Here is a 569,299-nt window from a genome sequence, read left to right on the forward strand (position 1 = left end):
GTAAACAGATACTGTTGATTTCTTCTGTATAGTTTGTTTATCGATCACTAGAACACTGTAGTGAACTTTTTGAAATCGGTGGAGAAATAAAGTAAGAAAGAAATTCGATAATTTATCGAAACGTACGTACGTATACACTTTACATTAGATTTTTATTAACAAAAAATTTCACCAGTGGAAAATAATTGGTTCTTTGATCAATCTTAGGAATAATATAGGTTTCCTCCATTTCGGACAGGAACGAGGTAATTTAAATAATTGTCTACGAAATTACGTAATCTGGCGATAGGATCTCCACGTTCGTATCAAGAGTTATGAAAACTTAGGTCCGAACAAAGGAAAAAGGTTTGACTCTTCTTTCTGGCATACTTATGTTAATTTGCTCAAGGAATTGCGAGCTCATCCACGTGACCATCGGGTACTGTGTACGAAAGAGTAAGGTCAGACGTAGTCCTTCTCTACTCGAGGGTGTTAATCCTCCAGAGACCCATTACAGGAGTATAGTTGTGGTCATTAACACATTGACTGCCATGTCCTCGATATTTCTTCGAATTATGGTACGAGGAACAGAAACATTCAAGACTTCAATACCGTATTCAATGTTTCGAAGCATTATTAACGACTCCAACGTAGTACAAAAATTTACAAATATTAAAAAAAAAAACTTGATTTTGAAAATTTGTTAAACAACTATTGCTTCTCTTGACAATTGGTGCTAACTATAATATTTTACTGTTCAGATACGATTACCATCTAGTCGCAACAACTTAAAACAGATAATACCATACCACCCACGACAGACACTTGTTCAAGTAGAAACAGTGAGCAATGGACAGACATGTTTCCAATTTAGCTTTACCCGTAGATGTATATCTCTCGTGTCCAATTGTACCATGGATTAAGGACTGAACACATGGACCTTACTAAGGAAGGACACTAAGTGGTCAACTTCAATTACAATGTACTTCTGAAGAATGATTGCTTATAACTCTTGGTTAGGTCATCAGGTTACACTTAACTCTAGGTTAGATCATCAGGTTACAATTAAGTCTGGGTTAGGTTATCAGGTTACAATTAACTATGGGTTAAGTCTGTATTAGGTCTGGGTTAGGTCAGGTTTTACTTAACTCTAGGTTAGGTCACCAGATTACAATTAAGTATGGATTAAGTCTGTGTTAGGTCTGGGTTAGGTCAGGTTTCACTTAACTCTAGGTTAGATCATCAGGTTACAATTAAGTCTGGGTTAGGTCATCAGGTTTCACTTACTCTAGATTAGGTCATCGAGTTACAATTAGGTCTGGATTAGGTCATCAGGTTATAATTAAGTGTGGGTTAGATCGTCGTGATGAATTAGATCCTGATTAAATCATCGTGTTAAAATTAAAGACATATCATACTTCATCGTTTTCCAAAATCATCTTACAATCAACTATGACCAGTTAAAGGTTCTGTCCTTGCAAGGTCCTTATCTACATTTGCTACACAATAACGTACAGATTTGTATAAGGTCATCGGGTTATCATTCTGAATCCGTACACTATCGGGTTATCATTAAGCACTTATGCGCCATCATCCTGCGTAAACATATTACAATCGATGTTAACCAACTCGAGATCCTTCCCTCGTTAGCTCCTTAAATCGTAGGTTATATTAATTACGGGCAGTCAAAGGCTGAGAAATTTTTTCAGTAAAGAAACCGAGTCGAGAAAACGAGAAAGAAAGAAAAAATCGAAACGAGGAGGGGGGATTAGAGCCAGTGGGGAAAGAATCTTGTTCGTTCCCCCAGAACGAACCTTTTAATCGCTTCCGACTCCGTAAATTGATTTAAACGGCGGTTGTGCGCGGTTGTGTCGCTTTTAACCTCGCGAAATCGGTCGATTTATCGGTTATCAATTTGCTCGTTGCGGTGGCGAGAAAAAAAAAAAGGTGGAATCGAACCGAGAAAGAAAAACGAAAAGGTGTTCTAAATTCTTTCGTCGAAATGGAAATACGACGTAGTGAGTTGCTGTGCACGGTCGAGTATGTTCACGAGCATTTTACCTTGTAAAAAAAAAAAAAATTTATTCGTTACGAGCCGCGAGTACGCATCTTTCGAGTTTTACGGTAGACGGTTACGGTGCAAGAGCAACGTGTCGCGCCCCCGTGAACTTTTAACGGGGCGAAACATGGACGCCGCGCGCCCTTCGTTCCCTCTTTAATTTCTCCTTTTATACGCGGCGCGTTCCGACGAGCTTTTCGACCGGGTCGAAATTGTCGTGGAAAGGAAAGCAATCGTATCTATTGTCCGGCGGTAAAACGAAATACTGGCGTCACTTTTATGGGATATTTGTCGAGTCATAAACGAGAAATCAATCTGTTACGGACGAGAAGCAGTCGTTGATTTATTTAGACATTATTTAGAGGCGGTCACTTATTACGGAAAATTTCTTTCCTTTCTCTCACGGAGAGGTAACGGCATTTTTTTTCCACCGTTTTTCCTCCTTTTCTCTCGAGTGCTTTTTGAACGAAATTCGATAATGATTACAAGGTTAACGACATTGATTTTTTTTTTTATTTATTTAACATTGAACGGGCACCTGTTACGAGGAAACTCGAAGGCACAGAAAAGAGAAAGGCCGTCGATAACACACGAGAACTCGACGTGAATAATGAAATTTTTAAAGTGTACAATTACGTTTCGAGTAAATCGAGGTTTTAGAATGGCGCAATATTTTCTAATTTGTTTTTTCTAATACGGAGCTACTAAATTTAAAAAAAAAGGCTAACCCCTGAATCAGATCTGGTGGCGAGATGTGGGTTTAAGGTACGGGCGGTTAAAGATTTTACGATCGACTCACCGTCGACAAATTTACCGACGAGAAAAGAGTATGGCGGAAGTCTCGAGAGCTTGAAAAATTCTGCGCGTTAATATGGCAGAAACTATACCGCGCGTAGTATCGGAAACGCGTCGAAGTTTCACGTTCCCATGCGAGAACAGTTCCACGCGAATCCTGGAAATTCATTTCCTTGCAAAATCGGTTAACTCGTGTTTCATCGATAAAGTAGCTCCCTCCTACGTATCCGTAGTTAAATTCCCGAGAAGGAACAGTCTCCGTCGAGGGACGAGAGTTGATCCGACGATTTTCCAAGGTTTGAGCCACCGAGGAGTAACTAGTCGATGACAAAGTTAAGAGAGTCACGTAAACGGTGCGCGATTAGTCAAAACTTTGTCGGACCACGCCTTGGATTTCTGGTATATTATTACTATTATATAATTAAAGATCCTTTTCTAATAGTACGAAAAAGATACAAGTAAATATAACTCGTATAATGTGAACACAAGCAATTAGACAGTACGAGCGAAATTACGTGTCAATTTTCTCAAGTTTTAGAAGGAAGTGTCTATTATAAGACTGTATTGCGCATATTTAAAAGTAGATACAAAATATATGAATGCATTTCGCGGTAGTTCTCATAAACAAGTTTGCTAGAGCTGCAGCTAAAAATGCAGTTGACGAAACCTAACCCCAATTGTTTGAACTTAACCTCAACTTTCTCACGTTGCACGAATATACGCGCTTCGTTCGACGCCTCGCAAAGGCATTTTCGAATAACGCGTGCGGTGCACTCGCGTCACATTCCCGTCTTGTAATTAGAATTTATCGTTTTTGTACTCGATCGAGCGTGCACGAGCGTACGCGCTCGAAAGGAAGGGAAATCGAGTAGGTGCGCGTATCTCGTGACTCGTAACTAACGTAAGAACTATACAGCGATCGCGTCGTGCTAACACGCGTCGTCGCCAAGCGAACGCAAAAAAGATTCGACGAGGAACCGCCGCTGCAATCTACGAACGAACATGCACGAATACATGCGTGTCTCCCACGCGCGAGCGCCAGCCAGTGCTTGCTACGTCGACGACCAAGACACCTTTTAAAAATTACGACCCTTCCGCCTCGAAAAGTATTAACGTTTTAACAGAATTCGAACTCAGTTTATTCCGCACCAGAGAAAATCGATTATCCGTTATCCGTTATTTGCCACGAAGGCGAGAATTAATGTTTACTCGTACTAAACTAAAACTTTGTTTCTTCTTAATAAAGTTTTGCGCGCACGTAACGAGATAATCCAAGTGGACTGCGCACCATCTAAATTGTCGGTCAAACGGTATTTACGCGTCGTGTATTCCGTGGTTTTTCTATAATGGAATCCTCGTAAATGTCGGCCCCGTTGGAACCTCGTTACACACCCGAAGAACACCAGGATAACGATGAAAGTAATTGGCAGAAAAAAATGAGGTAATTTGTGCTGGTTTTTGTTCAAAGAAGCGTCGCTAACTGTTGCATCAAATAGTCCGCGTGTCTGCTCACTGTACTTACTAGCAGGATACTGTTTTATCGACTGTCGGAATACGCGTCGAGAATATTACCTATCGATATTACCTATCGAGACAAATTTTAGCAAATCAAGGAACGAACTTATTTGTCGAAGATTGATAAACGGTGGCGTGAGGTATTTCCAACAATCGAGCGAATTTATCGACAGAGCTCCGAGCAAAGGAATTTGCAATCGAACGAATGCTTTAGAAGAAACAGATACGTATGCTGATGGTAAAAAGAACAAGTGTCTGCAATACCGACAAGGTCGAGAATTATGCATCCGCGACGCTAGATGGTGTGTGAGTTTTTCAAAGAAATCACAAAACTCTATCGGTCTCGTATTATTCATTTCAAAAGCTTGCTCGACGATACGTATATTATTATCGAACCTCGTTTGCATTTTCTTCTGCGCGAAACGCAACCCCGAGTAATCTGTGCCTCTCTTTGTCTCACAGTGAATATATCAGCTATAGATCAATTACGAGCATTTCAATCGCAATATTCCATGGTGAATTCTTTCATTTTATCTACTGTTCTAACGTCTTTACCACGCAATTGAAGATATACAAGATGGAACGATACTGTGTAAAAACAAGATCCAGCCGAAAATGTGCCTCCAAACCTACCTTGAAGAAAGAGGGTTCAAACCTGTTTGAAAATCGAACGCGAGATTTTAGCCGGGTAACGTGATCGTGCGCGAAGATCCATCTCGCGCAAAGCCCCATCGTTCGCCTTGAAAGGGAGACAGCTTTTTGTTCGCGAATCTTTGTTGATAAGTGCGCCAACACGGAGTGTTGTCTAGGGAAAAAAGAATCTCCATCTATCGGGGTACCCGCAGCCAAACCCGCACTCACGGTCGCGCTAGCAACGACCGGGTATATCGATGCTGCATCGTTTCGTGTCCACGCTGGTTCGATCGCGGCGTAAAGCTTCTCGCGATACGGGCAATGGAGGTTAGGTTCGCGAATCGAGCGTCGTCGGTCGAAAACCATCGTGTTTCGACAAGGAAAAATCGGACAAAAGGGAGATTTGCGAAACACTCGCGGGTGAATGAACAACCTGGACAAAAGGAGAATGCGGACGAACGTTGTATCGAGACGACGGTGTTCCCTTGCGGAGGTCTCCAGCGCTCAGGTACCTACAATATTTCGAACGTTTCGTACGGTCCGTAACGCGCGTCAAAGACGGCTCAAGACGAAGTAAGGCGTAACAGTAGAACCGATGTACGGTTATTCGCGCAGGTGTACCCCGTCGTTGTCCGCGCACCTGTCCCGATCTTTCGGACAAACCAATAAAATGGACTTTCCCATCCGGTTTCCTGTACTCCGTCGCGTGAAAATTCGTCTTGTTTTCGATACATATTCGTCGCGGTGCGTTCGAACCGTACGCGGCCCGACGAGAAAGGTGCGAACACGAAAGAAGCGCCCTACCGCGAGCAGGTGTGTGCTTCGACATCGTCGGCTTAAAGCGTATCCAGCGGAGTACACGAAAATTGTCTTCCCGGCCGTGCGTATTCGCTTTGCTTCTTTACTTACCTAGCTACTTACCTACCTACCTACCCACCTACCTACCTACCTACCCACCTATCTACCTAGCTAGCCACCTACCGTTCCGATTACCTGCCCGTCTATTCACAGCCGTCTCTATGTACGTTTCCATCCATCGTCGAGTCTTCTTAGTCGAATATTTATTCGTTTATTTCGTTCACGAGGAGAATTAACTCGACGTTACGATTAAGTCGATACACAGTTTTTTATAATGGAAAACAGATATTAAATACAATCGTAAAAATCGTAGTTCATTTTAAATGAAAATTTGCCACTACGTTTTGGCTCTTTTGGGCGTAAAAAATGCGATTGTTTATAGCAAAAAAAAATCTACGAGTCTTTAAATCGTAAACCAGGGTTCCTCAAATTTTTACGAGCCGACGCTACTTTCGAAAACGGTAATCTCTCGCCAATCGTGAATATTTTAATCGGAGGAGGGGTGGGGGATGAATAAAAAATATCGGTTTACTGCTCTTAAATTTTTTTATCGAATACACTTAGTTGGTACATAAATTTATTAACCAGATACGATGTGAAACTTCTGATGAATATTTAAACTATTCTCGTATTTTAATATTCAACATGGCTCGCCGAAAATCAGCTCGTGACCCATCGGTGAGTCACGAACGATACTTCGGGAACCTCTGTTGCAGACTATAGTATATTATTATGCTACAACGACGGCGTCGTTAATTTATTAACGAGTCGAGTCTAACTAGAACTTCCCAGGGAACATTTTTGTCGTTCAAAATTCTCATCAAGCAGAGCCCAGAATTTTAATGGCCCTTTTTATAATGCTACTATAATATTCTTGAAGGTCTAGCTAAGCTACCCTGGATAACAACTTATCACTGATTCTATAGGATGAGATAAATGACGTATTCCTCCACGCACACCTTGTTACATTACATTTTTCCCATATTGAGTAAAAGCTGGTTACACTGATTGTGTTTACATCGGCAATATTGGCTGTTCTCGCAACGTGGGAATTTATCACGGATAGAGATAATAGTTCCGATCGTTTCCTGTGGCTTCATTGCTGCAACGAGCCTATTTTCCACAGTGAACATTTTTCGAGTCGCCGCTGATTGGACGCTCCCCCCACCAGGGATCATAGCTACTGCGCGCGGTTGTAAAGAATGCCTCTGAGGGATGTTCTCGATGCGAGAGAAATAAATAAACCCTGAATTTTCCGAATTTTTCGGAAAAATACAAATTTCCATCCGGAGGCATTCTTTCCAGTAGCTCACAGTACTTCCATTCGTAAATTGATATTATTAAATAGTTAACAATTTACGCGACAAATCGATATGGAAATAATGTTTGTAAAAAAATTCTGAAGGTTAAATTTACATTTCCATCCGGAGGCATTCTTTCCAGTCGCTCACAGTACCTCCATTCGTAAATTAATATTACTAAATAGTTAACAGTTTACGGGACAAATCGATACGGAAATGTTTGTAAAAAAATTCTGAAGGTTAAATTTAAATTTCCATCCAGAGGCATTCTTTCCAGTCGCTCACAGTACCTCCATTCGTAAATTAATATTATTAAATAGTTAACAGTTTACGTGACAAATCGATATGGAAATAATATTTGTAAAAAATTCTGAAGGTTAAATTTAAATTTCCATCCGAAGAGCATTCTTTCCAGCCGTGGAGTGTACGATCGCGCGTACAGGTCTTCCGGAAAAACGGGCGAGCGTTGCGACGTCGAAAGGGGGCTGGAAAGTAGAGAAAGACTCGCCACCTTTCGGGCACAAGCTCTCGAACGTGGAACGCTCAACTGGTGCACGCACGTCGTATACATACGCGGCGATACGACGACAGGTGAAGTACACAGCTGCTGGACAGCTGGACAGCTGGACCGATATCCGTTTCCAGGTACATTCCATCGCAAGTAAACGATAAGTGTGCGATCGCGGGGACTCGTAATGTCCAACGATTTCATTTCGTGTGGAAAAACGTATTTTCGTTCGTTTTCAGAAAAGTATCCGTACAGTCGCTGCGTTGAAAATACCTACAAAAAAAACAAAAAAAAACAAACAAACAAAAATTGTCCATCGATCGACCGTTCCACCTCGTGTGGAATATCCGCTTCACGACTTCGGATTCTCCCGCCTCGCGTCCCGAACGGAACAGCCGCGTTAATAGTCGACGGTTGGAGCGAAACGGTGCAAAGAACGGAAGAAAACACCTGCCTCTGTTTCTCGATGCGACCACATCCTTCCTCCGGGCGAAGTCTCGCCGTTGCGTGGCCCGTCCGAAGGCTTTCGTCGCTAGGTACGACGCCAACCGATATACGATTTCGTGTATCGGTGTTCGGGAGGCCATAGTACGCGCGCGCGCGTCACACAGGCGTTGGAGAATGTACGCGCGCAGGCACTCGGAAACCTTCGGGGCCGGATCGTTTTTCGTACGGTTCTCACGGAACGGCGAACATCGTCCGTCGGAGATTTTTCGATCGTCCTTTCCGATTCCCGCGGCGACGCAAAACCGCGGAACGACGCGATCGGACCGAGTTTACGGTGTCCGAATCACCGTCCACCACCCTTCACACACAGACGCACGCACGCATACGGTGAAAGCGAGAAACAGAGCAACTCGAAAGCTGCGCGCGACTAGGTAAGTTCATTTATTTATTTACCGTAGTACCCCTTTAACGCGGGGCCTCGATGCGTAAGAGAACGAAGAAAGATGACGGAGAGCGATACGCGACGGGTAACCATAATAATGAATAACGATGGTGATTTCCAACCGAGATAGAATTTCAGATAATACGCGCTTCTGTCGCCGGGTATATGCAATTTTATCACGCGTATAAGTTAGCGTTGTTGCGAGCACGATTTATACAAGTAAAATTACGATGTAACGTACGATGCATATCGGTACCGGGATAACCGATGTCCCCGCGAGTTCGCAACAGGTGGATCGAATCCGATGGTAAAATATCAAGGCTTCGGCGTTTTAAATAGAAATGCAAGGTCGGGTGCTGTTCCTCGGTCGTTAAGTGTTTGGGAAAAAATGTGATCGATTTGGTGTTAGAATTGATCGATATTCGAATAGTAAACAGGGAATAAGATTCGAGACAGAATTGTAATTTATAGCCCTCGTCGTATCCGAAAATGTACTGGGAATATTTATTATAATTTTGTCGTAATTTTGTGCAAAATATTAAAATTGTACGTCGAAGAATTAGACAAGTAACTATTTCCCAGCTCTAGTTACAATTGCCACTTACTACTTGTATCTTAAGAATTTACGTCGCACACTTTCTCTCATATCGCGGTGATTTTCATGGCATTGCGTATATACAAGTCGTACGCGTCCGCCCGCGGTCGTTCGAACGAGGAACGAAACTATAGTAAAGTACGAACGATGAAAAGGAAGGAGAAAAAACCTTGCGAAGATGTATCGACTTGCGTCGATAAGAGGTATCTGACGCGTCGCGAACAGGCCCTATCAAAGGCGATACAAAACGATATTTCCAGGATAGAAACCGAATCGCGACGTTGGCGAAGCTAATTCGTTGGTAAGATAACATTTATCGCGGGGATAGAGAGCGAATTCTCTCGGACGGGCCGTACACACAAGATCGATCGAGTTACTTTGACTTCCTCGCTGCAACGTGTCGATATTTTCTGCAACGTAACGCCGTGAATTAATCGAAGACTATTACTACCTATTTCTATCGTTACGTATCCCGATTTTGCATACTCCGTATTTACACGTTGCATCATGTATTCTGTACCGAAGAATTCCCTCTCGTTAACGATTATTTACGTACGTTTATATCGCGTTGAAATTTAACACGCAAAAAAGTAACCTAATGCATCGACCGAGTCCAACGTACGAATAGAAAATCGACGTTCGTTGCGAGATTATCGATCACGAAACTCGCGAAACTGTCGAGCTACGAACACCCTGTACATCGTTAGTCAAAAGGGGAGCAACGTAGCGACGCGACCGTCGTTACGAAATTTGCGTCACGAGAGAGAGTTCCCTCTGGCCAACTCGAACGGGAAGCGTGTCCGCTGCGGTTCGGTTACCATCGGAGTGTGTGTATGTGGCGCGATAGCAAGTAGAGTAAAAAGGAACGGGCGCTCGCGCGCGAACGCAAGCCCGGAACCGTGCACGCGAAACGATCGAAGGTGGTACGCGTATTTTTCGACGGAAAAATGTCAAGTCGGTGGGCAGAAAAGCCGATTCCGAAGGGGTCGAAGGCGTCGAGAGACGTCGGTGAGAGTTTCGCCGGAGGAGAGAGTCTCGAGACTCGAGGCTCGGTACGCGTCTGCACGGTCCCTGTTCGTTCCGGAGAGCGCACGGGAATTGCGCAACGATTCGTGCGACTCGCGCGATATGCTGACTCAGACGGGTGAAATGCAGCGCGGGTGTTCCGCAGCGGTGTTCCGCGATAGTCGTAGACCGAGCGCACGCGCGCGCGCGCGAACCGGTCGTTTCGCAACGTATCGCTAGTTGCAACGAGTGGGCGACCAATTTTTCCCCTCCCCCTCGGTCCTACCATCGGAACGTCCGTGCTTGTTCGCAGTCCGAGGACGGGGCATCGCGAAACGGTTATCCGCGTGGTAAACTTATCGACTGGTACGGCAGATCGTCCGGACCTAACCCGCTTCCACCCCCTATCGACGGAAAATGATATTTCGTAGCCGGACCGAGCTCGGAGGGAAGTCACGGGCTGGAACGTTTCGAAAGACTTTTTTACCCGACCGTCGGGTTGCGTCCCGGGAGCGTGTGCAACGATTGCGTCGTCGGAAATACTCTTCTTGTAAATACATCGACGACGAGCGTTTAGTATTCTCGAGTTGCAGGTAGCATCCGGTTAAGTGGCGACAGCCGCTCCCACCGATCGCGTGCAACGTTTATTCCGTCGCCTCTGGCTCGATTCCATTTTACTCCTTCGTGGCAGTCCTTGAGAAACGGAGGATAGGTAAACGATTTCGCTGACCGTGGCGATCGCGACGGTCGCGATGTCGCCGCGCGCACGAGCAACGTCCCGAGAGGTGCCGTGGACGCGAGAGCGCGCGATTTCTGTCACCGAGCTGGTTTACAACGGAGCGTTTAATACGCGTAACGAGTACTCAGATTCGCGTCGAACATACGGTGTAAACGATGGCGTATCGAACGAAAATAGTACGCGTATTAAACGCCTTTGCAGCGCCGTAAACACTCGTGTACTTCATAAACAACTGAATTAAGGTTAGGTTTGTTCGCTCGTGTCTCGTAAGAGTCGTAAAAGTCTGCAGCGGTTTGCCGAATTGAGTGGATTGTAAATAATAAAATTAACTCACGTGAAAGGAGGGTGGGGGGAGCGATACTAGGGAGGATCGCGTCGCGTACTTGTACACGTTTATTCGTATCTTATTCGAACATTTTACTAATTCGATACGCTCGACGCGAACGTCACCGTCTCGGTACGCACTGTTTTGATCCGCGTATCAAAACAGAGTACCATGTAAACTAAGTCTCCGTGCCAACGAGACCGGAAATCTTAATCGAACGTAAGCTTTTTCGTCGCAAAACGACGATCGATCCTGACCGATTAGCATCGACAGTCTGGAAATTATTCATCGAAAAACAAGTTGCTCGATAACGGTGCGGGCAGCAGATTGCGATCGGGATTATCGTACAGACAATCGCAGAAGATGATAAAATCCTTCGGAAGATCGAGATACTACGATCGCAATGTCGTCTACTCGTAATTTGACGGGGACAGCAGAGCGGAAAGGGAGCGACAGGCTAGCCGCTGGAACGAGGGGTGAGAGGGGCAAGTTAAATATGACCTTGAACGACTGCAGACTCGGGAGAAAACATTCTAGCGCGTTTGATATCGTCAGTGGCTGATTAGCGATGCATTTTAAAGGTTCGTTCGCGCCGAAGAAGTGTGGAAAGGAGATCAAACTCGAACGAAGAAGAGCACGGTGCAACGAGGTTAGATTTCGAAGCAGCCTTTGGCTGTACTTTAACGCGATATCGTTCTAGTTCGTACACGGTATGCACACTTGCTTTATTTACGCAACGAAGACGTTGTGAGATACAAAACCTAACCTTATAATCGAGGTTAGGATTCGTAACAGCGCTTTTAGCTGCACATCGCCACTTACGCACTTACGTACTTTGGTTATTCTTTTTTTTTTTTTATCTTTACACATATCTGTGTATAAACACGTGCACAATAAAGACTAATAATAATAACAGTAATAATAATAATAACAACGCCAAAAGAATGTACATATTTGTACATGCATGTACATAAATATACATACGTGTATATACTATAAAATAAATATACGTATAAACGAGTGTACGTACGCGCGGCGCGGGAGGGGGGCAACGAAAGAAGGAAGAGAAAAGAGAGCAACAACGTAGAAGCTTTCAGGGTTAAAGAGGGACGAAAGACAGCTGCGCGGCGATTGGCTGGCGGGGCAGCGTGTTTACGCGAGATAGTGGGGATTCGTGGTGTCTCAGCTGAGCGCGGTATAGAGGTAGCAGTCTAGCGAGAGGGCGAGTTAGTTGCGAATGAGCGCTCGTCGGGCGTGCGTCGTTGCGTCGTCGACCGATAATGTCATCTCATTGTCGACGGACGTTCGTGTCGGATCTTGAGAGTCGTGTGTACGCGATAAACCACGCGTAAACGAGGGACGCGCCGTAATATACTTCTTGCGATTTACTTGCACGCATCTGTCGTGTTTTGCTTGCGCGAAGTAAAGTGCGTGCGCGCGCGTTCTCTCTCTCCCCCTCACACTCTCTCACACTCTGTCTGTCGCTGGGAAGCACGAGAGGCGATCGTTCGCATCCGTCGAGACGCCGCGCGTTTCTCCGTCGCTTCGATCGAGAAGGAAAAAGCGAAGCGTGGCTGTATTTTCGCGACTCTCTGCGAGAGCGTGCTCGGTCGCGTGCTCGCGTGCTGCATCGCTCGCGTGCTCGCGTCTTGCCGCGTACGTCGCGACTGTCAATGCCGCCCCGCTGTCGTTATCGCGGTCGATGATCTACTACCACTGCCATCCTCGTTTACTGCCATTTGCGCTTCCTTCGATTCTTTTTTCCCCGCTCGGCTTGTCTCTGAGGAGACGCGGGTAACAGCGAGGACGCGAAGAGTAATACAAAGTAGCGCTCGCGAGCAGAAGGGATAGTGGAAGAAGGAAGAAGCGGAACGTTTAGAAGAAATACGGAACAAAAAGACACACCTCGTTTAACAAACACGGATACGACGATACCATTCGCGAGAACGCGAACTCGATCGTGGAAGATCGAGGCGCGAGGGGACCGATCGGAGAAATTCGGTTCGGTCGCTGGTTGCTGGATTCGTCCAAGTGTAGTGTGTTCGATCGTTAAAAAGTGTGGTGGCAAGAAATTTCCCGTAAACCGGGGCCCAAAAATGGTGCCGCAGCAGCAAGACAGTCCCTCCAGTTCGGGGATACCTATGTTTGGATCGTTGCTCGTGGATAAAAATTCAGCAACGCCGTACTCGGATGCTACCCAGGTAATTGTATTTCCACAACCGTATTCGATTATTTTCTAGTTCCTCCGTTCCTTTCTTTCGACCTTCGTACGACTCGAACAACGTCGGTTCTGTGTTCCGCCGATGGAAACGTGCTTCGACAACGGATGGGCTTTTCGCGGCTCTCTTAACGTCATCGCCGTATCGTTCGCTCGTGGACCAGATACATTTCGAGTATTTTATCGTAAATACGTTTTAGCGTCGTTCTCTCAACCGGTTCGCGAGTGCCGACGCGAATGTATACGCGAATGAAAAATCCTATCGAGGAACGGAAAGAATTGATCTCTTGTTTTCGATCTCCTCGCGAAATATCGACCAACGACCCGGTCAACGACGTTCCGTCGCCAAGATGGAAAACAGTATCGAGAGGGTCACGGATGCGCGCGTGGCTGCTAAATCGCGCGAGATTTTCACACGTAGCGCAAACATTTATGCACACTTTCGTACATTTCTTCTCTTCGACATCGAAAATACCCGCCGTGTTTCTCGTTGATGTTCCTCCACGAAAGGTGTGTGTCCTCGGGTAAGCGCGCGCGCGCATCCCTGATAAACGCTTACGGACCATGCCTTCGCCGACCTGTTTATTTTTGTAACGATGAAACGCTGTCGAACGGAAGAACAGATTATTTTTGTCCTTGGTTCGTTATTCTTGGCTGTTTCAACTTTCGTTTACGTTCCTTCCCGTGCTTTTTTCCACGACTTTTTCACCGTTTCGTCCGCTCCCCTCCCCGGGACTTTTTCCTTCCCACCGATCGAAATTTACTCGCACTTTCCCCGACGTATCGATAATATTTGCTCTTCGTTCGGATATCGCGGCAACGTCATTTCTCTGTTCACATTTTTCAATCGCTCGTCAACCTCTCGCGCGAGCTCCATCGTCGTCGTGCGCTCCTGATAAACTCGCAAGGGCGAAGCTTCTTCGCGTTTCGAATATTTCTTTAACGGTTCGTTGCGTCTGCTCGGACGTAAATCAAATCTCGTGCATTTCTCATCCACGCGCGTTTCTCCGGATAATCGTTACTCGTGACGTACATCGTACACAAGTCGGACAATCTTAGCCTCGCGCGAAGAATTAAACAAATAAAAATCGAGTTCACCGCTACCGTCGGTGTTTCTCTGCGTCACTCTCGGGTCGAGTTTTTCCAAATTTACTTTCGCGATCGAATCTCGGCGTCGCGAGTACCCTTCACTGTGTCGCCTCCGACGCGCGAGGAACGTGTTTCGACGTGTGTTGTTACATCGTCTAATTTTTCGCGAGCGTGCCCCCGGCGAGGCGTCGGACCGTTGGAATCGTAACGGTAAGTTGCTCTCGCTGCACGAAGGTCGAATGAAACCGCGTTTTTCGCAATTGGACGCCGTTCGATTTCAGTCTTTCGAACGAGCACTTTCTACTCGGCGAATCGATGCGTTTTCCTTCGTTGCGCGTACCTGTTACGCGCACTCGGGGGGATGACACGACGGTGGAGAGATACGCGCGAGTGGAAAAAAACGCTGATCGCGACGGGCGATACCTTTACCGTACTTCCTCGCGCTCCGTGATCTCGAACGAACCGAAATGGGAGGCGCGATGACGGTTTTACGCACGGATTCTTCTCCTTCGCCACGAATCGCATTGTTCGATATTGCTGTCCTTGAACGTCAGTGTTGCGCATTCCACGGTCGGGACGCGTCGAGAGTTGCTGGATTCGCGACAGAGAGAGCAGCGTGCATCGTCAGCTGATCGTGTTCGACCGTGGAAACTAACATAAGAGAGGGAAAACCCCTTCCCTCCGTGGTTGGTATTGTTTCGCTCCCACAAACTTCGATTCTTTCCGCGGGTTTATTTTCTCGAACTTTCGGCACGATTCTCGGACACGATAAATTGGAAAGTATAATAGATATCGAGTGTTCGAAAAGCGACAGTTATTCGAATTGGCCGGAGAGAAGGGGAGGAGGTTCGGTCAAAGGCTGAGTAGGAATAACCGCGATACGAAGAACGGTGCGAGGGAAGGTTAGGAGAGCGGGGTCGAAGCGGATACGAGGGTTGAGTCAAGCGGGTGGGAAGTCGAGGCCAGCTGCGTGTATCGAGAAAGAAGTGGCCGCGTTGCGAACTTCGGCGCAACGGAAACGATTATCGCCATCGTTTCTGCGTACGTGCATCGACCAAGGTTTTCGTTGTCGCGAAAACTTGTAGGTTCGTCTGTCTCGCGAGATAAAAGCTACACAGGGTTTCCAGAGGAGGCGATTCCGTTCTCGGTGTCCGATCGAGTGTCGCGTTAACGTTTCCAGATGATCGTCGTCGTCGCACCTTCGTAACCTACATCCGCAGCCTTTCGATTTCCACTCGAGTGCGTGTCTAGTAATCGACGATATCTAAAAGTATAATGGGTAGAGCGAGCGAGCGCTGTGCGTGCTATCTGCATCTCGACGCACATACCGCCGTCTAATAAGCAACGCAAATTGCAATCGCTCTCTCAGCGAGTGCGAACGGTAACGCAATAACTTTGCGCGCGTGCACGCTCTCTGAGGACTCTCTCTCTCTTTTACTCGTACGTCCAAGCGCACTCGCGCTCGCGCTCGATCATCGAAACTCTCGTTCTCGCTCTCTTCCCTCGTATCGCGCGAGGGCGGGGAGGAGACGCACGCGCGCGCAACTGGACGAGACGAATCGCGAAATCACGATATCTGGTCGAAACGGGTTTCGACCGGTTGGCGGCGCTAGGGTCGGTCCTGACCCCCTCGGGAAACTTGCGCTCGATTTTCTCGCCGTTTTCGTTGGAAATATGCAGGTCAAAGGAAATAATATAAATCGGAAATTCGCGCATTCTTAGAATATTGATAATAAATATTTTTAGTAGTTATCGATAAGACTTGTTTATACTGCAGATATTACAGATTATGTTTTAATCGTTCGGAGGATCTAGCGATGGACTACTGATTAATTGGAGACTGTTAAAACAATTTATAGCACTCAAAATATTATTTATTTGCTAGGTATGAAGATTACTTCGCTTGTGTAGATTGTATATTATAGGTAATAATTTCACGAGGAAATAGAAGAATAGACACTGTATATTTTAAGCAATAATTATACAGGAAAATAGAAGGATATACATTGTACATTTCAAGTAATAATTACATAAGGCAATGGAAGATCCGCAAACAGAAATCATATTTCCTTATTGCCCAAAGACTAGCTTTTGGTACACTCAGAGAGGTCCCTACAAGAGCGTACTTCCCTACTTCCCTTTAAGGTAAGTGACGTAGGCCCCAATCTCCGGTAGCTTAAACACACACCCTTCCTCTGGCCGTACATTTTTTTTACCATAGTCTCTAAAAAAAAAAAAGAGCGAATCGCATCGTCAGCGAGGGGCGAAGAGGTTAACCGACGGTTCCGTTGCTTCTGTTTCAGACGAAGAAGAACAATCCGAATCACATAAAGAGGCCGATGAACGCGTTCATGGTATGGTCGCAGATCGAACGCAGGAAAATATGCGAGATCCAGCCGGACATGCACAACGCGGAGATCAGCAAACGTCTGGGTAGACGTTGGAAGACGCTCGACGAGGCGGAGAGGCGACCCTTTATCGAGGAGGCCGAGAGACTCAGGCAATTGCACATGGTCGAGTATCCAGATTACAAATACCGACCGAGGAAAAAGACATCGAAACCGACCGCGTCCTCCGCGAGCCCAAAGACGAAGGACGGTGGTAAAAAACCGAGGAAATCGTCGTCCACGTCTGTGGGAACCGTCGGCCCGGGATCGAAGGGTCACGCGCGAAACGACACCAACAATAACATGCAGACGAGTGTGGGGGGAACGGTTGGCGGTACGGTGAAGAGATTGCAACCTCAATCCAGCAGCAGCAAGCCGGTCTCTCGGTTGAAGGTCAGACTAGCGTTGGACAAGAGACCTCCCCTCGATTATACACCCACCCCCCCGATCGTCACCGCAAAAATACCGAGCAGTCCGTCCTGTGTTACACCGGATTCCCCGGAATCCGCCAGTTTCTACGAGGACAATTTCCTCGAATGCGGAACCTCTGTGCGACTGTCCGCGATCGCCGCTGCCACCTCTTCCCCCTCCACCGCCGGCTCGCCAATCGGCTGCGGGAAGATCAAACGCGAAGCCAATCTCGAGATGGACTACGAGACGACCTTCGAACCGAAGGACCGGCTACTGTCGTCGGTCGGTCCCGTTGGCTCGAGTCTCGCCACCAACGCTACCGTTACCTTTCCCGCTTCCGTCGAGGACATGGGCCTGATTTCGGAGAGGAGTTTTCGCGGTCGGACGTCGTGTCACCTCGAACGACGATCGAGTTTCATGGTGAAGGAGGAACCGGTCGACGTCGACACCGAAATGGACACGGAGACGGAAGCGGTGTTGTCGCCGCCGGCGAACCTCGACGCGGACCGAAGTTCCACGAACGGCGTCGCGACGTCGTCCAGCAGCAGCAGCGTGTCCACGGCGACGACAACAATTCCCACCGTTACGTCCAACGCGATACCGAGCACGACGGCGACGAACACGGGAACGACTAGGACGGACGCGTTATCGTCGAACGGCGGTGTACCGAGAGACGATACTGTCGCGACGCCGCCGACCGCGGTCGTCAAGCTCGAGGAATCACCGAACAACCCCAGCCTCGCGGATCTCTACTCCCTCACGGACTTGCTGCAGATACAACCGTCCGATTTCAAGATCGACCTCGACATGGAAACGATAACCACCGATTTGGACACGTTCGAGACTGCCAGCTCGAGCAGCGGTTCTCATTTCGAGTTCTCGTGCACGCCCGACGTCACGGACATGTTGTCCACCATCGGTGTCGGCAACGACTGGGTCAGCTTTTAAAAAGAGGGGTGGGGTGGAGGGGCGACACAGCGCGCGCATGCGTGCCCGCACGGTTTCGTCGCGCGGCTACGCGCGTTGAGAACCCGTGTATACGCGGAACCCGAGCGTGTAGGGTAAGGCTCTGAGCCGGAAAACGTTGTTTTCTCTCGGTTCGCGTGAGCGTGTCCCATCCGCGACTCGACGCCGCGAAGATATTCGTCGCATCGCGGACGACACGAGCCTTTTTGTACATCTACTGTAGCATATTAGGATTAGGATCTTTTTTTTCTCTCTCCTACGCCGCGGCAAGATTTGTTAACCCACATGAATCGTCGCGATCGGAAAGAGGTGTGACATATACGACATAGGGGCCAGTGTGGGAGTGCCGCGTTCTTTTTTTTTCTTTTTTTTTTTTCTTCATCAGCGAACCGCTGGCGCGCGTCGATAGTCGACGGGGGAACGCGAACACTGTGCGCGACGATTCGTTTCTTCGATGTGTATATCGGTAGATGCATGTGTAGTAATATATACATATACATACATACACACATTTATATAGTTATATATATACATACATTAGAACCTGCGTAGCGACGGAAACTAGCGGGACCCCTCGCATTGGGATCTTGGCACTTTTCGTTCACGGCACAGTGTGTTCCCGCTTGTGTGCGGGGCTGGCTCGTTGCGTACATCCGGGGAAGGTACAGTTTTCTTCTGAGGGGGGAAAGTATATCTTTCGTCGCATCTTTGGTGAGAACGTTACCAACTCTTATTTGTTTCTTTTTTTTTTTTGATTCTCCAACACATATTCTAGTTTTGGAAATCCTCCAATTACGTCCGATTAAAAATAACTCAAGATGACAGATAATTCGTCGACAGTTGTCACTTCGATCGACGATGGAAAAATTGTGGGTATTATTTTTTATATGTACATGTTCTTTCTTTGTAAGAATAATAGTTACTTTTGTATCGAAATTCTGGAGGAGCAGGTTAATGTTCGAGTCAGTCTTAGGTGTTCCTGGTCGTCGTCGAATCAACGTGGAAGCGTCGCTTTAACGACACCGACAAGAAACACCATAATCGATCCTGCAACATTGACAAAAGTGGGACAGAATCGCGCATAAACTTCCGATAACGCGATCGTTGTATCGTGAACGTGTTTACTTCAATTTCGTCGGGGACGATCGATTTTAAGTATTTAGTTAGTGAAAAAATAAAACACGGTTTTGATATCGATGAAATAAATCGAAAGTGACGACGGTGTTGTGGGTTGGCACGGTAGTTAGACACGTTTGCGTCGAACGAGGATACGACGACGATGCGCTCGATGGTGGGGGTGACACCGTTGCTTCTAAGCGGGGTAGGATCGGACGCGTACATACGGGGAAACACTGTGAATCGTTCGACGAACGAAAATAAAAGTGCAAGTGACGAGGAAGCGAAAAACGGGAAGGAAACGAGAACAGAAGACTGGGATCGAAATAATGGCGTCGAACGACGCGCATATATTTCGGTCGCGGTCGCGCGCGTGCGCGCGCGCGCACGTCACGGTCCAAGCGAGGTTAGAGCAGAAACGCGAAAACAACGAGTTATCGCGGCCCCAGCCGAGATTATCGATGCAGCCGACGACGAGACGAAATTGCGCCTCGTTTCCGTTTTCTGCTCGTTCCCGTAATGTGTAGTCGCTCAATCTCTTTTTTTTTTCTTTATTTTTTTTTTTCCTCTCTCCTTCGCACGACGAACGCTGGAACGAACGTCTTCGAATATATCAAACGTTTGATCTCATATTCCCTTTACCTTTAAACTAGCGCTTATTCGTAACGTTTAAAACGTTTTAGCCTGTGCGACGACGCGGTTATTAATTTCGTTTCTTTTCTTTTCTATTTTTTTTCTTCCGTTTCTTTCTAAATCTTTTTCGCGAGATATGCCCCCCACCCCCCGACTCCCTCTCCGCGTTTTCGTCGTCTCGAACGCGAAAACGGTTTTATCGTCGCCTCCTACGGTTATCGATTACACACATCCCCCTGTCGCGTCGACACGGTGAAAACCCACGATGGTGCACCCGGGCGCGCGCGCGCGCACACGCACACGCACACGCATACACTGCCAACTAACCGTTCGATCATTGCAGCTTTCCTTTTAACGTTTTCCTTATACAAACCGGACACATCCAACTGCCAAACGGGACACGGGATGCTTCGTCATCGAGATTTTCGTCTTCTGTTTTCTCTATTTTTTTTTCTTTTTTCTTTTTCTTCTCTCCTCACCGTGTCGACTCGATAACGAGTGTGGTCTTAGTGCGATACACCCGCCGTTTCCGATAATTGTATATCGTTGCCTTCGTTTTCTCGATCGCTCCATCGCGGACACGCGCGTAACGACCAACCGTGACTCGCGTTGGCGTCCGCGGCAACGAGACGACAAGTCGCACGACTTGTACGAGGGCCCACACAAGATACGATTTATCGTTCGGACGGTCTTATCGAGCAATCGTACGATAAATCGTAACGCGTACGGGTTCGTTTTGGGCATAAGTTTTTCTCGTTTCGAGGGGCGAAACGACGCGACAACGGGGGAAACGGATGGAAATGATACGCTCGGTAACGCTCGCTTAAGTTTTGGCAAATCGTTGAAATGATACGGGAGAAACGGGTAGCAATTTTATTCCGGGAAAAGAGTCTTGAAACCTCCGTGGAAAAGGAACGAAGACAATGAAAGTAAGCAGGGAGAAAAATTTTCAATTTTTTCATTTTATCTTTGCAATAACGGTACAGACGGATCGGTGATGTTCTCCCGATTAAAACGAGTCCAAACACGGCACAAATCGGATGAACTGGGTTCCCGCTGAATTTCAAAATCATAGATTTCGAAAATAATTAGATAGTGGTCAGACTTCTCTAATTTGTACCGTGTTCGGACTCTATTTTCTCGGGAGAATCTCGCCAATCTATCGATATCATCGTCATTGATAAAGATAAATTGATAAATGTACAAATTTAAATTTTTGTAATTTTATCTTTCAAGTGCCCCGGCTTGATATCGCTGCTTGGCACGTTGTTTCTTTCTCGCTTACTCTCGCCGTATCTATTCACTGCCTTTGTTCATAGGAATCGGATTATGCTCGGTCGGGGACACCGAGCAGTGGGGGGAACGGGTCGTTGAAATTTAGACGGGACAAATTTATCGAAATTTAAGCGAGCATTACTGAAACACGCGCTCGAATCGCGAGCTCGACGCCTCTGCCTTCTTCGCGCGCAGACGCACGAACTAGATCCTCGGTTGACGCATGCGCGCACGCAGGATCGCGCAAGGAAAATTTACGTCGAGGATATACGATTTTATCTCGAGTACGAGCAGCACGGACCGCGGAACGCGACAATATTCTCCGCGAGACGAATCGAGCTCGTCGGAACGAACAAACACCCGACAACCAAAGTAGGTAAACCCCCCCTTCCTCCCTTCCCAACCCTCCTTACGACTTATAGGCTGTGAATATTTTTTTGATCGAAGGATGTCCGACGATGGATTCGATTTTCGGGATTATTCGAAAGAGTTGAGCTCGCGTCGTGAAATGGAACTGTTAAGAGAAAGGAAGAATAGAAGTTTCCCACGGGGTAAACGAGAGAAGAGAGAAAGAGAGAGAGGAGAGAGAGACGATGGGCAACGTGTCGCGTTTCTTTTTTCTTTTTTGTAAAACGGATCGGAAAGAAACTCCTGCGAATAATTAGCCCCGAACTCCGATCGGACCGGCATTAGGGAACCGCGACCCCGGATAGGAGATATCCAATTCTCCGACGAGTTTCTGAGAAAAAATTCCTGCTGCTCAAGTATCCGAACGAGCCCCTCTGGCCGCGTGGCTTTTCGACGTGAGATGCAGAGAGAGAGAGAGAGAAAGAGAGAGTGAAAGTGCGTGTATGTGTTTTGTCTGAGTGAACGAGTGAGCGAGAAAGAGAAAGAAAAATAGAGACAGACATAGAGTGTTTTGCGAGTCGAAGAGCGAAAAGTCACGACCAGAGAAATCGTACATTCGTAATCTTTCGATAGGTAGAAATAAACGAACACACCAAAGTGCAATACTACGCGTATAACGTGTAATCTGTAAATGCCAACGACAGAAAAGAAAAAACGGCAGCGGTTCTATCGAAATACGCGCGTGAAAAGAAGGGACGCAAAGATAAAATAATAATGATTAAAAGAAAAGAAAAAAGAAAAAAAAAATACTAAACACCGATCTCAATCCGAAATAAACACTATTTTTTCAACGGTGATCAATGGTTGCTGTGTATGTGTACGTATATACATGTAACGCGAAAGAATTTTTGTAGAAAATGCCAACGAGCGTTAGGCAATATTTTTCCACGAATGTAGTGACACACGATGCGTTTTTTTTTTAGTCGGAGGATCGTCAACGTTCGCTCGGGAACCGATTGGACGTACGGGGACACACCACCGTGTCGGGAGGGGTGGGGGGGAAGGGAGCGAGCTTCAGCGTTATACGTACGACGATGCGTGTTCTTTTGATTTGGTTGCGTTTCGATTTACGATTTGGCTTTCTTTTCGGATCGCGTACGTCGCCGATAACGGAATCGGACGGTTCCGCGTCGCGGATATTATTTTTCTTAGTTCTCCCGAACGAAAGAATACGCATCCCCCACGCGCGTACGCGCGCGCATCCAATCCGAACGAAAGATAAGCGTTCAACGTTTACTGCTCGGGAGCGAACGATTACGTGTCCGAGCTATATCTCGTAGGTTTAAGTTTTCATTATACACGATAGTGGAATTAATTGCGCCAACAACTAACTTTATACCACGTAACGACTGTACATTTGTATCTAGCCCTTTGTTTATAATACTTATTACCTTGTTATCAAGTATTCAATTTATATAATTTTTTTATCGAACTTATTAAAAAATATTTAAAAACGAGCAGACGGGTATTTTATCGACTTCATTTAACCTAAATGTTGCTTTAAATGTAAACGCGAGATGAATGGCGATCGAAACAACCGACGCGCACCGACGAGCATTTCTTCCGAATTCTCAGCAGTCGTCGAGCTTTCCTCTCGCAACGATCTCGCGATGAACCCCGCGCGAGCGCGTCAACGATAATAACGCGCAGTAACGCTATTAATAGCGACGGTGGATGAACAGTGGCACGGCTGCGGGCAAACTGCATTCGCTCCTACGCCACGAGTTCGAATTGCTTTTTTCTCTCCTAGTCGGTCCCGACCGTTTCGAACGCATCGATCTGTTTCGCGTCGCGTACACATCTGCAACGGATCCGATCTGTTCGAAGATCACGTTCGGTTTACGGTTTTCGGGTCGAGAGCGAGCTCGAAAAAACGAGCAGCGTTTGCGAGCAAAGCCAAATCGGGTCGAAAACACGTTTCAACGTTCTATCCTTTTCTCTTTGTACGCCGAATCGAGGTTAGGTTTAAAAGTAGCTTCTGCGCGATATTATTCCGTTCGATGTACAATCTACACGTTTCCATTATTTGCGCAATAAAGAGGTTATAACGATAATTTGTGCCGCATGAGATCGATTAGCATATAAATGATATTTAGCGCCGTATCAGCGGTTTTTTATCGTTGCAAGTTGAAACATTACGCTTCGACCCTTTGTAGGTCGCCGTCGGATGATTTAATGCATGTTTTCCGTTTTTTTTCGCGGTGTACTTCTCCGCCAAAGGAGTAACTAACGACTCCGGGGCCCTCGTGTGCTAGAATTTATAGCGGCGCCTTGTTAGAGGGAAGCATCCAGCAAGGCAATATTCGAAAAATGGTAACGTAATTGTGGAACCTCTTTATATTCCGTGATACATGTAATTTGAAAAAATTTTTTAAATCTCTACAAAGTGAAAGCTCCTCGAATCAAGGGGCCCACGTGGTACGCGCGCGCCACACATCCTTAACTACGCCACTGATCTATGCCCTGGTTGTTACGAGAATGGAAGTAAACCGTAATGTTCCAATTTCCAACGATAAAGAACCGGCTATAAAAAAAAGCAAGCCACTAAATTTCGTTTATATTGACTTCAATTGCGACCGCGAACTCGTAACAATCATCAATAGTTTCTCGCAGCTGTCTATCGCCGTGCCATCGTGATCCTTTGATCCTTCGCGCCGTTCTTCCCCTTCGTCGCGACAGTCGGTTCCCGTTGGAAATATTCCCCGTTTCGAGAGGGTTAAAGCGTACCGCTCGAAACACGCGAAGCATGGCGGTGTGGCCGCATGCGTGCGCGTGCGCGCGCGCACTCGCTCGTTCGCTCGCGAGCCGAGTTTCGTCGTAAAATAATCGCTCAAGGTCCGCGGTGGCGTTGCACCCGGCCGACAGCAGGGCTGCCAACAACCGCGCACTGTTTACATCGCGCGAGTGTGTCCACGCTCCCCCTGCCCGCGCCGCACCACCCCCGCCGCCGTCCAGCCACTCGAGACCGCCGCTCCACCTCCCTCCCGCCCCTCCGATCCGCCCGCCCGCCCTCTCTTCCGTCCTCGTCCGCGCGTCCTCGTCCTCTCGGTTAGCGGCAACCGTTCGCATGTTTTTTCCACCGATCTCGGCAGGCGTATATGTATTTTGCGTTCGACGGTCTCTCCGACTCTCGACCGTGGAAACGCTCGACGTCGACGGGAGAAAGAACCGAAAAACTCGCAACGCGCGAGATTTCTGCCCCGCGTCGCGTGCCAAATCACCGTTAAACTGGTTGCGCGCTTCGCGGAGCAAATTTTTTTCTCCACGGGTATTTTTACTAGTTCGTCCTTCGTCCCGCATCGGGGTTCCACTTCTCTCCTCTCCTTCCCTCTCCGCCCTCGCGTTCGTTCGTCCGCCCGCTCGCCCCACTCCCTGCTCCGTCGCGTCTCGTTCGAAATCAGCGCTTCGTCTCTGTCGGTTGTTGAAACGCGATCGCGTGACGCAGACCCCGGTGAACGACTGAGAAAGAGAGAGAACGAAGGAACCCCGCGAGAATCGAAACGTTTTCCACGAGTTCGAAAACGCGTTCGCGATGTTTTACCGGACGGATCCAGTGTACGCGATGTTTCTCGGAAAACCGACGGTGACGCTCTCGGACGCGATCGCGACTCTCCGCGGTTGCGTTCGTTTCTTCCTTCTTTTTCTTTTCGGCTAGCCGGGCGTCCGTGACGCGAACGTTGCGCTGGTCAGGTCCTCGAGCCACGCACAGCGGACGCCGCCGGATCGTTAGAGAGCCGCGCAAACACACAGGCGGGCTCTGTAAACGCCGTGATGCCGGCGCGGATGTTTGGAAAACGATCTCGATCGGCCGGTGGAAACGGAGAAACGGTGGACGACGGATGGCTCGGGTGCGATCGGTCCGCGCGCGGAGGTTGCCGGCGTGGGAGGGGGAGCAGGGGGATGGTGCCGGTGGCTGCATACCGCGAGGTAGCGTATAGCTATCGAGGTCAATGGTTAGTCCAAGGTCCTGAGTTCGAATCTCGCGGCTCGGGTTCAACGCGACGCGGCATTTCCTCTCGCGAACAACGATCCCCGTTCGTGGAACGCTCGAGGCCGAGGACTCGCGGGACTCTCGGCTGAACGAGAGCCGCCGCCGCCGCCGCCGCCGCCGCCGCCGTGCGGTCTTTTCGTTTTTTCCGCCGGCCGGTTTGGCGGTCGGGACGACGTCGGCCGTTTTGTTCGCGACTCGTGAGAGCCGCGGGGAGCGGTGGGACCCGCGGGGACGAACCGATAGGCTAGCGGGAGAGACGAATCGCGCCACACCGTATGCGCGCGCTCGTGGTTCCCGGATTCGCGGCGCGTACGGTCGAGTCGAAATCGGACGCGGAAGCGAGACGAACAGCATGGACACTGATGGACGACACGATCGCACCAGAGAGCGAGACGCGGGAGGGAAAAACCGAGAAAGGCAAAGGTCGACGGATGACGCGTGAAAAGCCGCTCTCGGTCGACGGATCGCGCATTTCGACGTGTGCAAACATCATAATCTCACGATAAGGTCGGGACTGATTTATTTGCCGATAAAAGCTTATTGGAAACACGTGTATCGCAGCCTGCTGCCAAAACCGGTCGAGGGAGGGAGCGAGAGAGAGAAAGAGAGACAGAGGGAGAGGGGGAACGATCTTGCTCGACCGGCGGTGCGCGACGAACGCTATGAATCACGCGGACGATTTTAAGTCGGACGTCGTAAACCCGACTCGTTCTTCGTACTCGTTCTCCCATCTTTCCACGCTCTTTTCTTTGTTTCCGCCTGACGCTAATATCCTAACGCGGATCAAATCCAGACCAGACGCCTCGTTCTCTGTGCGCGATAATCGCGGGTACTCGCCTCGAATCGGGCAGACACGAGCACGGTGTTGCAGTTTCTCGTGCAATATTCGAAAATACCCATTATCGATAAGCGAGCCACGGGTAGAAAATTATCGGTTACAACCGGCGAACTTAATAGGACGAAGTTCGCTCTAGAAAAACGCAGCGATAGGGACAACTCTCGCGACAAAAAAATTTTTACCAACTCTCGAGACATTATCGTATACAAGGATACGTCGTTTTGTCTTTCTCTTTGACACGCTCCCGGAATATTTGATCTACCAAGTGTTTTCGTATTCCGAGTGTCATTTCATTATCGAAGTAGAACAAGAGTCGAAATATCGCTACAACGACGAACTATTATTTATTTCTCCAAATAAGCAGGTATCGAGCGAAATAATACAATATAATTACCGGTCGGTATCCGGAGAAGATAATACGGGACTGTTATCCTTGTACATTATTAATAGACCCAGAAACTGAGTTTTCAGTGAAAGCGAGTGGAGGGGAGGAAATCAGTTATACCCAGCGGTAGAAATTCTGTGCAACAGGATCCGTATTATGTACAAAGATTGGACTTGAGAAACTTAATACTAAATAAGGAAGTCGTACGAAGGGGCCTACAAGAAACGTCCAGTTTAATTAGCTCGAGGGTTGTCGGATAATTCGGTGCGAGAGCGTAATTCGCCTGTTAAATTTTGCTCGCTCGAGGGAAGAGCCTCGGCGAGGAAAAAATCGAAGCGGACAACGATCGAGCGTGCCGTGGGGCCGTTCGTCTCGGCGCTTCGTCGTCGCGGTAGTAACTTTTCACGATCGTTCTACGTAGTTCTTTGCAAACGTCGAGTCGAGTCGTATCGTATCGTATCGATGCGAAGCGTGGGTGTGCGCAATGTTGCAACGTATCGCCTCGATAACCGTGTCCCGATAGAGCGACTAGTTTCGCGCGGAAAAATTGCGTCCGTTAGTCAGAGCTTGCGACATTAACTCGCGCGGCGTGCTGCATGAGCGACTCGGCTCGAGCCCGGAGTTTGCACGCGCGACCCACTTACTCGCGGCTCTGCGAACAAAACGTTGACGTGCTCGACGGTGTACACGGGCCCCTCGCGGATTCGCGCGTTTCGGGCCCCCTCGTTGGGTGAAAACTCCACGCGGTGGAGTTCCAGCGAGGGAAATTTTATTTTCTGTTCTTATAATTTCTTCGATGGACTATTATTGTAAATAAATACCGACACTTCACGGATTTACGTAAATAAGGCCCCCTGGAAGATGGAAACTCTACAAAGGGGATTCAGTCAATTTTAATTACATCTACGTACAATTTATTCTACATGCTTTCCTTGTAAAAAAAAAACCTTGAATTTACACGTGGGTCCCCGATCCGCGCGTTTCGGGCCCCCAATTAGGTGAAACATCGCGCGAAGGATTCGAGCAAGGGAAATTTTATTTTCCATTCGGTCAATAGCAATTGCACCGACGTATAATTTCTTCGATAGATTATTGTCGCAAATAGACCCCGACAATTCACGAATTTACGTACGTAAGGCCCCCTCGTTAAGTGAAAAGGGGAAATTTCGTTTTCTATTCGATCGAGTTTAGTTAAGTGTACGCATAATTTACTCTGCATGCTCTCGCTGTAAATAAAACCTCGACGCGCTCGATTTTGCACAGGGGCCTCAGACCCGCGCGTTTGGGCCCTCTCGACGATGGAAATTCCACGAAGGTGGGGCGTTGGGGGGGGGGGATTCGAGCCGTGTCGAACGTGGAAAGCAGAAGACACGTACAAGAGGAACGTTCCGTTTTTCATTGGTTCGATAGCAATTGCAACGACGTGCAGCGTTGCAGCGGCTCCATCGTGCTCGGTATCTCGGACCCGCGGCTCTCCTTCGTAAAGCCGATTTGTTCGACATGCTCTTATTGCGCGATTACTAATCGCGCAACAAGAAAGTAATGTAAACACTCGGATAGCGTAGATTTATAGTAACTGGCCGCTCGCTGCCGATGAGGAATAATTTACGATGGTCGCGTTTATACGCTGCTTCCCCCCCACCCTCCCACCCCCTCCCCACCCCTCGTCCTCGCTCTCGCTCTCGTTCTATGCAACTTTCTGGGAGCTGTCGTCCCGATAACGAGCCAACAACGAAACCGAGCGCGAGTCGGTCGTGAGGCGACGATAACATCGACGGGAAGTTAATAAATACAGATTTTTTAGATCGTCCACGCGCGTTAAAAATATCGAGCAACAAAGGGATCCGGTCGATAACAGTATCGCGCGACTCGAGAAAATTTTCTATATTTTTAATCGCGGATCTATTCCACGTTGTAACGATTTTCTGGATGACTCGCGTTCACGTACAAAATTACAAATTTAAATCGTTATTGGTCTTGAACGAGATATTAGGTTGTTCGGAAAGTGATTTTGTTTTCCAAAATGGAGAATATGTAATTTGAGAAAATGTTTATGTAATCTAAAAAAATCGTGTTTTATTTTCACCGAAAAAAACGAAATGACTTTACGAGAACCTAGTACTTAGGTATAGCTTGTCTGTAATATTTTTTTTACTTTACAATTCTTTTACGAAAATTACACCGGGGAAAAATACATCGTGGAAAATTCGTGGACTTTTCTTTCGAAATTCTATATTTCTCGACGCTACGGGGACTCGGGAATTGCGTAATACTTTCCCGTTGAAGGAATAAAAATTGGAGAACGCATTTCCATTAATCACCGATACGTATTCATTTTCGTAGATTATCCCCCGCCAGTGTATACGACAATATCGGTACCGTACTTCGCTAAACAAGGGTGACCGAGCGCATGAGATAAAGACAGAAGCGACACGTAACGCGAACAATACGGATTTACAATGCAAACGGTAACTTGAGGACTGACGTGACGATAATAATAAACTTTCGACGAAACGTAAAAGACGAAGCGTCTACCACGAGATATTTTTTTCCCCCGACAAAGTTATCGCTGTTACCTACATTTCTCTTTTAAATTATTTCCCGTTCGATTTTCAATTCTCCCATCGGTAGGAAGAAATTCACGCGTTAAACAAAAGGGGGTTAGAATCGATTCGAGACCGATCGTTTCCTTTCTCGACGCGGAATAGTTCTCGCGAGCGAGGCGACCGCGACCGCGACCACGATCACGACCGCGAACGAATTGTTTCCGCTTCTGCATCCATAATCGATCGTGACAAAACGTAATTGGTCGATTCGCGGCGGTGGCGTGCCGGCGTTCGGTGGAGCGCTCGGTTCGTTTCCTTCCGTACCGCGGCACGTTTTCGGTTCGGCGCGCGCATGCGCATCGTCGGTCGTTTTCGTCGCGCGAGGCCCCGAAATTCGCAGGAGAATTACGACCACACGCGTCGCTCGAGCGCGTCCACGAGACCGAGCGCTCTGCCTTTGAACGGAAACGCGTCGAAGGTCCCCGAGGAGGGAAGTCGAGGCCATACCACCCGGCTAGCTTCAAGGTTTTTTCGCTCTCTCCCTCCCCTGCGCCTGCCCGCTCCACCTCCGCCGTCCCCCCTCCTCTACCTCCTCTCGCCGCTCCCCCTCCCTCCGTCCCTCTAGCGGTTTCCCTTTTGCATGCGAAAGCACGTAAGACCGGCAATACGCCGCTTCTCCGTCCCCCCGAGAGATTCTCCTCTCGTTCTCTTCGGCTCGCGGTGTGCTCGGCCGTTCCCATACCCGGTCGATTCGCATCGTTTTCAGACGCGAAAGGTTTCGCCGATGGAAAATCAAGGTCGCGGGAGCGCCGAGAGAAAAGATACGCGCGCGTTTCGGGCTCCAGACGCGGTGTGCCTCGATGCGCCCGACTCGCTGGGATACCGGAGTTATACGATTGGGCGGTTCGATGCGATTCTATTGGAAACTCGCACCGAAACTCGTGTGCCTCTACTCGTACGCGAGTCAAGGGACGTTAGATAGTTGAATGTATTGGATTGTTCGGAAAGTGATTTTGTTTTTTTTTATTCAATTATATATTCTCCATTTTGGAAAACAAAATCACTTTCCGAACAACTTAACTATTAGAGTCTCGTTCGGGGAGATTTTTATCCGCGGACCGATGCGACTGGCGATGAAGTTCAATTTTCTTTGAAAATTTTCATTACTTACAAATTTCTTCCGAAACTTTGGATATGAATATCGGAGTCGCGTTTAGAGAGATTTTTAAAGTTCAATTCTTTTCGAAAATTTGCATTACCTACCAACTGTTAATATCTGGTCGGCATAGTGAGTCCGCTCTTCCACTCGTAAAATATCACTTATCGTTAAGGGGAGTGGACGAAGGGCTGGTGAAGCGGTTCTTAACCTAATTGAAACGACCACAGATCTTCGAGATGCTCAACATTTTAAAATTCAAAAAAATTCAAATTCAAATTTTTGATTTTAAAAATTCAAAAAAAAAGTAAAATTCATCAACGGTCGCTTCTAGGTGACTAGGTTCAGATTCGGGTACAATAATTGACTCTTGAATTAATAATATAAACAATTTATTGTTTAAGATTCTTTCGATTCACAAATGTCCAAAAACAGCGCCGATTGTTACTCCAAACGTGTTACAATATCTTCCGTTCCTTTGCAAGGGGTGGTTGTAAAATCATTCTTGGATCACGCGAAGTGAGTTTGAGAACCACTGGTCCGGGACGCTATCCGCGCGGATCGAGATCAATAGACCGTTGGTTCCCGGTCGGCGAGAAAAGTTGCTGATTTTTCGAGGATCGAAGTTTTGGGCCGGCGTAGACCGACCGCGACAAGTTTCGGCGAGCGAGAAAGTCGATAGGGGTAGGGTAGGGGTGAGGGTGCGAGAACGGGACCCGTGGCGCGAGCAGCCGGCAAGCGGCAGACGGCAGACGGCAGCCGATACCTTTCGCTCGGCGACGCAAGATCATCGACCGCCGATCGGCACAGCCGGTGCTCGACGTATTTTCGAAGTTGCTCGAACGAGAAGCTGACTGGAACGAACCGTGACTGGCACGGGTCGTGAAAAGCGCACGCGGGACGAACGGGACGGAAGAGGAGGCGGCGCAAATGGCGAAGAAGAAAAGGCCATAGGTGTGCAGGTAAGTTCGAGACTCGCGTTCGGAATCGAAAGCGATCGACGCGGCCCGGTCGTCGGGAGCAATTACTACTGCGCAGTCGCTAACCCTCGATCGGCGCGTCGAGGCCCGCGAAAGTACCGTGTAAATGTAGAGATTTACAGAAGGGGTGGGGGTAATGCTCGATTAAATTATTTACGCATTGCACGGGATGTGCCGGAAAGAACTCAATGCGTCGGGTTACGATTCCAACGCGTTGCTGCTTCGGCCGGAGACACCCTGTGTTTAAAAGGAAACGGCCGATCCGTCGTACCGTGTATACATATGTATATATATATATTTTTTTATCGTCCAATTATTACGCACCACCTATCAGAGATTGTAATGCTTCTCGGAATTCCGTGTCTTGTAAACATATTTTGTTGCTTATCGGAGTGCCTCGGTTGTAAAATTTATTTGGACGAGGACTCTTATAAATTGTCAATTTATAGCCGAATATATATATGTTGAGCATTAAAAAATTGCAATACAAGGGGAGAGGGAAATATAGAAAGTTCGTAGGATACAAATCGACGCATGTATCTTACGATTAAAAAAAAAAAAAATTTTTTTCATGTTCGGAGGGAAAGAATTTTCCGACCGGGTCATTTTTGACCCGTCATCCGACTTCACGGCGTTCAATTCGAGAACCAGCGTACCCGTGATTTCTCGAGAAAGCAAAAATCTGCTCGGCGAGTCGAATTCATTCGAGTCGTCGCGGTTCGCGTACCCCGCGCGATACTTTGCACCTTCGTCGACGCGTGTAGTGACTCACGACACGTGATTCACGACCGCGTCGCGTCGCCGCGAGTCAAGAGCCATATACGCGTCGGGTCTCGGGACCTCGAAGCGAGTCGCGACGACGCGTACGCACGAATCTCCCTAATTCTCGCTTCCGTCGAGATCGAGACACCTAATTACGCGATCACTTTATCAATTTTTCTCCTCGTTCCTAACAAGAATTGCACAACCTGGATTGAGAGCCTTCTAAACACGAAAGAGAAACCTATAACGTTAACGAGCACGTTTACAGAAAAAAATAAAAGACGTTTACTTTCAAAATGTTTCAAATCGACACAATTGTAGTGTACTCTCCTCGAGAGAACAATTGTATCGAGCGTAACGAAGGCAGGAATGATTGAAAAATAAAGTTACTCGTTTGTTTAACAAAGATTACCAAAAATATGATAAATTTCCAAAAGTATGAAAAACATTGGCGATGAAAAACACCGCGTTGTAAGATCAAATCTGAAGTAGAGGTTCGACGAATTTATTGGATCGAAACAACGCGATTACAAATTCATCCTAGATGAAGTAGAGCAATTATCGGGGGATTGGGTAATTAAGATCGTCGCCGTAATTCCGTGGTGTTGTCACCATTGTATCGCACGTCGGGATCTTCGATGTCCTCGAGAGATATTATTTATCTAAGGCCAATAAATGTTTATCTATCGTCTCGATAATCGGGAGTGGACCATTAATATTGCGTCCCGATTGTTGGTCAATTTTTTTCCTTCCGCGAATCCAGCACCACGGCGAAGAGAGTAGGGCGCTATGGAAACGGTCGCGGGAAGCCATCATAGTGAGGGAGCAGCGATCGACGCGCGCGTTCGGGGTGCTCGAATGGGATAAGGCGAGCGATAACCGAAGATCGGCACAACGAACAGCTGCGCGTCAACCTTTCGTTCCCGCCTTATCGATCGCCGCGGCCATTACGCAACGACCACAACACCGATACCGACGCGCACAGAGGACGAATCTCGCGCTTCTGCATCCTACGTCTTCTTCCGCGTTTAATTCGCGTCGTAGTTAACCCCCGTCCCGTTCTCAACCACGAGAACACGCGAGATCCCGATGCCAGAACGCGGAAAAAGAGAGGTCGTTTATACCACGGGAGAAGATTCTACGAGAGATCGAAACAGCTCGTACGAGTGAAAATATAAATTAAGGATCTTCTCAAGTGCGTAACCTTAATTGTCGCGTGCTATTTAAATTTAGAAGTAATTTAAAAAAAAAAAAAAAAAAAAAACAAGAAGTACGGAATCGTGACTCGTTTTTGAGTAGTTTTCTCCGTAAAGGATCGGTAATTATGAGAATATTTATTACCAAATTGTACGCGTAATCGTTATTATCGCGTCTGGGCGCGTCGGTAAATAAACAAAATCGAGGATAAATGTACACGGAAGAATCAAGCACCGAGAGCGACGTAAAAAGTATATGACAGTATGATTACCAAAGAACCGAGAGCGCATAAGGAAAAAGGTGGTTAAAGTAGAGAGTAAGTACCATGGGTCACACACCTCTCCGGTGCAGACGGTGAAAATAATACATAATTAGAGGCACACGAGGCAGGTAGAGCGCTGCCGCCTCTCGTACATCTGCAGATATAGGAAATGCTACAGCGTAAGAGATCAAAACGGAAAGCAGGGAATGAAGGAGAATGCGACCGATCGTGATACGATGGAACGCACGCGAGTTAATATTGTACAGTATAAACGGAGATCACCGTACAGTTTTTATCGGGTGTATCGTGTACACCGGAGGGGGTCTCATTAACCGAAGAATTATAGTGAAAAGAAACACGTGTTACCGGAAAAAGTATTTTAATGTGAAAAATTTACTTACAATTGCATTGTACGAATTTACACATTCAGGTACAATCGCGGTGCAAAGTTCGTTTTAAATCGCGTTTCGTGCACGTATTATAAATAGGAATGGCTGTCCCTCTAGAATGAAACTCACGTTCCACCGCAAATAATATTCCAAGAGTTCCAAACGATAATACGAACACCACTGGTCGTGTTCAATGTCAGCCGGGACGGGCAACGATACACGAGCTTCTCGGAAACCAAACCGATCGACTCCGTGAATTCAATAATAGTTCGCTTCGACATTATTTCTGAAAATTTAGATAGACCGAACAAAATTTACAAGAAACGAAATCGGTTCGTCGTATCGCGCGTATCTATTTTTAAAGTAACACGATTCGAACAAATTTTTCGGAGAAGATTATTTACCGAACGATTAATATTAGCAGAAATAATAAACTCTAAGAAACGACCGAGCGACATTCTCCTAAACACGTTTGCTGTTCGGTTCGTGCCACAGCAGATAATGTATACACTTTTCTACAAGGCGACGTGATTTCATTCGAAACGTTAGTGTCACAGAAGCGGTCGATTCCCAAGTTACGTACGTGTCGGTGATTAATAGAGGAGTGTTTAAACTTCGTGGTAATTCGAAAGTTATTCGAGTTACGTTATTTTAGAAACACGTGTACACGATATGTAACGTTGTACCTAATCCGGGAATGCCATTTGTTTTCCCTCGATTGTTTAAACGAATCCGAAACTCATACGGAAACGTATTGAAAAATATTAAGATTGTAGGTCGTGCGGTGATCGACGCTCTGGTTTGATGAAAGTTGGACGCGAGAGCGTGCGCGTCGCCGTGGCAACAAAAACATCGCGCAGCGGTCAACGCGACGAGGGAAAAGGTCGCGAGCGACCAGTATGGAAGAAGGAAGGAAAGCGAACGCATGAAAACGCGCTCGTGTTCCGTGAGCGACACGCCGTAAGCGATCGTTCCACGACGGTGACGCTCGCACGCAGCGGCAAGGGCAAAGTACGAGACGCAGTCACGGTGTATTCATCCGGCTTTATCGGCCACCGTGAATCATACACGATCGTTATTGTCTTCTTCGGACGTTGTACGCTTTATCTGGGTTTTTAGGTCTTTTGCCTCGCGCTCGCGCTTGCCTCGATGCCACGGCGTCGTATTTTTCACGGTAGGACGAAACGAGAGCCGATCGAGTTCACGAAAACCAACGAGGGAACTCGGCCCTGAGTGCGTGCACTCTCTCGCGCGTTCTCGACGAAGCGTCGTTATCGCGGCACGCTCGTAACTCGAAAGGTAGCGTTTCCGACCGGTTTCGAGAATATTGGGATTTTTTCCCTGCTGGTCCGGGGTCATTGTACGACGCAGCTGTTGCTTTCCTTTACACGCACGGTTCCCGGATATCCGCCGGAATCCGCCATCGGTCGAATATGCCTTTTCTGGTTCGGAACTCCGCGAAACTTGTTTCTGCGGAACGAGTCGGATTCGGTACACGGTCGATCGAAATCGAGGGCCGTCTCAAAATATTGTTAAATATTCTATACGAAACATTTACAACTCTCGACACGATCTGCGATTATTAAAAACGAATCGTAACCGTTGATCATTCTTGACATACAAAATCGAGCACGAAATAATATATTTTATACGTGTGCTAGATCTCACGAAGAGCAAACCTAGACCCAATTGGAGAGGAAAATAGGGCGCGCGGAGTGCCTTGAATTATTCGTTATCGGTAAGTTTAATATTTTATTTCGCTACCGGGGGAGACGAGGTGTCGTAATATTCTTTAATTACGATTGCCCGCGAACCTTGCTTCTTCGGATGACTCAAAAGACAAAGTTGAAAACGTCGTGTAATACAATTATTCGACTCTGTACAAATCTTGTTTTTTCAGACTCGAAAAAAAAAAAAAAAAAAAAATTATCTCGCATCAAGGATGACTCAAAATACAAAGTCGAGAACGAGATCTAGACGCCAACGTGAACACGCGGGGAGACCTTTATTTCGACGCGAGAGATCGATACTGTTCGCCGCCGTAACGTTCAATTTTTTTTGCCCGGTTGAAAGAGCATTGGGTCTCCAGACGTTGCATTATTCTCGCTGAACGATGAATCAACGTCGATCTAATTTTCGGTTACGAAACTCCTTCGCGCCGAGCGATCGGCGATCGTCGACGATATTCGGTTTTATCGAGCGGTTCTCGGCTAGCGAGAGTTTCTCGTCTCTTCGAATCTTCGCGTTTCGCATGACTCCGGGCAATTAGGACGCGGGGGCTACGGAACACTTCGCTTCGAACGACGAATCGATAATTCGCGAGCCGCGCGCACGCGATAATCTTCTCGGAAGGTCTTATCTGCGGTTCCCCGTGGATCGCGTTACGAACGTTCCGATAAGTCGCGAGAGATGCGGGAGAAACGATCGTTCGTTCGCTCGCTGGCTGGCTGGCTGGCTGGCTGGCTGGGCTGGCTAACTCGCGCGCGGGCGCACGTGTTCCCCCGTGCTATCGGCCATCCTAGCTGGACGAGCACGGTTCGCTGGCGAAACCGCAACGCAATTAGCTCGCTCTGGGAACAACAGCGGGGGCCCAGCGTCGCAAAATCTCGCGTCAGCGCGATCAATGGCCGCCCCGAAACGCGAAGCGTTCCCAATGACGCGTCGCGCGAGTCGTGCTATCGTCCGCGCGTTATCGCTTAAGCGATAATTAAAATAACATCTGACTCGTGTTAGACGGGGAGTGGCGGGGTGGCAGAAGGACAGTGGTAGGAAGAGAGCGAGGGAAGGAAGAAAAAAATTACGCGCGAATCGCGCGCGGAACGGGTCGAGGAAGCGCGTCGCGGTTCGGAGGAGTGTTCCGGGTTGTCCGTTTTGGCGCGTGCGAGTGAGCGAGCGAGCGAGCGAGCTAGCGGTACACGTGCGGCATTCGAGGCTCGATAGACCGACGCGGACGCGAGTCGCGTTTGCCGCGTCGCAACGAAAGCAAGACCGATCTTCCGCTACGGCGCAATCAAGGCCGTACCACTGACTCAGCCCGACCAGCTGTTCGCTACAAAGAAAGAGCGCAAACGATATCGGACTCTCGCAACCGCGTGTGCCTTAGATAGCGGCTTCCTGGTGACCTCGGTGCATTAGCACTCGCAATGCCGCGCGGTACCATGACTGCATCGCCAGCTGCTTTTCCCCCGTCGGGTTCCCGCGAGTCCGATCGATCGTTTTATCGGAAAAATGGTTCACCGCTGCGTGGAATTCGCAAACGTGCTACTCGAGTTTCTTCGATCGCCGCTGGGATCGATCGGTAGTAGCGGTTAAAAGTTTCGAGCCACCTGTCGATCTTGGGAGATACGTAGCCCCGTGGGTATACTTGTTTTCGTCGAGAATCGAACTCTTTCGTGAAGAAGTTACTTGGACAGGATAGGGAGTAACAATTATGCCCGGTAATGTTCGATCGCGATGAGAGAAATAAGCAAAAGAGAGTGAAAGTAATACGTGGTAGAAGTATGTACGTACGCGAAGAATATAGAAAAGTAGAATAGTCGTCGAGAGATAAACTTATTCAGGCGAGATCGTTTAGCGAGAAAATGGAATCTTTTTTTCTGAAATTATTTACTCGAGTAACGGCTATATTAGGAGACATGGTTTTCCAAACATTTCCAAACGTACGGTAGCGTGTTCGGACTTGTTGCACGAGCGTACGATTATAATTGCAACGGACTGTCGGCGCGCGTCCGAGGACCGTTTCATCGATTCGGGTCGACTCCGGTCGCCGCGTTTCTCGTGATTAGGAATATTGTTGACGCATCAGCGGCTCTCTGACGTTGCGCCATCGACGATGAGAAAACGATAACGACGACGACAAAACAGCGGGTCTGCACGGCGACGTTGCACCCGCGGAAAGAAAGCAATGAATTCGCCGCGAGTTCGGCCGTCGCGTTTTCCGTCATGGGTACACCCGAGGGGAAAGAAAGGGAAAGGAAAGAGCGAAGGAGCCTCCACAGCCCGAGGAAAAATAGAGGAGAAGAACTCGTCCGTGGTTTCGAGTTACTCGCACGGTGGCCCGCGTCGATTCGTCCGAGCGGGATCGTTCGGGTCCGAGCGCGCACGAAGAAACCCGAACGCACACGAGGGGCCACGTTCAGCCCTGACCAACGTCGTCGCCCGTTCACCGAAATCTCTCGCGACCGGCCGATGACGCTGTTTCTTTTCCTCGTCCTCTCGCGCCGGTGGCCAATGTGATTAATTTACCTAGACGGAATGGAAATATACGAGCTTCTCGAAATTACGGAAATCCACTTAATTCTTCGAGCTCTTGGAATTCTTCGGCACGGCAGCTCCTTCGGTAAAATTCACTTCGATTATCAAGATGATCGATCTTGGAATTAAGCGCGTACACTTGGCGTAGAAGGAGATAACGAAATATTTTCCCAGCGATCGGATGTCGAACGCTAATAGGTTATCGAGTGATTTTTGTACTCGGCGTGTTCGTGTGGACGATAGAAAGGCATGTTATTTAATTACGATAGTGTGCGAGTAGAATTTTTCTGCTGCGATTTTTCATAATTCGTTAGTACAGATTGAGGTATTAAACTAACCTTAGACTATTTTCATACAGGATGAACCGGTTAACCTATACAATCTTGACTCTCAATCACCAGCTGGTCTAATTTTTCTAGAGATGGAAATATCGTGTTTCGGTAAGTTGTAAGAATACGCGGAATATTAAAACGAAAGAGCGAAAGACGCTCCAAAAATAATCGTACGATGCATTTTTACGTTCGGTGTGAAATATTTCGTCGAGGTATTTCAACTTCTTGCGGCAAAGGGTTACCAATGTTCGTAAATATTTTTTCGCGTTCGTGGATCGTTGAAAACAACCAAGACGATCGGTGCTTCGAGTTTCGCGATCGTCGATGACACTTGCAAAGCAGACGTAACCTCTCTCCAGTCTCCTACCTGCCCCCTTCTACCTAATCGCTCATCGTCCATTGCCGCCACACACGCGCTTGCCTGTCGCCGGCAATACATAATTAACTCGACCAAATTCTCGGAAGATCGCTCGATGCCTGCGGAAGAAGGGTTTTCCTTGGAATCGAGCGAAGGATGCGGCGATTCGATCGAGACAAAGAATCGATTCGGGAAAGCGTCTCGCGACACGTACACAACCGACATACGTATATATCGATCGCGCGACCAGTTCCACGAAATACACGAAGAAATTTATCCCTAATAGCGTCTCGTTTGAAGTCCGAGTTTTGTGTACGAATATACGCGAAACAGTCTCTCGGACTTCGGTTAACGGTCCTCTAATATATTTCGATAAACGACCTAGTCTGCGCCAAGAATAATAAACACTCCGACGATGTTTAAATTAACGTCGCAACTTTCGACCGGGGGTAAATAAATAAAAAAAAAAAAGAAAGAAAATCACAGAATACAGAATTTTGCGAATTTCGTCGCGAAATCGTTATAAATATTTTCTCGCGCCTGTTCGAGACTTATCGATGTGCATTTCATTCCTGTAATTTTACGTCTCTTTTCGTAAACACGCTCTCTCTGTTATCATTAATAATATACATTATCTTTCGTATCTAAAGGGGTCTCGAACCTCGCGAGTGGAATTATTATTATTATTAAATTGCGGTCGTCTCTCCGGTCTGTGAAATCTGTAACTCCCATGGCCACTCCCAATTAATGTTACCGAATTCCAACGATTATGTTCCTCCGTGGAAGTGCGTCGTAATCGGCTCGCTCAAAGGGCGCTCGGCTACGGTGAAGACTAAACACGGATTGCGTTACGTTCGGGGCGCATGCAGTTCGATTTCTTATTTCGCAGACGGTCTCGCGCCAAGGTCGCCGGTGTATCGACCGATATCGATCCGCCGCGATAAGATCCAACTTTTTCGTCTCGATCCGTGCGATCGAAGCAACCCGGTATTACGCAGTTGCGACCGCGAACGACGATCGGGTGAATCAGCGACGAGCCTTCGCGGGTTTCATTTTTATCTTATCTGGCGAGTAGCGCGCGTGAGCAGACGCGTCGTCTGGGACGCTCGTTCGATGAATGTCGAACTGCGCCGTAGAAATTCGTCGGTCGACAAACAGGGATCGGTGGTTGCAGCGAGGTTAGGTCACTCTCGCGGTGGATGGCCGCGCGCGCGCGTGTCAGAAACGGGGCAGAATCTGAATACGATTTTCAAAGGACGAATAAAAGATGAAGGGTACGAAAAAAAAAAAGAATTATGGATAAAGGAAAAAAAGAGTTAAAAATTGCAGCGGTGTTATTAAGTACGATACATATTCTACCGGTAAATAGAAAAACAATAATTAGGCGATGGTATCGCGATGAAAATTCATAAGATTTTTAGTTTTAAATTGCAACGATGTTGTTAAGGATTGTGTATCCCGTAATTAAACAGAAAAAACACAACAAAGTGGTATTCAAAATGTATGAGTTTCCCAGTTATGAATTATTACTATGTTATTAAGTGTATAGAAAATAGGAAACGATAAAGGATCGAAATTACGAGTAAATTATATTTCACCTTGAAAGAGTAAAAGCTCGTCCGAGTTAGTCGCGAACGAACAGTTGTGTAGAATTTTTATTCGTCGTATATTATTCGAATGAAATTATAAGCACGAACGCAGACTTCAAATCGTATCGTGCGTATTAGGATCGTAGGTCGCGAACGTATGCACCTTGGATAAAATTCTTATCTAAATAAAAATCTCGAATGACGAGTAAAAGATAAATGATTTTTTATTCATTATAATGATACCTCACGTTGAACGAGTAAATATTTATCTGAGTCACATTTCTAATCGAATAAACATTGCTGTGTGTTGTTTCTGTTAATTATCTTTTAATGCACGCTACGAAAAGAAAATATTTTTTCCACGTGTAACGATTTTATTCATTCATTGTAAAAAAAACTATACGACATTAAAGTATATGAAAACGTAAGGTGCTAAAGTAAAAAAAAACAAGGTAAAAGGTCAAGGTGCAACGAATTACTACTTGGCAACCTAACCCTACTTTTGCGTGTCGTGCGTAGGAAACAAGAGAGGTCAGTTTAAAATTTTTTAAGTTTTAAATTTTCCTCGCGAGCGAATACAAAATTCCATGCACGTCAATTTGTTTAAAAAATTAACCCTCTACGATTTGAATTTTGTTCGAAGCCGATCGCACAATCCTGTGCCGAGTTACGTCCTCTGGAAGTTTAACGATCGATCGAGCAAAGTGAATGAAGATCGAGCTACGTAAGTTCCTGGAAACGCGTACGAGCACGATAGAAGAAACTGCAAACGTGATAAAAAAAAAAACGATCGTTCCGCGTGAAATAATTTTTATTGCTCGTTCAAATATTTCTTGCTTGCGTTATTACGTGCCACGTGCACGGTTCGTTGAAAATGTTCGCAAAGACAATTGTTATAATCGTCTGGTTTGCACATCCACCACAAGAGTAGCCTCATGGTAACCTCACAGTAAGCCGCGATACCGTGGAGGAAAAGAGAGATCGGATTCAAGAGTAACGTCGATGAGTAAGGGGAATGTGAACAGTGTCGAGTAATGTTTGCCTAGTGGCATGCCTTGCGAAGGCTGACTGGAACGTCTGACTCAATGCAACTCGCGATTCTTTCCAAGCTGGATATTTTTTTTTTTTCATCATCACTTTAGATGCAATAGAAGATATCTACGCGTTGGAACACACGGTAGGAACGCGAACCGAGGGAATCGTCGTGGAAGGAACGAATTTTAAGGATCCGCGTGAATTTCTGGTCATTTGGCGACACGTGGCTGTGATACGTGCGCGCGCGTGAGATTCGACGCATCGCTGTCTGCCAGCGAACCGACCAGACTCGCGTTGCGGTCCGCCAGCAAACCGACCAGACTCGCGGCGGTCCGAACGAAATCAACCGATAACGACCATTTGGTAGCCGAATTTGACCAACAATTATTTTATTCAAGCGTTAATTGAACACTCGATGACTAATTGTCGTAAATTCGTAACCAAAAACACGTACAAGTGAAATGGTCGGTTCTCGGTTCATCGACGATCTTCTCGTGGATTTCGATCGGCCGTCTTTCGTCACGGAAAAGATCAGGGAGAAAGGTCGACGAAACTCACGGGTAAACCTCCACGCGTATGAGGCTAATTAGAGTTGAGGTCAGGAGTCGAGATCGGAGTCGTTGCGCAAGAGTCGTAAAATTGAGAGTCGGAGCTGTAGAATTTCGCGTAGATTCGATTTCATGAGACGTTGCTCGTTGTAACGCATCCGAGGAAATACGGGGGAGTGTCCAATTGCGTCTGTCATAATAACTTTAATTAGGATGGATCATGAAAGGCCCGAGGAACGCACCAGGGGTTGAAAAAAAGAAACAATATACGCGCAAGAATTAATCGCGTTTTGTAGAGACAAGGTAAAAGAAGAAAATTTGGTGAATGTTTCAGTGTATATTTTTCTTTTCGTCTCAATTTCGACGATACAGTTTATAGCTTAAATTTACCACAATAATATAATAATATGGTCCTAAAAGTACGTTACAAAAAATTGGATGCCTCGGCCGGTACGATTACAGTCGTTTATTTTTTATAAAATGTGGAAGTAACGATAAATGCGAGGCTTCTTAAGTGCGTGGCCCGGAGCGAGTGGTCTGCTTGTCTGGTGCTAAGGGCGGTACCTTACGCACGCCCTTCTAGACACCCGTACGAATACAGGAGAGATCGCGACGCGTTTCAGCGATCCGAAAAACACGCGAATCGCGAGCACTCGACCGTCTCTCCGCGCTCGGTTCGTACGACATGATCACGCGGCGTAGAACGTAAAGGCGAGTCCAGAAGGAGCGAGCGAGACTTTCGGGATGCGCGGAAGGGAGCTAGACGATGTGTGGGAGAATGGACGAGTGGCGGGAAGTGGGGAGGGGCGATTGGGAAGGGAGAGCGGCGCAGAGGGGGAACGGGGGAAGTGGGAGGGAAGGATGGTCGAAGGGCTACAGACCGAGCTGACCGTACACCGTAACACGCATAAATTACGATGTAATTACAAGCCTGGCGATCACGATCGCCGGTTAGGACGGTAGACAGATCGGATCTCCGAGATTCTCCGCGAGGAAGAGGCGATCGGGTGGCAGGACGAGCAGCCGCAACGGGCCAGACGGTCGAAGGGAAGGAAAAGTCCCGGAGCTGAAGCGGGACGCGGGGGATCGGAGAACGGGCATCGACGATGGTGCCCGATCGTCGTAGTCGGCGCGGCCAAAGCGGCGGAAGAGGCAAAACTAGAAAATAATCGGTGCGTGTGCGTGCGCTGGCAGATCGAAAGAGAATCACTCGAAGAGAATCGAATCGACTGGACTCACCGAAGCGGATCTCCGGTGCAACCTCGGTGTAACCGCGAGTCGAAATCACCCAGCCGTGCATCTGTCGACTCGTCCTAGAGCTGCGAGGCGCTATTACGATTCCCCATTTTACGGGACTACGTGCTGCCAACATACTCCACAGCTTTCCTCGGGGACTATGTAAATATTTTCAGGTGCGAGAAGAAACTCTTTAAATAATATTGCGTATGTATACATTATATCGTAGACGGCAGCCATATTGCGTTCGATGGTTGGATAGGTTAGTGGTTAGGGCACTCGCTCGGCAAACGGAATAGCCCGGTTCGAGCATATTTGGGTAAATTCTTTCAAGAGCAATTCTTCTACGTTGAGAAAGAGACAAGATACCGTAGATATCGGAAAGTATTTATTTGTGCGGCGTGTTTGAATTCGTACGGTCAGAGTGCGATAAGTGTGTTTGGAACCGAGCGAATGTTTAGATTAGAGTATCGGTTTGTTTGGAAGTCAAGTGCACGTAGAGTGGGATTCTTCTAATGTTGTGAGTGGTGTGCGTAGAGTGAGAGTATAGCGTAGCACGAAGGGTAAACAAACGGGTCTTTCGATTCAAGTTCACTTTGCCAAACGCCCGAGTTACAATAACATGTTTCCTTCGATTAAAACTTTCATAACTCTGGTAACAAGGAGAACGAAGTTTGAAAACAAAACTCTGTCGTGTCCTTCGAGAATACAGTGACAGTGTTCTGTTAATTTCCGTAACGGAATAAGCTTTAAACGAAATCGAGTACACAGTAGTACCGTGTCGCTTCTCTTCGAACGTTGATTTTCGACAATACTATCGCTTCGAAATTGATCGAAAATTGTTTCCAGTTCTATAAACACGATAGACCGAATATCTGTTTCCAAAGGTCAGTTTCCGGATTTGTACAGATAACGTGTCTCGACGTGAGTCGTCCCTCTCGGTCTTCAAAGCTCTTTCTGGGGTCGAGGATTAAAAAGAGGGAAGAGGATTTTTCGAGTGCGCGTCGCCGACGGAAAAGACGCGGTACATGCTCGGAGCGGAGGTTAAACGCGCGCGAGGTTTAAGCTCCGCTTGGCGTTTGGTACGGTCGGCGGGCGAGGGTGAGACGCGTCGCGCGAATCGAAGGCCGGTGGTCGGCGAGGTGTCGCGTGACCGCGCGCGCGGAACTCTCGAGCGCTGGAGCATCCCAGGGACGAGCGGACGGGTTTGCATCGTACATTGCCAAGCCGATCGTGAAGCGTGATATTGCTCCGCGCCGAGAATCGCGTCGAGTTCCACTCCCGGGGAAAATTTTGTCCCCCGTGAACGTTCGCCGCGACACATCCCGGGGGAAAATTCGGCGTCTCGCGGCCCGAGCTCGTCTTAAAACGTTCTTTCGTTCGACTATGCGCTTAAGATCCGTGAATCAAAGTATCCTGAATCTAACAACAACAGGCTGGTCACCGAAAGATTGAATGGTATAAAATAAAAATAACAGACACATATATTTTTTTATTATTTTATTTGGAAATTTAATCAATGTATTTTTTTAGTATTATGTGGGAAAAATAACATCTCTTAAATGATTACTTTATTAGAGCAATTCTTATATATATATTTTATTTATATATATATTGGGATGGGTTAGGTTTGGGTTAAGTGTTTGGAACTCGTGTTTTTGGCCTTAAGATACAACGATATATATATATCATAATATATTTTTTATTCGATATATAACGAGAGAGCGATGGGGTTAAAGAAGACCCGAGAAACGCACCGAGGTTAAGACTGTTTGCAGGCAGCTCGGAGAAACTTCCATCTTATCGTCGTGAGTTCTCCAAAAATCTCGATCGACACACGGAACTTGGAATTTCGAACACCGTGTCGCTCTAGTCGTGTTCGATTATTTCTCCCGTTTTCCCCGCCGCGTGCACATCAAAAATTCTTGTCTCCGTGCACAATGGTCGTAAATTTGACCGTTCCTCCTCCCCCCTGGCTCAACGCGAAGCAAAGATAGATCTTCCGCCTTTGTCGAGACCGGCCCTGCTTCTTACCTCGTCAATCTCGCGCGTATCGATCTTTCATACCCGTTGTCCTCTCGTTCCACTCGTAGTCATCTATTCCTACTCCTTGTCGTGTATCTAAATTCCAGGCCTTTTTCTATCCTTCTCATTATATTCGAATCCCCCTTTTTCATCCACCGAACACCCTTCAGATAATTTTTCTCTCCGAAGATTAATCTTGGATCTACTTTCTCGCTTTGTCTCATTTTCAATCGTTCGCTCTTTCTCTCTGTGCTGTTAAAACCCCCATTTGTCCACCGAACGCTTTTTAGATAATTTTTTTCATTCAAAGATTCATCATCCCCGCTTCTATTTTTTCGCTTTGTCTCAATTTCGAACAATTCCCGTACTAACTTCGAGGTTCGACAGCCTGGATAAATTACTCGCCGCCGTACGACGGCACACGTTCTCGAATATGCGCGTGTGTACGGAATAAAGACGCGCAATAATAATAATAATCCCCGCGGGGACAATATTTTCGCGGGGTCTCGCACTCTGTGCGAAGCATGGCGAAGCAGCGGGTGCACGCTCCACTGGGCCAGACCAGACACACCTGGGGTCGCCGGAAAAACTCCCGGCGCGTAAAACCTGACCGTAACACCGTGGCGGATCTATCCGAGAGACAACGATTCGTCTAACCCAGACCGTGGCGGATCTGGCCGGCAGACAACGATTCCACGAAGCCAGGCCCGAGCCCAGAGCCTAACTCAGACCGTGGCGGATCCCTCCGAGAGATTCGGCGGCTCGAACGGAAATCCCCGACGACGAGCCGAGGAAAAACGATCCGGCCGACAATGGTTGGGCGACAGCGCGCGAAACGGGGGTAAAAGGATGTGTTCGTTCAGCGGAGTTGCAACGAGAAACTGGTCGGTGCGGTTGGTTTTTCTGCGTGGAAACGAATCGACGGCGATAAGTCGCGACGCCCGGCAGAAAGGAGACGACGAAGTTCGGGGCGAAAACGTTGCCAGTGGCCTTGCCCTCGAGCACGAGCAAGGCCAGAGTTCACAAGCGGTCTCTCCTCTTTGCGCGGTGGTCCGCGACGGGCTACAACCGCTCTTAACCGCGTACGCGTTCGCGTTCGCGTCGTTCTGGTCCGGTCTGTTCGATCCCCGTATCGTTCCTTGGAAAATACTCGCTCTCGCTCACGCGGATAGGCGCACGGCGAATAGAATGGTAAATTTCGATTCGAGAGTTATTGTATTATTATCGTTTATAGACGTTTAGAGTGTACGATTTTTAGAGCGGCGAATAATTTTTCCAACAGACGATAACAATTAGCCGACAACTAAAAATATATAATGTACGCTCGAAATCTGTTTGAACGGTCGAAGTGGATCCCAATAGAACGCGAGAGAAAGGAGAAGTCATACCCCGTTAGGCGGTAAGGGAAGAGTAGCAGCGGATACGTCGCGTAAAACGCGAGACTCGCGTTTAACGACGGCCAATTGCCGTGAACGATTCCTGCACGGACTAACCTTGGACTCGCGCATGCTCGACGGGTGCGATCGAGAGTTCGGCTCGCGTTTGATGTTTCCGCAGATGCCATTCGCTGGACGAAGGATCGCATTCTGCTCGAAACGCTCCGGCTAAAGGTGCGTTTACATACCCACGGTTCGGTCGTGGTTAAAATCGGACCGTGTAGTTGGGAAATATTATTTTATTTTTGTTTAACGTCTTTATTACGCAAAGCCCCGGATACACGTATAAAGTAAATATTCGTTTACCGTGGGAGACAAGACACAGGAGAGATAAGCGTGGAAAGATGCCAGGTGCGGGTGCTGTTTTCGAAGCTAACCTCAAATGTTGACTTAGCCTAGTTGACGAAGTACAGATTTTGGTAAAAAGATTAACTATTAGACCAGCTTTGTACTTGCTCGGTTCAGCGATTCAGTTTCACCAAAATTCTTGCTTAACAGCCTTGACCAATCATAGTTATTATTATTTAAAAGTATTGTAACTTTAATATTTTTTTACTTTATTTTTTTAATATTGGGTTGTTCGGAAAGTCATTTCATTTGTTTTTTGCGAAAATGAAACACGATTTTTTTAGAGTGTATAAACATTTTATTGAATTATATATTCCCCATTTTGGAAAACGAAATCACTTTCCGAACAACCTAATAGTTTAGTAAAAAACTATGGACTTTCGATCGACTGAAATATTTAGTCGAGCACCGTTCCAGTGTGTCTGCAGCGGTCACTACTTTGTTGCGTTGAAAGGACTAAACTGTCATTCGATGGAAAGTCGACAGTGTGCACTCGACTGTACCAACATTTCCCGCAATATGCCCTGTACAATTTTCCCGGAACCGAATCGTACGCTCAGTGCACAGCATCCGTCGATGTTGGTCCATAATCGCTGATTGTCTTTCGACCGTTGTCCACGTGTTCTGCTTCCTTGGACACCCTTCAATGTCTCGAAAAGAACTCGCAGATGGCCCTCTCGACGGTCAGAGTCTGATAACTTTCCCTCGGCGAGCCCATCGAGACAATAGTCTCATCCTCTGGCGCAACGTCTCGAAAGCAAGGCACATTCAATATTCACAACTGGTACGTCTCCCGATTCATCTCTACTGTATTCATCGTGTCAAAGCGCGGAAGGGTCGACTTTTGTAAAATCACCGATACTCGGATTATTGACCCGTTTCCGAAGATATCATCACGACGACGCGATCAGGAAAGATTTGTTCGCCGCCGATTTAATCCCACCAGTTCTGCGCCGCTCGGTATATGTAAACGCACCTTAATACGTACGGATGATAGAATAATCGCGGATCGCTCCACTCACTCTCATCGGCAGCTTCCCTCGCTTCCCTCGCCGACTACGGTTCGTCTCTCTCCGCCCCTCTTCGCGGCGTTTCAACGACCCCTTGTGTCCCTTCGTGCCCCTCGTCGCGCTTCGCATCGGCCCGCTTCGTCCTGCCTCGTTTTGCCCGTGCGTACTTCGTCTCGTTCCTCTGTCTCACGCCCCTCCTCTCGTACCCGTGGCCTCGCCGCGTCCCGCGCGTATCTGCTCGTAGCGGGCCTCACCTCGGTCCGTCCCGGCCCGTCCTGTACCGTCCCGTCCCGTCTCATTTCGACCCGTCCCGTCCCGTTTCGTTGCGTCCGTCTCGTCTCGTCCCGTCCCGTTTCGTCCCGTCTCGTGTTGTCTGGTCTCGTCTGGTCTCGTCTTGTCCTGACCCGTCCCGTATCGTCCCGTCTCGTCCTGTCCCGTCTTGTCTCGTCTCGTCTCGTCTCGTTTCATCTTGTCTCGTCTCGTCTCGTCTCATCTCATTTCATCTCGTTCCGTCCCATCCCATCCCGTCTCGTACGTCCCGTCCCGTCCCGACTCGTCGCATCTCGTTTCGTCTCGTCTCGTCTCGGCTCGGCTCGGCTCGGCTCGGCTCGGCTCGGCTCGGCTCGGCTCGGCTCTGCTCGTCTCGTCTCGTCTCGTCTCACCGCGCCTCATCCCGCTGCTCTCACCCTCTTCTTCCTACCCCGGCTCCCACACCTCCCGCAGCCTCTCGTCCTGCCACCTAGCCACTTCGCGTCACGCCGTTCCGCGTGCATCTACTTTTCCCTCGATCTTTTCGTTTCTCCTTGTCCCGCGCATCCATGCGGATATCTACCTTGTTGTCATCGATGCACGCGTTATCCCGTGCCCGCTTCACGGGGGCTTCCCGCTCACGGATAACGGCAAAAGATTCGTAAGGCGAGACAGTCCTTGAATATATCGATCCGAACAAACGCAAAACGCTGACGAATAGGACTCGACCTTTGCGTTTCTCCGAGTCGCGCGCCGCGTTACCCGTGCAACATTGTCGTTTAATTCGCGCCTCGCGCGCATCCGTCTCGCGACGCTTCGAAAGAGATCGGGAGGGAGAAGGGAGAGGGGGCGTTCGCCCGGCGCGTCACTCACACGTAGGTTTCCCCCGTTCGTTCCGAGAGCGCGTGGAAAAAGCACGCACACACCGACTCTGTCCCGGTGGAGAAGAAAAACTCGACGGGCTCGTCGTCGGATTTTTCGGTAGGAAATTTCGTGGCGGTTCTCGCGTCTCGTCTCTGCGGGTTTTTCGTTCGCGCGTATCGCCTCGGGGGACGAGTCAACGCGGGCAGGGGGAGAAGGGAGGGAGAGAGGCGCGACTCCGGGCGAATAATCGCGGTCGTGGATAACGTTTTTGCGTCGCGGGCGCAAGTCGTGCCGGACTGTGGGAAATCGTCAAGAAGAGTTAGGATGTTGCGCGCCGCGAGCAGATGGGAAGAATCATCGACGAGAGAAGGTGGTTGAAGAAGCGGGAGGAGCGAGAAGGAGAGGGGTGTCGGTCGGGTAGCGAGGGCGTAGGAGAGGAAGGGGGCGGGGGAAACGGGAGACGCGCAGGAGAGGGTGGTGGTCACGGTGGTAATGGTAGGGTCGACGGTTGATAGTGGTAGTGGTGCGGAAGGCAGAGAGGCAGGGACGCGCGGCGATATACAACGCTGGCGGAGGTTAATGCCGCGATCCGGTTCAGGGGGCAGCCTCGATGCCTGGCTGAAAACGAGGCTCGGCTGGCTAGCTAGCCGTGTATCGCTATATAGCCGGGCCGGGCTGGTTGGCTCATCGACCGCGTGGCTGTTCGCTTTCCTGTCCGCCCTCTCGATCGTTCGCTCGCTCGACCAACTGACCGATCGACCGTCTATGGTTTAGATCGGGATCGTATCGGCGCGAGGGCACACCGCACGACATGGTCGAAGCGTGGAAAGGTACGGACAGACGGACAGACGGAGCTTCTTCGATACACGGAGTCCCGAACGCGGGGAATTGGATACGATTCGCGCTCGTCTGCGGAGTTGAACGACTCGACGCGTCGAGGAACGTGGGAGTACCTCGGTGCTGCGCGGATAAGCTCCCGACGAAACGGGACCAACGAACTCTCGTCTACTCTGTGCCCGAAAAAAAATCGTCTAGGTCGCGGGTCGACAGGGTCGTCCTTCCTGGTAAAAGTCGTTGGTCCTCGGGTGATTCCTTGGCGAACCGTACAAGGAAACGGTGCTCGGTACGTTTACAGATAAAAAAGTATGTATTCCGTACGATGCCTCGATACCGGTACAACGTCAATGTTTCGCGCGAAGCTTAATTAGGGAGTTATTCGTGGTGCGTACTCTTATTTTTCTCTCTCGCATATTTATTACACAATTTGGAATAACGCAACAAATGTAACTGCTCGCTAATACGAAGGCACGAACGAGTCGGAAGCAACGGCGCAATTCGCTTCGGTTAATTAAAGATGCGTTCGTGTTCGACGAAACACCGTTCCCTCGACCGTGTTGGCATCTGTTGGTTAGATCAGTTGTATCGCAACGCTTCGATTCGTTTGTTTAATTCTTCGCGACTCACGTTACACGAGGAATATGTGTGCGTGTGTATCGTCGAAGGACGAAAGCGGTGGCGTTCGCGCGCAACCTATCGGCAAAAAAGGGGTTGATGTTCGCGGTATTGGGGAAAGATGTATCGTGAAAAGGCGACGCGAGCCGCGCAGGGGAGGGGGACGCGAGGTGAAGCGAGACGAGATCGTTCGCTCGGAGGTTCGTTTGTCGTTGACCTCGTGCCGACGGCCCTGACGTGAGTCAGAGTCTGCGAGAGTCGAGAGCCGAGAGCGGAGAGCCGAGAGAACCGAGTGTCGCGAGCAACGGGAAGACGGGTCAAACGATGTCAACTCCGATATTTAACGACATACGTGGACACGCACCGACCGACTCGTGGCCCGTGGTCGACGAGGAGCCTCGCCAGCGAATCCAATCGTCCCGATCGTGCATCGTCGCGGCTCGTCGGGCCGCGGGCACGAATTTTCAACGCGATTTTTCTCGCGTCGGAAACTTCTCCGCTCTCGAGACTTTCGAAATCAGTTTTCCACGCGGCTCGTGACCTCCTCGCGTGTCTCGAGAATTTTGAAAGCAATTTTCCACGCGGGCACAAATTTCCGAGCGCGATGTTTTTTTTTTTTTTTCCGCGTCGCAACTTCTCCGGGTCTCGAGACTTTTGTAATCAGTTTTCCACGCGTCACGGCTTCTCCGAGGTCTCGAGAATTTTTAAACCAGTTTTCCAACGCGGCTCGTCGGAGAGAGGGTGACGAGAGTTTTGAAAATATTTTTCCCCGACGTTCGGAAAAGTTTCGTCGATGTTTCGCGGAGGCGACACAGGGGGGGGGGTAGAGACGGGTACACATGGTTTGCCAACCAGATCGCGGGTCTCTGACCCTTTTACTGGTCTGCGTAACCGATGCTGCGACCCCGTTGAAAGTCCATCGCGCGCCGCGTATCCGTCCGCTCGCGCGCCCGGCTTTCCCGTTACCGTGTCTCGCAGAACCTTTCGGCGAATATTCGCTCGAAAGTCGAAGGGCGACCTCTCTCGCTCTGTTTCTCTACCCCTCCCTCCCTCCCTCTCTCCCTCGCTTGCCTCTCCCGGGATTATCGACCGTTGGAAGAAAACATATTTGACCGGTTCGCGAGACGGGACGGTATGGTCAAGGTCGGTGAAACTCGTTCGCGTTAAACGCGAAATCCTTGGTACTCGGTTGGCTGGCGTTGACGGCAGCTGCGGGTGCCGGTAGGGGACAGCGCGGAACGAGCAGCGCGCTGGAACGCTGCGGGACGAGCGGGGTGGGTGGCGCGGGGGACTGCGGAGGAGGGGAGGGAGAGAGCCGCGAGCGAAACCCGCGGAAAGAAAAGGAGAAACGAACCGAAACCGTATGACTAAGAATCGCACCGCCGCTTGGGAAAAACCGGGCGGGAATTGTATGCAAATGCCGACGATTCCTCGTTGGACCAAGGAGATATCCGCGACGCGCGGTTCAAAGTCATTGTCGTCGGTTTCGTCGTTCGTTTACGTTACTCTCCGGATCCGTGTGGAGGCGCGAGACCGAAAACCTCCTTGCGCGATCAACAGGTACGACTCGTGACGTGTACGACCATTTTCTTGCCCGAGTTCGTTATAACGTCGCTAATCGCGAGGGTAAATTCGAATCCATCGACCGGCCGTCTTTTTTCTAAGAACGTCCCCTGTGTTCCCGGAATTGTCAATTTTTATGGGGAAAGTATACACCACGGCGATAATTTATTTATGGGTGCGAATTTTCGGCAGGAAAGTTTTTACTAATGACCTTCCACGACCTTGAAAGATGAACATGTTGCAGGTGGGTGAATCGTCTCGCTTAAAGGAAAATATGCCTGTTCTGTTTAAAAAAACAAAGATCGTCTTGGAATCTCGAATGCACTTCCGTCTAGAGAAGATTCACCGGCATTGTAAGGTAACGGCCTTGAAACTGTGTAAGTTTTTTTTTCTATTGTAATGACATAGCCTGTGTCTAGGTGGACAAGGTAAAGCTTAATCTTGCCTTCGATTTGTTGCAAGAACACTTCGATAGAACGCGAAGTTATTTCCGTAACATCGTATCGTGTTATTCTTTTTCCGTTCGAACGTATCTGTCCGTTGTTTCTTTGTTTACGATATTAACAAAGCGTCCGATAACATCGGACAATATTAACGAGGCGTCAGGTAACATTAAGTAAATTTCTACGATTCGTAAGCGATAAGATATATAAATATAAACCTAGCGATAAACTAGAGAAAATAAAACATCGTGGCTAGTGACTAATAAGCGTTCCCCGAGAGAAATCTTAAAAAGAGAGAAAAAAAAAGAAATAGTCCGAACGCGCGAAAAAATGATTTCACTCCGCGATCGGTGCGAAGAAAAATTGCAACTTCGATTCCAAATGGTACGAAATAACCAAAACGGAAAAATAGATTAGATATTTAATTATGAGATGGAATGTCAACAGTCTCGCAACTTGTATAGTTTTATTCTAATTTTTCATTGGTTGGAAAATAACCTACGAATATCAGGGTATTAAAAAGGTGGGATATATTTCGACCCGCTGTGCCCCCGTTGTATCCCTCGTGCAAGCCCGGTCGAGAAACGACCTATCACGATCGAGGCATTTCCAAAGATCACTCCTATTCGAGCTTGAAAAGTCCACGAGATCGTTCGCGGTTCGAATTGGTTTCCGCGTACGCTGCGTTCGCTTCCGACGCGACACGTAGCGCGAGATACTGACACCACGGCTCGGGGGAGACGGTCGGACGCGATCGAAGGAGACGCGGCGATGGGAATTTCGCCCATGGGCGAGAACCGAGCGAGCGAAACGCGAGATTTCCGATGCTCGTACTTGAAATTCCGCGTGGCAATCCGCCAAGGGCGCGAGCGTTAAAGAGATTCGTTAACCTTCCTCGCTGCGAATAAACGAGGTCCTCGCCAACGTCATTACGGTTCGTCGAGCGATTCGCGGAGCTCGGTTATTAATAGGTGCACCGATCTGCGCGATGGGAAACGAGAATTGGCAATGACGCGTTCGCGCCGCGTGCACGCACACGCGCAACACGTCCGCGAAAATCGTACTAAACAGTTCTGCGCAGGAGGTCGGCGAGAAAGACGGGAAACGGAACGCGAAAAACATTTCCATCGGGTATGTATACGCGTTCTCCCTCGGCTTCGCGAGCGGCTCGGTTGCCGGTTCCATTTATTTTTCGATCACGCCTCCGATTTCAATTTCTCGAATACCGCGACAAATCTTCTCGATTCGTTGAACCTCGAGGTTACGCGTTTCTTCTCGAATAGAAAATAAAAATGTATACGAATTTACGCGAATTCGATTGAAATTTAATAATACGACTTTATCGTACCCAGAGGAAACAATAACGGTCTTTATTGTAGTAAAACGGAGAGATAATAATACAGTATTTTATAATAATAATAATTCGCTTTATTGTACCAAGAAAAGAAAATAATAATACAGTATTGTACAGTAATAATACATCTTTGTTGCACCAAGTAAGGAAAATAATAATACAGCATTGTCCAACATTAATAATAATAATACAGCATTGTCCAATAATAATAATAATACAGCATTGTCCAATAATAATAATAATAATACAGCATTGTCTAATAATAGTAATAATGATGATAATAATAATACGACTTTATTGCACTATGAGAAAACAATAATACAGTATTGTGTAAGATATATGAATTCGATTAAAACAAATTCAATGACGTCCCGGCTGTACAACAGCCTCGATCGCTAAACTGCGGATGTTATGCATCTATAGTGTATGCAAATATGGAAAACATATGCTAAACGTATACAGAATATATGCACTTACGCAGGATGAAATATTAATACAATTATATATTATTTTACGAAATATATTCTACGCGCGTTCGACATTTCCCACCTTGCCCCCATACGATTTTATTTTTCCGTCATCCTCAATTCGTCAAACAAAAACTGAATAAAATCACAGCGGCCCACCGATCGCGGTCGTTAAAGAAACCTTATTTATTTACTTTCGATCGTCGGCACCGCTGTGCGGGAACTATCTCCCACGATTTTTTTCTTCTCTCTTTTTTTTTTTTACCATACGTCGTTAACGTCGCTCGTATCTAATTTACGTAGGACGCTAAACTCCCCAGCCGGCGCGATTAACTCAACGAGTTTAACCGCCGCGACAATTACTATAAGCGTATCCAAATTTGTCGACCACTACTTTATTTTATATCGTACGACGTATTTGTACACCAAGGGTCGTTCACCCACAACAGTTAATGGTATTAACAATAATAATAACGGGTCCGTGTTGAGTCGCGCGCAAGACTCGGTATACCGGAGAGAGTCGCCTAAACGTAGGCAGAAGCGTGTAATAACCGTGACTCTCGATATTGTTCTCCTCCATCCAGTTCGTCGCTCCTCTTTTTTTTTTTTTTTTTCTTTTTGCGTGGATTGGCCCAGGTCGCGGCGTGTTCGTTCGTGACGAGCGTTATTCGACGCCCCGATTCACCGGCGTCGAATCCGCTACGGGTCCCGGGGCTGGTTGGTTGGTGCACTTTGCTTGCGCGCACGCCAATTTCGATTCCTTTACGATGGTTTTACGGCGCGCGATAAAGCATGGATTTCTTCCGTTCCGGGATGGAAACGGTCGCGGACACGGTCGAGAATCGTCCCGTCGTCTCTCGCGCTCTCCCCACCCCCGGAAACACGATTCGACGAATCGGGTGTCGGGCCTTTGTCGCGTCGATCCGTAGATTGTTTTCACGGACGGCGAGCGAGAGGTATCGGCTCACGCGCACGAGCGAGCGCAACCCGCTTCGAAGTTTGAGTCACGTCGCTTTTTATCGCCGCGGAATGAATCAGCGTGCACGCAGCGAACGGAGCAAAGTACCCGGTAGCCGTGCAGGGAACACCGTCGTATTATTTTTACGGGCACCGAAACGTCGGTCGGAATTACCATAATCTCCCTCCAGGATTCGGACGAGTTCCATCCTCGGCTTCCTTGCTCTTTACCTTTTCCTCTTGTCCTGGATCTGGTCCTCCTTGTCGCGTTTCATCCCCACTCCTCTCCTTTTCTCTCTCTCCCTCACTCTCCCTCTACTTCCCCCCTCTCCCGACCGCCCCGGCCTTTCTCCGTTCAGCGGCGAGTCGCACACGCTCCCTTTCCGTCGATGATCGCGCGTCCGCGGAGAGAAGAAGAAGCGAGGCGGATACGGGATAGATGGATGGGCGAGATTAAGAGAAAAGGACGGGACGAGAGAGGGGGAGACGGGCGACGTCGACACCTTCCGAGAAGGGAGAGCCCGGCGGTGGGTCGGGAGTCGTCGGTAAAATCGCTGCGTTGCATCTTCCGCTCTGAGCGTAATTCGTGGAAAGATAAGGAGAGAGAGGACTGCTGCTCGCGACCCGAGACCCACGGCTTACGTTCGCAAACCGTAGGAACCGAACGATTTCTCGCGATAGCGGTTGATAAAGCTCGCTCGAAATCGCGGCTTCGATTCGTGGAGAGCTCGCGAACGGTTACCGAAACGGAAGCAGAAGAAACGAGTGTGCGTGTATGCGAGAGGCGGTGGGGGGGGGGGGGGGGAGCGAGGAACGAACGTGTTTTTTTTGTTGTCTTTTTTCTTTCTCCGTGCGAAGATTTAGACAGGCGCGGGCAGAGGGCAAGCACCGTCGGAGTTCCCGGTATCGAGGGACACACGGAGGCCGCGACCGTAGAGTTATTCGAGAGGGCCTCGAGACAGGCGTCACCGACCGAAAAAAACTCATTCCCTCTCGCGGCAAAACGAGTGGAAAGCAAAAAGCAGAAAGCCGCGCCGCGCCGCTCCGACAGCGCGGAGGTACGCCGCGGCTCCCTCGTAAAAATATTATTTACGTCGGCCGCAGCGAGCCCGTGCTTCCCGAACCTCGACGGGCTCTCGCGAAACTCTCGAACCGTCTCCACTGTTGTTCACCGAGCTCCTTTATCGCCCTACGAAACACGAGAAACGTTGAAAATTGAACCCTCTTCCGGCTCTCCCCCTTGCTCCGTTATATTCGCGGAACTGGGAATCGAGAGAAAGAACGTCGGAGGTCCCCGCCTGGTTTATCGTTAGCCGTAAAACCGCGACGGACGGATATCGTTGAGATCGACCGACCGTTCGCGCTAGTCGCGGGAATCGCTCGCGAGGGAAAGGGAGGGAGGAAGCAGCGTCTACGGGTCGAGAGAACGCGCGCGAACGCGGATTTTATCCTTCGCTCGACTCGCTGGTGTTGCAAGACCGTGTGGAAGGTAGAATTTATATTTTCGCTCGAACGTATCGAAGATGTGTGATTCTGCTGGCGCTTTCAGCGACCGTGACTTATTTTCTGTCCGAGTTCGACACGTAACCCCTCTCGGAATTAAAAACCGTAGGACATTTACATATTGCAAGCAATTTTAATTATAGAATGTAAAGTCATGAAATAATTTTCTTCAATTTTCGGATATATTTACAGATGTATGTTAGCACCGACCAAGTACGAAAAGAAAGTATTGTAAAAACATAGTTCCAAGAGGATATAATTTTTACAGCCGTTCTAAAATCTAAAGAACTAGGTTAGGTTAGGTTATCGAAGCGACCGAAGAAGAAAAGAAAACGGTACGACCGCGCGAAACATTGTCTTACCCTGTGATCCGTTAAAGAATTGCACTCCCGATTCATCTCGCGGCTATAAAAAGGACACGAATAAATATATACGAATAATAATATCGTCAGCGTTCGTAGAAGAGCCCGAGCGACCGCGAACGCGAACAAGATCGCGTCGAGGGTGAACGAACCGCGAGTTCTCGGTTTCGAAGCGGTGTCGGGGCAAGACGCACACTCTCGCGGACCGATGCCGAAGCCAAAATAGACCAACCAGCGGGGAAGAAGAAAGCAAAAGTTGCACGTATTCGCGAGGTGCGTTACTTAGCGATAGGGGGATACCCGAAAAAGTCCTTTCGGTCGCGAGAACTCGTTCTGGAAACTTTCGCGATCGATCGCGAGCGGAAAACGAGGACGTGACTTCCGTTTCTCGAGCGAAAAACCGAACGTCCGTATATCCCCGAGGGGATATCGCGCGAGAGCCGAGTCGCGGTGAGCGTGGATACAAACAGTGGGAGTGGGGAGCGCGACAGAAGACGGTTGGAACGTCGAGACGTTTCGAACCCACGTAGTTTCGGGCCACTCGTTTCCTTTCGACGTTTCCGTCGCGCGGTTTCTTTCCGGAGGGTCGAGGGGCGAGGTAAATTACACGAACGGCGCGCAATTATAGTATTCCGCGTTAGATTGTCAGGTGTCACAAATTTATTCCGTTCGTTTCTCCCTCGTGCTGTGTCTCACTCTCGCCTCCCACCCCTGTGTAATAAGGCAGTGGTGCGCAACTGTTTGCGCTCGAGGGAGAAATAAAATCTAATTCTATCGGTAGAAGAAAATGTACGTGGATACTGGCTCGTAGATATTTTCCTCTTGTTCTACACCAAAATGCTTGCCCAATGAATAAATAATAATAAGGGAAATGGTGCGTAAACGCGACCGAGGGAAAAATAAAATGTAATCCGAGATTCTACGCTGTGGAAGAGAGTGCAAATAATATGGATACTCTTTTCTTGTTATTATTGTAGACCAAAGGGCTCGGTCAATAGTAAACAACAGTAAAAGTCTCCTTAGTAATAATAAGACAGATTTCCTCTTATTATTGTAGGCCGACCGACTTGGTCGATAATAAATAATAATTATTTAAAATCGTACACTCTTCCATCGCTAAAATGTTCCAAAGATTTTTCTCGATCCGTTGCAAAAATAATTCCAAAATTTTTCTGAAAATTATTTTCGATCCTCTCGCGACAAAAATATTCTCAAAATTGTTCCGTTGTTTTCCATCGCAAAAATATACCAAAAATGGTTCTCGATCGTCTCCACAAATCCAAAGTTAACAAAAATCGACGTTTCTCACCAGAACGCGTGCAAAGGACACGTAGTACACGTACCAACCAGATGTTGCGCAGCGTAATAGGTACCTTCGAGCGGAGTTTAAGGTGTCAGCGACGTCGACGATGGGAATCAACCTTCAGCTTCGACGTATCCTTCCCCCTCCAACTCTCTGTCCCCGAAAAGACACGATGCTGTGTGGTCTTCCACCTCGTTCTGCGTCGATTCGCGGCTCCGCTCGTCGGTTTTCTTTCCCCGCTGTCCAGCTACGATCTCTCCGTCCCGGTTTCCCACGGGAGCAAACGAAAGGGGAAAACGCTCGGTCGACCAATCGTCGAGATTTACGAGCGGATCTGCGCGAGCCTCGCATTCTCTGCGTTCTATCGACGAACGAATCTCGAAGCGCGCTCGCGCGCGCGCGGTTTGTTCGCCCTTCGACCGTCGCGTCGGGCCCAATTGCGTTGGGCCTCACCGATCTTTAGAGAGAGGAAAACGATCGAAAGCATCTTGCAAACAGCGCGATCGCGTTGGACCCAATTGCGTCGGGCCCAATCGCGTTGGGCCTCATCGATCTCTAGAGAGAGGAAAACGATAGAAAGCGTCTTATATAAAGTGCGATCGCGTTTCAATCGCGTTGGGCCCAATCGCTTTGGGCCTCACTGATTTTTAGAGAGAGAAAAACGATCGAAAGCGTTTTGCAAAAAGCGCGATCGCGTTTGAATCGCGTTGGGCCCAATCGTGTTGGGCCTCACCGATCTCTGGAGAGAGGAAAACGATCGAAAGCGTGTTGCAAAAAGCGCGATCGCGTTTCGACATCTATGCCAGGTTTCACGTCCCGTGGATCGAGAAGCGTTGAACGCGTAGGCGGCAGCCATATTGCGCGTTACGGGGCTTAAGGAGAGAACCAAGTCGTCGCTTGGATGGCTTAAGTAGGATCGTTGGGGATGTAGGGGACCTTCACTCGGGGCACACGGCGCGCCCGATACGCGTTGGTTATCTTCTAATCGGCTTGAAGAAGATTAAATACGCTTTACTCGTGATTCGAGATAGAGGTTATCAGTTATCGATACCAGCGTGGGCAAAGTATAGGGGTTTGTGCTTTGCATTTTGAAACGTTGATACATTCGATGATTTCTTTGCACTCTCTACATTTGCATTCTCGCGATAGGTCCTGCGACAAAGTGGTGGTAAATTTGGTACGAATATTTATAACTTTTTGTCCAAATTTTTAATTGGTGAAGTCCAGGGTTCTTGATGAGTCGATTATGACGAGAATAGGGGAGGGGTAGATATTTCTATAGTTGCTCTGATCTTTGAGCAGTGAGGTTGTAGACGTAAGCTTTGTCACTCGTGGGAGCTACGGCGTAGAATTCACACTGCGCATTGGCCCTTTTAGAGCAGTCCCCCGCTCCAGAAAGATCTGGGCCCGATGATCTTGATCTCCCACAAAATACGAAGAACGATGGAAAACCTGTAAATCCGGATCGTTTGCAAGAACCTATACCTCTCAGAGAATCATCGAAGATTTTCTCTTTGGGCCTCATCGTGAAAAAGACAGTCGATCAAACCTGCAGATAAATCCCCCGTGAACCGTGATCGCCTGTAGCAACCTCCTATCAAAGCAATCGACTCTATAGACAATCCTCTAGTAAATCTTCAACCGTGCACAGGCCCCTTGTAGGCCCATTTCGGAACAGTCCCCCGGATTGAGATTCTCGTTTCCTCGAAACATGCAAAGAACGGTGGAAAATTTACCGTAACCATCGATCATCATAAAAATCCAAACCCAGGGACAATCGAAGGTTTTCTTCTTGGGCCTTATCGCGAGAAAGACACATTAACCCGAATCGTCGCACACTAGAACCATCAGAAATCTTCTGATCCTTCGTCACGAGCGTGACGATCACCTCCGCGAGTAGTCCCCGTTTCCGGGGCCTCTTGGGTCCCCTCCACCGGAAAGACACCGATCCAGCGATCCTTTCTGTCCGCAGAATGCGAAGAACGATGGAAAAACCTCCCGATATCGTGGACCCGCGAACGAAAGAGCGTAAGTAGTCGTCGGTGCGGGGTGGGGTCGCCTATTTCTGTCGTGATCTCCCGCGTGGAGGATACGCGCGAGAAAAGACGAGTCCCCGGGGTCGCGCACGGTCGATTTCCGTACGGCGGTGTCGTCGCGGGTCCCCACCCCCCTCCCCCACCGCCTGTTAAGTACGTGGGCCCCGTGGAAGCGGTCGAGGGACTCTCGGGTCGCGGTCCCATGGTCACGGTCCCCGTCGGGTCTCGGTGCCCGCGCACCCTGGCCTGGGCCCCGGTGGAATCGTCCCTTCGCTTTGTGTCGGGGGCCCCCGAGCTCCCGGGTCTCGTGTTCTCCTTCGGCGTCTCTCGGTTGTCACGAAATCGGACGTGGCACGGCCATTGAAACTCGAGATCCTCGCGAGACGCGCCATTCAAAACGCGCACCGTTCCGTACGATCTCTCTTTTCTTTTCTCTCGGATGAAACTCGTCTTGTGAAAAGAAGCGAGGGGCCTACGGAGGATCCAGGGGCCGAGGATCGAAATAAAGAAAGGCCCCGGTCGGTCCTCTACCGGGGCGAGAGAGCCGAGTGCCCGCGCGCACGCGGTATTCAGCTTATATTCGTTCGGACGTTTGCCGCGAGCAAAGCTTGTTTCGCCTACCTGCGAGGAGAAACCCGCGCCGTGCAGCCGGCACCTAGCCGGGCCCGACTTGGGCCCCGCGAAAATCCGAGGCCCTATTCTTGCGCGAGAGGAATGCGCGCTCGCGAGGCGTTTCAAGGTCGAGGAAACCTTGGTGCAGCTTCGGTGAATAATAATAATGATAATGCGTCATGTACGTTGAGAGAGGAGTTTTCGAAGAGAGTATCGAACGAGCAAATAGAGGGGAGGAGGAAACGAAAACGAAGGTAGGGGTAAAGTTGTATTGTTGTCGAACCAAATTCTCGTTGTGAGATCACGAGTTGCACGATTAAAGTTCCTCTGGGTGGGGATGATCTTATAACGAAGAGAATCTTGCGAGCTCACAACGAAGATTCATTACCTTCTCGTGAGCATCTCTTGAGGCCTCGTGGGTTATTAAAGGAGATTTCTCACGTGTTGAAGATGATCTTATAACGAAGAGAATCTGACGAGCTTACAACGAATACTCGCTACCTTCTCCCGAGCGTCTCTTAAAGTCTCTTAAAGTCACTTAGAGGAACGAACAAGATTTCTTTTCGTTACAAGTTCATTGTCAATTGACAGAAATGATCTTATAACGAAAAGAATCAACCAAACTTACAACGTACGAAAATCTACCGTACAAATATTCAAATTTTCGAACTATACCCTGCACAGTTGGCGCCAAAACGAGAGCTTTTCTTAAACTCTAGAAGAGGATCGACGGGGGAGGGGATGGAGTCGGTGTAGGGCGATAAGGCGTCGAAAAGTCGGGCGTTTTTTATTTCTCGGAATCGAGTTCTTTCGAAACCAGCGAGGAAAGCTCCGGCACGTGTTCCTAGCCTTGAAGTGGCACGCTTTACCCCTCTTCCACGATGCTCGAAATCACCGATTTGTGTTCGGGACGACGCGGCGTGAAAATACCGTCCGGTCGACAAATAACTGAACTTGAGCAACAATCGAGGTTTGGTTCCAATACGTACGAAACTCGTGGCACGTGTTATCTCGTAAGTACGAACTTGGCGATTTAATATTCAAATAATTGACGGAGGTCGTCTTCGAAAGAAGAACGGAATTCGGTATACGCATTAGAGTAAATGTGTATTTACTCGTAGTACAAAAATAATTATGTTATTCTGGTAGCTGGCACTTGCGCGACGTGCGGCGTCGGATATTATTTATTTCGTCCAACGTCGCGGCGACTACGTCGACGTCGATTTGAAAAGTTTTATATTTGTTCGTAGATCGCGAGTCGCTTTAAGGTTTCATAGCGATCGGTGTTCAGAACAGTCCATCGTTGAACCGGTGGGTAATAAAATTGCCGCTGTAGGGTTGCGAGACCGCGGCGAGGGTCCCAGGAAAATTGGGCCCGGGTCCGTTCGACATCCGAAAGGTCGATGATTCTCTCGCCGGTTGATTTATTGTATGTACCTCAATTGCCATTGAGAGCCGGGCAATAAAACGCTAGGAACGTGCACGTGTTCGGCAGAAACTTACTCGAACAACGCGGCAATTGTGGCCTTAAGCTCCGTTTGTTCCATTTAACGCATTCTCAAGTCGCGAGAGAGTTTCTCAATATTATTAATACTCGATTTAATAATCGCTCGGATCGCGAGCCCGGTGCCCTCGATAATAACGTGGTACAAAAATTGTAGAAACAAAGAGTAAAGGACAAGGGTAGTTCTTTTATTAACATTGAAAGCAAACAATTAAATATGGAATCTAAAACTATTTAAATGAAAAAATAACTTTCCAACGATTGGTAGAGTATAATTATAAAATAAAATATAATATTAATTACGAATACAGTATTTCCTAAAATGAAAAAGTATCTGTACTTCGTACCAGAAGGAAGCTCGTAACCCTAACAGCGATGTTTCGACTACTATTTTTAGCAACGCGCCGTGAAATCAAATCGGGAATAATTCGCGCGACTTTTTAAAGAATTGCTTCGAGAATCGGCCATCTGTGCAACGGAAATAAAAAAAGGGAAAAAATTGGTACAGCGGGACCTTTAAACCCCGTGTAAGTAGCTTACGCGAGATAAAAAATGCACAAGAGGCGAGAGAAGGTTCTGAATAATTTCGAATGCTCGACACCGCGTGGCGCTGTCGGCCGACGCTAACGCGTATTCATTTCGAAAACCCGCGATCGGTTCAACGAGCGAGCGCGATGACGCACGGGGAAACTCCTCTTCCTCGCGTCGCGCGTCTTTCCGACGCGCTGTGACCGCCCGAACACGGGATTTCGCAGTCGCGAGGAAACTCCGCGCCCGCGGATCGGGTTAAATATAAACCCGCCGCGAATTCTCGGGGCGAGAGCCTGTGTCTTGCACCGCGCTACTACGCCGCAGACCGTTTCGTTCGCGCTTCTTTCGCCTCGTTTCGCGAACCGCGCGCTCGTAAACGGGCGCGCGTAAACATCGATAGCGCGGAAACGTAGAAGGCTGCGGTGGAGCGCGCGCTCGATCGTCGTGTGGAGAGGTTCGCGCGCACGAGAGATGCGAGAGAGAGAGAGAGAGAGAAAGCAAACCGCGTCGCTCGCGTTCGTCTTGTGCCGGAAGTTCTCGGCCAGCGGCCGAACGAGTGGCGTGCGCGCGCGCGTCGATAATAAATATTTTTCTCGAGATACGAACGCGAGAGCCGAACCAGCGAGCACGAGGGAGAGCAGGGAGCGCCGAGGCGCTGCGCGGCGGCGCAGATCGATAGCCCCGAGGACCGAAGGGGAGATAAATTTCGAATTCGGCACGGTGTTTCGCGACAGAGCACGGGAACGCCGCGCAGAGAACACTGGAGGGACTGCACGAATCGCGCGATTTGTCGCAGAATTGGTCACCCACGCGATCCGTAATACGATTTAGTCTCGTCGATTTGTCGTACGACAGTCTCGGTCACGCGTAAGGTACTGTAGCACGATTTAGTCGTGTCAACTTATCGTACGACAGTCTTGATCGCGCATGGAACGATCCGTCGTACGATTTAGTCCTGTTTTGGTAGCGACGTACGATTATCCCGTACGAGGGGCTCGAACGACCAATCGTAAGGACAGTCGCATCGACTTTTCGTACGATAGTACGATCACACGTGCAAGCACCTATAGTACGATTTTCTCCCGCTCCGATAGCGCCATACCGTCTCCCCACCCCATCGCACTCGTCGCGCAAGTTATGATCGTCCTGCCGGCGTTCGTATAAAAGAAATCGTAGAATTCATCGTGACGCGTACCGTGGACTCTATCGGAGGCGCCTCGACGAAAATTCGTCCATCGCCACCGTTCGATTCCCGGATGGGTGACCTAGTTCTTCAAACACGTGGCGCTTTACGATCGTCGCCAGTGGGCTGAAAAAACGCGCGGCACGGTACGGCTCGACGCTACGATGCCTCTCAAAGAGCTTCGGAGCCTCGGAACAGGGGTGCCATTGTGCCCGGGACGACAGCTGCGTCGCGAGCATTTAAACGCGGCTTTATTTAGCGATCTCTCGGAACGGTGTCGGGCACGATTTTCGACGATATCTCCTTTCGACGCTCGATTCTCGCGGTACTCTTCTCACCGCGCTCTTCCCTCGGGACCCTCGTTCGCCTCGCGCTCGCCCGCACGTTGTTCACCGTGGTGCGTGGTCTCTTCGAACGCGTCCACGACTTTTCCACGACGACGTTTCCCAACGATCGGGTGGGCTCTCGAGCACTCGTGTTCAATATCGTCGATAGGCATCGAAATTTCCTTGGCCAAGATACCGTTACGAAATCGATCTCTTCGGTCGGCAATCGGGCGAGGCAATAGCCCGTGAAGCGGCCCATTTCGCGTGACTACCGACGAAACGCGAAACGACGAGAAGTTGTAGAGCGCGGGACGCGAGGAGCGACCGAGAAGGAAAGGGAAACCCCCCACCACCTCGCGCTAGTCGCTTCGCGGCGTGCAGCCGTCACGGCCAGTCGACGAAGGAAACATCGAGCCAGCGTTTAGGCTACGATTCTTCTACGAATAACGTGGAACAACGTTTTATTCGCGAATATACCTTCAGAGCCTAAAGGAAACATTAAGAAACAGGGAACATCTCCGGCGTATCTCACGCTCCGTGTCCCCACATTTTCTCGAAGACGTTATACGATATATACTATATGACTCGATTAAGCGCAGCCCCGTTTCGGAATCGACGCGCATATGCGTGACGCAGGGCGATTCTCGTGAGAGAGATCACACGTGTGCGACGGCGATGATTTTTTCATTTTTACGTCCGTATAAACAAACGGAACACCAACTATAGACCGGTGTCGCACGTGTGTCGCACGTTAACCCGGGATATTCGGCCGGCCTATTTAATACACTTTATTTGTACATAGAGTCGAAAGCGGGCATCGAATAAAATTACGCGCATCGCGCGCTCGCCCCGGCGCCGAGCTGGTTTTCCAACCGAACGGCGGTAGCGAACGTGTTAATTACAATTTACGCCCCGCCTAGACCGTTCAGGAAGACACCTGCGTTTTATAGCGCCCAGGGTTTTATCTCGTTACGGCGCTCGCGATCCGATTAATCGCATTACCCTAACTGCAGTCTTCTGTGACAATTTTTTGGATTTTGTTTTTTTTTTTTTTTCTTCAGGATCGTTTCGCGTCGTTCGTATCTAATTTACGCGGGACGGTGAGTAAATGGAAAGTGCGCAAACGTTCGAACGAACGTGTCCGTCCGCGATAAGTACCGCGAGTGTATTTAAATTTTTGCGGTCACTTGTTATCTTATATCGTACTCTTTTTATTGTACGCGAAAGATTGTTTATTTAAGGGGATCCTGATAGGATGGTAATTAAGCGATTCTCGAGTAATCGATGACTTCTTTCTTACTGGATAAAACGTATTACGTGCCACTTTGGGCAGGGCTGTGACAAGGGGCAGGGGCACGTGCCCCCTCGGGCGTTATTTTACGAGGGCGTTGATGTAATGTAAAAAAAATTGAATCGGCTCTTTTTACGGTCTAAAATAATTTTTATTCCCTTCGGTTAGAACAAAAAAGAAGAATAAGGAAATACACCAGTAATATCTCGTTGGTATCTTGAGTAATGTTCTTTCAAAATTTATTTAGCAGCTTTCACGAGTCCCCTTTCGACGAAGGATAGTGCTGGTGAGGGTTTCGATCGAATTCTTCTCATAAGTCAACGAAACAAAGAGTACACAGACAGGGAACCGTAATAAAGTAATCCACATTGCTCATTTCTAGGCAGGGATTAAAATAACAGAACAGTTAGAGTCACCTTTCGCTAATTATGCTATAAAATGTAACAAAGTGTCAGGTGCTTCCGAACCCTTGACCAACGGTATATATATAGGGTGTTCTGGAACGAAAACATTTATTATTACATACACTGTGGATCGATTCAAGCATTATAATACATACATGCATAATTTTCAACATTATTTATTCCAAATAATGTAAAATTTTTATACACGTCGTTCAAACTCCAATGTTTTACTCTATGTATTTCTGTTTGTATTTTAAAAACAAAAATCAATCCACGGTGTATATAATATTTTATATTTAAAACAACCTACCAAATATACCATCAATGTTCGTAGATTTTGTTCCAGAGCACCCTATATCCTGAAACAAATTTTTCATTTCGCGAACTTGTATCCGGGCAATAGATTTTCGACTCGCAGACGATATTTATCGTTTCGATAAAAACATACCAAACCTCTAGACTGAGAATCACACCTACAAATATTTCTATTTACATTTTATAAACAAAAACCAATCCACGGTGTATATTACATTTTACATTTAAAAGAACCTCTCAAATATACCATCAATGTTTGTAGATTTTGTTCCAGAGCCCCTATATTCTGGAACAAATTTTTCATTTCGCGAACTTGTATCCGGGCAATAGATTTTCGGCTCGCAGACGTTATTCGTCGTTCGTATAAAAATATATCCGACACTGGTTTCCCTGGCTCGGGATTCACCGGCCATTCGAGGCAAAAATAGGAAAATGTCGCGCACGGTGCCAGTCCGGCAGATCGACGCGGAACTTGTCGCACTCCCGCTGGCAAAGCTGCGATAATCGCTTCGAAGCCCCGCCGGTTAATCCCAAACTAATTCTCGTTGCGACGGACCAGCCGCTCCTACAACCCGTGAAGTTCCGGCAACCCCTCGAGTTCGGCCTCTTAGCAGCCCACCCTTCTCTGCCTCCGCCGGCAGAACCGGCCCCCTGTTTCTCTCAGCCCCCTCGTCGAGTTCGCCCGGCCCGGCGAACCCTCCCAGACCTTTGCTCGCACGACGCATTTAATTCTTCCTCCTCGTTTGCGTTCCGCTCGAGATTTCTGTCTTCTCGGCGCGTAAACTCGACCGCGATCCCGAAACGGTGGAACCAGTGCCTCGCTTAATGTTCGAGAATCAATAAGCGAGGCACGTGTGGAAAATTCGTTTCTCTTCGAGGAACCGGACATCTTGGGACAAGGTTCTCGAGTTGGACGAGTACAGTGAGGATGATTCTAATTTTACATGTAACCGGGGTATACTTACACTTACCCAGAAAGTTTAATATTCGAGATGGGAACAAAATGGAGTATTTTGAGGGAGATTTGGAGCGAGAGGGAATTCAAGTATTGGACACAAGTGCGAATCGGACTTCTCGAGAGGTGAACAGACCCAATGGGGGTAATGCCTGAACACCAATCCGGGGAACAAACGTGTTATCAATAACCGAGGCGTTGTATCCACGTACGAACTTTCAACGAATCGACAAGGAATTTTCACCCTTTTGCAAGAAGAACAGATACAATTCCACGGTTTTCGTGATAGCAACCACCCCGGATACAAGATAACCGTTACCGAAATCTTTGACCGATCGTTCGAAGCTTTCGAATTCGGATAAAAATTTCAGCTCGGTCTTCACGGTTTTTCGAGCACCACTCGTCCGTGAACGATACGCCATCTGTTCCGAACGATGCACCCCACTCCCCCTCAGCCCCCTCCCCACCCACGTTTCCCTCTCGTTTTCGAACGTTGTACTCCCGGTTCCGTTCAAAGCCGATGAGATGCTCCTCGCGTACGTTTTACCGATTCGGTTCGTAGCGAGTCAGCGGTGCATATGGCGCGTATCGATTTACGGTGTTCACGTTCGAGCCGGCTCGCGCACGGCTGAAAGGCGAAGCGAAACGAACGCTTCACGGGCCGCCTCGCGAACTCGAGCGAACGCAATCTCGGCGCGAGTCGGCGGACGTAACGAGCGAGAGCCGGCCGTTTCCCTTTTCCTTCGAGCAGTCGAACGAGCACGAAATCGCGCACCTACGATCCGATTCGGTGCGCTCCGGGTCTTGCGGCCGCTTCGAAAGACGAACGGGGGACGTGATTTAACTCCCTATTACGGATAATCGACGTTCTACCGTAACCAGTTCGCGTTTAAATGACGCACAGGTTGAGGATGAAAGCGAAGGCTGCTGCAAGAGATTCGCGAAAGGTTGATGCGCTATCACTCGTGGATTCTGGTAGGGGGTCTGTCTCTCGAGAAGGAGAACTTTTTAAAGAGATAGGATGCTCGGGAACGTGTGTGTGTATGTGTGTGTGTGTGTGAAAGAGAGAGAGAGAGAGAGAGGCATTTGGTGCAATTGCACGGGGAGTACTCGAGTTTCTCGGATTCGTAGATACACGGTTGTGTAACTTGTATGTTCGTACGTTAGATAGAGATACTATTAACGGGGTACAAATGTGTTTTTTAGTTTCATTTGAATTTCGAAAGTGAGATTTTAGGTCGAGTGTATTATAGGGAGAAGGAGATTTTAGGTTGAGTGTATTGTAGGGAGAAGAAGATTTTAGGGAAAAGGAGATGTTAGGTTAAGTGTATTGTAGAAAGAAGGAAATTTTATACCAAATGTATTGTAAACAGAAGAAAATTTTATTGCAAGTGTATTGTAGGAAGAAGGAGATTTTATACCAAGTGTATTGTAGGGAGAAGAAAATTTTATACCAAGTGTATTGTAGGGAGAAGGAGATTTTATACCAAATGTATTGTGAGGAGAAGAAAATTTTATACCAAGTGTATTGTAGGGAGAAGAAAATTTTATACCAAGTGTATTGTAGGGAGAAGGAGATTTTATACCAAGTGTATTGTAGGGAGAAGGAGATTTTATACCAAGTGTATTGTAGGGAGAAGAAAATTTTATACTAAGTGTATTGTAGGGAGAAGAAAATTTGATACCAAGTGTATTCTAAGTAGAAGAAAATTTTAAGGAGGAGATTTTTGGTTAAGTATATTGTAGGGAGAAAGAGATTTTAGATCGAGTGTATTGTAGGGAGATTTTATATCGAGTGTATTCTAGGGAGATTTTATATTGAGTGTATTCTAAGGAGATTTTATATCGAGTGTATTCTAGGGAGAAGAAGATTTTGTACCAAATGTATTCTAAACAGAAGAAACGTTCAATCTTGAAAGGAATTACAAAACATGTAATACATATTTTCAGTAAAATCTTCTTTTCAGTCCACACATGCATCCGTTTAGTGTTACTTAACTCTTGAAAGATTGTACACCGAATGTATTCCAGGTAGAAAGAAAGACCAATCCCCGAGAAGGGACTACCACTCTAATCGGTTCGATTTCCGCTACAACGCAGCCACTCGATTTCTGTCCGCGTTCTTTCCGTTCGCGGTACCAGATTCTCAACCTGGCACCGATATTTCTTTCTCCAGGTAATACATTCGTAAAAATTCGAGGCTGCGTCGGTTGGTTTCGGAACGAATTAAACCGCGCGAGTCGTGGACTCCCGCGCGCGACGCGTCTTCTATTCTCGGTGTGACGCGCGCGAAGAGGGTGGGCGAGAAACTGGGCGGGCTTTCGATTCGTACACCGTCGCGTGTCCTCGGCCCGAAACGTCATCCGCGAAATGTTCGTCGCCCAGTCATCGTTGCCTCGCGCGCTCTGCCCACGTGGTCGCGTGCATCGTCCGCGCGAGCACTCACGAGGCAGAGTTCATCGCCTTTCGAATCGACGCGACGACGTCGCGAGCCCGCTCCGTGCGCAGAGACGGCGAAAAATGGATAAAAAAAACATCGGTGCACATCGATGTGAACCGCCATCTGTCGATACATCGGTGTAAGTATCGAAATCATCGATATCCTTCCACGAACGCGAAAAAACCAGATTATTGTAATTGGTTTTTTTTTTTTTTTGGACAACGAATGTTTCGAGTCTCGATATATCCCGATTATATTAAAAAGCATTACGAACATCAGGATCGATGAAAAATGATTAATTGAACCGATAGAGTAGAAATTATTTTTAAAGATCCAACGACTTGGAACAATAATAATATTTAAGTTACGGACGAAATCTTTCGGTAACTTAAATACATTTATGTACAAAGAGAACGAAACAAAGGAAATAAAAGTAAAATAATATGGAAATATAAAAAATAAGAATTACGAGTAAGTTACGAACGAATTCATTTTAAACTTCGTGTAACGCTTTTTGCACGATTTTTAAAAAACTAACCTAGACGTAGTAATCCATTCATTATTGTTATTATTACTATTACTATTACTATTACTATTATTATTATTATTATTAGTAGTAGTAGTAGTAGTAGTTGTAGTAGTAGTAGTAGTAGTAGTAGTATTATTACTATTACTATTACTAATATTATTACTATTACTATTACTAATATTATTACTATTACTATTACTAATACTATTACTATTACTATTACTAATATTATTACTATTACTATTACTAATATTATTACTATTACTATTACTAATATTAGTACTATTACTATTACTATTACTAATATTATTACTATTACTATTACTATTACTAATATTATTACTATTACTATTATTATTACTATTACTATTACTATTACTATTACTATTACTATTACTATTACTATTACTATTACTATTACTATTACTATTACTATTACTATTACTATTATAATTACTTTATGTTTTTATACAAATGAAAAGGTGTCGATATTGCGAAACATGGATGTTCTCCCATTTCTGTTCGTTCCTAGCCGGGTGCCCGCGGGGCGCGGGCAGTCGCTCGCGCGATCGCGGTGCTGTGTTTTTCGCGCGTTTCGTCCCCGCGACTTGCTCGACTCGCGCGGATACTAGAAATAGCGATGTATTTTCCCTCGGAGGGAATCGAACTCGCGACCTTACGAGAAGTTACACCTCCTCGACCGCACCCCGTTGTATTTTTAGAAGGTAAACCGAAAGCGGGGACGACCACCCGTTCCCTGCTCCGTCGGCCTCCATCCCTCCCGGTACTCCCTCTCCCTCGGGGGAGAGCTGAACCGCGCGCGCCCCCTTCGTCGACGAGGACAACGCGGGCGTGCATCTCCCCGGTTTCCAATCTGCCGCGCATTTGCATGGAACCCTTCCTTCCCTCCGTGGTCGCCCGCGCCCGTCGTTACACTCGAAACTCGACGCCACGGGGTAGCCGGCAACCCCCTTTCCCGCTCGTACCCCCCCTATGCCTCTCGCTCTCAGCCTCCTTCTCGAAGCGGACGAATGGTAAAAATTTTTGCTCGCCCGCGACCGGAGGATATATCGCGACGATTTTCACGAGACAACCGGTCGAGGCTCTCGAAGCTTGCGTTCTTTAAAAAAGGGGGGCCGCGACACTTGGGGGGAGTCGATAAACTGGATAAGTTTTACTACTTGGGCATCGATCGGAGGAGAATTCTTTTCTTTCGTAGTGTTCGAACGTGTGTGTATAATTTGGGTGGTGAAGCTTTTGTGTATTATTTTTAAGGGGGCACGTACCCCAAGGGGGGCGTTAAATTGTGGATAATTCTTTCTATCAAGGCATTGATTAAAGGAGTGTTAGTTTTCACTCTAGTATTCGAATGTGTGTCTACCATTTGGGTGGTGAAGCTTTTGTATATTGTTTTTAAGGGGGGCGCGTACCCCAGGGGGGCATTAAATTGTGGATAATGTTTTCTACTTAGGCATCCATCGGACGAGTATTCTTTTCTTTCGTAGTGTTCGAACGTGTATGTATAATTTGGGTGGTGAAGCTTTTGTATATTGTTTTTCAGGGGGGGCACGTACCCCAGGGGGGCGTCAAATTGTGGATAGTTTTTTCTATTAAGGCATTAATTAAAGGAGTGTTAGTTTTTTCTCTAGTATTCGAACGTGTATCTACCATTTGGGTGGTGAAGTTTTTATGTATTATTTTTAAGGGGGGCACGTACCCCAGGGGGGCGTCAAATAGTGGATAATTTTTTCTGTTAAGGCATTCATTAGAGAAGTATTCATTTTTTCTCTAGTATTCGAACGTGTATTTACCATTTCGGTGGTGAAGTTTTATATTGTTTTTAAGGGGGGCACGTACCCCAGGGGGGTGTTAAATATGGATAATTGTTTAAGCATCAATCGCTCGAAAGCGTATTTTCTTTTTCGTAGTAGGTGAAGTTGAATCTCTCAGTCAAGGGACAAAATTTTATCCTTTCTTTAGGGGGGCGTAATATATAGGGGGGTCGAAAAATGGGGGGCAAGTGTCGCATATCTTTTCATTAGTACATCCATCACTTTTTATCAAAGTGTATTTGTCTCGTATCGGTTGAACCTACGTCTACTACTTGTGCCCTGAAATTATTTCATTCAACAGGGGGGCTGATAAGGGGGGAGTCGCAAAATATCGATCCCTAAAACATCACTCTCTATCAACAGATCATCCACAATATTACACATTTCTCGTACCATTTAGACCCACTTCCATAGACTTAAAAATTGTCTCTTACTTTAAGGGGGGCCCCCCTCACAATACACAAGGGGGTCAGGTAACAAAACGCGAACAATCGATACATCTCTCCCTGTAACCGGATTGATAAATCCCCGAAAACTTTTCTTCCATCGTTCCAACCTACTCGTTCTGACCCAGGGGGGCTACAGTGCAGGGGCCCGATCGAGCTGCGCGTCTCGGTTAACGGGGAACGCGGGCACTGCGGTGCTCACACGGGCGAGAAGTCTCGCGTAGATTAGGGTACTTTGCACGCGGAAGGGAAGCGTGTACGCGCCGGTTCGGTGCACCGTGCGCGATCTCGAGCGCATCCCGGATGCAAGCGGTGGCGGGGCACACGGGGCACACTGGGCCGCAACGGGAACCCGCCGAAAAATACGTCCGCTCGCCACGCATCGGGAGAAGCGTTTCGTGCAGGCCGCTGCGGTTTCAGCGCCGGGCCCCGGGAACAATTTTGCATTCGACGGAGGGGCAGGTATAACTGCCGAGGACGAAACCTATTTCGTAGAACCAGTTCCGTCGGAGAAGCCGTGGAGATTTACGACCGTTCGGGGCCCCCTTTCGAATCGTGGCCGTCCCCCCTTCGTCCCCCGCGCACCCCGTCGATCCCCCTACCCCCGGTACCCCGTGCCCAGTCCACGTCCCACTGTTCGATTCGGCTGCGGCGAGTTTCTCGCCCGTTGATTTTCGCTCGATTCGACGCGATACGCGACGAACGCACAGGTTAACAAAGATGCCCAAAATCTTTTTCCAGGGGCCCAAAACCGACACGAAGGAGTCTTCGACCCGGAAAGGAAGGTCGTTAGAAGCCGATCCCACGGAAACGCAACCGAATCGAGAGAATACGCGAAGCTTCTGGAGGCTTATCGCGGGGGCCCGTGCGTCACAATCGATTCGGGACCGAACGGGCCCTGAATCCTGCGGTTCAAGGTCGTGCTTCGGGAGCAAATTTCAACGCGAGGACTCGGTTAAGTGCTTTACTGCCATTTTGTGTATTTATGGACGACAGGTCTTTCTAGAAACGAAGGAGTAGTTTTTTTTCTTACATCGGGCCCCCCGGTTAGTCCCCCCATCCCAGACCCCGTTTCTTAAAATATTTAGGTTTTCGATGAAATTTCAACGCGAGAATTCGGTAGGTGCTTCACTGCCATTTTGTGTATTTATGGACGACGGGTCTTTCCGGGCCTGAACAATCGTTCTCTCTCAGATTGGGCCCTACCCCCTCCCCGTGCAGACTTCTCATTTTCCAAAATGGTTGAGTCGTTGATCTAACTTCCATGTAAAATTCGGTGAATACTTTTTCGTCATTCGGTGCATTTGTCGAGTCGTGTGACGGGTCTTTCCAGACCCGAGGAGTCCTTTTCTCGTACATCGACGCTTGGGCCCCCCCTTTCCCAAATTGTCTAGGCTCTCGGTCTAATGTAACGCGAGGATTTCGAGCCGATTTCACATCGCTACCATTTTGTCCATTTCTCGACGAAGCGTTCTCGACTGTTCTTTTAGTAGGCCCCACCAGACCCGAGGAATCATTTATTCCCCCCTTGGTGCACGGGCCCCTAATTTACCAAAATACCTACATTTCTAATATAATTTAACGCGAGTGTTCAGAACCGTGCGTGCACCTTGGTCGTTTTAACCAACGTATCCTCTTCGATTAGATCGCCACTTAGGGGTCTTTACAGACCCATAGGAGTCATTTACTCCCGATCGGTCCCCTAATTTCCCGAAACACCGCCACCACTTCGTTCCCCGGTTTCGTACCAGTATCGCGTCGCCGCACGGGTCTACCAAGACCCGACCAACGAATCCCGCCCACGGTTGTTGCTCGTTCCCCGACATCGTGGGCCCAGTCGTTCCGCGCTACTTGAAAATTAATAAGGTCTATCCACCTATTTATTCGGCCGGCTGGCTGCCCGCTGCCGCTTCGCCTGCCATCCCGACCGTCTCCCTGTTTACCTACCTGCCTACCTACTTACCTTTCTACCTACCTACCTTCCTACCTACCTTCCTACCTACCTACCTACCAACCGACTTACCTGCCCGTCGGATTGCCCGTTTACCTGCACGTTTCTTCGGCCTCTCGCGGGTCCGTGTTTCGTGGACGCGTATAGAAAATTCGACCGATTCGAAATCGATCGTATCGTTCAACAAAAAAAAAAAAAAAAGAAATAAAAGAAAAAAAAAAGAAGAAGAAGAAACCTGCCCCACTCGTCATCGCGTCATCGAGTACCCGCGGTACTGTGGACTCTATCGACCCTGAAACCCAGCACCGGGGAGATTCCCGTGGATTCTCACGACACCCACGTAGCAACCTCTCCGAAAAGGTAGTATCATCCGTGAGGACGAACGACAACCGTCCTCCACGACGCGATCCTCCCGTGGCTACCTCGAGCTAAGCAACCACCGACCGTGTCCCTCGTCCCGTGGTTCCGTGTTCTTTATTCGACGCCAGGTATAGAGCCACGCGTACATCTGTATCGCGAGTAGAATCCTTCTTCGCTTTCACCGATGGTTGTTGCTTCGAACGCGAGCGAGAGCCTCGCCCGTTCACGGTTGCGCAACAAAACTCTACGACCTGGTTCTCATAATTGGCCGGTGCGCGCGGGGCCGGGACCGATCCCGTGTAGTCGTTTCCAACAGACCGAGTAACCGGAATTCGGCGGTCGCCGCGCCGCCATCCTCGGACCACCCGTCCACCCGAGCAAAGGTCGCATCCGCCAGACCTGGCCGGAACTCGCGGCGATTGCGTTTCCCTACGAAACACCACGGGTCCACGCCGCTGCGGCTCGTGGGAGCCAGATCCACGCCACGAGCGAACGCGAGTAACCCCGACGTTGCTTCGAAAGGAATATAGCCTTCCGTTCGAGGACGACTCCCGTCACGGGCGAAACGTTATATATATATATATATATATATATATATTTCGGAACGAATCGACGATCGCCGAGAACGAGAACCGCGTCCTGGACGAGATTATGGGACTCGTGCCGATGGAATTAGCGACCTGAGTGCTCTTAACGTGGAGGTTATTACATCGAGGTAATGCTTGGTGATTTGGTCGCGATTGAATTTTTAATTTAGGTGTCGTTTAGTACCAAGGTAGTCGCAAAGGTAGAATTATTGGCGCGCGTGCTCTTAACGTGGAGAACACGATAGTTGTTGTATCAGGGTAATGTTTGGTGATTTGGTCTCTATCCAATTTTTAATTTAGGTGTCGTTTAAGTACCAAGGTAGTCGCAAAGGTAGAATTATTGGTGCGGGTGCTCTTAACGTGGAGGACACAATAGTTGTTGTATCAGGGTAATGCTTAGTGATTTGGTACCGATCGAATTTTAAATTTAGGTATCGTTTAGATACCAAGGTAGTCGCAAAGGTAGAATTATTGGCGTGGGTGCTCTTAACGTGGAGGACACAATAGTTGTTGTATCAGGGTAATGTTTGGTCGCGATTGAATTTTAAATTTAGGTGTTGTTTAGGTACCAAGGTAGTCGCAAAGGTAGAATTATTGGTGCGGGTGCTCTTAACGTGGAGGACACAATAGTTGTTGTATCAGGGTAATGCTTGGTGATTTGCTCACGATTGAATTTAAAATTCAGGTGTCGTTTAGGTACCAAGGTAGTCGCAAAGGTAGAATTATTGACGCTGGTGCTTTTAACGTGGAGAACGTGGTGGTTATTGTATTACCGTGACGTTGGAGGTTCCTGGAGGGAATATTTGGTGACTTGATCTTAATTTCGTCTCAATCTTAAGTACCAAGGTAGTCGTGAGGGTGGAATTATTACCGGGAGTACTTTTAACGTGGAGAACACCACGGTAACTGTGTATCACAGTAGCATTAGGGATTTCTGTAGCAAATACTTGGTAATTTAATGTTAATTTCTTTTTGCCGTTAGGTACCAAGGTATAACACATCAAGAAACACATCCAGACGTGGTATTCTTGGCAATAAAAAACGAAGAAAACAACGAGACTCGTTATCAAGAGGACAACTTACCGCTCCGCATTCACCACACGCAGCCGTTGCTTCGTCTAGACCGGTGTTTCCACAGGTGTGACCACAAGTGATAATTTATTACCATATAATCGTGTATTGTTTGTAACGTACCAAGCTTTGAGAAAAATAAATTTACGCAAAATTAAATCAAATCAGTATTATTTACTTTCCTTCCATTCCATTCTTTCCCGTTGCCCCTTGCGAAATATTGTCGATTTCTGGAATTGTGACGTCATTTCCAAGAAATTTCGCCAGCAAGAAATTTACGGACTTTCGCTAAGTAATTTTCTCGATTTTCGAACTTTGGTATCAGGAGAACATAATAACCAAAGAGGTGGCACGACTCCGTGAATTCCAAGAAATGACGTCATTTCCAAGAATTTCCGCTGGCAAAAATTTTCAAGCTGTCGCTAAGAAATTGTCTCGATTTTCGAACATTGGTATCAGGAGAACATGATAGCCGAGGAGGTGGCACGACTTCGTGAATTCCAAGAAATGACGTCATTTCCAAGAATTTCCGCTGGCAAGAATTTACAGACTTTCGACCGGAAATTTTGTCGTTTCTCGAACTTTGGTATCAGGAGAACATGATAGCCGAGGAGGTGGCACGACTCCGTGAATTCCAAGAAACGACGTCATTTCCAAGAATTTCCGATAGGTAAAATTTACGGACTTTCGTTAAGAAATTTTCTGAATTTTCGGGCTTTGGTATCAGGAGAACATGATAGCCGAGGAGGTGGCACGACTCCGTGAATTCCAAGAAATGACGTCATTTCCAAGAATTTCCGATAGGTAAAATTTACGGACTTTCGACAGGAAATTTTCTCGATTTTCGAACTTTGGTATCAGGAGAACATGACAGCCGAGGAGGTGGCACGACTCCGTGAATTCCACGAAACGACATCATTCCCAAGAAATTCGGCGAGCAGAAAATTTCAATTACTATACTAACGGATCGTACAACTAAAGTGAGAATGATCGAAGGATGGGAAGTTGAAGGGTTAAATTAAAATACTCTCGATATGCTGTAAACTTAATAATTCATTTATTGACGCAAATATACAACTGTACACTTATTAACAACAAATTGATTCGTACAATAATAGATACATTTGTTAGTTGTTAACTTAAAAGTATTCTTCCCCGTAGATATACGCTCCCAGTACAATATTTCCCAACGCTTGTACGTACAGTAAAAACCCCGTGGGTCCAGAAAGACCCGTGTTCGCTCCAACCAGATCTTAAATCCGCGGCCGGTACGCGAAGACGCGATGCGGGGACGCATCGAGCGCGAAACATCGGCTTCGAGAAAGGATAGCCGCGCTCGTTCGATTGGGAAAGGTCGCGCCAGCGCTCGCGATCGCTAGCGCGAGCTCGTTTCGCTTCCTCGATACGTCCGAGCGGTTCCGAATCGGCCGACGCCGAGCCGCCGTAGACCGAGCAAGAGAAGCAGACCGCTGGAGGGAGGGTGGGGGCCCGGTGCGTCCGCGGGTCGAGGGAGGGGGAGGCGGGAGAGCGTCCACGATAATCCAGTCGATCCTCTCGAATTCTCCGTTACGAATAATAAACTCGCCGACAAAGTGGCCGACTCCGGCAGCGGCCGAGCGCGGGGATCGGCCATAGACGCCTTCCACGAACCGCTTTTTTCCGTTTCGACCTTCCACGCCGTAAAAGGAGAGCCGAGCTCTCGAGGAAGGACGACCGCGAGGTTTGCGCTGCTCCGATATTGCTCGGCCGCTTTTACGGTTTCCTCGATAAACCGATATTTTTTTTTCCCCTCCTCCCTCCACGGAGAGCGACGACTGAACGGGGTGGTTGCCGGGGTGGAGCGCAACGTCCGTTCGTCGACGGAATCTTCCGTGGCGGGTCCACCCAGGCGGGGCGGAGGAGGAGGAAGAGGAGGAGGAGGAGTAAGAGGGCGGAAGGGCGCGATACGGACGCGAGAAGTGCCTCGGTATCCAAAGAACCAACACGCATCGCGGAGGAACGAAATTGCTTTAGAAGGATGGCGGAAGGACCGTAGATCATCGCGGTTGAAATTAGTTTTTGTTGACGCGTTGAATTAATGTTTCGAGCCACGTGATATTTTCTGGAAGAGACCCTGATGTATAGCGCTCGTTGAATATTATAGGTGGCTCCACCGTGCACCGCTGTTTCTCGTCTGGGAAGGGTATAAGTATCGGGTGTAGTGGATAATTTTAAATACGGGAATAATCGAAACGATTTCGTTCAACCTTACCCCCTCCGTCGCCGGAAGTTTTTACTCTGTACTTTTATCGCGGCAATGCCGTGCGCGATAGGCTGGCCACTTTGCTGTAAGTTTACCGCAAGTCCACCCAAGGCACGCAACTTTAATCACTTGTATCTTAAAAACGATCGAGTATCTGCGTCTAATATTTTGCAAGTATCATTAGAGAGCTGTAGACTATCATCCCGCGAAAGCGCGTTATAATCCAAGTCGACCGCTCGGGGTCCGTCCTTCCGAGCCAGGGATAAATTTCCCTTCTTTAAATTCCGAATAAATACCATACTGTAAATAGTGTATTTAATTACAGGCAGCGATTCCACCGGCAGGGTTCTAGTACCCCTCCCTGTGTACTCGCATAAAAAACATAATGTCTAATTAGACGTACATTGATACCGCTCACCCCATTTTACCTGTACCTCTCTACGTACACTCTGTGTGCCATTACCGAAGGGTCTTCATCCGTATAATAATAATACTTGTCCAATAGGTCGTTAAGTCCGTGGGAGACGTACGACAGGTCGGTATACCGAGTATCGTGTTGCACCTCCGTCGTGTCGACCGATCGTATGATAAATCGTCGCGTCCGTGGCCCCTATTACGGGCAGAGTTCGCGAAAGGACGCGCCGGGCGAGCATTCCTCTCGACTCACCCTCTCGAATCGGCCCGGCGATCGAAACTCTCCCCCTCGGTCTCGCGCGAGCTGCTCACCCGGCCGGAAATTCTGCCGCGAGCCTTCCTTCCCTCGTCGGCCCCGGCGCGCGGGGCTCTCGAGGCTCTCGGTCTTCTGGCCGGGCGAGCCGCCCTCCTCCAACGACTGAGAGCCACTGGATCTCCGGGACGCGGTCTCGCTCTCCCGTTCTCCCGCTCGGGCTCCCGCGTTCCCACTCGGGCTCTCCCGCGCTCCCACTCGGGCGCTCCCGCTCGTGTTCTCCCGTTCACCCGCCGCTCACCCGCTCGGGCTCTTCCGTCCTCTCGCACGGACCTGCGGCCGATCCAACCCCGAGTGGGTCAGAGCACGTCTGCGTCCGCGCGTACGTTGCGCGCCTCGCGACTCCCAACCCGCGAGTGTCGCGTCCCGAACGGCGTCGCACGAGACCCCGTGGCTCGGGGAAACGACGTTATTGCGCCGTAACTGGGGGGATTTTCGACGAACGGAAGGTGCGCACAGCCGAGGAATATTGAAGGGAGAGCGCCGCGGCGCTCGTGGGTTAGCGAGGTTTAATAATTCCGTCCATCCGGAGATCGCGGGGGTATAAAAGTTTCCACTCCCTGGTGTTCAAGTACGAAACTTGTACTCCCTAATAACCACCACTACCGGATACAAAAGTACCCTAATAACCGAATATAAAAATATCTGCACCCTTCCGTTCACTACCAGCGAACGTAACAGTATACGTTCCGTCCTGCTACCCAATATGCATTATTTTCTAATCGTGTTTAAAAATATCGAATACGCTATTTACAAAGCACAGCCGAGAAAAACATATTCTTCCAAAACATGAATATCCGCGTGGGTCAAACAACCGTACAAACATACTTAAATACTACTCTATATATATTATATTATTCACTGTACAACATACTTGACGTTACTCTATATATTATCACCTCGTAAAACATACTTTATGCACTTATATTGCACTTTTTAGAGCGTATAAACATTTTATTAAATTATACATTCTCCGATTAACAATATATTAAATTATATATTCTCCGATTAACAATATTATATTATTTTACATATTCTCCGATTAATAATATATTAAATTACATATTCTCCGATTAGTAATATATTAAATTACATATTCTCCGATTAACAATATATTAAATTACATATTCTCCGATTAACAATATATTAAATTACATATTCCCCAATTAACAATATTATATTATTTTACATATTCTCCGATTAATAATATATTAAATTACATATTCTCCGATTAACAATATATTAAATTACATATTCTTCGATTAACAATATATTAAATTACATATTCTCCGATTAACAATATTATATTAGTTTACATATTCTCCGATTAGAATATATATATATAAAATTATCTATTCTCCGATTAATAATACATTAAATTACATATTATCCGATTAATAATACATTAAATTATATATTCATATATAATCTTCGATTTTGGAGAACGAAACGACTCAGTAGTACCAACCTGTCGCACTGATCCGGTGTCGTGCAATTCCATCGCGTTAAACTTTGCCGAGACACGCGTATACGATTCCGCGAAATTCGTAAAGGATCACGGCCGCGGTGACTGCACTTAGGTCCGCCGGCGCGGCCGTTGCAGGAGATCCCCCGACAGGTCGTGGAACCGGGGTTTCCTCGTGCATCTCGGCCCACGCAGAAACGTACGTACACCGTCTCGATCGACTGGCCCGTAACGACGATCGCACGGCGAGAATCACTGCACGAAAAATCGAGCGGAACGGCTGCCCCGCACGACTCGAAACTCTCGTTTCGATTCGTCTTTCGGTAGCGCCGCGTCGCGCCGCGTCGTGTCGTGTCGCGTCGCGTCGCGTCGCGTCGCGTCGCGTCGTAGTCGTGGTCGTCCTTTCTCTTTTCCCTGTCTTTATCGCGAACGTGACCCGGCTGGACGATCGAGAACGTTGACCCGACGCGTGGACCTCGCTACGCGCCGAGAAAGCGATAAACGGTAACAAACGCGCGACGAAAAAGCTCGCGGGGAGTCCGTGTTACGGGCGTCGATCCTACCAGCTAGAGGAACGTTAAACCCTGCCACGAATTGTACATCGTTGCCTGAATAACCGCCAATTGGATCGAACGTTCGCCGTTAATTTAGCTGCTGACCGATTGGTACCGCGAGAAGTTTCAAGAACGAGGGGTGCGGTTATAATGGGAGAGGAATTGGTATTTTTGGTAGGTGGATGTAGTTCAGGGGATTGGGATGGTGTGTGTGATGGATGGTGAAGCTTCTTCTAGAATTCTATTCGCTGAATCCTAACGAATTTGTAGTGAGAGAAGTTGGAGGAACGAGAGGTGTGGTTACGATGGGAGAGGAATTGGTATTTTTGGTAGGTGGATGTAGTTCAGGGGATTGGGATGGTGTGTGTGATGGATGGTGAAGCTTCTTCTAGAATTCTAGTCGCTGAATCCTAACGAATTTGTAGTGAGAGAAATTGAAGCAACGAGAGGTGTAGTTGTAATGGGAGAGGAATTGGTATTTTTGGTAGGTGGATGTAGTTTGGGGGATTGGGATGGTGTGTGATCGATGGTGAAGCTTCTTGGATAGTTCTGATCACTAAATCTAGGAATCTTGAAGTGTTCTCAGGTGGCCAGAGTGTAGATAACCGGTGAATATCCTGTTGGTGGTGTTAGGTACTTGGTAAGTGAGGAACATCTGTGATTAGGAATTCAGGGAATGCCCAATTCTATTCAGAGGCAGTTTCCCTAGGTCTCCAGGGTATGGATGAATGCTTGACGAATGTTCCATCCCACTGTCCAGGTCTCCAGAGTATGGATGAAGGCTCAACGAATGTTCCATCCCACCAGGTACTCGTCTAGTGAGGAATATTTATGATCAAGAGTTCAACAAACATCCAATTCCATGTAGAAGTATACTTCCCAGATCTTTAGAGTATTGATGATTGACGAATATCCTGTCCACTTTGCTAGGTACTTGCTGAGTGGAAAACATTGAGGATCAGAGATTCGGTAGATACTCAGTTCCATCCAGAGGCACTTGCCCTAGGTCTCCAGAGTATAGACGAATGCTTGACGAATGTTCCATTCCACTTTCCAGGTCTCCAGAGTATGGATGAAGGCTCAACGACTGTTCTATCCCATGAGGTACTTCTCTAGTCCATCCAAAGGTACTCTAGGAATATTTATGATCAAGAGTTCAACAAACACCCACAATTTAAAATTGTTTCTACTGAAATGACAAACAGAGTTCCACCATTGTCCAATTATTCTAATTCCCCAAACATTTTCCACTCCCGAAAATTTGTATAAATAATTGTATAAATTAACCGTTCCTTCGACACCTGCTGACTCGTGGTAGATCCGTGATCAAGTATTCTACCCACACCCAATATGAATTCCATCCACGGTTATTCTTCCCGGGTCTCCATAGTATGAATCGAGGAATAACCTAACCACCGTATTAGATACTTGTCGAGTAAGGAATATACGCGATTAGAGATTCGACGAATAACCAACGCGTGCATTTCCGCTTGTTGTTGGTCTCCGGGCGCGTGCTCGAACGTCTACGTGTATCAGATAAGCTACTCTTTTGCGTATCGGTGGATTTCGTCGAATAAACGCACCACGAGCGAGCCGTGAATCGCCCGTGACGACGTGCACGATTATGCACTTCGATATTCTCGGAACGAACGAATGGCGATCGTGTGCGACGCCGAAGGCAAGGTTCGGCGACGACGCGATCGTTCGAAGAAGAATTAGTCGCACGAAGGAGGCGTCGCGGCCGCCGTGCCTTCCGTTCGTGGAAAACACGAACATTAAATCCGTGAACGACGATGACGAATCCGGTGCTCCGTGGAGCCGAGTATACGCGCGGTCTCGCGATCGAATTTTCGAGGACGAAGGGGTGGGGATGGGTAGGGACACCTTACGAGGGCGGGGGAGGGGGAGGGGCGGGGGGAACGCCGCTGCGAAGGCGGTGCACCGTCACGCGTAAATCACGTGCGACGTACACACCGTCACGTGACGCGACTTCTTTCCCGACGCTTGCCTCGAGATTAATCACACGAGAAATTGACACCCGATTGATCCATTAACGTCCTCGTAAAGAAAAACAATGATTTACTCGGCATTGTATGCAAACAGTTTGGCGGAATTCAACCCTGTTCGTCACTAACCTCTTCAAGGTGAGTATGAAACAATGGTATGGAATATTACCGTGTAACGATTGTGTATCTATATTCGTAACGTGATTTTTCTTCTATATTCGAATCGATATAATTTCGTTCCGGACGAGGTTAAAATCACCCAAGTATAAAAATAGTTGTAACATCGGAGGAAAGCCATAGGGAAGAATTATTTACCTTTCGTTGTTTTTGTATGTACAGGTGATACAAATCGGTCCTATATACACTCAACGTTGCTCAACGACTTACGAGAAACAACAACCGAGATTCTTGGCTCTCTGGTGGTTATCTTCGGAGTCACTCGAGGCCGCTACAAATCCAAATATGTCTTGTTTCGAATTCACGCGGTACATAATTCAATGCTTGGTATGTATAACTCTTCCGTTGGAAATGGGTTTGAACTAGGGTTATTCACGGTTTGTCGTTAATTCGAGTTTCTTTCGACGAACGAGAAGACTCACCTCGTCCAACGCAATAGAATGTAAATACCTGGAATCGCGAATTGGATTCGCTGTGTAATCCGTGGGACGCATTAGAAAGCGTCGAGCCGGGACAAGAGGCGCGTACCGACAACGTTGGAAGCTGTCGGGAAAATTCCGGTCGAATCGATGTACGGGTTCGGATTTGGGTTCGGATTCGGTTTCGGGTCCACGTCCGGGTTGGCTCGTTTGGCTGCGGTCTGGCTCGCAGTCGGCCCGATCCAGGGAGGAGGAACCGTGACGGACGAACGAAGGGATCGAAGTACGCGGGAAACGCAATTAGAGCAGAACCGGTCGGTGCTACGAACAGCTTTCGGGGGAGAGAAGAGTGAACGTTTCTCTACGCCGCGCCGTACCGTTTCCGCTCGCCTCTGCGGGGCGGGGACGGTCTCTGTTGCACGGACCTTCCGAAAAACAAGAAAACCGGCCGACTTTACTCGTTTCCGAGCTCGACGAACCGTGGATTCCGAGCTCGACGAACCGTCGATTCCGACGCCGACGCGGCGTCGATTAATTAACAACGGCGGAAACAGTTCGAGCGAACGATGAATAAAAAAATTTAATTCAATTTTTTCTTCGTCGGAGAATACGGAGAAAAACTAACCTTTTTCGCGTACGATTCCCTTTAAGATTCGTCGAAAACATGTTTATTCCGTAAAAAGAATCAGAATCGAGGTGACCGTGAACCAAATGAGAATGTAAAAACATAAATGAAAACGAAACGCGCTTACTCGAAGAGTAGCGTTCTCCGATCGAGCGGAGACGAAGCCAATCGCGCCACGAGAGTCGCGAGCGTGGATGTGCGAATAGCGAGGCCAATCCCCGACGTTCTTCTCTTTCGCCGCTCTAACGCTTTTCCCGCGAACGGGGAGCATTTCTACGAGAAACTGCGATAAACGGTTCCCTCGATACACCGTGTCCGCGAGGAAAGGAACGAGAATCGTCGCGAAGCGCCCGCTCCGACCGGAGTTCGAGATGAAAGTGATTTTTCGTGGGCGAGTATAAATCTGTGCACACCGACCCCCCGTCGATGTCGCCGACAACGATTATCTCTTCCTCGGAGAGTGTATCGTGGTCAGCTTCTTCGTGAGTCCCCGACGAAATCCAAACACGGTTGCGTCGCATTCGACCGGTGCGATTCCGATTTCGTTCGCATCGCTTCCGAGAAACCGGCTATACGTTTTCGCAGACGGAGAATCCCGCTTTCTTATCCACGGGTGATCGATCGATTGCACGAAATTTCCCAACGAACGACGAAAACAACACTGACCGTGTGTTGCGTCGCGTCATCGATGGTCGGAAGCGTTGGTAGCGCCCTCCGGTACAGGGACGCGAAACTAACCTCGTAAGATTAGACGACGGCAGGTTTTATCGACGCTCGCTACTCCTCTTCGCCCCGGACGGCACGATCGTCGGTGAAACGATGCACCTTACCTCGTTCGTCGCAGTTTTAGTTGCGGCGCGGGTATATTTGCGGGAATGATCGTTACACGAGCCGTTTATCGCGCGAATGCGTTGCGCTCGCGACGCAGAAGATCGCGAAGGTAAAAAGAGACGAACGTGCTTGCCCGTTCTTCGGGCCAACGAACAACGATGACCTCGGTTTCAGGGTCGTTTCGACTATTATTCGCTTGCGCAGACTTAACTCGCCTTCTCTTCGTTCGCATCGTTCCCCCCGCCTCGTCTCTCGCGGTGTGTCCTGCCTTGCTTGCACCGTCTCGCCTCCTATGTAGCGAGCCATGCATCCTTTCGCCTTCTTTCGTTTCGTCTCGCCTCCTCTCGCCTAGCCGGGCTCCTTACCTCGTCGCGCGACGCCTCACCTCGCCGCGCGCCATGCTTTCGCGAATGTTCTCCGTCTCTCCGTCCCCTGTCTTCGTTCCGGTCGTAAGGGTGCAGCTCCTTCGAATCGCAGAATCATCTCGAGAACCCGATCGAATTTTCGTCCATGTTTATCTCCCGATTAGCGTTCGTCGTACAAGATACGCTCGCGTCGAATCGTTTTCGTAGTTCCTCTCGTCGCGAACAGAGTGCGTTGAAAGGTTGTTCGAACGGATGCTAAATAGACGCGTCGAGTTTCCTTTTGCTCGTAAAACACGATGACGGTACCCTGGCTCGCCCGTTTCCATTTTCGTCGATGAAAAATCGTAGGATCGCGCCGAAAAACCTCGACGAGGCGCTGCTTTCGAAGAACACGCGTCGGTGCCCCGTCACGATCTCGCAACGATGGCGACATCTGTACGCGGCGAGCGTGTCAACGAAGATTAGACCAATCGAATCGAACCACATGGCTCAGCTAGCTGTCGTCGCAGAACGACGCGTTGCTGGGCCCGAACTTTCCGGGTCGCTAGAAAGTTGTGTGTCAAAGATATTCGGGAGCATGTTGCTGATCGTCACTCGAAGAAAGTCACTCCGTGGATTCATCGTGAAAACATGCTGGTGTCGCGCGCGAATCTGCATTATACGTTCAACGAGACGCCCATTTACGTAAAAAGGAGATCGCGAGAGGATGCGACTGTCGCTATGACGGTGAATCGTTTCGTCGTGTTTCTCGTTTTCGTGTTGGGAGTCGCAGTCGCGGTGATCGGGACGTTCCTGTCTCGATATATCCACGACTCGTCGAAGAATCTGCCCGGTGAGTCTTACGAACCTGACTAGTTCTTCTAAACTCATAAACGACGGCTCATAACCTCGTTTCGGGATAATCATCGTCATTTTTCCAGACTATCGTCACGTATTCATTCCGCTTCCTTCGGAGGGGACGTTGAACGTCTACGACGAAGGTACCTTGGACGTGGCATTACCATCGAGTTTTCAATCGGAAGATCGGTCAGAAATCCAAAGTAGAGCGGCATCCACCGCGGAAGCTTTAACCTCGTTGCATTTGGCGCTAGAAATGAAATTATCGGGAAAGCAAAAGAAAGCGGTGAAATTGTTCCAGCATGCGGTGGCGTTGGCACCTAGTCATCCGGATATTTTGAATCATTACGGGGAGTTTCTGGAGTATACGCAGAATAATATTATCAAAGCAGACGAGTATTACGTACGCGCGTTGAGTTACCAACCGAATCACGAGGGAGCATTGACGAACAGTCGGAGAACGGCTCGTGTGGTCGAAGAGCTGGATCGGAGAATGCTCAGGCGTATAGACGAGAAGCGAGACGCATTATTCGCAATACCTGACAACAACGCGGCATTGATACGCGTGAAAAAGGAGGCGTATTTTCAACATATCTATCATACGGTCGGTATAGAAGGGAACACGATGAATTTAGCCCAGACCAGAGCCATAGTCGAGACGCGAACCGCAGTCGGTGGTAAGAGCATCGACGAACACAACGAAATCCTGGGATTGGACGCCGCCATGAAGTACATCAACGCGACGTTGATGAACAGAGTCGGTTCTATTTCTATAAAAGACATATTGGAGATACACAAACGCGTGCTGGGTCACGTGGATCCTGTACAGGGCGGTCAGTTTCGACGTACCCAGGTCTACGTCGGTGGACACGTGCCTCCCGGTCCCGGTGATATACATTATCTTATGGAAAAGTTCACGTTGTGGTTGAACAGCGAGAGGGCCATTCGAATGCATCCTGTCAGGTAAGCGGGCACGATTTTCCCGTACTTTGTCGCCTATGTGTTCGGTTCAACAAATTGTTGTCCTCTCTAACATTTTATTTCATTCATTGAATATTTTCCCTAGGTACGCGGCTCTGGCGCATTACAAGTTGGTACACATACATCCGTTCTCCGACGGAAACGGTAGAACGTCTCGTTTGCTTATGAACATGATCCTCATGCAGGCCGGTTATCCACCCGTTATTATTCACAAGCAGCACCGACACACTTATTACGAGAATCTGCAAATAGCGAACACGAGGGATGTCCGACCGTTCGTTAGGTTCATAGCGGAATGCACGGAACAAACGCTAGACCTATTCTTGTGGGCGACCAGCGAGTATTCCAAACAAGTCCCCGCTCTCAGCCAAGACACCTTGTTCACCGTGAAGCACAAGACGATCGCTTTGGAAGATACCGATGACATCATCGATACATTCGATGACGACGACGACGACTGAGCGATACCGATGATCCGACGCGATATTCAAAAGTATTTTCTAGACCAAAGAACAGTAGCATTAAGTCGTGTATATCCATCCATCCATTCTTGCCTCTATCGTTCGTATCGATCGAGCGATTCGTTTTAGAAATCGCATAAATGGTTCGCGTGGAATGGACGAGCGGTATGCTCGAACAATATTATTTATTTATTTGTCTCCGACGGGCCAGATATCGGGCCCGAAGAACCGCTCTCACGAAAAGCGCAATATCTCCTTTGGGTTCGGACGATTTTGATTTTTAAAGAGTACCTTAAATGACAATTAGCCGGTACAAAAATGCTTCCATTACTTTTCGTTTGAGCTCTCTATCGTATACAATTAGAGACACTACGAAGTACAGTGTGAAAATTTATCGAGAAGACTGTGATCTAACATAAGGAATATAATACGTATATGTGTAAGGGAATATATTTAACAAGATGAATTTTAAACGCGGGTATATCTCCTGTTTAAACTTACGGAGCAACGGCGCGATTGTTACTCGCTGGTCAAGTTATCTCAGACGTACAGAATTGTAAATACATGCGCGGCTTTTAATAAATCTGTTATTTTGGAAATCATTGTTCGTGTATTTTGTTTCTTTTTTTTTTCTGTTACGGCCATCTTCCATACAAATTTCTAGGAATACACCTGTACGTTGGTACGTTAAACGGACCTGCCATTTCTTATCCTTTAAAACGATCGTCGTTTTATTTTATCATATCTGTTTACTCGTTCAAGCGATAAAGTAAAATTTATTTCTGGGTTAACGCGCGGGAGAGAGAAAAAGTGTAAAGTTGGGAAACGACAATACGTTGCCACTGGGTAAGTAAATTGTTTCTTTTCGCGTCACTTCGCCTCGATTTTTTTCTCCGTAACTATTTTCTTATCAAAAATACTAACGGTATGAGACGTTATCGAACGTCAAGCTACACGCGACGCGTACCGTTGTTCGCCGGCTGTAGAATTATTAGTACAAACGCGTTGTTAACGGCGTTACCTTCGAAGCGTAAAACCACGCGATCGATTCGAAACCGATCTTCATCCATTTGCCCTTGTTTTCACCGCTCGTTCCAATTGGGACCGAGCTGACTCTCGTAAAGCCGGCCGATCTACGAAAATAACGATAAGACCGGAGAAATAAAAAAAACTAAAAAAAAAAAAAAAGAAAAAATAAAATACTGAAGGGTTCACGATTTCTAGGAAACTTTAATTTTTTTTTTTTCTTTTTTTTTACGTCTAATGAAAAAAACATTATCGACACTTCGTCGGAGAAAGAAACGATACAGAGGCGACTTCTTGCACCGGTTTCTCGAGTGCGTTCGATTTCGATACGTAGTATATATATATATATATCTCTCTCTCAAGAGTGGAACAAAAAAAACGTTGCGTCCGTTACGCTATACGTGCAAATTTCTCTCTCTTTTTTCTTTTTTTTTTTGTTTCCTCGTTACTAATTGCGACATTACACGCTCGGTTAGTCCGTATAAATACATTTCTATAAAAAAAAAAAAAATTATACTTCGCCAATGACGTGTATGTCGGCGGTACGCACACCGCTTTTGAAAATTATTTCTTTTTCTCTTTTTTCTTCTCGCACTCGTTCTCTCTCACTTATTCACACATTCGCTCTCGCTCGCGCTTCCTTCCCTCTGACCCCTTTCTTTTCGTCGGTTCGCGCGATCCCAAGGTCCCGTGGATCGATAGGTCGCGCGTGCAGTATCGACGAGTCGCTCGACGTCACGGAGGAAGGAACGCGTTTCTATTCGTGCACGGACACGCGCGATTATAACCTCTTTCCGCGACCGTTAAACGGGCGTCACGGGCGTCCACGGGGACGCGTAACCAGAGTGAAACAAATCGCTACAGGATCGCGGTTGTTCGTCCGGTAGGGGGAGATTTTCTCCGTAACGTTCGCGCACCATTGCGATGGTGAAAAAGTACAAACAAGAAATCAAACGACAACGACGCTGAGGGGCAGTATCTTCGAAAATGAAACAAAAAAAAAAAAGAGAAAGAAAGAATAAAAATGGAAAGGAAAAAAAAATTGTAGACGAAAGTAAAGCACAGAAGTATCTAAAATAGGTATACAGTCTAGTCTATCAATCTCGGGGTCGAGTTCCTGCACGTGTAATATTTTCTTCTTCCTAGCTAAGCGATTATCGTCTCGAAAATCAGTCGTTATTTGGTTCGTTGCGAATACGGGGGCGTGATTGCGTCGCACGCTCGCGTGGAACATCATCGAGGATCTTCACGAAACACGGATGTCGATCGGAGGCTCGCCTCTGGACAGGATGGTCTCGTTTTTGTTATTTTTTTCTTTTTCTCGAAAATTCCATCCAAGCCCCGTGTTCTCGCGATTTTCGTGCTCCGGGAGCGTGCAGAATTCGCGCGCAAAATTGAATCGTGTCTTAATCGGCAACGTTGTAAACGAGTCTCGTCGATTCGTCGACGGACGAAATAAAAAGGACCACATACACGTTGAAAAGGTCCGACAGTCGCGCGCGCGTGCGCGCGCATGTGTGTACGTGTGCATATGCGTAGGAGAAAAAATTAAAAATAGAAAAAAAAACAGGGAAAAAAAAAAGAATTCTTTGAAACACGCTCAGCGACGGAGGACTCTTCTCGCGCGTGCACGGATATACATACAATATATATATATATATGTGTGTATATATATATTTATAATATTGAAGGCTCGATGGACGCGCATAGCGATTTGTTATCCTTAAATTTATTCGAAAACGTTCGAGTTGTAGGGGGAGTTTAGGGGTTTGAGGAGCGGATCCTTGCACACGGTACATTTACAATGTTCGTTTTAAGTTTCGACGCGTACAGCGAAAAAATGATTCAGGAGTTTTGGGGGAGGGAGGGTTGGGGGGGGGGGGGGTGACTAAAATTAGGAACCGACGAGGGTGTCCGGTTCTTGAGTACTCCTGAAGGATAAACCGGGATGCGTTTTCTAAAATCTTACACACAAGTGTCTCTATCGTCCCCCGTGTTGTACACGACGAACACGCACACATGCCTGTGTCGCTCCCTCCTCTCGTGCATGCGCGCATGCGCACTCGTTCGTCAATTCTCTCGCTTCGATTCCCCTGCTCGTTTTTTTTTTCCTTCTTATTTCCTATCGATGCTCCATGGGAGTTACACCCGGCACGTAGTATCCTGGTCCCGACAAAACGTTCGTCTTTGTCGTTCGCTGTTTCGATGATGTTTGTAACAGGAATGCAAGGGGGGGGATGAGAAAAATTGATTCGATCGTTCGTGTTGTTCATCGGTACGTTTCAGAGTGGAAGGGAGAGAGGGATAGAGAGATAGGGAGAGACGGAGAGAGCGACACGCTAGGCGATAGCGATCGAAGCTCGATCGCGCGTTGATAAGGTATCGCGCGGCACGAGAACGGAAGGGGGTGGGGTCAAGGAGTGGGGAGGGGGGATGGAGGACGTGGTGTAGGAAAGCGACCAGGCGAACGCTTCTCGCGAATCTATGGACGGTTATTCACGCGCGCTACGGGATTCTGGCTCGCGATCTCTCTCGTGGATCACATGTATCGAGGGAGAAGCGTGGATCGGACACGATTTTTTTTTCCCTTCTTTTCTGTCTCTCTTCTCGACAACGACTACGACTACGACGACGACGTTGATCGCGAGACGAGAACGAAGGAAAGAAAAAAGAAAAGAAGGAAAAATTCGTGGCTCGCGAGAGACCGAAAAAATTGTTATCGACGAGCACCATCGTCATCGTCATCATCAGGAGGCCATGACGACGGACGTGGCGCGATCGATTCGCGATCGATTCACTCGTCTACGTTCGCTACCTCCTCCCTTGGCCTTCCGTGAAACCCTGGTCCCTCTTCCTCTTCTCGTGCCGCGTTACTCTATCCTCGTGGTGAACGTTGATATATAATATATATGTATAACCGCGATTCTACCTCCCTTTAGCGCAAAAGGATCCACCTTAATTGTACCGTAAATTACGAGTTCGCGTCATCTTCTGGCTGATTTGTTCCTCTTGCAGGAGCTGCCCACGAAACTGACTGACTTGATCTATCGCGGCGTTCAAGGTGTCGCGTTGCTGCATCAGTAGCTGCTCCCATTTTTGGGCATACGCTGCAACAGACAAAACAATTTCAGTCGTACGGTTTTTGGTGAGGGAGGGAGGTCGTGCTCGGGTCTCGCGATTTTGGTGAGTCGATTGAGCCTGATGGAAATTATTTTTAATTTTTTTGGAGGGGGATTTTTTTTTTTTATTATTTTATTTTATTTTATTTGTGTGAATGCCAAAGCCAGTAGTCGGTGGCAACGGTGCGATGCACAATGGGCCAGGAATCGTTCTCGGGAGAGATTTTTGATTTTTTAAACAACTGGGAAAATATTTGGGAAGTTTTATCGGTGTCTCTGGTAATCTTTTGTTCCAAGCGCGACAGAACAATTGAATACAAATTGTTGCGAGTAATATTTCGTTTTAGAATTGTTCATGGAAATTTCTTACTGGTAAAATTGTCGAATTTTGCATCAAAGTAAAGTGAAGGGACACATGGGAGAATATTTACAAGTAATTATTTTGACAAACGAGTAGAATTTCACGGAATCTCTACCCGGTACGGTGTTCTTCACAATTATGCAAATTTTTGTCGATTGCCCCCATTGCTCGATATGGAGACTTTTTAATTACTTCAAGCACCGTGTAACTTAACGATACAGATTATTAATCTGAACACAATGCTCGAGTGTGTAACACGCAAATCAAATTTTTACGTTAAAAAAAAAAAAAAATTAAGAAAGAAAAAAGAAAGGCAAAAACTATTCGTATTTGTTAAACTCACACTCGCGTATAAGCAGAAAAACAAAAACAATAATCTATCGTACAGAAATATCTATCCATATTTCTCTACTGTCGCTAAAATCACATGATCCTTAACGTGCTGGGAATGCATTCTGACCGACTGTGCACCGATCGTTCGCATCGAATCGAAAACGTTTCTCGAGATTCGGTCGTGTTCGATCTCGTCGATGAATCGAACCGAATTCGGTTCCGGGAGCCAGCAACTCGGTCGAGCCTGGACTCGAAAAGAAGTTATAGCATTTTCAAAGCGTATCGCAGCCGCGATCGAGTATGTTACAGGCTAGAATTAGTGTGCGAAGGAAACAATACCGTTAGATTGGTAATCCACAAAAATAATATTTATTTAACAATAATACTTCGAGCCGTGTACATAGAAAAAAGAACGCTGTGCATATGGCTACTTTGCGTGTCTCGTCGACCGCTCTAAATCGATGGTTCGCGTGTCCCGTGCGTCGAACGAGAGCTCACTGTCGCGTCGGTTCGTAAAAGATAAAAAAAAAAAAGAAGAAAAAAAAATCGAACAAAAGAGAACGAAAAGAAAGAAAATTAGAAAACGTTTGCACGCGTTTAAGATCTACTCGCAGAGGGGAAGACACATGGGTTATATCCTCCGCCCAAATTGCCCGGCAAGAAGAAAGTTGAGCACCCTCGCGAACATTCGAGACTAACGAGATATGTGTCGTCGATTTCGCGGTGTATGCGAGAAATTCACTCGTGGCATTATTTTTGAGGATTTCAGTGGCGTAGATGCATGAATGGCCAGCAATTGGTGTTAACTTCGAGTGCGTATTAAGGTTAAGCGGGCGGTTTCCTTCTCAGGCGATTCTTTATGATTTTGCGAATCGAATTTGATTTGATTTTTCGTACCGTCGGAAAATTGCATTCTCTCTATCAGACGTCTACGCAATGAGAACCTCCTCGGGTAGGGCGACTCAAACTTTGTTCTTTTCCGTCTCAAATCTGCAAGGGTTCGTTATAACGTTCAAAACGTGTGTGTGTGTGTGTGTATTGCGTACGGTGTATGCTTGCATCACTCTCTTGCTGGAAAGCTAGAAAAGCAAACGACCGAGAAACGAGCGAGAGAGACGACACACGGCGCCCTCTGTTAATCTCTATTGCATCTCGACGAATAAACATGGCGCGTGCCTCGGTCGCGCGGACTCTGCTCGTTCGTGGGTTCACTAACGCCCGAGACTGCTCTCACAGCGAATGAATATTCGTACGAACTGCGATTCTCCCGATACCGAGCCACGGATCTCGGATCTTTGGCGCGTTCACCCGTAGTTGGTATCATTGGGTCGCCGACGTTGAACTTTCTATTCGTTTCACATTCTTCCGTGTAATTACCGATATAATTAATTACATTTGAAAAGTCCATTATTTCATTCTCGTACGTACCTCTGCTGTACTATTAACGTATTTATCACGTTGATTGACACATCGTATTTAAGTATGCCGTCGTCATCTGTTCAAACTATTCGATAATTAGGTGTACTTGTTATTTTGTATTACTAACGACGGCAAGTTATTTAAAAGTTTATGTTTCGTTTCTCGTGGGCGCTCTAGAGAAGCGGTGTAAGTTTAAATTTTAATGTTAAAACGTAAACGTTTCAGACGCCGGTCACTGGTGACCACCATTCAACGTGTTCCGGTAAGAATAATATTACTGTTTGCAGAGTAATTCTAATAGGTTAGAAACGACCCTACGATACCAAGTACTAATTCCAAATTAACACGCGCAACTACGATCCACGGGCCGATAACGCGATTCACGATCCAAATTCCCCAATCTGAATCGTTGACGCGAATCACGGTTCGCACGAACAACACGCACTGCGAGACCGAGCCCCGGAACGATTCGGAGGCACTCGGAGGACCTATCAGGATCGACGAGCACCGGATTTACCGGATGGCTTATTAAAAAATAAACACTACGCGACCAATTGAAGAGGGGTTTCAACGATTTAAAATTTGTTAAAACTTAACACCTACGAGTACGTTATAACGTGGTTACAAAACTATATACGGTAAAATTGTCGCAGTGAACGCAACGTTCAAGGCGTTGATCGAACAACCTCGAGGACCGAAACCACGAGCAACCCGCGAACAATGGCGCTCTCCTCTCTCTCTAATTTATTGCTCTTGCTTTCTGCTTACGTAGACGAAGAAGCCCACGTACACGGTGGGCAGCAGCGAGAAGAGCAGAAAGTTTTTCACCAACGTCAGCAAGAGTTTACAACACTCGGACAAAGACGAGCCCCCGTTTCGTCGCTCGAGACTGCTTTTGTTTCTACGCAAGTCCTCCGTTCGTTTCCAACCGTCGCGCGATTCTCCTTGTCGGACATTCGAACGATCTTTGGAGCGTGTCGTCGTCGTCGTTGTCTCGTCGCACTCGAGATTGAATTTCTCGCAACCGAAGAGCTTCGTTTTCTTCGCTGGCTTCTCGTTGTCGAACGCCTCGAAGTTGTAATTGTAATTGGCGTTGTCCGGGACGATCTCGTACAACGAGCGACACGCATGCGCGTTCAACGATCTCTCGCCGAGGGTCGCATACTTCCTTGCGCGAGCGTTGAACGTGCCCGACCAATGGTACTTCTGCGTCTTCCTGCGCCCCGTGGACACGGACCGCCCCCTACTGTCGCGTTCACCGCCGCGCGCGTGGAGGTTTACGTTCATAGGATATTTCCCCGCGAAGCGTTCGGTGCTCGAGATACGTTCGACCATGGTCGACGAGTCACTTGCTCTCCCGATGTTCGACTCGGTGTCGCTCGAGCTATCGTCGCTCTCGCGTTCTACTAACTCGTCCTTCCACGGGGACTTTAACGAGTCCTTTGTCGTCGTATTAACGTTCCTATTCAGAATGGACCACTCGTCGTCCGAGACGACGTCAGTGACGTTGACAGTAGTATCGTGGCTCATTGGTTCATCGGCCTTATATAACGCAGTTGTGGTCATGGTCGTTGTTGTAGTTGTAGTAGTAGATGTAGTTGTAGTTGTCATCGTTGTCGTCGTTGTCCTGCCGTCTTTCCGTTTTAACGTGCAGCTTGTGTATGCCTTACGTTTACCACGCGAATCTGTTGCAAAATTTCACACACAATGACGCCTCAAAGAGTCACACAATATTTGCTCGCTTCTCCATTTTTTTTTACCGTTCTTACTACTGCCCCCACCCACCCACGTTCTGTGATTCCCCACTACCCTGCCCCACAAGTCCGACCGTCGAATCTCCGAGAGACCGGGGGATTTGGTGGAGAGAAGGGGGCCGATATCCGTAACCGTTCGAACGGTTCTCGGAATATGCACAAACGCAGAACGCAAAACACGATCCGTTCCGAAAGGCATGCGATTATCGAGTGGAGAGAGAGAGAGAGAGAGAGAGAGAGAGAGAGAGAGAGAGAGAGAGGGAGAGAGAAAAAAATAAAAAGATAAACGGTTGCAAAGCCGAGAGTACGTTTGTCTCGCTCAGGGGGGGGGGGGCAGGAAAATATGTAAATAACCGGTTTTTGCATTCCATTCATAAACGAATAAGAGGGAGCGGGGTGCGTGCGCATGCAGAGAAAACTAACTTTTTTTTTTGCTAGGACTAACCGAAATTGGCGGGAAAACGTAACAATTCACGAAATAATGAACACATCAAAAAAAAAAAAAAAAGAAAACAAAAATTTGGAAGCGAATTTATACGGTATACGCCAAGCAGAACAGATCTTACCTTCTTGGTCATAGTCTACTTCGTGCGTCGCGCTAAACACAGTGTGCGCGTCATTGAGGAATCTGGTTGTACCTTCCATGACCATTTTGTGCGTGTCTAGCACTTCCTCTTCCAACATCTGCAGCGCGGATACCGCCTCGTGGAAAGTGTACAGATCTTGCGAGATCTCGCCCTCCTGGGTGGGAAAATCGCGAAATGTCGAGATGAAGGAACAATAACGAAATGTTTGGCTAACACATGTTGAGCGCCGCGTTTTATTTTAAAATACTCGTTTTGATCATTTTGTGCAAGAAACGGTAAATGTTTCAGCGTCCCTCGAGTGGTACACAATTATCGTGTACAATGATATCATCGTACCGTGGGGGCCACCGATGTTTATTTCTATAGTCTTACGGATGTTGTAAGCCGTGTCTTATAAATATATAATGAATGTAATAAACGTCGACCGTCACTTACGCGGTATGAATGAAAAGTCACGCGAATTGGCGCGGCACTCGACGTGTTAATTTAATTAATGCAGCGGTCGATGGAAAGAGGTAACGAGGGACTTACGTTCAGCGAGCGAAGTTGCGCCAAATCACTGTCTGACAGAACGCTGTTGTTCGATTGTTCCTCGATCTTTGGATCTCGATCGCCATCCGTCGGCGAAACTTTCACTTCCGTCGGATCGGTTGCGGCTAGTTCCTTCACTCTGTCCGCGTATCTTAGAGTGTTCAACGAGTGTTCGCAGGAACTCATTCCTGGACTGATCATCGCTATCTGTAAATACGAAATAACGGTCTTAGAATATGGAACATCCACCTAGGCAAACCGATCACCGTTGTACAGGATATAACATAGTACGAGAGATTCAGCACTTAAAAACAATGAACTTTGGTAACTTGTATCTGTAGTTCAATTAATGAACAAATGTTCACAAAAGTATTACCAACAGTTTGGCAAAACTCTACCGGTTAAAACGAGTCCAAACACGACCATCTTCGGACCATGTTCGGTTATAAACAATTCTAATAATTTATAATTAAAAGTCGTCCGAACATGGTCGTGTTTGGACTCATTTTAATCGGAAGAAGCTCACCGATCCATTGATGACCCTCCGAAGACACAATGGCGAGTATACAAAATTTCAGTTCGCAATAATAGCTACCGCAGATACTCGCCGGTATCCAATATCGAAATCCTATTAAAAAAGAACGTTATCTCGTTATCTCTAGCTCGTTTCATCGTCTTTAAGCTCTGTATAACTTTCCCCGAGCTTAATTATGTTACACCCTGGGTACGTTCGCGAATCCCACGAGCAATCACCATGCAGGTTTTCGACTTCTCGCCGATGAAGCTGTCCCTCAGAACCTGCGTCAGCTTGCTAGCTCTGAACGGCAAGTGCGTGCCCTTGCGACTCAACGCGCGAATGCACTCCTTCAAGGCCAGCAGCGACTTATTGATCTCGGCGCCTTCCATTCCTGCGAATCAACGCAACCGTTTCATCCTGTGGGTCACCCGCAGGAGCAGACCATCTCGCGAATCAAAATTACACAAAAAAAAAGCCACTCACTGGTCTGCCTGTTGGCGGACGACGTGTCCGCTCCTCTCTCGTTCCCGGCCAGATCGATCAGTGAAAATTTACCGTGCACCTTGTGAGTGCCCGGGGACCGTGCTATGATCTGAAACACCGCGTGCGATCGCGACGAGTTGGAATTCGCGCTGGTCTGCCCGCTGGTCCTGGCGCTGTTCCCGTGTTGGATAAGCTTCAGTACCTCGTCGCACGTTTCGACGACTTTCTCCGTCAGTCCAACAATTTGCACCTAGGACGACCCACGACAATGAACAAAACTCTAACAACCGTGCGTCGTCGACCGTGATTGTTATCAACCCTTTCCACTCGAGGGGCGATCCTCGATCGCCACTGAATTCGGTGTACTTTTTCTCCGATTTGGAAAACGCATCGTGGTTTGGAATTGAAATTAAAATTCAATCACTATTTTCTTGTAAGATGTGTAAACGAATATGTATATGAAACATTGAAACGAAAATGTTCCGTTTGAAATTAATTACACGATTCGAAGGATTTCGTCGTGATGCTAGTTTCCGGTAACAGAACAGCATCGAGTGAAAAGGGTTAAACGAACACACCCGTTATAGTCTATACCTGCTGCTTGCCGTCCTCCAATACCCTCAGTTTCTCTTTGTCCGCCAACAGATCAAACACCTTGCCCGAATAGATTTCGAAGAAACTGGCGGATATAACCAGATTCAACGGCCGATACTTGGCCATCTTGAGACACTTGAATACGTCCTTGGCCACCATGGCGTAGATACCTTTTTTACAGTCTTGAGTCTTCCCATTGAAGTCACCGCCCATGGTGTGGGTCTTCCCGCTGCCCGTTTGACCGTAGGCGAAGCACGTCGCCATACCGCCCTCGAAGATCGTCTGGACCAATGGTTTCGCGGTGTACTTGTAGACGATCTCATTGGTGCAGGTCTCGTCGAACGCGTAATCGAATCGAAAGATTTGGTTCTCCAAGTATTTGGTTAAATCGACTTTGGCCTTCGGCTCGTGCACGACCATCTGGTCCTTGCTGGGCACGCTGATCACGTCCACCTCCTTGCGCGTGTTCTCCTTTTTGTTCAACGGACGCTTCCTTACGCAGACAGTGATCTGATGGTCTTCCACGGTGTCCGTTTCTCGCAAGGGCCTGAAGTCGATGCTGTTCTGGTACTCTCTGCGAACGGAAACGATCCCGTCGTGAGCTTTGATCCGTGATGAGACGAGGATGGTGGATTGGTTAGCCTTTTAGAATATTTGTACACTTATCGTGGAATATTTTTGCAAATATTCGCACAAAATGTCTGTGATACATCAAACTGTTTAAAATATTGTTAATATTGTTAGCATGTATGTAAATATTTACCCTTTGGACTCGAGAGGAGATCCTCGGTCGCCATCTAATTCAGTGTACTATTTTCGATCCGGGAAAACTTGGTGGTATGGAATTCAAATTCGAATTTAAATATCACGTTCTTGTAGAGTGTAAACGCGTGTATGCGAAGTGTATAAAAATGTTCCATTTCAGATTAATTTTACGACTTAAAGAATTTTTTCGAGGCGTTGGTTTTTGGTAGCAAAGATACTTCGAGTGCAAAGGGTTAAAACATGAATATTTTATATATTTTATATAATATTTTATATAATATTTTATATAATATTTTATATATCTTTTCAATAAAAATATAATTTTGTTTCATCGTATATTTTGCGCGTTAATCTTTCCTAATAATAAACTGGTGTTTGCAATTTTATAAGTACCATGAGATGCAAATTATGAAGTTTAATTTCGAGGCAATATCTGGTCGCGTAAAATTGGAACACATTGGATATATTGTAATACGAAAGTCGCCGCTAAAATTTCCAATAAATATTCATAATCGAGTTTCCTAATAATATAGGGAAATTATCTCGCCGAACGCCCTAAACGCTTGATCTTAACATTGCAGCGACATCAAAGGCTGATACCATCTTTAGATCGTCCGCCGCGGTATCGGCCTTTGATGCGGGACAATGTACGATCAAGGGGCACGACTACTCCTTTTGGGACCTTTAACGAGGTAATTATCCTATACAACACAGCTACATCGTCGCAAGATTGATACGCCTCATAAATCACCACTGGTTAGAATCTCAAATACAGTTATTCGTCTCTAGTGAGGTTAAATAGATTATATAGATATGCCTCGAACAGCAGTGAATCTAAAGTCCAGTATATGTACTTATATATGTTTAGACTCTGAACAAATATAAAAAAAATGTTCAGAATGTTCGAAAATAAAAAAAAATACTGCCTCTCGTATTTGAAATTTTCCTAGTGGCCCTATACATACCGCGCTATAAAGGGGAAGCCCCCGATGGAAAGGAGATCAAGTGGTGGAAACAAAAGATTATCGACTAACCTTATCATGGCAAGGAATTCCCAATTCGGATTGCCCGGATCTAGGTTCATGAGCGCCTCCTTCTCCTCCTTGAGCTCCGCTTGTCTCTGCCTCCTCTCCTCCCTGTTCTTCTTCAGCCTCTCGACTTCCTTCACCACGTTTGAACGTCTGTTCCGACCATTCTCCACTTGAGTTTGTTGCTGCTGAGATTGCAGCTGCTGTTGGTGCTGCTGTTGCTGCTTCTGTTTCGCCTGAGTCGTCGCGGGCACGTGGTTGGTGGCCTGGGTAGTCGCAGGCATCGGTGGTATATTCTCTAGTTCCCGACGGGCGGTCAACCCCGTCACGGAGTCACCGTGTCCGTTTACCGTGGTTGTAGGCGGCATAATGTTCGTCGGTCGTCCAGATATTTGTCGCGACAATTGCCTGTTAGAGCCCGCTGCAAACGATACATTAGTCCCGAGACCTTTCGATGGAAATCGAACGAACTACGAGCGCGAGGAAACCGCTGCGAACGATCCATTATTCGCGAGATCTTTCGGAAAAAATCTAGCGAATCGCCAGCGCGGCGAACTCGCTGCAAATTATACATTATTCCCGAGATCTTTCGGGGGAGAATCGAGCGAAGTAACAGCACGGTGGAACCGACACGGACTATGCATTATTCGCGAGATCTTTCGGTGGGAATCGAGCGAACCACCAGCGCAGTGGTCCCGCCGCAAACTATGCATTACTCGCGAGATCTTTCGATGGAAATCGAGCAAACTACAAGCCCGGTAGACTCGCCGTAAACTATACGTTGGACGCGAGATCTTCGAGGGAGGAACGAACGAAGATGCGAACGATGTATCGGTCGTGTGATCTGTGGGGGAGGCAGTGATCGAACGAATCTCTGCCAATGCGCGAATAGCGTACGCGACGACGCAAAGGACCCCCTCAGGTGGAGGGGGGAATGGACCGTCGTGTTCGAACGATCGTATCGACCACAAAAACGAATCGCGTCGTTACCGTGCTCGTCTCGGTCCGGTACGGCTCGTGCGTCGTCGATGCAGCTGTCCTCGGCGTTGTTTATTTTATTTTTTCTGCCGAAACACCGACTCAACGGATCGAACCTCATGACGAAGACACGCGACCGTTAAACGCTGGCTTCCGATCGATCCCGAGAACAAGGCGAAGGCGAAGGTTAGAACGCAATCGACGGAAACCCGCGGTGAATACGATCGAGGTGTGCCAAGCAGACCGTCCAAGCCGCTCTGTCCGCGTACTGTCCGCCGTTAGAGGTCCTTGCCCTTGTATGCTTTTGCATACAGCGCAGGAACGTCGATAGTTACAACCGGCTAGCTAGCCCACGAACCCCGGCGTACTCCTGTGCCAGCCGACGACCCAGTGGGCTCGACTCGCGTTATACGCCGAAAAGGCCACCGAGTGCCGACGGCACATGCTCGTAACGGAAAATCGATCTCCGCGTTCGGCCACGTACGCGTATCGTTGAACACGGACACGATATTGCAAGGAAACGATCGATCGCGATGCATGGTCGGCAGCGGGACACGTATAGCCCAACGAGTTTATTATTATTGAAACTTTCTTTTTATGGCCTGCTGCTATTGTCTATCGACTTTGTGCTCTGTTGATTATTATTGGAAGAAATACTTATTGTCGGAGTAATATTTGTTTGGGATCTCTCTTTTGAAAGCCGCGGGCTGTTGCGTGCGTGTTGCGTTGGAGTTTTTGTTTTTGCGCAGCACGTGTCGAGCTGTCGATGATGTCGCGTAAGGTGATATTTTTTTCTTCTTCTATTCTTTTACGATCACAGCAACGTTTTATTGTATTATGTTATCGTTTATGTATTTGCTCAAATAAATGTTTATTACGATGAAATGAACGATAGTTAATTGGATGAAAAGAACCTAACACTTATTTTAATTTTGTTTCCTTCCTCTTGTTAATTAACTTCCACGTTTTTTCCCCTTTCTATTATTAGATTATTTCCAAGGTTGAGTCAATAATAGCTTATAGCTATATTTCGCTTATGTACCGAACCGTTTACTTAATTATACTTTCTATTCTTCAGTCGATACTGTATTATTTTTGTTTCCTTTTTAATGTACACGATCTTAGTACAATAAAGATGTATCGTTACTATTATTATAAATATAATAAGCATACGAACGATTAGACAATGCGAGAAAAAAGTTGGTAACGGAACTTGATCACCCAGAAAAAATCTCAGACATAAATTGTTTTCACAAGTTGTTTGGCATTTAAAAAAGTATTTTAGGTGAAGCATCGAATTTAAAAAGTTCAAAAATATCAGACCAGTCGATGAGGCTATTAATATCTTTCAGTACAAATGTTAAGTCAGCTGTTCAAGTTTAATGAGATCCCCAAGGTACTCCGTAGCATGCACCTCGAAGGTGGTAGCGTGGAAAAGCGTGGGACGAGACCAAGCGATTAGACCATCGTCCGGGTCTATAGCCTAAGAAAGATAACAAAGAACGAAGTCCAGTTCCGTCGAGTGAAAGACCCAATCTGTCCCCTTAGAATTTAACGCGCGTTTGCAGGTTGACAGAGGAGAAGTCCCTTGTGAACTGCATAAAACATTTAAGCGCGGATCCTCGATAATTGCAAAGATATGAATAATTAAAGTAACACGCTATGTAACTATTCGTGTATACCGTGAATATCGATTTGCGTCGTCAACGTTTTTTGTGATGCAAAAAGTATTTATAAAAACCCGTGATCGTATCAACTTTTCTCTGGATAAGAAAAAAAAATACAGAAGTACATTATTTTCCATTTTTCCGTAAATTTTTCATCCCTTTCTTCACAGATTTTTATCCAATCGTCGATTGTCCAGCAGTTCGTCATCGGTGCACCTTCAACAATCTATCAGTCCCGCGTTATCGCGACTATCCACGCGAAACAATCAGCCCCGATAAGCTTTTGTTTTTTAAGCGTGAAAAAAAAAAATTGATACGGAAACGTATCGAGTGTTGTGAAATCGTCCAGGTCGTGCACAACTATTCCAGCGGTATTTACGTTTCAGGAATGGTTGCCAATCGCTTGAAGACGTCCATCCACGAGCAATACCGTTATCTCGGGAGTTGAACCTTAACGTGGGGATCGTTCGCACAATTGTGAGTAACAAACTTGGCTAAAGAGTGCAGGTAAGTTTCAAACTTTCCACGACCGAACATAGCGATTCAAGCAACGTTTCTCAATTCTTTCTCTTCTCGGTTGAAGATCGCCACGAAATTTTCAAAAACGTGTAAATTACTTCCAGATGCTTTTCAGTGGCTTTACGAGCACCCGGACAATAAAATTTCCTCCAAGTATAAGAGTTTTTCGGTTCGAAAACCTTTCAAACCCACGCTGTGTACATTTCCACAATAATCGAGTATCTGCGCCTAATGTTCGGTACATCCCCTTCAGGGACCTGTACGCACACAACCGTTCTGCGAGAGCAGGATAAAATCGTAGAGGGTCGGATCGGATCCTACCCCGGTCGGTCACGTGATTCTGTTGAACTCGTTGCGCCATGCGCTCGATGGGGGCAAATTGGAAATTCGCGACGCGTTACGCCGGCTGGGCAGCGTCGACCGCTCGCGCGCAGTTTCGCACGCGGGAAGCGTATTGGAGCGTACGGTCACGCGCGACATACCTTTTACTGGAATCGACGGCTTGGTGGAATGCTGCAAAAAGAAAGACAGAGAGAACACATTGTTAACGTTTTTTTTTTCTTTTTCTCTTCTTCCCCAAAGGAGGAAACAGAAAAGAAATGCATCGTAAATTATTCGTGTAACAAAGCTCTTTTTGCGGTACTGTAATCCGAGTGCGCTACACAAAATAGTAAAGTAAAAAAAAATAGACAAACAATCGGTTCACGGAAGCCAAGTGTGCACGATACATCCCGTCGGCTGATCGAGAGACATCGAGATCGAACGGGATCGTTCCCGCGACGAGGAGAAACGAGCCACGCGACGAAAATTCGGGAATCGATCGACACGCGTTCCTGGAGTCGATTGAACACGATCGAGGAAGCGCGTCGTTCCGCGTTTGGCAACCGATCTCGCGATTGTACCGTTCTCGTATTTGTCGCACGATCGGATCGAGAGCGATACGCGTACGCGGATTGGACGAGCAAACAGGGCCTGCGATGTGCGATAAGCCGTGACAATGATAGCTATCGTGCAGTGGTGAGAGAACGATCGTGGATAAAGCGACGAGTGACGAGGGTGGGGGGAGTTACGGGAAGAGTCGCGGGGGGTCCGAGCGCGGGTGAAAGCACCGCGTTTTTGGCGAGGATGGCGCCGCGGAAGGGGGGGTACGATCGATGGGGCCTGGAGGGGGGTAGACGGGGTTCGACCTACACTGAAACCGGGGACTTGCACCGATACCAAAAAAAAGTACAGTTGAAATTTTAATAGAGTTATCTCGATTTAATTTCAACGACCCGTTTCCCCTACTACTCGGTGTCTCGGTGAATTTTTAAAAAATTTAATTTTTATATTTTTCACTTTATCTTTGTAAGAATGGTGTCGACGGATTGACGAGATCCTCCCGATTAAAATGAGTACAAACACGGCATATATTGGAAAAATTTTACTATTGGTCTATTATTTTCGAAATTTTTGATGTTTAAATTCATTGGGAATAAAGTTCGTCCGATTCGTGTCGTGTTTGGACTCGTTTTAATCGGGAGACCCTCGCCAATTCATTGGTACCATTATTACAAGGATATTGCACTTCTGCAGCTATATATATTTAAAAGTTAACAGATTCCACCGTGGCAAAATGTTACTGAAAAGTGCCCTTGGTAACGATTTTATATTTAGGTCCCCGAATGCGCGAGAAAGCAACGCGTTTTGACGAGGATGGGGTAGGATCGATGGGACTTACATCAATACCAAAAGATACCACTCTACTAATTGCATCGATTATAAATTTCAGTATTGTTTCTGCTCAACCGTACTGCGTTCCTCGGGTCTTTCTCGACCCTTCCCAATAAAAAACTACTTTTCCACATTTGAAACCCTCACAATATCTACGACTGAACACTTCTCTCCTCAATCCCCTTGTATCGCAAAGTTAAAAACACAAGTCCTAATACATTCTCCACCCTAAGACCCAAGAAAGGAAGAACGCGTTAAGGTTAACAGAATCCACTGTTGTAAAGTGTATTTTTTTTTTTTTATTCCTCTGCGGATTTCCTCGTTACCGACGGTACCACCCCAAAATGGTCTCGGGTAGTTTGACTGCCCACCGAGGTAAGTCCATAATGGATCCACCTTGGTAAATCCCCAAAATGGTCCACGGAACGTTTGGATCCTCGCGAAACACGAGGAGGCGGGAAAGGGGGGAGAGTGGAGAGTGGAGAGTGAATAAGAGTCGCGGAGCGTGGGATTCGCGTTTACCGAAAGAGCAGACATGACTCGTACAGGAAGCGTTGCGGATGCAAGGCCGTTTCTTGCGGCGTGACCGCCGTGTCGTCCAAGGGAGCCCTCCTCTTGGTTTTCCGACTCGTCCACCCCCTCGTCCTCCTCGCACGAAGAGTCCTGACGTTTCGATTAACGATTGTTTTATATTTTTTTTGTCGCGCGCACGCGCATGCGTGCACAGTGGCGTTTCGATCGCGGTTTCGCGCAGAGGGGCGGGGCTCTCGATCGTGAGACGGGATCGAGAAACGAGGGGGTTCGACGAGCCGAGAAATCGTCGTGATATAGACGCCGGAGAGTAGATATTGCGAAGACGCGCGACGACGAGGCGAGGTCGTATTGGGATTCGATCGGTTTTTGGACGGGATCCCGAGGTCGTTTGATGATCCATCGTCGACCCAGGTCCGTGATAATGAGCAGCGTCCATGGAGGAAAAAAGATGTTATCGTGTTAGTAGCGGGAACGACGGTAGGTGGTGGGCGGGCGGGCGGTCGGGTCGGGTCGTGGCGGGGCGGGGCGACGTTGATGAACGCCCGTGGGCTCTCTCGGTGCTGCTTCCTTGGCCACGCCGAACGAAAAAGAAAATTCGTGGCCACGTCCGTGGACCAGGGTTGGCTCTCGCGTGCGCGTGTGAACACCGAAAGAGCGGACGGATGAGACAGGTGACCCATGACGACCCCTCTAGAGAGGGCGTGGGCCGTTGCATGCGATTCTGACAGGGGGACCGCGTGAATTAACCGCACGATTCCGCGAAAGGCGGTGGGTTAAACCGAGAACCGAAACGTGCTTCACTCGTGTCCGACCCATATCCTTGTACCGCGTGTGATCGTTGTAATAACTATATTTTTGTAAATATAGTTTGTACAGAAAAGAAAGAAGAAATATCGAGTCATTTCGTTCTCCAAAATGGAGAATAATTTAATAAAATATTTATATGCTCTAAAAAAATTATGTTTTATTTTCACCGAAAAAGAAACGAAATGATTTTCCGAATAACCTAGTATAATAAATACACTGGAATAAAACAATGTGAAAAAAATGTTATTTGTATTTTTCAAATTTACTACCCTTATACTTCATTGTCTCATAGGGTGTCTTATAAGTAATCACCTAAATGTCTTTACCTTTAACATCTATCGGTAAGAAGTAACTTTCGAAAAATATCGTTCGGTTCTCCGTACACCTACCAACTCTCGTCAATAATCGAGTGTCCGTCCACTGTGCCCTCCGACATCGGATCAAAACATCTTATCACCACTTGCTACGATTCGAGCTCACGACGAAGCGTATCTCGACCCTTCGCGCGGTCCCCTCGTTAAAACACGACGCGCCAATGACGAACGATGAAGCCTACCTGGAGACGCGGGAGAAGTACGCGATGATAAAAGAGGAGAGATCGCGCGCACACGTGAACTCGGTTTACGATCACGGCCAACTATGGTAAAATCCGTGTATTTTTCCCCCTCGAGAATATTCCAATCGGTAGAAACGTGGTACGCGCGGTTCAGGCTGCCTGCACTGTCCAGCGAGCGATACGTACCCTTGCTCTGGAGGTGACTAACGCGTGGTTGTTGATCTGAGCCGGTGGTGGCGGTTCCATCGTTTTCTGACTGGCCAGCTCGGGGTTCAAGGCGAGTATCGCGTCGATCTCCACCTAGAAATCAGCCGCGAGACTTTTACGTGTCTCGTCGATGCCTCCCCTCCCCACCCCCCCATTTCTGTTCGGTCGACGGTGATATCAGAGGCGATACCCGTGAGACGCTTTTGAAACACTATTTTACCTCTTTCCCCTTCGTCTCGCCTCTCTCGAACCATTCTACGGTGACAGTGCGCTGCGCCCAATTAACGCCCGAAACGACCGCCGAGTGGATGCGACCTGGAACAAATTAATGTCGTTATTGCCGCGTGTATCGCTATTTCCACGGGCGATCCTGGCAGTGGAGAGATATCCCTTGACCCCAATCCCGATGATTTGCGACTGGTTCGTTTCTCGTCGTTAAGGGGATTCGCAATCGGTTTCGGTTTCTCGTCTTCGCTGCGCCGAGATCCCCGCGATAAGAATAGAAAACGTCGTCGTCCTCTTTCCCTTCTCGTTGGAACTTGAAAATGAGCCAGCGTGCACGCGCGCACGCGCTTCGATCGGGTGGCTTTTTCGTGAGTCTTGACTTCCATTGGACAAGGGGCAAAATTTTATTCGAATAAATAAAGCTTATAGAAATTTTCACTAATTCCCCCCCCCCCCCCCCCCGTAGAAAATTCGTGCTACATTTTAATTTCTGATCGACGAGCAAGGGATGAAAATTTTTTTATATGTTTTTCTCTAGTAGAAATTTTACATCCGGATACAAATTTTGTCTATCTGCAAAATTTTATTCTAGCCTAGACAATTTCCACTGACTTTTCTTCCACGTAGAAAATTCGTACTGGATTCTAATTTTTGGTAATCTTTATTTAACAAATAACGGGTAAAGAGCTATTCATACTTTATTCGTGGCTCGAAATTTATACCCGAATAATAATTCCACCCATCTCTGCCTCCCATCGTAGAAGAGGTTTCGCTTCTCAGCGTTTGGCAACGCGAACTCGTCGTTTCTCAAAGTCTCGGCCTCGGTTCCGCGCAAGTTGCGTCTTACTTTCATTTTTTTTTTCGCCGCCGGGGCACCGCGTATAAGGCAAATTGTCCCAATTATCGTCGCACTTTTTGACAAATCGTTCCTAACAATAATTGAAAATTCAATCAATCACGATAACATTAATTGAAAATTTATCCATCCGGTGGAACATTTTACAGACGCGCGAAACGTTTAATTTTTCTAATAAAAATATAACAGTTCTAACAAAAATAATAGACCATTTCATCGTTTGGTAAAACAATAGGAAATATTGGGTTGTTCGGAGAGTCATTTCGTTTTCCAAAATGGAGAATATTAAACCAATTTAATAAATTGTTTATACACTCTAAGAAAATTGTGTTCCATTTTCACAAAAAAAAAAAAAAAATGACTATCCAAACAAGCCAATATTTTATATTTAAGTAACCGATATTCGAGTATCGAGTAACAAACGACCCAGTCGTCGTCGTATCGACACACAAGTGCAATAAAAAAATATCGGTAACGGTGAATGCGTTTGCAGATGATGGACGTGTTGTCTCGTGGATGCGTTATGCGCAGATGAATAGGGAGAGGGAGAACTTCCACTTTCCCTTCCTCGTATTGTTCTGGGATTCCTGGACATCAGCTAGCGACCGACTGCAAAACTGGTCTATTGATCGAGCACAGCCAGCTGTCCAAGAATCCCAGATTACTTCGGTCGTAGTGGTAATAAAACCGATGGATCTACTACTGTTAGGGTTTTCGTCACGTGTTCTCTACTGCGCCGTCGACGATATAGGTATGCGCTGAAACTATGTTATTTTAACGGTTTAAAATGTTTTCTCGGTATCCACCGACGAGAAAGAAAAATATCCGATCTTATTTTGAAAATCGGAGGTAACGTTCACCTCGTTGTGGAAACAATGTTACAAATTTTTATTACTGTTTGTTAAATACCCGATAAAAATCAATTTTTCTTCCAAACTTTTTTCTACCAACGGCTGAAACATCATTGTGTCGAAGCAAAGTGTCCCTACCTTTTTACACGCCTTGAATTTAATAAGATTCCCGCGACACGCAATTATTTTTAAATAATAAATGATTAACATTGTCGCTGCTGTGATACACTTTCGTATATATTTTTGTCCATTACGTGGTAAATAATTGTATCCGATGTAATAAAATACGGTATAAAAGAAGTTAGGTGTTCGATGAAAATTAGAGAGAATCTAATGAGAATCCAAAAATAGAAAACGCACAAATGTGTCGCGGCACGTGGATTGGGAAACACTGCGTTAGCGGAAGCACGCTATATATCCTTCCATATGGCATGCTCGCGAATTAAAACGTAGTTTTGCTCGACCGGACAATTGTGAAAAAAAAAAAATTGAATCGCGACAAATGAAAACGAGTAGCGAGAGGAAAAAAAAAAACGTTTCTTGATGACGTAAGACCAGATAAGATATAAGGTAATGTTCGGCGAGGTAAGAATCTCGTGACGGGCGCCCTTATAAGGATGCAGCGCCCACGTGCTTGGCTCTCTGTCTATTACGCGCTCGCTTTTGGACAAGGACTTCGCGCGTCGTCTGAAATCTAATTATTTTTTTTTCGTTCCGTCGCCCCTCCCGAAATTCTGTTCCCGGATCGCGAGACACAGATTTAAACCCCTTGGTCTCGAGATTCAATTCGTACGTATCCTGGAACAATTTTGAAAAATTTTCTCCCGAATTTCCAGCACGAGAAGACGTGATCCACTGGTGTGTCACACGGCGGCCGTGTCGAGCGCCGAAACTGATCTACCCGAGCGACTGGAAACCAACCGAAGCGCGACAAGAAAGTTTCAAAAATTCTTTTAAAAACTATCCAACGTTACGCAACAATATGGAATGCGATTACTTTTACCACGAGCGTGAATCGATTTCGAGGTGTTTGAGCCGCTCTGCACTTGCCTTTTCTGAATTAATTTCACAATTTATTTCACGGTAATATTACGTGTAACGCATACATGTAAAAATAAATGAAGAATCTTCGACCACAAATCTCTTGTCTAAAAATATGTCTCCCTCTTTCTCTATGCCGTTATAAATTTTATACCAGCAACTCTGTGTGTGTACCCTTTTCCAAGAACGTAACAAAAAGTTACTCTATTATTATTATTATCATGATATCCGGGGAAATTTGCCCAAGGGGGTACAAGAGGCGGCGACGCGACGTCGAGCTCCCGAAGCGGAATGCGTGTCGGCCACTTGTTGCGTCGTGACGCTGCGTTGGGTTCCAGCGCGCAACTTCCAGCTCGCGGACCGCCATGATTTTTCGTCCCGTCGATGATCGAACTATTCATCCGTCTGTCTATTCTCGGCGCGTGCACGAGCGCACGCCGTGCCCGTGAAACGAGCGTGGCAATCGCATTAATCGTCCAACGCGGCAGGAGCACGCGTTAACGCCGCTAACGATCGCACGGTAATCAGCTCGGAAATCGACGATATCGAGGACAATTGGATTACTTTCGGTAATCGAGGAGACGTTTCGTCAAGGGCACGCTTCGCATCGGAGTGTCGAGGACGCCTATCGTTTACGCGTAAAGCTATGTACATATCTAGAATGACAACAAACACGCGACGTTTTCACGGAAGTCGATTCTACGCGTTAAAACGAGGAAAAGAGTCCCTTGCCGCTTCGCGATCCGAGTAATCGTTCCCGAGATACATACAATCGGCTAAAGTTTCCAAGTCTCCTGTTTGGGGTCGTGTCGACCCCGGAACAGCTGACCGCATGGCCCCGCGTGTAAAGGGTAAACTCGAAAAGCAAAATAGAAGTCGCACGATCCTTCTAAACTCGGCAACCAATCACCGTATACTTCGACAATACTGCACTTTTTAAATCTAAATTTCCGTTCCAAGTTTTCGTAGACTATGATTCTTCGAACAAAATTGATATACGTTCTTCGACAAACCGTGTCGAATTACTATTTAAACGGCACACCCCCCAAAGGGACCTATGAAACACTAGTAATATCGACCCGTGTAATTTTAACCGTTTCTATTTTGAAAACGAGTCTTCGAAACGGCGCGAGACTTTTTCTCCGTTATTTGGACACGTAGGATTGATACCGAAAATGTGTCCCACATTTTTGTCACGCCCCGTACGTGCACAGTGCAGGCTATAAATATTATGGCCGCGTCGAGATTGGGTCGGCGATCCGCTTTCTTCCCGCAGTCGAGACCGCTTTTCTGAGAAATCGTGACTACCGATTCCCTGGATTCTCAATCGTTCGACGTTTTTTTTTTTCTTCCGATCGCGTCGCGAAAAGACGGTTGGCGTCGAGGGGAGGATTACCGCGCGCACCGCCGGTTGTCAGCGCAGCCACGGCTCTCCTTTCATGGCGAGAGGTCTGACTCACTCGACGGCTGCGAGCGAGCGAACGAAATCGCGTCGATTATCTTCCGAGAAACGCGGGTCTCGCCGACGATAAAAGTGTCCACGCGATCCCTCGCAGGACGAACGATCGAATCGCGAGCACGAAACGCAATAGTTCGTTCGTTTGTTCGTACGTTCATTGTCCTAACAAGCGCCGAGACGGGCGAAATGTCGCTTAATTTTAGATTTCGACGGTTCGGCATTTCCGTCTGAAACTTTAAACTTTGTGTGTCGTCGCTCGACTGTTCCTCCGAGACGAAAGAAGCTAACCGTTCACGCGAGCGAATGTGAGCGTATCGTCGATATCGATCGTGTCCCGCAATTGCAGCTGGCCTGCCAAACGACCGACACACGCGAATCCGGAGACGTCGGGTTTCGAATGGACGACTTTTTTCGGCAGGATCTCCACATTAATCGATGTTGCGTGCTGCGAGACGATCCGCAGCCGAGAACCGGTGACTTGGTTCGCACCGTACTCGTTTTTCATACGCGGACGAAAATAGTGCGCTCCGAACGAGGTTAACGTTTACGCGAAACATATCGGGTCGATGAGAATTTCAAATAAGATACGAATGAGGCATAGAAACACGGGTGTAACACTGTGTCACCCCCCTATTGAGCGACATAATTTTACAATGTACTTTACTCGATTTGGTAAACTGCGTAGACCTACGCGAGACTGTTACGAGGCACGAGCAAACGAACCTAACCTTGATTTGACTGTTTTCGAAGTAAATACACGAGGGCCTACGGCGCTGCAAGGACGTTCAAAACGCGTACTATTTTGGTTCGATACGCCTTCTTCGGATGTGTCTTACCAACTCCGATGCGCCATCGTTTACGGCGATACGAATCGCGAAGCTCGGGACGCGTAAAAACGCTTTGCGTGAACTGACTCTGTACCGACCGACTCGCGAATTCGTAGAAACCGACCGGTGGATGTACACCGCATGGGGTTCTTTCGAGTTCGCGGACTAAACGCTCGATCGCGTTCTCGTTCACGATGGTTCGCGGGGCAACACGTAGGTTATCTTTTTTCTCTTTCGTTGCTTCGAGGAAGACGAAGATCGTTCGATGTACACGAGAGAACCGTGTAACATCTGGAGCGCGTAAGAGGAACGCGATCAATGACTCGAAGGAGGCGGCTTTCGTTCTGGTCTCGTTGCACACGCGGGCAACGCGTCGGAAACGAAGCCCGCGCACGCGGTGAAAGGATATATCATATCCCGTGTATGTCTTCTAGCTCGATCGGTAGTACGAATCTTGTATGCTCTCCCGTACGCGGGACGGGTTGCGCCACGGTCCAGGCACCGTTTCAAATTTCGCACGCAACGGCTCCGAGTGTGAAAAAAGGAACGATGGAAAGAAAACAAACATGGCGTGGAAATGTTCTCGGTCGAAGCGCAAGGGCGACCGTTCGCAACGTACACACAGGTGGAAGTACGCGCGCGTGCGAGCGTGCGACTCGACGGTTATCGCGTGGCAATAGCTTCGATCGGTCGCGAAGATGTACGCGTCGTTCACAGAATCGGTCGATTCGTTGCTGGGAAAACACGGGAGCTAGGTGGGTTCGCAAGCGCAGGTACGGTCGGGCTGCCAGCGAGAGTTTCGCCGATAGGAAAGCGAAACCGGTCCCGTGTCAGGGAGTTCCTGCGACGTTTGTCGACCCACGCGCGATTCTCGCCAACTGTCGTTTTAAGGCCGAACGTGTGCCACCGCGGCGGAAGCGAAACCAGTCGGTCGGCTGACCGACGAGTCGATACGAATCACGGGCAGAAAAGGGGATAAACGAAACGAACCGGCAGCTGGCCGGTGCGGCCCTGATCGCGGTTGCCTCGTCCTCGCGATCGCCGGCGATCGCCTCGCGTTGGCACCAAGAGAAACCCCTCGAACCACACCGATCGGCCGACTAAATTTCTAAAAATACACGTCGCTGCGAGCGCGAGACCTTACTCACCGTCCGTCCTTTTGATGTTGATGCTGTAGCCGGTCTCGATGTCCAACAGGTCGTGATCCATGGTCATTTAGTCGTGTTCTCACGCCCGTAGCCACCACCGTAAAATAACCCGGCTCCTCACCGGATCGGCCGATGACAACGATGACGATAGTGTCGTCGACGACGAGACGTGAAAACGGCACGATTCACGGGAGAAGCCCTACCGCGAGCGAGACTGCGTTCGCGAGTCTTCCGAATCTGACCGTTGACAGTTACGACTTGGTTCGTATTCAAAATCACGCGGCGGAGCGTTGCGTTCGTCTCCTCCGCCGTGGTAGTTTTCCGTTCCCGTTCCTGTCGCCGCTGTTCTGCTCTGTTTTGCCCGTACCGTGCGTCACCGTCGTTCTCGTGTACGTCCTTCTCGTCGTCGTCGCAGTCGCGGTCGCGGTTGCAGTCGCTGTCGCCGTCGTTCTCGGCCGCCTATTGCCGCCGTTGTATATGCCGCGTCAGGGACGTCGCCGATCGTCCAAGGCACGCCCGTTTTGCGAATTCTCGATAAAACGGTGGGTCGCGTATCCCGCGCGACAGCACGCCTCCTTTCCACGAATCTTCGTGCACGCCGAAACAAACTCGCGACAACGCGAAATTACATCCGGAAAGCCGTCGAGTTTCACGAACGAGATGTTTCCGGGATTTTCTGCCGGGATACTGCCAGTGTCCGTTATTGACAACGGAAAGACTGCGAGCGCCAACTTTCGGTCGACCGGACGATCGCGACGACATCTGGCTTTGTACTACTCTTCGCCGCGACAAGCAGCATTGTTCTCCCACCTACCGGCCGATTTAGGAACTTCTCGTCGCTATGGTTACGCCTAACGAATGGCAACCGTGGGTTCGTGAAAACGACACGCGAGGGACGAACGAATAAATGCGTAGGGAACGAGTTCGTGTTTCGAAATGAGAATTTTATTTGTCTGGAAGCAGAAATCAACGTTCGAGGGGCGTCGGTGGGCTTCCGATTGGTATTGATCTTACGCTTTCGGCTACTTGAGAGTCACAGCTCGTAGCACCAATGACTTCAGTTCTTCCGAGTCGAAATCCGTGGCTCTCTTCGACAGTTGAACGATGCGTTTTAGCCTGAAATTAGGAGGGACAGGTGCATTTAAATTTTTCTTAAATTGTATTCTTCCTTCCCTTTTCCACGCTCTCGAAATAAATTGAATTAAAATTAAATACAAAATTAGAAGTAGTTAGAAATTAGAAATGAACGTAAACAATACGAGATGATTCGGAGAACCAAGAATCTTACGTGTCCGAGCGTTGGTTAATACTCAATGGTAGAGCGTCCTGTTTCATTTTCTCGAATACCTGCAATGCGTCGAAACGAGTCATAGTTTGGACCAGAAGTTATCGACGAGAGTCGAGTGGTCGTGGTATCCGATCAAAATTATTGATTACCTCGAGGCTGCGCTTCACGATATTCTTGTCCAATTCCGCGATTCTCGCTACAAAGTGGGCGAAGCTGCGCGTCGTGCTACCGTTGGTCACTCGATACAGGAAGGCCAAGGTTTCGTCCTCGTTCAGTACGTACTCGAAAGTCTGAGAGAAAGATAAGCTAAATTAGAACCTGTCTCGTGCGTGGAAACAGTTTACCGATTTGTGGGATCACCTGAAGCTCGATCAGGGGCGTTCGAGGGAGCAGTGCGAGCACGCTGTGCGCATGCGTCGCCGCGAACACGTGAGGACAATTGTCGCCCCTCTCCGCGAACGTGTTCAGAACTGCAGCGACCAGCGACAACCCGCTGATCTCAGACGTGCCTCGGTCTAATTCGTCCGTTATCACGACGCTGTCGGGCGTAGACGTGCGAATCGCAACATTGATCTGAAAGCAAAGCCAAAATTCTAGGTTAGGTTCTGCTTTCAAGACGACGGAAAGTTAGGTTGGTCTGGTTTTACTCTCCTCTTTGTGCTTCGGCTCTAATCGAAGCGCCCCTAGTGGCAGGCAACACGAGACGTGTGCGAGTCACAACCTCACGCTCGTTAAAGCGTGCTTTAACTCGACGTTTCTAATAATCGTATTTCGGAAACTAAACGCGAGAGTCAATTATTTTTTATATTAACACACTCGAAAATACTCCCCTTTAAATATACATTAAAATCGTTGCAAACCGGTAGATCCTTTTTATAAATGTATATCCATTCTTTAATACTTGTCGAAGATTCTGCAGAAACGAGCTCGCGTACAATCCTACGCTCTCCGTGTTCAACATCTGAGTCAAGATACGCGTGACTGTTCCAATGGTGGCCGATTTCGCGGGGACGTACGATCCTATGTGAGCCATGAATATCACAAGTCCGATCTGTTTCAGGTACACGCTCTTGCCGCAAGAATTCGGTCCCGTTACTACTTTAATCAAACTCCCACCGTTTTCTGAACGAACATCGTTCGGTACGAATGTGGTGAAGCATTCCAACAGCGGATGTCGTCCTTCCCGTATATCTATGATCCTGGACTCAGTTAAGACCGGTCTCACGTAATTGTAATCGCGCGCTACCTTCGAGAAGGCCAACAAACTGCAACAACAAAGCAATTTTGAAACTCCATAATACTATATAAATCTATATACTTCAAGCAACTGTGAAAAATGCCCCAGAGTGTTCGAAACTGCATTTTCACCATAGTAATCCTATCACTACTCTCCACCATTAGTGAAACGATTTTCCTTAAAAATTCTGATCCCTGAATGTGAACTCCATCCATAGGTATTCTCTCCAGTCGTCCTGATGTACTTACGTGTCCAGCTCAGCGCACAGTTGAATCGCGTGTAAAATCGGGGCGCTGTGTTTCTTCACGTATCGTATCAGTTTCTGCACGATACTATTTTGTCTTACGGCAATTTTCAGGATGATGTCGCCCACAGTATCGTCCAGTTCTGAATCAAAGTTTTACCGGATGAAGGAAACTTCGAACGTCAAGCAGGAAACTGTCGTACCGACCTTTCGCCGAGGAACTCTTGTAATAGTGTACGTCCCTGATTTTGAACTTGAACTCCAAATTTCGAAACACAACGTTCTCCGGCGGAGTTGGATTCCATTTGTTTATCGCCAACACGTAGCCGATGTTTGGTAAATACAACATGTTGCAACCAGTCACGAACGGTGGTAGGTGTTCTCGCATGTCCTTCTCTGCCATCTTCGTGAGCAGTTCGGGCAGAGTGCGTTTCATGTGGTTCACTGGAAACTGTTATCGTGAAAAATTGAACGTTTTTACAGTAGAGATCTGCAGAGAATGCACCTCGATGGAATTCAAATTTGACGATCAAAATTTTCGGAACGGTATTACTACCATTGGAACACAATTTTGGACCGAAAGAGAAATGCTTCATCAGCATAATGAACTCAGAAACATTCTTCGCAGTTTCTCACAATAAATCTACGTACATTCGTCCAACAAAGGATCGACGTTCGGCTTCACGGAGAGTCTTCCCTCACGTCTGCTTTCGCCGAAATCTATTATGTACTCGACGAAGTATTTCACGCATTGCATCTCGTTGGTGATGCTCTCGGCTGTTTGTTTAAAGAGTTGTATCTTTTCCGCGTGATCCTCGCATATATCACCGATGCAAATTACATGAGAGACGGTCTGAAAGTTAACGAATTTACTTTTCGTCGATTCCTTCCGCGCCAAGTGTTTCGTTTCTGTACCGAGTGACTACCTTGTGCAATTTGTACCAATTAGACGCTTTCGCTTGTGGCCCTGAGCAACAGACAAGCAGAGCGTTCGTTAGACGGTACACGTGTTTCAAACAGGACGACAAATTCTCGACGACGCTTTGATTGGCCGGATCCAGGAAGAATTCCACCGCGTTTAATCTTTGCTTCAGCACTGAGAGATTTCGTGTCGGATGTCGTAACGTTTTCCTACAAAATTAGAAGAAATTAGAAGAGATATTTATCTGTGGCCAGCAGTAGCCAATGCAAGGATTTACCAAAGAAATTGTGAGCCAGGTCCTGACTGACAGTAGCGGTTCAATAGCGAGAAAAGGCTCGCTCCTTTTGTCGTTGTGATCGTTTTGCCAAATTTGAAGAGGCTCGGGTGGTCCCTGGCCTGGACGATGTTCAACGCCTTGTAGGTGTCTTCGTCCATCATGACCAGGTCGTGGCTTCATTTTGAAAATATAGGTGTACGTGTTAGTTGTAGCAGTTTATTCATAAACAGTCGTAATTGCAACGGTCACCTTCGCGTTGCAGTACTTAAAGTAACCTGAGAACTAAATGTACACGTAAATGTACTATATGCGCTGGTATCTTTGAAGAAGTTAAATACATCGCTTGTCTCGATTAAATAAATGCTCCCGTTCCAGTTTTATTTACACAGTGTCTGGAGTTATGTGTAATCCGATCCTATGAACAAAGACGGTGAATAGACTTAGGAAGAGTAAACGAGAAAGAATTGGTCTGTCAAGCGGTAATAATCAAGCTCGAACGCTTCAAAGAAACACCGCATACGTTACGCATCTTGAGATTCTCCCGATCGAAACGAATCCAAACACGACATAAATTGGAGAAATTTTACTACCATTCTAATATTTAAATTTAAGAATACTTTCGACAATATTTAAATTCAATACGAATAAAGTTCATTCGATTTACATCGTGTTTGAACTCATTTTGATCGGGAGGACCTCGTCGATCCATTGCTACCGTTATTATAAAGATAAAGTAAAAAAGTGACAAATTTTAATTTTTGTCATTTCAGTATAATTTACAAATCCCTGACTATTCATTTTTTTTTTAAAGAAGCGTCTTTCGACAAGTTTGTAAACCTTTAATTCAAAAGCTTACTCGCGTCCGAGTCGCTTACGCTTACAGTTTAACGTAATTGAGCGCAGCGAAGGATGGCTTCCCAGAGGGATCGAGCGCAATGTTGTTCCAGTGCTTGTCGATGAACAACAAGAGAGATCCCAGCGCGTGGATCATTACACAGCATTTGAAGTTCAGCATGCTATTCAAGAAGGTTAATCTGTCGGTGTTGCTCGCGTTCCTCGGCTCGAATTCCAGTTGCAGGCATCTCACTCTGTGAACGCACCGCTCGTAACTGTTATCCTTCTTGCACACTACCTTCAACACGGTGTTGCGCGCGCGCTCGTTCGAACCGAACGAGTCGGTTTCTTCGTTCAACGTTTCCGTGATCACCATCCTCTTCAATGCGTTCGCGAAGACGATCGGTGCACCGGCAATGGTAATCAAATAATGCGGCTGACACTGTCTGTAGAGAGCTTTCATTACATCAAACCGCTCCGTATCGTCGGTCGTGTCCTCCATTACGAACAATTCGGACGTAACGATGTCGTAATACGCAGCGCCGAGCTGATTCTTGTTCCAAATTATCGATAAGATGATCTACGAAACGAAGGAAGACGTTCGTACTAATTTTCCAACGCACCGAATATACTAACCTCGTTCGCGTCTTCGGAAACGACCGCTTCTGGGAAGTTGCGATTAATCGTGGTTGTTTTATTCGTCGATTGAGGTTCACTCGTGATCTCTTGGTTGTTCGAGTCCTCTTCCTCGTCGCTACTCTCCGATAGCAAATATTCAAATTCGGATTGTCTTTGAGGGAGAAACGATAAAAGTTCTTTAATCGTTTTCGTCTCGGTAGGGGACGAGGCACGAAATAAATTGTCGAGACAAAAGGAAGATATTTGAATAAAACTAAATCGGTATAAAACTCGTACATGCGATTAGTAGAAGGTGTCGTACTGCAAATTTTGAATCCTGTGCTAGACGAGGATGAGGGTTCGCATCGAAAGGCATTTTCGACTCTGTCCATATTCTTGATTTTATTGAAACGATTTCCGACGAGTGAGTAAAACGATCGGTGGAACGTTAATTCTAACGGACTTCTGGATCTGCGCATGCGCCGTGGTTCCATCTAACTGTGGAAAAAACATTCTGCGACCCCTGTTCCCTGAAACGCTATTTTACACGAACCAATGGCGTCATCTAGCGGCACAAAGAACAAACGCAGTGAAGTAATACACATTATGCTTGACGCTATATAAATTACGTATATTATAAAGAAAAATAAACCGTGCTGCAATGTCGACATACTGAAACCGGATGCGTCATCTATTAACACGAACAGAAAGTATTTAGCTAGAAACTTGAGCGTGATGCCACCGAGGGCGCTGCCTGTTCTAGAAATTAACCATAGGAATAGCTTTTAACTGCCAATTTCCTTTGTAAATAGCTTATCGATGCAAGGTTAAACTATTATTTCATTTGTATAACGTTATGTAGCGTTTCAGCCACATGTTAATTGAAAATGTACCGCAAATATCATGTGTCATTGAATTTACACCAGAATCAACGTCATTGTAGCCGATGCTCAAATTAAAAACAACATCGTAACAAGGTAAAGTTTTATTGACTTATATTACATATATGTGTGTGTAGGTGTGTGGGTGTATCTGTGTGTGCGTCTGTATAAGTGTGTTGTATGCGAGAGAAAATACGCTCGCAAAAATTTGCGTGGTTTGCCACTGGAAGATAGAATCCCTAACCCTCGGGTATAACCTACTCGATGAATTACGATTAGGAGCTCTCGTGTTAATATTTTGTATTCGAACGATCGACGTTCGATTTCGATCTTTCCTCAAAGCTTACGTTACAAATACGTTGATCGTGAACGACATTTCGAATGTAGTATACAGAGGAGCATCGCGTCGTACGATCAAATGGTTCGAGACGATTAACTCGGAATGGGCGGAGGTGGTTGGGGATTGAAGGTAATTGGCCGATACGTCTTCTTCTTCGTAAAAGGTTGGACCCCGTTTAGTTTGAAATCGTGTGTAGGATTCCTCGGTCGTTTCGCTGGTTCCACTGGAGTCTCCTCTTCCGAGGTTGCCGCGTCGTCGCTTCGTTCTGGACTAGCCGACCTGCTTAACGTTCGTTTGCTCTTTTGTCTACGTTCCATCTCTTTCGTTCTCCGGTCGCGTTTCGAATCGACAGAAAAAGTTCGCGATTAAACGAATCGACAAATCGATATTTCGATAGATTTCGGTTATCGCGTATACGTTCAATTCACAGAAGGACTTTGTCTACATAAAACCACGTGACTGCGAAAAAATATCATTGGCCCGCTAACAGAAGTGTACTCTAGGACCTACGTACGATAGGTCGACATCACTATAAATTTTTTTTCGTGACGATTTTTCATTGGACTTACCTTACCTAAATACGTTTTTAGCCTTAAAAACGATGGCAGACATTCCGTTAGAAAATTGTCACAAACTAGAGCTACTTCAAAAGGAAATAGCAACTTGTATGTTGTATCTGGATCTTGTCGGGGCATATCTTTCTGCCATTTCGATCCTGCCGCAGTCACGTGGCTTTGTTGTCACATACTCCTACGAGTTGAACGAACTATATGTGCAACCGATTTCGCTCTCAGAAGCACCGACCACGTTTTCCAAGCTTTCGAACTTTTTCTGCCAAAATTCGCTCGAGGTAATCGAATCGAAACGTCGCCTCATCGAATCGACGCTCATTGTAGAAAACATTATATCGATTCGAATATTCGCGTGGCACGTGTAGTACTCTCGACGGGTCTATTCGCAAACGTTAATTTCCAGAAACAACGCATCGATTCGAAGCTCAATAACACGCTTCCTAGGCATCCATCTACACGGTACTTTTGCTAGAGTTCTCGCAGATCCATGCGCAATTAGAAGCATTCTCTCGCTTAGCTTTAGTGAAGCGTTGTTAGATGACTAGAGGCGTTAATATTACGCGTATGTAATAATATATATATATATATATATATGAAATATATATATCATGCCCACCTTAAAACCCGCATGAAACGAAAAATCAAAAAGCCAACGATTAGTTAACGAATCCCGTGAGCTTAACGAAAGAAGTTTATGCTTTCGCGCGGGGGATCGCGAATTACAGTATTTATTTGTCGAGAACCGAGCACGTCGCCCACTATTTCCGATTTGTTTCTGCCCTGCGCAGACGAGAGCGAGAAAGAGGGGCCGAAGGTGAGCGTGGATCGGTACGAGACGGACGAAGCATCCATACTTTGTCTCGCTCGGTCTTTCGGTTACCCGATACTTCGTCCTTCGCGCGCAATGACACTTCAATCTGTCTCGTGCCCCGTTCTCTTCCAAACCTTCCGCCTCCCTTGATTCCATCCCACTCTCGCCTTCGTCGCGAAAGAAGCGAGAAAACGATCGTTCGAGAATCGCGTTCCCTGTACGGTATATAGTAGAGAAGTTGCCCGTCTGAACGAATAAATACTGCGAGCGCAAAGGTCGAAGAACTCGAAGGGACGCGAGCAAAGAGGAGACGCACACGATGCTCGCGGATCGGTTCACACACGTGCATGCATACTGTGGCAAAAATTGGGAGGCGACACTGTTTACAGAGATTTCGACGTTGAACTCGTGGGAGATAGCGTGGTTGTAAGCGAAAACAAAGTTCAATCGAGAGAATCCTCGCTGTCGCGCGTGCAGGGTCCAAGGATAGCACGCATAGGTTAGGTAACTACGTTCGACGCGGTTGCGACATCGACTGAAGCGGGGATCGAGGCGTTTACCACGGGCATCGTTGAACGTACCTAGATCGATGTGATTTGCTCTTCCCTCCAGTCTCCCGGGAATGAGGCCTCGTGTTCGGCTGCGAGAGTTCGCTGTCGCTGCTCGCGAACGAGGACCTAGCTATCATCGCGCCGTGAGCGAAATCTTTCCTACGAAACGAAACGATCGCGATTAGATCGTTAACGATCTCGGTCCAAGAAGTGTTCCTCGACGAAGGAACACCTACGCTCGAGCTTACCTGTAGTTGTCGGACCTGGGGGTAGAATTGGACGTTACAGGTTTACCAGGATGTACGTTCGCGTCCACGAACACGGGGGAACTTTTAGGAATATCGCAAACGATCTTTGGATGGACGGTAGTTTGTTTGTATTCTAGATTCGACGAGGCGTCCGGGGCCCAGTCGTAGTATTTAGGTCGGTAGCTGATCTGCTCGCCACGGCGGTGCTTCGAGTCTGAGGCCGAACCCGAACCCGAGCCAGAGCCAGGCTCCCTCTGTCGATGGAACTCGCTACCCGCATCGAAGTTCTTCCCAGGGGTCGTTACCAATTTTCCAACCGGTAACCAAGTTGGGGAGGAAGCTGTAGAAGAAGGAGCGCCATCCGGTTCAGCGCGCGATAACTGCGAACCGTCCCATTCGACGGCCGGCAGAATACTGGAAATATTTATTTATTTATAATTAGAGAAACTCGATGTATTCACGAAAGTAATAATATTCTCGATCCAAGGAAACAATGCACGACAAAGAGCCGTATACAACGGTTAAATATAGCATTGTGACTGTATCTGTGCCAGCGCTGTCCAGCGTAGGGGCTCCTCGCGAGCCTGCTTCCCCCATTTTCCCGTCGCGCATGCTAGTGTCACGTACGGAGCGGGAGTGGGGGAATCCTAGAGATCTCGCGAGACCTGGCTCGGCAGCGCTGATCTCCTGTTCTTTACTCACTTGAAGTTCTCCTCCATTTCCTTGAACAGACGCAACTGTTGCCTGATGTTTGCCTTCTCCTTCGCCCGTTTCCTCTGAAACTCCTCCTCGACTTTCCGCATCGCCTCGAGTTCACCCTTCCTCTGACGTTCCTTCGCCTCCGCCTCTCTCGAAAGCTTCTCGGCCAATCTGCGTCTCTCAATCTGTCTCACCGTCGACTGGAAGGTGAACCGTCTGCTCTTCGACTTGCTCTTTGGTTGCGGTTTCCTCTCCTTCGGGTCCGGGGACGGTTCACTGTTGCTCTCACGCTTACAGGGGGACGAGTGTCGTCTCTGTTTCGGCTCGCCGTTGTTCTCGTACGATTCGACGTACCGCATCTCGTCGACGGTTCTGGAGCTGTTCAGACCGCCGACGCACGACCTCGAGTTCTTGGAACGTCGTTTCGTCGAGGCGGCGCGATCGTTCGTATTCGCGGTATCTTTCGTGCGAGCCTTCTCGCGACTCGTCAACTCCTCGTGTCCCGTGGACGTCATCTTTCTACCGTTCAGGCTCAGCACACGATGTTCCGCCTCGTTTGACTCCGGCAGATACATCACGTGGCCTCCAGGTGTCAAGTACGAGAATGACGGTGGTTTCATGATGACCGGGAAGTCGTTGGCTTTGTCCTCTGAGGCTTCCTCATCGGCTGGGTCATCCTCGACCTCGTCGTCTCCCTCGGCGTCACCCTCCTCGTCTTCATCCTCCACTATGTCGTCATCCTCGTCGTCCTCCTCGTCGTCGTCGTCGATCTTATGGTCCACGATCTCTTCTCGATCGTCCCCGTTACCCGAGGCTCGTTCACGGGCCACGAACGGTTTCCACACGGACGTCGCGACCCGTGTCACCTCGACAACTTGATTGTGCTGCAAGGAGGTGGGTGCACTGGTCGACAGGAACCAATTGTCATCGAGGACATCCGACGTGGACTTTCTGTGGATGTCGTGTACCCCGATACCGAACGCCCCGGACACCGATCTTTTTAGCTTTTTCAAAGAATTGAACGCTGAACCCTCTCTGGGCTTGGTCTCGGGGGCGCAGAGGTACGTTCTAGCGTCCTCCCGGGGCAACGAGAGTGAGAAGACGTGAGCTCGCGGGGGATACTTGAGCGGGGTAGGTAGAGGAGGTGGTGAGTCCACCCCAGCGTCGCTGCTGGACTCCTCGCCCAGGTCTTGTTGCGGCGTCCAGGTAGGTCTTGTGGCTGGGGTCTTCATTCTGTTGATGGTGCTCACGTCCAAGGAATCCTCGTTCACTGCCCCAGCGTCACCGGATATCCCGGAATCGCCCGACTTGTCGTGCAGACTACGTGGTCCCAGCGCAAGCAATGGCGGTGGGGGTGGCGGTGGCCTCGAGAGACGCTCTATGCGTTCCTCGAACATCACCTGAAACCCGACCAACTTTCGTTATCATCACCGATTAATTACCCCAACAGATAGGGTAATCAAACTCCGAAGAATAAAATCCGAATTGATGAGCTTTATAAGGAAGCAACACGACTCCTCTTACGAACCGGGATTTCCTCGCTAGCTGTGCTCATGCTCGGTCCAGGTGCCTCCAGAGCGGACAACAGTCTCCAAGCAGCTGACGGAGAGAATCTTGGAATTTCCAACTGCTTTTTCGGCAAAGTTGGTCGCAGTTTCAGCGAGATGTCCTCTACCACGTTCCGTCCCTGAAATATGGTGAACGGTTGTTAAAATTGGGGTCGTCTGGGAAACAAGTAGCGCGTATAGAACAGAGTACGAGAAAATCGATTAAACCTGTCTTCCTCGGATCGCTAATCGACAGGTGTTCACCGAGCCTTTTCATTAAGTCTTGTTAACTTTCACGCGTCACTTGGCCAGTGATTCGATTTTTCCAGTTTCGCAAAAAGCACCGTGTTCCAGATTTAATTGTATCGTTTTCACCGGCACTTGGCACGGTCTTTCAAGAGCACAGCACGTTATCCTGGCAACGATCTTCGGCTCGCTACGCGTCGTGCCTCTTTGCGCGTTATTAAAGGTTTTCGTGCGAAATCGTGGCTGTTAATTAGCAAAATAAACGATATCCCACTCACCGAGTTATCGTCCGTGTCGTCGGCCGTGTCCGCGGAAGACCTACCGTCTTCCCCGTCCCGGAACTTGGTCCGCGTTTCCTGCTTCCGGTGGTGCACACTGTTGCGGGTCTCGCTCGTGAGGATCTCGTTCATGCCGAAATAGAACGTCTTCGGTGCCGACTGCGCCGACGAGGCGAACCTAACGATGGACGAGAAACAATTCGTTGATCATTTTCGAGCAAAACTCGGTCGAACGTTTGCACGCGATAGGAGAATGAAAGAGGATGTACCGTTCCGGGACGAGAAGTCTGTGAACGGAACGGGGCGAAAAAGAATAATGTAACTTACCTTTGGCAAATCTTTCTAACACTCTGGGTACGTTATAGTCTACCTTAACATTTGTAACGAGAGTCTAGCTTGACATTTGTAACGAAAGTCTACCTTAACATTTGTAATGAGAGTCTACTTTAACATTTGTAACGAGAGTCTACCTTAACATTTGTAACGAGAGTCTACCTTGATATTTGTAACGAAAGTCTACCTTAACATTTGTCTTTGCAACACTCTGGGTACGTTATAGTCTACCTTAACATTTGTCTTTGGAACACTCTGGGTACGTTATAGTCTACCTTAACATTTGTCATTAAAGAACGAAAGAGTGGAGACAAGAGAAGTCCCTAGGGGACACAATGTTAAGAAGACTACTTACTAAAGACACCAAGTGATCAACTTCGATTAGAATGTGCTTTTGCAGTACCTAAATGATACGTGTGAGATATTAGGTGTCCTTATAAATCCTTAGGTGAGGATTAGTAGTCATAGGGATGGATGTATTCTCTTATATCCTGTATCTTTTTGTCCAGAAGGTGATGAAGGAAGAGTGAGTGAGTGAAAATAGAAAAAGGAAGTAAGAATGTTTCATCCCAGGGCTGCTAGTAAACTTGTCAGTAAGGCCTACTAGCCTTATACCCTTGCCTTATACCCTAGGACATTAAGAGGTAAAGTTTCCCTCTGACAGCTGGTGCAGGAGATATCACCACATACATATCACTTTGCTCTTACCGACTCACCCATACCAGCCACTGCAAAAAATAAACAAACAAACTTACTGGTCGTCCTCTCGTCGACGTTCCTCCAACTTCGCCTCATCGGAGAACCCAGGACCGAATTTCGTTTCCGTTTTCTCAGCTGCGACTAGCGGCCATTTTTCTTCGACAGATTGTTTACGACGATTGCTGGCCAGGTCTTCGTTCCACCATCTGGGATCCGAGTTCTCCTTATCCCCAGCCTTCCGCTCAAGAGACTCTGGAGTGCTGGCCCTGCCCATGACCCAACCACGACTCTCCTTCCCAACACGCGTCAGTGGTCTTTCAACCGCGTTTCTACCAACCCCAACATCTCCACGTTTCTCATGTTTGGCACTTTCGTTGTTCCTTCGACGACGATCGGTCACCTTCCTCTCCAACCTCTCCCTCAATGGTTTCCTAGCCTCGTCCCTGTCAGGACTGGAGGCTCTCTCCCCAGGTTTAGCCTCGCAGTTCGATCGTTCCTCCAACCGTTTGCCTCGACTCCTGCACTTTGGAGATGCCCGTTCCTCGCGATCCTGTCTCTCCTCGGTCTCCCGTCTCTCTGGACTCTTCTCCACGCGTCCCTCAGCCACGCAACCAACCGATACGTCCAGTCGTCGATCCAGAGATCTGAACTCGGTGGTGGACTCGCAGCCAGTGAAGTCCAGCTTATCACGCACCCTCCTGGCTACTTGGATCAGCTCAGCCTGGAACTCTGGACTGCTCATGCTCCTCTGGAGCGTGTTCTTCCCGTCGAAGAGTTTCGAGCGTTGTCGATGATCGTCCCCACGACGAATCCTCTCACGATCCTGCCATTCGGGGATGCTGGGAGTCTCGTTGCCCCGACGTTGGTCTTGTTTCGGTTCATTGTCCAGGATACCGGTCTCTCGTCCGCGTCCCCGATCGCGATCGAATGCTCGGTTTGGGGCGGACAATTGCCAGCTGACCTGGGCCTTCTTGGTCTCTGCTCGGGTCTTGAACAGACGGGAGCGTCGCGGCGGTGGCTGGATCTCTCGTTCGAAACGACACCTGGCGTCGTGGGCGCAACGAGGATCATTGGGCGTCGCCTCGTTCGCCATCTCGAGCAACGTCGGCGGTGCTGGAGCTTTGTACTTCTTCCTAGCCTTGTATCTGCTCTCCACGCGCTCCTTGGCATCCCTGTCGATCCGACGACAACTAGAGGATCGGCCATCCTCGACGTCGATCGATTTCCCAGGGTTAGACCGCGCCTGGAGAGACGTGACCACGTCCGGGGAGTAGCGAAGGTCTGGCTCGCTACCGAACCTCTTCAGGTCAGAGACGATCTCGGGTTGTTTGGCGTCGGATTGGTAGCGTCTGCAGTGGCGTTCGATCCTCCTGGAGCGAGGCTCGGCGACGTTCGACGCCGAGGTGCTCCTGCCACGGAAGGGACCATCGTGCTGAAACATCGTCTAATCTGTGATGGTTCTTTCTCTTTGTTTGAGGGCAGTTTTGCTTCGAGAGGGATCACGTTTTGTTGGGATGTGTATTGTCCGTGAGAAGAAGGTTGACGAGTGGCTCGTGTACCTCCACTCTAATTCACAATTCACCAGCTTCGGTCTAATATAACTACAGTCAGTATTGACTGAGATAGTGGTCCATAAGGTGGTGTTGAGATCTAAACACTCGTTAGCCTTCTTCTCACGGTTGGACAGTGTCTACTATTGGGGAACTGGAAAGATGTCACCTGGTTTAAGAGAAGTGCGACAGTGGTACTTGTTTAAATTTAGGTAAAAGGTCTCTGGAGCTAAAAGAGCTCGAATCTCGAGGCCCTAGAGAAGGGAAGGGTGCAAATGTAGCGAAAGTAAGCGAGAAAGAAACAATGCGCGGAGTGGAGATGACTTTGAGCACTTGAAAAATTGTAAAAAAAAACGAAAAAATTTCAATTTTCGAAAGTTTCGATTAAATCGGTGACCTAAAGGTGACGAACTCTTCTTGCACGTACTGGACTCCACGATCGGGCTCACATGCCTCGACCTCGTCCTCTTTCCAGCTCCTACCAGTAGCCATAGCTCAACAAGTGTTTTAGGATGGTGAAGGCATTGAGAGTGGGGGGAATGTGTTGGAACGAGACCAGGATATTGGACTATTGGCCAGACAAGTAGACTGTCGGGTCAAGGACACTTTCTCACGGACGAAGATCCACTTTTTTACCTTCTCTCTTTGGGTGTCACCGTTTTTGTAAACGGAAATGCCTATCTCGGAGTGAACGTACACGACAGAGACAGAGAATGTTATCCTCTTCGACTAGACAGTTCACTCGACCGCGATTTTGGCCAACAATGTCATTCGATACTGTTTCAAGGTCATGGAAGGATAAGAAGAACCTCGACTCGTCGAACTATAAATATACGCGAGCTGTGCTATACGCAATCCCTCGACACAACCACAATAATCGCTTCTATCCACGTGTGTCGATATATCGAGGGAGGTATCCGTCGTTATAACGAGGTGCACGTCTCTATCTCCTAGGGGACACTGTAACCCGCAACGACACGATCTACGTACGCGAGTTATACTATACGCACCCCTACAACACAACGACACCTCCTGTGTCGTTATATCGAGGGAGATATCCGACGTTACAACGAGGTACGTGTCTCTATCTCCTGGAGCACACCGTAACCCTCAACGACACGATCTACGTACGCGAGTTATACTATACGCAACCCCACAACATAACGACACCACGTGCGTCGTTATATCGAGGGTGATATCCATCGTTACAACGAGGTACACGTCTCTATCTCCTAGTGGGCACCGTAATCCGCAACGAGACGATCTATCTAGGTCGAGAGGGTACCCGCAAATACACGGTGAGCTCGTAGCGAGTGTTTTACCTTGCCGAGGTCGCGCGAGGACGCGAACGTCGGTGGTCTACGGCCGCTTATGGTCCCGCCGTTGTGAATGATGCTCCCGTTGTCGGTGGCGCGCAGTCTCTGATTGGGTGGCTCGGGCAGGACCTTCCGCGCCGCGGTAGGCTGCTGGGACCGATGCCTGGCGAGCTCCCGAGGAAACGACTGGGACCACCCGCGGCTCGTTTCCGAACCCGGCAGCCCGTTCGAGCACATGGACGCGGCATGTTCGTCCCGCGAGTTGTTGCTCCCATTGTTGCCCATCCTCGCGTCCTTCGCGTTGCCGCCTCCTCACGAGAAACGCGACCCGTCCGCCATCGCGCATCTGTCACACCAGAAACGTGCGATAAACCTTCAAGTTGTCCCCCATTCTCTCTCTTTCTCTCTCTCTTTCTTTCTATACATATAAATATATTTGTAATAAGGGTAGTATATAAATCATTTATATATATATATATATATATATATATAAATAATATGTGTCTACCATTAAATAAATAAGGGTAGTATATAAATTATTTATATATATATAAATAATATATGTCTACCATTAAATAAATAAGGGATATCTTATCTCTTAAGAGATAAAGATATATATATATATTCTCTCTCTCTCTCTCTCTCTCTCTCTCTCTCTCTCTCTCTCTCTCTCTCTCTCTCTCTCTCTCTCTCTCTCTCTCTCTCTCTCTCTCTCTCCTACAAAGAGTAATCTATCGAAAGGAAGCAACGATGACGTCAGGGATGTCAGAAGTTGCTAACTAATGCCTGATGTTTGCTTTAAGGACCTTCGAAACGTTTACCTACATTCCTTTCTACCTTTTCACGAGGTCACGCGATACCTATCCTCGTGCTTCGTACCGAATTGCATTACTATGCGTTTCTTTGTACTTTTTTGTATTCACTAATTTTGTATTCTTCTATTCAGAGTTCATTGCACCGTTTTGAACGCGATATCACCGTGTATCGAGACAAACTTTACATCGTGATCTGAATTAACAAAATCGTCGAACTTATTTTTAAAAATACTTTGCAAAAAGTTACTCTGTAAAAGTTGCTCAGAATGTCGACCTTGGCCCTAGACCAGATAATCACCAAACACGTAATCTTTTCTCGGGACGAATTCCTCGCGTCGATGTGAACCAAAACATCCTTTCCCTTTCGGCCAAATCCAAGGATCAGTTACGAGAGGGAAAAGTTGTCGAGAGTCTCTCGATCTTGAAGTGTCCCGTATAGTACGTGGAACCTTTTGCTCGCAGAGCCACCGTGTCGAAAAAGAAGCTTTCACTTTCGAAAACCGTGACGGTGGATCACTGTTCGGTCTCGATGAAAACCGTGTATCCACAGCGCGAAGGGCTGAAAGGGAAAATTCACGAACACTGTTCGAGAGAGACGTCAAGGGGAACGAGCACATGGACGCGGAATCACCTGTTCACAGGAACAGGGTGAGAGGTGTCGGGTAACCAAAGAGGTACGAGACACACCAAAGACGATCGAATTGTACTCTATAAAACACTGATTTTCCTCCTCTGATATTTTTCTCTAACTATCTCTACAATGAAGATACAACCGGGAACATTTTATACATTTAGGGGGTCGAGCCATTTCGAACTTTAGCTATATATTTTTTCACAGTTGTGCTAAAAAAGAAAGTACGGTCCTACGAATATAGTACTCTATAAAACACTGATTTTCTTCCTCTGATATTTTTCTCTAACTACCTCTACAATGAAGTTACGACCGGAAACATTTCATACATTTAGGGGGTCGACCTATTCTGAAAGTTGGCTATATATTTCCCCACAGTTGCGCTAAAAAAAAAGTACGATCCTACGAATATTGTACTCTATAAAACACTGATTTTCTTCCTCTGATATTTTTCTCCAACTACCTCTACAATGAAGTTACGACCGGAAACATTTTATACATTTAGGGGGTCGAGCCATTCCGAACTCTAGCTGTACCTTTCCCCACGCTTGCGCTAAAAAAAAATTACAATCCTACGAATATAGTACTCTATAAAACACTGATTTTCTTTCTCTGATATTTTTCTCCAACTACCTCTACAATGAAGTTACGACCGGAAACATTTTATACATTTAGGGGGTCGAGCCATTCCGAACTCTAGCTGTACCTTTCCCCACGCTTGCGCTAAAAAAAAATTACAATCCTACGAATATAGTACTCTACAAAACACTCATTTTCTTCCTCTCTCATTTTCCTCAAATCGCATCCACAACGAAGTTACGCCCGTTACACGACACACGTTGTGGAAGAAGGAGCACAGAGGAAAAGACGTTTACCCCTCGTAGCGAAGAGTCGTCGAACTTGTCGCGAAAGACTCTCTCTCTGATAGATAGATCGTTCCTGGTTCGCGTCGATCCCGAACTCGCGTCCGTTTTTTCGATCCACGAATCGATTTTGAAAGCTTCCGGCCGGTTGCCAGCGGGAAACGGGGATCCGCTAGAAGCGGACCAAGTCTTCTTCTTCCGAGTTCTACCTTCCTGACTGATTCGAGATCGAGACGGGCAACGTTCCCCGCTGGCTCGTCCATCGAAGCGAAGCGAAGCGGCAGGCAACCGAGATACCAGCGATAACGGGTTTTGCCTAACGGTTTCGAATTGGTTCGAGAGACGCGATAAATCGACGAACGACCCAGACCGGATCGCGACGCGGTAGATCACGCGTCAACGGAGACGCGCCGCGGCCATGGCTACCCGTGGTGACACACCCGGTGACGGATCCCACCGAATGGAAAACGAACAGTCTGAAGAGTACTACATCATTATGACCATACATCCTCACGATTTGAACGGTGCATGTGCATTCAACGATCGCAATTCCGTTTCCAAATAATGGATTTCCGATGTGGAAAACCATGTGGATTCCAGGTGGAAAGAACGTTCTCTCGGTCAGGTACCGAAGGACGTTTAACGTTTATTAAGCGGTGTGAGCTCGTACGACGAGACGGTACAAACTCTACGGAGTGGTCTGGGAAATTGTTTCGGGGCGTGACTTCGTTGTGGAGGCGGTTAGAGGAAAATGACAGAGGAAGAAAATGAGGGTTTTGTAGAGTACTATATTCGTAGGAGTGTACTTTTTTTGTAGCGCAAGCGTGGGGAAAGATATAGCTAGAGGTCCGAATGGCTCGACCCCCTAAATGTATAAAATGTTTCCGGTTGTAACTTCATTATAGAGATAGTTAGAGAAAAATGTCAGAAAAAGAAAATGAGTGCTTTATAGAGTACTATATTCGTAGGACCGTACCTTTTTTTTAGCACAACTGTGAAAAAATATATAGCTAAAGTACGAAATGGCTCGACCCCCTAAATGTATAAAATGTTTCCGGTCGTAACTTCATTGTAGAGATAGTTAGAGAAAAATGTTCAAGAAAGAAAATGAGGGTTTTGTAGAGTACTATATTCGTAGGACCGTACTTTTTTTTTAGCGCAACCTTGAGGAAAGATATAGCCAACATTCGAAATGGCTCGACCCCCTAAACGTATAAACTGTTTCGGTTCGCACCTCCATTATTGGTGCAGTTAGAGAAAAATGTCCAAGGAAGAAAACGAAGTCTGAAGAGTACTAAATCATTAACACCATAAATTTCCACGATTTGAACGTTGCATGTGCATTAAACGATCGCAATTCCGTTTCCAAATAATTCCCAAAACCTCGAAACAACTTCCCTGGAACAGAACGGGAAAGAAATGACGCAAAAATGGGAAAGTTTCCGAGTCAGTGGACGCGATTGCGATCCCATCGACTTTACCGAAAGCAATTACGAGGACGATGACATCCCCGCGCGGAAAGAACGGTGCACGCCTGGCTAGGTTCAGCTTCGAGAGGTATCGCGCGGCGACACTTTTTCCCTTCAATCGTTCTCGGCGATCGTAGGTCGCTTCGAAAGCACAGCTTAAAGTCGGACAAGCCGGGAATCTCGCGTGCGCGATCGAGAACACGCCGCGGGGTAAGGAACGCGAACGCGTGCCATTCCGCGTCGATCCTCCTCTGAAAACGTAAAACGCGACGTTGCGTAAAGCCGAAGAGAAAGTTGCCCGAACGCGTACCAAGATGCTTGAGAGCGTATCGTCCTTACGTTTCATCGCTTTTTTTTTCGTCGTTTTATTTCGACGACGGTATATACACATAGGTTCCCTGTTTAATGCGCGCGTGAAACTTTCGAAGAAGACGGATCCGTAACGATCGCGCTCGATGGAGTTTCGAACGCCACGCGCGCGGGCTTCTGGAGTTTCTAAAATGGCTACAGAGTACGTGCACTACGTTGCACTACGGTGCACTACGGTGCACTACGGTGCACTACGGTGCACTCCAGTTCACGAACGGTGACTACTTGGGGCACGGTAGCTTGAGAAATTTACAAATTGACGTTTTCCATCGTGAAAAATTTAAATTAATCCGGACAAATTGCATGGGGAGATTGTTAATATTCCAGCTAGTAATTAAATATCTAATCAATCAAATGGGGAAAATCTCAAACAATTTTGAAATTGTTAGTGTTTCATCTCGTAATTAAATATTTGATTAATCTATTTTGAGATTGTTAATGTTCCATCTCGTAATTAAATATCTAATCAATCTATTTAGAGATTGTTAATGTTCCATCTAATAATTAAATATCTAATCAATCTGTTTTGAGACTGTTAATGTTCCATCTGGTAATTAAATATCTAATTAATCTCTATTTTTTTAGTTTCAGTTATTTTCAGTTTATCGAGACTTCTTTATTGTTCATTAACTCGAAATCAACGCCAAGGTGGTGTCACTGGTGACTTACAACGATTAGAATTCTAATACTCGTGAACATTTGAACAATGTTACTCTCGGTTAGTGATACTACGAAATAACAAACGATACTATGGAATAACGTTTCCCAATTATCGAATATTTCTATTTTTTACAATACGGTACATTTTCATGTATGGAAAATTGACGTGGCGGTCAACTTATTGACATCGCTTAGACGTGGCCTCCTTCAGACTGGTTAGGTACGAGTTTCGCAGTGTCGATTCAAGGGGATTGTTATTTCGAGCGTACTGGAATCTAATCGAGGTGCTTGGCATTCTACCGGAACGTGCCCTCTAATGAGAAACTATGAAAGATTTTAGAGAAATCCCGATTAATTAATCCTGAGCGATGGTACGGACTGTGATAGTCACTTTTCGTTTGGAACATGGAATGTGAGAGTCACCTTCGGTTAATAACGTACACTGTGAGAATCTCCTTTGTACAATAATGTACACCGTGATTATTACTTTTAGGTCGTACCATGGACCGTGATTATTACTTTTAGGTCGTATCCAAGGAATCGTGATTATCACTTTTAGGTAATAATACCAATCGTGATTATCACTTTTAGGTAATAATATGGATTGGAGTTGTTGCTTTTGGGTAATAACTTGAACTGTGATCGTCAGTTTTTAGGTAATAACGCGGAATGTGAGAGTCTCCTTTATGTAATAACGTAGACGGTAATTATTAATTTTATGGTCGTACCGTGAACCGTGATTATCACTTTTAGGTAATAATACGAATCGTGATTATCACTTTTAGGTAATAATATGGATTGGAGTTGTTGCTTTTGGGTAATAACGTGAACTGTAATTAACAGTTTTTTGGTAATAAGATGGATTGTGATTATTATTTTTAGGTAATATTATGAATTCGATTGTTGCTTTTAGGTAATAAGATGGATTGTGGTTATTATTTTTAGGTAATATTATGATTTGGAGTTGTTACGTTTAGGTAATAAAACGGATTGTGATTATTATTTTTAGGTAATATTATGATTTGGAGTTGTTACGTTTAGGTAATAAAACGGATTGTGATTATTATTTTTAGGTAATATTATGATTTGGAGGTGTTACGTTCAGGTAATAAAACGGATTGTGATTATTATTTTTAGGTAATATTATGAATTGGAGTTGTTGTTTTTAGGTAATAACGTGGATCGTGAAAGTCTCCTTTATATAATAACGTAGACGATGATTATTAATTTTAGGTGGTACTATGTACCGTGATTATTATTTTTAGGTAATAGTATCGATTGGAGTTACTGCTCTTGGCTAGTAACACAAATTATGATAATTAACATCTGGTACCAGCATAGACCGCAATTATTACTTTTAGGTAATAATATGAACCGTAATGGTACACGTTTTACAATAATATTCTATTACTTATTATTACTTTTAGGTAATAATACCAATCGTGATGATCACTTTTAGGTAATAATATAGATTGGAGTTGTTGCTTTTGGGTAATAACACGGATTGTGATTATTATTTATAGGTAATATTATGAATTAGAGTTGTTATTTTTAGGTAATAACGTGGACCGTGAGAGTCTCCTTTATGCAATAACGTAGACGGTGATTGTTAATTTTATGTTCGTACTATGTACCGTGATTATCACTTTTAGGTAATAATACGAATCGTGATCGTCACTTTTAAGTAATAACACGGATCGCGATAGTCGTCTTTACGTGAGAACAGAGCTCGTGATTATTATCATTAGGTAATAATAATGTAGACTTCGATGGTGACTCTTGGCTAATAACACGTATACTTGTTATCACTTTTAGGTTGTAATATCGACTGCAATGCTCACCGTTAGGTAATCGGTGTTAGATTCGAAGACACCTAACTCAACGTCTAACAGAGAGACGAGGACGATGTTCGGCTTATGAAAGTAACGGATTGCGAGGAAACTACAATGTAAGCATCATTGAAGATTAAGTCCAACATGCGGTCATAGGTGTTGTGGAATTCCATTGCTTGGTATTAAGTAGGTCGAGAGCCTCGACACACTAGAGGCTGCTAGTGTTTCGTCAGTATTGGAAGATGTTTACAACGAGAAGCCAACTAGGTGAAACGTAGTCACCGTGTATCTACATTCGTACTACTGCTGTTGTTGTTTCTTTTATACTCATTTTCACGAAGATTGTACAACCTTGTACACCTAGCGAAAAAAAGGTTTAACGATCGCCCAGGAAACTCTACCATATCGGTGGAGCTCACGTGCACAGTGTTTACCTCGATGGAAGAAAGTAAAAAAATTCAACAACCTCTTTTGCAATATTATTGAGTTGCTTGGAAAGTCGTTTAGTTTTTTTTTTTTTTTTTTTTGGTGAAAACGAAGGTGTAATTTAATCTTATTCAATTGTATATTCTCCATTTTGGAAAAGGAAATGAATTTACGAATAATGAAATAGTAACGAGATATTTTTATGTACAATTTTTTGATACACTTTATCAAACACGTGGTGTTATTTTTTAATTCGATTTTTACGAATTGAGCAATTTTAATGCAACACTGAGGAATTGTTCTGGTTTTTCGTGTAAAATGTTTGTCAATTTGGAAGGGACGATTTTTTGAGAATGTACCGAAAGAGAAATAAAAATATTTATCTCTTAAACCGAGACGTACGAAACGATCGCTATAATTCTTCAGGTACTTCGAGAAAACTGATTAGATTCCCTTGAGGATAAATTAAAACTTACGAAAATGTTATTTTTCGATAAAGAGTAAAACTAAGCCCAATTTTTCTTCGAGGAAAATTTTTTTAAAAAAAGACTACGACAGAGGTCCACGGTCGATTAATTTAGAAATAATTATTTCTCATCTAAACGTACATACCTTCGAAATTGGTTAATTTAATAACTGAAATAGAAATAATAGTCTCTCCCAAATGCTCGTAACGACAAAGCTACTTACATACCTTCAAAATTAATTAATTTAAAATTAATAATCTCTCCCAAATTCTTGTATCGATAAAGTTACGTACATACCTTCAAAATTGATTAATTTAGAAATAATAATCTCTTGTATCGACAAAGTTACGTACACACCTTCAAAATTGATTAATTTAGAAATAATAATCTCTTGTATCGACAAAGTTATGTACACACCTTCAAAATTGATTAATTTAAAATTAATAATTTCCCGCAAATACTTGTATCGATAAAGTTAGGTGCACACCTTCAAAATAGATCAATTTAAAATAAATAATCCCTCCCAAACACTCGTATCAACGAAGCTACCTACCCACCTTTAAAACCGATTAATTCAAAACAAACAATTTCTCAGCCAAACCCTCTTGTCGACAAAAGCTACATACGTACATACCTTGAAAATTGCTAATTCGACAAACCAAATTGATACATTTCCACGGTATCCGTACTCTCCCCGCAAAAAAAAGAAAAAAATAAAGAAACACACTATCTCGAAACTCCGTTGAAAAATTCCATCGTGATTGCCGCGCGCTCCGAAAGTAAGAATTTTTTCTTCCAAGCGACCGTGTACCATCAACGAACTAGAACCGGGCGCTCGTGAGTTACTCACCGAAATCGTGTAAATTCGTTACCAGGATCCGACGGTGGTTGCGCGTGTTGTACGCGTGCGTCGCTGGGCAGCGCGGCTGCGTAGCCGGTCGGCGCGCCCGTGACAGGTGGATCGAGAAAGGAAGAAAAACGTGTGACCGATCGGATCGGATCGAATCGGATCGAGGTCGCGGTCCTCGTGCGAAAAAGAAAGTCTTCCTGGGGCGCGGACGAGTCCGATCCGGTAAATCCGGTGAGAGCGGACGAGCCGCGACTGGCTGTCAGCTCGTTTTTTGCGTTCTCTCCTCCGTTCTCTCTTCGCTTTCGACACCGAGCTGCCGCGTCGATGACCGAAATTCGTTTAACGAGGTTCCGCACACGGAATCCGTAAAGAATCCGAAAGTCGGCGAACCGGCCCGCGAGCCACACGGAAGAGACGCACCATTGGACGTGTACCACCCTACGAGCGATCCGCGAAAACGTTCCACGCACGACGATAGTGTATTTTTCTTTTTTTTTTCTTTTCTTTTCTTTTTTTACGCGTATACGCGCGACCGAGGCTACGCGCGCGTACGAATTTCGCGCGAACGATCTCGCGACGACTACTCGGTGCGCGCGAGCGAGCCAACGAGCGACCACCTGAGTAATACGCGCACCGATCTCTACGGCCTACATTCCAGCACTTGGAACGTTTCTAGAGATCGTCGTTGCGTAAAGTGAGGAGGACGCGCGCGGGGACGCGAAAGCCGCGGTGCCACGCGTCTCGCGAGGTCTTCGTACGAGGGAATCGCTACCGAATGATCGTCGATGCTCGCCGGTGATGATTCGGGGAACCGGGGGATCTGTTGTCTCGGGAGTGGGTTGGAAGATTCGGGCGGTGGGTTCGCGATGAGATGATTTTAAATGGGTAGGGGGGTAAGAATCGATACGGAATCATTGAGAGTCATTGTGTTTGATAATTTGGGGAGGGATCGGTTGTTTTGGGAGTGGGTTAATGGGTCGGATTACTGATGCGGAATCATCAGGAGTCATTGTGTTGATGATTTGGGGAAGTATCAGTTGTTTTGAGAATTATTTAGAAGCTTGAGTCGGTAGTTTTGCGATAAGAAACTTTTAAATAAGTAGAATCCAAAAATCGATTTGGAATCATCAGGAGTCATTGTGTTGATGATTTGGGGAAGTATCAGTTGTTTTGAGAATGATTTAGAAGCTTGAGTCGGTAGTTTTGAGATAAGAAACTTTTAAATAAGTAGAATCCAAAAATCGATTTGGAATCATCAGGAGTCATTGTGTTGATGATTTGGGGAGGGGTCAGTTGTTTTGAGAGTAGGTTAGAAGCTTGAGTCAATGAATTTATGATGAGAAGCTTTCAAATGTTGAGTAGAGTCGAAGAATCGCACCAAAATGATTGCGAATCATTGTGTTGATGATTGCAGAGCGATTAGTTATCTTCTGAGTAGATTAGAAACTTGAGTTGAAGGATTTAAGATTCGAAGCTACCAACTATTAAGCAGAGCCAAAGAATTGCTACAGAATTGTCGTGAATCATTATGTTAATGATGTTAGAATTATTTTCGGAGTAGAACAGTTCCAATTGTTTGCAAATATTTCAGGAAAAACTGTACTTGGAAAAAGACAGTACTTGCAAGTAGAATACTAATTGAGTAAGTTTGTTTTATATTAAATGTGATCGAAAAGGTTAGGTCTGATTTAGACCTATTTGAGTAGGTTAGGTCTATGATCGAGAAGGTTAGATCCAATTTAGATCTATTTGAGTAAGTTAAGTACGAATTACATCCGATCGAGTAGATGAGGTCTGTGTTAGATCTGGTTGAGTAGGTTAGGTCTGTGTTAGATCCGATTGAGTAGGTCAGGACATTCACGAGTGTCGGTGTTTGGAATAAATAAATACCGTTTACGAAGTAGAGTAGCGCCTTGCATAATGTTCGAAAATCGGGACTCCGATTATCAATATGCCGGGCACGCTTAGAGAACGTTTTGTCGAACTGAAACGGGACACTCGAAGTGGGGATAATGAATGGAAGACAATGGCTGAAGTTAAACCAACCGTGTTTTATGTTCGTAAGTAAATGCGTCACGCCTTAACAATTAACCAAACCGTTAAGTTTTCCTTCCTCGTTCGTGTTACAGTCAATGTTTTATGTTTTCGCTTTTCACAAACACCAACATCTTGATAAATAAATCGCGATCGGAGCTTCAAAAGTGGGCTGTGCGCCACTGACTGACTACCACGACGATGAAAGTAAACAACTCGCATTGTTCTATCCTGAGAAGTTGATACATGGTATAGAGAGACTGTACCGTATACATTCGTGGAAACGATAGTAGCGGGGGCTGACTGCCGATCACGAATCCGAGCAACGCATTCTGCGCGTAACCGAGACGTCTACGAGAGTAATATTTCTTCCCATTGAAAATTCTCCGTGAAGCACCTCGATGTAAAATATTACTTCTTACGAGCAGTGTTCGAACCCTTTAGGTACGACGCATCAGATACAGGTACTCTAGGGTACGAAAGCTTCACCGCGACGCACCGTTTCGCACGACTGCTCTTTCGAGAGAATCTCGGATACTGGAGGTCCGCGAGCACGCGTTGAACCCGATACGCGCAACACGGTTTTCGGGGAAAAGGCGAACGAAGGACGAAGCAAATGAGCCAACACAGTCCCGTGTTGTCGGTTTGCTCGTACGACGATTAGTCGCGGATCGTTAGCTCGGCTTCACGGAACGCGAGCAGCCCGAATAGTTCCACGATCTTGGATCAATCTTACGCGCCGGACCTTCGCCTCGATTTCTCTCGTAACGGTCCAGATGTTACAAATTTCAGACGATACCGTAATTGAGCAGACCGTCCGCGTGACGAGAAGCCACGAGATTTCGCGGAACAAGGACGTCGAACGACCGTGAACAATTTTTTCACAACTTCAAGCAATGTTCCAGTCAAACGGAACACGGAAGCGATCGTTAAATCACGCTGCGAAGAACTCGACGACCGTCGACAAAAGGCCACCAGGTTGTTCTTGCGCCTAATTATCGACAATTACGATCGTCGAAGGGCGATTCTCGAGTTTCGGGCGAACGAGATAAAAGCAAACCGCGCGAAACGTTATCCACGGAACGAGAATAGCGACCGGGGAAGGAGAACGAGCGAAACGCGTAACCGGTTATCGTTTAACCGCCCTGTAATCGTTGGGTCTTCTTGTCTCTTGCTCGCACCGGAATTCCGATTTTTTCATTTCCTCTTGCCCCACGAACGACCGCCTTGTTCGAACTCGTCGCTACAACGACGATCCTCGATCCAGATCCTTGCGAATACGGACAGCGGGATAAAAAATTCTAAATAACCTACAAAACTCTACCGTCCGTACCACCGTGTCGGTAACACGGCTCTCAAGGAAATTCTAAAGGCCTCCCCACTCCCCGTAATACTTATTATCGCGTCTCGTAGGTGGAGCGCGAAAATTTCCAAAAGGAACGATAATTAGAGGGTAAATAACGTTCCGCTGGTTCTCGGTTGAAATCGGCGACCGAGCGAATTTTCCCTCGGCTGGCAAAGGCGAATTCCGCGCATTCCGTGACTCGACGTCGAAGCAAGGGGGGAAAAAAAAATCGTCGACTTATCGAGCTCGAGGTTGTCGAGAATGTGCGCGCCGATACGCCATCGTGCGATCGTTTCTCCCGTGCCGACGGATCGGAACACGCCGCGCGCGTCGCCCTTTCCGTTTCGCTTCGCGGAGCACCGTTTTCGGAAACACGTTGCCACCGGTACACGATTAATCCGCCACGCGGTTTCGTTCGAGAAACGAATAGACCGGGGGAAACGGTCGGCGAAGAATTCTGCGCGAGGGACCAGGGGAACAGAAGGAAGGGCGCAGAGGGGTGGAGAGCGGCAGGATGTCAAGAACGAGCACGGATGGGTTTTATTCGCGAGGCATTTGGGTCAGGCGCAGTCGCGCAAGTGCACCGCGGCGCACCCATTCCATTGGCACCTGCGCGCATGCGCTAGCTGACATCCTAGTACTCGCTACTATCGAGGAGGTTCGATCGGCCACGAGCGAGCGTCGCTCCTTCGTCGATCGATCCGCGGATGGGATACAGAAGGAATACAGAGAAGCGGAAACACCGTGGGGGATTGACGGGTCGATCTCTCGGATGGAATCGCCGGCTGCGTCGTGTCGTGTCGTGTCGCGTCGCGATGCGCGTCGCCATTAGAAATCGGTGAGCGTAGTTTCTCAGGAATTTTGGTATGCGGAAGGAAAGCTGCGAGGCGAGGGTCGAGGAGTGATTGAGCGAAAGGTGGAGGGAAGAGAAAAGACCAAGTGACGGCGGTGTGCTAGCGTGTGTTGCACTGGGCACGTATCCGTGTGCGTTCGCGGAGTAGAGTGGTAGTTACCGGGAAGAGAGAGAAAGAGCGAGCGAACGAGAGGGAGAAACGCAACGATGCGAGAATGGAAAAGAGCACGGAAGTTTGGGCGCGAAGCAGAGGTAGATGGCGTTCGGTCGTTTGGATACTCGATGCTCGTGCAATGGGCTGCGGATCGCGGATCGCGCATGCACACGTACACAGGGCGAACACACGTGCGAACACCGATCACCGTCGCGATACCACCATTCCAGTGCGCTCCTTTCTCGCGGTCCGCACACTTCAATGCGCATGTGAGCGCACATTTTCTGTCCGACAGCTTGCCAAGCACCGCGAACGCGTACCTGCGCGGCACGCATTTTTTTAAACGTCTTTATAACACAAATTGCTGCCGAAGGCTACCTCTAAACCTGACCTCGAACGATATTGCAAAATCAAAACAAACGTGGAATCAGCTGGGAAATCGTTGCACAAAATTCTGTGGGACGAAAGATCTAGTCATTTACGTGAGCAAGGGGGTTATTATGGGATATTAACATACCAAAATGAAACATAATTCTTGAGCAATTTTGAATAGCGACATCTGGAAAGCTAAATGCAAAGGTGTTCTTTTATTTACAAGTTACATCGTACACAACTTTAACTTCATTTTTATCTTTACAATTGTCGAATATCTACGCTCGATATTGCCCCCTTCTACCATCCTACAAAAGCCCGTTAAAATCGGAGGGGGACAGTGCGAGTACTTCTCTCGCGAAACTCGCGCCGAAAACCGCGAATTGCGCGCGCGCGCGCTCCGCGAATCGAGATACACGCTTTCGCGGAACATAGCGTCCATTGCGAAACTTCCTGTGTCTGGCATGCGCGCGCACGATCTTCGATAGCGACGTAGAATCGGACGTTTCTCAACCGCGCTTTTTCCCGCGTACCCGTTCGATTCCACAAAAGACCAACGTGAACACCGAACGAATTCCGCGATGTCGTTGCATATAACGTTCGTCGTGAAATTAGCGGAGTCGAGGCGAACACCTTTCGTCAACCGAGTTAAAGGCCGTTGTATGCGTCGACTCGTTTTCAGCGAGATTTCCGCGGCGATTGACTCGCTTGATCGCGTAGAGTGTAACGACTCTATTCACTATGACGTGGATTGAACTTCTTATTTTTGCTATCGAACGAAGTATCCGTTTAAGACACACGTATACATTTAAACATATGCTTGTCGAAGTTCCTCAATTTACTGTAACCGAATTTTCCGTGTACGCGTCTACTTGCGAATCTTCGACACTTTCTTCTTCGTTACATGTGTTATTATTATAGATGTAAACGCGCATTTTAATCGTCCTACTTGGCGTACCCGATCGCGATGAACCTGCCCATCCGTTCGTAAGACCAACGTCGAGAACCGGTCGTTGGGGCCCGATCGTCGACATCGCGGCAAAGCGAAAGCGACTGCCGCGATCGTCGTTCTAACCTATGACCCGGGCGCGGATACCATTTCGGGTCGTACCGATGACGACCGACGCCCCCGAAGGTTTTCGCAGTGGGTGTTTGACGCGAGTAGGCGGTTGTCTACCGGCGTAGATTGCACAAACAGATAATTCGATGAGCCGTCCTCGACGCTGACGGACAAAGAGTGCGAGCCGACGAAAAGTGAAAGTTGCCCGCGCGAGAGAACGTCGCGAGCGATCGTTGTAACGGTGCCTGAAATTCGAAGGCGGTGTATTTCGTCGGGGTGGGAGGGGGGCTCGACTAGCGACGTCTGGCGCTTCCGTGGGAAACGTCCCGTAGACGTCCGACGGACGCAACGCTTACAACAACGGTTCACCGTTGGAAAATTCGTGGCTCGTTTCCCTCCCGACGAGTAAAGAAACAAACGTTACTCGAAGGAAGGGAAGCTGCAGTTGAACGGGATTCCGAGGGAAAGGAAGTTAAACGAAACGAAACGCGTCGTTGCAGGGCCGTGAAGAAAAGAAAGAGCTGCAAATCGCGACGGTTCGCTGCGCGAGAGACTGTGCCGCGTTCTCAGGGAAGCCGAGAGAAAGACGATTCTTTGCGACCCGTGAGATACCTTCTCGTTAATTAGAGGCAAAACGACGAACGAAAGCCCGATCGCGCGTAACGAGCGAACGCGATATACCTACGCGTAGTCGCCCACAGGGCGCGGTCTCGCAGATCGATCCTTTTCTCTCGACGGTCGATCGAGTAATTCCCAGCTTTCCAGCGACAAAACGGGCACCGACGATTCAATCGAAAGCGGGATAGAGGCCAATAAAGATCGCGCGAGTCGATGGCTTGCTCACGCTACATAAACACGAAGTAATGGTGGGGATGAGTCCGTTACTTGAATCGGCCGTAGAAATTGTCGCTCGAAAGCGGGAATCACAGTCAATTACTTAACCGTTCTTACGCGTGTCTCTCGTTTTATTTTGCATTTAATTGTTCGCGCAGTATCTCGAGGTTGGGTTCAGGCCTCACCTCTACGCATCGTTATTATTGTCACGGAATTATTATTTTCACTATGACCTTCGATCGAACATCTCTATTAGAATTAATCTTGCAGTCCTTCTTTTTTGCATAACGTTCCGGTTTTTCCTCTCTACTTATTCTTCTCTAGGTTCTATTTCGTTTACGTTATTGTCAAAAATATTTAAATAGTATAATTTAAATAATATATTGTAAAACTTATAGTTTCTTACCAATTATATCATGTGTTACATGCACAATTATTGTAGAATGTGCGAGCAGTGCAATGAATGAATAAAAAAAAAAATATTATTTTGTTCCCGTTCGATACGTTACAATAAAGACGGAAAAACGTTGTAAAAACGGAAAGAAGGAACGATCTTCGACCGAGAACCGACTCCACGAACCGGTAAGAACGAAACGGTGCAACGAGGCGGACCGGTCTCGCAATTTTCTCGCCAAAGCGCGACGACACTTTTACCGCCTTTGACGGAACTCGATCGAACACGAAAACGGTCATTCGCAGTGTCGATGGCATCCATTGCTCGCGGAGGAGAGGGGAGAGAATCTAGTCTGCCGTGAACACGGAATCCGCCGCTACGAAAGAATCACGAGCTTAAATCGGTCGTTATTCGTCGAGATACTTGAACGAAGAAAACCACCGCGTCGGCACTTTACTCGCGAGAATATGCGCGTGTTACGCAACCCGACGCATTGAAATAATAATGCTCGGCCTTGCGAAAAGTGCCTCGCCTTCTGCACCGCCTCTTACAGATTCGTTCGAAGACCGATCGAAAGTTGCCTCGAAAGCGAACGAGTGTGTAAACGCGGATTCGCTCGCAGACGGCGCGTGTCATTGGTCCAATCAAGTAGGAATATTAGTTGGAACATGGAATTCCCGAGATGAAAATAGATACAGGGGCGCTACTTTTCCCATAGGGGGAATTCACTAAGCCGACAGAGGGCTCACGCGACGCGTTACGCACTGATTTTAATGAGATCGTAGACGGAGAAAATTCTTCTCGTAACCTAATTCGAATGACCTCTACGAATTATAATTTTTTGCCAAAGTGTATACATTATTCAAATGTTCATGGTCGATGATTTTAATAAGAATTGTAGAAAATTTTGACCCGTACACGTATTTTTAACAAATAGTAGATTTTACATCGTTAAATGTGTGTAGAATAAAAAGTATATACAATAATTTGCACAGAATCTCATTACGTTAACGATAATTACATCTTTTTTTAATCTCTATATATCCTGCGTGTGCTTTAAGTACGGCATTAGTTTTTTTTAATAACATCTCGATTAATACCGTTCCATTCATCTCGTAGAATGTTTTACAACTGTACGACTCGTACGTATACGACTTTAAACCCTTTTTTTCAACAATGCAAACATATCAAACATAGATGAATTATTTTTTAATTCTCTATCGATAAAATCGATGTATAACGTACCATGTGGTTCCATTGGTAAGTGTAAACAAAGCTCGCGCTCGCGGCATAAACGTTGAGCGCGGAGCATATAACGGGGCAACGTCACGGCGTGTTAACGTTCTTCTGATTTCGCATGCGTGCTATTCGCCGACTACTTTTCGGTATAATTTTTCCGACCGGTGCTACCGATCCCGACCACGTCGTATGAGCCTAAGAAATCTGTAAGACGACCGAGCAGCTTTCTATCCCCGCGAAAGGAAACGTTTGCCGTCGAAACGATCGGTTAGATCGCGCGGGAGAACAAAAGAATCTCGTTTGGAAATCAAACGTCCGCGGCACGCGTTTTCGCTGATCGTTCGAGCGAGCGGCACTCGTTCGGTTCAACCAAACGACCGTAATATCGTGGCCGCTTTCGTTTCGTCGCGCTCAACGAAATCACGCGCATTGTCTTCGGGACGAGAACGCGTTTTCTTCCGCGAGCATTGTTTCCCGCCTCGGAATCCTACAATACGACATACGTGCACGACTTCCGGGCAAACTCGTCGCTCGTTTCGGAACGCAAGCACGAACCGAGGAAATCGGTCGACCTGCGAAGTAACTACGAAACAACAAACCGTTGGAGTCGATTCTCCGTCCGATTTCAAAACGATCGATACCCATGAGTTTGCATCAACGGTTCAATATCTCGACCGATTGCTCCTAATCATGTGCATTTGGTTATTGGTATCGTTTTTTCAATCACACAGAATGCAAACTCGAAAACGCCGCGACGATAATCTTGCCGGGGTCTAAGATTTTACGCAAAAAAAAATCCGGTTCGTGGAGTAATTTCGTTCGTTTTTGCGACCGAACCGTTCAATCCGAGTCAACGGAACGTAAAAGTAGTTTTAGGGAACAAACGTTTGTATACACACCGATTGTCAATTCCACCGGGCTCTTCGTTCCACTTTTCTTTGCTTCTCACCGAGTCATCCCACGTAAACGATCGAAATCACACGGATGTCACTGCGTAGACAAACCGAATACAAGTCTCAATCAGGGTGACAAGGCCACGTAGCATCGAAATCGTCTAACTGTCCACTGTTTCGAGTTGTCTGCTGGTAACGTTGTTCGTTCTCGTGGCAAAACTCGCGATGCACTGAAGCACACGCGCGTTCGCGGGATCAAATCTCGAATGCGCAACGCCGCGATTACTCGAGATATATTTTACGATCGTACGCGCAACGATTTCTCGATACCTTCGTTCGTACGTTCGATATCGTTCGACGTTTGCTTATAACGTCAAAGAAGCGGAGACGTTGCGCGGAAAGCGGTGTGAAAGATTGAGAGGAAAAACAGAGAATAGCGGGAAAGTGAATGAGTGAGTAATAATACGAAGAACGGAAAGGAAGAGAAAGAGGAAAGAGGAGGAAAAAGAGAGCGAAGATTGAAAACGTGGTACGGCACAACGTATCGAATGTTCGACGTCTCGAAGAGAAGTGTGATTCGCGCGTTCGCTATCCTCGAGCGCGACGCGAAATCGGGACTGAGCGTCGACCCTCAAATCCCCACCCCTAAACTCCGACTAAAACCGTTCTCCTACCTCCGCTCGGAACTTTAGCTACCTACCTTGCTCTGTTCCCCACTACCGTGTAACGCGTCGCGTTTTCCCTCCCTCTCGCTCCTTCACGCTGCTAACCTTTTCCTCTCTACATTCCTTTTGTCGTGGCTTCTATTCGAGTATGATTTCTCGTTCGAACGAGATACGTATAGCCATCTCGCGCTTCGATATATTTATCTACAGAACGTGCGATTCGTTGGTAATTTTAAAACAATGTTCGAACTGTACCCTTCGTTGAAGAAGAATGAAAAACCTATTAACAAGTTTTATGTTTATCTCCTCTTAAGGAGATCCTTACGCATATATAAATAAATAAATGATATAATAATTGTATTGCATACTTTAATCTATGGTATTGTCTAGACGATGACAATTTGCTCAATCAGCTCTATATACAAATGCCTGAGGCATGATTCGAATTATGCATGAGGAGGCCAGGTCCATTGATGCTGCGGAGGTTCTTCTACCAAATTCTCCCATGGTTTCCACTCTTCCATTTTCTCTGCCAAAGATATTTCATACCTTGCTTGCATCATAAGTTCTTCGACTTGCCCGCAACCTATTTTTTCTTCTACAGCGTTCACATCGCTGTTCTGTAATGTCATAAACACAACATGTTAAACAATTTAATTTGAGTTAATAAGATGTGTTTGAGAGATTGTTCAGTACCTGCTGCACGATCTTCAACCTGTCTTGGACAAGTTTCTCAGTATGTATTCTGTAAACAGACTGTGATGGCAATTTAGCCAAAATGCGCAAAAGTTTCGTATACAGTGTATTAAGTTCACGATGAGGATATCGCGATACGGCGAGGCCCGTTAATCCTGTTGTCTGAAAAAAAGAACAGCCATTAAGGTGTAAAAATGCGGTAGTTTTCAAAATAACATATAAATGGAAGAGGATTTGGTTATGTTTTGAATGACACTCGAATTTGAGATAAATTCGGCATGACCAAACCTTTTCTACATCTTGATCGACCTCTACAAATGCGTTACCTTTTTTAATACTCCTGCCATGATCGAAAATATTATCCGATTACGAAAAAATTGATTACGCGACCAATCCTTAAACAAACTTTACGTCTAAAACTGTCTAAAAGAGATACATGCTTGTAGTAGCAGCAGCACTGTCTTATTACACTATCATTACCTAGAGGGCTTCGAATCAAAGAGGCACAAAAGTTGTTTCGAAGTCTGATTGGCTAGTGTCCTAAACTTCATCCATAAAAGAATTTAACCTCATTTTATATCACTCAAATTCATTCAACTTTCTCATATTTAAAAGAAAAATTAATTTCTTTAACTTACGTTCATATTACTAATACTTATGCAAATTTAAAGATTATTTATTTCTTTCTTTGTCTAATAATAGGAAGCTAATGCTAACAGTGAACACATTACGTCTTAAAATGCTCCTGTAATAGAATGTCTGCCCTTCAGGAGAACGTTTACCATTTTTACTATGTTGTCACCATCTGAAAAAAATTACTAACTGCACTACATGCTTGCTATATCATCCATTCTATAGTTTAAATGAGATATTTTCTTCGAGATTGTTATTACCTAATAATCCTTATTGTGTAACAAATCGTATGATTATTACGCATCTTGCGCTACATTTTATAAACAAAACCTTGAATAAAAAAGGTAGTATATAATAATAAGATCACTTTAAAGATAGAACATTTATTTGTACGTTTTCACGAGTAAAGGTGTTTATCGATTAGATTTAGCGACACGCTCAAGTTCATCTTTCTTTTTGATCGCGTACGAATTAGATGAGCCTTTGGCAGCATTAATGAGTTCATCAGCTAAGCATTCGGCAATTGTTTTAATATTACGGAATGCAGCTTCCCTAGCACCGGTACAAAGTAACCAGATTGCTTGATTCACGCGTCGTAATGGTGATACGTCCACCGCCTGTCTCCTGACTGTACCAGCACGACCAATACGCGTGGAATCTTCTCTAGGTCCTGAGTTAATAATGGCTGTCACAAGAACCTGAACCAAATGAAATTATATTTTTATCACAAGTGTGTGAACATATACAAGTATACATACATATACATAACTAATATATTTGTACACACAAAAAATTCAACAGTATTAATTACCTGTAAAGGGTTTTCACCCGTAAGGAGGTGAATTATTTCAAAGGCATGTTTTACAATTCGAACAGCCATTAACTTTTTGCCATTATTTCTACCATGCATCATTAAAGAATTTGTCAGGCGTTCTACTATAGGACACTGAGCTTTCCGAAATCGTTTCGCTGCATAGCGTCCAGCAGAATGTGGAAGATACTTTGCATTTTTCTCTTTGACAGCAATGTAATCTTGTAATGACATATCATTGACCTGCACATCGTCACAATTCCAACGACCGAACAGTTTAATTTCTGGTAATTCTGCAGAAAGTGTTACTGGTAAGGTCGTTGTGGTAGGTACCACTACATCATCAAATGTTTCCATGTCAGCCATGGTTTATCTGCAAAATAAAAATTTGTAGATTAAGCAGCTCTATGTCTTTCTTAAATGCAGATATTTCAATAAATTTTGACATAAAATAACAAGTACAATATGTGAGAAACGAGGAGAAACGATGCAAAGTGGGTAATTCATTTACATGCGAACAATTCTTTTAGCTCTCTTATAAACTTTAACAAGAGGACCACATCTACTTTAAATTTTAAAAATTGATCCTGGATATTTCGTAATATCAAGGATACTATATTTTCAGAATTATTTCTTTAACAGATACGCAAACACTAAGTAAAGTTTCCTCGTGTCAGATGTCAATGAACACGATGATTTCACGACAAAAAAAAATGCGTGTAAATTTTGTTTAACCGGATCACATATTTGAAACAAGTATCGGTATATCACAGAATTTGAATAGAAATAACGCTCATAGTAAACATAAGTTATGTTGAATATGAAATTTTATCCGAAAAGCACTAATTACAACTTCTGTTGATTCAAAATATATGAAAATCGTAAAAACATGTGGCCATGTGGTCACATGTATGATAGTAACACTTCAACTCATAATTTGTAGAGCATATAATACGTATACAATCACTGACAACCTCTGCGTGTTTCCGACGTTTTAATATCACTTTTTTTTACACGACCGGCAGGTAAATGCGTCGAACCTCCGAATTTCTTACCATACAACTTACGTTCACGTCTTCGTTGTATCAAGCGTGAACAGGAAAAGGCCATGACACTAGAGGCGCTTCGGCCTGTGATTGCCGGATTTCAATCACTCTAGTCAACATTAACGTACGACATAATAATATTCAAAGTTTATAGTGTCTATTGATAACGTCGAGCAGCGTGTTTTATTGCACAATTAATGCATATAATTTCGGTGACGAATTCATTCTTTAAAAAATTTGTAAGCCATAGAAGAGTTTCAGGCATAAAGTTGTTAATTTGACTACGACGTGTTTACGGCAGTTCTGTAAACGCACAAGCTGAAACGATTGGTTCGTGAGTTGCCATTTTGTGCGTGTATTTATGATCAGTTCTATTTAAAACGTGTACTGCCGTCGAATTTTAGTGGCTTCTCGTTAAGTCGTCGTCATCACCCAATAATACGGGTATAAAACAGTTCTTTCTAGTGTGTGATAAAGTGGCTTTTGTGTCATGTTGAGGGTTAGTACCGGTTGCCGAGTAAACCGGTACATGTCTGGAAGGAAAGTTCACGCTAAGTGCGAAAGATGTCACCACTGAAAAATCTAAAGCGACTTCCGGTTTTTGGACAAAAACGGTAAGGATCGTTTATACTTTTATTTTTTATTCGCTGTCATTTCGATGGATCACGGTAATTATTCATAATAGATAAATTACTTACCTTGCTACGCGTCCGCTTATTCGCGTGTGAAATATGATTTATAGTAGGTAAGGCGCGAAGACGGGTGAGAAATGTATAGGATAAAGACATAAAGCACGTAGATCTGTATGCTGTGTCTCTATTGTTTCACGATTACATAGATATCTCGTTCGAGCATAAACGCAATTAAGCGCTTAGCGTCATCGTTAAAGTTCCATAATTGTATTCGCGTAAAAGCAATTACGACTTCACTCTCAGCGACAAGCCATTTGTCTTGGAGAACAATTAACGAAGAACTTGCAAAACTGTACCCGAAATTTTCTGCGTAACATTTACAATCGAATAATACATTTACATAGTTACGTAGAATACATTTTGGTAAAACGTTTTTTTCGGTGTAATTCTTTACTCTATTAAAATCGAAGAAAACGACCGAACAGTACTTCAATAACAGTATCGAAAAAGAATTCTTACCGAGTATACGGGAAATTTGTCGTTTTATCGTATTACGAGCGACATTATGGACTAGCGTGTTCCTTCGGTACGTTTCGTATCGTATACCAACAAAAAGGTCGCGGTGAATATTTTCCTTTGATAGCCCGAATCGCACGAGGGAATCTTTGAATCGTTCTCGGAATATACTTGAACACCGATCAAGCTGTTTTTCGAGCGTAACGCAAACACGACCTAAATACGATTGAGGGCTAATAAGCTAATGTTACAACATGCATATGTGTCACACGAGATCCTTCGACGAAGATCAAGACTGAAAAGACACTACCTAGGGATTTCGTTAGATTTGATTTCGTAGGTGTTCTCCTCAGAAACACGGTGAAAAGTAGCCGGACGGGCACTGGTAGCTAAACCGTAGGGGGTTCGAGCCTGGGGTGTATCCTAGCAACTCACCGAAGACTACCGCTAGAGGGTAGTCATTCAGTAACGTAACTATGGCTTTTGGTACCTGGTGCACCGACACCTTTCCCAATGTTCGTTCTTTCATCGTCCTCCCGCGATTGACTCTATTCTCCGTTAGTTATTATTCATTCGCGGTGCGCTCGTTTCTTTCTTTCTTTCTTTCCCGTTTCTCCATTGGTTCGAGTATCGACTATCGAACCAGGCGGTAGACTTACAAGTATCTTAACTATTTATATCTCGTGTCGACGACAAATCCGTATAAGTACGCTCGTTCGTCTATAACGTGCATTTACATTCACGTGTTGAAACCTCGAACTCTTCTTACGTGGTCGAGCTTTGCGGTGACACTCTTTGGTAATAAGTTATTGGAGTAAAAGAGAGGTCGGCAACCACGTAGATACAAGTACCTAAGAGTTAACGGCTATATTGAATTTCTCTCTGCGTAACAACCTTGTCAGGCTTTTAGCGAAACTAAACAGGGGAGCACCGACGAGACGAAAGGATAGCGAACGGCAAAGGACGAAGAGGGAGCTCGGGTTCATTTCCGAGTGCATGTATATGCGCGCGCTTGTATACACGGTATTACCAAAACGAGCGGAGGAGGGGGGCGACGAGCCAGAACGGTGGAAGCGAGATAGAGTGCGGAGGAGGGCGTATAGGTGGAGTAAGCTATATATCGAGGCAAAAAGTATGACAGGCGATAAAGAAAGGAACGAAGGTAAAAGGAACTTCTAGAATATTTGGCAATAAATGCACCGAGGAATAGATAGGTGGGTGGAGTGGAGAGAGTATAATACGAAAAGGGTCGGGAGTAGGAAGAAGTTAAGAAATACGGAGCTACTTTGCCACCGACGGGAAGCACAAATAAGGGACAGAATACGTTATAGGTTAGAATCTCGCCCGAGAAAGGTGTTCGAATAGAGACGAAATTATTTAACAATAACCGTGAACGAAATTGTAACGGTGTACTATTTTTCTATCTCTTGTTTTCTCGTTCGGTGATTCTCGTTACTTTTCTATTTAAGTTCCGTCGGTAATTTCGATCTCACGATTGGAAATTTATGGAGGATTCCATCGTGTTCGTTTCCTTGTCGGCGTGAACCGAAATCGGGGAAAAATCGAAAGCTGATCCGTGTCTCGAGTAGAACGGTCGACGTTCGTGTTCGTGTAGCGATAAAAAAGGGCAGCGAAGCGAAAAGGGAAAGGAAGAGAAGTTGTAACGATTAGGTGGTACGGTTGGTGTGTCCGGTGACGTTGCGGTGGGAAGGGTCGATGCTGATACCGACGACGTAGAGAGCTCTGTTACGTACATACAAGGGGTCGCTGCATATTCGCTGACTTTTCTCGCATGACTCTTACGCCCCTCAACTTCGAATCAAAGAGTAAACGCGCTGTATGGCTGGTTTCGGCTTCAGCTTTGACTCCTGCAGCAGATATTGGCACACGGATATACCGTGGCCCGACCAAACACCAGAGAATACGATCCGTTTTATCTCGTTCCATTTCGTTCCATTCCGGACAGTTCTCGCGGAGAACGACGATAAATAAATTCGTTATTCGTTTTCGAATATGCGTTGTAAATTTCTATCGTCGAAATCCTCTCGACGAAAAATTACTACTCCCTCTGTTGTACATTTTTTTTTTATTTTTTTTTTTCAAATTTTCAATCCACTTTCTCCGGTGTTACAATTTCGTAACCGTTGGTTCGGATCGAAATTATTGGGTTGTTCGGAAAGTCATTTTCCAAAATGGAGAATATAATAATTTAATAAAATGTTTATACGCTTTAAAGAAAAAATCGTGTTTCATTTTCACCAAAAAAAAAAAACGAAACGACTTTTCGAACAACCTAATAATTACCGCGTAAGCGACGATTAATAATAATAATAATAATAATAATAATAATACTAAAAGCGTTCCCGTTACAGCGTTCCGTGAACGGGCTTTGGCGCGAAGAGCCCGAGGTAATGCGCGATGTGTAAACATAAGAAAATAGATGATGAAAAGGAAAACGAAAGTGGCGCGAAGAGAGAAAGAGAGAAAGAGAATGAGAGAGAGAGAGAGAGAGAGAGAGAGAGAGAGAGAGAGAGAGAGAGAGAGAGAGAGAGAGAGAGAGAAGGAACATTTTGCGAGGGGCGTTTTCGTGCAAGAAAGGAGGACGTTAAGTACATTTCGGACGTTTGTATAGAGCAATTAGTATTTACAAAAGGGGTAGGTGCGGTAGGAAGCGAGTTTGAACCCAGGGGGAAATTCAGTCCGTGCAATGGGAACGGGAGTACGAAATCGGTGCGCGAAGGTAGATAGAAGATAGAAACGAAACAAGAGGGGAGAACCGAGTGAAAAGAGAGTCGAGCAAGGGGGTTGACGAGACCACATGCTGCGAATACTCTTCTCCTCGCCTACTGTCCCCCTTCCCCCATCCCCCATCCCAACCCTCCTCCTCCCTTACAGCTTTTCGCGGCTACTATTATATAGTCCTCTTCCGACGCCCCTCTGATGCTGCGCGAACGCCCCACTAGCGCCAAAACGTGACGAGATTTTTTACCGAGATGTTCTTTTCCGTCGTTTTCGTCTTCCTTTGGTGCGTCTCAAAGACGTTCTCGTACCACGTCTCCGTCCTCGTTCGTTTCGCTATCGGATACTTAAAACCGAATTACTTCTGTATCGGTAATTTCTCGTTTAAGTAGTCGTAAGAAAATTCTTCGAGTGGAAAGAAAAATATCGAGAGTATTGATATTAAAGTATAAAAATATTAAATATCGACGTTAATAGAATGGCAATATTTTCTCTCGGTACCGTTTACCCAACTTTTTAACGTACAATGGATACACGTGCTGGTAAATAATTCATAAGTTACGAGCGAACCGTTTGTAAAAAGTACGGTGAAGGTGTCAGCAGTCCCGGAGAAACGAACGCGTGTAATAATAACGATAGCGAGATGTTCGTCCGCGTCGGTCCGTTGCGGCGACCCACGAAGGTGTTCCACACCGAGCTCTCCTCGAGTAAGGCTGTTCCGGGGACGAGGGTGGTAACGGGGGCCGAGAGGAGGGAGAGCTTGCGCGAGACAAACGCGAGCGAAAAAGGGTTGCGAAAGCTCGTAATTTCTCGCCCACGGAGAGCCATCGGGCCGGCCCTCGGTAGTTTTAACGGTTCATCGACGGTGGTTGAGTTCGAAAGCGAAATTCCAAGTAAACGGAGAAAGCACACACACATACACCGCGCGCACGCGGGGACGAAATACGTTCGGGATACGCGAAACGAGAGATCCGATCGAACGATAGAAGCGCGTTCCCCCCTTCCATCGAATCGAATCGAAGGCTCGGCACACGAGCCGAGTTTCGAAGAGAACCGAATCTTTTGAGCGCGAACATCCGCATAGAGAGATTCCGCGCTAGGCAATAGCATCCGCGAGGATCGACAAGGCCACGCCCATCCGGATATCGATTCGTTGACAGCGGTGCTTTTCGCTCGCGCTTCGAACATACCGAACTCGTAACTAACATCGTAATCGTCTCTGATTGTATCATCCGCTTAACCTCGGTGGTCGCTTGTCTCTCTCCTTTTGCTTCGTTTCGTCGTTAAAGGTAGATCGAAGAAGTCGAACGATAGAAAATATTCGCGTACCCTACAACGGAGAGTAAAATATCCCCGACGAACGAGCTTCCCGGCCGATGGTATTTAAAACGGATGGGTAACGATATTTCCTTTGATCGTGAATATTTACCAGACGGGAGGAGCGAGTAGGGATAGAAGTGGGGGGGGGGGGGGGGATACGGAGAGAGAGGTTAAATTTCGCGATAGAAAGGAGAGGAAGCGGACAAAGTGCCAAGGGAGAGCGAGGGAATTGAGAGAGAACGGAAGGAAATAGAGGCTGATAAGGGACGAGGCGAAGATGAAGAGACGTCAAGGACTCGAGGGAGACTCGACTTGACTCGACTCGAGTACGCGAGGATGGGTGTCGTTCCATCGAGGGGTGTTTCGTATCGACCGTTATTCGGCTCCGCCTATTCCAGAGTACCAGCGCCACGCGATTTCTCGCTCTTGTTTCCTTCCAAACTTCGTACAATCCAAACATCAACTGTGTGTAAGCTGTCGACTCGACGCAACGTTCGTTCTCGCGTACCACGCGAAACACGTACGTACGTAGCTACGCGGTAAACCGCTCGTTTAGTCACATCTCCCCCCACCACTACTCTCCCCGATGAACAACGATATTATCTCCGGAACGGTCTTCCGATTTTACTTTAAGAGTTCGTATACGTATTTACGGCCTTCTGTTCTCTGCACGATCGTGGATAATAATACCGTATACAACATTTAAACGCGACGCCGTAACGGTATAAATCGTTTCGCATTGTGTTACTCCTTACGTGCTTCGACAATCGTGGTAGATCTTTTCGTCGCGTTCAGCGCATTAGGTACGTTGCGCGACGTGTGTCGTGTTGCTTTCGCCCGTCGCGAACTCGCCATAAATTAACCACGATCTTGCGATTCGCGCATACAGCGTTATACGCGTGATGTACACGACTGTATCGTGACTAGAAGGAAATGGTACGCGCGAGCGAAGACGAGCAGAGGAGGGAAAAGCCGGCGGCTTGATTGATGGCGCGGAGAGAGGAAAAGGGACGCAGGGATTATGCGGTGGTGAAGCGAGGAGGGGACGCGAAGATCTAAAAACACGAGACGAGCAACGGCAGGCAGCGTCAGGCAGTGGGCAGCACGGGCGCGCAGTTTTCTTACGATATTTACATTGTTGTTTACTACCCGCCGACAGAGTGAAAGCAAGTCGAACATTTCACTTTTATCGGTGAAACGTCGGACGTGCCTTTTTTTCGCCGGAAAAATACCGCAATTTTCTTCCATAATTCCATGAATTTGCTCCTTTTGCCTCGTTATTAGCAAATGAATGCGTTTGACGTTGAACGAGGGAGCGTTCCGACGATGCGAAACGATAATTGAGGGTGAACGACTCTCGCGCCCCGATACTTGCCGGTAGGTACCGGAGTATATGGTGTGAAGTTTCATAAGACTGTCGGTCAAACGAGAAAATAAATAATTCATTCCCGTGATTGAATCGGCAATTTGTTCCGCGCGTAAACGCCGCGATAACGAATTCTGGTGTTGTCTCTTGCATCGAAATTCCATCGTTTTTATTCGACCAGATATCGAAAGTGCTCGGTCGCGTCGGTGGAACGCGCGCGCGCACATATCAATTCTTTCGCGACGATTTACCTGTACTTTATTGAAGAAGTAAAGTACCGATCTTGTCACACACATACTTCGAATAGGATCGATGCACCATAAAAGAGCCGCTGACATCTGTTCCGCGGTTCTGGAGATGCGACACTATGTCTGCAACGGTATTCAGAAGACAGATATACATAAATGCATACGTAGGTATATCGTGTACCACAGACGCGAGTATGAAAAAGTCTATCCCGTTCGTTCCATCGTTTACATTAAGGCGCACCGATAGCGGTAGTACATCGTATAATAAAATCGAACGAGCGACGTAAATACGTATTCCATTTTTTTTTCTTTCATTCTTTTTTTTTTCCTTCTTTCACCAGATTAGATAACGTGCGCGCGGGGAATCGATTCGTGTGTTACAGGTACACACATAATAATTGTTACGTCGATAAACGCGTTTACGTAGCGTCATCGGGACGGAGAAGTGTAAAAAGACGGTGAATTTTTCGGTCGGGACGTTGTTACGAAAAAAATACAGTTGAAATTGATCTTGACGGTAGACTCTTGACTCAAGCCTTTAAAGGGTCAAGTTCCACTAAAACTATTATTAATGGGACGGGGAAACTGCTACGTCCATTTGCTCTTAACCACGAACCACGTCGTACGGTTCATTATGGGAACTAAGAATTGTCGAGGAGAAAGAGATGGTGCTCGAGCAGAGCCATACACAAGCGCGCGCGTGTTCCGTGCGCGAGGGAGAGAGAGGTAACGAAGGGAGAGCAGAAGAATGAAGTAAGGGGCGAAGTGGTACTGGTGTGTTGTGGGGAGAGGGAAGGTTGTGACGAGGAAAGATAATAGGAAGAAAAGAGCAGGAGCAACAGAGTGACGGAGGGAAACAAAAATGTTCTGTATCGGCCTCGGATGGGGTCTAGGAGAATATACGTTACGAAACTGTCAAAGATCAAAGTCAACGTGTATACGATGCTAAGTCGTGCGTTTAGGGTAGACGACGCGCACACGGTAAATGTATTATGTTAATACAGGACGAGGAAGGGCACGTACCTTTCAAATAACAGCGAATCGAAATGTAACGATCCCAACGATGCCCCGAAGGCGGATGAAAACGAGCATCGGCGGACATTTCGATGGAATCGATGACACGACGGAATCTTTGATAGAACAATATCGTCGCAACGTAAGCGGCGGTCTTAAGCGAGTTTAATTTCGTTTTCTTCGTTGAACTCGTGTACCAAGTGTCATTTGTCAACGACAAATGCTCGAGCTTGCCGCTGGTGTAGCTCGCTATAACAACGTGTAAGAGACGATAGACGGAGAGTATAAGAGAGTAGAATGGAGGGTGGAACATAATAGAGAGGCAGAAAGAGAAAAACAGAGAAGAGTTTTGTTTCGATGTATGTTCATACATACGGTGGTGCCCGCAAGCAGGGCTGCTTCTGCTTTCGACGAGGAAAAGGAGGAGGAGGAGGTGGTGGAGGTGAGGAGGGTCTTCTAGCTCCTTCGGGCTCCTTCGTGCTCCTTCGTATTTCTCCAAGCTCCTTCGGCTTCTTTTCTTCTTTCCGGGTTTTGCCACGCTCACCGTGACACCACACGGCCTTCGGTAGAAGACGACGGAGGACGCCTGTGCAGAACCCTCGCCCTGCTTCTAACGGTTGCCCAACACCGGAAACCGACAAATGGGGCCCCTCTCCTATTTTTCAGTTTTTCTCGCTTCGATCGTTTACGTTCCCTTTTTCGTCACGTTAACGTTCACAGGTGTCTGGGTTTCGATGCACGAGGTAATTAAGCGTCTTGCAAGGACGACAACGTAATACACGTATTCAATGCTCCGAGAATACGAGAATATTTCAAGCCCGTGTAAACGTACAGTTCGTGTACTCAATGTCGCGAACGAAACATGTAGGTTAGTGTATTTACAGGGCGAATAGATCGAGTAGTGAATTCGAATAGCGTCGTTCTATAGACATCGTTATACACGTGTACAATATCGTTGATATTAACAGCTTGGAACATTTTGTGGAACGCTTATAGGTTGAGTGTATAAAAGCGGTATTTAACGTTGGATTCGCGTGCGAGGAAGCGAGACAAATAAGAAACCTTGTCTTGCAAAGCAGCGACTTTTTTTTCCTTCAATAAATCTCGTCCAATGCGATAAGACGTTTGATCGATTGCGACAGTGTTTCTACGACGATGGAAAAGATTTTGTAGCGACTGTTGAAGGTAGCAGAGTGGCGACTGGAGCGACGGATACGGTCCTGCCCGAAGTTACCCGAATACGGTCGAGAACGGCCGATCTTGGTGGAGGCCCGTAGCCATGTGTTGCGGTCTGCCGTGAGTGCTTTCTGACAAGGGAGGTGCGGTGTCTGCGTTTTTTCTTTACTCGTCACAAACTAGAAAACTGCGATTTTTCAAGCAGGCCGACGAGCTGCGCGTGGCCAAGGTATCGCGGAATCGTGTCGAAAAGACTCGGGTGTGCCTGAATGCGAGCGAAGTTCGACATTTGGGAAAGAAAGTGTGTGTATTTCTCGCGGCGTCGGCCGAACGAGACGACGAAGAAGGAGCTGCTGCTTCGTCTCTCGATGTGTACGCGAGCCTATGCTCGTGGTGTCTCTGTGAGAGTGCGCGATCGAAACGAACAGCACCGATCCGGACCAGTTAAACACCGGTAGACGTTCGCGAACGCAAAGACCGAAACAGAGGCATCGAGTGGAAACGAAGAAAGAGAGAGTGCGCATGATAATCGTATCCTCGATAGCTGCCGGATAGAGACGCGCAGGGTGCTGCGTGCAAACATCTTTCTCATTCTCGCTGTGTCTCTCTCCCTCACTCCTTCCCACGTACCTTTTCCATCCTTCTGTTTGTGTCTTTCTCGATACCTCTGCCTCTGTTCTTGTGTGTGTATCGGGATGAGCGCGCGAGCAAACGAACAAACGAACGAGTGCGCACGGGCATGCTCGTTTCTGTGTTGGTACTAGCATCATCCCGTTCGTCGTGTTTTGTGTATTCTGCTTGTAGCGAGTGTCGCCTGGACGTATTGGAATTATCGTGAATATGGCTCGTTAATTACACGTCGCGAGCTTCGTAAATTTGTAGCCACGATATCGTTCCGGTTCCCGTGAGTTTGGCGAGCGGCTATTGGATCTATCGGAGCTCGAAACGTTCCTCGTTGCTCGCGTCGACAGAGAGAAAGAGAGAGAGAGAGAGAGAGAGAGAGAGAGAGAGGGCGAGTGAGCGAGAGGGAGAGAGAAGAGAAAGAGAGAGATAGAGAGAACTCGAGCAGTGTACGCGCCGTATTCCGTACTCCCAAAAGGTGCTACGTATCCTCGTTCCTATGTTGTGCGTTGGTGTTTACCCAGTGTGACGAAAAGTGATGTGCTCGCGATGTGCCCGCGTTAAAAGATAAAGCGGGGTCTCAAACAAAGATAAAGTGCAACGTTGAAAAGAGAAGGAGTCGGAGTGCACGATGTGGGAAAGAGACAGAGGTGAAATGAGAGAGTGAGAGTGAAGGTGGGCAAGCAGCATCGGTTAACCACTACCGAAAAAGAAGAAGAATACAACGTCGCGCGCAGATAATCGACTCGAATTCGATCGAATCTATACGATGAACGGTTCTGTAAGGTGTATTTAAATGTTTGACCGTTCTTCCGCGAGTAGTGTAACATCGAGATCGGGTCGAGAGTGGCCCGTTTGTGCGTGCGCATATATGAACGTGTGAACAGGGTCGTGAGGTGAATATGCGGCGTGTCACGAGACACTCGACATCGTCGGAAAATTGATCATCCTTCTTGGAACTGGATTACCTTACGGGATACCACTGGCGTCGATGAATCCATACATACGACCGATAAACGGATAGCATCGAAAGAAGGAGAAATACTTTCAGAAACGCTGGACTTGGTCGGCGTGTGTACTCTTCTAGTCGCTGATACGCGCGCACAATGGTAAGGAGCTCGTACTTCCGTCGAACAACACTTTTCGTGCGTGCTCGCGCGTGTGTTCACGCGGGAGCGTGTGCGCGCTTATGTCGTGCACGTACATGCTCATCACTTGACCGTTGCGGGGACGCAGCGCGTATGCGTACTCGTACTCCGAGTGTGTGCGCGTTGGCTCGCCTCGCCTCGTCTCTCCTAGCCTCGAGTCTCGCGAGCAAAAGCGAAGCCGGTACGCGACGTACGTGTCGCGCACACATTCTCGCGCTCGACTGTAGCGATCTGCTGCCTGTCTTCTTCGGAACTGGTATCGTGTACATATTTCGCAGTATGATGCGCGCATTACTTCTACGCGCCATTTACGCTTTGACTGCTCATCTTTCGTATCGTTTTCGCGTGGTTTGATACGACGCAAAATTTTTCACGATCCCGGGTTTCTGGTATGATCGATTATGATCGCGCTCAACCAAATACGATGCGACCTCGGCTTTTATACCTTTCTAGAGTTTTTTTCCAAAGACGCTGTTCGCTTCGTGCCACAATGCAGATCGTTCTCCTATACCTCGTTTGCGCGCACTTTACTTCGCGTCGATAACAATAGCCTCTTGAAATATTAATCACGATTCGATTTCGATCACTTATTGTTCTGATGCAAGGATGCATATTCTTGATTGATCTTTCCCCGTCAGATATGCCTACCTGGAATTGTACAAAAGCCTATACCTAATCCAAGAGACTGAAACGCGTTCGACTCGTGCCAGCGTTCAATCTTTGTATTTCACTGACGGTATTGATCGGGTAGATTAGGCAAATGAAAATAAATCGTTGCGTTTCAAGTTTGATTTAAAAGAGATGATTCTGCTTCTTGTTCGTGTTCCGATATTTTAACGAGCGACTGGCATAGCGTAACACGATGCGCAGTTTTGTGCTCGAATATGGTGCTCCTCGTCACAGGGAGGCATCGCGTTTCACGAATGACGCTACGTCGCATCGAATTCGATCGTCCTCTCACCTCTTGTACCCTATGGCCTTCAAAAAGGACCCAAAACGAATGGCCTTACGGGACAATGTAGAACAATGTTACCCTTTTGTAATTTTTGTCGCGAAATAATCGCCGAACGAATTAAAATTTCGATAGGTTCGCACGAATAATTTATAGCTCGTTTATTATTCCTCCCCCCTCCCCCTGTTGGTTTGGCAATTTAGGTACGAAATCGTTGGGTGAAATATACGAACAACGACCTCGTTTCGTTTTACGTAACGACGAATTTAACGTATTTCTTCCTTTTCGATTTCGAATGCCTAGGGGCAACCATCGCCACGCGAAATCGAGAAGTACGTCCGCAATGGTGGTTTTGTTAGACCGAATCGCCGAACGCTCGATGCACATCCGATACGCGTATCTTTCCAAACCGGTACGCCTGCTGGCGTTACTGCTCACCTCGTCAATTCTCCTTAACGCGATTGTACTACGAGAATCGAAACGTTACCATCGGCCGTTTTCTTCAGTTTCTCATCATCGTTCGACGAAACATTTGATTTATGCTATCCCAACACATCGGCCGAGCGTACCCGTCGCGACGCGTTTACCACTTTATTCGCGTGAAGGAGAAAAGTTTGTTTACATTCTCCGCGGTACAAGTGTGTCCGAAAGGGAGATACAATGGGAAATATTTGGTTCAACGACCGTTACATTTCGCTCGAACATTTTTCACAGCCATCCTGCCACGGAAACGTTTGATACGCCGAGTTTCGTCCCAACGTGTATACATATATGTATGTATTTACGTAACACGACTGGAGGTCGTTATAATGGTTACAGAGCGTCATCGTTTAATACTCGCGCGTTTCACACCGTGTCTTATGATCGCGTGGAATCGATACGGGATTTTCGATGGACGTACCGCCGAATGTTGGATTTACAGTGAGCCGCCGGACCAGTAGAGCCCCCCCCTTCCCCCGCGATCAACTATTCCATCGTGACTCACGGGTACGTTTTAAACGACGAAACGTCTGATTTTCCAGCGAAACGATATAATTTCAATTAATTAACTTGATTGACATTAAACGAGAACATTTTGCCCGGAAGTAGTAAACATACGTATACGTCGCGCGTAGGTATATGCGCGTAGGTACACACGTACGCGGTGCGATACGATCGCTATTGTCGGTTTATAACCGAGAGAGCGGTGAGTGAACCCAAACGATCCTCGTGGAGAGTAATTAGCGGTCGTCGTCGGTGGGGCGGCAACGTTGCCGACCTCGAGGTGTCGTTAACGAGCGGTTTAAACGGTCGCTCTTCTCGAGAGAATGAGAAATCGATGCTCGATCGATTCATCTCGATTGGCTCTCGTATCTTCGACTTTCTTTCCACTTACCACTGTTTCGAGCAGTTTTTCATCCTACCTTTCGTGATTCGCGCGCACGCACCGTCTTCCACCTACGGCTCGTCGATCGATTGTCTCTGATACTTGTAAAAGCGAACAGGATGAGAGCTCGATCGCAGGACATTGTGCAAATTAGTGGGACGTGCGCGCGCGCGCACGCCCGAGAAACATCGTGATTTACATACCTCATTGTTTCGTATACCGTTGATGTTTCACAACATTATTCGTTCGCGGTTCGACCGTAATTTCTTTCGATCAACTGTCGTGAGTAACGTCACGATTATTTATCACCGTACACGGTTTCTCTGTTCGCTTCTTTTTAATCAACTTTTTTTTTTTATTCTCTTAGAGTAGCGTTTTCCAACCCCTGGACCGTGACATCTAATTATTTTTATACTTTTAGAACTTTGTTATTTTTTTTATAATTTTCGTTAAATAATAACTTTTTTTTTAAACTATATTTAATTCTACTATGTTCGGTACAATTTCTAGCGCAATCAATAAATATATACGAAAGTTTTGCATTTGTGGAAATTAAAAATTTTTTTTTGATATCAAGAATTGTTGCGTGTCGCAAAAATCTTATCGGATTTGGAACGTGTCGTTGATTCGAAAAGGGTTGGGAAATACTTTTTTAGGGTGCGCTTCCTGTTTGTTATTTCGTCGAAGGTGAATTACTCTTGTAACAATAAATTACCATTTCATCGGGCAAACGGTCCAGGCATAATTACAGAAATACAGTTCGTTTTAATTAGCGATGTCGATGCGTACATTATTCTAATCTGGAATTGATTAAGCGGCCGACTTTAGACGCACGGTCATCGAGCGACTGTCGTGTTTCCAACGATAACCCTTGTACGATAAAATCGTCTCCCCGTAGCATTGGTAAATCATTATTGTCGTTTCCATTAACGGAATCGTTAGTATTGTCCTCCGGTGTGCACGATACGCTGGTTACGTGACGTTTTAATCCGTGAAAAATATTTTATGCAATTTTATCGCGAATCTCGTAATCCCGCGTCATCTTTTCGTTAATTCGAACGTGCTTATTGTCGTGTATCGAGCACGCGCGTGGAACTCGAAGCGTTAGCCAATTACCAATAACGTAGAGAACTAAATTTTTAACGGTGGTATTTCTAAAATACGAAAGGAAACGTTCCCTCTTAATTCGACTTGAAAAGTTGCCCGCAGCGGCGTCCAAAAGCATTCGGTATTCACATCGACGGAAGAGTAGTCGTAACTCATAATGGTGTAGTTACGTTTTTCGGAGAGAGAGAGAGTTCGAAAGCTAGCCCGATTTTTATTTGTCCATCGTACGATATTGCGTTACGTTCGTCTCTGACTCATATTAAAATTGTCGAGTACTTCGCGAGTACTCGAACCGTGTATTATTTGCTTACTTTATACGCGTACGAGTTTATATAACGTTCAGTTGCACATCCACGTGCATATTTACGTATCTCCTTTGCCCGGAACTTAAACGTTACACGAGTAAAGTTAATTATCGAATTTACAGAAAAGACACGTGCGTGTGCGACATACGTTCGTCAGAGTGCACGGCTACAAAACGCCCGACAAACGCTTCGTCGTTAAAGGTGGTTCGCTAGAAGTTACGCTTTTGGTTAAGACTGTACTACTGGATGAACTACGGAAGGGTATCTGGCATAGAACTTATTGTCCAGAGTTACAGGATGCTTGGCCATTTTAATACAACGATAAACAACGTAACTTTCTCCGCGTGGGAAAAAAGTTTGATCCTTTGCCAATGTACTTCCGTTGGCACTTTTTTCGCGGATACACCTAGCACTATTACATGGACAGATGTACAGTTAAAACGAATCACGGCCAATACTTTCCCGGGGCAGGAATGTCGAGTCTACGGGCAAGCACAAAATGGCTGCCAGCAGGAGCGATCGACCGTGCGTGCGTGCGAGCAAGCGAGTTAGGTGATGTTGTTTCTTCCCCTCTCCTTGTCGCTCTCACAGTTCCTTCCTACATTCACACATGCACGCGCATTCTCTCTGTCTCCCTCGTGTCGGCTTCTCTTGTATCTCTTTCCCTCGCTTACACACGTTTTCAACGTACGTTCGGTCATGCTGTCCCTTTCCTTTCCCCTTTAACCATATAATATCTTTTTCCGTTCAAATTGCAGTATAACCTTCCTGCTTCCCTTGCTCGCTCCCTTCTTTTTTTTCGTTTCTTCTCCGTGTATCTGCCTATCTTCCCATCGAGCTGTCCTTTTCTTGTACATTAGCACGGTCACGCAGGTATCGCGTCTGTGGAAGCGTGTTTCTCTTGTTCGCAGTTTCACCGTCGGAATCGCTGGAACGGCGTTGATTCGTTTCCGTCTTATGCGCCTCTAAACCATAGTTGTGTACTCGGTCGTTATTCGTGACCATGGGACAAGGATTCGCGATGTTCGTGCCGATTGATTTCCAACCTCCTTCATAACCTCGAAAGTTTTGTGTCTCGCGACGAACTGCGTTTCCAATGTTCCGTATCGCCGATCGTGATCTTACGCCCGTCTCGGCTTAGGGGTGGCGTTTCGTGTAGCTTCGTCGCTGTACAATTTGCATTCGAATGGGATAATAGAATTACGGGTAACGTTCACGGAAAGAAGTAATTAAAAACATGACCATTGCCTCGAAGGGTGCAAAGAATAGGGTAGCAGGAACGAGCAACAGCGGCGTTGACCGACTCGTAGAGCGAGCGAGGGTACGTCGCGTAGCATGGCACGACATCGATGCCACTGAAACTCGTATAGGCGTGTTAGCTTCACCAACACACTGTCGTGCTCGTGGCTCTCGCAACGTTCCGCGATCACCGCATACGTACTAATTGTGCGGCGTAACCAGCCAAGCTACATTGTCTGGCATTATGTGTACATGACATACACGCCACTCTCTCGGACGGATGTGCACAGTTTTTCGAAAGTTCGCAAACGCGTATCGAACCAATTTTGTCGGTATTCTCGTTTGTTTTCCCCATTCTATTTCGTGTCTTCGTTTCGTCACAGACGTCGCCACGGGACGTTACTATTCCTCGACAGCCGAGCCGTTCTCTATCGGTACGATATATCATAAATCGGCCACGTTAGCAGTATTGCCAGACTCGCGTCAACGAGCGCGCATTTATCGTGCGAGAAAAACAATCGTTCGTTGTTTTTCCCTACGAGAGCATAATTGCTACAAATCGGTTGTCAAATGAGATTAATGCGACGTCTGACCGTGATCGCGCCAGTGCGCAACAAAAGATATGCCTTTACTAAAACTAAACGATTCGAGCACATGTCAATTACGCAATCATTGTGCGAGCTGTTTTTCGAATCGACGCCGTTTTTTTTTACCGATTTTGTCGCTTCGTAAGAATACGTTTATACAATCCGAACGTAGAGATTGATCGATTCTGAAATCGAAGATGCAGAAATTGTATTTTTTACTCGGTCGTGTAAAGAAATAATTACCAGCGACTGGACCCCCCCCCCTTGTCTTTTGAAGGAACGTTTAAGGCGGAATCTTTTACCTGGAATTGTAACGAGGTTACATAGCCTCTTCTAGCGAGAAATGTTTCTTCGTCGTGATATGTAATGGCGAAATCGTAAGAAAATTATAGCGTGAAAAAAAATATACGTTCCTTTTGAGCGGTGAATTTTATGGATCTCCAATAGTTTATACCTGCCGTGCTCGGGCATTATATCAAATAATTCGCATCGATTCTTTTACGATTATCGTTATTTACGTCCGATCGTAACTTTCGATTTAAAAAAAACTGTGCGCTTTTGTCACAAATTTGAGCAATTGGTTCGATATATTCCTGTTTACGATGGGGATATATCATTCTCCGTTACACTGAAAACTAAATTGGAATTTACGCGGAAGAGTATTAAAACGATAGGGAAATCTTTTTTTAGAAATCCATATCTGTCTCGTTCCACCGAGTATCGATATTCCGATCTCAGATAAAAGTTGGCAGATAATCAGCGATAGGTGGTAATTATACGCTCGTGTATCTTTGGTTTTTCTGCGATCCTTGCGATCGGTCGCTACTTAATTTTTTTTTTTTTTTTTTTTCCCTGTAAACCGATATTATTGGTAGAAACGGATCTTCCGTGACAAAAACGTCTGGACGGTTGGGCTCAAGGTTTTAAACTAAGGGCAATATGGACACGGTGAGTCCGAAGACGTCCCTGTGAGAGTACAAAGGATAGAAAGCGAATGGCGCAAAATGACGAAAGTAGGAGCTAGAAGCGAACGAAGGAGAGGAAGATAAAGTATGCGAGGGAAAAAGAAACGACAAGGAAAACAAGCGAGGCTGGAAACTGAAAGAGAAAGAGATCGAGACTGTAAAGAGGGTAGAGAAGTATATGGAGGTACAATAGAGCCAATGCAGAGGAGACGAAGGCGAAAGACTCTGCCTCGAAGAAAAGGTAGGTAGACTTTGTGAGCCTATAAAACCCCACGGACCTAACACAGATGGAATCTACCAATACAGTTTGCCCATGAGCGTCGAATCGTCAACCCGTATTTACGATACACAGTTCTGTTGCGGCAGCTACAAGCAGGTGCGTCGACCATTTAATGTCAGGTCGAGATTTGCGTACATACATATACATGGTTGTTGGTCACTTGGTCATGAACGTGTATTTCGAAAGTGTTTGACCCGGTTCGGGTATCAATTTCATAGTTCGAGCCGGTGTTTCGATTCTAAGTTTCAACGTTTGCTCTTCACGGTTCGGTACGAAGCCACGCTTCGAGTCACGGACGATACACGAACTCGACGTGGAAACGCGCGTCGAAAACATTCGAATAACCGTTTATTCTATTTTCGACGTATACGCAACGGTGTATGCGGTACGGTAGATAAGATCTTTCACGAACGAAACGATCCGAAAAAACGGTGTTTATTCTCTAATCCTTCGTTGGACGTTTTTTCAACCACGACGAAAAAGAAACGTGTAAAAGTTAAGGGGACAGATAGAATGCTGTCGGTTCCCTGAAAGATTACGCCAGTGGCCGGTCGTATTGGCGAGCTTGTCGAGTTTGGTTGGGGGGGGAGATGAGGAGGGGAGGGGGCGATGATGCCTCGGTAAACGCCGAGCGCTCGAGAACCCACATCGATGCAGCGTTCAGCCATTTACTAGAGAATGCTATCGAGGACTGGCATTAATTTATATTGCCGCTGTTCCGAATGCGTAACAAAGCGTGCTCGTACTCGTGCTCGATCCCGTTCCAGTTTCGAGCCATTCCAGGCCGCGTGCTCGACATTCACCGAATAAAATATTTATCTTTCGATAGACGAGAAAAACTACGTTTTCGTAATATCAGTGACCGTCGCTTCGTGCACAAAATCTTCGCCTTTCCACGGACCCGCTGCCTGCCCTTCCACCTCGTTCCGCGGGAAATCCTATCTCGTAGGTTATATACAGGCGTAATGCGGTGCCTCTTCTCTCAATGTACACAATATTGACGCATGCGCCGCGCAGTGGAACACGAAAACTGTCTATCCTTTGCTACCCCCCACTCCCGTGTCCTCTTCTCTCCTCTGTTCTCTTTACGGGCAGTCTTCCTACTCTTTTCTCCCGTTCGACGCAACAATCGTCACTCGCGGGATTACTTTGCCACACAAAGAATTCGTCAACAGGAATATGTGCTTCGAATACGGTTCATTCACGGGCTGTACAGCTGTGTGCTCGAACGTTTGTAGGTATTGTTCCCTTTGCGTTTAACCACCCAAGACATTTTATATCCCATCGTTCGATTAATTACGCAATTGACGATTCCTCGACCGTCGAAAGTTTCGTTTATAAATTTCCTTCAGGGTCACCGTTAACCGTGCATTTAGGCGCACTCACTGTCGTTTCCCACGCTCTGAATTCACGGAATAAAAATAGACGCGATTAAAGGTACAGGGACAGGAATAAAAGAACACCGTGGAGAAACGTGAAATAGTTTTAAAACGAGAATCGGATACGAATTTTTATTTATCGGGTTGTTAACGGCGGTGACGTATCGTTTGTTTAAATCGAACTTTACGTCTCGTCATTGACGCGTGTGCTGCACAACATTCCCAGATACTGTCGGAAAACTGGTTTATTACATAAACGCAGTAACTTCAAAGCTCCTTTCTAATTGATTATAAGGTATTGCTCCGGCGTGTTTGTCTTCATTATTCGAATGCTGCGAGTGTCGACCCTCATCTTTTTCAGATAAGCAGCCGGTAAACGTCAATGCACGCGAACGAAAATTCGCGCGCGATTGCCTGTACTTGTCGCGGCGGAGTTGAAAAGGTTTATATCAGCCGTCAACTGATCTCCACTTAAATGCGAGCGTACCGGCATCGAAACAGTTAATGGAAGAATCGTTATCGTGGATTTTTTTTTTTTTTTTTTAAATACAGAGCAGCCGAGTCTCGCGGTCGTTTTATAAAATCCTCGACGGGCTCTATACGGATTATTTCTCTGCATAAAAGTGTGTTTTCGTTTTAGAGGGAAGGCGAACCAGAACACGTACTCGGAATTTCAGATACGTTGTACGCACAACTCCACAAACTTTCGCGTTTCTTTCAATCTCCCCTTTTGCGCTTCCACGAATAACATATTCCTCTCAAAGCGAGAGAAAATTAAACGGCGTTCCGTTTGCAGTGGCAAATAAAAAAAAAAAAAAAATGATAAAAAAATAAAAAAAAAACCGCTGTTAAACTCGGTAGTCGCGCATTTCATATATTTATCAATTTATTTCCTTTTTCCACGTATTTCCAACGTACAATGTGGTCGTTATACGCGCTTAATAATGCTAGATACCATCACGGTGGATACTTTCACGGTAACGGAATTCCTAGTCGTTTTTAGACATGCGTGCTTGTTTCGCTCGATCGGCCGATTTGATTGTGTATCGGAGTACGTACGTGCACGTGGTCACGCTTATCCTTATCGTGTTCGGTTAAAAATACATTCTTTAATGAAATTCGATACGTCGATAAAAAGGACAATTTACATTTTTCTCGATCGATGAAAAATATGTTCGCGTAATCGTCGAATTAACGTACCGAACCTGTTTCGCGAAATTGGACAAATTTATTAACATCGCACGAGCGATTACCGTGTACCGGGAAATTAAACCCTTGTCTTACGATTTAATTCGCGACCGTGTACGCTACAGTCGAGCAGTGAATTTCTCACGCGTCGGAACAAACGTCCAATCTACCTTTGCCGATCAGCTGGTAGCCGACGGAATCGTGACCAGAAACATTCAACAATTATATCTTGTAAAAGGCATCAACTGTTAAGCAATAATACAGAATTCAATTAGTTACGTTATAAACGATCGATGTTACAAAACGAGTGTTCGAACGCGAAACAAACACGTTGCGATGTAATCGTTACCGGGTAACACGAAAATAAGTTTCAAATTGTTCGACAAAGCCAACACCGTATCTCGATACCGCGATCAACTCGACAAGATGGGCGAGGTAGGTCAAGGTTCCTTCCGTTACCAGAGATCGTGCAGTTAACTTCTATCGACATAGCAGACGTTCGCAGCGGCAGCGGTAACGCGGTTTTACCGAACGATTAGGAATTGAGTTACAATTGACATCGAGGCGGCGGCGCAACAGAGTTGTCGCCGACAGACCGCCCCGTCATCAATCTACTGGAAAACACGCGAACGAGAGCCTCGCGACTACAACAACGAGGGTGATGTGTTCGCGCGAATGAAAAATTGTCGTTCGGAACAAAGATTGGCAATGTCTATGAATAGGTATGGCACAAGTATGCCGCGTACAAAGTTAGGAAGATTCCGTTTACCGACTGTTGTTTCGACCGAACGTGATTGGCAGACGATCGTAGTGGCAATCCGTGGTGAATAGAGAGAATGGCGGTAGCGAGGACGTTGGTGGGGGAGGTTGCGACTGGCGGCGGACATGGGGAGGCCGAGGCGAAAAGGAAGGGGAACCGGTCGACTCAGTAAGCGGTGAACAGCCGAAGTCGGTGTAGAGTCGTGTACACGCCGACCGGGGCGACGATTTCTCGTCCAAAACGGTCTTGTCGGACTAGCTGGTGGAATCGACGAGAAACATTTCCCAGACACGAGACAACCCCGATGTAACGTAAAGTGACGAAGCGTTGTCTTTGTCGTCGTTGTTGCCGTCGTTGTTGTCGTTGTTGCGATCATCGTTACCGTAAGCGCTGTCAACGTTGAACAGTCTCGCTTCGTTTTCTTCCCTCTACTTTATTCCCGGGCAACGTGACCAGCGAAAGAAACAAACCCAAGATCATCGTTTACGCGCGTCTCGTATTCTGTCCATCGCGTCCGAGGACGACTCTGCTCCATTGTTCGGTGTCACGGAACAGCGAAGCATCGGTACTGATTCGTCGCAATCTTTTCTCTTCTGTTCCCCCTTCCGTTTCCGTTTTCGTTCCGTTCGAATATTTTTGTTCGTTCGCGCGAGAAAAGACTTTCGGTTCCTCATCTTTTTTCTGTTTCTTTTTTTCGCACCAGAAGAAACGCGAGTGTGTGTGTGTGCGCGTCGTCGTGTAAATACACGTGATCTGTGCTGTGCCCGTCGTAAATCTGCGCGTCTTTCTACATGCGTAATTGCATCGCGTAGGTGCCTGAGTGCGTGCGTTCGACTGTGTGCTTGTGCCCGTGCTCATGCTCTTTCGCGCGCGTCAGCCTCGTGAGTGAAATCGCCGGCAGGGAGCCCCGGAGTATTTATCGACCTGCACGAGGTATTGCGACTACGTTCTAGCTACTGTTACGAGACCGTCCCGTTACTGTTCGTCGCGTTGGTAAATTGAGTCGCGCGCATTACCTATCCCCCAACGAATTAACGAGTTCCGAAAGGAATTTTCTTTTTCAAATACCGACGTCTCTTTCATTCTATTCCCCCTCTTGAATGGTTGTTGTTACCATTTTACGTTTTATACACCTTAACGAGACTCGAGCTTTACATTCTTACCGAGTTGGAAACGTCGATCGCTTGTTACGGATTATACATTCTACCTAAAGCTTGTTACCAGGGATGCGCAAAATTTGTATTATTATACCACTTTAGACGAATCAATTTTTATTTCCTCAACGTGGAATATTTCGTTCTTATTAATTTTGATATAAATTCGACGAGTAACGGATACAGAGTTGTTTATCTTTTTTTAACCGGATAAAGAAAAATGTTACGCGTACGATAGCAAGGTTAACCGGTAGTCTCGAATTATTCGCGCGTTCTAGCCAGTCGGTAGTAACCAAAGGTATCGCACGACTTCGAAAAAATCGTTTCGTACAATCGAGCAATCCAGACAGTACGTGCGAACAGGTAATTGTGAGCGTCGTTGCGATATAATCGATAATTCCAAATTGCCCCGACGACGTGTCCGATGTTGTCTTCGTACTGTATCTACCCAATGGATATCGGCGAACACGTTATCGTCAGCGTTATCGCGACGAATATCCAGCGAACAGTTGGTTATCGCGATCGTTGAAATTCAGCAAATCTTACGACTTTTTTTCGATGGCTTTCAGTAGTTCTCTGTCGTCGACGATCGTGTCGAAGGTTTTCGCGCATAGACTTAATCGAAACACGATATTATTATTCGACATTTTTCGGTTACGTCTAGGAAACCCTCATAGAAACAGAGGTATGAAAATACCGGTATGGCGTCATACCGATTTATCATTATTTATCGGCGAATGTTCTCGTACGTTCTTTCGTATAATTTTTATAAACTTTGCCACGCATTATGTTCGCATATCCGCAACGTTAAACATACAGCGCGTATACATTCGAGGAGGTTACGTAAAGATCGTATCGGATACCGACAAAAACCAGAAAAATACCACTATTTTTTCGACTCGGAAAAAGTTACCGATACTGAAATAATTTCAGATTCCACGTCCCTAAGCTTTGAACGCGTCACGTAGTGCGTACGATAGGATCGTCACGCGCTTGGTGTCGTTGCCTGATCATGAGAAAATAGTCGAACGGCAGAGTAGTATATCCGTAATCGACCATCAAGTAGCCACGCACGTATAATATATACATACATATATATACATATATATATATGCACACACTCACACATACACATTCACGAACACGCACCGATTCCATGGGCAATGCGACTCATGGACAGTAGGCGTTTCCAGCGTCGTTATAAATCAGAGCTAAACACGCTAATTATATCGGGACGTAGACTCGGCCAACAGAGTGATTCGCCAGGGGTAAGCAGGGGCTCTCAACTTGCGGCTCCGATCACCGTTATCTTTTCACGTTTCGGGTTCGTTGAGCGAACTCGAACGCGTTTCACGAGCAAGGTCTGCCTTCGATGAAACATTGTCGAAATTTCTCAGTGAACGTTCGCGCGTGCGTTTTTACAAAAAAAATAAAAAGAAAAAAAAAATTACTCGATAACGAGACAACGACGTTTCGACGGCTCTCTCGTCGCTGTTCTCCGTTGAATGAAAACCAGTTCGCACTTGGTTCTATACCGTCGCGAGAACGAACGTTATACCAGGAAAGAAGGATCGTCGCTGTCGGTTACGAAGGGATGAAGCAAGACGGGTGTACAGGGGAACGGGGGGGACACGGATAAGGGAAGAATAGAACGATTTAAGCGTCGAGCACCGTGTTCGAGCCGAGCGAACGAATGGTCAAGGAAATACGTGCATGTCGACGCTTCGTCGCTTGAATTCAATGTCGAGTATGGGCAAATAATGGCGCGTTTCAACGATACGACCTAACGAACGAACGAACGTTATACGGATGACGAATGAGACCCAACGATCGTTCTTCGACGACACAACCATTCTTGGCTCGCACTCTATTCGCCTCTTTCTCGCTCGCTCGCGCGGTATCGTAACAAACGATAATGGACAGCTTTCGAGGAAGCGTTTACTTTGTATAATTTGTATCCTCTATTTTTTTTTTTTTTACATCGTCGTTTTACACGAAGCTACTTTGGAATTTTATTTTCTTTTTTTTGCGCCTGGGATTTTAAACATTTCCCAAATTGTTCAAAAATTACGAGAATAATATTTTTGCGCGATAAACAACGACGAAAGGATACTTTTAATATTATTTAATAATATTCACGACGAATAATACGAGAGGATTTTTTTTTGTATTATTTTCGTCGGAAATGTTTACGATTTTTCGTAATGCAAATTTCCATGTTATTTTTCTAAACTTTTATCGATCGTTAGCCGTTCGAGACTGCGATACAGGCTCGCGGAACGCGAAAATATGGATTTCGTCAAACGATTCTAAATACGTATCCCGGCGTCTCCACAATGGGAATGTAAGGTTTAAAGCGCGCGAGAATGTCGCGAATAGAGTGTCGGCTATAGCCTCGGCGCTCTTAAGGTTACGTATCTACAGAAATATCTGTTGCGATCGATCGAAAGTACGTTGAAAATAGGAATCGGTGTCGGTTGAATAAGCGCGGTCGTGCAAGGAGAAAGCCATAAACGATTTTCGAGTTACGATCCCCCCATACTTTCTTTACGAGCGGCTCGAGCTACTTCGTCTCCCGTCGCGAATGCGTTTTGCTACTTTGATCTCTAAATTTGTAAAAACCGCGCGCTCGTAGTTGGCACGAATTCAATCGCGGGGCTAACGTTGAAAAATAATCCGTCATCCGCGGGGAGATACACACGCCGTGGAACGTGTAGCGATCGTTTGGCACTGACGGTTCCAAGAAAATTCACGAGAGAGAAAGCGCAGTTTCCGCCCGAGAATAATGCGAGGAGACTTTTGGCGTTCAACGTCCCTCGATAAAACGGGAACGATCTTTTGAGCGATTGAACGCAATCGCGACGGGACCGTTGGATTCGACGTTTCATCGAATCGCGATCGTTCCACGAACCTAATATTCTTTTTACATCCCCCCCCCCCCCCCCCCCCCGCGCGAAACACCGCCGTTCGCAGCAACGATCGGTGTTTGCCGTTGAACGGAGACTTCGGCTTAATCGCGATCGTTATTGAGCGTATTATAAATATTGATAGAAACGATAGCAATAAACGGTAGCCGCCTCGATAATAGCCCCAGCCGAGTTAAATTTATCTACGGTACGCTGACTGAGCTTCGGTAAATATTATCGTTGCTGTCGGTAAACAACGATGTTATCGTGACAACTGGTTACGCGGGCTTGCTCCTCCGAAACGCAGCTGGGATCGCTGGAAAAAAATTGCAACGATGACCGAGCTACGCGTACATGCGCAATCACATGCGCATTCGCCTCGTCGTCGTTCGGTACGCGCGAAAGACGCGCCGATACATCGGTGTCCCCATGACGAGAAACAATAATAACGGGCGTCGCGAACAACCCCGTTGCCGGTTGACTACGGAGTTCTCGCGAATCGACAACGATCCGCGGTGCACTCGACTGGAAAGGAAACGGGCTTTCGTCATTCCGCTTTCCACGATCGTTCAATTATTCAAAGATGGGAGGGGGGAAGGCCTATCTTGGCTCGAGTCCGCGCGCGCCAGTCACGACGGACAAGTGTAATGGAATATTAACTTGTCGTAATTTGAATTCAATCCGACGTGGCGGTATCGTCGTAACCCGGATCCACGGGACGGGGATTTCGACCGATTGCGACGACGAGTCGGACGAGGGGTGTTGCCGTGGGAACAGAGGCGGTCATCGAGAAGCTATTATATGTTTATTTACTTTGGTAACATGATCCCCTGGTAGATGCGAGAACGATACGTTTTTTTTTTTCATTTTTTTTTTTTAACGGTCTCGCCAGTCCCGATAATTCCACGTATTGGAAGTACATATATATAAGAACTCTATTTCGATAAAGGGGCATGATCTCCTGGTATGCGCGAGAGCGGTTTCTCGAGGGCGTTACTTGTCCCGACTTGATTTCACGTATCGAAAGTATATACGTGGTTTTGCTTACTTCGGAATCGTAAGCGTCGAAAATGTTTGCTTTTTGCGAAAGGATGCGTTCGAATGTCTTTTCCCGTTCCCTCGCGTCGAAACGACGAATACGCTGGCGTACCTACGACGATCGCGCTCGGAGTTCGAACAGATACATTTTTATTGTCCGATTACGTTCTAGCCATTCGGTTATCATGGGTTTCCAGAATTTATCGAATCGCGCGTTCACGGTTCTGGCACAAGGGGGAGCGATACGACAACTCCGACTTTCGATAAACGGGCCATGATCCCCTGGTACACGCGAGCGTGATATTTCTCGATGGCGTTACCAGTCTCGATGATTCTACGTATTAGAAGAATATACACAAGAACTCCATTTCGATAAACGGACATGATCTCCTGGTATGCGCGAAGGTGAGATATTTCTCGGTGGCGTTACCAGTCACGATTCCACGCGTATTAGGAGAATATACGCAACTCTGTCCCGTCGCTAAATATGCTCGGCTCTGGAAGTGAATAATCCGGGTTTAAACAACGAGAAGAGATGTAACATTTCCTCCAGTGTCTCTCGACAGATTTTTCTGACTAAGCGACGGTAGAGGGGGACTCCTGTCGCTGTACGGGTAGGGCAGAGAGGTTATCGCGATCGGAAACTCGAGTTTCGCGCGACGATCGAAGCCAAGCTTTTCCTACCATCCTGGTAAACAACGATCCACGACGGTGGTTCGCGTTAGCGAACTTTAAGCCCGCGCGCTATTTTAAGTGGCGGAAGGACGCGATCGTGCCGAATCGATCTCGTTTAATCCGCGGAGACGGAACAGGAGAAAGCGTGAAAAGCCACAGGAGGAGGAGGTGGGGTGCCGAAAGGGGGAAGGGGTGGAAGGGGACGAACGTTGAATAGTTTAGTCTTTCTCACGCGGTTGACACCGTCTCCGACGTCGACGCCGACACCGACGCGATTGGACCGGGGCCAAATGCCACCGGTAAAATTAATCGTTCCCTGACACGAATTCCCCTCTAAGTGGGAATACCAATTTGTAGTCGAGGAACAACGATTCGATGGGACCGGGTAGTTAACAGTTAATATTCGATAGTACCGGAGCGGAGAAAGGCTCTCGACGAGGTTATGTTTTCCAGCTTGCGGTTCGCATCGAAGCTACGCTCAACGATTCCCGTCGCGGTGGTCACAATAAACCGTACCACCGTGTATTTCGATTATACTCTTGGCTCCGTGTTTGCAAACCATTGTTAACGGTACAAAGGATCTCGGCGTTATATTTACATCTTCTCTCCCGGTATCGTTGCCTCAACGTAGAAAGTCTTTCGAACACCGAATCCCTCCCCCCTTGTACGTTCTAAAAAATCATGTCTCCGTATCTCTGTACATCGTTCGTCCGTTAATTCCGTTTTCTCAACTCTTGCGTTACTCGTTTCCCGCTGCCGCTTTTTTTTGTGACGTTCGATGAAATCGTCCATCCTTTTTTATTGTAATCTTTCTTTGTATTCAAAACTTGTACCGTAAATACATGTATACAGACACGCACGCGCACGTACCACCCACACACACGTATACTCCCGTCACCTCCTTCCCCCTTATGTTTTCGTTCGTTTACTTTCGTTCGACGTCTCTCGAGAGACAAGTTCGTCGGTGCGCCCGACAAAAAAAAAAGCGCGAACACGCGGGAGCCGGACGAAGCGCGCGTGGAAGCAATAAAAAATTTAAAAAAAAAACACACACGAACACGCAACAAGCAACGAAAAATTTGAAAAAAAAAAAAAAAAAGAAACACACACAACGGTATCGTCGCGACGCAAAACGCATCGCAACGCCGCCTGAAAGGATCGTGTCTTTTGATTGCAGGTCGAAACTACGGCGAAGAGCAGTGGAACAGTCGTCGTATTAACGTCAAGTCGGGTGGAGAAACCGCGTTCTTCGGTGCTTGGGCTTCGTAAAAGGACCAAAGGAAGATTCGTCGGAAGCGCCTAAAGGAAGAAACGGAAAAGTGAGAGAGAAATAGAGAGATAGATAGATAGATAGAGAGAGAGTGAGAGAGAGAGAGAAGTACGCGAAAAGGAGGTTGGAGATCGTGATGTTGGTCGTACTCGCGGGAAAGTGCAACGCGGCAACGATCTAGGCTGACAAAAGAAAGAAGGAGAGAAATAGAGAGATAGAGATAGAGATAGAGAGAAGAGCATTATCGCGACACCCGGTGAGAGATTCGTGGGTGCGCGAGTGTGTTCGCGAGGCAGGGTGGTCGCGAGCGACGTAGCGACGAAGCGAGACGGTAGGAGGAAGAATCGGTAGTGGTGCGAAAAGTGTCGTCGACCGTACGGAGAAAGAAGACGAGAAGACGGAGGCGGCGGAGGAGGAAGAGGAGAAGGAGGGGACACGACGTTAAGGGGGACCGTACCGCGGAAGAGACCGGAGCGCGTTAGAGAAGGACGAAGGAGAGAAGGACAGAGAGTGGAGTTCGGCGAATCGAGGGGAGACCGAAAAGCGGTTGTAGGAGGAAGAGGGGGAGGGTGTTGGACGCGAGAATCTTCGCGCGGTTAAGTCGAGCGAAGGAAACAGGAGCCGTCGTACGAGACAGAGAGAGAGAGGGAGAGAAAGATAGATAGAAAGAGAAAGAGAAAGAGAGTGTGGGAAGAACAGGAGACACGGAAAGGAAAGAAACACAGAGCGGTCTTCCGTGGATATATCGCGAAATATCATCGGTGGAGGGCAGCAGCGAGACAGTAAGTGATGTGTTCGATGGACGAGGCGCGTCTCGCGGGCGGTGGTCGGGGTAAAACGGACGCGTGTCGCGCGTGGTGCGATTGCTTGAAATCGGTGAGAACAGGCTGGCAGTCGGTGATCAGGCTGGCGGGCGCCGGGGAAACGTTTCAAAGGGCATGGCGACCACGCCACTAGGCGGTCGCCTCCCTAACGTAAACCGCAAAGGACCATCTCCGTTCATCGGTGGTGGTGGTGGCAACAGCGTTAATTACGGTAACGGCAACAGTAACAACAGCAACAACAACAACAAGAACAACACCAGCAGCAACAACAACAACAACAGCGGCAACAGCGGCGGCAACAACAACATCGGCGGCGGCAGCGGCCATAATATTAACAACAACAACAACAATCACGCCGGCAAGAACAACAATCACAACAACAACAACGCGGGGCATCGTAACAACAACGTAAGCGGGCCGAACAACGAGAAGAATCACGCGGTCGAGGGTCACGGGAAACTCGGTGCGGCGGCGGCGGCGGCGGCCGAGTGCCACGGTGGTGGCAACAAGAACGGTATCATCGAGCCCGGTAACAACAGCTGCGGGACCAACAACGAGAATCATCACAACAACAACAACAATAATTACAACAACAACGGCGGCGGCAAGCACAACGGCGGACAAGTGGTCGTTGGTAACGAGGGAGGCGGTGGAGGGGGTGGTGGGGGTCGTACGTCGAGGAAACAGGAACGCGTGCAACTAGGGAGGGAGCAACAACATCATCATCATCATCAGCAGCAGCAGCAGCAGCAGCAACAGCAGCAGCATCATCACCGAGAGCAGCAGCAGCAGCAGCAGCAACAACAGCAACAGCAACAGCAACAACAACAGCAGCAGCAGCAGCACCAGCACCGTGACCATCGGCATCATCACCATCACCATCATCATCATCACCATCATCACCATCATCATCACCATCAAGGTCGGGACAGGTCCTCGTCGTCGTCGTCGTCGTCGTCGTCATCGGGCCAGCAGCGCTCAACCAAAGCAAGCACGGTGGCTGCAAACACCGATGAGCTGGATCCGGCCGCGACGAATGCGACCAACAACTTTGAGTACGACGACAACGAATGGGACATTGGAATAGGGGATTTGATAATCGACCTTGATGCGGACATTGAGAAGACGAGGGACGAGAAATTGAGCTCGGGGACAGGCATGGCTTCAACGCCTGCCTCGGCAGGAACGGCTACATCAAATACCACGAATCATCATCACCATCATCATCATCATCAGCTACAGAACGCCGCGAACGGTCTGAGCGCCGCGAACCTCACCGCGTCATCGGTCGCTTCGTCAACGGGCCCGAACGTGAACGTTTGCGGACAATCGTCCAACTCGTCGTCGTCGTTGTCATCGTCCTCGTCGTCGTCCTCGTCGTCGTCGTCCTCGTCGTCGTCGTCCTCCTCGTCCTCCACATCGTCGACGTCCTCGTCCACGTCGTCGTCTTCCTGCTGCCTGAACTCGTCCGGGCGTTCGAACAGCCCCGGGAACGGGAACGGGAGCGTCGTAAGTAGCGCCGGCGTTGGCGGTAACGTTACCGGGACACCGAACGGTACCACGTCGATCGTTACGGGAACGGTTAACAAACAGAGCAACCCGGCCGTGGGTGGCGTGAACGCCGCGCACGGGAACCCTGGTAATCCCGGCAAAATGGCCGTTGAACACTCGGCCACCGTCGACAAAGGCCTGAAAATGAAGATCAAACGAACGAAACCGGGCACGAAGAGCAGCGAGGCCAAACACGAGATCGTTAAGTCGAACGAAATGAACGGGACGGTCTCGTCGCAGGAGTCCGGTAACGGGGGCGGTGGTTTGGTATCGTCTACCGGTACATCGTCCTCCCAGGGGGGCTCGAATTCCTCCGCGTCGGCCGGAACGGCGATCGGACAGAACGCTCAGAACACGGATTGCACCGCGGGAACCGGTGGAAGCGGTGGTGGTGGTGTTGGTGTCGGTGTTGGTGGTACCGGCGTCGGGGGTGGCGTCGGTGGTGCCGGTTCCGGTGTTTGCGGTACCGGTCCCGGTGCCGGTGGTGGTACCGGTGTCGGCGGCGGAGGCGTCGGCGGCGGTCCCGGTGCCGGTAGCGGTGGCGGCAACGGCGGCGGCAGTGGCGGAGGCAGTGGCGGCGGCAGTGGCGGAGGAGGAGGCGGTGGAGGAGTCGGCGGTGGTGGTGTAGGTGGCGGCGGCGGCGGAGGAGGAGGAGGAGGAGGAGGAGGAGGTGGCGGCAGCGGCGGCGGCGGCGGCGTTGCCGGTGGTGTTGGAAGTGGTGGTGGTGGTGGTAGTGGCGGTAGTGCCGGTGGTGGTCAGTCGTCGTCGTCGAACAAATCGAAACCGAGTCACTCGACGGGTTCCGCCGGCGGGACCGGAAACGCGACCTCTTCGACCGCCGGGTCGAAGAGGGGCTCGAGCGGTCATCGTCGCGACAAGGCGCGGGACAAGCACGAGAAGCCGCAGAGCAACCACGCGTCGGCGCAGCAGAACAAGCCGGAGATGAACGGGACCGCGAGACCGAGCGCCGGTGCCGCCGGTGGCGCCGGTGGTGCCGCCGGCGGACAGAGTCAGAACTCGAGCGGGCCCGGACCGGGCCCAGGACCCGGGCCCGGGCCCGGGCCCGGTTTCGGCGCCGGGGCCGGTGCCGGGGCGGCCGCGCAATCTCAGGGACCCCCGGCGGCCGCGACCGCCCCCCAACAGAGCCAGGGACCACCGCCGAGCTCGCGGACCGGCTTCTCCGTTTCCCAGGGGCCTAACCCGCCGTCCAGCTCCGCCGCGGCGCCCTGCCCGCCCCCGAGCCCGGCCAGCGCGACCGCCGCCGGACCGGCCGCCAAGCCCGAGCAAACCAAACTCGCCGCGGTACCCGGTAACGGACCTCCGATCACCACGACGACCGACGACGCCATGGATACCGCGGCCAGTCCTCCGCCTCCCAAGAAACTGAAGACTTCCGCTTCCGAACCAAAGGTAACGCTTCGCAGGAATCCCTTAGCGTCACCTACTACGATCTCTCATCTTTTCCGCGCGACCGGTTCGTACGCGTAACGCCTACTCTCTACCGTTTACACGTGTACAAATTTATGATTTTTTTTCTTACCGTGAACATTCGAAATTCAATTCGAATTTTTCATACAACGTTTCCTCTTCACCGGAACCGTTGTACCGTGTAAGATCTACCCTTTACACGTGTAAAAATTATTTTTAACTAGTAACGCTCGAAATTCCCTTGGAAATTTCATCCAACGTTTCCTCTTCCCCGGAACAGTTCTACCATGTAAGATCTACCTTTTACACGTGTACAAATTTAATATTTTTGTAACCGTAACCATTGAAATTCAATTCGAATATTTCGTCCAACGTTTCTTCTGCCCCGGAACAATTATACCACGTAAGGTCTACACTTACACGTGTAAGAATATATTTTTATAACGTTCGAAATTCAATTCGAATATTTCATCCAACGTTTCTTTTTCCCCGAACAATTATACCACGCAAGCTCTACCCTTACACCTGTAGAAATTATTTTTAACCCTTTGCGGTCGTATTAAATTTGGACATGGTTGTTGTACCGGTCGGAATTAATTTCCCTTGAAAAAGCAGCGACACATGACATTTAAGATTACGAAAGATAAACAAAATTTATTAATTCTTTCGTACAACAATGTGTTTCAATGTAATGTTTTTTATATGAAAATTATATTTTATAGTTCTCCATCGTGTGGTATCCTTCAAAACATACAGTCCTGTATGTCCTTTTCGACTACACGTATCGCAAAAATAATTAGTTTAGTATCTTCTATTCTTAATCTTTCTCTTTGAACATACGAAACAATCTTTACTTTTTTACATCTCCATAGTACCGGAATATATGCAGTTTTGCATTAAGCCTTTCTTCTTTACTGGATTCTGTTATCTCTAACACCGTATTGGTTCGTGAACAGATTCTTTAGACATTCAAGTTCGTTCGGAGAAAGTGTAAACTGATACTTGAATAAAGTATAAGATTAGTACGGTTCCTTGCAATGGCGGCTGAGAGCAGACATACGACCGTAAAGGGTTAACCGTAACGTTCGAAATTTCATCCAACGTTTCTTCTTCCCCAGATCAGTTACACCACGCAAGCTCAACCTTTACACGTGTAAAAATTATTTTTAACCATAACGTTTAAAATTCCCTTCGAAATTTCATCTAATCGTTTCTCGTTCCCCAGACGATCGGTATTAACCCTTTGCACTCGAGACTTCGTTCGTAAAATTAATCTGGAATGGAAACATTTTTATATACTTCGTTTATAATTCTATATCGGTTATTTTATATACTTCATTCGAATTCCAAACCACAAAGTTTTCCCGGATCGAAAATAGTGCATTTATTTAATGCACTATTAGGTGGCGAGCGAGGATCTCCTCTCGAGTCCGAAGGGTTAAAAGAGATCGGTTTGGGGTTCTTTAATCCATCCACGCTGTCCTCGAGGCACGCGATCGGCCAACACCTCCTCCCGATCGGGTACGGAAAATCCCGTACTCGGGGAGCAACGATCCCCGTGGCTGCGTGTCGTTACCGTGTTCTCCTCGTTTGTTCCGAGCGTCGAACGGTTTGTTTGTTTTTCGACACGGCGCGCTTAAACACGGCCGAGTGGGGTGGGAAAGAAGACGCGTACGCAGATCGGGTGCGGGCGGGCGACGGGTCGGTTGGTCTGGGTCAGGTCTGGGTTAGACGAGTGTCTTTGGTGTCGTCGCCAGTGGTTCGGACGAAATTGGGATGGTCTAGAGCGCGCAGGAGGTGGGCGGCTGTTACGAGTTCGAGTCCGTGGCTCGGGGACTAGGGGCTGTTGGCTTGGGGGACGGAAGCCGCCGGGGGGTACGCGAAGGGGGTGAAATCAATACTCTGCGGTCTCCGCCCCCGAGAGTACACGGACGAATACATAGAAACAAACACGAGTGCCGGCGAGACACCGTAGTCGACCGGCCAGCCGGTCGGCTGACCGAGCGAGCTATACCCGTCCCGCTAACCGTCCCCGCGAATCTTGCATTTTTTACCTACTCGCATCTCCTGTTCCTTCGTCCGTTTCCCCGTTTCATCTTTGCGCGCGACACCGCGACTCTAACGCGTCGAGCTTCTTCATCCGGACTAATTTTTTCAACCGTTCCGTGCCGCGCACGGGCAAACGGAAAGATTCTCCGGTACTCGATTCCCCCCGTTACTGTTCGCCCGAACGATTTCGTTTCTCCTCGTTCCTCGCCACGGTGCCCAGTCTCGCGTCGCTCCCGACACGATGGAAGAGCTGTCGCGACGCATACGCGCCCGATAGTCCGTGTATCGTCACCGTTCGCCGCGGCGGTCTCGCTTTCGATCCTCGCCTCCCGCGCATGCGCGCACCGCCGATATCGTCTTACGATTGATAGTCGGCTTTATGAATCACGAGCGACCGACACACCGCTTACCGTTTCGTTCCCTCGTGCCCCGTTCTGCGCGGGCAGCGCGCTCACGTACGTTCAAAACTCGCTGCAGTCCACTGACAGATGGCGCGTAAGCCCCGCGTAAATCAATATTCCTACGGTGTATACAATACGATATTATGTTTCGCGATGCTCGTTTGTCGTTGCAGCCATCATCCAGCCACGTTTTCACTCGTGGCGGCGGCTACCGTCGTGCGCGTCGATGCCCCTCGCTCTACGTCCCGATTTTTCCCTCGTTTAAACGTTCCGCCACCGCGACACGTCCGGGAGGGGTGGGGGGACGTTCGTTCACCGGCACGTTTGTATTTATGCACCGTATGCAGATTTTCACACAACCGCGTTTAAGATGCGAGTTTCGCATTGTGTCACGAATATGCGACGTTCGGGCTGTACATTCGCGTTCAATTGTTCGCACGTTGAATGCGTAAAGAGACCATTCGGAGTCAATAGCCAATCTGGCCGCCGCACAGGGTGTCCGTTTTATCTCGATACGGTGCGATATCTCGCGAATAATTGAAAGTATCAAAAATTGTTTGATACGGAGTGGAACATTTTACGGTAATTTGTACACCCTCCGTACCGAAACAATGTTCGTGATGTCTCACCCTACCCGGACAAAACGGACACCCTGTATCTGACGCCTGTAAAGTATTCCCATTAAGAGGGTATTCCCAGAGCGATCCTGGGTATAAAATATTTGTCATAATTACAGATCGGTTGTCTGGAAAGTTTGCACACGTGTTTGGTCACGCTTTGAGATAACACTGTTCAGTTTTCATACCGTCGTTTTTATTATTATTATTATTGAAATGATCGCACGTTTCCCGCGGTATATTCGGAACGGTTGCAGCGATTCGTGTCGTTTCGTTCGCTCGATGTGAACAATTCGAAAACAATTTCGATCCGCGGATAGGTCACCGTAGTAGCGATATTAAAAGTTGCAATATTTTTTTTACTCGTTCGGGACATCAAAAAAAAAAAAAAAAAATTTTTTTTATTATTACGGACGTTGACGTAATCTTGATACGAAAACTCATCGATCCGTTCTCGAGATATCGTGTCACCGGTGAACGTAATCGTCGCGAAGTTGTGCATCGTTCTCTCGAAACAGTTGTAACTTTGTTGTTTCGTCGAATCCAGATACAAACTTTCGGGAATGGATACTCGAGTTGTCGTACTCATAACGGAACTCATTGACGATTTCCACCGTTCAGAATGACAAACTTTGGTCTCGGTGGTTTTAGAAATTTAAAAACACTCGAAACGTACTTTGAGAAAATCTAATTAAAAACAATTTCATTGCCGCTTCGAATGGGAATATCCCCTTAACATTCACTATTGTTTACTTCGCTAAACACGTGCGAGCTTACTAACCCTCAAAACACATACTAATAGATATTTCTATTAAATAGAATTTTTTAATTTTGCACATATAAATACACTTTTGGATCCTTGGGGAATATAATACCGACTATATAGCAAGACTCATGTTTTTTTTTAAATACTAACTGCAGCTCTTGTCTCTATTAATATTAAATTACACAAATATACGTACACGAAGGGTAGGCGATCAAACCTCGCAAAATATATCTCGAAACAATTGCGTCTGCTTTCGAAACGCGGTGTCGAGTCGCACTCGACACACGACCGCAAGGGAACGTTCCTCGATTAGTTTTTCTCGCTCTTTCTCGTCACTTTCAACGGTCACCGTGTCACGGAATTACAATTCTTGAAATTCGCGACGATGTAACGTCTCGAGTGCCTACCTGTCCCTCGAAATGTCCCAGCACCGCTCGAATCGGGGACGTTACGCGAGGCAGCCACGTGGAAACGCGCGCGATCGAGGGGAATGAAAAATCACGCGAACGAAAACAATTTCGACGAGGCCGAGAAACGTGTAAAATATTAATATACAACAAAAACAGCGATCCGTGTCGTTTAACTTTCGAGGGAGGCGAGCGTAACCGCGCGTACGCGCGGTAATCGTCAGTTGTTGTAAATAATGAAATCGTATTTCTGCGTTAAATGCAAAGAACCTTCTCACCCTCCACGAGAGGGAGAAAGCTTCCAAAAGTGAAGGGGGGGGGGGCGCCCGGCTCGGCGCGCCACGGAAGCGGTAATTACTGTTGCACGAGCCAACTATAATTGTTCCTCCATTTGTACTCTACCATGATTTCGTTCCCGGGTTTCTCTCCGACCGATGCTTTCGCAATTTCTTCGAATTCGTTCGTTCTCGACCTCTGAGACTCGCTGCAATTTTTTTTTTCTTTTTTTTTTCATGATATTTCTTTCTCGTTCTCCGGGACCTCGATAAAAGATCACGGGGAATCCCCGCGAACTTGCGCAATTTCGCAAAGAATAGACGCCGGGAAACGAACCGAGGATTCTCGAAAAATTGGTGAACGGCCAAAGTGTAAGGACCGTGTGTTCGGAAATCGGGGGAGAGATGTTTATTCGGGGAGAAATCGATGAGCTTATGTATCTTCTCTCCTGGTATTATTAACACGTTGACTCGTCGTGCCGGGTGTTGACTATTTCGAAACGCGATGGTTCGAAAAAAATGTCTTGAGCTCGATACACCGGTGTGCGTAGATATTTTTTAAACAAAGCGAATTGTAACGTTGATATCAGCCGTTGGGTCTTCTTTGACCCACGCGGTCCTCGAAGCACATTATTCATGAATTTCGAAACGCGATGGTTTTAAAAAAAAATGTCTCGAGCTCTATACACCGGTGTGCGTGGATATTTTTTAAATAAAACGAGTCGCAACGTTGATATCAGCTGTTAGGTCTTTTTTGACCCACGCGGTCCTCCAAGTACATTATTCTCGAATTTCTTCGCACTGGGAACAGAATTGAATACACACGAGTACGGGTAAACAACGAATAACAAACGTTCGAGGGAGGAACAAAAATGTGACTGTTCGTTGAGAAATAAAATAAGTGACAAGTTTCTCGTGGCTGACGTCTGCGCGTGGATCGGCGCCGGGAGTCGTTCCGTCCAACGACACTGTGACAGTCAATAGCCAATGGCGTTTTTTTTCGCGAGGGAAATGGCAGTTAGCGCGATACGAAAGGATTTTTTATTGTTCGGTGCCCGGTCACGGTTGTTCCAAGTTCCTCGTTAATTATAATTATGTTTTTCTCGCGTATCGAGCGGGACAGAACCGCGCGAAAAATCAAAGGGAAAGTTTGCGTGTTAGCGGGTGACGACACGATTATAATTCCTTGGAGTTTACGCCAATGGAAAGTAACGACGAGAAAGAATGTCACTGGCTGGCTAATGTGTTAATACACGTTTTCTCGGATTAAAATTCTCTTTCACTCTGTCCGTCTCTCGACGACCGTTTACTTTTATTTTCAATAATCGTAGACATTTTGTATCACCGTGTACCACCGAAACGGTAACGAAAAAGTTTTAAACAAAAGGGGGAAGATTTAATTTCCTTTTTTCCGCGCGCAAGTTTTTCGTCGCATCGACTACTACGGGGTCATTAGCGACGACCACGGTCTTGGAGTGCTATTTTTTGTCGTGTATATTTATTTCTGCGAGACAGTTTATTGCGTCCTTTGTGCGGTTCTGGGCTGTTGAGGCTGCACAATTCAATTTTAATCCAGGAACGTTTGAAAATAGTCGTACGATCGATTTCGGTTCTTGAAACGGTTACATAATTGTTACAGACATATCTGGTTCGTTTTGATTTCGGTTACGGTTCTGTATAATATCGGTGTATATATTCGTACGCGAATATCGTCGCGAGTGATACATCGCTCGTAAGATTACGCTACGTAGAGTTCGAGAATAATAGAAATCTCTAAAAATAATTCGTAAGAATACTATTCTCTAAAATAAATCGCCTCGAAGCATTCAATACATCGATTAAAAGGTGTTTCGTACGTATTAATATATATACGATATATACGACTATAACCGTAGTCGATAGACTCCGAAAATAACAGTTCTGATATAGAATCTGTTCCGTAGAATCGTAATCGAACCCGATATATCTGCGACAATTATGACATTTTCTCGGTTGTCGTAATTGTTTCGGTCGATATTGTACAATAACAACGGTTATTCGCCAGTGAATACGTATTCAACTTTCGCGAGGCCCGGGACAGCTTCACAGAAGGAGCCCCCTCTCGTTAAACGTACGTCGTTTCGGGAACTCGAATTAGGACGTTTCGCGTCGCTCTCTCGCAAACATCGATAATCTTTTTCCGATAATCGTCGCGCGGCGTGCCTGCCGCGTGGCCCTGGCTCTGGATCCGGCGCACGAGCGTGAGCGCGCGCCTAGATCGCGTAGGAACATAAAAGTACGAATAGGATAAAGTAACGGACGACAGCAAGTAAATGCCGGGTAATCGGCAGACTGAAGCAGCGCGTAGGCCGATTAGCGGTTTAAGCGCGGAAATATAAGCGGCTGTATCGTTTGACGGTCGAGTGGCGATAAGAGTCAGCGGTGGGGGTAATGGCTGGCCTAGGGAATCACGCGGGGCTAGCGGCGGAGTGGTGGGGGTAGAGTCGCGCGTGGTGGGGATAGGGAATCGGTCCGCGGGCGGGCGGTTGGGGGGAGCGGGAGCCGAAGTCGAAGTCGAAGCCACGTTTCTGGACGATGCGTCTCGGGGACACCCGAGAACCTTTGCTTCGACGCAGCCAGTCTGTCCGCACCTTTGCACGCCGATTTCAATGTCGCCGACGACACCGCGATCGGTGAAACGAGCGGATCAAAGGCTGCCTCGATATCGATCTGCCCGTCGTTTGCGTTTAGCCAAGGTCGAGTACACGTCCACGGATACACACGTTTATCGCGAAGAAGCGGGAGATATTGTAGCCGTTGTCTAGCCCCGAGTGAAAAATCACGCGGCCGATGTAAGGTTAGTGCAACACGCGGTGACCGAGCGCGAGCCGTGCTGCTCCTCGAATTCTTGCGGCCACGCGGGGTAAACACTGGGCTCTCACGTCGTTATCCAGTAAGGACAATTTCATTATTCGGGTTTACCGTACGTTTCGACGAGGGTACGAACCGGAGGTTAGGATTTCTAGAGAGAAAGCTCGAAGCGGAAAATATTTCGAATTTCACGTTCACGGATACTTTGTTGTCCGGTGCGAACGATCACGGTAGTAGGGGCCGGTGTAACTCGTGGTAATCGACGTTCCTGAATTTTTGTAACTCTCAAACCAGGGTGAACCGAGTTTAAAAATAACTTAATACCGAAGTACTCGCCTTCGCGTCGCGAAAACGAGAAAAAGAGATCACCGAACAGAGAATGCTTTAAACGTAGTAATTTCGCGCTTAGTCGAGGTCGAGCGCGCCTACAGACGTGTCTAGAGTGAAAAATCACGCGATTAGTGTTAGTGCAACTCGCGCGGTAACTACCGGCCGACGTTACCGAATTTCTTGCCGCTCTCAAGACGGAGTAAACACCGAATTTGTAATCCTCGCGTAAAACTAACTATTCGACTCTCGTCGAGAGTCTAGTACGCGGATTTACCGCGTTCCTTTTTAAGTCATCCGAAAAATACTTAAAGCGGAGTTAATCCTCAAATTTTCATTGTCTTCAAAGCGGGGTGAACACCGAATTTTTAATCCTCGCGCAAAGATAACCAAACCGTTCCTGTGTTGCCGTACCTCTCGTCGAGAGTCCGTTCGGTTGTTCGCGCAGTGGAAAACTGAGAGCGCTCGAAAGCGGGGTAAGTTCGCGTTTCGAAGCGCCACCTTGGCAGGTGATCGACCGTCTTGTTGCGAGCAACTGCACGACATGCCCGCACCGTTGGCACCTGTGGTCCGTCCGCTTCCGTTTACGGTCGATTGCCAACGAACACGCGGTTTTCTTCGTCGAAATTGGCCGACGGTCCCGCGAGAACGTACCTCCTCGCCGCTCAGTCTCGTCTCGTCTCGTCTCGTTTCGTCTCGTCTCGGTTTCCCGCGCGCGTTGACAAGCGGATCCTAGCCGTGGATCGATCCACGATGGAAACGAAAACGCAGCCAAGAAACGGTCGACTCTTATCGATTGTCCCGTTGAAGGCGCAGTTCGCATAAATCATCGCTTATCGCGATGAAAATTATGCGGCGCGAAGTACAGTCGCGTGACAACGCGGCGACTCGCGGCGAGGTACGCTTATTAGTGCAAGCGTGCACGCGCGCACGCGACTCTCACACACGCTCGTACGGTGCACGTGCAACCGTGAGCGCGCTAAACGGGGGAAAAGAAAACGGAGTGATTTGTTCCTTGTTGGCGAATTCTTCGTGGAAAATTCGATGAAAATTAAGGGAAACCGTCACCTTCCCCGCTTTTTAGGCAACTCGACTCTTTTTCTCTTCTAGGTGTTCTCCGAAATGGAATTTCTCGGTTCTTGATTTTTCTCCGCGGAATCTCTCGCGTTTCTCGCCTTTTGGCGCCTCGCTCGGACCGTTGCCCGCTTTCAAGTCGGTTTAGTCGGTTTAGTCGGTTTAGTCGGTTTCTAGACACACGTGCTTTAAGCGTTACGTGTACGCGACCACTTAGATGATATATTCTAATTTTTGAATCTACGGATCTTCCACGCGGGTACTCGGTTTTTTTTTCTTGATGAAAATTGTTCAACACAATTTTTTCAGAGTATACAAACATTCTATTAAATTATATATTCTCCATTTTGGAAACTGACTTTCGGAAGAACCCAATAATTTCGATCCGAACGAAAATCGTAACACCGGAGAAACTGAATTGGAAATTTGAAAGAAAAAAAGAGAAAAAAAGAAAATTTACAACAGAGGGGGAAGTAATTTTTCGTCGAGAGGATTTCAACTTTCGATAGAAATTCACAACACATATTTAAAAACGAAGATTCGACAAAGATTCAATATTCAAAGATTCGACGAAGATTCGATATTCAAAGATTCGACGAAGATTCAATATTCAAAAATTCGACGAAAATTCGATATTCAAATATTCGACGAAGATTCGATATTCAAAGATTCGACAAAGATTCGATATTCAAAAATTCGACGAAGATTCGATATTCAAAGATTCGACGAAGATTCGATATTCAAAAATTCGACGAAGATTCGATATTCAAAGATTCGACGAAGATTCGATATTCAAAGATTCGACGAAGATTCGATATTCAAAGATTCGACAAAGATTCGATATTCAAAGATTCGACGCTCGAATTTCCCGCCATTTGTCGCCAATCGAAAGAATCCTGGTACCCCGTCCCGATGCGGAGTACGCGCTCGACTAATCTCTTTGATTCCATTGGCTTAAATTCTGTTTTCCCCGGTTCGCGTTCAAGAGCCTGCTAATAAATCCCCCACCCCCCTCCCCGAGGCCCCCGTTAACGATTAAAAGCGTTCTTCTTTGAGTCTCTCTCGCGTTGAAAAATTGAAACGGTCGCTTCGCGAAGCGGATTTTTCGCGAGATCCGTGGAAGAGGGCTGTTTCGCGATATCCAACCATTCCATTTCCGGTTGGATGGAATCGGAGTTCTCGAAATTCGAATAATTGGATACACATATATACCTACCTGTCCCGTACTCGAATCCGAATTATCGATTTCATTTCAAATATTCCGGTCCGCGCGAACACGGAGCGGAGAAATTTTATTTACACGATTCTTCTAGTACTCTGTCCGTATCGATCGCGATCGATAAAAGTCTCACTCGATACACCGTGTCGATTCAATTACAAAAATTCATCGATTCGTTCATATTTTCTTTTTCTTTTTTTTTTTTCTTTCTTTTCCTCTCGAAAAAACTTCTCCTTCTTAACGCGCTCGTTAATGGACACTCGAAGATAACACACGAGGCTTCGATATCGAGATTAGTGGAAATTTATTCACGGATTTCGAAACGCGTGATGATCCCGCTCGATGATCGTAAATCCGAATCTTATCTACGGCCCTAGATTAAACGGTTCGGGCAGCGTTAACCTTTACACGTTGCGCGTCCCATCGTATTATGTACGTACGTACGTAGCCGGTGGCTGATGTAATCGCGTTAATGCGTTTCGAACTGTCGTTACCAGCTAACGACAACGTGTCCTCCGCGTTCTTTTAATCGCGTCGTTTATGTTCTTATTTTTACAACGCGCGACACTCGTTACTGCAGCTTCGAAAAAATGATCGACGACGAACCGCGAACGAGCGAGCTAGGGAGAGAAAGAGAGAGAGAAATATATATATATAGTGTGTGTCATAACACGGGAGTCACCTCGGGAGCTGATCGTACACGTGAAAACAGTGAAAAAAAGTCATATGAACGCGTGTCCTGTCTGTCTTCGTTTACGAGATATAATGAACTTTGTGTTTTAATTGCCCTTTGCAAAAGATGCTCGAGATGAACTGCTTGCACTTGAAAACAAGATTGCACTAACCTAGAACTAACCCAGATCTAAACCAGAGCTAGCTCTGACCTGAGTCAAACTTAGATCTAACTCAAATCTAATTGAAATCTAATCTAGACATGTCCTATCAGTCTTTCGTTTACAAGCCTGCACTAAACCAGACCTAACTCAGATCTTAGTATTGTTCTATCAGTCTTTCGTTTATAAGATACACTAACCCAGACCTAAGTACTGTCCTATCAGTCTTTCGTTTACAAGCTACATTAACCCAGACTTAACTCACACCTAGCTTAGACCTAACCCAGACCTAAGTACTGCTCTATCAGTAGCAGTAAGCAGACCTGTCCTATCAGTCTTTCGTTTACAAGGCTGCACTAACCCAGACCTAATCCAGATCTAACCTAGACCTAGCTCAGACCTAACCCAGATCTAGCTTAGACCTAACCCAGACCTAAGTACTGCCCTATCAGTCTTTCGTTTACAAGCCTGCACTAATTCAGACCTAACCCAGATCTAACCTAGATCTAGCTCAGACCTAACCCATGCCTAAGCACATGCCCTATCAGTCTTAGTTCACGAGATATAATGAACGTTCTGTTTCAATTACCTCCACAAAAGATACTCAAAGTGACCACCTTGCATTTGAAGATAAGCATGCATATCTCTTGTCATCGATCTGGTTACTTTCTCTATCACGGTTTGCGAAGTACACTATTTCGTACGAGATTTATGTCTTCAAACGCAAGAAGATCATTTCGAGCATCTCTTGTGAAGGTAATCGAAACAGAAAGTTTATTACGTCTCATAAAAGAAGACTGATAGGAGGACACGCACTATATTTAGCTCTGCGTTAGGTCTGAATAAGGTCTGAGTTCGATCTGAGTTAGGTCTGGGTAAGTGCAATCTTTTCGTCGCTCTCCAACGTACAATTAGCCCCCCCTCCCCCAAGTGGGTCCCACGTGTTATGAAACACCCTGTATATACAAGTTGGACGACAGTGAAAGTATGTCACAGCCTCGAGGAAGCGCGTCCTCGAAGCTATCGGTTTTACTAATCGACGAAAAAGAGAGGGCATCGCGAAGTTCGACGTTAATTCGAGGATCCTTGGTTCTCTCGGCCGTGTTGTTTTATTTTTCGTACATTCGCGGAAGAGGTCTTTCCCCGCCAGAACGACCGCAAACGTCTTCAAACCTCTCCCAACACCGTTTCGATCCCAATCACGTCCTCGAGGCTGACGAAAAGAGAGGGCGTAGCGAGTTCGATGTTAATTCGGTGATCCTTGGCTCTTTCACGTACGAACCTCTCTCTCTCCCCCCCCCCCCCCCCCCCCTCTTCCCCTCCCTACTCCTCGAAGGAAACGAGAATCGGGCTGACTTTTTCGGACTGGCCCCTTCAAGACGAAGTAAACGTCTCCGGATTGCTTTTAACATCGTTTCTGTCTCCGAACGATGGGTTTTATTAATGGACGAAAAGAACTGGGCACCGCAGACTCGAGGATCCTTGATACTTTTAGTTACTTCTTTTTTCATGGAGCGAGTACCGATGGAAAAAAAATCTTCCCTCTGGAAAATTGCTACCTGGGGAGACGAACGTCTCCGGGCCGCTTTTAACACCGTTTCTAGAACTATCGATTTTATTAATGGACGAAAGAAGCGGGCAGAATGTAGGATTCTTGGATTCTCGTTTTCTCTGCGACCGAAATCTCACTTCCTGGAACAAACGGAAGCTGCCTAGAGGAATCAGAGTCTTCAGACCGCTCTGAACACCGTTTCCGTACTTGAACTATCGCTTTCATTGATCGACGAAGAGATAAAATCACCCTTCTTAATCGAAAGAAAGAAATATAGAAGCTATCTAGACGAATCAGAGTCTTCAAACCGATCTAAACACCGTTTACACTCCTTTGTCACTTTTATTGGAAAATAATAGACGAAAAGAAAAGATCCTCCCCTTTGACCAAAAAAAAATAGAAGCTACCTAAATTACTCAAAGTCTTCAAACCGATCCAAACACTCTTAAACTGTTACTTTCATTAGTCGACCAAAAGAAAAGTTCCCACTGTGATAAAAAAACAGAAGTTACTTGAACGAATCAAAGTCTTCAAACCGATCCAAACATTCTCAAATTATTACTTCCATTAATCGACGAAAAGAAAAGATTCTCCCCTCTGACAAAAAAAAAAAAACAGAAGCTATCTAAACGAACAAGAACTACCACATTCTTTTCAAAAGAAAAGATTCCCCTGATAAAAAGAAAAGAAGCTACCTAAACGAATTAAAGTCTTCAAACCGCTCCAAACACCGTTTCCACCCCCTAAACTATCACTTTCGTTGATCGACGATAAGGTTTTTTTTCCCTCGTGAAATCTTCGACCCTCACGAAAAACCCCAGAAGCTACCTAGGCGAATCGAAGTCTTCCGCTTGTAAACACCGCTTGAAAAAAAAAAAGAAAGAAAAAAAATCAAAACCCGTATCATCGACAGAAATCGTTCTCGAATTCGTCGCGTGCAATTCAGCACGTGTCCGTGGCTACGAACCAAATGTACATGTAAATTTTGTCGTTTGCAGGACATGTCCGACGTGTGCGTTGGGACCAGCGTGGGGACCATCACCGAGCCAGAATGTTTAGGACCTTGCGAGCCCGGTACGTCGGTGACTCTCGAGGGCATCGTTTGGCACGAAACCGAAGGAGGTGAGTTTCGATGTGGACATCGCGGAGGATATCGCGAAACGGATATATATATATATACACATATATACATATATAAATTTCTCTCTCTTTCTTTCATTCTTTCTCTCTCTCAGTCTCTGTCTTTTAACTCTCTTACTGACGGTGTATCTCGCGTTTAGACACCAAGTTCCTCTTCGTTGTCCTGCGCGAGAACACGTTCCATTTCGGATGCTGGAACAGCGCGACTCGCGGACACACGAGGCCTCGAGACTAATGGAGAGCATCGTGGAACTCGACGTAGATGAAAAACGAGTGCCTGGCACACTGCGAATAAGGTAGCTTGTCGGGCTGCTATCGAAAGTAATATTGTCTCGGGGCTCTCGTCAACGCGCGTGTACAAAGACTCTTCTCCTTGTTTTTCCCCCTCGTTCTCCACCCTCGGTGTCCATTTGATCTCGTTTCGTTGACTCGAGGCACGATCGAGCGCGAAAACGATGCAAAATGACCAAACCTAGAAAATAGGTTGATTGGATACTTCATTTTCAAGACGAGACATCAACAGTCCCATCGAGCAACTGTTCTCGAATGGTCGATTCTCTCACCAAAGGCTCTTCGATTCGCGGAGAAATATTTTTTGAAGTGAACTTTTTCAATATGCACACAGGATTATTCACCAGGGCATTGACTGTTTCGATGGAAGAGAGATCGTGTCTCGATCTTCTAGCTTACCCTTTCTCGACGAAAGTAATCCTCGAGGACAATCGTCGCAAAAGGAGTTCCATCTCCGCGAGACGTTCAAAAATTCTGTTTACATCGTTCCTAGTTCGTGTACACACTGTCAGCTTCACTAGGACCATCAAAGACCCGTTCTTCCGCTCCCCAAACGCCAAGTTTATCATTTATCTGGTGACTACTTCACGAGTTTCGTGTTTTATGCAGGGTGGCTAAAGTTGGGGCCAAACTTCGGGAACGGTGCTCATCGAAGCTAGCAAAAACCTCGGAATAAACACGGTGTCGTGTTCTATCGGGGATGTACGGATCATTTTTTAAAGAACGTAACCAGTTATCCAAACTTCTTTGCTCCCGAGATTCGACCCCAACCTTTTCAAGACACCCAGTAGACGTTGCTCGTACAAAGTGCACGTTATTCAAGATTCCTCCTCCTCTCTACAGCATACCCAAAATTCAACAAAATCGGAATCGAGACCCCTACCGATTCAATAATTACTCCAAAGTGTCCTATAATCGTTCCCCCACAGATCACTTCCAATCCACCTACTCAGCATGCATCCGCGCCGAGTCGTGATCACCTACTCACCGGGTGCATCGATCTCCCCAAGTTCCTGTAGTTAACATCGGCTATAACTGGCTGACGTCAGTTTCCTAAATTCAAGAATGCCCTGAACATTTATTCGAATTGTAGCACGACGAGTGGAAACACTCGATAATTTATGAGCATACTCGGTACTTTAAAGCCTCCCTAACGACAGTAACGTTACTTAAAAGTTTACAAATATTTATCAGTAGTGGCCATTCCTCGTGAACGCTTCAAAGAAACGTGTTAAGTTCGGTGCACCGATCACCAGCGACCGCTATGGCACTCGACGCGTTGATCGAAAACGAAATCGAACGCGGGGGGCGTGTGAGTCGCGTGGCCCCTCCCCCCGAAACCCCGAGGAATCGCAGTGTTACCCCCGTGCTCAAAGCGAGCGTCATTTCGGTTACAGGTGTGCTGGTGGTGAACGTGACGTGGCGAGGGAAAACGTACGTGGGCACGTTACTGGACTGCACTCGCCACGATTGGGCGCCCCCGAGGTTCTGCGATTCACCTACGAGCGATCTCGACGCCCGTACCCCGAAGGGGCGTGGCAAACGGGGGAGAGCCGCGGCGAACGCGACGCCGGGCAACGATCTGAGCAACTTCACGGAGACGAGGAGCTCGGTGCACAGCAAGCTACGAAACGGCGGCGCGAAGGGCCGCCGTGGTGCCCAGGGCTCGCCCGCAGCGAGCCCGAGCCCGGCGGCGTTCGTGCCCCCTCGGCCCGATCCCGCGGCGAAGCGGAAATCACGCGGCCCGGAGGAGGAGGAGAAGAACAAGAGGCGGGCACCGCCACCGACTCCGCCCAGCGGGTCACCGCCCGCGAGCCCGGTGTTTCTCGAGTGCCCGGAACCGAACTGCAACAAAAAGTACAAACACATCAACGGACTGAAGTATCACCAGAGCCACGCGCACGGCTCCGCGGACGACGACGACACGAAGGAGGGTATCACGAGCATGTCCGAGAACGACGAGAGCAACATCGAGGCACCGAGCCCGGCGACCCCGGTGAAATCGCCCGCGGACAAACCGGAGGGCACGCCCCTCAGGCCCGCCAGTCCCCAGACGAGCAATCTACCCCCGGAAACCCCGCCCCCACCGTCACGGGTAACCTCCCCTGGTATAGAGTCAGGGACGACCGTTCTCGGGACCGAGAAGAGCATCGTGAAACCCGGGGTGTTGAGATTCGGTCAGGACGACCTGCCAGCCCCGCCCTCGACGATACCGACCTCCGCGAGGCAGCAGTCCGTGCAGCAGCAGCAGCAGCAGCAACAACAGCAGCAACAGCAGCAGCAGCAGCAACAGCAGCAGCAACAACAACAACAGAATCAGTCGTCGTTGGGCTGCTCGAACTCGCCGCAGTGCCCGAGCCCACGGCCCAGCCAATCGCCGAGGCCCGTCCCGTCGCCGCATCCGAGCGCGGGAATCCCCCAGCCGCTGAACATCCCCCAACCGCCTCAACCGTCCCAGATGTCGCAGCACCAACAACAAAACCCGTTGCTGCAACAGAGCCAGCAAACATTGCAACCCGGTGGTCAGTCGGCCGCCTCCCAGCAGCTACAATCGAGCCAACAGGCGCAGCAGCTGCTCCAGTCGGCTATGCAGCAACAGCTGCAATCGGCCGTGCAGTTGTCGCAACAGCTCGGTCAACCGAGCCAGGCGCACGTGGTCCAGCAGCAACAGCAACCGGCCGGGTTGCAGAGCATCGCCAGCCAGCATCCCGGTCTACAAGGTCTCGGTGGTCAAGTGTCGCAGCAGTCGGCCGGTTTGCAGACGGCGCCACCCACCCAACCCGGACACCCCAGCCAGGGTGTGCAGTCGCATTTGCAGCCGTATCAGAGCGTCTCGTTGCACGCGAAGATGCCGCAGTTCAAGGTTAAACCGACCGCCGCCCTCATGCCCGAGCAGGACAAGAGCAAGGATCCACGGGCGTCGAAGCCTCAGGGTTACAAGAAGAAGTCGAGGAAGTCGCCGGGCGGTAGCCCTCATCCGTCGCCGTTGGAGGCGCCTATTGTCGACTCCGCCAGGGAGGACGTTCAGAGCCCCGCCTACTCGGACATCTCCGACGACGCGGCGCCGGTACTCGAGGCGGAGCCTACCGACAAGTCGAAGCAGAGCCAAGAGAAGGACGGGAAGCCAACCGCGGCTGCTCATCTGCCCGCCCACTTCAGCATGTACCCGTACTACGGGCAACCGCCTTACCTGGTGCCGAGCGTCCAAGAGAGCAAACCGGTCGACCAGAAGCCGACCGATCTCGTCCCGAAGCAGGAGATGAAACCGTTGAACATACCGCAGATGCCGACAATGGCCAGTCTGCAAAGTGTGGTGGCGGAGAAGGAGAAGAAGGAGCTGAGCCAGTCGGTGCCGCAACCGCAGCAACAGCCGCACTACTACGGCAGTTACGGCGGCTACATGCCGCCCGGTTATCCCTACCAACCGCCCCAGTCGGTCGCCCAGCAGCAGCAGCAACAACAACAGCAACAGCAGCAACAGCAGCAGAACCAACAGGTCCAGGAGCAGGAGATGCACGAGCAGAAGGCCAAGATCAAGCAGGAGCCGCAGTCGCAGCAGACCAGTTTGAAGGACAAGCAGCACGAGAATCACCAGATACTGAAGGAGAGCATCGAGATGAAGAGTCAGATGAGCCCGTACCACGTGTACCACGGCACCCAGAGTCAGAGAGCAGCACCACCTCCCCCGCCCCCGGGTCCGATGCAGGACGATCGAAGGTACTACCTGTACCCGGGCGATCAGAGGCGAAAGGAGGAGTCGAGCAAGCAGAGCCAGCAAGCGAAACCGCCGCCACCGAGTCCGAAGCATCAACCGAAGCAAGAGAAGCCGCAAGATCTTGGGAAGAACGACGACTCGAAGAGCAAACAGGAGGGCGTGAAACCGACGATGGAGACACAGGGCCCACCGCCGCCTACCTCTCAATACGCCTACATTCATCCGGGCTACATGCAGCCCCAACACTACGGCGCGTTGCCGTTCGACCCGGGTCATCCCGTATATCGCGGGCTCAGCCCTATGCTGGTCCCGGGACCCTACTCCGGTAATCCGTACCTCCATCAGTTGCCGAGGTATCACGCGCCGGAGGATCTGAGCAGGCCGCCAGCCGGCAAAGCCTTGGATCTGCTACAGCACCATGCCAGTCAGTATTATTCGGCGCACAAGATACACGAACTCCAGGAGCGCGCGCTCAAATCACCGACCCCGAAGACGTCAGCGGCATCGGCGAGCCCGTCGTCGGCCGGGCCGACGCCCTCGCGACCGCCGAGCGGGCCCCCGAGCTCGGTGGGAGGAGCCGGTGGGGGAGCGGGCCCGGGCCCGCCCCAGACCCAGGGACAACAGCCAACCGGCAAACAGCAGAGTCAACAGGGTGGACAGCAGCCGCAGCAGCAGTCGCCCGTAGACGCGGGGACCGGCACCTTGCCGAAAGACAATAGATCGCCGCCACCCCAGCGGCACGTGCACACCCATCATCACACGCACGTGGGCCTAGGCTATCCCCTACTGACTGGACAATACCCCGCCCCCTACGGAGGTAAGCCTCTCGTCAGACCCTGACAGTAAGGCTCCCGGCACGACCAGATCGCGTCGCGGAATACAAACTCGAGAAACTCTGACTCTTGAACTCCCGGTCGAAGGGAACCACCGATCGCTGCCGCTCCCGCCCCGACCCGACCCGCCCACCCACCCTACTACTCACCCGACCACGCCCCCCCGATCCACGCGAACATCCATTCGTCTCGTTCTCGGTCTCCCTTACGCCCACTCCACCGGTGGCCCGTCTGCTTCCATTGAACGCAGGAAGAGTCGTGAAAGAGACACTGTGTGTGGTTGGCGCGTCACTCCGTCGGGATTCGTTCGAGGCCCCTCCCATCAGCCCCACCCCCCCTCATTCCCTTGGGATTAGGTTCGCGGAGGATCACACATCGATTTTCGTTGGATCGCACGCGCGAACTCGTCCACGCGAGCCTGATCGACCAAAATCGTACATACACACCATATTGGTGCACGCGAGAGAGCAAGAGAGAGAGAGAGAGTGAGAGAGAGGTTGTGCCCCGAGTACGAGTAGAACGAGAGAAGGATGTTCCGCGAGCGACTCCTCCCATTCTCCTCCCCACTGCTCTTGCCACGCCCCCTCCGCCGTTCGTCTAGAGGAGTGGCGTCCGATCCACGCGCCGAGATCCGTCGCCGAGACGCTTCGATTCGTCGAGCACGAGGGCCTCGGGCCTTAGGAAGCCCCGCCCCCCACCTTGCAACCGTCGTCTCCCCTCCCACTTTCCTGTGCCCCCGCCCCCTCCTTCCGAAACCCACGATTTTTTTCTCGCAACTTTTTTTGTAAGACGAGAGAAACACGCAGACTCGACGTGATTGCGGGACGTCTCGGAACGAGAGAGAGAGAAAGAGAGAGCGAGCGAGAGATTGTATGAGAGAGAGAGAATGAAAGAGAAAAAGTAAGAAAGCAACGTCTTTCGACTTTCGCGTAAATGAACGAGAGAGGGGGGCGCGTTCGTTTGTAAATAGTTTTTATCGAACGGTACAAGTTTCGACGACGACGTAAAATGAAAAGAAATTTAAAAAGAAAAAAAAAACATACGGTGAAGGACAACGGCGACGAATCCGCGAGACGAAACCGAGATATCATCGCGTTTTAGCCGCCCTCAGCGTGATTTTTGCGAGCTGCATTTTTTAACGAATACTACACAAAACGCGCGCATAGGTTCATACGTTACATATATATGTAAATACACGTTTAGACGATTCGTTACTTAACCCCCGCCCCTGCCCCCTGTCCCCGAACACTCCCAACACTCTAAACCCTCCCCCCCACCCCCTACGGACTGAATATTTTGAAGATATCGGAGCGTGTGTACGACAGTTAAGAATAGGTACGTAAGTCGCGTCCTGTCTGCCCACGAGGCTCGTAGGATGCATAGTTAGACGTATAGTTCAGACTGTGATAATTGCTAATCATCGTGCTCAGTTCCCGGCACGAGAAGACGACGAGAACCGTGTTCGTACTCGGATGAAAGAATTATTCGCGGCGTCGCGCGTCGATTGCGTGCCCTCGACGAAAAAAAAAAGAAAAGAAAAGAAAAATTCCGGGGGGGACGTCGTTTCGTAGGTTCACGAGAGAAGGAGAGAGAAAAAAAAAAAGAACATTGATCGATCGATAAATTTATCATTTTAACGACGAATCACGCACCACGACGACCAAGACTCTGACGACCACAACCGTGACGAAAACGACGTCGATTCGGGTTCGCGATCGCGCAGCGCGACGCCCGAAACGGAGCGGTGCTTTCGGACGATCACGGAGCAAGAGAAATAAATAAATAAATAAATAAATAAATAAATAAATAAAACGGAGGACGAGCTGGATGGACGCGAGAGCTCGTCGCCTTCGGCCCGCGTAGTCTTTTTTGGGTAGTCTTCCACGAAATGGTTTCTTTCGTTCAAACGAAAAGAAAAAAGAAAAAAAAACAAAAGAGAGAGAGAGAGAGAAAAAAACAATGGCGGACGGTCGAGTCCCGTCGAAGAGACTTCAACAAGCCGCAACACCCCGCTTCTCCTCCGTTTCCGCAAATCTCCCGAAGGTTTCCTCGCCCACCGGTCTCGGTGAACGTTCCTTTCACCCTTCGACGAATGGGCGTGCCAAGATCTCTTGAAACCGAAGAACGATAAGAAAAAAAATGAAAAGAAAAAAAGAAAGAAAATAACCACGAACCGATCCGAGTACGGTCACCAGCGCCAGCGCGAGAAATATCTTCGGGTCACCTCGAGAAGGGTGGACGCGCGACAATCTGGCGAGGAATAGTGTTTTTGTTGTTTTTTTTTTTTTTTTCTTTTTGTTTCTTCGAAGCTCTTCGACTCTCGGTGACGTACGACAGGTAGAAAATCCTCGTTGCTCGATCATTCCGCGCGATCATCGGAACGTGACCGTTGTTGACGCGCGACGATCGAGGAAACGATCGCGCAACAAAGGATCGTCGAGCCAGGATCCGCTCGGGTACGCCTCGAAGAACGCTCGTGTCGACCATCTACGCGCGACTGTGTCCCGCTTCGTCGTAATCGTCCTCCTTCTCCTCCTCCCCACCTCGCGATCCGAAAACAACTCCCCCGCCCCCTTATCGTCGTACACGTGGGACTTCACCCACGACGCGTAGTTCGTTCGACCCTGTCCTCCTGTTTCTTCCTCTCGATCAGGTAAATGAAGAACCACAATGGGTGAACCACCACGTGTGACCATCCATCGCGCGTCTCGCTTGAACGCCTTCTTTACCTCTGCGCTATACGCTTCTTCTCGACCGCACCGTCCTCCCGTCGCTTCCACTGTGCTTTGAACTCTCGTCCGCGAGAAAAGAAAAAAAAGCGAAAAAAAGAAAGAAAAGAAAGAAATCACACGCTCGTTCCCGCGCGCGACACTTGGGCTGGAGTGGCGCGACAATCGTCGCGTGGCACGCGTTCCTTTCGCGGCGAACGGGGGATCGTTCGCGTCCTCCCCCCGCCCCCCGACCGGATGAGGACACGAGAACACCCCGTACGTAGGTTTCACGGGGGAAGAACCGACGCGAGACAACGTGACGCGTTTGTTAACGGAATTAATGGGCCGGTATCTGTGTGTGTGTTGCAGCGGCAATGCTGGCGAGTCAGCAGGCCGCCGCGGTAGCCGCATCGGTGATCTCGCCATTCCCGCCCAAGTGACCCGCGGCCCCCGGTCCCGTACTAGCTGCCGGAACGACCGGACCCACCTCCGCACAAACTCACCACACGCCTCATCATCCGCCGTCGGTCGGCGCCGCGGCCGCTGCGGGGCATCCGCACTCTGCCACCGCTGGCAGGCAATCCTAGGACGGCGACGAGTCACGCCCGCTACCTCGGCTTCGTTAACACACGCAACCCGACGACGCTCGACGGCGGCCATCGCCCCGAAAAACCCCATCTGCCAGCGTGTGTTCGCCAGCGTTTAAATCCAGCCTACGAAGCGTGTACGGAGACCTGGCTGGCCCCACCCCCCACCCCACCCCCCGTGAAACACGTGCGCGTTCCTCGAGCCAACCGCGTCTCGCGACAGAGAAACAGGAGAAACGCCCCGGGGTGGACCCCGTGACGGGGAGAGCCCGGGAGAGCCGCCCGTGTCTCTCCCTCGAATCTCCGCGCGTGGCCTCGCGCGACGCGAACGCCAACTTTTTTCAACGCAGGGGACATTAACGTGGAAACGTTCGCGAACGAAAATTTTCGAAAATACCCAACACATACGGAGATGGAGCGTTCGCCGCGGGGCGTGAAACAAGGGGGTCTACCGCCGAACGGGTCTCTCCCTAGGATCTCCGCGCCCTAGTAGGTCTCTCGTAACGTCAATTTTTGTAATCGCGTGAAACAGAGAGAAAACGAGAGAGAATGAAAGAGAGAGAGAAAGGACAAGAGAGAGAGAGAGAGTGATAGATCGTGAAAAATTTCCGAAAGAACTTCGAGACTTCGAAAGGAGGTGAAATGGAAAATGGACACCGCCGATCGTTTCCTCGATTCCTCGACGAACGAAAGATCGCAATTTCGTACACCGACGACGACTACCTACCACGACCATTACCAAACCCTGCGACTGTGTAACGCGACAACGACCGAAACGGGGATTTTGCGACCGAGAGAGCGGTTTTCTTTTCTTTTTTCTTTTCTTTTTCTTTTTTTTCTTTTTAATTTTTCGAGCACACGTCGTCGAGGAGAGAGTGCACGGACGCGCAAAAAAAATTTGTAACGATCCCGAGAGCGTTCGCACGGAATCGTCCTGTCGAGTCCTGAGAGATTCCAAGATGGCGGACGAGGAGAACCGAGAAAGGGGGATCCCGCGAGGCGTTCGTGCCGCGAACGAGGTCGGAAACCTCTCGTCGTCAGAGCGACTGCCTCGCGCGAAGAGGACCGACCCCTCCGTAGTAATTCCGAAAGAGTGTAACGCACCGCCCCGCGCCCGCCCGCTCGCCCCCCCTTACCCTCAGGAAGTCGTCGAAGGATCTCCTGCGCGACGCGAGGAGCGTGGCGGCGTCCTCGTCCCGTGATCAGAGCCGAGGCGAACATTTTTATCGCACGTAGAAACTTAGAGCGTGTGGGAATGGGGAAGAAACGACGTGTGGCGTACGAAACCCGGGGAAACAAGCGTGCGTGCGTGCGTGTGTATGCGTGTTGCGTGTGCGTTTGCGCATGTTTGAAGGGCACGATTCACGCCACGTGTGCATCGTGTTCGCAACTCGTAGCGAGAGAATGTTTTCTTTCGCGCGTGTGTGTGTGTGTGCGTACGCATGACGGGTGAGAAAAGAGAGAGAAAGAAAAATTATAAAACGTTGTATTTTATTGTAAAAAGGTTAACATTTTGCGAACGACCGCAGACTCGACTTTCTTTTTTTTTGTAGAGAAATTGCGTAAACACACGGACGGACGACACGATTTCTTAGAGGAACGAGATTTCATTACCTGTCGATGTGCGTGCGTGCGTGTGTGTGTGTGTGAGAGAGAGAGTGTGTCTCGGTAAACGATGTCGAAAAATCGAGAGCGAAAACTAAGAAGAAAAAAAAGTGGAAAAGATACAGAAAACGAGAGAAGGGATAGAGAAAGAGAGAAAGAGAGCGAAAGAAAGAGAAAGAGAGAGACGACAAAAAAATTTACAAAGTTACTTGTCTCGTAGGACAACGTAAGCGAGAAAGGAAATCAGGATTCTAAATAACGATGATAACGCGGCGGTAGGTGATTGTACATTGAATACGCTAGAATGCTATTTGTTTACTAAAAAAAAAAAATAACGGTAGTTAGTGGTGCGCGAATATAGCAGCGAGAGGGTGAAAGAGTGCGTTGTATGCGTGCGTGTGTATGTATGCGCGCGCGGTAGCGCGAGCCCGTGCGCGTGCGCGGCAGCGTGAGCCCGTACGCGTGCGCGGCAGCGCGAACCTGTACGCGTGCGCGGCAGCGCGAGCCCGTACGCGTGCGCGGCAGCGCGAGCCCGTGCGCGTGCGCGTGAGCCAGCGGGAGAGACTGTGAGAGAGAGACGAGCGGCAAGACAAAACGGATAAGACTAATTGTCGAGAAAGGGAAGAGAGAGAAAAAAAAAAATGCTATTAGGTATACATATACTGATGCCGCCGTGGTACACGCGCATAGTATCCTGACGACTACCTAACGTTAGTTCAGTAACGATTAATTATCATTGTATCTTTTATTACGATTATTCATTAATAATTATCGGTTACATTATTTTATTATTGTATCGATTGAGAGATGGAAGCGTGGTACGAACGATTGGTGAAAAACGCGTTGCCAAGAATCCGAGAAAATAGTTTTTATCGTGCCGTGCATAGTGTCGCAAATGCCAAATAAAGCAAGGAAAAAAAGGAAAAGAAAACAGAGAGAAAAAGAAAAAAACTCCCGGAGCAAGGCGTGTGTTGTTTTAATTCGAGTAAAAGAGAGCGAGAGAGAGAGAGAGAGAGAGAGAGAGAGAGAGAGAGAGAGAGAGAGAGAGAGAGAGAAAGAGAGAAAAAAAGGAGAAGAGGAAACTTGGAAAAAGAAAAAAAAAATGGCGATTCGTTTTGGCCGAGTGCAGAGAAACGCGGGGAAATTCGTCGTCTCAGTTTTAATGAGGCGGTCTCAATGAGGGAGATACGGGCAGGCTTTAAAGTAAAATGCTGGTGCTGTGCTGTGATTTTTATAAAAAAACAAACGAGACGCGAAAGAGAGTTAAGAAAACGACGGACGATCTTGACGAATTTTTGTGAAAATATGCAGATATAGCCTAAGTACCTGGACCTGCCCTGCGCTCTCCGCAAAATGGAAAAAAAAAGAAAAAAAAAAAAGAAGGAAAAAGTAAAAAAAACGTAAACTCGTGTAAAAACAATGAACAGAGAAAAGCCGTGAGAAAACATAATGAAAAAAAGATAATGGAAAACGACGTTATACGGATTGTATAGGCTGTAAAGTGTATTTGCTTTTAAACGAAATTTAATATAGATCGTTAATCGCTAATTACGCGAGGAACAGGAGCTGTCTCGGATCGTCGATTAACCGACCCGGTAGCACACGTTTATATTCGCGATCTCGCAACACCACTGATTCCGATGTAACCCTCGTGTATACAATCGAGCTTTCGTAGTGACAACGCCTAGGCGGCTTAGCTGCGCGCGTACATGCATACAAAACACACGCTCTCTTCTTCGGGGACGTTCGTGTTGGAACTCGTTACGATTAACGAACGGCCGGCCTTTTAATTCGAGGCGTCCAGTCTCTTGTTTCGTTTCACCGCTCCGTTTCTGTCCAAGTCGTTGTTTCAGTCTCTCCGTGCGTACAATTCGGCTCTCCCTGACGAGCGTGAACGATAAAACAAACGCGATCGACGATCGGAGACAACTTCCGGACTAAGGATATACTCTAGCGAGTACTACGTATTTGCCACGATGTTGCATAATTCATTGCGAAAAAAAATCCTCGAACCAGTAAACTAAACGACAACATATGGCGGACTGAAATATAACGTAACGTAATAAACAAGGACCCGTATTCTCGTTTCCTTTTTTTTTTTTTTTTCTAGAATGATAAAAATAGTGAGTCGTTGCGCTTTATATATTATACACTTCGAATATATGAATATACGAGTAACATTACGTACAGAAAGCAAGTACAGAAACGCAGGCATCTTGTCGTTAAATTGTAAGATATTGTGTTCAAACTCCAGAATGTACTCTGATCCCCTTCCTCGGACTACTATATATTAAATATATTGTGCACTATGCTCCAACTTGTCCATACGAATAAATATATTGAAAAATCTCACTATACGATCTTGAAATTCCTACTTGTTCGTTGTCGAGACGGGGAATTCGGAAAATTTTCTTTACCGTCTCTGAGCGAAATTTCAAACTGATTGGTAAAACGAATTTAAGATCCGTTTGAGAACCCTTGTTAGACCGAACGATGAAAGCATAGCCACGTGGGTTGCGCGACAGTCGTATTACACGTACTGCTTTCCCTCTTGGTTAATTTTGTACGAATGCTTTTCACACGTTGTAAAGACGGTGAGTAACGCGTTAACAAAGTGTATCGCGAGAAATAAAAGCATCTCTTTCTCCTTTACGAAAAGCTCCTACTTGTCACGCGGATAAAACGCTGGAGGGCGTTACTTAAGTTCTATGATAGGTTATGAACCCAATTAACGAATTATGATTCATTGAATACGTTTCATTGCATTTTAATATATTTGTGTATACATCGTTTGAATAAAATAGAGAAAATAATGTTCATGTGTAGCAGAATTCATTTTCAAAGTTACACAGTACGTATTTCATAAAAATATGTTCAATGAATTGAGAGTCTATTATGAATGTAAAATATCGTAGAGCTATTGACCGTTCCGATTTCCTAGTATTCATTGTGTACGGGTTACACGCTTCAAAATTCATTAAAACGCAATGAAATATATTTAATGAATACCGATTAAATGCTTTGGTTAATTAGATATGTATGTTAAATATTAAATATTGCAAAGCAATTGTCAAAGTATTGCCATTTCACGGAGAGATTCATGCAATTCATCGTATGTAAATTAAACGCATCAAATTTTATTCTTATAACACAATCGTACATATTCGATAAATAATAGTTTAATCCTTAGATTAATAAACTACGAAGAAAATGGATAGTGCCCATAGTCATCTGACGGTGAATAGACAGAACTAATTGTAAACCTTCGTTTAACGCCATCAACGGTAAAGGGCTCAAGTTTATAACGAAATAATTTCTGCTGGTGTTGTTAGATGATACCACTATTTAATGCAAAGAAACTAATGGCGTCATCTAGCAGCACTAGCAGAAAATATTTCTTTACAAACTTGAGCGTTTTAACACTGATGGCGTTATATGAACGTTTAAATTTAGTTTGTTCCATTCGTCGCTAGATGGCTATACCATTTTACTGCCCATTTTTTAAATAAATATTTTATTTAAATGATATATACACGAATGTATTAAAATACAATAATACGATTTAATAAATAATAATCTCTACATTGGATTGTAACTTATTATAAAATACAAATAATAACATCTAGCGTTCCATTCATGTAATAATTAGAGGTTTTCATAAAAAAGAAGGGTATGCACTTAACGTTCCGTATTCCTTTTAAACAATAAGAATTAATTGACACGTGCACATGTAGTGTAGCATAGCGGTAAATTATGATTTATAGGTTATGTTCCATAATCGAAATATTTACTTTCACAAAAGCGTTATTTCGCAGAAGCGATTCCAATAGATTCTGTCGTATTAAAGATTAGTATTTCTGTTTCTAATAAGCACGAACTTTTACTTGTATTTCGTTCAAAAAATGACCGCTAATTCTAGTGTAAAGAAAGTTTAAGTAAGGATATTTCTCGTATAAAATGGATGAAATAGAATACAAATTGGAATCAAAAAATCCTGTTTTGATATCGCACGTAAGTTGTCGGACTTTCGCAAGATCAACAATTTATTTTTATTGCAAAACTTCGTTTACATTTTTTCTACAGGCAATATATAAACTCATTGATTCAATCAAAAAAAAGACAAGCGAACAATCGACGGACCATATTAGAAACGTAAGAAACTTTAATTTCAAGAATTACTGTACAAGCAACTTTATTTTTGTAATTTGTTAATATCACTGTTTTCAATAGATAGCTGAGTTTAAATTGCTATTAATAAAGCAAAGTAGCAAAGATTACACACTTAGCATATCTGTTTGCCAAGCCTTAATTACACTAGTTGAAAATGGATTATGGGATATTAGCGAGGCATTGTCTACCTTTGTGTCGAGTCTTTCTTCCGTGAAGTATAAAAATGTTGTCTACGATGTCCTTCAACCTTCTCTACTGTATAATAAATATGCCATACATTTTAGAAATTATATGACTGCTGCTGTGGCTATTGGTCGCTTACTAATGTTGGATTTAAAGTACAATATGGAAAAAAAAAATTTTTATCCATTTACTCTTCATATACCGCAACATCCTTACATAATTATTTTAAATCAAGATAAATATAGCTGGCAAGCTATATTGAATCAAATGACGTTTGCCATGAATCACTGGGATCCACAGTATGTATTGAAATGTATATGTATATGTATATGTATATGTATATGTATATGTATATGTATATGTATATGTATATGTATATGTATATGTATATGTATATGTATATATATACTAACAATCTATGTATTTTAGAATCAGAGAAAATAGTATAGAAATGTTACGCCCTGTGTTTCTGTACATTTTATGTAATCCTTCTTTGGATTCATTGGATTGCTGCGTACAACAGGTTTGGCAGCTTTTATTAAAGTCTAAACACAGCATATGCTTACAAACAGAAGTTTTGCTTTGGTTGTGTACAACTGAAAGTTACTCTTGTATCAATACAAACAATAGAATTTTAGAACTTACTGAGAAAGCATTATTAGAGAAGAATAAAGAATATTGTACTGCTTTATTACCAATAATTGCATCTTTGACTTTACAACTATTAAAACATGCATCTGATCCAGGACCAAATTTTGCCAGATTATCTATTATTATAGATCAGTGCAATAATACTTGTATAGGAAATCTTATGTTAGCACTAATGGCAGAGATAATTGCTTTATGTCCAACTATTTATTTGTATAATGCATTACAAATATGTAAGTATTTTATACATAAAATAGACTTAATATTTCTATTTAATTCTTAAATCATTAATTATGTTACAGGTGCGACAATAGCAAACAAAATGTCATGCAACAATATATTTTTGAATACTTTAATGGCATCCATTTTGAAATGGATGGCATACCCATCAGTATTATGTTCGGATGCTTTAGATTTGGCAAAAGATTTAATCAAGAAAATTTCTGCTAACGTACAGTGTACGAGTAACGATGACACAGCGTACACGAGTAAAATCTTCGAAACGTTCATTTGTTCCGACTCTTATATTGAATTTTATGTAGAGATCGTGCGTTGCCTAACTGTTTGGAAACCGATTGATATTTTATCCTGGTTGAAAAACATGTCGTGCATATCCATTGATTTAAAAGATAAGTGTAAACTATTGCTTTCTGGTATTTTTTTACAAACAGACAATCCACAAGTAACTGAACTATGTTGTAAAATACTCGTTGATATCTGCAGTAAAACAAAAAGTTTCGAATCGCACGTATTGTCATTAGTTTTATACAAATTGACAAAATCTAAAAACAGTATAGAATCCAAGTACTTACTACTTGTCATACCAGAACTTGTAACTATGAAAGAAAACATTCCTATTGTTACTCATACATTGGACACCCTATTAAACGGTGATAAGCAATTAAAATATTTTGCAATTGAATTATATCTCAAGACATTGAAAAAAGAACGGAGATGTTACAGATTTATTTCATCCGCGATAATTCGTTTAATGAGAAGTGATCTTTCCTGGTATTCGAATGCAACTTGTGCTAGAGCTATGAAATATATTTGTGAAAATCATTCTGAACACGGAGAGACATTGGTACCATTGCTATCGCAAATATTAAATCGTTCCACGGATACAAATGGGGGAACCGCAAGTGCGCTTACTCTACAGAGTATTTCTGCTCTTTGTAAAGCTTCCATAATAGACATTTCTTCAACCTGGAAGGTGTTGGCTCCAAAAATGGAGAAAGAGAAACGTACTATTGTTTTAGAAAGTCTTTGTGAATTGTTCGGTGACGTTACGTCGTATCCGCTTTCTCAAAGCGCTGAAGAATATGATCAATTAATCGGTGATATCGTATCAAATTTATGGAAATACGTGACCTGCAACGATGTGAGAGTCATTGAATCTGCACTTCGTGCGCTGTGTACCTACCATCTGGAACACATTCCTCTAAAATCATTACCAGCGGAATTTAGATGTCACCTTGTATTACCAACATCATATGCTACCACTTCAACTGATGCAACTATGAAACCGGAAGATGTACTTCCATACATACCTGGTTCATGTTGGATCGCAATGCTTCAAAAAATAAATAAAACAGCTTTATCGGCAGCCGGAGATCTTTTAATTTCTTTTGTGACTACAGAAGTGAGTAGTTTCCGATCTGGAATTTACCTCTGGCCTCAAGGCGAGCCACGCAATTACAAATATTTAGCAGACAAAAGTGTAATAAGAACTGTTGGTGAATACTTGAGACGCAGCGACAAATCCAATGTTGATAATCACCGGATTATTACGGAGTGCTTACGAATATTTTCTCATAGATATCCAAAACCTTTGCCGAATATAAATTGGAGTTTTCTTAACGATGTTATCGATATATCACTCGATGCTAAAAAATATGCTCTTTCCATTGGATGTCATCAAGCAACAATATCTTTATCGGCCAAAACTTTCATAGAAAATTATCTAGTAGCATATAAGTCTGTAGCTGATTCAGATTTCAACTTAAAAAGTAATGAATATCTTACATTATATTCAAGTCTTGATGATTTGTGTCAAGCTGTAGAACCAAATAATATTAAACTATTTTTGGAAACAACATTAGAATATGTAATTGAAAGAATAAGTTATGACAATGAAAATTCAATAAACTTATTCCATTGTATTATGTCTTCATATGCTCAAACCTTAAAAAACAAAAAGATGCAGGATGACAACTCTACACTGCTTTCTACTATTTTAGAGAAGCTTTTAGACAAACTAGATTTAACATGTAACCACTTTGAATCTTATTTTACTGCAGTTTTAGAATTGCCAACAAATTATTTAGAAAGAATGACATCTCCTTCAGTATGGTCGAAAGTAACACCCACAAAATTAAAAAATGCCATTGCAATCAGGGAGAAATTGGCTCTAACGAATCGGTCTGAATCTCCCTTAATGTGGTTGAACGAGCTCGTCAATGAAATTGCATCTACACCAAGGTAAGACTACTATTAGGTGTCATAATTTAATATTTAAATTATAAAAATAAAAATGCACTTTATTATTTTTACCAAAGCACACAAACATATTTTCTCGAGATTATACAGAAAGTACATGCTGAATTGCAATTTGAGATATCCACTGTAAATGGGATTCTAGACTTCATGACTAAGATTCAAGGATTTCTAGTGGAATCATCACAAGATCACAGTAACAAAATACAATTCTATTGTAGCATTTTATTCGTGTCTATTATCAGTTCGTCTGGCATAGACTGTATGTTAATGAAACAAGATTTATTAGTTACATCACAAAATGAACAAACAAAATTATTTCCTCAAGCTCTCGCAATTCTTTCTGAAAGACATGTTTGGAAACATGTAATTTCACAGGTATTTACAATTATTTTTATTCATAAATGATACAATTATGTGTTGGCTAATACTTTAAAAACTTCAAAATCTTTTCTCAGAAAAGAATCATAACATTACCAAAAAAGTAATAAATCCTTTTTATGTTATACCTTTCAGATCATGGAATGGTTGAACGATATGAGAACAAGTACTATTTCTAATATGTATAAATTTACATTTCACCGTTCGTTAATTTACTTGAGACACAATCTATACTATAAAAGTGTATGGACTAAATATTTATCAATTAAGACTGAAGTCGAAATATAATTATATATTATTATATGTGATTGAAACTTTTACAATAAAGTGTGCATTTGCAACAATTGTAACTTTAATACATTAAATGAAAAACAAAATCTTTTTTGAGCAATATACAAAATACTATTGAAAAGAATGAAAAAGTATTTCACTTACACTCAATGCCATGTGACATTGATTGGCAGTTGTGCACAAATATATCATCACATATATTGTATGTGACAATTTTCATAATGCTAAACAGATGTTTCGCTATTATCCAAAGTCATAACTGTTAATGTATTAGGGCGCGATCCAGTTAATGTTTGATCTTCTGGCAATTTCATCCGTGGTTCTAATATATTCCGTTTTGTTTCAACACTTTTTTTTATTGGTGTTCGACTTGGACTGGACTTTCTACTACTTGGATAAGATTTTAATAAACGAGCTCTAAAAAAACAATTGAATTTGAACTTTTATATGTTGTACTATAATTAAGTCATTAAAATATGTACTTTAATTCAACACTGTCTAGAATAATAATACTTACGCATCCATTAATTTAAGAAATAATCGTGTATATACTTGATATTCTTCATCTCCAAATTCTGTTGGATCATGTCTCGCATGTTCGTACAAATCACAAAATTGATGAATTAACCGTTGTCCATTTCCATTTAATGGTGTAGCTAATGTAGAAAGTAAATATGCTCTCAAATTTTCAGATGGATGTCTTTTTAGACAATTATCATATTTACTAATTTCAGCTTCTGCAAGAACAATTTATGAAAAAACTGTTTATCAGTTTAGTTTATTGTAATACAGATATAGATGTAATTACCCAAAGTTTTAACATCATCTACGACTTTTAGTCTATAATAATGCGGTGGAATTTGTGCTTTTGGTGTTACGATAAATCGTGAATCGCTAATAAGTTGTGGCTCATACTGAATTCTTGGTATTACTTCTATTCGCCTCTCAATCTCTTTCTTGAGTGACTAAATAATTAAAAACGAACGATACTCTATTAATATGTATTATTTATTTCCATAAATGAATTTTATTAGTTACTACAATAATATAGATAATATAACTTTTCTAACCTATCATACCTTTCTTGCATCGTGTCCAATAGGAATATGAGGACCACGACGTGATCGTAAAGCAAATCTCATGATTTGCCGTTTAGCAAAAATGAAAAGTAATAATATTGTTAATACTCCAGCTGCAATAAATATTACTATTGTCACGCCAGAAAGCTCTTCCGTCATGTTTACGTTGCATCATCTGTTTGAATGTGTATGTAAATTTCATTTGTCAAAAATGCGCGTTCACGCGCAGTATTTTGATTTTTATGTACAAATACAAAATGATTGTGAAAAATATAATCAAAACTTTTAAAGCAAAGATTAAGCAAAAGGACACAAAAGCTTACAGAAATAAAATTGAATACAAAATGTATATAAACTAAATAGTTTTTAAAATATTTTGTACGGGTCTCTTAAACAATGTTTGATTTATATTAGTTATTTCCCATAATACATTTTTTTGCTGTTCTGAAAATTTTACATTCATTTTTATTAATAATAATAAAAGTTTTCCAAAATTTTTATCCTTTGCAAAATGAAGTGCTTCCTTTGATAATAGTTGTATAAGTTTGTCAGTTGTAATAGTATCAATTTTAATAGATATTAAATTGTGTAAAATGGGAAGATGCCAGGGCTTTAGTTCTTTTGCATGTAATAAATATTCCCTATAAAAAATGTTAAAAAGTGAGTATTGATACAATGAAATATGTTGTAAAGTAGATAAGCAATAATAGTTCAAGTACCTACGTAATGAGAACAATGTTTCTTTCAGGTTCAAAAGCATTTACTATGGCATTGACAATTGTTACATCTTTTAAATCAATATTTAATAGAGGGATAAAAATTAATTGTTGTACATCATCTGGAAATTTTTTAACACATTCTGTGATACTAGATAATAATAGCCTTGACGGTTCTTCTAAAGCAATTATCTACAACAGTCCTTGAATTATATTAATTGCACTTATATTAAAAATATTTTTAGATGATTATCAAGTCTTTCTAGATTCAAAGTTAAATTATCAACATCACCTTTGGTAGTAACAAATGACTGTGAAAAATTGCTGTATATTTTATTTGTTGTTCCAAAGTCATATTATTCATGGCACAACAAAGATTGTAGGTACCCATTATGCTTAATTTTTTTTCCAAGTCATAGACCACTTCCACAAATTCTTCATCCGATAAATTTTGTAATTGATTTAAATCTAACTTCCCATTAGATCGCTCCAATCCTTCAAGAAGACATTCTACAATATCAGACTTTTGTATAGATGTCGATTTAACTTTATTATCAAAATTCTTATCAAGTTGAGTAAAATAAAACTGAGTAGATGGAAGCTTAGTATCATCAACCATCATGAATGAATTGGTATCATCTTTATCACTTTCATCTGTTATTTCCTCTTCACTTGTGTATGTTTCTTTTTCCTTTAGAATAGTATTTGTTTACATTGATATATATTATCGACCTTATATCGCCTCTTTACTAATAATACTAACCTTTGCATTTATAATGTTCCACACAGGATCAGCTTGGATTATGTCTTCTTTCAATTTTTCCTTAATTATCTCCAACTTTTGTATAGTATACTGTGATAATACATAGTTTTTTAAAATATTATTTTCGTTCATATTTTTGGTAGTAACTCAACAAGAAAGAATACTTTTCATATGTTCTTACTGATTTGCGAGTACTAATTAAACTATTGAATAATTTAATTCATTTTGCGTTTAAAATTAATATTAAAGATAAAAATATGAAAGCAACAATTTACTGTGAAATTCTCATGATTAAAAATGAGTTAACAAATTTTACATAAAGATTAATCTTGAATTATGAGAATTTCCGTTAATATCAGAAATCGATTAATATAAAAAAAAAAGTGCGATAATAGCGTGATCTTTGAATAGGTTCGCCTAATCTGATCTGGTAGGGAGTAAAACGAGGTTGTACTAATATGTAAAACGGATTTTCCGTAAGATCAAGGTAAACGTTTAATTTTCAATAGGTCGTACTACGTGAAATACGTTATACGTCACGTCTTAACGACTCAGTTGTCATAAACGATATATTATTACTGAGTTGTGATAGTCGAGAGGTTAACGTCGGAATGACAGTGATCATAGAAGGTGATGTTATTTGTATGCGATATTGTGTTACCAAAAAAACGAGCGAGTGAAATTTGTTTAAAAAAATAAGGTGGGTTTCTCGCGCAAAAGAAAATATAATATACACAATATTTAAAAAAATGGAAATTGGAAAATAGTGATTCTATTACATATTAATTTAAATTTAAATATTTATTTTTAAGCGAAACCCTATGTAATGCGGAGGTGAATATTTTATTTCGATCATTTAAATGCGCTGCGATAAATGAATTTTGAATCTAGTATTCCCAGTCATATATATATAAGTGGTTCCTAACGTCGAGCGTGATTCATGAAACCTGTTGCATTCGTAATTGATAGAATGCAACCTGTTGATCAATATCAATTCCTTTAAATATATCAGTAAAAAACAGCAAGTATAAAGATGTAATCTAGTTTCAAGACTTATAAATACAAATATTTTAAGAAAAAAAAGAAAATAATAATGGACAAAATTAAGCGTTTTCCAACTTGAAATCTATTCGTTCTATTGTATATATGAACGACTTGTTTATTAATGTGGTCTCTATCATTGCCACAAACGTAGAATCAGTTACATTTCCAGAAAATTTAGATTATCGCGAAATCATCGAGTATTGAGTGCATACACAAATTTTGTAACTGTGCATACTAGAATTTGTTTAATTCACGTTTGTTCAATTTTCATGTTTCCTCACGCAGATGATGCAACACGTGATTGATACGTGATTATTTGCATAAATTTTTGTATTCCAGACGTTGTCAGTACGACGCATAGCGTATTCGTTAATAAAAAAACGTTCGTTTACTTCATTGAAAAAGTCTTAAGAAATTTACTGTTATCGTAACTGACATGTACTTCCAAGAAAAAATTCTGATATGAATGCAAGTCGACCATATAGTGTATAATATGCATGTAAACGAATACTAGATATTGGAGTGGAGATAAGGTGCGCACCTTTTTCTTCTTTATATTGGCACAGTACAAGGAATTAACCCAAATTCTAAGATGTCAAAACTCGCAAACGTATGTAATACAAAAATTAGTCATACAACATTATTTGTATACTTTTGCAACTCTACTTCATTTTCCAAGATTTAACTAATATAAAAAAATGTGTGGAAAATATAGTTTCTATTTTATATCTTCACCTCTTTTAAAGTAAAGTTTGTCGAATCTTAAAACGTAACATAATACATATATTTACAGAAAACAAAAAAAATTGAAGAAATAAATTCGAAAAAACTTTTTTTATAGCAATAACGATCTCTTGAAGAAAAATGCCGATTCTTTCGGACTTATCTCGTCGATTTCATATGTTAACAACTGATGCGATACCCCATCCACCACGAATAGAAATCAAAGGATATACACATAATTTAGACCCAGACGATGTAAACGACAAATCTAAAGCTGTACCTGCAACTATAGAATCACAATTTGAACAAAATGATAAAACATCATCGGAGGAAAAAAAATCCGTACCAAACGATGCAGTACCTACAAATACTCGTTCTTCCGAAACAAAGCAAAACTTGGACGATACGCAATCTTCCGCAACCGACGCAAAACAACCTAAGAGGCCAAATGTCAAAACAAAAACGAAATCGAAATACAAGCATTGTAAGTAAATATAATGTAATTGTTGCTGATTTATTTAAACAAGTTTAGTTTGTCACTTATCCGTATTAGGAGAGTCATTACTTAAATGTTAATTTCTTTTTTCACAGCACAAAGGGCACATGTTGTAAATTACAATATAGTTAATTCAAACGGAGTGAAAATCGGGTCGAGAACTAGTTATATTTGCAACATTAATCAATTTCCTACGGAAAGTGCTACATCAGCCAAAAAATCATGGTCGAAATCAAAAGTACGACAGATGCCCACAAAGGTAGAACGTTTATGTACTTGCAGGGAGGAAATTACTTTGGATGATATATTTATTATTAAAAGTTATATCGGACACGGTTGGAAAGATGTTGCCAGAAAGCTGTTATATTCAGATGGACAAATTGAACAATTTGAAGAGAATTATATGTCCAGAGGAATAAGTGAAGTAAATTTAATTACTATTCATTGATTATACAATATTATATCTTATATTTTTGTTATGTCTTAATGGTTTTCCTTTCAGGTAATTTATCAAATATTTCTTGATTGGAAACAGGCTAACACAAAAGATGCAGAAATTGGTAGTCTGATAAATGTATTATGGCTTTGCCAGGAATATGACTGTGCAGAACGGTTGTGTTCTACTCGTGAAGATTTAATTTAATATCTTTTAGCTACACACATTAATATGCACTACAAAAAAAGTATGGAGAGCCATGTATTATTTGATAATTTTTTATTTAAATAATGTGTTACTGCATTTATTTACTCAGCAAAAAACTATTTCTTTTGTAAAATACTATATATAACATAACAGCATATTTTAAGTTTAACCTAATATAAGAAGCTAATAAAACAATTATATTAATGTACAATAACCTTTTTATGTTTATAATTCATGTTATATACAAATTTATTTACTAAGACAATTATTTCAGCAAATATTTTATTAAAAGAACAATTTTTATAATAATATTACTTTGTACATTTTCATTAAATGATGTAGAAATAACAACATAGAATTATAAACAATAAAAAAATATACAACTTTGTTTTCTTATTTTTATCACATAGTTTTACAGGAAAAATTAGTACATAATTATCATATTTGCTCACAGATATCCAAGTATCTAACAAATGTTATCTAAAATTGAAAATGTAAAATGTTTATACTTGTAAATTTCAGTTTGTTTATTTAAAATTTACATAAATGTGTGTGTATATATATATATAAATTTTATGTAATATATACATGTATGTAACAAACTTATATTTACAAATATAAATATTTAAAATACTGCAAGTGTTTGTTTTAATTTCTGGCAAAGAATATCATAATGATTGTGCATAGATTATGTCTCCTGCTTCTTTCTTCTCTAGTTCTTTGTTAAAAATCTGATTGCTAAAAATCTGATTTCTACAATTCTCAACTTCAGATAACATTTCTTCAAGATTTTTGTTTCCATCAAATATTAAAATTGGTGTTGGTACTTTGAACAATGTCTGATGATACAACCATTCTTCGTGAATGTTATGAATTTTCTTTAAGTATTCTATTGTTAGAGAAGTTTCTTCCTGTCTCTCTCTTTTTTGAACCCTTTGATATGCAATTTCTGGAGATGTTCTTATGTAAACTGTTTTAAAATAAGGATAGCAGTTAATTTGACAGAAATGGTACTTTATATTCATATGACTGTGGCAAGGATTACATGTGTAAGTATATATTACCAATTAGATCCATTTTTATATTAGCATTGTTTATACACCATTCAGTCCAATTTTCCAAAACTGTAACTTCTACATCATGTATTAACTTTGAACGTTTTATATTTTCTACAAAGCATCTTGAACTGTACAATGATCTTTCCATAATTTTATATGGTAAAGGAGTTTCATAAGTGTGACGTTGAAGCATTGTTAATAACACATATGATTGAAATAAGAAAGTATAACGTGGAAGATCAGAATACATTAATTCCTAAATATTGTCAACACATATTTGTTAATTTTATTTCCTGTTATATTAGTTATCTTCAATATTATACCAAAGAGTTGAAATTCAAAATATCTTACCAATAAATTAGTTCCAGCTACATTTTGCCAAAGATTTACAGGTTCTTCTAGAATTGTTATATTATCATATTTTTTAAAATGATTTAAGAACGTTGTTTTACCACTTCCTATATTCCCCTCTACACACATTGTAAATGGCTGTTTATATACTTTGTTAGAATTCTTTATCATTTTTGTTAATATTGTGGCCAAAACTTTATCTTCAAAAATATAAATCTAGTAGTATTGAAGGAAAATTATTGAAATAAACTTTGTATTGCATTACTTATAATAATAAACAAAATATATATTAGATAGAACTCATAATCAATTTTAATACACATACGAGTAAAGTATTTAAACGTGTTTTAATCAACAGAAATTGAATATCGACTATGAATAGAAAATTGAAACTGTTACGTTATCTTATAGTTATCAATTGTTATCATACTAAAGTAATATTCATATCTTAATCTTCGATAATTTTATATTCAGGGAATTCACAGCGTTTACTAAAGCGCAAATAAGTAATGCAATATATAACGATAAGTTACTGGCATTTTCTATATGCACTTTATTATTTGCAATTATTATAATTTATTATGTAATAAATGTAAACTTACTTATAAAGGTCATAATTACCGAATTTCAAGCATTAAAAAACGCATCAAATATAATAAGAGGAGTAAATTTGAATACGTTTCCTTCTTTTCACGTTATTATTTTATATTCTACACGTGAATTCGTCACAGAGTACTCATATCATAGATTGACTAGCTACATCCTAGAGTATTATTACTTATTACCAACGTATGAATATACAATACTATAATATAAATTAATGCATATATCTTACATATATTTGGAACTCAAAACTTTTATCATAAAAGTATGAAAATGTGTCACATTCTTCATTGTTGTTTGCTTAAATTATAAGTATTGTTAAAACAAATGATAAAATTATGTTATCCAGCCTTGTATTTTGTTATTGTTTCTTAATTATAATAAATAATAGAACAATTCTGTTGTTTATGTAACTGAAAACTGTAAAAATTCACGTAGTTTTAACTTTGTGAATTAATTAAAACATAAGTGAAAAAATGGTATACAAGTTTGAATAAAAACAATCAGTTTATTAATAGATATGAATCTGACATTAGTTGGTAAAAAGATACGATTGACTTAAAAAATGATTTGACGAATCATTTTTGGATGTTCATAAATTATCATTTGGAACGTCATATACTATAGTTTTCAATAACGATTATTAATGAATTTTACATCTTGTTTTTGACCAAATCTGTATAAACTTTTAAAATTATGATTTCAAAAGTATTGTTTATTATATATATACGCGATATGTAACATAATATTAATTATAAATTGTTGGTATACAATTTTTACACTTTTGTACTCCTGAATGCAATCGTAAAGCATTTGACGTGGCTAAGGTTATGAAACAATTTATTATTTAATAATCGTTTATTTTATGATAATTGAATTACAATAAGGACAATGCGAAATTTCGTGGGCGATATTGTAATTTGGTGAGTTTCAGTTATAAGTTTAAATGATAGTACAATTATATGTTAACAATTTTCTTTAATAAGTTAGTACAAATAATTTTGATTCATTTATCATTTTATACACAAAGAGCTGTACATTACAATTTTTAAGTTTTACAAAAATATATTGAAATTATGTTTTTTGTAGCTTATTGCTACTACTTTCAGTGAGCCTTGTTTTTGGAGTTAGTGAAGTTATTAAATCTCTTGTGAATATTGGAGAAAAGTTTTTAAAGTCTTCCTCCTACAATTGGATTATCAGATTATGTTTAAATGTATTAAGTTATGCTACTGTATTATTGCCGGGTTGCCTTATCTATAAATATGTGCGTCGTACCAAGTATATTCAAAGAGGAGGTAAATAAAAATAGTCAATAAGTTTAGAAGATTTATATATTTTTATTAGAAATGATATATATTTATTATTTTTGAGCAGGTAAAGGATGCATTCCCAGGCTGGTTCATTCATGCTTTGTGGGTCACTGTGAAACAGGACTTTTGGACTCTCCTTACACAACTACACCATCTAATCATAACCAACGTACTTTTATTCAGGATGCACTATTACTTTTATATTGTTTCTTTGGGTTATTAGTCAGTTTTTTAACATGGGGTTATTTACAAGAGAAGATAATGACTCAGGTATGATTTATTTAGTAGACATCATAGAAGTCAGAAATGTGTGGAGTTATTAACTATATCCTACATTTAAATTTAAGTTGTATATCATTTAAAATCATAATTCTGAAATTACATTACACCTACAAGTATGGTGATATAACTGCTAAATACTGCTTCTATAACTAAATGTTTCTATGATATAAAAAAATTGTTTCCGTAGGAGTATGTAGATGATGCTGGTAACAAGGATCGTTTTCAAGATTCTCAATTTTTAGTGTTTGTAAATCGGATTCTTGCATTCTTAATGTCAGGATCATATTTGATAGTTCAAAGGCAACCTCAGCACAAAGCACCGCTTTACAAATATGCATTTTGCTCTTTATCAAATATCATGAGCAGTTGGTGTCAATATGAAGCTTTAAAATTTGTTTGCTTTCCAACTCAGGTTGTTGTCAGTTTATTACTTTCTTTCTTGATTCTCATATTCAGAATTCTATTTAACATTTATGTATTTTCAGGTTTTGGCAAAAGCTTCTAAAATAATTCCAGTGATGATAATGGGAAAAATAGTTTCACATACTACATACGAGTATTATGAATATGTTACAGCTATACTTATTTGTATTGGAATGACATTGTTCATGTTAGACAATTCTGATTATAGAAATGGTAACATTTTTTATTTCATAAATGTTGATTTTTTAATTTTTTTGTTTTTGTAGATAGTTTTATGTCAATATTTTCAGATGGAGCTACTACTGTTTCTGGTATTATTCTTCTGGGAGGCTACTTACTATTAGATAGTTTTACAAGTACCTGGCAAAATGCGATATTTGTGGAATATGGTGTAACAAGTGTACAAATGATGTGTGTAGTTAATATGTTTTCCTGCTTATTAACTGCAATGTCATTATTTCAGCAGTCAAGTTTTCCTCTTATATTTTCTTTCATGACAAAGGTGATTTGAGCTGTATCTACTGGAATTATAATAATAATTGTTTAAGATGCAATCTTAATATTATGTTGTTATAGTACCCTGGATTTATTATGGACTGTTTACTCATGTCGATTTGTTCTGCAACTGGCCAGTTGTATATTTTCTATACAATTTCTAAATTTGGACCAGTAACATTTGTGATCATGATGACTCTTCGGCAGGTAATAACTTGTTTTTATAAATGTTTGTATTACTAGAACGTATGTTTAAAAAATATCATTTGTTCTTTTAGGGTTTGGCTATATTGTTGTCCTGTTTGATGTATCATCATCGCGTAACAGCTTTTGGTATAATAGGCATATTATTAGTATTGGGATCAGTGTTTTTACAAATATACTGTAACAATCGACTACGTGCTATTAAAAGACGTAGAGCTGCGGCAAATAGTATAAAAGATTAATTACAAAAAAGTAAAAGTATAGGTGAAAATTTTGGTAGAGTTTGTATATTTCATTTTTGAATGCATGTATATTTTATTAAGTATTTCTAAATCATTCATAATTTCTAGAAAGTATTGATAATGTTATTTTATCACTTGTTTTTATACATACTTTACAAACACTTGATAACTCAACCATTTATTTGTTTAATGCTAACGTAAGATGTTTATTGCATCATGATGTACTTTTGAGTAGAAAGTACTTTTAACATATGTATTAAATCAGAAACATATATTATTTATTTAAGAAATATTTATTTTATTATATATACTAGGTGTAAATACCATATATAATTGTATACATTTTGAAGAAAGATGTTAATAAAAGGAGAAACATGTCTTGAATAGAACATTTATCTCTACAAATCCTGCAATATCTTTATTTTGTTTACATATACACAATTCTTCTATTAGTATAGAATACAATATACATAAAGGTATGGAAATTAAATACTCACAAATTTTATGTCATTTCTATTTTCTCCCTTCATATATTGTATAAATTAAAATTTTAATACATATCTAGGTTTTTCACATACATTTATTTTCAATTTCTTCAATAAATAAGAAACAAGTCTTATTACAAGCAAATAACCAAATAACATATTTTTGATACATTTGTAAAGACGATAGAAGGAGACCAAGGCATTGTTTATTCTTCAGGAGATGGAGGTCGATAGATAGCTATAAGGCACAAGATGGAAATTATTAATTCAGATGCCAAAAGGACCAGTTGTATGCTACAAAGAATTACTTCTAGTCTTAGTACATAATTTTGCCAGATCAAAAAGTACAATGTTGCTAACGAGCTAGGCACAGTTAAAATAACTCCGATAAGAATTGGTAGTCCATGTTCTGTCAAGTTTCCTTTTCTTCCAAGATAAATTCTGGCACCTTCCGTAGCTATAAGGAAGAACAAAAGTGCAAACTCTGTCAATGTGGTGCTCGTGCCAGGTGAAGGTAAGTTTGCAGCTTTAAAGAATCCCATACCCAGTTCGCAAACAGCAAACATACCAAAATAAAAAGAATTTAGGTACATGAGAATTTCATACGTTAAAGAGGAACTGGCTATTGTGGGCATTCTATCAAACTTTTATCAATATACAAGAGCCATGCATGTATCGGATTTCGTATACTATTGGTTTACTCAACCTTGGTTTGTTTATCAAGAATATTCTTTCTTTTGCTGTGAATATCCATTATTATTTATCCCTTTTTAATGTAGTTGAATGGGATACCTTACCATAATCCTTTCTTTTTCTTGTTCATTCGATTCTATTAGTTTATTAAAATATACTGTTTCATTATTTCTATCATTTGTTTGCGTGCCAAGGGTAATATTGACTTTTAATCGTAAAAAATTCAACCAAGTTTCCTGTAATATGACAACATTGTTCTTATCGTTAACACTATGTCCATGAAATTAACCATTTTTAAAATTTTATTTTTAAATATGTCGTAAATACATACATGCATACGTATAGTTTCAGTAAAATAATATTTTAAAATTATCACAATGAATTGCCAATAAAATTTGTTTCTAATCAAATACCAACGAACATTACGAACGAAAAACTAACTGGTTTGGTTAGAAAGATGTAAACATGAACGAATCTATAGGATATTGAGTGACCGCAGTTATCTTTTCTGCTTGTTTCCTCGAAATGACGTTCTTTCGTTTTCTATTCTCAATGCAAGATGAACGCCCCAATCACACAAGATCATACAATAATTTATGAGCGAAATCTATTTACTAGTTATCTATTCTCATGAACGAGAAGAATCGACTCAAGGGTTCGTGGGGCAGTGTTACCAAATGATTAAAGAAGATACGTATTAAACTTGAATTAATTTGAAATATGTATCTTAATTCTACGATAGATTAATTGTACAGTAGAAAAGCTATTCGATTTTGTTATATGACTGTTAATTGTATCTTAATACTCGCAATGAATCTTCACGGTCAAAGAAACAATTTTACTTAAACACTTATTGGACCTCGAATCAATTTCGATTACGCAATATGCGTACATTGCCTTAATGAAGTTTTAATGCAAGACACATTTTTTAAAGTTATCGATCCTCTATGTGGCAAAACTAACAGCAGCGGCGTAAGATTGGCAATGGCATTTTATTTGAAGCTCTCTCGAGTACTTTGTTCGAACAAATTTCGTCAAAGTAGTCAAACAAGAAATTACAAGTATGTAGCATCGATTCCATTTTATCGAACGAAAATGAGATGCATTAACTACGACGATTCCAAGCGAGTCGTTCAGGCTATTATGATTCTCTTTTACAAGCCTAAACGTCAAGCACAAATGCATGCGAACAAATCGTTGATAACGAATGGGGAACACGAAGGTTTCTTCGGTACAATACAGAATGCTATTTTAATACTGGCAAGAATTTTCGTGATTGGATCTGTGGTCACCGGATTGGCTATCGCGTATTTGATAACACGTTTTACACACGGACACGTGTTTCCGACTATTTTACGAAAAAGTAATTACACGATTATAGTAGAAATATAACCTACGTTGAACTTCAGACCCATCTTCGTGTTAAATACGAACTGATTATTATTAATTTACTTTAACTTCCGTGCGAGATTCTATTGAAGCACGTTTTCTCTCACGACAATCATCGATTATTGCAGGTATCGAATTTCTTGGCCCGATATTCATAAAGTTCGGTCAATGGGCGTCCACTCGGAAAGACTTGTTTCCCGAGGATATATGTCGTACGCTCTCGCAATTGCAACGTATCGCTTCGCCGCATTCGTGGAGTTACACGAAGCGGCTGCTTAAATCTACTTACGGCACGAACTGGAAGAACATATTTGTGAAATTCGAGGACAAAGTGCCTATCGGATCGGGATGCTGCGCGCAGGTATAAGGATGCACAGAGGGCGCATCCGTTTCACCGACATGTTTTTCTTTCATCTAATCCGATTTGTGTCCGATCGGCAGGTGTACAAAGCATGGGTGGATCTGAATGCACGAGTCGAAGTAACGCAAAAGCCTCGAATATCTGCGATCGTGCAAAGTAAATCGGACAGGTCTTTTCGCGTAATATTACAATCCGTTATTTTTGTGGTAAAACGGACGAACGGGTGGATGAACGGAAGACTTAATTTTGTAGTAATTTTAGTTTGTGGCGGCCAGTGCAACGGGCACGGTGCCACATAATGTAAACCGAGATGCAGGGACGTAAACCGTAGGTCGATCCTCTGTCGCCGGTGATGCCCTGCACCTCGTTAAGATAAGTGACGGCCATTCGGGAAAAAACGATCCCGAGTATCGTTCCTGGAACACCGTGGGACCAGACCCACGATGGGGTTTGACTTTTCCGGCAATCGATCACCAACGTCCGAACAAACTAGTCGAATAAAGATAGGGAAAACAAAGCTTCCTTGTTTATTCTCCTATCACCCATATCTTGGTCCTAGATACCAGGATACCGATTATAAAGGAAATTTTTTGTTTACAGTTGTCGAATACTTCAAGTTCGGGTGGCTGGTCACTCTCTTCGGTAAATACGAACGGAACGTAGCGGACGGTATTAAATACACCGGGATTAATGGAAATTAATTTCCAGACAACATATTGAACGTCGACGATGAGATCCAACAGGATAACACGTACAACAGGAAACTGCAGCCGGTAGCCATAAAAATTTTACATCCTGGAATTAAAGGCCAACTGAGGTAGAATGTCACGATGCAAAGCGGAGATACGAATCGAACACTATTCATTGAATATTTCATCGATTCTTTTCCTATTGTTTATTTTAGGCGAGACCTAACCATAATGAGGGCGATTTGTAAATGCGCGATGTACGTCGTTCCCCAATTGTACTGGCTCAGTCTTACCGACTGCATCGACGAGTTTTCCCAAATAATGGACAATCAAGTGACTTTTTAACCTAATTTCGTAAACCGTACAATCACAATTACGACGGTTCTTCGATTTCATCGCGATCGTTTAACATCTCTAATCCTCGTGAAGGTGGACATGAATCTGGAAGCGACTAATTTGATGCAATTTTCCAAAAATTTCGCCGGAACGAACAACGTCATTTTCCCGTCACCGTACACCAATTTCACGCAACGTGAAATACTCGTGGAAAGTTTCCACGAGGGCGCCCCTATCGCCGATTACCTCGATCACGACGACACCAGATTCCAAGCGAAATTAGCCAAAATAGGAATCAAGACAATTTTAAAAATGGTCCGGAACGATTCAATTTGATCTGATTTGTTATATTCGATAACTATTTTTCATCGATGTGTTCTTTGACCGTGAATTTTAAATACCATCGGGAACGATCGGTGATGAATTACAGGTATTTAGAGATAATTTCATTCATTGCGACTTACATCCTGGTAACATCCTAGTTGAGACAAACTGCGCGCCAAGTGGAAGTATCTGCGCTTGGCTTTGGAAATTCATCGATCACGATTACTTACCAAACTATCCCCGATTGGTCATACTCGATTGCGGTTTGGTGGTATCGCTGAACGATCGTTGCCGCCGAAACCTTAGAGACGTTTTCCGCTCGGTACTAATGGGCAACGTACGTAAAGAAATTATACACACAACCTTCCATTGAATTTATAAAAAAATTAAATTAAATAATTTCATTTAATTCAAATTCCTATCTCTCGTTAATTATTTCAATTGATTTTAGCTGCATTCCTCAGGCGGGTCTTTTTTGACCCATCACGTTTTTACGATATATTACACATCTCTTCAACAAGAGTTATCGCAACAGATCGAAATGGATGCTTCATATTTTCTTAGTCTTTTAATTATTGGATTGTTCAGAAAGTAATTTTTTTTTTTTTTGGTGAAAATGAAACACGATTTTTTTAGAGTGTATAAACATTTTATTAAATTATATATTCTCCATTTTGGAAAACGAAATGACTTTCCGAACAACCGAATATATTGTAAAATTACCAAAAATGAGCCATTTTTAAATACCTCGAGTACACGAACGAAAGAACGCGTTGAAGTTATCGAGCCGATGTTTACTTTGTTATCGGTTTCATTTTCAGGGTGAACTGGCGGCTGAATACATTCTAGAACACAGCTCGCAGATATCTCCCGATCCGGACGGTTTCAAAAATACGATGCGCGAAATCGTGAACACTCATCTACGGAGCAACCTGAACGTAACCGGTCCTAACGTTTCAAATTCGCGTTCAGAGTACCCGGAACGATAACAAACAACTCTTCTATATCGTTTTAAATTTTTAGCAGACGAGCGTCAGCGCGATCATGACCGAATTATTTTCCGCGATGGTGCGCCACCGTGTGAAACAGGACGGATCCTTCAGCAGCGTGATCCTGAGCATCGTGGTGATCGAGGGTCTCGGACGTAGCCTCGATCCGAATATCGACATCTTCGCGGAAGTTTTGCCGTTCTTGTTCGCCAGGACGCTGCGCAACGACTAGGTCGACGAATTTTCAACGAACGACGTCGTCGTCGAGACAAGGTCGCGTGCACGAACCGGAGTATAATATCGTTACAACGACCGGGGACGAATCGTCACGTTTCAACGTTCGAGTGTTCGTGATCGATCGCCAATAATAATAATCCGAAGAAGTCGAACGTAATATAAAAATCCAGCGCTCCCGACAAGTTGTTTCGTCGAACACGTTTGGTCGGCTCGACACCGAATAAAGAACCGCGCGAGAAAATTCCTGCTTTAACGGCATTGCGTTAAACGAGTTCCGAGGAGGATTCCGATTTTAAAGCAGACCACAGAAACGTGTAATCGCAACGGACAGAATTCCGGCGAGTGACCAGTTGTCCGTGATCGCTTCCTGGTTGGTCAACGTTGGTCGATCATCTTCGGTGTAGCGATACGGTCACCGTGCACGCGTGTACGTGTTCCCTCTGTATGCGCGTGTTTTGTAGCGAGGCTGCGTTCAGTCTACTCTGGTATAGGTGCGTCACGTGCGCGTACGCCTATACTCACCGATAGGGAGGTCACACTTTTGCCCGATTCGGAGACGATTTTGCGAGAGACGATTACATTGGTGAAGAAGAGAGAGAGAGAGAGAGAGAGAGAGAGAGAGAGAGAAAATACGCTCGTTCGTAAAATTAATCGTTCGCTTCGTACCGCTCTAACGTGATTCTAGAATTGTTCTCATCACGTTTCACCCGGTACAATTGACGCGTGAACGCTTTGTTCGAATTCGGACACGATTCACGAGCGCGCTTCCTTTTGAATTTTCAGTACACCGGTTGCGATCGTTTTTAACGTTATCTCGATCGGGGGAGCGAGTGTCGAAACCGGAGGCACGAGAAAACGAATTTAAATCCACGCTCTCGCGAACGTCGAGGCCGCGAAGTTAACGATTTCGTTTCTCTCGTGTTCGTTTCCGTCGGGAGCGAGTTCGAATCGTAGGTAGCTTCGTGGCACGCGCGTACCTTTCACAGACGCGGCTAGATCATCTCTCCCGGCTAGATCTGGCCCGTTCTATGCGCGACGGTTACCGCGCAGTTCATTGCCGTCCGGTCTCACGATGTACGTGTGTCAGGAACACGTGCATCTAGACGCGCATATTTCAAGAGTCGGGCGGCGATCGATGATTTTTACAATCGCTCGATAATGCAAACTCGCTTTTACCCGCAACTCCCACCCCGTTGCCTCGACGAAAGATATATACCGTTAGAAACGAGCCGTGAAACGAGACGTCCCGAAATGTAAAATTTCGCGGGACCGAGTTTACGCGGTAGCGTGCACCGATTTCGATTGAAAATCGAGTCGAACGAAAATTGAACTCGCAGTCAAAATTGACACCGATCGCCAATCTGTTACGTTCGCTAGTACAGCGTCTCGTGTACGTATAATGTAGCGAGAAACGTACGGGGCGCGCTTCTTCTTTTTTATTCCCCAACGCTGGTCGTCTATTTACATCTATTCGTTGTGAACGTATTCCCGCTAAGGCAGGTTTGCCTTCGCCGGATAACTCGCCCGGCGAGTGGTTGTCGGCTCGCGAATTGAGCCCGTACTCGCGTTAAAGAAATTTGTAAAAGATAATAGAATCGTAAAATCACGGCGGTGGGTGGAACTCGGTTTTCCGTATCCAAGAGATTCGTTCGCCAGGAGAACCGCAACCATGACCACAATGTTGTATTGCGCCATCTGCCGAGAGTGTTGCGCTCTGTTCGGATCCCCCCACCATGCGGAGCTACCCCCTCCGTCACGAGATGCTCGGATCGCTCTCCGGGGCCACGGAACGGCGTAAGAGGAACGACGGAGCATGTAAACAGAGGACAGGGAGATAAGAGAGTTCGTCTCCGAGCGTCGCGGCAAAGCGGAGACGGACCGGGCTCGCGGCATCCGCTCCAGACCTTCTCTTCTTCCTGTCTTCGTCGTTGTCGTTACGAAAGTCGAAAGAAACCGACCAACAGAGACCTCGTTCGTTTGACCGTCGCGTGTCGTCCCGATTAATCGAATCGGGATCTCTCAGCGTCTAGACAATAGATCGATTAACGACAATTAATGCTCGTCTCGTCTCGTCACGTCTGGTTCCGTCCCATCCACACCGTAAACGTCGCGGCACTGCGCGAATCTTTACCGACACGTCTCGCAAATTGGCGAGTAAAACACGACTCTCGAGGTTGATCTTTCTCTCTCTCTCTCTTACTCTTTCTCCGCCCAGCGCGTTTTTCCTTTTCCTTTTCGTTCTCAGTCGCTCCTTTTCGTTTGCGGCGTTGTCCCTCCCCTACCCCCTGCCTTTACTCCTCCTCCTCCTCCTCCTTCACTCGTCACAACCAACGAGCAGTCGTATTTCATTCAACCGTAATAACCGATTCCACGGGGAATTTTTGAATGCTACACGGTCGAATTTCTCTTCCCCTTATCGGTTACGGTTGACTTTACCGCCGGTTCGTGCTCCACCACCACCACACCACCGTCACTACCACCACCATCGTCACCCGCTGTTGCCATTGCCACCATCACCATCCAGCGACAACGACGGCGACGGCGACGTTTGGTGTTTCTTTTTAACTGTCCCTCAGACTACGTTCACCCTCCGTAAGTACAGGAACGTTTCGTTTTTGTTTACCGGTCGATCGCCTGGCCACCTGTGATACGAGCACGCGAGTTCGACGAGATCTTTCGCGTATTTCCGGGTTCAATCTCTCCTCGTGCGCTATCCACGCGACGTTCGCCTCTCGCGTTCAGCGGGAAGAGAAATAACTTGAAACGGAACGTAGCCACGGGTGTCTGGAACAGTTAAACGCGAGTCGCGTTACGTCGCGCGCGAGCACGTGTAGTATCTAGTGGCAAACCGACGTTCACCCCAAACCGTGGGAACGGATAGCTTCGGATCGAGGAAAAACAGTCGCCCGAGTCGATTCGTACGCGATTCAATTACCGACGGATCGTTTCCCTCGTCGTCGATCTTCGTTCGTCTTTCGTTGTCCCCGGTGATACTTCCAGCATTCGTCGAGGTGCCGTTACTTTCGTTTAACAGCTACGCGAGTAGTGTAGCGATTTATTTACGCATGTGTAATGGTAGCAAAGCGAAAGAAAATCGAAACCACGGCGAGGCATGAAAGTACGGTTTCGCTGGAGTGGGATGTAATGCGGAAGGGAAGTTGGTTGCTGGTGAGAGATTTAATCGCCGGTCCTCCTTCCCGTCTCCCGCTATTTCTGAGAAATATGCGGCACGATATCGTGGAATCGATCGATATCGATGTAATTGACGATATAAGAGCGCGGGGATCGACCGATTAGGCCGGTAGTAATAATTAACCGCGACTAATGGAACGTTAAATTGGGTGTCGTCGAACGTAAATATTCAATCGACGGATACATCGCGCTAACGAGATAACCGGGCGTTCGAATCTTTTTATACTTTTTTTTTTCTTTTTTTTTTACCCGGCGTTTATTGAACTTCAGGAAGGGATAAACATTTACGTAACGTTCCAGCAGCTCGTTAGACGGCAAGGAACATTGCAAATTATACGACGGATTTTCGTATTTACACCGGCGCTTGTCGACGGTAATTGTCGTTAACATGTGGCGAAGAAGAGATTACACGTTCGCAACAAGTTGCCGTTACGAACGATATGTACACATAGAGGGAATAATTCCGGTTATCTCTTAGGGCCTCGTTCGTTTAATTGGCGCGTGGAATAGACGTTAAGTTGAAAATAATGCGACGCGAGGTAAACCAGAGGTAACACTCCGTTCGTCGTTAATGCGACCGACGGAGTCTCGTCTCCGTAACCTCTAAACTTTGAATTTCTCCGTTGTTTTGCTTCCGAGGCTAATCTCTGTTTGCTATTAGACTAGACAGCGGCGACATTCTGCCGTTTCATTATCTTGGCACACAATTACCCTCAGGCGTGTCGTTATCTGTACTGTCGTTCCTCGGTATGTACGTATACGGGGTGTGCAGTTTAAGTCGATCCGCGGGAATACGTTCAGGTAAACACGTGTCACCGGTCAATTAAAATCGAGATACCTTCCGAATCGACCAACGACACAATTAACCCGATAGAAACCCACACTCTTCGTTCCCATCGACGTGAAAATTATCAACGTCGGTTTGTGACCTCCCGCGGAAACTACATGACCGCCGTCGGGATACTTCTCGCGCGTTATCGATACTTTCGGAGAGATTCGCGCGGATCGACGCGAACGGGACACCCCGTATATAGTGCGTCCGCCCGTTTACGGTTCCCGGGCGTACACGGGTTTCTGCTTATTTAAGTAATGCGCCGCTGCGTGTCGGGGACAACGATGTCGGTTCGTCGTCGCGGACGGAAACAAGAAACGTGGAAATTCGTGCGCGTTAACTTGCTCGCGAGTAAAGATTCAGCGTCAGGAGGCGCGCGAGTCGTTCTTCACGTTAACGGGCGTACCGGTGGTAACTTGGATAGCGGTATACTTCGTTAAAGTCCGCCCGGTGGAGCGATACCGTGTTCGTTTCGGTGAGCTTTCGAAAGCACGGTTTCGCCCTTGCGCGGCAAGGGCAGGCGTATCGCGTTGTTGTTTACGTAGCTAAATAAAATGGAGAAATAAATAAAAATAAAAAAATGAAAAAAAAATAAAAATAAAAAAAAAAGGAAAAAGCATCCATTCGCGACGAACGATATTTGCCATTCTCGAACAATCGTTTCGCGTTGGTGGTAGGATCGGTGGGGGGTAGAGGTTCGCGATTTTACCCGGCGAGGCGATATCGTATATGGGGCCCCCTAATTAGATATATCGCGATACGTGATACGCGCACGAGCGTTCTCTCTCCTCGACGCGTGTAACAGCTTCGAGATTAGCGAGTCGCGGCGGGGTCATCGCCGACGACACGCGTTATCGACGCACGCTGCAAATAATAGAAACGCGGCTCCGTAAATAACACTGGGGCACTCAGTCAACCTCGAGTGGACGCAGAAGAGGCGCGCGGCGCGCTCGTTTCGCGACCGTTTCTTCTTCTCTCTCTCTCTCTCTCTCTCTCTCTCTCTCTCTCTCTCTCTCTCTCTCTCTCTCTCTCTCCTTTCCTTTTTACGCGCTTTTATCCGCGATCCGTGCTACGTACGCGCGCGCGCGCGCACGCACGCGCACGCGTGTGTATTACCTGTGCCTCGATTTATCGCTCGCGCGCGGCGTTTCGCTTCTTCTGCCGTTCCCTTCTACCCGTGCCGCGTGTTTCGCTCGCAAAATCGAGCTACAAGAAGCGGCTCCTCTATCAATTTCCTGCTTCGTACGCGTTTCTCTCCGCCCTGGATGAAACCCACCTATCCATGATTTATGACTCTCGTGTGGATCCTCCATGTACGTACGGTGGCACGCCACTTGTGACCGCGTATTGTAAGACGAGCACACGTCGATCCGCGCGGCGAAAGTACTCACGGGTGCACCGCGCCGCGATAACGAAAGTCCGCGGCGATAATAATGGATCGTTTATCGAGGGGGCCGGTGTTCGGGCCCACACGACGTGCCGCGCGTGTTCTACGCGTAAAAGTCACAGTAACGGGGCAGAGATATGAATTATTGACTCGTTCAATCGACGTTTAGACGAACGATGAAAATATTTTCGAATTTTCGCGCGGGCGATCGAACGATGAATTTTTGAAGGAAAAAAAAACAAAAAAAAATAAACAAACAATCGGTTAACCGGAAAATTTCGATTTCTGCGACCCGAGCGGCTCGGTAATTTTTTAAATTCGATTTTTCGTTCGTACGTGTGTTTCCCGCGCTTTTTTTCGAAACTACGTCGCGGTTATTTACACCGTTCGCTCGAAACCCGTTCTTTTAAATATTCCTGGCTTTGTTCAGGAATCACTTCTTACGCAGAATGCAATATCGCCGTTCACGATATTATGAAATTATTGTACAATAATACCGATTGCGATATCTACACGATAAAACTGTAAATTATGTTCACCGTTTTTCGCATTATCGTTTTTTATTGCCGTGTAATCGTACCGAGTCACCGTCGTTATCGAGAATTCGTAAATATTTGTGTTGGCGTTTCACAATGCGTAAATTCTTACGGCGTTTCCGCAGGAGTTTCGGCGCAGCGTTTCGAGATGTTGCTATTGAGCGTCTGGTTCGAAGTGATCGCAGCGGCACTATTGGCGATATTGATCCTTGCCACTAGCTACCGACCAGCCTGGTGGTTCTGGACCGGAGCTACTCACAAGAATAGCGGTGAGTTCAACACCGAGAGAAAAACGATCGTGTCTCGAAATGAAATTTCGAAATTATATTTTAAGTCGATAGAAGCGTGTGTTCGTTCGATTCGTGGCTGCGTTCGCATTTTTGTGATCCCCCTCCGCGAAGATAAATGTCGAAAAACGATACAAATTGTCTCGAACGTAAATATACAGTGTCTTGGGATCATTTGAATATTCACCTTGTTTATCGTTGTACGCAAAAACGTCTCAGGACGAAATTACGTTATTTCAAGGGACATAACATTTTTTAATAATTAGTAATTCAATAATAACTTAATAACGAATAATTTAATAGTAACATTTGAAATAATTTCATTTAATTTAAATTCTTATCTCTCGTTAATTATTTCAATTGACTCTAGCTGCGTTCCTCAGGCGGGTCTTTTTCGACCCATATATTCTTACGATATATTGTATTGGGTTGTCATTTAGTTTTTTTCTGGCGAAAATGAAACACGATTTTTTCAGAGCGTACAAACATTTTATTAAATTACATATTCTCCATTTTGGAAAACGAAATTAATTTCCAAACAACCCAATAATTACCATTCGACGCAAATATGGTTATTAAAATTTATTTTTCCATGCTCTGCAAGCTTCTCGGAAGAAAGATGTACGAAAACCTTGAAATCTGGTTAAAAAGTGACTTTAAGAAAAAATTCACTACATTGTTACACGCGTCCCTTGAAACAGCGTAACTTTGTCCCGAGAAGTTATTTCGTACGACGATAAACAAGCCAGATATTTAGGTGATCCCATTTAACCGGGACACCCTGTATACACGGTGTCTCGGCCGATATTACCATTTTGATTTACAACGCTATTATTATCCGTACATGTATTAACACTTTCTTACACAGAATGTCAAGCTGCATAATGTATTGGAAAACATTGAAAAAAAAACAAACAAAAAACAACGTCGACCTTCACGGGTCCTTTGCGCCTATGAAAAAAAATTAATAACGTATGTACATATTAAGTTTATACGTTGGAGAAATTTGTATCGACCTGCACATCTGAAAAGGGTCGAATTACCATAGTCGAGAGGGATAATGTACGCGCCGCGTCCGGTGTCTACGGGGTCAAAGGGACCCACACGGATCCCCCATAGACGCTTCTTTCCTTCTTTCCTAGCGCTCCCTTCGAGCCGTGTACAAAAAGAAAGAAAGCGAGGAAATTGTGCTTTATAGAGGACGTGTTCGAAGCGACCTTCAATTTGAAGCGAGCGACGCCGTGTGTACGGTCACGGTCCCCTTTCTAAGCGTGGAGAGCTCGTGGTTATGCGCGACAAGGTCGCGCTGTAATCGCGTCCTTCAACCTTAGAAACGACTTTCTTGCGCGCGGCGAGAAGAAACCTTAAGGTTTCAGCGCAAAGTTTCACTCGCCGGGCGTAGAAATCGGATTCTTTCGTGTACGCGCGACGCGACCGTTTAAAAAGTAGGTGTTTGTTTTTTTTTTCTATTTTTCCCCCCGACGGTTAGCATCTACGGGCGACGAGAAACACAGGAGAAAATTTCGAACGGTGTCCGACGTGCCTGGACCGTGTTCACTACCGATCCTTGGAACCAGGTGGATATTCTCTTGTTTCGGTCATTATCGACTGAACAAGGTGCACGATGCTTACAAAGGTAAGAAGTTTGGCCATCGTTCGTTTTCGTCGAAAATTACCGAACAAAGCCAACGTTGGTAAGAGAGAGACGTATCGGTCGATACAGTTCGACGGTCTCTATAAAAAAGTATTGATTCACGAACGTCGAGGAATCGTCGATTTGAGAGATATTTTAATTCGAACACTGGCGAGAAACCCCTCTCTCACTGACGTTAGGGCTTTGTTTACCGAAGCCACGTGTAATAATATATCGTTTTGCTCGACTTCTCGTAAGATAAAGGAATCGAATATTTCTGACAACGCGATTTATTTCTACGTATCGACCGAAGACGATAGCCGCTCGTAATATTCTTCGTAATAATTGCCTGCAACGACGAGAACGATCGAGATAACATAGAAACGTTTGAAACTCTTAAGGATTATTAATAATAATAATTGCCTTTCGTTCGTAATCCTTTTTCCAATGGGAGACAACGCGTTTAGCCGAAACGTTGAAATAAATCGTAATAGGTTGCTGCATGAGTTCTGTTCGTACGGTCGGTGTTTTTATATACGATCAGAGGCGTAGCGCTAATTCCACATAGGTGCGAAACTGTAGTAAATTACGATGGAAAGTACATACTTAGTTTAATCCTTTCGCTGCTTAGCCGGTACGAGCGAGCCGAATTTTGCTATAGTGTTCAGAAGTGACGCGACCGTACGTTGCGCTTGTAGTATAAAAACAAACGGATCGTATTATAAGAGTATCTCCGCGAGCAATAGAAAAATACGAGGACCAAAATATTCAGTTCCTTTGTAAACTGGTCACGAGTTTATTGCGTGTCAAACTGCAGAACGTGGTGAAGGAATAAGACGAAGTGTTTTCCGGTTTACCGGATGCGGTAAGTGCGACAAAATTTTTGTTGTCTAAAAGCAGTTCGCAAAAGCAACACGTGGTGTCCCCAGCGTACAGATGGGCAAAAAAATGAGATGACACGTGACAACTGTCGTTAAGATTGTAACGTTCGCTCGTGGCAAAGTTTACCGTACTAGAATCGATCATTGAACATTGAAAAGCGTATTTCGTAAAAAAAAAGTGAATATTCTTAGTATCGCGTATCCTTCTTCTGGTAAGCGGTGAAAGTGTTAAGCTAATGAACAGAACTTACGCAACAAATCTAATACACTCAACCCTCCTATAAGACGGTGAATAAATTTTGACAGTCCTATAATCCGGTTTTCGTATAGCACGATTTGATAATCTTTGGATAATCTTCAAATAATCTTCGTATAGCCTTTTTTAGTACGGTTTCGACGCAAACGAATCAATCGTGTTATGGGTGGAGCTCGAGTGTACTTTCTCGTTTTATCGTCGTCTGAGGATAGGTCGTTTCTCTGTAAAATATAATATTTTAACATAGCGCGTCGTTTCTCATTCAAGAATAGATCTGAATCAACGATATGGGCCGGTGTGCAAGGAAGAGGCATTATGGAACTTCCCGGTGATCTCGGTGTTCTCGCGACACGACATCGAGGCCGTCTTCAGACGTAGCTCGAGATACCCGCTTCGTCCTCCCCAGGAGGTCATATCCCATTACCGACGGAGCCGTCGGGATCGTTACACGAATCTTGGCTTAGTCAACGAGTGAGTAAATCGTCCCGGCGACGCGCCCGGGAGGTCGAGGTCAAGTTTAATACGAGTACTATCGACGGTTTTTTATATTTGTACTGGACCCGTGTATGTTTGCAATCAGTAGGGGAAGGACAGATTAATTTACGAATGTGATTAGTCCATTGTCTCGACAATTGTCGCTAAATATCGCGGGAGAAAGCGCCGTTAACGATCGAGCAATGTTTTAAATTTGAAACTGTTAAGACGTAAAAATAATTAGGAATAACGACGACTTGGAAAATTGATTTATTATCGACGTAGTCATCGGTACGTTGGTTGCATTCCGGGAAATTCCCAAGTCGTCGTTGGTCCTCGTCTAGACATTTGGGTGCGACGCATGTTGGCAGGAATCGTCCGTTTCTCTCCCCCCGTGGCCAAGCAACCCCCGCTCACCCCATAACTACCAATCCTGTACTCATTTTCCCTTTCCATCACCTTCCACACCACCAGTCAAAACGAGGGACGCGTCAACGGGCGAGAAAAGGAAGGAGAAATCGTGAGATTCACGCATACCTCCAAACAGTAAACACCTATACATCTAGTCAAGTGTCTTTCTACAAATACCGGTCCATCTTAATAATTTACTCACACAAATTTAACTAGATATGTGAGAACTCACAGCACTATACGATATCACTATTACGATTGCGAGTTGCGACAGAAACTGTCCAAACTATGGTAGTAGTAGTTACTAGGTAGTACTACTACAGTTACAACTTCACTTTGGTAGTTCTACTGCAGTTACAACTTCACTTTGGTAGTTTTACTGTAGTTACAACTTCACTTTGGTAGTTTTACTGTAATGATAACTTCACTTTGGTAGTTTTACTATAATGATAACTTCATTGTGGTAGTTCTACTATAGTCACAACTTCACATTGGTAGTTCTACTATAATGATAACTTCACTTTGGTAGTTCTACCATAGTGTTATACATTGCGGGATAACGAACGGTCAATGATCGAGTAAGTTGGAAGAAAAAAAGCTCGATCCAGGTCAAATCGATCGCTTTGGTAGTTACGCTGTAGGGTTAGGGTTCCCATCCGGCTCGTTACGGGCAAATATGTGTTACGGTTCGATCGGGACTCTGACGTAAGCGGCGACGCCGGAATTCGACCGTATTTAAAGCGTTTAACACGTACAAAACGACTCCATAGACAGGGGCAAGCATGGCACGATCTTCGGACCGCTCTTACGTCAGAACTGACCGGGGCCAGCACCGTCCTTGGCTTCTTCCCGGCGCTGAACATCGTCGCCGATTCGTTCGTCGATTTGATACGCCGACGGAGAACCGGCCACCTTGTGGCCGGTTTCGAGGAGCTCGCCTACAAAATGGGCCTCGAAAGTAAGCATTGTCGATCAATTTTTTTCTTTTCTTTTTTTTTCTTTTCCAAATTTACAAACAAATTTTCATTCTGATGTATTTCAGGTACCTGCACGTTGATCCTGGGTCGACACCTCGGTTTCCTGAAGCCAGATTCCAGCAGCTCGGTCACGTCGAGGTTAGCGGAAGCTGTCCGGGTCCACTTCACGGCCTCGCGCGACGCCTTTTACGGTTTGCCGCTTTGGAAGCTGTTACCGACGTCCGCGTACAAACAGCTGATAGAGAGCGAGGACACCATATACAAGTACGTGAGCTCGACGAATCGTGTAGACGTTTCGTGGCCGATCCCCCCGTTAAAAGTTCCGTCTCTCAGTATAATTTCAGAGATCATCGAGGCCACGATACGGGAGCAACGTGACGACGCTAAGGACGAATCGGTGGAGGCTGTCTTTCAGTCCATACTGCGCCAAAAGAATCTCGATGTACGGGACAAGAAGGCAGCCATCGTTGACTTCATCGCGGCTGGGATTCACACGGTGAGAGGATCCACGGATCTTCCTCTCCACGGGAATATTTCTTCCTTTGATCCTGGATCCGCTCGAAATCATCGGTTCCAACCGCTTTTGCAAGGAAATTTACCCTGGGTCTTCTCTGACCCGGATCGCTCACGCTAACGTCATCACAACTTTCTGTGGAAATTAGAAAAAGTAAAACAATAGTCTTTACTCGAAGTATATGCGCGAGGTCGAATGAAGGGTCTCTTTGGACCCACGCGTGGTCTATATCTCGTAGTCGTCCAACTCGCTGCCACTTCGAGGATCAATTCCACGGAGTGTTTTTCGAAGACGTCACCTGTTCCATTCTCAGCTACGATTCACCTACGAACGTTTTTGTAAATGATTTTTTTCCTCGCTCATGAATATGTATTACTTTAATACATTGTAATATGTTGGTAACTCTGGCGTTAATTCGTGTAATTTCTTTCCCACAGCTCGGGAACACCCTGGTGTTTCTGTTCGATTTGATTGGTCGCAATCCGAAGGTGCAGGCCAATCTCTACGAGGAGGCGTGCTCGTTGGCACCACCAGGCTGCGATCTGACTATTGAGAATTTACGGAAGGCCAAGTACCTGCGTGCCTGCATCACTGAGTCGTTTCGGTACGTATTGCGTTCACACATGCCCATTCGTTGAAATAAAACACTGTTTTGCGTTTAGGGTGATTCCCACAACCACGTGCGTCGCGCGTATACTGGACGAGCCCATCGAGCTGAGCGGGTATCATCTTACCGCTGGGGTGAGTATAATTTCTCCAACCCAGTGAGCCAAGTTTAAAGAATTTTATTTCGATTCGTAGACGGTGGTTATTCTACATACCTGGATAGCGGGCCTGAAGGAGGAGAATTTTAAAGACGCCAGCAAGTATTTACCCGATAGGTGGCTGAATCCCGTGACTCCTCATTCGCCATTGTTGGTTGCACCTTTCGGGGTAGGCAGGAGGATATGCCCGGGTAAACGTTTCGTGGAACTCGCGTTGCAGCTTATCCTGGCAAAGGTTTTGTATCTGTCGATCTGCAAAGGTCTTACTTCTTTTTATACAAATAATCAATATTTGTGAACAATTAGTATGGAACAGAGACATTATGCAAGTCCTACTCGGTGTCACGCGCACCGAATAAATTCAAAGACGATTTCCTCGAGATGGAAGGCCGGTACTGAGAAATTCTACTTCACATTTTTTTATTTATTTTTACACAACGAATCATCCTCCGTTAGACTGCACTTTGTCTCCATCCTGTATCTGTCCGTGTTCTTCGACACCGATACGCACTACATACCGATGTATTTTCTCTTCACGCAGATTATACTGGAATTCGAGATCGTCGTGGACGAGGACCTTGGTTTACAATTCGAATTCATCCTCGCGCCCCAGAGTCCCGTGTTCCTTGGATTCCGTGATCGTCCACGGAGATTATAACCCCGGTTGTTCGATACTTTCCGTCGATGTGTGTGTTCGTGTGCGTGTATGCGTGTGTGTGAGAGAGATAGACAGACAGATAGAGAGAGATATATATATATAAAGAGATACAAACGCTTATTTAATTTCTCGAAACCTCTGAGGTGGTTTCGTTGTTCGATGTTCGGTTGTTATTTTACGTTTGCATTGTTTGTAACATGTTTAATTCGTTGAAATGTAAGTTTTGTTCATCCGTTCAAGATATTTATCGTTACGCACAGATATTCTAGTATTTATATTTAATCGTTCGCGCGTCTGTTGAGCTCTTCTTGTTTTGTATAACTTCCACGTCGAAGGTATCACGTGTCGCGAGTGAAGTTTACGTAAAAGTAAGACGATCCGGCGCACGTTTTCCAATCAGACGCGTAAGAGTTTTATTTACGTTCGCGTTGTGGAATCGAACGTTTGTATTTGGTTAGAATTATCGAGATCCGTTGGCTGTTGTTACTTTCGAAAGTTACCGAAATTTCGAAATCGAGGAACGCTACTAAAAAACGATTCCACAGTGTCCGCGTGTCGCGTGGATGTAAGAACCACTTACGCGGCCGAACGTGTTTCTTCTTTTCTTTTCACACAGTGTATAATATATGTAGATACTACTTGTTGAATATAACGATAAACGCGCCGAAATTCGAACGTGAGAACGTGTTACGATTATTCATTGGTCTCCCCCCACTCTCACCCCTGTCCCTTACCGGTAAGTAATCCACCCGTCCTGTAATTATTTTTCAATCATTCTTCTTTATTCAGGTTCATACGAGAGCGTCGCGTCACGCTTCCAGAGCAATGGCAACGATGTTCGCTCGATCGTTGCGTAACCTCTCCTCGAACGAAATTAAATTAGGTTTTTATTTAGTTCGTTAATTTACTAATGATCATGGTCTACAACATGCGTACTATCATCGATGAAACTTACATATGTCGTACATGCGTAGTTAGTACACCTTATATATATTACATATTTTTGAAACCGATATCTCTAGGGGAGTGGAAGGAATTATTAATTAAACGTACTAGCTAAGTCGACATAAATTATAAGAGACTTCGATCGCGACCCGATGCGAGCATTCGGACGCGAATGTTTTATTCGTTACGTTCTGCTCCACCGTGCGACGTTATACGCGTTCTATCGAAGTTCCATCGCTGTGTCGGTAAACGACTCTCGTTCTTACCGACCGGACGAACCACGTCTGACATCTACGCGTACCATGGACACGTGCAATCCACATTTCCGTTTCGCGTGTCCGCGGATATAATGCCACTATGTAACTTGTGTTAATGTAACCGAGTTAATTCGAAACAATTAAATTCCTCGACGTTCTGGAACGTCGGTCCTTGGCGTTAACAACGAGATTCGTTGGATTTCTTTCGTTCGGTGCGAACCGAGAGGATAACCAGTCCTGTCTTTGTGAAATTGCTCTAAATCGTTTCCTTTTAATTAACGTATAAAATAACGGAAGCGCAAAGTGTATGGATCAGTCGATTTTTTTTCTTTTCTCGCAATGTCTGCGTTCGAAGGCACACAATTTGTCTATGGTTAAATATGCATCATTTCCCTGGTAAACAAATTTTTGTCGATCACTTGACCAAACCTTTGATACTCCTGGGAAGATTCGGGATCGAGCCCTTGTTTACGCTAGCGGCCGTCGGTCTCATGAAACCGTGGTTTCTGGTTCCAGCTCGCGGATGGACCAACTTGCTGCTTTTCGTAGCTGGCACTTTTTCAACCGGTGAACGATTCAACGAGAGAGATTGCTGTCCCACGCTACTGCCACTACCGCTACTGCTGCTGCTACGTGAGCCAATTGTACGTCCTTTGGTTCCCTTTTGCGTGTCGCTCGATACCTGAAAAATAACCTGAAATAATATACGTGTTCTATATTGTGTACTACCAATCTTAGACTTCTCGTCTCTGTGGTGTTCCAGAATAGTTCTCTGTTATTCCAATGTACTATTCAGATTTGGAAAGATCGGTGGTAGTTCCCCCTCCAACAACATACAATTTCAGCTACAGTTATTGGTCAAAGCGATCTATCGGTACTACTCGATCACTCCGCCCGCTTGGGCGGAGCGAGAAACGCCTCTTTCCCCTTGAGCGGAGCGTGAAACGCCTCTTGCCCCTTGTACCAGCCCTCTCGCGTTCTTTCCAGCTCTGAACAGTACATTGGACTATAAATTACAGCAGTCTTCATTTTTGACAATCGTGCGCGACTACTTTACAGACAATCGGTCGTTCGTTGACGCTCAGAGGCTATTATCGTCTACTGGAAACTTCACTGTACAAATTGTTAAAGTCTTTCTGACTCGAGACGCCCCGTGAAACACACGTCCGATCTCGAATCGAGCACGGACTCACCCCGAGAGACTTTCGAACGGTTCTCGCAGCTGGACCAACACTGCTCCCACTGCTGCTGCTCCTGCTGGCGGGTATCCTGGTAACCGTCGAGCGTGGATTCGTTCGTCGTTTGTCGATGTTCTTCGGTGGCAGTGGTGTATTCGACGGACTCTTCCTCAGATCGTTGGTCAGAGCACAGATAGCGGACGTGTAGGTGCGTAGTCGGGCGTGATTGGGCACCAAATTCCGTACCGTGTTCACCGAGGTGGCGCTGTTCAACGAACTCCGGGAGCTACGCAGACTGCTCCTCGATCCTGAACGTTCCACCTCGTTCCTCGGCTGATTAGTCGCCTGAAACGTCGTGCTCGAGTTACGCGACACCGTATCCTGTTTCCCAGGCACTGGGTCTCGTTTCAGGCTGTTGGTTCGTTTCGGTAGGAAGCTGGTCTTCTCGCCGGTCTTCCTCATCGAGCTCGCTCGTTTCTCGAACCCTTTGATCGACGACTTCAACGTCTCGTCGATCGACTTCTTCGCGTCCACGTCGACCACCTCGCGGTTGGTGACGCGTCCTCGATCGGTATCGTTACCAGGGTAGCGCAACTCAGCCGGTGAGCATCGTGTCGAGTCGTGAGTGTCAGTTTCGTAGTTACCAGACGAAGTCTCCTGGCTGAGGGTCTCCGAAACTAGACTCTGGGTCTCCTCGAATCCCTCGTCGTTCATCTCTTGGTCTCTTACTTTCCCTGAGGTCGGTGGCAACGGAGAGGACGACGAGGACGTCACGCTTATGTCCGGGACGAATCTACCACGGAACACAGAGGTCTCCGTTCCAGGTTGCGGCGGTTGGATCCTAATCTCGGTCCGACCGGACGACTCCAACCGTTTCGCCTCCGAGTTGGGGCTTAGGTCCTCGTAGACGTCATTTACCACGCGACGCTTTGGATCCTCGTTCAGATCGGTTTGATCCTCGGTGAGCTCCTCCTGTCTGGGGTTCAACGACTGTCTCTCCTGTCTATAGTCCTGACCTGGGTGATTCCTCGACCCGGTGTTACCGATCTGGGTTTGATTCACCTGACTTGGCGGATTGTTCGTCAATCTTATCGCCTCCTTCACCTGACTAGGATCGATCATGCTTCTTTGACGCTCGCGACTGGTCACTGCTCTCTCCGCCAGGACGGTAAGAGACGGTTCCCGTGGCCTGGACTCCTGCATCACGGGACTGAGAACCGTGTTGGTCACCGCCAGGACAGGTGGCGGTTGACTGACAGGGAGTCTAGAGTTTCTGTGGGTCAGGGTTATCGGACGTGACAGTCGTTGAAGATCCTCCCCTGATCGAGCGATGTCCGCCAGCGCGGCGTCGATGTCGAAGGAGGACGCTTCGCGTCTCTTTAATTTGTCCTGCCAGACGCGAAGCATGGAGTCCTCGTCCCGGTTCTCTTCGGACAGTGGCAGAGTATGGGGACGTTGAGCTGGTTTCTCATCGAAGACCTCTGAACTCGCCGCATCCTGTTTGGAATCTTTCTCTGGCGAGTCTTGGGGGACCTTTTTGTATCTTCGCGTCCTCCTCGTCGCTGAGTACCGATCGAAGTTACCTGGAACGAACAGAGTGTCAATGTAGGGCAATGATAGACCAGGGACGTCTCAACAGTGTTACAGATCCCCGGGTAAAGGAGTGTATCCACGCAGTCACTCGTATGTACAAAAATTTAAATCTACTTACACGAGTACAAATGCAAATGGTCGATAAAATTAAATGTACATTTACTCGGTACTCTCGATGGTCACTTATGCGTTAAGAGGCCCTACATTCGATGAAATAATGGATCACGCGAATTATTCACTCACCCGTTCCAAAGTCTGCGTTACTATTCGTGTTTTTCACGACAGTATTTTTGGGGTCTCGACTTTGGAACGAACCGTTGCAACGTTCCCTCTTGCAAGGTTCTTTCTCGACAGGCTTCACCTCTTTGGGCGGACTGAACAGTTTTCTAGTCGCTGGAGGGGTCTCGATGTTGTCGGAGTCGATCTCTATTTTGTCGCTGATCTTCTCGTCCTCCGTGCCTCGTTTGTATTTCGACAATCTTCGTGACGCAGAGACTTGTGAGTTGCTGTACGGTTGCCGCAGATAAATCGTCAATTCGTCCTGCGGGTCCGAATTCACGGGATCGTTTATCTTGTTCTTCTTTCGGTCCTCCTCCTTGATCGACTGGTGGTCATCGAAAGCGTGAAATTATTCTTTCTTCTATAGAGAAAACTATAATTACAAAAACTAGAATACCGACCTGCAAGGTACTCGAGGTGAGAATATTTTCTGTACTGAGTCTTGATCTTAGCCTACGGGAATAACGTGGGTCAGTCTCTTCCATGCTATTTGGTACGTTTAAGCTAGACTTTCGCCAGGGAGATTTATCCTTTTGGGACGGATGTGTTTCGGCTTCTAAAACGAGAACATAAATGAAGTTCTACGCATGTATTTCATTTACCTGAACAGGTTGTCTCGACTGAAAGCCATCTGAATATCTACTTTATGTTCAAGATGATTCGAAGGTCAATTATTACAAGATCCAGTGTAGAACAAATATATATTTTCTGGTAAAAAAATATTTATGACCTTAAAAAGCCTTGAAACAAAATTTCTTTCACTCTTTCATTATTACTCCTTCTTCAGAACCTTTAAAATTATGTTATAAACGTTTTTCATGGCGTTGGATACATTCTACTTTTTTATGGCGTTAGAGACACCCTCTTTCAACCGAGACACCCTGTATCGTAGCTGCTCTCATCGAACCAACGCGATGTAAGCGCCGCTAAAGAGCGTAAAATGATAGAAATAACCTTCTATAGCTTCCATCGTGCGCATCACGTCCGTCTTCTCGACAGACGGGCGCCAGTCGTAAACTTCAGGGTCGTAAACTTCGTGCGTAGAATTACCTTCGTTCGGGGTGTTCGTCTTGCCTTCACTTTCTGTACACACCGGGAGAATCGAATTAAAATGGAACAGTGAGTCACGGTATTCGACTATACACGGTTCGCTTACCCGAGTCTTCGAAGGACCGTCGATTCGCTTGGTGCAACTGTCTCGCTTTTCTTTGAAGTTCTTCACCCGCACGATCTTCTTTCTCGTTTTCCGACAACCACGCCTCGATCTTCTGCCTCCATGCTTTTCTGTATCGACACACGTATAAATAACGTACGCTGATTTACATACAATCCTTAAACGCACGGTTCTTTTTCACGAAAGTGACTAATAAAATTGAAGAAATTATTTTTGAGTCGAGAGAAAAGAAAAGTATACACTTCTGCAACCGTGTGCATTTAAAGATTAATTCGGTTTACTGAGCATGGGTTTTACCCGGCAGGTTTTGTTTCCTCCTCTTGCAAAAAGGGTTTGTTTTCCACCAATGGCGACGGTGAACTCGGCCTTTCACGATCGGCCGAGAAATCGGCGTTCAGTAGATCGCTCCTGCGAGATTGACCGCGTGCTCTTCGGGCCCACGATCGATCTGTTCGACGAAAAGATTTTAGATTAATAAATCCTGACGCTTTATATTATTTATACAGAGTATCCTGATGAGAAGTAGAATTGACTATAAGTAATTTTTAAGTAACTTTGAATTTCAAAACTTAACCATCATTGGATATGAACATAATTAGAGTATCTGGTTCTTGTAGAGGGCACTCTGAAAGTCATATCGCTGATGAAATCGTTGATTAAACTTTGACAATAAAAATGACTCTTTGAACATCCTTGCAATTTCTAGAGACTGGAGTCAAGGGTCCTCTGTACCCATGTTCGATGATTCGAGTATAATAAAAGGACTAGTTACTCCGAGTCAAACTCCCTAATGACGATGGACTAAGCCTCTGTGTTAGAGGGTACAGTAATATTTTACAAATCGCACCTAAACTACCCCAAGACTTCCTTTCGCGAGTATTGTCTTGGCCCGACGTCCTCAAGAAGTCCATCAGGTTACCGTCGTCGTCCTCGCAAGGTATCCGACTTCTGCGACGACGGAGGGTGCCATTCGGGGTAACATCTGGCGCACAGAGAGAGAATGGAAATTAACAAACGGAGAAACGATCGAAAAATTATGAAAGAATTCGAGGGCAAGACCTGGAGAGTATGTTTCTTCTTTGGTAGATTGTTGGTCGCCGGTGCCACCTGAACACGAGCCCAAACGTCGTCGAATGCTAGGTGATCCAGCGATCGAGACGTCCTCGTCCGACGTGACGCCTCCGTTTTGCAACCGTTTGATCTGCGTTGTTTTCGAGAGATTATTTTTAATTAAAAAGAAGGGCGTATCAGCTCCGGAGTATTTCCATCGCGAGTACGAGCGCGCCAGTCAGCGGCCGCTGCCATACTTTCTTCGATACGCGAGAAATAGACGGGAGCGTTTACCTTGGCATCGTTACGACTATAATTTCTTTGAGGTAAACCGGTATGGAGATCGAAGAGACCGTAATCGATTAAGTTGCATTCGGATTCAGAGGCTGGCGTCTCGGCTTGATTCGTTACTGTAAAATACACGACGATCGATAAAATAACTAGCCACGTTCGACGAACAATATTTTTAATATTAATAGTATATAGACGCACGGAATCGTTTCTTCGCCATGAGTTGCTCTTCACGTTGCTTGCGCCTTGCTAACACTTGTTCCTCTTGAATTCTTCGCCTTTCGTTCTCGGCCACAGCCTGGTTGAACTTTTGACAAAACTGGTGGAATATTTTGAAGCACTCCTCTATCTTGAACGTGTTTGTGTCTTCGCAAAAGAACTCGGCTAACGATCGCCTCACGGTTTCAAGCTCCTCCATGTCCCCCTTCAATTGGCTCATTTCTTGTTCCGCCATCTGCAAAATGAACGTTTCCATCTAATTGGAAGAATCTTTAGATCACCGATTTCGAGTCGAGAAATTGGCGATATTCGAACTGCTGTAACTCTGTCAAGAAAAATCGTACAATAATGTACCTGGGCTGAACACCACCGTGCGTTTCTTTTTCACAATGTTATGGTAGTTCGAACAGTGGCAATTTTTCGACCCAAAATTAGCGATTTTTTAAAAGTAGCTTTCAGATTCAAGGACCTCTCAAGGACTTGAATCGTTTTACAAAAGTCGCTGAAGCGTATACACGTTCCACAGGGATTCTGGTACCTGCAGAAACTGAGCCATTTGCTCCTGTATGTCGGGCTCCGTGGATGGAAGTTGAATCTGTGCCTTGATCTTCTTGATCTTCGTGTCGAGGGCGTTGAACTCGTTGTTCAGCTGCTCCGTTGTGGTCCTTGGACCCCGAGAATACAATACACGATAAGATACATAATCGATAAATGACAATTTGTCTCGTTACATCCGTTTTAAGCACTTACTTCGTGGCAGCTTCCAACGTGTTCATACTCTTCGCGAAATCCAAGAGGTCCTTACGCTTCCTTTCGGCTTGCTGCTAGGCAAAACGTTCGAGTATGAGACATTGGACAATTGTTACCGAATGAGGTGTACTTTACCAAAGCCACGTAATGGATGAGATTCATTCCCGGTTTGTTCGCACGTATTTCGGTCAATTTCTGCAGAGAGGATAATTTCACACCAGCAGCGTTCCCAGCGTATCCACCCTGCAATATTTTCAATCGATTATTCAACTGTCTGGTTCACGGTAAGGTTCCATTTTAATTTCCATACCGAGTTGAGAAAATTCCCAGCGACTAAAACCATGTACAGCACCTCCTGAAGCGGTTTGTTCGTCATTAGGTCCTCACCCGCAAGGATCATCGAATTGATGCTCGGTTCTAGGTAGCCCATGTTAGCAGCGAATTCTTCCTTCAGCAACATACACTCTATACGAAGCTTGTAGCTTTCGAGGAACCAAGAGACGAAGCAATTAAACGCATGTACATTCAACTTGAACAACAGAGACTAATTAAACACAATTTGGTCCATACTTCGGTACTTGGACGAGTTGCAAAAAGAACTTCTCGGCGTTTCCAAGCTTCGACTTGTCCCCATCGAAGCTCTTGAGCATTTCCAGCTCGTCCACTTCGGGCAGAATCTTCAGCAGGCCGCGCAACTTCTCCGCCCCGATGTCGTCGTGACCACCATCCTTTATCAACTGAATTATATCCTCGTTCGAGCTGCAATATTCGTCCACGTTCATCCACATTAATCTCAAGTGTTTCGAGTACACGTGCACAATGTGTGTGGGGTTAAAATGTCCCTTATGTACGAAACCTTCTAACCTTACAATTCTGGAGCATCTCTTGCAGGCTCTATTAATTATCAGACAGTCTCTATGGTAATAGACTTAATTGCAGAAAAATAATACAAATGCTCAGTGTATTATCGCATCGAAGTTAACTATTGGGTTGTTCGGAAAGTGATTTCGTTTTCCAAAATGGAGTATATATAATTTAATAAAATGTTTATACACTCTGAAAAAATTCGTGTCTTATTTTCATAAAAAAAAATAACGAAATGACTTTCCGAACAACCCAATATAATCTTCGTCTCTCTGGTTTAATCATTTCTTTCTAGTCGTCGACTTAATAGAGGTTATAATACAATACGCGTGGGTCGAAAAAGACCCGAGGATGCACTAGGGTTAACTCGCTCGTATCAGGCGATTGGTCGGTTACCTTCGAAACTGTTTCAGGAATATATTCACGTTCAAGCTCCTCTTGCCGTCCAGAAGGGCGATCTGAAATATTTAACGAATTAATAAAGAAAGAAGATGGAAGAGATGTCGTTGATTTTTAATAAAATGTAAATGTCACCTCGGTCGGTTCCCTTCGACGCCTCTCGGCGTCGGAATTGTTTCCATAGGATGAGGAGCACGAGGCAGCAGGTAACATTGGAGGCACTTGTTGACAGAACAGACCCTCCATCTCTGCCCAGTCTATGTCCGCCATGGGGGAATTTTGGTGCTCATTGGCGACCAAAGACCAGATATTTCGTTTGCCGATTACCTGTGAAAAATTGCCAATTTTAAACAATCGTTCAAACGTACTTTGGTATCATTTGTATTGGGACTTTGGAGTATCAAATTTCCAAAATTAATATTCATTTAAATTGTCATTGAATTACAATTATCAGTCTTTCAGTCTAATTTCTTTAAAAAGGTGCAACAATGCTAAACAGTTGTACAAGATTTTTTAAAGCTTTATGTTCTCCAGGTAATTTTCAATTAATTCCCAAATCCAATCCAGACCTGATTCACTTAACGTTCTCAGGTTTAGAAATTTTAATTTCTGAAATGATTAGAGTTCTGTTCGTGGAAGAACACGATTACCAAAAACACTCGTGCTACGTTTCCTGGTATTTTATATTTTTATTAATTCTCATTTTTATATTTTATATCCACAATTCTCGTATTCTATATTTTTATTAATTCTCATTTTTATATTTTATATCCACAATCCTAGTATTTTATATTTTTATTAATTCTCATTTTTATATTTTATATCCACAATCCTCGTATTCTATATTTTTATTAATTCTCAATTAATCAATGAGACTTTGATAGCAAATTCCAGCTGTGAGACAATTAATGCTCAGACAAGTGAAACGTCTCGGTAGGCTTCGAACGTAATCTATACGACAGGATATCGATTAATTCGTCGCGCATGAATCATTTGGCACACATTTCCCCGTAGCTCGTATCACTTGCTAATTTTCATCGTTCATTCTCTGCCTCGACTACTTGAATGGGTGTTACAAATTTACCTTTTAGCAATACACCGTTTTATATTTTTACTTTATATTTTCGCGGTCAATGAATTACCTCGTCACTATTGAATTATTATTTAAGTTTCTCATTATTGTATTGTCATTCACTTTTCAAAGTGAAACAAATTAGTTACAATTTTGATTTTTCTGAATCTGAAAAATCTACACACCGTTGCACTCAATTTTCTATTTTTCCACTAAATAAATCACCTTCTCTGAAAATAGAACAATTTCTCAAAATAGAATCATTGCAACAGCCTCGTTCTATAATTGTTACAGTGAACGTTTGAAAAATTCCCCGTTATTCTTACCCCCCATTTATTCTTACGGGGGCCTCGACGAGCCCCACTCGAGTAAATATTAAATTGTCCGTACAGTCATTTCGTTTTCTTTTAAAAGAAATTTCAAAAATTAAACACGATTTTTTCAAAACGTACAAACATTTTATCAAATCATATACCCTCCATTTTGGAGAACGAAACGACTTTCCGGAAAACCCAATAATTTATATTAAATTGAACATTGGTTTACTTTGTGATTGGGTATCTTGTTCCAGTTGATCGTTTTCATTTTTGCCTTGGGGGTGGGTATTTCCTGTTGCGGCAGCAGTCTCGCGTGATTGTTCGGCGGCTCGGGGGTGGGCGCCCTTGCAACAGGCAGCACGTGGAGCGGTGGCGGTATGGGCGGCGGTTCCATCGATGCATCGGCCTGCGTCGCGTTGGCGGTGAAAAGCGGCGGGGGCGGTGGTGGCGGCAGAACGCGGCCTTGGCTCGTCGAGTTCGGTGTCAGGGGACCGGGGGGCGGTGGCGGCGGTGGCAATGGTGGCAGAGGTGACGAGGACGGGAGCGGAGGCGCCGAATTGTTCACCGGTAACGATGCCTTTCGAGACGTTCCGCACGTCTGCTCGGTGCCTCGACAATGACAGCATAGATTCGTCTGGGAGAACAGAAATTGATCAATGATTTTTCACTCGTTTTAAACTTACATTTCAAAATCATTAACGGGTATCTTTGCTCGTAACATTCGCAGTGAAATATACAATAATGGTACTCGTACTCGTACGTGGTCTTATGTGAATAATAATAACGATAGTTCTAGTATTAACACCTGGCCTCACAAGTTACGATCGAACGCTCGTCCACGAGCGGTCAGTTGCACGCCTTGTCTCTAGACTTCGGTCGGTTACACAATAAATAATGGTACTCGTACGTTAATTTGCGTACGTTTCTCCATCTAGGTGCGTGGCCTTATGTAAATAATAATAACGATAGTTCTAGTATTAACATCTGGCCTCACAAGTTATGATCGAATGCTCGTCCACGAGCGGTCAGTTGCACGCCTTGTCTCTAGACTTCGGTCAGTTGCACAATGAACGAAGCTTCGAAGCGCGAGTTATCTAGCGGTATTGACTATATTTAACGTGTCGAATAATTCGAAACATCGACACAGGGTTGTTTAATAGTTGAAGCAACGAAAGGAGATTTGGTTTACTCGAAAAGGAATTATAATAGTGAGAAAATTATCGAGATCTTTAACCTCCAAGGGGACTATTCATTTTCTAGTCTTCGTGCTAGGGAAGGCATAAACCCTCTCTAGTCTCTCGACATGGTCATTCGAGAACTAGTCATCTTCCTTAGAGACAAGATAAACGCTCAGAGAAGATTTTGCACACTTGGGATTATCCATTCGCTTCGAATCTTCGTGCCAGGGAAGACGAAAACCCTCTCTATCCTCTCGATACGATCACCCAAAACCTAGTCATCTTCCCTAGAGGCTAGAAAGCTCGGAGGAGATTTGACACACTTGGAGAGGTGTCCATAAGGTGCCACAATGACGACAAAATTGTCTGGGTTAAGTCTGGATTAGTTCTGGATTAGGTCTGGGTTAGGAATTGCCTCAACTACCAAGGCAACATCTTCAAGTCTTCGTTCCAGAGAAGCTAAAACGCCTCTCTATCCTCCTGACACAGTCACTGAACCTCTATTCATAAAGGTATTCACGAGTAGTTCTAGTCCCTAGAAGGAAGACGAAGACTCAGAAGAGATTCGACACCCTCCACCGTTCCACCAACCTCAAAGTAGAACCTCGACTCTCCACACCTCAGGGAGACCCCAAAAATCTAACATCGTGATACTTTTCCCGCAACACGATCGCTCCAAAAAAAAAAAAGAAAAAACAAACAATAAATTACCTGAAGGCTAGGCGATCGCAGCAACTTGGTGGCGTCCTCTCGGTTTTCTAAAAGCGTCGCTCTATGCACCAACGTCTCGGCCGTGTCCCATGCTAAATCGCTGGCGGCGTCTTTCGGGTCCAGGCGCAGCAGATGTTGAAGAATGCTCAGGAATGGTATCTCTTGCGGGGTGTCTGCGATCTGAAGTACACGCGCGTCTTCACTTATATCGATACACGCATTTAAAATAGATCACGGTATGCCGAACGAGCAACGTCTGAACCCGTTGGGTCCCTCTAACTCGTCAATCGTCAACAACGGTAACACGGTTTCCTTACTTGGCCGAGGATCGCGTAAAACACGTCCACGTGCGATGATAGATCGATCCCGGGTGGTCCGTGATTTGACAATTCCTCGTCGGTCTCCCGTTGATCGTCGAACACGTCTAGCTGCACCCTGAGGTCCGGTGCGTGGCTCTTCCTGCAAGAACAATCGTCACCTTCCTGATCCGTGTACATTTCAAGCGTTTACGCGGTGGTTCTCCGCTCTATTTCCGTCCCTGGCTCTACACGCGCGTCTTTTCCAAGCCATTTCGAATTTCTCCGGTCCCTCTACATGCCCACGCCTCTATTCCCTCGAATACCCTCGTGATTTTCGTCGCACGAACACCAGTCTTTTTTGTTTCTTTCGTTGCCTCTGGTCTTTCGTCGCGCGCGAACCACGCGGAAACGGTTTCCCTCGCGTGTTCTATCCGCTCGATCCGTTCGGAGAGGAGTGTCGACGGGCACCATAAATTACTATCGACTCCGTTTAGAGAGCCCCGTGCCGTTATTATCCGGTGATTCTTACCGGAGTAGGAGCGTCATACGTGTTTGTCATAATACTTAATATACAAGCGAGCCGATCCCGCGTATAAGGGGAGGAACGCGTTTAAGCTTATTGTTAGACACAAAACGAGGAGCAGCGGCGTGTTAGCGGGACGATTAGCGTTTCGTTAAGAGGCGGGGGAAGAACGTTTTCGGTCGAGATTCGGGGTTAGCTCGGATCTTAGCGAGCGATCCGCGAAACCGTGCACGAAATTATTGCAACGGGTGCTCGAGAGAGTTTTTATAAGTTTCGAGGGGAAAACATTGACGAGTTTCAATTATAGAGCAAAATTACACTTTCCTTCGAAATTGACGGTTGTTGTTAATGGTAGTCTTTAGAGACTTTTAGAGCCAAGAGAACGAGTTTTAATTATGGAGCAAAATTACACTTTCGTTCGAAATTGACGGTTGTTATTAATGATACCGTCTTTAGAGACTTTTAGAGCCAAGAGAACGAGTTTCAATTATAGAGCAAAATTACACTTTCGTTCGAAATTGACGATTGTTGTTAATGGTACTATTTTTAGAGACTTTTAGAGCCAAGAGGACGAGTTTGACCTATAATGCAAAATTAAACTTTGATTTGAAAATAATAGTTATTGTTAATGGTACGATATTTAGAGACTTCTGTAGTCTAGAATTCTGGAAAAAAATTGTTCGATTTTAGAATCGTTGACCTATTTCGAGAAATTTAAATTTCATTCAAAATTTTACTATTTTTTATCGACGTTCCAAGGGAGAGAAAAACTTCACAATCTTTGGGGATTTTTTACAAACTTGTACAATCTTTAGAGATTTTTGGAAAAACTTGTACAATCTTTAGAGATTTTTTATAAACCTTGTACAATCTTTAGAGATTTTTGGAAAAACTTGTACAATCTTTAGATTTTTTATAAAACTTGTACAAACTTTAGAGCTCTTGGAAAAACTTGTACAATCTTTAGAGCATTTTGGAAAAACTTGGCAATCTTTAGAGCATTTTGGAAAAACTTATACAATCTTTAGAGCTTTTTGGCAAAAGTTCTATAATCTTTAGAGATTTTTTATAAAACTTGTCCAAACTTTAGAGCTTTTGGAAAAAACTTGAACAATCTTTAGAGCTTTTTGGCAAAAGTTCTATAATCTTTAGAGATTTTTTATAAAACTTGTCCAAACTTTAGAGCTTTTGGAAAAAACTTGAACAATCTCTAGAGCTTTTTGGAAAACTTGTACAATCTTTAGAGCTTCTTGGAAAAACTTGTACAATCTTTAGATTTTTTGAGCAAAACTTGTATAATCTTTAGAGCTATTTGGAAAAACTTGGCAAACTTTAGAGCTTTCTGACAAAACCAGTACAATCTTTAGAGCTTCCTGGCAAAACCTGTACAATCTTCAGAAATGTTTACAGCCAAACGTCACAGAACGAAAAACTACTAAAATTTCCCATAATCATCCATCCGTATCTCAAAATTCAACTTCCACTAAAAACGTTACTGTTTCTCGTCAACGTTCCCATAGAAGATAAAACATTCCCACTAAGTAAACAATTGCTCTCGTATATTTTCTCTTCGTTCTCGTCAAGGGCTCCCAATAGATCGTTCCGGTTCTCGAACACCCCGTATACACGAGCTCCACACGGTTCGTATCGGTGAACTCCAGTCGCGTTTCGAGCACGATTTCCGTCTCCGCGATGCACCACCGAAAATAGTCGCTTGTCTTCGCGTGTCGTCGATCCTACGGCCGAGCGAACGGAACACATATCGTCGAGAAAGAATTCCCCGCTGCGTGGAGAAACTCTTCACTGTACACTGAACCACCCTGCACGATAATTACCGAACGAAACACCGGGTGACTCTTCCCCCGCCCAGAAAAAAAAAGAAAAAAAAAAAACCAACGGTAGGAGAGGGGGACCGTTCGGTGAATTTTTCAAAAATTTTTTTTCCCGTTCCTGTCGCGCGGCAACGCTACGAAATAATTTCGAGCGTACTTGACACTGTGCGCATCGGTCTCGTCAATCGGTGGAGCACTGATCGCTCCAGCCGAGCGCGAGTCGCAGCTGCAGGTGCATCGCGCCGCGAGGAGTTAATTCGGGCTTTTCTCTCTCCCTTCGAGTTCCCTGTTTCGCTTTTCCTTTTTTTTTTTTCTTTTTCTTTTCGTCCCCCCTTTCCTTGCTCGGCCGCCGTTTCGCGCCGAAGGTTCCATCGGCTCGTTTCTCTCCGCTTCACTCTTAAACGCTCTTTTCTTTTTTCTCTTCTTTTTTCATTTTTTTTATTTTTGCCCCCACCCCGTTTCTCTCGCTCTTGTTTCGATCTTGCCGAGAATTCGGGAAGACAGAGGGGGGGTTCGGGAGAAGGAAAAAATTCCGCCACGCGTTTCTATTTCTCCGTGGCGAATGGTGCCACGATCCACCGGTGTCGTATCCTTGACATTCCCCGCGCGCCGAAACACTCGATTTTTCCACCGAATACGCGCCACCCCGTTAAAGCGTCCACCGCAACGGTTCGCCGCGCACCTTTAAACGAGGTTCTCCATCTCCCGGTATCGATATTCCGTCGATCGTTGAATTCCACGATCGAATACCACCGTGCGATATTTAAAGCGACTTCTTCGGATGGTTTCGCTCGATCAAGAATAGTTTTCCACGTCCGTCATCCCTCGTAGGAATGACAGATCGTACTATTCCTGTAGAGAGTGATTTAAGCGTGGATCCAAAAAGTGAACGACAGAAGCGAACGGTGCTCAGTGATTCGCCGCGAATACTTGTCGTTCCGTCCGTATTTCCGGCGCGGTTATCTTTTTCTCTGGTCGATCATTGTTTACACAACAAGGAACGGATGTATAACGATAACACAAACCAGAATGGCTCGCGATCGTTGTTAAATCGCATCGTTGGTCGGTGATTATTTTTGGATTAGTGCATGCAATTTTTTTAACGTGTTTGCGATTCTTTGATTCTTTGATTCATTGATTCTTTGCCACGGGTTAACCAATCCTTGATACAATTGCTTAACAGTCCTCGCGAGATGCGCGCGATGCATGCGTCGACGTTAATGTTGCATTGGGTGCAAATGAGAAGGTGTGGGTACAATAAGTCGCCCTTTCGTAACGTTCATTATTATTTATTATTCAACAATGTTAAGGTGTTAATCAGTTAATGGTCGTGAATCCGGGTCGTCGTAGAGTGTATACTCACCGCAGCTCGTTCAGGATCGGGAGGAGCTTCAAACCTGGAAGGGAAAACAATGTTGTGGGCTCTTCACGGACGGTTATGTTTCTTTTCTCTTACGTTGTTTGTGCCTTTGGAGCAGTTAAACGTGTGAAATTCGAAACTAAAAAATAGATCGATTAGGTGTCTGTCCAGAGACCGTCCAGTAACTGAACTCCCAATAAGAATGGGACACTTTCTAACTCACTATGACTCAAACAGTCAAGTGTTCCCCAAGAGGAGAATCTTTCTTGTGTTACACTAGTGATATAAATTTTCATGGTGGGTTGAAAAATATTCTACAGTGTGTAACAAAGAATAGGATACTTTCTAATTCACTATAACTCAAAAAGTCAAGTGTTCCCCAAGAGATGAATCTTACTTGTGCTACACTAGTGATATGAATTTTCATGAAGGATTGAAAAATATTCAGAGTGTTAAAAGAAAAAATATAAAGAGTGTTAGAAGAATGGGACACTTTCTAACTCACTATAACCCAAGAGATTAATTTGTCAAGTGTTCCCCAAGAAGAGAATCTTTCTTGTGCTACACTAGTGATATGAATTTTTATGTTGAGAAATATTCTACAGTGTGTAACAAAGAATGGAACACTTTCTAACTCTACATCCCAAGAGATTAATTTGTCAAGTGTTCCCCAAAAGGTGAATCTTCCTTGTGCTACACTGGTGATATGAATTTTTATGGTAGGTTGAAAAATGTCCTACAAAGTGTTTAAAAAATGGGATACTTTTTAACTCACTATATTTCAACATAGTTGAGTTAATCCCTTCACCTACGCTAGAATTTCAAAGGTACAAACCGATGAACTCGTTGCGAATTCGTATGCGATCCTTCAGCACTGGCGTGGAGATGACCAAGCAATTTATGAAAGCCAACAGCGCCGTCTGATAATCCTCAGCGGTTGCTTTCTGAAGCTCGTCGACCACGATCCGTAATCGGTAGCGCTCGCCCTTCCGTTCCTGTAACGTTTCGTCAATTTTATCCAACCCCAAATGATCGTTACGAAAATGTTCGAAACTTCCCAATGAAAGAATCTCTCGCGTCGCGGAGCGTGAAATCTTATCGCGCGCGCCACTAGCTTCACTGTAAATTTGGCGCGCAACGAATTATGTTTACTGACATTAATATTCGATAAGACCACGAGGCTTACTTGTTTAACGGGCGATCAGCGCGATAAAATCGCGTACAGGTTGCTTCGTAACAAGTGTACAATGTTTCAGAGACGAGATTGAAATAATAAAAAAAAAAAATTCAACCCATAGCTAGTTTTAGATTTTTAGTTTAGATTTTAGAAGTTTCTCGACCGAAAAACTTTTCATTTGTTTACATTTTCATGAACATTTTCATTTTAGCGAATTATTGATCCTTATTATTAAATTTCCCTCCCAATTCGCGCTACGAATCGGTCTCTAACACTTGGTACGCTCCTCTGGCCCAAGATACGATAAACCTTAAAGCGATCAGTATCGCGGGACTTCCCTTGTCTCGCGAACGAGGCGAAGCACGGGCCGATACGAATTTTTTTCATTGTTTTTCGATTTTCGAACGAAATATCGTCCGCTAGTTACGAAACACCCTGTACACATGTATATTTCACAACAGTTGCAGCCCCCCCCCCCCTCCCAGTTGCACGGCCAGTATGCCGCGTATGTAACTCCGCAGGAGCGTTACGGTGTGGATCATTCTTTTGTTTGTCGATGGAAGACCTTGAACTGTGACTTTTATCCAAGCTTAGCACCGCTACCGTGCTCCCCGCTCCGTACCAACGAGGCACGGGGACGTGTATAGCGTGATCGCTCGCACGGCGTCGCGACGCCGCCTGAACGACGCTCTTCCGCCGCGTAGATTTTTTTCGGTCCGTTTAAAATGCGTGAAAGTACGCGGGATTCCCCCGTCACCTGATACGCGTGGAGAGTATCGATGGCCCTCTGCCGGCCATCCTGGCTGTACACGCACAGCGCCGATAGCAATTCCACCACTTGTTTCTTCACCGAGGGACAGGCAGTGTCCAACGCTGAAATTGAACGAGAACGCGGGGGATCAGTGCCACGGTGACTTGAACAGCCTCGGAGATTCGAATAATTTTACCCGAGGCGAGTTTGATGCAGTAATCGGGATTATCGACGATGTAGTCGAGACCAACGTGGGAATCCATGTTGACTGCATCTGCGGGAACCCGTGTCCACCCGAGTCTGAAAACAAAACGGGACGCCGTGAGAAAGGACCGAGTTTTTCTTTTTTCCTCCCCTTTTCCCCGTCCACGAGAATCACAGGAACGAAGAGAACAACAGCGACGTCGGTGAGAAGCCACGGAGAGAGAAAATGTCACGGCATGTAATTCGTAATAACCTGACCAAGGCGAGCCGACGTGGAAACACACTCGGGATGAAAATCAAACACCGTTTAACGTTTCATAACGGACACTGAACTTTCCTCGGCGCAATTAATGACGAACCTATGAAACGGTTTCTTTATTACGTATTGCGCTATCGCGTTAAATAAAGATCGAGAATCTGGTGTCGATTTATTTTTAAAGTACCCGTTCAAATTATTTAACTTTATTTAGCTACGTATTAAATGTTGTGCTAAGGGTCTGTACGAGAGAATTTCGAGTATAGATATATATAAAAACGAAAATAAATATTTTGCGATTCGGAGATCGGGTGCATTTAAAGATAAAAAATTGTTCAATTTGGTAACATCGAGATTATTTAAACGAAGCCACTTGCTTGAAATAATAAATGTATCGAAGTTATCCAGGGGACGCGTTTGAAAGATTAAAGATGATAAAATAATAGAGGGGAATGAACAAAGCGTCCAAGCGATGGTATCGCCAGCGCAGATCACGTTGATCGTTCTAAGAAGGTTAATGGTTCTCGCGGCCGACAAACTCTCGTGAAAACCTTCTCAATTGGCGGTAACGAATGAAGTGTATCGAAGCTGGAGCGAGGTCTAGGTTGAGAACACGTATCGTGTGCTCCATCCACGTGCACTCGGGTGCGCAAGTACGTTCCTATGACTAAGATCGTACAGTTGGGAGGAAAAGAGAAAAAAAAGAAAAAAAAAAAGAATATTGCGCGTCGTTTCGTTCGAGCGTGAAAAAAAGTATCACTTCGAACGAGTACGCGATCGTACTTTCGATTTCGATGGAATCCCGTGGGGTGATCGTCGATGTCGACCGAATATATAAATAAAAACAACCTAGGCGGAGATTTATACGATCGAATCATTATTCACGTTACGCGATAAACAATTATAGTCTGCAATTCAAATTCTAATTTATATTCAATACGGATAATCGGTTGCTTATCTTTTATTCGTTTCGTTGGATGTTTTTGCCCAGATAAGATCTTTGCCGATGGTAATAAGTAGACTGTGTATTTTATGCATTTACGGTGCGCGTAAATATATACAGAACGTGTAAGGTACATACACCGGTGTGAAATGAAATATTAATATTGTTATTTTATTTCGTGAAATGTATTCCACGCACGTTTTTCGCGCGGTTTCCCGTATTAGCACACGCCCGTGAATGCATAAAATCCGCAGTCCGTGCGAAGCTGTGAAATGCAAGCAACTGATCGAGATTGCGCGCGAAAAACGCGAACGATACCGATCGAGAAAAGTGTCGTACGGTGCACGAATAATCTCCGAGTGTCCCGCCATGGGACCGTGAACGAAAGAATACGAGAGGAGGAAAAAAGTGCGAGAGAGTAAGAGTGAAAGGGCGGGAGAGGAAGAGCGGGAGAGAGGGATATAGGGGGAAAGACCATAGGATTGCGTCACCATATGCATGCACATACCTCTAGTCACGTTTAAAAATAGATTCTCGAATATTAAGGACCAACGGTGTGGACGTTCTCGCGATAAATCGCGAGCACGTTGAATCGTCATCGGACTATCCGATCGGATTTCAGTGTTTACGTAGGGTGCCGATTAATCGCGTCGAAGCACAAACTTCTCGTCATGAAATCAACTGTCGTTCAATTCGGGACGAAATACCAGGAAAACATCCGTCTCGATTCCCGACGAATTTCGATGAATCTTCCACGGTCGATTCCTCGAATCGGGGGGAGGGGATTCGAGTTACGAAACGGGAAACGGTCATTCTCGTGTATTTCGATACAAGCGGAAAGGACGCCGGCGATCCGTGCGTCGGTAAGGGAGATTTGCGAGTATGTGCATACAATTCCGAATATAACGACCAGTAGAAGCTGGTCGAAGTGATTCATGCTAGTACGCCTTGCTACGGCCGTACTAAGCCATCGGAGCTTCCTGCAATCGTTCCTGCCGACGACCTCGAAGTTCGCACTTGCGTGGCTGCATTTACGGTCACTGGCCATCTTAGGAAGGCCGTGATCGAAACGAGGAAAAAAAATAAACAGACCGATCTGGTTTTTTTCCTCGAGACTCTGTCACCTTTCCAAATTCACGCGAGAAGGCCCGTACGTACGTACTTATGTACGTTTTCGTTCTCGCGGCAATTGCTGGCCGCGATTTTTTTTCGCTAATCCGTTTATCTTTTCCCTGTACGTTCAACAAAGACCCTTCGCACTTGTTACTCCCTCCTAACCTGTCGATATGACCTTTCATACCATTCCGATGCCCATCCCACCCGATCGCAAGCCATCTATTTTCATATCATCGTACTTCTGAATTCCGTGTCTAGTTTACCTACTTAACCTCCTGTTATTAATGTAAACGGGAATACTTAAATATCTCCATTATTTATGAAAAAACTCTTCGAGATAAAGTTGCACAATTCGAAAGAGATTATCGATATCAAGCAGTAAGCGTTTGATATCGATAAAACATAATGTACATTTCTCGAAATCAAACGATCGGAACAGTATCGTTCATAAGGTCGTATTTGGTTTCTTATCCTCTACAAGGATATTGCAAAGCAAATATAGAGTGTCGTTTAAAAAATAATCGATGACCTTAAAGTCACGTAAAAAATAACCTTGGAAAAAGAATAACAGTACTGTTACATATGCTCCTTCGAACAGTGGAACTTTGTCTTGAAGAGTTTGTTCGCAGAATCATAAATAGCGGAGATGATATTTAAGTGTTCCTACTTAAGTAATCCACCCTGTATACGAATATATCGTTATAATATAGAATATCTCTTATTAATACCATTTACTCTAATTAGGTATTGAACGGTAGGTAACGTCTATGTCTTCACTGTATCAAAAAACTATTAAGTAAATAATAATAATTACAATTCTCTTCTGAAATTTGCGCCTTTCTAACCTTCCCTGCCATTAAACGCGCCATCGTATCTTTCGTCCGCCAACGCAACGTAAACTCCTCTTCTTAGATCTATTTCTTTCGATTTGTTTTTCAATTAATTATTTGTGCAATATTCTTTGAGGTTAGGCGTAAAAACAGCCTTTGGTCGTACCTTGTCTTTTACGCAATATTGTTCTATTCGATATACGATATGTACATTTTCTTGATTTGCGTAATAAAGACGCAATCATTATTATTATAATAATAATGAACCGTCCGTACGAAACGGTCCGTGCGATCGGTCGTCGATAATCGCGTGGGACGATTTCTAGGCGGAAAAAGATTACGTTCGACCAATTGCGTGGTTCGGCTCGAAAGTGACTCGATTAGCCGGAAGGTTTCGGAACACCGATGCCGAAATTTCAACGTGATTTATTCGTCGCACGTTTCATACATTCGTACATCTAACTGCGCGCGCGAATGGAAAAGAAAAGCGGTTAGGCGGCGGCGGTGGTGGTGGTGAATTTGCGCGCAACATCGCGCACAAGATTGCATTTAATAGTTTGGTCGCGACGATTACTAATAGTAGGCAAACGCAGAGACGATTGTAGACGCATGTACGAATTTACGTGTGTATCGTGTGTATTTAGGCATACGTATACATGTATGAAATAGCGCTCACGGCGGACGTGGGATACCATATCGGGTACCTTGTTGACCTCGCCTCTCTTCTCTGTCTCTCGTTCTTGTTCTCGTTCTGTTTCGTTCGAGAACGCGAACCTCGGTGTGTGTTCACCGACTATCTGCTCTCCTCTCTTCCCACGTCTTTCACTACTGACAAAAGAAGTTTCGGCCGTCGCCAATGTCGTTTCTCGGACGTTCCTCATCGAGAAAAGGATTCTCGACGTAAAGAATGTCCACCGATTCGAGTTTCGAGTCTCACGAGGGGAAATCGAATATTGAAGATTGAAGGTTGGGGGAAACGAATTAAAACGGTAGGCGGAGATTTCGATAAAAAGATACGAGAAATCGAATTGTTGCAATTGTAATCGAGAATGGTACACGATCGATTGTAAATTGTTCGAGAAGTCGAGTACCGGATTGCCAGTGTGCAGGAAACGCACGTGCGCGAACCGCTGGTAATTTGGAAACACTTCATGACTACTCATAAATATTTCATAAATATTCAAGTATAGGCGCGACCGATTCATTTCGTTTGAAATGAGGAAGAATAGAGGAAAGTGTAGGCAATGAATTGCAAGAACAACAATGAACGAGCCCCCGTCGAGTATCGAGGCGTCAAAGTAACGAGAAAAATAATCGAGGTAAAAGTCGATTCGCGGAACGGGGAGCAGCCGATGCACCGACTGTCGTGCACGATCTATCGAAGCGTACCACGGATTTTTATTCGTTCCGCTGCGTTCGATCTCGCAGAACCACCGTTTTGTTTGGCAATGTCATTGAAATAACATTGAACAAAATTTTCATCCTGGCAACGCGCGGTTGATAGTTTCGTCACATTCGTCTTCTCGTGAAAGTCAGAATAGAGTATCCGATCGTCCTTGCGTGGACCGAAAACACGGTGATTCCATAACTCGTAAACGGTCGTCGGTATATTTTTTTCGTCGCGAGAACCTAACCTGTATTTCTGTAAATCGATGAGATGCTTCGGCAAAGCATTATATCGAAAATTAATCGACGATTTTGTTCGCAGTAAGAGCACGAGGATCGATTGTGATTATGGTATATGGCGCGTTGATTAAAATTCGCTAAACGCTCCCGAGGCAAATGCATTAACCACAATCGTCTCGCGGACAACGTGTCCCTCAACCTCGCACTAGGAACACCTGTATACTTCCATTTGAATTGCCGTTGCAAATAATCCGAACTGGGATTTTGAATCATTCTACACCGATACGAGGCAACTGTGGTTACCTTGTCGCAACGTGGTCATGGCCCCGACTGGTCGCGAGGTATAGTGGTCAGGATCGTCCCCCCTTTACTTTTACTTCTGCATCTATGACACTCATCGTCGTCTTCGACTGTGCATACGTATTCGTGAGATTTGAAAATTGCGAATTTTTTTTTCGTCGACCAATCAATTTCCCATCGATTCAATTTTTTCCCTATTCTTGATTACAGATTGAATCGCAACCATGGACATGAAAACGAAAGTGTGCCGAAAAGAAAATACCGGTCGCTCGGATCCTAATTATGTAACCTGATACTCGAAGTATTATTTCTTTGTAGTTTACACTGTAATTATCAACTAAGACTCGGAACGGACGATATAGCTGCATTCGACATTGTAAGTTTGTCACAGCGATTGTAAATACAAAATAATACGATGCAAAAAAAAAAAAACTACTGTCGAACTGTATGCAATTGATGAAATATACATTCTGCATTCAGAATTTCCTCTGTTAATTATAATTCTTTCATTTTTTATTTCGCACGAGCTTTGTTACTCTGAAAAATTAAATTTTTTATCCGAAAATGGGAATCATGCTCGTGTTATTCGGACTGTCAACATTGGTAGGAAAATAATGATGATAATAAGGCGCGTTACGCTTGACGGGAACAAAGCATGCAACTTTCTTTGAAAATGACATTCCCTGCGAAGAAGCGCCGCGAAGTTTGACAGGTGTTCGGTAAGCGAGTTTAACTTTTAAAGAGTAAAAAATTAATGGTGAAATAATAGGAATATCGTTCGATCGACGAGATACATCCTCACCTTTTATTCTCATCCGATCAACAGGTTGACCGCCGAGTGGATGATCCGGAGCTTGATTGGCATCCCGATCGCAGTAGCACGCGACAACGCGGCGCGCACGCACACTTTTTTCGTCGAGCACCGATTCGCGGAAACTGCGTTTCATGAGCGCGCGACGGACTACCGCGATGCTACGGAATGATTTACGGCGCATGCGTACTCCCCCACCCCTAAATCACAAGTTTTCTCGTTCCTTGTCATTCTCCCTGCGAGAAGAGACGTCTTTCTCTCTTTATACCGATTTTCATTCTTTCTCCACTCCTATCATCTGATTTGATATTTATTTTCATCCTGTTTTCTCTCGAGCGTTACTTCTATATGTTTGCCCTGATGACCGCATATTTCATTTTTACTTCGTTCAATGCTCTCTTTGTGTAAAATTTATTTACATTTACTAACAATTATTGTAAGCGAACACGAATTTGAATTCGAATAACTACATAAAAAAGTTTGAAATTCTATTGTAATATTGATGCGCGGTTCTGCAAAGATCGCATTAGTTAAGCAAACTTTACACTCGTTAAATTTTCATCGGAATTCGTTGTAATCGGATAGGAATCACCAGAGACAAAGGTGTAGATTATAAACTTAGATTAACGAACTACACGAAACTCCAGAAAATTATTAACTTATAGAAATTATTTCGCGTAACTGTTACCATATCGATTTCATTGTTGAGGTAAGGAATATTTTCAAATATATGTACATATTATATATAAATAAAGTTATACTATTATACTGTAATGGAATATACAGGAATCGTTGACCTCATTAATTAGATACAGAAATTAATTAAATTAGTGAACTAGTAATTGAATTATTGAACCGATAAGTCCTTTCCTTATTGGAGTCATTTAAAAACGCTGATGAAAATTTGACGGCTGCGTTGGCTGAGCAGTAGAGTACACCATTCCAGGTGGCTGTTGATGGGTCATTGCATGACTCTGATGCTGATGAAATTCTGGAGCTCCATGAGGACCATTGAGTCTTACTCGTTTTGCATTTTGTCCGTGATTATGGTCACCATTCCCTTGCTGTTGTTGATTTTGCTGCTACAATTTCATGACATCCATAAGAGTAATTCGGTGAAATAGATTAGTATAGTAAATATACCACTTACTGTTTGTTGCTGATTTTGTCGCGCTTTATTTTCAGTCTTTTCCTCTGTATCGTCGTCTGTTAAGAATTCTCTTTTAGGATACGGAATAGGGCATCCGGCAAATATGCTAAAACATTGTAATATCCATTAAATTGATAAGCATATGATAGAGATGATGAAACAATGCGTAAAGCCGAAAACATACTCCTGAGTCGGTAGTGGTTCTTCTTGGAAATAAGCGTCTTGCATAGAATGTTCCGACGTTATTCGTTTGTTAGGATCCATCATTAATAGTTTTTGAAGCTAAAATAGCTAAATTAATGTCGTAGTCCAAAGAAATGGTTAAAGTAAATACAGTATTTCGTTCAGTCGTACCAAATTAAACGCCTTGCTGTCAGGTTTAATTTTGTGTCGATCCATATATTTTGTGAGAGAACAGTTTGCATAACTGTGATGATACAGACACCATTTGCATTAAAGTTGGCATTTCATATTTTATTAAACCATTATATTTAAACAAATACTTACTTTGATCTTTTAAAATCTTTTAACAATGTAGGATGTTCTGGCATTTTCTTAATATCTTCCCAATCTTTTTCTAAAGGAAATCCCATCACATTGAATATCCTGAACATTAATTAATTCCAATATTTATTATTTTCTGGTTGAATTGCAAAATCAAAATATAAAAATCATTACAGTAGTAACATTTGTACCTATCTAATTGATCATGATGGTATGGGTTGCTAGTTTTAATATCTTCCTGTCTACAGTGAAATATGGGTTCAGAAGTTAAGAGTTCTGCAAATATACAACCAATGGCCCAAATATCTGAAAAGTGGAAATTAAATTTAAGATGTCTACGTAAGATTAGCATAACTATACTTCTTAACTATAGTTTTATACCTATAGCTTTTGTGTAATGCCTAGCACCTAAAAGTAATTCTGGTGCTCTATACCAAAATGTTACTACAACTGGATCCAAATCTGCAAGAGGCTTTAAGGGGGCATTAAATAATCTAGCAAAACCCATATCTGCAATTTTTACCCGACCCCTTTCATTTCCTTCTCCCATTACTAAAATGTTTGCTGGTTTCTAAAGTATGATAAATATTTGCATTAATAGAAAATTAATGTGTAAAATACCTGTAAGCACTAGTAATTACCAAATCCCTATGGAGTACCCAGTTGGAATGTAAGTAATGAATACCATCGAGAATCTGGTATAATAAAGACTTTACCATACCCTTTGGTACCATAACAGGTTTTTTATTAGCTTTTGCTGCTCTATGAAATTTGATTATGTGCTAAATGCCAAAATATATAATTATTAATTTAAAAGAATTAATGACACAACTAAAAGCTACATCCAATAAATATAAACATACCCATAGGTCATGTTCTGCAAAATCAAATAGTAACCATACTTTGCGATCATTATGTGATAAGAATACTCTAATTAAAGTAATCACATTAACATGTTTTAGTTCCCTAAGTAACTGTAGAAAAGAATTAATTATAACATCTGTATAACTTTTATACGAAAGAAAAAGAATGGAACAATGCTTACTGCAATTTCACGACACGCAGACATTGAGAGACCTGTACCTTCAATTTGTTTGAGACCAAAATCTTTTGTATCCGGCCGAGATTTTAATTCACTATCTGGTACACTATTGCAAATTAAAAACAATAAATATTACACAAAGTGTTAAAAAATTAATACTTTGTATAAATTCTAGTACTTTATATATTATAATACATAGAATAGTTTTTACTATGTTACACTGGTATAATAATTTAATAAACTACTACTACTACTACTACTACTTTGTATAAACAAGTGATATAATTATAACACAAGAAGCAACAGCTTGAAAAAGTTTAAAGTTGAAGAAAAATTTAAAAAAATATGTGTAAATCGAACATCTTTTAGAATTCATAATTTTCCAATGACAAGAATAAATTTTTTTTTAAATTTCAGTGGGACAAAGTACTAAGAGACAAAATACTACGCAATCCAGTTTTAGGTTAGAACCACTAACCCTTCCTTCCTACGAGCCTTATAGACGTGCCCGTAAGTCCCTCTTCCAACTTTACATCCTTCAAATTCAAAAAGATCTTCAACCTTAGTTCGATCTTTCTGAGTTTTCATTTTAAATTCGTAATCCATCATGTTTAATCTTATCGAGACAGTTATCAACTATAAACAAACATCTTTAACTTGCATATGCACAGGGAGAGCGATCAACTTTGGCGCATACTCCAACCGCACAACACTATTTACCATATATAACACAAATGAGATATAGAATAGTATTTCATTTCACAGGAGTGGTGTCACATAATCTGAAATACCGACTTCATAAAATATCAGAGATTTCGGAGCGACCTCTTTGTTTAAGAACGGCGATTCAACGAACTGTATTCAATGGAACCACCGAAGTCGGTAAAAGTAGAACATTATCCCGGTTAAACGTATCAACCTTAAAAAATATTGCACAATAAGTATAATTCGTTCTCACAGATGGCACTTGAAATATTTCAGCAATACGAAACTAAGAATACTTATAAAATTAGAGCTATCGTATCAACTTGTTACAATTTTCAATCTACTCTCAGAATCCTATTCTATAACACGTATAACAAAACTTGACACTTTCATATATATGTACTTTTTGGAAATGAATTTAATGAAATGCATCAGACTGACATTCCTATTCTTAAGAATCAAACTAGATTTGAGTTAAATTCAACGATAAAGACCGCAGCTATTCGCTCATATTATTTTGTATGTAGTTAATAATTGTATTACTGGCGATGCAATTAGTAATTACATACTAAATAATATAGATTGCCCAGGTCTCACCACGTGGAGGTTGCTGTGTATAGAGACCTACCCTAACCCTACCCAACCACCCTCCATTGAGAAAGAATGTTGATTTACAACTTTCTTAATATACGACTTGACAAAACAACGATCCTGTTTCGATCGTTGTACGAAGAACCAACAACCATTAGAGTTTTCGGAAGAATCTGCCTTGAAAAGGCTAACTATGACAAAAGTCGGTGCAAAATGATGCACAATTCGATGCAAAATGGAGCAAAAACTTACCAAATTAAATTCTAATTATACCTACCTAATCTAGTAATTGCGCTTAATAGTAATATCCTCCCAATATAAAATTAAACAATGGCGATCTTCTACTGTAAGTCACTGAATACCGCTTGAATTTGGAAATAGTATAAATCGCGAAAACAATCTAATTCTTCCACTTGCGTTAATAAATTTATAACTAATAGTGTATTGACGTTAAACGAAACACCGGTAGGAAGTAACGAGAGTATTAGGAATGATTAGAAGTCAATATATGGTAGAAAACTAATGCTAACTTACATTCTCAAATTACTTGATTAAATTTATAATTAAAACTGTATAAATATTAGACAAAACACCGATAGGAAGTAACGAGAGTATTAGGAATGATTAGAAGTAAATAACTGGTAGAAATCTAATGCTAACTTACTTTCATACTCGTACATCTCTCGAAGCGTATTTTCCTCTCGTCCGCCATGACTGAATTCCGTTTGAACTTCGAACGATGGAAAAAGCAGCAAAAACAATGTTATTGTTCCACTCGCGTTGTTCAATTTATAATTAAAGGTGTATTAATATTAGACGAGACCCAGATAGAAAGTAACTATAGTATTAGGAATGATATGAAACGAACAAATGGTAGATAAATAATGCTCAATTATTTCAATACTCGTACAGCACGCGACGCGTCTTAACCGGCCAATTTTCGTTAATTTGTATCTATGTCTCGTCTAATAACAATACATGGTGTTTTTTCACTCGATAGAAGCACAAACGGAAATCAGTAACTAACAATAGCGGGGGTAAACATTCAGTTCGCGGCAGAAGAGAGGATAATACGCGTGGAGAGATGTACGAGTCTGAAAGTAAGTTAGCATTAGTTTTCTACCATTTATTTACTTCTAATCATTCCTAATACTCTCGTTACTTCCTATCGATGTTTCGTTTAACATTGATACAGCTTTAATTATAAATTTAATTCTGTAATTTAAGAAAGTAAGTTAGCATTAGTTTTCTACCATTTATTTACTTCTAATCATTCATAATACTATCATTATTTCCTATCGGTGTGTCGTTTAACGTTAATACACTATTAGTTATAAATTTATTAACACAAGTGGAAGAATTAAATGGTTTTCGCAATTTATACTCTGTCCAAATTCAAGCGGTATTCAGTGACTTACAGACAGCCGACAGGACAAGACGTGTCGAGAGTCGCGCGAGTCTGGAGGTACGTGGGCATTAGTTTTCTAATATTTAACAGTGTCTAATCATTCCTAATACTATTGTAACATCCTACTGGTGTTTAGTTTAACATTGATACACTATTTGTTATAAATTTATTAACGAAAGTGGAACAATTAAATGGTTTTCGTGATTTTTCCTTTCCCAAATTGAAACGGAATTCGGTGACTTACAGTAGAAGGTCGCCATTGTGTTCGCTACAGTCGACAGGATAAGACGTGTCGAGAGACGCACGAGTCTGGAGGTACGTGAGCATTAGTTTTCTAATATTTAACAGTGTCTAATCATTCCTAATACTATTGTTACATCCTATTGGTGTTTCGTTTAACATTGGTACACTATTAGTTATAATTCTGTTAACGTAAGTGGAACAATTAAATGGTTTTTGTGATTTTTCCTCATTGGAAATTCAAGCGTAATACAGTGACTTACAGTACAAGGTCGCCATTGTGTACGCTACAGTCGACAGGATAAGACGTGTCGAGAGACGCACGAGTCTGGAGGTACGTGGGCATTAGTTTTCTAATATTTAACAGTGTCTAATCATTCCTAATACTATTGTTACATCCTACTGATGTTTAGTTTAACATTGGTACACTATTTGTTAGAAATTTATTAACGAAAGTGGAATAATTAAATGCTTTTCGTGATTTTTCCTTTCTCAAATTGAAACGGAATTCGGTGACTTACGGTAGAAGGTCGCCATTGTGTATTCGACAGCCGACAGGATAAGACGTGTCGAGAGTCGCGCGAGTCTGGAGGTACGTGGGCATTAGTTTTCTAATATTTAACAGTGTTTAATCATTCCTAATACTATTGTTACATCCTACTGGTGTTTAGTTTAACATTGGTACACTATTTGTTATAAATTTATTAACGAAAGTGGAATAATTAAATGCTTTTCGTGATTTTTCCTTTCCCAAATTGAAACGGAATTCGGTGACTTACAGTAGAAGGTCGCCATTGTGTATTCGACAGTCGACAGGATAAGACGTGTCGAGAGACGCACGAGTCTGGAGGTACATGAGCATTAAGTTTTCTAATATTTAACAGTGTCTAATCTATCCTAGTACTATTGTTACATCCTACTGGTGTTTAGTTTAACATTGGTACACTATTTGTTATAAATTTATTAACGAAAGTGGAATAATTAAATGCTTTTCGTGATTTTTCCTTTCCCAAATTGAAACGGAATTCGGTGACTTACAGTAGAAGGTCGCCATTGTGTATTCGGCAGCTGACAGGTGAAGACGTGTCGAGAGACGCGCGAGCGTGAAAGTAAGTTAGCATTAATTTTCTGATATTTTACAGTGTCTAATCATTCCTAATACTATTGTTACATCCTACTGGTGTTTAGTTTAACATTGATATACTATTAATTATAAATTTATTAACGCGAGTGGAACGATTACATCGTTTTCGTGTTTCTTCTCTTCGTTATCCAGTGCGGATCTATACATACATATGTATATTAATTCGTGTGTTCGATTTAAGACGTAATTTCGTGCCTAATATTCCTAATTCACTTATTGCTTAACTACAATACGACAAATGCGTTTCGATAAATGCGTTTCAAATGTATCGTTTTTTTTGTTACAGTGTCTCACTACCGAAGGATGCTACGACACTTCAGGATCTGTTCACGGATGATTGGTAAAATCTTCCAAGTAGTAAGAACAATATACCATATTTTTCTTTATTCTCGTTGCACATTTATTACACCTATATGTATATTTTCTTTCATTTAAATATTTATCGCGAGCATATGTGATTTCGGATTCGATTGATGCAAACATTGAATAAAAATAGATCAACTCGAATCTAATTTCGATAGTCGTGTCTAATTGATAATTGGAATAACTCGTATATTACTGGATTTCGGTCGCGATATTTTTTATTTATACACAATTTACAATAATCGATGTTCGATAAAATTATCTCTACGAACATTTCGCAATTGCGTTTGCGTACGCGTTTCGGATGCGAGTTTTTTCACGCGTGGCCGCGTATCGACGTGTCTTTGGAACACGAGTAACAAACAATCGACTTTGATCCTTGCAACGAGATTTCCAATATTTATAAAAATCGCGATACCTATTTCTCGACGAGAATGAACGCTTGTTCGCAACTCTGACAACGAATACCCTCTATTGCATAATTGAAAATTGAACGCGTGCATTGTAATAATTACAATTATCAACGATCGTGTAACATTAGGAACGAGCAGTATTTTCTTTACAAACGTTCGGCAAACAACCCCTTCCTTCCTCCCATTTTTTCTTTCAGCAATTTTGACGGCCGCGCGCAATGCGGCCAGTAGAGTCAGTGTTTATTCAAACGCGTAGATTTGCAATGTTTTTCGGAGCAAAGTGGCTCCGAGTAGAGTCTCGTTCAGAGTTTAGGTTCACGCGATGTAGATTCAGTGTCTTTCGCGTATTGTAAATTCTTTCCAGAGCATCGTGGCTCTCTTTGCTCATTGTTCGCTTTTGTTCGCCGGCTTTGATACTCGGTCGCGTTGTTAATTTAGTTTATTTTTTTTTTATTTTTTTCTTCTTCTAATATCTAAAATAAATCGTCACCGGTATTAGAGTCAGTGCATCATTGACTCAGGAAGGGTCTCGTGCAGTCCTCCACCAGCGACCAACGTAAGTATCTATCGCCACTGTTCTTAAATGCATGCACATCAGCCCTTGCAGTTTACTATATGTGTTTTCTGATTTTTTTAGTTCCAGGGTCCAAAGACTACCACGATGACATCTGGCTGGGACATCGTGCAGTCCTCCACCAGCGACCAACGTAAGTATCTATCGCCACTGTTCTTAAATGCATGCACATCAGCCCTTGCAGTTTACTATATGTGTTTTCTGATTTTTTTAGTTCCAGGATCCAAAGACTACCACGATGACATCTGGCTGGGACATCGTGCGGGGGTCCACCATCGAACAACGTAAGTACCTATTTATCAGTAATAAAATTGCAACCATTTTGAAACTTTAGAATCAGATCGTCACGTTTTTTGATTTCTTTTTGTTACAGATCCTCCAGCTTGGGTCTACTACGATGTTACGTTGCCGAGGTATTCACCAGTTCGTGTTCTACGATCGGTGAGTCGCATGCAATTTTGTGTTCCTCCGGTCCCCAATCATGTCGTAGGACGAATGGTCCGAATCGACACGGGTGACCGGTTGTATTTATATTTTTCGATTTCTGCGAGTACAGTGACCGCGAGTATATTAACCATATACTCGCGAGCAATTATATTTCTCGTTTTACTTGTACGTATTTCTTAGATCAGGTTATAGGGCTTTCTTGTATACCGCGTTTTTTATACCGCGATATAATTAATTAGCGAAGAAGTCGGATACCCTCCGACTTCGCAATTCTATCGATTAGTATCACGCGAAATAGATATTATCGAATATTTGATTATTTTATATATTGCTCGAGTCTCGCGTTAGAATATTATTCGAGTATTATCGTTTATCCGTAGCTTTTATGCTACGTTTCGTATACAAGAAGGCATTTCGCGATGGTTAGATTTCCGAGTCAAAGTAACACATTTCTACACAATTTTCCAACTTTGAAACAATTTACTTTGACGACGAAATCGACCAAGGGTTATTCAAACTTTTCAATAATTAAATATTCTATCTCAGATTTTCTTGATCAATTTTTTCTCACGAATAATTCACTTACGAGTAACTTCATTGCACAGTAGTATTTTTCAATTTTCTCTTGATTTTTCACAATTAAAAGTCGAGTCATTTTAACAGAACGAAAGAATACTATCTCGTTAGATACTATATACATTAACCACACTAGTTGAGGATTTTCAGCATGATTTTTCCGTGTTCGTTGCCCGAACTCGTTCAAGTGCCCAGGTGCTACTTGCTCGAGCGAAGGCAACGAGCACGATGACTTCTTAGTCCGTAAGATTAATAATAATAATATATATGTGTGTCTGACAATGCGCTGGCGTATCGTGCACGACGTAATTACCACATGTGTATGTGTGGTTAGGCTGTGGAATTGCGTCGGTTCGCGAAAATGTATCATAGAGACTACGAATCGAAGAATACTCTGTATTCTTGTAATATCACTACGTCATATCAATGGCAGTAACTATCTATATTGACTTAACTTTTGCTATCACGCGACAATTATTCACGCGACAATTATTCACACGACAATTATTCACGCAACGATTGCTCTCCTTAAAGAGCCACGCGATAAATTCTTACGCTCGTTACGATTACACGTACGCAATGGTCGCCAGCCATTGTCAGACAATTTCAGGAACTTGGTATGTACCCTTAGAGTGTGTATGTTGTGATAAGCTCGGGTGTCGGAGGCGTCCCGGGGACGCCTCCCTAGGTTAGGCTAATTGCACCCGAGCGTTATGAATGAGAACCGTGGAGTGATTGTGTTTGAGAGAATGAATTTTGCCATTTTTTAAATATAGCTCTAGGTAGGTCAGGTAACTTACCTTCTGGTATGTGTGCTATGAACGGTTAGGTAGGGCCAGGGCAGGTCGTCACATTCTCAATTCGGGTAGGCGCGTTTTCGCGTGACGTACCTGCACCTGTAGGACAATTCGAAGAATCGATAGCGAAGCTGGTGCAAACGATGAATATCGTTTGCATCTGGCGTAGCTTTCTATTCTTCGGGTTTCTCTGCTTTAATGGTTCGCGGACGCGGTCGCGTCGAATTAGGGCCTCGAAACGAACGAACGCTCGAAATTCCATTTGTTCACGCGTGCATTGCACGACCAACGATTTCTGAATCGTTTGCACGGTCGCACGCGTTTTGTACGCGGTTTTCGCGAAACATAGGGTTTCAGATCGGGCAATGCCGCTCGAAGAGAGAAGAGGCTGTACGCCGAAGAGGCCCTAGACAAATTGTCTCAAGAGTGGGCTGCAACGAATGACTATCCATCTTCGGATGTATCTATCCGAGGATGGACAGTCATTACTATTAATATTTTGTCACTGTACTCGCACGTAGTTTTGTAGTAGTTTGTTTCTTTGGCACGTGTATACACATGCGTGTACCACTTGTGGCACCTCCTCTCCCAATTATATTGGGCAATTCGCGGTTTGAATTAGCATTGCGAATAAGAAACAATCACGGTTCGAATTAGCGTTGCGAATGAGAAAGAATCGCGATTGCAATTTGATATATGGACGAGAAATCGTCACGATTTGAATTAGAGTTGCGAATAAGCGATGATCGCGATTTGAGTTAACGTTGCGAATGAGAAAGGATCGCGTTTGAATTAGTGTTGCGAATAAATACCAATCGCGATTGCAATTAGATATACGGACGATAAATCGTCACTATTTCAATTAGTGTTGCGAACAAATACCAATCGCGATTGCAATTAGCTACAAAAGTAACAATTATAGTTTGAATTAGTGTTGCGAACGAGTATCGAGCGCGTTTGCTTTCGATTTTGCATGATCTGAATGCAGATTGCATTTATTTCTAGAATAGTGTTGCGTTCGACGAGTACTTATAAAGTACCGATCGCGATTCCTTTTAGTGTTGCGAATAACGAATATCGAACGCGGTTGCATTTCTATTTACAACTAGCGTTGCGATATCGATTGATCGCGTTGCTTTCAATTAACGACGCGACGCGTTTTTTTTTTTCAATTAGTGTTGCGTCTCCCATAACCTCAAAAAATGCCACTTGGATCACTGTTGGAATCACGTAACAGCCTAATCGGCTGTCCAACGTGTGATTCCCCGCAGTCTGGAATGACTGCACTCGACTATTAAAATTAGCGTTGCGAATTATTTGACAAACATTGGTGCCCGGTATTCAATTAGCGTTGCGTGCTATAAAGCGCCCTAACGTGGCTGCTTTCGGGAGTCTTTTCATTTTGCATTTTACAATATATATATTAGCGTTGCGAATAACGAAGCACCTCCCGCGATTTTTATTGAGAATTTTTTTCATATTTTGATCAGTTAACTTCACGAATAGGAAAGCACCATTTTTGGTTGCTCGGGAGTATTTTTTTCTTTTTATTATTATTATATATTTAGTAAAGTAGCGTTGCGAAAAAAGAACGGTCCACTCACGGGTTTTTTTTGCATAACAAGTGGACCGTATTGCAATGAAATTGCAAACGTCGCGTAAGTCGAGCGTTTGTAACTGAAAATACTGCTGAAACGTAGAATCGTGCCTTATATCTCATTTTTATGAATTATACATATTTATTACGCATTTGGCGTATTTTTATAATAATTCTGGTACGGTGCCAGTAAAACGATGACGATGATAAATTTAACCAATTATTGTAGCTTCTACAATAGAGGGTATTCGTTGTTAGATTTGCTACGGGATGTATTATTTTTGCAACCGCAGTTGATTTACAGAAGAATTGGTATAATATAGTAGTGTATTCATTTTATAAATATTCGAAGTTCTTTGCATCGATCAAAGTCGACTCGCGATCGTTACGTAATTTAATGAAAAATTGTGTGACTCGTACCGAAAAAGTACGCAAACTGCAATTCGATAGTTTGTATTGATAATAAATTTTCAAGTAGAGTCTATATTATCGCGTCGTTATCGGTTACTTCTGGATGCAAAAATCATTTAGATTCGATCCAGTGAAATATGATTATTCCAATATCAATGACGTTAAAAAATATTTTTAAATCGGTATATTCGCGTTCAATAATATGGAAAATAAAATTGAAAGAATGAAAATAAAATGTGTACTTTGTTCGGTTGTAAATAGTACGCCCATTGAAATTTGTGGTAACTTTCGTATACGTAATATTCGTGTTGTGCATCTCGTAAATTCAATTGTTATCTAACGAAGAAAAAATCACAGTTTTACTTCTCCGGTGTCAGTGTTATCGCGTTTGATACCAAATACGTATTTTCACTGTGCATCATTTTTTTTCTGTCTACTAACAAATTTTTATTTTCAGCTTTTTTCTTTTTTTTTATTTCTATGTACACTAATCCATGAAATAAGTTTTGTTTTAGGGTATGTGTGTATCCATATTTGGAATTGGGACCATAGATAAGCGCAAAGAAGAATGACAAATGTAAAGGAATGGAAAATGGAATGTGAGAAGTTCGGAATGGAACTTGGAGAGGAAAAAATGGTAAAACTTATGACATTGTTTCTAATATCTTTCAATTTATGTTTCAGGACAACCTTCGTGGCACTAATCACCAAGACATACAATGGAAACATTCAATGTTTCCTTGTATTCTTCTAGATATTTCTGTTAGGTAGGATGTGAATGAAATTAGACGATTAGTTAGGTAGGGTGTTAGTTATGACATTGTATTTAATATGCACAGTTTATATTTCAGGACAATCTTCATGACATGGATCATCGAAAGAAGGAGGAAACATATAATGTTTCCTTCTACTTTTCTAGATATTTATATTAGGTAGGATGTGAACGAAATTAGACGTTTAGTTAGGTAGGCTCTTGGGTATGACATTGTATTTAATATGCACAGTTTATATTTCAGGACAATCTTCGTGACATGGATCATCAGAAGAAGAAGGAAACATATTATGTTTCCTTCTACTTTTCTAGATATTTATATTAGGTAGGATGCAAATGAAATTAGATATTTAGTTAGGTAGGTTCTTCTAGTAATTTAACATTAGCTTTTATATAGGGAGGATATTACTATTAAGCGCAATTACTAGATTAGGTAGGTATAATTAGAATTTAATTAGGTAAGTTTGTCCTCCATTTTGTATCGATTTGTGCTTCGTTTTGCATCGATTTGTGCATCATTTTGCATCGACTTTTGTCGTAGTTAGCCTTTTCAAGGCAGATTCTTCTGAAAACTCTAATGGTTGTCGGTTCTTCGTACAACGATCGAAACACGATCGTTGTTTTGTCGAGTCGTATATTAAGAAAGTTGTAAATCAACATTCTTTCTCAATGGAGGGTGGTTGGGTAGGGTTAGGGTAGGTCTCTATACGCAGCAACCTCCACGTGGTGAGACCTGGGCAATCTATATTATTTAGTATGTAATTACTAATTGCATCGCCAGTAATGCAATTATTAATTACATACAAAATAATATGAGCGAATAGCTGCGGTCTTTCTTGTAGACTTTACTATGATCCTAGTTTGATTTTAGTGCATATCGGTATATCTAAGCTAGATAATGTTTCGTTCAGCTTGTTCATTTCCTTTTTAAATGAGCGCAACAACATCGAATTCGCATGATTTTTCACGAAGTTATGGCCATTTAAAAAACTCTCGCATTTTTAGTTCTTGGCTGTTCTTCGTTACTCAACCACTGTAGCAACGTAGAATTCAGGCAGTGGAAATGCGAGTGTATGGTCAGACAAGTGGAATTGCGAGTGTATGTCCGGGCAAGTAGTATTGCAGCGATCAATGGTCAGACAGGTAGTATAAACTCCGTTTGTGGTCAGGCAAGTAGTATAAACTCCGTTCGTGCTCAGAGAAAGTAGCATGACACTCGTTCATGGTCAGACGCAATACCACAACCTCCGTATGTGGCCAGGCAGTAGTAGTAACCGCACCCGTGGTCAGGCAGTGACATAATCCCGTCCACGGTCAGACAAGTAGAAATTTGGGCGTATAGTTAGACAAGTAGAAAACGTGGTGTGTAGTCAGACAAGTAGAACATGTGGGTGTATAGTCAGACAAATAGACATGCGTGTGTATGGTTAGACAAATTGAAATGCGGTTGTATGGTCAAACTATCAGACATAAAAAAAGAGTTAGTAAATTATTGGCGAGATTTTCGGTTGGAGTAATCATTTGCGCTTTGAATAAGCGCAGAAACATTAAAATGATGTGATTTTCATCGAAGTTATAGCCAATTTACGAACCCCTTGTTTTTTTAGTCCTTGCGTTTCGTTCGTTACTCGGGCACCGTAGCAACGTAGAATTCAGACGACCACAACTTTGTTAATACTGAACGCAGACTATTATTAGAGCGATCAAATTAAAGCTTGAACCTTCCGCTTCGTTTGCACTGAGACCTATTTTATTGTGGTCTACGGAGAAATAAGTAAATCGCCACTTGAAGAGAGTGTTGTCAAATTCTAAAAGTTGCAAATATTCGAGGTGACGTTTCGCTCATAAAAAATTGAGTTGGTAAATTATTGGCCAGATTGGCGGGTAGAGTAATCATTTGCCTTTCGAATAAGCGCAACAGCATTAAAATAAGTCAATTTTTAACAAAATTATAGCCATTTTACAAAGTCCTTGCATTTTCAGTGGTTGCATCTCCTTCGGTGGTGGCGCCATCTATGACTATTGGGCCAAGTTTGTCGAGGAATGATTTTTGTTTTTGTCGCCAGATGGCAACTCAAGGACTATATTCGCTTTTTTTGCAGCTTTATCTCACTTTTTAACATAGATCTGAAGAGCACCTGAAGTGTTACAGAAAGTATCATTACTTCTTATACTATATTACAAAATTATTTTATGATAATAAACTTAATGTAAAAAATGCATTTAGCGGGCCAATAATACAGTTTATACAATATTCAGAGGATTTCGAACAATTGCTTGCAAAATTGTTTAATAAAATAATTTTGTTGCACTATAACACAAGTAGCGCCATCTGTGGCTATTGGGCCAAGTTTGTCGAGAAATGATTCCAATTTGTTGTCGCTAGATGGCGACTCATGGTCTATATTCGCTTTTTTGCAGCCTTAATTCGCTTTCTAACATAGCTATACAAGTAGTTGGAGTACTTGAAACACTAAGAATGAATCAATTTGTGTTATCGAATCACTATCTGTTTTAAACTCTGTTCTCTTTAAAATCTGTTAAAAAATAGTTGTTTGTTTATGTAACAAAACAATTTAAACTTGCTAGAATATCAGTAGGATTGCCATCTAGTGACGTTAATAGACATTATTCCTTGACAAACTTGGCCTAATAGCCACAGATAGCGCTCCATGACAGAACTAAATTAAGAGATTATTATTTGGAATAATAACTTCATTGAAGTAGTCGACGATCACAAATTTGTTCATATCTTAATTCTTATTTATCGCAAATATTAACAATGGTCATCGAACAATAGTTTAAATAATTATAAACAATATTATATTATAGTATAAATAGTGGCTTAGAATATTATTCAATAGTCCTTCTTTCTCCTATTTCAGAATGTGTAATTCAACTCGTGTAAGGTAAATCTTGTATTTGATAGACTAATTCTGTGTTACTTTTAATGTTATTAATACTCACTGAATTCAAATTCAGACATATTAGATCTAAGAATCGCAATGAAATGTGACGATAATTAATTATTTGCAACAATAAGAAATTAACACACTTGTTCCTTTGACTTATAATTTAGGATCACATAGAAGGAATGGAAGCAAAGAAGGGAACGAAAGAAAGATACTCGTGTTATGCATAATAAATTTATTGAAATCCATCAGAATTACATTCGTACTCTTACGTTTCAAAAATATATTTAGACTGCGAACGGTGACTCGAAAAAAGATTGCAGTACCCCTAGTTTTAATCGATTAATACATAATTATTATTTTAATACGTGTTCTTAAATATACTACCATATTTTTTTATATGAAAACGAGCCTTAAAGTCTTATCGATATCGTGAGTTGAAAATTCGACATAATAAATAAATTGTGATCAATTTGTTACTTGTCATAACAACTACAATGCCTGCGACAACTTTGCATAAAACTATAACATTCATAGGACTGATGTCAATACTACATGCGGCCTATTCAGCTGCGCAACGTAAGTATCACTTTTGTATTGAATTATAATTTTTTGTAATTCAGTATATTATAGGTTAAGTTATTCTACATTTTGTTTTGAACTACTATATTAAACCCTAATATTTTTATAGATCGTTCATACTTGCGAATAACGGAACAAGAATTTACCACTTTACCAATTGATGTAAATATTAAACAGTAATTAAATTTAATATATAAAATTTACAATCAATAACGAATGATATTCTTTTTACAGATTTTAATACAATGCATTGTCAGCTTGTTTATGGCTATGTATGGAGTAATGTATATCGCCGGTGATTTTAAAGAAATTCGAGCTGTAGTTGACTTGGAAAATAAGTCTTGGGAAACTTTGCGAAATCTTCCATCATTTCAAGTGTTCAATCATCGTGGAAGATGTTTATTTCCCCAACTCATGCAATAAAGTTTTTGCATACATCAAAATAATTTGAAACAAGGCATAATACTAATGCAACTTATGGAAAAAAAATAAATCATAAAATTTTATATAAATGCAAATATAGAATTTAAATCAAATGCTACTTTTTATTTGCATTGGTAGTAACACAAACAACAAATAAATACTACAAAGTACCACAATAGTTTGAATTTTAAATCATGTATTTAAAAATATACGTAAATGTACATATACTTTCTATGGACATGGCAGTAAAATATAAATAAAAGAAATTTGACAATTTTATTTATTATTTTTACCTATGTATTGTATATTTATTTTATGTGAAACATCAATAAATGAATAATAGAAGTGCAACTTGATACAAAGACATCACTTTTTCTGCTTCTTCTTTTCAGCTTCTGCTTCCTTTTCTTTCTCAATTTCTGTGACATATTCTCCAATAGTATTTGAATCTAGCATCTATAATATAAAGAAGTTAGAAGATAGATAAAGTATTAAGATTCTTTACACTAGGTATAAAAAATTGTGAAATTTATACCTGTAATGGTTGACCACGTCGCATTACCGCGATTTCTAAATTTTTTTTTCCAGACTGGACTACTTCCAATAAAGCTCTAATAGCCAATTTTATAGAACCTTTTTCTGTTGCCACTTCTTCCGCTGTGTAATATTTTTGTAAAAATTCGAGTACCGTTTTGGCACTTCGACCTGTGGCATTTGCCTTTAAAAAAAAATATTATCTTTTTTTCCTTCTGAAACTTACAAATATTCTATACAAAATACATACCTTCCATTCGTAATAAATGCCTGAAGGCTCTGTTTGATACAAGTGTGGAACCCCGTCATAATCAAATCCTGCTAAAAGACACGATATTCCAAAGGGTCTTCTACCATTACTCTGTGTGTACTTTTGTTTTAAACCTTGAAGTAATTTGTATTTTAACTTTACAATCATGTTGTTAGATATTCTATAAATAATAAAAAATATTCCCCTACCTGCAATATACCTGGTTATATATTCCAAAGTAACAGGATCTTCTACGGTTAATCTATGGCTTTGACATTCGACTTGTGCCCGATTTATTAAAACTCTTGCATCCGCTGTCAAACCTTTAAACGAAATATTATGTGTCAATATACAATATATTGATACATTGTTTGGTAATTTACTTTCTTTTAAAGAAAGTATTTGAATTCAAACCTGCGAATGCCATTACAACGTGCTCGTCTAGAAGACATATCTTACGAACAGTACGTTCTTCTTGTAGTTTTGCGATAGACTTCTTTTCAACTCCTAAAACAACTACATCGTTACCACGAACACCAACCTGAAATAAAATCAAATTTATTACAGTTTCTTTTATTTTGAAACGTGCAAATGTTTGCATTACAAAATGTAAAAGTATTTCAATTTGTACTTCGAATGTACTAAAAGAAACGGAAAACCGTATAAAGAAAGAATCGATAACGGAATACTGTACCCTGTCGCATTTGATACACGAACAATAGTATTTAACGCATGAAATACACAAAATGTTGTATAAAATTCACCGCAAAAATGAAGAAGGTTAGATCAAATTTGTCAACGTACCGCTGTAGAACCTTTCTTCACAGCTTCTTGAGCATATTCCACTTGAAGTAAATGCCCATCTGGTGAAAATACCGTTATAGCCCTATCGTATCTCGTTGTCATTTCTTTAACTTTCTCAAAAGAATATTGAATTTGTTAAATGCACAAAATGACTTCGCCGTTTTTCAAAGCGATTGCTACCAATTGCTACTCACGGCGTGGTTTAATTCCATTTCTTGCCGATAGAGGGTAAGCGTGACTCTACACGATGCGATTTCCTGCATTGAAGTGCACCGATGTTTTTTGATCGTAAATCTTTATCGTAACAAATTAAATAAATAAATGACTTTCATTTTCAAATAAGTGCCAATGTAATACATATTTTTTTTTCTTAAGGAGCAATTACACGAGAGTGAATCACTTGAATATAGTCATTATATCCGGTTGTAATTCTAAATTCGAATCGAGAATAGAGAAATACTGAAATGTTTGCGGAATTATAAAACGGAGACGCACTCACGCAATAGTATTTATTCTACACTGATTGAATTACCCGACGGTTGCTCGGAATAAGAAATATCGTTCGAATACAAAAATTACTGTAACGTTCTTCAATACACAACGTCTTTCGCTTTATTTTCCAAAGCACAAATACAAACAGGACTTCGTTGCTACGCGCACTCGAAGAGTATTAAAGGTAAAAAAGAACGGATCGATATTTCGATTACTATTTACTCCATCGAAAATTCGTACGAGACAAAAAAATTTCGAAATGTAATTTCCAGAAACTTTCGTTATACGAATCGGTATATGAGATATCGTAAATTTTATAATTGGCCAACACCCTTCCTACAACTCCTTTCGGCAGGAATCTCGCAACCTTCTGTAAATTAGGTTACAACTACCGTCAAACCACACAAGTACTCCAAATTTTCCTCCGATACGTCCGACAATTGCCTCACCATGCGACAATAATCACGCAACAGCAATTTACAAAGATTCTCAATTGTCGTAATTTCTTCTCCTCCCATACCAGTCGTGATTTTTAGAATTGTAGGAATTTTCCTATCGCGGGGAAAAACCTACACGCGTCTTGCAATAACTGTCGAATTTGTTCGATCGGAGTTTCCGATGATCGACGCGTTGCTAACTCAGCAATAATTTTTACGTTCGCGAGATAATATCCCGTGGCAAAATAAAGCGACAAACGCGTCCGTTGAAATGCGCTCGAATCACAGGATTCCGTGAAACGTTTCGTGGTGCACGGGGAACGTTTCGCGACACGTTGAACGAACGTTTCGCGATATCGAGCGAAAAAACGTTTGATCTTTCGTCTGCTACGCGACGAAAGGTGGTACGTATCAGGAGTGCATGGAGAATAACGAGACACGGAGAAAGGTAGCGACGACGGTGGTTGGTAAAAGATCGAAGAAAATTGGGTGCATTCGGTATTATCAAATACAAGAGAGTAGTGGGGATTAATAGGTGGAATCTGTATTGTAACTAGTATAAGAGGCAACGATCGGCTTGGTGAAACGTTTAGTCAAGGTTGAGCGCTCTCCCGTGCCGCGTTTGCTCACGCAACATGATCGGGTTGGTAAAGATTCTTGTACTTTATACATGTCACTTATCGTTTCACGATCGGTTCGTTATCGTTCGGTTTTTAGACGGGCACAGTTCTCGAACTCGTCGGTGCCGTGAATACATACGTTTCGGTTTTATTCTCGCTCGCGGGTTCCGTCGTACGCGTTCCCGATTACAAAAGGTGCGACGATCGGACGTTTCCGAAATGCAAAAAGTGGGGGCGTTGTGCGTTTCTGAAAGACGTTAACGATCGCGCCCGCGTCAAGCAGACCACCGTTCAATCGAGAGACGTATTGTACCACCGCGTTTCTCGCGCGACGTCTACACGTCTAATTCGTGGCCACGAATCCGATTAATCGGCAGCTATTCCGTGAGAATCGTGACTAGCGCAACGGATCCGTGTTTCATCGTTCGTGGAACTCGTTCGCGATACACACCTCGCGGTTGCCGCGCTTGAGGTTATGCGCGCTCGATTTCCGTGCAACGGAGGGTCGGAGGGGAAACGAAAAATCGATAAATAATTTTAACAAAAAAAAAAAAAGGACGAACGTTACGAAGAAGTTAGGAAATCTCCACGCATCTCGAGGGACGGATCCAGCTCGGTAACAACGTCCCGGAAAATGCACGAACCGTGACAATACCGACTTCCCGAATACGAACACGAAGACGCATCGTCGTTATCATCGCTCCAAGATGTTAATTAACGCGTGATAAAATAATGGCTCGATTCGAGGAAGTTACTTGATCATTATCGGTGCACAGATAGACAAGGTGACACGATTTGGCACACGATACATTTACCGAAGGCCTCGAATGCATATACCGTTGGGAATGCAACTGCGACCAGTCGTAAATACCGCACGACGATACAGATCGTAATCGATAACGCTAATTCAGACTAAGAGCTCCGGTGATTTTTCTCGCGTATTAATTATCGGGGCTCGTCGCGTTGTTGCGTTGCGCGCGCGGTGAGCGGTGGGGGTTAGGGGGGCGGGGTTGGAGCGCGTTTTATCAGTAGCTTAAAAATGTTTACGACGGTCTTAGAATTACCGCGAGTTTAACGTGCGCGCGATCGTGTGCGCAGACGACAATCGAGTAAATAAATTCGGTCGATTGTTCAAATATGCGCATCACGATCGTTATACATAGTGTAACGATGTATCGTCGTCGATCGTTATATATAGTGTAACGATGTATCGTCGTCGATCGTTATATATAGTGTAACGATGTATCGTCGATTGTTATATTTAGGGTAACGATGTATCGTTATAATAGTGTAACGATGTATCGTCGATCGTTATATATATTGTAACGATGTATCGTCGTCGAAGGAGAATAATTAATTAAAAATCGATGTAACGAAAACAGTAGGATCGATGTAACCGATCAACTCACCCAGAACGTGAGTTACTCAATGTTTCTTCGTTCGTGCAAATATAGTCGTGAAATTGGTACGTTTGCTTCGAAAACAAAGACAGTCGACAAACACGCTTGAAGTTACCGTGCATTCTTCCTACGACGATATCGTTTCGCAAACAAACACGATCGGTTTCCAGATGTGCCTTTATGAAACGAAACATCGTCGACGGTGACGAAAACGATCGATCGAGAAGTGTCGGTTCGACGATCCATTCGGACGAGAATTTTTCATCTTGGAAATAACGGGGAAAAAAATTATATAGAAGGATAGAAAGAAAGAAACGTAACTAGATGCTTTCTCCTTATGCAGACTAAGCAAGAAGAAGATTCTCATTGGCGGGGTGAGCATCGTTATAGTTATAGGTGTGATCATAGCGCTAGTAATCGTTTTCCTCGCTAAACGCTTAGAGAATGATACGGAGACCAGAGATGAGAAATACTTCGGCGTGTACAAGAAGGTAAAGAAAATTTTAGTAAATATTCTATGGTAGATAAATCGTTGGAGGAATGTTGATCGATACCGTACCGGTTGTGTACGCTGTCGATGGACGAACGATGTGGTGAAAGGTGTAATTACTGACTGTGATGTTATAGATTTTTCTTTTTTTTTTTTTTTTTTTATTTATCAAACGCGTGTTTTTCTTGTCGTTTGTCATCATTCGAAGAAGACGTACGATATCTTTGTTGTTATTTAAAAATTCACCGATCGAAAGTGTCGAAGATGTCACCAACAAGTTTCCACGATGTCTACATTATTCGAATAATTACGTTTGAATTACGTTCGCAATTTGAATATTGTTATTACGACTGCGTCTCGATCGCCTCGTTTTTTCAAGGCTTCTTTTTTATTACCTTGTTCCCTCGAGCAAATCATAGTTTTCACTTTCCACTCGAGTCTCTTCTACCATTTTGTATAAAATTAATTTCGAAGAACATCCAGCGACGATTTTTTCTTTTCAATAAAATATATTACCGATCCATTTCGAACTATTGCGTTTCTATAATAATTTTGATATTTAAAGATACTTATAGATAACATTTATAGATAATTTTCTATAATTAAACCTATTATAATAAATACTCGTGTATGTAATCAGTGCATTTCTTTCGTCGTATTATAAACTTAAAAACACGAGTCCATTCGGGACACTTTCACCCGAATGTAATTAAATCTGATCAAACGAAGGAATTATTGTTCCAATTATCGTTTCACTTCTAAAAAACGAACGTGAAAAACTTTTGAAACTCACCTGAAGGCTTTGGGAAACAGCTCAGGGTGAATGCGGTTAGGTAGATGGCGGTTAATTATTCGTTCGTAAGAAAAAAAAAAAACTGCGGATTTAAGGATCAATTTCACTCCGATAGGAACATTGATAATTCTATTTATCGCTTATGTATCTATTTGCAAGGGCGGGGTATCAACGAACGGCCAGGAATGCGCTCAAATTGGCGCCGATATGCTAGCGAAAAATGGCTCGGCTGTGGATGCAGCGATAGCTGCACTTCTCTGCGAGGGGGTCGCTTCTTTGCACAGGTAACAACCCTTTGCGCGCGATTTTTCACTTTTTGGGGCACAGTGGGTTGAAAAGTATAGTTTTCGTTTGAAAAGTACCATTTTTTAACACTCTGTGAGATATTTTTCAACCCGTTGTGAAAAATTCGTATTCATAGTGTAGGTGGGGGAAAATTTATTCTTTTCTTGGGGGACACTTGGGGGAATTAATTCTTTGGGGCACAGTGGGTTGAAAAGTGTGTTATTTTGAACACTCTGTGAGATATTTTTCAACCCGTTGTGAAAAATTCATACTCATAACGTAGGTGGGGGAAAATTTATTCTTTTCTTGAGGGACACTTGGGGGAATTAATTCTTTGAGACATAGTGGGTTGGAAAGTGTCCTACTTGCTTAATGTCCTTGTGAAATATTTTTCAATACACTGTGAAAAAATCCTACTCCTAGAGTAGGTGGAGGAAAATTGATTCTTTTATTGAAAGACATAATGTAAATTGCACTCCTAGTGTAGGTGGAGGGAAATTTATTCTTCTCTTGGGGGACACTCGGTGAACTAACCCTTGGAGTCATAGTTGAAGAATGTTCAATTTTTTTAACACTGTGATTTTTTTTGTTCAATCTACGTTGACAAATTCAAATAACTTCGTAATTAAATGTTCGATTAATCTAATTTTTATCTTTGATCACTACCTGTCGTTTCACGTGTTTAATAACCTACGAAGAATTAACACAAATTCGGTAGAATTCTATGGGACTCTATGGAAGTGGAAGAAACTTCCATGGGGGACTACCAGTTTTCTATTTTCGATTATTCTGTATGGTCCCCATGTTTACCAACCTTTGAAGAGTCAAATCTCTAATTCTTACCAAAACTATTCTCCAAAAACTCATCATGGGACTCGACCTCTACCTCCTAATTAAATATCTAATCGATTTTTGTTCTACCTTCGATCATTCTGTATCCTGTCCTTTACCAACCTCCAAAGAGTTATAATTTCAGAACCATTAATTCCTATCAAAACTATTCTCCAAAATATATATCACAAGATTCGATTCCAGGGGATTCCCAATGACGATCTCAGACTATCAATCCTCTACCACCTAATTAAATATCTAATCGATCTCTTTTCTGCTTTCAATCATTCTGTATCCTGTCCTTTACCAACCCTTGAAGAATTAAAATTCCAGAAACATTAATTCCTATGAAAACTATTCTCCAAAATACGTATCACAAGATTCGATAGGGGATTCCTAATGACGATCTCAATCTATTAATCCTCTACCTCCTAATCAACTATCTAATCGATCTCTTTTCTACTTTCGATCACTCTGTATCCTGTCCTTTATCTCGAATAGTTAAAATTCCAGAAACATTAATCCCTATCTAAAACTATTCCCCGAAAACACAGTATGGGTCTCGGTGGAGGATTCCTGATGACGATTTGGGACGCGAGAAGCAACACCGCCGATTACTTGGACGCCCGCGAGACTGCACCGTCCAGGGCTACCGAGAATATGTTCCAAGGCGACCCAAGCCTGTCGATGTACGGTAGGTTGTTGTCCTTGCTCACCAGGCCATCGTTGACACCGCGTATCGTGTGCGCTAGGCTAGACGCTAGATACGCGTGACATATTGACACGAATACGATGGTCAAGGTGGCTTGGCGATCGCGGTCCCTGGCGAGCTCCGCGGTTACTGGGAGGCTCACCGGAAGTACGGGAAACTGCCGTGGTCCCAACTCTTCGAGCCTACCATCTCTCTGTGCAACACCGGATCCCGTGTGAACAATTACCTGGCCGCCTATCTGACGAGCAAAGAACCACTGATCAAGGCTGAGAGTTCGTTGGCGGAGATACTCATCAACCCGGCCACCAATTCCACATGGAAGGTGAACGCACAGACTTTTTAATCCCTGTGTCAACAATCTGGTCGATTCCAAGCAATATTCGTCGCTGGTCGATCACCTTGTTGGTATCTCTCGCAATCTCCGCGTCGAAACCTACGAGATAAATTCTTACGATTAGTGTCTTAGCGCAAATTGGAGTACCCCGTGTTGCTCTTTGACCACGGGTATACTTGTATTTGCGAATAAATTAATAAATAACCGGGTAACCATTTAGTGTGTTAACACGACGTTTGGATCCGTTGTTAGGTGGGCGACCGGATTAAAAGGCCGCGTCTGGCGGAAACGTTGAAATTGATCGCGACGAACGGACCGGATATATTCTACAACGGGACCATGGGCGACCAACTGGTCGAGGAGATCAAAGCTGCCAATGGGATCATCACCAAGCAAGATCTGCAAAATTACAGGTACGATCGTATTAGTAATTAAATCGTATAGTTAGACACATGGGGGACGTTCTTTTCAGACAAACCCTCAGACACGTTCCACGTGCGATAAGAAAATTTACCAAAGAGAAATTAATCGGTATTCGATGTACCACCTCAGGGAAAATTTTTAACGAAAAAGAAATTTTTCGATAAAAAATTATGATCGCGATTTTTTTTTAACAAAAGTATATATTTTCTTATCCGCCAATCGGTGGGTGTTCGCATTAATTTGGAAAGTGTATCAGAGGACTCGAGTCGAAAGTTAATTATTGGGTTGTTCGGAAAGTCGTTTCGTTTTTTTTTTTTTTTTTTGGTGAAAATGAAACACGATTTTTTTCAAAGTGTATAAACATTCGATTAAATTGTGTATTCTCCATTTTGGAAAACGAAATGACTTTCCGAACAGCCCAATAGTTCAAAAGTTACGATGTTCGTATACGCGAAACATTACGCGCCTGCGAAATGTGACACGCATTCGACCCTAAGCGCGGCTAACATCAATCGGTGTCACCCAATCGGACAACATCATTGTTACGCTCGCGGCGTGGTGCGTTGTGCCGAAATTTTCTTGATTCGAAACCGTCTCTCTTCTTCGGTCTCGTGTCCTTGACCCCAAGAAGCGAACCAACGTACCCGTTGAATCATCGAAAAACATTGTTTCCAAATTTAAATCGACTTTCGATATTTTATTAACGCCAATCACGCGTGTTCCAAGTGTACAATTGTTTTCAAAGGCTGACAATCATCTGCAAGAGAAAAAAATAAATAAATAGACAATGAATCCGCGGTTGTGTTTAAATAAACAACGCGGAATTATTGTTAATAATTTCTTATCAACCCTTTGCACTCGAACGTCCTCTCAAGGGCACAAAAAAGCAAATCAAAATACGGTACTTGATATCATTATAAATTTCTTTTCTCAATTCGACCAGAGCTTCGAAAGCTTGAGCTTCGTATATTGGCTTTAAGAACATAATCTTTAAGGTAAGGCTTGGAAGCTTTTAATGTACGTATTTGATCAGTGTATGGTCAATTAGTGGAACACGGTTAACATCCAATTTCTCGCAGGGTAAAGTGGAGGAAACCGATCGAATCGAAGGTGGGTAACTTGACAATGTACACCGCGCCCCCACCGGGCTCAGGGGCAATTCTGAGCTTCATCATGAACATACTCACCGGGCTAGTGCCCATCGACGACGAGGGTGTCATGTGGCAGCGTTTCATCGAAACGTTCAAATGGGCGTACGCCAGACGAACCGAATTGGCCGATCCTGATTTCTCGAACGGTAGTGTCGGTGAGTCTACGGAATTTGACATTACCTAAATCTAACATTACGTTAAATTGTTCAATCGTTTGTAACGAGAAGCGAAAGATTCGTCACGATAAGCCACTTACTAACTAATCGGAGAGAGTCAACACTTCGTAATCTTGTATAATGAGCGTCCTCGGGTTGCAAAAAAAAAAGAAAATAGCCGATAAACGAGCGTTCACGATGAATTCCATTGTTACGAAATTAAACGTCGCCCAGTTCTCCAAAGATACGATATCCGTGATAAACGAATGCCGCCACTCGAAAATAATCAACAATTGTCCGTTACCATTGATTAAGCACTCCACGTGCTGCTCATTGATTCTATTTAAACTTCTTTTTCTGCAAAAGACGTTTACGCCTGTTACGCGTCTCGTGGTTCGGGTAGCGATCAATTGTCGCGATTTACGAGGAAAACGTTGCTTCAAGTACGTTTAATTTGCCATGAAACGAATCCGCGACGTTCTCCGTACGATTGTAATGTCGTAATGTTCTTTAAGAGTAATTTCACTGGTACATAGATGCATTGGTCGCCAACTTAACGTCCAGAGACTACGCCGACACCATCCGTAAGAGAATCAAAGACAATGTGACAAATAACAATCCGGAATATTATGGCGCTGTCACGTCCACTATCGAGGATTCGGGAACCTCTCACGTGTCCGTGCTGGCTCCCGATGGATCGGCTGTTTCGGTAACATCGACCATAAATCAAGTGTACGTTCCATGAACGTCAAACTGATATGTTAATTTTGAACAAAGGCAACTGTTGCTCGTAATTATTTCAACGACACGGACTTTGTTTTTTCAAGGCGAACGATTATTCTTCACTTTAATCAGAATTACACTTACTTTAAACCTTTGTTGCACAGCAGTCCCTCTATTATTAATAGAGACGAGGTGTTAATTGGACGATAATTAAGTTATTTTTTCCTTAGGATAATTGATAAGTATAATTATATACAACTGCAATAATAATACATATTATTGTGAAGTACATGCATGCCTCATATAATGTACATTTAAATAACTAATCTCGTGCATTTCTCTTCAATTAATCCTTTTACAATTATTGGTCCGTTTTATCTTTTTCTATCAATAACCATGAAATACCAAATTTTGTGATTTCAGTTTGTGTACATGGCAAATTGTTTATCTTAATAGTCACCGTTTGTCTATGACAACGGTTAGTTGTACAAAATAACAAACTTTTCGAATAGAGACACGTACACCAGTGAAGGGTATTCGATCGGTATTATAACCAATAAGTTAACGTTCTGTTCTTCGAAATTACAAAAAAGTTTGAATATTTATAAGCGGTAGTGTACCTACAGAATCGCGTAAAGATCCTAACGTTTTCTAATCTATCGTTATTCAACAGCTTCGGCGCGATGAAGCGTTCCATATCAACAGGGATAATATTCAACGACGAGATGGACGACTTTAGTTCCCCGAATATAACCAATGGATTCGATCTACCTCCCTCGCCGGCGAATTTCATTCGTCCTGGAAAGAGACCTCTCAGTTCTATGAGCCCAACGATAGTTGTAAGTGACCTCTCGTGGATGAGATATCCACCCACGCGATGCTCCGTCATCGTTATCTGCTTACCTTGTTTGACTTTGTCGTTGTTTGTTTTAGACGAGTATCTAACTTTCAGGAATGTAACTAATTGTTCGAAAAGATTGCGTGAAATAATGCTAGATTATACGTTATATCGGTTGATGTTGTGCAACTGTTTTAATATCGGTATACCGGTCAAGCGGAATTCCACGTTAAATGCTATACTTTTTCTTCTGTTCATATAGGTAGATGAAAGGAGACACGTGCGTTTGGTAATCGGTGCCGCGGGCGGCACTAAAATTACAACCGGAGTAGCGATCGGAATGGTACTAAATCTTTGGTCGGGATACAACTTAAAACAGGCGCTCAACGCGTTTAGAATTCATCATCAGGTGAATGAAAATCTCACGTTGATCGATTCGATGTTACGCAATTCGTTATATTAAAAACTACGTTTCGAAATTGCAGCTAATGCCGATGAACGTACAAAACGAGAAAGGATTTTCTCCGAGTGTGTTGAGCTATTTGTCGAGAATCGGTCACAACGTTACCACATTCTCGGGGATTGGAAGTGCCATTACAGCAGTGACTAAAGAAAATGATAGGGTATTCGCCTGCTCGGATTACCGCAGAGAGGGCAGAACCGCTGGCCTTTGAACGACTATGTATGGTTTGTTCTCGTTATCCCCTGATAGACTAATTGAAATGAGTCAGAATAGGTAACATGAATGTTTCCACACCTCGACTCCGGTTTACATGAAATATAAATTAAGCCCGCGATGTTTTTTTCGGTAAGAATCTAATAAGGGGTGATTATCGAAAAACGCCCCGTCACGATTCCAAATACTTCGTCACAAATTACAGTTACCTTCTCCGCGTCTGTAAAAAGAGTTTTGCACAAAAGTATTAATAGCATAGGCAGATAGGCAAATAGAGAAATTTCTAATGCAAAACTGAAACTAATGTACAAAAAGACAATGGAGTGAGTCACGAGTCGATATTAAAACGCTCCGCGAACAGCGATAATGTCATAGCTTTGATTATCAGTACGAACTTGCAAATAAAAAATTTTTCCATTATATTAATAGTATTTCTAAAAGAACGTATATATTATTTATACATTACTATAAGCATAGCATTAAGTTTTAACGCTATAACTGTCGTAAGATTACTAGTACAAGTATCACCTGTGTCTAATGGTTTATTAAATTTTTTCAAACAAAGATATACCTGTATTATAGAAAAATAATTTATTTAAAACGAGGCATTTGTATATTTTTGTTTTAATACTTTTAACATGAATGATACTAGGTACGCGATTAATATTACTGCTTAATATTACAGTATATTCTTTGATATATTTTACTTTATGATATGGATGATTGTTTGCTAGCTTCAATTAAATAACATAATACGTAACATTATGCACTGTCGTCGCTTTCCGAAAGTCCAGCTTCTTTTTTCACTTTTCTTACATAACGCTTCACTTTTTTCGTTTTGCATAATCCTTGTTTCGATTTTCTAAGTACTTCGATAGCGTTTAGTTTCTTTTTCAAAGCGGCCGCTCTATCTTTTTCTCTTTGCGGTATAAATTCTTCGACGTACTTATCGTTACCGGCAGGAACATTAAAAAATTTAGACTCAGTAGACTTAACTGCATCTTGTTTATTCGTTGATTCTGTTTTCCTCTTTCGATTTTGAACCACAGATTTCGATTTTGTTCTTTTAATTTGTGGTTGCATACTTTCTTCTTTTTGGTGTGCTTCTTCTGCATTCGGATTATTCAATTTTTGCACAGCTTTTTGAACACGTTTACTCAGATTGACTTCGATCGATTTTGGAATTTTTTGCACTTTAAAATATGCAAATATTGATTTCTGACTCTGTTTCTCTTCCAATCTCTTCAATACAGGTGTCATAATTTCGTCAAACTTCTCTTTGCTCCAACCAAATTTTTGTTTTGTATAATTGGACAAAAGTATCGTGTTGACTTTACCCCAAGTAAAATGTTCTTTCGATTCGTCCACCTCGGGGAAAAGATATGCTTGCGCAACGGCTTGATTTGGAAATCCTGCACAGGTAAAAATAGATCAATCTACGAAAGAACTCGCGTTAAAATAAGACTAATCTTGTGTACCTTTATCAATTTGTATATTTTGTAATTTAGTTCGTAGACCAGCTTTTCCAGGGCCTGCGGATCGACCACTGTTGATCCACGAACAAAACTTCGTCAAACCCTGCAATAAATCATCTCCTTCTGAAGGAAAAGCTGCTAGTATTTCTAGAGCAGTAACAGGCCCAATGCCGGTTACACCTGTAGTATAATCGCTACCAACTAAAAGAGCCAGTCGTATCATTTCGTTTCGCGTTAATTCTGAAAAATAATATTCTTTATTTAGACCATTCGAATGTCTTTATTATTTTTTTTGTTTAATTATTAAAATCTTTGAAACTTATTATTAAACTTACTGAAATGATGCTGTATATCGCAAGAACAATATTCAAGGACTTTTTTATTGTTATCGAAAAAGTTTTTATAAACGCATTGTCCTCCAAAAAGCCATATATCCGAATCGTCTGTAATTGTACCTTCGGTCAGATGAATTTGTTCCAAATATGCGCATTGCGCTTCTGCTTCCATAGGCGCTACAATATATGGTATACCAAATAATCGTAATAGATCCTGTCGACAAATAATTTTTATTTTATAAATAAAATCGATCGAAGTCAATCTGAGTATTATACTGTTGGAAAAATAGCATTAATGTATGTAATTATACCTGAGTTTCGCTACGTATTTGTTGGGTAATATCAATACCCTGTCTATCTAATTTACCAATATTTGCCGCTAATTCGATTTGCTCCTCCTCTAGTCGCGCCTGAAAGCAAAATATATCAAACATTTAAACTAGATTTTATTTGTATTCACAAACGGATCTATACTAATAATATTTATGTACTTGTAAAGATAACAACTCGTCTTCGTTCACGGGCAGGGGACTTATTCTTCTTGAATCATCAGTCGGTACGTCTACACTCGTATCATCTTGTATATTTATAATCTCTACATTATCTATTTGAGAATTAATTACATTTTCTGGGCTGTTTGTTACTTTCGTTTGATCTTTTTCCAATTCTCTATTCGTGTTCTCAATATCTGCATTATTTTCTATGAATTTCATTTCAATATCACCCTGTTTCCCTACATCAGGTAATTGCTGATCTTTAAATTTGTTTTCCGTTGTTTTTACAACTGCTTCCTCTGAAATAACTTTATCTTCCAATGTCTCTTGACTAATGGAAAAGCAGTTTATTAATTTCTTAGGAAATTCATTGGACAATGATGTATTCTGAGACTTTACTTCTGCATTTAATTCACTGTTTGAAGTTTCAAATACATCAGCAAACATATCATTCTCTATTTTCTGATCAGACCTAAATGTTATTACAATGCCTTGTTCCGATGTTTTATCATTAACATCGTTGTCTATGTTTGGTATTGGTACGTCTTCTATTTCTACAAAATCATCAGAATCCGAATCTGTCGAACTAATTACCGTTGCTTCTATTGATTCTATTTGTTCAGTATTTGAAGCATTTGAAGCCACGACAGGCGATACATTGATATTCGATTCTGTGTTCAATTCAGACAATTTAGTTAGTGGCGTATCAAACGATTTCGTGGATTCTGTAGAATCAAGTACTGGAAATTCTTTATCTTCGGACGTCGAAATTTCTTGGTGTATATGTGGTATATTATCTTTATTCTCATAATCTTGTTTTTTAAAAAAAGCAATTTGTTGCAATTCATTCGAGGTATTTTTAATATCTTTAGAATCTTTCTTTTTATTTTGTTCAAGAAGTGAAAGTATTTGGTCTTCTGGTAATCCGCTATATTCTAGCATATATAATAACGCAGGATTTATAGCATTATTTCCGAAATATTTTTTAGACAACGCTCGTGATTCTTTCAATTCAATTTCCGATTCAGCATCGCTACTCATTTCTTCTACTGGTAATGTGGGACTATTTATATTTGTTATTTCAATATCGCTATCCCATTCATCATCGAATGCATATTCATTTATGTCTTCACAAATTGGCACAGTTTTACTAGGACCAGGTACAGGTTCTTCTACCTTGTCTGTAGTATTTGTAGTATTTTCATCGTGTGAATTATCGTTGTTGTTAGTATTTTTAAAATATGCACTTTTATCTACAACATAAAATTTATAAATACAATGAGGTAATCAGTTGCAATTTGAAAATTAAGGATAACTATAATGTACCACTGATATAAAGTAATCTAGTTGAACTGTCGGCGGCAATGCGATAAGTGCAATTGTGACCACTGGTATTTATACCCTGTTCAGTCAATAATTTGTTTAATTCATCTAATGTGAGTGTTTTTCCTCCCATTTCTTTTTCCGCAGATTCTAAATTTGTTTGAACTAATCTACGTTTTAATAAACGTTTCATTTGGAAACCAGAAAACTCGTGTGATTCCTAAATACATACATGTTTGAGATAAACAAGAAAAATTAATATTTAGGTAAATATTAAAATGAATAAATACTTCAGGCATCTCGTGTAAACGGCCCCATGAGTTTTGCTTTCTTGTTTCCTTCAAGTCAGTAAGAATTTCATAACGAACATCAGCTGGTAAAGCTTTAAATTCAGCACTAGCTACATTTACATTGTGAATATTTCCAATCCATTTTGTTTGTTTCCGTGGACTCAGATTAATAGATGAATCAGAATCATAGTCATCGCTAAGATCTGATTCAGCTTTGTTTGTGCTAGGTAAATCTGGTAATTTAAATATATCATCCATAGTTGGCTTACTTTGCATACTCAAAACTACTTCAGAAGACTTATTTGTAACATTTTCTTGCTCTGTATTAAGAACTGTTTTTACTGCAGAATGCTTTATCAAGTTATTTATTAAATCTGTCCTCATCTTTTGGGCTTTATTCTTGGCCATAGATTTCAGCTTCCTGCGCAAGGCCTGTGAATACAAAAGAATAAGAGCCTCTTTTCTCACTACCTGGTTCCCACAGCAAACTAATTATGTACAGACAATGTTATAGTCGAGATAAAAGTACAGTTTCATTAATACACACATGTGCAATGTACTTGGTAATATTTGAAACATGCGATAGTTGCTGTTTAGAAAGTTAAATCAAATAAAATTCATTAACTGTATTACAATGAAACATTATTTTCATACCTACTATCTCCTGAGAAATCAACAATATAAATCTCTAAACTATAGAATAGATTTTTTAAATACATATTTACAATTGTGTCCCTTTTAAGCATTGGTACACCTCCATCAAAAACAAAAACTGGTTTGATCTTATAATACAAAAGTTTGCATATCCTCCTGAACAATCCAATAAGATGCGCATTTGGCTTAGGATTGCCAAAGCGATCTTGATATCCTTGTAATACTTGATGTATCCAAATAGATATATCTACAGAATTAAAAAATCTTGTTATTTTAAACATAGCCAAGTATTTATGTATCTATAAGTATAAAAAATAAATGTAAATATTTAAATATACCAATAGCTAACACTTTTCCTGCGAGGGTCTCCAAAGGGACCTGCTTTCCTGTTGCATCAAGTAAACGCCAAAGACCATAAACACCCATTATATAAGATGAAAAAGCTATAAAAAAATAACATATTCAATTAAATGGTTACATATAATACAATGCACTAATGAAATTGTCTGTACTAAAAATACATATTTTGCAAGAAAGAATAGGATCTTAAAGGTGAGTTTAACTCACCTTTTTACTTGCATTCGTAGCTTAAACAACTATATGTACCGATTACAATACTTGGTTTCGATTATTCATAACCTAAATAACAAGTAGATACTTAAGTGAAGTAGTTTACAAAATATTTAGTGTTTATAAAAATAATTTCACTAATATGTATTTTATATATGTTAATGTCACAAGCCACTAAATTACTTATTTTAAAGGACATTAAAACGTACTTACTTCGGCTTGTAAACTCTTCCACGATTCAACATCGCAATGTACCGGTCAGCTGATTACAGAAACAATACACTTGCACACGCTAAGCGCACTAACACATTTGCATTCGTAGAGTGCAACGCTTTTTAAAATAATAATATTGTCTGTACATACGCACTGGTTGAAAAAACATAATTATTAAATAAAATATTTTGATAAGTATATGTTACCGCCGTGCAAATTTCCAGGTCATTTCACTAGGTCTTCCGAGTATTATTCATAGTACTCTACTTTCATCGAAATTGGTTTCATAAAATAACACTCGTATTTAGAATATATATTGTTTCTTAACACATGACTTCTTTTTTTCGAATAATCTACCATTTATTAAAATACTAACTTTAATACTATATTAAAATCATAAAACGTACCTACATAAATTGCATACGTAGTAAAAAGCTATAATAATGTTAAAATGAATAAAGTTTATATTCAACTTTGAATTAGTTACAGCTAGGATAATGTATAATTTCTTTACAAACTTTATATACAAAGTACAGTTAAACAATATGTAAAAACTCGCACGTATACAATATAAAGGGAAAAAGAGAATTTTATAAAATCGCATAATGTAGATTTTCGAACATCTATACTATTATATTCAAGTAAGATTTTCGGTTAGCATGAAATAAAAAGTAAGTGCATAGAACGTTAGTTTGCTTATCCATACGCACTCGTCCTATATTACGCAGTATCAGCCTCTTGGTCATTTGTGTGACTCTTATACAAATACGTAATGTAATACGTAGATGTACTTGTGTATTTCCTCGTGTATTCCACGGACATATACACACTCATAGCCATGATGTATATATCGTATCGTCATCATCAGAGAAGTGAAGTGAGGTAGAGGCCACCCACTCTTTCCCACAGCAGGTTTTTCCCACGCCCCCCAGGGTAACCCCAACATCCTTTTGCGGCAGCAATTCCACGGCACCTACGGGGCAGAGGGGAGTAGCTCACGTCAGGTGGGGAACAAGAGGGGAAACTGGAGGCGCTTGGGTCGACCGGGCCATTGTACAACAGTAAAACAATAGAATCTGCAGCTCAGTGATGTAACAAAATATCTAAACCCCATAGCTTTTATTGACGTACTCAAATTAACCTTTTAGAAATACAGAGATTGTTGTTGAAACTTCCTACATAAATTAGAAGTTACATAGTTCTTTTATTTTTGAGAAATGTAAATTATAATATTACGAAAACCCTCAAACAATCTAAATAGGAAAAATATATTTGAGCAATTGATCTTCATTTCTAAATCTTCTCATTTTATCTCAAAAGCTTAAATGCATATATTTAATTCAATGTTTATTGTTTCTACGAAAAAAGCACAATTTAAAAGATTTAAACGAGCTGAGAAATCTATTTCGATTCCAAGGACCTTGGTATCCTCGGTAGATACGCTACTGCTACAGCCACTTACGCGGTAGTAATAACTCTACGTTGTCGTTTCGAACTTAGTTACTCGGCGAATATCGTCGGGGAAGGTTGTGTATTTTGTGGTCGGCCTGATAAAACGAGTGTTCGTGATTTGTAGTTAAGCCAATAGCAACGAGAGTACTATTTCAAAATATAAAAGTAGCATATTGTATTTTCGATCACAATTATAAAAAGTTTTAAGCAGTACTTCGAAACGTAATATTCGCATCTTGGATTTAAAGTGCCGCGCGCGGCGAAATCGTTTGTAAGGGTTGGCAAGACTGTTCGGAAAATTCGGAAAGTGAACAGGTGTTTTTTGAATGGATTAGGGAGAATAAGCGACGAGGACGCAAAAGGATTTGCGAATGGTGAAGGATCGACGAGCAGCACGATATTTGTGATTAAACGACAATTTAGAAAATGCATTGGGATTTATGTTTGGATTTCAGCTGTTACAGAAAATGAGGTGAGTGTCAAAACGTAACCTGTTTCTGTTCGGTGTAACCTTCTCTGTGCCAAAAAGGTAAATAAACGACTGTTAGTATTTTAATAATTTTTTAAGAAAAGGATCAAATACATTTTCCATTTGTAAAACATTCTTACTCCATTTCTTATATTGGGAGATATAAGGAGAACAAATATAGTGTTCAATTTCTGTTATCATAATGCTTATATAAAAGATTCAAACACTTCACTTTTATTAGATAAAATCCTTTCCTAACAGTTCGATTTTGTTCTTTCTCTATTAATAGTACTTAACACTGGGTACTGTATGCAATTATAATCGTATCCATATTGTGATATTTGTAAATTTAAATTATATCATCATTTACATATAAGATATCGAGTTTGCTTTATCAATTTGACTTGAAATAACATATTCACGTGTCTATTCTTAATGCATTTAATTAAGAGTTACAAGCACATGTATATGTAACTGTTGTCAGCCAATTGGCATTGCGAGCGTTACCAGGAAATATGAGTTTCTCTCTTTCCGTGGTATATTATTCTTGTATGCTTTTAATTATTACTTTGAAAATACATGAAGTTATACAAGTTTTTCTAGCAACAATTATTATTTTTTGTGCATAATAATAGTTACAAAGATGTCATAGTTAAAAATTAAAATTCTTTAAAAAATTGCAGAAAATAGTATAAAATTAGTAAAAGAATACCTCTATGCTTACAAATACATAGGCACAGTTGTACAGACACAATGAACGAGGGTGATTTAATTCATGCAGGAAAAATGAGCTCAGCTTGGTTCCCACAGTGTATATGTGCGTTTCCTCTTTCCTGTACTAAGACTAGCAATTCTTGGTAGCTCGTTTAAAGAAAGATGCCTTAAGTTAATTACATCTTGTATCGTGAAAAACAAAAATCTTTCTCACGCTAAAGCTTTAAGCGAGCAAAGATTCGTATGTTTCTGTATCTATTCAAATGCATGTAACTAATAACATACTATTGTTTCACATTATACTACAGGACGTTACGATGTATTCTTTAAATTACACTTGACTTTCTAGAACAAATTGGGGGTTTTCCTTCCATGTATCCTCTCGATTTGGTTTAATGACTCATCCTTCTGGTCTAACAATAGCAATTCATTTTGTGCCACATTCTACCTTGAATTTTCTTCCACAGATAATATTTCTTTTTCAAATAATAATAAGATATTCAATAGAGTCACATTTACCATGATGATCCAGTTATGCAACAACAATTTGGTAAGAGGGAGTAATATACATTGTAATTGTCCATGACTGAATTCATTTCAGGTAAAGCTGCAGAGGCAATTATGACATGCACAGATGACAAGGATAGTACGCAGCCAACCTAGCGATTCTGTGGTACCGTAGAACGAATAGAAGCGGAAGTTAAATATGCCACACCAGTTTGGGTTGCCTACGATGGCGCATGGAATGCAATCTCCTCCTTCGCCAACTTCGGTCATGTCAGTTTATCCACGGTTTGGATCCGGTGTCTACAGACCGGATCACCAAGATCAAAGGTTGACACGCGAAGCGATGGAACGTTACTTGCGCGATAGAAGTGACATGGTTATCGTGATTCTTCATGCTAAAGTTGCGCAAAAGTCGTACGGTAACGAGAAACGGTTCTTCTGTCCACCACCGTGTATCTATCTGTTCGGTGATGGATGGAGGATGCGGCAAGAACAGATGCTTCGCGAGGGTGAGAGCGAGCAATCCGCACAACTGTGTGCGTTCATCGGTATCGGCAATTCCGACCAGGACATGCAACAACTGGACCTGAACAACGGGAAACAGTACTGCGCAGCGAAGACATTGTATATTTCCGATTCGGACAAGAGGAAACACTTTATGCTCTCGGTGAAAATGTTCTACGGTAGCGGTCACGACATCGGTGTGTTTCACAGTAAAAGGATCAAGGTGATTTCGAAGCCCTCGAAGAAGAAACAGTCGTTAAAGAATGCCGATCTGTGTATAGCGAGCGGTACGAAAGTGGCGCTGTTCAATCGGTTGCGATCGCAGACGGTAAGCACGCGTTACCTTCACGTGGAGAACGGAAATTTCCATGCGAGTTCCACGCAATGGGGTGCGTTCACGATACACCTGCTCGACGACAACGAGAGCGAGTCGGAGGAGTTTCAAGTGCGTGATGGTTACGTGCACTACGGGAGCACGGTCAAATTAGTATGTTCCGTAACGGGAATGGCGCTACCGCGGTTGGTAATACGTAAGGTGGATAAACAGATGGCTAGCCTGGAAGCCGACGATCCCGTTTCGCAATTGCACAAATGCGCCTTCTATATGAAAGACACGGATCACATGTACCTCTGTTTGTCTCAAGAACGCATAATACAATTTCAGGCTACCCCGTGCCCCAAGGAGGCGAACAAAGAGATGATAAATGACGGTGCTTGTTGGACAATAATCAGCACGGACAAAGCGGAATATCAGTTCTTCGAGGGTATGGGACCTGTCAGGTCACCGGTAACGCCGGTACCTCTCGTTCATAGTCTACATCTGAACGGTGGCGGAGATGTCGCGATGCTCGAACTGACTGGTGACAACTTCACGCCAAATCTCCAAGTGTGGTTCGGCGACGTGGAGGCCGAGACCATGTACAGATGTCAAGAGATCATGTTTTGCGTGGTCCCAGACATATCTCAGTTCAGGGGCGAGTGGCTCTGGGTCAGACAACCCACCCAGGTGCCCGTCTCGTTGGTACGTAACGACGGTATCATCTACGCGACCGGCTTGACGTTCACCTACACCCCAGAACCTGGACCGCGACCTCACTGTCCGCCGACCGACGAGATCATGAGAGCACCACGCGCCATGCACAATCAAGCCAGTATGCCGCCCGCGATCGCGGACGTACCCTGGAACACTCATCAACCGCCTCAACCGGGTCTCTGATGTTTCCTAGACAATTACACCGCGCATCACCAAAGTTTACGGCGCAGCGAGACGAACGCTGTCCGTTGCACGAACGTTGTTCATCCGCCGAACGACGACAACGACGATGATAACGTACCGATTTCTATCGACAACGAGCCGACCAACGAGCCGACCAACGAGGACGGTAACTCAACGACGTACGTGGTGAAAGATCGGTTGCTCCACGACGCGGCAGAACGTTTAGACAATATCAGGACGACGTAGCAGCTGATCCATCACGTTGTCCCGTCGTCCGCGAGAACACGCCCATCCGAATCCCGAAGCCGTGTACAATGTGCCGTGTATTGTTTCCCTATGTTCATACCGCAACCCTAACCGTAGGTTCTTAGCTTTAAGTGTTGATACAGATTTACACAGAGAGAAAATAATAATTTATAGCACTCTTAGGATTAAAGAAGATGCTTTCTACGAATGTGAATATCTAGCCAATTGTGTTTGGCGCGACGGACGGTGCGAGGGGATCTTTTTTCGTTGCGATCTGGGGTTGGGGGGAGGGGAAGGGGGCTCGTCACCGATATACGCTTTATTACTTCGATCATCGTACATTCGACGAGCCAGAGAATAAACTGTTCGGTCCGTGCAATTGCATATCGATCGCTGAAACTGGTTGTGCATTCGACATCGATTACATTCGTTCCCGAAAGATAAAAATGTTTCGTTATCGACGGAATCCTGTTTGGTTTCGATTTGACTGCAATACCGGAAACATTGCGGTGCATGCGATACGATATACGCATACAGATATATATATTCGATCGCGTACTTTTACTTTCTTCTCTGTCTCTTTCTATCGTTTTTTTTTCCCCTTTCAAGCATATTCTTGACTCACATTTTGTACATTTATACAGATTTACGATCAGCCAGCTTTTCATGCATCCTTGTCGCGTTTATTAAGAAACTTCGTGCGATATGTTTTTAAAGGGTTATCGACCGGGAAATGGTAATTCGAAGCTAGGACTCGACGCGATAGTTTTCCTCCTAGCGTCGAAAATTGTAACCGACTTTCGACTCTGAGTTCACACTATGATTTTTTTGTAACGTGTACGTTTCTTTTATGTACATATCGACGCATGGTTCACAGGATTATCGCGATTACATTATGCTACGTGTAATTGCGAAGACGTGTCTGTATAAGTTTCGGAAAACTGTTCGCATAGCATAGAAATAAACTCTAGTTTTTAACGTGGGAGAACAGCGAGAAGCAAGTCGTTAGGATTCTATCGAATTAATGGATGCTACTCGAATTGATTTTGCCGGGGTGTTCGGGTATCGCGGTTTCACCTTAACGATCGTTATTTATTGACAGAATTTTCGTATCACGTGTTTTCGCTGGTGAAACCTTCGGTTGCTTCACTAACGTATAAAAGTTACTTGTGCACGCTTTTTTTTTTTTTTTTTTTTTTTCATACTAATTTTACCACCCGTCGACGACGTATCGATTCTACGAAAATTGTTGACAAAGTACGTACGCATCGGTGCATTTCCAATTGGACGAGACAAAAAAAGATACCTATCCGTACACGTTTTTCCATGTCCCCGTATGTTTTACAATAAATTAGAAACATTTGTAGAACGTAAGTCCTTGCTTCATGACCTCTGTTCATTTCCAGATCCCAAGATACAAAATTAGACACACGAGAACGCGACAGACATCGACCGTTTTCGAAGGATCAACTGTCGTGATTGCAATTAAACGGACGAGGTGTAGCAAACAATATTTTTTCTAAGAAAATGGATGCACCGAAGGAATACGTATTTTTTGTTGTTGTTCAATCGATACCACTGAAAATAGAAAAATGTTTAAAATTATTAATTGTTTGCGATTATGGAAAATATAAGTGAAAATATTTTCTTACGTCAAGTCATTTTAAATCTTGCGCTTGTAACGTGTTTCATTTAATAGGGGAGAAGAAACGTGGCGCGAAAGAATGAACTTTCGTCACTAAGCGATCAAATTTTTGTGAAATCGAAAGGTGCAAAACTGTGTATGCTCTAAAATGGTTCGTTTCTTGACTCCTCGACTTCATCGAATCGGTACAGGCTTTTTTCTAGATACCATCGAATATAATTATCTGCAGCAGGAAGCAAGATAGGATCGCTTTGGGAATTGTCTTCCTGAAGAGATCCATTGTAAAAGAGGAATGTCGGTATATGTATTCCATGGGAATTTACCCACGATTAAAATTTGCACCGAGTACCTGAAGAACACGATTATCTTTATTCACAGTAATAAATTGCGAATTAATAATAATTACATCCTTACATGTATCATTGGACGGATAATCAATGAATAATCATTGTAATTTGTTACATCGGAAAACAATTTCGAATGTACATCCGTACGTATAATTTCTCAGTGCTCAAGTTTGGAAGAATTTTCGTCGACTTGGGATTCTTTCGATCATATAGTTTTAATTGCACACAAATTTTGTCTTTGTCTCGAAGCGACAGAATACGTTTGAGCGTGAAATTCTTTAATTATATCTCCTATATATTAAAATAATATTTTACAAAACTATATGAAAATCTTATTTGTAAATAAATCATATACAATTTTTTCAGCTAATTATTTGTGTACACGTGAATCACGGTTCCTCTTATCTTCTTGATTATAGTAACAACTAAATTATAAATTAGCGGATGAGTATGAAAGAATGATCACGCGACGATCGCGTTCTCTAGTTAGTAACGTATACACATACACACACGTATGTGTATATGTATATGCATATAAGTTATAAAATTTATAACGCGAACGTTTATGTATAAAATATTTCTTGCTACATAGAAGTTGTTACTGCGAAGTCACTTAAAGTTTTGGAGACTCTCGGAGAACTTTGTTGGCAATTGAAAAGAATCGATACTTGTAAACAGAATTTTAATAGCAATATGAATTAATTTTAATGAATGGTTAAAACTTCGTAATTAAAATTACCGAACCTTTAAATGTTCGTTTCATGTTTCGCGGTTGTATCTCAGCGTGCGTTTGTTCTTACATAAAAAGATCACGAAACTTTAGCCAAGTTTATAATTGCGTTTATTTTATCCGTATCGTACGTTGTTTATTCATATTAGTGAGCATTAACGAAATGTACGACGTTAAAAGATCGTCCATTTTATATCCAAGCGATGTTTCGCACAATAATTTCGAGCCTCGTACTAAATTCCCGATTGTCATGTGGAAATAAGTATTACCCGACGACCAATTTGAGATTCTTGTAAAAGGATGCGTCACTAGTATATCCTAAAACACAGATATTCTTCAAGAGTGGATTTAAGTGTATATTTACTCTTATGGATTGAGCGATTACCTTTGTTTGCGGATGTATAAGGCTCACGCCGTGTTTGTTAATTGCAATTAACAACAATTCCGGATAATTTGGTTCTGTGCTCTGTTTGACTTCGAAAAACGCTGAACCGAACGTCGGCCATCGATAAACGATCTTCAAGAAGGTTATTTTTGCATCTTCCGGGCTCATTCCTGCACAACAAAGTGTCCACATCGTTTAGACACAACATTGGCGTCGAAACACAAATCAATATCTTACCAGCATCCTGATTGTACGCTGCTATTATCGATCTTTTCCAATCGTTGGAGCTTTGTACCTTTACTAGATCACCAGGTATGAGTTCTCTTAACATTTGCCTGTAAACGTCCATTTTTAATTATTATTTCAAACGTTCTTTCGCGTAGAAACGGTATATATTTCACTCACGGGATTGCTTGAAGTTCTTGCTTGCTCTCACCGAATCGAACCCTGTACACCAATGCTGCCAATCTCGATGCTTCCTCTTTAGTACATTTATGATATCCTGCGGAGTAACAATCGGTAAAACGAATTGAAGAAACGTGAAATAACGTCGTCGTGGAAACTGCGTTTTACCTCTCAACAATTTTGGAAGCTCCTGATGGAAATGGAAAATGAGATCAGCATTTCTATCTTTGCCGGGGACGGTGTTGGTCCACAACTTTTTCATGAAAAAGACTTGGTACGTGAATTGGGGCGAGACACCTGCGTGAAACGTTAATCTTATGCAGCCGATACGCAGATGCGGTGTTATCACTATTTGTATCAAGACGATGAGAGAAAAAAACCTACCGTCGCGGGACGGTCGAGCTTTTCTGATCCAATCCGTCAAGTGTCGTACAAAATCGAAGAAGAAGTCGCCCTCCGGTACCGAGATGACCTTGTCGGCAATCTTCACGAACAAACTGAATCCCTCCGCGGATCGTAAATTGAGTCTTTGGGCGATGTTCTGACAAAAGTCTTTCGCCCTCGTCGATGAGTCCACTTCGAACGCCTGTAACGGGATAAATTATAGTCGATTGTTTTCAAAACAAACGGAACAATATCAAACACCGTTTAAATCACCCACTTCGTCCGTGTCGTCCGGGAAATAAACCTTGTGAAATATCTGCGTCGTTTTGTGCTGTATAGCCTCCACTTCAACTTGGTGCGGCGGATACTTCCGTTGACCGTTACGTAAGGTTTTTTGCAGTCTTTGTAAAGAGTCCTGAGATATGGGATGCCGCCTCGTGCGCAAAAACAGAGTTAATTCCTGCAACGAGTAAACGAGCTGGGTTATTAAACGAACGCGTTTCCGCAGTTGTCGCGAATCAACGTAATTTGCGGGCACCTTTAAAAGACTTTGGCTGCAGGTGAAGAGGCCGGTGGCGAGCCACATCAGTTCCCAGCCTCGTTCCTCGCTCAATCTGTTCCGATTGTCGGTGAGCTGTTTCATGATCTGACAATAAATTTCATCTCGTAGGATCTCGTTCTTCAGCGGCCCGTCGAAAATCAGATCGGTGTACTCGTTGCCAACGCGCGGTCTCTTTGTCGGTAAATCGCCCATGTACTTCAAGATGGCGTTGAAAGCGAAACAGGCTTCCTCGGCCAGCTCTTCCTTCGATACCAATTTCTTCAGAAGGGGCTGCTTTATCGGATCTCTCGAATGGTGCCATAATTCATCCGTGTGACCACGACGGGCCGTCGTCAGAGTCAACGCTTTCGACATTGTTCTCTTTGGCGGTGTTCTACAATAAGAGGAAACAGAGTCGAGACATTTTCGATAGCTGAAGAAAATTTTTGTTCAAATAGAATTATCTACTACCACCGTGCACAGTGTAAGTACGGTAGTGTTACTTATTTTATGAAATTTCTGACAAACAGCGAGTTTTCATTGCACAAATTCGAAATTATTCTACAGAGATGGTATTAAAAGAAAAATTCACTACAATAACAATATCTCTCGGTAAAAGTACCATTAAGATTCCCTTGATTAAACGACCCAAGTTCCGATAGAATTTAAAAAAGGAGAGAAAAGAAAACTCATTTGCGTAATGAAATTTTCGGAAGCACCATTCACTGCTATTGATCGAACAGACAGGAAGTACCTACCGGAAGTGATCAATCGCGTATTCTAAAAGTGTGTGAGGCTTGTCGCGTGATTCCACTCCGTTCACTTGCTGTGGATATAGTTTGCGACCGTTTTCCGTTCCTTCGATGCTGAACAAGGACTGGAAAATAGTTTCATCGGTTATTGGTTACACCTGAACAACATGAGTGATTAGCAGAAATAGGCAAAATTCTTATCCAGATATAAATTTCGAATAATCAATGAAAGATAAACAGTTTTGGGTGCGTTGCTCGTTGAACAAAGATTAGAATTTAAATTGGGACTGTATTCCATCGCTATATTTAGTTATCTTTCTCGAATAAAACTTTGCTCATCTCCAGTGATAATGTTATCAAAGATTACCAATATATCATTCGGTGGTTTGCTCAATGAGGGCAAAACGTAAACCGTCTCAGCCGGGAAGTCGCCTTTTTCGGCGGTTCTTTCGCATGTGCCGACGCACCAGCCCGAATTGAGGACAGTCTCGCCGGTGCTCTCGTCCTCCAATGTAATGAGGTCACCTTTCTGAAAGCTCAAGAACGAGGAACTTTCGCCAGGTGCTTTGTAATCTTGCAACGCGATCACGTATTTGCTACGCTTCTTCAGACCCTCCAGAAAGTATACCACCAGGTCGCGGATGTCTTCGGCGTTAGGACTTTGGAATGTGAACTCTTCTCCTCGCACCGTCGATAAATTGAACGTCTGCGTGAATATTTTGTTCGTTCTGGAAATTTCAGAGCATAATAGATCACAATTTGTTGACCAACTGGAAGAGAAAGTGAACCATTACTCAAAAGTTACTTGATCAAAACACTATCGATCTTTGAACTGTTGTAACTGCCCAAAAAATAGTCGTATATTAATCTTTCTGGGGTCATTTTAAAGGCTAAACCTTCTACTTTCACACCTCTGACCTGAAATCCCCTGAAAATTATCTTACATCGGGAAGCGATTGAAAAAGCGAAGATGGTTTTTCCCCCAAGAATTGAAAAACTTCAAACTGTTCCCAATTGCTTGAAAAATTTTTTACCCGACTAAGATTACCATAAATTTAAAGATCGAAGTCTCCTTTTTACAAAGACACCATAAAAGTTGGTGTACAATTTTTTTTTATCTTCTTATTCCACTTTAAATGGAAAGCATCCTATCGGCATTGGAGTACAGTTTGGTGTCGATAGACAACAACGCACAAATGTTAATTAAACATCTAAAATAGTAATTAAAGTCAATCTTATAACTTTCTTACGGTTTAAGTAATATTTAAGTTACAAAATTGTTAATTAACATTGATACGTCGTTATACATTTCACAAGTGTGTGGATGCCAAATCATCTTCACTTCTTTTCAGTCGCTTTTCAATCTAAGAAGATTTTCAGGACAATTTACCCTATAGACATGAAAGTACAGAGTTGGATCTTTAAAATGACCTCACGAAGATTATCATAAGACAATTTCTCACAAAGTTACAGTGGTTCAAAGATCAGTAGTGTTTCACTTAAATGTCCCCAAACTTCTGAGCGACACTCTAAAATCTATCTCCATAAGAAACGTACTTCTGACTAGATACGGTGGTGATTTCAGGAAAGGACAATTCCAGAAGCACTTGTTCCTGATCGTCCACGACGTACACTCCGGTCCAGTTCACGGCAATGATAACATCGTTTTTCGGTAAATTCGGTCCGGAATTTCTATACGCCTCGTAGAAGCGCGAGAACAGCAACGGCCACTTGAACTTGGCGTAACCCACTATGTCCTCCTTGACGCGCAAAGCAGGTACCTTCTCCTTCAAGTAGTAGCTCTGTGAAAAAAAAAAAACAAAACAATTAATTCCAATTAATTGCAATCATCCACCAAGTGCAACGGACCCTACCTTTTTGTACGCCTGTAGAACAAGGTGTCCCCATCTGTCTATCGCCTTGTCGATACCGGTTAAACAGTAATCTGGAATGTAATTGGGCAAGAGTGTGTACAGTCTGTCGACGTTCATGTCGGCGTGATACTCTATGTAATATTGCTGAGCAGCGATCATCGCCAAGTCCTCTTCCTTGTCGCAACGGTACTCGCCGAACTTCACGCCCCTGACCACCTGCTGGTAGATCAAGTTGGTGGCCACCTGATCCTCGGTGGGCTCGTGCCACGGTGCGAATATCTCCTTCCTGAAGAACAACCTCCAAGGAGCGTTACGTTCCTGAGCGCCCTGTTCCTTGGCGTATTGCTCGCACTGAGAGATGGCGTCCATCACGTGGTCACCACCGCTGCCCAACGAGGAGACCTTGTCGAACAGTGCTATGTAAAGAGAGAAACCGAACTGATCCCTCAGAGATATCTTGTCCGACAGCTGGTTGCAGAGCTCCCTGGCGGTGGTCGCCGAATCGGCTAGCAGGGTCTTCGTGTTCCCGTCCATGAACGTGATCGGTAGCATGATCGGTTTCTTCGACTTGGTGGCCTGAAGCTCCAGCCAACTTGGCGGCTGGTTCCTCGTCCCGTTGTTGAACGTTCTCTTCAACCGGTCCTCGCAGTACGGCGCGTAGCCAGGTGGTCCCTCCCTGATGAACGCTCTTAGATAATTAACGAACTTCTCCGAGGGCGCGAAACAGCCCACGCATAGCGACAAGAGGATCCAGCCACGGGCATGGGACGACTTGGAGGGATTGTTGGTCAGCTGTTTGCAGATCTGACAGTAGATCTCGTCCCTGAGCTCCGCGCGGAGTATACCGTGCCCGATGATGAAGTGAAGCTTCTCGAGGTTCGAGGTGGGTCTTGCCTCCAGCCAGGACTGGTAGCTGTCGGCCGTGTACTCGTCCTCCTGTAGCTTCCGTCTCACGTCCTCCCCCAGTTTGTTCTTCCGTTTCAAGGTCAATGAGACCAGCTTGTGCCTGATGGACCGCGGTTTTTGTCTGAGGAACGCCTCCGGGTCCACGCCCATCATCTGAGCCTCCTGGAACTCCTTGCTCCGTATGAAGTTTCTACCTAGGGTCGCGGTGACCTTGGACATCACCGAGGTGGTGTCCCTGTCCATGGTGTGGAACCTGGGCTCGGGCAGGTCACCGGTGAACCGTAGTATGGTGATCCAGAGAGCTTGGGCGGCCAACTGGTCACCTTGAGTGTGCAGGGGGAGCAGAGGGTGCTTCAACGGTTTCCTGGAATACTGATGGGTGATGTTCCCTTGGAAATAGGTAGCCGCGAATTTCTGGAACTTGAACTCGGACAGATCCTCCTCGTCCTCGGAGGCGGTCTGCACAGGACTGATGATCTCCTGTTGGTCCGCTTTGGGGGCCGGTAGATCGTTGAACACCGATGTCTCCCGCGCTGGTGTGGGTGCCTCGCTGCTGGAGTCCGGTAGAAAATCGAACATCGCCTCGACCAGTTTGCTGTCGTCCACGGGCTCGTCCTGTTTCTTGGCCGCGTCGTTGATCAGGTTCTTCTTGATCTCCATTCGTCGCCGATCCTCCAGCTCCATCTCGATCTCCTTGCGCTCGAGTTCCTGCATGCGTTCCCGATAGTTCTGCTCGGCGATCTCCTTCGCCCTCTTGTTCCCCTGATCCTTCAGTTCCCGTTCCTCCTTCTTGCGCAGCCTCAACGCCTCCACGTGCAACCGGTACTCGTACTTGATCTTCTTGTAACGTCTCTGGGCGATCAGCCGTCTGACGTGCGCCTGTATCTTCACGATCGCCCAGAGTTTCTTCTGGTACATCTTGCGTACCAGGTAGCCCCTGGCGCGCGCCTGAAGCGCGACGATGTGGCCCCTTAGGTGACGGAATCTGTGCGAGAGTACCCGCGATCTGATGAGCGCCTGGAGCCGCATGTAACCGATGCGCATGCGCTTGTAACGTTGTCGTTGAGCGTAACCTCTCCAGTACTTCTGCACCACCGTGGCGGCCGCTCTCATGCGCAGAAATCTCCTCCTGTACACCCAACCGCGTATGTTGCGCTGCAGTATGAGAATCTTCCTGGTGAGCACCCGGTCGCGCTCCTGTTCCAAGAACAGATCGTGAGCGTCCTTGAGGAAGACCTTGGTGTGACCTAACTGATAGTCGGACCTACCAAGGACCACGTGGCATATCTTGGACGTGGCGGCGCGACAATCGACCTTGTGGGACGGCGGTATACCCGAGATAAGGAACCGGTAACGCTCGACGAACTCCGGGAACGAGTGTCTGATCGGGTAACCGGCTCTACGGATCCGTATGGTCTCCATCATGCCGGAGTATCTCAGCTGTCTGCAGCACAGGCCCCTGTCGAACATCATCGGTTTCTTGTACTCGTTCGGTTTGATGCACCTGATGAAGAACGGCTGACAGCTGCACAACGTTCTCATCAGGCAGTCCAGGGATTTCTTGAACTGTGTGGAGAGGGTCGGTGCGCGTTTCCTGGTCTCGGAGCCCATACCGATGTCCTCGGCGAAACATGCCTGGAGGAACTTGTTGGATGATATGTGGATCAATTGAAGGAGATCGGCGCTGAAGGTGTCACGGTTCTTCTCGAGGAAGCTCCTCGTGTCGTAGAAGACCACACCGGCGAAGTGGTTCAGCCCGAAGGAGGTGTTGATGTCCGATTTGGGTTTCAGGTAATTCCGATGGCTACCGTGGGTCTTGTGGATCTTCGCCAGCATCGTCTGGTCGGTCCCCTTTGGGAACTTGGACTCCTCGTCGATCAACGCCATGATGTTCAGCTGCTTGATGGCGATCAGATCCAACGCGTCCTGATTGTCCACGAACTCTATGTGCTGCCAATTGATACCCTCGTGATTGTACTCTTCCTGTTCCAGTTTGAAGATGTGCTGGACGAAGAACTGTTGCAGGTTCTCGTTCGCGTAGTTGATGCAGAACTGCTCGAAGCTGTTGTGACTGAAATTTTCGAAACCGAATATGTCCAGGACACCGATCGCGCTACGGGATGTGTTCTTGGGTCGGTAGATGGCCTCGTTGATCTTCTTCACGATGTGGACGAACAGTCGTCCGTAGATACCCTTCACGAAGGCGTCACGGATGTCCACCGACTGCTCCCTGGACAACGTCGAGACCTGTGCACGCGTCAGAGCGGGTAGAATGGTTCCATCCGGTTGTCTATGATAGTTCGCGGCGCGCGATTACGCTGGTTACATGTTACTTACAACCGTCTCACCGTGAGCAAATATCGTTCTGCGGGTGAGAGCATCTATGAGGGATTGTACAGGCACGCCCAACAGATGCGCCACTCGTCTCACGTTCGTCTGTTCGGGTATCTCCGTGGCGTCGAGATTGTCTGGAAAATAGTCACGGATTCGGTATCTCTTGTATTCTTCTACCTGTACAAGTGTCGCGGCCGTACCAAGGGTACGGGTAGGGGGCGCTTACCTACGACCGTGGCACGGTACTTGACGTTCCCGGTGTGCAACAGGGCGGCGAGTAACTTAAGGACCTCCCATATCTCCGCGTCGGTGAACAACAGGACCTTCATCGCCGATCTTATGTCCGCGAATTCGGCCGAGTCGTCTCTACCTTCGCACGTGATGCTCCCACCCTGGAAAAAGTATCGGTGAATGTTTGTGTGGATCAAAAAGGGGAAATGATGAACAAAGTATTGGCGAATGTTTCTCTTGGGGGTGGTGGGTAAATAGTGAATAAAGTATTGGTGAATGTTCTTAGTGAAGAAAGTGGGTGAATAATGAATAAAGTATTGGTGAAAATTCTTCCAGAATGAAGTGAGAAAATAATGAACAAAGTATTGGTGAATGTCCTTATTGAAGAAAGTGGGTAAATAGTGAATAAAGTATTGGTGAATGTTTTTCTCGGGGAAAGTGGGAAAATAGTGAATAAAGTATTGGTGAATGTTTTTCTCGGGGAAAGTGGGAAAATAGTGAATAAAGTATTGGTGAATGTTCTTATTGAAGAAAGGGGGTAAATAATGAATAGAGTATTGGTGAATGTTCTTCTCAAGGAAAGTGGGTAAATAGTGAACAAAGTATTGGTGAATGTTCTTATTGATGAAATGGGGTAAATAGTGAACAAAGTATTGGTGAATGTTTTTCTCGAGCAAAGTGAAGAAATAATGAATAAAGTATTGGTGAACATTCTTCTAGAATAAAGTGAAAAAATAATGAATAAAGTATTGGTGAATGTTCTTCTAGAATAAAATGAAAAAATAATGAATAAAGTATTGGTGAATGTTCTTCTTGAAGAAAGTGTTCTCGAATAAAATCATCCTACCCCGTGAAAAGAATGGGTGAACGTTGTTGTGAAATACAGTGCCCTCGCTCTGATAAAAGTATTTCCTCCAGAATAAACTAGGAAAGTAACGAATTCTCACCCCCGTGAGGTATTTGTACGACGACGCATCCTCCAGCTCCAGCTTCAGCTTTTCCTCCTTCGACAGACCGGCCAGCATGCAGTAGAACACGTGATAGTTCCTCTCGTCCAAACTCTGCGACACTATTCGTGATTTTTCCAACAGATATTGCTCAATCTTGGCCCCTTCGATCACGCCCTGTTCGTTGAAGTGAATGTCGATGTACTTTCCGAACCGAGACGAATTGTCGTTTCGTACCGTCTTGGCATTGCCGAACGCTACAAGAACACCCGAGTCAGCGATACTTTATCGTCGCCCCGCGTTACTTACGTGTCTCTTATGTACGTTCCAACACGTCCGAATCGCGTTTTACCTTCCAAAATCGGGTTCGCTTCCAAAATTTGCTGTTCGATCCAAGAATGTTTGCCGCTGATCGCTGCCAAATATTGCAAAATTAATTTCGTACTTTCCGTTTTGCCGGCTCCGCTTTCGCCGCTAAGACACAAACCATTCGTGTATTTCAGACACCGTTCTAACACGAACGAGACATACATTTGGAACAAGAGCCCAGAGATGGGCAAAAGTTTTCAATAAAAAGGGGGGCGTTAACTTTCAACGTGGTTGTTTGTTCAATAAAAATTACAATTGGAATCAAATTACGGTTCGCGTTGAACCAATAAATAATAATTAATTTATAAGTAATCGTATTTAATAATTGTTTATATAATTATAGGAATAATTATATAATTTGTATAAAATATATAAATTATATAATCACTATATAATTACATATATAAATTATATAAGCCACTATCTATTCAGTAATATTCAATTTAATAAATTGAATATTACTGAATAGGTAGTGGCTTGAGATTGAGATTTTGACTCAGAATCATGGTATCTCAATCATTAACTGCCAGTGTTCATAAAGTTGTGGTTGTAGATAAATGAAACGAAATTCTGCCCATCTCTGTAAGATGACTCCTCAGAGGTGGGTTTTGACTCTTGGTTATTCGCGCGAATTCGAGGTACAAAATTACCATTCGCTGTTTAAACATACAATTCACATTGGCATAAGATATACCGCGTCCCGGATTTTTTTCTTACAAAAAAAGAAAAAAAAAATGTACAAAATTCGACACTGGACAATTTATTAAATAATTGTAAACGAATAATATTAATAATATTCTCACTTGTTCCAATACTGTAAATAGTGTACGACTAAAATTACTAAATAACAATTTTACTATCAATAACAACAGATTCTCACCAGATGATAAAAAAAACGCAGCAAAATTTTCTGCAATGACAAATCTTACCCACCTCAATGCTATTCAATATTTATCTAACTACTCCATATCAAAATATAGGACACCCGGTATATACTTTACCATTCGTACGGGTACAGCGAACAGTTAAACAAAAATTTAAAAAAAAAAAAAAAACGTTCTTCATATTTCTAATGCGATTTAAGATACATCACAGCGAGTAATCAAGGGCCAAGGGGGGAATGGAGGGGGGTCCGATACCTGATCACAATGCATTGGTCTTGCCCGTATCGGTTCATGTGCGCGTAACTGTTGTCGCCGATGGCGAATATGTGCGGCGGGAGCTCGCCGATTTTACGATCCTTGTACAGTTTGATCTGCTCCGCGGTGTAAATGGGCAGTATCTGATACGGGTTCACGGCGACCAATATGGAGCCGGTGTAGGTCTGCGCAGAAACAATACACACGCGTACGCGCGCAAAGAAGAGTTTTCCGTTTCGTTCGTCCAATCGATGACTCGTTCAAAGAAACGACATTCGGCCACTTACGTATATCAGGTTCTCGTTGTAGCGGATCAACAGATTCCGTAGGATCCCGGCTTCATGGAGGTCTCCTAAGCTGATCATATCCTCTACACCTTGCACAGAAGTGGCGTGCATCGCCTTTATTCGCCTTTCCGGGGTCAGCCATTGTTCCTGGAGATTCGAGCCGATTAAAATCGTAGAAACGAAGACGCGCTCAATTTCAAGCGAATCCGTGATTCGAGCTGGAATTCTATTCCGGAAATTGTAGCTCGTGGCCCTCGACGGGGGACAGTGAGCAAACATAGCGAAAGTATGCGAAAAATAAATAGTCCGTCGAGCGGAGACAATCTCGAGTATTTCAAAGGAACGCTGCGCGCGATGCGACGACTCGTCCGATTTGGAATGTTAAATATTTTCATTGTATCTTTGCAATGGTCATAGAAATGGATCGGTGAGGTCCTCCCGATTAAAACGAGTATAAACACGACGTGTATCGGACCAACTTTGTTCGTAATTAATTTAAATAATTTAAATATCGAAAGTATAAAGTAGCGGTAAAAAGTTCTCCGATTTATGCCGTGTTTGGACTCATTTTAATCGGGAGAACCCCACCGACTTATCGACACTATTATTATCAAGATAAAGTGAACAATGCAGAAATATAAATTTTCGTAATCGGATAATTCATCGTAACGCGCGCGGCGTTTCTTTGAACCGCTCGATCTGGTTGTTAGCGCGCTCTATTTCTTTCTCGTTCGCTCTCGCTGTATCTGTTCGCTGCCTTTGTTCATAGGATCAGATTACGTTCGACTCGTGACGCTGACTGGTCACAGGGGGGGATTCTTGAAATTTAGGCAAGATAAACCCTATCGAGATTCGAGCGAGCATTATTATTGTATTCGAAATCGCAGCCTCGAGTGCGCAACACTTTCTCACACTCCCCACTGATCCCCTCCACGACCGATCGGTATCGTTGAAATCGCGCTTCTCGATGAGTCGTGTAAAGTAGGTAAACGAATTTACCTTGTTATCGTCGTCTTTCACTTGAATGCGTCTGCCCTCTGCGGAGATCACTCGTGCTCCAATCGCGACGTCAAATTCTCTCCCTGAGATTGGTTCGATCCATATGTAATCTCCCTGCAAAAGGAATTATTTTTTTTTTTTTTTCACACGCGATCTCCCCGATCGTCGGGGACGACCCACTTGCGGGAAACGGCGACGCTTTCGCGGCCAGGTTTCGTGCGTCAACGGAGAAAATGTGTTATGCATCGAATAATCTCTTAACGTCCAGATATTCGAACACGTCCTCGTGGTGTCGCTGGGTGATTCTTTCGTCGCGCGGCGAATCGATCGGCGATCGAGTTACGATCGTTATAAAGAAAATCGACACGACAACGTGGAAAACGGGTTAATCCTTTTGCGTTGAGATCTTTGACGCGTCCTCGTAATGTCAACCGACCGATTCTTTCGTCGCGCGACGAATCGATCGAGCTACGATCGGTATGCATCGCCACTACGTTTCAAGCGACAACGAAAATATATCATGCATCTAATATTTTAGCGTTAGGGTAATTGACGCGTCCTCATAGTGTCACTAGTCGATTCCTCCGTCACGCGAGAACTCGATCGAGTTACGATCATGGCTGGGGGAGGGGGAAGGGCTACGTGGAGCCCACGTAAAAAAGAAAAAGGTACCTAACCTAAATCTCATAGCGTTACTGGCCGATTCTTTTGTCTGGCAACAAATTAATCGAGTTTTAATCAGTGGCTGGTGACTCAAGAAGGGCCCTTTGGGCCCCTGTAAAATGAAATGGACCTAACCCAGACCCAATCTAAACTTTGTATTACAGTATCGTTGACCTATCTTTTCCCGGCACAACGAATTGTTATAATCGATGAATCGTGTTTGGTGGGGTGCACGGTGGGGCCCGCGCGCGAAATGAAAAATGGGACTAACCTTAACTCGTAGCATCGCTGAGCGATTGTTTCGTCGCATGACAAATCCATCGATGTACAACGACCGAATTATAATCGGTAGACCGCGGGAGGGGGGAGAGGACGTGACGTGGTGGGCCCCGCGTAAAATGGAACGGGGTACCAATGTCAAGGTTTGCGGGACGAACGTTTACTCGGTCGACGCGTACGAGAGCTTGACCTGAATTTAATTCGAGAGTTGGCCAGCGAACGCGTCGTCAGCACGCGCTCGTAACTGTAAACACGCGACACCTTAGACGCATTAATTGAATAACTGCCGGGTAGGCGTTATTAGGTAATCCGTGCAGCGAGTTTCGCGGTTTCTTTTCTTTTTTTTTTCTTCTTTTTTTTTCTTCTCTCTTCACCGTCGGATCGGTTCACTCGGACGAAAGGAAAACGAATCTGCTTCGTGGAGAGAGATTTTCCCGCTTCGACGCCTCGTTTCGATCGGGACTCTCGTTCGGTCGTTTCGAAGTTTTTTTTTTACACTTCGATCGCCCCTACCTCGGGCCCCCCCGTTAGCGCGGACGTTAATCGAGTTAGATGAACGAACTGTTTACGGCTTCCAAGAGGTTTTACACACGCAAATCGCGAGGAAACGCTTTCGTTTCGAATTATTTTCAATCGGTGAGATTTTTTTCGAGTTACGTGACAACCGCGCGAACTTCCGGCGAGACTCATCGAGCGTATCGACAGCCAAACCCTGTTTTCTAGCTGCCGTTCAAGGGGGAGAAAAAAATCGATTTTTTTTTTCGTTGCATTGAACCGGTGGATCGTTGACGTGAAATTTAAAAATAAAATTTTAACTTGTATTGAAATTTTAAATTTAAATTTTATTTTTGAAATTTAAAAATAAAACTTGTGATTCGGAACAGTGTAAGTCGATGCCTCAAACTATTGATTTTTTATTATGAAAAATATTTTGTGTAAAAAAAAATATTTTTTCAAAAAGCGAATTTTTCTTTGCGATGTTGCACAGTTGAAAACAAATTTTACAGCATTGGACGATTCAATTTAAATTCGATTGTTGTGAAATATTTAATTCTTTCGATTCGTGTTATGACTAAAAAAAAAAAGAGGACGACGAAATCTTGTTTCGGGGAAATAATCTTTTCAAATTGTATTAGCGAAAGTACTTAGTTTACTAATTTCGATACCGATCCAATTATAATAGAACTCTATTTATCCGAACTTAGGTTACGCGGTATACCGCTTATACGAACTTATGTTTCTGCCTCGTCTGGAAACGTGAAAAAAAAATGTAATAGTGATAGATTGTTGTTATATAATATTCGAAGCGTGGAATTCAATCGCGGAAAACAGTTCGCGTAATGCGTGGAAATAGCTCCTTCGTGCCGAGGAGATAACGCTAATCAGTTGAACATCAAATTGCAAACAAACTGAAATTCTAAAAATACACAAAACTGCAAGAGGCATTTCGTATAGTGTAGGATGTAATAGTGTGACTCAAGAGCGATGTAAATGATAAAAAGTTTCATAATTTTAAATCTACGTACTATGTACAGTTATGCAAGAAAAATCCGGGGCAACAATCTAGTAAAGAAAAGATAACGAGAAAGACAACAAAGAAAATATCGAAGAAAATGGCAAAGAAAAGGAGGAACCGACTGTTAATAATAAAATACTTTCGAAGCACAACCAGAGTCGAGTATTCACACTTGCAGTTGTCTAAACAATATCAAGGATCTTGCGATTATGAAATTCACAAATACATTGGATTAAATGTTATGTATCATGAATAAAAAATAATTACTTCGTGAAATATCCGCGAATTATTACTCTCTCTTTCTCTTTTCCTCTCCCGTGACTCTGGCAATTTAATTACATAATATGTCGTTTAAAAAAAAAAAAAAAAAAAAAATAATAGAACTTCCGTAATTGAAATTGTTTCAGCGTAAAAATAGAAATCCAGTTATACGAACATGAACTCCTATTATACGAACGAATAAACAGCGGAAGGGATAATCCATGGACTCCTGTTATGTGAACCGTCTAAATAAATAAAGTTCTACTCTCTTGGTAGAAAAAATGAATAACGCGATAAGGAACCCCCGATTTTCGGCTAAAAGTATCGCGCTGCCTCCTCAAGATACACTGAACTCCCACAAGACACGCTGTATACGCAGTTCCGCGTGTAACCGTTTGCATTATGCTACTCCCCCTACTCTGTGTCTATGGATCCGTCTTCGTGTGGTTGGTACGTACTAACGTTCCACGAGTATTCTCAGACTGCTATGTTGCTCACTGTTAACTCGACGTTACGATAGGAAAAGAAAAAGAAAGAGAAAAAAAAAGAAGATAAAAATAAAAACACGTTACCTCGCAAAGATACCGTAGCCACGAGCGCGCAAGATGCACCATTTCTCTACGCTCAAGTATCGCCGAGCAGTTTTTCCGAGCGCAAATAACCAGCCGTTTCTGCGACGAGTAAACGGCGAGTCTTTCCTCGCGATGGCGACGCGCGCGAACGCCGTTTACCCTTGCGATAATAATAATAATAATACGTCCTCATTGTACCGGAATTGTATACATTAAACAGGGGGGAAAAATAATAACACAGAACCGAGTAAAGAAAGAATGAATAAAAAGTTAACGTTATAGAAGTAAAATTAAGTACACGTTAGGGTACAAAGGTGACGTATATACTGTTATTAGCCTTGGAAGCGATACAATGAAACCTCGATAAAAGAATAAAGAACAGGGAAAGGACGAAAGAAAAAAAAGAGAAAAGAAGGGAATGGGAATAAATAATGCAAAGTGAATTGGAATAAAATAGATAGCATCGGTATAAAAAAAAAAAAAAAAAAAAAAACGTATTCGAAAATGTTCTGCAATGATCGCGGCAGCTGCTCGCTCGAAGGAGTTGGAAGTTTGCAAGGAGCGAATCGTAGGGAGGAAGTACCTTATACCAATACGCGGAGCGGTAGGAAAACGAAGTGGTATTTCGATGTGTGGTAAACAGAGAAGTATAAGTCGTCGCGTCTGCTGATCAGTTGCTGTGCGGTGATCACCGCGTTCGAGAAGGTCACGTAAACATAAAGGCACAGTGCCCTTCGATACGAGTGCGATCGCGAAGCAGATCGATCCGTAACGTTTGCGTTACGCAAACAAAGAAAGCGCGCGTGTAACGCATCGAGTGGAGAATATCGCGTGAGGGGATTTTACACCCGTTTTAAAAATATTACGCGATCGAAAATACCAGGAAGAGATACGGGATATATCGGTCGATAAAATATCCGCCTTTCGAGGCAGAGTCGATCGGAGGGAGTTCGTAACAACGAGTAGGGAAAACTCGCGACCGTCTCCCGGCTGGAAGAAAGATTGAGAACCTTCGGGCAGGCCTGTGCTCCACGGACGCATCTATACGAATGTACAGGCTGCGCCTGATATTCGTATACGTTCCGATTGTTCACCTCACCGGAACATCGGAAGAGTTCATCCGCTCGTTAGCTCGAAACGAGCCTACGTCCCGATTTGGCCCTTTGCCACGCGTTTTTACTTTCGGGCCGCTTGCTACGAACGAAAAATCGACCTCGGTGTTGTTTTTCATCGGTGGACGCGCTTTCGAAACCACCTATCTGCCACGTACACCATTCCTCCGCTTTCGAAAGAAAAATACACCAGGAGAGTAGAGCGCGCTTAGGTACCGATATACGCGTGGCGTTTTTTTCCCTCGGTTGCGTTTCGACCACGTGTGTCGACCAATTTTAACGAGCGAGTCCCTTCTCTCCGTCCAGAAGTCACGCGTGTGTGAAGCGTGCAAGCGTGCGCGTAGGGTAAAGAATAGAATACAGTCGAGGATACAAACGCGTGTCCGGTAAAACGATTCGCGTCCCGTTATACGACGGCTGGTTCGCTCGCGCGAAATGCTAAGACGCTATACAGGGCATTCGCAAAGTGATGAAGGACCGTTAACTATGCCTAATTAACTGACCATTCGTCTCGATATATCTTGCGCCATCGTCTCGGCGGACTCTCGCGTTCGGAACAGTTTTTTTTCTTTTTCTTTTTTTCGAAAGAAATTTCCTGCTGAAACGATCTACCATGGTTTAGTTTTTTTTTTTTTTGTTTTGTTTTAGAGAAGGGGGCATGCTTGTTCAACCCTCGTGATATCCATAAATCGAACACACAGACAGAGCGAAAAATTGCGAATAATAATACAAAAGGTTACGTAAAGTTATTTAAAAAATAAGCAGAAATTAGTTCCCTTGGATCAATCGCTGGCTATTGTAACTCCGCTTCGGTTTCAAGCATTATTCTACTCGCAGCTTGCGTAACCGTGGAGAATGTTTGCTTATAATTAGTCCTTATTAGTAGGAAAATCGAAACGCGGTTCCTGTTAAATAAATGTAACGGGGTATAAAAAAGAATTTGTTCCCCGGCTAAGTTCTCTAGTTTATTTTAAACCGCGTTAGGTTTGACGACCGTGTGTCGATTAAACTGTGAAATATCGTGTTCGTAAATATCTCTGACCTGTGAATTGCAGCCGGTTATTAAAAGGGTTAAAATGGTAAGCGACGGGCACGGTAAACACAAATCACGGTATATCGGCATGCACGCATGCGTTCGTGTGATCGACAACATCTAGATAGTGTAGAAATGTTGCGGGTAAACAAGTTGCAAGACCTGATAAAACACGCAGAGCCAAACGAATACAGGAAGGCATTCGTATCGAAAACTTTGTACGTTACCTGCGCCCGTAACAAGCGCGCTTTCGGTTACCGACCATTTCTCGCCTCGGGCACGTCCCACTTTTTTTTTTTTCTTTTTTACCAAGCCACGAAAATTTCGTACCTACGAATAAACGAACAGATAGAAACGAGAACAGTGACGCGCCTCTTCCCAGAACGGGAAGCTCGCCTTGCAAAAATCTCGTTAACGCGATAGACGAGCGACCTTGAAAGAGTCGCGATAACTCCGAAGGTAAACCGGTCGTTTTTATGCACGCTCGCCGATGTAAATGTACGAAACGTACACGTTCGAGCCGGCCGGTTAACACCGCGCGAAACGAAATCGCGACAATTTCAAATTCAACGCGAGGGAAACAATCGACAAAGATTTCTCCGACTCTTATTTTCGTTCGACTATATCCGTCGATCTACGGATAATCGTAACCGAGGGAATATCGCGAGCGTGTACTTCCAGCGTCGAGAGAGACCGCGCACGTGTCCCCTGAGCATGACTTTTCATGCGGAGAAAGAATCCGCCGTCATTTTCACTTGTCACAGATTCCTACTGACCGTCTTTGAAGAAAACAGCCGTGACGATATAAATATACACATATATATATATATACACATATATATACACATACATACACACATATATTTTTATATACAACATATATATTTACACGCGCGTGCACACACACACACACACACACACACACACACACACACACACACACGCGCGCGCGCGCGCACACATTTGTGTGTGTGTGTGTGTGTGTGTGTGTCCCGACGCTGGAAATTTTTCAGGACAATAAACGCAGTATAAATAAACAACACTTACCCGCGTGACGATGACCATCTCTTAAGTCGTGGTTGTCGGCACTCCGCCTGAAAGAAAACCAACGTGTGTCTGTGTGTCTCTATGTATCGATTATTATTATTATTATTATTTTTTTTTTTTACTATTTCTTTCTTTTTCTTTCTCATTTGTTGTTTACCGTTGTAACGGCAAGAAGGTATACACACGGAGAGGAGTGGGGCTTTTGTCAGTCGCCGGTAGCGGCAACGATTTATTTCGCCCGTGAATCTCCTCCCGGGTGTATCGCGCAACGTTCGATGGCATTCCCGATAATACGAGAAATCGCATCGACGCGGCGAGATTCGCGAGAATCCCGCCAGCCGGATCGTAACGAGCGCGTACGACGAGCCAGCCGACGGACGGTTTAAAGCCGATGTGCCTCGAACGCCGCTGCCCGGCGCGCGGTGTTAGACGTTGAAGCGCTCACGGTGTGTCTATTCGGAGAAAAATCATTCCAGCATGCGACGATGATGTCTGGCCGATCACCGTTACAGTGGAAGCAGCACAAGCATAAACCTGTTCGCAAAAGTGGGTTAGGCAGTTTCTGCTACCACAGGGGCCCCCGTACGGCTTCGAGAGAACATCCATCCGTAGGATTCACGGCGACGAGATCGATCTCTCTTCTACCGCTTGTTCCCTTACCGGCCACGGGCCTCGGTCCCGATCCCGATTTTATCGTGGAAAATTCCGCGCGAATCGAATCGAAGAAAGTTCCCGATACACTCCTGGTGCCCGTACCGCGAACCTCGCGAGGAGGTAGCATCGTCGATCGAACGCGACCGAGTTGCGGTTTACGCGTCGCTGGGCGTCAATTTTCGTTCGGCGAAACACAACGATGGATATTCGCTTCGAATTATGCCCGCACGAGTGACTCCTGGGTCGACGAACCAATCGACCCGCTGTCAAGCGCTCCTTCCTAACGACCGACGAGTTTTTCGATACAACCTTAGGTCTTAATCGAACGTCGTGCCCGCGTGCGACCACGACGAGAGATCGATCCGATCGCGTCACGTTCCCGCTCATTAGCGACCGACGCTTCAACCTTCGTCAATTTCGAGGACACCCGATGTGGCTGCATCGTTCCGGGACCTCACCGCGACATTGAGCTCGAAACTTACGCGACTGTGTCTTCTGCTTCGTCGATAACGTTGCGTTTCGATGATTAGATTGTACCACCGTTCTCGTAGCAATGAACGAAACTCTTCTCGAAAAGACACGAAGAATATTCTCGTTTCGATAAACTTATCAATGACGGTTAATAACGATTCTCGTGTTTCGGGGACCAATAAGTCTCAACGTTTAATTCTATCAAGGGATTACGGATAAATCGTCGATAAATTATAACCTCCGTTCGACGATTAAAGAGACAAAGGTCGAAAACGCTTGAAGAGCTACGTATACTTTGACTTGGCGAATATATTTTTGGAAAAGTGTAACGCAAACGATCAATTTTTTTTTCTCATTTGAACTTGAAAAAGTAAAAAGTATCGCGACCGTTTACTTGAAAAATGTATGGAGAACGGTCAGCGGCGTAGCACCGCGTGCTGGAGACTTTAACGGGTGATCGAACAATAACGCACGAGCCGCGTCGCGACGCACGCCTCGAACCAACGTCTTCCGAGGAAAGCCACGAAAAACCGATTTGAACGATCCACGAGCGTTTTCGCGAAGCTCCTACGCCTCTTACCGCAACATCTAGTCGCGTGCGTTCGAGCATACGATTCGCCATTATTTGCACCGAATTCTTTTCACCGAACAATATTCGATACATCGTCGAACCGAATTCAGACCAGCGCCTTCTTCCACTTATTCCTAGATTCGTTCGAGCGTTCGCTCCTTACGTCATACACGACTTTCCACGTGTGCATCTTCGCAGTATTTTCCACTTTTCCCCGTTCTCTGCGTTTCTAGAAACGCGTGCGTATCTATCCGCGAAACTTTTCCGCATCGGTTGAACGATTCCCCGCGAGAGAGTACCCTTGGAGTTAAAAACTTTCGTTAATAGAAGGGAATACCCGAATCGGCTCATCGTTGTAGGAGCCGGGTATATGCGATCGTTTGGTAAACATTCCAAGTGTTCTACGTACGCGAGATATTATTGCTGTTATCTGAAAGTTACGCTTATCTTGTGTACCTATTATGCCATTTTAAAGCCGGCGCTAGATGTACGTGTGCCGACTAATTGAGTTAAATCGCAATGTTTCGGCTTTTTCCTTATCGTTGACATCGATCGTGCATATAAAATATCGTCCGGAGTCCGATAGATAAAAACTATACATAACAAGATGCTCGCGAAGTTCCTGTAGGTATCTTGACGGCCGTTAGATGTGTCGATGTAACGCGGTAATGAAGTGACGTATAGCGCATATAATGTTTCCGTCCGATCTATAGGGGAAAAAAGGACGCGGTATCGAAGCGGCGAGAAGGATATCGTCTCGAACGAATTACGTACGCACGTTCAAGCAATGAGAAATCGTCGTTTGCGTAGCCGGAATATTTGGAATTCCAACGAACGGACGTCGATCGCGTGCAACGATATCCCGATGGGAATACGAACGGATTCGAACGTACCTTGTGCGAGTAACGAGAAACACGACGAAAGCGGCTATATGTCGGCACACTCCATTAAGAGGCACTACACTGCACTTCGGACGCGACGTAAAGCACGCTTTTCATGTCCGACGTGATTAGAGGATCGTCGGTGGAGGTTGGCGCTCTCGGAAGCGACAAACGTGAAAAAAGGAAAGATCGCGCACCACGACGGTAGGAAATGGGACACGAAAAGCAACAGTAGTCGTTCCGGAGGATGGGCCACGGTGACCGGCACATTAACGCGTCTACTCGGGGAGCTTCGGTTCGAATCGGGCGTGCCAGGTGGAAGCGAAGCGACTGAAATCGGAGAGGAGGTGGAAAAAGTACCTGCGGCCTACGACCACGGACGAGATATTACGACTACGTGCCGCCACCCCACCAACCGGGGATACGTTACCAACGCGATTGTACCGTGATCGTGATCGTCTTGTCTTTTTAACAACGTTCTACCTCTCGTCCTACGAAAAATCGTGAAATCTCCCTCGACCCTTTATCTCGTTGTCCTGATCTTGTGACGTCATTCGTCGCACCTTGCCCACCCGTGTACGTGCAACCTGTTGCGACCCAATGCCGCTACGATTTTCTTCGATCGGTCGCGAGCGGTATTCACATTACCGATCGGGATACCAATGTTCATTCTACGATACCGATCGCGTCGAAAGCGCCAAAACCGATTCGAACGAATCGGTATGTATTCGTATCTATAGGTTACTTTTATTATTTAATAACCGAACATAGAAAGGTCAGGTAAGGACAAATACGATGATAAGAAAAAATGTAACGATCAAAAATATGTAGAAATCCGATCCTAGAAGAACATCTGAAGAAACGTTAATTCGTGTTTGATAGATAACCAAGAACAGTAACCGATTGGAACATACCGAACGAGTAATTGCGTAACTACGATAAATATTGCCACAAAAACTAATTGAATACAGTTTTTGCGCAAGTAGAGTGTGATCAAATTTCTTGCATTTTCTTTCACACATTTAGTATTACAGTATTCGTCGCATTTATTTACATACGTATTCGATTGAGACAGGCAAACGAATCGTTTACATTGAAAATATATTTTCATTTCGTACGAATTCCACATGAACGTTACACATGCACGTATTGCGATTTCCATAACTTATAATATACACATTGATACGCGAAATAGTGAAAATTCCAGGAGCAATAACATCTGCAATGTTACGCGCGTTGCGATTCAACAGTTGCATAAAATCAGTTTTATATATAAACACGATTTTTTTTAAATGTAACGAGAATAATATTTTAATTCCAACGACCTATCTTTTACGAATATTTCAATTGGTTCTGTACTAAAGTTATAATATAATATCACGCTGCATTGTTGTCGATGATAGTCCTAGAAGCAACGGCAAAAGCGTCACGTTAAGTGAAGGTTGTTAATAATAATTATGATCGTAATAATAAGACCTAAAATATCTATAATATGCAAGAATTTTATAAATAATTCTAAAAACATATGGGATAGTTACATTCAAGGATGCAGACGAATTTACTGTAATAGACATGTTTGTATAAATAATATTCTTCCATCGATAAATTTAAAATGCAGAATCGGTTTGTTTTTATACCTTTTAGTATATTCAGATAACAAATGCAATTTCTCTTACGGCAACTGCTTTTATTGTAAGTTATGGTGAAGAAATCAATATTATTTGGTATACCGTTCCAATGTAGTAATTACGTGCATTTTCAGGTACAAGATATGCACACTAGTATCATATAGAATTGAAGCAGAAGTAAAGAAGACAAAATAAAAAATTGAATTGCGTTTCCTCATTATGATATAATATGTATAAAACCTTTATTTTAATCATGTATGCTGTTTTTATGGAAGCGTATTATTATTGTATTTTAATAATATTGCTTAAACAAATTTAAGGGAATTTATAACGAAAGCATATGACTGCATTTTCATAACTCAAAATCCTTTCATGTTTTAAGGATATTTTATGCCCATTGTGTAATACTTGTTACTTTTGCATAACCTGTACCTATTCTAATATGTTTGGAAAAATCGATGGATATCGAAAAGTTAACCAGCCTTTCAGATGGGATGTTTCCTTGTTTGCTGGTAAAAAATTATAATACTCAACAGTTAGGAGCACAACAAATAGAACGACTAGGAGCTATAGTGACTTATGTTACATATAACTTCTCAATGTTTCAATAAATTACCATTTAAATATTTTGAATGGTTCCCCAAAAATATCACATAATTTATTTTTTTGTCGACACTTTATAACAAATTATTAATAATATTCTGACATTAATATTCGCAATAATTTTAAGAATTTTGCAGTATAATTAGCCGATTAATATATTCTAAGAATAAAGAATTAATCATATTTTATGCAAGCACTGTAGGAGAATAATTCTTCTAGAGGACAACGAAATTTTGTACATTTTCAATAGCTCGCAAACTAAACAAAAGCAAAATTATGTTCAATTTTTGTAATTGAAAGTGGGAATTGCTTAAAATGCCATGCAATATGATCTATTTTTTAATCATTGTAACTTTCTCTCTTTTGCAACACAAACAACCTATTCGCAACTACCGTCGTCTATGTCAACTTTAATGAAACAAAAGAGTAATCGTTTCGGATTTATTCTGACGTAATAATAAAGATAATTGGATTAGAAACCCGAATATTATGTACTGATTCGTACTTTGGTCGTTTTCAAATATGATTGCACTAAATAAGAAATATTAAAAAATGTATGTACTAAAACTTACTACTTGTTTAACAAGTATGTTGTTTTTTTCTTACTTGCCAAAAATAAAAAATGCTTGCAAATCAAAAATTTGTTTATAATTTCATAGATATACTATTTTAGTTTCATAGAACGATCTATTATTTTAGAATTTTCTATAAGAAGCAAACTGCGATATAAAAAAACCCATTTGGTTGTAATCAAACAAACTGATTTGATGGTCACAAAAATAGGCTCTGGATAGTACACTTTTACATTGAAATATGACAATATTTTCCCTTATATCTTATGATTTGATTAGTTTCGTTACTTGTAAACAAACATATTTGGAAGTTCACTGAAGAAGGGCGGAGATGTCCCAAATTTTAATAAGACGATCTTGACCAATCGTTAATAATCTTCGCCTGGGAGCATCAAGATCCATTCCGACGACATTATGTTTTGCATCATGGAAGGATGCTAAAGATGTTTGACTAAATAACATACATGAAATAAATAATATGTTTACTCGACGCGTTCCACTTTTTACATAATCAAGTATCAGTACTCACTTTGCGACTTTAAGTTGAATGTGGCATGGATCACAAACCCTAACTTCAAATTCAAAACCCATTGAAGGTATTGGTATTCGTTGAGACGTACATCGTCCACATAATGCGCGACCACAATGGCGGCAATGATGTTGTCTCAAACCTAATTGTCGTTGATCCATCATTGCTTTAATATTCCAGAAAAACGGTCTTCCACAAGCCTACATTTATTTATTTTGGTATTAATACATATAAGATGATTTAAAAGAAAAATGATTAAAATATTTGTAATTTCATAACCACATACTTGGCATGTATCAGACTCTACCCATCCTGCTGTTTCTTTTCTATTTGCAGCCATATCCCAACAAACTATTACTCCATCTTCTCCTCCAGACAGTAACACACGATCATTACTTGCATAACACAATGCTGTTACTTTGTTGCTGTAAAATTGTACATAATACTATACAGGATAAATTCAATTAAAAACATTTGTAATAGATAAAATTGCTTACTGATGTCCTTGGAGTTCATATGCTGTACCTTGTCTTCCTCCAATATCCCATACTATGATATTCTGATCAAAACTTCCAGAAAACAGAAGTTGTTTTTCGCAATCCCATGCTAAAGTATGAATACTTCCTGTATGTGCTTTTAATGTTGTGATTAGTGTAACACCATTAGTATCTAATTTTAACATTGCTATTTGTCCAGAATAATCACCAACAAATGCATGTTTTGATTGTGCATCAAATCTGTGCGAGTTAAGGAGACACATTAATATCAATTACAAGTGACTTCATATAAACTACAAAGTTCTGGCAATGAAATATATTATTAATGATTTGCCATTAAAAAGGATACTGCAGTGCAGTGTACCATGCATCTGTCTGATATGATCCTAACTTTTGACCAGTTTCTGAACAATACAGTTGAAACATTTTATCTCGACCTACACTTAAAACCCATTCACAATTTGCTGCAAATATAACACCTGTAACTCTTGCCTGATGTGCAGAATATTCACGCATAGCAGTCATTCGGTTATAATCTTGTTCCAAAATAAATTCCTAAAAGTAGTATCTAACATATGTACTTTGAATTAATGAAAATATTGATAGTTGTACCTGTATAATACATACATTTATAGTTCCATTTTCCAAACCAACAAATAGTTGCCTAGTCTCTACACAATAATGCATTGATGTTGCACCAGCAGCCATATATTGACAAACGCTAGGCCAGTACTGGCCAGAATCACGTTTTAACCATACTCTAACAGTTCTGTGAAGAAGTGCAACAGAATGAATCACATAACAAATACATTAAATTTCATTCTAAAAATACAAAGTACTTAAAAGAAAAGTGCGACCTCATCACTTGAATGTATATTTAAGTCAAATAAGATTTAAATACTTAATTAAATTTTCCCTATCTACCTGTCATCACAAACACTAATTACACCTTCTTCCCGCGGTATAATAATTGCTGCATTAACATCATCATTGCATCCTTCCAATTTTGATAAAAGCACGGGTTTGCGGCTTGTGCTGAATTTATCATGGTTTACTCCTGGAGCGGGTTTTATCTCTGCTGCCATTTCAGTCTTTGGAACGTAATCTTTGAAGTGGGCTTGTCATTTGACAGTTGTCAGACTTCGATGTTAATCAGAGTTTATATACGTTAAGAAGACGGAAGGACTGATTTTTTAAGAGATAGTGGAGAACCTGTCGGCGTTGCGTGTACGTTATTTGTTACGAATCTTCTTTGCCTTCCTTTTCCAGTTCTTCTTTATCAACTGTTACACTATCGTAGAAACACAAACAAGGTACAAAATAGATCGGACATTTAATAAAACTTTCTCTCCCACGACTCGGTGGAGTTCTAGCCGTAGACGAGATACAGAATTAGATCATATAGTACAAAGCAATTTAAAACTTTCCAATAGAATAATTCATAATTTTAGAATTTATTTTATATGCAATTGTAAAGAATGAAATATTATTTAATATTTCCTATATAATTCTTTGATCGATAATTTATTGATATATTATTTGTCATGCGAAGAAAAAAGATTTTCAACAGAGGTCGGTACTTTAGTTTTTGTAATACGAACATTCACAAGATAGTAGATCTATCTAATACATCGTCTGTGTTCTCAGCAACGATTCTTGTTGTAGTTTATGTCACTAAGTCTGTCAAAAATTGTCAGCATGGAAAGTTTTTACATTATTTAAGATTATTAACATCGGTAACAGTTGATAAACTATTTTCTATTAATAATACCACTATGTCAGGAATAAAGGTATCAAATAAAAAGCAGTAATTCAACGATTTTTTTTGTTTAAAAAGATTCATTGAAATAATAAACTATAATAATGTTTTTTTTCGATATTAGACTGACAGTAATAAAGATGATGATTTAAAGAGACAAGGTTCGTTTAGGAAACTGTTACCTTTGAATACTAATGGAGATTCTCAATTGAGTATGTCTGTAAAAATGATTGATAGACCAACTGTTTCACAATCCAATAAGGATTATGCAGTTTATCTACAAGAATATAATATTCTATCCGAATAGTAAGCTACTTTAATAAATAACATTGCAAAAGTATTTTTACTAAATATAAAACCTGTTTCTTCATTTTCCTTTTTCATAGCAATATGTTATGTTCTCAAGACTTAAAAGGTGTTTATGTTATACCTTCTGCACAAAATTCCTTGTGTAAGTAACATATTTAATAAAAATAAATTTCTTTTTTTTTTATGGACTTCATGTGTGTAAAAGGTTATACATTTGAATTGTTTAAGTCAAATAACAATTGATTCTTAGGTCTTGCTTGTCCAGACTTCGTCTAATATAATGGTTTTCATGTAAATATGTGCATGATTTATTGTTTGCCACATTTTCTTGTATACACGACCGCAATGAGCATTTATTGAATTAAATAACAAATTTATTTTGTGCTAGTATGGTTTGGTGTACAATTTGTTCGACAAGGAATCTACCAAGGAGGTATCTTCAGATTTACTATTACATTACCACAAAATTTTCCAGATGCAGAGTGTCCTGTAAGACTTTCCTTTTTAATGTATAATATATTCATTTTAGAACTAGTTTTAACACATGTTAAAACAATTTTAGAAAATCATATTTCAAACTCCAGTTTTTCATCCTTTAATTGATCCTGAGTCTGGAGAGTTGTACACATCATGGGGATTTCCTGAATGGAGAAAAAGCAATAGAGTTTGGCAATTAGTACAATTTATAACAAAAATACTCACTAAAGTAGATACTAAAATGTATCCTGTAAATCAAGAAGCATCTATATTGTAAGTACATAAATTATGAATTATATTTGTAAGTTTGAACTTGATTTTCTTGTATGGTACATTGTTTGTACATTATAGATTGGAAAACAACTTTGAAGACTTTCGAGAACGTGTAAAAAACTGTGTGCGGGAAAGTTTAAACAAAGTTTATAATCCACCTACAGTAGATGATCCTCATTACATAGCTTTTGGTCCATACATCAGTGAACTCCATGACTCCATTAAGCGAGAAATTTATGAACCCAAGGTACAAAAACTTATTTGGCGAATTATTGACAAAATTTTTTAGTGAAAATATAATTTTATATGATTTAGGAGGAAGAAGAAAACAAAGCATTGGGTTTATCCTGGGTGCAACCGGGCTCTGTTCAACCATTTTCAAAGCCTGAAGCAAGATAATGAGCAACTATAACATATAAAATGCAATAATGAAACTTCATACGTCCTTAAGAGATGAAAGAACTGTACATATACATTACTGATGCAGGGAATATATCTTATATCTTAATACATATTTTTGTAGTAGCAGAAAATGACAAATTCTAAATTACTTCTGGTTACTGTAGTTTAGTATGGGGAAATGTCCAGTAACCATCGATAATACTCTTGTATTTTACTAATTTGAAAATATAATCATTAATTTATTGATTATTATATACAATATGAATGAGCATTTTTTTCAAATAAATATTAAGAAAGTAATAGGGTAATAAAATGTTATCAGAAAATGTTGGCAACACTGCTAACTGCGATACGTACGGAAATTCATGTTAGTGTTTTTTAAGTCGTTATGTTCATGAAATTATTTTAATTGATTTATAGTGATCTTAGCGATCAATGCATTTAATTGATAAGACGAGACAAACTCATTAGTAGTTTATTACTTTCACTTTTGTTTTTAGTTTTTTATCTATTATAAATTTCGTCTAACACTAGGTATTTTTCGTAACATTTGCTACCATGCGTACTAGGTTTTAGGTGTGTACGGCAAGCTTAGTGAATCAGTATCCGTCAAGGGAAATGCATATCTCGAGATAAATGTGAAGTGCCAAGAAATATATCGTGCCGGAGTGTTAGATGTTGTTTACACTCTTTTTTATTTTGTTTCGAAATATCTCAAACCATTTGTTTGCTACATTTTAAGATTATGCGCTACGATTTTAACCTTTAATGACAGACATACAGTTGTAGGTAATTATCTTATTTACACGTTTGACTAGTTAATGTGCTTCCCCTTTTTAAATAATAATAGCGTAGTAACTTTCAAAGGAATATGATAAATAATGCGAGACATATATTTTTAAAAAAAAGAATAATAAATCTTAAATATTGTAATCTCCCCGTGCGAAGAAATTGGTTACGTACTTGTAGGTTAAGGGCGGAGTAAGCTCGCATATAACTTATAAAAGAAATCGCATTTAATTTAAATATTTTGCGTAAAATATAAATATTAAAAATGTCAATTAATGTTTCGACTACTTACAAAATATTCAAGTAGTTAAATAAATGAGTTTATTTTATTTGCTGTTACAAAGCTATATTGACATATTGTGCATATTATTAAATCAAACTTTCTTTCGTATTTATTTCCATTTGTTTCATTTTAAAAATAAGAATTAATGTATTCCATACAGTTGTTTCAGGTAAAGTATATAGAATATCAATATGCAGACAATAAAGTGCGTCGTAGTAGGAGATGGAGCTGTAGGTAAAACGTGTCTGTTGATTTCATACACTACAAATAAGTTTCCATCCGAGTATGTACCTACAGTTTTTGACAATTATGCAGTCACAGTAATGATAGGTGGTGACCCATATACATTGGGATTATTTGATACTGCTGGTAAGAATCAATTTAAATTTATGTTAATATTTAATTTCTTGTGGTAAGAATAAAATATTGATTGTTATATTATGTTACAGGTCAGGAAGATTATGACAGACTGAGACCCTTAAGTTATCCACAAACGGATGTATTTCTTGTTTGTTTCTCAGTAGTATCACCATCGTCGTTTGAAAATGTTAAAGAAAAGGTATGTATTATCAAAAACATTCATTACCAGAATGCAAGAAATGAAATCTAATCTGTATGGGGGTAGAAAAGCATTGTTGATGTATGCATTTTATTTTAGTGGGTGCCTGAAATAACACATCATTGTCAGAGGACCCCATTTTTGCTAGTTGGTACTCAAATTGATTTGAGAGACGATGTTGCCACTATAGAAAAGTTGGCAAAAAATAAGCAAAAACCGATATCGGCAGAGCAGGGGGAAAAGCTCGCCAAAGAACTAAAAGCAGTGAAATACGTTGAGTGCAGTGCTCTTACGCAGGTAACGTACTATGAGTTGTGTAATCTTTTCAGTTTTCTTTATGATATTTTCAGATAACTATATGCAATATTTAACGTTGCAGAAAGGTTTAAAGAACGTATTCGACGAAGCTATCTTGGCTGCACTCGAACCCCCTGAGCCAGTAAAGAAGAGGAAGTGTACGCTATTGTAAAATGAGTATTTATTTTGGGAGCGATGCATGTCCGAAAGGGAAACAATGTTATGCATAACAATGGCGAGCGGCAAGTTTAATACGTAGTATAAAGCACTGTTAGAAAATTTCAAACTGTGCTTACATGGTTCCTTTTTGAAAAAGAAATGTTCAACTTTGGAGATACGTTAAAAGCCGCTAATATCAGCGCGACAATATCAATCGATTTACTTCTGCATTACCACTTAATCATGACCACATTCCACGCAACGTGAATTCAACTTTTGGATCGGCTTTATGAGAGTTTCTTCAACGCGGTCGAATATATTTCTCAGAGCGTTTTGCACAAAAATTTGTTAACGTTTTAATCGTTGCTTCGAAAATTTCCATGCACCACGAGAGTTGCTTATTTTTATAAATTTTATCCAAGAGATCTGTATCGTCTAAAATTTTCTTTGTTACCTCTGTTAAAAATAATTGGTGCTATCAATTACTAATTTTTTTCATGCTTCGTCTATTTACCGATAAAGGGGTCGTAATGTAAAATATTCTTTAAATCTTTAAGGAATCAAACTTTCTGGAGAAAAGAGATCAAAGTGTTCCTTTTCAACATACTGGATTGAAGTACTTGTTTCGAGCGAGACCAGTATTAAAAATATTGCGATTAATGTATAGACTTACAATATATCATAGATACATTATTTAGATACTAATATTTCTGTTTGCATATAACGAAACGAATGAAAACGATACTAACATCTCTTTTCATTGGACAGAGTTGCAAATATTGTCGAGCGTGCACTACCAATAGGATTCGAAAAATTCTAAATGGCAGCTATGTCACGCAGAATGTTTCCACAGAAGCGCGTTGGTTTTAAAGACTTTCCACATCTGATTTTGTACATATCAGCGTTTGTCACGGTCTACATTGACACGACGAATTAAAACAATACGAGGACAGGAGAGGGGAGGGGGGGTTGAGAAATAACAAGCATTTATACTTTGTAAGAATTTCAACGAATGAATTTATTGGTGGCAATCAGCCGCGCTGTACGCCTTAAAATAGGTCTCGTATGAATAATACAACGAGCAAACGAGCTTGTTCTCCAGTACTTGGATAATTATGTATTATTTATTGAACGATCATCGTATTATTCGGTAAATGAAAATTCAACGCCTAATGTTTTTTCACGAATTTACATTAACTGTTACGTATACTGGATTACGTGCAAGGGAGGATAAATATTCGAAGCGCAACACATTTCGGTAACGATCGGACGATTTCGTTCACACTTCGATCGTCATTGCGTAGGTTAGGCGAGAGCGAGTTATCGCGAAGAAAAAAAAGATCAACGATCGACCGGTACACTTTGTGTTCGGTTAAGAGAGGTGGCATTTAGTAGCATTGTACGTGTTACGATATGTAGACACAACCGTATAACGAAGAATATTCACATAAATATATTTATACTATGCATAAAGAAGAATCCTTCTTTCGTTGTGTTTTACGTTAAAATTGATCTCGGGAGTTACCTTTCAGTTCTCCCGTCCGGTGCCATTGTTTCCTCTTGCGTTTAGAAAGTAACGGGGGTGGGGGTGAGGGGGATCTCGTAAGTGCAAGGTACTCGGTACACTTGGCATTCTCCGCTCGAATCGGCACGTGCGAACGGAAATGCAGGGTGCCGAGAGACAGAAACAGGAGGCAGTCATTTGACGATCCAATGGAGCATCGTCGACGTAGTTTGCTCACCGTGGTTCGTGCGGTCCTCTTTCTTCACTCCTGTTCCCCTTTTCCGTTTTCCTTCGTCTTCCTTCTTCTGGTCTCGTTCACCTGCTCGCTCGTCCCTCCCCACCCCTAGCCATTTCTCTTTCGCCCACCATTCGGTTTCTTCGATTGCATCGCCGTATAACGTAGCGGGTTGCGCCTTGTGGTTACTTCAATTAGGTGGATTCGTGGTTACGTATCGGCGTACTGGAGCGGTTTAACCACGCCGACACAGAAGGTACGCCGGTCACGGACTCATCACGGACGTGCCTCTGAACTCCCTTGACATTATCGCTAATCATCTCGAATCGATTCTCGCATCCACGAGAAACGGGGCTCAGGTATGCGCCGCCAGACGTGAGCTTTCCTCTCGATACGAACGCGATAGCGACCCCCGTCGATTACCGTAGCAATTAGTCTTACGAGGAACCATCGTGCGGTGTTCGGGCGGATTGTTTTTTTCTCTTTTTTTTTTTCAACCACGCGGGGCGCTTTCGTCGCTTATATTCGAGTCATCGCGACTAAAAATAGAAATGTTTATTAATCTCGTCGGCACCACGGGTACGTGAAGCGTCGTACAAATCGACGTTGAACGCCTTGCAATTGTTCCTCGTTAGTATCGGACCAACGATCCGGAAAATGAAACGAAAGACACGTTACCGTGTTCGGCAATTCGTTCTGTACACAGCGAAAGATCGTTCCAAGGAAAGTTACAATTGTCGCTAAGGGCATCAATAAAATAAATACACAAACGATTTAGCGATTACTGTCACGAAGGACGCCATCGTGGCCCGAAACGAAAACAACACAATCCCCTCCCTTCGAGCCGAGGCATCGACCGATGATCGACCCTTTCCGTAAATAATACACGTGACCAATAGCGTCCCGTGGATATTGGTCGCTCGATCGATAGTTGTTCGACTTCGTCGTAAAGCGCTCGAGCTTCATTTGACTCCGTCGAATCGATGAGCAATCGATAAGTACGCGGGTTTCCGTGCTGACCAATAATAATATTTGCCGTGTCGATCGAACCATCGATCGATATCGAGTCGATAGTGCAGAACGTACGACCTAAAATGGATTGTCGTTACTGTCGGTATAGCTACGGTGTTCCGTGATTTCGCGAGAGAATCGTACACGTACGGCACACGAATTTGTTCGTTTCTCCCATTCGGTTCCGCGGGGAGAAAAATTCACGCGAGTTCGGGAGCTTCGATACGGATTGTGCGCGTAATCGCGTAACGTTCGACGGTCGATCGAGTGCAACGAACGGGGCTCGATGTTGGCGCGTACGTGTAATTCCGAAGCACGTGGAAAAAGATGGGCACGTAGAAGCCCGTATACGAAGAGGCGCGTATTATAAAACAAGTTGACCACCTGGTGGCAACCGCGCGGGGGGCCTTGAGCCGCACGTTGACACAACTCATTTTTACGCGGTGTCCCACGCACGATGGGCGGCCGCGCTCGTCCGTGCCCGTCCGTGCTCGTCCGCCGCGCTCGTTCGCGCTAGCACCGTTTCTCCGCTGTGTTTATGCTGTTTTATGCTGGCTTCGGTACCACCGCTCGGCTGACTAATGGCGCGAGATCTGTGTCGTAGTCATCGAGGGGGTGCTCCCCGGCACCGGCATCGCCGGACCTCTCGAGATACCATCGATTCTTGGAGATTCTATTGCGAGATCCTCTCGAGTCCTGCTCGCTGTTTCGACGACATTTTTTTAGAAGCTATCGTCCTTCTCGACCCAGACTGGCGCGATCGGACTCCGTGCATTTTCAGCTCGCGTATCCCTATTCTCGAAAAGGTAAGAATATAGTTTATTCGTTTTGCTTCGGAGACCCACGAATAGGTGGCGATCGATCCTTGAGTATTAATCGATTCAGCCTTCGTGTACTACGAACGAATTGTGACACCGATTCGGCGATTTTCGATAATATTTCACCTCGTTGTACGCAAGATGAGAGTAATAATATTACGATTGCAATCGTAATATTTTCGCGCTCGATGCATACGAATACAAATCGTGACCTAAAATTGCCCGAAATCGACAATTACGAGTACGACTCGTAGTTCAGATCGTACAGGTTAAGACTCTCATGGCCGTGGTCACGTATCCGCGATTACTCGAGCCAGCGGTTATCGGCCGCTGTCACGTACGCGTGAGTTCGTTCTTTCGATCGTCGTATCTACATTTATTCGAGTTATTACGTTCGTTTACGCTACCTATATTTCCAGTTATAATATTCCCAGCATTCTCGCGTGTCTTACCTTCACTCCCGAACGTCCGTCGGTCCCATTTACGCTACTCAAAAAGTGAAATATTTTTCAACAAAACGCCCGATGCTCTCTCCGATAAAATTGTTACTCGCGCGAACTTCTAACCTCAATCTACGCTTTCGAAACACCGAATTTGAAAATTGACCGTTACGATTCGCGAGCATCGCCGATATCTCGAATCGTCGGGAATATTTTCCACGCTTTCGAGGCCCCGATCCACGCGAGAACGGGAAAGGAGAAGATCGATGTTTCAATCGGAAATCTTACCCGGACTCGTCGACGCGTTTTCTCGGTGGAATCCGCGCGTTACTCGTCGCGTACGAGTGATCGTGTTAGCCGCGGACGCGCACTGGCTGCGAATGATAATTCTCGCGAATGGTAAATGACGTGCGTGGCGGTCGTAATTACTCGTCCGCACGCGAATACTCAATTGCGTGCAAATTTGTCGAGACGATACATCGGCGCCTGCGGTCTGCGGAAACGCGTTACCCGCGTGGAAGGTGTTGCTCGTCTTGAAATTTTCTCGCGCGCCGCTCCTATACAAATTGGAATACCGCGGTAGTGCGCGGCGCCCCGTTTATTGAAAATCGTACCGGCTACCGACTACCGAGCCGCGCCGCGAGCTTTCGTACCATCCGCCTCAATAGAGCGCCGCGAGGGGCAATTTCCTCGCTCGAGTACAATTGTTCATCGATCGAGACCCTTGCAAAATTGCCGCGCGTTTTTGTCCCCGTTATTGGCAACCGACGCCGGTACTGAATAACAATAATTTTTATCAACGCGGCACTGACCCCCCTGAATAACACGCGGAAATATACAATAACGAGGGAAAAAAGCGATCGTGGTCGCAAAAAGTGTCGGCGTTCGAAAACGGAACTTCGCTAAACGTTCCACCATCGTGATCCGAAATTTTACTGTAAATGTTGTCGTAAATATTACCATAAATATTATTTTATACTGTTTCCTTTTGCAATGAATTTTTGAGTCTTTGCATACGATTCTGAAAAAATAATTTAACGCTTATTTTTAATATCGTAATGCGTGGTCAAATAATGATTATTCTTAAATCTAGGATTTACACTTAATTTTTTCAATTTTCTTCACTTTTTCTTCCTTGTTACACTCTGATCGTTTTCTCTGGGCTCTGGCACACGATACTAAATCTAAATTTTTTCAAAATTTTATTTGGTTGTTCGAAAAGTTATTACGTTTTCTAAAATGGAGAATATGTAATTTAATAAAATGTTTATACAGTCTAAAAAAATCGTGTTTAATTTTCACAAAAAAAAAGAAACGAAATTATATAAACCAAAATGGAGAATATATAATTTAATAAAATGTTTATACACTCTGAAAAAATCATATTTCATTTTCATAAAAAAAAAAAACGAAACGACTTTCCGAACGACCCGATAATTTTAGAATTTTATCTCTTGATTTTTGAAACGATCGTTGGAAAATGTGGCGCGCGTAACGTTAAGAAAATCCAATTTCGTTGCGCGATCCACGGTCCGTGGAATCGACGTATTCGTTCGCTACTCGCCAACCAGACCGAATTGTGATATTTCCGTCGGCTCGAGAGGAGGAGCGTGCAAACGCGAGGCTGCGTCGACCGAAAAACTGTCCCGACGTGTTCGAGTGGTCGACTTCTGGTATCTAGCCAGCCATGGTTACGGGCGATAACACGATGGATAAGTGGCACGCGTCGCTTACCTTTCTTTCCACCCGGCGGACATAGTTGCGCGTTAAGAATCAGCGCTCGGGATCTAGTTTTAAACTAAAACCAGACGCTGATACTCGGGATCGGGACAGCTCTTAGCCTGTCGCTCGCGACGTGAAATTATGCAGAGCCCGAATATTTATACGCTACGACACGCATTTGTACAACGGTCGCGTCGAGATTACGCGTAATCTCGCTCGTGTTCGTTACAAGTTTACCCACACCGGTCTCTAGTCCGCCATCTTTTTTCCACGCGAGGAACACACAGCCTCTCGACGATTCCACGAGATAAAGGGACGGAATTTCACTCCCCCTCCCCTCCCTCCCCACGCACACACACAGACAGAACTTTCGAACGAAATTTCCCCGAAGACGATCCGAGTCGGATAAAACGCGTATCCACGCACCGAGTCCACGTATTCGTTTCCGGTTTTACGATGTCCATTCTCCTCGTTTCGAACTGACCCGAAACCTTTAAAATTCGTCTCCCGATCCTCGTTTCGCGCATGGAATAACCCCCGCGCGTACACCGCTGGAGAGGTTAGGGTGGAACCCTCGCGGGAACGTTTTCCACGTATTTATACCGTCTTATCCGAACTTTGGATTTCGGTCGGCCGTCGATTTACGGCGATCGTGGTCCGCGTGTACGCGCACGGATTCCACGATATTATTTCAGAGTCGTTTAACAGCGCCCCCTCGCGGTACCAGTGGGAGAAATTATCGAGAGCCGGGATCATCGGTAAAATTCGTGGTACGCGGCGGCGACGCCGGTGGTGGTGGTGGTCGGTATTCGATCTTTCGAACATTCACGGAAACTAGAATGCACCGGTCAGTGGTAAGCAAGCAGAAGTCGAGAGGCGACGTGGGTGGCAACAATGGCTCTCTCTTGAAGCGGGCCGGATTCTGGTGGCACGACATGCATTGTACGACCACAGTTTGAAGGTGATTGATCACCGTTGGCGATCGCGCGTACACGCGTGCGTCGCGTCGCGTCGCCTCGTGGACCTCTCTCGCTCTTCCGTCTTTTACAACAGTACGCACACACGTGCAACAAGCCCGGGCTGACAACGAACTGGTCGTCGTCGTCTTCCTCGTCGTCGTTGTTGTAGTCGTCGCCAACCAGATCTGGATTTTCGATGGAAGCAAAACCCCGCGGGGGGGCGAGCATGCCTCGACGCATCCGATCTTGACCGATCGGCGAGCAAAAGGCTAACGAACGTTCGGTGAGTTCCACGATGCCGACGGCAGTCGCGCGGATACGACGACACGGTGCCGACGGGACCCGAACGCGCGCGAAAACTCGCGAATGGATTTTCATCGCTCGCCGTTAAAGCCGATGCGTGTCACGCACGAGCCCGAATACCGTGGAAGTTCACGCGTGGAAATTAATAAAGCGAAATCGATCGATTCCGGTAATCGTGGGATACCGACGGACGCGGCCACCGTCGCGAAACGATCTCACTCGTTCCTTTGTCTCGTTTCACGGTGTCAATTTTCACGTATCCCCCTCGGATTCCCGATAAAGACGTTCGATTCGTAGAACGAAGTTTCTTTGTCGGTGTCACCGCCCTCTTCCGACGCATAGCGGTGCTTTCTCATTTTTTAGAATATCGTTCGACGGCGTTGAGCGACGGTGGGGAAGGGGCAACGCTCATTTTAATACAAATTGTTTCGGTGTCTGTCTATACGATGCTACCGCATGTCGCAGAGGCGACATTGCGTCCCTTGGCGTCATTACCAGCCCCTCGGTAACCGGGCTTACCCGATCGGTAGCGTCATATGGCGAAACTCCGAGCAGACGTTTAGCGTAAGTAGCGTAGTTACGCGCCCCATGGGGGTAATGCGTGGACCAGTCGGAAAACTCGCCGTCGTCGTTTCTGTTTTCTTGCGCCCACGGAAAGACACACGGGCGCTTCAACGCTTCGAGCGTCGTCGCGACGGGTTTCGGGTGACGGTCGGGTATCAACGACGACTAGATACGGAACGATTCTCGGAAACGGATATCTAATACCGGACGGATGAAATATCATTACGGTAACGTGGTAAATTTATTAAGAACTTAATTGTCAAATAGATGCTTTAACAGTTTCCGAATTGGTACTTTAACCGCCTGACCAGCTTTCGAAACTTCCTTTTCGAACTCCATTCCGGAATAAGTATCATAACTCGGAGTCTGAAATAGTTGTGTGAAACACTGTTCTAATTTTAAGGTTAGCGCGGGTAGAAACGATGGGAAGCGTTAAAATCGACTCGTCGTGGACTATTAAAACATCGAACAAGAATTATTAGATTGTTCAACGATTCTTAAAAAAAAAAAAAAAATGTAACACTTATTTCGAATATTGTCCGTTGTTTTTCCATTGGAGAGACCGAATAATGATATTTTTGGTAAAAATGAAACACGATTTTTTCAGAGCGTATAAACATTTTATTAAATTATACAGTCTCCATTTTGGAAAACGAAATGGCTTTCCGAACAACCCTAACACTATACCTTTATAACTCTATATGTACTAACTCTACACTCTATACTAACTCTACACTCTATACTAACTCTACACTCTATACTAACTCTACACTCTATACTAACTCTACACTCTACACTTTATACTAACTCTACACTCTATACTAACTCTACACTCTATACTAACTCTACACTCTACACTCTATACTAACTCTACACTCTATACTAACTCTACACTCTATAACTATCTCTACACTCTATAACTATCTCTACACTCTATAATAACTCTACACTCTATAACTATCTCTACACTCTATAATAACTCTATAGGTTATAACTCTAACCTCTAATCTTTGGCGGTCAACTTATTCTTAGTATCTAGATATTTCAATGGCCAACTTGGCTCAGTATTCGAATCTCTAGAGAGTGAACATTTATATGGTAAAAATTTCTCGAAATTCAACTTCAAATTTCAATTTTCCGTAATCGAAATATTTCAAAATCGTTTCCTCGAATCCACCTAACCCAAGTTCTATCAAAGTCCACATTTATGCCATAATACCTCCAATACCCACTAAACGAATCTACAAACCCAGTTATTGGGTTGTTGGGGAAGTCCCTTTCGGATCACTGATTGCGTCGATAAGAAAAATAATGAAAGTTTGTTTTTTGTAACGGATACGTCCATCGATACGATTTCCTCCTACAAGCTCCCCGACTCGTTCCGCCCTAGACGACACGTTCGTCGAGAAAATTTCGTCCCGGTGGGACCCCCAGCACCGAACGCAGCGCCCCGAGTCCGTGGTGTTAAAGAGTTCGCAACGGAAGTGTACCCGCGCGTTGTATCGGATGCGTCCCGCCGTTAAAGATTAATGGTGGCACGGACGCCGCGGCGTATTAAGACGTAACGGGTAAAGGTTTGAAAAAAAGGTCACGAATCCCGAGGAGAGGCGACGAGAGGCGGTACACGCGTTAGCTGTCGTGAGATTTTCCCCGGAAGTGGCCACTCGGATCGCGAGTCGGCGCTCGATTACGTAGTATACACGTATACCACGTAGGAAAGAGGGAACCGGGGGTCTGGTGATAAACTCTCCATCCCTCGTTGCAAGTCCCGTCGAAGTGGTAGCGCGGGACACGGACACGGGCACAAACACGAGCACGAACGAATCGAGTCGGAGAGTGGCTCATCAGGCTGATAACCCAAGAGAAGAGAAGCGCGTGTCGCCCACTCACGGTGATTGCTGCCACCAGGTTTGTTCCTCGACCCCCTCCGTCTACCCTCTGGCTCGCTCCCCACCTCACCCTTTGGCCCCCTCGGTCCTCCTCTCGGTGTTCATCGGTATCCCCACCGCGCGGCCGATAGCTGCTTCCCCCACCCGTCCCGGTGTATCCGAGCTCCCACCAGAAGTCCGGTTCATCCCTACCAGTCTCGTCGACGATCGTTCGACCGTGCCTCCGTATCACCTTCTGCTCTCGAGAACTTGGTATTGTCCACCCACGCTGTTCGCGATCGCGTTCCCGTTCGCGTTCTTCCTCTTTATTTCCCCGCACGGTGTCACCCTTCCCACCTCTACCCTTTCACGCCCATTCCCGTCTTTTCTCGGTTTTACTTTCCACGGTGGGGTGGCCGTTGCTAGAGATCAGCGGGAAGGACGCGAGCGGGACGGTGGAGGACTAACCTACGCGCGAGGGAGGAAGAAGGAGGACGGGAACGGTTCCATTCGATTAGAACGCAATACGAGGAGCCACTATTCAGAGCATCCACGCTATCGGGGCTAAAACCACTAAAGTCGACAGCGTACTGACACGGTCGAGCATTAGATCGCCGGTAGGAACGGCATTGGCAGGGGATATCGCTGTCGCTGTTAACCGCCACCGTTGTTGCTACCGGGGGCCGTCCAGCCACGAGTGTTTAGTATGCTCGTACGGTACTCCGGTTTTACCCATTGGACTCCCCGCGGGGTATACGCCGTCGGACTTTACGACAATTGACCATTCGGTTATACGCGGACTCGAGTTCGCGAGCACGATGGAAACCACCCCACCTGAGCCCCCCTAACGCCCCACACACCACCCCCCTCGCCGTATTACCGATGAGCACGCTACGCCATTTTGATTCGTCGCTGAATTTCAGCCGCCAGCGCTCTCTCGTCGCCCGATTCTTCGCGAATAAGGGAAACGACGATTCACAGAACTCGTCGACGTTGGTAGCTCGGGGTACTGATGGTACGATCGACTCGAGATTTTGCGTAAATATATTAGATGTTAAAAGGAGATATTGCACTGTCTGCACCGATGACAATAGTCTCGGAATGTTAGGTTTCTGAACGATTGCAGTGTTTCGATCTTGGACTTTTTACGGACCCGATTCAGAGTTACAAGGATGAAATGTTGACACGTCCGTGTGTAACGGACAACTTTGATCAAATTGGTCATTTGTGCTTTCTTTAGTTCCCTAAAGAATAGTGTTTAAGAGTGCCTGGGCCAAGTGCACTACCTTCTACTAGGCACATCTGCCAAGGGGTTTGGGACAGACTACACCTTTCATCGTATTCGAATCATCACAGAAAAGAGACCTGAAACTTTGATAAAATTGGTCATTTGTGATTCTTCTAGTTGCCTAAAGAATAGTGTTTATGGATGCTTGGGCCAAGTGCACTACCTTCTACTAGGCACATCTGCCAAGGGGTTTGGGATAGACTACACCTTCCATCGTATTCGAATCATTACGGACTAGATCCTTCAGAACCTGAAACTTTGTTCTTTAACAGTAACAAGGATGTTTATCCTGCCGTAATTTAACCTTAAAACGACCTTGCATTTGACTATGCACATGTTCAGGTCAAAGATGTCCCGAATGCGTGGCAACCGTGTTGCTAACCTTATGATACAACGAAAGGACCCAGATAATACAGTCTTGTCCATTATTGTAGTTTCACTTATAGAAACACCATGTATAAACGGGTTGAAAGAGACCCGAGAATACCATGGTTTAACCTTAAAACTACCTTGCATTTGACTATGCCCAAGTTTGGACCAAAGATGCCCCGTATATGCGGCAACCGTGTTCCTAACCTTACGATACAACGGGAGGACCCAGGTAATACAGTCTCGTCCATTACGATAGTTTCAATTCTAGAAAAACAATGCATAAACGGGTCGAAAGAGACCCGAGGGACGCAGCAGGCTGAACGCAACTCGACTCGGGTGATACGAGCACGGATCGTTACCCCGATCGAAACTTTCGTCGGGCGAGGACGAACCTCCTTGAACCGTGTCCACGTTTTCGACGTAACCCGCGCGCCGAACAAAGCGTCGATCGTGCCCGTGGCACGCGTAAACACGCACAAGTGACCGCGCGATCTCCGTTTCTTCGGGACAAATTGCCGTATCCCCCGGGGGATCCCACCGATCGTCGTCATAAAGAAGATTGCCTCCGCTCGCTTTTGCGTGCGATTAAAGCGTGCGTGCTCGCCTCCAGTTGCCGGTCAACCGCGTCGATTCTCCTCTGTCGGCAATTTGTCCAGATGACGGTCCCCGTTCGTCGCGAAAAATTCTCTCGTCGAGCAAACGGGAAGGCAAGAATCCACGAGTCACACGAACAACGAGGAAAAATCGGGGACGCCGCGACGGTGGCGAGAGGACCGTCTCCAGCAGTTTTCCGCAGTTCCATCTGACGGTGAATTGAGAACGTCTTGGTAGGCACGTAGTAGGGAAGGTTCGGGCGGTTGCAACTCGGGTTATCTGCAGCACGGGGCTGAAAACGTAAGGGAGTTAAAACGCGATCCAATTTCTCAGGCCATTGAGTGCGGCGACTGCCATCTGTCTAACGGGTGGCCCCGTGCTTTTTACAGGCGAACCGTGAAATGCGCAAACAGAAGGTCCGTACCTCCTTTACATTTTAATCAAATCATTTCTCTATTACGCGGATCGGCCACCTTAAAGGATCTCGCGGGACCGAAGGGTTTAATTTCTTTCCTCTGCTTCTCCACCGCCTCTCCGTTTCTATCCGTTTCCCTTCTGCTGCGTCTTCTCGGTTCGTTCGGTCGGCGCGAACAAAGTAACGCTCGCTTTTTCGCTATTCTGCGTCGATCGAACGTTCGGGAGACAGAGAGAGCGTAGAGCGGCGCGGTAGTTGCGGGGGAGGGGGGAGAGTAGGTGGGTCTACAGGGGACAGATCCGGACAGTGAGACGGGAGAGATCGACGAGGTAGGAGGTGCGGGGGAGGCGGGTAGGTGGCGCGGGGTGGTAGAGGGAGGCGACGAGAGGCGATCCGTAACGCGTCGATCTCCAACCTCGCAGGGATCAATTTAATTTTGTTACAAATAGCTACAACCCTTTGGTTGCCGACTCCCGTGGCGGGCACGTACGCTTCCAATCGGTTAATGACTGTTTCGAGGATCGATCGTTCGCCGGAGCGAAAGCCTCGAAATAATCATCATGGTTTCACCGTAATTGCTCCGCGGGAAATGAGAGATAGCTTCGTGAGCGAGCGAGCGAGCGAACGAACGAACGAACGAACGAACGAACGAACCAACGGACGGACGGACGGACGCGGGGCAAGGCGCAATTACGCAAAAATTAGTTAATTGTTCGTGAGTCCCATTGAAAGTACGGAACCCGGTTGTAATTAAGCTTTCGCGTAACGTGAACCCGATAATGATAACTATAAATTTCTATCCACGACGAATCGAACGGACAGCGCGGCCGGTAATTGCGGGAGGGGTTAGGGAGGGGGTGGGGTGGGGGGACTCGTAAAAACACGAACTTTCTTTTCGAGGAACGGGGAGACGGGCGTCTCTCTCTCTCTCTCTCTCTCTTATTCGCTCGCGCGCTCTTCATTTCCGATTTCTCTCTCGCTTTTCTCTCATTTCCCTCTCGCTTTTGCCCCCTACGCTTCTCTTTCACTTTTCTCTCGCTTCTCTTTCACTTTTCGAGAAAGACGGAGACGAAAACTGAACAGACGACAGGGAAAGAGCCTGACAAACGGTTCCTCGTTCGTTCGTCCGTTCGTCCGTCCGTCCGTCCGTCCATCTGCGCGTACGCGTACCGCGGAGCAGCGCGCAGAGCAGACCGAATCTTTTTCGAAACGGGCCGATATACGTCTAGCACGGATTGATATATGTCTATCCGTGACGTCGGGTATGTATGGATTTTACGGGCGCGTAGCTGTCTGCCACGGATACTTGATGGCGGCCACGGAGGCAGATTCATCTTTGGTGTGAATTGGCCACGGGGCTAAATAAAGCTGCTCCGATGAGTCTCAGCGGGGCCCTCGGCTCCGATATATATATATACACTTGGTCTTCATAGATAATTTACCGGCCACGGAATCGTATTAAAGATGGATGTGACTCGTTGATGCGAACGGTCGTGGTACACGCGAAGCTTGTCTGTCAGATTGTCTGCGATAACGTTATTGAAATAACAGTTTCCTGTAACGAGTCGAATTAAATATTTACATATCGCGAAGGCGACCCCTATAAATCCACGAGTCGTTCCCGAAACGTTGAAACAGGAAACCGGGGCGGGTGATAACGGTAAATGTATTTCGTTTCCCGATGACGTTTCGCGAGGTTTACCTACGAAAACCGTTAGGTTTCCGGTCGGCCGAAATCGTCGCGAAAAGAACGGCAGCTCGTTTTCATCAATTTTCGGAACACCGAGGCTCCACGCTCGACCGCCACCCACCGGTGTCTCGAGCGTTGTCGTCGTAGTCGTAGTCGATGCTTTCGTGGCGTTCATCGGGCGTTGGGGTGGGGGGAAGACGTCGCGGGAAAAGGACGGAGCGACTCGGGTGGGGGTAAGACAGAAGCGGAAGATGGAGTTCGAAGGTTGGTGCGTCGCGTTTCGTGCTAACGGAGAGCGCCCGGCTCGACGGAGAGAAAGAGTAGATAAGGGGTTGGAAGCGGCGGAGGGAGGGACAGGGTAGGCATAAGGGGGTCGATAAAGTAGCGATCGCGCACGGGACTCAATTACACGCTCCGGCGCGCGTTTCTCTCGCTCTCTCTCCCCCCCTCTCTCTCTTTCTCTCTCTCGCTCTGGTTCCCGGCGCGCACCCCCTCTCTTCTCGCTCGGCCGCCATCAGCACTCCCGCCCCCAAAGCAAACCCCTTCCACGCTCCGGTTTTCCAGGCACCGTTCAACCGGCTCACCCCCTAACCTCCCACTATCCCCTGGGAATCGCTAAAGGGACGACTACGCTCGACTCGAAGCAGGAAATCAGCCAGACAACTCGACGGCAACGCTGTTCCTGTCGCGAGCTCCCCCTCGCGCCTCCCTGCCTCCGCCAATTTCATCTGCCACCCCCCTCTCCCCCCGCCTATCGCTCTCGAACCACTTTCTCTCCCTCTCGCTGCTACCGTTCTCCCGCGGTTTCGTGCATCCGCTAGTCATCGCTGCTCTGCTTTGCTGTCGGTCGGATAGGCGTCTTCGCGACGTACACGGTGTTAGCGGAACTCTCGGTGAACTCACGGATGGAACGATCGTCTCGAGTAAATTACGTACGACGATACTCGACGTACCACCTTTCTCCAGTCGAGTTCTTCGCGTCGTTGGATGGATAGAATTTTCATCGATTGATAAACGACGAACAGAAACTTTATAAATATCCTTTTGCAAGCCCTTGCTCATCGTGTAATTCGGATCGCGGGAATTAATCACTTTCGAGAAGCTTCTCGTTTTCCAAGTTACGTTCTCTGCATCGTATATTTTTTTGCAAGGTTTGTAACACGATCGCTCGATTTTTAAATTGAAATTTGTATTTAAAATTTTTTCTGGTATCTTGAAAAAGGAAACTATTTCGGAGATATTCGAACCAGTGATCGTTCCTTTCGACAAATGCTTGGATAATTGTTTCTTTTCGATATTTTAACGTTGTTCAGCCACATTATGATTTTTTATGTTTCATCGGTGTTCCACTCGCTCCTTTTGGTTCCTCAATTTGGTTTCTCTATAGTATCGAGAAATTGCAAAAATGTTAAGAAGCTGTTCCTGGATGGAGTCCGTTTTCAAGATCGATCGCAAAGACAGTTCTCTTTCACGCTTCAATTTGCTCCATGTCCTTTCGGTTCCCCGCCATTGACGACCAAACGGATTCCTCACGCCTTTAGCGAACTCTCTGCTTCTGCAGCCCCCGGGGAACCCCCGCGAGCGTTAAGTTCTGCGCTTGCTCGCGATTTCTTTCTACGTGGCGATGGGTCAATTGCCGAGGCAAAGGGCAGCCAGATGGCAGCAGGGTTATCCAACTGAAGATCCGAGCCACGACGAAGACCAAAGTCTATCCGAATTTTCCACTTTCCTTAACCTCGTCTCGCGAAATGTCTTCCACGCTGGAAACCGAGTTACCCAAAACTTTTACAGGTCGAGACTCACTTTCGGTCATATTTCGTCACTTACTCGTAATCTGCATTTTGATAGGGGAAGTTGAATAAAAAATATGGCTAGTTTAGAATTTTTCCATACCTTGAGAACCTCTGGAATACACGGTAGTGTCCCCCAGGTTGTCACAAAGTTGTCTCTGATGAACTGAGAGATGATACTGTTGCATCATCGAACGTTAACTGACGGTAGAATCTGTCCGACAATCGCAATCGTCGAATAAGCATATTCGTAATAACGTTCACGACTACGCTAGTAATTTAATGGTTCGTGACCGAAACTCACTAGTCTCGTTCGAGTCGTTTTCATTCGCGAATCGATCGTTTTAATTATCGTGAATGCATTAAAGGAACCAGTCGCGATCTGAGCGGGTTTCGAATTCCCTCGACGACTCTTCGAGGATCGTTTTCGTTTTGGTAAACAAAAGAGAGTCAATGTTACTGGCAGGTAATTCGTCGTTCAGTCGTTGATAAGTCAAAACAACGCTAAATGTGTCCAATCGTTCGCGATTCGTGCAAAAACGAGGTAGCCGAGCGGTAAACGATCGTTTCCCACGAGGAGTGTAGAAAGTTCGCGCTTCTATCGAGCTATCTAACGGGTGTGTTCAATTTCCGGCGCGAGTTCGATCGCTTCGACGTCGAGAGCGTGAAATCTATGTTACACTCTGTCTTGGTTTCCTTTTGGAGACCCTCGCGCGAGTTTGGTCGCTTCGAAGTCGAAACTATAGCGTGGAATCTCCCTTCCGCTCTATTTTGGTCTTTTACGAATGATCTTCACGAGTTTGGTCGCTTCGAAGTCGTAACGAAAACATGGAGTCTCTTCTCCGCTTCATTTTGGTCTTTTCGGAAAGATCTTCGCGAGTTTGGTCGCTTCGAAGTCGAAACCAATGCGTAAAGTCTCTGTTCCACTTTTGATCGTCTTAGAAAGATCTCTGCGCGAGTTTGGTCGCTTCGAAGTCCAGTGTGGAATCTCCGTTCCATCTCGTCTTAGTTTCCATTGAAGAATCTTCGCGAGTTCGGTCGCTTCGAAGTCGAAACGAAAGCGCGGAATCTCCCGGCCAACTGAATCACGATCTACAAAATATTCTCGACAGTTCGTTCGCTTCGAAGTCGACCCCGAACGTTAAAATCTCTGCTTCGCTCCCTCTTGGTCTTCTTCGAAACATTCTCGCCGTTTCCAACAGGGATCGCTCGAAAATTGGCACCGTCGTGGAAAATCGTCGGAAGTAAGTACATCGGTGTTCGAAAAGCGAGCGTCTTGGTGGAGGTGCGCGCGCGAAGCGAAACGAAAGGCTAAACAGAGTGAGATAAAGAGAGAAAGAGAGAGAGAGAGAGAGAGAGAGAGAGAGAGAGGTTTGTGTTCCAGAAGTGGAAGCAGAGCCAGAAGTGGCGAGGAGGAAAGGGAGAATGATTCAGTAGTGAAATATGTTAGGAGGTCGGCGTAATGCCTTTCTTTCTCCCCTTTTAAAAATCGAGTGTATGAAGCGAGCCAGACAATAATATTTCACATGCCGCGAGGCTAATTGAATGCTACCACGGTAGTTCTGGTCCTTAGCAGGCCCTCGGGAGTTCTCGTGCGTTTCCCCCCCAGTTGGCCCCCTTTTCGTTCTCCCGGCCGGCAGATCTTCCTACACCGTCCCTCTCTACTCCCCCCCTCCCCACTTCCGTTCATTCGGTGGCACCGATTCACCGTCGCGCAGGTCCCGCGTCAGGCCCATTCGAGGTCCATTCGCTTTCGGAGAAGGAGTTACCGTAGAGGAGTCACCCCTCTCTCTCTCTCGCTCGTCTTGGGCCCTTTCTCCTTCCATCTCGCGCGGAGGAGGGATTCTGGGCCCGCCGTGCGAGAGGACAATAATTAACCGGCGGTTAGTTTACGTCGCCCCCCGTGGTTTCAGGGCTCTATACGTACGTACCTAACGCCTAGAGGTTCCCAACTTTGCCACATTTTGGTCGGATTTAAGCTCTTAAGCTACTTTCGCGTCATCGTTTCGCACCGATCGCGAAACGGGGCCACCTTGGGCCTACTCGAGTCGGGCGCAACCACGATCATTCATCGGTTCTGAAAGTTTTTAGATTCTTCTGGTCGATAGAATTTTGAAAAGGCTTCTCGAACGATTTTTGGGCACTCTCGAACTTTTACAGTGTGTACACGCTTGTTGGACAGGTACATTAAATGTTGTTTTTTACGATAGAGTTCTTTTACGGTGGAGTCGATAATATTCGTCGAATTAATTTATCGCTTCCTGTGATACAGAAATCATTCAGTTCGTTAAAAAAAAGTCATCCTCACTTTTATTACACCCGAGTCGTTAAAGTTTCCAATCGACTCTCATAAATTTTGTCGACACTCAGCGATAATGTTCTTTTTCGTCAGATTCTAAATGTCTAATATGAATTTTTCTTCGGTTAATTTTCACCAGAAAGATACTAACCATCTTTTATAGACTTCGACCGATAGAGGACCGGATACGAAGCATCCAAGGACGTCTCCTACTTCCTTCGGAACGTTTAGACACGTCCTATACACTCGATGAAAGCACAAACTGTCCACGTGTCATGGTTCACGCGATATTAATAGAATCTTTCATAATAATAATAATAATTTATCCATTTCCACGTCTCGGGTAGCAACGGTTGAGAACGTCCTCACCGTTGAGATCGCGGTCTCGGGCCAAGATTCATAAATACGGTTGTCCGTAGGTGTAGCGAGCGAGGGAGGGTCACACCTTCTTATAATTATTAACGCGACAAATGAGCCGGGCCCCGTGGCTCGTATACAATACGAGATTGGGTACGGCGATTCGATTCGCTCTGCTCGTTTCTCGATTCAACGATCGAGTCCGGCTTTTTCGGTTCGCCAGGGTCTCTTTTCCCTTCGTTGTGTCTAGTCGTGTCTACAACGGGAGCCAAACTTGGTAGAAAAAGAAGTATTCATTTCGAACATCCCTTGTGAAATTAGTACATTCTCTTCAACAGTTCACTGACAATATCGAATACCTTTTGCACGATGCCTATCCTCTTGTGGCTCACTAGAAATCGGATCAGGGTGTCTATTCGATAAGAGCAACACGCGTTGGCCTAGTCACACAGTATTCCAACGCGTGTTGCTCTTATCGAATAGACACACTAGAGCAACAAGCGTTGGAATACTGTGTGACCAGGCCAACGCGTGTTGCTCTTATCGAATAGGCACACTGAATCGATTTACGAAGAACCATGAGAGGAATCGTGCGAAAAGTATTCGATATTGTTCGTGGACGGTTGAACAGAATGTACCGATCGCGATTATTTACAATGCAGAACTGTATTTTATGAGATAACAAAGGACTCGCACGAATTTTTTTCGTTCTTTCTAAGTCGCTGAATCGGTCCCCGAAGAATTGTCCATTTGTTACGTCACACCCACGGTATAATCTTCACAGCCGTATCTCACCATAGTTACATCACTCTCGAAACTTAAATCCAACACGTATTTTTATTCTCCAGTCTTTTACTAGCGAGCGTTCGAACACTTTCGGTCGGCGTATCCACGAATGCGACGGGCCCCCTGAAAAAAAAAGGAAAAGAAAAGAAAAAAGAGCCGCCAAAAAAATAACCGACTGTCTCGATACGGTTTTTCCCCGTGTCTCCGGAAGCGCCTTCTCCGCCCTTCGAAGCTGTCGCTCCTGACGCGGGGCTTCGTTGATGCATCGATTGCGCGTCATTCTCGTTAGCGTTATCGGCGCCCGGGTGTAATCGACTGCCGTGTTTCGGAGCTTGACAAATCGATTTCTTTTTTTTCGTCCCCCTCCCCCTCTGTCCGTCCTCCCCCCCATTGTGCGCTTCTGGACGCGCGAGAGGACAACGAGCTCTCGGGGGGTGGGGTGGGGTGGGTGGGCGACTTTCCTTCTGCGACGCGTTACCACGGGGGCCCTATCGTCGATTGATTTGTGGGCAGCGAAGTGTGGGCGTGGTTTGGGGTTTTTCGAGCGATAAATACCTGCCGCGAGATTTTCATCTCTCGAGAAGACACCTGCTGCCCGAAATCTCTTTTCACACGCTGGCCCTGACCCGTCGAATCCTCCCGCTTCTTCTCATCTTTCTTCTTTCTCGTTTTGGGCCCCATAGGGGCCCCCCCCTCGATCTCGTGAAGAATCGTCACGGTAGTTCGTCGCTTGGGATCGACGATCGAGAGATTAGAAGTCGGATCGCGGATCGATCGGTAAGAAGGAACGATTTCCAAGCGAGGACCCGATCGATTTGTGGGTCCCAAGGGGCCCACGCTCGCTGGTTCCCTCGGTAAGCGATAGTTATTGCTTCAACGAAAGCATCGACGATAATTTCCACGAGTGAAAGGGGGGACCGATGAAACGGCGTGGTAGCGGTCCGTGGGAGGGGGTACCCGGTCGCGATACGAGGGGGGAGGGCCCAGGTTCGTCCTTCTTTCGAGGTTTTTTTAGTTATCGGCAGCGAACGGGCCGATTATAATTGTAAATGCTACCATAAACCAAGCCTAATGCCGGCAGGAGAGGAAATGAATTGGCACGTTGGGGTTAAGCTCCGCGCGGAATCCGCGGGGGGTCGCATGATGAGCGCAGGGTCGGCGAGTGTTGTGAATGGTCCCGAAGAATAACGTCGGAGGCCCGAGGGGCCCAACTCGGTCATTAAGTTGCGCGCGGCGTTAAATCATCGTTGCTGTCATCATCCTCGTTATCTACCGCCTCCGCCCGATTCTTAGCACCCGAGCTATCCTCGTTGGGGGCTGCTCGTTACTCCTTGCCCACGTATGTATACGTATATACGTATACACGACCGTGGATCGATCCCGGATCGATCACGTGGATCACCCGGGGACGCGTAGGAATTAATGCCCAGATGTCCGGATAGTGAGGCTACCCCCTAACCTGACCTCACAATAAGTGCCTTGATCTCTCGAGATTGCTTCAGAATTCGACTCGCTCGGGTTCTCCATCACACGATCAAGTGTCTGTGACCGTAGAAACGCTAGTTGCAACAAAGAGCGAGCTAATCGACAATCAGATCCACATTCCTTCCGCGTGCCAACGAGCTAGGACACTGTACACCGTGGACCGAGATTCGTGGTACGGGGATTTTCCAGCACGGAGAAGAGTAACGAAATTGCGGCGAAGGCTATTAGACGCACGTGCTCTCGATGTCCCTCGAGAACCAAGCCTTTGGACCTGTACTTTGGTCTTATCCTTTGGTCATGCTCTGTTCCCGTGTGCATCGAGAAATTTTGGTCCACGGTGTATACACACCGCCCGTACCCGCGGTAATTGGCGCTCCTCTCAGTGTTCACCACCTACCGGGTCGAGAGACCCGGGTACAAGAGAAAAAGTAGGTCCGTCGCGATAGTCCTCCCCTGGGCTGGAAACTGTTAGGTTACCGGACAGGGGGCACCGTGGTGAGGTGTAGGTGCAAGACACGCGGTAGGTGTGTGCGTTAGGCCTGGCGCGTTCCTCCGCGGGGGGTACGTCAGTGTCCCCCAGTGATAGCCGGGTAACGCAAGGTTAGGCCCCTATTCGTTCCTATCGTTTTTTCTTTCTTCGTCCGTCTCTGTCCGGCTCGCTGCGTGGAAGGCTTCCTCGCAGCCTGCCGGTCACCGCATTCCAATCTGCCCCATCCTCGCCCTCCTCCCCCACCTCCCCACGGTTTCGGCTCCCTCGAGTCACCACCCCTTCCTCTCCACCGCCACCCCCCTCCTCCACGGCCGTGTCCATTCGTAGCGGGCATACGTTGCAACGCAGGCCTTCTTCGAGGCTTCAAGCCTTCTGACACTCTCGTATACCGGTGGTATCATCGTAGTTGGCTGCAGCCTTTAAGCTTTTATCCCTCTCCAGCGGCGAAGATAACATCGGCTCGGTCCTCTTCTCGGCTCACCAGCATTTAGAATAAGAGAGGAGACCCCACTGAGCGAAGCACCGCGGTGGGTATTCCGGGTACAACCTGCCACTCGTCAGCCCACCCTCCTTAGCGCGCGAGACCTCTCTCGCTCTCTCGCTCTCTCTCTTTTTCTCGCTACCTTTCGTAGCCCCCCTCCCCTCTCTCTCTCTGTTTCGCGCACACCCGCGCGTACGCGACTCCACTGCCCTCTTCTCTCTGCCTACCTGTACACGGTCTCGTGAGCTCGACCGCGAGCCCTATAAACGACCAGATTCGTCTACGCTTGGGAACTCTTTCGCTACCAGTCTCCATCTTCGATTCCCTCGCTCCTCTCTAACGGAGGAGAGGAGCGCCGCGATCGGCGAAGCGGACAGAATGTACGATCCACGCCACCGATAACGGACACGGTGCCGATTAAACGAGAGAAAAAAAAAATGAAAGAGAAAAATGTATATATACATATATATACATATATACCCGTCCTTCGAAGGCACCTGACGTATTCTAATAGGGCCCAGATCTCCCCCGATGCCCACACACACCGGCCTCGTACGTTCGCGCTTCGGAACTTTTTCGCGAGGGGCCTCGCGGAATTCTCTGACAGACACCTTTCACGAAACCAGTCGCAAGTTCTGGTCTCTTGGTCTAGAAGAAAGTTGGAGAATCGCTTTGGGCCTTTTTTTTGTGAGGAATTGCTTCTCACGAATGCTGCAGTAAGCTCGGATCACTTATTCGCGTAGCAAACTGGAGTTCTTGCAATAAGGCTCAGATCTCCTCCATGATACACATACGCTTTGGGCCTTTCTCAAACGGAATTCTTTGACAGATACCTTTCACGAAGTCAATCGTAAGCTTGGGTCCCTTGGTTTGGGAGGAAACCAGAGTCTAGGGCCCAGATCTCCTCAATGCCACAAATTTCGTACGTTCACACTTTGGGCCTTCTTTACTCGGAATTCTGACCCCTATCACGAAAGCAGTCCCAAGTTTGGGTTTCTCCGCCTAGGAACCTAGAAAATCTCTCCTAGTAAGGCCCATATCTTCTCAATGATACACATGCTTCTGTGTTCACACTTTGGGACTTTTTCGCGCGGAATTCTCCGACAGACACCTTTCGCGAAACCTGTGTAAGCTCCAGTCTCCTTGCCTAGAGCAAAGCTTGGAATCTCTCTCGTGGCGATTACAATTCGTGCGGCTTTCTTCGCTTTAACGCTTCCTCGCGTCGAGTGGAAGCGCGAGAAGCCACAGATACACGATGCAGATAGCGTCGAGGGGGTCCGGTGGAGGAGGAGGAGGAGGAGGGGGCAAAAATAAATTTCTCGCGCGCGAAACTGATGCGCCCCCGATAGACGGTCGCGATCGGGTCGAGTTAACCGGTGTAACGCCACTGGGCTTACCGTGGCGATGACTACTGGTACCAGGCGGCTGTAAAGAATGCCCCCGAGGGACTCTGCGAAGCGAGTTTCCACGACAATGGCGCTGGTGGTCGTTAATGCGCGCGAGAGGAGATAGCCAGCGTCCCTATGAGCATCCACGTGACGTTTTTAACCCTTCAGCTACGACGTGGAATTCCGTTTTTCTATCCTAGAGAGCGACCAGGGTACAGCACACGTCTTTTATCCAATGAACCGATGACGAGTAACCTTAGTTCTACAGTACACTAAAACCACGTAAAAATTCACTCCAGATGCGTCCAAAACTTCAACCCTAACCTGGCCAAACTTAATCTAATCTATCCTTGAATTACAGGGATCTAGAATGACTGGGTCAGGTTAGATTAAATTTTATCGAGGTGCAGGTTAAAATTCTAAATTCAACTATGGTCAATCCAGTGATTAGAAGTCTTAGGTCTGTGACTTTAACACATTATCGTTACAAGTTTACAAAAATTCTTAATGTTCTACGATAGTCGAAATCACAGCTTCTTCTTCCCCGTTTTCTTTTTATTATTCTATCATGGTCAATGGACAAAATACAGGTTTCTCCACCAAGGATCTAGGAGTCAGAATCGTGGCTTCCTGTTCTCCAGCTTAAGCGCGATTAATTAATTATTATTTATCAACATCGACGCGTATCGTGAAACGAGTTCCCGGTTTCTTGCGAGCTACCCGCCATGGAGCCACCTTTTATCCGTTTATACCGAGCTAACAAGATGTTTCACGGATCACCGTGCTGCCACGGGATCAGATACGCTTTGGAGGTCTCGAAGCCACATTTCACCTCTCCGGTTTGACGAGCGACCCAACTCGAAACTCTGCATACCATTAATACAACGTTTTCGTGCTCCCCGAGACATACTACTGAGAGGACTCTCGAGAAATAAACCTCGTATCCGTGGGGTAAAGTTTTCCTGAGCTACGAAGAGTAACCTGTAAACGTCACGGGTGAGGATCTTGCGAGACGCGGATGACTGGCCCGTGAAACTGTTAATTACAGGGTGACTGATCGATTAGTGTGGCTCCGGGGAAAGAAAATAACAACTTTTCTCTTCAGAAGTAAGTTTTACATTGCATTCACTAGGAAGGTTAATAATCATGGGGTTATCTAGATGTACAAATATATTTAGGAACACATTTTCTTCAGTCTTCTTTCTGTAATCTTTTACAATTTGTCTAGTTGTACATCACTATAATATAACACCAGGATAGTTCCAATTCCTTAGGTAAAAATACCCTTTCTTCTGCAGGGAGTAGAAAAAAGAAACCATCTCGTCGTATAAAAATAACAGCCAAGTAGACTAACTTTCAGGACACCCTGTATTTAGTGGTGGCATGAGTTTGAAAGTAGGTTCTGATTTCTCAATCAACCGTTCACCTGTGATTTTATTACAACTGCTCCTTATCCTCTCACTCTTTCGCTAAAAAAAAACAATACCTTCCTCCAATTCTCAGGTTTGAGAAATTTTCAAACACCCTATTCTTAATAATGTCACAAGTTACAACCATCCCAGTTCTCAATTTCTCACAATTCATCTGTGACTTTATCACAGCTGCTTCTTATCCTCTTACTGTTCTGTTAAAAGAAAGCAATATCTTTCTCCAACAAGTGGTGGAAGAAATTTTGAAACACCTTGCCCTTAATAATGTCACAGGTTAGAACTACCCCAGTTCTCAATTCCTCGCAATTCATCTGTGACTTTATTACAGCTGTTTCTTATCATCTTACTGTTCTGTTAAAAGAAAGCAATGTCTTTCTCCAACAAGTGGTGGAAGAAATTTTTAAACACCTTGCCCTTAATAATGTCACAGTTTAGAACTACCCCAGTTCTCAATTCCTCACAATTCATCTGTGACTTTATTACAGCTGCTTCTTATCCACTTACCGTTCTGCTCAAAAAAACAATACCTTCCTCCAACAGGGGTTGGAATAAAGGAACCCCCGCGTCATCGTTTGTCAGCGTTTTTCGGCCCTGTTTCCACGAGTCTTCGCTACCGTGTAATCGTCGCGCGTTGCTTCACCGCGCGCCGCGGAAAAACCTTTTTTTTCCAAGCGGCTACGTCGAGGGTGTTCGTGATGTTTGAAGAGGCTTACCGGCGGGGATAGGTCGAGTGGATCCGAAACACTTTACCGTGCCCCGTCGGAGCCAGGAAAACACTCGAGCGTTCGCCGTAACGAAAACACTAATTTGCCTTTCCCGACGCCGCGCACTGCTCTCTCTTTCTCTCTCTTGCTCTCTGTCTCGTTCTCTCTCCCTCTCTCTCGCCCTTCGAATATTCTTAGAAATATTCCTATTATCTCTGGGAGCCGCGTAGCCGTTTATACGGCGATTAATTCGAGCGGTTCCTCCCGATCGTAGCGGCGGCAGCCAACGTCTCTCGTCTGCGTTGGAAATTTTAACCTTCGCTTCTCCGAATCTAAAGTGGCCCGAAGATCTCGCGAGCGAGCATGCCAAGTCGAATTCCTCGCTCGAATACGACTCACATTTCGAGGAAGTTCACGAGGGATACGAAACGAATTGTTTTCCACCGCAGATCGACCAAGAAAGTACGTGGGAGTAGGGACAAATGCAAGGGGAAGTTCTTAACGAATTGACTTCAACCAACTCGGTCTATTTAGGGGAGAGATGATACCAACGAAGTGTTATTTAAAACGGAACGAAGTGTTTTTCATCATAGATCGCCCAAGAAATTACGTGGGATCAGAAAGAAATTCGCGAGGAAGCTCTTAACGAATTGGCTTGGATCAAATCGGTTTGTTTAATGGAGAGGTGACACGAATGAAGGGTTATATAAAAAATACCAAATCTTTGTACTGTGAAATTATATTTATTTTGAAGCTACATCGACACAATTTTAGACCACTTTTAGTGCATACACGACAGAGACGCTTGATTTCTTTTAACGAATACTACCTACTTTCTCGAAACGTTCCGCGAAGTACCATTATCTTCGATTCCTTTCCTGATCGTCGCATTCGATCCGATATTTCTTCAAGAACGACACAAGAGATCAGCTACCTCTTCCGTAACGGTAGTAGTCTTATACTTCTTTAAGAAGTACAAAACAATAAACGTAGAGAAGAACCAATTTCTACCGAGCATTACTTCAACGAAATAACTGATAATTTCACCCACGTGAATTGGAACTGCATTTCCATTTCCCGGTCATATTATCCCGAAAAGAAATCCATCCTGTTCGTGTCACCTCTCCCCTACGAGTCGCAACCAATTTCGAATTCCAACGTACGTAATGCCAATTGGTGTCCCGGATCGCACGTACGTCGTCGCTTTCTTATCGATCGTCTCTCCACCTTGTCGACGAGTTCACCGCTTCTTTTCCGAGAAGCGGACCAAAGGAATCGCAATTTCCATTCCCGGTCTCCCATTTCGAGCTGCGCCGAAGAACACGGGGCTTTCTTTCTGTCGCCAGCTTTCGAATCGCGAATCGAATCGAATTTAATCGAGTTTCGCCCGGGCGTAAGTGGTGGTCGCGTTTAATTCGACGGTTTGTCCCCCCTGAGCGGCCCTCACCCCCCCTCGTCCACGCAGGCGGCGGGGCAATTTCTGAAACGTTACGTGGCGCTGCCGTACGTGATGGTTCACCCGGTATGCAGGCAATAATTCTGACTTTATATCACCTATCGACCTAAGTATTAGGCGGCGGCCGATATAATGACGTATCTAAGGCGAAATAGGAGGGTACAGAGACGCCGCGGGAACGCGCGTTATTACATGCTATTGGGAACTAATTTGAATCAATTTACTTTAGGTGGCCTCTCGGCGCACTTTCTTAACTCGGCCTCGCGTTTAGCGCGCACGTGATGCCGGTACCGCGAGATATTCAAAGGATACGGCGTTATCGACCTATAAATCCTTTTTTCTCTTTCTCTCTCTCTCTTTTTTTCTTCTTTTATTTCTTTCTTTTTCTTTTACTACTTTTTTTCTTCCATTTCACCCGCCACGTTTCCGCAGAACCGATCTCAATCAGTTTCCAAAGAACACGGCTGGCTCGTGGGCTATACCGAAGCTTGTGTTTCGCTCTTTGGATCATTTATCGCGCGGAGTTACGACATTTGGGCGATCGTGGCGGTTGGGAGGGGGTCGATGACTACGGACAAAGCGAAGTCGAAGATTTTCCGGAGATCTTGTCACTCTAGGTGGTTTCAATATGGCGGTAAAGGGTCTTTGCTCTGGCAAAGGTACTTATTTTACTTAGGTTATTTCCTATGGGTATAGGAATAATTATTTGCGGGTATAAAGTAACCTCGTGTAGGTACATCAAAGGATTCTGATCATCCTTTTTTATTTAATATTCCTTATTTATGAATTAATATGTAAAAATAGATATATGAAATATTGAATGAAAGGAACAATTTGTATAGTTGTAAATAGTATTTAGAATGGTAGAATTGAACTTAAGAAAAATAAAAAATAGTTGCATAAAATTGTAAATAGTGCCTAGAACACTAATATTTAAACGCTAAAGACTGTACCCTGGAAAAATATCAATATTTGTAAATATAGTATTTAGAATGGTAGAATTGAACTTAAGAAAAACAAAAAATAATCGCATAAAATTATAAATAGTGCCTAGAACACTAATATTCTTTTTTCTAAATAATATTTAGAAAACAAAAAAGACCATCGTGGTGGAATTTCAATAGTTGCGAATAATATTGAATAATCGCGTAAAATTCCAGCTATTTTAGCTCGCGATCACGCTTTCGATACGAGGACGAAAAAATCGCAACGATCGGGAATGTTTGCCAGCGATATCGCGATATATCGCGATATATCGCGACGAAGGAGAGACGCGCGCGAGCGCGCGTGTATACGCGATAAAAGCGCAGTCCGAGGAACGAAAACGGCGAGACCCCGAGGATCGTAAAGTCTCGATTTCGCACGGACGTCGATCCGATCTCTAATCCGTGGATTAGAGGCGGGCGCGCTAGAAAAAAAATCGCAACACCGATTTCATTAAATTCTTCACGCTTCTCCCTTCTTCACCACCACCCCCCCCCCTCTGCTGCCCCCACCACTTGCTCCCGGCCTCGATTCCTTCCGAATCGTAAATCTCGCTATCGGAGGATTTATTGCCATCGAATCGGGTTGGTTCTCTATCGCGTCGAGCGACTTATCGCGCGTATTCGCATGCTAACGCGGTGCACGCGTACCTGTCGATGTATACGGAAAATCGTTCCGCGAGAGTTTTCCGCGGTCGCTCTAGAATTTTCACGCTTCGTTACGGTATCTTAAAATCTCTATTTAGAAGGAGTACTTTGGAGTAATCGTTTGTTTGAGATTTTCCTTTAGAGAGCTTTGCGTTGGTATGGAAAATTGTTTCACACGAATTTTCCAAGCTTTCCTCGAACTTTCCACACTATATATATATATATAGTATCTTGAAGTCTCTATTCGAAGAAATAATCTAGAGCAATCGTCTCTTCGAGATTTTCCTTTAGACAGCTCCAGCTTGGAATGGAAAATTGTTTCACACGAATTTTCCAAGCTTTCCTCGAACTTTCCACACTATATATATATATATAGTCTCTTGAAGTCTCTATTCAAATAAATAATCTAGAGCAATCGTCTCTTCGAGATTTTCCTTTCGAGAGCTCCACCTTAGAATGGAAAATTGTTTCACACGAATTTTCCAAGCTTTCCTCAAAGTTTTCACATTATATGTATAGTATCTTGAAGCCTCCATTTGAAGAAATAAACTAGAGCAGTCATCTATTCAAGATTTTCCTTTAGAGAGTTCTACCTTGAAATGGAAAATTATTCCACGCGAATTTTCCAAGTTTTCCTCGACCTTTCCACACTTTATTTATAGTATCTGGAAGCCTCTATTTGAAGAAATAATCTAGAGCAATTGTTTGTTCGAGATTTTCCTTTAGAGAGCTTCACGTTACTAAAGAAAAATGTTCCACGCGAGTTTTCCAAGTTTTCCTCAAACTTTCCACACTATATATATAGTATCTTGAAGCCTCTATTCGAAGAAATAATCTAGAGCAGTCATCTGTTCAAGATTTTCCTTTAGAGAGCTCCACCTTGACACAGAAAATTGTTTCACCTTTTCCACTTTTCCTCCAAAAGTCCCACACCGATGAAAGGAAAATTCCACTCGAATTTTCCACACTCTCCCCACAAATTTCCACAATACGTTCACACTGTATCCCCACTCTCCAGAAATCTTTCTCCAAAGAAACAATCCAGAGTAACATTTCCCACAAGACATTTCTTTCAAAATTTCTCACCTTTTCAGAAATCTCGTTCGTAGAAAAACAGAACACTTTCCGTTCGAAATTATCCTCTCGATCGATGCCAACCCACCAAATACCCTGATTTCATTCTCAGAATGAAAATTCACTCCCAGGGTGAGTTAAGTCGCGAATTTTTCACGCGACTCTTCTCGACGCTGTCACGGTGATCCTCGGGGAAATTTTATTTAGACTCGAAACACGAACAGGGGACGAGTTAAAAAGGAGAAGCAAATCGTTCGGATGCAAAATTAATCGAGATAGGCGTGACACTCGTACGAGGGCGTCGCGCGACGCTAAAAGATCGCAGAAAATTCACGGATCCACGGTGGCACGAGTCGAGGGTGCGGTGGAGCTCGACTCGCCCTCGGTTCACAGTTCGATTCTCCACGGAGATCGGGATCAGCCAACGGGGGCCCCCGCCCCCACTCCCCCCCTCTTCTGTCGTTCTCTCGCTCGTAAATCAGGGATTAAATCGGATGCGTGTAATTCGCAGCAGTTTTAACCGTAAACAGTTTAATCTCAGTCGCGGGTCGAAATCGGCGACGTCAAAACAAGAGATTCTTCACGGGGTCCTAAACATAATACTCCCCCCTCTCTTCTGAAAGGGTAGGCGAAGAGTGGAGAAAAACTTTCGCTAACTAGCGGAACCGTGCGACGTTTCGGTGCGGAGAGCAACGCGATTTTCTCTATCTTCTCACTGGCTGGGATCGGTTAACTAGTTATCAATGATTTCTGTGGTGGACAAAATATTGAAGGATGATTGATGCGAGTTTTTTAAGGTGTGGATATTGTTTTTGTTAGAGTGGACTTAATTGTAAATAGGATATAAAAGTAATATTTTATTGTGTAAATATTTAGATTTAGGTATTGTACAAAAAACTGAAAAATAATTTATGTAATTTTTTTAAAGTGTGGAAATTATTTTTGTTAGAGTGGATATTCCATTGTGCTTAATTGTGAATAGGAAAAAATAGTAATATTTTGTTGTGTAAATATTTAGATTTAGGTGTTGTACAAAAAACTGGAAAATAATTTGTGTAATTTTTTTGAGGTGTGGAAATTATTTTTGTTAGAGTGGATATTCCATTGTGCTTAATTGTAAATATGAAAACAGTAATATTTTGTTGTGTAAATATTTAGATTTGGGAGTTATACAAAAAGTTGAAGGATTATTGATATCATTTTTTTAAGGTGTGGAAATTATTTTTTTTACAGTGGATATTCCATTGTGCTTAATTGTAAATAGGAAAAACTAGTAATGTTTTGTTCTCTAAATATTTAGATTTAGGTGTTTTCCAAAGTTGAAATATAATTTATGTTATTTTTTTAAGGTGTGGAAATTACTTTTGTTACAGGGGATATTTCGTTGTTCTCAATTATAAAAAAAAATGAGAAAAATAGAAAAAAATGAGAAACACTTTGTTGTCTAAATGGTGAGGCTCTAGAGATTCCCTAGTGACATTGAAAGTAATAGTAATTTCATACTAGAATATGCATTATCCGGTATTCATCTTCAGTAATTCAACACGATTAGCTACGAGCAGATGACTTTTAATTACAATAATTATTGCACTTCCATAGAAATTAAACAAAGTGTATTGAACGAGTAAGGGAAAGTATCGAAGTAGAATCAGGCATTAAGAATGCAATAAAATACCAGTTCGGTATAATTAATACAAGTGTCAATATACCTATAATTATTTGGAACCGAATCGCAGGTTGCGCGGTAAATTTAATTGTACCTATTAATCGTACGAGCGTTCTCGCTAATGATTATACAAGAACGCCATCGATATTTTCTGCAACTCGACGCATCTGTTTAAACGATCTTTCCCGCGTACGTTGAAAATTACGACTATTTTTATCCCAGTATTTTTGCATTACGATTTTATTTACGGTACAATTCTCCAACTACCCTCTCTTCGTTTATTTTATATTATCCACGGTATGTCGCTTCGTTTATTTCCTTTTTATATTTATACCATTTTATTACGTAACTGCACCGAAGAGTACTCCTATAAATAATGCTAATAACAATAATAGAATATTTCACGCGTTATCGCGATCCTTTTCGTTCACCTAAGTAGCGATCGTGGATTTTTCCTCGACGAAGATGCAATATTTCGCCAAGCACGGGGCCGTAGGAGCGAAGTCGAAGAAAATTCTCGATCGATCCGCTGAAGGCATGGCTAGAAACCGTGGAATAAAATCGACGAAATTTTTACGAGCCGCGTCATCTGTCCGAACAGCCGAAAGCATCCAGCTCCTAGCGACGGGCCCATAAAGTAGCTCGTAAGTTTATTACGATCGTTATTAGGCCGATGCATAATATCCCTTGCCATTTATTGCCGCGATATCGGATCCGATACCGTTACGAGAAAAATGGATTCGTTACTCCGTCCCACGACTCCGTGGACCGTCGCGAACTTTCTCGACCCGAACGCAAGAAAGTGGGTCGGAGTCGGGGGTCGTGGAAACGTCTCTTCCTTTTCCGGGTCGCTCGTGACCTCTGTTTTCTCATCTCGAGTTATCTCACACAACCCCTCCTTTCTTATCCCGTGTGATTCTTTTCCCAACCCGATTTTCTCGAATGTTGAAAAACGGGTCGGAGTCGGTGTTTGCGGAAATCTATTTCCCTTTCATTTTCTTCGTGAACACAAAACAAATGCGTCAAAGTTCACGAGAACCTTTTTCCTTTCTGGGTTATTAGTGTCTTTTATTTCCTTTGTATTTTTTTGTGTCCCTGCGGACACTTTTCCCAACCCGATTTTCTCGAATGTTGAAAAACGGGTCGGAGTCGGTGTTTGCGGAAATCTATTTCCCTTTCACTTTCTTCGCGAACACAATAAAAATGCGTCGAAGTTCACGAGAACCTTTTTCTTATCTGGGTCATTAGTGTCTTCCATTTCCTTTGTATTTTTTTGTGTCCCTGCCGACACTTTTCCCAACCCGATTTTTTCGAACCCGGAAAATTGTCGAGGTCGGTGTTCCCGAAGATCTTTTCCTTTTCCACATGGTTCCTATCTTGCGTTTTCCCTTGTACTCCTTTAAAACAACACCTCTTTAACTATACCGACACTTTTCCCAACCCGATTTTCTCGACCCCGGGAAAACAGTGTCGTTGTCGATATTTCTAAACACCTTTTCCTCTTTCAAATCATTTCTATCTTGTCTTTTCTCTTCTATTCCCTTCTTACTTCGCAAAACCCTCCTCTTTAACCCTACCGACACTTTTCCCAACCCAATTTTCTCGACCCCAGGAAAACTGTGTCGGGGTCGATGTTCCCAAATACCCCTTCCTCTTCCGTGTCGTTCGTGTGGTCCATCTCCCTTTCTCCCTACCGACAGTTTTTCCAACCCGATCTCGTCGAACAATTTCAATAGTTTGGAAAGTTTATACGGCTATATAAAGCACGTGATACAGCCACTTGGGAGGCACGGTGGTTCCTGCCGACGAAACATCCCGACTGTCTACCCCTCGGCGGAGGATATTTCGGCGACATATGCGTACGTGCGCGAAAGCAATATGCAGCCCCCTGTACAAAGAGAGAGGGAGAGAAGGAGAGAGAGAAAGAGAGAGAGAGAGAGAGAGAGAGAGAGAGAGAGAGAGAGAGAGAGAGAGAGAGAAAGGGACGGAGACGAAGGAGAAGCAAGAAAGGAGGAGAGGCACGTGGAAGAGGGTAAGAGGGAGGGGTGGGGGGATGGTGAGCCTCCGAAACGGGATAGTCCGGCCACAGCTTGCGGGGATGCGAGCCTCTGTGCGCGCCCCACGAATGTTAACGCGCCGCATTAACTTCGTATTGGTTAGAAACGCGAGCTACGGCAATAATTCTGATAACGCAGCATGTTGTCGCGTTGCCCGGCATACCAAACGGTTCCCTTTATGCGAAAGACGCCCTCGAGTTTTCCCTACGATCCTTCTTCGTCTTCCAAACCCGCTCCCCAACTCCTTGGGTGTATATCCTTCCTTCTGACGTCTTTGCTTCCCTCCCCACCCCCCTCACATCTCCTCCCTCTCTCTCTCTTAGGAAATTCTTGTATCCAACGAGACCACGGAATTCTCAAGCTGTAACCGCGCAAAAAACCACCGGTTCCTGCGTACGATCGCAGCGGTTAAGCCACGCTGTAAGCGGCCGACGATTAAATGGACGAACGTTTAAGAGTCGCACGGGTCCCTGGCAGCCATATTGCGATGGTCGATGCTTGCTTAGGGCAGGAAACTATACACCATCGGGGAGGGTATACGCGAACGTTGATCCAATTTTTTTTCGGAGATCGAACGGAGCTTCGCCTCTGTCTCGATTTTTGGAAAGAAGTTTTGTTTGTTTTTTTTGTCTTTTTTGTATCGACGGGAAGAGGTGGATTTATTTTGAGACTCGGTGCTCGAAACTTTCGTGCCGCGGTGTATATTGTAGCGATCGTAACGATGGAAAAAATTTCATTCGCGTCAACATGATTCTAATCCGCTCGAACGCGAACAATCGCGGGCAGGGTATCAGATAACGATAACAATAACGATAACAGTTCGCGTAGCGACGCTGCGAAGCTTGTATCCTTTCCTTTATTGCCCCCCGTACCTGAAGAACGAAACTACAAACGTTCCAAGATTCTTTACCCCGCGAAGTACAAAGTACTTACGCGTTTCGCGTGAAATTTCCGATCTAGTACAAATTTAAGGAAGACCTGACTCGTGTTGTAATAAAATTTAAGAAACAACACTCTTTCGAAACTTAAGTTTGTCGTAAACAGTCACGAAAGGCCCTTGCATCATCATGTATTTTTCTACGCGTAAAAATATACTTCAGGTGACCTTGAAAAAGAAAATTTAACAAGTGACAATCTTTGAAAACTCAATTTCGTTCGTACACATTCACAAAAGACCACTGCACTTCAGTGTATTCTTCTGCGCGTGAAAATACACTTCAGGTGATCTTGAAAAAGAAAAATTTAACAAGTGACACATCTTCGAAGTCTAATTTTCGTCCTAAACCTTTACAAAGGATCTTGAAAACGACCTCCACGTTTCTACGCACCCTTTCGTCCGTGAACCAACCTTCGAGTATTAATTCGCCGAAAAATTGACTCCGAGCCGATACCGATCGACGCAGAAAGAAATTGGGGAAAGTTTTCCCATGCAATGGCGCGGCAATCGTTCCCTCGGAGATGCGCCAGTTGCATCACGCGGGTCCTCCTGACCTCCCCGTGCCCATCCAGTATAGACAGTATAAAAATTTCATGCGTCCTTTTTTCTCGAACTCGGTGAGTCAAGCTGGCAATTTTCAGAAGGGAAATTTCCGGGACGCGAGGCACTCGGTCGTCGTTCCACGGGGGCGGCCATAACGCACTTTTACCAAGGATAAGGGGGTCCTTAAACAAGCCCACGTGCCGTAAAAATTCGCGAGTAGTATACTTCCACCGGGGTAAAACGGACTCGTCTCGTCGGAAGGAGGACGATCCCGTGGAAGTGTTACTGGTCCGTAAACGTAACTAATAAATTTCCTATACCACGAGGACGTTCGAGCTTCTCCTTTTACCAATTTTAATCGTTCCTTTGTGACCTCGGGACCGACTTTTTCGTACTTGGTTATCGATCGTCTTTTCGTCGAACATCTTTCCCCACGGCCACGCGGGGGAAGGGTGAAAGGTCCATCGTCTCGAAAGGGAAACCCCTGTCTCTCGATCCCGGCCTCGACGATACGAGATTAACGCGGCGAGAGCGAGCGACGTGGAATTAGACGGGAGTCCCCGTGAAATAAATTGGCCACTCGCGACAGGAAAGGCGAACGTAGGAGTCGGCATATCCCGCGTTTTCAACGGTCGATCGTTAAAATTTGTAAAAAGATCGAGGATCCGCCTACCCGACGTCCGATACTGGCTCACAGAGCACCGCTACCAATTACTACACCCGACGACCATTAAGTTTACGTACGTACACACCACAACCGCGCGTGCACTGGCGTATCCTCGTTGGCGCGATTTTTGAATCTCGTTTCGAGGAAGGCCGGACGAGGTCGGAGGAATGTACCGCGTAGAACGTTCAAGAACGAATCAAGAACAGAGTAGACCTCCGCTGGTCGGTATTTTCTGGAATTGTAAATAATACCGACACGCAAACGCGTGAAGGGAATAAGAAAGAAAAGAAAAATACAGTAAATCGATATAGACGGAATTATCATTAGAAAGAAGACGATCCACAATTTTAAATTAATTTAGAATAATAAAATAATTGAAAAATTAAGAGTTTCGTTTGTCTTTCCAAGCGAGTGTTCACGGTAGAACACTCTTTTTTCTATTGAATTAACTTTCGATCTTCTGTAGAATTTTTCATTGCTTAAAATTTAACGACCGCGATAAAATTATACAATGCACGATTGGATCGAAATAAATCTTAAGTTCAGCGTGTACCGAGACCTAGAGCCCACGCGATAGAGTTCCTCGATCGAGAACCGGTGCGCGTCTCCTCGTAGGATCGCCACGGTAACGAATAAACGCGGGAAATCGGTGAACGGGGGACCAGTGGTTCGACGCCAATGCGAGGCCAGCACGTAGGCGGTTAGCGTCGTACGTGCAAATTCCACTGGCGTGTGTTGCCCGGTTGCGCGCTCGCGAGCGCGAGTACGCGCCTATGTGGAACGGACGGAATTGCTCGGTCTGAACGTCGAAGGAAATGCTCGAGCATAGGCGAACGTGGGTGTAGTTCGATCGCGAAGTCGTAGTCGAGAGGAGAGGCAGCATGTGTCTGGCCGAGGCATCGCGAGCGTGTGAGCGGCGAGCAGCGAGCGGCGAGAGGCGAGGCGAGGCGAGCGGTGTGCGGTCGCGGCGACCGACCACATGCGCGGAGCGGAACGCGCGTGTGTGCTCACGGACGCGCGCGTTAGGAAGGTAAGAAGGTAGCTCGTAGCCAGCCAGGAAATCTATCCCGCGTCGGCTCTCCCCCTCCCCATCGCCCAGGACTTTTGCTCACCGCCCTGTAATCATCGCGAGTCAGTGGCGGCGGCCGCTAATTATGTTTCATAACACTTCTTACCCCCACTACGACCATACACTCCCTTAAGGGCAGCTCATCATTTATTTACATCATATTCGTCCCGAGGGATAACGCAACGCCGCGCGGCTACTTTCGTCTTCGTTTCTGCGCGAACACCGTCGCGAGAGCATTCTTTTTCTGGGAATACGAGAAATCAAAACTGTAGAAGTGAACGGAAAGCTAACCTCAACGTTCATTCGGGACACTCTGTTGTGGACTGGCGTTGTCAAGATAGAGCGGTTACTTGGGAACTGTATGGAATGCCTCTGGAGAAAATGGTCTTCAAAAAGGTGAAGAGTGATGTTGAAAAGGTAGTGCAAGAACTATATAAAAAATCGTAATCGAAAAATACTATCGAAGGTACTGATCGAAAATAGAAAGATTACTCAAGAACTGCGGGATGCTCTTGGAAAAGATGGTCTCCTTCAAGGAGAGTGTAGTTAAAAAATTACTGTAAACATTGCATAGAAAAGACGCAATAAAATAAATGCTATTAAATATTTTGCGAGAGGTATCGATGCCTACCGTACACATTGCATCCTAGCCGATGGACGAGGGACGCAGACGCGGCTCGATGTTTATGTTTACATTAGGAGAGAGACTCTTCGGAGGTTACGCGGACTCTAAATGCCTTATACACTTTGGTGAGTCCTCAGTGCGATCCCAGACACCAACGTTACAATGCCTTTTGGTGAATACGTAGATATACATCTGTTGCTTGACGAATGTTCGGGAAATAATCGGATTAGGATTACATTGAAGATCGTTAACTTTCGTAAGTATCTTCGATAGCGTTTATCGCGCTAATTTTACACATTCGGTGCAATGCTTGCAAAATTCTTCTTCGATACTTGCCTGAAGAATACCACTGTTGGAGATTCGCTGAGAAACTTGTAATATTATCAATATTCGTTACTCCGAATTTTCATGAGTTCTGTACGCTAGAGTACATCTTCTACCGATTCGAAAACAATTCGTGCTTACTTTAAACTATGTATTTTTCATTGTTATCTATTTACGTGGAATTTACGTTATGTGTCTGAACGACACTCTAGACGGAACTTGTACTGCGATTTAATGATACATTTTGATGCTAGTTTCTAAATACTACACAGTTCGCGACAAAAATTTTAAGGTTAAGGATCGAGAAACAACATGACACTGACCAACCACTCGTAACATTGCGACTATTGTTGTTTTCGGGTCGTGTATATGTGTATACTCCGTTAGATGGTGGAGAGAGGATGACCTTAGCCCTTAGCGAGTAGTTAGAAGTCGGTCTTTGCGCGAAATTGACCTTTGCACTAGAAAGTCCACAGAGTAATTGTGTTTCCAAGATGTCCAGGTTTCAACCGTTCAACGAAAGTGTTCAACGACTCGGGGTGAGCGAGAACCTACAGAAGCCTGGTCATCCAACATTAAACATATTTTTTCTATTCACGCTCAAAAAACGTCTACCCTCAAAGTCGTGGAACCTGCACTTGTTTGTATAAATATCCCCAAAAACTTGAAATACCACTCGGTATCTTAATCTTAGGATCTCTCACCCGGGGTGAGTAACATTAAACAGGAGGTCTGGTGATTCAACATCATCTTCTTCGGGGACACCCTGCAGCAACAGGGGACGAACGAAGGATACTTTACCTTCAATTATACTTTCTCCCACAGGGTGAAAAGTACAATTCCATTCTGTTCCTTTCGCTTAATTTTGCACCAATGTACTTTTAAATATTTCAGCATCTCGAGCACCTTGCACCTCAATTTTCAAAAACCCCCACTTTGATTTTCTAAATTATGGAACTTTCAAAAACCCCCACTTTCACTCTCCAAATTATAGAACTTTCAAAACTTTCCACTTTGATTTTCCAAATTGTAGAACTTTCAAAACTCTCCACTTTGATTTTCCAAATTATAGAACTTTCAGAACTTCCCACTTTCACTTTCCAAATTATAAAATTTTAAAAACTTTCCACTTTGATTTTTCAAATTATGGAACTTTCAAAACTTCTCACTTTGATTTTTCAAATTATAGAACTTTCAACACTTCTCACTTTGATTTTCCAAATTATAGAACTTTCAGAACTTCCCACTTTCACTTTCTAAATTATAAAATTTTAAAAACTTCTCACTTTGATCTTCCAAATTATAAAACTTTCAAAACTCCCCACATTCACTTTCCAAATTACAGAACTTTCAAAACTCCCCACATTCACTTTCCAAATTATCTAAACAAAAAAAATTACCAAGTCGGTGCCATTGTTCCGGTGTCGTGCCTCGCTCGACGTATTCCCATTGTTTCCTGGCCCCCTCCCTCCCCGAGTGGTGGGGGGACTGGTCGTTAGCGGGAGACTTTTAAGAAACGTCCGAGAAAATCCCGAGCGAATCCGGATTTAGCTAACCACCGTCTAATAGGCGTTCGTGCCTCTCGATTGATTTCAGGATTATCTGGAAGGTTCTGGTTGCCAACTGCGATCGTTCCATTCCTTTCGGCCACTTCCGCATCCTTCTGGCCCCTCTTCGTCTCGCGTTCGGGGCTCACGAAAGAACCCCACACCCCTCCCCCACACACCCGTCTCCCCACAAGTCCTAAACCTACGCTTCGTATAGCCGGCAAATTGCTGGCACTTCTGCGGTCGAGCGATTAAGTGGTTTCAAGCGATATCCTCCGAGAAAATTGGCGAGGTGGAGAGCGGACCGAGTTTTAATTAACGTCTGTCTTCCATGAGCTTTTCGTGGAGTGGAGGAGAGCAGTGTGAGGGGGCGGGGCGGGGGGACCGCCGCGTAAGCGTGCGTTTCACGGAATTCACCACCGACTACGCCTAAACTCGGGAACACGTCGCGAATTGAAACGCGTTCGTCGTTCCTTCTTTTCCGAACGCGGGTCCACGTGGTGGGGAACGAAGACTCGGTGATCCCCCGCACAGTAGATACACGTGCACACTTGGATCACCTAACCTTACCGATTCAACGTTTTTCGCGACCAGTGAACGAATCGACATTTTTCTTTATCACGAACGATATTTTATTCGATTTCGAGAAAGCTTCCGGGTAACGATGTTTCATTTTATACGCGTTCTTTTGTCACGCGAGTTTTCGAAGTCACCGATAATTTAATACCGAGATACTTCGGGTTGTTCGGAAAGTCGTTTCGTTTTTCTCGGTGAAAATGAAACAAGATTTTTTCAGAGTGTATAAACATTTGATCAAATTACATATTCTTCATTTTGGAAAACGAAATAACCTTCCGAACGAGCCAATAGTTTCTTTTCCGATGTTCGATTTTTCGAGGTTAGCTTCGGACTTTGTCACGTTCTATTCTTCAATATCGGGATATCATTACTCGATCATACGTACGTTGTTTCTTTACACAATTTTTCACTCTAACCTTTCACTTGTCCGCGCACAAAATTTGATTGTTATTTCCTAGCGATCACTGTGTTTATCAACGAGTAACCGAGAACATTCCGCGACTCCTGCACTCAAGGGATCGTCGTTTGATATTTATAAACAATACTTTACAGCTTCCCCGACCAGTCACCTCGTGTTTCAATCGCTTCCGTTTCGAGCGACCGATCGATCATCCGGGTTTTGACACGGTCGACACCGAACTGAGAATTCGTTTCTTTTCTCGACGATTCGCGCTACTCGATGGCTTTCTAACGCGAGTTAAATACGATACGTATTATACACAGACGCCTGCGCGTGTACGAGAGGGAGAGAAACACCGATACACGGAATATCGAAGCTCTCGGGGGGCGGGGGGGGAGTGGTTCACCGCGCGGCTCGCGTCAAAGAGATTTTTGCATCGATTTTTCGAGCGTTTCGATCCGTCACGCGAGCCTTTCGTCTCGTGTTACCGGGGACCTTTCCTCGGTGATATTAAATACGCTGCCTTTGAGTATCGAATGCGTCAAAATACGGCGAACAGAGCGACAGGGGGCGGGGGCAGGGGGGAGGGAGGAGCCGCGGTTCTCTTTCGCGGGCGGGGTCTAGAAGCCGTCAATCAAAGTGAAATCGCCAGGTGCATAAATATTTGAGGCGAACCGAACGCGAGCGTCGCCGGGAAACCGAGAGGGTTAAAACGTAAAAGGCACTTACCTTAATGATACGGCTACCGCGCGGTATTTCGCGGTTCGGCCCTCCGCCTCGAACGTTTATTCTTTATTTCCTACTATCTGGGTGGTTTTGTAATTTCTTGTTCTTTTTTCTCTCTTCTTTTTTCTTTTCTTCTCCCATTCGTTCTCCATCGCGACAAATTGTGTTCGCGCTGCGAGCATCGGTGAATTTTTACGGTTGGTAGCCGTGGACGCGTTTCACGGAATTTTTCCAGCGGCGTATGACCACGTGGAAACGCGCGGCGGACGAATCCACGACGCGTCCGCGTGACGTCGTTCCTCGGGCCGATATCGAGAGATCGGCAACGTCATCGATCAGATTCGTACGACAAAAAGCGTGGAACGAGAGGGCGAGGGCACGAGGTGAGCGAACGAAAGACGGGAATAAGTGCCGCGTAACCGCGCGGCGATTTGTCCGGATCAGCGTCAGGGCTAAGCAGATTACGAGCTCTCCCCAAACGAGGCGGCAACCCCGAGGACGAACCGTGGCGATCGACTCGAAACCCACCGGGTCCGTTGGGAGGTCCATCGTATCGATGGATAAGCCGGGGAAAGGAACTCCTGGTCGCGCGACCATCGCGGTTTTTGTACGCGCGGCGCGGCATACCCCCCGATACCTGTTCCACGGGCCGCGGTTGTTCGATTCGATCGGTATTTCGAGATTGCTTGCACGGGGTTGGAACACCCGGAAGAGGAAGGGAAACCGTGGGGGAGAAACTTTATTGTTATCGCTATCGCAAACTGGAGGAGATCTCTAAATGCGTTAGAAGTATATAGATATGTATAGGGTACTGTAAATACGTTAGAGTTTATAGACAGGTATAGAGCACTCTAAATACGTTAGAGTTTATAGATGCGTATAGAGCAGTTTAAATACGTTAGAATATATAGATACGTATAGAGGATATAGATAGGTATAGAGCTCTCTAAATACGTTAGAGTATATAGATAGGGATAGAGTCCTCTAAAAACGTTAGAGTATGTAGATAGGTATAGAGTCCTCTAAATACGTTGGAGTGCTCTAAATACGTTAGAATTTGTAGGCTATCCACCGCGCGGATAGGTATAGAGCCCTCTAAATACGTTACAATATATAGATAGGAATAGAGTATAGAGATAGGTACAGAGCCCTCTAAGTACGTTAGAATATATAGATAAGTATAAAGTTTATAGATGCGTATAGAGCACTCTCAAGTAGAAGTACCAGTGTACACGTGTACGAGAGAAAGAGGGAGAGACGTTACGTTGGTGGAATTGCGGTACGTTGGTGTTTGTAATTAAAATATCTACTTCCCCTAGGTGTTGATATTTACTATATTTCGTGTATAGACTATAATCCACACTCTCTAGGTTCCCACCGCGAGGTATATAGATATGTATAGAGTATATAGATAGGTACAGAGTCCTCTAAGTATGTTAGAGTACATAGATAGGAGTAGATAGATAGAGTATATAGAGTATAGAACCCTCTAAATACGTTAGAGTATATAGACAGGTATAGAGTCCTCTAAGTACGTTAGAGTTTATAGAGTCCTCTGAATACATTACACTGTATAGATACGTATAGAACCCACTCAAATAGAACTACCAGTGTACACGTGTACGAGAGAAAGAGGTAGAGACTGAGAATTCCCCTGGTTGTTGATATTTGCTATATCTCGTCTATAGGCTATATCCACGCTCTCTAGGTTCCCGGAAGATTATTTCATTCATAGGACGCGAGCCTACGTATACCCAAGTAGCACAGAGATCTTTTGAACGAATCGAAAGGCCTCGGTGGGAAGCCTCGGAAGCACTCGCGACATTATCGCGGGCACAATTCGCCAACGAAAGGAACGTTTCGAGCAACGATCGGCTAGAGGGGAGGATTATCGATAGTAACCGCGCTGTCAGCGACTAAATATATCTCCATGTGGGCATGTCCGCGCCAGCAAAGATTCCGGGGCGCCGCTCGGACGAATCTAAAGATACATAAAGTTACGTCGTGCCGCGGGTCGCGGCCGTCTTCTTCTTTGACGGGATCCTTTGAAGTGGTTTTCCTCGGGACCGCGGGTATTCAAACGGATTCACCTGATCGTAACGCCGGGCCGTAACCGTCTGCGAGACGTTTGTCGGGAACGAGCCGGCGTCGTGGTCCGGAAGGGGGCTGGAACGACCGGAAGCGATGCTGCAACTGCTTTTCCCTTTGATACGGTGTCGCGTATCGTTCGAATTAATTCTCTAGCTGTTGTGGAGCTAGAGACGTTCGCACTCCTGAGAAACGGTGGGTGGAGCGACTCGTGGAATCTTCAATTTCGTTCTTCTTTCATCGATATTGCATTTCGACGAAATTGAATCGGGAAGTTTGTGTCCTCCGCCTAATCGACGAAAGATCATTTTTCTTGACACACTTTCTTAGGTATCTATCGCGCAACGAGACGTACTTGGGTATACCTAAGCTTGGGTTCTGTAAATAAAATAGCATCTGGGAATCTAGAGAGTGGATATAGCCTCTAGACAATATATAGCCTCTAGACAATATATAGCAAATGTCAACACCTAGAGAAAGTGGATGTTTTAATTACAATATCAATGTATTATATTCTCACTCTCTTTGGTACGCTAAGTTTTATTTTTACAAAGGTTTCTAGATCACTAGTGCATCGAATTCCCTTTGGTACGAAAGCTCGCTAACTTTAGTTCAATCACCTCGTTGGTGGTCGTTGATTTGAAAAGTAAACAATATTCTGCTGTTGAAAATACAATGTAACTTTTCGATAATATTAACGAATACTATACGATAGTTTTCCATGTAAATGTTATTTGTAGTACTCAATAAAAGAAATATACATAGTCCGCAACAACGATGGAGACTATGCCCTTTGGACTTGGGTGTAAACGAAGCATAGTTGTAGAGTGCCAAACAGTATGACTCGAACTCACCTCGTGGAAGGTTAAACGTTTCGAAATACCCACGGCTAGGTGTGGGTGGTTCGTGAATTCCGATCGAATAATTTCCAAACTTATCTCGAAGGAAACTTCAAGCAAATGGGAAAAAGAATAATTCCTTCGAAATCTTTCAGACTACGATCTCGACGATCGACTCGTGTCCCTCTAACAAGGTAAGCAAGAACATGGAAAGTAGATACGAATCGCGCTAAAACTCGTGGAATTTCGCGAGTTCCCCCCTCAATTTCCGGGTAACCGGAATTTCTTGGTACCGGAGCGGTTCAAGTTTTCTGAAAAATATTTCTCGTGAGCTCTATCGCGTGACGCTTGGTCGACATCCTCTATCGAATTGATCGTGCGGTTTCGGTAGGCGGCGTATAAGCTCGCTTGTAAAGGGAATACGGCGTTAACGTCGACCCGGTTGTTTTTACTTGGACGAAAGGGAAGCGAAGTAGAAAAACGAGAGCGTCGGTCGAGCGAGTACCAATCGCGTTGTTCCGGCGGCTTTCCTGGAGTTATCCAACGGGCGCGGCGCGCACCGCTTGTGAATTATAATATTTATCTTTCGCGGATAATAACGGAATTGAATCGCGTGAAATTTCTAACTCGTAATAATATCGCGGCCCACGGGTTTTTTGTACAATCTTAAACCGTATAATTACAATAATCCGGCGATGATATCGGGCGCGTTGCACGTATCGCTACCTACGTATTTAGCGCGCACAGGCAATTTCCTGCTTTATTATAATAATATCCGGAGCAATCTGCTCCCTTTCCAGCTCGCGGGCGAGCGGCTACGACCGTTTCGTTGGGGAGCTTCTTATTTTCGTGCCCGCGCCGGCCGTGCGCGCGCGCGCGAGAGCGAGCGAGCGTTCGTTAACCGCTCGCGGTCCGCGTCGATCGCCGCCTCCCCGTCGAATCTGTTCCGCTGGCTGCGGACGCGCCGCGTACGGTTCCAAAAGACTCGGAAATCGATAAGACGTTCGCGTCCGCGACGAATCGCGAAAGAGGAGTGGAAAGACCGGAATGCAAAACGCTGGATAGGTAGGGAGGAAGGGTCGGTGGGGGAGGTGGAAGAGATAGCAACTTGGATGAAAAAAGGGAGAGATCTGGAGGGAAAATATCGAGGACGAGGCGTGTCTAGGTTAGCTCGGTCCAGGAGAGTAGAATTAAAGATAACAACATGGAGGGAAATGTCGAGGACCAAGTATGTCTGGGTTAAGTCGGTTCGAAGAGAGCAATCTGGAAGGAAGAAGGTGACTACTTGGGAAGAAAGTATTGAGAACGAAGTAGGTCTAGGTTAGGTCGGTCTAAGAAAGTAGAATTATAGAGAATAACTTGGAAGAAGATATCGAGGACCAAGTAAGTCTGGGTTAAGTCGGTTCGAAGAGAGCAATGTGGATGGAAGAAGGTAACTACTTGGGAAGAAAGTATTGAGAACGAAGTAGGTCTAGGTTAGGTTAGTTTAAGAAAGTAGAATTACAGAGAATAAATTGGAAGAAGATATCGAGAACCAAATAAGTCTGGGTTAAGTCGGTTCGAAGAGAACAATCTTGAAGAAAAAGTAACTACCTGGCATGAAAGTATCGAGAACGGAGTAGGTCTAGGTTAAGTCGATCCAAGAGAGTAGAATTTAAAAGAACAACTTGGAGGGAAATATTGAGGACCAAGTAAGTCTGGGTTAAGTCGGTTCAAAGAGAGCAATCTTGAAGAAAAAGTAACTACTTGGCATGAAAGTATCGAGAACGGAGTAGGTCTAGGTTAAGTCGGTCCAAGAGAGTAGCACTGTGGAGAACAACTTGGAGGAAAATATCAAGGACCAAGTAAGTCTGGGTTAAGTCGGTTCGAAGAAACCAATCTGGAAGGAAGAAGGTAACTACTTGGGAAGAAAGTATCGAGAACGAAGTAGGTCTAGGTTACATCGGTCCAAGAGAGTATCACTTAAACGAACAGCTTGGAAGGAAATATCGAGGATCAAGTAAGTCTGAGTCAGGTCGGTTCGAAGAGAGCAATCTGGAAGGAAGAAGTGATCAACCTGGAGGGAAAATGTCGAAGATGATGCAGGTCTGGGTTAGGTCGAGTTAAAGCGAGCAACCTGGAATGAAACTATCGAGGACGAAGCAGATCTGGGATAGGTCGGTTGAAGACAGTCGGTTCAACTCTTTAACCTGGAAGGAAACTATCGAGGACGAAGCAGATCTGGGATAGGTCGGTTCAAGAGAGTCGGTTCAACTCTTTAACCCGGTAGCTGTTCGACAACTCGGAGGGAAAACATCGAGGACGAAGCAGACGACGGGAGGCAAAAGAGATCGTGGAAAAAGGGAGAGGAAGATTCGACGCGATAAGAAAGCGTCGTAATTGACGAAGCGTGGAATCGTCGACGCCAGCCGGTAGTAGACGCTGACGGGCTTTCCAGGCGACTCTCGGGGCATCGAAACGCCGCCGTCCCGTGTCTCCACCCCAACGTGGCGGTCGACCCCAGTCAGCCACCCACCGAACGAACGCAGAAGTAACGAAGCGACCAAGCAACCAGCTACGGCGACCGGCTAACCACTCACCGGCGTTACCGGACGCCCGCATTTAAAGCTCCACCTATAAAACGATAAATTGCACGCCCGCGAGAGAGGAACAGAGATAAACAGATAGACAGATACAGCGCATACACGAAGGTGGGTAGACCTATCGGCCGTGGACGATAACCATTAAGGACGTTGAATAACAATTTTATAGAGACAATGGTGGCTAACGGTGATAAAAGCATAACGAGTAAAAGTAGTAGCAATAATTATAAAAAAAAGAAAAAAGAGAAAACGAACGACCGCGGTGGTGCAGGGCGGCTCGAAATGAAAAAGAAAAAAAAAAAAAGAAATTGAAAGACGTTATCATTATCGTCGCTACCTCCTGGAGCGTACCTCTCGTAGTAATTGGATGCATCGATGTCTAAGCTTTAGCGTTGTCTAAAATAGACGCACAATCGTCGCCACGACGGGGACAAAACTACCGTCTTCCGGCAGACGATTCTAATAATAAGCAAGGCCACGGTGAGAAAGTTTCGTACACGCGGCCGGCCGGCACTGTAATTCTAATCGAGAGTCTATTACTACCACGTGAAACGGAAAGTTTTTCAAAATGATAAGACGCGCGCTCGCGCGCCCGCAAGAGAGTAAGCGGTAACCGGAATATCGTAGACGCGAGAGGGACGGGGAGACAGCGACACGAACGGGGCTGGGTGCGCGGTAGGTTACGGGGAGAGGAAAGCGGACCCTGTCAGCAATTGCCCCCTCTCGTAAGAAAAAATGGCAGCTGCCGTGGCTGAATGCCACGTACCAAACCATAATGCCGTACCACCCTTCTCGGTTACTCGTGCGCGCAGACCGCGCGAGAGGGCTCTCGAGGCCCGAGGAGAAACGGGAGGCCGACCGTGGCGAAAGAAACAACCTGGACGGGAGGGAAGAGGACGAGCGGAATGGAACGAGCCGCGGTCGGACGAGGAGGAAAGAATTACTCGCGGGTAAGAGGGAACCGCAAGAGGCGGAGGCACGTACGATCCGCGACGACCACCACCACCGCCGCCTCCGCCGTCGCCGCCACCGCCACCACCGCCACCGCCACCGTCGTCGTCGTCGCCGACACCGCCACCGCCATATCGTCACTACCACCACCATCGCAACGGGTCCCACGGTCACCCGTCGATCTGCCGGCCGCGTACTACCACCGTCTCGCGGCCGACCACCATTAGCGCCGACGTAGCTGGTAGCGGAATCGGTAACGTTCCGTCGCCGCCGGGTAACGCGACGGAAAGCGAGAAAAGGGAACGAAACGAAAGCAAATCGAAACGAGACGCAACGCGCGCCACCGCGACCGCCACCGCCACCGCCACCGCGAAACCGTACGCGCGAAAGTATAATACACGAGAGAGAGAGTGCACGCGCGTACGAAGACAGCTGGCTGCCGGTTGGCGATCGCCGGAGGACGAAACGAAACGGTACGCGACGCACGAGCGAGAAGGACAGAAGCGGTTAATAAGGTGGTCGCGGTGCTCTCGGCGAATTCCTAGGAGGAGAGAGGCTGCGGGCGGAGCCGGGTGCTGATCGTTCGGGCGGAGCTTGCCCGGTTGGGTACCGCCCATCGAACCACCGTCGCCTTTTCTCCCTCCTCGGGACGTCTCTCACCCCGTGCCGGTAGTGGCGCGCGCTCTCTCCCGTCGTCCCTAGCGTCCCGCGACCCGCGCGCTCCTTCTCGCCGCGTCCCTCCGCGCGACGCGGACGATCGAGCTCGTGAGCCGCGGAGCGCCGGGGGTGGGGGCCGAAACGAGGAGCCGACCGCCGGTGGCGCGGGTCAGTCTGTCGGGCAACCGGTCGCTCTCTCGTTTCTCGCTCTGTCCGCGCTCTCCGCTCGACTCGAGCGCTCTCCACGCTCTCTTCGTCCGGTAACCGATATCTCGCGACCGAATCGTGGAACGCGAACCAAGGCGACGTGGAACCGCCGCTCCTCGTCTCGCGTAACCGTACGTCGTGTCCACGGTGAGAATTACGGACACCGTTCACGATCGTCGCCCAACAACCACGGACTGACCACGAGCCTGGAAATAGTGTTTACGAAAATTATCCAACGTACGTGTGCGCGACGTACGCGGTACCTGTTCACCGGCGAGCCCGTTACGCATCCGACAGTTGTCGTGTCGTCGCGATGCGCGCAAGTCAACGCGACCCCCGAGCCGCCGCGACGTAACCTCGACTCGTTCCGCGGTATATCGTACGCGCGAGCGAACGAACGAACGAACGTACGTACGTGTACACACGCGTTACAACGTCGACCGGGTATCGACGTCCGGTCATTTTCTTACGTGTTCTCGTACCACGAGTCGGTCGTTGGTCGTCGTCCACCGGGGACACGGGTGACCGAATCATCCGGGAGGATGTCGAGGATTCCTCCCAGGAGGAACATCGGCGTATCGACGACGACGACGACGAAGACGACCAAGACCAAGACGATTGTACGGAAAACGAATCGGCCACCGCGAACGGCCCGCGCGAATCTACCGACAGCCACCTTTCGATAATAGTTGGACAATAGACGCGCGAGGTACGAAAGGCAGAGGGCGAGGTGATGTTGCTGGAGTCGCGAGGTCTCGCCGGTAGGAAGAGAAACGGATTGACGCTGTCTTCGTTCGGGGGTGGCGGTGGCGGCGGAGGTGGTGGAGGAGGAGGAGGAGGTGGCGGCGGCGGCGGCGGCGGAGGAGCCGGCAGCGAGGAGGACGACGAGGAATCTCGACATCTGTTTCTTGGAAGAAAAATGCAGACCGAGGGTACCGCCGCCTCCACGGTATCCACCGGTTTGTCGTCCGGTTGTACCCGGGACGACGGCGACGAGAGCTCCAGCCCATCGCCGAACAGCAGCCTCTTGAACAACTTGAACAACAATTGCAACTCGAACCGCCAGTGCGCCACCGATTTCAGCATCGCGGCCATCATGGCCCGAGACTCCCGACAGCAACAGCAACAGCAGCAACAGCAGCAGTCTCAGGCTCCGGGGTCGCAGCAGCAACAACAACAACAACAGCAGCAGCAGCAGCAGCAAACACAGCAACAGCTACAACAGCCTCACCACCATCGACAATTGCAGCAACAGGCCGTCGGCGGCGGGAAGCTGCATCAACACGGTGAGTGCTTCTCGGATGGTAAACGCGATCTACGATTCAATTTTTGGATGAATTGCACCGATTCCACTCGCGGCTGCGCGTCACTCGTTTTTATGACACGAACAAACTATAGGGTACACGGTAGCTAGGTAGATGTAACAACGTATCGAGTAACGCGTGAGAGACACCAGCCACGGTACCGTTCAACCTAACCTCGAAATTGGCTAACGTGGACTAGTCACGCGGAACGTGGACGAGTCACTCGAGTGTGGACGAGTCACTCGAGTGTGGACGAGTCACTCGGAACGTGGACGAGTCACTCGAATGTGGACGAGTCATTTGGAACGTAGACAAGTCACTCGAACGTGGACGAGTCAACTCGAACGTGGACAAGTCATTCGAACGTGGACGAGTCACTTGACTCGAACGTGGACGAGTTACTCGACACGAATGTGAACAAGTCACTTGACTCGAACGTGGACAAGTCACTCGATTCGAACGTGGACAAGTCCACTCCGAACGTGGACAAGTTCACTCCGAACGTGGACAAGTCACTCGGAACGTGGACGAGTTACTTGACTCGAACGTAGACAAGTCACTCGACTCGAACGTGGACAAGTCACTTGACTCGAACGTGGACAAGTCACTCGATTCGAACGTGGACAAGTCTACTCCGAACGTGTAAAGTCTACTCCGAATGTGGACAAGTCCACTCGGAACGTGGACAAGTCACTCCGAACGTGGACAAGTCCACTTGGAACGTGGACAAGTCACTCGGAACGTGGACGAGTCAACTCGAACGTGGACAAGTCATTCAAACGTGGACAAGTCCACTCGGAACGTGGACAAGTCACTCGGAACGTGGACGAGTCAACTCGAACGTGGACAAGTCATTCAAACGTGGACGAGTCATTCGACTCGAACGTGGACGAGTTACTCGACTCGATCGTGGACAAGTCACTCGACTCGAACGTGGACGAGTCACTTGACTCGATTGTGGACGAGTCACTCGACTCGAATGTGGACAAGTCACTCGACTCAAATGTGGACAACTCACTCGGAACGTAGACAAGTCACTCGACTCGAACGTGGACAAGTCACTCAACTCGAACGTGGACAAGTCACTCGACTCGAACGTGGTCAAGTCACTCGAATTTGAAAGCAAATGAAGAAATTGGAAAAAGTGACAGGACAAAGCTTCGAAGGAACACACCGACGATAATCGTCATCGTTGTGTTCCATTCGTTGTCACTCGTGCCACAACCCGCAACGTTGTTTTCGATTCATCGATTCGCGTTTGTCGCAACCTCGTTCCCCCTCACGAGTTTCCGAAATAATTTCTCCCATCGTGGAAATATTTAGTTCCACGACGAATAACAATATTATCGTCGCGAAGACACCCGCCAGTCTCGGTCGTAGCGGGTCCACGTTCGCGCTAGCTGCGTAATCGGGACGATTAGGTCGCAGACACGATACACAAGGGAAGCTCGTCAACGTTAGTCGTTGAGTCGTTCGAAGGAGTACAGAGGCGACGCCGGGCGTGAAACTTCCATCGCGGGCTCATTATCGAGATAAAGGTCACGGGACGCGCTTTTTTCCGGCCCGGTCCGTGAAACGAGATCGTTTTTGTCCGCGTCCCGTGTAATGGCCCGTCACTTTCGTTTCTTCTAACGAGCGGAGAGAAGAGAAGAAAAAAAAGAAAGAAAAGAAAGAAACAAAAAAAAAAAAGAAAACTGTATTTGTCCCGGGACTATATTTCCCGTTATACCCCTCGATGAACACCGAGTGCAATGTAGAAATCATATCCAGAAATCCTATAGAATAAAAGCGTCCAAACCACCCCGAGATCGACACTACCCTGTGCCTCGAAGTTAACCTCAATCGTGCCCAACGACGGGCGAAACGTAGAGTGAGAAAGAGAGGTAGAGAGAGAAAAAAGTGTCGGGGACCGGGTCCTCGTTGTTAATGAATTATTTAGCGGGGCAACGATTCTGAATGAAAGTCCCCGGCGAGGATTCTCGGGGCGTTAATTCCTCGGGCGAGAAACGGTCGTTTCGCGGCGCGGCCAGGTGAGGTGTCTCATCGGAATTCTGGAAACGACCGTGGCTGCTTTGCCCAGCCAGACGTCCGTCGTCCGTACGCGACTCGGCTCGGTGTTTGGTTTCATCATCGCGTATCTTGGACGCCCGCGGCGAATAATCGCCCACGAAGATTCTACGCGGACGAAATTTACGGTTGGCCACGGTGCAATTCACCCACGGAAACGGACCGTCGTTCCCAAATAAACTTGGGTAAACGGCGCGATGAATCGACCAGCGGGCTCTCTCTCCCTCTCTCTCTCTCTCTCTCTCTCTCTCTCTCTCTCTCTCTCTCTCTCTCTCTCTCTCTCTCTCGTGTGCGTGCACGTGTGTTGGACACGCGCTTCTGACTGCCCCTCCGCACTCCTCCCCCTCTCCACGCCCCCCGAGCAACCCCACCCCCAAACCCCACCCGCCTCCCTCGCGAGACGACCCGGCAGCCTCCGTCGCTGGAAATTGCTAAATAAAATCGCTAATCCCGGGCCCGAATCGCGACTCGTTAAACGACGAACAAGTTTCTACCAATCCTGGCCGATCGTCCCTTAACGGCTCGGTACTCGGTGATGCTTTTCCACGAGATCAATCAAACTTGATGCCTTCTTAACCCCTTTGGTGATACCCTCGATGTCTTCTGGGAAAGAATTGGGATGAATACTACATTGGATTGTTCCAAGAGTCTTTTATTATTAATGCAAGGATACTAGCAAAGGGGTTCGATTTGTTTGCAATTTTTTGTTTTTTATGTTACTTGATTATTAACGGATTGTCAATGTCTTCTTTCCTTTTGATGACGAGGTTGAGGTCTTTGGGTATACAGTGTCTCAAATGGGTAGTGTTCCTAATGTAACTAGGGATGACTAAGGGGATACAGGAGCATAGAGTGTATTATGATTATTCCTACACTAGATTGTTCTTCAAGTCTTTTTCTTTATTATTAATACAAGAACTACCAAAGGGGTTTGACTTGCTTCAAATTTTTTTTTTAAATTACTCAATTATCAACGGATTATCAATGCCTTCTTCTTCATCATTTTGATGGTGTGCTTGAGGTCTTTGGGTAAACAGTGTCTCAAATGAATAGTGTTTCTAAAGTAACTAGGGAAGGTTAAGAAGATACAGGAACACCCAGTATATTTCAGTAGCTCCTGCACCAACCTCGAGTCTTTTTTGCTAATTAAGACTAGAACTACCAAAGGGTTGACTCTGGTAGGTTGACTGGTCATTTTTACTCCGAAACTTCCTTTTTAAAATTACTCGATGATTAACAGTGTCTTTGCTTAGAATATTCATGGACAACTATCGAAGTAGACTCGTCCAAGTTCCAAGATACTTATCTGGTTTAATATAAATAATAAATAATAAGACGTTCACCGTCGGTGAACATATATTTCCTCATTCTTGGTGTATAGATTCGGGAAACGTTCGAGTGGAAGATTTTGAGCGAACAGAAGCACACTTTAAGGTTAATTATAGAGGAACATTATATTGTGAGAACGCACCGGGGTTAAATCTTCGAACGATACATCCATCCTGTGCACTTATGATTTTCTCACCAGACCACTTTAATAAAATACCCAAGATTTCTCAGAGAGTTACTTCCATACTGAAACTAACAATCTTCATCTTGCAAATAAAAATAATATCTAGTCTTTGGTAGGAGAGTATCTCTACAAAATAAAAATCTAAAACTCTTTATTCCATTTCCAAGTTATGCATCCTGTTCACTTATAATTGTCTCGGCAGATTACCTTGATAAAATACCCAATATCTTAAAGAGAGTTCCATACTGAAACTAAAAATCTTCATATCTCAAATAAAAATACTATCTAGATGTAAAAATAATTTTTAGAAATCTAAAAATCTTTATTCCACTTCCACGAGTAAAAATCGTACTTGGTACGATAAAAAATCATACCTTCTCCCAGTAAGGGTACTCACTTTTACACTCAATTGAAAAATCCAGGGGGTGGCTCAATCCACGCGCGGAGGTTCCGCAGAACGCGAAGACGCGTCTCGATCAAAGTTCGACCGAACTTCACGGCGACAGCTCGAACTCATCCGCGATCTCGCTGCGCTCGAATCGTTATCGCGATCGTTCGATATCGCGAAACGTTCGTCGCTGTCTTCTGGCCGAGTCGTCCGCTTAACGGCTTCTCCGCTCGACGAATGTGACCGTTAAGCTGGAACGAGATATATTCGGGCGCGTGGTCGTCCTCCTTTTCACGGATTTCTCTCGATTAAAATCGCGACGCAAACGAGATCCTCTCGAGCGAGTAGGACGCGAGTCGCGGGCCGCCGATAGGACGGCCGCGGGCCCCCGCGATCCCTCGAGGCGGGGCCCCCGGTCGGAAACGGTAGCCCGTTGTCGAGCGTGGCGGGCCACCGGCGACGAAAAAAATTTCACGCCGGCGTGTAGGGTTTCGTCGGAGTGTCAACCGTAATAAATAGCCAATGACTTAGTTAGCGGAGGAGCAACGACACGCCGCGTCGACCGAGTCCCGGGAGTTACGACCGGTTCGGAATCGGCTCGGGATCGATTAACTCGGAGAGAGCCAGATGGAGAGGGCTCACCCCCCTCCGCGACCCTACGGAGGGAACGCCTCGAAACAACCGGAAACCGTAACGACCCTTATCGTTCTCGCCTTCTGGATCGTTGATCGTTCAATCGACTCCACCAGATTTATTTCACCTACCCGTATACGACGAGGAGCACACCAAACAGAAATTTCGTCGAAATGCATACGGAGACCCGTTGCGTGTATCTGGCGATAAATAAACAAACGATACGTTCCGCGAGATGTTTCGATCGCGATACGCATCGATCTGATAACGCCGCTTTTCGTTGCGCGCGTTGATCGCGTAAACTGTCCCGGTAATCGCTCTGTAAACATTCTGGGGAGATCGTAGCCGAGTCTGGCGGTGATATCGATCTCGGGTTGCGGACGATAGCGTCGCGCGACCGAGTCGCGGCTGAGTCGCGGCTAAGTCGGTGTCACGCGGGCCGGGGGGCGGGGTCGCGGAACCGAGACGCGTTGCGCGTCACCGGTTCGTCGCGGGTCGTGGAACCGTGGCACGCTGCCGCGACACCGTCTACCGCGGGTCGCGGTACCGTGGCACGCTGCCGCGTCACCGTCTACCGCGGGTCGCGGTACCGTGGCACGTTACCGCGTCACCCTTTGCTCGCGACTCGACGACATCGACCCACATACGATTTCGTGGGCGCCCACCTGGACCAGTTCGCCGCTTAAACGATCGTTGACACGTACGACGCGCACGAGGACCAGCGAGAAATACCTTCTAGACGTTTCTTCCTCCTCCTCTTCTTCTTCTTCTTATTTTTATTTTTCTTCTTCTTCTTCTCCTTCTTATTTTTCTTTTTCTTCTTCTTGTTCTTATTTTTCTTTTTCTTTTTCTTCTTCTTCTTTTTTTTTCGGTTCCATAATATCGCTTCCACGATCCCGAGAAAAGATTTCTCGGCGTCGATAAGCGATAAGCTGCAACCGATAAGCCCGAAGGAATCATTTTCTGTCCGGTCGCGATCGCTGACAATTTTATCGCCGACCCACCGTGTCTGGGATCATTTTTTTTAATCGGACGCGCAAAGTTCCAAGTGAACGAGTGATTTATTGGAAATCGTTCGCGACAGCCGGCGAGATTTTCACGCGGAGATACAGACCGGAGCGGCGCAGTTTCGGTATTACCGAACACCGGAATACACGGAACACCGTGAACCCAGTCGTGTCGTTTACGGGTATCTGTGGTAGCAACCGAAACGTTGTTTCGTACAATTAATTTCGCGAAACAATGTCACGATAAGTCGCTGGTAATCGCTTGAGAAAATTATCGAAGATTCGCACGGGATAATACAATTATTCCAACGACATTGTCCAAATAAAAAATAACTCTCTCAGTCTGCATCCACGTCGAATCGTAAAACGTAAAGCTTACTTTAGGTCAGAGACGCAACAACGCGCATCAATGGGTGCATTCGTTCGATTGTTGGATACATCGCGAGTAAAAATTCTCTCCCGTGATATAAATATTGATATTTGTTCGAGGGATGATCGAACAAAATTTTACTTCTCGTTTCGTTCGTCGTTTAGTACTTTTCGCGCTCGCAAAAATTACTTCCGTCTTCGTAACTCGCGTTCTCGTGTACTTGAACTTGAGTTTGTTTCACAAGCGACAGAATAGAATAAAAAAAGAACTAAGTCGGCCGTGACGTCGCTCGAGAGCTCTCCTTTTGTCAGATGGATACGAGGCTTACCCGGAAGTCTCTCGGACGATGTCAACCGCGAGATGTCTGTGCGTCGTTCAAGGCGAGCACACGTACGGGTAAACGGCGAGCGAAACGAGGCGATATGGTTCGTTCAGCCGGAATTATATCGTGCGCCGTTACTCGAGTAAAACCGATCGGGTGTTCGAGACGGGGGCATGGCTAGAAACGACGGAAAAATTACGACGATGTCCTTTCCGGCCTGCATCGCGTCGGTGACTCGCTCCGATCGAGTCTCTGGATTGTGTCTCGATGGAACGACACGATTCCGAACTGGTTTACGCGCACGCGGTAGGTTTTCCGCGCGATTTCGACGAGGGACGCGGAAAACACGACGTGGACCAGAGCATGAGGAAGAATCGTCGAAATCGCGACGACTTTTCGTGTCCAGAGCGCGAACGACAACGTTTTGAATTACGAAGTGCGAACGACGTTTGTTAACGCCTTTCGGTTAACGCGAACGCTCGTTACGCGTCGATATCGAGATCGTTGCGCGAAACTTGCTACGAAGATTCCCCCAGAACGATCAGAAGAACGTATTCGATGGATTTCGGTATGGTATGCGACGAGAGTAATTCTCAGCGTCTCGTCACGCAGAAATACCTCTCAGGCTTGCTCTAGAATGCTCTCGAAACGATTAGAGGAGTATTTTTTGTGGTTTTCGGTGTGATGTTCATTGAGAGTAATTCTCAGTGTTTTCTTGTAACTCTGAGACTTGCTCTAGGAGCGAGAGTAATCCTCTAGCTACACAGAGCATCCTTTCAGACTTGCTCTAGAATGCTCTCTAAACGATTAGAGGAGTATTTTTTGTACTTTTCGATGTGATATCCATTGATAATAATTCTTAGTGCCCTCCCATCGCATAGAAATACCCCTCAAAGTTGCTCTAGAATCGAGAGTAATCTTCTAGCTGCACAGAACATCCTTTCAGACTTGCTCTAGAATGCTCTCTAAACGATTAGAGAAGTATTTTTTCTACTTTTAGGTGTGATATTCATTGGGAGTAATTCTCAGTGCCCATTCATCGTGCAGAACTATCTCTCTGACTTTCTCTAGAATCGAGAGCACTTCTCAGCGGTCTCTGATCGCGCAGAAATACCGCTGAGACTTGCTCTAGAATCGAGAGTAATTCCCCCGCTTCCAGAACATCCTTTCAGACTTGCTCCAAAATGCTCTCGAAACTATTAGAGGAGGAGTATTCTTCTAGAGACTTTCTCTAGAATACAGAGTAATTCTCAGCGTTCTCCCATCACGCAGAAATACCTCTGAGACTTGTTCTAGAATCGAGAATAATTCTTTCGCTTCCAGAACATCCTTTCAGACTTGCTCCAAAATGCTCTTGAAACTATTAGAGGAGGAGTATTCCTCCAGAGTCTTTCCCTAGAATTGAGAGCACTTCTCAGCGTCCTCCCATCGCGCAGAAATACCTCTGAGACTTGCTCTAGAATATAGAGTAATCCACAACGTTCTCTCGTAGCGTCGAACTTCCTTTCAGACTTGCTCTAGAATGCTCTCCAAACGATTAGAGGTGAAGTATTCTTCTAGAGTCTTTCTCTAGAATTGAGAGCACTTCTCAGCGTCCTTCCATCGCGCAGAGATATCTCAGAGACTTGCTCTAAAATCTAGAGTAATCCTCAATACCCTCTCCTAGCGTCGAACATCCTTTAGAACGTCCAGGATCCCCATTATGCGATTAGAGAAACATCCTCCGTGTATTTCGGTACATCCATCGAGAGTAATTCTCAGCATCCTCCCGACCCGGTAGATAGGATCTCTTGCCAGACTTCCTCCAGCGAAGCGATTAGAATTTCTGTCCGTTCGTCGAGAGTAATTCAGAAGAAGAAAAAAGCGAACGTATCCAGCAACGGTCAGCATTAATTCACGTATCACGAACAAACAAAGTGCCTCTTTTAATTACCCGTCGACAGATTGATCGATCGAGCGCGGTGTCTTTGTCGTAATCAGATAACGCCTTAATGCTTCGCGCAGCCGACCCGGTTGGCGAACGCTGCGCTACATAAATTTTTCCTCGGGAACTTCACGCGTCGGGATGCCGTTCGACGCTCCTACGATATCCGAGCAGCCCCGGGGTTTTCGTCGAGGTTCCGGTTTTTCGAGGAATGGAATCTGGAATACTCCCAGGGAACGTTTCGATCAACAGATTCCGTCTGAACGTGGTATCTGTGCATCTTCCTCCATGCTTCGCTAAATTTCAATACTCTTCTGTAAAAATCCATCCTGCGTCGCTTCTACACCAACTCGTCGTTTCTGTCTCTTTTGTCCCCTAGAAAACTTTGGCAACATTTTACTCCTTGTGAAGGAGACACGACAGAGGTGTGTGTATGTGTGTATGTATGTGTGTGTGTGTTTCACCGTCCTTGAATATCCACGTTCTTTCCCTCGCCACCGAAACGAAACAACAAGTGCGAGTGCACGGTAATACCGTTCCGAGCGTTCAATCTCCACGTCTAATCCCGAATAATCGTTACGAGAACGACGCGATAAGTCAATATGCGCAACACGGTCGTAATCAGAACCGAGACGCGGTTTATCGACGCGGCATGCGGAAGTAATAAAAAAAAAAAAACAAAAAAAAAACAAAACAAAATAAAAAAAGAAAACAAACAAAAAAAAAAACATCGATCTGGACACGCGACGAGCGGCAACGAGCAATGTGTCTACATACGGGTACGCAGATTTATCGATTAACCGGATTGTCGTCGGCGGATAGGCGACCCGATAATCGGCGCTCGATAGGGATCGGCGTTGTTTGTCGCGCACCGGCTTGGGTTCTGGAATCCGTAACGAGACCCGCGAGCGCGACCGCCACCCCCTCCCCTCCACTCCTTCCCCCACTCCTCGACGTTTGCTTTCGGACGTTTCTGACTCGGCAACGACGGCTCGTAATTCATTTCGCGAGCGTATTTCTCGGTCGTAAAGTTGTCTCCGTGGCTGGACCGAGACTTCCGGCGCGGGGCTGACTTTACACACCTTTATCGTTTCGATCGCCATCGGGTCGTTAAAAATACGCGGGGAATCGCGGTCTTCTCTTCCGTCTAACGACGGTGGAACGGGTCGTGAGCGTTGGAAAAACGATTCGCGTAAATATCGTCGCGGTTGCGCGGAGCCAGCCTCTCTCGGTCGCAAATCGCGTGGAAAATTCGACAACGCCGCCGGCACCCGTCGGAGATCGTCGTGTCGGTCCACCCCGCCCCACCCACTCCCCGCGCGGAGAGCAAAGGCGACGCGGTGCCGTGGGTGGGGGAACTGGTTGTCGTAGATCGTGGGGGAGGACATTAGCGGGCGGGACGCGTTTCAATCTGTCCCGGTTCGCGTCTTTGATCCGGCGGCGCGCACTCGCGACCGTAACTCACTTGACGAGGTCGGTCGTAAAGTCGGTCGAACTCGGTCTCACTCGGGGGGCCCATGGCAGACGCGCGGCCCGCGTACCGTTCCGGCGACTCGTCATCCGTTTCGTCAGTCGTTTAACACCGCCGTTCGCCGTGTCGAATAAAAATACGCGGATGACAGACCACACATCGCGCTAACCTCTCCTGACCGGCCAATTAGCCGCTACCCGCCACGCCGAAAATTCCCTCGCCAAATAATTATCCGCGCGTTCGTACGTTCGTTCGCCCGGCCCCCTCGATCCCTACTTCTCGCCCAACCATTCCAGTTGCGTCGATCGGTCGACATTCGCGACAGTCGATCCACGATACGTGGCTCGGGCGAGTAGGGAAGAAGATTTCTCGCAACCTCTCCCATCTTAGCGCACTTCTGTCTTTAGTGTTCAACGAGGGAATCGTTTTAACGCAATTTTTAAACCCTCGTAAGAAAATCGTGTTAAACGTTGACGAGTTTCGCGAAAGTATCGACGTTGAGCATCTCACGGTGGCTCAGCTAAAGCCGGACGGTGTTTATTATTAATTTATTCGCGATAATTTCGTGTTATCGAGCCGGGCACCGCGCACCTGCCGGGACCGCGGGTTTTTAACGAAGCTAATCGCGCGTGCCCCCCGAAAGAAATCGTTCCGTTTCCGTTGGCAATTAGCCCGCGCGGAACACCCGTTCCGGTTTCGAGGGCTGTTTCACTCGGTCGTCGAAGCTTTCGAAACACCGGATCGTATCGTTCACGGTCGCGGCTCGTTCGTCGATAATCTTTCGATCGTTTTTTTTCCCCCCACCCTGAACCATCTCGCGAGAACGAGACGGACCAACGACGGATCTGGTCGTTAGGGAGGCGGAGTGGGGGGTTCGAGGGGACGTTCTATTTTAACGCCTCGTCTTTTCTACGTGATTCGCGAACGCGCGTACAACTCGTAATCCCGTCGACTCAACGAAACCGTGATAAAGTCGGTAATGGGCGGTTAGGGAGTGACGGGCCGGTGGGTACGTCAGGTGCGGCCCATCAATTCTTTGTTCGTTTATTTATTTATTTATTTACCAAGTATACGGGTTAGCTTCTTCGTGTTAAAAATATTATTGTAAGAGGATCTTGATCCCTGGATAATCATGGTCACGATTTTAAAAATCCTGGAGAAGAAAAATTCCGTTTATTTATTTATTTATTTACTAAGTATACGGGTTAGCTTTTTCGGGTTGTACATATTATTGTAAGAGGATTTCGATTTCTGGATAATCGTGGAAACAGATTTTAAAAATCCTGGGGAAGAAAAATTCCGTTTATTTATTTATTTATTTATTTATTAAGTATACGGGTTATCTTCTTCGTATTGAAAATATTATTGTAAGAAAATTTCAATTACTGGATAATTGTGGTCACGATTTAACAAATTTCAAAATTTTTAAAAAAATTTCAAAATTTCAATTGCCGAGCGTACGGGTTACCTCGCTTACAAGTACATTGTCATTATCGAAATGTTTCGTCGAGTCAAAGAGTATGAATAGAAAATTATATTTTTTTTACTATTTAAACCATCCTACAAAGTGATCTCGTACCTGTGTTTCCTTAGACACGAATCTCCCTTCGACGTTCGTGATTTCCAATCGTCGAATGTTAAGGGAATTAACCGTTTGCACTGAGATTCGTAAACAAAAGAAAGAGTACACGGTCAGGGAACGATAATAAAGTACTGTCCGTGTCTAGACGCAGATTAAAGTAACGGAACCGTTACAATCATTCCGCTGTAAAATATAATGAAGAGGTCTTGAACTTTTAGCCGGCGGTTGTGTATTGTACGTTCGCAAGTGGCAATTATGGAAATATAAGAAGTGCCGGTGGAAAAACGCGTTAATACTTTTATAATTATCGAATTGAAGTCAGAGAGTTTGGCAGGTGATGGCTTCCGCTTGGTACAACCAATCGGTTCCCCTGCAGTTAAACTCGAAGACTTATCGTCTGCCACGTGAACACGTTCGAGGTAGAAAGCGACAACCTGGATAATTGCACGGGCGCGCGAGCTGGCCGCGCGATAGCGAATAAAATGTTCTCTATTTACCTTAGGCGACGGTTATAATTAAAATTTCACGTACCGCTGTCACCTGGCAATCGTCGCGATAACAACATGTACATACGAAAGTGACGACTAGAGATAACTTTGCATGTACCTTGTAATCCTTTAATTTCGATCACGATAGGAGTTGCAGATAATTGAAGATAATCAATGGTGGCGATGAGCCTTTCAGATTACCGTTGCATAAACGTTTGTTTTCGTACACTCGAAACGTTTCGCACACTGATTCTTTTACATTGGAAGGGGAGGGGGGGGGGGGGGGGTGCTGGTTTATTATTCTCGACTATTTCTCGCGTGTTTCTCCACGTACATGAGTGCATATCCACGTACGGATAAATTGGTAAATTATTTAATTGGGCGTGTTACGGAACTCCCTCGTTTCGTATGCAACCGTTAGTCTCGGGTTACAAGATTTTTATTTGCACGATAAACGGAATCAAGCTACCATGTAAATCGTGAATCGGGTGTACAGGTATCATACCTGTGTGTACATATACACACGTGTGTACCTGTGTTTGTCTGGATGTGCGTCTCTCCCTCTGTGTGTCTCTGTGTGTGGGTGTATGTTGGATGTGCGTTTCTCTCTCTCTCTCTCTCTCTCTCTTTCTGTGTCTGTGTGGGTGTGGGTGGGTAATTGATGGATGGGTATGTCTCTGTCTGTTTGTGAGTGGGTAATTGATGGATGGGTATGTCTCTCTCTGTTTGTGTGCGTGTGTGATGGATGGATGGATGTGCATGTCTCTGTGTGTGTGTGATGGATGGATGGATGGATGGATGTGCATGTCTCTGTGTGTGTGTGATGGATGGATGGATGGATGGATGTGCATGTCTCTGTGTGTGTGTGATGGATGGATGTGCATGTCTCTGTGTGTGTGTTTGTGATGGATGGATGGATGGATGGATGGATGGATGGATGGATGGATGGATGTGCAAGTCTCTCTCTCTCTCTCTCTCTCTCTGTGTGATGAATGGATGGATAGATGGATGTGCATGTCTCTGTGTGTGTGTTTGTGATGGATGGATGGAAGGATGGATGGATGTGCAAGTCTCTCTCTCTCTCTCTCTCTCTGTGATGAATGGATGGATAGATGGATGTGCATGTCTCTCTGTGTGTGTGTGTGATAGATGGATGGATGGATGTGCATGTCTCTCTGTGTGTGTGTGTGTGTTTGTGATGGATAGATGGATGGATGTGCAAGTCTCTCTCTCTGTGTGATGGATGGATGGATAGATGGATGTGCATGTCTCTGTGTGTGTGTGTGTGTGATAGATGGAGGATGGATGTGCATGTCTCTGTGTGTGTGTGTTTGTGATGGATGGATGGATGGATGTGCAAGTCTCTCTCTCTCTCTGTGTGATGGATGGATGGATAGATGGATGTGCATGTCTCTCTGTGTGTATGTGTGATAGATGGATGGATAGATGTGCATGTCTCTGTGTGTGTGTGTTTGTGATGGATGGATGGATGGATGTGCAAGTCTCTTTCTCTCTCTCTCTCTCTCTCTCTCTCTCTCTCTCTCTCTCTCTCTCTCTCTCTCTCTCTCTCTCTCTGTGTGGGTAGGTGATGGATGGATGGAAGTGCAAGTCTCTTTCTCTCTCTTTGTGTATGTGTGTGTGTGTAAAATCTTTCTTCGTTCGTTTAACGTCATTCGTTTGTTACGAAAAACGAGGAGATAATTTGTTACGAGGGATATCCAAGCAGGTGGAGGAACGCGTCGGTACACCCCGTACACCCCCCTCGTCCCCCTCGATGGAAAGTGAAATAAAATAACGTTAATCACGGGAACAACGCTAAACTAAAATAAGCTCTTCGTCGTAAGTGGATAATTATCCTTTTCCAGCCGCTACCGTGGCGCTGCGTTATTATCCTCGACGCCGAGGACGGCGGATACCTTGCTCTAACGATCAGAGAAAAGAGAAAGACAAGGTGGATGGAATTATTTAGTCGCTCGCGGTTTGATTACGCTCTAGCTTCGCCTGGCGCGCAAAACATGAAGCAAACGATCCTTGAAAATCACGCGGGATCGATTAATTACACGACCGTTTTGCGAATAACGTGGATTACGATCTGACGCGCTTTGTTGAGAAATTACACACCAATTCCTGGATCAAGAACAATAGTTTCAAACTCTCGTTTCGATCGTTCTCGATCTTCGGTCTTGGATAGTGTTTTCTTTCCAATATTGAGGTTGGGCCACTTCCACTCGTGGAACGGGCCCAACCTGGCCCCTTTCGATTCTAACCTATAAGATGACGGAAGTCAAGTCCTTTTAGCCTCGATAAAAGATCCTTTTGCAATGGATAACATGGAGAGAGTGTAAAGTTGGGGGTATCATTTCTCTCTCGCGAAGCAGAGAATAATATTTCAATAATATTTTAATATTCGAGACACATTTGACCGTAAATTTCAAGATGTTGTTTTTCAATGTCGTATGCACTGAACTAGAGGTGTATATCTATAAATAAAAAACGCTAATGTCGATAAGTATTGGTAATGTATTTATCAATGGTGTACATATTGAGTGAATTATCACGAGTGACAGTTCAGGAGAAAATGTCTCTTCTTCGTCGAGTGCATCAGACTTTTCCAACTCGATTTCGAAGACACGTTTTCTTTTTTTCTACTCATTTTTCCAAGTAAAATAATCCCATTTTTTATTTTACTGTCTATTTCGCCCTATATAAAAATTAACAAGAATAATATTGTAGTATTGATAGGAAATATCGAGGCTAAAGGTACAATAGGTTCCTCAATAAGTTACTTCCCCCACTCCAACCACGATGCTTTCCCCCACTCCAGTCACAATGCTTCCCCCCACTCCTTACACATGGGACTCAAGGATGAAATCACAAGTTGGAGACAGTTCTCTTGCAAGAGAATTATTGGGTTGTTCGTAAAGTCATTTCGTTTTTCAAAACGGGGAATATATAATTTAATAAAATGTTTATACACTCTATAAAAAATTGTGTTTCATTTCCACCAAAAAAAAACGAAATAACTTTCCGAACAACCCAATATTTTACATTGTTTCTTTTCACAATGAATTTTTGAATCTTTGCAACAACTTTAAAAAAAAAAAAGTAACACTCATTTTGAATATCGTAATTCCGTTGTTCTTCCATCAGAGGGTGTGTTCAATAACTTTTGTCGTTCCATAATAAATAGATCTATATTAAATTCATCATTTTATTTTCCAAAAGATGGTACTACCGTTTGACAAACACGTTCAAACTTCCATGCAATCGACTCGTTCGTACATTTACAATTCGTTCAAAGTTAAAGTACCCTAGTATTTTTTACAATACAAAAAACTCACAAAATTTATCAAATAACCTATTAGACAACGTTCGAAAAAATAGTCGTCCACTCTTTGAAAATCGTTGAAATTCTGAAGTTCGAAACTCACCCTCTGTGAACGAGTGACTTGTAACCGAGCGAGTAGCAACGGAAAATGACCCGGTCTTGATTTCGGGGTCGATCGGTGAATGCATCGGTAGCGTCGTTACGAAGATAGATCGAAGGATCTCGCGTGATTGCCTTTACGCAACTCTGTCTTGGGATCGGCCGCTAATTAGCGAAAGAATCGACTTCATTGTACTAGTCGTTGCGAAGGTTCCCCGCGAGAAACGCGCGTCGCAGGACATTAGCTACGAATTACCACTTGCAATAACGGCAATTTTCATCCGCGGCGCTAGTTTCAGTCGTAAACCATCCACGGGGACTCTCGCGGGCCGCCCGAGTCTGTATTTACGTTGCACTAACCGCTTCCAGCTGGAAACCTTTCAATACACCGAGATACTCGCCAGATTATCCGCACGCAAACTCGTGGTTTCCTCTCCCGTCCGTATAACTACGATGCAACAATTAATTACCGCCGCTACATCGATTTATCGGCTATTATTCCCTTCTTCTTCTTTTTCATCCACGCGAAACAAAACGATCGATACTTTTCCTTTTTTTCTTTTTCCTCTCCTACCGCGTTTGTTCGTCAAATTGCTCCTTTCCTCTTTCGTGCACGACCGATTCCGTCTTCCGTTCGATCGCATTTCTCGGACGCGTCGCGATCATTTCTCGTTTCGGTCGATGTTATTCAATATTTACCTTTCGAGCTCGTGGACACCACAAGGTTCTCGAGTGTTTTTTTTTTTACGCCGAAATTTATCCATAAATAAATCAGAGTCGATACGACAAGTGATAATCCCGAGAGGTGTAAAATATTCGTGTATTACGAGTGTAGTCCTCCAGAATGTTAGGTTAAGTCTTTGTTCGAGATACTTGAAAAAGTTGGGTTAAGTCTTTGTTCGAAATATTTGAAAAAGTTGAGTTTAATCATTGTTCGAAAAACTTGAAAAGTTGGGTTAAGTATTCGTTCGAGATGCTTGAAAAAGTTGGGTTAAGTCTTTGTTCAATATACTTGAAAAAGTTGGGTTAAGTCTTTGTTCAAAATATTTGAAAAAGTTGGGTTAAGTCTTCGTTCGAGATACTTGAAAAAGTGGGGTTAAGTCTTCGTTTGAAATACTTGAAAAAGTTGGGTTAAGTATTCGTTCGAGATATTTGGAAAGTTGGGTTAAGTCTTTGTTCGAGATATTCGAAAAAGTTACAGGTTAGGTTAAGTCTTTCTCCGAGATACTTTATTCTGATCGATCTGCGAATGAAAAGGCGTGTATTGTTTATTCCCGAAACGCATTTATTCGGCGTACGATTTCTGCCCGTGTAGGAACAACGGTTAAGAATCCACCCTTCTCCGACGTTCCTATTCGTGCCGGCGGCAACTCGCGCTCGACTTCTGTCGACTATTTTCGTGACCGTCGGCGGCTGCGACCGATAGAAAAAAAGAGCGACAGCGACACGACCGCGACAAACGACGGAGCTCGTTTTCCGTCGACGGACGAGTCGTTTCCTTCGTGGCCCCTCGGTAGCCACGGTAATTTCGCGATGCGACGGATAGTCGTATCGGAAGTCGTGTTCTTCCGGTGTCGATTGAGCCGCGACAACTGAACATCGAACAACGATTAACCTTTTACACTTTTTCGCTGGGGCCTAACGGCAACTCCGGACGATTTGACACGTATTTGATGTATTGCTAACTTCAAATTATTTCACTTCGTTAGATTACACATAAACAGATTGCAAACCCGGACCTAACCCAGACCTAACCCAAACATAACCTAAACTTAAGTTAAACTTAACCTAGATTTAACCTAGATTCAACCCAGACCTAACCTATTCATGAAGCTGCATTGGCATCAACGCTTATCGGAACTTAACCTAAACTTAATGCAAACTTAACTTAAACTTAACCTAGATTTAACCTAGACTCAACCCAGACCTAACCTATTCATGAAGCTGCATTGGCATCAACGTTTTAAGATCCAAAGAAATGAAACTTAAATAAAAATTGTCACTCTCTCGAATTATCGCGTGAAATCGAATGGCGAACGAGAGTCGATTCTCGAGTGCAAAGGGGTTAACATTGGTACTAGTCGGAGTCTCAAATGCACTTTGTTCTCCTTTTGTGTGCATTTCAGAGAGGGAACCTAGAACTTAACTTAGACTTAACGTAAACTTAACGTACACTTAAACTTAACCTAAACTTAACTTACACTTAAATTTAACCTAAACTGAACCTAAATTGAACCTAAACTGGACCTAAATTGAACCTAAACTGAACCTAAATTTAACGTAGACCTAACCTAGACCTAACCTAAACTTAACCTAGACATAACCTAAACTTAACGTAGACCTAACCGAGACCTAACCTAAACTTAACCTAGACATAACCTAAACTTAACGTAGACCTAACCTAGACCTAACCTAAACTTAACCTAGACAACCTAAACTTAACGTAGACTTAACCTGGACCTAACCTATTCACAAAGTTACATTGGTATCGACCCTTCGAGATTCAAAGAAACAAAACTTAAATGAAAATCGTCACCTATCGAGTCACCGCGTCAACTCGAATGGCGAGGGTTGCAAAGGTGTTGAACATCGGTGCTGGTCGGAGCCTCAAACGCACTTCATTTCTCCTCTTTTGTGCGTTTCAGAGAGGGAACCGAGCGTCTCTGGCGTCGTTCGCGGTGGGCCAGCGATTCAGGAATCGATCGTCGCGGAAGACGACCCGGAGACGGACGACACCGGAAGTACCAGCGGCAAGGCCGCCTCGCCCGTGAATCCTCTGCTTCAGGAACGGTCCAATTGCGAGGAGCTTAGGCACGTGGTGTGCCACCTAGAGACGAAAGACCTGTGGGACAAGTTCAACGAGTTGGGCACCGAGATGATCATTACCAAGACTGGAAGGTAAGCTGAATTTGGTACAGCATTCGGGATTCTCGACGATCGCTAGGTTCCACGATCGGTTTTCTAGTCTCGCGACGGGTGTTCCGGTGATCGATTAATAATCGCGCGATCGGAGACTCTTGGACCGTTCTTTCGCACGGTGGTACGTGTTCCGATCCGGCCATTCTTTCACACGGCGATACACCGGGCAATTTTGAGGGAAACAATGCCTTTAGGGTAATTTGGCGCTCGGTACGAAATTGCAGGAACTCTCGAGAGTAGTGATTATTCAGACCGAAGGAACCATTTGTTTTAATACAAGATGGAAGCTTTTCTCTTCTCCAAATACGACAGTTACTACACTTTCTGTATTGTGTTCTTTCGTTCTGTGGGTGCAGTTATCCATTTTGTTCTGTGTTCAATACGGGGAACTTAACTCGGTATTTAGTTCAAACATTTACAAGATCCATTCGTCTCGATCGATCGTTTGGGCAAGAGGTTAACAATGTGTTTTTAGTGAAAGATTAATCGTTTCTCCGATCGTGGTAATCGTTTCTCCGGAAGCATTTCGCCTCCTCGTCAACGTGGTTCGAATCCCGTTTACGGTTACAATGGTGGCAAATTTTCTGTACCGTTGCTATAAATTGATCGTTACGTTGGATCATTGTACGCCGATACCGCAAACGAGCGAGATCCTCCGCATCTGCCCCGATTCCAAGAACCTCGACCGACCGAGGACACAAAATCGAACACACGAGATTCCGTATATTTCGAGAGAAACAACCTCTACCAGATTCTCTCGCCAGAGGGCACAGTAGTCGCGATTAGTTCGGAAGTATTGGGTTGTTCGGAAAGTCCTCTCATTTTTTATTTATTTTTTTTTTTTGGTGAAAATGAAACACGATTTTTTTTAGACCGTATAAACATTCGATTAAATTATATATTCTCCATTTTGGAATATAATATAATCATTGTCCCTCGTGAAAGGCCTTTGATGTCGTTGTAGCTTCTGTCCTCTACCGTGAAGATCACTCTCTACATAAACAATGCGTCTATGGTCGGTATCCATCATACGCGAAACGCGATATCGCCGTGTGAAAGAGGTCTCGGCGAACAACACAGAAACAAACGGTAGAATTCACACGGCAGCTGCAGAACCGCTAATTCGACCCTTTTGTTGGAAATGTTCTTTAAAATAATCGCGAACTGCGGTTGGCCCTGTTCCAGAGTAACTGGGCGCGATGGTTCCATCATTGTCCGTCGAACACCCGTGTAAACAATTTTCCTGCATTCCGTTCCTCGTACGAACACAAAATCATGGAAAATTGTACGAGGTTCGATCAGACGAATTATAAAATTATAAATTCTACACAAGCATCGATAAATTCGAATGACAAAGGAACGTTCGATAAACGATAATTAATTTAAAAGAAAACGATATTAAAAAAATATCGTAACTCGTGAAATTTGTCACGCGTGTCCTCGCGGAAGAAAAGTTTCACTTCGCTTCACTTCGACGCGAGATCGATCGAATAGGTTAGTTTTCCTCGGATAGTCTAGTCCTCGTTTAACTTAAACGTAACCTAGACTCAACGCAGATCTAACCTCTTCGTCAAGTTACATTGGCATCAACGCTTCGAGATCCAAAGAAACGAAACGTCTATTCGACGCGAGATCGATCGGATAGGTTAGTTTCGCGCTTGTTCCTAGGATCGCTTAGTCCTCGCTCCCACCCCCCACCCCCCTCTCTTCCCGGAAATTTAATCGGTAAGTGGGAGAGCAGCGACACCCAATGGAATGCTCGCGGCCGAGGCGAGGACGGGGGAGACGTTAAACGTTTCGTTGGTTCGGCCAATCCGTTACCCCTTTGATGCGACGTCTTCGCGAGAACGCGATCCATTACGTGGTTAAATCAAACCGCACGGTTACGCGGACGCGTCGAGATTGGCGAAACGGAAAGGAAAGCTCAACCGGGCGCACGCCAGCCGTGTATTTTATTAGACTTCGGTGCTCGCGAGACTCGGCCCCGACGGCTGAAATTCAATATTCGATCTCGGTAGGCTGGCGCGCTGAGAAGAAATTACAAGGCGAGGATTAAAAAGGTACGAAAAAGGAAGCGACGGTGGCAGGCGGCCGGTTAAATTGCTATATCGAGCGTCGGTCAATTAGTCGGGACCGGTGTGGAAACGCCAGCGAGCTTATGCCAGTTTCCAAAGGTCCTTGAGACAACCGGTGGCAATACGAACGAGCGAGGTGCCGATCTACCAAGAGCTATCGCACCTTGAGCGGGATTTTCGTCGGTGGGCTTTTCAGGGCCGTCACTACCTTTCGTTGAATCACGTCTCGTGATTTTTCTTCGCTACGGTGTATAATTAGCGTCGCTGTTCGTCGTTGAACGCGCGTAACGTCGAAATTTCAGAATTAATTATTTTCATCGAAGGTGGTTTCCCCCTGTGTCTTCGATACGTCTCGCCGCATAGTGTCGCCACTTGTCGCGATAAGGACGATTCACATCGGTCCCATCAATTTCAATTTCATTTTTTCACTAAAAAATTGTACGACGATATTGTTTCTTGGATACTTTGGATAATTTTGCAAGCGTTCTTTTTCCAAAAAGAAATTATTTTATCACTGGTTAACTTTGGATAATTTTACAAAGATTCTTTTTCCAAAAAGAAATTCATTTCTAATTAAATTTTGGAGAATTTTACAAGGATTCTCTTTCCAAAAAAAATTATTTCACCGCTGGTCAACTTTGAATAATTGCATAAGGATTTTTTTTCCAAAAAGAAATTATTTCATTGCTAGTTAACTTTGGAGAATTTTACAAAGATTCTTTTTCCAAAAAGAAATTCATTCCTCGTTAACTTTGGAGAACATTACAAGCATTATTTTTCCAAAAAAAAATTTTGTTACAGCTAGTTAACTTCGGAGAACTTCACAACGTTTCCCTTCCCAAAAAAGGAATTAATTCACCACTAGTTAACATCGAACAATTACCCAAAGATACCTTTACCAAAATCGCAAAGACAGTTCCCCGAATACATAATATCCCAAAAAATATATTCATCCCTTCTCCTCGATGACGTCGTGCAATCCGCAAAAAAAAATAATTCGAATACTTCGTAGAACAGGGGGTAGCTGCGAGCCCTCGCGGAGCATAATAGACTCGAGCGGAGAAAATCTTGTACTTTTTCGGAAGCGGTCGAGTGACGACCCTTGACGGTGAAATTAGACGGGACGAGGGGGAGGGGGCTCGGTGGAGGGGGCCGGTAAGGCTGCGAGTAGGGTTGGAGCAACGACGCGGCGGACGCGCGCCTAATTGCCCGCCGCGACGGCAACATCCACGCTCTTCCACGGTGCTCGGTGACTCCCGAAGGGGTTCCTCCACCCCAGGCTGCACGCTTAGTCGCGCGTTAGTAATTAGATCTGCGTCGCGATGCTGCTCGTCGCTCCCTTCAGCCGTCAACTTACCGTCCTCCCCCACCTCTCAGTTCGTTCCTCCGCCCTTCGCCACCAACCCCCTCTCGCAACGCCTCCCCTCCTATCACTTGCCTTCTCTCTCTCTCTCTCTCTCTCTCTCTCTCTCTCTCTCTCTCTCTCTCTCTCTCTCTCTCTCTCAATGTCCCTGTTCCTTCTTCGGTTATTTGCCGAGACTTAAAGGGCAGAATGGAGACCAACCCCCCTTCCTTTCGTTCGCCCTTCTTTCGCTCCCGGCCACACCGGGTATCCTCCCTTCCCGCGATCCCCCACCACCACCCTGGGTCGCTCGACTCTATCGTCTCCCCCCACCCCACCCCGATCGCGCCAGTTCTCCGACAGATCGAGCTCGCGTACGTTCGCGAGGTGGGCGTGAACGTTTCCGTAGGAGGGAATTCGCGAAGCTTTCAGAGAAGCTTTAACGAGATCGACCCGACGAAAAGAATCCATCCCCCCCACCCCACCCCCAAACACACACCCGCCCCCTGATTCTGTGGCGCGCGCGGATAAAGAAAGCACGGAGTTCTCAGGAGTCGGGCGAGGTTGTTTCAGCTGAGAGGGGTCCGGGGGGGCCAGATCGAAGGGGGGGGCCACCTTCACCCGCGAGCCGAGTTCAATTCATTAACAAAGGACGGCTTGATAAATAAAAGCATTACTCACACTCGTGGCGCTGGCGGGATGAATGCATACCGAGTCGACAAGGACCGAGGAGAAGACGTAGATAAGATCGGCGGGTGTCCCCGCGTTTTAGTGGTCGAGCAGCGGGGGGCCCGACACGGTATTAATGTTTGGCCTCCGAGGCAAAACATTCACGCCAGCCTCATCCTCTGCCCCCTCGCTCCGGCTGCCCCCCTCTACACGGTACACCAGCCCCCTACACCCCTCTGCGCCAACGACACCAACGAGTTCTTCCCCCCCTCGTCGAGTTAACCCTAAAATTGTTGCGGATCGTTTTCTTACCGATTATACCGGGGAACGGGTTCCTAGATTTCTCGGGGGGTGGAAGGGTACCGGAACATTTTTACGTGAATTTTTCTCGGGCCCCTTGGAAGTATTTTTGCCTTGGAAGGGGCCCCAATCGTTATCGGTCGATTTATTAGGTTGTTCGAAAAGTGATTTTGTTTTACAAAATGGAGAATGTGTAATTTAATGAAATGCTTATACACTCTGAAAAAATCGTGTTTCATTTTCAACAAAAAAAAAAAACTACTGAATTTTTTAAAAAATCGTTGGAAAATCGAAATGATTTTTTGAGCAACTGAATACTTTTTTTTAATCAAATTGTTGGCAATTTGCATGCGTTCTTTCACCGTGTACCCTTTCACGATTAATTTCCCATCCAGATGACCTGTGTCAAGTTTCAGGTGTAAAAATGGCGCGAAATTCAAATCGACCGGTGACAACTGGGACACCCTGTATTTATCGTTGGGATTTATCTCGTACGAGGGGGGTTTCGTGGTTTTGATGCAATTTGCAAAATTATCAGGGGGGTCCAAATGTGTCTCCGTGATCTATTGTCTTCTACCTCGTACCCCAAGGGGGGTTCATAATTTTAGTTACACCGGGGTACGCGAGAAGACGAAAGTCTCGAGTGGAGGGCCCCCCCAACGTGTCTCGCGACGTATTTTCTGTTATTGTGTAGCTCGTACCCCCTCAGGAAGGGGGGTTTAATTATATAGGGGTACCGAGGTGTCGTACTCGATAATTTCTGGCTAGGGAATTTTTCTCAGGGGGTCGCATGTATCTCGCTGTTCTATTTTAATCTTCTACCACTGAGCAGGGGTTTATGACTTCAATTACAAGGGGGGCACTTGAAATTTATTTCGAGGTAAAAATTCCCCATGTTCATTTCTTTTTTCACTGTATACGAGAGAAGAATAATATTTCTTTTATCAAACATCCTAACACAAAAATTCATTCTTGGCAAAGATTTCCCATGTGTACTTTTCTCTTTCACCATATACAATAGAAAAACAATATTCCTTTCATCAAACATCCTAACACAAAAATTCATTTCTTGGCAAAGATTCCCCATGTCTAGTTCTCTTTTTCATCATATACAAGAGAAAAATAATATTTCATTAGTACACTAACAGAAATTCATTTCTTGGCAAAGATTCCCCATATGCACTTCTCTCTTTCACCACGAACCCCCGTAAGAAAGATATCCCCCTCGTTAATTATACAAAACTATAACATTTAACCTCTTTGGTAATAATTTCCATGATTCCGTGCAGACCCACCCCCTCAGTTTCGTTTGGTTCGCAGGCGAATGTTCCCGACGTGCCGGGTGTCGTTCAACGGATTAAAGCCGGACAGTCGGTACGCGGTTCTGATGGACATCGTCCCAGTGGATAACAAGAGGTATCGATACGCTTATCACAGGAGCTCCTGGTTGGTAGCCGGGAAGGCTGATCCTCCGGCGCCGGCGCGTCTCTACGTCCACCCGGACTCGCCTTTTACGGGCGAGCAGCTACGAAAGCAGGTCGTCTCCTTCGAGAAAGTCAAGCTCACCAACAACGACATGGACAGGCACGGTCACGTGAGTATTAGATATTTTTCCGCCACGGTGCTCCCGTATTCCAGCCGCGTATACGCGCTCGAGGCTCGCCGGGGGACGAGTTCGATCGAGCGTATCGCGAGCGGTACGTGGAAAGCGCGAAGACATATCGGCCGATTCCCAACCGTCTTGACCCGATTCCGCTTCGAATCTCGCTACCTCGGGAGCACGTGTATTTCTGGTTTTGCGCGACACACTTCCGTGAAACGCTTCGATCTCTTTCCAACGAGGAATCATTTCTCGGTGTTTTACACCTGGCGCGTGGATTAGTGTTCTACAAGGACCATAATGTCAAGGGTGTCTTGTCTCATCAATTTTTCTATGTACGAGCGCAACGATTGGTTCAGAATTTGGTGTTGGACAGGGTTCAGAGTCCATGTATGGGGAATCTCTTACGTGGTGATTTGTAAAAAAATTAATAAATCGTTGCAACGCGACGATTGTCACAATGTTTTGCCTCGGTCGTGGAAAGTGGCCCGTAACTAGGGTGGAAAGTCGTCAGCCGGCACCAACGATGGAAAACTATCCGTATAGCGCTTTAGTTGGATTTCTAGAAAGACGGGAGGATCGATAGCTTCGTGCACGATTTACTTTTCGAGCAGTCGGTCACTTTCGTTCGTGTACATCAACATCTGTTGTTTGTTACTCCAAGTGTTAGGTCGCATCGACCGACGTAGCCGACTAGGTTGCAGTGACGTTTATCTAATGACAAGTTCTTCGTTTTAATTTCGGAAAGGAGTAAAATATATTGAGCTGTGAAAAGTGGAGAATGTTGATACAAACCGTGGAATAAAAGGAATGACACGAATCTTTTATCAGTTAGTTTGATCCTCTGGTCGAAGTGCTACCTTCTTCGACCGTATTGATGACATTTTGCACACAGAAGAATGTTACTGAACCGTTCAATGTTGAGCAGGAAAGTTTCACGAAGAAAGACCCGTTTTTGAGCGGTGTCGTGAGCTCACCGGAGCTTTTGTTGGTTCTCATCGTGCGGGTCCTTGCAAAAATTGGCCCGATTTCCCCGATCGCGATATCTCCACCCTGTTGTGTGGATCTGTGTGGTGTTGGTGGCGCTGTCGTGACTCTCCCGGGTATCCGTTCCCTCTCCGTCTGCGGCAGCGGGGTCCTTAATTCGTCGGATGACTGACGTAAATAGGAACTCCGATCGGGCCAGCGGTTCTTCACGGTGCTCATTTGGTATTCAGGGTGTTACACGCTGCCAGACGAAGGCAAAGTGATTCTTTTGAATGGTAAGCGTGGGGAGGGAGGGAGGGTGAAATGCCTGAGAGGGCCAGCGAAGTGCTCCTAATTCATACGCTTTTTCTTCCATCGGGATGCCCCCTTATATCGTCGATCTACGGGTTCCTCGAGAACGATTCGAGGAACGAAGGAAAGAGAGCTCTCCGTGTGATCTCACCCTCCTTGGGCCTTTCAATTTTTCCTAATCGGGGGAAAGCACAGTTTCTTGCGGTTAAGTTGAAGTCTTCACGACCCGGGAGCTTTGAGCTTCGATGGACGAGAGCTCGACCCGATTTTGCACCCTTTCATGTCTTTTAATTGTTCCAAAATGAGGGAAAGCATAGTTTCTTGCGGTTAAGTTGAAGTCTTCACGACCCGGAAGCTTTGAGCTTTGAAGGATGAGGGCGCAACCCGATCTTACACTCTTTCCTGTCTTTTAATTGTTCCAAAATGGGAGAAAGCATAGTTTCTTGCGGTTACGTTGAACCCTTCACGACCCGGAAGCTTTGAGCTTCGAAGGACAAGAGAGCTCGACCCGATCTACCACCCTTTCGTGTCTTTTAATTTCTCCAAAATGCGAAAACACACAGTCTCTTGCGGTTACGTTGCACCCTTCACGACCCGAAAGCTTTGAGCTTCAAAGGACCAGAGAACTCGACTCGATTTTCTTCTCCTGTGTTGTGTCGTTTAGCTCACCGAAACGACACGGGAACACACGGTTCTTTCGTAGTAGGTTTGCACTCTTGCCGACCCGAAAGCTTTGAGCTTCGATGTACGAGAGAGCTCGACCCGATCTACTACCCTCTCGTGTCTTTTAATATTTCCAAAATTGGGAAAAGCACGGTTCCTTGTAGTATGCTTGCACGCTTTACGACCCAGGGAGCTTTGAGCTCCGCGGAAAGAGAAAGCTCAACCCGAATTTCTCCCCCTGCGTCTTTTAATTCTTCCAAAATTCAGTGACGTGAGAAAGCATAAGTTTCCCCTCAATAAATTTGCACACTTTACGACCCAGGGAGCTTTGAGCTCCGTAAAACGAGAGAGCTCAACCCGAATTTCTCCCCCTACGCCTTTTAATTCTTTCAAAACTCAGTGACGCGAAAAACCACGAGTTTACCAGCTTTACGACCCAGAGAGCTTTGAGCTCCGTCGAACAAGAGAGCTCAACCCGAATTTCTCCCCCTGCTCCTTTTAATTCATCCAAAAATCGGTGACGCGAGAAAGCACGGACTCCCCCGCGGTATGTTTACACGGTTTACGACCCGGTAAGCTTTGAGCTTCGACGAACGAAGCGGACGGACGCGTCTTGTTTGAAATTTCGTGGCGTTCGTCGGAAACGTTTAACCCCCGGTTACGGGACGAGAGAGAGATCATCTCCGGTCGCGGTTTATTTGCGAACGCATCCTCGTAGGAGGAGGCACCAAGCCGCTGTAAATCCTCTGATAAATACGCACTACGATTTCCAGCTGGTGTTGAACTCGATGCACAAATACCAACCGAGGATCCACCTGGTGAAACGACCGGACTCGGGCACGGCCAAGCCGATAACGGACCTCGAGAAGGAGCCTCACAAGACCTTCATATTCCCGGAGGCCATATTCACCGCTGTCACCGCCTATCAGAATCAACTCGTAAGTGTCTCGCTTTGTTTCTCGCTACCGCTACTCTTCTGCTCGTTTCACGCTCCTTCTCCCCCACACCCACCTCCCCTCTACCCCAGCCCGTTGCTCTCTCTTTGTTTTCTTATTCCTCTTCCGGTTTTTTTCACGCGCTCGCCGCGCCAAGAGAGCAGCAGCAGCCACCCCACCCCACCCCACCCCCTCCTCCTCCCTCCTTCTCGTTTGACGCGCTGTCTCCCGCGTGCCCTCGGGACTGGTTCCCCCTAGTTTGCTCGCCGACCGAACCGGGGCCCCGGCTTTCGCTCCGGTTAATCGTTTCCTCTCTACCGATTGAAACGTACGACGAATCGTCTTCTCTTTCTACGCACACACGCGGACACGTCGCCGACACTAACACCATCACCCCCACCACTCTTCGTTTCCCCGCTCGTTCGCGAATTGCGCCCAATCGGCCTCCTGCGACTGATATCGATACGAGATACGTCGGTTCGTACCGTAATTCGGTCTTTGATAGTTGGGCCTTTCCCAGGATTCATCGTAATGGGCGATAGTGGAGTAATTATTATTGTTATCATTATGGACTGATTTCGGGCGAGAGGGGTTGAATATTTGCGGTTTCCTGGAGAGAATTATCTTTTGTGGAATATTAGTCGAGACGTGATAATTTTATCTGCGAAAAAGGAAATTAAATTTTGGGCCTTGGTCCCCCTTGGTAAGATGGACTGAATATTATACTTAGGGGGTTTGTGGAGAGAAGTATCTTTTGTGGAATATTTATCGCGATGTGATATTTTTATTTGGAAAAAAAAGAAATTAAATTTTGGGCCTTGGTCCCCCTTGATTAGATGGACTGAGTATTACTTTGGGGGGTTTGTGGAGAGAAATATCTTTTGTGCAATATTAGTCGTGACGTGATAATTTTATCTGGGAAAAAGGAAATTAAGTTTTGGGCCTTAGTACCCCTTGGTAAAATAGACTGAATATTATACTTAAGGGGTTTATGAAGAGAATTATCTTTTGTGGAATATTTTTCGCGACGTGATAGTTTTATCTGGGGAAAAGTAAATTCAATTTTGGGCCTTGGTCCCCCTCAGTAAGATGCACAGAATATTATACTTAGGGGGTTTGCGGAGTGAGTTATCTTTCGTAGAACGTGTAATTGTCGCAACACGATATTTTTGTATACAGAAAATGAAATTTTGGGTCGTGTTCCATCCTCCCGCCCCCCTTAGTGTTAAAGGAGAGATGGTTTAAATATATTTACGGGCTTGTGGAGAGAATTATCTTTTGCAGAGCATGCACTTGTCGCGACACGGTATTTTTATATGTAAATCGCTGCGAAAATAAGGAAATAAAGTTTCGGGCAATGTCCCCATCGCCATTACGGGTGACGCGGTTAAGAATTATTTTTAACGAAAAAATTGTTTTTGCGAACAAAAAAAAATTGTTACTATTAGTGGAGTAGATTGGTGCTGGTGATAATAAAAAAAAAAGATTATCAGATTACAAACAAAATTCTTACATAAATTGTTACCTATTATACTTATCCGACGTTATCGAACCACACCAATTTCGCAGTACGGTCAAGTAATTACCCAGAGCGTATTGTTCTATTTTTTCTCGCAACGAGCGCACGTGTTACTCAAATTTAGAACACCCTGTTCCAGTCTTCACCGCACCCTGATTTTCATTCGTCTTCGAAAACATCTTCACCTTTATCGTTTCCGAGTGCCGTGGTCCATCTATCCACCAAATTGCGCATGATAGATGGACCGTCTATCGGCGCCATTGCAGTTGGCTTCGTTGCAGTAGTAGCTCAGAGCTATATCCACGTGTTATTAAAGCTTGATTTACGAGAACGGCGCAAACATCTGCTCGAACAAGTGCGATATACCATTGCTCGCAACTTTGCGGAACAAAAACCTGTTCAAACTTACCATTAATTACAATACGTCGAATGTCATCCAAAAACGTTACGTAAAATTCTACAAAGCTATATAAGATATATAGCTCTAGAATCGCTATATAAAATTCTATAACGCTATACAAGATACGTAGCTCTAGAATCGCTATATAAAATTCTATAATCCTATATAAAACACATAGCTCTAGAATCGCTATATAAAATTCTACAAAGCTATATAAGATATATAGCTTTAGAATTGCTACATAAAATTCTATAAAACTATATAAGATATATATTGCTCTAGATTCGCTATATAAAATTCTATAAGGCTATGTAAGACACATTGCTCTAGAATCGCTATATAAAATTCTATAAGGCTATATAAGATCCATAACTCTAGAATCGCTATATAAAATTCTATAACGCTATATAAGATCCACAGCTCTGGAATCGCTATATAAAATTCTATAACGCTATATAAAATTCTATAACGCTATACAAGATAAATACCTCTAGAATCGCTATATAAAATTACCTACTCGCTCCATCGCGTGTTCAACAGACCAGAGAGACTCGTCTCCCTCGACAATTCCATCTTCACCTGAATTACCCTAAACCGGGGTGGATGAGTCAAAAAAGGGAAGGAAAGTTACGAGGGGGAGTTGCGAAAGAACCTCGCACGTTTTACAATTATCGTTCCCAGGTATAGAAGACAATTGCACAATTTATTATTACCTCAACCCACCCCTTGCCCCTCGCCACCTCTCCCTCTCCCACTTCCATAATTTCGAACGTCACGGATCGATACGGTTCACGGAGTTCCACGCACTTTTTTGCCGTTGTTAATCAATATTTCATTACGACGTCCGTAACGTTCTCGATTATCCGTTACATTAGAGTAACGCGTGCGCGGTTCTCGCTTACGAGAGCCGCGCTAGAGCTAATCCGCTAGAGCTCGCGTGGCGCGCGACGATTTAGCGAGAGGCGAGTCGTAGATTTAGCCTCGCGACGATTCTTCTTGCGCGCATCCAAGTTCGGATTCCACGTTCGGGGAGCGTGCACGCGCGCGCGCACGAGCGAGCGAGCGAGCGAGCGAGCGAGCAAGCGACGAGCATTATCGTATTTTACGATAGTCGTTTAGGGGCGACCGCCTCATGTGTGGTCCGGCTCGCGGCTCGTTCGCATTCCACGGGCGTCGCGATGCCTCGCGTCTACGCGCGGGGACCCCGATTTCCGACAGACGGGGATCCCCCTTTTTTCTTTTGCCTTTGTCCCGATCTCTCTCCCTCGTCTCTCTCTCTCCTTCTCTCTCTCTCCGATCCGGAATCCATGGAGTTCACCGAGCGCGTCCTCCCGAACGACAATGGACGGACCCCCGGTGTAAAGTTCGCGGGACGACGTCGCGTGGCGTCGCGTGGCGTCGCGCCGTGAAAAATAGAGACGCGCAGCTGTCGGTGGTCCTTCGTTTTGCAAAATTCCGCTCGTTTAAACGAGACCGCGGTGTTTCTCGTTAATAAAGGAAGGAAGAATCCGGGATACGGGGGCCACGAGTCCTCGTTCCGATGAAGAGGAAAACCGAGGCAATCGAGCGGCTTCAAAGCGCTAACGGGTGGTCCGGGGTGAGCCACCCTCGTCGTCTGCGACGACCACGAGAAGAGAACGAAGCGGCTGTTGATGACGATGATGAGGTGCGAAGAGATGCCCCGGCAATTACCTCGAGCCAGCTTCGTTCCCTCTCTCCGTCCTCTCCTCTGTTGTCCTCTTATCCGCTCTTTCGCATCTCCGGCTTTCTACGGGCGCCCCCCTCCCCCTCCACCGTCGCCCCACCCTTTCTTTTCTTCCGTCGAGATGGAACGATCGGGCGAGGGAATTACGGTATTTTACGTCGGGTTGTCGCTAAGTTATCGTCGTTGACTCTCGACCGTGTCGCGCGTTTTCAAGGCGAGGCGAAATCGAGCTCGATTTGGACATCGAGAAGGGGGGCCCCCTCTCGAGAGACGATAAGTTCGATGGTAATCAACGAGGGACAAGAACTACGGAGAGATAGTTTACTTTTTTGGTCTAATATCGATTGTAAATCGAGCTCTGTACAGGGATTGGGATTATTTAAAGGGGGGCCCCCCCTTCAGGAGTGATGAGATCGATGGTAATTATCGGGGGACAAGGACGGAGAGAGGTACGACGATAGTTTACTTGTTTAGTCTAATATCAAGTCGAGTTCGGTGTAGGACACTGGTTTGCGACGATTCGAAGGGGGGCCCCCTTGAGAAGTGATGAGATCGGTGGTAATTAACGAGGGACAAGAACTACGGAGAGATAGTTTACTTTTTTGATCTAATATCGATTGTAAGTCGAGCTCTGTACAGGGATTGCGATTATTTAAAGGGGGGCCCCCCTCGAGGACTGATGAGATCGATGGTAATTATCGGGGGACAAGAATGACGGGGATAGGTACGACGATAGTTTACTTAATTAGTCTAATATCAAGTCGAGCTCGGTATAGGATACTAGCTTGCGACGATTCGAAGGGGGCCCCCCTCGAGGAGTGATGAGATCGATAGTAATTACCGGAGGATAAGAACGACGGGGTGAGGTACGACGACAGTTTACGTGTTTAGTCTAATATCAAGTCGAGCTCGGTATAGGATACTAGCGCGCGAAGATTCGAAGGGGGCCCCCCTCAAAAAGTGATGAGATCGATGGTAATTATGGGGGGACAAGAATGCCGGGGATAAGTACAACGATAGTTTACTTGGTTAATCTAATATCAAGTCGAGCTCGGTATAGGACACTGGCTTGCGATGATTCGAAGGCCCCCACCCCCCTCAAGGGGTGATAAGGTCGATGGTAATTATGAGAAGAACGATGGAGAGGGCCGAGATGATATAACCCACTTCGTTAGTCTAATATGAACTCGAGTTGGACTGTGCCCCCGAGCTTGCGACTATTTGAAAGAGGCCCCCCTGGAGAGAAGATAACGTCGGCGATTAGCTAAGGAAAGAAAGATGGAGAGGAGCGGGTGTCTTTGATAATTTGAATGGGGAGACATGATGAGAACGATGACAATTATCGAGAGAAAGAAAGATGGAAGGGGGCAGGGTCACCGTGTCTTTAAACTAAAGTAAAGTCGAGCTTAGCAGGAACCCCTGAACTTGCGAAAACTCGAAAGGGGGGCCCCCCTCGAGAGATGATAACGATGACTATCTGGAGACAAGAACGTCGGAAATAGAAGGGACGTTACGTTTTCGATTTCATTGCAGGTGAAACTTATCACAGATCTCGATTTTCCGATAATTTAAAAGGGGGGCCCCCCTTGAAAACCCATACTGCATCTCCCATTTTCAATTAAACCCAAAGTCGAGTACAACTCGAGGAGCGAGACTACATCTTCGATTTCATCCCAAGTTTAGATTACTACACGCTCCAAATTCGCGACACTTCGAAAGGGGGGCCCCCCCTCGAGAGACCGTATTTACCTTCTTGAATTTCAATTGAACCCAAAATCGAGCACAACTGGTTCCCTCCCGAGCTCGCGACAATTCCAAGTCCCCCCCTAGAGGAACGATAGCGTCGACGATGATTACTGGGGGGGGGGGGGGAAATAAAGCCGGGGGGCGGAGGGCGGGACAATAGCCGCGGGCCAACGAGGCCCGATCGTGTTTCCGAGCGGAGCGGAGTCGGAAACGAGCGGCGAGAGAAGTTTCTGGCAGCGACGCGGTGTCTCTCGTTCAGCCGGCCGTCTCGAAAGTCATTCGTCGCGGTTCGCGCGTCTCCCATCGCTCGTCGTTATCGTCTTCGGTGTTGTCCTTCGTCTTGGTAGTCGTCGTCATCGTTGAGGGGTGCGCTCGTTTAGCGGGGACCAACTGTTTTTTTACCCACGGCCCGCCGCTTCCCGTGCGCGAGCCTACCACGTATCGTTGCCGATGGTTTTTGCCTTCTTCTTGTCCCTGGCTGCCGACTACTCTCGTAACGACCTCTAAGACCGTACTCGATTCGTCTTTCTCGCTCTCGCGCCGCGTCATAATTCATAACCTAACTGCCGTCCTTCTTCCCTCTGGCCACGCTCGCCGCTGGTATTCCACCATCCGTTCTGCCGGCTCCTTATCGCCAGCTGATGTCGCCCTCCTCCTTCTCCCTGTTTCTCTCCTAATCGTCCCGGTCGTCGTCGCGGTCGTCTATTATCCGAACTCGTTGCTCCACGACCTACCAGTACCTAACCGTTTCGGATCCACCTAGTCCAGCCTCCCCAAAGTGTCACGGTCGAACGACTTATCGGGTCACGTTGGTACGGCACATCGAATCGGTTATCCAATTCGGTTGTCCCGAAAACGGAGATAACGTCCACTGGGAGATAACGTTTCGTTCCTGAACGCGCCAACCTAATCGTCAGTGACGCTCGGGATGACGCGGCGTGTACACCTACGGAACAAATCGATCCTTTGCTCTTTCTGTCTTCGATGATCCGTGGGACTCTTCGATCTCTGTTCTGGACTTTTACACTTTTAACTTCACCGTACTGTTCTTCTTCTGTGGTCATTTGAACTTATTGGGTTAGCTATACCTAGTGCTATACCTACTCCAACTATACCTACCCTTCTTCCAACTGTCTTCCTAGTATTCTCATGTCCTCATCCTCCCTTGTGTTATCTATCTTACCTAGGTCCGCTGTCCTTGCTCAACAACTTAATCTTCTTGTTCTTGCCATCCTCTCAATCCGGTAAGTGTTTTGGTCTAGCTCTCTACAAATTGTTATTCAATCTCTGTACCTAAAGAGCTTTAATTGCTTTCCAGTCTATTCGCAAGGGAGTCTGGTCGCCACCCCATGTTACAGAACTCGTTCCAGACCTTTAACATCAGGTTTTTACCCTTTACTATTCCACTTCTCTCGCGTGGTCATTTAAACACATCAGTTCTGCTGCATCGCTCCCGTTAGTCTCGCAACTTCCAGGTCTCTTGCTCCAGCTACCTTTCTTTCATCCATCTCCACTCCTATTTGTAAGTACACTTGTCTTCCTTGCCTCTCTCGTATTCTCATCCTTCCTGTCTCACCCACCTCCACCATCCTTGTTCAACAATACACTTAATCCCCAGGTTCTTGCTACCCTCTGGCAATCCGTTAAGCACATTTTGCACAGACCTCCACAAATTGTCGTTCGATCTACCTGATGGTACAACCCATACCGTGGAACATTCAATTTACTTATTAACGACATCGCCCGAGATCCCCGTAGCTACGAATCTCTCCAGTACGGCGACGATTTAAAATTCTGCGCGCGTGAATCATCCTTCGATTCTCAGGATCGCCAAGGAGGATCCGAAAGATCGTTCAATTCTTTCTCTCCGGGCCCCCCTCCATCTCCGTGACATTGTTCCGAGTCGGTGTTCACGCTCGTTGGAGCAGAAGGGAAATCTGGATGGTGGCCAAACGCGTTGGGAAAAGGATTCGTAAATTTCTAGCGGGTCGAACGCTAGCGCGATAAACGTCACGGGCACGCCTTCCTCCTCGAGAGATCGTTAGGAGCGCTTTTAAAGTTCCGCGAACCCCCCTACCGGTTGCGGTTAGGAGGGGGGCACGCGAGTCGCCCAGGGATCGAAGCGAGATTTACGAGCCGAGGGAGAGGACACCTTCCTCGCACGAAGTCGAAGCGTTTACCGCGCGGAAATTCCGTTTACTCGCACGTGTACATCGGTGGTGAAAAAAGGGGGGCCACGATTGCCACGTAATCGCTCTTGGGGGGCCCCCGTTTTTATCGAAACGATTTCTCGCGACTCGAGTTCCCGCGTAATGGGTTTTTCGAATTAAGAAACGTGTGTTGCCCGCCCCCCTACCGAAATCGCGACTTCGATTTGGACGGGGGCCCCCCCCCCTTTTTAACGAAACGATTTCTCACGACTCGAGTTCGCGCGTAATAGGTTTTTCGAATTGAAAAACAAGTATTGCCCCCTCGTCTCTTCCCAAAATCGCGACTTCAATTCGGAGGGGGGGCCCCCTTTTTAACGAAACGATTTCTCGCGACTCGGGTTCGCGCGTAATGGGTTTTTCGAATTGAAAAACAAGTATTGCCCCTCTGCCCCTTCCGAAATCGCGACTTCAATTCGGAAGGGGGCCCCCCTCTGGAATAATCACCGAAGGTAATGGTAAACTATGATCACAGCGGCGGAAAATTCCCGCGGTAATAAATCGCGGGTCGTTATCTTTATACTTCGTGCCTTTGTACTTCGGCTAATTAGCTGCTCGCCGCTGAAACGGGGGCAACTGTCTGCTAAGTCGTTTCACGTTTCGTGAATTCCGGAGAAAACCGTTTGGTGGGGGCGTAACAGGGTACCGTGATGAGGGGTGGGGGGGACGCGCGCAAGGAGCACGTCGATTCTCTAACGGAGATGATCGAAGCACGGAAAAAGGAGCGGTGAGGAGGAGGAGAGAGGCATAGCGGGAGCAGAAGCAGAAGCAGTGGATGGTGGAGGGGGGGCGGAGGAGGAGGAGGAGGAGGAGGTGGAAGAAGAAGAAGGAGTCGATGGTTTTAGTGGCTGCAGGCGTCGGCGTCGGCGTGCACGAACGAAAGAAAACATAAATAATCGCGTTCAAATGAGACAGTGGCGCGGGAGAGGGCGGTGTGCGAGAGGGGCACCAGGGGGGAGGGGGAGGGGAGGAGGCCCTCTGGAAGCCACACACGGCGGCTGTGCGCGCGTTGGCGGCTGCTCGGCTGCTGGCACACACGCGCGCGATCTCCTCGCGAACGCGCTCGTACGCGCGACGGCCATGCTCCGACCTCGTCGAGAACCAGGATACTTCGTTCCGACATCTTTCTCGGACCGTTCGATTTCCTGGAATCCTCGATCAAACTCAACCCCTTCGAATCAGGACGATTTTCTCGCAGAACCCACCCTCCGTGCGGAAGAGCTTCTCACATATGGAAAATGTACGGGTTGTGAACGCACATAGGCGTTCGCCGCACGCGAACGACCGATCGAGTGCCTACAGGCACCAATTGCGATCGGATTCTAAACATAGTCATATATGCATGCGGAATATTCGTAATTGTTCAGTGCATCGTTAATTAACCGATCAATAGTCGTCAAAGGTCAATTTCATGGATAAGGATAATTTATACTGCAAAGTGTATCCTGTGTGCGGAAGAGCTTCTCACGTATGGAAAATGAACGGTTAGTGAACGCTCATAGGCGTTCACCGCACACGACTGACCGACAGAGTGCCTACAGGCGCCAATCGCAATCGGATTCGAAACATAGTCATACAATAGCTGTAGAAGGGTCAATTCCTTGGGTAAAGACAATTTCGACTATAAAACGTATCTTATGTGCGGAAGAGCTTTTCGCGTATGGAAAATGAACGGTTAGTGAACGCCCATGGGCGTTCACCGCACGCGACTGACCGACAGAGTGCCTACAGGCGCCAATCGCAATCGGATTCGAAACATAGTCATACAATAGCTGTAGAAGGGTCAATTCCTTGGGTAAAGACAATTTCGACTATAAAACGTATCTCATGTGCGGAAGAGCTTCTCGCGTATGGAAAATGAACGGGTAGTGAACGCCCATAGGCGTTGGCCGCACACGACCGACCGACTGAATCCCTACAGACACTTACAATAATAACAATGTTAAAACACGAGATTTTCCAAACTTTTACAGCTCTGACCGACCTTCGAAAACGATAGTTGTCCACTACTCGCTAGTAAAAAAATTTGAAAACTAGAGAAAGTATTATAAAAAATATAAAAATATACTTACTCTCTTCGATACACTTTCTGAACGAATTAAAACCGTTAAAAGGACTCTTAATGGAACTTCTCTGTTCTCCGCGAGAATTAAATCCACGAGGAGGAAGTGAACCTCGATGGGGGCATTTCAAGTCGTCGTCGATCGGAGAAAATTTCATCAAAGCCGGTGTACGGTCTCTGTCGGGAAAAGAAAGATCGCGAGGGTAGGGGGGATAGCCGGGTAAGCGTGACAGCGAGCGCGCAAGCGGCACTAAATAGCGGCGCGCGATGCTACTCGCTCGCGAGTCGAGCGCGGGACCCCTTCTTCGATGAGCGCGCGCGTCTCTATTAAATCTATTATTAGTAGCGGCCCGGGTGCGAAAGCATCCCTTTCAATTACCTACGGCTTCATTTTGCTCGCGAGAGCTTCTGCACGGGAGAGGGACCCGTGGACCGGGATAACCGGGAATGCCGCCTCTTTTTTTCACCGCTCGGCTTAACCCAGCCGGGAAATTCGAAGGACGCGAGCGATCAATCTGGTTCGCTGAGTCAACCGCTCGCGACGCGTTGTCGCGCGGGAAACTCGATACCGGACGAAACGTCGCGCGCTGAATCGATGTGAAAGAGATACCGACGCGATCGTTGTTTACGAGCTTGGAAACAATTGCTGAAACACTTTATCGATTAGTCGGGTCGCAAAGTTTTAAAAAGAAGTCCGAACTTCGTCCCCTGGAGTGCGATTCTTGGTTCGTAAAGCGCGTTGGTACGCGGAATTCTATAAAAAAAAAAATAGTTTGTCTATCGCCTGCAACGCGAAAAGAATTGCGAGAAGAAATTCTGCGGGGAATACCCAGTGTGCAAAGTTCGAAAGGAGTTTGAACTTTGTACCTCTCTCGAGTGCAATTCTTGGTTCTTGGTTGGGGAGAAAAGATCCAACATGGCTACCGAATACAAAATGGTAAAAATCGATAAAATTCTGCAGGGAGTACGCAATGTGCAAAGTTTTAAGGAAGTTCAAATCTCCTGCTTCGCGATTCGGGGCACAGAGTTCTTTCGTGAAGGAGATACAACATGGCCACCATCCACAAAATGCGAGAAATTTCATAGAAGTGCAAAATTTCCAATTCAAATTTCGCGCCTCCTAATTCGGGGTGTACAAGTCTCTCGCAAAGGAGATCCAACATGGATGCCGCTTACAAAACTGGTAAAAATCGTCAAAAAATTCACGACAAAGTATTCCACGCGCAAATATTGAAAGAAGTTCGCTCCAGGTACTCCCATCGAACGTGTTTCCTGGTTCGGGGAGCGGAAACGCGCACGCGAGCCGAAGCCGCGGCCGCGAGCGCGAACGAGCGAAATTCTCTGGGGGCCCCGAGGAACCGATCAGCCCCGTGAGAGGAGGGAACCCCGCCCACCGCGTTCGCAAATTCTCTCTCAATTTTCATCGACGCTCTGCAGCTGGACGGTAATTGGCTACCTGTCCCCCGATCGGGTGAACGCTATCTGTCCTTAGGCCGACGGTCACGAGTGGCCCCGCGCGGCGCCCCATTGTTCCCCGTTTTCGACGAAAATTACTTTGTACCCCGAAAGAGGAGGATCGCGTCGCGCCACGTGTGCTTTTTTCAATACTTCTGCCTGGAATCGTACCGAATTTCACGCTTCCAGATATCGCGTGACTCACCCCCCCTCCTCCGCTCGAGAACTTGGTCTTTTCTTCTCATCTCGTGGAGGGGGGCCGGCCCCCCTCGCCACCTATCGAGAGGGCAACGAACCACCTCGCGGAGGAACCGAGCGTGTGTTGTCACCGACGATAAAAATCTCCGGGTATTTTTTTCCGGCGTGTTCAACCGCGCTGTCCCGATATAGAGTAAAATATCTGGCGGGACGCGGACGGTGGCCCCGGGGCGATTTATTCGTCCCGACGATAGTTTGGCATCGGCCGCGAGAGGGAGCGGAGCGGAGCGACGCGCGCGACGAAATTTATCACGGCGAGCAGCGGCGTGTCCACCGTTTGGACGCTGTAAATCGGTCTGGGAAGTGGTCCAACCGTTTGGTCGGCCCGTGTCAGCGAAATCGTATAACTTCGTCGCCCGTTGCCCGCGCCCGCTGCCCTCACCGGGCAACGTGCTATCTTCGAGGGCAGAACTTCGATTTTCCCTCGCGATACAATTTTCAAACTCTCGGAAAGTCGGTTTTGTTCGTCGTCGATACACGGTTGTCGTCCTCTGCCCTTTGCCCGCTGCCCGCTGCCCTACGGGCACACACTGCCCTCGAGGGCAAATATTCGATTTCCTTCTACAAACGCATCAGTATCTTAAACCATCATTTTTCAACTCTCAGAAAGTTTGTTCCTTCATCTTCAGAACACACTCGTCATCTGCTGCCCACTGCCCTCCGGGCACACACTGCCCTTGGGGGCAAACCTTAAATTTTCCCCTTCAAACGCATCAGTTTCTCAAACCATAATTTTCCAAACCTCAGAAAGTTTGTTCCTTCATCTTCAGAACACACTCATCACCCGCTGCCCGCTGTTCGCTGCCCACTGCCCTCCGGGCACACACTGCCCTCGAGGGCAAATCTTAGATTTCCCCCTCCAAAAGCACCAGTTTCCTAAACCATAATTTTACGCCTGCCGGAAAATTTGTTTCTCAATAGTTGCGCACTCCGTGGCTCCGGGGAAAAAAAATCCGCACGAGCTCGCGCGCACGCGCGCGCGCAGAAGAAGATAGCGGGACGCGTCGAGTTCCTAAATTAATCGACGCTCGTCGCCCCGGCGCGAGTCTCTCGACGATAGATACGTAAACGCTCAGGACAGTGGCGAGGAGACGCGGACGTCGACGACGAAGCAATAGCATCGCGCTCGCGCGCGCGCGAGTGTAAAAGGAGCGTCACGATATCAAAGAGGAAGTTTCGCGCGAAGTAGCGGGGCCGCGGGTCGATTTCAAAGACGCGGACCCGCGATATTAGCGAGCTGCTCGGTAGCTAGCGGCGATCGTAAAACGACGAGGCGAACGGCCCCTGGTCGGGGGATGTGGGGGCGAGGGGATGTCGAAGGGCGGAAGGAGCGAAGGGGAGAAGGCGCGCGGCGGTGGTCGGAGAAGCGGATAGGAGCGGAGCGGAACGGAACGACGGTGGAAGTAGCTAGACGACGAGGAGGACGCTGACGGCGGAGGTGGGCCAGATGTTTGGCTAATGATGTCAGCGGAATCGTAACTAAAACCGAGGCAGCTCCGGGCTTAGCGCGGCTTAGCCTCGGCTTTGAAGGAAAGAGTCTTATTACCAAGCTGCACGTGCTGCTCGTGAGCGCGAAACCGTAGGGTAATTGGACCACCCACTTGACACCGACTCTGTCGTCCCTCTTTTTCCTCTCTTCTAACCTCTCCATTCCCCGAGCTTTCCATTCCCTTCTGGACCCGGCTTTCCAGACCAGCGGCTCCTTTTACCGAATAAATAAACCCCCTTCCAGACCCTCGTGCGTCCCGTTTTCGACTTCTAGAGTCGGACTCGACCCGGAAGGGTTTTTTTCCGACCCGGTTCCAATCGACACGATCCGGTTCCAGTCGATACGACCCGATTCCAGTCGATACGACCCGATCGAGGATGATCACGGTTCCTCTTTGGCTAACTGGGGCACTTTGCGAGATGATGCTGAGATACCTTCGTCGTGGACAAGGATTTGGTAATCTCTGCTTTTGAGGAAATTGGGCACTTGGAACTCGGTGGTGTTACTGAGGAAGTTGTGCGTTGAAGTTCAGAACTTTGAAGTGTGTTGAAGAGTAACTTGCGAGGAAATGTATCCATGGTACTGTCAGAGGTCGGATTTAGGGGTTTTGCGTGTGCGTTGTGGATGATTCGAATACCACCAGAAGTCCAAGTAGACGTCTGTTACATTGTTATTCTAGGTCGAATCTCCCTGGTAGGGGTGATTTCCCGATCGATGAGGCAATAGGTCTCTAGACCTATGAGCTCTCTGTGGCGCAGCACTCTGTGTACACGATCGGGTGATAGTGTGACTCCAGTGGCAAAAATAACCCTGGAATAAATATTCTTGGGACTGTGGAAGAGAGGAGCCTGGTGTCCTCTGTACTCCATGACGAGAGGTCTCAATGCTTACTGAACCCTTTATCAGAGGTTGCTACGTGGGAGTATGGTGGTTGCTAGAGACTAGAGTCTAGAGATTTCACAATGGTTGCTAGAGACTAGAGTTTAGAGGTTACACAATTTTTGCTAGAGTCTAGAGTCTAGAGGTTACACAATTTTCGCTAGAGACTAGAGTCTAGAGCTTACACAATGGTTGTTAGAGACTAGAGTCTAGAGGTTACACAATGGTTGCTAGAGACTAGAGTCTAGAGGTTACACAATGGTTGCTAGAGACTAGAGTCTAGAGGTTACACAATTTTTGCTAGAGACTAGAGTCTAGAGATTACACAATGGTTGCTAGAGACTAGAGACTAGAGTCTAGAGGTTAAACAATGATTGCTAAAGACTAGAGTCTAGAGTCTCTCTCCTACCCAACGAGAATGCACACTTCAGAATTTCCATTATCCTCACTTTTGAACACATTCGAACGAAACTTGCAGGGAATACACTTCATCGAATGTACCATGGAATATACCCAGTCGGTGTACATAAAAAGGACTTGACATTACCCTAACGCCTTATCACGGATAACGCCTCAATTACAGGAAGGGAAACAAGCGGGTTAGGATTGACATAATCTTGTCCCCTTCTCGCTTCTAACGCCCCAATTACAGGAAGAGAGACTAAGTGGAAGGTTCGACGTAATCTTTCGCCGTTGTTTCCAGCACCTCGATTACATTAACAAAAGCATCAGTCCTGTGCTCTGTCGTTCTGTTGCACACCTCTTGCAGCGTGTGGTTCTGTGTACGTGGACACTTGGAGCCTAAATCGTAACACGATTCGTACCATGATTTATCCAACGTCTTTGAAAGGGCCAGCCGAGTACAATGGGACACGTGAGCAATCTTTCCGCGATCAGAACGCGAAGCTGTCCGTATGCACATCGAAGGGGAGAGTCTCACGCACAAGAGCTTCGAAAGGAGACCTTCTACGAGGGTTTGCGGAAGCAACGGAAAGGATCTTGTCACCCGGCTAATTTAACGCGTAGACGTTGACCGAGGCCACCTGTGCATCCGCCGCGTCGTGGGTGGCCCCGTTGTTGGGTAATGCGAAACGCCCATCTCGGGGCGCGCAGACGACTTAGGGTGGATTTCCACGAGGGTGTTGTCCCCGGTTTGTCCTTGTTCCAGAGGCTCTTCCAGCGGTCGCCGCGAACTCGCCAAGTAGCGACAGAACGGGCGAAACTTTTCCAACGAATTTGCATCTCGGATGTTGGCGATATCTCGAAAAATAATTGAACCACTTGAAACTCTACCTTACGTCTTTATTGCAGATTTTCTGTATATACACTGGCACGTAAGGCAGAAAATTAATATTGGGTGGTGGTGAAGAAAGATGCAAGTGAGGTGCAGCTCAAGTGTCTTTATCTGCTACCTGACTTTTGAGTATTATTCGAAAGTAAATTTGAAAAATTATGATCAGGTAATGGTAACAGAAGTGCAAGTGAGGGTCCAGATGAAGTGTTGTTGCACATTATGTTGCCTAACTGCGGAAGGATTAAACAATTGTTGAGGGTCGATGCTTGCAAAGTAATTAGCAGACTATGAAAGCGTACGAGTACGAGGGAGGAGTGTGTAGATTGGTAGAATGTCGATAAGAGAAAATACAAAATAATTTTCCTAAAAAAAAAAGACACAAAAGATTGGGCAATTTTTCGTCCAGGGATACACAAATTTCACTCGCGCCTACAATTCCGTAGCATCGAAAACAAGATCGTTCTCTCCTCCCCTCCGTCGTTAGTCCCCACCCCCCACCCCCACCCCCGTGTCTCTCTCGCTCTCCCAACCGACCGATCGTTTTCCTACCTTCTTTTAATTTTACGAGCCGTTGACTCTCGATCGATGGAACGAACCGTTTCGAAACAGCCGGTCGTTTTCCGCCACGCGTCGTTGCCATCTGGTGACGTAATTTCCGAGAGAAGAAGCCCACTGTCGCGGTTGTATAACAAGATCAGGGAATTTGCGATCAACGACGACGCGAGAGTGCCTCAAGGCCACGACCCAGGTCCGATTTTTCCTGCGATCGTCTGCCCGTAACCTCCCCACGAACGGTGATCTTTCTGTTTCAGATCACCAAGCTCAAGATCGACAGCAATCCGTTCGCGAAGGGCTTCCGGGACTCGTCTCGTCTCACCGACTTCGAGAGGTAAATCTTTGAAATGTTCAGCAATCGGTCCTCCGCGCAGCTTTCTCCAAGTTTGTACTGTGACGAGTTGCAAAGAATGCACCCGAGGGGTAGAACCGATTAATTCGAGCTATGGGAGATTCTGATCAGTAGATGGATAATTATTTTCAAAAGATTCGAGAAAGAATTTCATCCGTAGTAGGGCATTCTCCAAATTTGTACTGTGACGAGTTACAAAGAATGCACCCGAGGGGTAGAAACGATTAATTTGCACTATTGAAGATTCTGATCAGTAGATGGATAATTATTTTCAAAAGATTCGAGACCGAATTTCATCAGTGGTAGGGCATTCTCCAAGTTCTCTCGAAGAATGTACTGCGAGCACTTGCAAAGAATGCTCCCCAGTAACGAGAAACCCACTGTTAACTCTCGCGATGGGAAATACTGATCGTTCGACGAAATTCTCATCCCTGAAATCCCAATTCCATCCGTAAGAGGTTTCTTGCAGCTTCCTCAAGGACCGTGGGTACTGTCCGGGGCTACAAAGAATGCTTCCAAGGGACGAGAAATCTGAATTTCATTTTCGGAGTCATTCGTGCAGCTACCTCCAAGACAGGTACAGTGAGGAGCTGCAGAGAACGCTTTCGAGTAACGAGAACTCCATGGCTGATTAACATTTAGCCAAGATCAGAATTTCCATCCAATGGGGGCATTCTCCGAGCTCTCCGTGTAGTACAGGCCCCCCGGGTCCTCTCGGTAAGGGGGGCAAAATGCATAATAGAGCAGCTTCCCTTTCAGGGAGACGATGGAGTCGATGTTGGCGGAACAGCAGACTCTGAGGTTTCCCCATCGACTTCCGTTCGAGATGGATCAACTGCAGGCGGGCGCGGTGAGCAACCTCAGCCTGGAGGAGAAGGCCCTTTGGGCGGCCAGGTCCCAGATGTTGCTGCGGGCAGCGGCCGCGGTCGCTGTCAGCCCGTACGCTCAGCTCGTGGGCCCGGCCCTGGTGTACCCGGGGGCCTCACCCGCGGGCACCAGCCACCAACAGCAACAGCAACACCAGCAGCAACAACAGCAACAATTGGGACATCTGTGGTGGGCCTCGTCGATCGGGCCCACGTTGTTCGCGGCAGCTCACCATCAACAACAACAGCAGCAACAACAACTGGCCGCCTCGAGCTCGCAGAATCCGGGGACCACGGGGCCAGCGGCCCCAAGGCCCCTCTACCCCTCTGCCCTGGCCCTGGCGCATCATCGGTTCTCGCCTTATCACACGGCCCCGGCCGCCCCCAAGTCCTCCACCCCCGTTGGGCCCTCCCTTTCTCCCACCAGAAGAGCGACCCCCTCCCCCACCGACAGTCTCGGGAGGGACGCGCAGGATCTTTCGCCCTCGTAGTCGCCATCGCGTCCCGACGACCGCGTCCTCCCGAGAACCGAACGATCCGTTCGTCATCGAATCATTCTCGATCGTCGATCGCCGCGCGAACACCTCGGGACCACTTACCCTCGCTATAAGACGGTGGGCCCTATCGCGGGCTAGTACGCTGACAGACCGCGAGGCCCCGGATAACTGAACATCGCGAGGCCCCGGATAACTGACCATCACGAGACCCCGGATAACTGAACATCACGAGACCCCGGATAACTGAACATCACGAGGCCCCGGATAACTGACATCACGAGGCCTTATTGTTTCAATACAGCGATTCGGAAATTTTCACACGTTGGCTGCCATAGTGTACATTGGTATTTTGAAAATTTATATTTTTCATCTCGATATTAATATTCCTCTCCAACTTTAGTTTACGAGAGTAATACACTTCTGAAAACAACGTTGGAGAAAGGTAGTGCTGCAATTACATTTGTTTATTTTTTATCAAATATGGAAGTGACTAGGACCTCTAGAGAGACCCCGTACTATTTATAGATCCCGGGTTAATTCGAAATTGTAAATGGTATAAAAAATCGATATATTTAAATAGCGACCAATCGCACAAAGTACCTTCGTTCGAACCGAGGCACATCACGTGAACGTGTCAATTATTTTCATTCATTCAACATTTAAAAAAAATGTGACCCATAGTTCCAAAAAAAAAACAAAAAAAATGTGACTCACAGTTCCAAAAAAAAAAAAAACAGTGACCCGTAGTTCCAAAAAAAATGTCTGCCTCGATTACCGTTCGTTTAATTTTTCCAAACGGCGGAGGTAATTGACGATAAAAGTTACGGGGCCCGGTGCTAAGGGCGGTTACCGAGTACACTCGTGAAACCTCGGGGAACAACAGCCAGGTTATAGCTACCGATAATAATTGTAACGGTTCAACGACAGAGAAAGGAGGCTTGTAACTCCCCCCTCCCGTGAGCAGTGTTGGATCTCGAGGCGCCATCTCGAGGGTGTCGCGAAAGATACCGTAGGAGAAACGTGAAAATCGCGAACACATTCCGTCGTCGCGCGTGTTCTATCGCGTATTTTGATCGAAACCGCGAAAGAAACGACACCACCACCCCCTCCCCAAGTGTTTTTTTTTTCCCCCCATGTCGGGTTGTATCATAACGTTTCCCCGAGTCTCGTACCCACGGAATTGTCGCTGAAGAAGAAGAAGAGGGGAACAGTGAGAATATCGACGACCCCCACCCCCCCTTCCCCATCCACCGTACGCGTCGGTTGAAAGAAACACAAAGACGTGCTGTCCATACGATCGCCGATCGACCCACGAAGGCTCGCGGTATCGCGTAACCAAATACCGCGTACGTATGGTATTATGCATTCTTAAACGATTTACATTCTATGGCGACGTCTAATGTATATAGGTATATATATATACATATAAATATATATATAGGTATGGATTTACAGGCCCTAGGTAACCATCGGCTCCGTTTCGTGTAATATAAGTTGTATATTTCCGTATCATGACTTATCGTTATCGTTATTTATGTTCCGACTCCCGTACTCGACGTGGGAAAAGCGCGCGGAGCGCCCTCTTCCCCCCACTCCTCGCCGATCGGTACGCTAGCGGTGGTGGGGAGGCGACCGGGAAGCTTCCAGGGGGAGCCACAAGCGAGCGCTCTCGAGACTCTTCTCGGTGTGTTTCGAAGGAATAAAAAAGAAAAAGGAAAAAAAAAGAAGAAAAAAAAGTATATATATATATATAAAATAAAACGCGCTCCGCGCCTCTACCACGCGATAGCTTAATCGACGATTATCATCGCCGCGGGGGGCGATTAGCGTTTAGCGTAGAGCGTTGTACTCGTCGATGCTTGTGTTCGCGAAGAAGATGATGCGTACCTATCGCTGTGCAAGCTGCTCCCTTGTAAATAAACCCTAATAAACTCTTGTACCGAGCCTACAGTTAGCTCGTTCGTGACCCCAGTAGCCATTTCCTCTCTCTTGGGTGATTCCCCTTTCCCGATTCCCTACCCCCACCACTCTTCTTCTCTCCGAGGAGAAATCGTGCTCGTCGATCGTTCTCGAAACTCGCGGACTGCTGGACGCGAAGGTTTCCGGTGAAATCCATCAGCTTTCCACAGGAAAAATCAAAACGGTTCGAGGTCACTTGGCGCGGAAACGTCTCCGTTGGAATATCGACTTTCCGTCTTTTGTCGCGATGAAAATAATTTCACGCCGCGCGCGCCTCCGTGTCGCGGTTTCCCATCGATTCGTACGGTAATAACGGGCTTGCGAGGTTGCAACGAAGCGCGCGTGGTGGTCTGTCTTCCGGTGAAAATGAACACTTTTGTCGTCGCGAGGGAATCGATCGAGCGCCGGTTTTTTTTTTAGGTTAGAAAACGTTTTTTAATACTTCGAGTGGGCAGTGTTTCATTTCGGTACGTCTGAGCGCACTCGATGGTGATTCGTTAGAAATAATGTTGAAATTAACGAAAATTAGGTTTGAAAATTTTTTATAATCGATATATAATTAAGCTAGGGAATTTTTTATGCTGGAGGTTCGCGCTGGTTTTGATATCTCGTCTCTGAGTGAGTCCACGTGTAATTCGAAGTACACCCTGTAGTAGTATGTTTAATACAAATGGACGAAGAATTGAAAAAAAAATTAAGCTTCAAAATTTTTTTTATGATTATACAATTAGGCTAGGGAATTTCTCGATTCAGGGGTATGTACTGGTTCGGATAATTCGTTCCAGCGAGTACGGGGAATACCACAGTGATGTATTAAATATAAATGAGGGAAGGATAAAAAAGAAAATGCAGTTTCAAAATTCTTTACAATTTTATTTATCAAATTATAAATAAAACATATACAATTAAGTACATTTTTACATATTTTTTTGGCACACGTTACACAAGTATTTCTCTCCCTCCATTTGGCACCGAATCCTTGAACATAGACTACCTACACGCTCAAACCAAAAAAAAAAAAAAACATTTTTCAAAAATATTCACACTCAAAATTCCCCTCAAAACTCGTTCCCCCACGATATATCTCACGAGAGTCTCACAATTAAACCAAGACACATAAATTCACTCCCCGAGATTTCAAGGCCCAAAAATACTCCACCCCGATTGTTGTCATCCATTCCTTTGTCCCCAGACCTCGACACAGTACCATCAGGCACGTAACGCTGGGTCCAAACGGCCCGAGACACCCACTGAGAACACTACACCCCAGGTCGGAGCACTCGATTCTCGTTGGTAAAATTCTCAGCTAGAATCCATCGTCCGGCCCCCGATCCTCCTTGTGCGTTTAAGCAAACGTCGGCGGCTCTGTTTCGGTTAACCGAGTACAGGATACCGCGCGTTTAAGGGCATCATCACGCGATCCTCGAGCCGACCACGCGATTAGGGGATGAACGAGTCGGTTGGAAATGTTCAACCGGGGAGGGCCGACCGCGAGAACTACGATCGCCTTCGGAGAGATATTTCCACTTTCTCAGGACTCCGGAGACCGCCGCGTGAACATCCTGGAAACGACATCGCGAAGAAAGGTGAGCGAAAGATTATCTCGACACGGTTCGTCCCTCGAGTTTCTTCCTCGAACGAGTTCCACGCTATTTGGAACGGTTGGAATACACGTGGGACGTCACGAGAGAAGAGAAAGAGAGATAGATAGATAGAGAGAGAGAAAGAGAGTATACGTCGAGAGTGTACGTTGATAGGACACGGGCACCGATGGCGTTTAAATGCAAAACGAAGGCATTATAAAGCCATTAGCTCGATGGCCGAGTCGCGGCCGAGGCAGGTTGCGTGCGAACGCGCGCATCGACGCTCTTTATTTGAATACACAAAACATTAACGGCTTTGCTCGGTCGCTCACCCTCCCCGCGCCCGCTAGCGGGTTTCCTTCCTCGGGACAACGAACCTCGAATTCTTTTTCCCATCGGGCGCACGGACGATTCGTTCACCGTCTTTCGTTACGTTCGTGCTGTCTCTCTCTCTCTCTCTCTCTTGGGCCTCATTGCGCGCCCTCTGTCGGATCAACTGCACGGTAGCAGCTTCGGGGATGTCCTTGGAGGCTCGGGTGCATCGGTGCCTCGGATATTGATAATGTTTCGCTGGGTCCAGTCGAGGAACATGCCAGAGGTAACGTATGCTTTTTTTTCTGAGGAAGAGTATCGATGACCTTGAAGGAATGGGAGGGAAAAATTATTCCCTTCGTGATCGTAATTACGACGCAAAATATTTCTTCGGTCGTTGTACCAAAGCTCGGGTGCATCGATGCCTCGGATATTGATAATGTTTCGTTGGGTCCAGTTGAGGAACATGCCAGAGGTAACGTATGTTTTTTTTTTCTGAGGGAGAGTATCGATGACCTTGAAGGAATGGGAGGGAAAAATTGTTCCCTTCGTGATCGTAATTACGACGCAAAATATTTTTTCGATCGTTGTACCAGGAACATATACACGGGGTAATCTGCGTTTGCTCGATGAAGAGTAGACGATTTTGAAGGAACAAGATTTTTTGGAAAAAACCGGGGAAATTTAAATAGGTTTGGTGGGAGTTTTTAAAATTTTTAGGTTATGTACGGTTATTGGAGAAATGTCCAAGTTAGGTAATGGTTTTATCATTGGTATTTCGAAGCATTGATATTTCTAAATTGGGTAAGTCGTACTCCACAACGTTGTCGCTGGATTGAAAGCAAAGGAGGTATGCAGTGCGACCCCTTTCAACCGAGACACCCTGTACACAGAGTGAGTCAATAAGAACTGCTATCCGAACCATCTCGTTATCTGTCGATTCCATCGAAAAAACCTTTCACACGAAACACGTCGTATTCGTGGGGATCTATCGAACCTTTTTAACTTTTTGTGCCTTGTATTTTCAGATGTCAAGGTGACATTCGGTATTTAACGGCGCGTTGTAATCGACCTTAAAGAAACACATAGTATCGTTCGAGACACTCAAGGTCACCTTGATACATCTGAAAATATAAAACACGACGAATACTTCTTGCGAAACGTTTCTCGATCGAATCGGTGGATAACGAGATATTTCAGATAGCAGTTCTTATTGACTCATCCTGTATACTTACGGTGATCGAAGTCTTTAATCATTGCACATATATGTTTGCCTTGTTCCTTGTCCAGTCAGTCCACGCTCCGCGTATTTTCCTACTTTCATCTTTATATTCTCTTTATACCACATGCCAATCCTTCTTACCGGTGCTTACCTACGCAATTATCCAAGTACGCTCCACTGTTCTTTGTCTTGGCGCACTTGTTGCAACAAATAGCCAGTATGTTCGACGATTAGCAAGATTATCAGGTGAAAGGAAATAAAACTGTATCGATACCGCAAAGCGAGCGAGCAGTCTTCTCTATTCGTTTTGTGTCTTCTTAGACCCCTCTTTGCTGTCAGTTTATTCATCGATCCACGGAAATGAAAGATTCTCCACTCGTACCTCGGTTATTGATACCATTTATAATTAGCCCTCGATTTCCCATGTTAAGCACTTCTTCTCGAAACCCCTTCCGCGTTAAATTTATTCTTCAATCTACAAGAACGAACAATTCTGCACTCGTACCTCGGTTATTGATACTATTGATAATCATCACACCAACTTCCCACGTCAAGTTCGCATTCATTTGACCTCCTCCACCTCCATTGCCGTCGATTACTCCACGATCTGTAAAAACAAAAAAAAAATTTGCCCCTACCTCGGATATTGATAATTGGCGATCGATTTTCGTACATTAAGCGTTAATTGTACATTCTCACGTTAAGTTCGCGTTCTTTTGACCTCCTCTCCCTCCATTGCCGTCGATTATTCCACGATCTGTAAAAACAAAACAAAAAATTAGCCCGTACCTCGGATATTGATAATTGGCGCCCGATTTTCGTACATTAAGCGAGGTAACGCTCGCTGGAAGGACTCTCCGAGCCATAATCACTAATTATCGTCGCGGAAACGAGCGGAGAAAAAGCGGGCCGCGGAGGAAGGACTTTTTCTTCTTCTTTCCATCGTGTTTCTCTTCTACTTGAACTTCTTCTCCCGCTTCTGCTAATCTCCGGGAGGCTGACGGCGAAACGCCCACTTCCTGGCCGATCCACGGCCACTCGATTCCGCGTTTCGGGGACGAAAGGAGGCGAATAAAAAAAAAAAATAAAGAAAAAAAAAACCCACCGAGGGAGCTGGAAAAGGACAAAGAGTCGGATACAAGAGAGTGAAAGAGTGAGAGAGAGGGGGAGGGAGAACGAGCCGTGCGGGAAACGAGAGAAGGATACCAGGCTCGCCTAATTTGCTCGGTAATGTCCCGCCGGGAATTAACGAGCAGGATGAGCGCGGGGAGGGGGCGGTAGGGGAGCTAGGGAGGGGGCAGTCGGTAGCACCTAGCCAACATTAATTATGTCCGCTGCCACAGGTGCCAACAACTCGATTATCAGATCTCGATCCGATCCCGATCGCTCGTTTAGATTGCGTTGCCTGCAGTGGAACACCTCCCCTCCCCCCACCTTCGCTCCTCTTGCCTCAAGCCGACGCAACCGCGCGCTTTTCCTCGATCTTTTCCGCCTCTTTGTCCGGAAATTATGCTTCTCGAGTTGGGCGGTCCCACGCACTTTATAACGATCGGTGACTAAGACGATTCGAGGAAAAATCGATCGGTCGGGTGTGTCGCAATCGTGATTTTTATCTTGTAAGCGACAATCGAGTACATTCTCTTGATCTTGAATTTCTCGTTGGACACGGCTGGTAAACGGAGAGTCGTTTTATTCGTGGATCGAATAGATTGTTTTCAATATTTTACAATCGACTTTTCGCTTCTTGGGGAGGGTAAGGATAGCTCGAGGGGGACTGTGGTTACCCCGTTTTCAAGACACGTTTAGAAAAGTCGGAAAAGACAGTTCTTATACACTTTGGTACATGATACATTCTCCAGTTCTGTCAAGATATGTGATTCTGTCAATAATCGCAAATTGAAGATTACGGAAAATGAATCAATCTGAAAATTTGGAAATTTCTATAAATTTTCGACTTTTACCAAACAAGCGAATCACCATAATTTTCCAATCGACCATAATAGTGCAATTCCTCGTCGTCTCGATATTAAAAATCTTCTAACAAGTATCGCAAATATTCAAATTTTAAAACTTTCACCAATTTTGGAAAATGACAAATTTTCCATCGAGGATAACAAATTCCTCGTTAAGTGTACTCAAAAACATACTCTATTTTCTCCAGGCCCTGTTTTTCTCTCACCACGAAACGAAAGTAAAATTCCAACCTAAAAAGGTAGTATTCTAACCTAAAAAAAGTATATTTTTCAAAAACAATCTGTCGTTTCTCCCTGATCAATATCTATCGGCCTCTTCCGAATCGGTTCGCGGAAAACGCAGAACGGTTCCCCTCGATCAAAGGAGGGAGATGAAACGCGTCGGTGTAGGGGGGGGGGGTGGGGGGTGGTTGAAAGCGATCGTTAGATTCCGTTTTCGTCTAAAAATTGGCTTGGACGAGCGGCGGCGGGTGTCAGGCGGCTGGTGGTTTTGCCGCGGTAGGGGTAAAAAAGGGCTTGCCGCGAAATAAAATGGCGGTGTGCGGAGGATGGCACCGGTATCGATTGGCTCTCGAAAGCGCGGTTGCACGTAGGTGCGAACCACAGGGCATCGTTTCGCGTGGGTGGCTCCGATGGCACCCGCGCCGCTTATTCGCCCGCTCCGTGCCGCGCCGCGCCGCGTGCTCGCTTAAGCGCCTATTAATTGATTGAATTAATTTGCCAACGCGTTACCAACGACCGTGCGGGGGCCCACGGATGAATTTCGGTATCGTCCCGAGCATACTGTGCTCGCGAGAAACGTTTTCATCCGTTTCTACACGTTACGGGGCACGCCACGCTCTCGAATCGCGCGCGTAACAAATTACCAGGATATTGGCCGTGACGTGCCGACGCCACCGGGTCAAAAAGTTGCTGGGATAAACAATGAAGAACAAACGAAGGGAGAAATGGAGTTTGCGTTTTTCAATACGGCCCATGGGACTCTTGAACGTGGTTTTTCCGCGACGAGCTCTTAAGGTAGAGGTCTCTTAAAGAGTGGAGAAAGACACTTTGGCTTTGAATGTTTACATGGTTTCTTAATTTTGGAGAAAAGAGACGAGATAAGAGGGGGTTCAACCTTGACAATGAAAGGCGTGTTTGATAGTATCCTCCATGGTTTTTAATTGCAGCACCACAATCTTTCCAATAATAGCGATTAAAGTACTTTAAGCATATTTTAACAATTGTGATCCATTTTTGTAGAAAAGGAATCCATGATTGAATATATGAGAACTTAGTTTTCCAATCTAGAGTCTACTGGATAATTGAACGTACTTTTTCTAGAAGGATCTCTTAAGATAGAGAACTCTTAAAGAGTAGAGAAAGTCTCTACTGTGAACATACTTATGGTTCAATTTTGAAAACGAGAGACAATCCCTAAATGGACATTAATTTTACCATGTTCTTGGTAATAGTATAATCGTTCCATCGGTACGATTAGAGTACCTTGTCCTATAGAAACTGATGCATAAAATTGTTCAACTTTTCCAGCGTACGCGGAAGCCCAGCCGTTTCCCTTGAAAAGCCAGCCAGAAGCTCGGAGACTAGAAAAGGAAATCTGGGTTTAGAGCCCTTATGGAAAGCGAATAAGGCTGTTCAATCTAAACGGTCGATTCGATATCGAGACGGGTCGATTTTTCTCAGCGAGTATCTCTTGACGAGATTAGCGACGCGCGGTAGGTCGTGCACGCGAGCGAATAGAGGTGGCTCTGTCCGAACGAGTCGAGAACCGAGTGGAACCGAGAGAGGCACACTGGCTCAGGTTTCGCCCTTCGTGGACTCGACTCTCTTTCGTGGCGTGGCCCTCGATTGGGTGGCACCGCCAGTCTTCGAACAGCGTTCTCGAGTGGCATAGCTCGAATGTCGCTTAAGTCCGATCTAACGAGGAACCTCGTTTCCCGCGGCCTTCCAAAACCTATCGAGAGCGCGAAAACGCAAGTGGAACGGGATATCCGCCTGAGATTGGTAAACGACCGCAGAATGAACTCGCAACGCACATAGTGTGTTGTACAATAAGTGTAAAATTTAACTCGTGGTAGATTAGTAAGTAATTTACCAAATGGTAAAAAGATCAGGAAATGTTTGAAACTGGAATGTTAATGTTGCGTTAGATGTAAATAGACATTAAGAGAATTGTAATATATAGCAATTATTTATATTATATATGTCGGAATATTTGTACGAGACATTTGTTAATTATATATTTGTGAAATGTATATTTATGTTAATAAACGATATGAATTGAATATTGAATGCTTTATTATTTCGAACCTTTATGCTCCTATTTCCTTTCCTCCTATTCCATTTCTTGGAAATGACGTCATTTCTCGGAATTCACGAAGTCGTGCCACCTCCTCGGTTCTCATGTTCTCCTGATACCAATGTTCGAAAATCGAGACAATTTCTTAGCGAAAGCTTGAAAATTTTGCCAGCGGAAATTCTTGGAAATGACGTCATTTCTCGGAATTCACGAAGTCGTGCCACCTCCTCGGTTATCATGTTCTCCTGATACCAATGTTCGAAAATTCAGAAAATTTCGTAGCGAAAGCTTGAAAATTTTGCCAGCGGAAATTCTTGGAAATGACGTCATTTCTCGGAATTCACGAAGTCGTGCCACCTCCTCGGTTATCATGTTCTCCTGATACCAATGTTCGAAAATTCAGAAAATTTCGTAGCGAAAGCTTGAAAATTTTGCCAGCGGAAATTCTTGGAAATGACGTCATTTCTCGGAATTCACGAAGTCGTGCCACCTCCTCGGTTCTCATGTTCTCCTGATACCAATGTTCGAAAATCGAGACAATTTCTTAGCGAAAGCTTGAAAATTTTGCCAGCGGAAATTCTTGGAAATGACGTCATTTCTCGGAATTCACGAAGTCGTGCCACCTCCTCGGTTATCATGTTCTCCTGATACCAATGTTCGAAAATTCAGAAAATTTCGTAGCGAAAGCTTGAAAATTTTGCCAGCGGAAATTCTTGGAAATGACGTCATTTCTCGGAATTCACGAAGTCGTGCCACCTCCTCGGTTATCATGTTCTCCTGATACCAATGTTCGAAAATTCAGAAAATTTCGTAGCGAAAGCTTGAAAATTTTGCCAGCGGAAATTCTTGGAAATGACGTCATTTCTCGGAATTCACGAAGTCGTGCCACCTCCTCTGTTATCATGTTCTCCTGTTACCAATGTTCGAAAATCGAGACAATTTCTTAGCGAAAGCTTCAAAATTTTTTCCAGCGGAAATTCTTGGAAATGACGTCATTTCTCGGAATTCACAAAGTCGTGTCACCTCCTGGGTTATCATGTTCTCCTGATACCAATGTTCGAAAATCGAGACAATTTCTTAGCGAAAGCTTCAAAATTTTTTCCAGCGGAAATTCTTGGAAATGACGTCATTTCTCGGAATTCACAAAGTCGTGCCACCTCCTGGGTTATCATGTTCTCCTGATACCAATGTTCGAAAATCAAGACAATTTCTTAGCGAAAGCTTCAAAATTGTTGCCAGCGGAAATTCTTGGAAATGACGTCATTTCTTGGAATTCACGGAGTCGTGCCACCTCCTCTGTTATCATGTTCTCCTGATACTTAAGTTCGAAAATCGGGAGAGGAAAGGAAATTAATCACTTTGTTTGATAATAAATATAATTATTTTTATTGAAATATGTTATTATACAATGATTGGTAAGAAATTGGTACAGAATCTTATCGTATACAGTCAGATATTTTATTCACGAATTTGTTATTGAATTTGTGGTCGTGGTTAATGCGTTGCTTGTCGACCAAAGGGATGACGCTTCTTTCGAGGTAATCCGAAAGTTTGACAATAGACTCGCGTGGCTGTGAAAATATTTCGGCTTGTACAGGGGTTGGATGCTGGCGAGTTACAAACCGTCCCGTTTTGGCCTGCCACGTCCTTTTTCTCTGGCTTTTCAATGGGATTACGAGGAACCGAACACGACGTAGTCCAAAGAAGAAAAAGAAGAGTAGCTCCTCGACTTTTCACGCAAGCTCGCGTTTCGAGCTGCCTGTACCCTGTGATCGATCGAGATCCTGCTCAAAGTGCTCTCTTTCCTCTTCCTGACTTGTCATCCACTCTAGGAAAATCCAGGACATTGAAGGAGCCCGATTTCCCAGCTGGACTGGCTTCAAAATGGACTGGAACGATGTTGAATTGCGATCCTGGACACACAAAAAAATTTTCATATTATTTCCGGTACTAAGATAGAGTAGTGTCAAGCGATTTTTAAAGAAAGGGCACGAGAGGGAGAAAAATCGGCCGTAGAAATTTCATATGGCGATCCTAGACATTGAGAACCCATTCTAAATTATTATTGTTATACGTTTAATGGGAAAAATCGGCCGATTTTCAAAGAACGGAATGGAGAGGTCGAAAAGATCGGTAAAAATAATTTTTAAGACACTTGAAATCTTTGCTAAATTATTTATCTTATTCTAGGTAAAGAAATCGGCCGATTTCTAGAAGATAGAATTCAAAGTAGGGGGAAAAATCGGTAAGAATAATTTCGTATTGCGTTCCAGGACACTTAAAACCCTTCCTAAATTATTTTTCTCCTCCTACGTGAAAAAATCGGCCGATTTCCAAACGGAAGGACTCAAACAATAGGGAAGAATCGGTAAAGATAAATTCGTATCGCGTTTCAAGACACTTAGAACCCTTTCCAAATTATTTCTCGCGTTCGAGACGAAAGAAATCGGCCGATTTTCCATAGAAGGGACTTAAAGTCGCGGAAATCGGTACGATACAATGGGGACATCTTTCGCGGGCAGACTTGTCCAAATATTTGGAATCGAGTACCGGCCGGAGTGACACCGTAGGAAAACGCGCGACCAGCCCGTGACGAAACGCTCGACTGCAGGTGGCCTACAGATGCTGGGGGATTATGGGGTTTATCCCCCAGCGGGATATTGATCCCATTGTACCCTACCTATGAAGCCAGCGAGTGGAGCGGAGCAGAGAGTCGAGTCTGACCTCCCACCCTGCTGCTCCCTTTCCCGCAGGATCCTCGACGAACTCCAGGATGCTGCGAGGTACATCTACCTAACCTCTTCGCTATGTTCCTTCGAATTTCTTCTTCGCTCGACTCGCGACTTCCTTCCGCGTGTACTTCATTCGATCTCTTCTCCAACCACCGCTCCAGAACACTAGAACACCAGAACACCAGAACACCAGAACACCAGAACACCAGAACACCAGAACACCAGAACACAAGAACACCAGATCACCAGAACACCAGAACACCAGAACACTAGAACACCAGAACACCAGAACACCAGAACACCAGAACACCAGAACACCAGAACACCAGAATACCAGAACACTAGAACACCAGAACACCAGAACACCAGAACACTAGAACACCAGAACACCAGAACACTAGAACACTAGAACATTTAAAAATTTGAAAATTTGAAAATTTGAAAATTTGAAAATTTAAAAATTTGAAAATTTGAAAATTTAAAAATTTGAAAATTTGAAAATTTGAACTAGAACACCAGCCTGGTAATTTGCGTCCGCGGGTCGTGAGGTTAACGGGGGTGTCTCTCGACGCCTCCTTCGAGCCTCGAAGATCGAACGAGCGCGACCTTTTTATTACCTTGCCGCGCACGAGGCGTTATCGGGTTCCATCTTGCACCGTGATGATGCTGAGGGTAGGTACGCGCGAACAGGAAAATTTCAAGCCGAGAATATTATTTTTCCCCGGATTCTAGATACACTGGGTGGGCGTACGTTGACGGAGACAATTTCTTTCGCGAGCTACTGACGTGTTAAAATATTTCTTCATTGTATAATACATTAATTCGAGGACTGTTTAAATTCGACGGGGGGTCGAGACCAATCGATAAAAGTTGTAGGGACCTTTCTCGAGCAATTGTTTTGTTTTGTTTTTTTTCGTAAAATTTGTTTTTTCGTAACGAATCAAAATTTGTCCTATCATACAAGCTACCTATACGATGATTTCGAAGTACCATCTCGGTTGAATTCTTTTCCCAAATAGGGTAGAATCAAAATTTTGTTTACAGTTGATACTATCTCGAAGTATTTTTAAGACCATGGCACGTAATTTTTTCAGTAAGTTTCTTTTCGTCCAATCTTTCAAAATCATCTACAATTTTTTTCTCTGTAACTTCATAATTCTTTCACGCAAAAAAGTACTCGCATTTCGAGTCATTAAATTCGCCAATGTCATCTCGAAGTATTTTCAAAATCGTATTTCCTACGATAAGAGAAGAAAGTATTGGGTTGTCAGGAAAGTCATTTCGTTTTTTTTTGGGTGAAAATGAAACACGATTTTTTTAGAGTGTATAAACATTTTATTAAATTATACATTCTCCATTTTGTAAAACGAAATGACTTTCCGAACAACCGAATACTTACAAGTGTCACCGAATACCTCCTGACACATTTATCCCTTCCTGGAATCGGTTTCGACGACTGCGAGTAATCCCCTCGTACCTAGGACAAGTAATTCAAAGTGGGGGGCCCCCCCTCTACCGCAAATTTCCCCGATTCTCGGTATCTAATTCGGCCAAGTGGCACAGTAACAGGCAAATGAAGTCTGATGTAACTTTATTAGCGGGTGCGGTTGAGTAAGGAGGGGGAGGGGGGGGGGGCGACGAGACCACGTTTGTCACAGGGGGGGACAACCCTAGCAGACACATTTCTTTCGGGAAATAAGCTGTCACGTATCCGTTGCGTAAACGCGAAGGGGAGCACCGCTGTACTGATACAACGATACAGAGGAGGGGGGCAGCAGGGGGCGGGGAGGGGGGCCACGGGGGGTGGAATAACAGATTAGACCTCGCTTATTCCTCAAATCGAAATATTATTCCCCGCGTGTTCCCATGCTCTCTCTCTCCCTTCTTTCCCTCATTCGTCGTTGCTTACTCGCGCGCGCGCGCGCTCGCGCGTACGTCGGCTCCGGGGGCCGTAATTTATACGCTCGGCGCGTTGTAAAGCGTCTCGATAAGAAGCGGAGCAAGCGGGGAAGGATCGAGGAGACGCGGTTGCCCCGTAATTATCCGGTCGTAAATCTCGAAAAAATTTAATTAAATTAAAGGAGGTGTCTCGTCGACCCTTTATCGAGGCACACGGGGTACGCGACACGTCGATGCGCGATCGTTCGTGTAAATTACCCCTCCCCGTGCCCCTTAGTGATGGACGTTGCGTAAACATCGCGGAACACGAGACGAGAAACAAACTGGGTGGGGGGAGGGGGGTGCATGGGGTACGGTTGGGGGGCAGGGGGCACTCAGGAAAAAGGGAACGGTTACGACGACGCGGTTAGAGGAATTTCCGTTCGTTACAGTTGGTAAGGCGCAAACTATATCAGGAAGCGCGGCAATTGTCTTGTCGCGAGGAGAAGAGTCCGCTCGCCCTAGGTGTGCAAGACTCGACACGCAACTAACAGGAACCCGATAATTCAGGGGCCCGCGAGCGTCGCTCGGGCCCTTCGTTCCGAAGAAATTTAGAACCGTTCGTTTCTTTTTTCTTGTTTTTTCTATTTTTCATTTTTTCTTTTTTATTTTCTTTTCTGGTTTTTTTTTTTTTGTTGGGTTGTCCATCGCCGCAGGTTACGGGTGCCCCCGGGGCCCCCCGAAATTTAATTTTAAACATTACACCGTCTGCGAATTAATTTTGCGAATATTATCACCGTACCAGATGAACTGATAGTTTCTTTTTTTTTTTTTTTGGAAATTTGTGAATGAAATTGAAAAATTATTTTAACCGTTACGGTTAACATACATTGAGGAATGAATTAAAATTAGGGGAGGGCAGGTGAGAGACAATGGCGGGCAATAAATTGCAGGTTCGCGATCATGTATGTTTATAGGTTAGGAAATTTGTGTTGTTTTGCAAAATGAAAAATTGGAGAAAGAAAGCGACAATCAGAATGGAATTTGTTATTCGAAAGGGGATGGAAGTTGGTTTTCTTCGTAGTGGTTGGAACAATTTTTATCTGGCGATTCACCACGGGGATTATTCGAGGTAAACATAACCTCTAAACTTGGGGGAAGAAATCTAAGTGCTTGTGTATTTTTGATAGACCGATGTAATCGCGTAAACAATTCCCAGGGGAATTCGCCTGTTCCGCGAGCGTGAAGAATTCACAGAATTTTGTAGTTATATATTGAGCGCGATGGCGTGTGAAATAATAAAGTAATTTTATAAAATTTATTTCACCGACTGGAAGTTAACAGTCGCTTGTCGGTACGGGTGTTAATAAATCATCGATCTCTAAAACTCGCGAGAACGAGATCAACTATATCTGTCATCGTACGTTAAGAATTGTAGAAATTAATTATTAATACGGGTGTATTAAAATTGTTACGAATGTTTCAGACTGGGTGTTTACTAAAACTACACCGTTTCGGTAGTTTTCGCCGAATTTTGCACTCGATGTGTCAGTAATTAGTTTTCTGATACACTTGCAGAATTATTTGCGCAATGTATATACCCTGTGGAATTTCTGATCGTTGAAACGCACCATTTGTTGAATATTTTTCTTCCGTATTAAGTGTCGCCTCTATTTGAGAACTCCCCGTCGAATGAAGTCCCCCGTCGATATCCATAATTCAGATACGCGAGGGGAGAAGCTTTAAATCTCTCTGTAACAAAACACCGCCATTGTCTTCGTGCGATATCGTTTTCTCTGCAATTTTGTTAAAATATAGAAAAAGTAGAGAACACGTACAGAAAGAACCACGATACAAACGAAGCCCTCTTTCAATTACGCGGTTAATTAGGCGACTCCTAGTTTCCTTTGTTCGGTTCTGAGGCCCCCACCATTAGCTCAGATAGCACTCAATTGGGCCCACTCGACTCTCGGCCCCCCACCACCAGCTTAGATGGCCCTCAGTTGGCCTCCCTCGACTCTCGACCCCCCACCACCAGCTTAGACAGCACTCAATTGGCCTCCCTCGAGTCCCGACCCCCCACCACCAGCTTAGATAGCACTCAATTGGCCCCCCTCGACTCTCGACACCCCACTACTCTACTTACAACTTCTAATTACTATCATTCGATGGCTACATTCGCATTACTCTCAGCACGGAGAACATTCGTGCAAATTTCCAGCGACCTAATCGTTCGAGAACCCTGAGAACCCCAAGAATCCTGAGAACTCTTCCCCGTACCCTCTGGTACCCCTCCAGTAGGAACACTCGTTCTTCCGTACTCTAAAAAATATTCGAAAAGAAACTTAACCAGTGTCGAAGAATTCGGGAGCGAAATAAATAATAATCGAGCGCTGGTGGTTCGATCCATCGAGAGTGTGGCGATTTTTCGTTCGGTGTTGTCCCTCCGCGGAGGTTGCGCGCGGAGTTTAATTAAGCGTTGCGGCTCGAAGCGGGGCCCTCGTGGCAACGACGACGCGCGTCCCAGAGGCTGGTACGTAAATTACAGGTAAAGGTAGAGAAGATGCTCCGGTTTGGTTCGCCTCGGCTCGCTGCCGGCAATTAACTTGGGAAGGACGAGCCAGTTTCCTTCCGCCGAACGTTTCTTTCGACTAGCTTCGTCTTCTGTCCCCCGCTCCTTTAAATTCCATTTACATACTTTCCGCCTACCCCCCTCTATCCGTTTCGGTGGTGTTCTTTGCGCGTTAGTGGTCGTTGTTCGCTGGAAACCGCGAGCGAATCGAAAATTTACTCCACAGGAGCGGTTTGCGTGCCCCCCTGCGACTTCCGGGACCCCCCTTGGCAAAAAGAAGCGGAGATTGGGCAAAATTTTATACGAATACTGGACGACGGATAAAAACTCGAACGAGACGAGTTTTTATTTGTTCAACGCGAGATGTAACATCATCCCGGCCCCCGTTGCCCCCTTGCCCCCCACCCCCTCCTCTTAGGCCAGAACCAGTTCTGTTTCTGGAAGCAGTTGATTGTGAAATGTAATTTAGCAGTCATTGCGGATTTTACGCATTCTTGTTATTAGCTTTAATCGACGAGGTGTGTGCAGACATTTTGCACGTGTTTTCTAGGTTAGGGGGCACCATAAGTGGTTAGAATCTACGGTGGACAATTGAATGGTAAAAATTTAGAACGAACGTAACAATTCTTTCTTAAAATTCTGGATCTTTTACCTACCTTCTTGACTCACTATAACAGTGACCAACATCGGGGGGCCCCCCTGTGCCCACCTTGGAACCCCTGCAAGATCCATAGAAATCCTATTAAAGTACAACTCGTATCTATTTCAAAAAAAAATCCCCAAGCGAGAAAAAGAAGCCCGATAAAACAGAAGAAATGATAAAATCGACCATAATTACTTAATTAATAAAATAAACAAAGTCACGACACCTCAAGAATACTTTACTTTCTTGTAAATCGAAATCAACCGTTTCGTAAGTTCGGATGATCCCCGTTCAGGCTCGTCGGGGTCCTCGAACATTTTTCCAAGAGGGCCCCCCCGTGCCCCCCGTGCCCCTTGTGCCCCCCGGAAGCCACGATCGCAAGAATCACGGAAATCCCGTCGTTCGGAGAACTCGAATCGTCGATGAGTAAATTGGTGTGGGAAAACGAACCGGGCACCATCAGGGCGGGGTGAGGGGGGTCCGGGGGGCTTGTCCGCGCGAGGAAGCCAACGATCTTCGCAGGGCGATCGCGGCGGAGGAGAGATCGACGTCCAAGTTAAACGTAGAAGGCTCGTCGACGTTGCGGCACGACAGCCGTTGTTCGGGGTGTCAGCCCCGTCTCCGTTTCCCTCACGGCGTGGCGTGGAACGTCGCGGGAGAATTGCGCGAAGGAAGGGTGGGGTGGGGGCGGGGGGACGAGGAGGGGGGTCGAGGTTGCCCGCGTACGTCGATCGGTCCCCCGGTTCCTCCTAGCGTGGTGTGCGCCGGCGTGCATCGCCGATCGGGTGTACGTAACCGTGTCCGTTGTTCCGCTATCGAACAGAATCAACGCGCATCACGCAACGCTAATTTGTCTTCGATCGTTTCGTCCCCGGGGTTTCTGGCGTGGGAGACCTCTCTCTTATCCCCCCTACTCCTCCTTGACTCGAGGTCCACCCTTTCCTCCGTCCAATCTCGGATTCACAAGCGTAAACCTCGCTTCGAGATCCAGGTCGGAAACAAGTCTCGAGGGCTGCCTCGCTTAATGTTACGAAAATCGGAACCACCGACCGGGCGGAGAATTTCCATTCCGGCGAGTATACGAGAGATTGGGGCAAACGGGGGACGCGGAGGCTCCCTGATCGCCAACGAGAGATTTTATCAATAACCGAGGCACCACCGGACGATGCATTGCAGAAGGAAGTAAAGATTCCGAGTTAGCAATAACGCGATACCGTCGTTAACCCCCACCTGTGTAATCCTGACATCGCGTAACCGTACATTTTCCAAGCATAATTGCACCTTTCTGTTAGTTGGCGCTACTGAGACTTGAGAGCGACGATTCTCCAACGAAAACACGTGTACACACTTGGAAGGTAGTTCGTATTGGAATTCCTCTTTCGATTTGTAACTCGTCTTGTAACTTCTCGGTAAAGTTGACAATAATTCTGGTCGTAGAGGTTTAAAGAAAAACATGGAGTATCTTCGAACCGACTCGAGATATCTTCCAGGTGTAAACTTTTTTCTTCCTCGCGATACAAGTTGCGATTCCTGGCCGATACAACAGAAAACGAAGGTACCGGGAGAACTACACGCGGGGAAATTTCACCCAAACGTGAGCGGTTCCCGGTGGTAGAGGTGGCTCGAGACTGGGGCAAAGATCGGTCGCGAGGCTGGCACGGTTTTCTTTAGGGTCGCGAGTATCGGCTCGCGAAGGCCCCGGGACGAGAATCGGATAGATAGGCGGCGGTACGGGAGAACGAGACTCGGATGGACGGCGGAGAAGACAGGAGGGACGCGCGGGAGGGTGTGCAAGGGGGCGGATGTGTCTGAGGTAATTGAGGCTAGGGGTCATCCGGGTCGCAAGAGTCACGAGTCACGAGCGAGCGGCCGCGAACAATGCTGAGAGGCCCTTCTCCTTCTCTCGCCTCTCCCCCCTACCCCCCCTCCACGGTCTCTTGTTCATCTTGATTCGAGTTTCCTCGCTTTCTTTCCCTCCCTTTGTCCCATCCCGGTCTCGATCCTCTTTCCGTGGCCAGAGTCCGGAGCAGAATCCGCGGCAATCGGCATCGCCGTGTTGCCCTCCGCGGTCCCCTCCGTGCTTATTAGACCCGATCCGTGGGCCCGATTAACATTGAAACGAACGTTATTTATGACGCGGCATGGCTGCGGGACCCAGGCCTAGCGATGACCCGCGATATTCGAGAGCGAGCTCTAGCCGCGATTCGAGATCGTCGGGTGATTCCCCGGATTCTTGAAAGAAATTCGAAAAACAATTTTATTTCACGCATTCACCGCACACCCTTGTCCAGGACGAGGAATATATTTTTTATAGGAACGTAGAAGATCAACAAACCGGGGTAGCGTCTCGCTTATCGATGGAACATCTTACCCGGATTCTGGATCGAGTCATCTCCGAGTTGGGTACAGTTCCTTTTGGTAGTTCCCGGAATAAAGATTTTCAGAACATTAAACGAGGCACACGTGAACATCTAGAGTCAAGAGCATAGCTTTTACATGGCCCAATAATAAGTGGAGACACAAAGTCAATTTACAATTACAACAGTTATGTCTCGCTTAATGATAAAGTCTCTCACTAGCATTCCGGATCGAGAGTCGTCTCCAAGTTCTATTCTATTCTTCTCTATTCCCCGGAATAAAGATTCTCCGTGTCTAGCATACCAATAACAAGTAGTCTCAATTTTCAGAACATTAAGCGAGGCACCCATAGACATCCGAAGTAAGAAAGAGCTCCGTAGCTTCTAGACGACTCAATAGTAACTGGAAACGCGAGGGAAGTCAATTTACAATCCTAACAGTAATGTCTCGCTTATTGATAAAATCTCTCACCCGGATTCGTGATTAGTTCTTTACGTTCGACTCGACAATTTCGTCCCAGTGTACCCCGTTTGTAGATCTTCGTCTATAACGATAACAAGCGATATCAATTTTCAAAAAGTACCCAAGATCTTGTCAATTGTCACCTACCCACTAAAATCTTCATTCCAACCATTCCGTAGAATCTACGCGTCACTTTTTTTCCTTCGACCAGAGATCGTTCGAACACTTCCCTGGATCGATAACCGTAGGACCTCCGCCCCGAATAAACTACCTAAACTGCACTTTCCACGTCGAAAGTCGAACAAGAGACTCGAGGGGGGAGAATGGCACCACTCCTCTGGAGTTCCTCGGTTCCTAGCACCCTTTCTATGGCTTCATAATTCCGGCGCCGGGTCCCGGGAACAACCGAGGAGCCACGAACATCCCGATAATTAGTCGAGTTTATCGGTCTACCTGACGCTATCCCGATTCCATCTACAAGTGTTCGGAATCTAAATAGTTCGCAGCCGTGTCGTCGTAAAAACCCGCGCACCCTTCGTGACGAGTGTAGCCACGCGTGTCCACCGGTAACTTTATCGCCTCGGATAAAGATCTAAAAGAGGTCTGGGTAAACGAACGGGCCGAGTTTCCAGGCTCGAAACGTCTCGATAGTCCCCCATACCCCCATCCGGCACGGTTTCGAAGCGTGCTCGCCCCGGATTCTCTCGTTCGCTCGCCTCCGCGAGAGAAATCTTCGGCGTCGAATCGTTCGAGCGACCAGATGACGCCGATTGGCCCCGAACGACGTTCGTTATCGCGTGCAACAACGTTGCGATCGATACGGTTGCACCAGAACCTTACCTCCTTGAGACAGATAGAGAGAGAGAGAAAGAAAGAGTGAGAGAGAGGTGGGTAAAGGGATGAGGATTAGCAGAGGAAACTAATCCTCGAAAGATCCCGCGTGATCTCTCGCCGCGGGAAGATCCGCCCACGGCGCAAACCAAGGATCAATGTGTCCAGTCGGAGAAACTCGGGGTTAGAGTAACGAGAGAGTCCGTGGAATCTCGGAGGTCAGAGGGCGAAGGCGCTCGATATCCGAGATCCTCGAGATATCGCGGCCCGTAACCGTGAGCGCGCTATTGCGCTCGTTCGACGCGCTGCTCTCGCTTTCAATTAAGAATTCCGCGGATAATTGCGCCCGAATTGTCTTCTTATCTTACGTTTTATCCGTCGACGGGATCTCCGGCTCGATTCGCGACTACTCGAGCGTCCCTGGACGTGTTTCCGGGACGGAACTCCGCGGAGCACCCTGTGGAAATATTTTTTTTTCATTCCACGTACCTTCGACGAACTTGGCCCCTTCGACGACTTGTACATTTTTCAGCCTTCGAAATTGGATTATGGCAGTGTGAAAATTCATCGGGCCAAGAGATCTGTGGATAGAGCTCTCAACAGATAGAGCTCTCAACGGATACAGTTCTCAATAGATAGAGCTTTCAACAGATAGAGCTCGCAACAGATAGAGCTTCCAACAGATAGAGCGCTGAGTAGATAGAGCTCTCAACAGATAGAGCGCTGAGTAGATAGAGCTCTCAACAGATAGAGCTATCAATACATAGAGCTCTCAATATATACAGCTGTCAACAAATAGAGCTCTCAATAGATAGAGTATTCAACAGTAAGAGTTCTCAGCCCATAGAGCTCTCAGCACATAGAATTGTCAACAGATAGAGCTCTCAACAGATACAGCTCTCAATACACAGAGCTGTCAACAGATAGAGCTCACAACAGATAGAGTTCTCAACACATAGAGTTGTCAACAAATAGAGCTCTCAACACATAGAGTTGTCAACAGATAGAGCTCTCAGCAGATAGAGCTCTCAATACAGAGCTGTCAGCAGATAGAGCTCCCAACACATAGAGCACACTCTAACTATATAGAGAGACATATGAGAGAGTCCCTCGGCAAAATTTAGACCATCTTTTGGACGAACCACCTCCTACAAAAAAACACCCAAGATAAAACATTCTCTGATCTCCTTATACGTGGAAACACTCTCACTAGACATCCGTATCAGCGAGAAATGATTTTAAATACCGTAAAATGAATCTCGAAATTTACCTGATTCCAACTGCGCAGAGTCTACCCAAGAGTCCCACGATAAGGACGTGTCACTCCTTGGACGAAACGACGTAAACAGTCGGCCACGGTAATGAATTCGGTCGCGAGCCGCGCCGTTATGAAGACATCAAGGGAGGGGGATTCCCCCGGAAAGGTGCACCGAATCGGACGCGGGAACGATGGTTAAATTGCGATGCTGGAAACACGCTAACGACGAACCATCAACCCCACCTACCTCCCCCTCTACAAGTGTCTCCTCGCGACCATTCCTAGGAAACTACGAAGACCTGGTAAGGGTCCCTAATTCGTGCTTGTCCCCGCAATCATCGAGTCGCGGATAGTCCTAAGCGAAGTATAATTGAGGTCGTTAAAGACACCGGTTGGCTCACGCGCCCACGATGATGCTGCTGCTGCTGCTGCTGCTGGAAACGCACCGCCACGGTTACCACGGGGGACTCTCTCACCCCTGGAACGACGTATTCACTGGTTCGGATCACGAAGGTTACCGTAGAGAAGTCGATTGACTTCTCCGCTCCGTCCCGTGATCGACCTCGTCCCGTAACGCGTCGCGGGCAAAAGAAATATGTAACGCGACGCGGGGCCCGATCGGATCGAATCACGGCAGCTGCCTAAGCGTCTGCCAAAGCCGCCGCGGGCAATTTAAAAGCCGCGCGAATTACAGGGTCCGGCGTCGTTACTCGCAAAACGAATACCGGGACCACGGTATTAAGGGGTGGGGAGGTAGTAGAACGAGCGAGAGAATGGCCGGGTGGTGGGGGACGGTTCTTACGAAATAATTGCCGATTTCGGGCTATCTGATCGCGACATAGATGGTCGTAAACCGAATGGAAGAAAGCTATCTGCGTCGCGTAGTTTCTGGTCCCGTGTGCGGGTTTCTCGCCCCGCTGTGTACGTGACCCCGAAAACTTTCGACCCCGCGTGCACGCTGGAGAACCTTTTGCGCCACCGTGTTCTCGAACGATACCGCGATAAAACCTGTTAAACCCCTCCCCACACCCCTCCCCACCTCCCACCCCCCGAGACTCTCTCGTGCGGAGATAATTTCGCGCTCGTTTTACCACTATTTCACCTCGAGGCTCGGGGAGGTTAGGAGAAGGTGGAAGAAATGAATTTTTTTTTCCCGTGCGAGGATTAGAAACGGGTGGTGCGAATTTCGAGGGGATGGAAAGTTACTGGAGGGGGATAGGTTGGACAGGAGGGGTATGGGAAAGTAAGGTTCTCGGTAGAGTCTAGAGCTGAGTCTAGAATAGAGTCTAGAGTTGAGTCTAGAATTGAATCTAGAGTTGAATATAGAGTAAAACATAAAGTTGAGCCTAGAGTAGAGTGCAGAGTAGTCTAAAGTAGAGTCTAGAGTAGAGTCTAGAGTAGAGTCTAGAGTAAAGTCTAGAGTAGAGTCTAGAGTAGAGTCTAGAGTAAAGTCTAGAGTAGAGTCTAGAGTAGAGTCTAGAGTAAAGTCTAGAGTAAGATATAGAGTTGATCCTAGAGAGGAGTGCAAAGTAGTCTAGAGTAGAGTCTATAGTAGAGTCTAGAGTTGGATCTAGAGTAAAATATAGAGTTGAGCTTAGAATAGAGCGCAGAGTAGTCTAGAGTAGAGTCTAGAGCAGAGTCTAGAATAGAGTCTAGATTTGAATCTAGAGTTGAATGTAGAGTAGAGTCTAGACTAGAGTCTAGAGTAAAATATAGAGTTGACCCTAGAGCAGAGTGCAGAGTAGTATAGAGCAAAGTCTAGAGTACACAATGGTATAGAGTATTGGAAAAGTTCTGTAACCCAGACCACTGTACCAAAATATATTCTATGTTCTCGACGAAGTGTTTTATTCGACTCCTATCTACAAAGTACCGTTCATCGTGTAGTAAAAATACTACGACGCCGATTCATCCAAAGATATCGTCGCGAGAAGAGAGCGGTCGACCTATGCCCACATTTAAATATTCCAATAATTACTTAATTAATTCACTTCCTGTTAAGAACCGTTCCTCCTGAACCCGATTCATCGAAAGATATCGACGCGAGGGGAGGGGATACGGTGTCGAAAAATCACGGAAGACGATTCTTCCTGGACCACGGGACCGAGTCTCGGTTGGATCTGGGTTAGGTCAACCGGTGTCGCCTCTGACTCGTCGCAGATCGATCAGGCGCAACGTCGACCCACACCACTTTGGCAGCAGCTCCCTATCGTCGCCGTGGCGAATTCGCTGTCGCGTGGCTCTGCGGCTTCCGCCCCGCGGGAATCGCGAATCTTCCTGGCTGCGCGTCCACACGCGGGGAGGGCTGGTGGAACGACAAATTCGGGTGTAACGCCGTCGACGCCGACGCCACGTTTTACACTGGCCACGTGGCGCGAGTGCGTCGTTACCATGGCGACACACGACTCGTCGAATTTCCAACGGGGCGGCAGCGATACAGCGAAAATTAAATTTTCACGACAAACGGAGTCGTATTCGCTCGATCGCTCGTCAAATATCTCCACGAACCTGTCGCGGATCCAAACTCTGGAGAATTAATGTTTCTCCTACCAGCAAGTGTATGTACAGATGAATCACACTTTAAATTAAAGAAGTTTCCAAAGTATTCCAACTTTTATAAATAAATAGTGGAATATTAGTATTATTTGCATCGTTGAAATAAATTAAATTAACGTCATTTGTAAAATATTTAAAAAATCGTAGAAGTAAGTATTCTTGGAAAATAAATTGAATCAACATTAATAGATATTAAAAATTGTGGAATAGAAGCTTCTATCGTTCTAAGAGGACCTGAACTTAGGCACGATGACGAAAATTCGACGTGACGAACTTAAATCGAGTGCCACGGTGTCGTGGCGAGCGTGGTTGTAAAATCACGCGTACGTGACAGCGGCCGTCAGAGCGTTAAGGCGTACCGGCGTCAGAGTGGGGTTAGAAAGAAACGCTGGCAGGAAAAGGACGTTCCGCGGTCACGTGGCGGGAGCCGGGGTTGCCATAGCAACGGAAGCTCGCCGCCTAGATAGGTCCGAGATGGCGAAGGGTGGGCGAGGGATAAAAGCGCGAGGGATGAGAGATAAATGTAATGTAATGTAATGTAATGTAACGAGGGGGGAGGTGTAGCCGGGATCTTGGCAAGTGGCGTTCCATTGTGACGCGACTAACTGACTCGGCCCAAACAATTTGTCGGCGCGTGCAAGACGAGCCCCCCTTCTTGTCATCCCTGGTCTGCCGTACGCCCGACCGATCCTCTTTTACGGGGTTGTTTGCGGACCCTGTGGGCGTGTACGTGTCATCGTACATGCGCGTCTCGCTCTTTTATCTCCCGTGGCCGTGGCGTCCCGCTGCTGAACAAAAGAGAGACCCTGCCTCCGGTGAAAACGAAGAAACCACTGCCCCGACCGATTCCTCAACCCCTTCGTTGGCTAGAACCGTGGATAATCGTGTGGAAAGTAATTTTCCCACGATCGTGGATGTTTAAAAAATATAGCGAGACGCGGTTTGCAAAGATTGACCGGAGGTGAACGATGAGAGACCAAGCAACGAGGATGTGGGTAAATTCTCGAGGAGGTGAGCTACACTTTGGAACGGGAGGATACTTTTCGGGCATATTTGAAGCACGTTTGGAGGGATTCGGATTCTAAATTTACAGTATAGAGGCTCTAGATGCTCTAAAAATTGAACGTACTGAGTTACGATACTCTATCAGCTCTAGACCGAAGTCGTAATAGCTCTAAATGCTCTAAGAAATTAAGCGCACTAAGTTAGAATATTTTCCAAGATCTATATCAAAGATACAATAGATCTAGAGGCTCTAAAATTGAAATACACCGGGTTGCTATATTCTGCAAGCTCTATATCAAAGATGCAATAGATCTAAAGGCTCTAAAACTCAAATACACCGGATTGCTATATTCTGCAAGCTCTACATCAGAGATACAATAGCTCTAAAAGCTCTAAAACACAAATACACCGGGTTGTTATATTCTGCAAGCTCTGTATCAAAGATACAACAGCTCTGAAAGTTCCAAAATTGAAATACACCGGGTTGCTATATTCTGCAAACTCTATATCAAAGATACAATAGCTCTGAAAGCTCTAAAACTCAAATACACCGGGTTGCTATATTCCACAAGCTCTATATCAAAGATACAATAACTCTAAAATCTCTAAAATTGAAAAACACCGTGTCGCTATATCCCGCGAGCTTCGAATCCAGTTTCGTCGATAGGCTCTAAATGCTCTAAAAATTGATCGCACCGTGTCGCCGTTGCGTCGGCACGCGTCCCGCCGGGTCGTGCAACCGGTTGACCCGATCCAACCTAAATCATCGCGTTCGACGCCCCCCCGAGCGATCCAACAGGGTGATCCAGAGGGAGAGATTAGCGCGGTCGTTCGCGCGACTAATCGCGCGGCGAGTCTTTTCGTCGATTCATCGCCGAGGATACGATACAAAAACTCGCCGCTTGGGAAGGAACGCGACAAACGCGTTTAAAATTCCGCCCGCGTCGCGTTTTCCGCGGAAATACACGGACCTTCCGGTCAAGTCGGACCCGATGTTACGTAGTTTCGTTTAGGCGAACAGATGCGAGCTATCGACGATCGGACCCGATCCACCAATATCACCGAATCTCGTCCTTCTTTTCTGCGATCGGACCTTACGTCGTTTCGTGGCAAAAACTTTTCCAATACCCATGGAAGTAGTCTCGAGGCGAATACCGAATAGCTGGAATCTCGCTGTTATCGCGTTTGGATTCGATCCTCGAATGTTAAACCTTAGCTACGTGTTCTGGAAAAGATAATTCAGTAGGAAACCCCGTGACTGTAATATTGTGCACTCGTACGTTCGGAGCAGCCTTCGATCTTCGAAATGAACGGACCTTCGATACACAGAACGTTTCACTTGTACCATAGGAAGTAATATCTTCGCTACGAATTATACATACGAATATTATACGAAGATTTGAGAAGAAAATAAAAAAGAAAAGTATCTTTAACCGAAAGTAAAGTCATTTATAAATTGAATATTTATTCTCGAATTATTCTCGAGTGTAATTTGAGATGTAAATAAAATAATATTCCTTTTTCGAATTTGTAAGCCAAATTTGGATTTTTAAAAAGAAATTAAGAAACTTTACGACGAAGTGTTACTTCCGCGTAAGGTGACTATGTTGAGAATTAAGAGGGAACAAAATTTCTCGTTTAATTTCTCGTCAGTAATAAACGATTACTTTCTCCGATTCCAAAATGTCCGCTTACTTGAAACCCACCCATCTCGCGCTCGCGCGTACCGAGAAAAAGCGGAACGCAAACAGGACGTCGGTTTAGAAAGAATCGCGACAGAGACGAGGAAAGAGTCGGGGAAGAGTGAGAGGGTGAGGGGGAGGGGAGGTGGGCAAGAAAGAGGTTTCGAGGAGGTGGAGAGAGTGTCTCGCGAAACAAAAACGAACGAAGGACAATTAGCCTGATTGGAGGCAGCGAGGCTTCGACGCGGCACCATATCGAAACGTTAATTAGCACGTAACGATTTTGCGTGTGGACAGTGACGCAACACGCGTTCCCCGCGATTCAGGCCGTGATTACAGGGAGTGTTGCTCGGTGTGGATGACTGTGCAACACGGTCGTTATACGGCGATTCCGCTGCCGCGCGACCATGACTCTGCCCGTTTCCCCGAGGCCCTCCGCGCGACTCTCCGGCTCTCCTCTCCGCTTCGCTTCGCTCCGCTCTCGTGCGTGTAATACGAGATGTTTATGCGTCGTGAATGATTCCGGGGCAATATCAATGGAAGAGAACGGGCAGGCCACGTTCGGTTCAACCGTAGGAATGGTGGATTCTCGGGGACTATACTTAGCCGCCACCGCGGTTTACCACTCGCACGATAGCGACGGATGTGGATAGATAGAGCTGGAGATAAGTTTATGAATAGAACAATGAACAGATGGATCGATTGATAAATGGAGTAACAGGTTGAGCAATAGATAGATAGAGCAATGGATAGATAGAGCGAAGGAAAGATAGAACGATGGATAGATAGAGCGGTGGACAGATAGAGCAATAGGTGTAGATAGAGCAATAGGTGTAGATAGAGCAATAGGTGTAGATAGACCAATGGATGTAGTTAGAGCAGTGGGCAGATAGAGCAATGGATGTAGATAGAGCGATGGATAGATAGAGCTGTGAACAGATAGAGCAATGGATGTAGATAGAGCGATGGATAGATAGAGCTGTGAACAGATAGAGCAATGGATGTAGATAGAGCAATGGGTGTAGATAAAGCAGTGGACATATAGGGGAATTGGTGTAGATAGAGCAGTAGACAGATAGAGTAATGGGTGTAGATAAAGCAGTGGACAGATAGAGGAATGGGTGTAAATAGAGCAGTGGACAGATAGAGCAATGGATAGATAGAGCAATGGATAGAAAACGCAATGGACAGATAGAGCAATGGGTGTAGATAGAGCAACGGATAGATATAGTAATGAATAGATAGGTCGATAGTTACACAGTGTGATAGATAGTGTAATATTTACATAGGTCAAAAGATAGAGGGATAGATGGGCAGATCAGTAGAAAATTAAAGTAGCAGATAGATAGGTCAATAGACAGAGTAACAGATTGATACGTCAACGGATAGATAGAACAATAGACTGGTAGATCAGCAGACAGATAGAATGATAGAGCAACAGATAGGTCAATAGATAGAACAGTAGATAAAGCAACGGATTGACGTATCCCAATAGACAGATAGAGCGGTAGATAGATCAATAGACAAAAAGAGTGATAGACAGAGCTACGTATCGACGAATCAATAGACTGTTCGATAGAGAGAGAAACAGAAAGAGAGTGGCGGAGACAAACGTTTCACGGAACACTGTTGATGTTCGCGAGAAGCGTAATTTTCAACGGGGGCAGGAGAGGTGGGCACCGCGACACGGAAAATCGCGAGCGAGTAGGTAGTAAGGGCGGAGGAATCGGGTCTCGAAGGAGAACCTCGCGCGAAGGTAGCGCGGAGGAGGGTGATTTCGGGACGGAGGGGTAGATAATTAGGCGGTCGAGTAAGTAAATGGGAGGAAGTAGCGCCTCTGGCGGCGACTCGGAGACCGCCCCTGGAAAATAAAAAATATATATATATACATACACATATATATACACGTGGATACGTACAGAGCAACGTACACACCAGTCTCGAGAGAGTGTATAAGTTCACGGAGGACGAAGAGCGATATAGAGTAGCGGCGACGAACCGACAGATGGCTCCCACGCCGAACGAACCGGCACCTTGATTTGTGGTTGAGCATTTTTCAAGCCATTTGGCTCGGCCGCCTATAATTTCCGTCGGTGGCCGCGCGCGCGCTCTCTCCCGAGCTCGGCCCTCGCGTGTTTTCCTGCCTTCTGTTTATTTTCTTAACGGCCGAAATAATAAGCCCAGGCCGAGGCTCGCTTCGCCCTGGCGAGCTATACGCTACCCTCTCTCTCTCCTCGCTGTGTATACATATATATATGTACGTGTATACGTACACATTTTTACGCGACAGCCTCCGACGTTAATGGAAACCGCGCGACAAATCCTCTCTTCAGTGAGGAATCGATACCAGAGAACGATCTCGTCCGTTCCATGCAATCCCCCTTCTGTTATCTGCCTTCCAAGGGCTAGGGAAACTGTCCTGGACCGGTTTCACGATTTTCCGTACCACTCACTAACCCTGGATGCGTTTCTCGGGTCTACTTTGACCCAGGGTATCGCTTTCTTTTTATAATCAACACTTCCTTATCCCAGGAGGGAAATGCCCAATCTGTGAACTCGTGGTATGTTTCTTGTGTTTCTCGCACATTATGTAGATTTTCACTTGGATGGCTTTCAAATTTGGTATCTGCCAAGTAAAGAATGCCTGAAGAATTGACGTCACGGATGTGTGATGCTCTAGATGATCAACACGACTCTAGACACTCGACTCTAGATGGCCAACCCGACTCTAGACGCTCCACTCTAGACGGTCAACCCGACTCTAGACGCTGGACTCTAGACGGTTACAAACTAGCGATTTTAGAGCGTGGTAAATACAAATAATGCATTTCCTTGAACCAATAAAATACATGAGCATCCGGTTGCGTCTGCTATAGTAGCATTAATTGCAGGAAAACGATATATTTGACAGTTTTGGCAGGAAATCATCGCTCTCGAGCGTACCAAGTTTCGAAGGATCGGAAGCAGCTGCATCACGGCAGCTTCGGAGCAGCGAACCAGGTTCTTTCTTCGGGTTTTTCGATGCACGCGACAGTGAATCGGACACTTTGTGAAATTACTTCGAGGCCGAGGGTCCCGCGTACACGGAAACGAGCTGGTAGTTCACGTGCGCGCTTTCACGATGGTTAATCGGTTCGATCGAGGTGTTCTCCGGGGGGACGATCTCGGAGAAACGGAGTCAAGTGTCGGCGAGTGTTCGGTGACACCCTCTCTGTGCATGCCCCGACACGTGTCGCGAGGTCGGATTGGAAATTGACAGGTCGAAATGGACTAATTTCGATCGATGACTGCGAAGCTGCCCGTGGTGGTTTTCGGGGTGTAGTGCTACTGAACGAGAAAAATGATCCAATTCCCAGTACGAGGCAAGAATTAGATATTCTAGAGATTCTAGAGGCTCTAAAGATTCTAGAGGTTCTAAAAGTTCTAGAGGTATTAGAGGTGCTAGAGGTATTAGAGGTAATAGAGGTTCTAGAGGTTCTAGAAGTTGTAGAGGTTTTAGAGGTAGTAGAGGTACTAGAGGTTTTAGAGGTTCTAGAGGCTTTAGAGGCTCTAGAGATCCTAGAGGGTACCCCATGAAAGTATCCACTTCTTAGTATCTACCGTTATCAATGTGTTCTGACTCAAAATATATACCAAACCTCTCGTTACATTCGAATCATCGAGAACCTTTAGCCTCCATTTTCCAGCCATTGCAAAAACGTTCAGCCTCATTTTTGCTACCGAAGTTTAACACGGGTCCATCAGGAATATCATCCACCGTAAGACAGTGAAACTATTGTTCCATTCGCCAACGATTCTCCTTCGATAAATCCATTGTACGAGTGGGACGTTCTCCATTCTCGGACGTCGTTCACCCGATTAAATTCAACGCGGAAAGAGCGTAACGATCGCGATTCCTTTCCAGTGAATTGAACCATCGCTCGATGGACGCGATCAATCCCGCGCGGAAGAATTACGCGCGACGCAATCCGCGCTGAAGATTTTTGCGACGAACGTCCAGGTCGCGTCCCGGTCGTTTCGACCCCCAGGCTCGCCGACTAAATAATGCATCGACTCTACTGGGAGTACGGGCGCGTTTTTGCTAAGAGTAGGGGGTGACGGGACGGGGTTGGAGGGGGATTGGACGACGCTCTGCTCTCGAGATCGTAAACATCGATACAGGAGTATCCTCGCCGGTGATTCAATTTGCGAAAGGGACGCGAAACCGCAGAGTCACGTATTTCGTATCGGATTAAGGTCCGCAGTGGCCGCGTTGTCATCCAGCTGCCGAGGGGAGGTAGGTTAAAGTATACTTTCCCGATAGCCACGAGTCCGTCGATATACCGATCTTTCGCGACCGGTTGGGAATCTGTCCGTGAAAACGATGATACCACGAACCGAAGATCTCGTGGGGTGGTCTCAAGGTGTGTTTACATCTAGGGGAACGATGAGACGCGAATTTTACACTATGATACGGATGAAATATCGTCTCGAGTAGAGGCTCTAAAGATTCTAGAGGTTCTAAAAGTTCTAGAGGTATTAGAGGCACTAGAGGTATTAGAGGTACTAGAGGTACTAGAGGTATTAGAGGTATTAGAGGTACTAGAGGTTCTAGAGGTTGAAGAGGGAATCGAAATTCTTAAATCTGAAAATTGTAGGCGTAGGTGTGACGATAATGGATACAATGTACCTGAAATAATAGAGAACATCCACGAAGAGTCCTAGGTCAGTCTGGACGATACTTTGCAGGTTTCTAGGCCAAGAATAAGGGGCACGAGGACATTGTGTAAGTCCCTCGTTTTGGGAAGCGGCACGACGGGGTGGCGTACCTTCGTAGTGGGTCCACTTCGTCGAGGGAAAGTCGATCGTCGAGATAGGGCCATCTGCAAGAAGTTCTTCTCAAGGGTGTAAAAGGACACTATCATTATTCGCGTTTAAAAACACCGACACGTATTATTTCTTCCAATAATGACCATAAGTTCCGATTGAATAATAATCCTCACTTGCCTTCAAAAAATAAAAATCTTCTAAAGTATAACCGTGAGGACCAAGAGAATAAAATTCATGTCAACTGTACCCCAAGCTCATTGTCTACCATGTCTTGCACACACAAGTGACACTGATCTCCCATCGACCACTGTCGATTCAGAAAAGTCTTCTTCGCGGAAATTCTATCTCCATCGAACACAAATCACTGGGTCACAAATAAAAATGTTTAGAAAGAAACCAGAGAGCCTCAAAAAATCCTCTCCACAGTCAACTGCTCGCGAAGATGAAGAACCACCGATACGAACCGACATTTGTCATCGATAAATGTAAACGCGTTTTTACGTAGAGGGAAAAAAAATGGTCCCGACTATCGGAGGGCAAACGGCCCCCGCGGTCCCCCGCCTAACGGAGAGCAATATCTGGAAAAGCCGGGTGCCATGATTGGCCCTAAATGAGTGCCGACGTCGCCGGCAATAAAAACGGTGTCACTCGGGATGCGACGCGACGCACGTGCCGCGTCGCGGCACAAGTGTACAGCGTCCGATATTTATTAACCTCCTCCTCCCCATCCCCCCTTCTTTCGACCCACGAGAGGGGGGACACGAGTGAATTTAACGAGAGACACGCGGCGATTCCACGGGTGCACGGACCTCCTAGGCGATCAGAATTCGCCTTGGACGTGAACCCCTGATCTACGGGGTTTACACGGGCCAATTCAGGGAGGGTCACAGCAGGTCGTAGAGCGTCGATAGTCGGTGCTTCGAGGGGGTTGGTTCGCCCCCCCAGGAGCACGATCGCGACTTACCAGAACGAAGTATCTCGATTTCACGACCCTTCGCATGGGTATCGAGTTCCCGACAGAAATCGGGAAACTCGGTCGAATTGGACCGACCATGCGGTAATCCAAAGCCATGGGAACAACTCGAGCGTGGCGGGACCAGGGGGCCACGCGTTTCTCGCGCGAGCTTGCGTGACACCGCCGATCATTGGAAATTAGCACGCATCTGTAACGCGTTTCGCTTTTCGTTGAATGCCAGATTTTCGAAATATTCTCACGGGTCTTCGTCTTCGATCGGGACGGGAACAGCCTTTTAATTTTCCTTGGAAGATTTCTAGAGCGTGGAAGGATCCAGTGATGCTTAAAATTGTGTAAGTCAAGGGAGTTGGGTTGAAAAAATAGTCGAGCAAAGAAGAGAGAATAAACATAATAATGAAAATTGCCCGAATGCCCGACGAATCGTCCGATTATTACAATTAAACTTTGTTTTCACTTTATCTTCCTAAGAATTGTATAGATAGACTAGTAAGGCTCTCCCGATTAAAATGAGTACAAACACGACATACATCGGACGAAATTTATATTTAATTTACTTAACTATCCCAAATAGCAGAAAGTATAGAGTAATAGTAAAATTTCTCCGATTTGTGCCGTGTTTGTACTCGTTTTACTCGGGATAAACTCGCCGATCAGTCGATACCATCGTTACAAAAATAAAGTGAAGAATACTAAAATTAGAATTTTTGCTCGAGCTCGATTATCCACTGTTTTTTTTTTTTTACAAGACCACTTACTTTGACGCACGAAGTAACGTGCTGTTACATTAATTTAGTTCCTTGGAACGCGCGAATGTCGACCAAATTTTTCGATCTATCCTGTCGTCTCGTCGAACCGTAATGGCGACGTTATTTTAGGGAATAGCTTCCGTACCCAACGTCGTTCACGATTCAGCACGGTTCTCTGGTCGATTCGAGGCTCGTTTCACGCTTCGAGCAGGAAACGCGAGTGGACTCCTCCGTCTGTTGGGGCGTTCCTCGATTTTGACTGAAATCGGTCTACCACGTTGCGAGGGACAACTCGGGGACCGGACATCGAACGCTCCGAAAAGGCAGCCCACACGCATACTGGCTCGTCGAACACGCCTCTGAACGCAGAGAGGGAGAAAGAGAGAGCGTGCTGCTATTTAGCAGCCCTTAGCGGTGATTTACTGGCAGCGGCGGGACTGTAGCCGAGGCTGTGTAGCGGAGCTTGTCGAATTCGTGTAACACGAGGGCTAGATGAGAGGACAGTGCTCGAACCAGAGTGGGTGCGCTCGCTCGCTCGCTGGCTCGCTCGCGCGCGCGCACGCCTAACCTATTTGGGTTTTGTCGCGATACACGAGAGGGGGCCCACCCACGATCGAGGGTAGACCACCCCCGGTTTGCGGAACGATCCTACGTTTACGATTATTTTATTCCTGGACACCCCTGTGCCCTCGATCCGTGATAAAGGAGACCTCGAGACCCGATTTGGGACAAAGGATTCTCGGTTGGCCCCCCTGATCGGCGCGCAACAACGAACAAGGAACGTTTTAAAGCCTTCCGTGCCTGAGAAAAATGGAGTTCGATCTTCGAAAGATTCTTCCGGGATCTGTTCTTCTGCTTTCTCGTCCTCTGGTTATGGGTCATAGAGTAGAGAAGCAGCTGAGTATAGAGTGATTGGAATTACTTTCGATTTAAGGTTATGTATCTTTTTCCAAGAAGTGACTGTAGGCATTGTACATTTGGAGGATCGAGTTTTGGAAAATTTTTAGGGTGATTACTTTAGACAGGGGGAAAAAGAATTTTGAATACGAATTACTTTCTTTGGTATAAGAGAGGTTAGGTATTTTTCTTCCACGAGCTTTGAAAGAAGGACCTGCAACAGAACCACAAATTAGACACTACTAGAAGAGGGGGAAGTCCCCCAACTTGTCCTAGGTGAAACATTACCCTTCAAATGCAAATTATTACATTTCCATCACCCATTTTTGTCAATCTTAATCAATTGCCGAGTCGACAGAATAATTTTCTTGAGATTAAAAAAAGAAAACTATACCTGCAAGGATGAATTGAAAAAAATTCGAGGCACACGAGGCTCGAGTCCGTTCGTGCGTAAACAAGTGGTGTCACGTGTCTGGAATGTCTTTGATTTAATTAGGTTAATATATGCGATCGTTATGCAACCGTCACACCACTCGTGCTCTATCGCCGCCATTCACCATTGTACCGTATATCCATGGTTTTTACATCCTCGAGGGATATCATTATCCTCAGGCCGATCCATCGCCATCGCGCAAGATGGCCGTGGCGTTCGCGAACGCGACCCTTTCGGGGATGCCCTCCACTCGGTGTTTCGCTCCGCGGAAATCAATTTGCGAGCGTAATACACGGGTACGCGACTAATTCCATGCTCGGGCCGTTGGAGTCCCGTGTAAAAAGCGCGCGACGCTCGGGCCGCAAATGGACCCTTTCGTTCGGTCCGCGTCACGATCGCGGGATACCCCGTGCACTCGCGCGCACCTCTCCGTGCACGCGACGAGACCGTGCGAGTCCCGACGAAATACGTTCGGCTGGGAGCCGACGAGAACCGAGTGCCGCGTGGTGGGGGAACCGATACTTCGCGATACCGATAAATGACCCCCTGCAGATGTCGCTCGGGCGCATGCGTTAACGTAAGTACACGCGATCCACACTATCGGGACGATGGTGTCAATGATATTGAAGCTACGATGCTCCGTTGATGATAACGGGTCGGTAATCTCGAAGTAATATTATGACGGTAATAATGTGGCGATAATATTGAAGCGAGAACATTAAAACAGAGCCTACGCACATCTTGTAACGAACTGCGACCCTATTTCGCTTCGAATTGGCAACAGTGACAACCGGAGAGTCGAGTACCCGGAATTCTAAAATTATCAATCACCCACAGACTCTATGTACACTTCTTGATAGACTGTAGTATTATTTCGTTTCGAATTGGCATCAGTGACAACTGGAGAGTCGAGTACCCAGAATTCCAAAGTTATAAAGTATCCACAGAGTCAATGCACACCTCTCAACAGACTATAAACATAATTTCACTTCGAATTGGCACCAGTGACAACTCGACAATCGAGTACTCGAAATCAAGAAACTGATAATAACCTCCCAGAGTCTACGCACACCTCTCAACGTACTATAAATATAATTTCGCTTCGAATTGGCACCGATGACAACTCGACGATCGAGTACCCGAAATTCCATAACGATGAACCGCGGACGGAGTCTGCGCGCGGCACCCGCTACGTGAACGTAGGCTCGTTGTTGCCCGGCGTCCACCAGAGCGGGAGGGTCCGAGGCTATCGCGTCGGAAGAGGATCTCGCCGACAAAGCCGAAGATTTCCCGGCTAATTACTAGGAGACTAATTGAATGCCGCTCCTCGCGCGCCTCTCCGGACCGTTCCATCTTTCTCCCCCTCGCGTACCCTAACCGCCCGTTCTGTCCTTCTTCTCTCGTCATCTCCTCCCTGGTTCTCGTCTATCCTCCTCCGGCTCTACACGTAGGCTCTCGAGCCGTTTCTCCCTCTCTCTCTCTCTCTCTCTCCCTCTCTCCAGTTCCAGGGTCTCCTGCGCGCTCTCTACCGGCGGTTGCGTCGCGCAGCGTCTCTTTCTCGGTTTCGCGGGCACTCTCTCCCCCCCCCCCCCTCCCCCTGTACCCCGCGCTTCTGTTTCTCTCGCCCGTTCCTTCGTTCCTCCGGTCTCATTCATATTCATGCGGTGGTAATAGTCTGCCGCCTGGCCGCCGGCGGACATTACTACACTTCTTGCGCGCGTTCTCGCCACCGCGAGCCGCGCAGACCTTCTTCGCTCCCGAAGCGTTGGGGGGAGCTTTCTTGCGCCTCTCTTTCTCTCAGTTTCGCCGACTGTCTACCCCCTTTTCGTCCTCTTTTCGTCCCTCCCCTGGCCCCCGTCCCCTTTCTTGAACGCCGGTCAACCCCGGTGTTCATCGACGTTGCAACGTTTCTCCGTACCGGGGTGGATATTGCATTCCTCGCGTGTGGTTTATAGTATACGCTGCGATGGACGAGGGGGGAAACGAGCCGCGAGGTTACCAGGGGGGAGTAAAGTTTATTAAGCACCACGATTTAACCGAGAATCCGTGCTGGAGTTGCAAGTGGCGCGGATGCTGGACCGAACTGGTACAGACTTTCGGGGGAGAGTGGTGAAAATTGTAATGAATTTTGGATTATTGGTTTCTTCGGGTAGTTTCTTGGGGTATCTGTGGTCGTCAAGGAGGAATTAATTAGGCACGGTTGCGTGGAAGGGTGAATTAGCTACTTCGAAGGTGGTGAATTGGTTGGGATAGTGTATGAGAGGTATTTACTCTGAATGTGATAAATTAATTGGTTGAAGTAGCGTAGGAGGTCTGATTTAAAAGAAAATTAATAAGTTAATGTAAACGGTGTGTAGTTTAAAAGTAGAAGGTTGATTGGTCACCGTGGTGTGCAAAGTATCTACTGTGAGGATAGCAAACTTCAAGTGTAGTGTGCAAAGTATCCACTTTGAAGATTGGGAACTTTTACAGTAGCATAAAACAAGCAAAAAGTATTAAAAATAGTAAAGTAATAACAATAGTGTAAAAGGTATCTACTTTAAATATAGAAGGTTAACTGATCACAGTACTATAAAAAAGACATAGGTATCTACTATGAGGACAGTAAACTTTGACAGTAGTGTAAAAGGTATTCACTTCACTGAACTTCTACACCAGTGTAAAACATCTTTACTTTACAGGTAGTACTTAAGCAAGTAACACTGATGTAAAAGTCATCCACTTAAAAATGTTGCGAAACAATATAATAAACCTGACAAAGTAAATAATAATACTCGACTTAACCAAGGGACGACCAAATCCACTGAGGTCTCTTTTAATGTTGATTCCCAGGTATCTCCACAGAGATCGAATGTCCATCACCGAAAACGTTGGTCGCCGGACGCCATGTTCGAAACTCGAATCTCTTTCGTCTTTCCTTCTGGACCATAAATTCTGTTCTCTCGTACTGTCACCGAATTCGACGTAGATTGCAGCGTGGAGCAAGAAACGAGAACGGTTGCAAATTTCCACTCCGCTCCTGGACCGAATCTCCTCGTCGGGAAATTGGACTCAAAATACGAAAGACAGGATGGTCTCAAATTTTCTCTCGCTATCTCGCGACTACTCCGGTTATCTATCCAGCGAAATAAGTTCCCTGGTCTTTGTTGCGCGCGCCATTTGCATCCACCCCTCGCGACAGCTTTACGGGGAGGAGGATCATAGTGTTGTTTCCAGGCTTCTGGTGACGCGTCCTCTCTCTGTTTATTTGCGTTGTATCGGTCCTAAGAAAACGATCGCTCGTCAAGCTTCTCGTCGTGGCTCGCTTTGACGCGTCGTGACGCGTGCGGATTTCCATCAATGGGTACACGCCCCCCTACGAAATTTTGAAAAGTCGGAGGATCGAGGTGCGGAGTTGACAGCCGACGCGACTTATCCCGTTAACGCGGCGTGAAGTTCCCCGTGAAAAGACCGTTTTCGGGACGGGTGAGCTCAATGGACACCCGATCCTCTCAATTCTGTCCATCGTTCGTTGAGAACCCCTGTCTCGTGATGGAAACGCACCGAAACATTTTGTCAAAATATCCAAACACGATCGGTGTTGTTCGGGGAATAATGTCCAGAGGGAGATCCCTATTTGTGAGTATCCGAGCACGATTAATATCTTTAGAGCAGCAATATTAAACGAGGTGGTCCGAGTGTGGAAGTATCTAAACGTGTTTAGTACTTTTAGAGCAGCAATATTGAGAGGAGTGATCCAAATGCATAAGTATTCAAATATGATTAGTACTTTTAGAGCAGTAATATTGAGAGGTGTGGCCCGAATGTATAAGTATTCAAACATGTTTAGTATTTTTAGAGTAGCAATATTGAGATGTGTGGTTAGAGCAGCAATATTGAGAGGTGTGATCCGAATGTGTAAGTATTCAAACATGATTAGTACTTCTAGAGCAGCAATATTGAGAGGTGTGGCCCGAGTGTGTAAGTATTCAAATATGATTAGTACTTTTAGAGCAGCAATATTGAGAGAGATTTACGCAATATTTTTAAGTTTCATTGTGTAAGTGTGAATATTTGGACAGTTACGACAAAAGAATTATGTATCGATGTACCACGAAGAGGTTTAATAGGATTCGTGGAAACCGCGATGTGCGTCAAGGGGGGATGATTCTGGTTCGAGGTAGAGTGACTCGAGCGAATCCACCAGACGACCAACACGCCCCGAACGAACAGTTTTCCATCGCGCAAAAACATTGTGCGCCCGCCGACATTGTCCTCGTCACCGAAGGATGGCACGAAGGAAAAAGGCCGTAGTCGACGGTAACGCGGCGTGAAGTTATCCATGAAAAGGCCATTTTCGGGATGTAAACTCTCAAATAGAGATCCTCCTTGCCGTGCGACAACAACGAGACGCGCCCCGTGACAGGGTTGTCCCAGCCATTTACGTCGAGTTAACGGTTCGTTACTGAATAGAGGACCTATGCTTTATCCGACGATGAAAAGATGTTTGGCCTCGGCACAGTGAAATCGTGGCTACCCGCAGGGACGTCCGACATTTAGGCACCGTCACGTTTCCCAGCCTCGGGTACGCCTCGTCCCCTCGCGCGTAGCCGTATCCGCTCGAGGAGAGATTTTTCAACTTTTTCGTATCGGTTCGTCATCCTTCCGAAATGGCACACCATTTTCGGTTGGAAATCGACGATAGTCTAGGAATTTGAGACCAGTGTCTTGGGGAGAGAAGAATGTTAGGATCGTATACTAGATTTATGAAATTTGTAAAAAATGAGAAAGATTTCATTGGTGTGCAGGGTAGTAGTGTGGGTGAGAAAATAGTTTGTAAAGTATGAATGAAGGAGGCACATGGAAATATACCAAGTATCGAATATGTATAGATACTTTGGTAGAAATATCAAAGTGTGTAGCTACTTTGATAGAAATATTTAAGTATGTAGCTACTTTAGAGGAAGTCTCAAAGCATATAGCTACTTTAGAGAAAGTATCAAAGTATATAGCTACTTTAGAGCAAGTATGAAAGTATGCAACTACTTTAGAGGAAGTATTAAAGTATATAGCTACTTTAGAGAAAGTATCAAAGTATATAGTTACTTTAGAGCAAGTATCAAAATATATAGCTGATTTAGAGCAAGTATCAAAGTATGTAGCTACTTTAGAGGAAGTATCAGTGTATATAGCTACTTCAGTAGAACTACCAAATACTTATGGGTATCAATATGAAATGCTTGTAGATACATTGGTAGAAGTATCAAATACCTGTAGATCATTTAACAAGAGTATCAAGTACGTCTGAATGATCTCATAAAAGTATCAACCAAGTATCAATTCTCTTCCATACCCGTGATTCGATACTAGATTATAACTTACCAGGGCTGTTATCGACGGTATCGATTGGGTATTGTTCCTCTCGATACTTTTTCCACGCCATTGAACGTCTTTCATCAGAAGGGACCGCGATCATCGCGAAGAGTCTCGCGCGACGCGGGATTATCCGCTTACAGAAATTAGGCGATCGTTCGAACGAATCTCGAAACGCTAATCGAAGGATTTAAGCGGGGAATGGCTGTTCGGGGCGACGGACCGAGTTGGACGAGCCTGGCCTCGTCGTGAAGGGCACCCAGGGGGTCGATGGGGCGCCCAGGGGTGCGTGTCGAATCGAGGGGTGGTTTTTGTCACGCTGACCGCAGCCAAGAGTCAACATTCGGCACAGCAGGCGTTGTCCCAACAATCCCAACGATCCCCGAGGATCTCGACAATGCCCAGCTTCCTCTCTCCATCCACTTTCGCGTTGATACAGGAGTTCGCATAAACGTACACTCTCTGGAAAGAATTCCTGGTCAACCGTTGTGTCGACGAGTCGTCCAAATCTGCAGTTAAACGATATTTTAAATCTAATATTTAAACTGGGTAAAAAAATTACTTGAGTAAGAAACGAACACAATTTTTCGATAAGAGATCGAAGAGAATTGATCAAAGTGCATCCTACGTCTTACGAGACACCCTGTATAACTTCTCACGGTGTTGATCTAACTCTAAAATGTGCATACTATGTTTCTCCTCTAATTGCATTTGTAAATCATAACTCCAGGAAATTTTAAATACCTCCATCTGCAAAACAGGTACTCGATTAGTAAACGAGAACAATATTCGATAAGAAGTCGGGGAGAACCATGTGCAATATTTTATGGTGTTAAACTAATTCTAAAAAGTGTATACTATCTGTAAATCATCACTCCAGAAATTTTCAAATACCACGATCCACGAAACAGATACTCGATTAATGAACGAAAACCATATTCGATAAGAAGTCGAGGAGAACCCCGTACAATATCTCACGGTATAGAGCTAATTCTAAAAAGTGTGTACTATCTGTAAATCATCGCTTTAGAAATTTTCAAATACCACGATCCACGAAACAGATACTCGATTAATGAACGAAAACCATATTCGATAAGAAGTCGAGGAGAATCCCATACAATATCTCACGGTACAGATCTAACTCTAAAAAGTGTGCATTATCTTTCCCCTCCAGCACGCACCTGTAAATCATCGCTCGAGAAATCTTCAAACAGATCGATCCGCAAAAAGAGCAGTCGATTAATAAATGAAAACAATATTTCGATAAGAAGTCGGAGGGAACCGACGAGAAACTTCCGCGACGCGTTATCTCTCGGATATCTTTCTCACCGCGTGACGGAAGAGGTAAGGAGGGGAGCTGCGCGGAGAGGATCGAGCGATAGGTAGATACCGATCGCTTGCCAGTCAATCTAAATCATCGATCTAAATTGCGTTGCGCAATCTCTCGGGATCCGATAAGGATGCACCTTCGCGGCCCGAGCGTCTACGATCCGAGATTACCAACGAAATCCCATAAAGAAGATCGTCCTTCTGGACCCTGGACTCCGAAACGGATTAGTCGCGCGAGAACGCGTCTCCTTTTTCCTGTGCACCGGGTCCCCCTACCCCTCCCCACTCCTTTATCCCGTGGAACCCTGTCTCCCTCAATCCAGACCGATTCCAGACGCGTACTGATCCTGTCCTGTCCGGCGGAAAAATTCCGCCGATAAAAGAACGCGGATTTAAACGCGCCGCGTCTCGCGAAACGCCACGTTAATTACTTTTTTCCGACGAACCGTGGAGATACCACGCGACGAGATTGCACGAGAGAAACAATCCCATGGGAGACGAGGGGGGAGGTTACCATTCTTGCAGAGGGTTGCAAGGGACCCCTTTGGATTAGCAGTAAATACCTGGTTGTTACGGGGTAATCTCGCGATGGAAAATTAACGCCACTCTTCGAGACCGGATCGGATACATGTCTGTCTTTCGAGTTGTCAATCTTGGGGACGTAGGTTGCAAGTTAGATCACTTTGTCGCGTTGTCGCTCGACGCGTTGATGGTGTCACGTCTGGTGTACATATATTCGAGGGTGTCCTCGACGGGTCACACTGTGGAGTGTACGGTAGATAATTAATGTATTTGTTAATCTACGCGAGGTTGTTGTCAAGTGTTACAAATATTCGTATTCGTGTCTACTCATTGTTTACGGTAGGAAAACAGAGATTACATGAAATTATTCGATCGTGTTATTGTTCCAACCTGTCATAAGAGACACGTCCTTCCACTACGGTAGACATAACATGTTTTTCTATTATTAGCAACGAATAGATGCGGATAGATAACTAGCATCGTTTCTTGGCATTTATCCTGCTTCGCGTAGGATCGTTTTTACTATATATCTTTCATGTGTTTTTATCGTGTACATTGGTGCCTCACATAATGTTCGAGAATCGAGACCATCGATTATCAATAAGCGAGGCACGAGTAGAACTGCGTTGTTACTGAAAGTCAAAGTTTCGAATCGCCTCGAAAAAAGTACCCCATGTATCTAGATCGTCAAAAGAAATTCTCTTTCACACTACAGTATCTCGTCATTCGATCTACAAAGTTTCAAACTACCTGATAAAAATGCCCCACGTACCTAGATCATCCACAAAATTTCTAGTTCACACCGTGGCCACAACTCTACACCACTCAGGTACCTGCGAACCGTCGACACCAGAGTATTGGGGCGAATTCGAGCGAACGACTATTGCCGGTTCCCATAGAGACAAAGGACTAATAAGAAGATTCTCGCGGCTGATGAAGCATCGACGAGGTCGTAGGTCGTAACAGGTAGAGAAGGTATCCGTGTCTGGGCGGTCGGCACGGTGGGGATGGATTAGGTCAGAACGACTGTAAATAAGGAGGGGGGTTCTCGAGGGGGATACCGCGCGTAGAACGGATAAAAAAGAGAATTTACGGGTGGAAAATATTTGTGCCCATTCCCATGCTAGGTAAACCATCTCTCTCGTAGGCGAGGGTGGGCCCCCATTGACGGTTTTGTTGAAAGTTTCTTCCATAAATCCCACTCGCATTGTCGGACTTTCAAGAGGAAACCCGCAATGCCATTGTGACACGCCTTACGGACTGCTGTAAATAATAACCGCCCCCCTCCCTCCCTACCTCCCTCTACACCTCCCCCTCGACCCCTCGTCTCGTTCTCGCCCTGCTCTCGATCTCGAGACACCACCGACCGCTTGCGACGTCTTTCCTTACCAAACCAGCTCCTTCTTCTTCTTCTTCTTTGCCCCGACTCCTTTTTTTCTCAGTTTTTTTCAATATTTTTTTCCATCTCTTCGACTTCTGACTTCTGCTCCCTCTCTCCGCGCTGAGCCCCTTTTTTTTTCTCTCTCTCTCTCTCTCTCTCTCTCTTGCTTCCTTACATTCTCTTATTCCCAAGCTCTATCTCTTGCTCTCATGCTCTATCTCTTACTCTATTTCTTACTCCATCTCTTACACTATTTCTTACTCTATCTCTTACTCTATTCTTTGCTCTATCTCTTACTCTATTTCTTGCTCTATCCCTTACTCTATTCTTTGCTCTATCTCTTACTCTATTCTTTGCTCTATCTCTTACTCTATTCTTTGCTCTATCTCTATCTCTTGCTCCCTCTCTTTCTCTGTTGTTCCCTCGGTCTTTCTCTACCTTTTAGATGACCCTTTCGTGTTTTTTACGGGACGAGTCAACGATCGCGTATATTTTTCTGCAACGCGCAGTCCATTTATCGAATCGAGCGGAGGATTAGACGGTTTCCTTCTCCCTCTCTCTCTCCCTATGCTCGTAAAACCAGAACGATAAAATTCTCGTGTAACGGGAGGCGATCGTCGCAGCTATTCTCGAGATTCTTCGCGCTAATTGCCGCGCGTACCGCGAACCGAGTGACAGGTGCGAACAACGACGATGTTAATCGTCGGTCTCGTTTATATTCTCTCTCTTTCTCTCGCCCCCTCTCTGTGATCTAACCCACCCTCTCCCCCTGATAGTCAGATTTTACGATGTACCAGGTAGGTTCCATCCAAGATGGAAAAGTAAAATCGTGAAACTTTCGTCGTCGACGGAAGTTCAAAGCCGGCGATTCGCCAAAAGGGTGATTCTCTCTTCGCGATGAAATTGATGGCTCCTGGAGCGATGACACAACACTCCCCCTTCCCCTTCTCTCGATCAGTCGACGATCTCCGGACCAGTTGGTAATTGATCGCACGGACCCGATTGCCTTTATAGCACGGAGAAGAGAGGAGCAGAGAGGGGACGAGACGAGACGCGTTATATCCAGCGCGACGATCCCGGGGGGTCGTAAAGTTTCCAGTAATATGGAAGCAATAAAATCTTGTCGAAACGTCGTGAAATCTCTTAACGCCCACGCCGTAATCAAACGTTTCCACATTTCTATCGATGGACCGCCGCTCTTGGGCTCCGTGGAATCGCGATATTTACATAAGCTTTCTCGCCCCGTGGTGAGAATTTTTGACGCTGTTATCACCCTGAGGATACGGACCACGGATGATATATCCGTGGAGAAAGGAAGCCAGCGAGATAACTTCGCGATAGGCTACCTTCGTTAGGTTCACCGAGAGGTTGTGCAGTCGGAGGAATTGTGTTAAGCTCTGGAGTAAAGTCGAGTATGATGGAGAATGGGACTTGGAATCTAGGGATTCTCGATGATTTAGGTACAATGAGAGGTATGGGTGTGCTGGGTGGAAATCCCCTTGGTGATGGTGGGTAGTAAGGAGTAGAGAACTTTTCTCGTTCTTGGTCAACGGTAGAGTGAGGCCTATAGGCAGAAGTCTCTACGTACATAAACACTTAGCACATATAACCAAGTGAACATTCTTGCAACTGTTAGAACCTAGAGTCTAGAGATCCTCGGTGATTCGGGTATAGAGACGATAGAATGATAGGTCTCTAGGATAATAGAGATGAGAGGTCTGGGTGTGTAGGGTCAAGACCCCCCTGGTGATGGTGGATACTGGGGAGTGGATAACTCTTTTTGTTCGTGATCTTCTGATCGGTGAGATGATAGGCAAAAACCTCTAGACCCGTGAGAGGTATAGCGCAGAGTTTCTGGAGTCTAGAGTCTCCCATACTCGATGATCCGAATTCGACGTGAGATCTAGGTATTCCTAGTAAAAACCCCTCTACTAATGGTGGCTACCAATAGGTAGATATCTTTAATTCGCGATCTCCTGATCAGCGAGGTTAATCCCTTCTAATCAGGTGACGAACCGAATTCTTGAAAACATTCTTCCAACTGTGTGTCAGTAACAAGTCCACTCTTTCGAGATTACACATGCACAATATCAAGGGAAAATATTTCATATTAATTTTTTCACCCCGTGAGCGCTGCACGGGGCACCTCATCCTCTATAGCTTCGAAATCCTCCTGTCTTTTATTCCATGGGGACGTTCGAGGCCAGTTAGAATTTTCTCGCGAGGATTCGCGAGCCCTCGCGTCTCGAGGGTGAGGGGGGAAGAACTAGTCGTAAAATGGTTAACCGAAACGTCGTTGGTTTCTGTAGGCGAAGCGATCGCCAGCACGGAAAGAAGCGGTAATAGGAAGGTGCGTAAGAGAGGGAACACGGTAGGTTGGTTAATGCGGTGGTGGAGAAACGCGTGTATATAGTATGCGTGCGAAAGGAAGGAAAAGGAAAAGGAAAGGGATCGGCAGCCACCCACGGAGATCTAACCTCTCTCCTTCCCTCGTGTTCTGTCGTTCCGTTCCGTACCATTCCGTTTTCGCCTCTTCGTTCCTCCGGTCCCTGCTACCGTTCTGCGTACACGTCCCTTGCTTAATTTCATTTTTTTAAACATTTCCAATATCACAGTTTTTTTTCTATTAATTGCGATACGACAACTTAGTGTAGACTAATGTCAGATGTAATATCAAGCATTGACTGTAACGTGTAGGGTCAGTGTTTTTTTTTCGTGATCACAAAATTTCAATTTTCAATAAAAACATATTATTTCTCACTTTTGATATTCTTGATTGGTCGAGACATCTACACTGATCCCTTCCACGGTCTCAAAATTTCAAGCTTCGACGTCAGAACACCATTTCTCGCATTTTCGGGTCACCGACGACCCACGCTCAATCACCGCCGGTCACCGGTGACCGACACTCACCGCGTTCGAATGGGGAACGAAATATCCACTCCGTGGGACAACGAACGGACTCTCCGCTCGCTCGAATCGCTGTCTAATCCACCGAGAACGTTAGTCCCGGGGTTTTTCAACGTCCACCCCTCTAATTGGGGGAGAAACGAGCAGGGATTCGGATTAATGGCGTTATTCCCTTCGATACGGTAGACACCGATTAAAGGCGCGTTGAATCTCGGCGAATCGGCTCACGTTATCTAATAATCCGACGATCGTAAGCCGACGCCAGCGCCGATCGTGTACCTTATCGCGGTTCGGTAATTATGGCAGGAGCGGGTACCGTCGCCCCCGTGGTACGGAAAGAAAAAAAATTATTACGTTCCCCGACTACAATGGCCGGTTGCTCGGAACGTTTAACGATAGGCTTTTATGAATAATAGCTTCTGCTAGACAGAGAGAGAGAGCTTCGTGGCGGTCTGCGGCGATCATAGGCGTTTCACGCGGCGGAAGACTTAATGCGATCAGGGCCGGCTCTAAGAAGCTCTTTCACGTGCGCATGTACGTATGTACGTTGGGTTGAGTTCTCCCCTATACAAATAAAACGCGTCCCCCTTGCCTCGATACGCACGCGATCGCGTATAAGGAAACAACCATGAAATATGTAACGAAAGGAACGCCGTTCCGGCACTCTCCGGCCGGCTGATAAAGAGGAACTGGGTAAATATTTCAGCGGCGGAAGAGAGCCAATTTGAGGACTCGCGACGCTCGACCCTGAAGACGATCCTGGGAAGATCGTCCACGAGAAGCTCGGGTTGCCAAATAGCCGGAAATATCGCGAAACCGGAGGGTTAGAGCCAGAGAGCTCGTGTTACGTTTAAGCTGTGGTTACAGTGGTCGAGATTAATTGATCGATTAGAGGGGGCAGGGCAAGTTTGAGTAGGTGCTAGGAAAATTATTGGTTCCTTTAAAAAAAAATCGTTTTCCTCTCGAAAGCATATTCCACGTTGAGATTCCTCATCAAAGAACCATCGGTACAACAAATATTCTCCCTTCTATTCATGAATCTTTCACCACCAGTATACTCTCTGATACCATTCCCTCGGATATTTCGCGGAAGAGACACGAACACTTCCCAAGTATTCTATTTTCTTCTTTCTGCACTGTTCTTCATCCAGGAACATTCACCCATTTTTTACCCGCATAATTTCACGGTGACTCCAAAATGGTTAATTTTGTATTTGTTCCTCGACGAGTCATTCGCTCGATTAGGGTAAAAGCGTGCCTCGTTTTTCCTCGAAACCGAGAACCTCTTCTATATGCAAGGCAGCCGAGACCTAAACAGGAACGAAGCCATTCGTCTTTTCTGGGTGCTCGGTAGCTCGAGAATGGACGTTTAGTTCCGGGAGGGGGCTAGCTAGTGGTGAACGCGATAGGCGATTCGTCGAGCGAGTACCACGCGAGACCCCCAAAGGGGGTCGAAACGTCGCGACCTCCCGCGCGTTGATCGCGCGGTTTCGACTATTTTTCACGCGTTCCACCGATATTAATGGCGTACCCGTGGAAGACGGCGACGGTCGCCGCCGCGACGGGGACGACGTGGTCGTCGCGCGCGAATACGCGAGCTCGTTGGGAAGAAGCGTCGGACCCGATCCGGACGGTCCCGCGCGTCGCTACTTACTGATATTTATTGCGGCCAGAAATGTGTACGGGCCGCCATAAATCTCCGCATTCACACGGAGTTCCTAATTTACATATTCTCCGGCGACTCTCTCGCTCCAACCAGCGTCAACCGCGGCGGGGTGACGCGGCGGCCGAGGAGGGACCCTCTTCTTTTTCTTACGGGCCTTCTTCTGCGACGCGCCCGTTCTCTTCTAGCCGCGGCGAGGAATTTTCTCTTTTTCCGCTCCGGAGTCCGGAGCTACCGACCTCCGCTTACCACGATGCCTCAGCAACGACGAAATCTCGACTCGTGGTGGTATGTCGGTGACCGAGTGTTCGAATCTGATGATTTTCCAGGACAGTGTTTGAACCACCGGATGCAGAATGTGAGATTTCAGGGGGTGGAAGTGTTGAGAATAACAAGAATGAGGGATAGTTTGTTGAAGAAGAGGAATTTTCTCTCTTATGCTATCAACCAAGTACCAACCTTTGCCCCAAGTGACTTCAGAAGTGTGGAATCTCTGCTCGTGGCTATTTGATAGCTGAGAGTTTGAATCTGATGATTTTCGGGAACAGTGTTTGAACCACCGGATGCAGAATGTGAGATTCCAGGGAGTGGAAGTGTTGAGGATAACAAGAATGAGGGATAGTTTGTTGAAGAAGAGGAATTTTCTCTCTTATGCTATTAACCAAGTACCAACCTTTGCCCCAAGTGACTTCAGAAGTGTGGAATCTCTGCTCGTGGCTATTTGGTAGCTGAGAGTTTGAGTTTGATGATTTTCGGGAACAGTCGGTGGATGTTAAATGAAGATTTCGATGGAGGTAGTGTGAAGACCAGTAAAAGAGGAGATGGGTTTTGTTTGAAGAGCTTTCCAGAACTACCATATCTCTATTTATGGGCGTTTGGTAGTCGAGAGTTTGGTTAATGTTGGTGATTTTCAGGAACGTTAGACGAAATATCTAGGATTCTAGAAAGAGGAGGAGTCTAAACAATAATAAGATGGTAGAGTGATTGGAAAAGTGGCTCCCTCGCTCCTGAGGGCTCGAGTTTCGCACCTCTCTTTCTTCTGGCACCTACAAATACAGTAGGGGGAAAACAAAAGACACAAAGTACATCCCCTGTCCAAGATACCCTAAGTAGTTCAGTTTCACGATGTCCGTTAGAAAGGATTGGTCTTGAAAATATAAAATTATCAAACCAAAAGTAGGAAAGGAGTCTAGACCAGTGTAAGTAGCTAACTGAAAAGTGACTACTGCCGTCAGGAGTCTCCACCAACCCCACTACGTTTTGTTCATTGCTCCTACAAACACAGAACCCAAAACAATCTCCTCCGAACCCATAGTTTCTTACACACATCTCGTCATACCCCTCTTCCCAACGAACTCATCTCTGAGCCGATCGAAACGCACAATTTCACCGACGAAAGGGAAGATTCGACTGGAGAGGTTCACGGATCATACGAGTGGGTCCACCTTCCCCCGTAAAGTGCTTCTTAATGGCGCATTAACCTTTGCCACCGCTCCGTGGGAGCTCGTTCGATCGTAATTAAGGTATCGATCGTAACCTTACCCCGTGCTGGTTGAATTCGCAAAGACACCCGAGAATCGATGTCCCGTTTCCACCTACGTTCATGGCTTTGGGGATGCGACACCTTGAGGACCGTTAACGACTCCACGACCTTCGTAACGCCTCCGCGGTTTCCGTGACGCTGAGAAAATCCTCTGGTAGGGGGATAGGCGGGGCAGAGTGCCTCGAGCGGGTCCGTTCGTCTAAATTAAAGATTCGAACGTCCGAGGCAGAATTACGAATGACGGACATCTGTCACTGGATTTCATTAAAATCCTTTCCACGTCCCGCGACATCCTCGGGCCGGTCCTACGGCCGGTCGGGCCAGACCTGCCTGGATTCGTGCACCCGTGACTCATTCATTATTCATTCGTCCAATTCATCACGGGGCGGCGGAGCGTCGTGGTGGCGGGGCCAATTTCGATCCAGAGTCAGAGGATCGTCTCCCGGATCCGCGGCTACCAGCTACGAATTAAAAATTCTAGGCGGAGTATACACTTCCATCCGAGTAATAAGCCCATTTATCGTTGTCGAGGGTTTCGTCGGATTAGAAACTCATCCTGTGGCTTCGATCGCTGGAAACTGGCGTCTAAGGTCTTCTGTATCCTCCATGATTTGAACACGATGAGAGGAGCAATTATTCCAAGTCGAAACCTCCCTGGTAGCGATACTAGGGGGTAGAGCATTTTTTGTTCGTCCTGTTCTCCTGTGATAGGCAAAAACCTCTGGACTTGTGAACAGTATGACTCCTTGGCAGTGGTGGATACTAGGTAGATCATTCTTTTTTTGGTCTTGACCCCCTGATCTTTGAAGCGATAGGCAAAACCCTCTAAACTCGTGAACACTATGGTCCCTTGATACTAAGAGGGTAGATCATGTTTTTAGTCTTAACCTCCTGATCTTTGAGGTGATAGGCAAACACCTTTAGACTAGTCAGCACTATGGTCCCGTAGTAATGGTAAATACTAGGAGGTGGATAGTTCTCCACAGAGTTTCTACAATTCAGGATTTCCTTATCTACCTCCTTCGAGTCAAAATCCCCTTCTCTGGTGGTGGTGAATACTAGCTGAAAGATCCTTCTATCATGATTTTCTTCATAACCACGGTTCTCCACATTCTCTATTAGTGTCTACCTCTTGCCTACCAGGAGCATAGAAGATCCACATCCTGATCCTAACACCTTCGAAGCATCCTGCCGCAACAAACACTGTATGCCCACTATTCAGCTGCACGTATTTGTCCACTATTCAGCTACATGGTGTGTGTTTCGTTTCGACGTATTTCCTCGTCTTGTTGCACCAACGTGTATAATTTTCCACCCAGGTAGCCTAGAAATTTTCGCAGGAAATTCGGGGGCGGAACGAGGCGTGAGAAAACGATTTCGCCTCGGCGCGGATGGAGCCGCGCGCGCGTAGGTTGCAACGCGTATTAACGCGTTCGAAGGATACCAAAAGGCGAGTGCTGGAGAGAGACAGAAAAAGAGAAAGAGAGAGAGAGAGAGTACCTCTCGGTTCACGAGCAGCCGCAACGATAGTGGGGGTGGCGGCGGCGGCGGCGGTGGTGATGGCAGTGGCGGGTGGAGCGTCTTCCCCGAGAGCCTCGTAAAATGGAAATCAATTACATCTACACTTAACCACTTAAACTGGTTTCGCCACGGTCCTAAAGCCCGTTTACTCGTTGCGTGGGGATGAGCAACGCGTATGGTCGGTACACGAAGGGAACAACCTGAGTTCGGGGCCTACGAGGATAACGCGCGACGGAGACCGACGGCGCCGGGACGTTAGGGTTCTTTTCATCATCGAGTGGGACGAGGAACGAGGATTAAACGCAGAGAGAGCACAGCCGGTGAGCACCGCTAGAGGCTTCGTCTTCTCTCTCCCCCCACCCTTCCTTCTCTCTGCTTCTTCTGCTTCCTTCTCTCCTCGTTCTCCCCTGCACCACTACCTCCTCCTCCTCCTCCTCCTCCTCTTGCTTCTCCTGTTCTTTTCGCTTCCCTGCTTCTCTCCGTCGGTTTGCGGCGAGCCGCAGATCATTCGTATCAACATAATTACAAGCTCGGGAGCCGCCTCTCTGTTTCTCTCACCTCGCTCCACCCATCACGACGTAACACACGATCGCTTTCGCGCCCCGGTGAAGCCTTCCTACTTCTTCTTCTTCTTCTACTTCTTCTTCTTCTTCTTCTTCTTCTTCTTCTTCTTCTTATACTTCTTTTGCTTCTTATCTTCCTGCTCGGGACGGGTTGATTCCGATGCGGCCGGATACACGATACACTTCGTGTCCACCGACGATCACCGCGATACCACCGAGTTATCGGATTCTCGTTCAATTACACGGAAGACCCGAAACTCGCTTTCCCACGGAGGATTCCTTCCAGGAGGGTTCTACGCTTTTGAAAATGAGCATCCCTGGTGGAATCGCGTCGAAGTTACGGGAGCAGAAGCGATAGTAGGGTAAATGACTTCTGCAGTTGCTGGAGGCTGGAGTCTAGGACTGCTCGATGATTCCAATAGGGTGGACTAGGTGTGCTGAGGCAAAATGCTCTTGGTAAATGTGGAAGAGGTATTCTTAATTCGTGATACTTGGATCGAGGAGGTTAAAGGCACACTGACCCCTAGGTATCCAGGAGTATTGTGTTGAGTCACAGGAGGTTAGAGGCATTCTGACTCCTAGATATCCATGAGTATTGTGTTGAGTCACAGTAGGTTAGAGGCATACTGACTCCTAAGTGTCCATAAGTATTGTGTTGAGCCATAGGAGCAAATATGACCAGTAGGTAAACTTCTTTTGCAGTTACTGGAGGCTGGAGACCAGGACTACTCGATGATTCCAATAGGATGGACTAGGTGTGCTGAGTCGAAATGCTCTTGGTAAATGTGGAAGAGGTATTCTTAATTCGTGATGCTTGGATCGAGGAGGTTAGAGGCACACTGACCCCTAGGTTTCCAGGAGTATTATGTTGAGTTACAGGATCAAATATGACCAGAAAGTAAACTTCCTTTGCAGTTGCCAGAGAATTGTTCTAGATATTCTGAATTGAACCTCCTGGTAGTGGTGTATATTAGAAGGTTGGATATTTTTGTTCACGATCTCTCTCGATCCGGGAATTGTTCCCGTTTCCAGAAAAAATTAGATCTGTTTCCCCGTTGACTCAGTTGTAATAAAATAATAAATTTAGTCCTTGCCTCTTCATCCCCTTTATTCCACTTCCAACACCCATGTGCTTTATGAATCTTTTATTTAAACGCGAGTAGGTTATAACGGGCAGAAATAGATTTCTATGAAACCTACAGAGCTTCTCTCTAAACAATAAATACAAAATCTACATTAAAATATACCTACCGTACCGTGTTTCCAATTTACTTTCGCGAAATTTCTTTTCAGCAAACCGCAAAAACCCCACCATCTCTAATAAGCAAAATCCCCTCTAAGGAAGGATTCTAAACCTTCTTTTACACAAACCTTTGTAATTATATACCAGAGACACTTACTATACCTTCAATTTACTTTTATCGAGGAGTCCTCTCCTACAGGACACTCTGAACACTTCCCAGCGATCTCGAGCGAGTCGTATCCTCCCTGAAAGTGGTCTTCGAGCGTCGTTACCGGGATCAGAAGCGCGTGTTCGACTCCCAAGAACTCTAAATGCCCAGCCAATTGCACGTGTCGCGCGCGAGTTGCTGGAGCGAAAGATTATTTGCGGTAGACGAGCCGCGAACGATCTCTCGTGCGAGGGGTACGCAACCAGGGACACGCAAGCGAGGGGGTATGCGAACGAACGAGCAACGTGTGCGCTTCTGGGCTCTTGGTCACGGAGGAGGGGGGTCGTGAGGTGTTGGTCATGGAACGAACCGGCCTTAAACTGGCTGCGTCTAAAAATAATTGCTCGTTGACAGGCCGTGAAATGAATTTATTTAATTTCGGATAGGTATAACAGAATTACACGGCAGTTGGAGGCGCGATGAAGCCCGGGGTCGGCGTGACGAGCCACTCGATGGAGCGGAGAGCTGGTCGCGCCTCGGAAGAGAGGAGAGGAGAGAGCGAGAGGAGAATCGAGCTTGGGAGCAGGTTTTCTCGAACGTACTCGTCGAACGTTTATTAAAATCGACGAATCGGAGAACGATCCAAGCCCAATATTATTTCAAAATAATCTTGTCTCGGGTAATTCTGGAAGTTTAACAAATGCAAAAAGAAAACATTTTTTTTTTATACGTATCCGAAAACGTAATTTTGGAATTTCTTTTTTAAATTTCCGCTTAAAAGGGAGGGTTGGAAGATCCGTTGGTACACGTACGAACAGCGCCGATTTTTAATGAAAATTCGTTTATTTTTATTCGTGCTACATCGAGGATACGCCGTTTAAACGCTACACGCTACCGAAAAAGACTTTATGTACAAATATCCACCGTCTCGAGGAAAGACGCATTAATACTATCGTGGTATATGTTACAACTATAGCGGGAGGCGGTCTCTCCCCACTTTTTGTCCCGCCGTCTCCCCTCCCCTTTCTCCTCACTCCTGCGCGTTTATATATTACACACATTCACTTCGAATCGGGGTTCGCGCGTTACAACGACGAACGCGAGATTTGATCTAAATTCGCTTCGCGAAATCGTTTATTTTTTTTTTTTTTTTCGTTTATTTACAAGGTCGCTCGAGTGTACCTCTGAAGTGGAGGGGAGGAGGTGACAAGAAGAAGTTATTTTCTTCTAGTTTCCACTCCCCTTTTTCCGTACAACCCTCTCCAGAGGACTCGGGACGGGTCTACGGTTACATTACGCGGGACACAGAGAGCGAACAAGTACGGGCCATTTCCCTAAAAACTAGCTTAACGTTTTGAGGCTCGAGCGGCCGAGAATTTCGTGCGGGAGCTTTCTCCTCGAGCGGGAAACGAAACGCTCGTGCTCACCGAGCCGTGACGAGGATCGCCGACGAAATTCGGAGCGAGCGAGCGGCCAACGAACCAAGTTCCTCGTTCGAGAAAGACGATACGACGCGACGCCTGTCGAGCGGACAACGCGTACGCGTGTTAACCCTTTTCTATTCGTCGAACATGTTCGTTACTTTCTGTCGAAAACTCGACCAAAAAGTTTAAAAACGTCCCCGACGTGATTTTCGTCCGAGTAGCACGACTCGATCGTGTTACAGATTCGGATGTACTGTTCGTGGGTGAGAAGAAGGCCGACGAGTGTTCGTTCCCCACTCTAGGTTCACTAGTTCCCCCACCACCGCGCGTGGGCGTGGCGAAAGATCGACAGCGACCAATGGCGACGATGCGTGCAACAACTGGGCGTTGACCAGAGTGGGGGGATGGAAACACTTCTTCTCAGAGACGAACAGTACATTTTCCACGTGGATGTTCACCGTAGGTTGCACTGAAAGGATTTAACCAATGAAAATTTCGCAGTTTTGAGTGCTCTTGACATGGATTTTCCCTCGGTGTGAAACGTAGGCTTCCATCGAGGTTTCCATCGCGAGAGTTAACTTTAGAAAATTCTGATCTGCGGATAACGACACCAACGCGACTCGGTCGACACGCGTTAACCTTTTCCGGTACCGAACCACGTAGCATTCGTCGGATGTATGTATCCAGGCGAGGGTTCATCCATCGAAGATTCCATCGCGAGGTTAACATTAAAAAAAAAAGATCCGTGTCTACGATAACGTCCGAATGCGCCACGTTCCGACGCAATCTCCTCGGTTACCAAAGAGTACAAATTCGTCGGACGTATTTTATTTCTATCCACTTGGGTTTATTTCCATCGATCGAGGGTTAACCTTACGAAAATTTCGGCGAACTTCCGGCTCGTGTGGCTCGACTCAACGCTTCTTTTTTTTCTTTCTTTGGCTGCACCGCGTCTCACCCCTCCGATGCGCTCACGGACGACGCTTCGACAAAGCGCGTCCTCCCTCGACTCCTCCTCGCGGCGTCGAACAACGACCGAGAGAAAAAGGTTACAACGAGGTCATCAACGCTGAATCTGCGAGGGTGGGCGCTAATTGGGGGTGGTAGGGCGGGCCCTGAGGGGCGGAGGTGTACTGGCCGGCGGTGGGTACGGGGTGTACCTCAGGGAGGGGGCGGTCGCGGTGGGTGGGGAGGATCTTCGCGAGATCATCGCGACTGGGGGGGGCTGCCAGGGCCAGGGGAGGGCCGCTGGGTAGGGGAAGGGCGCGGTAGCCGCCACCGCGGGATAGGGGGACGACGAGCCCGTCGCGGGCCTGGTCCCAGGGTGAGTTTGACCCACGGTCCCGTAGAGGAGGGCCGTTGACGGTGTCATCCACGGCGGCAACGCATGCGCCGGGTTCTCGTGCTGCGATTGCTGTTGCTGCGACTGCTGATGGTGCTGTTGCTGTTGCTGTTGCTGTTGAGCACCGAGTGCCGCGGCGGCTGCGGCTGCGGCTGCGGCCGCCGCGGCCGGTGACGACATCGCTAGATGCTCGTACAACCGAACTGGGGCCACCCCGCAACGCACCAGCTGCTGTTCCATCAGCTCCATCGGGTCTCTGAAACGAGCAAACGAAACCCAAGGGTTTTAGCCAGTTTACCGGGGGATTCCATCAGCCACTCCACGGTTGACCACTCTCTGATTTTTCGACGATAAGAATTAGGGAACTTTGAAGAAGTTTTTTTTGGAAGGAATAGGAACTTGCAGGGAGGTTTGTAGACGGTTTGGGTAGCTCTGTGAATTTTACTTTAGCCTTGACACGACTGAAATTTCGTTTGGACGATGAGAATTAGGGAACTTTGTAGAATTTTTTCCGGAAGAAATAGGAACGGTAGGGATGTAAAAGTTTGCAGGGAGATTTGTAGACAGTTGCCTTGATATGATTGGAATTATTACAGTTGGAGGAAATACAAAAGGAGAAGGAATGGTTAAATTATAAGAGTCGTTCCATTGCTGGAACACTGAGTATCGAAAATCGTCGAAACATTTCGAGGTGAAGTTTCGATCTTCCACTTTCAAATTTTACCTTTTTGATATAATAAATTATACTAATCGAAATCCACCTAAAACATTTTTTTTTAAATAGAAGGAAATGTACTTTCGTCATCCAGTGGCGATCCATTTATTTCACACGTGTCAAACGCAACGATTTTACATTCTCACGTGGAAAAGACCTTTCGAACGAGAATGAACATTTTCTACCGAATTGCATATATTAAATTCGTTGACTGGAGAGCCATCGGATCGATCGAGACAGGGTCGGGCTCGTCCCTCTGATCAACCTATCGACGTTATCGGCATTAAGTGGCATTTAAAGGAGAATGAATCGATGAGACCCCGGCGCGTATAAAGGGGGGCCCAGAGGGGGCCAGAAGGGGGCAATCGAACGACCGAAGAAGGCGCGCGCGAGTAATTAAGACGACGTTTTCTCGTATCGACGTACCGGCGACGGATTAACGTGATGGATGATTTGGTGCATTAGACGCCGGGACTTAATTAGGGTTAATTACCGGCGATTGTACGCCAGAGACGATCGAGAGACACGAAGACGGTATTGGTACGCTAACGAGCGAATTATTGGTCGACCATGGATGAAAACGCAGCGTTGTTGTTGTCTACTTCGTTGGCGTTCGCGTGATATTCGCGATAATTAATGATCAGTGGCGGTGGTATCATTGCAAGGCGGCGCATTCACGTTTGCATCGTCATTTCCTACTTTCGTGATTACGCGCGCGCGCGCGCGCGGGAGTGGTGCGTAAACACCGTCGCTATTATCGCCACGAGACCATCTTAATTATTAAGATCTCATTGTGATCGCGCTGGAGGCACAGGGACGATTCCCCTCCCCCTTCTCTCCTTGTACCACGTGTGGAGAATTTTTTTAACGTTTGAGGTCGAGTGCAGGGGTTTCGGTAAATAGGTCCTGTTCCGAGAAAGCTGACACACCTTTGAGGAGAAATTGCAATCGATCGACAATGTTTATTTCTCGGTGAACATACGCACAGTTCAACGAGTAATTTACCAAGAGTTTCTTTTGTTCAGTTTGGACCCATATCAAACACAAACGAGAAGAAATATACCAAAAGTTGCACACAAAAAAAATATCAAGTGCGATAACTTGCAGAAAAAATGATGCGTTAAAATACTGTTTTCTCTTCCAAAATTGGCATATCCATTTTGTCCACCACATCTGTGTTAATAAACAAAGAAATGCAACAATATTTTCACAGCAATTGTAACAACAATATCCTAAAAGTACGTCCTTGTTCCGTCGATATACTTCCACGTGTATTTTGCCAATTGCAGGTGACTGAACTGTTCGACGCACCATAGCAACTGACGACATCGAGGTAGCGTCTAAGCGGTCAAAACGAACAGAAACGCTACTTACCGGTGCGACGGGTTCGGGATCGAGTCCAGAGGATTTCGTAAGCGCGGACAGCCGAGTTTTACGAAATAGGAGCTCCTCTGTTGTCCCGGGAAGACCCGATCCCACCCGCGTAGCTCCCCGAGAAAACGATCTCGATGGACGCGGTTCGGTAGTCCCCGGGCAAGTCGAGTCAAGTGGTCGAAAGAAAACCTGATACCGGCAGCTCGTCGGATAATTTCACCGCGGGCCCCGACCGACGATGATACCTCCTATTGATCATCTGGTTCCTCGAAACCCCCGTGAAACACCTCCCGTTCCCCTCTTTCACGGGTGCCATTCGTCTCGAGGGAATCGTCTCCCGGTAGGAGCGATCTCGTTCTCGATCCCCAGCGAACTAATCTCCAGGAACTGTGCACCAAGAATAACACCGCGCGCGAGAGAGAGTCAACCGTCCAGCGAACACGAACCCCATGGAAATCGAAGGCGAAGGCAAAGGCGTTAAAACAGCGACGACAAAAAGGAGAAAAAGGGGATTTGAAAAGGGTGATTCGAGAGAAGAAGAAAAAAAAACAAGAAAAAAAAAAGGAACAGGAGGTAGGAACGAAACAGAAGAAAGCGAGGGAGAGACGTAAAAGATGAAAGAGGAACAATGGCCGCGGTGTGCAGCTCGCGCGTCTCGGTTACCACCCCGAGTATACCGCTTAGCGCGTAACGCGACACCGAGGGACGTACGGAAACTAGAAGAGGACGCGTTTTGTGCGACCTGGCCAGAAGCGTGAAATTTCTGGACCTCCGCGACGCAGAAGCTGACGATGGAAGGGAAGAGGGAGTGAAGGATGCTTCGAGAGTGGGGGCAAGATTGATTTTTCATTTTTGATTACTGTCTCTATATTCTGTGCCCAGTATTTCTTTTCTGGGTACACCACCACGGTTAGAATTCAATCTTTTGCAACACCTAGTGTCTCTATGGTTCAGTGTTCAAGGTGGACGAAAGCTGGGAAAGGGTAAAGTATATCCCTGAAGTAGACTATGGTTGGTTGTCATTCTTGAAACGTCATAGATTGCAATTGCTATTCCAGGTGCGGGAGATACTTGTACCATGTACACCGTGCTAAAGACAAGCTTTCGGGTAGCCCAGTTGTCCACAGCTCAGGTTTCAAAGAGAAGAGTGGGCAAGCTTTGGGGCAAAGTATGCCCTGAGAGTAACGTTGAATCCAATTTTTAAGTTTGAAGAATGCGAAAATGGCAATCGATGCCCCAGTTATTCCATTCAATGACCCTCGATCAACGAACGTACATCTTCCATGGAGAGGACTCTTCTTCGTCCAAGATTCGATCACTGAACGACACCCGTGTAGTCCTTCCGCGGGCCCCGTGTTTCAAGAATATCAATTACACGATTTCCGCGGCGACGAGTAGGCTACTTTCGCGCTTCGCAGAAAGGTAGAAGCCAGAAGGGCAGGGCGGAAGGAAGGAAGGAAGAGCTCGAGAGGACGAAGGGCCCGAAGAAACTCGCCCTGGCTGAAAGAAGCGAGGGATTAGGGGGGCCCGGGGCTAATCGCCGTCCGCTCGAACGTGCCGGACCACACACCGCCGCGTCCACGGCCATTCCTCTTCTCCTTCTTCTGAAATATCGCTGTCAAACGCCCAAACTCTATTAGTCGACACGTACGATCGTCAATTCCTCGAGTAGGATCGATCCCGTGCTACCCGAAACATTTCTTTCCCTAAAAGATCCGCCTAGAACATCTCCGAGTTCTCTTTCACCTCGGGGAACAAAGGAAGTGAATCTCGAGCATCGAGAAGACCCACCTTGGAACCTCGATAATTGTTTAACAGCGACATATAACGAAGAAAACGTCTTCTATGCACCTAGAGGCTCCCCAAAGTGTTCTCTCACCTCAGGGAACAAAGGAAGTGAATCTCAAGCATCGAGGAGACACACTTAGGAACCTCGATAATTGTTTAACAGCGACATATAACGAAGAAAATGTCTTCTATGCACCTAGAGGTCCTCCAAAGTGTTCTCTCACTTCGGGGAACAAAGGAAGTGAATCTCAAGCATCGAGGAGACTCACCTTGGAACCTCGATAATTGTTTAACAGCGACATATAACGAAGAAAATATTTTCTATGCACCTAGAGGCTCCCCAAAGTGTTCTCTCACTTCAGGGAACAAAGGAAGTGAATCTTGAACATCGAGAAGACACACCTAGGAACCTCGATAATTGTTTAACAGCGACATATAACGAAGAAAACGTCTTCTATGAACCTAGAGGCCCCCCAAATTGTTCTCTCACTACGAAGAACAAAGGAACTAGATCTGGAGGAACGAGGAGACGCACTTTGGAACGTCGATAATCGTTTAATGGTAACGCAGATGGGGCAAACGATCACGGAAATCGAGATTACGCACGATGGACAACGAAGCGGACGAGAGTGGTCGCGCGCCAATGAGTACGCGCACCTGTATACGCGAAACGGAAATGACGCAGCACGCGGAGAGACTCTCTATGCATTAACCCTGGGCTGCAACTCACGACGCGCCGTGGCCTCCCAGCCTTGAATTATATCCTTAATGTTTTCATAAAGCTTCCTTATGTACAGACAATAAAAGCCCTAATTACAGTGGTTCGCCGGGACGAGAGAACGCGGCCCGAGGCGGTCGCCTATTACTATTCGCGCTATGCCTCCTGTAATCGTTACACCGAGCGATAAATATTCCTCGTCGATCCGACGAGTCTCGAGTCTGCGCGTTTCCTCGGCCCGTAATGGCGCGGTTACGCTCGAAACGTTCTAATTACAGACCAACACCGTAACTCGCGTTACAACTGTCCACCGCGATGTCCACGACCAACCCCTGTTACAAGATCGATGCGGTTGTCCCGAATTGGTCCAGAGAGTGACAACTCGTGATTTTACGTACGGTTCGGTGTTGTCTCGGTCAATCGTGGCAACACAGAGTCGACGTTGGTCGACCCGCTCGCGTGTCTTGGGTTTTTCTTAAGTAATTTTCCACGTTACACCGGATCCTTGGCAAGCCTGGGGAGAGCGATGTCTTCGCGTGGTCTCGCGTTCAGAGTTGGCGAGACGAACGACCGACTATCTCGCGAATTCTCCGATTCTCACGCGAGCCTCCTTAGCGGTGATTCTCTGAACGAAATAGACGCGTCGTGGTCGTGGTTTCCGTCCCAATTGTGGAACGAAACGTTCGAGGGGTCTGTGGTTTGCAGGGGAGAGGTTCGTTTTCTACGAGGGGGGCCCCCCTCGTGGAACTTTCGGTTGTTTTTGTCCGGATTGTAGAAGGATGAGATATTCGAAAGCGCGTACACATTTGCGGGAGAAAAATAGATCGAGACATTTTTACGAGGGGGCCCCCTTGGTATTTCGGTGCCCCGTGAAATGCTCGGTTGGTTTTTGTCCCGATTGTGGGACGATGAAACTATCCACGATGATGTTCACGAAATTGTACGCGGAACGAAACTAGATTGAGGAGAGTTTTCACGAGGGGGGCCCCCCTGTGACTTCGGTACCCTGAAAACACACTGGTCGTTTCCATTCCAATCGGAGGCTAATAAAATTTACAACGGTGATATTCGAGATATTATCGTTTCCAAGAAAAAAGTAGATCGAGAAGTTTCACGAGGGGGCCCCCTGTGATTTCGGTACCCAGTGAAACACTCCACACTGGTCATTTCCATTCCAATCGGAGGCTAATAAAATTTGCAACGGTGATATTTGAGAAAGTATCGTTTCCAAGAAAAAACTAGATTGAGAAGTTTCACGAGGGGGGCTCCCTGTGATTTCGATGCCCCGTAAAACACATCAAACTCGTCGTTTCCATCCCAATCGGAGGACGATAAGATTCTCGACGACGATATTTGCAAAACTATCGTTTTTAGGAGAAAAATAGATCGAGAAGACTCACGAGGGGGGCCCCCTGCAACTTCAGTATCCCGTGAAACACTCCATAGTGGTTGTTTCCGTCTCAATAGGAGGTTAATAAGATTTGCAACGGTGATATTTGAAAAACTATCGTTTCCAGGAGAAAAATAGATCGAGAAGTTTCCACGAGGGAGGCCCCCCTCTGATTTCTATGCCCCAAGATCACTGTTTCTATCCAAACCAAAGACGATGAAATCTTCAACGAAAATATTTCCAAAGAAAAATTCGATCCAAAAGTTTCCACGAGGTGAAGGGGGGGGGGGGGGGCACGTTCTCGTCTCAATCATAGTAGAATGAAACATTTGATATTAATGTTGGCAAAACTGTACCGTTCGCGGGGAAAAACAAGATCGAAGAGTTTCGATACGGCGTGAAACGCTCAGCTCGGCCTAAGCGGGGTTCGCGATATTAGCGCGGAGGGGATTCCATCGAACGGGGAGCCTGTTATTCTCCGCCTACCCCGAGGCTGACACAAGGCATTAGGTAAGTGGTAGATAATAATAGGTTACACCCCACTGATGGCCGAAGGTAGTTCATCGAGCGACGCGGCTTCGTTCGACTCGCGCGTCCGTTTCACTCACACGCACGTGATCCCGGCCGCGTACGAAAAGGATCGACGAGACGGATCGCTCTTATCGACGATACGCGCGTTTCGCGAAAAAAAAAAAAGAGAGAGGAGAAGGGAAGGAAATAAAACGCTTTCAGCGGACGACTAATGGACGAGTACGAAATAAATATTTAAACGGTTCGACGTACCCGCGCGCGGAATAAATAAATAGCCACCGTCGTAGCTACCCACACACCGTGTGTGTGCGCTACCTACGTACCGGGGCTCTATAAAATTCCGTACATCGCGCGTGTAATTTACCGCGAGAGGGAAAATAAGAGTCTGGTCGCGGAAAAATTGTCGCAAACCCCTCGAGGCGAGCCGTGAGATATCGAAACCCGGTGTCGGGGAAAACGTTCTTGAAAAAAAAAAGAAAAAATAATAATAAATAATAAAACCTCCGGGAGAAGCTTAAGGACGCGGAGAAACGAAAAAGAAGAACGGTAAATGAGAAACGACCGGACCCGATCGCACTGAAATACGGGTAAGAAGATTCGAAGGAAGCCGGGGCGCAGCAGCGGCTGGACGAGGGCACGAAAAGAAAGGGAGAAAGGGGGGGAGTAGGGGTGGGGAGTGCGCAGCACCACGGAGAAAGAGCGAGTGTAACAGTGAAGAAATTAATAGCCATAAAATATGAATAGAAATTAGCAGGTTCGGGGTGGCGTGACGCGTTTGCTCGCTCATTTCCTTTCGGCGCGTTGAAAAACAACAAAACAACACAAAATACGGTCGAGCCTGTAATTTACCCGGCTGCCGCCTAGCAGGCCGACGCGCGATCGAGCGCCTCGGTGTGAAGGGGGGCAACTGACGCACACACCGCTCTCGACGCCCTTTCGACGCGCGTGTACGTGTGGAAGGAGCACCGGCGTGCGACGAGTGTGAGAGTGCGGCCCCATCGGTCGCTTTGGCGCGGCATACGCGCGAACACTAGCGAGAGAAAGAGAGAACCGGCCAGCTCTCTCTCTCTCTCAAGAGAGAGAGAACCGCCGAGCATCGCTGCGAGGTCGACTCGGGAGAGACTCCGCTGCGAGCGGCGGACCTGGGCCATCATCGTCGTCGCACGGTAGATATGGAAGGTAATGATCCGGTAATGACCCTGACGCGTTGGATAGCCAGCCGATATACGCGCGCCCCGGCTAGTACTACACCAAGCGTCCAACGTTTTCTCCACCTTCCCTCCCCTTTTATTCTCTTCTCTTCTTCTTTCTCCACGACTCGCCGCCGACCACTAAAGTCCCGATGATGCACGGCGAGACCTTTGTTTTTGCGTTTTAAACGGCGGTTATTAGCTCCGTGGCGTTCTCCGGCCACCGAACGCTCTCCCCTTTCCACCACCACCCCGCCCCCTGAGCCCCTTCCACCAGTCAGGTTCGTTTCGCTCGCTCCCGCCGAACCCACTCCCCTCGTACGTCCGACGCGTCCCGTGTCTCGTCCTCGTCTATCGTCGTTCGACGGTTCGGTAACGCGGTCGGCTACTAATGGGCGCTCGGGCGACTTCGGGTGATCGGTTGAAGCTACCCGAGTGGCGGCGGTGGCCGGGGCGCTCGCGCTTTTCGATGCCTCGCTAGTTTCTCTCGGCACCGGTTGAACGCGAAACGGAGAAAAGAGCCGCGACCGCGCGATCTTCTTCGCTCGAGGACGCTCTCGAGAAACGATCGAGGTAGCGAGAGAGAACACGAGACACGGGGGACAGAGAGACGAGAGGAAGGCAAGAGAGTTTGCGCGAGGGGAAAAGGAGGAAGAAGAAGGCCAGAGCGGCAGCGGTAATGACAGGCCGTCCGCTCTCGAAGCTAATATAGATGAATGCCCTGCCCTCCTTGCCCTCCGGAACCAGCGAGGAGAACGTGGAATCGCTCTCTTTCCCCTCTCGCCCCTCCCGTCCACCTCGCCACTTTCGGCAACCGACGACGACCCGATGTTTCATCGGTTTCACCGCGAAAGAATCGCCGAACGACGCTGCAACACAGCCCGGGATCGATTTCCTCGCGCGGCGCCGCGATTCCCTCGTCGACACCGGATGCTGAGATTTCAACGCTTCGAGAAACATAACCTATTTCTCTTTTTCGTATTTGGTTCGAGCGATCTCGAAGTGACCATGAAACAAAAATCGAAAGAGTAGTCGGGAAGTCCCATTTATATCCAATCTCCGTTTGGCAATGTTTTAACAAATTCCACCGACACGACTGTTAAATTATCGTATCGATGAAAATAATATTCAGCTACACTTTTCTTTTTCCGTAATTCCGAAAACTTGTACTTTTTTAACCCTTTCCACTCGAGAGGCGATCCTCGATCGCCACTTAATTCGGTGTACCTTCTCCAATTGGGAAAACCATCGTGATATGGAATTGAAATTAAAATTGAATCGCTCCTTTCTTGTAAGGTGTAAACGTACATATATGAAATGTCGAAACGAAAATGTTCCGTTTGAAATCAATGACACGATTCGAAGGATTTCATCGAGATGCTAGTTTCTGGTAACAGAAAAGCTTTCGAGTGCAAAGGGTCGATACAAGTGTCGTCGCTGACACTCGACGCGTTCCCCCACCCGGTGTCTTTCAACAGGACCCAAGATCAACCACGGACCCAAAAGAATCGCAGCGGAGCAACCGATTGCCTCGCGTGCCACTGTGCCCGATACTCGACGTTCTATGAAGGAATTCCTCATACGATCCCCCCTCCACAACTTTCAAGAGGTTTATACCAACCAACGACAACACTCGGTGGGCCCGAATTAAGTCCCACTTTTCTCTCCAGCTTGTCTCTATACTTTTTCCAACCCTCGAACTTTCTCCTTTCGTCTCTCCAGGTCCACGACCATCATCTGTGGGGGGGGGGGGGGGGGCGAGATTTTCAAGAAGGTTTGTACGCTTGGCGTCGAGGCAATTTCGAGTTTCTCGCGGCAGCTGGCCGTAAATTTGGACCCGCGGGACGAGCCGTGAACCGAGAAAGAAAGAGAGAGAGAGAGACGGAGAGAGATGAGACAAGGCGAGGCGGGGCGAGGGCCGCGCGTTTTTATAAACGGTTCTTAAATTTTCGCAGTTACCCGTAATATCTTTATAACAACGATTTCGGGGCTTTTTGTCGGGGCACGTATGCGAACGCGGACGTGATGATGGTCGGGGCAACGTTGGTGGAACGCGGGCAAAGGGTAGAGGTGGAGAGAGGAGGGCCAAAGGGGGCGCGAGGGATCGTACGAGAGATAGAGAAAGGGATACGGGGGCGAGGAGGTACGGCGAACGGCGAGAGAAGGAGAGAGAGTGAGGGGGGAGGAAGAGGCGAAAGGGCCGGAGGGGCATCTATCTATCAGCGGCGGCGTGAAGTGGGCGGGAGCATGCGCCGTATTGCCCCGTGCGGCCGCTCTCTCATTAACTCCGAACGCCGCCAGAGCCGCATCCGTGCAGCAGAACACGACTGCCGTAACCGCCGGAGCCGCGCGTTCCCTTCCGTTACCGCCCGGTCGACCGATTCGGACCGTTTTCTTCGATCTTGCACGCCCTCTTATCGCGGCTCGGTACGTTTCGGACGTCTCGAGTGTCGCGCCGACACCAGAACCCCCCACCCACCGCCGACCCGATGGGATTTCGATACCCTCGATCGCTTCGACTCGTCCACGCCCAGTTTAACCCCCTCCCCACGCGTACGGTACGCAGGATCACCCGGAAAATTTCACGAAAGTCCTCCGTCGCGAAAACGTCTCCTAGGTTCGGATCACTAACCGGTGGGGGTACTACCATCTCGGTGGATCCACCACGCCCACCCAGGGTTTCTCCGTTGGCTTCCAGGAGGAAATTTCTACGCGAAGAGGAATTTTAAGAAAAATCGAAAGGGTTTCGTCCCGTGATCGCGAATCGGTGTTTGAGGGGATTCCACGATCTTGGTGGATAGCAAGTGTATCGCACTCCGCGTCCAGTTTATCCTGAGTTATTCCACCGTGGGTATTTGGTGCGTGAAGTTCTCCTCGAAAGTGAGAAAAAAATTTGAAGACGTTCGAAACGCGGGTAGACCCTCGATGGGATTGCGCATGAGTTACGATCTCGTACAGGGGATTACGGTCGAGTCTTTTTGTTCTTTTTTCACGCTTCGTTTTCATTTCTCCGTTGTTGGTATCCAGCCGGTGGAATCTTTTCTTAAGCGGGAAGAAAATTTCACGAAAGTTGTAACACGACTTCGAAGGTCCACTCGATAGGGTTCGGATTACAATCTCGTCTAGGGGATTATGGATACCGTCTATTTTTTTTTTTTTCTCTCTCTCTCCTCACACGAACGGGTTAATATTCCTTGGACGATCGCGAGGAGTCCGAGAGGTTTCCTCGCGAGGAACCCGAGCGACGGCAGCAGGTCGACCGTTGGAATGACTGAGCAAGATTTCACGTGATCTCGGTTAGGCAGGTGCTGATTTGAGGAGGGTCGCGGTAGACTCGACCAGTGATTTCGGAACGATCTCGCGCGCGTCTTCTTGCCAAACTGCCGTGTCATTAAAGTGGTCGTCGATCGACGACCGTAACACACTGCGCGTCACTGCGATCGGGTCGAGAATTTACGCGCTGGGCAAACAACGACCCGCGACGCACCGACCCTGCGGGAACGGGTCGGTGATCGGACCCCAACACGCTCGCGGCGGGGACGTCGACGCGTTTCCACGGCACTGACGTTTCGGGAGAAACGTTGAAAAGCTTCGAACACGCCCCCCACGGTTCTTGGAACCGCGTCGAAGATCGTGTCGGCCGCATTAGCCGAGGAAAGGACTTTCCGGGTGAGTCTCGACACGCCTCCGATTAGCACGTGATTACCGCGCGCGCGTCCCCCAATGAGGAAGATTGTCAGTTACCGAAGGAAAAAAAATCCGATTCGGCGATACGAGGAAATTTCTCGACTCTTTTTCTTTTTTTTTTTTTTTTCTTTTTTTCGTACGAGAGGATATCAACCCTTTGCACTCGAGGCTTATTTCGCTACCGACGCCTCCTGAAAATCCTCCAAGTAGTAAAATTAATCTGGAATGGAACATTTTTATATACTTCGTATACGTGCGTTTACATTCTACAGAGAACGTAATATTTAAATTCCAATTTGAATTCCAAATCATCAAGTTTTCTCGAATGGAAAATAGTGCACTGAATTAGGTGACGAGCGAGGATGTCGTCTCGAGTCCAAAGAGTTAAACTTTCGTGAAACGACTAGCGGCCGTCGGCAACCATGGGTCAGTATAGACCCGGTTATTTTTTTCTACTTTACCTTCTGGAACGAATATTTGTCGTTATGGAACGAATGTGGGTCAAAATAGACCCACGCTTGGTTTACAAAGGGTTAGAATAACTGTGTAGAGGTTAAGTTTAGTTCAACGAGGTACAAATTTGATTCGGGATAATGATATTGTATCCACTTTGAAATATTCTCTATTTGTATCGAGAGCCAACGATATTACATCGTCGAGAAATTTCGTCTCGTGAGTAATTAACCGACCGACGTGAAACAAGTGTGAATATCTTTTCGCGGGAGATCATTTATCGAAAAATTGAACATCATGAATCCGTCGATCGTTCTTGAAACGCGGTAAGAGGTTATCCTAGCGTCCCCTGCTATCTTCCGCCATCTTGAGAAACGGAATCGTGAGACGTCTTCGACGCGTCCTCGTTCCGCGTTCCCCCCTCCCCCTTCGGTCCCGTAAACTCGAGGACACAGAAAAAAACAAGGAGGGAAAAAGAAAAACACGAACGATCGACGACGTTCCGAAATCTGGAGCGCGATAACGACGCGTATCCGGGAGTATCGGTAATGGCTTTTTAAATTAGACGGGCACACAGTTCCGACGGGGCACTAAAATCTTTTAATTATTGCTCCATTACCGGGCGAACAAATTATTTAACCGCATCGCTTGCACGATCCACCGCGCGAGCAGGTGTTCCACCGTCGGTCGGCACGATCGGCTACTATGCGAGGGCAAATATAAATACGTATATAACCCGCGTAAAACGTGCGCCCGTGAGAGGCTCGATATCGCTTTCGCGGAGTCGAAAGCACGAGAAACCCTGGCCGCGCGCGACCCAACGGAAGACGACTTTATTGGGTGGCCGTTATCGATTCCCCGACACACGCTCCGCGTGTACACCGGGACATTTGCATAAAACCTTGACTCGCGAGCACGGAGATCGCCGGGATCGGGCCGTAAACGATTTAGTGGGCGTATTTGCACCCGAGTGGCCACCGTTCGTACGCGTTAATTGAAATCGAACGACCGGGGGGATAATCGCCTCGAGAGAATCTTTCACCGCGTATTGTTCGTGAAATCTTTCCACGAGTACCGTGTGTATTGTTCGTGAATTCTTTCTACGAGTACCGTGTGTATTGTTTGTGAAATCTTCTCGCCGAATATCGTGTGTAATTGTCGTGAAATCTTCCCTCGAGTACCGTGTGTAATTTTTGTGAAATATTTCTTCGAGTACCGTGTGTATTGTTCGTGAAATCTTTCGCTGAATACCATATATATTGTTCATGAAATCTTTTGTCGAATACCGTATGTAATTTTCGTGAAATCTTTCCTCGAGTACCGTGTGTAATTTTCGTGAAATCTTGCGCCCAATACCGTATGTATTGTTCGTGCAATCTTTCGCCGAATACCGTGTATATTGTTCATGAAATCTTTTGTCGAATACCGTAGGTAACATACAGAATTTCTTTTGCCGAATACCGTGTGCATTATTCGTGAAATCTTTTCGTCGAATACCGTGTGTAATATTCGTGAAATCTTTCGCTGAATACCGTGTGTAATGTTCGTAAAATCTTTCCTCGAATACCGTGTGTAATGTTTGTGAAATCTTACGCCGAATACCATGTGTAATGTTCGTAAAATCTTTTCTGGAGTACAGTGTGTATTGTTCGTGAAATCTTTCCACGAATACTGTGTGTAATATTCGTAAAATCTTTTGCCAAATACCGTGTATATTGTTCCCGAAATCTTTCATTGAATACCGTGTGTACTGTTCGTGAAATCTTTCCCCGAGTACCGTAGGTAATGTATCGAATAATTTTCGCTGAATACCGTGTGTATTGTTTACGAACTCTTCCCTCGAATACCGTGTGTATTGTTCATAAACTCTCCCCTCGAATACCGTGTGTATTGTTCGCGAAATATTTCCTGGAGAACCATGCACAATACAGATAAAATCTTTCCTCGAATACCGCATGTACAGTTCGTGAAATCTTCGACCGTATTTCTCTTGACCGACTTTTTCACGACACTTCGGAACCGAGTAGAGGGGAGTTGTGAAGATACATTTCTCGGTTGACGCGGCACGTCGTGGAGAAATTGCAATTAATCGATACCTATTATTTCGCGGTGAATATAGAGACTGATAACGAGGTAGCGTCCATCTGCCAAAATTAATGGAAACGCTACTTATTGGAGCGTTACTTTGTCGCCGTTAACGATAATCCCTCGATGCGAGTGTATCCGTACACGCACACACGCGACGAAGTGAAAAAAAATTCTTTTCTGTCACGCATGTATCCGCCCCGGTCATAAACGCAGAGGAGAGCCACGCTGGCGAGCGAGCGAGCGAGCGAGCAGGTGCATCGTCATTCATGTAGATAGATGATCGCGGATAACTACGGAATCGCCCGCCTGTGTGCACGCTTATTCAGGATCAAATGTACCTTTCCTTCGACATTTAGCGTTGTATAAATTTCCACTTTTAACGAGATCTAAGAGATCGCGCGATAATTCGGCTGGCGCTATGATTAAGGTGCCGACGTTATAATGGCGCGTAATGATCGCTTCACTCGGCGCAGCGCTCGGCTGAGAGCTCTCATCGAAATATGTATATATATATATACACAAGCTGAAACGAATCGATTCGCAGACGAGCTACGACGATCGTTGAAACTCGAGGGAAAATTGACGTCGTGGGTTTCATCCACCTACCGGTCGAAATCCGTGAGCCTGGACGAGTCTCGAAAACCCTTGGCGAACGGATTGCTGTCGATCTTCAGCTTCGTTATCTGCAAGGAACAGAATGCATTTTACTCGCATCCCTACGATTGGGTTCAACAATCGAGAAACTCGGCCAATTCGACGATTATTTATCGTTAATACTTTTTTGGTACCGAACAAGGATACACAAGTTGACTAGGTTAGAGAAAAGTATCGACGACGATCATCACTGCGCATGCGTCGACACGTGATCGTGCGCGCTTTACGTTAAGAGCTCGCTCTCGACCTAACCTTTACGGATGCGTTTATTCGAATTTCTATCGTTATCGTTGCTTTATACTTTACAGAAAAATACACAAAACTAGATCTCTTAATCCAAGTATTATACTTTTCGTTTGTAAGATAACTTAACTTTTCTAATAATTTTAAACGAACATTGTACCATTTTCAACAAACACTGAAATACATATACATTAAAATCTATTCTCCCATTATTTCCTGATACGTTTTTTGTTCGATTTTTTAATTTTCATCTCCTACAAAATTCTCACACTTCCTTCCCCTCAAAGCTTACCAAACCGCGTCAAACTTGGCTCGATATTTTTATTATTAATCTACTCTCCCTTTATTTCCTGATACGTTTTTTGTCCAATTTTCTAATTCTCATCTCCTACAAAATTCTTACACTTCCTTCCCCTCAAACCTTACCAAACTCGTCAAACTTGGCTCGATACTTTTATTATTAATCTATTTTCCCTTTATTTCCTGATAAGTTTTTTATTAAAGTTTCCAATTATCATCTCCCACAAAATTCCCACACTTCCTTCCCCTCGAACCTTACCAAACTACGTCAAACTTGGCTCGATGTTTTCCGATCGTACACGATCTAGGACTCACCAATTGATTCTGATAGGCGGTGACCGCGGTGAAGATCGCCTCCGGGAATATGAAAGTCTTGTGCTCCTCCTTTTGAAGATCGGTGATATGGAGATTGTTGTCGTCGGTTTGCCGGCAACGGACCAAATGTATCCTCGGCTGGTATCGGTGCATCGAGTTCAACACGATCTGAAAATAGAAAACCGGCGTTCGTGGCGTGAGAGACACACGGTGGATAGACAACCCGACGTGCCCGAGAGTCGGGTCAGGTTGATTGGTTCTTTATCCCATGTACGTATACCGATGATTTACGCGGTCTTAATTCGCGAGTTCCCGGGGAATAACCGCGAGCGACGTATAAATCCTGTGCCCCGAACGTTAACAGGCGACGACGGGCTATAAGTCTCGTCTTGGCCACTTGTCATTCCTTATCTAATAATCGATAACCGGACGAAAATAATATCGCGATACTGTTGCTTCTCGTAACCGTGTACTAGCTCTCTCGGTTGGTCGCTCGCTCGTACCAGCGCCCGCGCACACGAGAGAACACGTTCGTTCATTTTGTAATCGTTCGGCGCGCGTCAATTTCGCAACAGGTACTCGGAGGTAATTCACCCCGCGGAATAAATCAACCGCGGAGGTGCCGCGGAGACCGCGATCCACGATCCAACCGCGAGTACGTAGCGACCGAATTTCCGTCGGATCGAGAAACGACCGTTAAACGACGCGACACTTGTAATTTGAACTTTTTAACGACGACGAGTCTATCCGTTCCTCGCCGTGGTTTTCTATATAGAAGGGAGAACACACACGCTCGTGGCGCGAACGGGGGAGTTTATAGCCGATGGCGGCCGAGAGGTGAAGTTACGTATCGATTTCCTGTCCGAAACAATGTGCCACGATGAAACAAGTTTCCAGCGCGCGCGCGGATATCGCGTAACGCGCGCCCGTGTAAATGCACCCGATGCGTTAACGTACGCTCGAAACCCTGTCGTTTCGCGACACCGTTGCGAGGAACTCGACCCGCGGGAAACGCGCGCGAGTTCCTCGACGGGTGAGTCTAGAGTACACGTCACCCTCGATTCGCGATAATCGATAGTCCCGCTGTCACTGAAATCGCGACCACTTCCGTGCTATGGAATTTGGATCGTTCAAGGGGTAGTTCTTTTTCGCGCCAAAAATTCGAAATAGTACTATTGGAAAAGTTGGGTGATTTTTTTTAGCGACCAGATACGAGAAAATGGTGGAACTCGAATAATTTTTTGGAATTTGGATTGTTTTCACCAGGTACGTCTCTTTGAGAACTAGTGGTGGTTAGTTACAAAGGGACAAAGAAGATAATAAAAATACAGAAGTCGAATTTTCGAGAGGTTTCGTTGTTGTTTACACTCGATCGACCAGGATAAGAGAACCTCGGACCGGTCGAAACGGAAACAGGTGGTACGAAGGGACTTTCGCGGTACGAATCGTATGGAAAATTTCATATTTGAGAACTTGTATCAAATGATCGTTTAAACTTTTAATATTTCGTAAATTCTTGTTCAATATTTTTTTATTGATATTTTGTACTTTCGAGTGTGAAAGACTAGTTGCTCGCGAAAGTTAATAAATTTGCTCGTACGGTCTGAACTGTGCCGGGTCGGAATCGTGTCGGGTTGGAACCGTACCGGGTTGGAACCGTACTGAGTTGGAAGTGTACAGTGTTGGAATTGTACTGGGTCGGAACTGTACCAGTTTGGAACCGTATCGGGTTGGAATTGTACCGGTTCGGAACCGTACCGATTTGAAATCGTACTGGGTTGGAAGTGTACCGTGTCGGAACTGTGCCGGGTCGGAACCGTATTGGGTTAGAACCATATCGGGTCGGAACTGTACCAGTTTGGAACTCTACCAGATCAGAACTGTACCGAGTCGGAACCGTACCAATTTGGAACTGTACCGAGTCGGAACCTTATCGAGTTGGAACCATATCGGGTCGGAACTGTACCGAGTTGGAACCCTATCGAGTTGGAACCATATCGAGTTGGAACCATATCGTGTTGGAACTGTACCGAGTCGGAACCGTACCAATTTGGAACTGTAACATATCGAAACTGTACCGAGTCGGAACCCTATCGAGTTGGAACCATATCGGGTCGGAACTGTACCGAGTTGAAACCCTATCGAGTTGGAACCATATCGGGTCGGAACAGTACCGAGTCGGAACCGTATCGGGTTGGAATCGTACCAGTTTGGAACTGTACCGGATCGGAACTGTACCGAGTCAGAACCCTATCGAGTTGGAACCATATCGGGTCGGAACTGTACTAGTTTAGAACTGTATCGCATCGTAACAGTACCGAGTCGTAACTGTATCGGGTCGGAACCGTGTATCGGGTTGGAACCGTACCGAGTCGAAACCGTACCAGGTTGGAACCGTACCGGGTCGGAATACCCGTTCTCACGACCCGTTTTCGACACGAAGAACTCTCGTGAAACCATCGAACAACCTCTTGCATCTACGAGCATACTCACGAGACCAATTGCGATAAAGTTGTCGCGAACGTATCGGATAACTTATTTCTCTGAGCGACGTATCGCGCGCGCGCGCGCGCAGCCGGAAGCCTGCATACGTCACACGGTGTGCCAGCACGATCGAGCGAAATTTCTGTGCTCTCGATCCCCCCCAATCCTGGTAAAGTCGACGGTTCTCGGACGTACCTACACGCTCTTAAGCCAATTATCGACCAAATGAGACATCATACGCGTTATTTTTATCGGTCACGGTTCCATCGAAAACGCGAGCGTTATCGTTCCCGTTCGGGCGGCGTTATTAAGGTCGAGGATCGTTGCGAAACTTACGGCTGCACCGTGCCATCCTTGGGAAAGCGTTATTAAATTGCGATTTTTATTAGCGACAAGATTATCGCATGAAAATATATCTCCGATATCTGCGACGGGGATCGCGCGTTAACACGCGGCGGAGGCATCCTCCGACACGAATATACTACCGTGCCGCGTTCGCAAAAAGAAAGAACCGCGCGCACGACCTGTCCGAATATCGCGTGAAGCGAAACGTGTCGTTATCGCGTCATTCGATAATTAACTAAACGTCTCAATTTTTTTTTCCCGTTTTTCACCCCACTCCACCCCTCCCTCGACCCGACCCGAACCCGCTTCGAACGAACCGTACGCGCGTGACTCCACGACTCGGGGTCACTGAGCTAATTCGAAGCGTTCTTTTTTTTTCTACTTTTGATTTATCGACTTTAGTGTCTAACTTAGCGTTCTTTTTTTTATTTTTTATTTATCAACTTCAGTGTCTACTTTAGCGTTCTTTTTTTATTTTATTTTCTATTTATCGACTTTAATATCTACTTTAGCGTCCTTTTTTTATTTTATTTTCTATTTATCAACTTTAGTGTCTACTTTAGCGTTCTTTTTTTTTTATTTTTTATTTATCGACTTTAGTATCTACTTTAGCGTTCTTTTTTTTTATTTTCTATTTATCGACTTTAGTGTCTACTTTAGCGTTCTTTTTTTTGTTTTATTTTTTATTTATCGACTTTAGTGTCTACTTATGGGGATACGCCCCCATCTGGAGAGGAAGATTTTTTTCTTTTTTTAAATTTTTGGAACGGTGAACTTCTGTTCAGGATACTCACATCCAAGATGTATCGAATCTACCGGATTTGTTTATTTACCATTCCTCCGTGAGTCATTTTAGTTGTAGATTTATTCACGCGCGAGAGAAGTTCCAATGTTACCCAGCTACACGGTGATAAATTAAAATCTCTCGAGTGCAAAAAGTGGAGAGGTAGGTAGACGTGTTTCTTTTTTTCTGTTCGTTTCTTAATGTGGAATTATGCAGGCGTAATTGATATTGGTTTCTTTAATAACGATCACGCGTGTATACGTGCGACTGCGAGTATGCTAACGACTGAGTGATTTGCGTATGACAATATACAGTCTAGGAAAACATTCAATCGACTGAATAGTATAGAACCAGAAGTAATTATCCAAAATACAGAAATAAAAAAAAGATTCAACGCTAACCGTACTTTACAGGTTCTCAGCGTAGACCGGTTATGAAATAAAGATCATATTTTTCCACGAGGAATGCAGATCTCAAATTCCCAGAGAAATTCCAGAACCGTGTATTATCATTAATTTTATACTTTTCAAACAGGATTTAGGTTCGTACGATGCGTGATTCCATCGCGAAAAAAAAAAACTCCGTTTGTTTATTCTAGGTCAACGCAAAAAACATACTAGACCGCACAGATCGTCGACGGAAAAATTTATTACACTTCGCAAAATGTCGATAAATCGTAAGGAGAGGAAAAAAGAGCCAGTTTACATCTTTGAATGTTAAATACACACGAACGCGACGAAAAATTTCATGGAGGTTGGAGGGAGAAGAAAAAAATTGGCCGAAAATTATTTTATCATTTCTCTCGAATCGTGAAAATCTTCAAAATTTTCAAAATCTTTAAAATCTTTAAAATCTTCAAAATCTTCAAAATTTTCCAAATATTTCAAATCTTTAAATCTTCAAAACCTTCAAAATCTCAAGAATCTTAAGAATCTTGAAAATCTTAAATATGTTAAAAATTTTAAGAATCTTAAAAATCTTAAATATCTTAAGAATCTTAAGAATTTTCAAAATCTTAAAAATCTTAAATATCTTAAATATCTTCAAAATCTTCAAAATCTTCAAAACCTTCAAAATTTTCCAAATATTTCAAATCTTCAAATCTTCAAAACTTTTAAAATCTTTAAAATTTTCCAAATCTTTAAAATCTTCCAAATCTTCCAAATCTTTAAAACCTTCAAAATCTTCAAAATCTTAAAAATCCTAAAAACACGTACGGCGAGGGAACACACAGCGCGTTATACGAAACTCTCGTGTCGTTCTCGCGAGATTACGCGGTACGTTTACACCGTTCCTGTAAATCGAAATTATGGCGGTAAATGGCAGTTGTACGCCGCGGTAAAATCGAGAACCGAGCCCAATCGACTCTCATCGTCGGACGCCGCGCAATTTGCATTCAGCGATACATCAAACAACGGCGGCGTCTATGTAATACACGTTGATAGCGGCATTACACGCGCGATTTATAGTCGTTTTTCTCGCTCCATCGGCTCTCGATCGGCCACGGAACGAACGATAGTTCCCGATCGAAGCCTTCCACGCCGTACGGTCCGGGTCCGGTCCGGATGGAAATGTCCCCGGACAACGTTTTGTTACTTAATCCGGCAGCACCGGACCCACTCGTTCACCGGTCGTAATTTATTTTTATAACGCGAGATTATACCGTGAAATTAATATCCGACGCTACGCGGCAACCGTGTCCTCTTCTTTCGCGGCGCTCGTTCGCGACGAGTATTTACTGTTACCGTTATCGATATCGGATTATCATCGTTGCCGTTGTCCTCGCGCGTCTACGCGAGGACGTTGCCTCCGGGACCATTTTTTAGCACTCAATAGAGGGGGGACATTTTTTTTCACGCGCGAGTCTCCATCTCGAACGACGAAAGTATAGCTTGGCAAAATGTTGTAATTGACAGGTGGACATTTTTGGAGGAATAACTCAATTTTTAGGGCATTTTTTGGAGGAATTTTGATATTTTTCTTTTTTTTATATTATATTTTGGTACAAGATTTGATTAGAGGCATGAATAATTGATGAGAAAGATATAATTAACAGGTAGAAATTTTGAGGGAATTATTGATGCATTTTTTGGAGAAATTTTGATAATTTTTTTTTTTTTATTATATTTTGGTACAAGATTTGATTAGAGGCAAGAATAATCATTGATGAGAAAGATATAATTAATAGGTAGAAATTTTGTGGAGTGTTCGGATTATTAACGCATTTTTTGGAGAAATTTTGATAATTTGCTTTTTTTTTTATTATATTGTGATACAAGAAGATTTGATTAGAGGCATGAATAATTACTAAATTTCTATATTCCTTTCTGCCTAAATTATTGTCCAAGATTTTTGATTTTATTTTCATGAAAATAATTCTATGCATATATCCTCTAAATTTCACTCTCAGAAGAATATTTAACATTTTTCCTCCAACATTCTAAGAACTATTTTCAAAGAAAAAACTTTCAATAAAAGTAACATCACTTTTTATAAGAATACCCAAATATACTTCTTCGCCAACCTACTACAATACAAAAATATATTCACACTGAATTCTCACCTTCTCCATCCAACAATAATTCCACACGATCTTTCAACTTCACATTTCAAAAGTATATCCAAAACAAACTCAAGATGTTAACAGTTACCCCCTCTACCCGTAATAGTAATGTTTCTCCGACCACACCAAACGCAACTCACCGAATAATAATTCCAGACACCACGGGGCCCGAGCGTACACGAGGACGACACACATTACCCAATTAGGCGACCCGTATTATGACATTCCAAGCTTCAGGTGTACTTATTACAACTTTCCCCTCGAGTGTCGATTAAAAATATCGTTTCCTGATTCCTTAGAAACGCGCAGCTGCGAGTTACGTAAAAGAAAGAAAAAATACAAAAAAAAAAAGAAAAAAACACACACTTCTCTTCGGTACGTTCGGCGTACCGAAAAATACGCTAATTTGAAACCATCGTCTCGTACGAACACAGAGTTGAGACAAGAGAAGTGTGTTTATATATATGTGTGTGTACGTCCGTGTGTGACGTAGCATCATCCCAGGAGGTGTTATCGTTCCGCGCGATCGTCGTGTCCGACCCCGTGGCGAACAGAAACCCGCGGGTCGGAAATGTGTCCGCGGATAGTACCGACGACCCGTTCGGATGTCCCACGGTTCGCGACGGGTCGTTAACGTGAACCGTTCCGCGTCCACGCAGGTGTCCAGAATGTAACCACGTAATTACGCAAAGACTACGGAATTATAGGCGTATTAATTAACCGGTCAAAGGCGTAATTGGCCCCGGTCGTCGAGGTGTCCGGCGCCACTTCATTGATTCCAAACGCACGCGCGTTAAATTCGTGGCTTCCCGTCAACTCGACTCGTATACAGCCTCGCTCAAAATCCATCGACATTCCGCTCGGTGGTTCCGAGAACCAAGGCCGATGAAATTTCCATCCCAAGTTGCGTTTCCAATAGATATACACATAGGTGTATCAAAAACTTTTTCAAAGTTCCACGTACACTAAATGTCACCCAAGAGAGACACCTGACCTCCTTCTCTAAGATAATTATATCTTTCTCGTCAATTATTATTCTTGCCTCTGATCAAATTATTGTAGCAAAATATAATAAAAAAAAAGAAAGAAAAATATCAAAATTTCTCGATCGACTACGGATAGTGGGGATAATTACAAAGGGTTCCGTCGTGGATAAATACAAAGAGTTTTTATCGGTTGGTGAAAGGGCTGGTATTTTGTATAATTGTTCAATCGAAGCACGGTAGTCGAGCGTCGCGTAGAATTTCTATTCCCGACGGTACAGGCTACTAACTATCGCGAAGAACGCGCTTGCTCTCGAAGGACGACGAGAGCGGGGAAAGATCGTTCCACGGCACGGTCGAAGAAAAAGGAAACGATGCCTCGAATTTAATTCGAGTCCCAGGATAACGAGTGCTCCAACGCGGTCCTCTGGACCTCGACCGTAGAGGTTCCCGAGCGGGCAACTTTATGCCCGTACGATTATAGGTGTCTGGGATCCCGGGGTGCCCCTATCCGTTTTCTCTGCACCGTTGGATGGTGGGACACCCCACTGCAACCTGTCAGAACTCCAATTTGCTCTACTCTGTTCGGTCCCGTTCGTGTTGGTGCCACCGAACGCACACACGACGACCCGAACGAACCGAGTCCCGGGTGGCTCCCCACCAACCACCCGCCCGTGATGTTCAAGGGGGGAGGAGAGGGTCGCTGGTCACGACGCGCACACGACATCCTTTTCGACACTTTTTCTTCACGATATTTTAACGCGTTCGACGCCACCTTGTGGTTTTCTATTCTTGGTGGCGGAACTATTGGCTTGTTCGGAAAGTCGTTTCGTTAGTATTTGGTGGGAATGAGAGAGGATTTTTTTTTTTTTGAGTTTGTGAACGTTTTATTGGATTGTGTATTCTCCGTGGTGAACATTAAACACGATTCTTTTAGTGTGTGTAAACGTTTTAGTAAATTGTGTATTCTCCATGGTGAAAATGGAACACGATTCTTTTAGAGTGTATAAATATTTTATTAAATTATGTGTTCTCCATGGTGAAAATTAAACACGATTCTTTTGGAGTGTATAAACATTTTATTAAATTATATATTCTCCGTTTTTTTTTTTGTGAAAATTAAACACGATTCTTTTGGAGTGTATAAACGTTTTATTAAATTATATATTCTCCATTTTTTTTTGGTGAAAATTAAACACGATTCTTTTGGAGTGTATAAACATTTTAGTAAATTATGTATTCTCCATGGTAAAAATTAAACACGATTCTTTTAGAGTGTATAAACATTTTATTAAATTATATATTCTCCATGGTGAAAATGAAACACAATTTTTTTCTCCATTTTGGAGAATATATAATTTCTTTTTTTTTTTAACGAAAATGAAACACGATTTTTTTTTACAGCGTGTAAACATTTTATTAAATTATATACTCTCCGTCTTGGAAAACGAAATTACTTTAGAACAATTCAATAAAGATAGATTTTGGTAGATTAAGGTGTTCCTAGAGAAAATCAATGATCGAAAAGAGATGTTGAGTACACAAGTCGTTATGTACATTTGTATTAATACAGTGGCTACATCCTACGTATGCTTAGGGTAATTAGGATATTGTGTCTCGAGTCGAATAAGTGAAAGAGAGTAAACAGAGATCTAAAAGACAAGTTTTTTTTTTCTTTTCGTTTCAACAAACCTACACACACGATGAATATTCCTACCATTCTGTTTCTTCGTTCCCCACTGAATTTCGATCGACACGATCGTAAGAGACTTTTTATTCCCCGAGAAAAGGAACGTGTTTCACACTAATATTTCTTTTTACACGGATTCACACCTATAATTTTCATTCTCGGTTGAACTTCGATCGACACGATCGTTAAGAAACTTCTTCGCAGAAACAAAAGAAACACACTTCCTACAAACCATTGTCCAACATGGATTTCCACCTATAAAGCATACTTTCCCCGCTCTGTTTCTTCGCTCGCTGAATTTCGAATCGATGAGACTTCCCCGAAGACAAAGAGAACGTATTTCTCGCTAATTTTCTTTTTTTTTCTTTTTCACGCGAAACTACACCGGTAAGAAAATATTTCTTCTATTTTCTTGTCGACTGAATTTCGATCGACTTCGTCGAAGAGGATAAAAACATGTTTTCTATTATTTTTTCTTTTTCACGTTGGACCTACACCAGTAAAAAATATTCTTTCTTATTCTAGTCTCGACTGAGTTTCAATCGACGACTTCTTCGTGTTTTCTACTATTTTTTCTTTTCCACCTGGATATACACCAGTAAAAAATATTTCTTCTATTATCTTCTCGACTGAATTTCAATCAGTCTTCTTGACTTCTTCGTGTTTTCTACTATTTTTTCTCCTACACGTGGATCTACACCACTAAAAAATATTCCTTTTATCCTCCTGTCGATAAAATTTTTAACAACAATTTCTTCACACAGAATAAAAACACGTTCTCTACAATTTTTTTCATTTTTTCTCCTAGATCTACACCACTAAAAAACATTCCTTCTATTCCTCTCTCGTTAAAATTTCAATCAACAATTTCTTTACACAGAATAAAAACATGTTTTCTATTTTTTAATTTCTTCTTCTAAATCTACACCACTAAAAAACATTCCTCCTATTCCTCTCTCGCTAAAATTTCAATCAACAATTTCTTCACACAGAATAAAAACACGTTCTCCACAATTGTTTCCATTTTATCTCCTGGATCTACACCACTAAAAATTATTCCTTTGATTCCCCTCTGGCTAAAATTTCAATCAACAATTTCTTCACACAGAATAAAAACATATTTTCTACAATTTTGTTCATCTCTTCTCCTGGATCTACACCACTAAAAATTATACCATCCATTCTCCCCTCGACTTAATTTCACCTGGTAAAGACCAGAAACGTATTCTCCACTTTTTTTTTTTCCTAAATAAATCACATTAATAATTACCAGCTCGAGCACAAAGCAAGCGGTTTGAAAAGCGCTCGAGGTCTTTCCTACGCGGCGTCCCGATGGAAACATAATTTTATTCGTCACCGAGATCGCGGAACAATCGCTTCGTGCACTCTCCGTTACGCGCCGCGGACACACCCCGAGGCCGACGCATCGTCGCCAACTCCTCCCCCTTCTCCCCCTCCCCCCAGTGTACGCGAATTATTCGTACGCGGTGCAACGCGTACGAGCGAGCTCGCGAGCTCGCGAGTTTATACGAATGCGGCGGTACGCGGATGAAATAGCGCATCCGCATAAATTTTCGTTGAATTTATCAACCCTTCGCGTCGCGACTCGCTCAGGTATGCCTACAGGAAGCCGGTACACGAAACTTAATACCGCAGCGTCGAGCTAAAGGACATTCCGCGGGCGATCGTGAGAACCGGCGTTTTCCAAGCGATCTTTTCTCCTCGTTCCGGATTCGAGGGACTCTCGTTCGAGAACGAACCCGTGCGTTATTATCCCCTGGGCGAGCGTGCACGGCCTCCGGCTAACTTGGCTCGATTGGCCACCGTGGCGAAGATGGAATCGAGCGATGCTACTTGAAACGGGGACGCCCCGCGGTATGTCAGAAACGAGGAGGTTTCAGAGGACTTGCGAGTTTACAACGGTGTACTTTTTTTTTAGAGAGGATATAGAGAAAGAACGATTGTAAGAGAATAGTGGGATAGTAGACGGTAAGGATGGAAACAGCATATTAAAGAATGAATAGAGTAGGGGAGATGATTGGGGGCATATCTAAGAAGGTTGATGGATGTCTCTTGGGGTGTCAGAAGTGAGGAGGTTTGAGAGGACTTGCAAGTTTACAGTGGTGTATCTTTTTAGAGGATATGGGAAAAGAACTATAGTAACATAGTAGTTACAAAATTGTTTAGCGAGACATCATATTGAGGAAAGAATAGAGTAGCAATAGGAGATAATTGAGGGCAAATCTAGGAAGGTTGATAGGTGTCTCTTGGGGTGTCAGAAATGAGGAGATTTGAGAGGACTTGTGAGTTTACAGTGGTGTATCCTTTTAGAGGATATAGGGAAAGAATGATAGTAACAAAGTGGCTAGAAAATTGTTTAGAAAGGTTATGATAGTGAGACAGTAGGCAGTATGGATTGAAACATATTGTAAAAAGAATAAAGTAGGGGATATGATTGAGGGCAAATCCAGGAAGGTTGGTAGGTGTCTCTTGGGGTGTCAGAAATGAGGAAGTTTGAGGACTTGTGAGTTTACAATGGTGTATTTTTGTTAGAGAATATAGAGAAAGAAGGATCCTAACAGAGGTTGTGGTAGTAGGAGAATGAACAGTAAGGATTGAAACGTCATAGTGAAGGAAGAATAGAGAAGGGGAGATGATTAAGTGCAAATCTAAGGGCAGATGACAAATTAAGAGTCTACAGGATCGTTAGAGTAGCAAATAGAAAGATAACGATCATCCTTGGAAGGTTGATAGATGTGTCTTGGGATGTCAGAAATCTGAGGATCTTCCACAGAATTTTGATATCCCAACAGTACCTATGTGAAGAAGCAAACTAGTCTCACCTAACCCAGCAAATGAATTATTTGTGGTACAATAAAATTTATTTAGACCCACATGGAGTGTCACTCTAAAGACCAGTAGCAAAGAGTTGAATAGTGATCGACCTTAGAAGAACGGTAGATGGTACACCACGTTACGTCAGAAATAAAAGGACATGTGCCCAACCTCCCAACAATACCTAAACGAATAAATTCGCAACATCGCGTAAAGGTGTAAATAAAAAAGGCAATATCCCAGCGAACTAACAACCCCTGGAAGGTGTCAAGGAGCTAAATAGGTAACATCGGGCCTAATCTCGCCGTAACAACGCGCACCGACACGACCGTGTCGTAACGACGTCCTAATGTAGATCACCATTCGAGATTGTTGCAACAATCGTCCACCGAACGTCTCTATAGGCAAATTGCGAGGAAAATTTAGATTTGAAAGGAAAAAAAAAACATAAGCTCCCGATGAAGTCGAGCCAACCGCTTGACACAATTACCGAACGCGATTAAGTTTCCGCGCGTGACGCGTAGGTACACGTTCGAGGCGTCACCGACATCGATAAAAGATTAAAAGTGATTTATGGAGGGCTCGGTTGAATTTCTCCGTGCCGCGAAACCCTATCTACTCGAGCCCCAGTCACCGACCGTCAACCTATCGTGAAAGGGTAAATCGACGGTGACATTTTTTCAAAGTTCGCGCGTACGTCGTTTAAACATGCGCCCGCCCACCGTGGACACTACTGCACGGTTATAGGTTAGGTCGGTACGTAGCGCCACCGTTGGCCCCTAGCTAATTTCATCGAACGATTCCCGACGTGCGTTGATCCGAACGATCGCGAGCTGGGTGGCGATAATCGCCGAACAACGAGATCTCGCGTTTTCATCGGTCCGATTCTCCGGTTGGGTCGTGTCGCTTTCCCGGTTCGTCGTTTGGCCAATTACACCGTAAATCTCAATTGAATATCCGCCATCACACCCTCCTCCTCCCCTCAACCCCTCGGGGCCACCATCGCCACTCTCGCTCTACCGCGCCGCGATGGATCATAAATCATTTTTAATCTCAATATTATGGCCGACCAAAGCCTCCCAGGCACCTACGGCGCTACGTGCGCGCCGCGTTAAGAAATTATTAATATCCCTCGATTCCAGGCTTTTCCTTCTACGCGAGCGTGTACTCGCGCGTCTCCCGTAACCTTACCGCCCGGCTCGATACGTTTTCCTCTCCGCGATGAGTCAGTCACGGTACATTGTCGGTAATGCCGTCCGAACACGGTACGCGGCGCGAGCGAGCGAGCCAGCCAGCTAGCCATCCAGCGAGCGAAAAAGAAATCGTTCTCTCGCCGGCTATATACGAAACGGAAAAACGTCAGGTGTGCCACGACGACGCAAGAATTTTATTACGAACGTTTCTCTTATTTTCGATTCCCCTTGTGTTTGTGTATGTGTGTGTGTATGTGTGCGTGCTCGACGCAACAACGGGCCCGTGGCGTTGATCCTCGATCGACGGGAGAAAAATAAAATGGGGAAAAAAAAGAACGCGCACATACGTATATACACACACATACGTGTACACACACGCGCACATACACACGTGGAAGAGAAACGCTCGAAAGTCTCCGAAGAGGCTCGTCGAATTAAATCTTGATCTCTCGGCGTCCTCCTCTCCGTGACTCTCTGTTGCATGGTGTTGTGTCCAGGTCGTCCCAAAAAGCGTCACTGTGGTTTCGCGGCGATTCGCCGATTTAAAACTCGGGGAAGAAAACGAATGAGAAATAAAGAAACACGCTAGATTCCAAGAGGCGCGAGCATCCGGTGGGAATTCGCGAGAATGAACCGGTGGAGAGCGCGAACGAAAACCCGCGCGAGGGAACTCCCCGCAGGTATCGCGCGGCGGATAGCCGAGGGACTCGTCGTCGTCGTCGTCGTCGTCTTCGTCGTCGTCGTCGTGCTCGCAGGTGGATGGTTGCTTTTGGACCACCGTGTAGTAGCCAGCACGCAGGCGGGGGTCTTATAATATCGCGTCATACGAAACGATGAAATAGTGGCCGTAGCGAAGGAATGTTCCCTACCACTTGAGTCGTCGAGTTGAGTTGACTGGCGTTGCGTGGCTCTCCCGGGCTCTCCCGGCTCTGCCGCTCGGCACGACTGCTTTTAACCGGTGTGTCTGTTCCTCGCCTCGACACTCGCCTGCGCCTAGCTTTTTCTCCTTCTCTTTCTTTCATCCCCCCCTCCGCTCCCCTCCTGGCGAGCTTCCTTTCGCTCGTTCTTCGCGCGCGCGTATATTCGCCCGACTATCCTTCGCGCGCCAGTGTTTCTCGTCGTACCGCGGGTCTTCTGTCTCTCCTCTCACGGTGAGCATCGGGGAACTCCCCCCCGACCCGCGCGCATCTACTCCAGTTAAGAAGGCCCTTCTTCGTTCGGTGATCTCTGTGTCTCGTCGCGACACTGACCACTGTCGCACGATCGGCCGATATTCCCCCTTCCCGATCGTCCGCGGAACAATCCTATACGTGATCCCCGAGAAACGGGCCCTCTATCGGCCGCGGAGAACAACAACAACACGGTCGGCCAGAGAGAGAGAGAGAGAGAAAGATCCTGGCCGCGCGCGGAGCGAGAGGTTGTTGCCGCGGCATCGGGAATCGCGAGTTGGCGCCAGGAGTCGGCGGTAACGAACGTCTAATTACGTTACGAGTCGAACTCTGCACGTTCGTCCGGTACGCAACAGCGGCCGTTCCGAGCGGACGGCGAGGAGAAACATAGTCGGGCAGCTTTCAGGCTCGACGTCGTGCCCGGTGAGCTTGTATAAACGTCTACGCGCGGATATCATCCGTGGAAACGTTTGCAACACGGATAAGAGTAGCCCGGGTATACGCACACGTCCGGAGTCCCTGCGCGTTTGTTGGGGAGAGAACACACCGCGAGGAGAATCTCGCGACGATGGGGTGGGGGATCGAGGAGAGCCGGACGGAGGAGAGCGTGTGCGAGCGAGAGAGGAACGAAGGAAGGAACACGGACGGGCCGCGGAGAGAGATTCAAAAGGTGCTCAACGGGCCAGGCGTGGGCTACTCGTGATCATCATGACAAAAGCTCCGGGCAAACATCCATTCAATTTATTAGCTTATAGGCACGCCGTCGTGCCTACTATACACAACCACCTACGACACCACCACCAACCGCCTATAATGCTCCTAACATTATGGCCAGTCCGCGAGTTGGACGGTTCGCGCGACCCTTGCGTCGCTTCTCGCCTCTTCTGTCTTCTCTCTCTCTCTCTTTCTTTCTCTTTCTCTCTTCTACTTTGTCTCTCTCTCGCTCTTTCTATAAGGATATCTACGCTCTTTTCCCGCGTGTTACTACTCTCTTTTCGCCCATAGAGTTGCACTTTTTATGGTGTTAAGTTCCCCACGGTCGCGAGAATATTTCAACGGCCAAGAAAGAAACGGACTCGGTTCCGTTCTCCGGCGTCTTTTCCTACGAAAGAAAGGAAAAAAGAGACGTTTCTTGCCGCCGTCGCCGCTGCCGCGTTTCGATGGTCTCTTTGTTGCCTTCGAAGGAACACTGACCGGGGGAAAGCGGGCAACGTATTTTGGTTAGGACGTCTTCTCGCTCGAAGATTACTTACAAACGAGAGAAGTTGCTTTAATTTTTTAGGACCACGGGTGAACAGCTCGAGAAAGAGCGTGAGTTTTGGGTCGGTATCAGTTCAAGTATCGAGAGTTGTAACAGTCGAACGCCTAGGTTAACTTCTAGGTTAAGTAGTAGGTTAAGTTCTAGGTTAAGTTCTAGACTAGGTTGTAGGTTAAGTTGTAGGTTAAATTGTAGGTTAAGTTGTGGGTTAAGTTGTAGTTTAAGTTCTAGGTTAAGTTCTAGGTTAAGTTCTAGGTTAAGTTCCTCTTTTAACATTTATTACGGTAACAGTGTTATTTAACGCTGTAAATGCTTTTCTTTATGTACAAATGGATCGGTACTTTAAACAATGTCGAAAGTTCTTTTCTAGAACGTAATACTTCTTCGTAGAATAGTAACAGGAAAAGTTCTTTAGAAAACTGAATATCCCCCGTTGGTACAATAATAGAACGAATATAACGTTAAAGAAAATGTATTAATTTAAAAGCAGTGCGCAGCCTATACAAAACTGTGGAATTACAATTACAAAGTTTTGAAACACGTGTCTGAAGAGCAGTGGCGGCACCATTAAGAAAACAAAGTCTGCGCAGTATGCATTAGTAGTTTTACATAAGCGAGTAACAGGGTTGAAAGCCGGGATGCATAAGTTACCGGATGGAAAATGAACACGGATCTCAAAGATCTCGAGGGGGGGGGCATAAAAATTAACCTTTACGCGTCGCGCCTAGTTCGCTGGATACCCAACTGCACTGGTAATATTCCTTTTACATTAAAACGTCGGTGCGCGTTATATTTACGTATTTCTTTTTTTGTTTATCTCCTTGAATAAATTATACAATGTTCTCGGACACGTAAGACCGAATAGAAACCACGCTTCGGATGTATTGTACGCGATGTTTGAAAAGAAATGCAGATGGAAAGAAAGCGGGAAGAGAAACAAGAACTCCCGGGGATCCCCAGGTTGGTTCGTATATGGAACCTTGCTTTAAAATTTATCGCGCGCGAAACACGAGTAACGTTCTCCTACGTTTTCTCGACGAACGCGATAATCGGATTTCTCGCACAATGTACGCAAAAAAAACACGATAAAAATCTTTTCGATTTCTCTCTCCGATTTGTTTCCTTTAACCATCGTCTACGCAACATCTGCTATAATTCAAACGTATAAAAATTCCCGCCGTTCCCGTACAGGAAATTCCCCCCGGCGAAAAATCGAGGATTAATTACGCGGGAATAAAACCCGCTAAACGTACCAAAGAATATTCCAGACGTTGGTAGTTCCGTCATCGCTCGTTTCCACGGGCACAAAGTGGCGTATCAATCGCCGCTCGGTGTCTCCCGTACGAGACAACGCGAACGTTACTACACACGCGGCCCGTGCGACGCCTGTTAAACTTTAACGCACGTTTTACTGGAAATAAGTATTTCTGGACGTTCGCTGTTTTCTCCCGATAGTCTTCGAATAATTCTCACGCGTCCCCTTCAATGCAATGTTTACAGCCGGTATATTCCGCGAACGAGCGCCACGGACCGGCGAGTGTTATTCGAAGTGTCCTCTGCGATGCGACTCTTCCAAGCCCGGATGGATACCTCCTTGTCGCGGCGATTCGTGAAAAGAAAGAACTCCGACGAGGGACGGATCGAGACAAAGAGAGAAAGAGAGAAAGAGAGAGAGGGAAAAAAATAACACGAGCCGAGAACGACGGAAAGGAGGCAGCGGTCGAAACGGTAGCGACGACACCCGTTAACGAATCAGCACGCGAGCGTAATTAAGCGGTAAAGCGCGGCGGTGGGGACAAGGGGGAACCCCCGAAGGTTTAGCACGCGCGCAGAAAGATTGGTTTGTCATCGATCGGTCGACACGACGACGGAATATTACGTTTCACGGGCTGGCAGCTTCGACGCCCACGATTAACGAGCGGTGTTGATGATAACCACGCCCACGTGTCCCACACGGTAACGTCGCGTATCCGTTTTACGAGGCCATTTTCGGCGCGCTCCAACGTCCGAAATCTCGTCAACGACGTCGTTCCGCCGATGTCTCGAAGGTGAGCGAAACGGCGCGATCCACGGTACCACGCGTGAAAAACGGCACTGTAATCCGTGAGCATTGTCGACGTCGTTGGCACCGCTCGTTCGTTAAACCGTCCGCCTTATTTTCGCGAAACTTACGCGCGCGCCGCCGCGACCGAATCACCGTGAACGGGCGGGGAACGGGGCGCGGGGAAACGCGCGGATGTGTGAATTTAGCGATAAATAACGCGCGGGGGACGCTGTTCTCGAGCGCCGTGTGGCCCCCCCGACCCCCCTTCACGAGCCAGTCGCGACGGATTCGACTCGAATTTTGCGACTTTCCTGGACGACCGTGGGCTCTAGGTATTCTTGGAAGTCGAACAGTGCTCAAGTTTCTGTGTGTGTTTGAGGTTATAGCGTCGCAACGGTTGCCATTTTCTAGGGACATGGGGGAGAGAGGGCGTGCGATGGTGGTGATGGTTGGCATGGATAATTCTAGGTGACTCTGTCCTTTGTAGCCGTGTGACGATAATCATTTTTTTTTTTTCAATTGAGATATTGGGTAAGTTATTTGTAATATGGAGATTGAATCTGAAGTGTGATTTAGTATGGTTGTAAGTAAAATATTGGGTTACACTTTTAAAAAAATCTTGTGTCATTTTCACAAAAAAGAAAACGAAATGACTTTCCAAAATGGAAAATATATAATTTAATAAAATGTTTGTACACTCTAAAAAACATGGTGTTTCATTTTCACCAAAAAAAAACTAAATAACTTTCGGAACAACCCAATATAATTGCTTCGTCCCAATATCTGTTGACTTTTAGGTTAGTTGACTCGGTTCTTTAGGGAGCAGTAAAATTGTACATAATAACTGGTGAATGGTTTGGCTGAGAACGAATACAAACGATGACATAACGAATCCAGAGGATCGTGGACACGAAAGAAACACTTTCTGACAATCCAGAGGCGGTGAAAGATAGCAGAATGGGTATAAACGTAGAATCTCGAATCTTTGGCTCCCACGTCGAGGAGACTTAATGAAACAAGAGGACTGGATTCGATGCGCGAGATGCGATAAGTTTCGCGAACGATGTTCAAGAGTTTAGAACAAGCGTCGCTCGTGAAAAAATTTCACTTTCACGGAAGGAATCATTTTTCTAATCTAAGTAGTCTGGGATCAAGTGGCTCAGTACACGAAGCAATTTCTTGTTTGTTCGCAAACGTATAGTTTATAGTCAATATTATAATTTCACGTCTACCTACTCTATATACTTTTCTACTCTGGACATTGATTAAAAGTGCTGACTTTTCTGTTAAAAGTTACCCCATTTCGGAGATGTTTGGTCCTGTGTCATCGACAAGAGTCGCCATTTTCTCGTCGAGCGCGATAAAATAAACTCTACCGTAGACCCAAGGGTCCAAAGGCCCTCTTTACTTTTAATATTCGTGAATCCGTGTTCGTTTTGCGATAGCCACGAAGTAAATCCACCGAGTCCCTGAGGACCCGTACCTTCGGCCACGACGAAGACCCGGAACGACACGAACGGAACACCGGGTCGTGCCGCGTGACGCCCCCGGGTCGTGGTGTTGCACGTAGGGCGCGTGGGTCGAGATTTCTTTGAATTTCGTGGTCGTAAAAGCATGGAACACGATTCGTTCGAAACGGAGACGGAGAGAGATTGCTCCCTATGATCGATATTTGACCCACATGCTCCCAGGTTTTACGAGGGTGCACGAACGACCGATTACGCGGTTCGGTCGTCGCGTCCACGAAGTACGTGCGAGTGATTTCTTACCTGACCGTGCTTGTCCATGTCGTTATTCGTCAGCTTGACCTTCTCGAATGAGACCACCTGCTTTCGTAGCTGATCCCCGGTAAACGGTGAGTCCGGGTGCACGTAGAGTCGCGCCGGCGCCGGAGGATCCGCTTTGCCCGCTACCAACCAGCAGCTTCTGTGGTACGCGTACCGGTACCGCTTGTTGTCCACCGGGACGATGTCCATCAACACCGCGTACCTGCCTTCAGACTTCAAACCGCTGAACGACACACGACAGGTCGGGAACATCCGCCTAAAAAATAAAAAACATTTTACTTCGTTTATGATTCTCAGAAAAATTCTAACGAAATCTCCAGACCAGAATTTTTAAGTTGCACGGTTCTCAATTTTTGCGATCTTTTGAAGCGTTCACCCCGTTTTGAAGAAAATTACAAGAAAGACACTTGAAGAACTCTTTAAGAACACTTAAAAAACACTTTACTTTGTTTACGGTTCTCAGAAAAATTCCAAAGAAATCTCCAGACCAGAATTTTTGAGTTCCACGGTTCTCAACTTTGGTGATTTTTTGAAGCGTTCACCCCGTTTTGAAGAAAATTACAGGGAAGGTGTTTAAAGGACTCTAAGAACTTTTCTTCGTTTATAGTTCTCAAAACAATTCTAACGAAATCTCCAGACCAGAATTTTTAAGTTACACGGTTCTCAATTTTTGTAATCTTTTGAATCGTTGACCCCGTTTTGAAGATAATTACAGGGAAGATGTTTGAAAGACTCTTTAAGAACACTTTTCTTCGTTTACGATTCTCAGAAAAATTCCAAAGAAATCTCCAGACCAGAATTTTTGAGTTCCACGGTTCTCAACTTTGGTGATCTTTTGAATCGTTCACCCCGTTTTGAAGAAAATTATAAGGAAGACATTTTCTTAAGTACTCGATTTAGACTTTGCCACTGTACAATATACTTATTCTACAGTGGTTGAAAATATCTTAAAGGTTGTTCAATCTTTCAGCAACTTCAGTAATCGAGGTATCGAATCATCACTAATGATTACTTTGAATCGTACATAAGATACGTTTCTTCAAGACATGGATACATGATAAAAAAAAATTCTTCCTTAAAAAAAAAATAATAAGGTCAAAATTTCGTACAAATTCCCAGGAAATTAAAAAATCGAAGATCATCGATCGAACCTTCCAGATGCTCGATGGTACCGAATCCGAACACGCGACCGACTTCGCGCCACGAGGAATAAAAAAAAAATAACAAAGTCGCGCATTCGACGCGCCTCGACGAGCTCTCGACACGCTCTCTGAAGTGGATCGCGATCGGTGGTTTTTCTTCGTGGAAATTTGACGTTCTAACCCCCAAGTGGATTGGAAAAATCCGCGCTGCCATATTGCCAGGGTATCGACGTGAGAGACGATGCACGCGCGCAACGATCGCGCGCGTCGTTAAACGCGGCCGCGGTGATACGTTGAGAAAAAAAAGAAAAAAAAAAGCCGAGCGAAGCCATGACGAGCCGGAACGCTCCTGGACTGGCCGATTTGTCGGATCCGTGGTGAGTTCTCGAGTTAGAATCCAATGTAGAGGCGCGTCTAACTAGTCAGTTTGATTGAAAGGAGCGCCCGCAGGCCTTTCAAGCTTCGTTACGAGCGAGTCACCCTTGAACCTCGTTATATGCAGTCAACTTTTCAACACCTCGAGCGTCGAGGCGCACGCGCCGGCAGATGCGCGTCCTCGTTGACGTCCGATGTGCTCGAACACACTACGGCTTCCCCTCTCACTCCCTCTCTATCTCTCTCTCTCCAGCTCTTCCAAGAACCGCGAAATCCCTTTGACGAGCCGCCTTTGAACTTTCAGGTTGTTCCAACCCGATCGAGCGACCGAACAACGTCCCGAACCGACGGCCATCAACCGAAAACCCGAGTGTCAGGGACCGTGCAACACCAGGAAGAAACACTGCCGTAGATCCTGCATGAAAAACATCGCGACGATCCTAGAAGATTTACCGCCGTGTATACGAACTAGACTGTGCCAGGAGGACCTGGTGTCAGTGTTTGGACATACACCGTGCGACCACAGGAAACCACGATTGAACGATGTGTCCACCACTTCGGTGGATCTGATCCAGAAGAAAGTAACACCGATTGGAAAACCAAGTGCACCGAGTACGTTGGTTAAAGATGAATCGAAATCGAGAAACGAGGAACCGCGAGTATTGGAGGAGAAGAAGACCCAAACCGAGACAACGACCCGATTTTCCGCGATCACGTCGAGGTTAGCGGGAGTCAGCGGTCGGGTCGGGCACGTGTCGGTCGCGATCACGACCCTGTTCGCGTTCGGGTCGCGGTTGCTCGGGACGTCCGAGTGCAGGTGTCGTATGACCAACTGGGTCCTTTACGTGATCATTTTCCTTCTTTTGACGGCGTTCGCGCGTCACACCTACGGATATCAGCTCTTCCTGTCGAGTCAGATATGCGGACTCATCGCCATCCTTGGCTGGAAGATCTCCGGGACCGTTTCATTGTAATGTGTGTTCCTTTTATTTTTTCTTTCTTTCGTCTCGCACCATCCAAACCACCACCTCTGTCCGAGTATTCTTTTCCACGGTACGAACCACGGCACAAACAGGCATCCGCAACGCGCTAAACATTACAAAGGGAACAACGACGAGATAATTATATGGCCATCGAGGGAACGATCCGGCCACCGGTACTTTAACAACGATCGCGTTGAAAGACCGCACCGAATGCAATAAATCGTGCGCGCTCATTGAAAGACGACACCGATCGAGTTTTCGAGAGAGCATCGAGAGACCGCAAAACCGCCCGCCGCAATCGCTTCGAAAGTCCACCGACCGCAACCGATCGATTCACGGATGAACGAGCCCAGTTTCGACTTCCAACATCGAGGAATGACGATACGCGAAGAAGACACGTTCCGTGATCTCGTTAGAGAGCACGCCGAAATCGCTCGAAAGTGTAGCCAGAAGAAATGGAAACTGAACACGAGGATCATCCCCTCTTTGTTTTATTTTTCAAACTGCTCACCTCCCACCGCTTCAGTTCCATACTCGTGTTCATCGCGTTTGCGAAAATTTGTTACGAATACTGAACGTAATGCGATACAGAGCAATTTGGAAATACATGTCTATGGTCAGGGAGTGAATCTACAGAGATGGATAAAAAATGTTACGAAGGAAGAGTTCAAAATGTTCCTTTTAACGTCAATAATGTACTGTGCGCAGCTGAGGAAATTACCTGTGGAAGAAATTGAGAATTGTAGCTAGTCAAAAACCTGTGACTAGTAACGATTAAACACAGTATTCACAGGGGCCCCTTAGCCGTCAACAATGTACTGTGCTGGGTTGAGAAAATGACCTGTGGAAGAAATTGAGAATTGTGGCTAGTCGAAGCACTGTGACTAGCAAGAATCGAACACAGTGTTTAAAAGGACACCCTGGATGTCAATAATGTACTGTGCGCAGCTGAGAAAATGACCTGTGGAAGGAATTGAGAATTGTGTCTAGTCAAAATACTGTGACTAGTAACGATTGAACACAGTGTTCGAAGAAGCATCCTCGACGTCAACAATGTACTGTGCGGAGTTAAGAAAATGACCTCCGGAAGAAATTGAGAATTGTCGAAGGATCGAACACAGTGTTCAAAGGGGTACCCTGGATGTCAACAATGTACTGTGCGTAGCTGAGAAAATGACATGTGGAAGAAATTGAGAATCGTGTCCAGTCAAAGGCCTGTGACCGAACAAGTAAAAATTGCTCGACGTTACTACATTCTTCCATAACATTATACTACATTCCCCGTTAACCCAGGAGCCATCTTTCCAATTCCCAACAGTACACAATACAAAATTTGCGAAACTTCGAACACTTTCTTCGACCGTCCATAACTCGAAAACTAAGGTACATACAAGTTCCACTCACAGAACATTTTTTACTCGTTTCAGTGTGTAGATTCACCCCCACGGAAGTGTAAAAATTACGTTAGACGTCGAGGGCCCCAAAACCCACTCGAAGGACGGTGTGTCAAGGGGTGGAGGAAACACAGAGACGCTCTTACCCTCCTAATTTTGTTTTTCTTCTGTAAACTCTCCCCCCAAAGTGTCTATGAAAATTTGTAGCGAACACCGAACACGATGCAATATATCATCGAGGAAATTACCCGTCGTTGGAGGGTCGTCTCCCCTGTATCCAGGATAAGTGGGAATACGTTCAAACCGCTATTAAGCATCGATGGGCGAGTCAGTCCATCGAGTACACCCCAGTGATCCTTGCTCGTCCTGGGTTCGCGTTACACAGCCAACACCCGCCCCCTCTCAATGTATCCTGGCGCCCCCTTCTATTATCTTTATCGAAAATCACGAACGAGTCAATTTGTCTCGACTCTTCGAGCCACAGTGGTTGCAAGTAAAAGAATTAACGGATATAAACGTTATTTACGGATATTAACGGACGAAATATTAACAATCTAAACGTGTAACTCCGGATTCGTGTTAATTTTTCACGAATGGTATGAACAATTATCCCACACATATTATTGACATTTCTTAACCCATTATTATAGTGAATTGTTCGGGAAGTCGTTTCATTTTTTTTTTCCGGTGAAAATGAAACACGATTTTTTTAGAGCGTATAAACATTTTAGATAAGTTTCTATTAATTAATTGTGCTTACATCAAGGGTATTTTTATGTCGGGTTAAATTTCTAACAATCAATATTTTTTAACAGGTCTAAAAATAAATTATATATTCTCCATTTTGGCAAACGAAATGACTAACCAATACCTCGAAGTGTCAATTCGATTTTCCGAGTAAACCTCGAAAAACGTACATTTGTGACCCCGTTGACGTTTTTATTTCATTTTACGCGCGATTCTCTATCCGTAATAAATTTCACGCATACATTCTCTCTCTCTCTCCCTAATGCGCAAATTAAACGCAAATTATAGGGAAACGAGGCGCGACGCGATAAAATTCAACGATCCGCCGGATGCGCAGGACCGATCGTCGAGAGCATCGAGAAAACGAAAAATCGTTTTCCCATCTAGCCAGCCCCCACTCTGTCTGTATCCGTTTTACCCCCCACTCCTCTCGTTACGCTGTATTTCCCTGTCAAATTAGGCAGAAACAAACAGGCCCTCCATGGCCCGTGGCTAACGAGCCCATAATCGTAGGAACACCTCGACCCCAAACCACCCCGAACCACGAATGTATATACATATATATGTGTGTGTGTGTGTGTGTGTATATTGCGAGCATATTCGTACATCTGTTTCCATGTGGCACACGAGAACACACCGTGTCGTACCGGGGTGATTCACCTAAACTCGACGACGTTAACCTCGTGAATTGTTCGTTTGCATAAATAAAAAAAAAAATTCCGATCACGTAAAAATTGCACGGTATCGAGAAGGGGATGAACAACATTGTTTGATCGAGGGATAATATTGCGTTCTTCCAACGCGTTGAGCTTGGATCATCTGTGAAAACACAAGAGTGTTGATTGTTTTGTTTGAATAAAAAAAAAAAAATATGGAAACGATATTTATGGATTGGATCGAAACGAACATCGATGAATCACGATCGCGGGGGTGGACGTAGGAGGAAATTGGACAAACAATGCTCCGAGTGAACTGCTTTTTTTTTTTGTAAATCGTAAAATGTCCGAAAGATTGATACTTTACGAAACGATAACTTGTTAAATTGTGTAATGACGATGTAGTAAATTGTAAGTTTCCAAATTAATAATTCTTGATTCAATGTTACTCTCAGAGCGTACAAATATTGTAAAGATTGATTTCGATCGTTATTTCAGATGTGTAATTAATATTTACAAGGTTTTAGTCCATATTTACGAGTGTCCGGATGATTACGCTATCGATAGCGAACTGTGCGCTGGTGTCAACGGGACGCTTTTCGTTCAAAATTGAATAACTCGGTAAAAAAAAATCGCACACCAACATTCAAGGTGTCGTTGTAAAGAGAAGGCTTCGATCTTCAAACACATGGTGATTTTAACCGTGTAAAAAATTGTTTACACAATTGGGAGCGGTTTGAAATTGTCGAGTTCTGTTTGGAAACCTGTTATCACGTTTTCAATCACTTCGCGGTGCAAGACGTTTATCGGAAAAATTCAAGCAAATCAATCGAAAGTAGAGAGTCCTACCTTTAAAATGACCCCAAGAAGATCATCGTACGATCATTTTTCCCAAAGTTACATAAATTCAAACATCCACATTTTTCGATCGAGTGTTCTCAAACTTCCGGACACTAATGCACCAACTGCGACACACTCGAGTATCATTCTCCAGTGTTGGAACACCTTATTCCGCACTCCGTACACTACACTCGACACCGGAGTGTCGAGAACAAATATTATCCCATCGAGAAAAGGACAACGTGGTCGCGGAAAGACTACTCCTCCTGGTGTCGAACACGGTACGAGTTCTCGTCGTCCGATCGCGAACCGTTTCGTTCTGAAAAGTTTTTTTCACCGGGGGCATAATTTACGTGGAATCCCGTGTATATAGGTGGGACACGGGCCCGTAGGCGTTTCCAAGGGTGGCGGAATGTTCGGGAGAGGCCATCAGCCCCGAGGAAAGTGGCGGCGGAAGGGCTCGTACAAATGGATTACGGAAGCGGTGGATATTATAGCGATCCGAACACGGCCATCCGAGTTACTTAAATGTTTGCCGAGCTAACGACTTCGGCCGCGCGGCAGCAGGTGCTGTCGCCGTTATAATTATTATGCCGCGGCTCTTTCCGCGTGGTGGGTAGATTTTCGACGATTTCGTGAAGCCGGAGACGCGCTCGCTCGAACCTGGTAAATTATTCGATAATTACGCGACTCTGGGACCGGGGGAGGGGGGAAGGGAAAAGAAGAAAGAGGATGAGAAATGAAGAGAAAAGAGAAGAGAGAAGAGATAAAAAGAGAAGAGAGAAGAGAGAAAAGATAAAAAGAGAAAAGAGAGAAGAGATAAAAAGAGAAAAGAGAGAAGAAATAAAAAGAGAAAAGAAGAGGTAAAAAGAGAGAAGAAAAGAAAAGAAGAGAAGGGGGGAAGAGGAAAAAAGCAGAGAAGAGAAAAGGAGAGACAAGAAGAGAGAAGAAAAGAAAAGAGAAGGGGGAGGGGAGAAAAGAGGAAAAAAGAGCAGAGAAGAGAAGGGAAGGGGAAAAAGAGAAAAGAAGAGAGAAAAATGAAAAGAAAAACAGAAAAGAGAAGGGAAGGAAAAAAGGGAAAAGAAGAGCAGAGAAGAGAAGGGAAGGGGAAAAAGAGAAAGGAAGAGGAAAGAAGAGAAGAGAAGGGGAAAAAAAGAAGAGAAAAGAGAGAAAAGAGAAAAGAAGATAAAAGAAGAGACAGGAAGAGGTAAGAAGATAAAAAAGAGACAAGAGGCAAGAAGGGACAAGAAGAGGTAAGCAGATAAAAGAAGATAAAAGAAGAGACAAGAAGGTAAAAAAAGAGACAAGAAGATAAAAGAAGAGACAAGAAGAGACAAGAAGCTAAAAAAGAGACAAGATAAAGAAGAGACAAGAAGGTAAAAATAGAGACAAGAAGATAAAAAGAGACAAGATGATAAAAAGAGACAAGATGATAAAAGAAGAGACAAGAAGATAAAAAGAGACAAGAAGATAAAAAGGAGACAAGAAGATTAAAAGAGACAAGAAGATAAAAGAAGAGACAAAAAGATAAAAGAAGAGAAGAGAAGGGAAGGGAAAGAAGAGAAGGTAAGAAGTTAGGTAGAAACGAAGACCTTTGACCTTTCTTCCTGTTCCCCCACCCGGTCGATTTGTATTGCGTCGCTACCGATCCGTCGGCAGTTCCGAGATCTTAGATCCCCCGTCCATGGCTCGGTATCGTTCGATGAGGACGACTCTCTCGCACGTACGCACGACTTATTCGGTCGGGGGTTTTTCGTTATGGCCGAGAAGACAGGATAACAGGGATAAATAGACGTTTACCGGTCCCCACCCCATACCCCCTCCCCCTCCCGTTACCCCCGCCACGCTCGCCGCCCGGTTTCTTCTATCGTCTTTTCATTCCGGCGTGTATACGGTTGGTTCTCCGACCGTCGTGTTTCGCGATCCGTGCACGTTTCTCGCGTAACGTGCACGTTCACCCCGCCGGTCGAGTGAGGCACGTGTGAGTGTATAATGTAGGTTCCTGGCACCTTGATGAAGGGTTCGCGTGACGAGTACCCTCTATCCGCCGGTATCCTGTCTCTCTCTCCGCGCTGACCTGCTCGTCCACACCTCCTATTCCGTGCGCTGCTTCGCAGTCCACGCTTGCCTACTTAAACTTTGAAAAATACACACGCTCGTCGCGAGCGCCCCGACCGACCAGCCGTTCGAACGTTCCGCCGTCTCTCGCCGTTGCTTAAACGCGAACCGTTGGAAAAACGCGCGATTCCTTCGCGCGCGCGCGCAGGGGGGGACGCGACCGTATCCGGCGCCTGGCTACGGTAAATGCCTCGGGTATCGATAAAATTTCCTGCGATTGGGAGTCGTGCCCCCGTGCGTGTGTCCGTGCGACGCTTACGAGCGAGAACTTCGCTACCAGCCCTCGGATAGTGACAATCGCGACCGATTTTCGAGCGATGCGCGAAAAATTACTGTATATGTAGAAATGGTACATTGTTCTTGAAGTTTCTTCGTTTTTAAAGAGTAGGGATCGTTATGTCGATCGTTAAAATTTTCTGCTCGGTTTCAAGATCAAGATCCACCGTGTGTGTTTCTTAGAAGCGACGATTTCGGTACTGTGCCTCGGATATTGATAATTACTCGTTATTGGAGCGATGTGGGGAACACTGCGTAAGTACATAGTTCTTGGAGGTTCTTATCCAATTGGTGGATATTTTAAATTTTCTGCTCGCCATTGCGTATGTTTCTTAAAAGCGACTACTTCGGCACCATGCCTCGGATAATGATAATTACTCGTTTTTGGAGCGTTGTGGGGAACATTACGTAAGTACATAGTCCTTGGAAGTTCTTATCCACTTGGTGGATATTTTAAATTTGTTGCTCGCCATTGCATATGTTTCTTAAAAGCGACAACTTCGGCACTGTGCCTCGGATATTGATAATTATCAATTAACGAACGTTCTACAAGACATTTTGGTACATATATACATAATTCTTGAAATTTCTTCGTTATCCAATTGGATAGATCGTTCAAATTTACTATTCGCCATTGCATATGTTTCTTAAAAGCAACGATTTTGACACTGTGCCTCGGATATTGATAATTACTCGATTATCGAGCGTTCCACAAGCCACTATTCTACATAGATACATAGTTCTTGGAATTTCTTCGTTATCCAATTGGGTGGATCGTTCAAATTTCCTGATCACCATTGCTTATGTTTCTTAAAAGCGACGATTTTGACACTGTGCCTCGGATATTGATAATTACTCGATTATCGAGCGTTCCACAAGCCACTACTCTACGTAGATACATAGTTCTCGTAGTTTCTTCGTTTGAAAACACAAATGTACATTATCAAGTCAGATGCAACGATAAAACTTACCACAGTTTGCGACCAGTTCCACCGCGTACGTTTCCCCGTATCGAGAACTTCGTTCGGTCGATTACGGGCAGAAATTCTCCAATTCTCTCCCTCCGTGAAGTGTATATCGATGATCTAGATCCCCATTTTCGAACATTACAGACGCCACCGTGCGTAAAGACACTGTCCCCGGAGTTTATTCTCCGCGTCGACCCGCGAGCCATTGAGGCCGCGACATCGAAACGATGCGAAGATAAGGGTTCGTTATCGGGTCAGGTGGATCGAGGATCGACGAAAACTTGCTGATTATACGTTTCTCGAAGCTGACGGACGGGGGCCTCGGGAGCCTTTCCTTAAACGACTCCGAACGTGTTACAACGGGTCGGTGTGCTTTTTCTTGTTTCTTTTTTTTTTATTTCTTCTCTCTCTCTGTGTCTCTCTGTCTCTCTCTCCTCTCTCGTCGGCAATGACGTCGTGTTCGAGTTTGCACGCACGAAATTGGCTTTGTTCACGATACCGAAATCGAGGTCGTCGTGAGACGAGGACTGCCCGCGCTGGCGAGAGAAAGAAAAGGCCAGAAAGCAAGTGAAAGAGAGAAAGATAGATAGAGAAAGAAAGAGAGAGAAAGAGAGTGAAAACTGGCGGGTGCCAACGTGGGAAAAGGAGAGACCCCGTGAGCCTAGGTCCTCCAGGAAGAATCAGAGGAGTATACGGTCCTGGCACCCCGTGGGGCCAGACAATTCCACCTGATTGGTCCGAATTCGTATTGTCACTCGAGAGACTGACGTTTTCGTTCGGGCTTGGGGATTTCGTGCCAAGTTTCTCGTGCTAACGACGCTATTCGTGCATCGCCGCGTTCTTGATATATCGATCGTGCCCAGGAAGAGAACGTCAGCCCGGCGACACGCCCCGGAATCATTTGGATATTTTTTTTTCTCTCCTTTTTTTTTTCTTCCACCTTTCTCTCTCTCGCACACACACACGCTCTGTCTCTCCTTCTGTGCGTTCGAGCACACACGATTTTTAGGCGAAGGGTCAGCCGCGAACACGGGGTCCAACCGACTTTTCGATACGATATTTCCATAACTGCACCGTGCAAGGGGCCCGTGTGTCGGTTATACGCGCGTAAAGTATATTTTAATCCGTCGCGCGAGCACCTCCCGGTGAAAAACGCACGCGAATCGCTTGTTCGGCCCGAACCACTCTCGAGTAATTTATAATTGCGCGTGCCGATAGGAGAGTATTTCTCGACCGATCGCCATCTTCGAACACCGTATACCTCGCCACGTACACGCGCCTCCGATCCGGATCGCGTGCACATGAGAGACTTTCGAGTGATAACGCGCCGGCAGCAGCTTGTCCGTCCGTCTGTCCAGGGCTGTGCATCGTCGGAACTGTTTCGAGCAATGCCGTTAATATATGAGTAAATCGATAAATCGATAAATCGATAAATCGAGGGTTCGGGGCGCAACCAAGACGGTGGATCGATTATCCGATTGAGTCGCATCGCTGGTCGAGTACTCGAGATTCTTTCTACGATTCGTGGACATCGAAACCGGTGATCGACGAGGTGAAATCGTCGATGGCGGATCGAGGATAGGAAAGAAATTTCTACGGTGTGGATTTCTATCTACACCGCGAATTAGAGACGTTGAGAGGACATCGGGCAAGGGTAAACCCAATAACACGTACGAAGGAATATAACAACAGTTTACCACTACTTAGCGTCCGATATTATCGCGGGGCAACAGCCGTATTCAAATTCGTCCGGTCGGCTCGGTTGGTATTTGACGGGTACTCTAATAGCCGGGTAGCCGATTCGAATCGCTCGTGGTTAGGTTCAGAGTAGCGAGAGCTCTAGGCGCCGCGTCAGTTGCGTTGTCGCGCGACGGGCCACTTTGAGAGACTCTTAACCCCTCGAAACTGGTACCCCACTTTGTCCCGGTTCTCCTTTATAGAAACCGATACGCGTACCATTGTCGTAAATGGGTACTATAATGGACGAGTAGGCGATCCAGTGGAAGTAGGTTCGGGTAGATCGACGTGATAATGCGATGGATGACTTTGGAAAAATTGTACACCTCGAAACTGGTGCTCCACTTTGTCAAGATCTTTCGTGTTGCGAGTAATACGTGTAGAATTGTCGCGATGAATAGTCTAATAGATGAGTAGGCGATTTGGCGAAAGTAGATTCGAATTACAGCACCGTGGTTGATTTTGGAAAGTTTGTACCCCTCGAAATTGGTGCCCCACTTTGTCCTGGGAACCGATACGCGTGCAATTGTCATAATTGGTGTCTGTAATGGCTGAGTAGACGATTTAGTGGAAGTAGGTTTGAGTAGATCAACGCAATAATGCGATGGATGACTTTGGAAAGATTGTACCCCTCGAAATTGGTACCCCACTTTGTCCTGGGAACCGATACGCGTGCAATTGTCATAATTGGTACCTTTAATGACTGAGTAGACGATTTAGTGGAAGTAGATTTGAGTAGATCAACGCAATAATGCGATGGATGACTTTGAGAAACTTGTACCCCTCGAAATTGGTACCCCACTTTGTTTTAGGAACTGATACGCGTGCAATTGTCATAATTGGTGCCTTTAATGGCTGAGTAGACGATTTAGTGGAAGTAGGTGTGACAAGATCAACGTGATAATGCAATGGACGATTTTGGGAAATAGTACCCCCCGAAATTGGTACCCCACTTTGTTTTAACTCTTTTATACGAAAAGCAATAAATCGAGAATTGTCACGATAGGTACTCTAATAGCTGGAATTAGGTTCGAGTGGCTCAACGGGAGTTGGTCACGCGACGGACCACTTGAAGAACTCGTACCCCTCGAAACTGGTACCCCACTTTGTCCTAACTCTCTTATCTCGCAAGCAGAACGCATAGAAGTCTCTTGATGAGTGCTCTAATGGTTAAGTGGACGATGCACTAGAATTAGGTTCATTATGATTCACTTGAAGAACTCGTACCCCTCAAAATTGGTACCCCAAATCGTCCTAATTCTTCCATATCGAAAGCAGTACAAGTAGAATTGTTACAATGGGTTACCCTAACAGCTAGAATTAGGTTCGAGTAGATCAACATGAGTTAGTCACGCGATGATGCACTTGAAGAACTCGTACCCCCTGAAATTGGTACCCCACTTCATCTTGACTCTTTCATATCGAAACTAATATAAGTAAAATTGTTACAATAGGTTACTCTAACAGCTGGAATTATTTTCGAGTAGATCAACGCGAGTTAGTCACTCGAAGAATCTCGTACCCCCTGAAATTGGTACCCCACTTAATCCTAACTATTTCATATCAAAACCAATACACTTAGAATTGTGACGATGGGTACCCTAACAATTAGAATTATTTTCGAGTAGATCAACGCGTGTTAGTCACTCAAAGAATCTCGTACCCCCCTGAATTGGTACCCCACATCGTCCTAACTATTTCATATCGAAATCAATATAAGTAGAATTGTTACAATGGGTTACCCTAACAGCTGGAATTATTTTCGAGTAGATCAACGCAAGTTGGTCACTCGAAGAATCTCGTACCCCCTGAAATTGGTACCCCACTTAATTCTAACTATTTCATATCGGAACCAATACACTTAGAATTGTCACGATGGGTACCCTAACAGCTGGAATTATTTTCGAGTAGATCAACGCAAGTTGGTCACTGGAAGAATCTCGTACCCCCCGTAATCGGTGCCCCACTTCATCTTAACTCTTCCATATCGAAACCGATACACGAGAAATGGTCGCGGAACCGTTTCAAGGTATCCGAAACACCGTTTCGCGACTTGGAGAGCGTTAGAGCAGTCTCCCTTGGCCGCAAATACGTATATCTCGTAACTTCGACGTGGTCACGCATCCTTAGAGCGCGCAGCTGCGGCCTCGAGTTTATTAGCATACCTATAAAAATGAACGCGCGCGCGGTATATCCACAAAGGGGCATAAATTGCCCGCGATAAATTACGTCCGAAACTCCCTTAAATATCTCGTAAAACGTCAGTCAATGAAATCCATTAGTTCGAGTACGTCGTTCGAACTTTTGTTTGCGTTGTCGCAATTTGCCCGTTTCGCCCGTCGCTACCGCTCACGAGGGTTACGAAACTGAACGAGAGAGACCTGCGCCTTTGTTGTCGCGCGAGCGCGATAATTAATGACCGTGAACCGTAATTGCAGCGACGTGGCGGCGTAACGGCGCGTAATTACCCACCACCGTTGCCACCACCCCCCTCTAAACACCCGAAAAATTTCATTTTCCCCGGTACCGTTCGAACCGGCGTGTTTTTCATCTACCCCCACTATCAACTCATCCTATTCGACTTGCTTCGCACGTAGTAAATTCGAACGTTTAACGACACGGTAATTTCGAAGAGAAATTGGCCATCTCTTCCCTGGTACTTTCCCTCTCGTCGATAATTTTTCCGTTTCGATCCACGAGTTAATTCCCTCGGCGAGACGAATGTCTCGACTCGCCACCTATCTCACGGTTCTCGGCCATCTTGCACCTGCGCGCGCGCCACGCGACTCCTCTCCTCGATCGGAGACGTGGAAAATTTCGTTCGGCGACGAATCGATTATTTAAATTTTATCCACCGGTCGTGAAATTTTGTTTCGACAATTTTTACCAAGATTGTCTATTTCTCGTTCGATTTTCTCGCGGATAAAAATTCTCGACGAGTCGTGACGTCGATGTCGTTTCCGGTTAAATGCATGTACGTCTTACCTGCCGGTTTTCGTGATGATCATCTCCGTGCCAAGGTCGTTGAACTTATCCCACAATTCCTTGGTCTCGAGATGACACTCGACGTCCCGAAGCTCGTCCGAGTTGCAACTGGTCCTGAGCCGATGTTTCCGGTCGTGCTCGCCGTGCGAGTCCTGGCACTTCCTCGACGACGAGCTTGTGCTCAGATCGTCCGGACCGTGGACCGGGCCGTCGTCGACGCTGCTGCACTCCTCGACGTCCACGTCCACCTCCTCGTCCTCCTCGTTGCCAGACTTCTCCGTTCCCTCGCTCTCCCCCTCGCAGTTCTCCACCTCGTCGTCCGCCAACAGTGCCTCGTCCGTCACGACGGTCGCGGTCGCGACGATGTTCACCGGCGACGTCCTCGACCCTGAAACATCCACCAGAATCTAGAGTTCATCGTTTTTAGAGCAGCTTGTTAGAGACGAGCGACTGTACCTTGCAATTTCATGTGTCATGTATTTTGAGAACATTTGAAAAATAGTCAACTTGAGAGTATTTTATTTTTTGGAGGACTAGAATCTAGAGTTTTGTCGTTTCTAGAGCAGTGGAATTAGAGACAAGAGCCTCTACTGTTCAATTCCATATGTCGACGATGATGTATTTAGAGAGTATTTGAAAAATAGTCAAGTTGAGGGTATTTTATTTTTTGAAGGACTATAATCTAGAGTTTTCCCATTTCTAGAGCAGTGAAATTAGAGACACCTGTACCTTACAATTTTCCATATTGGTGACAATGAATTTCAAGAATATTTCAAAGACAGATACCCCCATGGTACTTCGCTTTCCAAAGGTTCGTGACTAGGTCGGAATAGAGCCCCGACAGGAAGCAAGCAACGACTATAGACTCGCAATCGCGTAATTATTGGGTGTCCAACGACGAGTTTCGAAGGACGACGGGACGACGCTCTTAACGCGTTGAATGCCATGGTGGTCACTGGTAACCGGCGTTACAAACTCACGGTGAACCTTAAGATTCGTAAACTTCGAAATAACATTGCCACCATTGCTATAAATAAAGTACGCAAACTATCGAATATTATTACTTTCCTCTAAAACCCTTCCAAGCAATAATCCTCCACGTTCGTAAATTTTCAAACATCGTCACTGTCGTTAACGATGCTACAAAACAAGTATAATCTAAGTATAAAGTAAAATATACATATTATATAAGTATAAAATAAATAATATCTACATATCACATTTTAAAAAAATCTAAAAAAAACATTCTCAAATCCAACAAAAAAAAACTGATGTCAATATTTCCTCGTTCCCAATCTTCGAGAACCGATGTCACAATTTGGAGGAAGGAAAAAAAGGGGGGGAAAAAACTTGTCATGGTTCTCGATAAAAATCGAAGAGGTCGTTAAACGATCAAGTGGCGGGTCGGCTGCGCGACACGGTGGTCGAAAAACGAACCGCGCCGAAGAATAGGAACTTTGTTCCAAAAGGATCCGGTGACGTAGTGGGGGTATCCTCGTGCCTTCTGGTAAAAGAACTGTGAGAAACCGTGGCCGTGGCACTTACCTACCTTCGGAACGTTCGCGAACGAAACGAGTTCTCTGCTTCAAGTTGCGCGCGCGCGGAGGGACAACACTCCTGAAATTGACAAATAGCGCTGCGATGTAAAACGAAATCGTCCCGAATGCTTGTTTTCTCATCGGCGATCGAACGTGTCGATTTAAACGGGCGAGATGTACCCGACCGATACCCAAAGCCGTGTGGCCCGGGACAGGGCCAAGAGGGACGGGGAGGGGGGTAATTAATCGAACCGGGCGCGCATCTGCCACGAAGGTGGCGCCTAATTAAACCGTCAGATTTCAAGAAAGCCAATCCACCGCGCCAGTGTACACAATGTTAATTGCACCGGTCACGATACCGATCTGTTAATTTGTACTATTCCGCGCGAACAATGCGTCTTCCGGCGTCGTATCTCAAATTGGATCCGCGAGTGATACCCCGCGCGTTTACACACACGCGCATGCGCGCGCGAGCGCAGCACACGGTGGTGAGCCACGCGCGCGACACGTTGCACACTACGCGAAAAAAATTACCTCTCGCGAGTAAGTGTTGCCGAACACGCTTCAACGGCCGTAGCACCGCGGTCGTTGTTTTCTTTTTCTCTCTCCTTTCACCTCTTGACCGCCCGTTTTAATCGAACGAGGGAATACACGATTCGAGCGATTCGACGAAACTGAGCAAGGATCGGTCGCGAATTGATGCATCCGCCCCGTGGGTGTGACGAGAAACACGCGTGGTTCCCGGCGAACCGAGCGAAAGCTGCGTAAGAAAACAAACGCGGCTGTCGGTAACGCGCAGACTTCAATGCTTAATGGCGGAACGGGGGGAACACCCCTCCCGAACGCGACGATAACTCTTCGATTCGATCTTCGGGCGTTTGCACTTGGAAATAACGGGCCGACTCTTTTCAAATTATTCCATTCTTTTTTTTTTCGTCGATTAATCGTCATTGGGTCTGTGTCGCGAGAAATGTATTTTTGGACGAATTGATGGTTTATTTAAATCGCTGTTGTCCGTGAACGATGGAGCGTATATATATGGCCTTGAAGAATGACCATTCATAGACGGAGAACGTATATATACGCCCTCGAGGAATGACCATTCATATACCAAGAGCGTATATATACACCCTCGAAGAATGACCATTCATATATGAAGAACGTATATATACGTCCTCGAGGAATGACCGTTCATATACCAAGAGCGTATATATACGCCCACGAAGAATGACCATTCATATACGAGGAGCGTATATCTACGCTCTGGAAAAGTGGTCGCTGAGATACGGAAAGCGTCGTATATATACGCTCATACAATATGTACTTTTATTTCATACTTTACACAAAACACTTTTGTCAATTGAGTATCTCAAACAGTTGATATTGTGTTTGGCTTTAAATACTTTAGTAATTTCATTATAATATATATAATATAATATATAAAAAAGTAAATTATGATTGTAAAGTTTTATATTTTATAAAGTAAAACGATATTATCAAATATAATAAATGTCATTGTGAAAGTTAAAGAACAAGAAACGACTTCGTAGCATTCCGTACCTCAGTGTCAACTACTATTCAGTAATCACATTTTGTCACAAGCGCTCCGTAATGATAGGGTTAAATCGTGATCTTTGGTGATATTTAAAATTAACGATATGAAATAAAAAGCACGAAAGAAAGATTTAAAAACGATACGACCCGTTTTCGATGGTAACGTGGAAAGTGGAGGTCGTTGCATCGAAAAGATAGAGTCGAGCGGCGATCGCCAGCGCCGGGAGAAGGTATCGGGTCAGTTACCGTTTCGAAGCGTTCGGTGTGTATCGTTTAGAAGACATTCTCCGGGCCACGCGCGCACGAAACCGGTTTTTCGTCAAATTTTCAACGCATTTGACAGCGACGGCGTCGAGCAATTACTTTCACCGTTTCCCTCTAAGAAGATCCGCTATGGAAGCCGACCGAGACACCGAGTGATCGGTAGCCGGGTTGTCGACGCGTCGAATACCGTGATGGTCACCGGTGACCGACAAACTCGCGATGTTTCCTCAAAGCGGTTCCGAGAATTGAACTTTAACATTCGTAACCTTTTGAATAACGTTACCGTCGTCAACGATGCTTCAAAGTGTGTACACCGGTAACCATTGAACACTTATCCTCTACAAGCATCTTTGAAGCGCTTACAAAGAACGCTCTTTAACATTTCTAACCTTTTAAACAACATTACCGTCGTTAACGACACTATAGAATAAGTACACACCGACGAACTATTGAGTATTTTTATGTTCGCGCTTCTTGAAAGCACTCGCAAGGAATGAATCTTAACATTCGTAAAATTTCGAACAACTTGCCGTCATTAACGACACTGTAAAATAACAAGTACATTTGTCTCAAACTATCTTATATTTTTACGTTCCACGCGACACTTACTACATTTAGATTCAACAGATTTTCAACCCAAAGACTATAATTGCACACTCGTAAGAAATGCATTAACATTGAGAACGAACGTACCGACTCTGACCTTTTGCTAAGCAGCGGGTTCGATCTCGCGACTCTAACGCCTCTATCGATGCAACCGGGTTTACGTCCCGTTCCACCGTCTTTATTTCTCAGTAATCTGCGGCGTCACTCTATAGTAGAACGCGCGCGGTGTCGCTCTACTGTAGAGCGCGGGCGGTGTAGCTCTATAATAGAGGCGCCGCCGTGTCGCTCTAGCATAGAGCGCGCGTGGTGTCGCTCTACTGTAGAGCGCGCGCGGTGTCGCTCTAGAATAGAGGCGCCGCGGTGTCGCTCTACGATAGAGTACGGACGGTGTCGCTCTACGATAGAGTACGGGCGGTGTCGCTCTACTATAGAGCGCGCGCGGTGTCGTTTTACAATAGAGAAGCCGCGGTGTCGCTCCACGATAGAGCGTCCGTGGAACGAAATTGCGCCCGGGTCGTCGTTCGACAACGGACGTAACACGTGCAAAAGAAAGGAGTGAATTTCGGCGAGCCGGTGTACGCGTGTTATTCGGGTCGGACGTGGTGGAACAAGCGACGAGGACGCGATTGCGCGTTAAAAAACGAAGGTAAAGTTAACTTAGCGGCGCATCGCGTGCGTCTCTTCGGTCGTTGCGTGCACTCGCGTGCATCTGCGCGGCGCGTACGCACTCTCACGCAGGCCGGGGCACTTGTCGCACACACGCACGTACCTAAAAACCCACCTCTCTCTCTCTCTCTTTCTCTTTCGTCCTTCTGCTTCGCCCACCGGTGCGCCCGTGTTTCGTTCAACAATAAACAATAACGCGTCACTACTGCCGGCCGTAGCGGGTCGCCGTGCGCCACAGAATTCGCGGATCGTTCGTTTCGTGCGGTCTACGCGCCGAATTCCAACGCAATTTCCTTATTGAGCCATCGGGAGGGAGGACTGGTTTCGCGAATACGCGAGCGTAACAGCCGGTCGACAACGACGACCATCAGGGAAAGCCTGGTGTTAAAATTAACACCTCAACCGTGCGTGTTGCGTGCTCGCCACGACCTCGGCGTTCTTTCACGAACATCACGCATTCACGGTTTTCATCTTGAAGAATTCTTGCTTCTTTACCCCTGTAGACGGTTCTCGCTCTTTCTCGGGCACGCACGATTTTTTCGACCTGGCGCAAAAAAAAAAGAGAAAAAGAAATAAGGCAAAGACGAGCGTCAGGGAATCGTCGATGCCATTAACGCGCGACGATTGTTCGGCCGGGGCGAATTTCTCGACAGCTCTCACAGGCTCTCTCGTCGTTCTACCGTCGCAGATCACGACCATAATGAGCACATACGCGACCAAACACCGGACCCGACGGCAACCTGCTATTCCGCTCGAGGTGTGTCGCACCCTTGCGCGCGAGCGCGCACGCCTGTGTCTATCCGTGTGTGCATTAATAACGTTGTATAACGACACGCGACGCGTCGGTACGCCCCGTTTCTTCTATACGCTTCGCGCGATGATTCGCCAATATTCGAGGCATCGCGAGATCGAGTTTAAAACGAGATTCGTGGGGAGAATGGAAGTAGAGGGGTGAGAGATGAGACCAGTGGCAGGGTCTAGCCAGCCTCCAGTGTCCCGGAAGGGATACAAAACTATCAAAAGCTTCCAATGATCCAGAATGACACCATTTTTTTTCCCAGGGAATATTTCTAGACTATCATCACTTTCTAGACTATCGTCACTTTCGTTACCACACAATTTTTATTGTTTTACAACGAAGGGATCTTGGCTTAACCCTTTCCCTCCGACGGGCGTATATATACGCCCTCGAAGAATGACCTTTCATATACGAAGAGCGTATATATAGGGTCTGGAAAAGTGGCCGCTGAGGTTGTAAGAGCGTATATATACGGTCTTCGTATATGAACGGTCACTCTTTGAGGACGTATATATACGCTCTGGAAAAGTGGTCGCTGAGGTACGGAGAGTGTATATATACGTTCATACAATATACACTTTCATTTCATACTTTACACGAGATATTTTTGTTAACCGAATATCTGGCATCAAAAATGCCTCGAATGGGGCATCAAAAAGAAAAAATCAAGTTCGAAAATGTGTCGTTTGTAGTAAACGCGGAAAAAGACGCAAGTCGAGGTACCATTGTTCACAATGTGATGTTGACTTATGAGTGGTTCCACGCTTTGAACCTTATCGTACCAAACTTGACTATTAATATTGCGTTTGGCTTTAAATACTTTAGTGATTTCGTTATATTGTATTAAAAAATATTATACAAGAATTATAGTATAATATATAAAAGAATAAATTTACGATTATAAAGTTTTATATTTTGTAAAGTAAAACAATATTTCCAAATATGATAAATATTTAGAGAACAACTTACTTTGTAGCATTCCGTACCTCAGTGTCAACTACTCAGTAATGCGCTCCATAGCGAAAGGGTTAAAAAGAATGCTCTCAAACGATTAGGTAATCTCTGAGACGACTGAGAGATAAATTCAGTCTAGGGATAATTTTCGAAAATGATCTCTGCCAAAGTTCCCTCTCCCCAATACTTCCAAGTCGTTGAATTTCTGGTCGAACTCGAGGAGTAGTTCCACACTCGGTACCACACTGTTAACCCTCCACACGCGTGTTCCATCGTAGCGCGTGGGCTGCCGCGTAGGGATCACATTCTGGTAAACGTCTTGGACGCATTGTTTGAGCCGATCGATCAACGTTACCGACCCTGGATCGAACGCCCGCGATACACGTGAAATGAAACAAATGCAAAGAATCTACGACTAGCGTTGCTTAAACAAGATATATCCCTTCCGAGGCCATCTGTTAGTCGTCGGGTCACTGAACTCTAGATATATCGTTCCACCGCGCGCCTAACCGTACAAAGAATCGTGGATTCGCGAATCGAGGAACCGAACGCCCATTGGTCAACAGCCGCGTGTACTTTTCTCGTTTCGTTCGACGAAGATCGGTCCGGTGGGACTTCAAATTCGTTGGAACTGACCGTTGCTCGAACAAAGTAGCTCGTTACAAAGTAGCCACACGTTTTCGCGGTCTGTGGCCTGAAATATTCCAAGAAAACCCTACCGACGTGGAAACGCAGAGCGATGCACGAGGACGAACCGTCTTACCGGAAGCTTTCCGGGGCAACAGAAGGAGTTAAAGCTCCGGCGGCCCCGTTGGTCTCCGGCGCACCAAGAGGTGGTCCCATGTTCCATGATCTTAAGGCAAGAAGAAATATGACCGAGCTACTGACGTCAGCTTCCTTTTGCCACGACCGACAGCCGACCACCCAGAATCCTGTCACCACCCAGCGGTTCGAAGGACGTTGCTCAAAAGGATCGACGGAACGAGCCGAATAACGATCGCGTTACACCGCGCTCGACTTGCCGCTCTTCTTTCTCGATTCTCGGCCGACAAGGCGGCGCGATACCGGGAAACGCGTGAGCGAGATTCGTAGCGAGAGAGGAAGGGGAGGGGGGAGAGAACGAGCGAGCGAACAGGACACAAAACGCAAGACACGACACGCTCCTCGAGCGTCGAATCGAAACGACCTTCGACGATCGTTCGATCCGCGAACCGTCGGTACGGTTTTCAACGGTTTAATCGTCGACCCGAATCTCGTTATTGTTCTCGGGTTGTTATTAACGCGCGCACGCCATACACCGGCCGCAAGCCTGAATTGATTTCGCGTTACCGCCTCGCAACACGCGCTTTCGCACCGAACCTCGTGTTATTAATGCAAATTCCCCTAACCTCCACACCCCCCCTTAACCACCAACGGCCGCCATTAACCGGTAGCGGCGGGAGATACAACAACGTATTCCTCGAGACAATGATTACAAGTGGCGGCAATAAGGAGATCCTATGAATCTAATTGCGGTTGGTATTTAATGTTTTCCACGTAGCTCGGTCTCGCTCCATCCCCACCCCACCCACCAGCCCTCTCTCTCACTCCAGACGTGGCAAAACTTGTTCCACGGGAACGATTAAGAATCTCTAGATTGCCACGGGAGCCGTAATGGCGTCGTTAAGTGCGTTAATGTGATTACCGACTGAAAGCGTCGAACGGACGCGTAACCGTGGACAAAAACACGAGCAATTTACGCGGTGTGTTTCCTCTCTCGTACCGCGCGAGCGAGCCAGCCAGCCAGCCAGCCAGCGAGTAGAAAAATTTTCGTCCGTCGGCGAACGAATACTTTTTCCAACGGGAATTAAACTCGGTGACGATTTTCACCGCGAGCTGGGACTCGGGACACCGGTGTCACGTAATTTTCTACGTTGGACGAAGACGAAGACGAGGACGCGTAAAGTTCCACGACATCGCGGTTAATAACACGCGCGCGCGCGCTCGAAGATAACCTCGATCGTTAATTTCGGCGCGAACAGGTAAAATTTACGCGCGATCCGTTGGCAACAATTAGTCGCTTTATTTTCCGCTCGGGCGCTGCTCCCGTTTCGGACGCTAATTATCATCTGACCAACACCCCGCCAAATGTCTTTTTCGACCCGGGTGCACGCGCACACGCACCCGGTGGATATTCTATTTTCGCGCGTCTGATAGATCGCGCTTTTGTAATTAAACGGACAGCGGGCAGTCATCGCTCGATCTAATGGACTTCGAGGCGACCAGGTCGCGCTAAATTTCCGCGACGAACGTGGGACGAAAGTTTTATCGCTCGCGCGAGCCGTTGACCGACACGGGGATATCGCCGGTACTGTCGAAAGAAAGAATAGCCTGTCGACACGTGGCATTGTTTCGAACACGTGCTCTTCGTAACAAGACGCGAGAACTTCGAAACGAGGACGGTTTTTTTACATCGGGAAAAATTCAGTGACGACGGTAAGACGTTTCTTTATCAATTTTACACGGAGATACCAACTCGTGGTGACGTGTACGCGTCGAGGAACGTTTCCGTGGAAGTCTATCGAACAGCGAGGGTCGGTATCGCACACCGTCGGATGCTAGACGGTACAACGTGCGAGTCACCGTATCCGAGAGGCACCTCGAGATCGACGATTTCCAAGAACTCTATTCTCTCGTGAAATAACCTTCGAACGCGTAAACCCTCGCGAGCGTTCTACCCGTGTCGAGCCGACGGAAGACTAACCCTAGATAAATACGATAATCTCGCGTGCCACGGTGACAAAGAACGTAAGAAACGAGTTCGAGTTCGCTGCGTCGTTGTCCCGACTGTTCGCCAATGACGCGGAGTCGAAACCAATTTCATCGCCGGGGGATAAAGACATCGCGCGAGCACCGAGCGGAAGATCAAGAGTGTCACGGGTTAATATCTCTGACGCTACGAGGAGGGACGATGTCTTGATCCTTATCGTGGTTCCTTTTAGTTTTCGAGCGGCGATTTGTCCGCGCTCGTTCGCCGGAAGGGCAAGGATGGTAATCTTCGAAAATCTAAGAAACAGGTGGTAGGGCGGAACGCGTAACGCGACACCTCGTATCGAAACTGGTGAATTTTATTTACAAAAAGAATATGTTTATTTATTGACGAGAGCAGCTGAAATACTGAAAGTTGGAAGTGGACGATATGGTACATTGGGCGATCGTTACGTCACGAGGGACATATCGACGATTTTTGAAAAATCGAGTTACTCGTTTCGAGATGGAATTCTCGATCGTGGGTACTTCGTACCGGTTTCGATTTCGACTTTCGAGCCCGATCACCGTACCTCCGGACGAGTCGATTTCTCGACGAGTTTTATCATCGGTGGAAGAAAAATGTCTCGCGAGGGAATAATGATACGTAACGAACCGTGGCGTATCCGTGTGTTTCGTGTGTTCGGTGATATTATCACCGTGACGTTCTCGATTTCACGCGGCGGGGATGTACGAGCCGAGAAAATTGAAGAAAAAGAACTCACTGTGATCGAGAGCAGAGTTGGCGACGAATTCTCTGGCAGTTGGACATTCCAAGTTCGTATTAGCGGTAGCGGCAGTGTTGCCAATGCCCTGCAGGTGGTAATGCCCGAAGGACGGACCCCTGGGCGCCATGATGGCCGCGATGCTGAAGTCTGTCGCTTTTCCCCTTTCCCCCTTTGTAGGCATCCCTTCTCGCGCGACGACACTTTGATTTCAATTTTTCCGTTTCTTTCTCTCCCGTCTCCCAATCCTCTTCCGTGGTTTCACGTCTTCCTTCCTCTCCGGTACGGTTATCACTTGGTTCTCCTCCCGTGAGAATTCGAGATTATCACCACCGTCACTCGCGACGAGACGCGGCTGTACGAGTCGTTTCTGCGGTCAGTCTGGCAGCGTTCGATTTTACCAAAATGGGCATCGGTACCGTCGATGGATCGACGAGCAACGACAGGAGACACCTCCGCTTCCCATCGAGCGATTCCTCGAGGAATCGTGGGAGCGCGCGAATCCCAACGACGTACGAACGATGTGTCCGCGCGATGGCGAGTGACGCGCGCGACCCGTTTGCCACGGGAATCGAACGATCGTCGCGTGGAAGAATCGTCACGAACGTACGGTGAGACGTTCGCTGTGGTAGGACGCTGCTCGAAAACGGTACGACTAGGATCGGCGCGGCGCAGAACGAACGCGTCTGCGCTGCTCGACTTCCCGGACTCCACTGGGCCGCCGCTCCTCCTCCCACGCGCACCGCTCGCCCCACCAAGCTAACAACGGCAACGGCGCTCGGGCCTGGCCGCTCACGGAGCCCCGATAACGAGAAGGCACCGAACCGACCCGAACCCCAGCGACCGACAGAGAAGGAGAGTGCGCGCGTCGCACGGCGCCCCTGCTGGGCGTTACCTTTCCCAGCCTCCTCGACCCGTTCGAGGCGGTCACGTGAACTCGGGGGATCGAGCGCCGGTCACGTGACGGCTCCGAGCTGCGGAAACACGGCACACCACGATACGTAGGATACGCGCGACAAGGGCGGCACGACACCGGAGGCGCCTCTCTCCAGGCCACGCCCCCCGCTTAACCACCGACACGACCACCGCCGATACCTTCGACCATCGCCGCCGCTACCACCACCACCACCGTGCCCCGCCACCGATAGCGGAGGTATCTCGAAGCGGCGTGGCCGCGCAACGACGAAAGAGAGATCGATCGACCCCTCGCGCACCGGATGCCCGGCGTTCGTACGTATCTACGTCTGTACCACGACTGTACGAACAGTGGCGTAGGACCCGATATGCGAACCGACCTCTCGAACCGAGTATACGAGGACATACTCGCGGCGATTCTTTCGATCGTTCCGCGATTGGGAGAAGACGATCTTTGTTCGTTAACGCGGTAATATCGCCGCGATGTGCGAATTTTGTTTATTCGAAACGTGTACTTCGATCCATGTACCGATATTTGCGAAGAAAATAATACATTTTTACGCTTCGTCTCGTTCTAACCGATGGTAGCGAGTATTCTCGCACACGTGTTCCGACATGACTACGGTCGAAGTACGTAGAAACCTCCAAGGTGTGTGCGTCTAGGTGAAAACGATATTCGAAACGGACGACGACGTTCGCTAATTTCCGTCGCTAATTTCCATCGCGAACAGCATCCGTGTTTCACCAGCGAGAAGATTCCTTTCGTCGCGGAGCGATTACGCCATTGGCGTTGGCCCAGGCGTCGCGATATACGTATCCACACCGACTGCTAATAGAGGCGTATTCCGTGTTGGGTCGACTTTCCAGGTGGAACCTCGCGTCGCGACCGTTCGCGTTGAGAATTTATTTAAGCTCGACGATACGAATCCAGCAGCACGCAATGCGTTCGCTAAAAGCTCGCGCGGAGAATCGTGCCGAACGCTCGACGACCCGAGAGTTCGGGTCGCGTCCCGAAAGCTCGGTATACGGTGTCGTCGGCTGGTGCTCGGGGTCGTTCCCGCTTCTCACGAGATGGTCTCGCCCGGACGCGTACAGATTGTTCGACGAAGGGAATTATGCGAACACCGGGGTGGGAAAAAATACGAGTTCGCGCGTGCAGCGTCGGCAATAAAGGCAGAAGAGGCCGAGATCGCGATAAAAACCGTTGCAGCGTCCACGTAGTACGGACGGTACCGATCGATCAAACGTCGAAAGATCCAAGCTGTCGCCTCGAGAACCGTCAGCGCGGCTCCGCGCGTACCGATTGCGGAGAGCGCGGTTTCACCGCATTGGTCGGATCTTGGAGAGCACCGAGGGGAGATTTACGGCGTGTGTTTAGGCACTTAGCCGGTCTACCTAGCCCCTCTTTATTATACTAATTTCTCGGGCATGTCAAAATACCTATCGTGTACCGGGCCTCCTGAATTCTATTCGACACGCTGGGTGCCCCCGTAGTCGAGCGCATAAAGGATCCCATCCCGTATAAAATATGGAGACCCATCCTCCTCCTCCCTCCGCTCTCTCCCTCTTCTTCAGGTAGCTGAAAAAGACGCGGCTCGCTCGAGTGGAGTCTCTCCGAGCCCAAGCGAACGAACGAGCTGTCCCTGGACCCCCCGTTCGCTTTGGCATTCGAATGTTTTTAAGGCGGTTGCGGATGCTCCGAGGTGTCACCGTCGCCTTTCAAATTCGTCACCCGTGGTGAAACTCGCCATTTAACGGGCTACGACTGTATCCACTTAAACCGAGTTTCACGCGGTATGCGCAAACCTCCGATCGACTCGACACGAGCACTTCCCGCGTAGTATACCTGCGGTTACGATCGGCCAGCGACCCGAACGCGACCCGATGACGCTCTCGCGCTCCTCCCGACCCGTTCGCGGTTCCTCGATTCACGCGGAATCGAAATCGTCGCGCGACGCGACACCGGTGTTCCGAAGTAGCCGTTTAACGTTTTCGTTCGCGTCCCTTGTCACGCGGTGGTCCTCTGCGCGTGATCGATAACGACAATACGTGTCTGTTCGGTGGTGTGGCTGTCGCGTCACGAACGACGCGAGTGGACGTTTCGGTTCGCAGTGTCTACATCTCGTGCGGCTACGGTACGAAACTTTCAATCCTCGCGATACCAACAATTTGGACGACACCACGAGAGGGACAACGCCCGGGTCCACAAAGACCCATAATTTGATCTCGTACGCACGAGTATTGCGATAAAAATTTTATTAAGCATCCTTTTTTATTTCCACAGTTACCCTAACGGTACAATTGGGCGGTTAAAGTTTCTCTGGGTCAGGAAAGACCCAGGTATGGGTTGAAAGCTTCCCGATTCCACGGAAGTCTTTGGTTTCGGATCCGTTGTAACGACGACCGCGGTCAACGTCCACGTCAACAACGGCGGAGAGGAAGCGAAGGAGGACACTGGCAGGAAGGAAAAAGGAAAAGGAACGTGGAGAGTGAGAGAGAGCGGGGGAGGGGGCAGAACCGGCGAGGAAAGGGAAGACGGGGCCGGACGAACGAGATGGGTGCGGAGAGACGGTAGAGCCGCGACGTTGCACGGTGCCACGGAGAGGTACACGAAAGTCATTCATCATCGGGAAGAGAAGAGAGGCCCTGCGCGAGACTGCAGCCTCCAGTAGTGGTTACCGTCGGTGGTGGAAGGTAGAGAAGGGTAGAGGTGGCGGGCCACCCACGCCGTACGCTCGAATTCGGTGGCGAGGCTGATTCTTCGATGAGTGCACCGAGTCGCGGTGTCCTCGGGCTGTGCCCACGTATCGTACAAATTACTATGCGTAACCGACTTTCGCGTCGCGCTCTTCTAACAGAGGAGTGGTGGAGAACGGACGAGAATCGGGTCGTTCTCGGGTCGTGCACGTTGACGAACCGTCGTCGGCCGACCGAAAGGACCCCTCGTCCTCGAAAGTGGCGAATTGTTTGTAAATTGTTTCCCCCGGTCCGTTTCGAAAGTCACCGACCGACATCGATAACCGTGGCTGAAAAAGTGGAGATATCCGTCTCGAGTTCGTCGGCGTGGCTGCGTGGCCCGAGAGCGTTGTGTAGCGCCCGTGTGGGCGGACTGTAAACCAAAATCTCTCATGGCACGAGCTTCTCGGCTTCTCGAGTGGCTTTTGGAGAGGGTAAACACACGGTTTCTTTTCTCCTTGAAACCCCCCCGCACCGCCTCTTCCCCACATCTTTGGGTGTTCCTAATAATAACAACGAAATTGCCGTTCGTGGCAGCGATAACGAGGAGACGATGTCGAGGGAAGACCAGACGAGTAGTAAACACCGGAGAGAGCGAAAAGGGGAGAGGGGGAGGGAGGGCGTCTTTCCGAAAAGGACGTCGGCTAAGCGGAGCTGGGGTTCGAGTGGCGAGCTCGAGGGGCTCCGGGTCCCTCGTCAAGAGCGTCGCGGCGCCAGCCATCGGGGGTTCCCGGGGTAAAACGGGGAGAGATCTCTCTTTCGGCGTGGAAAACGTAAACTCCGCTCGGCAACGGCGCGAGCGTAACGCGAGGAGTTTTCCCCGTTTTTACGATCGTCGTATTCTACCTCCAACTCCTACTTCTCCTACCCCGCCACCGTCCTGGTAAACTCTGATGGAAAAGAATGACCCAGGAACGAAGATCCAGTGGGAAAAACCGACCCAAAAGCTACGATCCTTGCAATTACCGGAGACCTGACCCAAATCATCCTGTTAATGGTGGATGCTGGAGATATTGCACGCAATTTAATTAATAAGGTGATGTTCAAAAGCCTCCAGAACTCTACGACCCGGAACTCTGCCTATACGACCCGGAACATTGCATATGCGACCTGGAACTTTGCCTATACGACCCAGAACTCTGCCTACACGACCCGGAACTTTGCATATACGACCCGAAACTTTGCCTATACGACCCGGAACTTTGCCTATACGACCCGGAACTTTGCATATACGACCTGGAACTTCCCACACACGACCCAGGAAAAACCGGGTCGTAACCCTGGTAGAATTGTGTTGTTCCATGGGCAAAAATGAGACCGAGAGTTCTAGTTACTTCGAGTTGAAACTCTCTGACACTGCGGTGGATACCATGAGGTAGGTATTTCGCGATCTCCGGATCAATGAGGTTAAAGACATACTAGCCTAGGGTATCCGTGGGAACTCTTTCGGGCAGTTTCCTTTCCGAACGCGGAAAATCGAGGAAGATGTCAGCTCGTACGCGAATAATCGACACCTAACCCAGACCTAACCACATCCCCCTCCCCACGCCCCGGTTTAGAGAACGAGCCGTCGCGACGACGAACGGGGCGAGCTACTTCGAGCGGAGCATCTGCCGCGAAGGATAAAGCCAGGAGATAACGCTGCCCGGGCCCGAAAGCGAACGGGACGACGCAACGAGCGACGATTATTCAAATTAAAGCAGATACGAATCGCCGAAAACCCTCTAGGCGTGTATAGGAAGGATTTCTTGCTCGCGGGGCGCGCGCTTCACAAGTTCCGATCGCGAGCGCTCACGCGAAGCGTACATAATGCGGCCACATGCCGCGCGCGACACATTCCTCCTCCGCGTTCTTTTCATTCTTTTTTTTTCTTCTTCTTCTCTCTCCCTCTCTCTCTCCCTCTCTCTCTCTCTTCTCGCAGCGCGCATCAACGGGATTACAATGCGTGGGCTCGAAAGTAGCAAGACGAGGGAAAAAGAAGAGGTGGAAAGAGATTCGAAAGAAAGTCGGGGGCCTGATAGAGAGAGAGAAAGAGAGTGAACATCTATGCTTGCGCGCGTGTGTGTGCACAGCGCGGCGTTAGAACACGTGTAAGGGGCAGGAACGGAGAACTATATACTCCATGAATAACCCATGTCGGTGAGAAAACACGCTCGCCCCTCGTGGGTGTGTTCCGCTGGTAGCTCGATGCGATCGCGATCCTCTGAAGCGTTTCGACTCGGGACGATTGGCAGAAATTCCGTCGGTACCCCGGCTATCTTTTCGCGATCGGGTCGTTGTTTTCCTTTCGCTTTGTTTTCTTTACCACGGACGGTTTTTCGAGACCCCGGGTTCCACGGGACGCGCGCTGCCCAGGAATTATCCAATGACAGATCGGGCGGCAATTATCGAACGTCTGTCGGTGAACGAATTTGCATCGCGGGTTGCCTGCGAGCGACAGTCTGTAACGAAGCCGCGAGCCATCGTACCGTGCGAGTAATTTTGCTGATGGTAACGCAACAACAGTCCCGAAATACCCAGGAGCGCGACAATTCGGCTGGCTACCGATCGATCCGATCGTCACGCGCTTTTAAATCGACGCGACGTCCCTTTTAACGACACGGGTCGCGGGTGTTGAACTCTGACGGAAAATAATGACCCAGGAGCTGAAGATCCGGTGGGAAAAACTGGCCCGAACCTGAACATCCGATGCGAAGAATGATCCGAGAGCGAAGATCCTTGCAATTGCCGAAGACTCGAATCATCTTGGTAGTGGTGGATGCTGGAGATATCGCACGCAATATGATTAATAAGGTGATGTTCTAAAGCCGCTAGAGCTCTACGACCCGGAACTTTGCATATACGACCCGGAACTCTGCCTATACAACCCGGAACTCTGCCTATACGACCCGAAACTCGGCATTTACGACCTGGAACTCTGCCTATATGACCCAGAACTTTGCATAAACGACCCGGAACTCTGCCTGTACGACCTAACCCAGCCCTAACCCAAATCATCCTGGTAATGGTGAATGTTGGAGATATCGCACACAATTTGATTAACGGGGTGATGTTCAAAAGTCTCTAGAGCTCTATGACACGGAACTTTGCATATACGACCCGGAACTCTGCCTATACGACCCAGAACTTTGCATATACGACCTGGAACTGTGTCTATATGACCTAACCCAAATCATTCTGGTAATGGTGGATGCTGGAGATATCGCTCACAATTTGATTAACGGGGTGATGTTCAAAAGCCTCTAGAGCGCTACGACCCGGAACTTTGCATATACGATCCGGAATTTCGCACACATGACCCGGGAAAGACCGGGTGGTACCCCTGGTAGAATTGTGTTGTCCCATGGGCAAAAATGAGGACGAGAGTTCTAGTTACTTCGAGTTGAAACTCTCCGATGCTACGTTGGATACCATGAGGTAGGTATTTCGCGATCTCCGGATCAATGAGGTTAAAGATATACCAGCCTAGAGTATCCGTGGGAACTCTCTCGGGCAGTGTCCTTTTCAAATGCGATAAACGCGGAAAATCGAGGAAGATGTCAGCTCTTACGCGAAAAATCGACACGCGAGCCCGTCGACGCCTCTATCGTCTCGACGGTGGGGCTAAATACACGGAACGAGTGGGAAACCGTGGGATATCTCGTAATCGGGATCCGAGAGAGAGAGAGCACATCGAAGCATATCGAGGCAAACGCGGTTGTATCCGTGTCAGATGGGTGTTTGTTGTCTGTCTTCCCGACGTCTCGTGTAATCGTGCCACCAACGAACCGATAAATCTCGGCCGTCCCGACGGAACGCGATATCGTTAAGCGGCGTATCGTTTACCGATGTATCCGAACACTCTTTGTTGTCCGACGGCGGCCGCTCGCTCGCAGAATACGGGTCGTGCTCGATTGTCGGACGACCCGAGAAAATTCTAGAAAATCTTTCAACAAGATCTCCTTTCTTCTGCGAGTCGGGTTGCTCGCAGAAGGATCTCCGTTGTTCGTTGTAAATTCCCCGCTCACGTGTTCCATAGCTTTAATATTTCGTGCGTCTGTCCTTCCGCGACGTGTTCGTCGTTCCGTTGAAAGTGAATTTTGTATAAATTATAAGGTGCGAGCGAATACTTTCGGTACCGAAGGTAACGAAAATCGTACGTTGTAGACGCAACATACAGAAAAGAATGGAAAAAAAATTGTTCACTATTTATAGCCATTAGCGCGCTCTAGAGCAACTCACTTGAACAGTGCGCTGTAATTATACTCCCAAAAATTAATTCCATATTTTTAAACAACTTTTGAAAGAACCAAATGACCGATCAACGTACACAATCCTGCTTTCCAGAGTCATTGGATCGATAACATTGCTGGTCGGGAACAAGTTCGACGTGCAAAGTTTATTTTCCCCGCTTTTATGTCTTTTGTTCCGGCATAGGTTAGGAAACACCCTGTAGATTTTCCGGACGTAATCGCCGCGAGAAGCCTCAGTTTTATCGACTTGTTGTGCTCGCGCTGGACACGGGCACATTAAATGCACTGCAAAGAAAAACAGCTGAGTCTTCCCATTGCGTTCACCGAACGACCAAAATGTCAGGGTGATTCTCGCAACGTTGAGCGCAGTAAGTAAATTGCTACTTGCAAACGTATCGGGGTGAGACACTTCATCCAGTGTGGTCGTAGCTGCGTCAGTTCCTCGGTGATGGTCGGATCGACGTCTCGCACGAGTACGTGTACACTTCCGTTCGAAAATCGGCCGCGGTAATGCCTCGCGTATCGATAAAATGTGTCGCTCGGATTCGCGATCACGAGTCCTCCCCCACCACCGGGTGTTCGCGTTTCTTCGACTCGAGCGACCGTCGCCAGGGTTTCTTTCACCGGACAACGAACCTAGAATTCTTTTTCCCATCGGTCGGACAATCTCTCGGTTCTCGATCATTCGTTACGTCCTGGCTCTCTCGAGTCTTCTTGTCCTCTTCCCAAGGGGATTAGCCGCGCAGTAGCTTCGAGGTGTCTTGAACCGTGGCTTCCGATACGTGTCTCGGATATTGATACGATTTCTTACTCGGATTCGCGATCGCGATCCCCGCCGTTTCTTCGATTCGAGATTTCATCTTTGTGTTTTCTATCTTGGGTTTCTTTCTTTTTTTTTTTATGTTCTGCGTTTCGCGTATCGATAAGTCCTGATTTTGGGACATTATGCGAGGTACTCCCATAGGCATAATTTTAATACACTTCCTGTAGAGATCAGAGGTTCTCTATTCAGGTTTCGTACACTGATGATCTAGACTCCCATTTTGGGATACTATGCAAGACACTATGTAGCTACCACAATCTTAGACTTACCTGTACTACTTGTATATAAAAGATTTTTTCCCTGTTTGCCGAATAAATAATTAATAATAATAATAATCTCGTTGTTTTCTTCGAGTAACTCCTTCGATTAGAGATACTCAATCCAAGGTTCGCATGTTGACGCTCTAGGCCCCCACTTTGGGGCACTATGCGAGACACTATTGCACTTAGACACCACGTCTCTTGAAATATCGTACACTGATAATCTAAGCCCTCATTTTGGGGCACTATGCGAGACACTATTGCACTTAGACACCACGTCTCTTGAAATATCGTACACTAATAATCTAGACCCCCATTTTGGGACACTATGCGAGACACTATTGCACCTAGACACCACACCTCTGGAAATGTCGTACACTGATAATCTAGACCCTCATTTTGGGACACTATGCGAGACACTATTGCACATAAACACCACGTCTCTTGAAATGTCGTACACTGATAATCTAGGTCCCCATTTTAGGACACAATTCGAGACATTATTGCACGTAGACACTACACCTCTGGAAATGTCGTACACTGATAATCTAGGTCCCTATTTTGGGACACTATGCGAGACACTATTGCACGTAGACACTACACCTCTTGAAATGTCGTACATTGATAATCCAGGCGCCGATTTTGGGACATTACGAGAGGTGATCTCGTCCCGAGATTACACTCTCTTGGAATTTCTCGATCCCGTTGTCCCCCTCGTACCCAGTTCGAGTATTTCGCGGGCCGATAATCGGTCGAATTGCGAAACGTTACGCGAGCCACCGTTTCAGTTGATCCTCTCGCGGATTCCGTTCACCCGCGCGGCCATAAGCGAGCGAACGTGTAACGCGCCCTCCGTATTGATACACGTGTGCCGTGCACGTCGAATCGTTACGTAGTAACATCGTAGAAACCAGTTTCCACGTGGGCAGCGCTGGCATTAATTCTCGAATTCCAACGTCGCGGGTCTCGTGTTGCGGGCAATTTGTTAATTATAATTTTATTTTCGTGCCCGCGAAACCCCCCGGCCGCTCGCTCGACAAGGGGGAGAAGGGGTCGTAAAATACGCGCTCGCCACCGACGAGATAATAAAACGCGTAGTCGCGAGACGAGTCTGTCGGGGGTTTACCGAAACGGTCGGAAATTAATATCGAGGCGACTGTTAATTACGCGCCGGCGGACGAACGGACATAATGAAGTCAGCATTTTATTGCCGCTACCGGTAGTAAGTTTCGTTCCTGGAAAGAACACCGGGTGTCTAGGAAATATCGAAGTTGTAAATTCCGTGGACGGGACCACGTTCGTACGCCGGGGGGGTTCACCTACTCCCCTCCTACCCCCCTCGCCCAGCGACACCGTAGCGCCCCCTACCTTTGCGCCACCCCCCACCAGGGGAAGATAAAAATCTCTCCACGGCGCGCGGGGAGATACTGGTCCATTTTCACGGTATTTTGGTGCCTTTACGAAAGGTCGTTTAACGAGATGCGACGGGGCTCGCATCCCTTTTACAACCCAGGGATCGCCAACGGATTATAAGAGGAATAAATTGCTCGGTCTCCGCAGGCGCGCGAAGCCAGCCAGCCAGCCAGCCAGCCACCTTTCTGGGCGTGTTTTTCCAACGTCGACGAGATCTTTTGTTCGCGACCTGCCTGCCCGTGGTGGACGTAGCAGGGGGACGAGGTTCGTTCACGAATCGAGAAATCTCATCGAATCGACGAAAAGCTTCTCTCGACGTGAAAAGACGTCGCAACGACGAGAATCGTCCTCGAGGATGGAATTCCAAGAGGACCGCGACCATACCACGCGTTACAACGTGTTTCACACTTCGGGTTACTCGCCCACGCCCCCTCCACCTCTCTCCACCCCACCCCCCGCCCCCTTCCGAACAAATATATAATGCGACATTAGAATAACAAATACCGGTTGAAGCATCCACGCCTAAGAGCCGCGGGGTGCCCGGGCCCCGTAGGTACGCACCTACATAAATACTAATACGCGCATAAATAAATATATATCTTTGGGAGCGATTCGCTCGGGAGGGGCCCTCAGGGAATCGGGGAAAATTCTGCGGATCTCTCGGGTCGATAAACCCTCCTCCTCGAGGAGGAGCCGAGCGTAATTTCGGAAGGGGATGTTCACGGGTGCGCCCTCTCGAGTTCGCGATTCGCTTTGTCCGTGGGAGGGGGACGAAGGAGGTAAATGGGGGGCCCCCTCGTAGTCGAATTAATCGAACGAAACGCACGCTTTTCGCGAGTCGAGATCGTAAAGAATTCTGGCTCGTGAAAAGTGGCAGAAATTGGCCGATTTCTTCCCACTGCTTTTTTCCTATGTTGGGAGGGGAACATGTCGGGTGGAGGGGGGAGAAGGAAGTAGGGGTCGGCTCGGTTTTTTCCCTAGTTATTCACCCCTCGCCGCGAACGCCCCACGGGGCTGTACTTACACGATGCCGAATGGCCGCTCGGGGACCCTAATCGAAATTAGTTTTTTAATTGGGGAGACTTATTTAGCCATTAGGATCGCGAAGGAGGTAGGGGTGGGTGGTGGGAGGGAGGCGTGGAGGTGGAAAAGGGCGGAAAGAATCGAATGGCGGAGAAAGAAGCGCGAGTGATCGTTCCAGGTTCTTCGTTCGCTCGTTTCCGGGTGACCCAGTTTTCTTTCCATCTACCTCGGGTGTATCAATACACCAGGCACCGGTGGAGAATTTTTTTCTTCTTTTCTTTTTTTTCGCCACGAGTCGTTTCCGTGAGCACGTGTTCCTCGAAGCGACGCTCGGGTTAAAGAAAAAAAAACGATCACGAATCCGAGCAACTGATACGGAGTGTCCCGGCTGCGCGACCGGGATCGCCGAAACGTTCGCTTCGATTTATGGTCGCGCGAAAATACTTCTCGGAACGAAGTTACACCGTTTCGAGGTGATTTCAAGGTCGTCAGGATTTTTTCACGTGGAATTTTCTTACACGGTGTTCTTTATAACGGAATATCCTTGCAGAGTGACCTATAATAATTCTTTTCAAACCATTTTAAAAAAGTACCAATCGTTATCCTAGCGAAATTTCAAGGTCACTAGAATTTTTCTAAACAGAATTCTCTTATAATTTATTTTTAATAATATAGAGTATCCGTAACGGAATGTCCGTATAGAATGATCTTGAGAACCAAGAATATCGAGTGAATAATATACTGAATTGTTCGGAAAGTAATTTCGTTTTCCAAAATGGAGAATCTATAATTCAATCAAATGTTTATACACTAAAAAAATCGTGTTCCATTTTCACCAAAAAAAAAACGAAACGACTTTCCGAACAATCTAAGAGTATTACGTTTGTAAAAAATACCAGTGACCTTAAAATGTCACCGGAATCTTGAAAAGTGTTCGTTCCAACACCCCTCGAAACATAGCAACTTTGTTCAGTTAAGTTTCACATCAGACATTCAAATGATCGCGGTTATCCCAGACACCCTGTACATTGTTAGCAAGAACGATCCCTCGAGCGTAAGAAACGATCGCGAGGAAAATTATCGATACACCGAGACGTTTCGCAATTAGAAGCGGAGGGATCGACGAGAATCGCAAGGTAACCGCGAGCGGAAGACCCGGGGCAGAATCTTGGCGCGTCGTTCTAGGAATATTAATCGAGTCGACGGATACCGCTCGAAATAAACCCCGAGAACGTCGCGAACATTTCGGGGAGGGGGGGGGGGGGTAAGGAACAGACGGACCCATTAACCGAATAAAATTTCTTCGTAACGGTGGGGGAGGGGGACGGGTGAAGAAGGCTGCCCCCAACGGGGTAGAGAAACAACGAGAGGAGGTGAATGGAAGCTCGAGGAAAGGAGGGAGGAGAGCGTGGGAGGGAGGGGTGGGGATAATGAGGAGGACGAAGAGAGTACCGGCATAATTCGCGCTCAAATATTGCTTCAAGAGGCTGGATGGCGGGTGAGAGAGAGTAGCTGTTTCTGGGTAATTTCATAATTAGCGGGGAGGGGTGGAGGGGGCGGAGGGGGAGGAGCAAAAAGCCGAACGGCTGCGAGTTCCATTAAGCCGCGGTGGAAGCCGAGGGCGAGGGACCTGGATCGAACTGGAACCATTAAAGAGTGCCCTCGCGAAAATTATAAACGCGCTCGTTACCCACGATCTGTAGCAACGAAACCACGAGGTTACAGCCTCCCTCCGAACGAGGGAGATGAGTTACGACGCGATACTTTTTTATCGATTCCATTACGAGACGGAAGGAATCGGCTATTCTTTGGGAACGTCGTCAAGGAGCGGCGCAACGATCGCTCGTGGATCGAACGATCGAGCTCTTACGGGAGAAGAGCGGGAGAGAATGGTTCCTCCTCCCTACCCTCTCCTCCACCCCACGTTTGGTATCAAAAAAAGGGCGGAGACTCGTTTTCTTTCCTCTTGGAAGTTGTTTTCGCGTCGACGAGGCGTTATCGACGAGGCGGGAATTTTCTTGCAAATTTCTCGAGCTTATAACGTAGAGGAGACTTGACAAATTTAGTTTACGAATCTTCAACCCCTACATCGAAGGATTTATTATTTGTCGCTCTAGTACAGGGGAAGGGGAAAGTTTATTTTTCCCTCCAAGTTCTTTCCCGTGAAACTTTCGCGCTTATAGCGAAGAGAAATTTACTTTGACAGCTTTCATCTCCGCGCAGAAGGATTTTTCCTCTTAACTTTTTAGGGAGAAGTTTTCTTTTTTCCCTCTAGTAAAATTCTTTTTGTGCTGACAAGCTTTTATCGACGAGGAACGAGTCTTTCCACGAATTCTTTGCACTCATAGCGAATAGATTTATTTTGTCAATCTTCACCCCTGTGCGGGAGGATTTTTTCCCCCGTCACTTTAGTATTGGGACGAGGGGGGAAAGAGATTATTTCTCCCTCGAAAAAGTTCTTCTCCATGAATCCATTGCACTCATAGCGAATAGAAATTTACTTCGTCAACTTTAGCCCCTACGCGAGAGGATTGTTCCTTCGTCACCTCGGGGCCAAGATAGAAGGAAAAGTGTCATTTCCCGGCAGGAAAAGTTCTTCTTTACGCGTCGACGAGGCGTTATCGACGAGGAACGAATTTTTCCACGAATACCTCGGGCTCGTAGCGAAGAGAAGACGGGAGAAATTTACTTTACGAATCTTCACCCCTGTGCGGGCTAGAGAGGAGGGGGGACGAAGCGACTCGTAAATCTGTGTAAAGGTCAGTGGAATGGGATCCGGGGAAAGGTCGGAGGTGAGGCGCGGAACGGAGTTCACCCTCTTTCGAGATTGCTCTCTTCGAGCGGGACAGCTCGGTCGATAAAACAATTGCCGGGGGGATAATCGGCATTATTTACGCCGGATTCCCCGGTAGATAGGCGAGGGTAGCAGCTGGGGGCGCGCGGTGAGGGGGACCGGTTTGGTCCTGCTCGTGGGGTGGTATAGAGGGGTTTGCATGTCGTATCACGGGCCCCGGAACACTCACCGTGGATACAGCTACACCCCGCGCTACCAGGGTAGCTGGAAAAGAGAGGTCCGAGTAGAAGATTTCCCCGGCAGTTATAAGCCTAGGGGGTGATCTCGTGCAGCGGCTTCGTCGGCTTACGGCTTATCCGACTGATCCGCCCTCGCCGTTAAACTGCTCCCAATTAGATACGTCACTGGATTTTCGATGTCAACTGACTATATAAACCCTGCGATCTCTCCCCCGGGACGTACCGGGTCGTCCGCCTTCCCACAGGGTGCACCGTGTTGTTCCGTGTGTTTTTTCGGGTCGTCTGCCTTCCCACCGGAACCCACCGGGTCGGTGTCTCTCTGTGTGGACATTTTTTCTTTTTTTTTTTTTTCGAATTGCGTTAGAAAAATTCGCAATCCCCACCACTTCTCATCTCTCATGACGCTCACGGATAATTGCCCTCCGCGCGCGCGTACATCAGTCGTTAACGCGCGATTCCTCGTCGGGATTAAAAGTTAATAAGTCCGATAAACGGCGCCCGCTTCGAACCAGACGCAGTTTCCCCAGCGAGACTAGCGAGCGTTCCGAACACCAACCCCGGTGGATAATTGCCTGTTTAAAGTATCGCCGGCTCGTGGGGTCCGCCACGAACCTAAACACCCAGACTCGATAAAATCTTACGGCAGACTCGTCGCGCGAGTGACTTCTTCCGCGTTTGGAATATTGTTCCTCCAGCTGGAGGAGTCTCACCGTATCTGCTCGTAAGGGGGGAGGGTGCTCGAACGTAAATTTGCCACGCCTCGTCGCATACGAATTAGGAACGCCCGTGGACGGACGTTGTCGCGCCTACCGCGAACAACCTCGTCCCGGGTGGAAATTCTTAATCGTTTCGTCGCTACTTTGAACGGTCTTGGATCGTTTGAAAACACGCGAAACGCGTCGTTTCGTTTTGTTTGAAAGGTTGTGATTCGTGCGTGAAACCAGATCGCTGAGACCCTTCTCGCTGCTGAGACGTCTTGCTCACCGGCCTACCGAGCCCCTGTAGCACGGCAACCCGATTCTGGTGTCTTTTTCGTTGGATCGATGAGCCGTCAATCGAACACGTTTCACCGTAACCCATCGAGAGAAATAACTGCGAGGAACGCGAAGGGAGATCCGTAACCATAAAAATGACGAGAGTCGGTGAGAGAGAGCGGTGACCCGTTTGATGCGGCGGCATCGATTGATAACCGCGGCACAGATCGGTTACATAGTTCGCGACTGGGAACTCGAAATCCCGCATCTCGGTAGGTGACAGATTTACGATCGACTCGATAGTTCTACGAAATTTCGTCTTCACCCCGTTCTGTGTATCGAACGCGTTAAAAGATTCATCGACGCGTTCCAATATATTTTGCGCACGCCTATTGCGCCGCGATATTCTCCCATTGCCGACGACCAAAGGGCCTAGACGATGAATAAGTAAGTAAAAGATTCCCTGAGCCTTCACGACCCGGTTCTCCCAGCCGTGTTGTTCTTCCAGTATTCGACGACGAGTTCTAATATTCTTTGCAACATATATTGCACACGATATCCTCTCATAGTTGACCAAATGGTCTTGATGATAAACAAATGCATAGATAAGTAAATATATAAATAAAGGATACTCCTGGGGGTTTACGGGTCGTAAACTGGGTCGGTTCTCCCAGTAGTGTTGTCCTCTCAGTAGTGTTGTCCTCCCAGTATTCAACGATGAGTTCTAATATACTTTGCAACATGTAATGCACACGATATCCTCTCATAGCTGATCAACAAATGGCCCTGATGATAAATAAATACATAAATAAGTAAATATATAAATAAAAGATACCCCCGGGACTTTACGACCCGGTTCTCCCAGCCGTGTTGGTTGTCCCAACATTCAACCAGTTCTAATATATTTTGCAACATGGATTGCACGCGATATCTTCTCATAGCTGATCAACAAATGGCCCTGATGATAAATAAATACATAAATAAGTAAATATATAAATAAAAGATACCCCCGGGACTTTACGACCCGGTTCTCCCAGCCGTGTTGGTTGTCCCAACATTCAACCAGTTCTAATATATTTTGCAACATGGATTGCACGCGATATCCTCTCATAGTTGACCAACAAATGGCCTCGATGATAAACAAATACATAAATAAGTAAATATATAAATAAAGGATACCCCTGGGTGTTTACGGGTCGTAAACCGGGTCGGTCCTCCCAGCAGTGTTGTCCTCCCAGTTCCAATACGTATATTTTCCCACGCGGATAGCACACGACATCCTCTCGCACTTGGCCAGCGAGAAGCCTAGACGGTACAGAAATAAATATAGAAATAAATAAAAAAAAAAAGTCCCCGTTGTGCCATTACGACCCGGTTCTCCCAGCCGTGCCAAGATTCTCGGTCGTCGACTATCATCCTTTCAGGAGCGCGTCGATAACGACGTCTCACAGTCGTCGAGTAACCAGGGAAGCGTGACAAACGTCTGGATGGATACCGTAAACCACCGATAATTTTAACATCCGTTTGCGAGCGAACGCGATCCGGGAACCGCGGTCGAAAGGGGGGGGACATATACCACTTGGTCGCAACAAAGGATGTCGTGCGAGCGGAGACTTTAGAAAAGAAAATTACTTCCTAAGTAGACGTCTCCTATTCGTGGTGAATTACGGTGGCGAGCGTGGTGCCGTATATAACGTTGTTACGGAATTGGCCCAATTTGGGTGACAAGCGATTACAAGAGGCACGCGAGGATCTTCCAACGAAGTTGGACGTCGGCCGCTTACGCGACGATTAGATTGCTCGTTTCGATGAATACGGTAGCGTCGCGGTTCGATCATACCTACCGGCTACCGGTGTTCCACGGCTCGCGTGGATCCATTGTGTCGGTAAGGAGGCAGAACCGCGAAGAGGTTCACCGGTGTCCACGTCGGCCAAATGTTCTCTAAAACCCGTCATTTCGTGGGCCCGTCGCGAGCATAACCGCCCGACGTAATAGTCGCTGATCAAAGATGGCCGGCCACAATGGCCGCGGGATTCCCGCAGGCACCGCTTCGTCTTTTCAAGAGCTTAGCCGGCCTAAACGAGAGTCGTTCCTTCCGCTAAACGTTGACACGCGATTCCAGCGTCGTGGCAGCCGCGCGCCGCGTTAGAAACCGTTCGACTGGCCGGACTCCTCGGTCCCCTTTGTCCTCTGCTCTTTTTGTCCGGGATAAATATACATCCTTTGAACTTCGTCGATTTCGTTGAACCGGTTCAATCCCCCCTGTTCCCCCGCGTCGGCTTTCGTAAGTCGGTTACCAAACCGCTAACAAGCCGTCCTCGTGTCCGCCACGGTAGCCGCTGCGTTTTCTCGTCTCTCGTCTTCGAAACCGTGGAGTACACGCGCGAACCGTCGCGCCGCGTCGGGAACATCGACGCTCTAGCCTCGAGCGTCTGTCGCCCGACGAAATCATTCGTTCGCCGCCTGTCTGTCCGTTTAGCCGCGATTTTCGTCCTCGATGATCGTTCTTAACGGTACAGTGAAGACAAACTTCGAACAGCTGGGAAATAATATTAGGTTGTTCGAAAAGTCATTAATTTTTTTCATTTTGGTGAAAATGAAACACGATTTTTTCAGAGCGTACAAACATTTTATTGAATGGTACATTCTCCATTTTGAAAAACGAAATCACTTTTCGAACAACCCAATAATTTACCAATCGATGTGTTTAATAACCCGTCGGTAGGCGGTCAATTGTCGGTCCCAGTTTGTGCTTACATCGTAAAGTGACCAGTGAAGAGATTACGCGCCATCTTGGCGATATCAGAGATCAGACTTTGTTTCTTAATATTGATACAGTTCGGATCCTATCGTCGACGAAAATAGACGAAATCGATGTCGAAATAATTCACTACTCGTTATGAGCTCCAGTTGCTAACGGTAAGTGGGCAAATGTTGGCGCAATCACGGTGATATTCGAGAGCTAATTTTGTTTCTTAATTTCGATACATTCTTAATAGTACCGCCGGCAAAAATAGCCCATCCGCGACGCAACGATATCGAAATAATTCACTATCCGATATAAGCTCCCATCGCTAGGGGGGACAGATGTTCAACGCGCGATCTTGGCGATACTCCAGATCGTATTGTGTTTTTTAATATCGATACACTTTCAGTCCCGCGACGAAAATAGACGACCGCACGTGGAAATAATTTACTATCCGATATTAGCTCCGATAGTTAACGATGAGTCTCGACGTTACACGAGATGAAATTTTTCCCTGTATTTTCTATCCTATCGGTGAGGATAGAAACTAAACAACCGAAACGCAACGATATCGAAATAATTCACTATCCGATATAAGCTCCCATCGCTAAGAAGATAAATGTTCAACGCACGATCTTGACGATAGTCGATCGTATTGATCTAGTATCTGCACTAAATCGTATTGTGTTTCTTAATATCGGTACACTTTCAGTCTCGTGACGAAAATAGACAACCACACGTGGAAATAATTTACTATTCGATATTAGCTCCGATCGTTAACGATGGGTCTCGACGTTACGAGATTCAATTTTTCCCTGTACTTTCTATCCTATCGGTGAGTATAGAAAATAGACAACAGAGATGCGTCGATATCGAAACAATTTACTATCCGCTATAAGCCCCGAACGGTAGGTGGACAAACAAATATTAGTCTCGGTGCCGGCTCGTATTTGCATTGGACCGCAAGGGTGCCTGAGCGGGATGTACGCGCGTCAGTCAGTCAGTCAATCAGTCAGTCAGTCGGCGGACGAGTCCTTTCCACCGAACCGGGGTGCATGCGTAATAAGGCGGCGCGCCATTTCTCGCCCTCCCCCCTCCTTTCGCGTCCCACCCCGTCCGCGTATCGTCTTCGGGATCCCTCCTACGATCCCTCGATACCACCCTTCGCTCGACGATACGGGGAAAGGCGGAATGGTCGACTCCTTTCTACGCCGTCGACGAAATCCTCGCGCAAATACACGCCAGCCGGTCGCAACTGTTCCGATGGGCCTGAACGATGGGTAAACAACCGATCTGCTCGCGATGCAAATTAGATTCAAATTAGACGCGTACGAGCCCGTGCGAGGAGTAGGTTTGTTGTTCGGGGGATGAAAGAGAGATCCAGTTCTTAACGCGTTGGCGGTCACCGGTGACCGACGATTAACTTTCCCTTTCGAAACGTATCGGTAAAATGTAAAAGGTATAATACATTACCTTGGTATTGAAAATAACAATTCTAAGAATAAAACGAACGGACACGTAGATAACACGTAGATAACATGTAGATATCTTTTACCAAAATTACCGTATGGATAAAATTTAAGAAATATCAACCTGATATTGAAATTAACAATTCTAAGAATAAAATGAACAGACACGTAGATAACATGTTGATAACTTTTACTAATATTACCATATGGATAAAATGTAATAAGTATTACGCTGATATTAAAAATAACAATTCTAAGAATAAAATGAACAGACACGTAGATAACATGTTGATAACTTTTACTAATATTACCGTATGGATAAAATGTAATAAGTATCACGTTGATATTGAAAATAACAATTCTAAGAATAAAATGAACAGACACGTAGGTAACTTATTGATAACTTGATCACGCTGATATTGAAAATAACAATTCTAAGAATAAAATGAACGGACACGTACTATATATAACATGTAGAAAACTTTTACCGATATTGATTCACTCAGGGCTGACGTCCTTCCAGAAGTCCTTCAATGAAGTTTTTCAATGCATTGTATTAAGTGTATCAGTCGTCCTTCTAAATTTTTGTTTCACTTAATCGTCGCAAAACTTACTTAGCGTCGTCTCTTCTCGATGGTGGATGGCGTCACGCTGACCGCATAGAACGGGTCGTTCGACTCGGTTTCAACCTCGGGAACATCGCGTCGCGCCGAGACAGATCGCTCGGCGGTGTAAAGCGTCACAGTGACCGCGAGGTTCGGGTCGCGTTCGAGTCGGTTCCAACCGCGGGAACATCGTGTCGCGCCGACCCGACGACTTTCACCTTTCTCCTCGTCGTTCCACGGTCGTTCGCCCCCTTGTTTGGCCAAATGGAAACCCCGAGCGGTGAATCCGCGAGCAAACAGAGAAAAGCAAACGTCGAAACTGTCGGGGGACGTGACGAGTCGACCCGAGAACACGACTCGAAGGATCGACAGCTCGAAGAGTTCGTTTCGGGTGGTAAGAGGGGGGAAAAATAATAAGAGGAAGAAAAAGAAGAAGAACGTTGCTCTCGTAAGCGGAATTCTGCGTATCGTGTTTCCTAATTATCGTTCCGACAGCAATCACCGTCGTTCTTTCTGTTGTTCGGCCGGGAAATAAATTTCGAGAATTAGAGAGAGGTCTTTCCGTTACGCGGACGAATCGCGTAGAAATAAAAGGGCCCGGGTGAACGTAAAAGGGAAGGCCGTAACCGTTTCGTGACTTTTACTGCGGAGAGTTTTCCCGACGACAGGAAACATTACTTACACGTGCATGGCGGCTGGGATGTGCATCGTTTCCGGGCGTCGCTTCGGATCGCGAAATTAAGTCGAACGTTGTTGCAGTCGACGTTGAAACGCGACTGCACGTAAGAGAAAATTGAGAAGGGGGACACCGGCACGGAATCAGAAAGCGAAGGAGATCCTTCGAAGGGCTGGTATTCCGGGAAATTGAGCGAGTACTACGCTTTACGTGTTCCCTCGACAAGAATTTCTAATTCCACGACCAACGATTCCGAGATCTCATCGATACGACGCGTGTAGCGATTCAAACGGGAGAATCGACGAACGAGAAGGGTTATTACGCGTTATCGAGGTTAGTCTCGTACGATCTCGATGACGGTTGCGTAAGATCGGCCGTGAATTATCAACGCGCGAGGTCACGAGGCGATGCCTATTAATTAGTCTCGTTTATCACCTTTCCATCGCGCTTCGGATCTTTTCCGTCCCTCGACGACGATCGTTATCGAGATATCTACATGATCCGACGAAAAGCGAAGATAACGTCGCGAGAGACACTCGTGCACTGAGCGGCCGGAGGATCCGTCAGCGATTCGAGGACCGTGCTGCCATCTAGAAACGCGTCACGGAAGTAACACGAACCGTTAAAGGGACGAAGAGGGTTTCTCTCGCCGCGTTGTTTACTCTGTACAGATTTCTTTCTTTAACCAACAATTTTCGAACGATCATCGAACACGAGGTACGAGTTTGTCTACTTTGTTCTCTTATTTTCGCTATTTCGAACGTACTCGCCCGGAACATTCATCAAAACCCTTACCGATCCATACCGCGTGTTTGAAAAATAATATCCAAGACGAGCGTTTGCCCTTTACTGTGTACAAATAAAGACGCGTC

The 569,299-nt window shown here is 45.5% G+C and overlaps 32 protein-coding genes and 1 long non-coding RNA gene across 76 annotated transcripts; 16 read left to right on the forward strand and 17 right to left on the reverse strand.

Moving 5' to 3' along the window:
• The first annotated feature begins 10,782 nt into the window (after window positions 1–10,782).
• Window positions 10,783–23,162, forward strand: LOC143145545 (uncharacterized). Its single transcript, XM_076309022.1, has 2 exons — window positions 10,783–13,402; window positions 16,812–23,162. Exons 1-2 carry the CDS (start codon window positions 13,298–13,300, stop codon window positions 18,252–18,254), a joined length of 1,548 nt encoding a protein of 515 aa, XP_076165137.1. The 5' UTR covers window positions 10,783–13,297; the 3' UTR covers window positions 18,255–23,162.
• Window positions 23,163–30,908: 7,746 nt separating this feature from the next.
• LOC143145884 (uncharacterized) lies at window positions 30,909–40,939 on the forward strand. Of its 7 annotated transcripts, none has more exons than XR_012991800.1 (4): window positions 30,909–31,582; window positions 35,872–35,948; window positions 36,111–38,711; window positions 38,823–40,939. XR_012991800.1 is itself a non-coding variant. In XM_076309668.1 (4 exons), the coding sequence occupies exons 1-2, from the start codon at window positions 35,015–35,017 to the stop codon at window positions 35,913–35,915; spliced, it is 336 nt and encodes a 111-aa protein (XP_076165783.1). In that variant the 5' UTR covers window positions 34,485–35,014; the 3' UTR covers window positions 35,916–35,948; window positions 36,111–38,711; window positions 38,823–40,939. The 7 variants fall into 7 exon arrangements, 5 of the variants coding, with proteins under 5 accessions (XP_076165783.1, XP_076165784.1, XP_076165786.1 ...); XM_076309668.1 differs by lacking the exon at window positions 30,909–31,582 and adding an exon at window positions 34,485–35,306; XM_076309669.1 differs by lacking the exon at window positions 30,909–31,582 and adding exons at window positions 34,485–35,221; window positions 35,330–35,509 and having other exon boundaries at window positions 35,872–38,711.
• Window positions 40,940–51,785: 10,846 nt separating this feature from the next.
• On the forward strand, window positions 51,786–77,404 carry LOC143146146 (uncharacterized). The gene is made up of 7 exons (XM_076310157.1): window positions 51,786–51,860; window positions 51,925–52,093; window positions 52,156–52,263; window positions 52,319–52,506; window positions 52,754–52,867; window positions 74,044–74,261; window positions 77,183–77,404. The coding sequence occupies exons 1-7, from the start codon at window positions 51,786–51,788 to the stop codon at window positions 77,352–77,354; spliced, it is 1,044 nt and encodes a 347-aa protein (XP_076166272.1). The 3' UTR covers window positions 77,355–77,404.
• Window positions 77,405–81,462: 4,058 nt separating this feature from the next.
• LOC143146406 (uncharacterized) lies at window positions 81,463–87,162 on the reverse strand. The gene is made up of 2 exons (XM_076310683.1): window positions 85,614–87,162; window positions 81,463–83,391 (listed from the first exon to the last, which is right to left on the reverse strand). The coding sequence occupies exons 1-2, from the start codon at window positions 85,755–85,757 to the stop codon at window positions 83,218–83,220; spliced, it is 318 nt and encodes a 105-aa protein (XP_076166798.1). The 5' UTR covers window positions 85,758–87,162; the 3' UTR covers window positions 81,463–83,217.
• An 18-nt stretch (window positions 87,163–87,180) lies between these two features.
• Fic (FIC domain protein adenylyltransferase) lies at window positions 87,181–89,563 on the forward strand. The gene is made up of 3 exons (XM_076310682.1): window positions 87,181–87,514; window positions 87,603–88,482; window positions 88,586–89,563. Exons 1-3 carry the CDS (start codon window positions 87,313–87,315, stop codon window positions 88,959–88,961), a joined length of 1,458 nt encoding a protein of 485 aa, XP_076166797.1. The 5' UTR covers window positions 87,181–87,312; the 3' UTR covers window positions 88,962–89,563.
• Window positions 89,424–115,634, reverse strand: Klp10a (kinesin-like protein 10A). Of its 5 annotated transcripts, none has more exons than XR_012991930.1 (13): window positions 114,867–115,634; window positions 108,680–108,774; window positions 108,439–108,552; window positions 105,125–105,155; window positions 101,485–101,899; window positions 99,686–100,259; window positions 99,092–99,341; window positions 98,845–98,999; window positions 98,092–98,298; window positions 97,540–97,714; window positions 96,010–96,904; window positions 94,698–94,790; window positions 92,958–93,094 (listed from the first exon to the last, which is right to left on the reverse strand). XR_012991930.1 is itself a non-coding variant. In XM_076310678.1 (12 exons), exons 1-12 carry the CDS (start codon window positions 114,931–114,933, stop codon window positions 93,065–93,067), a joined length of 3,030 nt encoding a protein of 1,009 aa, XP_076166793.1. In that variant the 5' UTR covers window positions 114,934–115,634; the 3' UTR covers window positions 89,424–93,064. The 5 variants fall into 5 exon arrangements, 3 of the variants coding, with proteins under 3 accessions (XP_076166793.1, XP_076166795.1, XP_076166796.1); XR_012991931.1 differs by having other exon boundaries at window positions 93,067–93,094; window positions 95,988–96,904; XM_076310678.1 differs by lacking the exon at window positions 94,698–94,790 and having other exon boundaries at window positions 89,424–93,094; window positions 95,988–96,904.
• Window positions 115,635–115,804: 170 nt separating this feature from the next.
• LOC143146407 (mutS protein homolog 5-like) lies at window positions 115,805–120,715 on the reverse strand. The gene is made up of 13 exons (XM_076310684.1): window positions 120,584–120,715; window positions 120,305–120,458; window positions 119,716–120,248; window positions 118,835–119,008; window positions 118,562–118,766; window positions 118,287–118,488; window positions 117,843–118,079; window positions 117,640–117,778; window positions 117,056–117,419; window positions 116,515–116,727; window positions 116,304–116,444; window positions 116,155–116,213; window positions 115,805–115,982 (listed from the first exon to the last, which is right to left on the reverse strand). Exons 1-13 carry the CDS (start codon window positions 120,676–120,678, stop codon window positions 115,889–115,891), a joined length of 2,610 nt encoding a protein of 869 aa, XP_076166799.1. The 5' UTR covers window positions 120,679–120,715; the 3' UTR covers window positions 115,805–115,888.
• A 541-nt stretch (window positions 120,716–121,256) lies between these two features.
• On the reverse strand, window positions 121,257–148,788 carry LOC143146446 (uncharacterized). Of its 2 annotated transcripts, none has more exons than XM_076310776.1 (9): window positions 147,924–148,788; window positions 130,364–130,703; window positions 127,548–128,923; window positions 126,460–126,637; window positions 125,917–126,075; window positions 124,392–125,788; window positions 123,690–124,103; window positions 123,472–123,600; window positions 121,257–121,786 (listed from the first exon to the last, which is right to left on the reverse strand). In XM_076310776.1, exons 2-9 carry the CDS (start codon window positions 130,640–130,642, stop codon window positions 121,600–121,602), a joined length of 4,119 nt encoding a protein of 1,372 aa, XP_076166891.1. In that variant the 5' UTR covers window positions 130,643–130,703; window positions 147,924–148,788; the 3' UTR covers window positions 121,257–121,599. The 2 variants fall into 2 exon arrangements, with proteins under 2 accessions (XP_076166891.1, XP_076166890.1); XM_076310775.1 differs by having other exon boundaries at window positions 127,548–128,935.
• A 143-nt stretch (window positions 148,789–148,931) lies between these two features.
• On the reverse strand, window positions 148,932–149,763 carry Nd-13b (NADH dehydrogenase (ubiquinone) subunit ND-13B). The gene is made up of 3 exons (XM_076310793.1): window positions 149,605–149,763; window positions 149,279–149,440; window positions 148,932–149,202 (listed from the first exon to the last, which is right to left on the reverse strand). The coding sequence occupies exons 1-3, from the start codon at window positions 149,623–149,625 to the stop codon at window positions 149,029–149,031; spliced, it is 357 nt and encodes a 118-aa protein (XP_076166908.1). The 5' UTR covers window positions 149,626–149,763; the 3' UTR covers window positions 148,932–149,028.
• Window positions 149,764–150,278: 515 nt separating this feature from the next.
• On the reverse strand, window positions 150,279–151,850 carry Rps5a (ribosomal protein S5a). 3 transcript variants are annotated; one of them, XM_076310790.1, is made up of 3 exons: window positions 151,790–151,850; window positions 150,723–151,095; window positions 150,279–150,609 (listed from the first exon to the last, which is right to left on the reverse strand). In XM_076310790.1, the coding sequence occupies exons 2-3, from the start codon at window positions 151,086–151,088 to the stop codon at window positions 150,325–150,327; spliced, it is 651 nt and encodes a 216-aa protein (XP_076166905.1). In that variant the 5' UTR covers window positions 151,089–151,095; window positions 151,790–151,850; the 3' UTR covers window positions 150,279–150,324. The 3 variants fall into 3 exon arrangements, with proteins under 3 accessions (XP_076166905.1, XP_076166906.1, XP_076166904.1); XM_076310791.1 differs by having other exon boundaries at window positions 151,778–151,845; XM_076310789.1 differs by having other exon boundaries at window positions 151,697–151,816.
• A 233-nt stretch (window positions 151,851–152,083) lies between these two features.
• On the forward strand, window positions 152,084–209,129 carry LOC143146445 (uncharacterized). Of its 7 annotated transcripts, none has more exons than XM_076310770.1 (5): window positions 152,084–152,382; window positions 179,627–183,504; window positions 196,891–197,014; window positions 198,721–201,855; window positions 204,952–209,129. In XM_076310770.1, the coding sequence occupies exons 2-5, from the start codon at window positions 180,658–180,660 to the stop codon at window positions 205,020–205,022; spliced, it is 6,177 nt and encodes a 2,058-aa protein (XP_076166885.1). In that variant the 5' UTR covers window positions 152,084–152,382; window positions 179,627–180,657; the 3' UTR covers window positions 205,023–209,129. The 7 variants fall into 7 exon arrangements, with proteins under 7 accessions (XP_076166885.1, XP_076166884.1, XP_076166889.1 ...); XM_076310769.1 differs by lacking the exon at window positions 152,084–152,382 and adding an exon at window positions 160,920–162,509; XM_076310774.1 differs by lacking the exon at window positions 152,084–152,382 and adding an exon at window positions 170,499–170,583.
• Window positions 209,130–210,248: 1,119 nt separating this feature from the next.
• LOC143146447 (focadhesin) lies at window positions 210,249–215,429 on the forward strand. The gene is made up of 8 exons (XM_076310777.1): window positions 210,249–210,785; window positions 210,858–210,926; window positions 211,005–211,159; window positions 211,229–211,426; window positions 211,557–212,008; window positions 212,078–214,256; window positions 214,334–214,649; window positions 214,788–215,429. The coding sequence occupies exons 1-8, from the start codon at window positions 210,732–210,734 to the stop codon at window positions 214,938–214,940; spliced, it is 3,576 nt and encodes a 1,191-aa protein (XP_076166892.1). The 5' UTR covers window positions 210,249–210,731; the 3' UTR covers window positions 214,941–215,429.
• Window positions 214,477–216,347, reverse strand: LOC143146450 (protein C1orf43 homolog). The gene is made up of 4 exons (XM_076310788.1): window positions 216,023–216,347; window positions 215,752–215,908; window positions 215,461–215,680; window positions 214,477–215,360 (listed from the first exon to the last, which is right to left on the reverse strand). The coding sequence occupies exons 1-4, from the start codon at window positions 216,179–216,181 to the stop codon at window positions 215,168–215,170; spliced, it is 729 nt and encodes a 242-aa protein (XP_076166903.1). The 5' UTR covers window positions 216,182–216,347; the 3' UTR covers window positions 214,477–215,167.
• A 30-nt stretch (window positions 216,348–216,377) lies between these two features.
• Window positions 216,378–222,546, reverse strand: LOC143146448 (uncharacterized). 4 transcript variants are annotated; one of them, XM_076310778.1, is made up of 6 exons: window positions 222,419–222,546; window positions 221,817–222,016; window positions 217,502–217,591; window positions 217,031–217,429; window positions 216,746–216,930; window positions 216,378–216,663 (listed from the first exon to the last, which is right to left on the reverse strand). In XM_076310778.1, exons 1-6 carry the CDS (start codon window positions 222,429–222,431, stop codon window positions 216,378–216,380), a joined length of 1,173 nt encoding a protein of 390 aa, XP_076166893.1. In that variant the 5' UTR covers window positions 222,432–222,546. The 4 variants fall into 4 exon arrangements, with proteins under 4 accessions (XP_076166893.1, XP_076166894.1, XP_076166896.1 ...); XM_076310779.1 differs by having other exon boundaries at window positions 221,817–222,032; window positions 222,419–222,537; XM_076310781.1 differs by having other exon boundaries at window positions 221,817–222,032; window positions 222,438–222,503.
• Imd (death domain-containing immune deficiency protein) lies at window positions 217,967–220,795 on the forward strand. 5 transcript variants are annotated; one of them, XM_076310785.1, is made up of 5 exons: window positions 217,967–218,201; window positions 218,885–219,078; window positions 219,387–219,752; window positions 219,860–220,188; window positions 220,267–220,795. In XM_076310785.1, exons 3-5 carry the CDS (start codon window positions 219,410–219,412, stop codon window positions 220,405–220,407), a joined length of 813 nt encoding a protein of 270 aa, XP_076166900.1. In that variant the 5' UTR covers window positions 217,967–218,201; window positions 218,885–219,078; window positions 219,387–219,409; the 3' UTR covers window positions 220,408–220,795. The 5 variants fall into 5 exon arrangements, with proteins under 5 accessions (XP_076166900.1, XP_076166901.1, XP_076166898.1 ...); XM_076310783.1 differs by having other exon boundaries at window positions 217,969–218,201; window positions 218,885–219,155; XM_076310787.1 differs by having other exon boundaries at window positions 217,969–218,201; window positions 218,885–219,155; window positions 219,860–220,183.
• Window positions 222,547–222,663: 117 nt separating the features above from the next.
• Window positions 222,664–225,615, forward strand: LOC143145595 (adenosine 3'-phospho 5'-phosphosulfate transporter 1). Of its 2 annotated transcripts, none has more exons than XM_076309117.1 (8): window positions 222,664–222,684; window positions 223,529–223,717; window positions 223,797–224,002; window positions 224,202–224,426; window positions 224,500–224,650; window positions 224,728–224,939; window positions 225,014–225,139; window positions 225,211–225,615. In XM_076309117.1, coding segments are annotated over exons 1-8 (1,278 nt in total). In that variant the 5' UTR covers window positions 222,664–222,683; the 3' UTR covers window positions 225,379–225,615. The 2 variants fall into 2 exon arrangements, with proteins under 2 accessions (XP_076165232.1, XP_076165231.1); XM_076309116.1 differs by lacking the exon at window positions 222,664–222,684 and adding an exon at window positions 223,058–223,342 and having other exon boundaries at window positions 223,509–223,717.
• Window positions 225,616–225,940: 325 nt separating this feature from the next.
• LOC143146210 (transmembrane protein 216) lies at window positions 225,941–226,527 on the reverse strand. Its single transcript, XM_076310295.1, has one exon. The coding sequence runs from the start codon at window positions 226,496–226,498 to the stop codon at window positions 226,070–226,072; it is 429 nt and encodes a 142-aa protein (XP_076166410.1). The 5' UTR covers window positions 226,499–226,527; the 3' UTR covers window positions 225,941–226,069.
• Window positions 226,183–228,659, reverse strand: LOC143146211 (uncharacterized). Of its 2 annotated transcripts, XR_012991852.1 has the most exons (3): window positions 227,954–228,659; window positions 226,570–226,792; window positions 226,183–226,320 (listed from the first exon to the last, which is right to left on the reverse strand). It is a non-coding gene; the product is annotated as an uncharacterized LOC143146211 (long non-coding RNA). The 2 variants fall into 2 exon arrangements; XR_012991853.1 differs by lacking the exons at window positions 226,183–226,320; window positions 227,954–228,659 and adding an exon at window positions 226,888–227,812 and having other exon boundaries at window positions 226,609–226,792.
• Window positions 228,025–230,930, forward strand: LOC143146147 (putative aarF domain-containing protein kinase 2; the record flags this gene model as incomplete). The annotated part of the gene is made up of 9 exons (XM_076310158.1): window positions 228,025–228,306; window positions 228,387–228,594; window positions 228,715–228,948; window positions 229,015–229,123; window positions 229,211–229,328; window positions 229,425–229,646; window positions 229,762–229,992; window positions 230,477–230,608; window positions 230,682–230,930. Coding segments are annotated over 9 exons (1,731 nt in total), but the record flags the coding sequence as incomplete, so codon positions are not given.
• Window positions 230,931–233,297: 2,367 nt separating this feature from the next.
• Shd (cytochrome P450 family 24 subfamily A member shade) lies at window positions 233,298–244,413 on the forward strand. 7 transcript variants are annotated; one of them, XM_076310289.1, is made up of 11 exons: window positions 235,900–236,218; window positions 236,954–237,097; window positions 238,605–238,751; window positions 240,158–240,356; window positions 241,541–241,728; window positions 241,813–242,011; window positions 242,081–242,243; window positions 242,699–242,865; window positions 242,924–243,002; window positions 243,063–243,260; window positions 243,567–244,413. In XM_076310289.1, exons 2-11 carry the CDS (start codon window positions 236,977–236,979, stop codon window positions 243,681–243,683), a joined length of 1,578 nt encoding a protein of 525 aa, XP_076166404.1. In that variant the 5' UTR covers window positions 235,900–236,218; window positions 236,954–236,976; the 3' UTR covers window positions 243,684–244,413. The 7 variants fall into 7 exon arrangements, with proteins under 7 accessions (XP_076166408.1, XP_076166403.1, XP_076166409.1 ...); XM_076310293.1 differs by lacking the exon at window positions 235,900–236,218 and adding an exon at window positions 233,298–233,473 and having other exon boundaries at window positions 241,813–242,243; XM_076310288.1 differs by lacking the exon at window positions 235,900–236,218 and adding an exon at window positions 233,730–233,892 and having other exon boundaries at window positions 241,813–242,243.
• A 140-nt stretch (window positions 244,414–244,553) lies between these two features.
• Window positions 244,554–268,109, reverse strand: Form3 (FH2 domain-containing protein formin 3). Its single transcript, XM_076310286.1, has 26 exons — window positions 267,980–268,109; window positions 262,099–262,202; window positions 261,909–262,024; window positions 260,810–260,969; window positions 259,978–260,011; window positions 256,278–256,419; window positions 255,961–256,140; window positions 254,301–254,705; window positions 252,818–253,009; window positions 252,680–252,741; window positions 251,990–252,178; window positions 251,730–251,901; window positions 251,555–251,662; window positions 251,420–251,490; window positions 251,208–251,334; window positions 250,652–250,904; window positions 250,454–250,569; window positions 250,169–250,310; window positions 249,957–250,091; window positions 249,407–249,557; window positions 249,092–249,219; window positions 248,890–249,018; window positions 248,337–248,491; window positions 247,900–248,260; window positions 246,079–247,646; window positions 244,554–245,567 (listed from the first exon to the last, which is right to left on the reverse strand). The coding sequence occupies exons 2-26, from the start codon at window positions 262,163–262,165 to the stop codon at window positions 245,301–245,303; spliced, it is 5,430 nt and encodes a 1,809-aa protein (XP_076166401.1). The 5' UTR covers window positions 262,166–262,202; window positions 267,980–268,109; the 3' UTR covers window positions 244,554–245,300.
• Window positions 268,110–268,713: 604 nt separating this feature from the next.
• On the reverse strand, window positions 268,714–271,440 carry Cdk8 (cyclin-dependent kinase 8). The gene is made up of 11 exons (XM_076309010.1): window positions 271,163–271,440; window positions 270,688–270,790; window positions 270,506–270,616; window positions 270,284–270,424; window positions 270,024–270,213; window positions 269,834–269,948; window positions 269,646–269,744; window positions 269,493–269,565; window positions 269,323–269,420; window positions 269,139–269,244; window positions 268,714–269,070 (listed from the first exon to the last, which is right to left on the reverse strand). Exons 1-11 carry the CDS (start codon window positions 271,291–271,293, stop codon window positions 268,873–268,875), a joined length of 1,365 nt encoding a protein of 454 aa, XP_076165125.1. The 5' UTR covers window positions 271,294–271,440; the 3' UTR covers window positions 268,714–268,872.
• Window positions 271,441–283,490: 12,050 nt separating this feature from the next.
• On the forward strand, window positions 283,491–284,918 carry Emc5 (ER membrane protein complex subunit 5). Its single transcript, XM_076310502.1, has 4 exons — window positions 283,491–283,631; window positions 283,802–284,213; window positions 284,326–284,378; window positions 284,451–284,918. Exons 2-4 carry the CDS (start codon window positions 284,132–284,134, stop codon window positions 284,637–284,639), a joined length of 324 nt encoding a protein of 107 aa, XP_076166617.1. The 5' UTR covers window positions 283,491–283,631; window positions 283,802–284,131; the 3' UTR covers window positions 284,640–284,918.
• Prosalpha4 (proteasome alpha4 subunit) lies at window positions 284,902–287,803 on the reverse strand. 4 transcript variants are annotated; one of them, XM_076310500.1, is made up of 8 exons: window positions 286,727–287,803; window positions 286,422–286,521; window positions 286,228–286,337; window positions 285,838–285,964; window positions 285,633–285,746; window positions 285,424–285,557; window positions 285,175–285,357; window positions 284,902–285,095 (listed from the first exon to the last, which is right to left on the reverse strand). In XM_076310500.1, the coding sequence occupies exons 3-8, from the start codon at window positions 286,327–286,329 to the stop codon at window positions 285,006–285,008; spliced, it is 750 nt and encodes a 249-aa protein (XP_076166615.1). In that variant the 5' UTR covers window positions 286,330–286,337; window positions 286,422–286,521; window positions 286,727–287,803; the 3' UTR covers window positions 284,902–285,005. The 4 variants fall into 4 exon arrangements, with proteins under 4 accessions (XP_076166615.1, XP_076166614.1, XP_076166616.1 ...); XM_076310499.1 differs by having other exon boundaries at window positions 287,112–287,802; XM_076310501.1 differs by having other exon boundaries at window positions 287,169–287,187.
• On the forward strand, window positions 287,442–297,191 carry LOC143146321 (glutathione hydrolase 1 proenzyme). The gene is made up of 11 exons (XM_076310497.1): window positions 287,442–287,799; window positions 289,520–289,667; window positions 290,619–290,743; window positions 292,130–292,269; window positions 292,377–292,609; window positions 292,874–293,034; window positions 294,124–294,350; window positions 294,887–295,082; window positions 295,747–295,912; window positions 296,174–296,320; window positions 296,397–297,191. The coding sequence occupies exons 1-11, from the start codon at window positions 287,792–287,794 to the stop codon at window positions 296,583–296,585; spliced, it is 1,740 nt and encodes a 579-aa protein (XP_076166612.1). The 5' UTR covers window positions 287,442–287,791; the 3' UTR covers window positions 296,586–297,191.
• Window positions 297,132–302,293, reverse strand: Mus201 (rad2 superfamily protein mus201). 2 transcript variants are annotated; one of them, XM_076310494.1, is made up of 11 exons: window positions 301,942–302,293; window positions 301,726–301,797; window positions 301,497–301,601; window positions 301,230–301,405; window positions 300,505–300,936; window positions 300,218–300,434; window positions 298,889–300,144; window positions 298,709–298,807; window positions 298,398–298,611; window positions 298,066–298,302; window positions 297,132–297,999 (listed from the first exon to the last, which is right to left on the reverse strand). In XM_076310494.1, exons 3-11 carry the CDS (start codon window positions 301,582–301,584, stop codon window positions 297,350–297,352), a joined length of 3,369 nt encoding a protein of 1,122 aa, XP_076166609.1. In that variant the 5' UTR covers window positions 301,585–301,601; window positions 301,726–301,797; window positions 301,942–302,293; the 3' UTR covers window positions 297,132–297,349. The 2 variants fall into 2 exon arrangements, with proteins under 2 accessions (XP_076166609.1, XP_076166610.1); XM_076310495.1 differs by lacking the exon at window positions 301,726–301,797.
• A 1,147-nt stretch (window positions 302,294–303,440) lies between these two features.
• Su(h) (recombining binding protein suppressor of hairless) lies at window positions 303,441–309,411 on the forward strand. The gene is made up of 2 exons (XM_076310376.1): window positions 303,441–303,865; window positions 305,178–309,411. The coding sequence occupies exon 2, from the start codon at window positions 305,283–305,285 to the stop codon at window positions 306,801–306,803; it is 1,521 nt and encodes a 506-aa protein (XP_076166491.1). The 5' UTR covers window positions 303,441–303,865; window positions 305,178–305,282; the 3' UTR covers window positions 306,804–309,411.
• Window positions 307,354–330,727, reverse strand: Ck (unconventional myosin-VIIa ck). Of its 4 annotated transcripts, XR_012991870.1 has the most exons (23): window positions 330,397–330,727; window positions 327,808–327,854; window positions 321,325–321,438; window positions 320,326–320,472; window positions 320,039–320,223; window positions 318,883–319,004; window positions 318,531–318,787; window positions 317,579–317,744; window positions 317,356–317,486; window positions 314,113–317,265; window positions 313,796–314,040; window positions 312,606–312,966; window positions 312,245–312,363; window positions 311,484–311,880; window positions 311,223–311,405; window positions 310,946–311,147; window positions 310,730–310,858; window positions 310,562–310,658; window positions 310,394–310,491; window positions 310,157–310,326; window positions 309,786–310,089; window positions 308,702–309,332; window positions 307,354–308,627 (listed from the first exon to the last, which is right to left on the reverse strand). XR_012991870.1 is itself a non-coding variant. In XM_076310375.1 (21 exons), exons 2-21 carry the CDS (start codon window positions 327,823–327,825, stop codon window positions 309,883–309,885), a joined length of 6,501 nt encoding a protein of 2,166 aa, XP_076166490.1. In that variant the 5' UTR covers window positions 327,826–327,854; window positions 330,397–330,727; the 3' UTR covers window positions 307,354–309,882. The 4 variants fall into 4 exon arrangements, 1 of the variants encoding a protein (XP_076166490.1); XR_012991869.1 differs by having other exon boundaries at window positions 308,702–310,089; XM_076310375.1 differs by having other exon boundaries at window positions 307,354–310,089.
• Window positions 330,728–331,379: 652 nt separating this feature from the next.
• Wdfy2 (WD repeat and FYVE domain containing 2) lies at window positions 331,380–335,452 on the reverse strand. The gene is made up of 7 exons (XM_076310377.1): window positions 335,138–335,452; window positions 334,841–334,982; window positions 334,563–334,768; window positions 334,214–334,453; window positions 334,003–334,141; window positions 333,717–333,916; window positions 331,380–333,638 (listed from the first exon to the last, which is right to left on the reverse strand). The coding sequence occupies exons 1-7, from the start codon at window positions 335,296–335,298 to the stop codon at window positions 333,500–333,502; spliced, it is 1,227 nt and encodes a 408-aa protein (XP_076166492.1). The 5' UTR covers window positions 335,299–335,452; the 3' UTR covers window positions 331,380–333,499.
• Window positions 335,453–335,863: 411 nt separating this feature from the next.
• Window positions 335,864–337,694, forward strand: LOC143145655 (AKT-interacting protein). The gene is made up of 7 exons (XM_076309230.1): window positions 335,864–336,003; window positions 336,097–336,278; window positions 336,359–336,423; window positions 336,670–336,770; window positions 336,844–337,031; window positions 337,110–337,278; window positions 337,347–337,694. Exons 1-7 carry the CDS (start codon window positions 335,989–335,991, stop codon window positions 337,428–337,430), a joined length of 804 nt encoding a protein of 267 aa, XP_076165345.1. The 5' UTR covers window positions 335,864–335,988; the 3' UTR covers window positions 337,431–337,694.
• A 212-nt stretch (window positions 337,695–337,906) lies between these two features.
• LOC143145436 (cdc42 homolog) lies at window positions 337,907–342,032 on the forward strand. 2 transcript variants are annotated; one of them, XM_076308813.1, is made up of 5 exons: window positions 337,907–338,222; window positions 338,675–338,874; window positions 338,955–339,064; window positions 339,164–339,361; window positions 339,444–342,032. In XM_076308813.1, exons 2-5 carry the CDS (start codon window positions 338,697–338,699, stop codon window positions 339,531–339,533), a joined length of 576 nt encoding a protein of 191 aa, XP_076164928.1. In that variant the 5' UTR covers window positions 337,907–338,222; window positions 338,675–338,696; the 3' UTR covers window positions 339,534–342,032. The 2 variants fall into 2 exon arrangements, with proteins under 2 accessions (XP_076164928.1, XP_076164927.1); XM_076308812.1 differs by having other exon boundaries at window positions 337,910–338,222; window positions 338,666–338,874.
• Window positions 342,033–386,206: 44,174 nt separating this feature from the next.
• Window positions 386,207–432,811, forward strand: LOC143145435 (uncharacterized). Of its 2 annotated transcripts, none has more exons than XM_076308809.1 (6): window positions 386,207–388,424; window positions 406,280–406,532; window positions 412,260–412,533; window positions 415,254–415,418; window positions 431,242–431,318; window positions 432,084–432,811. In XM_076308809.1, exons 1-6 carry the CDS (start codon window positions 387,872–387,874, stop codon window positions 432,691–432,693), a joined length of 1,932 nt encoding a protein of 643 aa, XP_076164924.1. In that variant the 5' UTR covers window positions 386,207–387,871; the 3' UTR covers window positions 432,694–432,811. The 2 variants fall into 2 exon arrangements, with proteins under 2 accessions (XP_076164924.1, XP_076164925.1); XM_076308810.1 differs by having other exon boundaries at window positions 432,096–432,811.
• Window positions 432,812–486,709: 53,898 nt separating this feature from the next.
• LOC143145306 (uncharacterized) lies at window positions 486,710–548,215 on the reverse strand. Its single transcript, XM_076308561.1, has 6 exons — window positions 547,522–548,215; window positions 537,629–538,016; window positions 523,390–523,663; window positions 504,273–504,440; window positions 503,367–503,443; window positions 486,710–489,082 (listed from the first exon to the last, which is right to left on the reverse strand). Exons 1-6 carry the CDS (start codon window positions 547,703–547,705, stop codon window positions 488,575–488,577), a joined length of 1,599 nt encoding a protein of 532 aa, XP_076164676.1. The 5' UTR covers window positions 547,706–548,215; the 3' UTR covers window positions 486,710–488,574.
• Between the last annotated feature and the right edge of the window lie 21,084 nt (window positions 548,216–569,299).

The sequence above is a fragment of the Ptiloglossa arizonensis genome, chromosome 4 (genome assembly GCF_051014685.1).
Source record: "Ptiloglossa arizonensis isolate GNS036 chromosome 4, iyPtiAriz1_principal, whole genome shotgun sequence".
NCBI classification, from domain to species: Eukaryota; Metazoa; Arthropoda; class Insecta; order Hymenoptera; family Colletidae; genus Ptiloglossa; species Ptiloglossa arizonensis.

Excerpts from the sequence above, each read along its gene's own strand:
- LOC143145306 (XM_076308561.1), bottom strand. The coding sequence starts at position 547,705 with ATGCCTACAAAGGGGGAAAGGGGAAAAGCGACAGACTTCAGCATCGCG. Across the intron at positions 523,664-537,628 it reads ATCATCACGAAAACCGGCAG|GCGGATGTTCCCGACCTGTC; the intron begins GTAAGACGTACA and ends TTTATTTTTTAG. Across the intron at positions 503,444-504,272 it reads CCGCCTATCAGAATCAATTG|ATAACGAAGCTGAAGATCGA; the intron begins GTGAGTCCTAGA and ends TGTTCCTTGCAG.
- Imd (XM_076310785.1), top strand. The coding sequence starts at position 219,410 with ATGCCGATTCTTTCGGACTTATCTCGTCGATTTCATATGTTAACAACT. Across the intron at positions 219,753-219,859 it reads GAAATCGAAATACAAGCATT|CACAAAGGGCACATGTTGTA; the intron begins GTAAGTAAATAT and ends CTTTTTTCACAG. Across the intron at positions 220,189-220,266 it reads TGTCCAGAGGAATAAGTGAA|GTAATTTATCAAATATTTCT; the intron begins GTAAATTTAATT and ends TTTTCCTTTCAG.
- Form3 (XM_076310286.1), bottom strand. The coding sequence starts at position 262,165 with ATGGATTCCCACGTTGGTCTCGACTACATCGTCGATAATCCCGATTAC. Across the intron at positions 260,970-261,908 it reads ATACTCTCCACGCGTATCAG|GAACGGAAGGGCGAGCGCTA; the intron begins GTGACGGGGGAA and ends GAAACGTTACAG. Across the intron at positions 254,706-255,960 it reads TGCGATCGCCTAGCCTTCAG|ACGAATCTATGCTGTCATTG; the intron begins GTAATTTATTGT and ends CTGTTCTCCCAG.
- LOC143146445 (XM_076310770.1), top strand. The coding sequence starts at position 180,658 with ATGGCGACCACGCCACTAGGCGGTCGCCTCCCTAACGTAAACCGCAAA. Across the intron at positions 183,505-196,890 it reads CTTCCGCTTCCGAACCAAAG|GACATGTCCGACGTGTGCGT; the intron begins GTAACGCTTCGC and ends TGTCGTTTGCAG. Across the intron at positions 197,015-198,720 it reads TTGGCACGAAACCGAAGGAG|GTGTGCTGGTGGTGAACGTG; the intron begins GTGAGTTTCGAT and ends TTTCGGTTACAG.
- Cdk8 (XM_076309010.1), bottom strand. The coding sequence starts at position 271,293 with ATGATGGATTACGAATTTAAAATGAAAACTCAGAAAGATCGAACTAAG. Across the intron at positions 270,617-270,687 it reads CTGCGTGTCGTGAAATTGCA|TTACTTAGGGAACTAAAACA; the intron begins GTAAGCATTGTT and ends TCTTTTCTACAG. Across the intron at positions 269,071-269,138 it reads GACAAAATCAGCAACAAACA|CAGCAAAATCAACAACAGCA; the intron begins GTAAGTGGTATA and ends ATGAAATTGTAG.
- LOC143145435 (XM_076308809.1), top strand. The coding sequence starts at position 387,872 with ATGTTGCTGGAGTCGCGAGGTCTCGCCGGTAGGAAGAGAAACGGATTG. Across the intron at positions 406,533-412,259 it reads ATCATTACCAAGACTGGAAG|GCGAATGTTCCCGACGTGCC; the intron begins GTAAGCTGAATT and ends TTTGGTTCGCAG. Across the intron at positions 412,534-415,253 it reads ACATGGACAGGCACGGTCAC|CTGGTGTTGAACTCGATGCA; the intron begins GTGAGTATTAGA and ends TACGATTTCCAG.
- LOC143146321 (XM_076310497.1), top strand. Across the intron at positions 292,610-292,873 it reads CCACCAATTCCACATGGAAG|GTGGGCGACCGGATTAAAAG; the intron begins GTGAACGCACAG and ends ATCCGTTGTTAG. Across the intron at positions 293,035-294,123 it reads CAAGATCTGCAAAATTACAG|GGTAAAGTGGAGGAAACCGA; the intron begins GTACGATCGTAT and ends AATTTCTCGCAG.
- Klp10a (XM_076310678.1), bottom strand. The coding sequence starts at position 114,933 with ATGACCATGGATCACGACCTGTTGGACATCGAGACCGGCTACAGCATC. Across the intron at positions 105,156-108,438 it reads TAGTCACCTCCAGAGCAAGG|CATTCCACCAAGCCGTCGAT; the intron begins GTACGTATCGCT and ends TTCTTTTTGCAG. Across the intron at positions 101,900-105,124 it reads GCCGTCGATTCCAGTAAAAG|CGGGCTCTAACAGGCAATTG; the intron begins GTATGTCGCGCG and ends TATCGTTTGCAG.
- Mus201 (XM_076310495.1), bottom strand. The coding sequence starts at position 301,584 with ATGGGTGTTTATGGTCTTTGGCGTTTACTTGATGCAACAGGAAAGCAG. Across the intron at positions 301,406-301,496 it reads AGGAAAAGTGTTAGCTATTG|ATATATCTATTTGGATACAT; the intron begins GTATATTTAAAT and ends TTAATTCTGTAG. Across the intron at positions 298,000-298,065 it reads AAATATACAAATTGATAAAG|GATTTCCAAATCAAGCCGTT; the intron begins GTACACAAGATT and ends TTACCTGTGCAG.
- Nd-13b (XM_076310793.1), bottom strand. The coding sequence starts at position 149,625 with ATGGCAGGAGTATTAAAAAAG. Across the intron at positions 149,441-149,604 it reads TGGCAGGAGTATTAAAAAAG|ACAACAGGATTAACGGGCCT; the intron begins GTAACGCATTTG and ends TCTTTTTTTCAG. Across the intron at positions 149,203-149,278 it reads GGTTGAAGATCGTGCAGCAG|AACAGCGATGTGAACGCTGT; the intron begins GTACTGAACAAT and ends ATGACATTACAG.
- LOC143145884 (XM_076309667.1), top strand. The coding sequence starts at position 35,015 with ATGAAAGTTGGACGCGAGAGCGTGCGCGTCGCCGTGGCAACAAAAACA. Across the intron at positions 35,307-35,871 it reads TATTGTCTTCTTCGGACGTT|ATCTCACGAAGAGCAAACCT; the intron begins GTACGCTTTATC and ends TACGTGTGCTAG.
- LOC143146447 (XM_076310777.1), top strand. The coding sequence starts at position 210,732 with ATGGATGAAATAGAATACAAATTGGAATCAAAAAATCCTGTTTTGATA. Across the intron at positions 211,427-211,556 it reads ATGAATCACTGGGATCCACA|AATCAGAGAAAATAGTATAG; the intron begins GTATGTATTGAA and ends TATGTATTTTAG. Across the intron at positions 214,650-214,787 it reads GGAAACATGTAATTTCACAG|ATCATGGAATGGTTGAACGA; the intron begins GTATTTACAATT and ends TATACCTTTCAG.
- LOC143146407 (XM_076310684.1), bottom strand. The coding sequence starts at position 120,678 with ATGGACAGAGTCGAAAATGCCTTTCGATGCGAACCCTCATCCTCGTCT. Across the intron at positions 118,080-118,286 it reads CGATCCTTTGTTGGACGAAT|TGAACCACATGAAACGCACT; the intron begins GTACGTAGATTT and ends AACAGTTTCCAG. Across the intron at positions 117,420-117,639 it reads CTGTGCGCTGAGCTGGACAC|TTTGTTGGCCTTCTCGAAGG; the intron begins GTAAGTACATCA and ends TTGTTGTTGCAG.
- Rps5a (XM_076310790.1), bottom strand. The coding sequence starts at position 151,088 with ATGGCTGACATGGAAACATTTGATGATGTAGTGGTACCTACCACAACG. Across the intron at positions 150,610-150,722 it reads CGGGTGAAAACCCTTTACAG|GTTCTTGTGACAGCCATTAT; the intron begins GTAATTAATACT and ends CATTTGGTTCAG.
- LOC143146210 (XM_076310295.1), bottom strand. The coding sequence starts at position 226,498 with ATGCCCACAATAGCCAGTTCCTCTTTAACGTATGAAATTCTCATGTAC.
- Prosalpha4 (XM_076310500.1), bottom strand. The coding sequence starts at position 286,329 with ATGACAACGAGATACGATAGGGCTATAACGGTATTTTCACCAGATGGG. Across the intron at positions 285,747-285,837 it reads CGTTGTAATGGCATTCGCAG|GTTTGACAGCGGATGCAAGA; the intron begins GTTTGAATTCAA and ends TTTCGTTTAAAG. Across the intron at positions 285,358-285,423 it reads GCATTTATTACGAATGGAAG|GCAAATGCCACAGGTCGAAG; the intron begins GTATGTATTTTG and ends TTTTTTTTAAAG.
- LOC143145545 (XM_076309022.1), top strand. The coding sequence starts at position 13,298 with ATGGTGCCGCAGCAGCAAGACAGTCCCTCCAGTTCGGGGATACCTATG. Across the intron at positions 13,403-16,811 it reads CGTACTCGGATGCTACCCAG|ACGAAGAAGAACAATCCGAA; the intron begins GTAATTGTATTT and ends CTTCTGTTTCAG.
- Ck (XM_076310375.1), bottom strand. Across the intron at positions 319,005-320,038 it reads GACCAATGCATTGTGATCAG|CGGCGAAAGCGGAGCCGGCA; the intron begins GTATCGGACCCC and ends TTTGTGTCTTAG. Across the intron at positions 310,327-310,393 it reads AGCGTACAATCAGGATGCTG|GAATGAGCCCGGAAGATGCA; the intron begins GTAAGATATTGA and ends TTTGTTGTGCAG.
- LOC143145655 (XM_076309230.1), top strand. Across the intron at positions 336,424-336,669 it reads TTCTGCACAAAATTCCTTGT|TATGGTTTGGTGTACAATTT; the intron begins GTAAGTAACATA and ends ATTTTGTGCTAG. Across the intron at positions 337,279-337,346 it reads GAGAAATTTATGAACCCAAG|GAGGAAGAAGAAAACAAAGC; the intron begins GTACAAAAACTT and ends TATATGATTTAG.
- Emc5 (XM_076310502.1), top strand. The coding sequence starts at position 284,132 with ATGCCTGCGACAACTTTGCATAAAACTATAACATTCATAGGACTGATG. Across the intron at positions 284,214-284,325 it reads GGCCTATTCAGCTGCGCAAC|ATCGTTCATACTTGCGAATA; the intron begins GTAAGTATCACT and ends ATATTTTTATAG. Across the intron at positions 284,379-284,450 it reads TTACCACTTTACCAATTGAT|ATTTTAATACAATGCATTGT; the intron begins GTAAATATTAAA and ends TTCTTTTTACAG.
- LOC143146446 (XM_076310775.1), bottom strand. The coding sequence starts at position 130,642 with ATGGGCAACAATGGGAGCAACAACTCGCGGGACGAACATGCCGCGTCC. Across the intron at positions 124,104-124,391 it reads GAAATGGAGGAGAACTTCAA|TATTCTGCCGGCCGTCGAAT; the intron begins GTGAGTAAAGAA and ends AAATATTTCCAG. Across the intron at positions 123,601-123,689 it reads CCCAGGTCCGACAACTACAG|GAAAGATTTCGCTCACGGCG; the intron begins GTAAGCTCGAGC and ends TTCGTTTCGTAG.
- LOC143146406 (XM_076310683.1), bottom strand. The coding sequence starts at position 85,757 with ATGCTCCCCGTTCGCGGGAAAAGCGTTAGAGCGGCGAAAGAGAAGAAC. Across the intron at positions 83,392-85,613 it reads CGGAGAACGCTACTCTTCGA|AGTACCTTTGGATGGACTAG; the intron begins GTAAGCGCGTTT and ends AAATATTCCTAG.
- LOC143145436 (XM_076308813.1), top strand. The coding sequence starts at position 338,697 with ATGCAGACAATAAAGTGCGTCGTAGTAGGAGATGGAGCTGTAGGTAAA. Across the intron at positions 338,875-338,954 it reads GGGATTATTTGATACTGCTG|GTCAGGAAGATTATGACAGA; the intron begins GTAAGAATCAAT and ends ATTATGTTACAG. Across the intron at positions 339,065-339,163 it reads TTGAAAATGTTAAAGAAAAG|TGGGTGCCTGAAATAACACA; the intron begins GTATGTATTATC and ends ATTTTATTTTAG.
- LOC143146448 (XM_076310778.1), bottom strand. Across the intron at positions 216,931-217,030 it reads GTCATTTGTTACTACCAAAG|ATAATTGCTTTAGAAGAACC; the intron begins GTGATGTTGATA and ends GGACTGTTGTAG. Across the intron at positions 216,664-216,745 it reads AGAAACATTGTTCTCATTAC|GGAATATTTATTACATGCAA; the intron begins GTAGGTACTTGA and ends CATTTTTTATAG.
- LOC143146450 (XM_076310788.1), bottom strand. The coding sequence starts at position 216,181 with ATGACGGAAGAGCTTTCTGGCGTGACAATAGTAATATTTATTGCAGCT. Across the intron at positions 215,909-216,022 it reads TTGGACACGATGCAAGAAAG|TCACTCAAGAAAGAGATTGA; the intron begins GTATGATAGGTT and ends TTAATTATTTAG. Across the intron at positions 215,681-215,751 it reads AGATGATGTTAAAACTTTGG|AAGCTGAAATTAGTAAATAT; the intron begins GTAATTACATCT and ends TTGTTCTTGCAG.
- Wdfy2 (XM_076310377.1), bottom strand. The coding sequence starts at position 335,298 with ATGGCAGCAGAGATAAAACCCGCTCCAGGAGTAAACCATGATAAATTC. Across the intron at positions 334,769-334,840 it reads TGGAAAATGGAACTATAAAT|GAATTTATTTTGGAACAAGA; the intron begins GTATGTATTATA and ends TACTACTTTTAG. Across the intron at positions 334,142-334,213 it reads TATGAACTCCAAGGACATCA|CAACAAAGTAACAGCATTGT; the intron begins GTAAGCAATTTT and ends ACAATTTTACAG.
- LOC143146146 (XM_076310157.1), top strand. The coding sequence starts at position 51,786 with ATGGTTTGCCAACCAGATCGCGGGTCTCTGACCCTTTTACTGGTCTGC. Across the intron at positions 52,868-74,043 it reads AGATTCACCGGCATTGTAAG|GGGCCCAAAACCGACACGAA; the intron begins GTAACGGCCTTG and ends ATCTTTTTCCAG. Across the intron at positions 74,262-77,182 it reads CAACGCGAGGACTCGGTTAA|GTACCAAGGTATAACACATC; the intron begins GTGCTTTACTGC and ends TTTTGCCGTTAG.
- Fic (XM_076310682.1), top strand. The coding sequence starts at position 87,313 with ATGCTGGTGTCGCGCGCGAATCTGCATTATACGTTCAACGAGACGCCC. Across the intron at positions 87,515-87,602 it reads CTCGTCGAAGAATCTGCCCG|ACTATCGTCACGTATTCATT; the intron begins GTGAGTCTTACG and ends TCATTTTTCCAG. Across the intron at positions 88,483-88,585 it reads ATTCGAATGCATCCTGTCAG|GTACGCGGCTCTGGCGCATT; the intron begins GTAAGCGGGCAC and ends TATTTTCCCTAG.
- LOC143145595 (XM_076309116.1), top strand. The coding sequence starts at position 223,311 with ATGCGAAATTTCGTGGGCGATATTGTAATTTG. Across the intron at positions 224,003-224,201 it reads AAGAGAAGATAATGACTCAG|GAGTATGTAGATGATGCTGG; the intron begins GTATGATTTATT and ends TTGTTTCCGTAG. Across the intron at positions 225,140-225,210 it reads TCATGATGACTCTTCGGCAG|GGTTTGGCTATATTGTTGTC; the intron begins GTAATAACTTGT and ends TTGTTCTTTTAG.
- Shd (XM_076310293.1), top strand. The coding sequence starts at position 236,977 with ATGTTGCTATTGAGCGTCTGGTTCGAAGTGATCGCAGCGGCACTATTG. Across the intron at positions 237,098-238,604 it reads AGCTACTCACAAGAATAGCG|CATCTACGGGCGACGAGAAA; the intron begins GTGAGTTCAACA and ends CCCGACGGTTAG. Across the intron at positions 242,244-242,698 it reads TCGCGGCTGGGATTCACACG|CTCGGGAACACCCTGGTGTT; the intron begins GTGAGAGGATCC and ends TCTTTCCCACAG.